A 567,437-nucleotide genomic window follows, 5' to 3' on the forward strand; every position below is an offset into this window, starting at 1 on the left:
GGTAAACCCACGGGTTGGGTGTGCTCCCAGTTCTGTCGTGTGGATGTTGAATATGTGTTGCCCTTGAATAATTAGCAGCTTCCTATGCTGCTGTGCCAGCCACCTCCCAGGACACAGACCTCCTGGTACAGCTCTCCAGCAGCAGGAGACCCAGCAGCTTCAGCATCTGCTGTTACAGACAAGCAACCTCCCCAAATACAGTGACCTCATCTTTGGGGTGTGATGCTTGAAATGGTTTCTCTGTGCAAAGTTTCAGTTTTATGCAGACTGACACATCTGACTTTCTATGAGAGTTGTGCACCCGGACCGTGACCATCCCTGAGCCATCGCTGGGAGCTCCTTGTGGCATCACAGCTCTGTTTCTTGGAAAAGCACTTCCCAGACCCTCTGCTGGGGGTGTTTGCTGCCCCTCCATTTGCCCTGACTATGTGTGGAAACCTCCCCTGCAGGTAAAAACGCACACTGGTTCAGATGGTGCCTGGATCCAAGGGCTACTGGCCTATGTAGAATCATTTTTTTACTGGTTATTTGCAATATCTCCGTAATTCTTCACAAATTACATGCAGAAAAAAAGTCAGACAAGGGATGTATGGCTTGGGTTCCTGGCCTTCCAGCATGGGAAGGAGGATGCAGCTGGCCAGGGCAACGAGCTGCCCGGGGGTTGCTCCTGGTGCTGAGCCTTCCTTGCAGTCGTGCTGTTGGCGTGATCCTGGTGTCATGTCCCCATGGACCTGCACCAAAGGAGACTGGCCTCTGCGGTGCCTGGGTCCTGCTGATGTTGGGCAGAGGATGGGGACAGAAAAGGGGTCGCTGGGAGCTGCTGCCTCCCCCATCAGCCAGACCCAAAATGTTACGTTTCTCTAGAACAACAGGTTTGCTGCATATTGGATTCTGTTAAAGGAATTCAATTTAGAAAACATTATGCCAGGGAGAGGAGGAGAAGGGCAAAACATGATGGCTAAATAATTTGGATTAACCATTCCAGGCCTTTCTTGTTAATTCATTTGAAACAAGTGCTGCCTGGTCTACAGATCTGCAGAACCGAGATCCTCTCGCAGCACCAGCCAAAGCAGCTTCGGCAATGTCTGTGATGACTTCTTCCACCTGAGGGTTGGACCCAAGGACAGGCTGTTTTGATGTTGTTGAGCCTAATTTCTTGAAGCAAAACAGAGAAAGAAAAATACAGACTGTGAAATAGAGCCCAGATACCTTTTGTGCAGTCAGTCCTTGCTGCTGCTTAACTTGGCACATATTGCGATTTTTCAAGCTAATTCTTAAATCAGTGTAAACATCCAAGCACTGCCTAGAACTAGGCAGATTATCTAACTCAATTTGCTTTGGAAAAACAATCCAGATCCAAAAGTGAAGCTTTATCAGAAGCCTTTGGCCACCAACCATGCTTTTGAAAGCTAGCAGGTACTAACGTGAGAGAAAGTTAAATTCGCTGTTCAGATTATCAATTCTTCATTGGCCTTTTAAATAGTTGCCCTTGGTATTGAGAGACCAGCGAGTTTCAGGCTGAGTTCCTTATTCCAGCTGCACTTCATGCTGATTCCCAGATTTGGACCACGGAAATATTCACTCATGGCCGTGAGTGCTAGAAATTCCTGGGGTTTCAACTCAAAGCCAAAGGGACCTCAAACTCGTGGAAGTTGGGAAGTGCAGTAAAGCCCTGACCAACTTTTCTGGGCTTTATCCTCACCATATCTCTGCCAGCTCTAACTTCAGGGAACATCTTCCCTGAGCTTCCCAGACAACTCTCATTCCTTCAGTCCCCTTCTTGGACAACCTAAAAAAAATGACAACGAATTCAATTGAAAAGAGCTTATTTTCCAAAATGTTTCCATGCCTCCCCTATTCACTTATCTGCATGTGGCCTCCTTCCTGTCGTTCTTGTGCGAAGTCCTAATTTTGGTTATGAATTCTTTGGGTCAAAGACCATGTGGTTGTACAAGTTCATGAACTGTCATTACTGATGTCAATAACCTTGGAGGATGCAGTATAACCTCCCAGATCTTTCTTTTCTAGCATTGTGAAAAATGCTGCCTTTCTCCTTGCTCTCCTCAATCTATTGTCTTTCTACTCTTTTCCATTTTTCCATATTTTCATCCTGTAGCCTGGTATTTATCTTGCTCCTCTCACTGGTGAGGCTTTCTCCCAGGGGGGAACAAAAAAATCTTTGATTTTCCTCTTAGCAGGAAAAGCAGCTCCCACCCAAGGTGACCCGACCGTGTGCTGCTGGGGCTCAGTGTTCAAGGACAAACTGGTGCTGCTGGTTTTGTGTTTTTTTTTTTTTAAAAAATCAAACCTGACAAAATAAAGGATCAACATCTGGCATCAGCTCCAGGGATTTTGCTTTTCTGACCCCTCCAGCTCCCATCACCTACTCCACGCTAGATGGTACCCAGAGGACGAGTTTCTTTATGGGCTGAGCAGAGTTTTTGCTCTTGCTCTTTCAAAAGCAGCAGAGCTCTTGATGTTGCTTCGTGCATCTTCACTCTGCCAGGGAGATGCAGGCCTAGAAGCTGTCAAGGAGGCTCTTTTATGAGCACTTGAAAGGAAAAAATGAAACTGGTGCCTGAAGAGTAGATGGGACTAATGAAGCTGTTTTATCTTTGCTGTTTGTATGTACACAGGGTGGGGGTGAGGGGAATCCCACCGAGTGTAGCAAACACATGTAGGGCGAAGCAGTTAATAGGATGAAAATGAAATCAATACCCAAGACTTAATTAAGAAGCTGTTTTTATTCACATCTTGGGAGAAAGGCCCCCAGATCAGAGATGCCAAACACTTGCTGGATTGCAGTCTCACGCAGGCCACCGACAGCCCAGCAGCCTTATTAAATGTTATTTTCAACTGTGTCTTCAGTAGATAACAAGAGAAGATGACGAGGGAAGAAATGAGGATGCAGTCTCATGGTCCTCCAGCTCTGGGAGCTGCTGCTCAGAGTTGCACAGATATTTGGGGTGAGTCTGTGCGACCCCCAAACTCCCATACGTGTATTTTTTTGCAGGCCATGTGCAGGGAGAGGATCACCTTCTGAGCGAGGAGAGGGCTCCCAGGTGGGATGAGGAGGGAACACCAAGAGTGTGTAATGCTTCTCTTGGAAAGCATTGAGCTCTTTTGCTTTTGTGGCACTTGCAAAGCAAAATGAGGCTGATGGGTTTATTTCTCAGCAAAGTGAAAAATGTAGCTGATCCCAAGAACTAATCCTTTGTTAAACTGTCTGAAATAGTAAAGATCTTAGTGAAGAGAAACGTTTCAAACAGTGACGTGACCTGGGCTGTTCAGTTACTGTGTGCCACTGAATGTTTTAGGACTAAAGAAGCAACCAATTTCTGATTAAAATATTTAATTTTTGTCCTGGTTGCATACAAAATGAACGAGGTGCTAGGAAAAGTTGGAAAATGAATGGATGAAGACCATGCCTGGCAGCGTGAGCGTGGTGCCGGATGTGACAATTGCAGGGTGACTTGGCAGGGGAGGCTGGTGGAGCTGGGGGTGAACTGAAGAGGAGAGCAGACCTGTAGGCAACTACCCTGCGGGCCTGTTCCTCCATCCTGGCAGGGAGGTGGGACCTCAAAGTGGGCAAAATAGTCATGTTCCTCTCAGTTTTTCTCTTCTCAGGATCAATCAGTTGCAGTGAGGTTTGCTGATTTATGTACGTTTTCTTTTACTTGTAACTTTTCCCTTTGTGCCCTCTGCTGCTGTTAGTATCTGACAGAGGACGAGGCTTTTATCAACACACCTCCAGGCTCTCCTTGCTTTTGACAATCACCTTTTCTACAAGGTTTGCTGTTCTTCTGCATGTGTTTTGGGTAGAAGCATCAACCTGAGTGGTTATGGCTACTTGTTCAAGTGATGTGGTCCACTCTTCATCCCCAGAAATAACTGGTGGACTTGTCCCTGCTGTGTCCAGGAGGGTGGTTCAATGGGCTCATCTGTTCTCTCCAACCCTGCTGTCCATGGTGACTGGGGGCTATTTAGAGCAGGTAGTGGTCTTGGCAGCTTTGTGAGCACAAGGATGTCCCATTCCTCTTTGTTCCCACTTAGCTCAGGCCACAAAAACAATTGGTGACCTTGTCAGGGATGCCTTGAAGCCACTGCTGCAACCTCGCTGCCCCTACAGGAGGTACCATCAACCTTGCTCAGCTCAAACACTCAGCAAGTCAAGTCCTGCTCCCACAGTAGCTCCTGTTGCTCTTAACTCCGTCCTCACTGCTCAAAAGTGTAAAGAGCTCAGTCTACTGCACATCAACTGCTTTTGGCCATGGACTGACTCCTGGTGGTCTTGGCCTTCAGCCCTCCTTGAGCTGCTCTGCAGCTTCAAGCAAACGGCTCTGTGGCAGTACAGGGTGGCCACAGTGCTGGGAGCTGAGCTGACCACCCAGCTCACCAGCATCAACGCACGTTTCTATTCCATCCAAGCGACGATCCCTCTAATTTTCATGTTCCAGCAGATGATGTCAAGCGGATACTGAATGCCCCGTTCACTGGCGGAGAAACTGTGAGAACGCCTGTGAGCTGTAATTACTATGTTTAACTTGTAGAGATGCTGGTATTTAAAACGCTGGCTGCACATTTGTGTTTCACTAAGGAAATTTGACAGGAACATGGGGACTCGCCTCTTCTCTGGCAGGGTGGGGGAAGAGGCCACCGCGTTGCTGCGCTCATGGAAGAAAACTGACCTGGGGAGAGGAGCAGTCCCAGTTGCATCTAAAGATCTTGGATTAGTTAACAGAAGAAGTATTTGATCTGATGATCACACACGCTGCTTAGCTGTTGAAGAAAACATCAAAGGGCTGGACATGAAAGGCAGACTGCTCATGCTGGATGGCCTTGCCTTCACCCAACCCCCTGCCTCAGCTGGGCGTTGAGTACCAGTTGTCCCAGAGTTTTGCTGTTTTCTTTCTCCATGAAAGGTCCAAGTCTTGGAGCAGATTGAGATGGGGGAACTTCCAAGGAGAAGAGAGACTGTGGGGTTTGGATTTTTTTTGGTTCAGATTATGAAAGATTTTGTTATTTTAAGACCATAGCTAATTTCTCTAATCCCACAAAACCTAGTGATGGAACAGGAGTGTTTTCATAGTAGGAATAATGCAACCATGGGCTTGAACAAAACTTTTCAAAATACATGTGACCTCCCTTTGGATTCCCGCAGGTTTTCTTAATGACATTGGGTTTTGTCTTGAAAAGACTTTAACTGCAGCCAGGGGAAAAAAGACTTGGACCTCTGTGTTCATCTGCCTTGAGAGCTCCTGGGAAAGGAAGCATCCAGCAGCACTTGAGGGACTGTCGTCACCTCTTGGTGCTGTGTTGTGTGATTAGTGATAGGACATCACCTTCTGGACTGTCTCAGCCTAGAAACAGCAGATGTGGTGCTTGTGCAAGTTGGATGGTGCCCATTGCCACTTCTTTGGTGTCACTGTCACCTTTGGGAACTACAGCACCATCAGCAGGAATGCCCCACCATGCTTTCTGTTGTTCTTAGAAATGAAAAAAATGTTGTGGTAAATTAAGTGTTGACTTCCTCAGGAATTGGGTGCCTATTGCCGAGGTGCTTATGAGAATCCTGCTGGGCTATAAACACTTCTTGAAACTTTGCCTTAAAGTAATTTTTAAAAATGGAAGTGCTTTAAAGGTGTTTACAGTGTGCTTGTCTCCCAGAAGCTGGCAATAGGTTCAGCACTTGTGAAGAGTTGCCAGACACCTTCAAGGCTCCTCTTCTGACCACTGGACTCCACTTGCTGCCAAAACTCAGACAAAAAATGGGCCTCCTGGTCCCTAAATCTGCTTCGTTTTATTTATTATTTTTAACCCCTGTTCTTGAAGTGGGAAATAGTTAGCTGCAGTTTCTTAGAATCACAGAATGATTTGGGTTGGAAGGGACGGACCTTAAATATCATCTCGTTCCAACCCCCCTGCCATGGGCAGGGACACCCTCCGCTACACCAGGTTGCTCAAAGCCTCATCCAACCTGGCCTTGAACACTGCCAGGGATGGGGCAACCACAGCTTCTCTGGGCAACCTGTGCCAGTGCCTCACCACCCTCAGAGGGAAGAATTTCTTCCTTATATCTAATCGAAATCTCCCCTCTTTCAGTTTAAAGCCGTTGCCCCGTGTCCTGTCACTACATGCCCTTGTCCAAAGCCCCTCTCCAGCTTTCCTGTAGCCCCTTTAGGTACTGGAAGGCTGCTCAAAGGTCTCCTTGGAGCCTTCTCTTCTCCAGGCTGAACAACCTGAACTCTCTCAGCCTGTCTTCATGGGAGAGGTGCTAATTCCTCTGATTTCCCACTTTCTGGCATTGCTGGGCCTCTTCGGCAGCACTACCAGCTGAAAAACTTGCTCAGCTTTGCTACGTTCAGGCAGTTTCTCTCGTTCATGTGTCAGGCTGTGCAGTTGAGGCACACGCAGCTGTAAGCAGCGAGGGTTTGAAGCAGGAACTCTTCAGCCACCCGACTTGCCTTGTGATAGATGTTTGGTTGTGGCATGTGCTCTGTTTGCTGATTAAAATTATCTTCTCAGTAATAGAAGCTCTCAGTATCTCCTCTAATGTGAGGAGGAATAATTAAGTCCTCTTGGTAATGCAAATAAATAATGCCTTTGGAGAGTCCTGAGTGCATCATAACTCATCAGAGTTGTGTTCCTCAGATGCCACCTCCTTGTGTCCTGATGCTGAATGATTACAGCAGGGTTTTTTTTTTTCGTGTGTTATATACAGATCACCTGCTGGCTCCTAATGCCACTTGTAACGTCACTACCTCAAGAGTCTGGTGACACTATGGTGTCCTCAGTGCCTGATTGTGACCTGTTTTTGTTTTATGTAACCCCTTTATAACAGGAACAAAGCGTGTTGGGATTTTTGACTGTCTCTCCTCCAAATAGCCCCATGGTGGAGAGAAATGCTTCCATCCCTCCCCCTGCACTGAGGTGGAAGCATACAAGGCCTGGCCTGACAGAATCCAGGGCTGTGCTATAAGCAGATATATATACTTTTATATTTATATATGTATGTTTTAAAATATATATATCCATGTAGATAGCAACATTTTTTTTTGTTTGTTTTGTTGTTAGAGCTTTGGGAGCCCATACTGAGCATCTGAGCACTTACCAGGTATAAGGGAAGAAGTAAGTGCCTAAGAACGGGATTCCCAAAGGGCAACTTGGGGACAAATCATGGAGAACGGTGCAACTTTCCCACTAACTACTCAACAGGATATAGCTGTTGGATAGAAACCATTTGGAACCCTACTTATTCCTCAAGTCATAGCCTGTGTGCTCTCTCCTCAAGGCTGGTCTTCTTAGAAGGCTTTCAGAGTTGGACGAGGTGGTGGTGCCCTTGTAACACAGTACCCCAGTGACAAGAGCATCAGGAGCTCCTACCAGGGTGCATCACAATGGAAGAGAAGTGCCTGATCCATCATGTTTGCTGGTTGTAAGTGTGAGCGTGTGGCTTGTTGACTTTGCTTTGGGAAGGTTTGGATAGTTTCAGGCACCACCAGAGCTGGATGTTTGGAGACATAGGAAAATGTTCTGGTGGAAGCTTGGAGCACTAAAGGCTCAAGGTGCCCCCAAGGTTAGGGAGCAGGTGGACAGGGGGTTTGCAGCTTTGGTTGGAGATGCTCACCTCTGCAACAGCAAGGGGCAGAGCAGGCATGCCCGAGTAACTGGCTTCACCCATGTGCATTTCTGAGAGCTGCTCTACAGAGAGCTAGTCTCTTTCCTTAAAAATTTTAGAAATGTCCCTTTTTGCACACGATATCTCAACTACCTACAGCAGGTTCCAGTCTTGGAAACCAGCGCACGGGTGAAAATCTGCCCTTCATCCCTGCGAGTGGATGCTCCTGAATGGACTCACCATGGAGCAAAGTCGCTGCTCTCCGCTTTTGAGGGGAAACATCTCTCTCGCAGAGCAGGGGTGACCTATTCCTTTGGGAGGTTTGGCTGAGCTTTTCTGAACGAACAGAACAGCTTCCTCCACTGAGACAGAGGGGTTTGTTTAGTCTGGCCCGTTAAGGGAGTCTGGCACATGAGCATGCAAAGGAGCTGCAGGAGCAGCTCTGTGCTACGGGAGCGTCTGTCTGTCTGGACCAGCTTCTCGCGTTGTCTGACCCCTGGGAAGGAGGAGAAGGATCTCCCAGGTCGTGGTGGGGAAGCTGGACCCCTCTGCAGGGGTGAGAGCCCTGGCAGGGCTCTGGCTTCCTCGAGATCAGCATCGCAGGGGGACAAGCTTGTGGTAGGTGCTCTGCTCCAGCCTGTCCCCAGAGCTTGTGGGAACCATCATGGGGTGGGTGCTCGGCTCCAGCCTGTCCCCAGAGCTGGTGGGGAACCATCATGGGGTGGGTGCTCGGCTCCAGCCTGTCCCCAGAGCTTGTGGGAATCGTTATGGGGTGGGTGCTCTGCTCCAGCCTGACCCCAGAGCTTGTGGGAACCATCATGGGGTGGGTGCTCGGCTCCAGCCTGTCCCCAGAGCTGGTGGGGAACCATCATGGGGTGGGTGCTCTGCTCCAGCCTGTCCCCAGAGCTTGTGGGAATCGTTATGGGGTGGGTGCTCTGCTCCAGCCTGTCCCCAGAGCTTGTGGGAATCGTTATGGGGTGGGTGCTCTGCTCCAGCCTGTCCCCAGAGCTTGTGGGAATCGTTATGGGGTGGCTGAGTGTCTGTATAAGTATCTGAAGAAGCTGCATGTGCCGGTGCTGAGGATGGAGGGGCTGTGCAGCACCACACTGGCAGCTGCCTAAAATCCAGTGCCAGCCCTAGGGCCGAGTGTTGGGCTCGTGGAGCCGTGAGCGGGGCTGTCTGCAGAGATGCCCCTGATGCCCAGAAGAGCTGATGTCCCTGCGCTGGGCAAGCAGGTGTAAACCTCCCGCAGCGACTTCCCTTGCAAATCAGTAGGGATACAGAAGTATCCTACAAGCTGGAAACCTGCTTCATTTATAAGGTCACCCCGCCGGGTGCCAGGGCTCGTGCTGGCAGAGGGTGCCGCACAGGGCGATCCCGGACCGCGGGTGCGGAGTTCCAGTTCTGCCCGTGCTGGAGCAGAGGGCGCTGGAGCCCGGGAAAAATCCCACGGCTGGCGCGAGCGGCTGCCCGGTCCCGTCCCCGCCGCCTGCCCGGGGCCGAGCGGCCCCGCGGGGACCGGAACCCCCCGGCGCTGCTTCGGGCACCGCTGCCCCACGGCCGCGGGTGGCTTCGGCGGGATCCGTCTGCTCGGTGAGGTCCGCGGCGGCGGCTCTCCCGGCCGGTGTCTCTGCCGGCGGCGCGGGAAGCGGCGGAGGCTGTCGGTGGATGGGTTTTTCCCCACCGGGGCAGGTTCCCACCCTCTGCCCAGCAGCTCCGGGCAGTTTGGGGAGGTCAGACCCTCGCTGGGGGTTCTGTCCCTCCGGTGCAGCGGGTGCTCCTGTCCTTCCACCGGCCCCGTGCTCCGTAGGGTTTCCAGCCTTCCATTCCTTGGCATCCCGAACTAGCTCCGAGCAGCTGGTGGTACTTGCCAGCGGGAGAAGCACCTTAAAACGCTGGGGATCACCCGCTTTTGTATTTGGGATTGACACTACTTTGCACCTTCTTAGCCTCTCTCTGCTGGCTCTATAACCTGAAGAATATCTTCAGATTGCTTGTTTACCATTTCAATGCAGTAATCTTGGTCCACTCACAGTTCCTGCCCTGTCCTGTGACCCTGGGGGTTGATTTCCAGCCTTTTCCACGTTTCTATTTGGCTGCACACTGTCCTCCCCACCCCCACCGTCTTCATGGGGGCTCTGACTCCACCTTCTCCCACCTCCAGCGAGTGGAAACGTGGCCCCTGCCTGGGCCTTGGGCTGCCGCTGCTCCTGGCAAGGACGTGGCACTGCCAGGGATGGGTCTTTCCAGGCATCTCCCCGCTGCCATGGTCCGTGGGCATCGACCCTGGGGCTGCAGCTGCTGGAGGCAGGGGCTCGGAGCTGTGGGCTTGTGGCAAGGAGGAAGCATTGCCCTGGTAGCTCAACGCTTCTCCAGCCAAAGGACCAACAGCTCCCGCCATCCCATTTACAGGGAGCAAGTCCCTGTGGGTTTTGCCTTGTCCCCATCTGCAGGTGGGATGGGTCTCCTGGGCAATGAGCTCATGTCCTCAGTGGTTGTGCTGGCTCTAACCCAAACCTTCTCCCACCAGTGAGAGACAGCACGCACCCTCCATCACCTTCATTTAATGTTTGTGCAATGGGGGTAAGTGATACGCTTAAAGGATTAACTCCTCCTTTTCCTTAGCCTCTCTCCTCTTTCCCGGGTAAGCCCACAGAGAGAGTGCGATAGAGATTGCTGTATCGCGTGTGTGACCACAGGAGATTAATTAAACAGTAAGCCCTAATTACTGAGGCTAAGGCTGACCGCCTTACCGTGCCTGTAAAATAGCTGAATACTTAATTCACGCTAGAATGTGGACATAACTTTCACCATTAGCTGAATAAACAATGAGCACCCAAGCTAAACGGATTGGTTGCCTAATAGGTGCACCATTATAAATGGAGCTATCTCCTGGCGCAGGCGTTTGGCTGCCCTCTGCCTTGCTCGGGCTGGCACACGGATTCAAAAGAGCTTTTTTTTTTGTAAGGGAGGAGCTGCTTTACAATGCACCAACCTTCCTTAAGCCTGGGGGACTCCCCGCCTGTCAATATTATTCAGCCTTCAGGGTGCTGCTTATCAAAGTCGTCGTCGTTTGCATTTCACTGCAGGTTTGGAAAAAAAATATGGGGAAGATATTGAAAGGCGTGAAACAAAAGAAAAGCCCAACTCCCAGTGCAAGGCAGTGGAAGTAGGGCATCGAGCTCCTACTTCTGCCTTTCAATATCTTCCTTAATAACAATAATAGATTCTGAGAAGTGAAAGTTAATCTGCAGCTCCAGAGCTTTTTATTGTGTTTCTCCCTTTTTGTGTGCATTAACCTTTCAGATCTTAGAAGGCTGTGGAGTGTGCATTGCCTTTTTTAATTCCTATTATCCTTGCTTGCTGCGTGATTCCCGAGCTGGTCCTCGACAGAGTAACAGCACATCCACCCATTAGCTGTAGTTCATCAGACCTTCAGTCTGTCTCTTAGATTTGTGGATTAGCTGGATTGGAGGCCCCGAGTGGGTTTGAAGCTTCACTGAACTGAGCACTTTGCAGAGGAGGCGAGAGCATCCCAGGATCACGGCGAAAATAACTGACACAGGGAAAAGGTAAGCAAAGGACACCCTGATGCCTGTTTCAAGATGGGGGAAATGGAGTGCTTTAAAGGCCTTAGGTGTGTCCATGTGCCCAGGACAGTTGAAAGTGCTTGTAGTAAAGCCTTGGTGGACCCGTCTCCCAGCTCTGGTTCAGCATGTTGCCAGAAGACAATGGCACTCGCTGCACGTTGGCCAAAATAACTGCTGCAACTGCAGGACTGTGGGAAGGGGGAGAAGTTATCACTGCACTGGCTTTGCTTCTGCCTGTGCATTTGATGTGTGGCTGAACGTGTCTGCAATCTCCTTCAGTCAAAATGAGTTAAATGCCCATTTTTTAAGACAACTCTGTCCACCTTTTTATATGTATTCTCTCTCTTATTTTGTGCCATATGAACAGAAGACCCCAATAGGAAACCAATCCTGTTTACCATCATCTGACCACGTCACTAAACCCTATTCCTTTTCCTAGGTTAAAAGCACCAAAATCATTTTGAAGCTGGGAAGACTTAGGTGGTATTGGTGAAATGATTCAAAGATGCTTCAAGGAATGTTTCTCTGCTACAGCGTTCTGCAAGAGGATGTGATGTGTAAGGTGAGTGCCACCAACCTGGTTCTACCTTCACCAGGATTTCCTGGTGAAGGAAATTCATCTTTCTGTATTGAAAGATGAAAGTGAACTCTCACTTGTTGCAACTGCAGCACTTTAGATACTGTCATTACTCTCTATTACTTCTTTGCTCCATAGTGATGACTTCTGGCAGATAAGCTTGCCCAGACAGCTGTTTCCAGCTGTTCCAGAGCAAAGGCTCTTTTCTTAGTATGTGAAAATACTGTTCCCCCTACATGCCCTCCCTCGGATACGTTGCAAACATAAGTGCCTAATTACTGATGTTGCATACTCAAGTGCCAAATTTTTGCAGATGTTAGGTGCAGAAACACCCACGGAAGCTGTAGGTGTCCAGAAAGCAAACCGTCATCTTCCTTAGTTTTAGAACAAGACTTTCATGGCAACAGCCATCCTACAACTGAGAGAGAAGGAGGCTCTGCAGGGTGTTACTCTCCTTGTGTAATATTGTTCTTCAGTCCACAAGTTCTTCAAAACCTGAGAGGACCTTGGGAATCTGGGCCCTCCTACACCTTGTCATTGGGCATCGCAACCCAAAACTTGGCAGCTGTAAACATGGAGCCATTTCCCTGTACGTTCATTTCTCAGTATTTTCTCTCTTTATGCCTGAATAGCTTCTCTTGCCCATCCCTGAGACCACGACAAGCTCTTGGTCCTTGATCAATCTGTATTCAGTAATAATGCTGAAAATAATCCAGGCAAAATGTGATTCCTTTTGCAGTGTGATTTGACACGCACCTGACGCGCTGGGAGCTTTGCATAACACACAGCAGGCGTCTGCGGGGGCCAAGCGCAGACACTGCTGGGTTTGTGTGGAAGGGAACCCGGGAGCAGCCTCTTGCATTAAACTTTGGGTGAGCGACTGATGAAATTCTCAGACTTCTCTGTCTTTCCTTTGCCACCCCACCTAGCTCTTGATCTGGACCAGCAGAGTCCTGGTGCTCTATCAGTTCTTATGATGCTTCTCACTCTTGGATTTCGAGAGTGATGCTCACACAGAGCTGAGTCTATACCTTACTCTTGTTTGTCCAAGTCACGTTTGAGGAGATGTTTTGACATCTAGATGTTGAGAAGCATCTAGGCAGATTATCAGAAGAGCCGAAGCAAAGGACAGACCTGAATCTTAAGGAGGATTAGATGTCTCATAATCTTTGTACCACAGACGGATACGTACTGAAAGATAGGCTGAGGCTCACCACAGCCCCCTCTCTGGTGATCAAGCCCACAGTTGAACTGAGGTCCAAAGCAAGGAAGAGAAGGTGTGAACTTGTTGCTTTTCCCTGTTGGCTGGTTGGTCCTGGAAACGAGTGGTGCAGAAACAATCTTAGAAATGCCAAGGAGAATAAAAACATGAAGCCTGATATAAAAATAGTGCTTTTTATCCATCATCTTATCACGGTTTCCCTGCCATGAGCACTGGGTGTGTGCAAGCAGGTTTCTTATCCACAGAGGAAACCCAGTTATGGTGTTGCTGGGGCTCGGAGGTGGTGCAGTAACACTGGAAGTGGGACACTGGGCACCAGACAGAAGGTTTCTTGTCTGTCTTCAACACATGGACAGCCTTGCTTCACCGTGTCCTGGGATTTCATAGTTATCCATTGCTGCGGATTTTCTAGTGTGTTGTTATTCAGGCTTTGGTCCTGCTTGTTGAAGCGCTTTCTGAGCTGACCACCTGGTTATTTAGCTACCTGGGATATGAAGCGAAGATGCCAGCAGACTTAATTTGGCTAACTTCTTCCATGGTCAAGGAATGGCTGCTGGATTTCATGTCATGGTCCATCTACAAAGGAATTAAGGTCAAGAGAAATGAAATGAGTGTGACCACTCTTGGTCTCCTGGGATTCACTCAAGGTGGAGAGGTAATGTGGAGAAGGTGCTGACCTGGAAGTCATAGTACATCATTTCCCTTCCTGGCCTGCTGTGTGGCTGTAAGCACTGTGCCTCAGTTTCCCTTTCTTCTGTTTTGAGTGTTTAGATTAAGCTCTTGTAAATCATAGAATCATAGAATGATTTGGGTTGGAAGGGACTTTAAAGATGATCTTGTTTCAACCCCCCTGTCATGGGCAGGGACACCTTCCACTAGATCAGGTTGCTCAAAGCCTCATCCAACCTGGCCTTGAACACTTCCAGGGATGGGGCAGCCACAACTTCCCTGGGCAACCTGTTCCAGTGCCTCACCACCCTCAGAGTGAGTTTGATCTGATCTCCTGGGCTGCAAGAGCTGTGTGGCACTGTAGACGTGGGATGGTGCAAACTTGGAGGTTTGTTCACCCCTTTGTGCAGAGATGGAGTTGCTGTGCGAGCCAGACACAACCCGGGGGCTTCGCCATCGATAGTCCCAGCCCAACGGAAGAGCTGGCAGGGGCAGGGTCCCTCTCACTCCGCGGTTGTACAGCAGCTAATGGTAATTGGCCCCAGTGGTTTAGGGCACAGTTTGTATGACAGATGGTACCACGATCACGACACGTGTAGGAGGAGCTGTACCTTCATGAGGCCTCTCTTTCCCTTGGTTCACTCTCTTCTCCTTTCATTCTTGACAAAAAGTAACAGAGCACCTTTCTCACTGCTCTCCCCTCGCTAGTTTTTCGCATGATGCCACTCTGCATCGTCTGGCAGACTCGAGTACAACCTTCAACGATTTTCTCTACCTGCATCAGAGCAGGATTTTCCTCCAGCACAGCTGGTGCAAAACGTGTGTGTGCAAGTGAGGCGAGCGGCAATCTCCGGCCAGGAACGCCTCGGTAAGCTGCTTCTCTTGGCCTGGAGCTGTGGCCCTTCCCGTGGGCTGGAAGGTGACATACAGTCTCTGCTGTTTGTTTATTTTTTTAAGGAAATATGCGGTTGGGAGCTGCTCTGTTTGGCAACAGCCAGGGTCCTGAGCTTCAAGACGTATGAGATTGAAATGGCTGCTCTATTCCTCAACCTGGGGAATTTTGAGAGGCAAATAACAGCTCTTCCTACAGTTCTCCACCCCCTGAGCTCAGCTGGACACAAGGTGTATCAGGAAACCTTGACCTTCCCTCTGAGCTGCTCAAGGTGTAGGCCAGGGCCCAGGGGAGTTCAGAGCATGGTGGTCATCCCTTCCTCTCTTCAAGGAAGAAATCTTTCACTTTCCTGCTACTGTTTCTGCTAATGTGTCCCTTCCAGCCTGCTCGGTGGGAGATGACAGCCCAGGGGATGTTGGGATTGTGCCCTTAAATTGTAACCACTGCCCATCATATAGGACACTCATGCTCATGTCTCTGAGAGCACAGCAAGCTGGAAGTCCACTTCTTTGTGGTTCCACCAGAAAAACCCCCAAGAGATGGATCCAGACTGTCTTGTTGTGCTGGTTTTGGCTGCGATAGAGTTCATTTTCTTCATAGTAGCTAGTACGGGGTGTCTCCAGGTGCTGCTTTTCCGGGGCAAATGAGCAGTGTCACTGGTGCTTGCTGTCATCCGAGTGTCCCAGTCGTCTGAGATGCGAAGACCTGCAGTGTCGTACCATTTCCTTGGCCATCTCTCAGTGAGGCAGAATTCGCCTCTCCAGATGGAAGTGCTGCTCCATTAAACCCAGTCACCTGCCTCAGCCTTGGCGCTTGGGATAGAGGTGAAAGTCCAGGGAAATGCTCAGTTGCCTGGGAAAGCTGCTGGAGGAGGAGGAAGGCTCCTTGCTGAAGCCAGGACAGCCAGTGATGCAGATGCAGTGTGAATTGTTCTCCTCTGTCTTTGGGGCTTACCAGGAGGAGTTCCTCGTGACCAAATCCATTTCTAGCACTTGCCATGAAATGCTCTTTGCCCTCCTGCGGTGGTATGTTATAGATGTCTGTCCTGTTTCAGTGCTCTACGTTTTTTGTTTTCTCTTAACTCCCCTACTCTTTTTATAATCTTAAAAGCCCAACTAAATCCCGATCCTTCCCCTCGCAAAGCGAAATAATCCTCACAATTGCAATCCCTTTCTCATGTTTAAGCCTTCCAATGCTTAAGATCTGTATGATCTTCCCAATGGTGTGGAAAAAAAAAAAAAATAAAAAGCAAGCCCTGAGCATGCAGATTGAGAAAAGGGCAAACTGTGGTTTAATAGAACATCCCCATGACATGCTCACATCATCTTCTTGCTGTCACAAACACCCCCACCACCCTGTCTGCTGACTTCACTGCTGCGCGGTGGTGGGGAGCCTGTTCCTGGGAGGGGCAGGATGGTTTGGTGGGAGGAGGGAAGAGGATGTGGAGGTCAAGAGTTTTACCTGATTCTCAATACCATCTGATGCAAGAGATAACACTTTGTGGGTTTTTGGTGGGTTTTTTTTGTTTTGGTTTGTCTTTTTTTTTACTTTTCAGAGCTGCCTGCCCCCCATCTTGTAAGCACGGGAGGATGCAGACATGAAGATTCGTGGAAACAAATGCGTTTCTTTTTTCCAGATGCTGATTTCCATCAGCAGAGGTGGGGGATTATTGAAAATGGCATTTCCCTTTCTAATAGCTACTGATAAAAAGAGCCAGATTTTTCCACTGAAAAGCATAAGAACACAGAATATATTAGATTTAGTGACCAGAAGCAGAGAAGTGAAAAATGTAGACAACTAATCAGCTGGGGGAAACTTGCTTTTCAGATGAAAAGATAAATTCATTATGGAAAAATTGCAGCGAGCATGAAAAGGAAAATGTTTTTAGGGGAAACCTTAAAGAGAAAAGAGCGTTCTCCTGCCCTGCTCAGCCTGTGCTGTGTGCTCCCTGCACCCTCCTCCCTCCATAAAATAGAGAGACTTTCCCTGATGACCTGGTTGTGTGGAGCAGCTCGGCAGTGAAGACTCAGAGAAGGAAACGTTCTCATTTTAATTCTGCCCAGGGTCTGCGAGAGTGTAACAGGGATCCTGAGCCAGCAAGAGCCGGAGCAACCTGGTGGCAGCCAAAGCTCGAGGCCTCATTTCCCAAAGACTTCAGCTTCCTTCTCCAGGCACAGTTGTTCCCAATGACTCCAGTGTTTGTTTAATTCTGCTGTCACTGTGTCTGACCCTCAAGGCAGCGGGACATGATGCACCTTCCCCCTTTGCTGCTTCTCTTTACGACTCCTTGAGTCAGTGCTGCTCCTGGCTCACCTCCACAGATGGAGAAAACCCTTCAGATACCAAACCTCTGGGTAAGAAGCCAGTTTCTTCCAGAGAGTCACTCTTTGAGTACTGCCAGAACCTTATTTGTGCTGTTTGTGGATGTTACCAGCCCTCTTGCCATCTCCTGAAGCCAGCAGATGTTATTGCTACCGACTTGCCTAGTTGGTGTGTTGGTTTTGTACTGAGAGAGCTTGGATGACTAAGGCAAAAAACACATTAGCAGCAGAGTCCAGGGCTTCCTTACTGTGAGCGAAGTGAAAGTGTCTCTCTGTTGACATTCCTGACTTCTCTGGAGGGTCCCTTCTGAAAGTGAAGAGATTGTCTCCCAGATTTAGCCTAAATGCAAAGGCACATCCTCAGCAGCAGCTGCAGGGACTGTTGATGTGAGGCACTCCAAGAACAAGGAGGAGTTAGCTTTCTGGCTTGTGGTCGATGGAAGCAACAGAGGGTGCTGGAATAAACAGGATTAAAGGATTTCGTCCATAAATACAGGATTAAAGGTATCCAGTGCTCTGCAGGAGTCATTCAAACCAAGGTGAAACAAAGTAAGTCGTGCAGAAGGGTGCAGCTCTCCTGTTTCCGACCACCCTGTGCGCACGCAGCCCTGCACGGGCTTACTGGCCTGTGCTGGTGTGGGGGCTGTGTCTCCCCCCACCCACATCTCCCCCTGCCACGGTGGTGCCCATTGGCACCGTGGTCTCAGGAGCTGGATCTGAAACAAGCCCCCCCAGTTGCCCCCCTTGGGCCCCCATTTCACATACACACCCCCCCCCCATTGCCCCTGGCCTTCCCCGGGGCTCCCGATGCCTAGCGCTGCCCGAGCCCCCCGCCGCGGTTGGGGGCGCCCATGGGTGCCGCAGTTGGGCAATGCACATCTGGGCAGCGGCGCGCAGGCGCGGGGGCCGCCTCGCTTGTGTCTCCCCCCCCCCCCCCCCTTCAGGCGGCGGCACCCCCCGCCCGGGGCGTTGCGCGCCCGCGGAGCCCTGCGCGGGGTGGGGGGGGCTCGGTCCCTCCTTCCCCGCGGCCCCCGGGGAGTGGCCGCGACTCCGCCGTATTTATCGGGGTGGGCGGCGGTGGCCGGGCCGGACCGGCTCCATCCTTCCCTCCCCTCCCCTCCCTCCCTCCATCCCTGCCCGCCTCCCGGTGCCGGGGACTGGAGCGGGCGGAGCCGCGGCGGCCGATTGGCTCCGGGCATCACATGCGGCGGGGCCGGGCCAGAGCCGGAGCCGGGGCTGGGCCGGGCTGGGCACGGCGGAGCGCTCCCGCGGCGGGCACGGCAGCAGCGCAGCCCCTTCCCAGCCCAGCGCCCCGCCGGCCACCGCGGAAGGGACCGGGACCGGGACCGCACCCGCCCGCCCGCCACCCCCCGCCGCCCCGGCCATGAGGTCGGGCCGGAGAGACGGCACCTGTGCGGGGAGGTGAGCGGAGCCCCGGCGCCTTCCTCCCACCCCCGGGCAACCACAGCGGCGGGGAAGAGGAAGGGGTGGAGGAAGGGAAAGGAATTTTTCGTCTTCTTCTTCTTTTTTTTTTTTTTTTTCTTTAAATATATCTCTGTATTTTGCTGTGATCCATCGTGATCCCGCAACTGAAGCCCCCGGAGGGAGAAGTGCTGCGCGCTGTGATGCGTCTTCCTCTCGCCTCGGCTGCCAGTTTGGATTGTAGCGCCCGGCTCCGTGCACTGAGAGAATGGCTCGGTTTGGGGATGATCTGCCGACCCGCTATGGAGGTGGAGGGCTGGCCGGGACTGGAAGAGGGAGCAGCCGGCAAGGTGGCCCCCAGGCCGGCCAAAGGATGTATAAGCAGTCGATGGCTCAGAGGGCCAGGACTATGGCTCTCTACAACCCCATCCCTGTCAAACAGAACTGCTTCACAGTCAACAGATCCCTCTTCATCTTCAGTGAAGATAATGTTATACGGAAATACGCCAAGAGAATAACAGAATGGCCATATCCTTTCAGGGAGGGTGTGTGGGCACGGAGGAGAAGGTGGGGGGGGGGGCGAGGAGACTGGGGGAAACAGATTCCCCTGAGCAGCTAAGGGTGAGTGTCTGGTGCTAATGTAGACGTGCGTGTGTGATCCAGTGTGGGTAATGGGTGTGTGTGGCATGGATCCGTGTGCCCGACATAATGTACGGCCGTGCAGATGGGTATCGTAGGAAATTGCTTCTGTGGGAACGGTGGAGTGTGCTTTGGCTGTGCCAGGGGTGTGTGTAAGACATACGTGCATTTCAGGGTGTCTTTCAGTGTGAGCGATGCAGTTGCACAGGTTTACATTTCCTACAATTTAAGCCAAATTCAAAGGCTTCTGTGAGATTCATGCTAATGAATCCTGATTTCTATTTTCATCTCAGAGCCTTTCAACTCTTCTTTCTCACTCTGGCTAGAAGAAGGAACGTGGGATAAAAATGGTGACACCTTAGCATTGAAGCTGCATTGATAGTAGGGACATTGATAGCCAAGGTACCTTGCGAATCCCATTAATACAGTCATCGCAGCTGGGTTTTTAGTACATCACCTCCAGAATCTGTTAGAATCAACATGCATCTCGTCACTTTCGTCAGGTTCATAGCCTAAGCTTAGACTGGATTAATAAAATAGGAATATAATAATAAAAAAGCTTTGTGACAGAAGGAGGCAGTGAGTGGAGAGAAGGATCATCTGCTGTATTGTGAAAGGGGCAGATGCTTTCTGTCTCCGAACCAACTCGCAGGCCAAGTGAGCTGCAGAGATCTTCCTCAGAAGGGGGCTTTGCTTGTGATGATGCACTCAGTGGGGTTGTAAGCCATGAGAAAAGGGAAGCAGACTGTTTGAGGTTACCAGGGAGTGGATATAGTGTGTGTGTGCGTGCGCATGTGTGTGTACAGGAGTGCATTACACTGGGGATCTCAAGGGAGCTGGTTGTTTTCTTTTCATTTGATATCACACCCTTATTAATCCTCAGCTCGCAGCAGCAAGGCCTCCTCCCAGCCTCCTAGCAACACTTTCAACTGCCACAGAGGCCAGCTCCCCTTCAGGCTTCCCCAGTTTCCACTTCCTGAAGGGCTAACAGTCGAAAAAAATACACTGGTAGAGTGAATGCACTTCCCTTCCCCTGAACACACGCCTCTATCGATCTTTCTGTCCGTATTATAGAATCTCAGGGATTGCTGTCCTCCCTCGTCCATTCCTCCTTCCCTCCGTTCAAGTCTGAACAACCAAGCCCTGAAGCCCTGGTGACAGGCAGAGTATCGTGTCTCCGGCCGGGCTGGACGCAGCCTGTCCCTCCCCTCTCTCTGGGGCGACTTGTCTGCAGCATCTTCAGCGTCAAGTGTGGGGAGGGACCCACAGCGCTGCGGAGGCAGCGGCTGCAGCCGGGCCCCCCCGGGGAGCGGCGGGGCCGGGCGGGCGGGGCCGGGCCGGGCTCTGTCCGCGGTGCTGAGCGCCGCTGTCCGCGGTGCTGAGCGGCGCTGTCCGCGGTGCTGAGCGGCGCTGTCCGCGGTTCTGCGCCGAGCTGTTGGCCGCCCGCGGAGCGGCTCCGCCCTGGGAGAGCCGGGGCTCGGCACGGCTCAGGGCCGGAGGCGGCGGTGACAGGCGGGGGGGTACCCGGTGTCGGGTTTGTCGTCTTTCCCCTGAGCTCGCTCCCCTCGTACGTGCCGATAGGGCGCTGATGATTTTCTTCTCACCAGGAGCGGGCATTGCGATCTAGCAGTGATTCCTGTTTTGGACCTGCGTAGGCACTCTCCATGCAACTTTTCCAGCCCATTTCTTATTTATGTTATGCACTCAAGTTAAATGACAGGGAATTGCTGAAGAACAATTCAGATGACAGCATTCAGCTGCGTGGTCTCTTTTGGGGCAGTTTAGCTGATCAATCTAATTTAAAAATAATAATTATTAATAGCTTTTTGTTTCCTTTGGACCTTTTGCTTTCTTGCTCCCAAATTCCTTGAGCAGCTCAAGTTCTGTGTAAGTCACAAACTTTCTCAAAGAAGAGAGTAAATTTCCTACTTTCCTTCCAAAGACATCCCCAAAAGAACTGAGGAAGACAAGGAGTCTTCAAAAGACATGAAAGATCTTAGAATGTTCAACTAATGCAACTGATTAGGTAGAAATGGGATTTGGATGAGGTTCTCCTTGTGTTGTGTGGTGTCTTCTTTAACCTCTGGTCCCCACTCCATTTGAATACATGATTTTAGCAACCATCATAGCCAATTGTATTGTGCTGGCTCTGGAACAACACTTGCCGGATGGAGACAAGACACCTATGTCAGAGAGATTGGTGAGTTGGATTAATTTATTTACTTTGTTGTTGTTGTTGTTGTTTCCGGTCTAATACAAAAAGCAGTCAGCTACTCAGTGTTGTGAGGGCTTGTATCTATTTTGAAGATCTACATGTAAACAAATGGTCACGGATTTGACAATCAGGAAAAATAAGTCAGTGAGAAGAAGTATAACTCTAACCTCCCGATCCCATCATCACAAGAATGCTTCATCACTCTAGCCAGCCCTGCCCAGTCGCAGGAGAGGAGATGGAGCTTACATTATGATCAGAAGAGCAGCAAACTTAGGTTGTCTATAAACCAAGACAGGAAAGCACAGCCAAACGCTCAGAATTATCTGTAGAATCAAATAAACTTCTGTGATATTTTCCCAGGAAGTGGGAGAACAGAGTAACCTTTTAGATTCATATATCTTTCCGCTATCTTCCTGCTACAGGGTATATCAAGGACCCTACAAAGCAAACTTTGGGTTTAGATGGTTACACTTCCCTTTCAAAGAAAGAAACCAACTTACAGAGGAAAATAATTTACCCGCAGGCTTTATGGTAATGAGCCCAATTACCTTATTTCAAAAGAAAATATAAGAATAGCTTCAAAATCGTGCTTTAAGTTATCATCACTGTAGGAAAAACGGGTAGTATTTGGTTTGATTTTTCCCCCTGCTGTTAATGATCTGGAACATCTTTCATGCCTAAATGCATTAATCCTAGTGCATGTTCAAAAGATGAATAAATATGGATCCATATGTGGTTTACATGTAGATATTACGTTATGCAAACAAAGACAATACTAGGCTTGGTGCCAAAAGCTACAGCCTCTGAATGCTGGTTGCAATAGTTTCCACGGTTGGTCCGTACCAGTGGGCGACTCTTCGCAGTCTCATTCTTCAGAAATAAGAAAAAGTGTAATAGGACTAAGTGATAGATCTAGAAAGAGCTTCAGGGTCAGCTGGTTGTTACTGTCTGGAAATGTGTCCTCTGATGCTGGCTGCCCACTTACGTTGTGTTTGCTTAGTCTCTGTTTGAATTACTTCTTCTTAACAAGAGATGAGGTAAAAACAAAGAACATGTATGTCTGTTGATCCTTCTGCCATTAAACATGTTTGTGTATGTTTTGGGATCAGCTAGCAAGGCAAGGCTGGGTTTGTGAGCAAAGCACAGGTTTAGACCCGGGCTAATGATTGAGCTGGGGAAATGCCTTCCATAGTCATGAACATGTGGACTAGGGAAGGGGAAAAGTAGTTTTGTGGATGTCCTGGCTTGGTAACCTTTTGGTGATATGTTATTTTAAGCAGCAGTAAGTAGGGTTAGCACATTGTTTCTATGTTCCTCTATATCCTTAGATTTGTAAGGGGATCCTAAATACTTTTTATTGGTCCTTTTCCCTCAAATTAATTCAATTTTACATCACCCAGTACTGCACATGCACCTTCAGTTCCTGCCCAAATCATTCCAAAGGGGGGCACTGGCATTACCTCCCGACTGTGTAAGATACTGAATGAGCTAAATGCACGGTCTCCACCTTGTTGGCTCTGCCTTGGTGATGAAGGAATAATTAACCCCTGAGTTCTTGTCCCAAACACCATTGTGCAGCATTGTCTTTGATCCAGACATTCTGAAGCCATTTTAACTGCAGCACATTTGTAGCTCTGAAGTATACAGGGGTTTATCATCGAATAACGCTGAGAATCTTTACAAGTCATGAAATGTTTTCTGTTTTCAACATATGCTGGAAAGATTAAGCATTGTGAATATGAAAAATTGTCTTCTGATTTTCAAAGTGGAGCCTCCTTAGAATATCCCTGCTGCTTCCACAAACTGTAAGTTGTTTCACTGACAATGTTACAAATCCGTGCTAAACCAGAGCGAGCAAACACTCCCATACATTTACAGGTTTGTTGAGCCAAATAGTAAGTCCATCTTTATTGCTGTCTTTGGTAGGAATGGAATTGGTCTTTTTTTTTTTTTTGGTTAATGATTTATAAATGTACCTTTCCTTCTCTTGGGTTCATTAAAATCTCCAAATTTGTGTGAGGACTCATCACTGAGGAGTTAATCAGATCTTGAGGATCTGAGATGCACATCACAAGCCTTTTATGACTGGGAGATGTAGGCAGAGTTGTTGAAGGAAAACCAAAGCTGCCTAGAAAAGTAAAAAATCTTAAGATTGTCTGGTTTTTAAAGCTGAGAAAAAGAGGGAGGAGTCCATACGAGCATTTCAGTCATTTATCAACAGTCCTGGCTAACTGTGGAGGTCCCAGTTGACTGGAAGCGAGCAAATGTGACATCCATCTACAAGGACTGGAAGGAGGATCCGGGGAACTACAGGCCTATAAATCTGACCTCTGTGCCAGGGAAGGTTATGGAGCAGATCATCCTGAGTGCCACCAGATGGCACATACAGGACTACCAGGTGATCAGGCCCAGTCAGCATGGGTTTATGAAAGGCGGGTCCTGCTTGACTAGCCCGATCTCCTTCGATGGCAAGGTGATCCACTTAGTGGGTGAGGGAAAGGCTGTGGATGTTGTCTACCTAGACTTGAGTAAAGCCTTTGATGCCATTTCCCACAGCATTCTCCTGGAGAAACTGACTGCTCATGGCTTGGATGGTTGCACTCTTCTCAGGGTAAAAAACAGGCTGGATGGCCAAGCCCAAAGAGTGGTGGTGAATGGAGATATATCCAGTTGGTGGCTGATCCCAAGTGGTGTTCCCCAGGGCCCAGTATTGGGGCCAGTTCTGTTTAATATCTTTATCAATGATCTGAATGAGAGAATTGAGTGCACTCTCAGTAAGTTTGCAGATGACTTCAAGTTGGATGGGAATGTTGATCTGCGTGAGGGTAGGAAGGGTCTACAGAGGGATCTGGACAGGCTGGATCGATGGGCTGAGGCCAATTCTATGAGGTTCAACCAGGCCAAGTGCCGGGTCCTGCACTTAGGTCACAACAACCCCATACAACACTACAGGCTTGGGGAAGAGTGGCTGGAAAGCTGCCCGGAGGAAAAGGACCTGGGGGTGTTGATTGACAGCTGACTGAATATGAGCCAGCAGTGTGCCCAGGTGGCCAAGAAGACCAATAGCGTCCTGGCTTGTATCAGAAATAGTGTGGCCAGCAGGACTAGGGAAGTGATCGTACTGTATTCAGCTTCAACTGGTGAAGTTGCACCTCCAATACTGTGTTCAGTTTTGGGCCCCTCACTAAAAGAAAGACACTGAAGTGCTGGACCGTGTCCAAAGAAGGGCAACAAAGCTGGTGAAGGGTCTGGAGCACAAGTCTTACAAGGAGCAGCTGAGGGAACTGGGGTTGTCTAGCCTGGAGAAAAGGAGGCTTAAGGGAGACCTTATTGCTCTGTACAACTACTTACAAGGAGGTTTCAGTGAGGTGGTTGTTGGTCTCTTCTAAATAACAAGTGACAGGAGAAGAGGAAATGGCCTCAAGTTGCACCAGGGGAAGTTTAAATTGGATACTAGGAAAATTTTCTTCCCCAAAAGGGTTGTCATGCACTGGAACAGGCTGCCCAGGGAAGTGGTTGAATCATCATCCCTGGAGATATTTCAAAGACGTGTAGATGTGATGCTTTGGGACATGGTTTAGTGGTGGACTTTGTGTGCTGGGTTAATGGTTGGACTTGATGATCTTAAAGGTCTTTTCCAACTTAAACGATTCTATGATTTTCGTGATTTTTCTCTTCTGATCAAAATTTTCCTCTATGTATCTCCCCAGAGACCCAAGATACGAACCTGCAGTGCAATCTCACTTGGCTGTTTTCTGCATTCATGTTACTTGTCAAGCAAGGTTAATTAAGCACATGGGAAGAGCAAGTGATGTCTCATTATATGCAATATTTCAAGAATTGTAATGGCTGAGTCATAAGTAGTCTTTCTCTGTCCGTTTTCTGTATGTATTTTGTAGCACAAAAAAGCATTACTTGGCTGTAGGATGGAAATTCTGGTCAAAACCAGGGCTCTGAAAAGACACCACCAGTCTGGTGGTCAAAGTATTTAGTGCTTTGAGCATTGGCTTCAAGTCCTTGCTCTTCAGACAAGAGAAATAAGTTCATTCTTCCACTAGCAGGCGAATGACCTTACCCCCTGGGCTCTTGCCTGGGGTTCTCACATGCTTTGGCTGCTGGAAGTGTTTACTTCACATCAGTAATTACCCACTGGAACAGAGACGCTACGATTTTGCGACTGTCCATCTTGACAGAGTGCCTTAGCCAATAGGGTGTAGAGCCAATCTCTCTGTCCCAATAAATATTGCCTGGTTTGTACACACTGGAGCAATGCCAACTGAAGAGAAGCTGAGGAGTTGTACTGAGCGACCCAGAGCCTTGTGGTGAGAGGTCCAAATGTGGGAATGTGGACTCCACATCTGAGCCCTGAATAGCCTTGCAGGTGGATGCCTTTCTTATGATGCTTTCACGAGGCAGGCTTATTCTCTCCTTGTCTCCTTAACTTCTCAGTTTTTCATGAGAAGCTTCAGCAGGCCATGGATTTGTCCTGGCCTGGCAGAGATGATATGATAACTTGCAAGACAGGAGATCTATTTTCTGCTCCACTCTGGGGCACACTCTGTTTGAAGACACCAGCGGGTCTGTGGGATGATCGTCTGCATGCCACTGTAGGGCTCCGAGTGTTCGGCTCCCCTGGGTGGTTGTGATGTGAAGGCAGAATTTAACTGTTTTCTCAGATATTCAGCATGACAGCTTTTGCACTTTACTAATGGATTTAACTCTTTATCCTCTCCATAGGCACTTCCTGCAATTGTATGTGAGCTGTTCATATTAACCTTTGCATGAACAAAGACTTACACAGCCAAACCTATCAAGGCTGCCACATCCAAAGGCCAAGGAAAGACACTAGGACATGAACTAGGAATAGTAATGACTTTCCAGACTCAGAAGTTGTTTCTGATCTGAAACATATTGATTAAATGTGTGTTTGGCCCAGTCTCAAGCTTTGCTGTGTCCACAGCAGACAACCTGCTGGCACAGCTCTGGCTGCTGCCCAAATTCTCCACCATCCTCCCAAGCACGCACACTGATACTCATTATCACCTGCTTGCCCACTCTTGAACCCAAGGAGCAGCACAGCCTTCTGTCTGAAGGGGCTGCAGGATGCCCTGGCAGCAGGATTTCTGAGCCGACAGCAGTGCCATTTCAGTGCCGCACAGGGCATGTCACCCACATCCTTGCCCTCCAGCTCCTTCCATCAGACAGTCATGTGAATGCTTTTTTCAGCAGCAGGCCCCACTACCTAATGGAGCATAAATTTCATTTTTCATCCCATTGTTGTCACTGCCCTGATTCCCAGACTAAATTACTGTAAATTCAGACAGGCTTTCAAAAGACCCTCTTTCTATCCCCTCTTATTTCCCCAGCTACTCACTGCCAACTCTATACATGATAATTTTTCTTTGTAACAAATACCCAAGCCCATGTTTAAGCCTTTTTGCTTCCCTAGAAGCCGACAAGAACTTCCTTGGCTCACTTCCTAAGAGCTCTGCGTAGTCCTAGCTTTGGGAAGAGCATTTTCTATCAAACCCTTGAGTACCTGAAGCCTGGCTCTTTAAAGCTGGGAGCTGTAATCACAAGGCACCTGACCTAGATTGAGCAAACTACTGGTAGCAGAGGAGATATAAGGCTTCCAGGAAGTGAGGGAGTAGTGATGAGGAGTGTATGTGGGTAAGGGTGTTTTTTTTGTTGTTTTGTTTTATGTGTGTGTTAGAAGAGCTATTTTTAGCTAGTAGTTTCTGGATGGAAATACAGGATGGGCTAGGAGGCCTTTGTTTGCAATGATTTTGCATCCTTGTTGAATTAGAACTTTTTGTGGGCTTGAAGAGCAGGCAGACTAGGTTGTTGGAGAGTTTACAGAGATTTCTGACGCCTTTCTCTTCCTTCTTCCCTGTTTTCTGTGCTGGGGTCTGAGGTGTGTCTAGCTCTTGCTGTGGGGAAACTGTTGGAAAAAGACTCTTGTTGTAGGTTTTCTGTTGAAGGTGTTAAAAAGTCTGATGGCCATGCCTTGTTCCTGCTTCTCTGGGGGTAAATAGCACTGAGATGGGTAGCTGGAAGTGAGTTCCTCAGTCTGTGTTTGAAAGCTTCTGTATCCTCTGAGCAGCATCAGTAAGGTACTATGGAGGGACAGAGGGCTTGGAGGTGCTGCCATTTGTGGAAACAGCTCCTTGGCTGGAGGAGAAGCTGGTTTTGTGGTGTTTTGCATTGTGTGGTTATTTTTTTTTGTGTGTGTGTGTATTTTTTTTTTTCCTCTTTATTTCAGTAAAAGGCCTACAGTGTGAGCTTAACAGTCACCTGCTCTGTTTTGCAGTGTGGCCAGTCAGTAAACATGTGCGTGATCTGCAGGTGACTGGTGGTCTTGCCTGGCTGTAGAGGAATGGGAGGTGGAGTTGCTGGGGCTGTGAGGTCAGGAAAGGTGGAGGGAAGTAGAGATGACACAAGATTAAAGGTGAAGTATATGGAGAAGATGGGGTCACTGAAGTGTGTAGGGATGTCAGGTGCTGCTTTGTAGGAAACCAGCCACTGGTGGAAAATTCTGTCCAGAAGTGGTAACTTCCAACAGCTTGGAGGCATCTTCAGTGATTAGTGCTCTGCGGTTGACTTGCTGAGTTGGGTATATGTTGATGTGCTAAGTGCATAAGCCTCTTTGGGAGGGGTATGCTGTTATACTGGTGTTCTAGATGTGAAAACCTGGCTTTCTGTAACAGGTACCATGCCTAAAGCATGGGTCTGTGTGCCAGTGCTGGGTCAGAGTTGAGCAGGGTTGCCATGCTTGTAAATTAAATCGTTGTATTAAACCTGCTACTTTGTTCTGTGGCCACAAGACTTGCCATTCATCTTCTTTCTGCATTAGAGAACTAAACCCACCTTTTGTCATTAGTAGAATTGCAAAATGTAAACACCTGTGCATCAAAGAGCAGCTCAACTCTTTGGCTCTGATGGTCAGAAATGCTGAAACCACTGGAACAAAGATTTCCAATCTCTTAATTTGGGAGTTTGCTTCCTTTTGGGTAGGGCTGCTTTACCTCCATTGACTTCAGCTGAAATCATGGATCTAAGGCCCATTTGAAAATTGGTTCCAGGTGCCAAAGCTAATCAACATGTTCTTGAAATTGATGCCTATTGCTTTCACCTCCTGCTTTGTTCCCATTTCTTGCCCACACCTTCCTTCCAAATGTGAATGCTTTTGTTTGGCATTGAGTTGGTGCTGAAACTCTTATTGATAAGGTATAATACTGAGAGATTCAGTGCTATAATCAAAAAAAGATGGTTTAGTAAAACTGTGGAGGCTAAGCTTGATTTTTGTCTCTAGTGAGCCAGGTATGATTTATTTTGCACCATGGGCCTGAGACACAGACCTTCCTGCTTCTGCTGTTAATGGAAGGGAACAGGGACCTGTCCCTGAATCAGATACACAGCGAAAGGAAAATGAAAATGCAGCTGTGGAAATTGAGAAAATGGAGGAGAAAGAGTGAAGGAGGAACTGATGGAATAAATGATAACTAAATAATTTCCTGCCAGTGTTTGCAAGCCTGCTGTGCTGACTGTTACTCCCCAAGATACCCTCTTGTTTCAGTTTCCTGGGTGAATTTTGAAACATATGTGTTTTTCCATGTCAATAACTACAGAAATATGTGTTCTCAAGTTTAAACATACCCTTAGAGCCAAATTTCAGTGTTAAAATTCCTTCTAGAATCTTGAGTAAAGGTGGAACTTGTGGGGTGAAATGACGAGAATAAAGGCAAATAGAATTTCCAATGTGGGAAAAAACCAAATTTACCTTCAGAGAAATAATAATGAAATTCTTCTCTGTGCTTAGTTCCAGTAAACTTAAACCTTCTGGTCTCAACTCTGATCAGAGAGCTGGAAAGGGCATGAAGTTGGTGCACGAAGTTGTTTATGTGACTCTTGCTCTCAGTACACAGGTATCTCCTTGACACCTTTGTGTTTTTTTTTTTTTTTTCAGGATGACACCGAGCCGTACTTTATTGGAATATTTTGCTTTGAAGCTGGTATAAAAATCATCGCTCTGGGGTTTGTTTTTCATAAAGGCTCTTACCTCCGAAACGGTTGGAACGTGATGGATTTTGTTGTGGTCCTCACAGGGTAAGTGATCTCCTCTTGCTTTGATTTGTGTTGGGTTTTTAACTGTGGGTTGGGCTGGGAGTGATTTCACTGAAATAGTACAAAAAATCTTGCATTTCTGACCTTGCTGTCTTTAGATAATGGCTATTGTGCTGAATGGGTCACTTTCAAAGCATTGTTTGAACCAAGCAGGGAGAGGTTTTGAGGGTATTTATTTGTCTATATGTTGGTATGTACCTTATCCAGACACTTACTGGCATTTCTTGGACTTTGCAGGTTCAAATTGTCACGAGGTACTTGAACCTGATTTAAATCAATCTATCTTCTGACATTTCAGGGTGACTTTAAAAGTCAACACGGAGTGAGCTAACAAATTAAATGTATCCCATTTGTAAGCCATTGCAACTCTGAAATAAGTGATGTTTGTGCAGGAACGAGTTTGGTCTGCTGTAAAGTAACTTATTCAAATTAAGTCAAAGAGGGTACTTGTCTTATAAAGAACAGAGCTGAAAATGTTACCAGTGCATTTTGTACCTTGGTTTGAAACGCTATCACTAATTTCTTTATTGGAACTGCTTACAATATTGTTGTTATCCATTGCAATGTTTTCTATATTTGTTTATGTAAATGTAGTGTAATGCTGGTGGATAATGAAAATGCAAACATTAAGTAACACTTATGGTACACCAATTGTGCTTTAAAGCTCCAAAGGAAATGTTCCAAAGGTCCTTGTGAGGTCCTGATCCTGCTGCCTTCATCTTGGAAGGATTTCAGTTAGTTTTTTCCCCTGGAAGACTGCAGTCTGGCTCTCACTATTAACGTGCACTCATTTCCTACACCTTCTCTACTACTGTGTGTGATGAACATAGATGTTCTTTGGTCTGGTTAGTGGTGTAGAGTAGGGTGCTGTTAGGAAAACGCTTGCATACATATACAAATGTATTCATTAGGTACATTATCACTGTAATTCTATTTGCATTCAGTGTACCATGTGATACAGCAATTGAGAGGCCAAAGGGGATTCTTTATGTATTGAGAGGAAGAAAATAAATGTGCAAGGCTTGATTCTGCCGCTGCTGGGGCTGCGTATTTAATCGATAGAAACTTCAGTGGAGCCACAAGGAGAATCAGATTTACATACTTGGAAGCATAGGGGGTACTGGGATGAAAAGAGCATTAGCACAGATGTTACAAATATTCGAACCGACGGTGTGTTTTGATTCCTACTTAGTGCTACGTGCTCTTGTGTGTTTAAAAAAAAAAAATTAAAAAAAAAAAATAATCAAGGCCTTGATTCTGGGAAGGACTTTGGCACGTGGTTTATTTTATCCTTCAGCAAAGCATCAAAGTACACGTTTGAATTCAGCTGACTCGGGTGATTCTGTACTTCAGGTTGTCTGTAAATGCTTTCCGGAACCCCAGCCATATTGCCATTTGTTTAGGTGTGTTTTAGATTTGTTTTTTTCCATCAACACAGGCCGAGAATCAGAATAGATATTTTTTACGAGCTGCCTAGCCGTGGCTGAGACGTTCAAAGTCTTGCAACAGTAGCTGGAACGCTGCGCGCTCGTGGAACCGCGACTGAACGCGCGGCGCTACGGGTGCCACACCGGCGTCTTACTGGTGCCGTTAGCAGCACTGTTTGATCTCGGAGCGTAAGAGCGGAGTATCGGCTTGATTAGACAGCTGTAATAAGGAACCCTGTTGCCATCTGCAACCATGCGTGTTCTTTTGAAGTACAATCCTGTTAACGTCAAACCTGCTGGTTTCCAATGGTGATACTAGCTGGGCTGCATTGAAATTGCCGTGTACGTGGACTTCCCACCAGGCAGGGAAGGCAAAGCGTGCACCGACCGGCATTAAGTCCAAGAGTCATCTCCACTGAGGAAATCCACAGACCTCTAATCCTGTAATTTGAGGGCTGGATTTAGTAAGACGCTTGAGCTTGTGCCCAATTTTTGGTGTCTGGGGGACCCTACTGAAAAGAACAGGGTTACCCGTGTGCGTGGTTGGATAAACACTTTCCCGAATCTGGGGCTGTGTTTCCAAACGCAGGAATGAGGCGGAGGGACCTATAGTACAGAAATAACGTTGAAAGATCTGCAGCTTCACACAGGGAACTGATTTACTGTTTTCTCTGTAGCCTGTTGTGTTTTGCTCTGAATTTCCTCGATCTCTATTACGTTCTTATCTTCTGCATTTCCATGGGTCTGTGCTAGAAAGCAGGAGCTCCTTTTCCTTAGGTTTCCTTCACTGACCAGAAACCCTTTCATCTGCCCATTGCTTGGCTAACGAGGGGAAGCCTGAGTAAAGCTGTTTGTTAGAGGCAGGCATCATCCTGGTGTTTCTGCATTGAGACTTTAAAAGAAGAACATTGACTCCTGACAAACCTTCCAGAGAGGGGCTGCGAGGTGGTGGCAGGAGTGGGACCTTAATTTTCATTTCTGTGGAAGGTAGCCTCAGGCCTGTGGGTTTCAAAAAAATGATCAAACAGGTTCTGTAACTTATTAGAGAATAATAAAATAAGGACAGTGCTAAACTCACAGTTAATGTGTTCTTATAAATATAGATAGGACATCAGTTTTTGAAATATCATTTTACTACTCTATCAAGAGCTTTCCTTTTCCATATGTACAAGATTTCTACTTGAAAATGTTACTTCATGTTTCCCCAGCAGTGATCAGCGTTCAGTTCCTAAGCTCGGTTTCACGTTGATCTTCAGCATTACAGGGATTTTGACTTCTCTTTTCCTGTGGAAGCATGAAAGATCATGAAAATGCATTTTGTGATACTACACGTAGAGTTGTGTACCTCCTAATCCTCTTGAGTGCATGTTTTTATTAAGGTAAACGTTGAATGTCAGAAAATCTGATCTCATTTTCAGCTTTTAGCTAAAACCCATAAAAGCAAAGAGCAGCTTTGCTCTCGTTAGCTGTTTCCATAGGAAGAAGGCCAGCCAGCATCTGGGAGTGTTTTGGAGGAGGCTGTGGGGGAAGGCTCTGCATTTATTGAACTTACCCTTATGTAAATATTAAAGTGATCACACAGGAACTCTTTCCACTTGTTTTTTCCCAACCCCCTCTTTTGCCACTTGATGTCTGCACACTGGGGTTAATGATAAATACGTTTTTTTTTTTATTTGCCCGCGATGATGGACGTTTTGTTTTGTCAAAAGCAGGCAGTAGAACTTGTTAATCAGAAAATAAATCAGGGCTGTGTTCTATGCAGCCAGGATCAATATCCTATTGAGCTAAACCAGAGTCTAACAGATAGTGGCCCAAAATGGCTTGATTTGTTGTTCCAGAAAACGCTCCCTCAGTTTCTTTCCGCAGTAATGCCATGGTGCCTTTTTCTCATTTACTTTCAAGGAAGCCTGTTGATATGCTGTTAATAAAGGCCGAGGAAAATAATAGATTGCTGCTCCTTGAAAGATTTTGTTTCCTCTGTAATTTTTTTAGTTATTTCTTGTAAACTCCTCCAGTTGTAGATGAGTGTTGAGGAAAGCTGCCCTGCTGTGATGTGCCTGTTGCTATTGTGGAGAGAGACGAGTTTATTTTATAGCTCCTGCTAGTTTTATTTTCACATTTTTATGGGATTGCATTTGCTTCAGTGATGACATCACCCATTAGCAGCTCTAAATCACACTAAAATGCAATTTCTCAACTGGCCTGGGACTATATGATCTTAATGCACTTTTCCCAAGGGAGGAGAAAAGGGACTTTTTTACTCTATTGCTGCAACCTGTCTTGGAGTGGAAACCTCAGAAGTCCACAGTTGTCTTGGGAACAAAGTCTTCCCTCCATCCAAATGCCTCGGATGACAGTGGATGGAGCTATGAGCCTGGATTCGTGGCCTCGAGGGTTCAGAGCTGTACCTGTTGGAGCTCATGGGAAGGTTTCTCCTGGTGGTCTGGGCTTTGGATGCAATAGCCCGAAGAACTGTCGCACTGGATTAAACTACAAACATTTTCTCTAGCTGGAGCTGGTGTAATAGGGTGGCTGCTAAGGGCAATAATGGAGAACAAGGTGTGGATAAAATGATCCTTGTCTTCCTGATTCCCAAAATTCAGATGTCCAAGGATTTTTTGAAAAAAATATGGATCTGTTGGCTTTTAAATTGTGTGGTCCAGGGGGATAGTTCCCCTTGGCTGTGTTTTGGTGCCCGCTTATACTTTTGCCTTCACCATCTCCTGGGGTAACGGGTCTTATGGTTTAATTATGTACCACGAGAAAAGGTGCTGCTTATCCCTTTTTTTCATCACTAGCTACCTGAGATTTCCATTGGTGCCTTCTAGATTATATATAGCAAGGTCTGGAGAATAATCATTCCTTTTTCTGCATGCTTATAGTTTTAGGAGTCTCCAGCATTTCCCTGGTCAGAGACTTATGCTGCACAACCTCCCTTCACCCGAGAGCTTGTCCTTGCACCCCTGACCTCTGCTGTTGCTCTGGTCCTTTCCCAGTTCTAGCACGTTCTCTTGAAGGCAGTAACCACAAATGTGTGCAATGTTTGTCCAACACCAAGAGCTGCTAAAGACTGATATAAAAAAAATGGAGCACTTGAAAGGATCATGCTTTGTCCTTTATGAGCAGAGTTAAATTTTTGGCTTTCCATCACCCTGGATTGAACACTCTTGAAGAGTCCTGGTAGATTCTGGAGCCGGTTGGATCAGCTGCCTGGGTTTCTGGGTGGGACTGGCGGAGACAGCGTGTGCCAGGCCTGGAGCTGCCAAATGATGTGCACGAAGTCTTGGTGCTGTTACTGATGTCTCAGGCTGTCGGGAACAAATTACAAAAGCTAGAATTATCTTGATTGTCTGGATGACTGAGAAATATGCTCGTGGTGATGTTAATAATTTGGAAGGCAACTCATTTAGTAGCATAATAAAGACCTGTTCATCCTTGATGTTAGCTTTGCTAGTTACTAGGATCATCTTAGTATGTGGGCAGTCTGAGATGCTATTCCTGGTGCAGCGCATGAGGAGCAGTGGCAGCCTTGGTTGCAGTGATGACTGTCAAAGGGGGAGGCACAAGAACCGTCAAGCCTGGTCTGCACAGCAGGCTATGGACCTCTGATCTTTCAATTGGAGGTGGATGTAGCTCCTAGACAGGGTGTGGGGTGCAATGTGACCATGACAGTATTTGAGAAGTGAATGCCTGGTTGAGGGCTGGGATTCTTAAAGCTGTCACATATACAGAGATGCCTGTAGCCTCTAGCATTTTTCTCTCCACATTTGTGTTCTTGTGCATTCAAAAGCCCTTGGACTATGATGTCTGAATTACGAGGTCCTGTGGAACTGGCTCTTTCTTACTCCCCAAAACACCTCAATCTCCCCACCTGCAAATAACCATAAAATATAAAGATTTGAAAAGCAAAATTAAAATTAAATAAAACCCTTGGATGCCCTTCCAGCCTCACTTTAGACAATATGCTCAGTGCTTTGTCTATAAGCTTTAGATTTCGACATCTGGGGAATAAAGGGGTTAGGAGCAGGTAAATACAGATTTCTCTCTACTTTTCTGATATGGAACTTCTGGCACTTCTGTGATAGACAGCAAAGCTGAGCAGCAACAGGAGTTGAGAAAATGTATACTTTGGGAGGGACAGGCTTCATCTTGACTCGTTATCACAAGGAAAACGAGTAAGCCTCTTTGCATGGTTATACAGCATGGGTAGTGATGGGCTAAGGCTGATTGCTATTAGCATTGTGCATGAGTCATGCTAAGAGCAAAGATTTTAATGGAGCTGATCCTTGTTTTCAATTTCTTTTATGCTCCAATGATGGATGGATACTTGCTGGCTCAGAAAAGCCAAGGGTACCTTCTGAAATTAAATCAGATAAGAAAATGGACAAGGCAAAGGGAATTTACCTGTTTTCCTGAATGAAAGGTGTTAACTGATGATCTGGCTGGTATATGGGGGCAGTAATGGAGGAAGGCAAGACCAAATTTTTTTTTGAGGCAGAGAAAATGAGTGGTTAGTAACTAGGAGGGAAAAGGGTGTGTGAGGTCTCAGTTTGAACTGCACAAAAGAATTTAGTTCTTTTATTTTCTGTCCCTTGGCCATCTGGGCTCTTGGGGAGCTGAAGGAGCAGTTTCCTTCAACGGAGAAGACACTGGGCAGGGAGGAAGGATTTGTGGGCTCTAGACCCATCTTGGCAAATGTCCCTGTTTGCTTTTAAACACTATTGCAGCCAGTTTTGCCCAGTGGGGCAGCAGGTTCTTTGAGACTGGAGCTTGCTTTCCCTCTGGGCTTGTCACCTGGCAAAGGAGGTCCCAGGCCATACTGAGCCTGTTGGAGTGTTAATTAGGGCTTGTGTCTTTTTTTTTGTTACTTATAGTGGCTTTTGTGCATTGATTTTGGTGGGGGTGGGTAGAGGAAGGTTGAGTTAAGCAGGTGGGTGTGTAATTGTGTAGCTGGCTGCTAAATTAGAAGGAGACTTTCCTGGGCAGAGGAGGACTCAGGGCTGTGCTTAGAGGAAGGCTGCAGATGGTCACAGATCCTCAGAGGACCTGCAGGTGAGGATGGCCATTTCCTGGCAGAAGTTACCCTTGAAGCATGGCTCTGCTCTGGTTGTGGCCAACAGAACATTTCAGGTCAGAGTACTTCTCAAGGGCAAATAGATAATGAGATTGACGTGCTTCTCCCTTCTTCTATTAGAAGGGACTGCAAGGTATCGAATATCTGGATGTGAACTGATAAATGATGGTACTGCACAACAAGAAGCCAGAAAGCTGAGGCATGGACAAATAGCTTTTCTCCAAAGAGAGAGGAAACAAAAGCATTTCTTCAGATTTCTGTCTTGTATTGCTTTCCATGGTTCATCCTGTCTATGCTTCTCTGAAGCTTTTTGACCATAGATGGGAGTGTTGGACACCATCTGAGGGTACTTAGGTCTCCCTGTCTGGCAGGTCCTGAAGTTGGGCAACTGTCAAGTAAAAGTGGCCATCTCAAGTGAAAAGGAGGTATGCTTTCTCATCAAAGCCAGGCAGGATGGTTAGTCCAGAGTCCAGACAGCGTTTTTAGCTTTTTATGGCTCTCGAAGGGAGGCTGGTGGCAGAGAAACATTGTCTCTTTTGAGTGGACCCGCTGTACCACTCGGAGGCAACAATGGAGACTGCAGGTGGGAAGAGGGGTCTGAACTTTGTGATCTACTCCTAATGTTTGATCCTGCCCTGGCAATCATGTAGTGCGGGCATCTGCTTGATGGGGCTTGCTCTTCTCTATAGGTGAAAGCGTTGCATACCTAGGTGCTGTTATAGCTGGGTATGAGTACAAGGAATTCAAAACCACAAATAAAACAGCAGCTCTGAAGCACTCTAATGTTCATTTTCTTAATGCTTCTCAGTTTGAAAACAAAAAACAACAACAAAAAAAGCATCAAACACCCAAGTCCTCTGTGTGGTGTTGAGTGCTGTCTCATGATTAGATGAGGAGGAGTGTTCAGGATTTCTCAGGCTCTTGTTTCTCAAATGTTGTTTCTGCTGCTGTGTCCTGGTTCCCAAGTGGCCAGCTTTTGATGCAAAGTGCCTGCTCATCTGAGATGAAAAGAACCAGGTTGTGATTGTTGAAAAGAAAGAGGGTTTAGAAAATCAGCCTAGTTTTAATTGTAATCTAACTCTGAGTGCCAGAAGCAACAGTGTCATGTTTGCAAATGTATCACGTTTGCACACGTATCACGTTTGCACACACATCCTTGGAGCCACAACTCACCCGGAAGCTTTTGGGTGCTTTGGGACCATTGCCTTCCTCAGGGCTCTCTGAAAACATCAGGGAAACTCAGTGGAGGTGGAAAATTGATCTTCCATTTTGTTCTTGCTGAATCGCTAACAAGGTGTGTGGGATGTTCTGGCCAGGGTAAGGCTTCTGTGCTGGAAACTGGAACCAGGTGGATGAGTGGCTCCAGGTCTCTCTATTGATAACCCAAGCTCTAGGCTCAGTGCCTGGCATTTGGGTACCTGGCGATGCTCTTCAACACCAAGGCCAGGCTCTTTGCTTATCTTCAGCTATCTTGGACCTTCTCTGTGCTGAAGGATCTGACTGAATCGGGGTAGAGGGAAGGGATCCTCTGAATGAGGTCAGTAATACCAGTGGCTGCAGGATGAATGGGATGGAGTGTACATTGCATGAACTCCTGACTGCACGGGAAGGCTGCTTTTGTGCCGCGGGGAAGCCTGGCAGCTTAGGCTGAGAAAGAAGCCCTGCTTCCTATGTGTGGCACATGTCAAACCTGTAGTGTGAGCTGGAGGATGTAAGGATCAGGCAACATCCCACAAAGGAGCATGGCCACCTAAACATTGCTCTTCAGCTACAAATGAGAAATCTTTCCTTCCTGGTATGGTCAGCATTAGCTAAATCAATGGCTGACAATAAATATAAGGTTTCATGTTTTCTTCTCCCTCCTCTGCTTTCCTATATGCTAATGGTCAGTAAAATCACCTTTCATTGTCTTTAGGTTAATAAAATGAAGTGAATTTATTTCCTCAGTGGTCTGAGGGTGGAATATTGAGGAAACAGGTTATCCCAGTGGATATTCTTATTCTATCAGTGCTGGAGATGTCTTGGTTTCAAGAGCTGGCTACGGGGATGTATGTGTGTAGGTGGTTCTCATGATCAGCTGTAGACTTTTGAAAGCACCCCTCTGGAGTGAGAAGTTCAGGTCACTCCTGAGTTAAAGCCCAGGTTTTAGTCAATAATGGTTTTAGCCGTTGGCTCAGTTCAAGTCAGTTTGTGTTGGGCTGTGTAAGATTTAAGCAAGGAAAAGATCAGAAGTAGGCACTGGAGATGTGCTGTGCTTCACTGGGAATAGAAATTGTACCTGGGGCTCTCTAAAGAGGAGAGGGCTGCTCTCAGCATGTCATCCTTACACCATAAATCTGTTTGCAGACGCTGTGACGGTTGTTCCTTATGGATGATTCTGGAGAGAGGTTAAAGTTGACTCCTCTGCCTTGCCTCATTAAACATGTAAAAATTCTGTGAGGAAAAACAAAACAGGAAGCACTCAGTGTCGGACTAAGGGTTTAGAAGCATATAGATGGTCCGTGGGGTGATGTAGAGATAAAGGAGTGAAGGTCAGAAATGAGCTGCTTGGAGGAGACTAGGACTTTCTGGCTACAAAATGTCCCTGTGCTGAAGAGCTCTCAAACTACATTGATAACTAGAAATATGTGGTTGGATGTAGCTTGGTTCTGGTTCAAAGAGGACTTGAAAGAATTTAAATTGAAGCTCTCAGCTTATTTTTCATTTTAAAAAAAGAGAAGAAGAAAAAAGGAAGACTAAAAGTTTGTACTGTCTTTTGGCTTACTTCCCTATCTCAAACATCCTGAACCAGCACCCTTGAACAAAGTTTGGGCATGGAAGTTTAGGAGGAAGGCTGTGAAAATGATGAAAGGGTTGAAAAAACATCCATTTAAGGAGAAATGAAAAGACTGAGAGAGTTAAAATTAAGAGGACAGTCTTATAAGGGTGAGATAGATAAAGAAACAAAGAGAGGAAATCATGTTTCCATATCTATTTTGGCAGGATTCAAAAAGCATCAGTAAAGAAATTGAAGTTTTAGAACTTCTTCACTAATGGAAATGTAATTAACTCATGGAACTCATCACAAGATTTTTCTTCAGCTGAAATGGTCTATTTTGGGTCTTGAGACCAAAGAGGCCTAGAGATCATCTACAGATTGTCTAGAGAGGAAATGGATTTTTGAAGGAGGATGATTAGGCCCTTTTACTTCCTGGTGCTCCCTGAAATAAGTTAGGTGGAAATGTGAACAGGCTGTTTCATAATTGTCCTTTTCTTTATCTTGTAATTTCTTCTGAATCATGCCGGAGACACGACTCCAGAGCAGCAATCCAGTTTGTTACAGCATGACCTGTGCAATACAGCAGTATAAGTCAAGGCTAAACTTTGTCCCTTTATACATGAAACAATATCAATAGGAGCAGTGGTATTCCATCACTTCATGTCTGATTTAAAGATCAAATGTCTTTTTGCAAGCTGTGCTACAGCTTAGAGAGAAACTTCAATACTCCAGTGCTATGTTCAGTGTGCCCTCAAAACCTGCAAGCCTCAGCTTCAGGGAAAGATCTGGCTTTGAAAATTGTCACTCATTAAAACGAATCCGGGATGGTTTCTAATAAAGTAGATGTCACTTTGATAAAGATGTTCTGGTTTTGTAGAGGAGTGAGGTCTGGTGCCATCAGGCCAGGTACTGCAGAAGTTTTACTGCACTTTCCATGATGGAGCATTGCCTTGACTTTGTTGTGAGAGAAGAGGGCTCTCCTTGGCTGTGGTATCAGACCTTTGCAGAATTTGGAACATGGAAGAAGGTTCTGGCAGGTGAAATTGTCGTGTCAGGGGTGACCCATTCCTGAATGAGGCTTCAGTCAGACCTGAAAACGCATCCAGCTGCCGGACGTTGGGCAACAAAGCTCTTATACTGGGTAGAAATGTTAACAAACCTCCATCCCAATGCCAAAGACAGAGCTCTGCTGCTTTTCTGATCTCCAGTGTTGGGTGAAGAGTGGTAGCCAAAAGCTGTGCAAAGCATCAGTGAGCTACTTCTGCACTGTGGAGAAATGCGCAGTTTTGTCTGGCGCATTTGGTGGTAGATAGGTAGCACCTCTCTTGATGGTTATCAGAAGTAGGTCTGGGGAAAAGACAAGATGAAAGCCTGAATTCTTGGCTTAATAAAGACACGAACCACTGTATCCTGGCTAATATGGCTACAGGACAAAGGTCAAAGTCCAGAAAACTCCTTGAATGTTTTTAATTTAATTTTCTTCAAAAGCTCACAACCACGTGCTTCAAGTCAATGACCCTGTATCAGTGCAAAAACATTTAGCTGATAACATCTGTACTCTCATCACTGATCTATGCAGATTATTTCTACCCTGAGAGATGTGTTGAAATGAAAAATTTTGCCTTTCTTGTCTTCTGATGACAAATCCCAGTCTTGTTTACCCACTTCCAGGGCAGGAACACTATGAATTCCTGAAGTTCTGTGATCAGACATATCTCCTAGCCTGGACCAGCTGGGTGAATCTTGATTGTTGCGTAGTTTAAATTTCTTTTTCTATCGTAATGAATAAAGTTCTTTAATTGATTAGGTACAAGGTAAGAGGATTTGGAAATACTAAACTTGGCTACCAGTTGTGGTAAAGATAAGACTACTCCATGATCCACCAAGTCTATTATTAAAAGAACACTGTATTTTTTTTTTCTTTGAGGTTCAAACATTAAAACTAATTATAACAGGTATAAAAAATTACGGTAACCCCTGACTTTCACAAGAGGTGAAGAGGACAAAGGAAGCTCAGCATGATCCAATTTCCTTGCTTTAATTGGGAGGCATGAAAGAACATGAGACTATAGCAGCAGATAATGCTGTGTCTGAGACAGATCCAGGAGAATACAGTTTCGGTTCTCTTGCCTAGCAGATTGAGCAGTGGAGTGGGATTTTTGGGTGTCTTGTTTTCCTTTTCTGCCTATGCTATTGGCTAATAAGGCATTTTAGGCCTTTGCTTTTCTCTTTTTGTGCCCACATTTCTACCTCTTTAAAAACGAAGATAATGATGGTACCTGAATTCGTGATGTACTAGTGAAAAAGGCTGGTTGACAGTATTGAAAAGAAGTGAGTTTAAAATGTCTCAAAAGAAGTAAAAATAAGTCTTTAAAAATGTTGAAATCAAGCGAGGAGAGTTTGAATCAGAAGTGAAATAGATGGTAACAGCATCATCTTCTAGAAATGCAGATGCTCACTCACAGTGAGTGGGAGAATCTTGCATGGAGCTCAGCGTTCGTGTACCACAGGGAATGTGTTAAAACGATGGTGTGCCACGCAGGGGAAATTGCAAATGTGGGTGTCTGTCAGATTCTAACCTGAGGAAAGATTGGACCTTTGAGGGAGGTGACATGCTTTGAGTCAAAATGTCCAGAAGTATTGTCACTGATCAGCGAGAGAATTAAAATAAGAGTGGCTCCACTTTTGCTGGAGCAGAAGTGACGGAATAGAGAAAGAGGGATGTCAGCCATGGCAAAGTCAGTATTCAGGATAACGTCCTGGCTTTAAATTGCTTGAACCGTGGGTCGATTTTGAAAAGATGTGGCTCATGGTGCTTACAGGGAATGAATAAAAGGGAGAAGTTGGCATTCCTTGCCTGGTGCCCCTTTCCACAGGAGAGGATGGAGGCTGTAATGGTTTACTGCAGCATGAGCCTCACTGGGAAAGCAGCACTGCTGAAGCCATCGCCTGTAACCACTTGCCAGGTTCAGCTGTTTGGGTTTCAAAGGCCTGATCCGAGGAATCAGCCAATGCCTGCTTGGCATCAAGGAGCCCGGAGAACAAAAGCAAACAGGACACGTATTTTATTTTTTTTCTTTTTGAAACCTGGAAGATCTCCAGCTCATCAAATAGTATTTCTGCTTCTGATCCCTCTAGGGCTGTCCTCTGGTCTTGCTTGTGTGGGAAGGATGAGAAAACCTTCCCTTGTAATTGCAAATCTCTGGTCTCCAGCAGTGGTGGGATCAATGCCATGTGGCGTTGAATATGGGGAATTAGTGTCCCTTTTCCCCAGGTCGCTGTAGTACCTCCTTGCCCATTAGCAGGAATGGAATAGCCCTCCTGCATCTTTGGAAACCTTTGTTCCTAGGGAGGAAGGTTTGGGTGAGGCTTAATTTCAGTCTAATAGCCTGTTAAAATCTTCACATCATTTCTTTGAGAATGCCATTAAAAATCAATTACATTAATGCGGCTCAGTTGGAGATGTTCTGAAATACGGATAGGATCAAGAAAAGTGACTTTGCAAAAGAGGGCCCTTGGTGCTGCAGACATTTGCTCTGCTTCATCTTCCCAGCTATATGTATGGGCCAAACCTGACCTTTGTTTTTGTCAGCTCTGCAGAAGACAACTGTTCAGGAACAAGTGGTAAATATCAGGTACCATGGTGTAAACCCATTGCCAGTGGGGACAGGAGGGAGTACTTCTCTTGCCCTATTATAGACAGTGCCCCGACAAAATAGTTGAGTTTCTTGCCTAAAATCACCCCAGCATCACTGTTAGCTCTAGGAGCAACTTCAGGCCTTGATCACTTCTTCCCATCAGCAGGCAGGAGTTCAGCCACCTCTAGGAAAGCAGAGCTCCATCATACGTAACAGTAACTTGGGAAGACAAATGCCATAACTCCCAACATCCCCTTTTCCTTCTTCTTCCCTCAGCTTTATATGCTGAGCATGATGTCATATGGTATGGAATATTCCTTTAGTCAGCTGGGGTCAGCTGTCCTGGCTGTGCTCCCTCCCAACTTCTTATACACCCCCAGCCTGCTTGCTGGTGAAAAGGCCTTGGTTCTATGTTAGCACTGCTCAACAGTAACGAAAGCATCCCTGTGTGATCATCACAGATCCAAAACACAGCCCCATACCAGCTACTGTGGAAAAAAATGATCTCTATCCCAGCCAAAACCAGTGTACCATGTCATGGTGAGGTGAATGGTCCATGTTCTCCATCCAGTTCCAAACAGAAGGACTATCCATTGGCTGGGCACCAGCCTGGGTGGATGGAGATCAGCTTTGCTGTGGGATGGCCAGCACAGACTGGGTCACTTGGCCCTGTCTGGGAAATAACAGCACTGCCCAAGTGTGTAAGGGTGTTGGAGCATCTTTGGTAATCGCATCCTCTATCAAGGGAGGTCGTGTGGCTTTTGACGTGGCCAGACAAGTAATGCTGTCCCCATCCTGCCTGCACTGAACGTCTTCATCTCTAATTCCTAGTCTGTGATTCACCATCCTCTCAAATCTCATTTTATGCACAACTGTGAGGTACTGTTTTTCTCATGGAGAACATGTGGAACATGGGTTACATGCCTTTTCCTCCTTTAAAAAGCCTGTTTTTTTTACTGGCCAGTGGATCTTTTTGCTTAAAAACTGAAAAAAAAAACCCCAACCTTCTGAGAGGTTTGTGAACAAACTCTTTCAGACATCAGGAGATGGTATCTCCCCAGCCTGCTGCTCTATAGGTATGAGAGGATTGAGGAAAAGACCTTCTGGCCATGGCTAGGTTGTTAAAAATGGCTGTAACAAAGGTTGTGAGAGGATCCTGACCCATGGAAAGAGGATGGCGGTAGGGCAACCCTTGATGTCCTTGCAGGGGTGGTACAGGCAGTGCGTATGGCCTGGAAAGGTGAACCACATGGGGCACCTTGTTGTGAGGCTGATCAGGACCTGATCAGGACCTTGCATTGCAGAGGTACTGAGAAGACAACCTCCACTGCCACTTCCATGGGGTGTGGGGTGCTCATGCTGTGCTAGGGCTGTGCTGGAGCGGCAGAGAGCCACTCGTCTCTCCACATAGCTGGTTGCTGGCACTGGTGGCATTGCTTTGGCCCTGTGCTGGTGTAGGAAGCACAGCTGAAGCTGGGACTGCAGTGAATATGCTGGTGAAAGACCTTTCCCTGAGCCTCCTGGCACTAGGAAGGATGGATCAAGGCAGGGCTGGGAAGGAGTCTGTGATAACCACAGTGATTTGGGGTGAAGAAAGCACGGGAGAGGGACAGAGCATCTTCACCAGGACAGAGACAAGGCCTTTGTGTACGGCCATGCTGGGCACTTCCCACCCTGCTTTGAGACTCCTGGCTCTTTTTGTGGGAACGTTTGTAGGAAGGGAGGAGATCTGTGAAGTCCAGCTGTCTCGTGCCAGCGTTTCCTAGTGGTGTGTGGGCAGCTCAGCTGCAGGCAAGTGGTCTGAGGGACGCAGCCACGAGGCAGAGTATGTATGGGTGCCTATGTGAGGTGCAGGGAAAGCCCACAAGTCTTGGGTGCCACCTCTTGTCTGTCAGAAATTGGTGGCTTCTACTAAGTGCTTGTCTTCACCAGGAACCATGGGTCCTGCTTACGTCTGCCTTCCTCTTTAGGAGTGAGGGACTCGAGCAAAACCAAAACAACTAATAAAACCTTTAAACGCTGGCAGAAACGGGGTGAGGACCCACATGGTTGCTCTATGTGCCTTGACTGAAGGACTTCCAAGGTGCAGCTAAAAAGAGCCATCTATTGCCTTAGCTGAAGCATTGACGTAGGGTGGCGGGTAGAAAACTGCTGATCTGGTACCCTTTGACCAAGATGCATCCTGTGCAAGGGCTTCAGGCAGCGTGTTATCACCCTTAATATCTCTGGGCTGAAATCTAAGACGGCATGTGAGCTCCTTGGCCTCCCTCCCCTGCCTTGGCACCGCCGCCTCGCGCAGCCTGCGGATCAGCCGGGACTCGGCGTGCTCAGGATGCTGCAGACCCCGGGAAGGTGACTTGGTGGAAATGACTACCAAAATCTTCGGGCTTTGTTTTCACAACCAGGGGCTGGATAACCACGCATGCCCTCTGTGAGACGCAGGCGAGCGTCGCTGGAGCTCAGGCGTTACGTAGTTGGCTCCCGCAGCGCGCGGAGCTGAGCCGCGGTCTGTGCCGGATGCAGATCCTCTTCTGCTTTGATTAGAGCAAACTCAGCAGTGCAAAACCCACCTCTTGCCACTTCCCACCTCATCCAGCCCCAAATCTGGCTTGTGTGCGAGGAGGGTTGCTAAATCCGTGAGCTTGGCATGAGTGTAACCTTGAGCAGAGAGATGGAAAAGGGCGTTGCTCGAGACCTGCCCCAGCCAGGCTCACGGTGCAGCGTTCTTGGAAGCGAGTTGTGTTTCAGCCAAATATCTGGGAGCTGGGGTTTTATTTTTGTTTTTTTTTTTTAATCCTGTCTCTTGCTGTTCATTTTCTCCCTGGCACTGAGGCTGCAATTCCAGGAACCCAGGATATACTTGAGAGCACCTCTCAAACGTGGATAAAAGTAATTAAACCTCTCAACTTTCTCCTTTTTAGACTCATTGTAGTTCTTCAAACGTAGATTTAAGATGAGGACAAAATGTACAAGCTGAGATCTGACATCCTGTTCCAGCATCAAGCCGGGGAATGAAAGGATGAAAGAGACTGTTCAGAGGGCTCGGGTGCTGCTCCCGAAGCAAGGAGAGATGGTTGTTTGCTGCCAGGTGCAGCTTTTCTTGCTGTTCCCCTCTTCCCCCCCCATAATTAAGCAGTTAAATTTAGCTGTCTGATAGGTATGGAAATGTATGTGGCACAACCACTTCAGTCGTGCAAATAATTGTTATTTTGGCTTGCTTGTAGCTCTGAAAAATCAAGGGAATTGTTTCAAGCCATGCACAAGCACTGAAAGAGCTGAGTTTCAGATGAAAAGCACATTAAAAAGGCAAGACAGTTGGGGAAAGTGAGGAGTAACATTTTTGTCTAATCTGGATTAAGAAAATTTTTTTAGCTTTTAATGTTCTCAATAACTTCTATTTTATTTGTCAAATTGAAACGTAACGTCCTTCCAAGCAGAAGAAAAACAAACTCTAAAGGTTTCAATTTAACAATGTTGACATACAAAACGTTCTCCGTGTTCCCTTCCTTCAAGGAAATGTTTTGGCAAACTTAGCATGAGTTTCTGAAGTGTTGTGATTGACTTAAATCTATGAGGGGGGAGGAATCTAACAAAAATCACCCAGCAAAAAATCTCTCTTATGCTGCTGCAATACTCAGTTTCCTGGGCAGAGGGGTTCAGTAGACAGAGCGTCCTTAAACACAAATTCTTTTGCTGAAACGTCTTCTCTGTTAATGAGTCTTCCTAATTATTCTGCACTTGCTGGTGTGGAGTGATGGCCCAGCCTGCAGAAGGTGAACTTCAGCCTGCTGGTGCTAACTTTGAGGTTGCACACCAGAGTTGTGGTCCTTGGGGTTGCTTTGATATATTACAGGTCTCCGTCTTCCAAGGAGCCACCCTGCTCCATGCCCATCCCTGATGGAAAGCCATCGCTTGTGCTCATCAGCAGAGGGACGTGAGATGCCCACAATGGAGGGCACAAAGGGACTGAACATCAGCCTGGGCGCCCGGTGGGACGGTACACGCTGTGCTGCTGGGGCACAGATGGTCTCATCACTCTGTTGAATATTAACTTGCATGGCTGTATCACACCTGCCCCTGGAGCCTTTTACAACCCGTGCGTGCAGCACGCACGTGATGGGTGGTGTCACTGCTCTGTTTGCTCTTGGTGCTTTGCGTCTGTGGGGAGCACCACGGTAGGGAGGAAGGTTTCTGGTCTGCCTTATCCCAGCTGCACCCTGTCATGGCAGGAGAGGACATGACCTTCCTGGGAGCACAGAAATGCTAGGTGGGGAGGTTCCTAGGAGCGGTGACATCCTGCCAGGCAAGCTGGTCTATCCCCAGGCTGCCTTGTCCTGTCACAAAGCAGACTCGGTGCCCCAAAACCATCTTCTGCTCAGTGAGCAATTGGTGAGAAATGGGAAAATGTTGGAATTAACCCTGTCTGGCAGCGCGTCTGTACCGAGCTGGTCTTTGATCACCCTGGCGCTTCTCCGCTGGGCTCCAGCTTTGTTTGAGGCTGCAGAAGGCACCGTGCTAATCTCATTTGCCATCTTTGCTGTTCAGTGCACAGCCCTGGGTCTTATTTACAGCTCACCATTCAAACCATGGGCTGAAGATGGGAATCTTCATTTCCTTCTAGGCCTGTTTTTATGGACCTCGCTACTACAATATGAGTGCTTCACACAAACATTAATTCACTTTCACAACACCCCTGTGAGATAGACTTTGATGTTTCTTGTTTTACAGTGGAAAGGGAAGTATAGGAATACCAAAGACAAAAGTAACCATTAATTTTTGCTTAATACTTTCAAAGAATGTTTTTGGGAACAGCGACAGGCTTCTCTCCTGTATGGGCTTGTTCCCTGTCAAGTTTCAGGGCACCAATCCAAAATGAAAGATTTCTAGGGCTTTTCATAGAGTCACTGGAGTTTTCTTACAGTCCTCCTTGATTTAGGAATGGGCTCTGCCACTTCACCAGTTACTGAAGAACACTCAGACACCTAGAGAACTTCACCTAAAAGTAGAAAACGATAACCAATGAAAAGAGGTGGGAGTGTTTGGCTTTAAGTCTGTTGGTAACTTCGTGTACTTCTCATCTCATGATGTGTAGATGCATACAAGAAGGAAAAAAAAAAAATCATGTAGGTGATGGTGGTAAAGTACGTCTTAGTGGACATTTTAGCTTAAAGATGACAGTTTATGCAACTTGTACTGAATGCTCATCTGAAACCTACCACTCATCCCATCATTTAGCCCTGTTTGCCATCTGTTAGTGAAAAGTGATTTTTAAAGTTGTTGGTGATATAGCTGTACTGTGGAGGAAAAGAACTTAGTGGTATTATTTCTTTACTTGGTATATATGTACTTTAGGAGGAAAATGTCCAAGAATAATTGAGATGAATCAGTTTTCTATATGTGGATTGTTTGAATATTTAACATCTGAGATCTTGTGAAGCAAAAGGGGCAAGGAACAAACACAGTTTATTTTTAGGACTGGAAAGTGGATGAAGCTGCTGGCCTAGATCGTGTACTCCTTCCAGGAGGAGCAAGGGAGAAAACAATCATAAGTGGAATGTGTCTTTGTGTGGTGGGGAGCATTTCTCATGTTTGCTTCAGCTGACAAAATCATATGGAGTTGTTTCATTTGTGGGGGGCAAAGTGAAACAACTCATATGGAAACTTTGAATAAAATCTCCTCCCTCTTTTTGAAACTAGTTTCATTTCAGTTGTCCAAACTGAAAATTGTGTGAACTACGTGTACTTAAAAAAAAAAAAGTAAATAAAGCAAGGGAAGACCTACCTTTCTCTCCAACTCTTCCCCCATTCAACCCCTGGGTTATACCCCTGGTCAGGAGCTGTGAGCTGCCTGGTGAAGGGGCCCCTCCAGAGTCCCATTTGGGCCAGAACCGTTGTAGATGGGATTGTGCCCTGGGACTCAAAGGTCACTATGGTCCTTTTTTGTTTGAACAGGACAAGAAGGAATATGTTGCATTGGCATAATGCAGGGGAGTTGGCTGGTGCCCAACTGTGCAAGGGGATGGGGTAGGCTGCATTGTCACATCCCTCCTGATGCTCCCAGCTGTCTGAAGTCCTGCACTGAGAGATGCTGATCTTCACCAGCATTATTGCAGTGTTTTGGAGCCCACAGCCCCATCGGTGCCAGGTGCTATATGAACTGGATGATCTAATGTGAGTTTGAGACAACAGCTCTGCAAGGTTGGTCGTAACCCCCAGCTGGTTAAGCATGTTAGTGACTCCTGCCTTAAAAGTTTACCCTTTTGACCAACTGGCAATGAGAAGGGCTGGAGATTCATCTGTGAATAGAGTGGCTCTGAAAATTAGTCCATCCTGCCACCACCCTCTGCCCCATGTTCATTTGGGGAAACAAGGCTAGACTGTTCCAAGATAAAACGTGGTATCTGTTTCCCTGGGCAGTAGTTGCTTCTTTGCTTTCCCAGCTGCCACAATGTGAAAATCTTGGGAGTTTTGTGGGCACTTCCCCCTCCCCTGTGCCGTTCCCAGGGCTTTGCAGGTGGAAGGCGAACTTCAATGCTGCTGACCTGCTCACAAAAATTCAGCTGTGTGTCAGATGGCTTATAAAGAGTCTCCAAATTAAGCTATAGCTACAGGTTGGGAAGAAGTCTGTGCTTTCACTGCATTTCTTACTGGAAGATATTGCTGTTACTTTAAAATTAAAAATAAGAGCAAGATATACTGAAACGATAGAAATAAATGGGGGAAAAAAATTGCCTTTCAGCTGAGACTGAGAAGGGGAAAATTCTACCCAAAAGAAGAATATTTCTGGAAATGACAACTCAATGGAAACATAGTTCTCTAATACATTCACTGTTAAGTGAACATTATTTATATTGGAGGAAAGAAACACAATGTGGCATAAGTTACTTGACTGCATGCTTAAAAAAAAAAAAAGTCCACGAGCAGACATTCATAGTTTGCAAGTGGGGAGACTGGGATACGGATGAGATAAAGGATGAAGACTCCAGACTATTGCTCCTGTAATTTGCATTTTGTTGGCATATATAAAATTAAATTACTATTACGTTTGTTTCAAGCAGAAGTGCTTAGCAGGCACAGGAAAAGCTGTCTGAAACATGAAGCGTATATTCAAACTAGTTTTCTTGGAACGAAATCATAAGGAGTAAATAGCTACTCCTTCCTTGCTGAGGTGGGACCATGTTTCCTACGTTGCTTTAATCCAAGTCTAAGACCATTTTTGAGAGAGGCAACACATTCTTAGCCATGTGATCCTGCAAACTGCGGTTGTTTTATGCTAATGCTTGGATGCTTTTTGCTCCAAAGGGGAGATGCAAACCCCTGTTGACTTGGGCTGATTTGTGCGCTTGACAGACGAATTCAATTCTGGTGCAAATCCAGGCGGAGCTTTTATTCCTTCTTCCTTTTACTCAACCCTTCTAAAGGTGTTATAATGGTTTGGGCCCTATGGGTGTGTGTTACTGCTGTTCCTGTAGCACGGGCTCTGTGCACGTGTTGCTGGGACCTACAGCTCCGAGGGTTTTGGTGTGTCAATTCTGTACAAAGATGGGAGGGTGCGGGAGCTCCCAGTGGTCCTCCTCTTTCCCAGCTCAGAAATGTTCCTCTTGAGTACAAAAGAGTCTTCTCAGCACGTTCATCCTTCCTGCAGCCTCTCATGATGGTGCACTGGCTGAGACCCCTTCTAACCTGCTGCATAGCTGCTTTTTCAGGTGAGTTGCACGCATCTTTGGGAAGGACCTTTCCTTTTTCTTGTGGGAAAGGCAGAAGTTCTGAGTTTAGTTTTTAGCAGTTTGCTGTAGATGGTAGATCCGTAACACTCTTGTTGCCAACTTTAGCGGGTTTGGGATCAGTCCCAAAATCTTTTGACCATGTCACAGTACAGAATTCCCAGCTTGCTTGGTGCAGTTGCTGGCAGAGGTCCCACTGGCTTCTCATGGGTCCACAGCCAACTCAAGGGGTGTGAAGGTACAAGGGTGTCGAATTTGTACAGTGCAAAGAGATGCACCCCCCTGTCCCAGGGCTTGCTCTGCTCACCTTGTCCTTCCCCATTTTCACAGACTGATGAGCACAGGTTGGGGCACGACTGTGCCTGAGGGCAGGAGCTGGGAAGGCAGAACGTTGCTGGTGGAGACCTGCTAACAGCTGCCTGTAGGGCAGCCAGCAAGGATGGTTGGGTCTGCAGGGCTCCTGTGTCCTGCTGAATTATTCCCTCAGCAATGAAGAGAAGCCAGATTGATAGCTAAAATATTTTCTCTCTTTGTAATGACTTTTTTCACTCAAAATTTATGGATCTCTTTATGCTCATAAAACATAGAAAGTATATTCTCTGTCCTATTCCAGCATCGCTTGCGTAAATTTGAATTCATCGCTTTGAAATGATATCATTGCAAATGGGGTGCAGGGTGAATAATGAAATATCTTGAACCCTAGTAACTTCAAAATAATGTCCTTTACTACAGAGTAATTACTGTCCCATAAACTAATCCTTTGTACCTCTGAATAAGACTTTCCAGCTCCTCATGCCACAAAGTCCTTCAAACTGTCCCTTTCAAGCTGGTCTGAACCAAAAATATACATAGACTCCAGGTCCTGATGATTTTTCAGCCCTTTTAATTAGTTTTGTAGAACTGTTTGAGGCTGGGAGTGTGACTGGAGCACATCTCTGGATGACTTTGTCCTGGACACCAGTGTCATTTGCAATCACCCCGTTGCTTTTTAGGTCTTCCGAACAGCATATCCGTTTTGCAGCTCACTCTTGACCCTTTTGGAGCAAATAATAAATTGTTGCAGCCGTCTTTCTTTGCAAATGTTTTACCTGTTGTTTTTTTTTATGGTTGTGAATAGATGCTTCTAGGAACATCTCACAATAGGATTTTTGCCGATGAAAGGAGAGGAAAAACTCAGCTCCTAAGTATAGACTAACGTAACTCCTGTCCTTCTGTGTGTCAGGTTTTTCTTCTGCTTGTCAGTGCCCACGGCACAATGAAGGAGAAATCTGGCCCCAGTTATTTCATGTGCAACTGAGAAACAACTGGTGTCACTGAGCATCTGGAAATTTCAATCCACTCTCTTCCAGGAAAGTCTTTTCTCCCACTTCACCGGTGTTTTGTGATTGATCTTGCTGAATTCTAAAATTGCTGTCTTGGTTATAGATGAGGGACTGACTCTGGTGTCTGGAAGGAGCCTTAGCAACGTGAATCTCTCTCCACAATTTTTAGGATGATTACTCTGTCTTACAGGCTAACAATCAGATTTTTCCGTTTCTTCTTTTGTAGTTTGCACTATTATGTTTTCAATTTGTCTATTTTTATGGTATTATTCAATCTATTTTGCATAAATCTGAACTCTGTGATTGGTCTTTTTGCGCCTTCTTATTTGAAACAAAAAGATAACGAGCAGAAAGCCAGGCAGGCAAGTTCTCTCTATCCCACCCCAGAGCCTCTAAGGATGTGAAAGGCTGGAGAATGTATTGGAGAGACCCGAATGTGTTTGCACGTTAATGAATCTGCTCCGTAATTACCTCATTTTATAATGACTAGTTGGTGCCAGAAGCTTCAGGAAAAATCAGCCCCAACCTGAATGACCATCAGTCTGTGTCATTAAACAGGGACTGACCCAATCAACCAGAGCTATTAAAAATTTTAAATATCATCTCTTGGGCGCCTGTCTCTGTGTGGGTCCCTGAAGGCTGCAGATCTGCTCTGGGTCTTCTAAGAGAAGTTTTCAAAAAAGATTGAACTCCTCTCTCTCATGCTTAGGATTACAAGCAAGATGGCCCTGATGATCTAAGTAAATGAACGTACTGCAGTTGGGCCATTTCATCTTCATAAGGACCACTGCATTCTTCTTTATTTTCTGCTGGTGCAAGGGAGCTCTTCAAAGTAAGGGTCAAGGAATTTGATGCAGACAATTGATGCCATCCTCTGAGCTGCCCTTGTGAGCTGCCCAGCTTTAAATATCTCAGATGACACTGTGAAAGACTCCCCGCAGGGCTGTGAGAATCCAGAATGAATGAGTATCCTTGAATTAAACGATGATTAAGTGGCTGACGGAACGGGATGAATGAGGTGCTGCAAGGAAAGAACTTCTCCATTATAACAGCTGACCTCGGGCCAAATTTCCTCTATTTCCCCATCTGTAAAAACGGACATCTGTTGCGTCATGAGTTAAGGTTGAAGTTAGCACCTTATCAACCAACTTGCTCCGGAGAGCAGAGATCACCTTTCTGCTCACAGCACGTACCCCAATATTTCTGCACGACTAATGATCCTTAGTAGAAACTTTCATCAAACAGGTTGGGACACAAGGCAGGTTTTTCCCTAGACTGAAATCCTTTGTGTGAGCCATGAACCAAGTCAAAATGGCTCTACAAAGGTGTCCCCTGAGCAAGTTTTCATGAGGCCTGATGGAGATGGTCATGCTTCCAGCTTCTGTGCATCTTTCATCAAGGAGCTTGCAGCAGCTGGCAAGCAGACAATTATTGAATATCTCATGAAAGACGAGAGAGAAACGTAACCATTACCCATCTTCTAGAAGAGGAAATGAAGGAGGGAGGTAGTAGAATAGTAATAAAGCAATGGAGAACAAAAAGGCAGTCGTCTCGATGTTTGATTTAGGCAGCTGTCTGCTTTTTAAGACCAGGAAGGGGAGCGGGTACAGAGCATGGCTAAATTGCTCCTCCTCTAGAGCTCGGTGTGAAGTTCATTGCAGATCTTCCAAGTGCAGATAAAAAAAGTGAGGCCCCAACCCAGCAAGGTCACTGAGCCCACACGGCACTTCAAGCTGAACTGTGGTGTGCTGTTTTGGGGTGGTTTTTTTTTTTTTTAAGTCATAGCATCCTGGCAATGACACATCTTAGCATCTGCCTCCGTAAGCCTTCCTTTCACCTTTAATTGCGTATGGTTTCTTCTGAGCTTCCTGGCCGGATCTGGAGAGCATCCTTGTACATTGTGAAATATCCGTCCCACTGGTTGCATCTGTGTGCTATGTGAAGTGACTTCTACAGCTTGTAAAACATCCCGGGATCATCTGCTGGGAGAGGTGTTGTACACGTTTAGGATCATCATTATTAGGTCCAGGGTGTCTTACCTACGCACTTCGATTTTACATGAAACCAATTACTGTGTGAATGATGAGAAAAATGACCCCTTGCAGGCTGGATGGAGAATCTCTGGCTCCTATAAAAGCTCATTTATCATGTCACTGGGAGCTGCTTGGTATGTAAATCTAGAAATCTGACAGATGAAGTAAAGTGGAAGTGTGATTTCTGATGGAAAATGACTTTATTTCTTTATGGTCATTGTGTATTTGAACAATAGTGTTATCTGGGGGTCTCAAACACAGAAGGAAGCATCTCTGATGTTTCCCAAATGAGATTGCTGACCCTTTCCCATCTTAAAAAGGAAAAATAAGGAAAAAAAAAAAGTGTTTAAAATTGATAAAGGACGATGGCAAATAACAATGGTGTTCTTTTGTATTAGTGTTGGAGGTTTTATTTGCCTTACAGGAAGTGACTGTTTCTTCCACAATCAGTTGATTCACTTATGCTTCCTAGATGATGCTAATTTCTTGAGCCTTGATTATCATAGAACATAGAATGGTTCGAGTTGGAAGGGACCTTAAAAATCACCTAGTGTGTGGGAGCTTGGTGTGTGTGAGCTTGGTGTGTGGGATAGGGAAGAACATGTGGAGATGCTTAGAGCTTGCTCTGAAGGGCTCAGGATGGTTGGAACCAACAGGCTTTCCTCAATGCCGTGGAGCCTGGTGGAGAGCTCTGCAGTCTGATTAATCCAGATAGGCTGGAAGGGTTGGAAACTAAATATCAGAATTGCTTTTGATGTCAGATAGGTTATTCAGATGGTCCTGGTGGCTGGAGATGGCACAACTGAAAAATAACAGGTTCTGTGCTTACGGGCAGCGTTACCGTCCTTTCATGTGTTCGTAGTGCTGGACAAAAGTGGGTGGGCAAGGCTCTGCTGAGCATCTTGTAAAAGCAGGGGCTGCATGGAGAAAGAAGATAATGTCTTTGCCAGCTTCAGGAGAAATTAGTAGGAAAAGAGCTGGTTTTGGAAGCAGTGATGGTTTTATATGTTTGGATGCTTGGTGAGTTTGACAGGAGGTTGTTATAAGGCTGTTGATCACCTGGACTCTTCTGACATGCCTGTAAGAACTATTGCAAATCCACCCCAGCCCAAGCAACTTTCACCTGTTGTGCTGAACAAAGGGTCCTCCAGAAGGCCAAAGAGGCGGTGAAGAGCATACATAGCAAAGGAAGCAATGCTGTAAGGGAGGTCATGAGATTTCTTTTTTTCATCTGTATTTTATCTGTTAATACATTTGTTGGAAGATGGGAGTTTCAACCCAAAAATAGCGAAGGAAGAAAATTTAGTGTTTCATTTTGGATGCCCTTAAATATATTGCTTTTACGTATTTGAAATGATACTCTTTGACTTTGTGCTTTGAAATAGCACTGATCTAAACTGTAAATAAAAATTAATTAAATGACTCAGACATCATAAATCCATTACCTTCTGGTCAAACTAAATATTTGGTTGACCTAACATGGCTTCTGTCAGATGCTGTTTCCTAGGAAAGCACTTGAAACATTGTCTTGCAAACTTTTTTCTTGAGTTCTTCAGTTGAATCATGAACCTGAAAAGTTCCCTTGTCCAATTCCAGCTAGCAATAAATATTTCTTTCTGTTGTTTCTACACTCAAATCTGATTTTTTTTCCCCCAGGGAAATGTCTGCAATCAGGATTTTCCATTGCTAGTCTCCTGTGAAATGCGTTCCTCTTGAATTAGAAGGGACCTGCTTGCTGGCATGGGAAGTACTTAAACCTGGCAGGGAAACAGAAAAAAGTTAAATATTAGGAGAACAAGGAAACTAGGATAATGTTTCTGATTGCTTCCTTGCGCCAAGCCTTGACAGGATGTTCTGCAGAAGGAAATGGTCTAGTATGACGTGAAAAAGATGATTTGTTCTCCATATCTGGACTGATTTTGAAACCTCTGTTGAGGAAGCATGTTGATCGGAAGAATATTCTGGTAAGCAAAGCAGCAGCATGTCTCTGGTTTTCTGTAGTCCGTAACGCCAAAAGAAATACATGAGGAGAAAAAAAAAAAAAGATTCCTCCATGTGGCATTTGGGTATTGCTGGTGGCAGGTCTTGGCTGTTAAATTCTGTTTAAAACATCTGAAGAGTCTACTGAAACAGTTCAGACCTTAGAAGGAGACAAAAAAGAAATGTTTAAATGCTCCTACCAGTGTTTTCATGGAAAACAGGGAGGATTACGGGTACTTCTGTGTAACAAAGAGAAGGTTGGACAGTCTTCAAACTCTGACCGTCACAAAGGGCTGCAGAGGATGTACCCATCCAGCCAAGATGAAAGAACAGGTGGCTCTTGCCCCATAGAGACCAAAGCCTTTTATTTTCTCTATTTTCAGTGGGAAAGTGATTAAAAATCCCCTGCACTGACTATGTCAGGCCTGAGAGGTTTAGAAGGGCAGTTTATATCGTTGGACCTCCCTGTTCTTCCTAGGATAGATGAATCGCTGAAGACAGTTGAGGATTTCATTCCCTTCTTTTTCCCTCATCGTCTTCAGCCTCTGCAGTAATGGGGGGGGCATGGAGGGGTCCCCAGTTTTCTCTGGATTTCAATGAAGTCACGAGAAAGCAGCCATCTCTTAATTTTATTTTATTCACAAAATGCTTTGAAGGGTTTAACGCTCTTTGGGACAAGCTGCGTGCTCATAAAACCAGTGAGGAAGAGGAGGAACGAGCTTTGAGGCAAAAAACCTCACCACTTGATAACCACCCCCTCTCTCAAACCAAGGATTCCCGTGTCCCCTCTGCCCCTCCCTGAGAGGGAAAAGGAGCTGAAGCTGAACAAAAAATGACCACACAGTCTTCAAAAATTCCTGGATGGAGTGTGTCGCCTGCCAATCGCCGCCCCGGACGCGCCGCGTGCCTGTCTCCTTTTGGCTGGTCTTTTTTAGGATCTGGGCTGTGTGCAGTGATGGGATTGTCTTACAGCCTGTTTGCACACTCGTCTCTAAAACAATTTGCCCGGGATGGCCCTGGTCCAGTTGTAGGCCAGTCCTGGAAGCCCTCAGGTGGGAGAGGAGCAGCTGAGCTGTCCATCCTTTTCCAAACACTTCTCTATCTGGGATTTCTTCTGACCTCAAGTGTGTGTTCATATATGTATTTATATATATTTTTTATAATTTTTGTTTTGAGCTGGGAGGTTTGGTACGTTCATATCCTTATTTCTCATGGTCTCTTATCTGCTGGTGCTTGTCCCACCAGCTTCACCCCTCAGCCCAGGCTGGACCAGGGCAGGTATCATATGACTTAGGAGGAGGAACCTAAAATCTTGTTGAGAATTTTTTTCAGTAGTTCTTTTTTTCAGGATTTAGTCGGTTGTGTACCCCATTGGGGACCAAACACTTTCATTTCATGTTGGATCTTTGAAAGAGGAGCCATTTCTAGAGCTGCTAACATGGAAAAGCATGTTTTTCTATATATGTGTGCACACATATAGTCCTCCCCCTGCCACCCCACACACATACAGATATCTTTGAACCAAAGTGCTTTCTTCCAGTGTTCCTAAATTCAAAGCATCTGAAAAGTACTTTTAATTTAAGTGAATTTCTTGTTACAGCTTTCCAACAGGCTGTTGGAAATTTCTTGTTACAGCTGTTTCCAACAGAAGCAGGGCTCAATCACGGATAATCTTAGCTTCCAATCATCATGTCCAAAATATTTCAATTTAAGAAATTATTACATACCATTTCATTTTATTAACCTCTTTATCTGTGCTTGCGAAGGGCCCACAGATGATCCAGGACTGCATTATACTAGGTCCTATACAAATATGAATTGGATCTGAAACCAATTAGAGGCTCCATTTCAGCATGTAGGTCAGTCATTAATCTCTGGTTTGCCAGACAATATAGCTACTTTCTCCAGTACAATAGCTACGCATCTATATTTTGGGAATGGGATTCAGAAGAAATTAAGCCTGCATGTAAGACTGTAATTGTTGCATCTCCGCTAGCAGGAAGCACTAGCAGCATCTGGTTCAGCACTGATTTGTGATGTATTTGTTAATGGTCCAGAAAAGTGGGTTGTGAAGACACAAGGGTCAAAGGCTCATGTAATTAGTGAGATTAGCCAAGACTGAAGGATTTCAGGAGGCGGGCACCAAGCTAGCGGGATGGGCAGGATGATAGCAGGTGGAAGCCAGTGCTGACAGGCACAGAAAGACAGCTTATGCCAGGGAAGCTTCTGTAATTCAAGTAATTTCAAGTAATTTGAGCTTCTGGTATGATAACTGCATCCTGAGTGAATGGTAACTGTGGGGAAGAGGGGGTGAGGTAGATCCAGGTGATGCTGTGGAGAGCGAGTGGAAAATATACTCAACGCATGGCAATAATAAACATATTAGGATTACAGCGAGATAAAAAAAAGTCAGAATATCAGTGAAAGACCTTTTCCTGAGCGACTCTCTCATTCTCGCATCTAATGGAGTATATGGAGTAGAAATAGAAGTTGTCAAGATGAAAAACAGTAGAACTAAAGCGATATTAATGAAAAGTCTAGGGTCATTTGGTGTAAAGAGATGACTAAATGGGGACATGAGAGATGTGAAAAATAAGAAATGATAGGCCAGTGAGTCAGTGGCTCCTTTTCTTACTTATGAAGCCCAAGTAGAAATTTCATGTAACTACAGAAAATAGTAATACTAAAAAAGGACGTGCAAGGAAGCATGATATTTGTACTTTTTGCAGAGGACAGAAGCTGGGGAGTTTAGTCTCTAGATATTACCAAGGCTGGTGACCTGCATACATGATGTCTCAAGGCAGTTCAGCATTGCTGGTGCTGTGTTGAAGACATGGTGTCATGGTTGGTTTCACGGCTCCTGCAAGCCTGGAAAGGAGGGAAGGAGGTGAGTGGGAAACTCTCTGGGGTTTCCTGCCTTTTCTCCAAAGCAGTTGGTCCAGGCTGCAGGTGAAGATGGATTCTCTGAGGCATCTCTCCAGAAAAGGCCTTGTTGTGTACAAGATTGTCTCCAGGCTGGGGGTGGTTTTAAGTCTGTGCTGTAGGTAGAAGGTTCAGGAGCTTTGTGATCTGCTCCCAGCTCGTTCCCTTCCTCCACCATTGGAATGTGCAAAAGCAAAGGAAACAGGCGCTTCGTCCCCGCTGTGTGCTCCGCAGCCGCGGTGGGAGCGTGTGCGTGGCGGGGGTGTGCGGGAGCACCGGCGGCATCGCAGAGGGGTGGTGGGTGGCTGGGGAGGAAGCCTGCCCTGTGGCTAAAAATAAAGCCAGGGGGGCGGGTGGGGGATCTCCCCACCGGCACACATCTGTTCTCGGGCTGGCGCCGCTCCAGGCATCCTTCTCGCCTACCCCACCTCGGTCCAGAGCGGTTGGTCTCTCTGGTTGCTGTCACGTTGAAATGAGCTGGGGAGAGACACTTCACCCAATTCCTCGCCTAGTTTCTATGGTGATGTTCCACTCAACTGTTTCCAGCAGGTCTGAGTTTATTTCCCTGCAGATAAGGCAGCCTATGCTAATACACCGCAGCCCGGGCTCTCTGTCTTGGCAACAAGCTGAGGGTTCGTGCCACTGGAACGAAACGGCTGTCGGTAGAACGTATTTCGTGCTGGCGTTGGCCATAGCTGGCATGATCTTGTAAAATAATATTTTGATTGTTGACTGCTGCTGTTCGACACCCTAAGCTGGAAGGCTGGGAAGCACATGGAAATGTGCATTCTCGTGTTCCTCTTCTGCGCTCCCTGGTGCGGAAAGCGCCGGCACTGCCAGCTCTGGCTTGGTGATGGCTGGAATACAGTGCATGATGTGGGAGGAAAAATGTGCGAGAGAGGGTGTTGGAAGCAGTGGGAAAGGGACTGTGCTGGGGATGTTCAGGCGAGTTAGAGCTGTGTTGACTCCAGGTGAGTAATTCATGCCCTTTCCCTCCATGAAGGAGCTGCTGCAGTTCCTATCCCCGCTCCACCTAGAAGGTCTTTGGGAGTAAGCCCACCTGCATTTTTCTCCAACATGTCCTGAAAGCTTTGAGTGCTGGCAAGGGAAGATCATGAATCTCCCTCTGAGTGCAAGAGGGTTGATGGGGGATCACACTCTCACTGTTTATGGGGCTGGTGCAGTCCCAGTCCAGGTTGCTTGCTCAACACCTTCCCTTAGCCTGGATGACAGGGCTACAGCTCATCCATCTCTGTAGAAACCATCAGTCATTGAGATCCCCAAGGACCCTGTTCTTCACTCGCATCCCAGAGAAGAAGGCTCGGTCCCACTGCTTGGTGCACCAAGTACTGCAGAGGGTTGTGCAGCAGCTTAGCTCTGACTATGGTGCTATTTGGACATTTGCAGATGTTCTCTTTAGCCTTCTCCAAAGAAAATACGGTTCCAAACGTGCCTTTGCACCAGCACCATTGCTGAGGCAGGAGCAGTCTCTCCCTTTCGCTGTGTGCAGTGGCTTGTTCCTGCCAGATAACACGACACATTTACTGAGGTTCACCTGCCTGGGTCATGCCGGCATGTTTGCTGCAGAAGGATGCAAATAGTCTTGGGGAGAAAATGGGAAACCCTCAACCCAGCAATCCAGACTGAGACCTTTGAAAGGACCTGAAAAGCACAGGTGGCTATTTTAATGGTTTAATATAATTTCCTACAAGTGGGTAACCTTGGGGAAGAGGAAGACTGGAGATATTGCAGCAGAGCTCACAGCAGAGTGATGTTGATGCTCATGGTGTTTCTCTGAGCAGGAATACTCCTGTCTGGCAGGAAAAAGAGGACAGGCAGTGCCAAAGGCTGGGGCTGCACCCTGGGGACCAGGGACCCTGTAGCTGGCAGTGCAGCTGAGACCTTGTAAAGTGATAATATCTTGAGCGCCACTTCACTTTGCACTGGTCATCGTTGGACTCTCAGCTCACGTCCCTCCCGTTCTCAATTCTCCATCTCCGTGCCCCCAGGCTAAAGCCTGCTTGGGGGACTGCCACTTTGAGAAGTGTCTTGGAGCCTCAGTAATGCTGACTCTTCCCGTGGTTGCTGTGTGAGCAGGCAAGAAAGCAGGTCTGTTGTGGGCTCAGACAGCATCTGCGCCTTTGCAGGAAATGTGGTGGCACCATCAAGTCTCCTGCAATGTGACGCAGGTAGTTGGCTGCTTCCCTGATACACTTCACACCTCTCAGAAGTATGACTGATCTCACCAGTGGCATTTTAACATACCCACCACCAAAGCTCTGGGCTGACGTTTCCAGCAAATTCTGTTCCTTTTCAAAGGGCCGTGGTTTAGAGAAGACCTGTGAAAACAAATGAAGATTTCACTTAGTAAGTTGCAGATTTAAGCTCATCCCAGGCTCCTGCTGAAGATGCTGCCCACCTCCCACAGTTGAGGTGACTGCAGGTGGAGAATCATCAAACCATAGGCTCAGTTCCCACCACCTGTGATGAACCCTCAGCTCCTTGGCCAACTTTGGCAGCCAGCGACCCTGTCTGTGGAAGGGAGGAGGTCATCCCACCCCAGGTTGGAGACGGGTTTTGGGGAGGATCACCACTGTTTCTGATGGGCTCGGAGCCCACTAGCAATGAATGTTATGGAAAAACCACAACACATCTCAAAGAAGCGCTTGGCCCCAGGGCAGCTCCTTGAATGTCCTGACACCATAGGGAGTACAGGCATGACCGCATTCCTCTCTGTTTTTAAGAATAAAATGTTTTCTTGGACCCAAAGAGAAGATATTGATGTAGTGGGTGTGACTAGACAGTTCAGGAAACCTTCTAAATTTACTCCAGGTCTCCAGGACATTTATGGATCCAGAACACCATCCAACTCCCATGTTTTATAAGGAAAGTTTAGTACGGTTATGGTTACAGCCACCGAGCAACTACAGACAACTGACCTGTGTGGCAGCTAATTGTGCTGCTTTGGTTTATTTTTGTCCATCTCAGACTAACAGCTTGTATGTCTGACAGAAGCTTGCTTTTTCTTTTCCCCTTCCAGTGAAGGATTATTAATAGATGAGACATCAACAAAGAAAAGACCATTTGAGAAATAAGATGGGACACTTGCTCTACAGCGGAAAAAAACAACAGCACACACCCACATGAAACATTCTTTTCTTTTTAAAGAACATTGACAAGAAAGCCCTCTTTCCTTTGGGAGGCATTCATATTCCCAGGAGTTCATGATTCAGCCGACATTTCTGCCCTCTTCAAATAGATTAAAACCTGAAGGACTTTTTTTTCCCCTATCATGCTCGAATGATTGTAACGTAGGTCAGATGCTGACTTGCAAAAGGCTGGACTTGAGCATCATTTCCTTTTATCACTCTTATCTGAGACTTCATGATTTCTCTTCAAGCTCTAGGTAAAAAGTGACTAAATGTAATAAAAATCTCACATTTTGGGGCAAAATATAGTTACCTGAAGGGGTCAGGAAGAAATTGTTCTTATTTTGTGAATAGCATTGATTAATGCAATGTGAGTTGACAGTGGTTTTTTTCCAACAATCTGTTATGGGCTGCCACTGGAAATGGACTCCATGGGCCAAAGGTCTTTACCGCTGATATGCTGATGGCTCATTTCATGAGACTTGGAAGGTGTATCCTGAGAAGCAAAGAAACTTTATCTTCAGGCTCTGGGAGACTTTTGGATTCAGAGCTGAAGTAGGATTTCACAGCAAAGTAGTAGGGAGCCACTAGAAGTGTTTGTGGAGAAGGAAGGTGCTGCCCCCGTTCAGGCACTGAGCTGTTCCCAGGGTGCCACCACCCACGGGATGCTGCTGTCCTGGTCACACTTTCTATTTGGCCTCCTGTGAAACCCAAGTTATATATTTGTCCTGAAACTTGGCCCTTGTGATGCTGGAACACGCTTCCTCAGTGCAACAAGCAGGTTCCAAATGCAGAAATGGTTTCAGAGAATTTATTTTGTCAATATAGCACTTGCCCTATTTTCCCAAGGGTCATGGTGAAAGATCCCCTTCATCCAGTAAATGCTTAAGAGTATTGGGAGTACTGATGGGAAAAAATTAAACATCACTGAGTTTAGCAGGAAAGGATTTTTTGGAGGCCTTGAGTTACCTTCAGTCCAGCTACCAGGGCCTTGAGCTCATCTTTGCCAGGTGTTTCAAACCCTAATTGTAGTCCCAGGACCAGAGGAGTGAAGGAAAGGTTTAAAAAGGCAGAGGATAAAAAGCTTCTCCCCTGGTGCCGAAGAGAGAGGTTGATGCTGGTTGGGGCTTGGGCACAGAAGGCAGCTGATCTGAGATCTGGGCTCTGGCATCACCTTTGGGACTGAAGATGTCCTTGCCCCTGAGTTCCTTCTCTCTGTGAAAAGAGGGTAACAGCACATGTCTGGTCCACATCTTTGTCTGTTGTGTCTCTTGAGAACACAGGTTTCTTGGGGCTACCTTTATGTCTCTTGTATGTAAAACCCAGTGTTTCTATGAGGTGTGGTGGGGTGTTGGCCAAGTTGAGTTTGCTAGAGCTGTTGTGTTGTGCGATGCGCTGTTTGAAGGTGAATGGTTTACTGGTTTCTGAACCTCAGGCTCCTGTTCCCGTGCTGTAGCATCACTGCGATTGAAACTGCCTATTACTTTCCTGTAGTGCCACAGGTATGGCTGTTTGGTTGCTAGACAGAGCTTATGAAGCCCCTTTGAAAAGAGAACAAAGACTCTGCTGTTATCCTTCAAGGTGGGTCATGAAACCTCCGTGCTACATGATACAGGGAAGACAGCAGAAGTGCCAGGCCTGCCTGCTGGAGATGGTGGCTGAGTTTCAGACTTTGCTGTTAAAGACCTTGTCTCCTGTGTTAAACCAAACTAGAGGTGTATTTCCTTGTAGACCCAGGGAGCCAGGCCTCAAGTCTTCTGTAATTTGAAGAGGGGAAGCAGACTTGGGTCCATGTCTAGAACTTCTTGATTTGCACTACAGCTGCATGTGTAATGATAACTTAGTGATCTAGGGTTATCTGGCTCCGGTTTTCCTGGTTTTCCAGTTTGTCTGCTGCACTTGAAAATAAAGTAGCCATAGGAGCAGCACGTTTATGTATCCCAGGACCTTCCGGCACGATGGGCTGTATTTCTTCTCTGTCCTGTTGGCTGCAGATAATTGGTGGCTCAGGTATCATTAAAATTTTAAAACATCTCTAAGAAAGTGATATAAAAAGAAAAAAAGCCTGTTATAGTTTTGGAACTGATCTGACTTACACAGGAAACAAGAAATACAACATCTCCAAAAGACCTGTTAGTTATGTATCTGAAATGCAGAGATCTGCTGAGACTCCAACTGCTTTGCCAAAAGTACCAGCACCAAAACTGACAACCTGGTGACTGTATCAGGACCTGCAGAAGCAAGAACGGTGTGTAACAGTGGCCATGGGATCCATAACTTTGTGAACTGTGGTTTTTTTCTTGAAGTTAAATCCTCAGTCTTATTAACAATTCCATTTATAAAGTACCTTCTTGGAGGTGCTTAAGGTGTTGCACAAGCTATAAAAATGCACTAATAAAGAAAATAGCCTCATAAAAAAGTATAGAAATGAAAAGAACTACTAAAAAAGCAGTATCATGAAGATAGCAGCTGTTACAAGCCATATATTGATGTCAAAATCGTTGCTTCTTACGCTGTAAAGATTAATACTTTGCCATTGGGAGCTCAGATACCATGGTGACAGGACTGGGGTAAGATTTTGAGTAGAACAGGACAGATGGAAACAGCAAAGTCAAAGCAAAGATGCCTTGTTGACCTTGTAAAGTGAGGAACGTCACCTGCTGTATGAGCCCGGACCAGAGCAGTGCCCCGGGACCCGAAAGGGAATTGGTTCCCGGTGGGATCAGTGCAGCAATTCGTGCTGTAACCCCCACGCTGATGTGTGCACACAAAGCTCTACCCAGCCAACGCCAAGGCGTCCTCTCGGTGTTTGTCTTGAACTGGGGATCTCGTGGCATCGTGTTTATTTAGAGGTAGAAATCTGTCATCCACTCATCTGTCCCTGTTCCTAGCCATCCCTGTCCTGCAAAGTTTCTGGTCTGAGCATCCTCCAGAGCTCTGGCTCCTGAGCACCAATGGTCTCCCAGGCTGTGATAAAGGCTGTGCTGTCCTCGCTGTGCGTTTGGTTCTGTGTGCTGGCGGGGATGTGCGGGGTCTGCAAGCTGTGCTAGGGGTATAAAAGCTTAGAGGCTGGGGAGATGCACAAAAAGTGGCTTATCCAGTTCCCTCTGTGGAGCCCAGAGACAGCCTCGACTATTGAACAATACTGGTGGCACAGCAAATCGTGCCTTTTGTGAAAAAAGTGGGATTTTTAATCAGTGGCAATTGCTATGTGATTTCTCAGAAAGAAGAGCAAAACATACCCCCGCTTCCATCCCCACCTCCGTTTTCAGCCCCCAGTTTATTCTGCCTGGTCTATTTTTGCCTTCCCAGAGTTACTGGGAGAACAAGATTAGCAACTGATCATTTATGCTGATTTTCTAAGCGCCGAAATGTCTTTCATTAAAACTGTCATTCAAGAAAAAAATGTTAAATTGTGCGTTCAGTTTCGCCACGTGCTGCAACCGTGGATGTGGCTTATATCCATGTCTCCGGGATGGAGAAATTTGGATGTTGCCAGCTGCGAAATCACCTTGTCTTGAAAGGGAGGGGCCAGCAGAAGCAGCTGGAGGGGCAGTCGGTCCAAGTTGTGCCTGACTCCATCCCTTAATGCTCCCCCAAAAGCCGTTGTGTGCTGGAGTTAGCTGCATATAGCAGGACACGGTGTGTCCGAGCGATGCTGTGCTTGGTCCCTGTCTTTATGCAGCCACAGGTGAAGATGCTCCCATGGCCTGAAGAAGAAAGGGCTTGTTTGTCAGCAGCATTGACAAGAAGAGTCTACTTTTGCCTTCCAAGGCTGCGGAAAACGCTTCCCAGCGCCTGATTTAGAGGCATTTACGGTCTGAAGACGGGGGTGTGCCTCTCTCCAGGATGGAGGTGGGGTGGAAACGTGCCAGCCCAGTAAAAGCTTTTAGCAGGGCTCCCCGGAGGCACTGCAGCAACCTGCTCCCCCGTGCTGGGAATGCAGGGCTGAGAAGGGATCTGGCTCCAGCTCATCCCACTGTTAACTCCTCTGCGCCAGGTCAGGCATCCTGCTCCTTCTCCCTGGCACTTGGGTGTTTTCTGAAGGTGTTTCCCTCTGCTGAGCTCCGGAGCCGTGCACAGCTCTGCCGATATCCTCCCCGGTGCTCGCCAGCTTGCCCTGCCCTTCCAGGCTTCGACACGGGTGCTGGGGCTGTACACGGGAAATAATTGGGCCCGGCCTGTGATCACCGACGTTATTCCCTTTGTAACCGCGGGCACCATCCGCGGCGCTGAAAGGCAGCTGCAGTTACCCACCTCGCCACCCATTGCTCCTCTCCGCCAGCTCCGTTTTGATCCATGCTACTCCTGGCACCTTGTAGCGTTACCTGCCAGTGCTTTGATGTTCAGAGACTGAAGTATGTCAGAGGCAGCATAAAAATTGCATGTAATTATCCTTGGTCTGGGTCTGTGGGAGCAAGGAAACATCAATATTGATGCGTGACAGCATTTATGTTTTATGTGCAAGCATATATCTCCTCTCTTCCCTATTCAGCAGGAGTTTTTGATCACTGCCTGTAGCCTGCACCATTAGAGAGCTGCTCTTGTGCTGTTTCCTTTCCTCCTGGGGATGGTGCCTGGGGCTGGGGTCGAATGCTGCGGTGGCCTCCGGAGCTCATTACAGCAGATGGAGCCCAGCCCCAGGTGAGCGGCAGCGGCCACGCAGCTGGGAGTGGGGTGACAGCTTCCCAAAGTGCCTCCGCGCCGTGTTTCTCCTCTGTCTGTACTTCTTGCACCATCGCTGACACCGATGAATAATTCAGGCTGAAAGATGGAAGAGGGTGGATGAGTGCTCTCATGGCTGGGAGAAGGGAGGTGGTGGGAAGGAGGTGGCAATCCTGCAACCCGGACCAGGGAAGGGAGGGGGTCAGGCAGCAATGTGTGTGTTGGTGGGTGTATATCCAGTGATGTGGAGACAAAAGAGAGGGTAGGGCTGGCTGTGGAGGGAACTGGGTCACCTCTCCTCATCCCGAAGATGCAGAGGATGTGCTATAGGGGAAGGGGTGGGTGGTGCAGAAAAGGGCTGGCTGTGCTCAGCCATGTTTGGGCACACACCACCCCACACGGGAGAAAATCCTCATCGACTTTGGTTCTCCCTGACTTGGCCTTAAATCTCAGCCAGGACTAGGCACTTCCCACCTCGCTTCTCCTTCTGCGCCCAACCTGTGGCTCCTGCTTTGCCTTTTCTTTCCAGCGTTGGTTGGGTTTGTGTTGCTTAAGAGGTGACTGGACTTCAGCAGGAATTCGTGCCCTGAATGTCTTTAAAGGTCTGTCCCCTAAGAGAAGGGTGCTGGGCACACCCTGCCAGGGCACAGGGGAGCACAGGGTGGTGTTTGTGCAGAAGGGGCAGCAGTGGCGCTGGCGGGTGAAATGCTGCAGCCCTGATGGACCACATGTGCGGGGTGGGGTTCCCCACCTTGCCATGTCCAGGTGGGATTTGCTCTGAACAAGGGCAAACAAATGAGGGTGAGCTTAGGAATGAGTTTGGACAAGCCTTTTGAGAGGGTTAAATAACAAAGAGCAACACAACAGTGGGAATCTGTGGGACAATGGCATCACTCCTTTGGGACAAAGTACGTATGTGCTGGGCAGAAAGTGTCAGGGATGGTGGGATCTGTGTCTCTGCTCATGGCAGCACTGGACTCTTGCAGCACTGCGGTCTCAGCAGTACCATACCCAATCCTGCTCTGAAGTAGGTGCACCTTCAGGCTTCCAAACTCATGACCATTTGCAGCTTCAACAAACCCAGATCTGGAATTTTGCGTGCTGGGGTCTTGCTGACATCCCTCCAGCACATGGAAAACAATGTGATGTTTTTGAATGGGGCAAGGCTGGAAGGAGAGAGGCCTAGAGAAGAGAAGGTTCCAGGGAGACCTTCTAGCAGCCTTCCAGTGCCTAAAAGGGCTACAAGAAAGCTGGAGAGAGGGGCTTTGGACAAGGGTATGTAGTGATAGGACAAGGGGCAATGGCTTCAAACTGAAAGAGGAGAGAAGCTGTGGCTGCCCCATTCCTGGAAGCATTCAAGGCCAGATTGGATGAGGCTTTGGGCAACCTGGTGTAGTGGAAGGTGTCCCTGCCCACGGCAGAGGGGTTGGAACGAGATTATCTTTGAGGTCCTGTCCAACCTAAACCATTCTATCATTCTATAAGAGAGTGCCAAACTGATGTTGCTGCAGGACCTGAGTCACAGAGAGACAGCAGCTCTGATGGCTGCGGGGTGGTCCTCTGGTGTGTCAGGCTATGGACTGGGTTCCTGTTGGCATTCCACAATGAACATATTTAAGCCATGCTGTACATGGGTATATACCCATGCAGAGGTCACGCTTACACCACTCTTCTGGTCTTTGGGTATCCATCCTGGTGATGAAAGATTTGCCCTAGTCTTCAGGGAGTCGTGTGCATTCTGCATGGCCATATCCAGGAAGAGCATCTGGCCTGCTGAGCACACTCGATGCACAGGATTTCACCGACTTCTTCCTACTGCAACTCATTATTCCTGTTCTCAACTCTCAGAGGAGGGATTTGCTGAGAAATGCCACCACTCTGGTATTTGTAACTGTGAATGGTTTCTCCCAGGGGAAGCTGCCATTTTGCTAATACCGCATCAAAATGGATTTCCTTCCCAGATATGGAGTAAACCACAGAAATAACGAAAAAAAAAATAGAAAAAGATTCCCTTCTAGTCACTATGAATTTTATACTCCTCTGTACATTCAGGAGGGGAATGACATTTCCTGTGCTTTTTTTCACCTGTGGTCACTTTTAAAACATCCTTTGTGTGAGATGGCTATATGGCTTTGGCCCTTTTAGTAAATACAGCGTGGTATCTACTTAACGAAACAGTCGTGGCCATGATACGTCATCAGGTTGTCAGTGTCAGCTTCTCTTTATTTTTAAAATTTTCCTAATTACAATCGAGACACCCAGAAACATTTTTTTTAGCAGCTTGCTCCTCTTTGTTGAAATTAGTTGCTTTGATGAGGATAATCTACTATGCTTCAAAGTGAGGTCGGGTTCTTGCAAGTAATGCTGTAAATTGAGTACCACGGGGGCTGCTCATGTCGAGTGAGAGCTGAGGATAGAAATTTTACTCTCAAGTTAAACACTAGTGCAAGCCTCACTGGGCAACGCTGACATCTTTCCTGGAGTATGTTGGTTCTCTGTGACATTTCCAAGAAAAATCAACTAATTCACAATTGTTTAGAAAATGTAAAATTTTTAATATTGGACTTGGTAGGTTGAGTGTGTCCCCCGTTATCATAGAATCATAGCGTGGTTTGGGTTGGAAGGGACCTTAAAGGTCATCTAGTTCCAACGCCCCTGCCATGGGCATTTGGACCACTTCTGTCTCAGTGAACCCTCATTTTAGGAAAACTATCCAGTATTTAACTGTGCAAGAAAGCATCTCGTAGAAGGATGATGGAGATTTAGGTGGGTGATCTCCAGAGCTTCTCTCTGCTGTCCCTGGTTTGGCGGATTTATTCCTGTACTCATCAGTCTAATCTGGCAAACAGACTGACACTGAATAAGTATTGTTTGTTTGTTTTTTTAAAAAAGCCTTTCTTCCCTAAAATGCATTGTTTTAAAGAAGATTACAGTTGATGTTTGTCTGGGTTGTTCAAATCTCTAAAGAAAGAACTTTTTGCTTTAAAAAAAAGAAACAGCTACCAACAGCTTTCATTTCCAACATATTGTAACCTACTTCTCAGTGCAGTTAAAAACAGTCTCTGTTGCAAGGCACTCATTGAAACCATGACCTGGGGCTGAGATTAAACCATCACTTTGCAGGTTTGTCCCTCAGTTGACATATTTGATGTATTGCTGATCCAATTAAGTTTTCACACAGTGGTTGTATTGTTACTGCAGGACTTCTTTGTTTATCAACCTTTCTTAGTGAGAAATTCCTTCCATAACCCTCAGCAGATTTGGCATATGCTAATCTCGCACAATAGAGAAGAAACAGCATCAGAAGGAGGTGAAGGAGCTGCAGTTCCTCCATGGAGGAGGTAACCATGGCTCCTAGGGCTCAGATAGGGGATTCAGCAGTTTGCAGGCCCACAGCGGCTGTTACAAAATTAAATATTCCAGGTGGTAATATAAACATCTGTTATCCCCCTATCCTTCCATTAAATCTTTCCACGTTAGGTGGTTTGCAGCCTTGAATCACAGAATGTTTTGGGTTGGAAGAGACCTTAAAGATCATCTAGTTGCAACTCCCCTGCCATGTTTTTGTGGAAATAGATTTTACTCTCCACCTTGTCGCTGTCGGCGTTTCAACCTGGTTACGTTTGGTCTGAATTGCTGTGGACTAATAAGTCACTTAAGACCTGTGATGTAGTTTCTCCTCCTTGGCTGGCTCGTGTCTGATGTGCTGGAGAAAAACTATATCGTGGGAGGGCACCTTGTCTCCCAGCGACAGCTCAGTAGGGTTTTGCCTGTGCGTGCACCCCACAACGTTTGAAGCAACGGGGTCTTGTGTTCCCCTGGGCAAAATTTAAAGGGTTGTAATACAAGGGCTGGAGACGAGTGGCGTGTGTCTCACTGTGTGAACCCCATGCTAGCTGACAGAGCCTGGAAATTGATTTTGACTTGCTGGTCTCTGCTTCATGTCATCCATCAGGTATGTGTGCTTAGTAACACATCTGATTTACATCTCCCTAGAGCCCATACCTGGAACCTCTGGCTGCAGGTGCACAAACCCCTGTGACTCAGGCTGCAGAGCCGGCAGCGGTTCCATGGAGGGGAAAACCTCCCAAGTCTCTGTGTCCTTTCCAGCCCTGTGGCGGAAGAAATTTCCCCAAGGCATCCATGCACATGGATCAGCTGCTCCTCACTGTCCCTTGCTGTGTTACCAGCACTTCGGCCATGGGAGTTTGCAGAATCGCTGTGTTTGTGTGTTCCTGGGGTAGTGCAGGGTGTCCCTGCCCATGGCAGGGGAACTGGGACTAGATGATCTTTAAGGTCCCTTCCAACCCAAACTGTTCTACGACTCTTTCAGTATCCAGCAATGCTATTAAAATGGTCTCCCCAAGTGCAAAGGTCAAATACTCTGGTTTTTGTTTCCTACCACTATTTTTCCCATGCAAATTCTGACAGAGTAAGAAGTAAACCGGTTCTAAAATACTTGTGAAGCAAACCTTCCTCTTCAGGGACCACAGAAACAGCAACAGGAAGGGATTTTTGGATAGCTCGAGCTCCTCTTTGTTGTAATTGACTCTGCACCAAGCAAGGCCTCTGAATCAAGACCAAAGCACATCCTTGACTCCGTCCCTAATCAGTGACACATTAGTAAAATAGTTAAGCCAGCGGGATTTGTTCCTGTGGTTAAACGCGTGATGCTTTGTTGGATCAGGGCCTGCACAAACAGTAACAGTAAAAACGAAAGTTGTCGAGGCAGGTTGCTTTCCCTAACTTTAAACAAAACCCAGACTTACTTCCTCTTGGTTTTGTCTTGTAGCCAAAGTTTTCTGGCCCTTTTCCTTTGCTCTATTGCATCTACCCTGGAGCAGCTCGGAACAGCCTGGACTCTCGGCAGCTGATTTCCCTGCTTAGGTGTTTACTACCCTGCACCAACCCCTGTAGGAATGCTTCATTTAAGCAGCAGCCTGACTCTTAGCAAACTGTGAAGAGGGAGAGAAGGATATCTGTCTCACCAGCTGCTCTCTCGGACAAGAAACAAAAGTAAATACCTTCTTTAGGCTTTACGCTAGTGTTTGTTCTGCTTTGACTCTGTTCTTTTTGAAATGGCACCTATAGTGTCTATAGTGTCCTTTGAGAGCAGACTGAGTTTGCTGAAAGAAGAAAAAATTTGGAAGGGACTGGAAAAGAACGAGGCTGGGTCCCAAACTCAACACGCAGTTCTGTTACATCATTTAAAGGGAATTTTCTTTCCTCTAGTCACCCCTAAAAGCACAGATTATTAGTACCAACATACCAGCTTCATTGTTGATCAGTTTGGGAAGCTGGGTAAAAGGGAAAATGCTTCAAACACCTTGGGCATTCTTGGTGATTCAACAGTCATAACTGCAGACGCGTAGCAGCATCCCATTCCCTTCCCTTCATCATCATCAGCTTTTCTGTAACATCCCAATGCTACATGCTGTGCAACAACATGGGCAGCTGCTGGGGCACAGCGAACCCTACGAGGGCTTGGAGGGTCTTTGTGCCTCCTAAGGACCTACAGTTCTCCCAGCACTGCCCTATTTTTTTTTAATGCCTTAGATATTTTTAGGTCTTGAGTGACAAATATAGTTAATGCATTCAGCACTGACGTCAAACCCAGAGCCAGTGGGTAGCTGGAATAGCTAACATTTTATTTAATCATCTTGGTAAGCAATTTTTTTTCCTTCCTTTCTTTTTTGGTTAGAGAAAGAGGATCTAGAAAGGCAGTTTGAGCCAGACTGCGAGTATAGAGGAAGGTTTGTTTGTTTTGGTCTCTGAGGGGAACCTCATTCTCTACCTTGTTGCTCTTCAGACAATAATTTATGATGGAAGAGTGAGACTGAGATTTTATCCTTTGGATCTGGCATCATCGAAACGTTGTTCCTGATAACTGTTTAGGTAACATTGTCCCTTCTTGTGCCCAGTCCATGGAGGATGTGTTACAGAGTAATTATGTGTTACAGAGTAATTATAGAGTTCTTGTGTTTTGCTCTGAAAGTCTCTAGTTCAGACCCAGGTATGTTGGCATGTTACTGGCATTTTAGATGTGTGTCTCTGCCTGATGAGACAATGAGAGTCTCTCTCTCTCTACAATGAGAGTTGTAGAACACTGGAACAGGTTGCCCAGAGAGGTGGTGGATGCTCCATCCCTGGAGACATTCAAGGCCAGGTTGGACGAGGCCCTGAGCAACCTGATCTAGTTGGAGATATCCCTGTTCCTTGCAGGGGGATTGGACTAGATCTTTGAAGGTCCCTTCCAGCCCTAACCATTCTATGATGCAGTGGGTACTGGAGTAAGCCATAAGCTTTCCACAGGAATGATGGAGCTGCGAGCTTTCCCATGACATGAAGCACATGGAGAGCTAATGTGGGAATCAATCCAAGATGTAACTGTCCAAAAAGACAACCTCCACAGGCACCAAAAGCAGCCAAGTCTGTCCCCAACCATGGCTCTGCCGTGGATCTCCTGATGCGTTCCACCGTGCTAAATGGTCGAACGGTAAGAAAGTGTTTAAAATGCGTTTATTGCTGAGATTTTGTGTGAGACAAACATGTTTGAAATGTCGGTCAGAAGAAGGATTGGCAGAGGGACAGGCAGGGCCGTGGGACTGAGAACCTGGAGCAGAGCGAGGCTTCACGGTGGCTGCACATTCAGGGCCGAGCACCCCAAGGAGATGGGTGACCTCTTCAGTGGCTTCTCCCCACTGCCCCAGGGCCATAACTGCAGACCCCTCCTCTGGTGTCTTCATGAAAACAAAACCCATGGAGATCTGCGAGGGAAGTTCCTGCCTCCTTGCGCAGGGAGAGGGTGCCAGGTGCTGGTGCTCACCAGAGGTGGCACAAGCAAAGAGGAGGTGTTTTGGGGAGGGCAGGTCCTGCCCGCTGTCAGCCCCAGGGCACAGACAGTGCTGCCCACTGAGGGGGCTTTGCTCTCACCCCACGTTTCTGTGCACCGGTGCGTCCAGCCCTGACAAAAAGCACTAAGAGAGGAAGTGCTGTGAGCGCCATCTGACTGGGGGATAACGAATCTGATGGTGCTCAGACCCTGGGTCAGAGTCTGGTAATTATTGTTATCCTGTTTTTTACAGCTCGTAGTGCCGTATTTGAGTCCAATGTCTCTATGACACAGAGCAGAGGTGAGAAAAAATTGAAACTCTTAGCGCTGGGTCTTAGCTGCTGGACAGCTTTAGCTCTGTTTATTTTTTGTACATCAAGTATTTGGTTGTTGAGGGCTGGCCTCGGAGCTCGCTCTGTGGGCTGGCACTGAGGACTTGGCCGTTCCTGTATGAACCACCCAGGCTTCATGGTTGAGCTCTGCCTCCTTCCAGAACGCGTGTTCTTCCAAAGAGATGTGGAAAAAATATTTTTGGGTATTATTATTTCATCTGTACGCAAAGGTTCTTGCTGAAGTAGAGTTCTTGATAAAAGAGGTTGAGTGACAAGAACAAAGATCTCCAGTCATACAACAGTGAGAATATAAGCACTGGCCTGCTTAACACTGGGAAATTTTGTGTACATCTCTTTTTGATAAGTTTTGCCATATTCAACTCTCTCTTGGAGGGGAGCGTTTGGAAGAGCAGCATATTCCATTCGACTCTTCTGCGGGCTGGGTGGGAGCAGCAGCAACCTGTGTTTTGGCGCTTGGCACCGCTGTTGCCGTGGTAAAGTGCTCACTTTCCCTTTTCAAACACATCCACTGAGAAAAGGGGAACACAAGCCTTCCTTCGTAGGCGGTTGGAGGATTGAGCAGCTGTGATTGCAAGGTGTGTTGTGCTCAGAGAGGACTAAATCACAAGTTACATCCCATCAGCGCTCAACAATAAGCTAAAGTATACGAGCATCTTAGTACTGCAAGCTAAAACTTGAAGATAATGCAGAAGAGGTTTCTACAGGTACCTTTAGAGCTGTTTGGTTGTTTCCCCTTAAAGCAGTCTAGGGACTTGCTGAAGCTTTAGCTGTGCTGAACGTATAAACGCATAAGTAAGGTTCTCGTAACTCATGTCATACCGTGAAATACCTGTGTTTGCGGAGCACTGAGGTAATACCCACGGGGCTCCCAGCACCAGCTCTTACCATCAAGCCAGATGGTGAGAAAAGCTCTCTGGTGGCTCCAGGCATCGATTTGGGCTCGGTTGGTCCTGGTGCCCTGTGGTCCCCTGCTCCTTAGAATCACAGAGTGGTTTGGGTTGGAAGGGACCTCAAGGATCATCTCGTTCCAACCCCCCTGCCATGGGCAAGGACACCCTCCACTACACCAGGTTGCCCAAAGCCTCATCCAACCTGGCCTTGAACACTTCCAGGGATGGGGCATCTACACAACTTCTCTGGGCAAGCTGTTCCAGTGCCTTCCAGTGCCTTGGGCAGCCTTTGCTTCTGGTTGTGCCCCAGCCACTTGCCGCGAGCCAGCTTGCTGCTCTGCTTGGCAGCTTGAGGTGGTTTTACCTTAGATGCCAGAGAAGCTGAGCTCTCTTGTACTTCTGGGGCACCCGCAGGCTACTCGCGAGGCTGATGAGCATCCATGTGTCCTCCTGGGAGATGGACCCTGTTTCCTCACTCCCTTTGCTTTGCTGCTGCGGGCAAAGCCGAGACCTGCTGCACACAGCCACCGTCACGGCGCAGACCGCGAGGTGCTCTTTTATTATTTAAGGATATTGGGCAAAGTCGCTCCAGGGGCCCTCGCAAGCAGGTTCTGCCTGAGCCCGAGACGGTCTTGCCTTCTGCGAGCCACCCAGCCTGCCCTCCCCTCCCTCTGCCAGCAGCTCCCATTATTTCAGCTCTTCCTCTAGGCTCATTCTCCAGGTAACAATGTTCTTTCTCTGCAACAGTAAAACCAAACATTTTTTCTAAACAGACGCATCTCTTTGTTCTATTATGTGATATTTTTTTTTTTTAATATTTTTTTTAGCTTTGTAAATGAACATTGCTACAGTCTGCAGGTTTTTTGGGGGACTTTCAAGAATCAAAGGTTTGGGTCTGATCACCGTTATATAGGGTATGTTGGTGCAGAAATGAGCCAATCTTGTGATTTATGTGCGGCTCAGACTAGACTTGGACCCTGACCGGCATTGATTCAGCCACAGAGCAATGACTTTCTACCCTAAATTGATTCCTATGAAGAGTTCTGCTAGGATTCCTCTTTTCTCTTTGCCTAGTGAGCACATCAGGTAGGTGATCTCAGCTGAAGCTTGCCAAATGTTTTAATTCTGCCCTGCTCTAGCTGTTGCAGAGCTCAGCACGTTCCATACGGAAGCGAAGGTCAGCATCTCGCTGCACCAACTTTCCTCAGCTTGACTTAGATCTCAGATACTTGAGGAAGGATTTGGGGTGTTGTGTTTTTGTCCAGGATCTCACAAGCAGATTTTATAGTGCTCTCCAGGTTTGGGATGCCTGTAGGTGCCACTGTAGCATAAATGCAACTATTTGCCTGTTCTGTAGGAAAAGGAATTGGGCTTGTTCATAGTTTTTCTGCTCTGCTGTGGGGCTGTATGGCCGTAGCAGAACAGCCAGACCGATTCTGCTGGCTCAGACCTACGCAGCACGGCTTCAGTCTTCAGCAAAGTGCTCTACATGGTAATTAAGTCGCATATGCGGCTCTGTAAGTGCGCCATGAAGTCAACACCTCCAGTTCCTCTGCAGACACCCCCTGCCATGGTATTTATAGCCTACCTGCTAGTGGGCGGTGTGATTCTTCCTTGTATTTTATTTTATTTTATTTTTTTTTTAAATTTTCATTCATGAAGGATGAGGCTGCACCGCCCACCCAGGAGCGATGCTGTCATCCTGCGCTGCTGCAAGCCTCAAAGTTCCAATTCCTGCACAGAGGTGCCCACTCTCTGCAGGGAGCTGGTCACGCAGATAAGGCTTTCTGCTGGGTTTGGACAAAATCCTATGGCCCCACGTCTCCTGGGTGCCTCCTCAGACTGCGGCTCTCACCCAGGCTGGGTGCAGAGCTGCTTTTGCCTTTGTTAGACGCACCCGACTGCCTCTCTTCCGTGCTTGGCACTCTCTTCCCTCTTCCTCTCAATTTCTCCTTCTCCCCTGGTGCGGTCAGATGAACCTGGCCTGGGCAGACGGGGATTTTTGTGCCCCAGGTTGATTGTCCAAATGCATTTACCCCACTTTCCCTTCCGAAAATCAAGGTTGCTTTACCAAGTCCAGGTTGTACACCCATAATCTCTTTTTGCTTCCCTCTTTTTTTTTTTGCATTACTCCACCCCTTCAGCAGCTTCCCCAGCATCTCCAGCACCCACCCCTACTCGCCTGCGGTCTCCCTTGCTGGCGTGCTCATCGCCCCCTTCTCCTTGACAGCTGCTCTTCTGTTCCTGATGGACCCTGATGCCTTCCTTGGTGCTTCAGGCCTACGCCACCTTCTTACTTTCCCTTCCATGCTATGGCCTTCTTGGGGGAAAAAAAACCTTCCTTTTGCATAAGAAAAATAGTTACGTAAGCCCCAGCTCCTTGCTTGGCTTGAGAGCCCTCCACCACCTTCCTGAACCATGCACGGGAAGGGAGCTGGGACCGCTGTGGCTTTGGGGCTCTTTGCTGTGGAGCTTGGGTGTCTCAGGGGCCTGATGAGCGTGGAAAAGGGATGCAACGGAGAAACTGCTTCACCCCAAGGTGATGCAAAGCTGCGGCTTTCTCGGCACAAGGTGCCAGACTTGGAGCGCAGCGTCTGACCGAGGGGCAGGTGCCAGCAGACCTCAGAGGAACCCATCCTGCTTGCGCCTGGCATCCACCCAGGCTGGGACACATGGATACCTGGCGCTGGGACCTGGACCAAACTCGCTCGCTTCATGCAAGCCACCATCCAGCTGTCAGATGGTGGTTCTGCATTCCCACTGCTCTGGGCTGGACTCAGACCAGCAGCTCGTGGACTGGGCAAATGCCTGCCAGGCTTTGGTAGCCCCTAAGCTACCGGTGCTGGTAGATGCGTGCCGGACTGCTGCACGTGGACCTGCATGGCACGGAAGCATCAAGGTGATATTTTTGGCGTTGTCCTTCCTTAGGGATAGGGAATGTCAATACGATAAAACTCACTTAAATGCCTAATGTGAGACTAAGCATACTTGGAGGACAGAGTTATTTTGTGGGCTTTTTAGACAGCTGCTGAGTGCACTGGAGGCCTCCAAGTGCAGTTCGGAGGAACAGATGAAGTTTGTTGGAAGAATATGACCCCAACGAACAGACGGCTTTGAAGAAGTAAAGTTCTAGACACATATACCAATACGCCATCGAAAGAAGCAAATCCAGGGATAAGTCTACTCTTGCTTGTGTGACTGCACATACGACTTCCTCTCCCCGCTGGAATCTAATAAAAGAAAACATTTTGAAGAGATTAAGTCAACTTAAACAGTGTTGGAGAGAGCGTTCTTTCTCCAGCTCCTCAGTCCATCTCCATCTCTGCCAGGAGACAGCCGAATGAAAATTATAGCGAGATGAAGTGAGAACAAGGCTGGTGTCCTGCTCAAGGTGGCCCTTGGAGCTGCTCCACTCCCCAGGTCAGGGCGCAGGTGGTACCTATTTCTGAGCACTGTCGAACGCTGTGGTATGGGATGGGGATTGCTCAGATCTGGTGACAAGTCTGAGCTGTTCTCCTTCTCGGGGACCTTCTGTGGTCCTGCTCCTGTTTCAGGAGGAGCACTTTCTCTCGTGTGGATGAATTTCTTCCCCTGCAGCCTCTGAGCAGAACAGATAACGGTGGTAAATGGACTCAAGGGGCAGTGTTAGAGCTGCAGCAGGAGAGTTGAAGGGAAACTGCAAATGAGCAATTACAAAGCCAAGGCCCTTCTGGAAGGTGGTTGGTTTTGGGCAAAGGATTTCAGGAACTGAGGGCAAGTTCCCCCAGAGACTAAGGAGAGCTTCAGCCATAGCAAGTGGTTTTATGTGGACTCATGGCACTTACCAGGTCAAGGCAGCTGCTTTCAACATCTTTTTGTCCCTGGTTCCCCAGACAGGAGACGCAGGCTCCTGAGTTTCTGATGTAATAGACTCTCTTTTTCATCTCTTTTAGCCCCCTTTTTATTTAGAAATAAATCTGATGCCTTCTTCCTGGGAGGTCTGTGGACTGTGTCCAGCAGATGAGGGGGACAGTGCATGGGAAGGGTGAGACACTGCTGGCACAGTGCTGGAAGCACAAAGACCTTCAGACTTCAGTGATGTTCAAGACCTCCCTGTCTCTGGGACATCTGGAGACAATGGTCTGTGTGCCACGAAAGCAGATTGAGCAAGATTTGGCTGCTCCAGTGTTCTGCTGAGCCAGATGAACGAGTCTGGATATATGGATAACGTGGATGACTTCTTTCTTTGTCCACATATTTCGGCATCTCATCAACCAAACTTGAAGCACTGCCAGCAACTTCCTACAGGAGAACGTGGGTTTCCTGTCTGATTAGTGGCATCCTTCTGGGTCTCACTGACCACAGCCAAAGAGGATTTGTTATCTGAAAATATTTTCAGGTTGTGCCCAGCAGCCTCAGCTTATAGATTGTGCCTATTCCGGTGACTTGAAGAGTCATTTATTGTAGTTGAAAGGAAAACATTCCAGCATCAGATGGGTAACACTTTGCACGGGGGCAGTGACGAATTGAGCTAGCCATGGCTTGTGTTTGATCTGGCACTGGCCACCACACGATCCTGGCTGGTTTTCAGCCTAGCACGGGTTTGGTTTGTCATATTGTGCTGCAGTAAGTGACAGCTCGGAGTGAGACGTGGACTGGTTCCCAGTCCTGAGGCCGCGAGGTTTGGCTGGCCGGGTGCTGTAACTCGGACTGGTTACAAGGGGAAGGCAGGGTGGAAAAATAAATCTCTGCCTACCCTGTTCCCTTCCTCCAGAGCTCGGGAGGGGTAATCGTCATTACGGGTCACTCCCATGACACTGCTGAGAGAGCAAGAGATTTTCCCTGATCCAGAGGAGGGAGATGGACAGGCTCAGGAGAACTCTTGGGAAAGGTGAGCCCTGAGCTGGCACCACAGGCAGGGAGGTGAAGCTGCTGTGAGCTGTGCTTGGGGATCTGACTGCTTCTGGATAATGTGACCCCAAATCTCTTCAGTGTGGACACTGATACCCAGCATCTGTCTGCTCCCTGGTTGCGGCGTTGCCAGCTCTTATAGCTGTGGCTGCCCAAACTTTCTGTAGTTTTCCCTTCCCGTTGTTTTGTTTGGACTTGCACGGCTGCCCATGAGTTGTTGGGTTGGTTTGGTTTTCTTTCCTTTTATATAAATGTCTCTTCTCTCTTAGTGCTTTTGGCTGCGGAGTAGAGTTTTAAAGCAGGACAGTACTGGCTCAAAATCTAGAAGAATCCTTTTTGGAACTCTCTTGGAAAATTCTCCGGCTTTCTCAGCCTCTCTCCAGCCTTGCGAGCAGGGCTGAGCACTGAGATCCCAGCACATGGCAGTGCCAGCGGGGTTACGGCACAGACCCCGGCTGCTGAGTTTCACTTCTAGTTTGATGTCTTGAATATAAGCTGTGAGTTTCTGCCTGGAAGTGGCAGGCTGTCCTCCCGTATCAGTATCATTCCGATCTGCTATTGCAAATCCCATGCTGTAAAAACATGATTAGGAGAAAGACAATAAACAGAGCAGCCATCATTGATACCACGTAATGCATTGTGTCCTTACAATATAAATTTTTCCATTTCCTTTTCTAATTTCTAGTAATTGAGCTCAATGAGCCTGCTTGGAGCTGATTTCTCGATACAGTTTTCTTTACATCTATTTCTGATTTCTGGCCTCACTCCAGCTGCTTGCTTGATGGTGCATTTTATTTTAGCTTCTTAATTTGCTGTTAGAGTTGTCAACACCATGGGGCCCGCTTGCTGCTTCGCTCTGCTTAAGTAGAGTGGATGTATTTCTTAGATTAGTTAACCACTTGGTTGCTGCTAATATAATAAACCTTGCAGGTGTTATTAGAAGACACCCGCTGTGTTGGTGGCAGGTGAGTTTTAAGCAGGCAAAGTGGGTCTGCCAGGCTGGGCTGCTGAACGTGCCAGGTATGCTCAGGTAGGGAACAAGCCATGGATGTGGAGGTGAATTTACTGGACTCATCCTCACGTGCCTTCAGCTCTAGTGATGTCCTTGCACAACTTGCAGCTGCCCAGCAACAGTCTCAAAGGACCAGCTGCAGATGGGGCCGTTGCCTCTTTCCCCATCCACGTACAGGTGATGGCATTTGGAAGGGATATCATGGGCTCGCAAGCTGACTGCTTTAAGTTCAGATCGCTCGGACCTGAGGAGGTCAAAATCTCCCTCTTTGCAAGTCCACGCGGTTTAGTTGACTGCTGCAGAGCAGCATTGACCTACAGCTACCTCGGAGCTGGCTCGCTGCCTTTGCAGTTATCTTTCATGCTGGTTTTTGTTGATGCAACAGAAAGTACGTCCATCATCTCTTTATCCAAGTAACAGGCATGATCAAATCAGGGTTCTGATGAGGCAAAATGAAAATACGTGGCAAAAAACAGAAGCACAAACGCTTCCCTTCACGATTTCCTTGTTCCCCTCTGCGGCTCAAGGTTTTATGGCTTTATAGGAGAACTTTCCCCAGCATGTTTTTCTTATATTACCCATTTACATTTTGCAGAGCTTGATGATGCAGGCAAAAAGTAGCTGTTTTGCAGGTGTCCTGATACGTTTTCACTTTTCCAGAAGATCTTTTTGACACAGCACGTTCTCCTGGGCACTGCCATGCTATTGCTAGTTGAAATGTCCCAGCTGGTCTGTGTTTGCTGCTGCCTGGATGTAAAAAATTGATCCTAGAATGTGCGATTCCCCTGCGGGGCTGAATTTTTTAAGCTTTCACGTTGGTCCTTTGGATTGATAGTCACGTGATTAGTGGGACCAGGCTATTACTGGTGGCTGTATAAGACGTCTTGTTCCATTGCTCACTGGAGCATCATCATTGAGAGAATAAAGCACATGTTTGTAGCCTGTTGCTTAAATGCTGCTCTGCTTCTTTGGCTGAATCATCACCCCGATGCACATAATCACTGTTTATTGTTTACCTTGCGTCTGAATTAATCAGTGAGTTGCTTTATAGAGGAGAGAGGAAGAAACAGTTATTTAACCTTGCTTATGGCAAAATCTCTTTGGATTCCTCACTGCTGAAGAATCACTCCTGTGTCTTGGGCAAAATAACCTCCCCTACATTTCATACATGGGGCTCATAGTCTGGCACGCTGTTGTGACTATTACTGCACTGGAGAATGTCTAATTAGGCGTATTTTTTGTGTTATGTAGTGAGTAGGAATTAGAAAAAAGCAGCTTGATCTCATTGTGCTGTGTGATATAGTAAGGAATGGGGAAGAATAACAACCCTCGCCGTCACTGTCTAGGTGTCGGGTGGACAAAACAGATGACTAAGGGAGACATGGTTACACTGTGGGTAGGGTTTAGCAGGAGAAGGTAAAGCTGATGATACAAGTTGCTGATACAAACGAGGCACTCCCAACCAGTGCCATCAATAGCACAGTTTCTTTTGCAGCAAAGAAACAAACTGCAATTACTTTCTATTTATTAGCCAAAGGAGAATTTCGTTGCTGCTGTTTTTTTCCCCTTGAACACAGACATCTGCAGAAGATATACATCAGCCCACTTGTAGCTTGAATAGGAGAGGATTTTGTGCTTGATGATGATGGAAAAAAACCAACAATGGTTAATAGTTTCTAGCTTTAATTCTCTGGTGGGTACTTGTATTGGCAAAGGCTGTCCACCCTTGGAGGCAAGTGGGTGGTGATTTGCATGGAAAAGAAGAAAGAAGATGAAGTTGGGATGCAAAGTAGAAAAAGAAATTGCCATTAATTGGAGAAAAGCCTGGATTCATCCCAGTTAACTTTAAGTATTTGAATGAGGTACCTGCATTAGAAGATTAGGCATTGGAGAGAAACGTCTCCACAGGGCAGTCCCACATACTGGAATTGCCCGGGGGGCACTTCTGTGCACTGCGGAGAGAGAAATAAGAGTGTGCACGGGCAGCCAGTGTGAGCTGGGTTACTCTGCTCTGAATTGTCTTTGGGCAAACCCTCCATGGCTCTGCTGTGCTTCGCTTTCCCCCAGTCCTTCCAGTGGGCTAATGAAACTGGACATGGCAGTAGAGGGAGAGACCTGGGTGAGATGGAGATCATGGAGCTAAATTAATTAATGGTTGAAAATAGCCTTGGCTTGTTGAGGTGGATTTTGCAATTTGCAACGCAGCCAGCAAGTCTCTGGCCATATGCAGGGAGTTGCAGGCTTGTAGGGTTGGGGCTTCGATTACCATCCCTACGCTTCTCCAGCCTGGTTTCCGAAATCTGAGGAGACTGCAGTGTGAAGCTCCGTGGCAGCGTGCCACAGAGCATGTGAGACGAGTGCATATTTACATTTTCTTATGCAGAGCACACAAACCAGTTTTTACAGCCTGAGGTAAAACTTTAATAGTTGTTTGATGGTAAATTTCCATGTCAGCTGCTCTGGAATTTGGTTTCAGGGCCGAGCCAGGAGAAGCATATTGTAGCGGGGGGATTCCTGGTTATGTGAGAGCCACAAATGTGACCTGGGAAGGCAGAGATCCAAGAGGAGAATGTGAAGTTTGAATGATAACAGTTGCCTCATTCCAAGATGCAAATGAAACACCAAATGTTCAAGTTCAAGCTGAGGTGGCAGCTTTTTTTTTTTCCCCCTTCTTGAAGGATCTGGCCACCCCCAGACTGGGTCTGATGTAGTTTCTTTCTTGAACATATTGAAGGCAGAATTCATCATCTTGGTAACTTTTTCCATATGGCTGTTATTCCTCCTGGAAATAGTTCTGTGTTTGGCTTCCTGTTCCCTGGTCCTCCTTTCCCATGTCTGATTTTTTTTTTTTTTTTTTTTTTTTTGCCTGCTTGAGTGTGCTTGCAGGTCCTTTGCAATTCATAACTTGAAAACGAACCTGTGTTGAATTTGGGACGGCAGATTAGCAGGGAGCAGTTCGACACGCAGAGCGCTGCTGTCGTAACACGCGCGTCTCCAGCCCACTTGTTCGCTCAGACGTACTCGCTCATCCACATGGTACCGGGCACCGGGCGCCGTCATCCCGGCGTGTGTGCACACTCTCATTCACCTCCTTTGCCAAGTCCTCAGCTCCACCTCGGTGTCAAAAAGCAGGATAATTAAATCCCCATAACTTTCGTGCCTTTCTATGGTCTTCGAATTGGCACGCCTTTGTATGGGTGCACGTTGCCATCGGTCGGCTACTGAAAAGGAAAGAGGTTGGTGGGACTCTGTGCTTTTCAAGAGCTCGTAAAATCGGATCAGCAGCATGTTTTGTGCTCCTTTATTTGAGCAGTGCTTCTGACTCTGGTTGCTGGGCCTGGGCAGGGAGTTTTAATTCGGAGTCCTGATTCTTTGCTGTGACTCTTGATTGAGATCTTACGGGTGTAAATCAAGCAGCCAAAGGAGGAGAGGATTTGTTGGTACCGCTCCTTTCACAGCCATCTCCTTTCCTTGATATTCTTGGTGACTGACACCTGATGTTGAAGTAGAAATGATCTTTGCTGGAACAACCTTGAACACCCTTGCTGGTGAAAGTCCAGCATGAGTACCAAGGACTGACTCTCCCAGAGAACTGCTCAGGACGAAAAGCTTTGGGCTCTGTTCAGCTCGCAGGATTGCAAAATGACATTTAGCAGCGTAAACTGGTTGCCTGCGAAAGTTAGGAGCTGATGTTAACTCTGGAGAGAAAGGAACACAATACAAGCTGCCCTCCCACACTCTGCTCTGCCCAACACCTGTATCTCAGACTACATTCATCTCGAAGGGAAGAGGATGAGCGCTTGCTAAGCAGACTGAGAACACTCATCTGAAAGCTCTGACGCTCATTTGATTTCCGCTGTCGTGCTCGTCAGCATCCACTTCTCCAGTAGTGCCAGGCAGTGGTAGCACCCTGTTGGTGCCAAATACTGACTTCACTGGGACGTCTGGCATATCACAGGTCAAGTTCTGAATGTCCAGATGGCAGCAAATTGCCCATTAGGTGAATAATTGGGTTTTTCTGGAAGGGAACAGGACCTGTGACTGACCTGTGTTCCCAAGAGACATTGCTTAGTAACCTTAGACGTTGGTCCTGGAGCTGATGGCCTTTGGGGAACACAGACCTCCTGGCTCTCTAGCACGCTGGATAAGCGTGGTACCCTCTGTGCATGCACAACCCATTGCAGAAAAGGCTCTAAAGTATGTTTTTTTTCTCTACCAAGCAACATTAGATGGGGCATGGAGACCAAGGAAAGCTTTGCTTTTGGAGTTGAAGCTTTTCTGAGCTCCTGGCTTGTGGACCCCTGAGGTTTGTAGGAGTTGTTATGGACAGCAGGAACACACGAGGATATTGTGTATGATGGCGAGCTCGTCAGCACCACCTAGCAAATGATGGTGAATAAAGTCCCTGAGAGCAGGCTGGGAGTGATTTAAGGTATCTTAAAGCTCCTGAAACAAGGAAGAAAGAATCACAAATTGAGTTGTCTTGGCCAGAAGCTGGTTCGTATGGTGACTCCCAGACAGGGGAGACTGTGAGAAACAGCCTAATTCTTGGCATGGGCTGACTGACAAATGCCCTTCTCCAAACCCCCCAGGCGTGTGTTGCCAGCGGACACGCTGGGACAGAGCTGGTGTGCAGAAACCCTTGGGTGGCCTGGAAAAACTGGGCTGAGTGGGTCTCTGAGTGATCCTCACTTTTAACATCTAAAAGGAATCAAGTGCGTTTAGAGCTTTGGAAAAACTGTCATGTCCTCACCCAAAGCAGTTGATCTTCAAGAGAACAAAAAAGAAACGGCTTATTTTGCTTTTTTGCTCGCTTTTTTGGCAGCCTGTTCCCCCTGTAACCATGAGACAGCCCAACTCTCTCACCGCAGCTTCAGCCAGCCAGTGCAGCTCCTGCTTGTGGGTGGACAGTTGCTGCCTTCTCAGCTGAGACGTGAAACACTCGAGCAAGCTTGGGAGCAGGGAGTAAGAGGCTGGATGCAGGAAGCCTTTCCTGGGCTGTGCCAGCCGACATGGACTCAGCTTTTCCAGGTGGAAGTGGTGGCTTGTTGCCTTCTACCCAAGGTGTGTTTAATCCTCAGGAGGGTACCACTGGTGCAGTGGCAGTCTGGATATTTCTTGTGGGAGCAACTCAGGGCGCTGCTGAGAAGGCAGCTGCGTTGCCAGTATCTCACAGACAATGTACTTGGCATTATCCCTGATATTCAGCATTTTTCTTTTAATTTTTCACGTTAAAAGCTATTGCCCTTGTGTAGGAAGGAGGAGGAGTAAGGACAGACACTGGCACTGCTACCTTGCTCTGTCCTGCCTTCCAACAGAGGGTCGTTTCTCTCTAGACATGGAGAAGGACAGCTCAGCTTTGTTTCCTACAAAACAGCTCTTCTTCTGACACTGTAGCTACATGGCAAATATCTTCAGGTGATAATTGAACAATGTCACATGCTTTTAACTTCCTTTACTGGAATATCTGATGCTATTGACTCAGCCTTGCAAGAATCCCTGGAAGCTGCATGAGTGCTATTGCTAATCCCTGTTTGTACACGTGGGGAAATTGAGGCACGCGCTGGCTCGATGCCTCCAAGAGCCCGTGCTCTGACTCACTGGACTGTTATCAGATTTCCTTCCTTCCTCTTCTCCACCCTGAAATCAATAGTGGATTTTGCACTTGGGGGGGATGGTACATAACGGCTGCCTGTCACTTGGTGCCATCCCCATGCCAGGACTGATGCCATATTCATTGTGTTGCTGCAGTGGAGCCTGACACAAACAGAGGTAATGAACTGCCAAATATTAAAATTTGACCTGTGGCTCTTATCTGGGCATGCAGATGTGTTTGCAGACCAGGGCCCTCACTTTCTTTCAGTCTTCACCTGGTACGTGACAGCTTTCCCGGCCTCTGCTAGCACTTCCATTAGGAGCTTTTTTTCTGGGACACACTCAGCTTTCACCCAGTTCTTGTTTACCAGACAAAGGTAATACTTCAGGAACCTGCTAAGATCCCACGTTCCTCCTTGAGGTGTCAGTCTCAGCCATCTGTACCCCCTCCCACGCCCAGAGCTGACGCTCGTGCCTTTGTTTCCTTTGCATCTCCCACCCCAAGGCCACAGCAGAAGCAGCAGGGCTCCCGCTGGGCATGGACAATTCCCAGGCACCTTCCTGCAACCCAGCGCGTGTGCCAGCCTGCCGAGGGTTTGCTGTGAGGACGTGTAATGTTGGTCCAAGGCAGACCCCAGACCACTGCTTCCCTCTGGGGCAGCCTGAAATGCCAACCTGATGCCCACTTCAACCATTTCTTGGCCTTCAGCAGCAGCTAAAAGTGAGTTTCACCATCCCTAGTAACCATTGGAAGATGAGTTTAATGAAGAATAATGAAGAGGATGTGTTAATTGCTGGTTCTGTTTCAGCCCGGGTCAGTTCCTCGGGTTATTTGTGCTTGATCCGACCGTTCCCTCTGCTGCAGCCTCTCCTTCTCTCCTGCTGCATCAGATCTGCTGGCAGCAGGGGGTCTCCCACAGAGCTGTCTGATGTTCCTCTCTTTGTGTGCCTGCAGTGAGCAGCAGCAGAGCACATTTCCCCTTTAATTAGGCTCCCTAACTACGTGTAGGAGGCATCGGGGCTGTTTGTTCAGCCAGAGGGTCCGGAAGCCCAGCCCGAGGCACCAGAGAGGGGATGTTTTGACGTTGTGGGATGTGATGCTGCGCCAGAGGGACCCAAGCCGGCATGGTGTGAGCCGTGCGAGACCTCACCAGTGTGACATCCTCCAGGGGCAACAGCCTGGGTGTCACCAGTGGGGACTGTTCCGCCCCTGCTCCCAGCAAAGGTGACCGAGTCAGGAGAAGGGCTGTGCTCATGTGCCAATGGGGTGTTCAGCTCTGGAGCTACGCTGGATATCATGGCATGGCGTGGGATTGCGTGGGGAAGCGTCGTTCAGCCCCAGCGTGCGTGGCTGCCCTCTTGCCTTGGGTATCCCATGCCACAGGATGCACTGTGGCGACGTCAGAGATATTTAGCTGCGCTCAGTTGTGTCATGCCCTGCTGGGTCCATGTCTAGAAGGTAAATTTTAAGGTGTCTCTGCAGGTGGTATGAGCCGTACTGGGGAAGGCAGATCCATCCAGTTGCTTGATGCAACTATGGACCTTGCTCCGTTTGTGCCGAAGGTTGACGTTAACAACAAGCTGAGTGATGTGTCTTGATTGTCCCCTCTGGCCCAAAGATGATGACTATCACAGGATGAACTCTCATGGCATAACCAGTTTCTCAAAGGTTAATATTAAGCGAGGATGATGAATAAGTAATGAGGCACACTGGTGGGGTGATGAGAGATGTCCAGGAAATGCCTGGGTCTTGGTGAATTATCCTTAAGAAGCATTATACCGTGCTGTGTTTAGCAAGCCCAGCTCTAACCACTGCTTGGAGCGTTAAGTGCCCCTGTCTCTGCAGGAGTTGACTCTGGCTGGTAATTTATCCTGCTGAGATTTATATGTTTTTCTCTGGTGACTTTATTTCAGTCCCTTTAGCTGGGCGAGGTGGCAGAAGCTGTGGAAAGACAGATCGTTCCCCTTTCACTGCTGGGCACCAGCTCACCCTCATGGCCCTTCACTTTGATCCCATCCCTGGCTGCTCCCATGGCACGCTCCTGAGGGCAGGGCTGATGGGTGTAAGGAAGGGCTTGGTGTTTACACATCTGTACTGTACCTAGGTTTGGGGTTTGCTTATACGAACACAGATTTTTCAGTCTTGAGGATTCACTTGAAGAATGCTTTGGTGGAGGCAGCTGTGGGCAATTTCCTTCTGATAAAGGCAGAAAACGCGAAGGGTCAGCAGTTGAAGGACTCAGACTGGTTTGGAAAAGTGCTGGAAGCATTTCCAAAATGAGCCTTAAAAAAACCTTACAATAAATTATCCTGATTTGGTGTTCCAAGTTCAATTGTTCCTTTTATTATTATTTCTTTTTTTACTGCTTCGTTGATCCAGTCCATAAGAACTTGGTAAAAATTTGGAGCTATGCCCTCCCCCTTACCAGCTTGAAAATATTTCTGTATTAAAGGCTCCAGGTTGCTGCTTAAATTCCAATTCATTTTTGTTCATTCCTGCTGCAAGGGATAAACGAAGTATGCTGAAGAGCTAATTATTTTGGGATGCTTTAGACCATATCTGCAGCCAGGTGTTCTGGTTCTTATTTCTCACTTGGCCCCAACTCTGCCTCCTGCCAGCTTCTCCCATCAGTGCTCTGTTCTCCTGGACTAGGGTAAATGGTTTGGATTATCAAAGCAATCCTGGCGTGGTTTCCTGGATAATAGGTGGCTCAGGTAACGTTTGCTTAGTCCTCGTGTTCTCCACCTGGAGCAACACGTCTGTCCTGGCCCTTCACCGCCTTTCTGGTAATCGTGGCTCTCTCCCTGTGACCTCAAATTTCCTTTTTCTTTAGCAAATGATTCTTTTTAGGAATTTCTAAATGGATTTTCAGGAGGAGGAGGGGGCCTTCGCAGAGGAAGCGCTGTCTATCTGTAGCTCAGTGTATCTGGCAGACCGGGTCTTGCTGAGCTCTGCGCTTGTGCTGGAGAGAGAAATGACTCAGAACAAACCTCCCGTTTTCCCCAAGCGCCGAATGACAAGGGGCTGACGTAAAAGTTGTGTGTGCTTGAGATATATATATATATATAAAAAAAAGTATATATATAGACACACATGTACATATATAAAATCTGAGAAACTGGAAATACGCCTCTCAGACTTAGAAACGATTTTGGAGTCTTGTTCCTCTCTTTTCTCCTCGTCACTGGCCTGTGGCCCTGCAAAGGCGAGTTTGGAGCCAGAGGTTTGTCTCTCCGGTGGCCAAGGTAGGACCACCTGTTTGTATATTCCTCGTCACAGCTGCAGGAGAACATTCTCTCCAGTCAGCTGCTGGAAAATAGGGAGGCAGGTCTAGGCAAAGGTGGTGGCTACCGCTGCCCTTTCCTTCACACATGGACATAAGATGCCTCCTGCATTTGTCATTGCTGCTTTGGAGGTGGACTTTGAGGAAAGACCCTTCAGTGGCATGTCTAAGCCAGAAAAGTTTGCGTGATCCATGTATTTGTTTAACTTACCATGTTTCTTTCTTGCTTTCATCCTCATTTCTTGTCTGTCTGGTAACAGGGACTGGTTGTCCTCTAGGAGTTATTGCTTTTAGTTCGCAGCACAGCGCTTGGTGTCCTCCAGACAAAGTATCTGAGGGATTAGAGGGTATAGGTATTTATTTCGTGCTGCTTACTGACTCTAACACCTTTGAGTCCCACTGAAACATGTTTCTTGTCCTGAGATTTGGAATTGATTCTGTTTCCTCCTCTTCTAGTGGCTTTCCTCACTGGCTCATAAATTTCACCAATAAATCTATGGGCAGCAGCTTTAATATCGTCAGCTGAAAACGAGTTGTGGGTTTTTTTTTTAAAAAAAATCTCTGTGTAAGGAGCCAGATCGTCCTTAGCTTTGATTCTGATACCCCAATCCTGAAATTATGTCTTTTCACTGGGGGGTGGGGGGGGGGGGGAAGTGGTAACGAGATTGGTTTTCTGCTGGTTTTGCTCTGTCATCCCAAGGTGGATCTCAGCAGCGACCAGAAAAATCCTCTGGAGGTTGAGATCAATCATTTACCAGTCGAGGCGGGCACTGGTGGGAGCTGCGGAGCCGGGGGATGCCGTGCAGCGGGGATGTGCTGCCTTTGGTCTCCTCGGGAATGAGAACATGTGGCTTCCCCTTGTGCCACTCCGCACACGAGGATACGGTTGCAGCCCGCTCGAGGGACCGGTGATCCGAGGAAACAACTATCTGTATTTGGGCCACGCTAGCTGCGTTCTGTCATTTCTCCTAAAAAACAGGTGGAAATTTATGCAGCTGGTCCAAGTGCATGGTGGATTGTAAACTGGTCAGGGACAGTGAGTGTCATTTGGGTTGAGTTTGCATGAAATCAACTCTAAAGAGTCTGGAAAACCGCCGGAATTCAGGATATGCTGATATAACTCATTTTCTGCTAAAGTCTTTGCTGAAGGCTGCAGCGGACCTTGGAGGGTTATTGTTGCTCCTGCTATTGGTCAGGTTGGACTCTGCTGCTCCTCTGGGGAGTGTGATGTCTTCCCCCATGGCCAGGAGAAAGCCAAGCGGTGCCTGGCTTTGAGGTGGCCAGGGCAGAGGCAGACTGGGAGCACCGCTCATCGTGCGGATACCGACAGTGGTGCTGGTCACCCTCCTCTGCTGTGGCTTTGAATCAGGGACAGGCTGGTCACTGCACGTCTCGAGATGGGTTTGAGATCAAGGACCTGCAGGAGAAAAACTAGAGTTTATGCTAACCCTGAGAGATGCCCTTGGCATTTGCTGGAGGATTTTGCAGACGGGGACACTACTGTAAGAGTAAGAGAAGAATCAGGCAGCGCCTTGGGGGAAGCAGAAGGACAGAGGAACCCCAAGTGGGACAGTTGTCTGCATCTCAGACTCTTATTTAACATGCTTGCTTTCCCTGCTTTTCAGCAGAACATCTGACCCCTTTGCAGCAGGGTGGTTTCCTGCTTCCCACTTATTTCATCCCAAGTGTTTCTGCTTGTTCTCACTTCATGCCCTTCATCCCAGACAAAGCCTCCAAAGGTACCTGCTGTTTCCTGATCCTGATGCAGCGGTCACTGACCTGGCTGATAGACCCACTGAGGTGGAAGCAGCTTTTGGTGGCAGTAGGACATACTTTCTGCTGTGGTCTTGCTGCAGATGGAAAAGTGAGTAGCAGAGGAATCAGGGACTGTAACACGCACTTGGGAACAGCAGAGGGAGCTTGGAGATGGGTGCAGGATCCAGGCTGGGGGATTTTGATCTTTGGTTTGAAGGCTCCAGCTGGAGCTGGTGAGCTCTCCCATGTCCGGACAGCTTCGTCCACGTGCCTAGGGATGGAAGGGACATGGGAGCTGAGCAGACCCTTATTGCTCTTAGTGTGTGTGAGATCTCAAAGACACTCCAGTGGTTATACACTGGATTAGCCTTTATCTCCTCGTTATTCTGGGAAGCCTCTGCACTTGAGCTCCTGCAGCACCTCTCTGCTAAGCCCTTGAGCACAAGCTCAATCCAAGCATGTGCTTAAGCACTTTGCAGAGCAGGACTCCTCTCCCACGTCCCTCCTGGGGAGGAGAGGGAGTTTGGGGGACACACGAGTGGACGCAGCACAGGCTGGGAACGAACGAGGCACTCCAAGTGGGGAAATGTAGGGAAAGGAGCCAGGTGTCCCTGGGCTCCTTCTCCCGGGTTTCCAGTAGCCTTGTTACATGACCCTGGCCAAGGCGATTCATGTGTCTTCAGGTTGTCTTGCCTGGTTGGGAGAGAGGAGCTAACACCGATCCACCAGCGTGATGCCAAGTGCTGCGGGAGCTGTCGGTGAAACCGCAGCCGTGTGCTCGGATGGGCACCTGGGGCAGACGTGGGTATGACCCCGAAACCCTGGCAGGGTCTGCTTGCTGCTCTCCATCCAGACCACATCAACAGCAGATTACCCTCCTTTATTTCTGATGATAAAAGTTGGTCTGTTGTTAGTGGAACTAGAGCCTACACCAGCGTGTTTTTTGTGTCAGACGAGGGAAGTGATGTACCAGAGGAATGGCTCCATGCCATGCTGAGGCTGATGAAAAGCTTTCTTTTCAAAGAGCTACCCTATATTGTTCCCAGCTCGGTGTGTTTTGGGAGTTCATTTGTTGTTTTTCTCTTTGTTAATCACTGTTGATAGTTTTCAGCCTAATGACTTGAGGATTTGGGGTTTTTTTGGTTGGGTGCTTTTTCACTTTAGGATACGGGCTCAAAAAGACCCTAAATCCTGATCAACCTCGGAAGTTGCTGGGATAAGCGAGGACTTAAAGGGCTGCACAGCTCGTGTTAGTGCCTGCACAAGGGAAATACTGGTGCTGAGCAACCCGAATGGCAAAGCCTGCAAAAGCTGGCGGGGTTTATTGTATGTGTAACATAGGGGCCGTCTGCTTCCCCGGAGCCGCACTAAGTCGGGTCTTACTCACTTGCATTAACGTGGAATTCACACTCAGCACTGGTGAACAAAGCAGGGGGAGCTCTGTGGGTTTAGCAGGGTCGTGCTTACATTGCCCATGGTGTAAACTGCTTACCATGCTCTTTGAGTCCCTGCGGTGGCGAGCCCCTGAGGAGTGGGTGAGATCTATCCCTGGCTCTGCCTGGGGCATGGCTCCACGGGATTTACTCTCTGCAGAGCCTGGATCTACGACACAAGCTTATTGAGCAGGTGGTGGGTACGTTTATCCTGGAAGACACGGAGAGCTGCCGAGGCTGTACGCGTGCGGCGTGTTGCTTTGTGCCAAGCGTTGCAGACGTGGTTTTGCTGATCAGGGCAGGTTGGCGTGAGAAATTAGTGCCCTCAAACTGCAGGTTCCCATTCCCCCTTAGGAGGTAACATTAAGGAAAATCATAGGAAAATGCACCATGTCTTTAAAAGGGGAACAGAGGGAGGTGAAATAAGGTCACCGAAACCCAGATCCAAAGCTTGCTCCCGGCTTGCTGCAGGCAAAGCAGAGCAGGTTGGCTCAGTTCTGTCTCAACAGCACTTTGAGCTGAGCTGCATTAAGAGCCACATCCCCGAGGTGGGATGATTGCCTCTCACCGGGGCTGGAGCTTCCTACCTTGTCCCAGCAAGACCCACAAGAACACATCTCCTCTGGGCAGACAAGGTGGTGGCTCTGCAGCACCTGGTCGAGATGCAGATGCGTCTCCTCTGCTCTGGAAGCCCCTGGCTCCATCCTACTTGTTTGTCACACCACAGCCGCTTTTAAAATCCAGTGCTAGAAGAAATTCAGTGCAGATTTCACCGTTCCTGTCTACCTAGGAAACCCAGCGAGCAGAAGGGATGCAGCGTGAGCAGAGGGGTTGGGACCTGGTGGTGTGTCCTCTGCATTCAGCTTTTGAACTTGGAGCGTGGCTAATGAACAGGGGTCTCTGAAAGGCAGTTAGGTTTCCCCTCTGACTTAATGCTATACGAAGAACAGGCGTATCACGAGATCAGGCTGGTGGTTTTTGAGCACAGCTGAGGCTGATTTCGTGTGCTGAAGGCACATTCAAAGCATTCAAAATAAATGCTTTTAATGTCTGAAAAATGGAAATGAAATGAATGCCTTCAGAGCATCAGGGGAACAAGGCAAAGACGACGGTGGATGAAATAAACTGTGTGATGACAGGATTGAGGGGAAAAAATGAAAAACAGGGAAAAGAACAGAGAGGACAGAGCAGGTGTGAGAAATAACATCCCCAGCCTGGATCCATGAAGGATTTGGTTCCTGGCTTGCTTTGAAATCCGTAGGACTTTGATGCATAAATGCTGTTGTGACTCTGGCCCTCACGTAGTTTTGCTTAATTTTTGCTAATATTAACATTGCACTTTTTTTTTTTTTGCTCTACTTTTGGCAACATCTGGAAGACCAAGACCCCCAATGCTCCCATGGCCTGTCCCCACTCAGAAAAGTCAGGAGACTCACTGCCACCCATCCGTGGGGACAGGTCATGCTCTGCATCCCCAGCTAGGTCTGTTGGAGATAGAGGGATTTTTCCAGTGGGTTTCCAGTCATCTTGGAAGGATCTAGCCGTGATTTGTTGCCAATAACTTAAAAAAATCAAATCCAAACAAACAAAAACCCCCCACCAAATCCCAAACTACCCAATGAGAAGGTGTTTCCATAAAAGCACACCCAAGCCCAGCCTCAGCCTCCCCCGTTCACTTTGAGAAGTACGGTTACAGATGATATCAGCTTGAGAATTAAAACAAGTATTACAAATATTCTACAGAAATAGTTCATCCTGTCGTCCCTCCTGGGCAATAGGTATCGATACCGGTTCAAAGACAGGCAGAACCTGAGTTTCCACTGTGGGATAAGTATTTTGCAATATCAAAAATCCACGTTTGGAAAGCTGAAACATGAATCTTCCAGCACAATGAAAATGGTTTGTTTGAGGGTAAATCAAAACACTTTTATTTCATTTTCAGAATTTGTTTTTGGTGTGAGTCTTAATAAAATGAAAGTAGATGTGGTTTCAAAGTAAGAACAAACAATTCAATGCAATGATAAGACAGATTGTGACTGTTTTCCCAAATGAAGCTTTTATGAGTTTGACCCATTCCAGCAGGAAATTTTGATACGATCAAATTGTCATTTTCTGTCAGAAAACTGTTCTTGCAGAAAATTTGCAGCTAACTCTAATCAATATTTTCCTTTCTTGTGCCTTGGGCATCCTTGGAAATGAACGTCCTGGTGCAGTTGATTGCAATGTTTTTCCTACTCTTTGCAACATAATTTAACTAAATTGCACCTGGAGACAGAGGAAGCTTTATAATCCCCTTCCTGCCTCCGAGCCACCTCCACAGCCTGCTGAGCTCAGCAGAATTTGCCTCTTTTGCATGAAGCTACCGGAGGAGGAGAGCTGCTGTTCTCCAACCCTCATCTGGTCCCTGCTGCTGCTCCCTGCCTGGACTTACATCTTTTAATGCATCCCTCCTGGTGTCCTGTGCAAAGCCCCCGTAGCAGCTTGGAGCAATTGTGTTGCAGGCGGTTGGTGGGTTTGTAGGCTGGGTGCTGCCCGTCGTGGGGATGGGCAACGCGAGGAAAGGGGAGCAAAAGGTTTGTGGCGGCCAGTGAGGCTACACCAGCATCTCTGCACGGGGACACGCTGCAGAGCTGTGGCTTTGCTAAAGAGCAGAGGATTCCAGAGGGAGCCAGGCTCGGGTTTTGCATGTGGAAGCAGTCGCTGGAGTCAATGGGAAGCTTTGTGCTCGTTAAATTCCCTGCCTGCCTTTGATCTCTCATGCTGGAGCGGGTTTCTGATGCTGGTCTGGCAGCATCAACACCCTGGCCCAGCTACAGGCATCTGGAGTCCAGTTCTGCCTCTGCCCCGTCCTGCTGGAAACCGAGCCGGGAAATCCCAGCAGGCGACGCACGGCGAGAGGGGTTGTGCCGGCTGCCGCGGCCTCGGCCGGCAGTGCCAGAGCGTGGCTGGAGCGAGCCCGGGGTGCAGGCACAGGGGCAGGCAGTGCTCCTCTGCTAGCAGCATGCCTGAAAGCCATTTCGCTCCCCAGCTCCTTCTGCAGTGAAGACACTCGCCGGTCCGTGTCGGAATGCTGAGCCATACATGAGATCTCAAAGGGTTGGTGTGAAAGAAGCCTCTGATGATCTCTGGTGGGTGGTGGGAGCATGTCTTTGGGATGATGATGGGGTGCAGAGTAACCTGGAAAGGGGATGAGATGTGAATCATTCCTATTTGGTGTCTGCTGTTCTGCCTGAGATATAAAACCTGAATCCAGCGACCTCCTGAGCTGAAAGTACAAATTTCCCAGGCTGGAGCTGAGCAGTGGGGGCTGTTGAAACAGCCTGGGGGGAGGTGGGTGTTTTAGGAGGTGCAACCTCTTGTTAGACCAAATGATACAGCTGCAAGAAAACACACCTGATGTATTTTTTTAGCAATCATCTAAAGGCGAACGCACTCCTGAAAGCTGCTCTGTTTTCCCAGGGGGCCTGGTAGGACTCGTTACCTCTGCCACCAGCCCAGCCGTTCCTGCCTGTCTCTGTCAGGAATTCAAGTGACAGAAAAATACCAGAGTTTGCCATTGTAATTACAGCCTTAAGAGACTCCTGACCCCTGGTTCGAGCACCCAGGGGAGGCAGAAAACACACCCCAGGGAGTTACGTGTGTGCCGGAGGGACCCGCACCGCCTCAGGGCAGCAGCATCTTTACGGAGAGCGGCAAAGCCGGCTCAGCTGTGAGCCACGGTGCAGGCAGAGCTTCCAACAGGCAGGAAATCTCTGGGCTGTGGCTTTCCCAGGACACATCAGTCCAAAAGTGGAACTCCCAGCCTGCACATGGTCACCCACCATCAGCTAAGGTGGAGAGATGCATCAGTGCTGTGCTAATGCTCATCCCGTTTCCCTTTGTGTGGCTGTTTTGGCACCAGTGTGCAACTGGGGAGCTACTGGAGTGATTCACTTGTGGGCTGCGGCATGCTTTTGTAGGATGCACCTTCTAACCATCTCCAGGGCTGATACTGGTGAGAGGAATGATGGAGCAGAATGACCTTTCCCCAGTCTGGGGCCAGCTTGGAGTTTAGGAGTTGTTTCTGGTTTGGACAACCCAAACGGACAGCTGAAGCTTTTGTGTCTTGGGGGAAACAAAATAAGAACATCTTGTCCTGTTTTAAGACCCTTCTTGACCTGATCTGGTTTGGTGTTTGATCAAATGGTACATCTGGTAAACAGGAACACAGGTGTCCTGCTGTAGGGGTGAAACTTTGCCCACTCGCTTTGATAGCCTCCCTGATGGTTTGAGGGTATTTCCGTCAAGTAGAATCGCTCCAAGTGAAGAGGCACAACTTGCCCAAAAGCTCCTTGCAGCTCAGAGCTTTTGGATTCAGGACAGCAAACTTCAGAACTAAGCTCTGCTTGATTTTAGGACAGGAGTTGGAAGCCGTGTTGCATTTTTAATGAGTGCTCTAATCATCAGGCTGCCGGGCATTTTGAATTCCTTCTGGTGGAGTAGCTCCGCTACTTTACAGAAACGACGTAAGCAGCTGTTGATGCAGGGAGCGGGGAGGATCCCTCAGTGGGTGCTTCGGGCGCTCACGCTGACGTTGGCCATCTGCCTTCTGCTGCCTGCCCAGCACAGGTTCGTCTGCACCCAGCCAAAGCAGCTTCAAGAGGAGGAATTGAGAACTGTTCATCCCTGCTCTCACATCCCAGGAACAACGACCTTGTTTTGGCAAAAGTGAGCCCAGATCTGCCCACCACAGGAGGGGGGACATGACGTGGGCTCCCGTGCCCTGAGGAACTGTACCAATCTTGGGGGGAAGAGGGGGTTGGCATCAGTGTTTCATCCTTCTCTGGTGTGGTTCTACGTTTAGCCCCTCCTTTTCCCAATCCCATCTTTTCCCCAGCACCAAAATAGCTGACCTTCAGTTGGCAAACACAACTGAACCTAATTGGGAGGTTATTAGGAATGCATTCCTCCAGGCAAAGGTACTCCCAAAGCCATCACCCAAATCTGCTGAAGACTTGTTCTACACACGTTTTCCCTGTTAAAACATTAGCACCTGATGAACTCCAGCCACACAACAGGTGAGAGGATCTAGGTCCAAGAAGAACAAGTGAAAAGGGAAGGAGGAGGAGTGGCTAGTGACTCTGGAAACATCCTTTCCTCTTCTCTGAGCCCTTGTAGCTCTGCTCATCCCTAGGAAGAGCAGAACCACCAGGACAGACATGCTGCCTGTGTGGTGAACGCCGTGGGTTTTGGGACAGATGAGTGGGCAGCTCTGGTTACAGAGCATCCAGTGGGGCTGGGAACGACTTCACAGCCTGGTCCCATCGCTTTGGCCATGGGGAGACACTGCTCCTTAGGTAAGACCAGCTCCTAATCCAGGTGGCAGCGAGGGCACCTTCCTCAGGGTACCCACTACCTTGGAGGCCCTGCCACTGCAGTGCAGCTCACCTGGCTGTGAAGGTCCAGGCATGGGCTGGCATGGGGGTGGGCTGAGTGGTCCAGGGGCCTCAAGGCATCCCTCTGAGCCAGATTGCTAGAGCTTGGTCGATAATTTTCCATTTCTGTTGAACAATCTGAGAAAAATAAGTACTGGCATGCTTGGTGAACCCCAGGTGTTTTTCTCACTGTTTTTTCTCACAAGATGTGAAAATAAGAAGTGTTGCTCCGTTTTACCGCTTTTATGTGTTGTATATATATTAAAGCTCGTTTACGCTGACATATGGAGAATTGCTGAAGTCGAAACACCATTTTGAACCACCTAATTTAGCAAACACCAAAAGGAAATGTTTGATTACTCCTTCAGCTCTTCATTTTTCCTGGCTGAGGCTATTTACTGTATTCAGCCCAAATTAGCCAGCGCTTTTGGTTTCACTCCACATGCATTTTCCTTTGATAAAGTATTTTCCAGAAGGAGTTTGCTCAGCTCTCTTCCATTCCCAGTGTTTAAAATGAGAATTAAAATCATATTTCTTATCCTCAGAGGGTGTTGAATGGGAAATTCATGTTATTTAGGATGCACACCAGCGCTTTTGTAAGGGGAACTGCGTGTGTGGATTGAGGATGCTTGTATATATTGATATTTTATTTTCCTCAAATGATAGCTGTGTTCACACTCACGCTAGGAATTTGCACGTGCGTGTGCTGGCAACATATATTTGTGTGTGTCCCGAATGGCTGTTTGTATGAAGGAGACTTGTTTCGGGGTCTGGGTATCGGTGCCTGACTCTTACTTTTCCCTTGGGCAGCTGTAGAAGATGAGTTTCTCATGTAGCTAACATTGAGGCTAAACCTCACCAAGTTGGCTTCTGCGTGTTTAAATTTTTATTAGGGTAATTACAGTGGAATAATTGAGAGTCTTGCTCTGGTTTGACCTGTATCAATTAATTTGTTTTTCCTCTCCGTGTAAGAGGATGGTGCTCTCCACCATCTGAGGTATATCGTTTAAAAATACATTTTCTGCTCCTTCTGATGTGCTGCTGTGATTTAGGTGGAAAGAGAGGCCCTCTCGCTTCATGGATGGCTTTAATTGAAATCCACTTACCACACAAACGCTACAAATCTCCAAAGACGCCAGCAGTTACTAGTCTCTGTGCAGATTTTATATATAAATTTTTGATTTTTTTTTTTTGGTGCAAGGTAGAAAACTGTGTGTTAAGCCGTTACTTGTCTTTAGGGTGGGCAGGGCTTTTGGTCTTGGCAGGGATATCTCTGCGCTTCAGGCAGCCAGACCCACTCTCCTGTCTAAATATTCAGCAGAAATATCCTTGTGCCGCCTTGATTAGCCCTGTGAAAGAATCGATTTACCACTTGTCAGCGCTCACGCGTGCCCGAGGCAGGTGTAGACGATTTTGGCATCTTCCCTGTCCCCCTTGGTGCACCCTTGCTGACGGCAGCTCGCGGCGTGCCGGGTCCCTGCCGCGCTGCCCAGCCCTTGCTGCGGCGGTTTCTGCCAGCAAGCAGAAGTGCTGGGAAGGGTGGTTGTGCATCAGCTTCCCAAAGGGTGCCTAGGGTTCCCCTGGCACAGGATGGGACCCGCCAGGTGCGCAGCAGCCGGTGCCCCTCGTGCTCTGTAATTCCCCGGGTCCCTTTATCCATCTGTGGGGTTTTTTTTGCGGGTCAGCCACAGCCCCCAGGTGCTGCACGTGAATCCATCTGCTCCTGAAACGTACTGGTTTGCTTGGGGGTAACGAGTTACAGTAATGTTGCGCTGGTTTGCAAGCCCAGGAGCCGGAGGTCTTATTCGCCCTGTTAAATACGTGTGTGCTGTGTTCGTGTATCTGCCTTTTGTTCTCCTTTACACCCTGGAAAGATGAAAAAGCTCTCTTAGATCACCGCAGCTGTGTGCCAGCCTGCTACAGGGGGAAGCAAGGGGTCTGGCTGGGGGAAATGTGTGCTGTCGCTGACTTGACATGCTGGGTCTGAGGGCATGTCTTGAAAGCCTTTATTCTGCTGGGTTACACATTGGTTTTGCAAGAGAATTTGGAGGGGCTTAGGGCGGGGATGGGATTTGGGTGAAGCTGGGCTGTGCCTGGGGATGGTGCAGTGCTCTTGAGGGTGCAGGCATCAGTTGTGCAGTGGGAAGGACAGCATATCCTGGAGATGAGGGGGCAAAAGTGAGTTGTAGGTTTAAGGCTTTAAGATGAAGCAGGGAAATGGCATCTATAGGGCAATCTTCTTAGAAATGCTTGTGATCGACTAGAAGAAATAGCAACACAACTCTACCTCTCCTCAGATTGCTTCCTAGGATCATAGAATGGTTTGGGTTGGAAGGGACCTCAAAGATCAACTAGTTCCAGTCCCCCTGCCATGGGTAGGTGTCACACCCTCCACTACACCAGGTTGCTCAAAGCTTCATCCAACCTGGCCTTGAACACTGCCAGGGATGGGGCAGCCACAGCTTCTCTGGGCAACCTGTGCCAGTGCCTCAACAACCTTATTGTAAAAAATTTCTTCCTGAGTTCTTCCTTAGATGGGAAGGACGTGCTCATAAGTTGAGGGAATGAGGCAACAGGTTGTGCTGTGTTGGAGGGATAAAAGTCTTCAGGTCAGTCGAAAGAGAAACCCCTTGGGCCAGGTGTCTCGGCCAGCGCTGCCTGCAGTCCTTACACTCCCTGTGCACGCCACGCTCCTGCCCGACGGGCACGTGAAGCTGGAGGGTTCGGTGCCTCAGCCCGTTCATCCTCCCTGGCTCCCCATGAGCAGCACAACCTTGCAGACGTGGGTGGTCTTCAGTGATTTCTTTTTGGCAAGGGGAGAAGAGAAGGACGGGGTAAAGCTCTAATTATAAAGCTGCTCTTGCCAGATATTTCATGTTCCTAATTGCTGACACAGGCCGGCCTGGGATGTTTCTCTCCCTCCTTTCCTGTTTAAATAAATAAGTAAAAGCAGGTTAAAGGATGCTCATGTTTCAGAGCAAGCTGTGTGACAGATGAGAGGGGAGATTTCCACAAGTGCTTTGGCCTGATCTTTTCACAGCTGTGCTGAAAACCATGGGGTGAGGGTGGTGGGGATTTATTGATTGGTAAGGGCGGCACGAGGTGGCTTGAATTTTGAAGGTGCAATTTGGCTTCACCTTCCCAGCCCAGGGAGGAGATGAAAGCCTACAGATGAGTCAATTATCTGGGCTGCAGGTGAACGCAGGCTGAGCCGCAGAGGAGGATTTGCTGACCTTGCACCCTACTGAGAGGCTGGATATTGCAATGGAAGACGAACCGTCATTGAGGTGGGGAGCAGGGGAAAGTGCTGCTGTGGCTCGACCCAGCCAGAGGGGAGCATCTTGCAGGGTGAGTGATGGGAGAGGAGAGCCTGTTCCAGGAGAGATGGCACAGGGAGCAGTTGCCGCTTGTTTGCTTTCCCAAAATTGCTTGTTGTGTGGTTGTGGTGGAGCTACTGAAGCTGCTGTGCTTGCGGCATTTGCTTATGTATTGAGCTGGGGCATTGTGGCCCCATCCCTGGAAGTGTTCAAGGCCAGGTTGGATGAGGCTTCGAGCAACTTGGTGCAGTGGAAGGTGTCCCTGCCCCTGGCAGGGGGGTTGGAACTACATGATCTTTGTGGTCCCTTCCAATCCAAACCATTCTATGTTTCTATAAGTATTCTTATAGAAGTAATTTAATATACACATTTTTAACCTGATGAAGTCTCATCAGCTCTGTAGCCCTGAGCCTTTCAAGTGCCTGGCCCTGGTGGCAGGGCAGAGCTCCATAAGACTGTGCCTGTGTTGGAGCTGACAGGGTCACGTTGTCCCATGCACGGCTCCAGGCAAGCCCGGGGGCTCTGTGTTGCCCAAATAAGAAGCAGATAAATTCTGCTGTTCTGTGATTCCTGTGCTACTGCCAGTGCCTCCCTGAAAATGATGAGTGGGACAGATCTCTTGGATAAATGAAGGATTAGAGAGGTATTTCTGTAAGCACACGGGGCTCTAAACTGCTGCGTTTGAAGGCAGAGGGGAGCAGTGAGGGCAGGTGGAAGGAACGTCGCGTTGGATTCTACAGCTGACTTTATCTGCCTTTACTTCTTCCCCTTTGCTTCATCCAGATTCATCCAGCTGCACCCAGCAGCTACCTCGGGAGAGCTGTTTACAGACTGAAAGTTTTAAACCTAACCAAGTGCTACCGCCAGCCAAATCCCCTCTCCCTGTTGCCCCATCTCTACGTGTAGCTGGTGGCAGGCTCATTCCCAGGCAGCTTCTAGAACGAACTGGATGGATTTCGGGAAGCTCATCCCACAAAGCTGTAAAACGCTGTTGCTGGAGTTGTGTGCTGTCAGGAGATGCTGCTGGAAGGGCAGGTGTGGGACATGGCAGGCGACTGCTTCCTGTTGTATCCTCCCATGATGCAGTCATCCTCCATCCCTCTGCCCTGCCCTGGGGATGCTGCCTCAAACCCTCAGCTTCCACAAAACTGTTCATCAGAGAGTGATAACTCCCCCAAATACCCTGTCCCTGCAGCAGGTGCCCTCAGGAGGATGTTATAAGGTGTTTGGGATGAGCACTATGTCCTTGAAGGAGCTGGGAAGGTTGGTGCCAAGCACAGGAAAGCTCTGATGGTGCGTGAGGACTGCGCGTGTCACTGTGAAGATGCAGGGATGCAGCAGTCTGAAGTGCTGAGATGTACAAGCGGAAAATTAAAACCCGTGTTGCTGGGTAGGTCATGAGTGCTATTGCGTGGGAAGAGATGGGGAAAGGTCATCTGCTGGTGCCCAGCAAAGTGCTGGTGGAGGTGTAGGCGAGTGTCTGTGCTGGTCCTTCTGTGACGTCTGGAGACACTGGGTGCTGGGTGGTTTCTGAGGGCGGGGACCAAGGTCCTGGGATAGTTTAGGCCCATCTTACAATGGGAAGCACTGGAAGTAGAGAGCGGTGGCCCACCGGCACCAAGCTTTCAGTCCTAGAAAAGTTAGTGCAAACTTTGATATTGCAGAAACTCAGCTGAAATGTATTTTCACTTTCACCTTTTCAGGATACCTTTCCAAATCATTAGAGCATCACTTATCACTAAGGGAAAAACCATCCTCTTCTGCAATGGCATGAGACAAACAGCGCAAGCTGCTGTGCTGGGTGGGAATTGGTCCTTCTGGGAGCTTTTGCAAAGTACTGTCCTACTTCTTAATTTGGAAAGATAGAAGAAACTCTGGAGGCAATACTATAGAGGACATCATATGGTCAGTTATGCACTGGTAAAAGACAGTAATTTTTCAAAATGTTCCCAAAAAGATTATAATTAGTACAATTAAGTGTCTGGAATGGTAATTTTATTCTACTCAGTGTTAGTACAAAGCACAAAACAACCCTCTAAGAAACAATGCACCCAACATATGTAAGCCAACATCTTCATGTTGTGATCTGTACAATGTGTGCTTGTTTAAAATTATATTTAGCTCATTTAATTCTGGATAATTTATTGTCTGCTGGAGAAGAGCCCTCATGTCGCTTCCACTCTTAGAAACGCAGGTGAGGATGGCTCACGGGACAAAAGCAGCTTTGGTCCAACTTCATGCAGTGAAACTGGGTGGAGTTGAACATTGGGTGAAGGCTGGGGGTGCCCATGGTCTTGTGGGATGCACTGAAGTCCCTCTCCTGCTCTGTGCCTCAGTTTCCCTTTTAATTTATAACCTGCCATCCACAGCCAGCAACATGGTGAGCTGGTTTGGTGATGATGGAAGGATGCTCTCCTTACCGCGTTAATCAGTGGGCTTAAAAAATGAAAGTGTCTTTTTATTTTGGAGAGGGACTTTTTACAAGGGTATCTAGTGACAGGGCAAGGGGCAATGGCTTTAAACTGTAAGAGGGGAGATGTAGACTAGATATAAGGAAGAAATTTTTTACAACGAGGGTGGTGAGACACTGAAACAAGTTACCCAGAGAAGCTGTGGCTGCCCCAGCCCTGGCAGTGTTCCAGGCCAGGCTGGATGGGGCTTTGAGCAACCTGGTGTAGTGGAAGGTGTCCCTGCCCATGGCAGGGGGGTTGGAACTAGATGATCTTAAGGTCCCTTCCAACCCAAACCATTCTGAGATTCTGTGATTTTAACCTCTCCTTAGCCCTCCTGATGGTTCAGAAAGAGCAGGATTCACAGGGCAGGTGCCTTAAAGCAGATATGTCTCAGAGCATGCTGCTGTGTTTTGGGGTGCTCATGCCCAGAGCTGAAGGTGCAGCTGAGGGTGCCTCAGGGCCAGCTCCGGGGAGGGGCACAGGGGCATGGGCAGCAGCCAGGAGCTCCGATCTGCTCCGAGTTTGAGGATCTCTTACTCCTCCCTTCTCTTCCACCGCCTTAGTTCTGGTTCTGACCCGCTGAACAGACGATTTGCTTTTACATTTCCCAGTGATTTGTGCGGCGGCTGCCCTGGTGCTGCAAACATGAGCTGGAAACCTCGTTACAGAAAGAAAGCGCAAAGTCGGGGGGAAGAGGAGATAATTACCTTTCTAATATAATTATGGCTGGGCTGGTGAGCCTTTTATCTCAACCCCTGTTCTTCTGGTGGTAATACAATAACAGGCAAGGATTAAAATTTACAAGGCTACCACTCGCCTGTGGCAGCCAGAGCTGTCTTCTCCTCACAACAGGGAGGAGTTAGAGATTTCAGGTTAAACGTTTGGGGAAGAGGATGGTTTTGGAAGAGGAAGGAGCAGGGAGAGAAACCCTTTGTGCTGTTTAAGCAGCTTGGAGGGAGATGCATCATTGTGTGTGAGCTTCTACTCAGAGACAGTGCTGTCCACAGCGGAGGGGCCACGGTCTGATGCGAATTGAGCTCTGGAGCACAGAGACAGTCAGACTGATTGTGCCAACAATTTCCCCGTCGAGGCTGTTGTGTGTCCCCTGCCTGTCGCTGCTCTTCTTTGGGCAGCCCCTTCCGTGGCTGGTCCTGCTTGGATGGGGACAGGAGCCCGGGGAGGAGGCAGGACCCTGTGTTGGAGCAGCAAAGCAGGAGGCAGCGCTCCCCGGCCCCCTCCCCAGCCAAGTGACAGCACCTGCTTTAGTGCTCGGGAAATAGCCCGACGTTACGGGTTTGGGGCTCAACTGGTCTTTGCGGTGCTGTGCAAGGTTCATTCATAGATTCATTCATAGATTTCTAGGTTGGAAAAGACCTTAGAGATCATCGAGTCCAACCATCCCTAATCCCCATTAAACCATATCCTCAAGTAGCTCATCCACCCTATTCTTAAACACATCCAGGGATGGGGACTCAACCACTTCCCTGGGCAGCTTATTCCAGTGGCTGACAACCCTTTCAGAGAAGAAATACTTCCTAATATCCAACCTGAATCTCCCCTGACTAAGCTTATGCCCATTTCCTCTTGTTCTATCTCCCATCACTAATGTAAAGAGCCCTTCCCCTACCTCCCCACCATCTTTTCTCAAGTATTTATAGGCCGTAATCAGGTCTCCCCTCAGCCTCCTCTTCTCCAGGCTAAACAGCCCCAACTCCCTCAGCCGCTCCTCATAAGTTTTATTTTCCAGCCCCTTGACCAGTTTAGTCGCCCTTCTTTGGACTCGCTCCAGGAGCTCAATATCTCTCTTAAAGCGAGGGGCCCAAAACTGGGCACAATATTCCAGGTGCGGCCTCACCAGTGCTGAGTACAGGGGCAGGATCACTTCCCTGCTCCTGGTGATGGACTTCACTGCATCTTCATTTCCCAGCTGGTGAGACCAAGAGAATGTTTCCTGTGCTGTGGGCTGACCACCCTCTCCTCGTTAGCAGCACACAAGTGCTTTCCATCATCATCTTCCTCAGGCTTTCAAAGGCAAAACTGTATCTCTAGGACCTCCCTGGGGCACCACACTCTCCTCCCCTCCCTGGTGTCTTCTGCTATGGGATGTGTGGCAGGGACGGGTGTCAGTCTACTCTGTGTCCCTCAGCTGGTCCCAGCAGGAAAGCCTGGTCCCCAGTCCTCTCCCACCAGGAAAGCCCTGTTGGTGGGGCTCTGGCTGTCCATCTGCTCTGCCCTGCGCTCCCAGGCTGAGCACGGAGGAGGGAAGAGTGGGTCCGGACAGCTGATGGAATTATAAAGCACTGGAAAGGTCAGAGTGGTACCATTCGCTGTTCCCTTTCACAGAACGTAAGAGGCATTACAATTCTGCTGTCTCATTTGTGTAACAAGGGAGAAAATTGTAACGAGAAGGAAATGAAAAGGGGAAAAGAGTCCTCCTGCCTGCAATTGGGTCAGGGAAATGGAAATGGTGCAAGTTTAGCCCTCGTGCTGAGCTGTGACTTCCAGGGGCTTGATGTAGCTGCCTGGGCAGGTCCAGCCTCTCATTTCTGTGTGGGAGAGTTAAAAATCTTCCTCCAGGGACAGTCACTAGTGTAATGAATTTGGCAGTCTCAGCTTTCTCCTTGTTTTGGGTTCACCATCTTGGTCTTTGGCAGATCTCACGCTCAGAATCCGGGAGGTGTTGGGAATGGGCAGACACCAATCCTGGCAGGTCAGTTTGACGTGATTTAAGCTGGAATAACCTGAGGTGAGGATGAGTTGCTGGCTCAGGCAGAGGTGCTGAGGACTGGCACGGCAATGGCCAGGACACACATGCATTCAGCGTTGCTTCTAAAAGGGATGATGAGGCTGCATGAAGCACAGTGGGACAGCACCGACGTGCGTTACCTGGGTGACCCGCTGCCATGGAACAACCGCGATGGAAGCAGTGACCAAACCGTGGTTGATTTGGGCTTTGTGAGAGCTGCAGGAGATGTGATCGAGTTTGTACGTCTTTGCCTCCACACTCAAATCACAGCACAAAAGCTACTGCTGGTGGTGGGCAGACCTACCCAAGCGGAGCCCTGGTCTCCGTTCGAAAGCAAGATGTGCAAACGGAGAGGGTGTAGCTGTGTCTCAGCGAGCTGCCTGCTGATTTCATCTGAGCATCTCTGTTGCTGATTTTGGGAACTTCCAGGCTAAACCGATCCTTTTTCTCTTTCTGAAGAAGAGCAGGCCCTGAGATAAATGCTAAATCCTGACTCTACCCCAGCCTGTAAATTTTGTCATCTGGAAAACCCTGTCCTCCAGGAGCAGGATGCATCTTACCAAGCTTGCTCCTTCTGAGGCAGACCTTGTTTGCCCCCAGCATTGTGTTCACTCCCCACCTTCTTGATCTGATGTTGCAAAACCTACCTTGAACCTCTGCTGTTCCCCAGCAACCTGTATTTGTGTTTGAGCTTTCCTGCTCTCACCTCCAACCATGTCAGGCTCCTGGGGAATACGACAACAAAAGAAAAGGGCCAACATAAATCCATTGCTTCTCCACGAGTTGCAAGGAACCAAAGGAGCTTCCTTGCCTGCCAAAAATGTGGTCTACAGAAGACTGCTGTGACAAGCAGCATGCTGGTGTAAATATCAAAGTGCCATCAGTCATCTGAACTATTGGCAGCTGAAGAGGTGAGTGGGTTTCCCTGAGTCCTGAGAAATCAAGCTGGGAACAGTGGCCATGCATGAGCACTCCTGGCACGTGGACCTGCTGCCCCCAGCTCTCCAGGGCCCCATGTGGCTCTGAAGGTGAATGAAGGTGGGGGAGATGCAGCCAAACAACTGTCTCTATCTCAAGTGCTCAGACTCCATGCCACATCCTGATGGGAAAGGGGGTATGAACTAACTCGAGGGGAGGGCAACCTCCTGCCAGGTTGGAAAGATGGCTACCCAGAATTCTAGATTTCTTACCTGTGAGGAAAAAAAAAAAAATCCTGAGTCCAAAAGATAGAGTTTCCCCTGGGAGGTTTCAACCTGATTTTAAGTGAAAATGCCTGCTTTCAGCCAGCTTTATGATATCACTGCAGTTCAAACCAACCAAATGAAAATAAAATCTGAAGTCACATTTGAAGTCAAAATGAAACCAAAATGTTTTGTTATTTCCCACTGGAAAACTGAAAACAATGTTTCCCTGAAAACAAACGCTTTTGGTGGAAAAAAAGGCATTCTTCAGCACAAAAACCTTTGCTGAGTGCTTTTTTCTAAGAACTAGCAATATTTCTTGATTTGCTTGAGTTATTGCTGCTCAGATGCCACCTATTTGCATTTTGCCAGGACTGCTCTTAATGTAGGAGTTACACAATGCAGTACTTTGTGCTTTCTGCTGCTGTTTCTCTTGAGGTAGGGCTTAGAGCCCAGAAACATGATGGTAACACCGTGGTGCTGGGTGCTGCAGAGCTGTTGGCAGTGTCTGGCGTGAGCTATGGACTGGTCCAGCGAAGCTGGAGAAAGAATCAGAGCAAGCTGCTGAAGGCCCCAAAACAAGCTGGGGCAATGATGGAAGGAGGACTTGAATGTTTTTTTAGGTGCTTCTCACTGCTAGTGTCTCCCCCAGACCTCGGTGCTGTGGGTGCAATTCATCTCAGGCCCTCTGAGCATCCTGGTACCCTGTCTCGAGCTTTGATGCAGGAATTACCAAATGAAGTCATCGCCTGTGTGCTGGAGGAAGATGGACTGGGTGGTGGGAAGGATGGCTGGGGGGGAGCAAAGCCCAGATCCACCCCCAGTGCCACCTTGCAGCAGCTGCCCACGCCTGGAGCTGCCATGTACACATCTGGAGCTGCCTCCTCCCGCTGTTTCCAGGGCTACCGGAGGAAGGAATTGCTCAGGATGCCACACTGGAGGGAAGGCGATGACTAAGCAAATGTCAGAAACGCTTACTCTGGAAACCACGCCGCGTCCTCCCCGCACCTTCCCTGCTCGGAGCTTAACACTGTCTAGACGATGGTCTGCTCTGTGCAAACTCTTAATTAGCCTAATGCCCATAGACTGGAAAAGAGCTCAGAGGTCCTTCCCTGCCTCGGCAGCCCCAGAGCTGCTTTTCTGGGGCTTTTTTCTGCTTGGAGAGTAGAGTCGGGTGATTTAATGGAGAGGAGTGTCATGGACAGGAGAGGAACTGAATGGGCAGAGAGTAGAGCCGGGTACTACCAGCCCCCTAAGATTTAATCCCAGTCAAATGCAAAGCATCTCCTTCCTGAAAATCGAAGCTTAAGCAAGAGAAGTATATTATGAAGAGAAAACAGCAGCATGGAGTGAAACAGCGACTTGTCTTGCTCACTCAATGATTAAACTCTTCAGATCTTAAAGCCACTCTTGCTTCTCCTCGTTGAACCTGACTGATGTTCTTTAGGCACCAGAGATAGTCGATGCTGCTTTTGGTTTCTTTTTCTCTGCTTGTGCTTTTCTCCCTCGGCTGTAGATGTGAGCCTGATGTGATTTAGCTCCGAACGAAACACTTAACTCTGGTGCCGAAAAGTTAAGGGGGTTTTCTGGACCATTTCACAGCAATAGGCTGCATCAACAAAAAGCATCTCATGCTGCTGGCCCACATCCCACAGTCCTCATGTGCTGCCTTGTCAGAAAGCTGCTGTGGACCACAGGACGCTTCTTGCCTCTCCTGCCGCTGTCTAAAAAAATTCCCCATGGATTCTCCTGCCCCGTAATCCAGGTCTGTCTTCATGTCATGGGGAAAACTTACCGCAGCAAACCAGCAGCGCCGACAAACACGCAGTCTTCTCTGCTGGATGCTGCTATCTGCTTGTGTCTGAGATGCCTGCAGCGCACGGACAGGCTTCCCTGCCCGGACAGGGCAGTGGAATGAAGCTCCAAAACCCAGGACTGCTGCAAGTGCAGCCTGCCCTGGAAAGCCACAACTTCCATCTCACCTCTGCCGGCTTGTCACTGCCCGATGGGCCCGAAGGGGCTGCTCTGGAAATTTGGAAAACACAAATGTTTGCTGCTGTGCTAGGAGCTGGTGTGTCAGGTTTCAGCCCAGAGCGTGTATTTTTTAACGGCTGGATTATACCGCCCAGAAATGTGGAGCTTATGATGAAAACGCTGCCAGACTTTTATCTGCAGGAATTCCAGTGTTCTCAACAGCCCAGTGGAGAGCGAAAGCCTCTGTTATCTGAACTGCCAATTAATTTAAGCACGTTCCTCTATCCTGCTATAAAGATGTCACTTCCCTGCACCGGTGACATTGCTCTGGCCTCTGAGGTCCCACAAGCTCTGCTTGCTGGGACCCGGCTGCGCTGCCCAGTCAGGGTGCTGGGAAGTAGGTTCCTGTGTGCTCGGGTTGGTTTTGAGAAGGGAATTATCCTGTCTGTGATGGGTGAGAAGGGATGGGCAAAGCGGGGAAAGAGTGGGCAGCTGCGGTGTGGGGAGGAGGAGGAGGAAAGCAGGACTGGCAAACCAGTGCTCAGAGCGTGATCGTGGGCACGGCTCGTGCTGGCATCGAGGCGATCCTTGCAGTCGTTGAGTGTTGCCTCCTGAGCACGCAGAAGCTGTGCTGTGTTCTCTGAGCAGCTTGATTCCAGGCCAGCGTGTACCTGGGTGCATCTAGTTAATCAGATTTCGTAGGCCACAAGTTGTTGTTTCTGCAGTTCCTTTTACCCAAGGACCTCGGTGGTTTTTGACTCCTGTGCGAATTACCTGGGCGCTACCGCTCTCTTGCAGACACTTCTAGTCGTATCCTACAGAGAGTAAATTCAGCCAAACCTCCTCCTCTCGCTGCACGTCTGCCAGGCTGCTGCTGTGCATCCTGTACCTGCAGCTTGATCCCTATTTCCCAGCTCTGCCAGCATGGAGCTGGTGTGATAGCTCCATTTGACTCAAACAGGGCAAGAACAAGCTTTAAAAAAAACCCCAAACCGAACAACCCAGCCTTGTTTGGGCTGTTGGATTGGTGTGAGCTCAGTTTCAGTGGGGACAATCAGGTGAGTAACTCCCCAGCGAATCTGAGTGATGGTGACTCGCACATCGTGGTTCTGGCAGCTTAGTGCTTGGGCACAGGCAGGGCACTGGTGGTGTGTGGTTTTTGCTGAAAGTGTTGTGGTCGTCCCATGCTGGGCAGAAACTGCTCTTGGAGGCTGCTGGGCTGCGAATGGTGCTCATCTGGGACTGCTCTGCACCTTGGCAGCTGCAGAATTTTAGCTCTACCTATACAAGAGCGGGAAAAGAGGGGGTTTATCCATCACCTTCATGACATACTGTTCCCCAAGCACCAAGCACAGAAGCTGATATGGCTAAATTATCCTAAAAAACAGAAGAGGGGAAGTTGCTATTTAGAAGAATATTTCTGTTTTTAGTATAGAAGGAATAAATTCTGACTTTCTCATGTCCACAGCCCGGCTTGCAACAGGTTTGAAGCACCGTACAGATGGCAATGCAATTATTGCCAACATCTCCTCGTTATATTAGATAAGGCTCCGGGTTTATTTAGCAGAAGCAGATGGAGGGAATACACAATATTTTAGATGTCTTGGCAAACTGCGTTTTCCTTAGAACAACATTGCATGTTTGCTGTGATAGTTCTGGCCAAAAAGAAAAAAAAATATTCTAAGAAAGAAGGAGAAGGATATCGTTTGGGAGTGACAAGGAGGTGTGCCTTAAAGAAGAGATATTACACTGCAAGTCTTATGATATCTGAAGCCTTATATTAATCCCTGTGACAAGAGGAGAGTTTCAGCTTTCATTTGAAATTATATTTTTTGTGGCTCATAGACTAAAGCTTGAAAACGTGACCCCAGCTGCCTACCAAAAGCTGAGGAATCGTGAGACAAATAGAGAGCCCTAATATTATTAAAAAAAAAAAAAAAATCTCATGACTTTTAATGTACCCTTGTCGATTTTGGGGCTGTCTACTTATCTCCAGAGTGTGACCACTGGCAGTACCGCATCTCTGAGCGAGGGAGTACCTAATGCAGGGTGGAAAATACTTGGGTTTTGGGTCTTTTGAGGGCAGCAGATTTGGACAGGAGGTGTTGGAGGAACACCTGCATCTCACTGCTCAGAGTGTTCATAGGCAGAACCTCCCTCAGAGACCTCGGTGACGAAGGGACCTGTGACCAAGTGTGACACAGGTGGAGGCCAGGTCCCTGGCCAGCCTCCAAAGAGAAGAAACCCATCTCTGCATCCACTTCTTAGAGGTACCTGATATCTTTCCAGTCCTTCTCCTTCTCCAAACACTGGGCTGTCAGAGAAATTTCCTGTGGGGACGTTTGTCAGAGATAGCAGAATGGGGTGCATTGTTGAACTCAACTGCAGCATCATCCAGCTTGATTCAAGCTGTTGTCTGGGAAGACACAGAGCGGCAGGCGTAGGTGAGGGAGTCAGCACTACCCCTAAGGGTGTAACAAGGTGGTGTAACATGGTAGTTGCTTGGAGCCCGTGGCCTTGAGAAGCAGTCAGAGCCATTCAACATGTACCTGGGGAATAACAACTACTTCAGTTTCTGCTCTAGCCTCTCTGGAGTTGAGTATTGGCTCTCATCCATGACTTAAGTAGTTAGCTGTGAACTAAATGCTCAATGTATCATCTTGTGATGGTCTTGAACTGGAAGTCATGAGCACAGTGCCAAAACAAGGTCATTAAATTAGCTAGTCCCAGGCATGCAGACTGAAGGAGGCTGTGTTTCCCTGGCAGAAGACCTTCCCAGCGGACAGAGTGGGCAGAGGAGCGAGGGTCTTCCCCTGCATGGAGGGACTGTGGCTGTTCCCTCTGGTCACTGCAAGGAAGTACCAAAGGAGTGGTGGGTGCTTGTACACCTGCTAACCACATTTGATGCTTCTTTGGTACATGGGGTTACGCCATCTGGATGGTCTTCCTCCATGGTGTGCAAGTGGCTTCATGACCTGAATGTCACTCCTTGGATGTAGCATGGCTCCTTGCATGCTGCTGGGAGGATGAATGCAATGAGAGTGCAGGCAGGAGGAGAGGTGTGATGACATGGTGATGGCTGGTTCAGATGAAACCTGTTATTAATATTTTGCTATATTGGAGGGGTGGAGAAGAACAGGAACACCTGAGATTCTGGTAAAGTTCTCTAGCTAGGATGACTTGGTTCAGTTTGTGGGTGGTTTTGGGTCTCTAATTAGTCAAGTGCACAAGTACATCCAGAGGTGGATGATTGCAATGATCCCTTTTTGCCAGTTCTCACTCATCTGGCTGTGTCAGTGAGGCTTTGCTGGCTGACTGCTGGAGAGGGAACACAGAAAGTGTGCAAACGTGGCAGCATGAATTAACTAACTCTCTGCTTTCTGTCTTTGCATTTATTATATGAATGTTCTTGGCTATAGTTTTGCATGACATGTTTATCTTTGCTCATTATCTGACTGACTCCAGTCTGTCACAGCGTCCAGGGATGCAGTGGCGAGGTGGCGTGGATGGACTCAGAGGAAGGCTGTCCCTCCAAGCCCTCCCTCTGGAAGAAGGGCACAATTTAGCTTGGGGCTCGGTGGAAATAGAAGAGCTTCCAGTCCAGAAAGGAAGTATAAGACAGTAACCTAACGAGAGGTCTCCTTTCCATCCTGACTGATGTGCCCAGCGTTGATGGGTATTTTTCCTTCTCCTCTGCACCAGCCCCTCGTTGGATGCTGCTCCCCGTCCCTCTCCTGCCAGCTCCAGGTCAGCACCTAGGAGGGAAGGCTGAGCTCTGTTCCGAACAGTTTTGTTTTGCTTTGCTTTTTAAACACTAGTGTAATTTGATAGTGATGACATTTTGTGCTCAACTCATGAACAACTACTCCTGGGGACTGGCCAAATGCAGAGGGTGATGCGGTTCTGGTTCCAAATAACACGGATTCCGTCACCGCTCCCAGGGCAGTCTGGCAAGGAGGCTCTTCTGGGGTGGGTGCAATGAGGAAGCAGAGGTAGAGACGTATTTTTAGTGACTCTGACCTCTTACCTCCTGCAGTGTCGGTGCTGCCCTGCTAGCCCACCTGGCAGAAAAACGCATCCCCTGTCCACCTGCCAGCTGTCCTGTGCCCTTCGTCCAATTTTGAACTGCCAGCAAGCAGAGCACAGAGTCACGCTCCTCCCGACTTTCTGGCAGAGCAATGAAAGGTTGTGTCTAGTTTGGGTGAGGTTTTTCATGCACAAGGGTCTGGGGGTTTGTATTTTTCAGGAAAACAGCAGCTTTAAGTCGAATATAAAGTGTTTACAGACTTGACATGAATTGCTATCCCTAAAAAGGAAAAAAAACCCCACATTAAAAGTCAGAATACTTCATTTTAGAATTTGACGAATGAAACAATCCCAAATGATGTTTCATTGCTGTCTATTTTTTTTCCCCTTCATAAAATAAAAATACTTGAAACATTTGGCTGACCCCCAAATTCTTCTCTCCTCTTTAAGAATCTTGCTACTGAGCTGAACCCCTCCTGAGCTTGTCTATACACAAGAGACCACGGGGTGGGGTGTGTGACGCCAGATGTCTCCAGAAAAGTGCTTTGGGCTCCCGGCTCCTGCTCTCCACATCCTCTGATATCAGGACCAAAATTCTGGGATGCCCATATCCAAGGACAGAAAGCAGCCGCCTCTCCTTTGTGATGTTAATGTAGGGAGGCTCAAGGTCTGACCTACTTTCCAGCCCCAAGGAAGTGCAGGATGGTTTTAACTCCTCTGTGCTCGGTTTTCCCAGTGTCAGCTCACTAAAATGTTTGGACATGTGCGTTTTCCTGCCAGCTGTCCCTGCTTACTGCCACCCAGCCTCCTTCTCTACTCCGTGCCGTGCTATGCTCATGTGTCTCCTGCTTAGAAGCAACAAGGGCTTATCTGAGCGATTGCCTCGTAGCCAGAACACCTTCCTCCATGCTGGGCAGAAGCCAAGCCCTCAGCTCTCTGCACCCTGCAAGCCCTCCCTCGCTTCGTTGGAGCATCACACGCCGCTCGGGTTCCACGTGTCACGCTGCAGCGGAGGAGCGTGTGTCTACAGACTCTCCTCTCCTTGTCTTCTCCCCGGAGCTTGGCTCAGGAATTACAGTCGGGAAAGTAGGTTGCAGGTGGTTTTGGGGAGAGGGAGGATTCTGTTCTCGTTCTGCCGTGTCTCCTCCCAGGACTCTGGAGTGTTTCTGCCGTGCAAAGCGGAGGAGAGAGTTTAGTGTTCGTGTCCAGGCTCTCTGTGTGCTGAAGGCTGGTTGCAAGTTTAGTGCTGGCTACAAAAGGCTCAGAAATGCACCTTTTTCATGTGAGACCAAGGAATTAATTTGGTGTTTGTGCCTCTGAAGCAGAACAACCCCTTGCTGTCGAGTATTGTTATTTCCTTAGTGCATTTTATTTTGCCCTCTGTTCCCTTCATGCTACAGCTAGGGAGAGGTTTATCCTTCACCACAGCGAAGGCTGTTTTGATGGATGCATTCAGTTTTGGGACAAACATGTTTATTGGAGCAAGAGGATCAGCCTGAGTTGCTCTGAATAAGCTGATGTTAGGGAAAGGATTGGGATCCAATACGTAGGGTTGTGGATGTGCTCTGAAGGGAAGCCGTAGGCTTAGACACAGTATGTAGATATCCATTTGGATGCTTAGACTTGGTGCTGGTCATCCAAAGGAGAGGCAGAGAGCTGGCCAGCTGGGTCCTTTTGTGTGGGAGGGAGTAGGGACAGCTGGTGGGCAAGTCACCAAAGTGGAGTGATGGAGCCAACGGATGAACCTGGTAATGCCATAAATTAAACAGTGCAATTAGCGTGCCAGATCCACTTATCGGCTCCGAGCCGGTGTCGACTGCGTGTCTTTGGTAGTCAAGATAAAGCTCACACACCGTGAAATCGAACTGAGCGGAAAGGGGCATCCTTCCAACAGCTCCAGGCACCGCTGGCATGCAAATCTGTGCTGTGGCTGGGAGAGAAGGGGGCAGCGGGACCGACAGCCGCGGTGCCGCTGCTCCAACGCCAGCCAGGCTCTGCGCGGAACAGAATGGCTGCCCGCGGCTGAGGGGCTGCTCGTGGGCACCCCCTTGGCCAGTTGCCTCTGCTGACCTGCCCTCAGGTCTTGGGCGAAGGAGCTCAGCCATGTTTCCAGCGTGTAGCTGAGTGGCATCTTCAGCGCACGCTCTGGAGTTAAGAAGGTGAAGGTTTTGATTTGGGGTGCCCCTCAGCAGAGATCCACCACCAGCACCCGCTGCACCCTTCTGCAGCTTTTGGCGTGCGTGACTGGGGTGGTTTCTCCCCATGAGCCCCACTCATCGGCTTCATCCGCTGCCAGGACTGTGTTGGTTGGTACATAGGAGGGAACACGGGTAAGCGATGCCTCGTTGCCACAAGTTACAGAGACCGTGGTGCCTCCTCCTCCTCACTGCTGTCTTTGCTGTCGATGCGCTGCTTGTCCTTGGAGGTCAATGCCATGGGGCCCTAATATTTCTTCTTGCAACACCTCTGATAACGCTCTATTTCTTATTCCCTCTCTCTAATAGAGGGTGATGTACCACCTTCCTCTTGCAGCTCCTCCACTCACTGCCCGAGTGACTCCACCGGATTTTGTCTTGGGCAAGTGGAGCTTGCACCCTCCTCCACCCAGGAGCAAGCCCTCCGCCCCAGCAGCAGCTTCCCTGGAAGGAAGCTTTGGATGGCCACCTCCATTCACCCCAGGCTTTCCTGGCTATGTTGGATGGTTCCTGGTTGTTGTACAGGGCAGACACTGAACCAGTTGGTGTTTCCAAACTGTTAATTCAAAGAGTTGGGTGTTAGCGGTGAGGCCGGTGGCTGTCCTGTCCTGCCCTGGTTGGCATGCCGATGGTGCTCCTGATCCTGGGAAGTCTCACCCACTCCATCGGGACACATGCTGCATGCTGGTTTGGGGTTAAAACGCTTTGGGAAAGCAGTAGGCAGAGCAGCTTCCCATGGCAAATGACTTCAGTAAAAAAAAGAAATGGAGAATATATATTTTTGTAAATTTTTAATGATGTACATGTGTTTTTGAAGGAAAAACACGAGTTAAAAAGCCTGGCTATTTAAAATTAATTTTATGAGTCTTTTTTTTTGAAGGAAATTAATCTTTTCTATAGAATCTCTGATTTCAAAAGAATTATTTCTTTCCAGTTAATTTTTTACTGTAAAATTTCCAAGTGTTCCCACGATGGCATGTGACCAGGAGGACCTTGCAGGTTCTCCCCGTGGATCCTCAGCTCCCATGAGCACCGTGACAGTGGTCCTGGTGGTGGTGACAACTCCGGTGGGGTTGGGGACCTTCTCCATCCCCCAGGCAGCAGAGGAGGAATCGGGAAGGAGCAGGTGGGCGAGGGTCACAGTGAGCAGCGATGGTCAGCCCACGGGCTGCCCATAGATGGGGGAAATGTCTTTAAACTGGTCAGCCAATATTTATGAAGATATTTATTTATTTTTGCCATTGGTTTCCATTTCCTGGAGGTCATGGGGGCTTGTTAAATGTCTGTGCCCAGAGTCAGGCTCTGGGAATGGGGGTGATTTACTGGAATTTTCTGTGCTTTTGCTTCTGTCCAAGATTTTGGGGTGGGTGCTGCCGAGGTGTTTGCGTTAGGTGGGGTTGAATCCGGCGGTGAGAAGCGATGGTTGCTGTTTCTTTTCATGAGACAGCTGCTGTCCTGCTGGCTAGTCTCACCTTTTTTTGAGGGAAGCTGCCTGGTGGGTATTTCGCTTCTGTCCTAATCCTTCTGAAGAGATTACTTTGGTTCTTAGGAATGGGTGCTGGGGATAAAGCCTCTGAAAAAAAATCGCTGCTTCCACTTGCTTTCTAGGGCTTGAGTTTATAATAAATAGAAAGGTTACATTAAAAGTGCCTACGATTTCTGCGATTCCTCCTCTAGCAGAACGTGCCCTGGCACCGGTGTTTTCCAGTAGCAAGATCCCCTTGGAAGTGTTAATCATTCTCAGTGATGAATCTCGCTGCTTTCTGCTGTAGCTGTATGTTATCTGCTCACAAGCAGACGCGCTGAAGCTGCCGGACTTGCAGCCAGTTCCAGTTCTCTCCTGCGCATCTCACGCTGCCTCCGTTGTGATTTATGGGCAGTGGTGGCAGGAGACCGGGCAGCAAATGTGCCCCATCCCCTGCGGATACGTGCGTGCGGAGCGTGGCCCTGCCAGCTGCGCTTTGCCCGGGCTGGACCCCAACTGTGGCTGCTCCTATAGGCAATGATGTATAGAAACCCTGTGTTTGAGATGGTCTATTCTTGGCTCTTACTTGGGATGTCTCCTGGGTTCCTGTTCCTCCTCCCTCCTCCTCTTCCTGCCTTCAGGGGAGACACAAAGCACCTCTGTCACCTGCTCCCTGGGAGAACATCTGGAAAAGCTGCATTAAATGTGCTAAAAGGCCATTAAGACGGGAGAACAACAAGGCAAGGTGGTCCTGAGGAGCAGGGTTAGCTTTTCCCCACTCCAGTCCCTGGGATTTAGCAATCTGGAGCTAAGCTTGACGGAGTTTTGAGGGATTGTCTTTGGTCACAGCTTCAGCAAGAAGACTCGTTATCAGGTAGCTCTGAGAAGCACAGGGTCGTACCAGTACACAGAAATCGTGAGCTCTCAGGTACTTTAAGAAATAGATTGCTAATTATTTATGTTAATGTTCAGGAAAGGAACTTTCTCTTCGTCCTTTGGTTTCTTTTATACCTAAAGGAATAAGCTTTATAATTTATTCCAGGCTTTGCTAGAACAAAAGTTATCAAGCATTTATCACAAATTTGGCCTCTGTCTCTGGGAACAGATGTCAGTCAGAGCTTGTTAGTGGAGGTGGTGCTACAGAAAGCAGCGTTTAATCAAGTTATCGTGGAAGTGAGGAACGAGCACAGCAGTCCTGAGCACTGCTGGGCTGGCAGGATGGGTGCCCAGGTCCACAGCACCACAGAAGCAAGAATGGTTTGATGGTTGACCGTCCTGCTCACAGGAGGAACTTATTTTGTTGCACTGAAACAGTTGATGTTCTACCAAAGACAACATCCTAATCCTATCAAATCTGTGTTTCTGTACAATCCAGTAAGATACAAAAAGGCTGCGGATCAATCCATTTATTCTTCTTTATGAGATTATCTCCTAAAAATCTTCTTTTTGCTGTTTTTTTACCTTTCACAGCAGATTTCCTTTTCCAACACCAGCTTGCCCATCACCTCTGCTTTGTTCTCAGCAGTTCGCTGTGCAGCCAGGGATGCTCCAGCAGGATTGTCAGGACACGCTTGTCAGCCAGCTTCTTTGATCTCTCCATTTCTCTTATTTTTAAAGATAATTTTTGACTTGTTCTGGCCTAACTCACGGTGGCTTCTGCGAGCTTTCAGTGGGGGAAAAAGTAAACCAGAAAGATGGCACATAGGCAAATGTCATTAAGTTAATTAAGGCCTTTCCCTCACTGGGGCATTTTTCCACGCCTGTCTGTGGATGGTTTAAGGGGACAGAGTGCTGAGCAGCTGTAAATTAGCTTTGGTTTCGTAGGGAGAAAAGGCACCACCTCCACCCTGGCATCGCTTCCCCCGCCGAGCCGCTTTGCTGGGCTCCAGCTGCCGAAAGCTGCCGCTCGGCTCTTCCCTCGTGGTTTGTGGGCACCAGCTTTCTGCTGGTGGGTCCTTCGGAGCCATGAGACGCTGTGTGCCAGGGCTCCTGGGATGGATGCTGACTCCATAACACTTCTAGCACCCCGGGGCCCTCCTTCCCCTGGTTCCCCTGTTTGGACAGCTGTGGCTGAGCGCACGGTGGGGGAAGGCTGCAGCATCCAGCCCTCCCCGCTTCCACGAGTGCGGGATGTGCCCTGGATGCCCACCTGGATCTCCTCAACACCCGCCTCATTTACCTGCAGGGCTCAAACGTGGATTATTAGACCTAGAGCTACCACCTCAACCCCTTGGTCTTGTGTTTCTTCCACCAAAAGTGGCTTTGTTCAGGATGCAGCTGTATTTCTTTATTTATTTTTTTACTCTCTAGGCAGAATCTAGCGAGGGTTATTTTGTTTTTCAAGAGTGGCTGATTCACGGGCAGATGTAGCGGTGGCAGCTCAGCTGTATGGGCACGGATGGTTTGCACGATTCAGCTGTGACTGGATACAACCCATGGACCAGCTCTCCAGCCACAGGAGGTGATGGGCTGCAGGGTCCCCTGCGTGGGTTAGATAGGGGATCACAGTACCAGTGATGCCGGAATTAATGAGTGACTTGGGGTTTTGACTAGTGGGGAGGGGGTTGTTGCCATACCTTGGGCAGGCTGTTTTTAGCATTTACCTCGTAGGAAGACAAGACTGGAATGAAGACCTCCAGTCACTGGAATGTTTACTGGCACCATGGGACCAGTCAACAGTGTCACCCATTTGCTGCCATCTTCTCTTTGAATTTAGAAATAAACCAACGAGCGTATCAAGCACTCTCCTCTCAGCTCATCCCAGGAACCAGGGCTCTGCCTGATGACAGCACAAATCCATCTTCACTCACTGGAGACTAATTGTGCTGTTAGTAGCAACATCCGAGGTGGATGTTTAATTGTGATTATCTTTTGACTTGAAGCGTGTGCTATTCCCAGACTGCAGAGTTTTATAAGCGGGCAATTAAGCTGTGAAGATGGAGGGAAGGGAGAAGAGGAATGAAATCGTTGGCATGGGTGCAGAAGATTAAACTGGAAGTCTCTGCGGGAGATGGTTCTTGGTTTAAATTGTCTCCTGTTGCTTATGCTCAAACTGCATTGACAGAGCTGATGTAATGTGAATTTTCAGGTGGTGAAAATGCAGGAACAGGTGTCTTGTAGAATAGATACTCTGCTCCTCAGGTCCTGGCTTACTGCTGCCTGGCTTGCCGTCCAACATCTCAGCATGCTTTTCTCCTGATCTCCAGCACCTCCTGCTGATGGAGTCTGGCCCTTTCCGCACAGCAATGCTGATCCTGCGCTTCCCTGGCCCAGGCTTGGCACTGGCCTTAAGTCAGTCAGTAAGTCAAGGACAAGGTTTTTATCTGAGCGTAGCCGTGCCGAGAGCGCTCCCTGCATGGCCATGGCCATGTCCTCCACTGCTCGGTTTGCCAGGCATCCCACATCATACGTTCTACATAGTAAAACTATACATCTCGCTTGAAATACTCTTCTTTTTAGTCTATTTTTTTATGGAGCTGGCCACTTTGCTGCATGCTCAGCAGCCTGGTGTCAGGAAACTAGGCAAAGGGCTCCTTGGCGGGTGCACGCTCCAGGTGCTCTGCACCTCTCGGAGCATCTCTTGCATGGGACATGGTCATGGGACACTGGCTGTGTCCGGCTGCGTAATCCTCAGGCGACAGCCTGGGATTCACTGCCCGAGTCCAACAGCCTCCTTCCAGCTCTGCCCGTGGCCTGTGGCAGCTCTGGAATCCCGCTTCAGAGCCACGTTTGCAAATCCCTCTTGTTGCTGTGGCTTTCGGGGAAGGGTTGGTGAAACGTCAGGTCATGTTCAAGGTTGGGTCTACACCAGCAGTGCTCTTAGCAGTTGTGGTTAACAAAGTGGAGGCAACTTGTATGTTTGGTACCAGGTGGTCGGGGGCTTGCAGACCCCATGGGTGGGCTGGTTGCTCAGCCACTTCTACCCTGGTAAAACATCCTGGGGACAAACTTAGCAAAAACTTATAATTGCTTATAATCTCTTTAAGTGGTGCCGCCAGTGGGGAGCTGGTGAGAGGGTGTTTGCTCTGGACTAACGGTGTGGTTGGCTTGTGTTAGAGAAGCCCTGTCTCAAACCAAAAATATTTTTGTTGAAGCACCATGGCAAGTGCTGCAGCAGTTAATGAACACAGTTTTGCCAGGCTCTCTGCGGGGTGTCGAGCCTTGCAGGGCCTTTGCTTAAGGTGTTGGGGTCGTCGTGGTTTGTGGACGCTGTGACGATATTTCCTCTTTTGCTGTGCCCTAAAACAGTGAAGCCATTTCATTTTCTCTGCAGAGCACTTAAATATGTAAGACTCATTGTGGTTTGGGGGCTGTATTTCTTGTCAGAGTCACTGCAGGGTATCAGAGGACGTACTCGCACCCTGCTCTATCCATGTTCTCCTCAAATAAAACGCTCTGAACAAAAATTAATTTTGCACACGCAGAGTAAACTGTGTAACTTAGAAACTGCTTCAGATTTTAGGAAACACCAGACCTCAGTACTTGAGGGATTTTTGCATTTATTACAGGGAAAAGCTCTGGCAGGTAATTTCTAGCACAACTGAGGGATTTATTTCCCACTCACTGTCTCCTGAGAAGTGGTGTGTGCTTTTCTAGAAGTACAGGGTGCTGCTTTTTTATGGCCAGAGCCTGTGTGTGAAGGGCCCCAGACGCCAGCAGGTAGTGTGGATTTTCTCCCAGCCCCAGTAAGGCTCAGCAGCTCCGCAGGAACGCGTGAACTGACGCTTCTCAGCGGACGTGAACCGCAGTAGAATCACTCGTATCAAGTTTAAAGCAGCTTGAATATTTGCTGGTTTTACACAACACATCCATGCTTTGGAAAGAGGAATTTGCATCGAATCTCAATTTTTTTTTCCCCCCTCTCTCCCCTTTTACACTTAGGATTCTAGCGACTGCTGGGACTGATTTTGACCTGCGGACCCTGAGAGCCGTCCGAGTGCTACGACCCCTGAAGCTTGTGTCGGGAATCCCAAGTGAGTGTCGTGACAATGTCATCTGCGCAGCCAGGGCTGCTCTATAGCTTTTGGGGTGTTAGATGCTTTCCTGAGCAATATTTTCTTCCCCTGCTTCTTTGGGGTCTGTGGCTCCTGCCTTTGCCAGGGTTCCGATTCTCTGTCGCCTGGTTTTGCATACAGCCAGCTGATTGCAGCACTGCGCTCCCAAATCTGCAGATGAGCAGCAGGGATTTGTCCTAGGACACCTTTGGGGTTGAATTAATGCTCTGGGGTGTGAAGACTCGAGACCCAAATTTTGCAGCTTTCAGGCCCCAGCCCTGAGCTTGGACCTTCTGACAGTTTTTACCAGCTGAGCGTCTTGCACTGGGGATTTTACCCCTGTAATAAGGGAGGAAAACAAAGGGAAAGAGCAGATAGGACTTGGCTTTGCCTACTCAGTGGGCAAGTTGAAATATTTTACATGCTAACGGGAGGGGTCTGACTCCAGTGAGGAGCTGCATCATGCCTTGCTGATGCCCTGAACCCATCCAAGTCCCAGCACCATTGCTCACCACCTTTTTATTTGTTGCTGTTCACCAGCTGCTCTACCCGCTGGCGGGGGATCGCTGTCAGGAGTTCGTTCCATTTCGGAATGTGGAACAGAGATATTTTTTTATTTTTTCCCTCCAGCAAGAGCCAGTGAAAGGGAACGGCTGCTCTGTGGAATGCTTTCTGCATTAACCCCTCGGCAGCCAGGCAGCCCCCTCTCTCCTGGGCGGTGGGTTGGGGTGTCAGCTCTGCCACCCCCCCGGCTGCTGCAGGACTGAAATGTTGGTGTCGTTGAAATTCAGCAAGAGGTTATGCTTTGCAATAACAGCACCAATGTTTCCTGAAATCAGCATCCTTTCATGGGCAGGGCTTGAAGCTGAATTCCCACACAGGAGAGGTCCTTGGCCAGACTTTGGGAAAAGTGTCAGTTATTAACAAGTTCTCTAACAAGGAGATGCTGCAGGTTGTTTTCTCATGGGCTTCTTGCCTGTGCAAGGCGATGAGGTGTTGGGGTAGTGACAGACTAAGGATGTCAGAGAAGTAAGGTGGCCCCTCAGGGGTATCCCTGTCCTGGTGTAGGTCGTGTGTTTCACCCGGGGGACACTTGCTCCCCACCCTGTGATGAGTCCTGGACCAGCATCTTTTCCCACAGAGCATTATTTGCTCTCATGGTTTTAGTGATGCTGTGGAAGTCGTGCTGTTTTTTTGTTTTTTTTTTTCCTGTAGTAAATGTACAACCTTGAGGCGTATTCATACACAAGCATGGCACATGCTTTTCTTCTACACTCAGTATTTTTCCCATCCAAGAGATCTTCACGCTTTTTTTGATGCATGCACCCTCATTGACCTCCATGGTGCTGTACAAGGTGGCAAGACAACGACGATCTCATTCTCCATCCCTTAGGACAGGCCACCAAGGTGGCTTTCAGCTGCTGCTTATCGCTGAAGTTTGTTTTGTTATGCATGACATTATCTGACACCTCCATCTCTCTGGCTTCTCTTACCTTATCTCCTCTGGTTTTAACTGAAAATGAGTTTTAGTGCCACTGAAAAAGCTACGGATGGATACCCCTGGAGACAGGGTTTTGTTTCTCCAGAGCACGGTGCGATGGGCACAGTGGCATCGTGGCTGTTCTCTGCTTTGCAAAGGGAGAGGCAGCTCCCACGGTGCCCATCGCTCCCTGCCTTCCCCAGGACAGGGGGTACCACAGTCGTGCCCAGCTCTGCTGCTCTGCCCACACTGCTGCATGAGCTGCCTTCAGGACAGCTGCGGTTCAGCTCCAGGCTGAGTTTTGGGACTCTGCTGGCTTTAAGAAAAGTCTTTTTAGTGTCTCTGAAGCTGGAAAGATCTTTGAATCTGTGATCTGAAGAAGAGAGGTCAGAAAAAGATAGCTGTCCTGGCTGTGTGTCTCACATCTCGAGTGTGTTATTGCTGCAGCATCTTTTTTATAGAACCCTGGGAAAAGCACCGTTGCTTGGTATTGCCAGTCCTAAACTCTCCCTTAGACACCCCCTTTTCTCCTACCTCACTCCCACCCCTAAACCCTTGTTTTCCTTCCCTCACTGATCACCTGTTTTTCCTTGTCCCCACAGGCTTGCAGGTTGTCCTCAAGTCCATCATGAAGGCGATGGTGCCCTTGCTTCAGATCGGGCTGCTCCTCTTCTTCGCCATTGTGATGTTTGCCATCATCGGGCTGGAGTTTTACATGGGGAAGTTTCATAAAACCTGCTTCTCTAACGAGACAGGTGAGCTTTGAGCTTCACTCCCCTCCCAGGGTATCGTCACGATGCTTCTGGTCCCCTCCATCTCATCGGGATGCTTTCTGTGCTGCTCTGATGTTGCTTTTCCTCATCTACATTTATTGCATTCTCTCCCTCTTTACTCACCTACATTAAATTAACAGGCTTTTGTGCTCACCTGACATGCACTGGGACAGATCCTCTCTTGCTTTTACACCACCTTGATGCTGGTGGGTTGCTCTCAGTCTGCACAAGAGTGAGACGAAGGAGTTTAGGGTCTCCTCTCATGGGAGAGTTTTTTCCATAGTTGAAATGCAGAACTACCTTCTTGTTGTTCCAGTTGTTGCAAGGTGGGGTTTTTGGTTGCTATTTTTTTTATTCGATGGTCTCTGTTTACACCTTCATTGGTCTTAGCTCTACAAACAGCTGCTGAACGCTGAATTTCCTTGCAAGGATTCTGGAACAAGTTGCATGGATATGAGAACATCAGTGTGGAATAGTGAAGTTGGAAAGACTGGGAGCAGCCCCAAAATAAAAAAAGGGTGATAGATGGAAGGCAGGAGCCATTTGATGGTGAAAGGATAAAAATGTCCTTCAAACAGAGCAGGGCAAGGGAAACGGGGCACTGCAGAGTAAATGATGTGCCTGCCTGTGAATGAGCACTAAAGCCCAGAAGATGGAGGTGGAGAGGAGTAATGCCCAGAGCCCTCGGCCAGGACTGGCTGCCATGTCAAAGGCAGCTGCTTGTCCATGGCTCCGAACTCATCCCAACTAAAAAAAAAAAAAAAAAAAGGCACAAAGCAGCCATTTTTTTCCATGTCATTTTTTAATATTCTTTTATAGTAGAGCTAATATGTGTTGGTTATGTGGGCTTTCCACAGATGAAAACATTGTTCTTGTCTCCAGAAGATTTCAATTTAAGGTACAATTGGCTGTCTTTAAAACACAGTCTTGTATTTTCAGTGATTATCACTAATAGGTCTTAATATTGATTGATACATATGCATTCAAATGGTAATAAAACAACATCCCTGCCAAATCTCTGGGCGTCCTTCAGCGCTTTCGAACAACAACACAGGAACAGTTGAATATATTTGGTTTACACGGAGCTTTGCAAAAGCAGAGGAAAATTGTTTTCTTGCTAATGTTCCCACGTAACATTAGAAAAACATAACACAACTTGTAAAGGACTGTCAGGTGTTTAGAGATGGCTTGTGAGGGAAGTGTGATGATACTGGTTTTTCTGGGGAGACCTTCCAGTAGCTAAAGGGGACACAAGAAAGCTGGAGAGGGGCTTTGGACAAGGGTGTGTAGTGACAGGACACGGGGCAATGGCTTTAAACTGAAAGAGGGGAGATTTTGGTGAGGTCTAAGGAAAAAATTCTTCCTTCTGAGGGTGGTGAGGCACTGGAACAGGTTGCCCAGAGAAGCTGTGGCTGCCCCATCCCTGGAAGTGTTCAAGGCCAGGTTGGATGGGGCTTTGAGCAACCTGGTTAGTGGAAGGTGTCCCTGCTCATGGCAGGGGGATCGGAACAAGGTGATCTTGAAGGTCCCTTCCAACCCAAACCATTCTGTGATTCCTGGAAGAAATGAATTTTTGGACTGGATTTGTAGAGAGGAAAAAATCTTCCTGCAGGGTGTGTGTGTTCATGCCGAGCAGAGCAGGTCGCAGCCCGCTGCGATGTCTCTGGGGCTACTGCAGCAATTACAGAGGAATAATAACGACGGTGACAACAGAGGTGTGTAGGAAGCAGAAGCGTTCTCGGCGCGGCGGCGGGGAGAAGGCAATTATGAGCAGGTTTGCATTTTCTAGAAGCGTTTTCAGGTCTGGTAAATCGCAACCCAAGTGGGGGATTTTTCACATCCTTCATTTGCAGGTAGCAGCCACGGGCTGAGCTCTGAGGCTCTCCCAAATGGACCAACTTTAGCTAGTGGGTTGAAGAGAAGAGTGACTTTTTTTTGAAAAAAATTACTATTATTTCCCCCGCCCCTCCCCTCAGAAACCAGCTAACTTAAAAGGAAAAAAATAAACCCCAAATTTGCCTTCTCTGCAGACAGCCCTGTGATATCGGTGGTGACTGAGGGACCCCTGTGCCAAGCTGGGGACCGAGAGCAGGTTTTTGCCACGTGTAATGCCATGTCTGAGCGACTCCTTCTCGCTGGGTGGCTCCCAGCTAGGAACTGGCAGCGCAGCCGAACAACCCTTGTGTGCTGCATCTCTCTGCGCCGCAGCACCCGGCACCGCGCTGCGAGGACGCGGCGCGGCCGCGCTCGCCTCCTCCCGAACCCGCCAGCCGGGCGGCGTGGGAAGATGTCTGTGCTCCCAGACACCGGCCCCCGCTTCTCCCAAGGGCTAACGAGCTGCTCGACGGATGAATTCCGGGGATCGATCCCACCTGCGCGGCGGGAAGCGGTGCGATGGTGTTTCTGGAAAGGCGGGAGCGGTGAGGTTTCCTGGCACCGCGGTCCCGGGTGAGCACAGCAGCGGAGCATCCCACAAAGCCATCAGCTGAGCTTTTTAAAACCTAAGTGCTCATCATCTCCAAAGAGGTGCATTAACAAGTCCAGGCCTGATACCAAGGGGCTCCGAAGGCTGGCTGGAGCGTGGAAATGTGAGATGCCTCTGTCAGAGGGCAGCAAATTGGAGGAGGAGGAGTTGCTCGTACTTGTTTCTGTTCCAAATCCCCAAAGTGAGCAAACTCTTGGGATTTTTCCTGGAATCGTGAGCCACATGAGAGGTACCAGCTGTTACTTTGGCACATTGTGGAGGGAACCGAGCAGAGGTGTCACAAGCAAATGTTGCTGTAGCCCAGCTAGTCCAGAAGCCCAGGGCAGGTCACGAACTGCAAAGAGGAGGGATGCTGGAGACCAAAGAATGGCAAAAGGGTTATTCGAGGCCTTTGTTGCTCAGCCTGACAGACTGTTCTGAACTAGTGGAATTATTTCTCTATTTTAATGAAAAATGGGTGAAAATTAATGACAGCGCATGTCCCAGTGGATGCCTGACTTGTTTCCTCTCCCTGCATCCTCCGTGCTGTCCTGTTCTGCTGGCACAGGATGATGTTTAAGCAGCTGACCCAGCCCATGTGCCCTGACACTTCTCCAGGAGAGGAGGGCATCACATATTTTCTGTTTTTCCTTGATGCTCTCCTTCCTGTTTTCCCCATCCTCAGGAGTAGCCATCAGTTCTGGTCTGTAAAAAACCCAAACCCAACCCTTCACAGTAGATGTGCGTTGCATTTTCAGAGCATAACCTGGCAACGAAAGGCCAAACAGAGATAAAACTGGATTCTCTTTTCAGGCACGCTCACAAACGATCTGCGAGAGCCAGGTTTGGTATTTTCTTTTTGCAGGCTTGTCTAAGTCCTTGTGAAAGCCTGTGGTGACCCATATGGGAGCTGGAGAGAGATGCCCTGCGTTAAGGTGTTGAGTCAACAGGAAAGCACGTCACACACACACACACATTATATATAAATACATATATCCTGGAGCCATAATGACAATCCTGTTTTCCTCCTGCAGGCTTTGCTCTATGGAATGATTATTCCTAATTATTGTTAGTGCTGATCTTGTTTTCCCCCTGGTGAATTTGATTTTGTGCAGTTTGCTGCTCCATTACCATAACGTGTCACTTTTAAAACCCTTTAATATTTCCCGAATTGCATCTCTGTGTAAATAGGAATATTACTTAGTATATTTATTTACTTTGAAAACCCAGCTCTTAGGTTTTCCAGACTGCTCTCTGCTGGTGCTCGCAATGTCTCTGGAGGGCTGCAATGCTTCAGGTTTCACAGTTGACCTAGAAAGATGCTGGCCACCCTTCTGGCCACCCCCTGTGGTCCTTTGCCTTCTCTGGGTCTGAAATGAAACTCAGCAGAGAAACTCCCTCCCGGCTGTAGACAAGCTTGCCAGCTGGGCACTTGCCCTGCCCCGTGTACCTGCGCTCCGCAGCATTGCTCTTCTGAGCAGAAATATAAAATTTACAGAGCAGCTGGAGCTCTTGGTCCATGGTGGTACCGCCTTGTGATGAAGCCAGGGGCTTTTCATGAAGCTGTAGTCTAACATCTGTATCTGGACAATTTTGAGGCTACTCACAAGCAGCTCTTGCTTAAGCCACTGGTGAAGAACCTGCCCTTTTGCTTTAATGTCACAATGCCAACGTTTAGCACTAGCTATGCTATGTGAGGGCGTATCATTGGCTCACAGTGTTTGAAGCATGCACCATTCCCAAGCTCTTGCCTTTACCACACTGTTTGTTTTGGGTTTTTTGATTTTTTTTTTTTTTTGTGGCATTTCTCATATATGACATGGCCGAATACTGGGACAGACCATATATTATGGCTCTTCAGGGATGGCTCTGCTCCACCTTGCCACTCAACCATCTCTTACAACGTAGCAGTGTATGAATGATTACGTGGGCATAATGTGTTTTACATGCCCGTGGGGGCACAAGGAAGCCCGAAACGTAATGACATTCATGCAGTGGTGTAAGGAGGATGTAGCAGCACTGGCTGCGTGACCAGCTTCAGTTGGTAACTTTTGTTCCCACTGCTCTTCTCTGCAGGTGATGAGGTGGGAGATTTTCCTTGTGGAGAGGAGCCTCCTGCCAGGCAGTGCGAGAGCGGGACCACGTGCAGGGAGTACTGGCAAGGGCCCAACTACGGCATCACCAACTTCGACAACATCCTCTTTGCTGTGCTCACCGTCTTCCAGTGCATCACCATGGAGGGATGGACTGACATCCTCTACAACGTGAGTTGGCTGATGGGGCCGTAGGAGTGCCAGGGTGCTGTTACGCGTTGTGTTAGTTTGGAAAAGGTTGTTCTGGAGAAAAAGTTATCTAGTTTGTGCGTTTTTCCCCTATTGATCAGCACTTTGCCCTGCTTTTTAGGAAGACTGTTCTTATTTTCTTGATGGTTGTTCCACAGGTCCTGTAAAAGCACTTGAACCACTAGCGTGGCTTGTGGTCATCTGAGGCTGCAGGCTTGCTTACCTGCAACATGATGTCTTGTGTCAGTGTGGTGTTGCTATGTGTAAGAACTGGCGCGTGTTGCTCCAAGATGCTGGTGTGCTCTGCTGTAGGATGGGTGGATGGGCAGGAGCATCTTCTTGTGATGTCCCACAGAAAATCAGTTACCAAATTGCACAATATAGGGTGGCAAAACCAGTGACTTGTTAATGTTTTGTACCTAGAGGTTTCCTCTCTTGACTGGGTCTAGCCTTCATGATCAAACTTGTAATCTACATCCATGAACAGCATCAGCTGGATGTTAGCACCGAGATCCAGTACTGGTTTTGGCAATTCCAATACAATTTTACAAAGCCCAGCAGCCACCTTCACACCTGGCATGTTGGCTGTAGAGAAGATACACCAGGCTGAATTTCCTCTTTGGGATCCTTGCTGGCTGTGCCTCCAGCCAGCCAGGACCACAACTGTCACAGCCACTCAAGGTCAAAACCTCTTGGTCAGTTTTACTATTCCAAATTTCACGAAGAGTAGGGCAACCTCACCCAATAACAACAACTGAACGACTCTGCTGTCTTTCAGGCAGTGTAATGCTCTTGTTTGAGTCTGTAATTTATACAGTGACAGCTGCTCTTCGGGAGCTGTTAGAGACCTGTGTATTGGTTGCGCACCTGCTCTCCCCATCTTTGTGGTTTGCTTAGATCTTCATGTGTTTCTACAGTGGGTGTAAAGTGCTATGGTTTGGGTCTGGAGGATGGTCCAGCTGTTTTGTACTTCCATTTTCCATGGCAGTAAAGGACTTTATCAAGTTCAGAGGCAGGAAGGAGAGAGCTAGTGGTGATGATTAGCAATGTACGGCTACACTGGCTGCTTCTTTCCGTTGACTGTAGAAGGAAGGACAATCTGACAGCCGTGCATAGATGATCTGAATTGCCCCACGCTGGCCTAGCTAGAAGTACCAATGTGGAAAAATAACTAAGGTAGACATTAATAATGCCTCCAGACCATTTCACTGACCGGTAGGACTACAAAGTGTTCAGTCTCCTTCATTATAGACTCTAGACCCATGCTGGGCTCTTTCGCAGACCTTCCTGTGAGGGTTTCTGTAGCAACAGGAAAGTGTTATTAATATCAACCACAGTAAATTGCAAGGGTACAATTCTGCTGTGCTTGAAGCCAATATATATGATTTATCACCTTCTTCATTCATAGCTCAGTTCCTCCATTTCTTCCCAATCTCTGCCCACTTAGAGTGACCTCTAGAAGGGCCCATTTCCCCCCTGTATGCCCTCCCCTCACCCTGAAACTTCATCACACAACCAGTTTCTCCCATTCTCATTCAGCAATCCCGCTCCGTCCTTCTAGTGCCAATTGTTGTAAGAAAAGCCCATTAGCATCCTGGCTGGAATTGATTAATCGATACGTGGTGTATTAGATCATCTTCTCCCAAACTGCCTTTTGTACCACATGCAAAAACCAGAGCTTACGATTGGGGTATTGATTTTGGGGGTTGCTTTGAAAACTATTATAGTATCATTCTAGATACCCATTAATCTAATTGGAAACAGATGCCTGGATGAGATGCAGTTGAGTATTTGTTCTATTATGTCAAGCATTTTTGAGACCCCAGCTTAGGTTTTATTGCTCGATGGGTTCATGTCTCTGACAGATACGAGGGTCTCCAGACAGTCTGCTTGTCGGGTGGAGGGTGAGTGGAGTGTGTCGTGCTACAGGACCACTCAGCAGACGGTGTTCGTGTAACTAGGGCCAGCAGCCATCTCTGCCCCCTCTCCCTTGGCCCTGCACACTGTGCCACCCCCTCTCCGGGCTGCTCTGCTCGCTGAGGAGCTGGCTGTGCTTTTGCAGGTTAGTAGCTGAGAAAAGTCGTGGGTGGAGAAGATCCACTCTGTGCAGCCCTTAGCTTTCTCACAGCTTCAGTCATCTGCTGTTTTCTGGCCACTTGGCTTTCATCTTGGTTTCTTCTGTGCCCACTCTAACTTTGTCAAACCTGAAAACGAAACAAAAGCCCAAACCACGCTGGAGCAATGACTGAAAACCTGATGCGGTGGGTGTTTGTGGATGCAGTTGTCTGTGCAGAGATGACAGCAATGCACCCAGACCATCCTTCCAGCACCAGACAATCCAGCAACTGTGCATTAATGCTGCCTGAATCAGCTGGGTCCCTACTGGACCCACACTGGGAAGAAGCTGGAAGATGTTACATCTTGCCTACAGAACTTGAACAGTGGGGTGAGTGAGCATGTGTGAGGGTCCTTCTCCTTGGTTTAGGAGGACGGGAAGTAAGCCAGACAGCAGGTGGATGCCAGAGGTTATTTCAGGGAGCTTTGATTCACCATTTGGGTTCTCCACTGCTGAGGAGAATGTTTTTGACCAAGAAAATTTTGCAACGATGGACCTAGTTTCCCTGCCAGCCTCTGGTCTCCTCAAGGAAACCAGCACTCCTTGGTGCAAGATGCTCATCAGAGCTGCGCTGTGAACCTACTTTCAATGTGTTGCTTAATTGAGATTTGCGAAAGGCTGTGGGACCACTAGAGGCAAGATATGGACAATGTAAACTGTGAGTGTATGTTAGTAAGAAAAAAGGCTGGTGCTTTTTCCCCCCTGAACTAGAAAATGGGGAAGGTTGCTGTTCCTCAGGCTTAGCAGAGCCCTCCCCTCACCCCTGCCTTGGTGTGCCCTCCACCACGTTTTGGGTTGGTTTGGTTGGGGTAGGTTTGTGGCCTTGCTTGTGCCAACCCTCTCCCTTCCTGCTGTTCAGGCAGACAGCCCCACACCGGCGTTCTTAGGGCCGAAATCCCTTTGCTGCCAGGCAGTCTGGGACCGAGAGCCATTAGGGGAAGCTGAGGTTACCGGACTGCTTCCTTAATGGGCCATTCGTTTCCTCCTGAAATATGGTGATTGATTGATTGCTCTGCATCGATAGGGCTTTGTTATTGCTTCTCTTTTCCTGCTACCACATTTACTGGGGGGGGGGGGGGGGGTTCAGAAGAATTAGGTAGAAGAATTAGGTATTTTAGCTTGCAGTGGTGATGGCTGGGGTCAGTCCCTTTACCAGTCCAGCATTAATTTAACCAAGGGAAAGAGCTTGCTCTGTCCTGAAAGTAGATTTGAGACTGAAAAGTCAGTCTGTGGCAGCATTAGGCAATGGAAGGGTTTGGTGTAAACTGATGTTCAGGAAAGAGGGAGCTTGGGCTCGAGTTTGATGGTTTGGCTCAGGTCTTTCCAAAGCAAGAGCTTTGTTGTGAAGGGTAATTTAGTCATTTCCAAAGGATTGAGGTGACTTTATATGTGGTCCAGATGCAGTCTTCCTACAGATTTGGAGAAAAGCAGCAGCAAAGGCTGGGCTTTGCAGCAAGCAAATCTACCTTGCAAATATTCGCTCCTTCTGTGATAAATGGAGGAATTAGGAAGGCAGGGAGAAGGCAAGTTCACAAATCTCAGCTCAATTTTTCTTTGCTGATCCACTGTTTATATTTTCACAGAGTTTCATTTTAATTAGGGCCAATGAAAGCTTTCTAGCAAGATTTTATCTGGAAGGTGATTTATGCTTGAAGCAAAAAGACTGAATCATCAGTCGAGGGAAATGCTTTAAGAACAAGCTGGGGAAAACTCCCTCCTGAATCAGCAGCACAACAGCATCAGAGCAATTTCTCCAAACAAGTGCTTCTGTGAGCTGCAGATTTGTCAGCTGTGGCTTGTTTCTGCTCAAAAAGGTCTGAGGAGCAACAGGTGACTTAGGAAAGCTGCTGTGCCCTGAGGACAGGGAAGCACCTTTCCTCCAGAAAATAGGAGTGCACTTACCTCCTGATAATTCAAGGCTTCAATGTGATCTGGGAAATGCATTAAAATAGAGTAACTAAACTGTTTTCCTCGACGTGGGAGGACTCAGTGTCACAGTCTGGTGTTGTGAACAGTTCTTCAGCCTAATCCAGTGCAGCCAGACCAAAGATCCCTGAAGCACGGGCAGTGCATCTTCTGGCCTGTGAAATTAGGGAAAAACCTACGTAGAGCTCCAGCTGACGATGGGCAGCAAAGCTGCTCGAGTGCAACATGCTCTAGAGTGGCAAACCCAACTTTTTCTGCAACTGGGACTAGTTTAGTCCCTGACTGGTCCAGCAACAGTTGTGCCTCTCAGCAATGTGAAGCAGCCCCTGCACCGGGCTGTATTAATACGCTAAATATTACCATACTGCACTTGTTATCATGCTTTGAGCATAGCTGCCTGACAACAGCAGTGGCTGCTGGAGCTTGAGGATGTTAGTGTTGCAGAGGGAGGAGAATATTTCCAGTGACGGCCTCCAAGTTCCTGGCAAACTAAGGTGCAGAGTCTGGGTAAAGAGAACTGAGGCTGAGTATTGGAGACAAATACAGAGGTGGGAGGAAATAATGCAGATGCTCAGCAAGAGGAACTGGTGTCCTGGGATTGAAGTTGTTGTGAGTCCTGATCTTCCTCCAGATCTAGTTTTCAAATGAAACAATGGTATTTTAGATCATCTTGTTTACATGCTTGTGAGTGACAGTGATTTATCTACTGTATAGTGCTAATATGGGCTGTTTGAAGGTGTAAAACTTTTTAAAGAGGCAATAGTATAACTCCTGGTTTCCTCTTCTATAGCAGGAGTTCTCAGTTTTTCCCATGCAAAACCTTCTTGTCCATCTCTAAACACTCTCCTGCCTTTGATCCTGATCCCCATGGGAAGCTCACCTTGTTTTGCAAAGCAAGAAAAGCCTGAAAAGCCTTGTGCCTGCCCATGAATTCCCCAACTAAACCAAGTGTTTCACTATGCTGAGTAAAAGCATTCACTGCAGAGCCTGTAACCAGAGAAGAGACTTGCTGGTAGCCTTCAATGAGATAGCTAAGGTAGACCCAGCACTGGAGCTGTGGTTAGTTTGGAGCTCAATACTTTTCATGGTATACTCAGTGGATCAGGAAGGTCTCCGAGCTCCTTGCTGTGGTCAGCACCTTTCAAGCTGGCTGGTCTGTAACCCTCTGTGAGATGTAGTCATGCCTTTGCAGTGAAGGTACACGATGAGCTTCCAAGGAGCCGAGGAGTGTGGTTTGTGGCCCCAGTTCTACTGCAGAAAATGATGGGTCAAACCTGACTCATCTGAAGTTCACAGAAGTCTTGATGTTGACTTTCAAAGAGCTGGGTTTTCATCTTTTATCTTTTCTCTACAGGATTTCAAAGCTACATGGTGGAATTTGCTTTGCAAAATAGGGACTCCTTGCAGGAAAGGAGAAATGTCAAAGTGTACACTCACTCTCTTTTGATCTCAATGGCAAGAGATTTTCATGTTTCTTCTATTTTCTACTGTCAAATATTAGTGTCCAGTGGGTATTTCAAGACTGTGGACCGGACCTAACCTAATATGCTTGTAAGTAGGAATGAACAGTTCAAATAAAATGTAAGTTTGCCCTAAATTAGATTCCAACTAGAACTTTACCTTCACTGCATTTAGAATAGCTTATGATTCAATTGGTATTTTTCATTTCCCTTTGTGTCTTTGAATTTCTCGATTCCTACACAGGTACAGAAATGGAAGGTCAGGATGTAATTGTTCCATTTCCAGCCCAACTCAGAGGTGGTTGTGTTGGTAGGATGGTGGGAGGTATTGGGGCTTGTAGGGACTGAAGAGAATCTGACCCAGTTGTTTGGAGACCTCACGTACACCTTTCTGGGGGCACCTATCTGTAAAGAGCAAACCGTTGACACTTGGTCTTAATCAGTCACAACTGTGAAGGAATCAAAGGTGATGTTCCTCAGGAGGAGTTTGGATGTGACTAGCACTGGCTGACTGAGCCAGGAGACAGTTTCTTATGTAAAACCCTAAAGGAAGGTGGAGAAGGGGTGAGGTGAATGTGCGACAGAAAGCAGAAGGAAAATAAAGAACGTAAAGCTGCATTCCCTCATCTCAGAGACTTGGATTGGGGTTCTTCTTGGCTCATTGCCTGCTTGTGAGATTCCTCCTGAGCTCGAGAGCCCCCACACTTTCAGGCACCTCTTAAACCTGCCTCTTAAGGCTTAAAGGTGACTTAAGTGGCTTTTTGCTGGCCCTTTGCTCCTGATTGTGGTTTCCTATGAGGTTATGCATTTGACTTTCCTGACGTGATTGTCCCACCTGCTTTGGCATGGAAGTAAGTGCAATAGCAAAGCCTGTGGGAGTCTGGGAAGGTGGCTCTGAAATGACCCATCTCTCCTAAGACACCTGATGAGCTGCTGTCTATTAGAAGTGACCTGAAGCCAGTCTGCTAAAGCACAAATCCTTAACTGCTAGATGCCCAGATGGAGGAGAATCAATGAGGGTTTGCTAACAGTGGCATCTGTGTGCCCTGGGACTGGCAGCCTGCGGTGGCTGAGGGGGTTTGTGGTGGGCTCAGCCTCCTGTGATTGCTCCTTGTGCGTGTGTGTGTATCAGCTCTCCTTGTTCTGAGTTAATGTATTGAGGAACAAAACTGTTTAGCCAGCAAAATTGTGAGCAGACAGGAAAAAGGGTAAAAAATTGGCTGAAGTTCTTTCCTTACAGTACATTAACAGGAAGAATAAGCCCACGGAAAGGTTTTGTTTTCCGACTCTGAATCACACAAGTTTCTGATACGATTTCTTTCTTTTACACAGCGTTCTCTGTTGTGCCCAAGGGGTGAGCTTTGCTCCAGTTGAACATGGGGTGCCAGGACCCAGGGCTGGAAGAGAGCAGTACCCGCAAAACAGAGCAGGGGACTGATGCCACGCTTGGTGTTAGCTGCTGCACAAAGAGCAGCATGATCATGGTGCAGCATGAAAACTGTAGTGCTCTTCCTTCACTTGTGCTTTCTGATATTGCGAGCTGAAATGCTCTCTGAGAACAAAGCACGTAGCCAGGGCCTCAAGGTCTACCTTGGTTTTCAAAGAGGTGGGCAGCCTGGAGAAGAGAAGGCTTTGGGGAGACCTTTGAGCAGCTTTCCAGTACCTAAAGGGCCTACAGGAAAGCTGGACAGGGGCTTTGGACAAGGGTGTGTAGTGACAGGACAAAGGGCAATGGATTTAAACTGAAAGAGGGGAGATTTAGATTAGATCTGAGGAAGAAATTTTTTACAACAAGGGTGATGAGGCACTGGAACAGGTTGCCCAGAGAAGTTGTGGCTGCCCCATCCCTGGCAGTGTTCAAGGCCAGGTTGGATGAGGCTTTGAGCAACCTGGTGTAGTGGAAGGTGTCCCTGCCCATGGCAGGGGGGTTGGAACTAGATGATCTTGAAGGGCCCTTAAAACCCAAACCATTCTGTGATTCCACGACATAGCCCTAATGGAGGGCTATTAAATGGAGATCTAACAGTGCAGCACACTGTGGGAAGTGGGGAGCAAACATGAAAAAAATATAAAAACAATAAAGCCAGCGCTGCTTAGAGAGGTGTGAAAAAATGTGCCACAACGGTCTTGTCCGTAGCAAAGAGCCTGTTCCAACTTCTCAGTTTTTTAGAGCATCTCAAGATCCCAAGAGCACACACATCTGCCTAACAGCTGGGTTACATGTATGGTGTAAAATTTCCCACAGGCCTGGCTGGGGGGCAGATCGCCCCTGGGACCTGGTGCTCATCAGTGCTGAACTCTTCTTGTCACTGTGCATTTGCTCTTGGAAGTGCACCGAGTGCCAAGGGAGCTGCCAGGGCCCAGGTGCTGTGTTACGGAGCCAGCAGCGCGCCTAACGCCCCGCAGCCGTGCACTGTGCTGTGCTAAGGTACCACGTGGATGTAACTGTGCTCCTTCTCCCTGCAGTTTCACAAAGAGGAGAAAACCCCCAAACGTTGTTAAATTGCATTTGCTGTTGAGTTAAGATGACTTTAATCCACTAATAAGAATCAGCCATCTTGTATGTGTACAAAAAGGGGATGGATAACTCCCACTTTCTCACTGCTGCCGTGGGGCTGGTGTTGATTTTTTGTGTTTTGGTATTGCCAATCATAGGAAAGTTGGGCGGTGATGGTAGGACCAGGAGCAGGCAGCCAAGAGCCTGGCAGCAGCTTTGAGTGCAGGATTAGTGTGACAGTGAATAGCTGTGGGAGAAGGGAAAAGCCTAGTCTGTGGATTGGTGCTTGTGCGGAACTGGTGCTGGAAGTTTGCAGAAAGCAGGGATGACTTAGGGATGACCAAGTCCTGGCAAGAAAAGCACGGAGCAGATCAGCCAAACTATTAACTTGAGCACAAAACCGCATTGGAAGTTCTCACCGAAGCTTTGCCATGCGTGAAACCCATCCCAACCGAGAGAGCACGTGGCCTGTGTGTTGCCCGTATCTCATTTATACCTCTTCTGAGGTCTTGAATGGGTTGATGCATAGACCTTCTTCCAGCTGGTTATGGAGGTGGAGGTTTCACCAGTGTTTCCTGCTGGTTTTAAGCCTGTTTCATCCCATTATGTTGTTATAACACATCTTTTGCTTGAGTGGCAGGGAGGATTATTATTAGTAGTATTATGTAGAAAAAAATCAGTATTTTCAAGTCAATGTTCCCTCATTATCACTTGTGTGTGACAGTCATCTTGTCCTCAGCGTTTTTCCCAAGTTTCAAAAATTCTTGTCCAAACAGAATCACCTACCACTTCTCCATGCCTCAAAACCCTGCCTAGAGCTCCATGCCCAAACCCTCCTGAGCATCTTGCTCTTGAGCAGGACGTGGACAGGATTTCTCATCTCCTTATTCCCCAGAGAGAAGCCTCACACTAGGCTTCAGATATCTGCTACTAATGAGACCTTGTCAGATATATATATATAACATAGTGGTATAATAAATTGGTGTGTTTGATGAACAGGCTTGTAGTTCAGCTGAAAAATCCCTTAGAGAACAGTGAACAAGCAGCACGAGTTTCCCCTGCCTTGCTGTGCTGCTGGCCCCGTGAAAGAAAAGCACGTGGTGAATGGAGGAATCTGTACAAGGGATGGATGATGATGTGCGATGATGAGCTGTCTGTACAACAATCTTATGCCAGTCTAAATTCTGCCTTGGCTGATATCCATTTATTCATGCTTTCCTCCTGGAATTTGAAGGGTCACAGGGCCTGTTTGCCAAAGGCCTGACCTCCCAGATCTTTTTAGGGCTGCAGTGTTACTGCACGGCAGGCTTTGCATGCTTCCTCATCTAGAAGGTTTTGCAGAAATCCAAAGATATTATAACAGAAAATGTGGAGCATGTCTAAGGCTAAAATGGCTTTGAAATATTTAGATGCCAAGATGGGTGCGATGCATGTGGGCGACCATGCCTGGGCCTCCATCCCTCTGGAAACGCACGCTGTCTGACCCTGTGCCCGCATGGACGTCCTCTCCAAGGCTAAAAGGATCAGGACATTTCAGTCCCTGTTTAGAAAAGCACTTGAGCAAATGTGTAAAGCTGAGCAAGAGTTTAAGTGCCTCACCGAATCTTCTGCGTTTTATTTGATGCCTCAGTGAAGGTATATCCAAAATGACTGTGGGGTGGCCACCTCCAGGTTTAATGGGAGTCGTTTAAGATATACAGCAGGAGAGTGACATATATCATACAAACTTAAAGAGCCCCTTCAACAGAGCAATTGCTCTCTGAAAAGAAATGGAAATCTCTCCAAACAACAGCTTAATCATCAGTGCTTGCCAAGAAGTGAATACTCCAGCTGAAGAAATTCACTTGCAGCTTGACAACATTATAGCATCGAGGGTACAAGCAGCTCTTTTACATGCCCAACAATTGCTTCCCTAGGCAGGATGAAAAAGGCAGCTGCGTGCTTTCACAACTACTGCCAGCCTGCTTGTGCCATGACTGCTACATCTGTGCTTGGAGTGGAGGAGAACAGCAGAACGCTTCTGAGCAAACCAAAAGTGAAGACTTTATTTGCTCTCGTAGTTCCTACGGCAACCCAAAAGACCTGCGGCTAGGTTCCCCTATGGAAGAGGCTGGCTGCGCGTGAGCTCGGGGAGAAGGTCTTTGCTCTTTAATCTACAGACCATGTGCCCTGGGGTAAAGGAGGGGACCAAAGGCAGACGGCTGTAACGGGTACAATGTTGGTGTATCGGTGGGGTGTCATGTCTGGGCAACTTGGCAATGGGATGAGCAGGACGCTTGGTGAGCAGGTGCAAGGCAGCTCAGGGGGTGCTGGGCTTAGGGAGCTCTGAAGATGGGTGGTACACGGGCTGTTTTCTGTGTTGTGTTGGCAGCAGAGAGACAAGGAACAGTCTGCTAGCAGGTCGAAAGAGGTGATTCTTCCCCTCTACTCTGCCCTCGTGAGACCTCACCTGGAGTACTGCGTACGGTTCTGGAGCCCCCAACATAAGAAGGGCATGGACCAGTTGGAGAGGGTCCAGAGGAGGGCCACGAAGATGATAAGAGGGCTGGAGCACCTTTCCTATGAGGACAGGCTGAAAGAGTTGGGGCTGTTCAGCCTGGAGAAGAGGACGCTCTGGGGTGTGACCTTATAGCGGTCTTCTAGTACCTCAAGGGGGCCTACAAGAAAGATGGGGAGAGGCTGTTCAGGAGGGCCTGTTGTGATAGGACAAGGGGTAATGGTTTTAAAATAGAGGGAGGTAGATTCAGATTGGATATTAGGAAAAAATTTTTTACCATGAGAGTTGTAGAACACTGGAACAGGTTGCCCAGAGAGGTGGTGGATGCTCCATCCCTGGAGACATTCAAGGCCAGGTTGGATGAGGCCCTGAGCAACCTGATCTAGTTGGAGATATCCCTGTTCCTTGCAGGGGGGTTGGACTAGATGACCTTTGAAGGTCCATTCCAGCCCTAACCATTCTATGATTCTATGATTCTGCTGGGGCAGAGGTCCTCTGTGGTCAATCCATTGGCATGCTACATGGGCGTGCTATAACAAGGTGCAAGTTGAAGCTGCTGTTTGGCAGAAGGTGCCATCATTCTCCTTTGCCTGCCCTCAGGGTCAGCACTGGTGACACCAAGCCTCCCTCCTTTTTATAGAATCATGGAATAGTTTGAGACCTTTAAAGGTCATCTAGTCTAACCTCCCTGCAATGAGCAGCGACATCTTCAACTAGATCAGGTTGCTCAGAGGCCCGTCCAAACTGACCTTGAATGTTTCCAGGGATGAGGCAACTACAGCCCCTCTGGGCAACCTGTTATTTTTTTTTCTCCAACAGATGAAGTTCTCAGTGTTATAGAGACTTTCAAATAGGAAATTTTTAATCCAGATGTTTTTTTCCAGCAACGTTTTCATACTCTTGCATTCCTTGTACCAAAATCCAGCAAATCCTTCACGAATCCCAAAGGAGAAGAATTGCCCAGTAACTGTGGAAAGTAGAATAGCTGCCCATGAAACAAGAGAAACTCTAAATCAAAGTCACCTTGCCCAGTGTCCAGACTGAAAGAGTGAGAGACTTCATTCTGCATGGGTTTGTAGCCTTGTAGCCATGTAAGAGCTGCCCAAGCAGCTGGAGAACTTGCCTTGGCTGTTTATGGAGAAGCACTGGTTGCCATTTAGCTGGATTAAAAATATTTGCTTGTTTGTCTCCAAACAGAGAAGCAGGTAAATTGGGAGCAACTATCCAGATCTTGTAGTGCCGTGGCAATGCTGGCACCAGTGCTGAGCTCACCGGCCAGAGGTCAGCTCCTTGCAGGGCCGGGGAGGAGTTATGGACACAGACTGCAGAATGGTGAAACCTTCCAGTAGTGGAGACCAGTGCTTGCATAGCTGCTCCGTATGGCATGGGAGGAAGCCAAGAGAAACAAGTGGATCATTCCCATTTTTTTGACCAGATGTTTCCTAAACAGGGCAGGTGTCATTTGAAGTCTGTGAAACTCTGGTTTAGCACCAGTTAAGTCACCTGCTCATCAACCCAACTGGATGTATCTGCTTATTTTATGGTTAGTATGTTTAGTAGCACGGTCTGTGGTGGAACGTTTTGTTGTTCAGCAGTGTCCCTCCTAGTGAAGACTCTTGGAATATGGAGAAGAGCAACTCTGGGCCAGTCTCGTAATTTTCTGCAGACTTAATGAATTTACACTATAGTAAATATTTTCACACTTAAATTTGGAATTTCACAGATAGTTTTCATTTGGATTTGGAACAATTTGGCAGGGCTTGGGGTTAAGAAAAATCTTTTTTTTCCTTCCCTATGGCAGACAGTTCTTTTCTATATAAAATGCCTTCTTAAAACCTTGCGAAACATCTTTAGATGGAGCTGAGAGGATCTTGACCAACTGTTTTTTTGTTTTGCTCTGTCTGAAATAGGAAAATGGTAGTGATAAAAGGACCTTTGGACTCCCGTCCTGAGAAGCAGGACTTGCATTGAGACAGGATGGTTGGACTTGGGGGTTTTGCCGTGCTCTGAAGTTTGCATGACCAAGCTCTCAGCTCCAGCTAGTTCTGTGAGCAGCAGATGTATCTACAAGGATATTTTCAGCTTATAATTGACTAGAGGAGAAGCTGTACCACTGGAGGTAGTCTCATTAGAAGACAAAATGAGTAGGTGGCCTAACCTAAATAGATCGATACTCTGCACAGTCCCAACACTCTGCTGAAGAGCACACACATGTAATAGCCTATTGTTACCATTTTATACAACCTTTAAACAGTTTTCTGCTATTGAAAATTTCTTGGGAAGCTTTTGCCTGCAGTGTTTGGAGGGAAAATCAGTGGTGGAGGTGTATAGGCTTTATTCTTTCAGGAAGACTCTAGATTTGCATTTAAGATGATGAGGAAGCCTAAGACTGTCATTATCTACAATGATTTTGGGCATTGATCCACAATTTTCCTATGTTTAAAGTCAGAAAATGACTGAGTATTGGATTGTTTCAGTGTTCTGGGAATCGGTCCGTGTGACTGGCTCTGTGTTCCAAGTTAGGGGCTGCAGGCCACAGGGGCTGCTGAGTGGGAGGGAAAGCTTATTCTGCATCTGCTCACTAGACCAACGAAACCTGTATTTTGGTCTGAATGCATCCTTACGTAAATGTTGCAGATATCTGTGAGCAACGAAGCTGAAGATTTGTGTCTGTCGTGTGCGTTCCTCCCTCCTTCCAGCAAGTAATGTAATGGAGTAAATGTACAGGAGTATGCTTGGGGAGAGCTTTGGCTCTTCAGTGAAAGACAGCAGATACCTGAAGCCTTGCTGGTTGGCTTTGCAATGTAAAAAAAACATCAAGAGAGCACTGAATTTATTCTAAGTGTAACTTGACTTACACATGAGTCTTCTCGGGCAAGGAATGACACGTAAAGCACTCTTGCTTTCCAAGAATTTCAAACTTGAAAGCAGTGCCTGTTTCTCAAGGAGCAATATTGCTCAAACTCTACACAACCCAGCTTCAAGAACCTCTGTGAACCTTGTGCTGGGGCTTGGCAGTGCTCTCTGCCCCTTCTCAGAGAACAGGTTGTGTGCTCCAAGAAAGAAACTTTAAGGTGACTGTGCGAGGCACCTGTAGTGCTGGTTTGAATTGTAGAACATCTTGGAGTTTTGCCCGACGTATTGGCTGCCTCCTTAGCATCTTGGTCCGAGTCATGTTTAGGTGAAGCTATTTGAATTGCTTGGCCTTACTGATTATTTGGCTTTTAGATTGACGATGACTGTCGAATGCAGATAGGGAAGGTTTACTATTTGTTAGATGTTGCTCTAGAGTGTTGAGATAAATGGATCTGGCTTGGTGCGGATGCTCCCACGGGCTGGGTTGCCTGTGGGCTGAGTGCTGTGGTCATCAGCAAGGCAGTGCCTTGGTCCGCTGTCAAACTGAAGACTACTAGTTGAACTAGGAGAAGGCTCCAGGGAGACCTTCTAGCAGCCTTCCAGAACCTAAAGGGGCTACAAGAAAGCTGGAGAGGGACTTTTGACAAGGGTGTGTAGCGATAGGACAAGGGGCAATGGATTTAAACTGAAAGAGGGGAGATTTAGATCAGATCTAAGGAAGAAATTTTTTACAGTGAGGGTGGTGAGGCACTGGCACGGGTTGCCCAGGGAAGCTGTGGCTGCCCCATTCCTGGAAGTGTTCAAGGCCAGGTTGGACGAGGCTTTGAGCAACCTGGTGTAGTGGAAGGTGTCCCTGCCCATGGCAGCGGGGCTGGAACTAGATGGTCTTTAAGGTCCCTTCCAACCCAAACCATTCTATGAGTCTATGAACAAAAGATTGTTGGGTTGCAAGCAGCCCACGAGCTGCTTTTGGGTGCCTCTGGTTACAGCTTTGGTCTTTCTGGGCTCTGTTCATCATTGTGCCTTTAACTTGCTGTGTGACCTTGCAGAAGGTGCTCACGTATGTAAAATGCATGATCCAGACAGCTTCAGGACCACAGCTGCCCCATGGAGTTCACAGGGTGGCCAGTTGTGTGGTTGCTGGGATAGTGCTTTCTCCGGAGTACATCCGCCACGGATCTGACCTTCCCTATCGCGAACGTGCGTTACCTGCTTCCAACAGGAATTGCCTAGACCGAGTTTACATTCATAATTAAAGTTTACAGCTGTTTAATAATAAAAGAAAGGGAAGGAGAGATTACCAAAAAAGACTAAAAAAAACCCAAACTGGTAGAGAGTCCCTTGGCCAGTCCGTAATTTGTGACAGCGACAGAGCTCTCGCAGCGGCAGGCAGGCACGCTCATGAATAGCGCAGCCGAGTGAGGCCACGCTAGCAGGGGAAAGGATGAATTTTTTATCAAGAAATCCTGTTAGCATATTTACATATGGATTTATTAGTGCCACAAGCCTCCGGATCCAGGCATAAAACATCGACGTTTTTGCTTTTTCAATCTCCCCAGCTCTGTAAGGCTGGAGAAGGGGAGAAACAAAGGGAAGGATTGAGCTTCTATTTAAACTTGGCTGAATTAACGTTATTACCACATGCAACAACTATAGTTAAAATATGTTCATACACAGCTAGTGGTATTGTAGCAAAATTAAAACACTGCCAGCTTGTAGGATTTTACCAAGAGTCTACTGATATTTGGGTTGATTTTATGCATTTTTACACTTTCCTCTGAAAGCCTGGCCCCTGGGTTTATGTGCTTGAGAGAACTATAGCTCCCTTCCTCTCTTATTTGGTACTTTCTAACTCTTGTAATTGGAAAGAAAAGCTGGAAAGTTTGAATCCTAAAGTATCAAAATCCAAAGAGCTAATTATCTATGTGTATGTATTTATTTTTTCCTTTTGTATGTATTTATTTTTTCCTTTTTTTAAACAATGATCTCCTCTGCTTGAGGCTTCCACCTGGATTTCCTGCCCCACAGAAAACGATGGGAGTGTTGCCCTCTCTCGTTTGATGATGTGAAGAAAGGTATCTCTTGAGCTGCCTCTCCCTCTCCGTTTTGACTGCCCGCTACACAAAAGAGATTTCTCCCCCTGGCACAGAGGATGCACATTGTTCTGGTTTGTGGCGAGGGTAGATGTGCTTCACCTTATGTTTCATAGAATCATGGAATGGTTTGGGTTGGAAGGGACCTCAAAGATCATCCAGTTCCAACCCCCCTGCCATGGGCAGGGACACCCTCCACCACACCAGGTTGCTCAAACCCTCATCCAGCCCGGCCTTGAACACTTCCAGGGATGGGGCAGCCACAGCTTCTCTGGGCAACCTGTTCCAGTGCCTCACCACCCTCAGAGTGAAGAATTTCTTCCTTAGATCAAATGGAAAACTCCCCTCTTCTAGTTTAAAGCCATTGCCCCTTGTTCTATAACTACACACCCTTGTCCAAAGCCCCTCTCCAGCTTTCCTGTAGCCCCTTTAGGTACTGGAAGGCTGCTAGAAGTTCTCCCTGGAGCCTTCTCTTCTCCAAGCTGAAAAGGTTTAGGATATGTATATGTCCACTGGGGAAGTCTAAGGCACATATTTGATGCTTGCTGCCCAAGTGTCATGCGTTTGACTTTCAAACATGCCACGGTGGTTGTTCTGGGACCTCTGGGTGCCCGGACAGCCCTGTGGGGTGTGGAGATGAGCAGGTGGAGAAGGGGTAGATCTGGGGCTGGAAGCAGCATGGCCGTGTCAGGTCAGAGGATAACTAGCCTCATGAAGAAGCAGTGCAATCAGTGTTACCATGTCTGTGGAGCACTGGCTCAGTCTGGAAAACAGTGGTTTCTCTGGCAGAACATGGGGCAGGGCTCCCCAGAGCTGTGCTGCTGCGTGGGGCGGATGGGCACCGCTGCCTGATGTGAAGGTGTGGGGCAGGCAGGGCTGCTGCAGCGTTTCCTGCTTTACATATGTTTAGAGGTGGGGAAAAAAAAGCACCTTTCCCAATTATTGTGGCTGGTCTGATGTTAAAGCAAGTGACAGTTAAGACAGTGGCTTCTGAGCATATAAAGTGATAAATGCAAATCAAGTTATACTTTCAGGGTGATTTTCTGGAATCAAACTAAACCCCCCTGCCTTCTGCTGCCTTTTGTGTCCTCCCGCCCTGGGCAGGCCCTTATGCACCTTCCAGCAGCACCATGTGCTTTATCTTTGGCACCCCAGGCTTGTTAGGGATTCAGCTGGGCTCTTGGTCCAAGGGGATAAGAGCTAATACCAGGCCAGGTGTCTCACCCCTCATCCATAGCTGGTGCTGCCAGGGCTTTAGAGCCTGTGGTAGAGGCTGGTTGTGTGCCATCTCAGGCCAGTAGTTTGCTTTTTGTTTGCAGGATGTGAAATACTCTGGATTTGATTCTGATCCTGGTAGGGAACAGCTCTGTGTTCTGCTCCTCTAAACAGCAAGTGGCCGTGGGGCTGGATGCAAGGCACTTCTCTTTTGGGGGCAAAAGGATTATCTTTGTTTCAAAGCATGGTTGATTTTAGTGTCGTGAGACTCAAAGGATTTTCAGATATTTTTCTTCTGACATACACTTGGGAACCGGGAGTTAGGGATGGATCTGAGGAGTAACTGGGGGATTTGAACAAGGTGGATCGTTATTACAGCAGTGAAATGCACTGACCACTATCCTGAAGGTAAAAAGGAAGAGCAGAATAACTCAAAGACCTTCTGCAAAGAGAAGAGGATCTTCTCAGAAGCACTGTTTTGAGTGTAATTGTGCAAGGATTTTAGAGCACCTCTTCCCAGCGAGTTCTGTTTGAGCAGGTGTAAACCCAGGACTTGATTGCCTTTGGTTTGATGTGAAAAGGATTGCAGAGGCCAGTGGGCTCACTGAAAGTTTTTCTTACAACAGCTGGCCCACAAGACAACAGGCACCCCATCCCAAAGGGCCCCAGAAAGCACATTCTCTGCTATGAAATCTTTCCTAGTGTCCAAAACACACTTGAGACCTACCATAAAGGCACAGGAGGCACAATGATAACATGCTGTAGGAGGAGATCAGGAGATCCTCCAATCTTGAGTCGTTAGCTGGATCTCATATGGACCTAAGGGCTTCCTGAGATCCTGTTCATCCCATGGCCACACGTGGAAACCTCCAGCTAAGGAGTTTTCCTCAAAGAACGCAAAAGCAGATAAAGCCACGAGAAGCAGTTGTTAAGCCTAACTCCAAATTTCACTCCAGCTTGCTGAGTTGGGGCTCTGCCATTTTAATTCACTCCCTCGACATACCAGGGCACCTGCTCTGAAGAGCCTGAACCCACCGATCCCAGATGGAGGGACACTCAAGGTGGGTGTTTGAACCCCAGTCCGACCCTGTCTCGCTGTACGTAGCACATGTGGGAGTGTGACTTGGGCTGACCACTAATTTCATTAACCAGCCCATTTCAGTTTTACCCTTCACACAGATGAGCACGCCGGGCAGGTGCTCTGTCGTCTCCCTCCCGTGGGTGGTACAAGCCCTGAGCATCAATCGGAAATGCACCTCTCTGCCAATTTAATTTTGCTCAGAAGGGTCAATCACCAGCACTTCCCCAGCCCCGGCTGTTGTGTCCCTGCAGAGCCGAACACCAGCTGCTCTCTGCAAATGGACTGTGACATCTGAAAGTCAGTAACCAAAGTTATCGGACTGACTTGGTGCCAAGATTGTAGTTAAATTGGAACTGGGGGAAAAAAAAAAAAAAAATTAAAAAATTGCTTTTTTGCACATTCTGGTATATCATGTAAGCACACTGGATCAGGACTCGAGAGATGGGGCTTCTCTTGCTGGTCTGCTGGGAAATGTGGGAGCAGCTCTCCTGTCACCTGGCTGCGACCCAATTTCACCTTCTGTAAAGCTGGGGGTAGCTATAGAGGCCTCCTCAGTGCAGGGCTTGGAGGTGTTTCTGGGTGAAAAAGGCTATATAAGACTTAAAAGATGAAAGTCTTTTAAAAAAATGGTTGTGGGTTTTTTTTTTTCTTCTTCTGTTTTCAGTTGCTCCAAAGAGATGTGGGTAAAAAAGGAGAAAAATTAGTATTTTTTGAAAAATAATTAATTTTAATACCTTTTTGGTAAAGGAATAAATGGAATAGAAAAAAAATTTTCACAGCTCTACTGGGCTAGATGCTAAGATATGACTTTCTCAGGGAGGTGAGGAAGATGTTGTACTCCTCCTCAGCTCTTCCCGGTATGTTACTGATGGGCGACTGAGGCCCCTTCGTTATCTCTCAGACCCCTGGACTTATTTCTGAAGGTTGCAATATTTTAAGAAGTTTATGCAAATGCCTCCAGTCCCCTTTTGTGGTCGTCTTTGTTTAAAATAAAGCCTGAAAAACAATAAAGCTTTTCAACGTCCTGCTAGATTTTAGGCTTGAGATTATCTTTCTAAGCAAGAAGCCAAATGTCTCGTGCTCTGATCTAACAAATACATCAGCCTACACTCCACCAGGTTGGACTTTGGGGCAGAGATATGTTCTCCAGGGCTTTCAGCAAACTGGAGTCCAGACTTTCCACCAGGGATTTTCCTTCTGAATACAGTGCAACTAGTAATGAGTATTTCTTAATTAGAATAGGCAAAGCTTATGCTTGACCACAGCTATGCATTCAGGGACTTCAGATGTGATTTGGACTCGAATTTAATAATATCATATGAAGCCTGTATACCTCATTCTCCATCTGTGAAAGCACTTTGCGCTTTCCAGATGTGGAGACTGACACTTCAGGATATCATGGTAATGTGGATGTTGTAGCATCCCAGAGAAGCGACCAGTTTGAATGTCTTTGGAGTCTGTGACTGTTTTGTGAATACTAGAGGCATTCATTGATTCCACAGATTGAACTCAGAATGGCTTTTCTCAGCAAATTTGGGTTTTCTGCCCTTACGCCTTCTTGTACAAGGTCTGTCTGTCTCTGATGGAGAGCTCAGTGGGAGTCACTTAGTGCCTGGAGAAAATGTAAGGCAGGGCTCCATATGCTCGTTGTACACGCTTTTAATATTTTTAGTTTTGTTCTTAGTAATTTCTGGGTTCACCTAACCCTAAAAATAGGAACAGATAGAAATAAATCAACCATAAATAGCATTGCTAATTAACAGAAGTAGCGAGGAATGAATTGTGGAAAATCAGATGAAGGGTGAACAGAGTTCATCTCTTGAAGACAGCTGAGAATTTTCCTCAATGCAAAAGTACTTATCTAAGGGAAGATTACACTTTAATTGCTCCAGATAAGTCAGGCGCTGCCATTGATTACATGAAAGTGAGTAAACTCTAGGTGTACTATACATTTTGATTAAAGCCGTAGTAAAGAGCTAATGGTCTGTGGTGTTTCAGCTTTGGCTGTATCTGTCAAATTAGATCCCTTCTTTATTGAACCACACTCTGGAAACATTTCCAAAGGACTACGTGTTAACCTATTAATTGCTTGTTTTTCACATTGATGGACAACGTGCTGAGCAAAGTGGTGGCAGAATTTCTTCCTCAGAGATCCAGGGCAACTGCCTCAGGGCTGCTATGCCTGCTGAAAGAAGAAACTCATGTAAGCAGCAGAATCACTCCTTGTTCAGAGGCAGAGAGAGTTGTTTTATTGCTCTAGTGATAAAAAAGTGGAGTAACTCTAAGTCTAAACGGATTTCTAAGAGCTTGAGAGCCCAAAGCAGCAGGGAACCCTAGCTGGAGATGTGTTGGCAGGACCAGCCTAGACCTTGCTCTGGATTTGTTACTCAGGTTGGTGCTGGTACATGGCAGGATGGTCTATGACTTTACGCTTCTCTAGATGCTGCCCTTAAGGTCTCACAAAAAGCTCCAAAGTCAAGAGAAGAACACCTATAAAGGGATTTTGGCTGCCTTTAGGTGTTGGCAGAGGAGCTCTGGTGAAGGCTGCTATACAGCCACTCTCTTCATGAGGTTCCTGCTACCCATAGCAGTAGCAGAAGAGAATTTGACCCTGAGCCATGAAGCCTGGAGTGTGTTTCCTTACCTCCAGCTGTTAGCAGGTGAGAGTTTGATCATGATGACTGCATCCACGGAGGTGCAGGTGCCATGGAGGGTTAGTCCCCCCTGCGTGGGCAGTGCCCGGCAGCTGGCCTGCACTGACGTCTTACCCTGTGCAGCAGCTTCCTGAGCGCAAATCAAAGTCATCAGGAAGTCTGTATAATTTGTAGTAATTACAGGCTTACTGTAAAGTCAGTGTGTTCACATGTGGGTCTGCGGTGATAGAGCTGACCTGGTGTAGCCTTGTGTGTGGACATCTCTCAGCTGTCTTTTCCTCTCAGTACAGGAATAAAAGGACTGTGAGTAGAGAAGGTTATTATTTTGCAAGAAGGGCAAAGAGAATGATGGTATTTTGATCAGAAACCTGGAAATCAGGAGCTGAAATGCAAGATTTTACTGCTTAGGTTCGTTGCAGCTCAACAGCCTCCGAACAGGGTATCCAGTCCCTGCCGTGAGCCACCTGGCATGTTCCTATGGCAAAGGTCTTTGTTGTTCTGCTGCTTCTGTGTTGCCCAAGAGGATTTAATCAGGTTCAGCAGTGTTTAATAGATTATTTGAATAAGTTATTTAAACACGTGCTGTTGCTGCCTGGCTCGCTTGGTTCCCTAGCGAGGATTGTTAGCAGTGCAGAGCAGTGGAGAGTCTTCTGTTGGCACCAGCTCGGAGGAGCTGTCAGCTCCAGGTTGCAGATCCATCAGGTCTCAGATTCACCGTTGGGGCATGGCCTTAGTTCTGCTGGTCGGTGGCACACGTGCCCAGGTACGTGGGAATCCCCCGTCCCTCTGGCCACATGAATACAGATTGAGGTTGTGCCACAGAAGCTGGAGGGAAGCGGGAGGTTGTAGGCAGCTGTGCTGTCTGCTTGGAGAAAAGAGGAGGGCAGCATTTTGGGGGTTATTCTGTGTTTGATTTGCTCTAACTTGCAGTCTGCAAATCTTCTGAAACCCCCAAAATCTCCACCCGTGGAACCAAGGCAGTTGCTTGCCTGTTTGTGAGGCTGTGTGTAACCCAAACACTGAACTGTGTGTTTGTTATTTTGCAATTCCAGAACCAAGATCTCATCGCTGATGCAAACCGTGATCAAGCAACCCTGGTAGAAACTGCAGAAGCTTCCCTTCCTTGGGGCTGCTGGCTCTTTTTTCTGCAGGGGCTGTCACAGTTTTCCTAGTAACTCCCCACCGCTGATCGGAGCCTCGCTGGCAAGGAAGCGCTGCGGAGTATTTACACGCTCCTTCCCCTACCAAACCGGCTCCTGCTCCCTTTGATCAGCCCCGTTTGAAGTCAGCAGTGTGTGGGATTCGGCCATGAGGCTGGCAGGCTGTGAGACTCCCCTGATGATGCCCCAGCCACGGGAAGCACTGAGCAGAAAGTAGGGAGGGTCCCTGGAGAGACGGTGTTGTGCTGCCGGGATGGAGATGGGCTGGGAGAAGGATGTCGGAGCAGGCAGGGCTTTGCTGAGCATTTCATGGGGACGGGATGGGGCCAGCTGGAGCAGAGCTGCTTCTGGTCCTGCAGCAGCAAGAAGCCTCAGCAATACGAGGAACTCATCCCAGGGCAGCCAGGCACAAGGGCTCTGCCTCCCCGCGTGCCCCGGGAACACGGGCCGTGGCCAGGGCTGCAGAAAGGAAGATGAAAGGTAATACAAAAGCATTTCTGGGCTCTGTAGCACTTTGCGACCAGCAGTAGGCTGCTCTCAAGTCAATTGGTTCAAAACATAGCTTTAAAGGAATTAATATTCAGACGCAGATGCCATCTTGTTAACATAACGAAGCGGTGGCCTAACAGCTTTCCATGTCCGAGAGACAAAAGTGAGTATTAACACCGGCTTTTCTCTGGCGTTGGACAAGTCACAAAAGACTTTTGGTTGTGGGAAGTGCCCTGTGCTTTGCTGGAGTACACTCTGTCCTCTTCGGCTGTATCGGGAGCTCAGGGCATTAATCTCGCTCCATGACAGAAGCCTTTTAGCTTCTACATCTGTTATAGATGACAGCACTCAGCCACCTGCCTCTGTAGAGAGATGGCTGTGCCGTCGCTGCTTGGGCATCCTGGCAATGTGCTCGGTGCTGCATGAAAGGGAGGAGAGATCCCCTGGCTTAAAGCCGACTGTGCAGAGAGCCAACAGAGCTGGAGGCCAAAGGACAACCTTCATGTGACCTGGGTGCTCCTGCTGGGCAGTGGCATCAGGGCTCAGGGTGGACGATGAAGCAGAGTCACGTAGAAGAGGCTAGAAGGATGCTCTGGGGATTTAGGTTAGACTTTTAACAACAATTAAAAAAAAATAAAGGGAAAAGGAGGCACCAGCTGTGAACTGGCACAGTGACACTTCTTGACACAAGCGCCAGGTCAGGGGGTGGAAGCATCTTGGAGCTGAGCAGAGGTATGGCAGAGGGGTCTGTGGCAGCCAGTCTTGTTGGGAAGAGCCCTCCAGGGGCTGGAGCGCTCCTATGGGCTGTAGGTGCCTCAGGTACCATTCTCTGTGTCTCCCTTGCAACCCCAAAAGTTTCCCTTAGACTTCTTGTGCCTCAGTTTCCCCACTGTGAAGCACCTCTTCTGTGAGAGCCTTGTGCTGTCAAGTTTAAGGGATGTGAGCTGTTCAGTGCCAGTGCCCGGGGCGCTCCCGGAGCACGGCTTCAGTCTGACATTGGCACTGTTCAGGTGGTGCTTGTGGGGAGCCCTGTGGCTGTTTCCAACCAGTGGGTTCCTGAGCAGCAAGGCAGCCCTCCCGTGAGCCCTTACTGTATTTAGATGTAATTCTGGCACATTGTGACAAGCATTTCATTTCTCCTTCTTCCCTATCGGCTTAAACTTGTGGTTAGGATCAAGTAGCACTGACGGTCAGCCAGGCGTTACACCAGTGAAATGTTTTAGCTGGAACAAAAGTTGGTTTGATCTTTTGGCTCATCCTACTTAACGAGCGAGCTTGGAGCTGGGCCACAGTCCAGCTCCAGAAGGGCTTCCTCCTCGGCTCTGCTCAGCCAGAGGTGCCTACAGGATTCTGGGGGCTTTCCCTGGAGGAGAGGAGTTGGGTTTTCCTGCCAGCAAACAGGTTTGATTCATTGAAGTATCTCACCATGGCAGAGCCGGCACCACAAACTGACTCAGGTTCAAACGTGCTTGGGAGCACTGGGAAAGATGCTGTGTGTCCATGAAGGCTCTGCTTTCTTGGGAGAGGTTTTTTGTTGACCCTTTTGCCTGGTGTTTTGCCCTGTAGTTTGTCCTGGATCCCTGCGTGCCAGGCAGAGCGAACAGAGCCAGTCCCTACCCTACATAAGGTAGTCGAGCAAATGCCTGGAGGAGGGTGGTTAATTAGTCATATTTCAGCACATTTCATTTTTAAGGGCTTTGATTGTGGCATGGAATTGTGGATCCATCGCCAAGTTTGGGCTTCAAATGAATAAATAAATGATAAACGATCATTTGGCAGCAGTGGCCCTACTGCACTCTCTTTGCATGTTTATGTGGTTTCCCTTCTCCCATCTGTCCGTTCCTCCAGATCTTCCTTGTGGGTTGGCTCTCCAGCCCCCCTTGCCCGGCTGACGGCATTCCCAGCCTCGCCGAACGGGGATGCACTTGCTCTGACCGGAGACACGAGGGCTGCCACCTCTGCCAACGAAACGAGAACTGAAGAACAGCCTCTCAATATGAAACCATGGGATTTGCTCTGTAATCCCAGGAGAGCAGGCTGGGCTTGTACCAGGCTGTCGTGGTTTTTGGACTGAGGGTCGAGACAAGAACCAAGAGGGAGCACCCACCAACCATGGTCCCGGGCAAAACATGACTCAGGCTTTCTTCTTAAAACAAAACAATTTATTAACAGTTACTGAACAAGAGACACAAGGAACGAAACCGGTTACTTGAGAGGAGAAAAGAGAAAACAAGGCCAGATCTTAAAACAACACCTCCCCACCCCGTTTCCTTTCGTTCCTGGCTCAACCTCCCCCCAGCGGCGCAGGGGGACAGGGAATGGGGAGTGCAGGTCAGTTCATCCATGTTGTTCACTGCCGCTCCTTTCTTAAAGGAGGAGGAGCCTTTACACCATTCTTCCCTTGCTTCGGTGGATCCCCTACTCATGAAGAAAAAAAGTCCCCAAACTTTTCCAACGTGAGTCCTGCCCGCAGGATTGCAATCCTTCCCCATGGATCGCACCAGTTCGGGCTTTACCAGTCTCGGTCTCTTAGGGAGCTGCTGCCACTCGCTCTGGCGTGGGTCGTCCCACGGACTCCAGATGCCTCCACGACCTCGTCGTGCATTCCGTGCCCCATTATTAACAGCACCTCGTCGCGCACCCCCTGCTCCACGGCCTCTCCTGGGCTCAGGCATCTCTTTTCCGACGTGGGTTTCTCCACGGGCCACGAGTGGGTCTCTGCCCCGCCGAGCACACCCTGGCTGCAGGGGGGCCGCCTGCCATCTTCACACCGATTGCAAGGGAAGCCTCAGCTCCAGCACCCCTCCTCCTGCTCCATCCTTAACTGACCCGGTCGTTGTGGTTGTTTTCTCTTAGATCTTAATCCCCTCTAGAGGAGCTCGGCCCGGCGGGCACCCCGGGAGCGGGGCGCTTCCCGAGACCCCATGCGGCTCCCCCGGCGCCATCTTGAGCACATGGTGCCAGCCCGGGCCCGGGCAGTCGCCTGGCCGGGAGCGAGGGCAGCGCCCTCCTGCTCTCTCCTCGCTCCTGGGAAAAAAGCCCTTTCCCACCCCTTTGTCCCAACTTAAATAGGGCCATTCGCAGAGGCGCCAATTTGGCTCAACCCTCCCCGGGGGGGGGTTGGGACTCAGATCTGGTGGCACAGGGAGCAAATCCCCTCCCTTGCCACCAGAACACCCCCCCCACATCAAACTATCACACAGGCGCCTTCCCCGTGCGTTGGGGAAGAGGATGAGTGTCCCTGCTTCTTCCGAACCCATCTGTAGAGACACGGTGCAGGAGAACAGGGAAAGGAAAGAGCCAAAAGCCGAGAGGACTGGAAAGACAAAACAGTGAATGAAGACGTGGTGCTGCTGGGATGGGATGACAGGTATTGCAAAAGGCATTAAAAAATCGTAATGAGAGGTTGGGCTGTGCAGAGCTTTCCCTGCCTTTCTGCTCTCGTTTACCAGCTGGTTTTCTCTTCAAATTCATTTGTCTGTCACGCGCTGGTTTTGCCTTTAGCGGGGGTGGGTTTGTAGCGAGGTTAGTTAGTCCCTGTTCCTCTCGGGTGAGTCACTGATCAACTGACACAGATATTTCTGAAGATGTTTGCTATTTGGATGCTTGTCATGTGTTTGATCCGGAGTTATGTTCCTTGAGGAAGAATTTCTGCAGATATGCACCATATTAAAAACGTCTCGGAAGGTATTTGCTTGCACCAGTGGCATAAGTGTTATCACCTGCAAGAAATGCTGTGACATCGGTCACCCACGTCACTCACGCGTTGGGTTTGCTTGTTTATCGAGTGACTTCGACTTATGCAGAGACGTTTCGAGGTGGCATCAAGCACCCGTGTGGCTGCAATGTTCATGGATGCATTTAAAGCCCTTCCTCTTTCTGTAAATCCTCTGGCAAGCAAAATTGTGCTTGCAAATATGATTGCACCACAGATAATAAATAAAAAGCACCGATATCAGTTAGAATTAACGCGTTTTGTGCAAGTTGATGTTTGAGTGTTTCTTTGGTCTCTGCCAGCCTCTGCGGTTGGGCAGGTGGGTAAGCTCTGTGTTTGTGTTATTCTTTATTTTCTGGAGGAAGAGGAGGAGGAGAATGTCTCTGGATCTTTTCTTTTCACCTCCCTTTCCCCCTCCCCTCCCTTACACCCAACATCAGATTCTCAATTTGCTGCGTTCTTCACTCACAAGAGAAGAATTTGCATTTTTCTCGGTACTTGGCTTCAGTAGACGGCCACGTGGCATTTCACTTTTCAGCAGTTCCTTCAAGAGCTCCCTCGTGGTCGATGAATGCAGAAACTTTGTCATAAACTAAACCACCCTTCCCTCCCCTTAATCTAGACTGCTGCTTACTCAGGGAGCCTCAGGCCGGTTTTGATGACAGAAGCCCAAAGTGCTGAGTAAGCACATGTGGAATTGCGATCGCTCTGAAGATGCCTCGTTTTGTCGCAGACTTCCCGTCTTCTCCCGCTCCATGTGTACGCTCAGACTCTGGGCACAGTGCCATGCTCTGCCTTAACGGCAGCACAGAGTAACGGGAGGCTGTGGTTCCCTCCCGTTGTTGTGGGTCTCAAGTCAGACGTAAACATGATGCTCAGCACATGGGAAGTCAGAGTTGAGGTGAGGAGGAAGTAGGTTGGTGTAGAAAGCCTGTACAGAGGTAGGTAACTGAAAGGTGTGTTTTGGCCCTGCAAGGAGAAGTTGTGGAGTTGGATGCATCTTCTCGCTGGAGCTGATGACAAATCATGGTGCGGACAGTGGAACAATCAACTTGGTTCATCAGTTCTTCTGAGAGAGTTGGGGTTGTTCAGCCTGGAGAAGAGAAGGCTCCGGGGAGACCTTCCAGCACGTTCCAGTGCCTAAAGGGGCTACAAGAAAGCTGGAGAGGGGCTTTTGACAAGGGTGTGTAGTGACAGGACAAGGGGCAATGGCTTTAAACTGAAAGAGGGGAGACTTCGATTAGATATAAGGAAGAAATTCTTCCCTCTGAGGGTGGTGAGGCACTGGACCAGGTTGCCCAGAGAAGCTGTGGCTGCCCCATCCCTGGCAGTGTTCCAGGCCAGGTTGGATGAGGCTTTGAGCAACCTGGTGTAGTGGAAGGTGTCCCTGCCCATGGCAGGGGGGTTGGAACTAGTTAATCTTTAATGTCTCTTCCAACCCAAACCATTCTGTGATTCTTTTGCTGGCGTTTGAACTGGTGAACATGACAGAACTAACCAGTACGTCAGTGGTGGACAGCTCTACGGAAATCTGGGGGGAATCTCCCCTGCTCTCTGCCCTGCACTTTCTGTACAGTATTTTGTTTCTGAGGCTGATTAATATTTGTTTTTTCCTCTCTCCCTTTCTTTTGGTTTCCAGACAAATGATGCTGCAGGAAATACCTGGAACTGGCTTTACTTCATCCCTCTCATCATCATTGGCTCTTTCTTCATGCTCAACTTGGTGCTGGGCGTCTTATCAGGGTAAGACACTACTCACTTGTTTATCTCCACCTGGATACGAAAAGGGAAGATGTGTTGGTCCTAGCACTGGGAGAGGATGTAGCTGAAAAAGAGAAGATGGAGTGATACATCACACTGTACGTTGTCCCCCTTCACAAATTTCCTGCCTTGTCCTTTCCTGGTGGTGGGCTGTTTGTATAAGGCTGTAGAGCCGTAGAGTGGGGTCTAGGCTGGTGAAAAATCATTGAGATGATTCTGAATCCAGACCCGAGAGTTAAGTGAGGTCCCTGTAATTATGCTGAGTCGGATCTATGCATCCAACACTTACTCCTGCGTCATCTTGCAAACCCATCAGGAACCCACTGAGGCCAGTATAAATACTCCAGTGCTGGAGCTGGACATCAAAGTGTTCGTAATGTGTTCAGTCTAACTGTGCAGCATGGAGAAACATGAAGCTCAAACAGAAGGAAATTAAAAGATCTCAGGTGCTTGTTTTTTTGTTTGTATGTTTGTTTTTTTGTTTGTATGTTTGGTTTTTTGTTTGTTTGTTTGTTTTTTAATTTTTATTTTTTAAAATCTCTAGCCATTTAAGCTAATGTCTGGATTTTGGGGTCACACTGGTCTCTTGATGTTCAAACCCCAGGGTTCAGCCCAGGATTCGGTGTTTGTTGCATGTGAGTTTTGAGTTTGGGCCATGGCAGAGATGAAGCCGCCAAGCTGGAAGCCTTGCTGGAACGTCCCAGTGTCTGTGGAAATTTGATCTGGAATTAACAACCTGACTCACCTTAATGGTTTTCAACCTCTTAGACTTCAGCACTTTGATCTGCACACAGTTTCTTAGCCCATCCAGGTGATCTAGATTATGTAGATGTACCAAGATGGAGATTTATTTGTGGCTTTTGGCAGCACAGGAAGGCAGGTAAGAGTTAACGCTGTTTGGTGACAAAGGCCCTTCACTGCTGCACCTTTGGCCTTTAAGTGACCGGAGAAAGAAAGATGTTTCCCAAAGCACAGATTCATGTTTGTGCCGGGTTTAGTGGTGGGATTTCGGGAGCAGGGGAGGGGTTGCGGAGCCGGCCCCGCTCAGGAGCTGCAAAAAGCTTCCATGGCTCCGCAGCCGGTCGGAGCGGCCCCTCGGGCCAGGCAGCGCCTCTGCGAACGCCCCACTTAAGACGAGGACAAAGGAGCCTGAACTGGGCTGGACCGAAGAGAGGAGCAGGGGGAGACAGGGGCTGCCCCCCTTCCCGCGCGGGCTGCTGCTCCCTGGCTGGAGATGGCGGCGGCAGCGCGGCCAGGATCGCTCTGGAGTGCCCCAGTTCCCGGGGCTCCCGCCAGGCGGGTCCGTCCTGCCAGGACTGCCCAGGTGTGTTGGGCCCGGCGCAGCTGCAGCGGAGACAGACCCGAGACCCGGGAGAAACGGCCACGCAGCCACCCAGGCCAGTGAGGATGGAGCGGGAGGAGCTGTGCTGGAGCTGGGACTGCCCTGCAGCCCGTGGCAGACGGCCGGTGGCCGCCCTGACCCCGGGGAGATTAACGGTGGAGCAGAAACTCACCCACAGGCCATGGGGAACCCTGTGCTGGAGCAGAGATGCCTGAGAGAGGCCATATATTATCTCAGAGGGAAGGATCCCGTGCTGCTGGAGGCTGACAATAAGGCGGAGATGCAGCTGAAATCCGTGGAGGACCCCACACCAGAGCAGGTGGCTGTACTCTAAGAAGCCATGACTCTGTGAGGAAGAAGCCTGCACTGGAGCAATCTGATGGGTAAGGATTGCAACCTGGGGGAAGGACTCATGTTGGTGAAGTCTGTGGACTGTCCCATGAGGAGGCGATCCATTGGAGCAGGGCAAAAGAGTGTAAGGAGTTCTCCTCCTTTAAGAAAGGAGCAGCAGAAACAATGTGTGATGAACGGACCTGCAACCCCCTGTTCCCTGTCCCCCTGCGGCGCTAGGTGAGGAGGTAGAGCCGGGAAGAAGGGGTAGGAGGAAGGTGTTTTTAAGATCTGGCTTTGTTTCTTGTTATCTTCTCAAGTAGCTGTTAACAAATTAAAGTGACTAGTTCCCAAGCTGAGTCCATTTTGCCCGGTTGGTAGGTGATCCCTCCCTGTTCTTATCTCAACCCTCAGGCCTTTTGTTATATTTTTCTCCTGTCATGAGCAAGTGACCTCATGGTAGCTTAGCTGTCAGTTGGGCTAAACCACAACAACGTTCAATTTTATTATTTTGTTAAGGATCCTCGTCCTCAAAGCACGTGCTGGGAGCAGGAGCAGCGAGGCAGCAGTGCAGTTCTGTTTGAGGACTGGGAGACATGCTGCTACAAGAGAGGGTCATGGAGAAGGCCATGTCATGCACTTTGCTGTTCCTTCAGTCCAGGAATAATGGTCATGATCAATAACTGATCAAAGCCACTCATCAGACATCCTGTTGAACTCAAGGCTTTGTACAGGAGAGCTTTGTGACCATGCTTGTCTGACATATGATTTAGAGCGAGCACCAGAGCCAGGGCTGAGTGCGGTTCATTAGGTAGTTCATCTTCCTCGTTCCGCGGTGGGGTCAGCCCACGTTGGCTGTAATGATACTTGTGATTTAAAACAAAACTCAGAAGCCTGCAGGCTCCTGTTCCTTTGTGCTGGATTCAAACGTGTTTGGTGACCGAAAGATGGAGACCTCTGTCTGGCTCTCCTGAAAGCCTCTTGTTGCTTGGGGCAAAACATGAATATTATATAAATGTGTATCTTCTATAAAAAACGCAGCTCTGTGCATCAGGCTTCCCTTTGTTAGTGGTAAGGATGATATCTTCTTCACAGAGGGAAGCTTTTAAGTTCTGTTTTGCACAGTGGTTTGACGTCCTTGGCTGGAATAATTCCTGGGGAGAGGCTGAAGAAAACAAACGCCGTAGCACAGGTGTTGACCACAGTGCTCAGCAGGCTGCTGGTGGGCTTGCAGCTATGGAGCAGTGAAGGACACAGGATGTATCTGAATGGACTAATGATGAGAAGAAACTGGAAAGATGAAAGACCCTCTGAAGGCAGAGACTGTTGCTGTTATATTCTCTAGCCAAAAGTCCCAGACAGCTCTGTAGGAAAAAAGAGGAATTTCTGCTGGAGCTGACTATTTGCATGTCCATTTGTGCCTGGAGAAGGGGTCGTTGGCAAATGCATGTTGATGTCCATAGCGTACAGTTTCACTCAGGACATTGTCATCCACATCCCAGTGACACTATCAGCTAGTGACTCCGGCAGCGGAGACTCTTGGCAATATCTTACATCCCTGTTTCAATGAAACAAAGTTGATTTAGGGTTAGAGGTTCTACAAATAGCCCATGAAGAGGGTTAACTCAACAATCACTCACCTGCTTATTTTCATGATCTGTGCACCTCATGCCTTGAATATTATCCTGGCTGTATCCTGGGAGCGATGTGATGCTCTATTCGTCTTCTCCACGCGTTATGGAGAGGGAACACTGGGGCAGAAAGAGGGGATGTAAAGCCCCCGGGATACAACTGCAAAGCTGGTGTTAGGTCACTGGTTTCCTGGGCTTGTGTGTGATCTTCAGTTTACTGTCCTCTTTCACAAACCCCCTGTTGCTCAGGTTGTATTTTATTTTTGGATACTTTGCCATATACATCATCAACATTAGAGGGTTAAGCTTCAGCGTGCCACTATCTGTACCTTGGAAAGCCACAGAAAACCCTTTTACCTGAGTATTTTTCATTGCTGTTAGTTTTGAGCTATTTCCTCTCGCGTATTTGGGTTCCTCAGTGGGCAATAAAGCAGCTACAAATTTCTGAAGTAGGAAATCACAGGTTATGGCAGTATAAGTAATCTGGAATGACAACAAGTTATTGAGCTTCCTACCGACACTGGATTATGCAGAGTTTTGTCATAACTCTTCATGGAATTTTCTGCCTTTCCGTGGTTATTTGTGAACCCACGTCAACACTGGGCAGATCCCTAATATGAGCAGGCTTAGCTCCTAGGTTTATCTGTTTGAGCAGTGCAGATAGATTGACCCGGTTAGGATCCCCAGTCTCATCTGCTGGCAAAATGGGGAATCATTTGCATTGCAAATGCTACAGAAGAGATGATACCTTTTAAAATAAAAGACCAAACAGCATTTCCTCTGTGCTGATTCTTCTGGATTTGTAATAGAAGCAAAGGCAGGGAAGTGACAGGGAGATGTGGAAATCTGTAAGTGTTAGTAAAAACTTGGTATGAAAGTAACCCACAATCTTGGGCCGCAGTTGATATGACAAAACCTCTGACCACCTGGCTGAGGATGTAATTGCAAAAGTGTGTTGACTCCGTAATTCGGATTGAATGAGACTCTACTTGCTGGACAGTGTGTCCTCCTCATGCGTGCTGATCAAAGGCAATGACTTCAATGATGCAACATCTTATTTCTGATGGTGCAGTAGGGATGTTGGGCTCTCCTGTGTCTTTGCAGGATTTTTGCAGTGGATGCTGTGCCGTACCCGCTCACCGCAGTGCTAAAGGTGGGTCTTTGGGGAAACTGGTAGGAGCTCTCCCTTGCTGGGTTGCATGCCACGAGCAGACTGTGCTGTTCTCTAGCTGTGAACACGACAGGATTTAGAGTTTTCCTGGAGTGCTGCAGTGGTCATTGATGCACAAGTGAACTGGAACTGAACCAGCTCCTAAAATCCAGGAGCTGCCTTTGCTCGTTTACAGAAGATACGAGGCCGTCTCCAGCCGGAGCACAGCATCCCGTTTGCTGCGCAGTAGTGGCGATTGTGGGTTTGTGTCCCTGGTTGGGGATTTTCCTCTCTGCTCTTTGCTATGTATTCCCCTGCCTTCTGTTTGCCCTCTCCGGGGCTTGATCCATCCGTGAGCTGGTGAAACTCAACAGCCCTGCAGAAACTGATAGAGCAGAAAAACACATATTATTTGCTTCTGGAGGAGCTTTTATTGAGGGCCATAGCTAATTCAAGAGAGGATCAGGAATGTGTAGGGCCAGCAGAGCAGAAGCTGGAGGAGAGACTGCTCTGCCTTTTGACAGCATTAAGACATTTGGTAGGCTCGTTTGCTTCTTCAGGTGGACTGCAGCAGTCTGCCCGCTTGACCAAGATGGGCAGATGCAGGGCGTGTTCTCCACTCACGTTGGAGTGACTGCTCAAGCCTGACAACTCCCCTGTCACAGACACAAAAAAAAAAAGGGGAAAAAGAGAAATATGGGGGGGGGGGGGGGGGGGGGGGGGGGGAAGAAGATTAGACACCTGTTGAAGTTCTGCTGAACCATCCATCCACGCAAAGGACGAACCAGGTTCTGTTCATACTAGAGACCTGTCTTTGACTTTATTCCTCTGTTTTAACCACAAGAAGCCATTCTAGCCATGCTAGCTTTGTTCCAGAAAGCTGGGGCGCCTTCATTCCCAGAAATTGGGGTAACATTTTGAAAGTTTTCCAGTGCAGAGTGGAAAACAGCAGTAGTGAAAATGTTTAGGAATGTTTATCCACAATATATTTCTCTTGAAACATCTTTTGTTGTTGACTGAAGTGGGTGGTTATTCTGACTTACTGGATTATTTGTAAACTCTTTGTGACTCAGGTAGCAATAAAGGCATCCATCATGGGGAGTACTTCTTTTCTGTAGAAAAAGAGGTTGGCTGCCTCTGGTGGCACAATGGGAATGTCCTGGCTCCAAGTCATGCCAAGAAGGGTTGACCCCAGATGCCTTTGGTTTTCCCTAAACATGGTGTTTGTTACTGCTTGGGATGTCGTGGGATTTGGCTTCAACTCTGACCAGAAAACGCCCTGTGATGGTCCTGATAAATTTCTTTATTGGACCCTGCACATGATTCTGCAGTTTACAGTGAGGAGGGAAAAAATACCCCTCATTGAATTGAGACGTCCTGACCAACGCTCATTCTTTTTCTGGCTTTATACTGTTTTCTTGCTTGCAGGCTGCAGCCCTCTGCCATCCTGCTCTGGCAGCTCTTGCATCCGAGAGACGAGAGCCCATCTCCATGCACACCTTAGCTTTCTGGCATTCCATTCGTCCGCAGTGATCTCCAAGGCAGTTTTTCTCATCCTATTGCTGGTCCCCTCTCAGCCCAGCTAGCAGCTTCCGTGGGCTGAGAGGGATTATGGAGTTTTCTACTGTTTGGATGTTGAGTTGGGTATTAATTTTGCCTGGTAATGAGCTGGATGATTCCGTACAATACATCTGTGACTGTTTTGATGCTTTGGATTACACAATGCAAAGAGGATAAACGTTATCATGGGATGCTGTGAGGAAGATGATTTAACTTTATTTCAAGGCTAAGTGGTTTTTGGCACTGTTTCCTGCACAGTGGGGAGCGGTGAGGGTGGTGAGGCTGCGGGAGTGCTGGCCAGAGAGGGCAGAGCACTGTGAATGATGCATTTGAATACTGAGAATCTGTATCTCTCAAGCATGAAAAATGCTGCTTGTCGTGTCCTCAAATATTTATGGTGAAGCCTGAGGTATTTCCAGACTAGCCAGTAAAGAGTAATGATCTTTCCTGAGGTTTACTCATCTGGCTGCAATAACCAAGTGTGGAGAGGCACCGCAGCGGCCAGTTTGCATCTTCCCTGCTCAAGTGTTACCGTAACACGGTCCAGACCTGCTCTGTCCTGAGATGTGCAGCACCTGCCTCCTGTTATGTGAGACCACCTGGTGCAGGAACTGCAGGGAGACGTTTTCAGTGGATGCAGCATCTTTGTGACAGCAGGAGCCTGGCAAGGGATACAGCTACAGACTGTGCTGGCACCTTGCAGGTGAACAAGGGTCAGGGTAAATAGCGCTTTAATTCTTCACTGCTGCACCCTGTTTTGAGCAGTCTGCAGCGTGGGGTGATGCTGTCTGGGCAGAGTCCCATTAAACGCTCTCCCTGCCATGTGCTCCAGTCTCCCTTGGGGATATCTGTTTCTGACCGTTGTACCTTGGGTCACTGAGGCTTTTGTGCTCTTGGAGCAGCTCGCTGGGAGGAAGCACGGTCCCATCCAGACCTTGCTGAATTGGCTGTCCTGGTGACTTGCTCTGCTGAGTTTCGTGACATGTTTTCCCATCCTGAGGATTTTTGCCAGATTGAGATCGTAAAACTTCAGCCTGCAAGACGTGCAGAGGCTGGAGAAGAATCAGGCTGATTAATTTATCATAATGGCAAAGCGTTCTTCTGTCCTCCTTCTCCCTCATTACAGAGACAATCATTCATTTCCCCTGCAAATTTGTTCCAAGTTCACTGTTACCTGCTGTGATCTGACTTTGGCTGGTGTTAATTATTTGCAGCAGAAGAGCTGCATCATGAAAAGATATGAGATTCTGCTTGCTTTCTCATTGCTTTTAGTCCTTCCCCAGCCTGTGCTTAAAAAGGAGGAGAAAGACAGGGCAAAAAACTCATTTTCTTTCCTGTTGTTCCTTGCTGATCACCCTTTTTGACAAAGCCAACATTGCAAATAAGAGATGCGTGAGAAGCACGCGTGCTTCTTGGAGAAGGGGTCAGGGAGCAGTGACTTTCCAGGTGAGCTTCGTCTCACCAAGCTAAAAGTCCTATTGAATGTGAATCCTTTTGCCTTTTTGGTTAGTACTGGAGACATGGACTACCTTTATTTGCCCTTCTGTTAAGTCACAATGGAAATTAAAGGCTGTAATACAGGAATGATGCGCAGGAGGCCTAAATTTGAATTTCCTGGGGCCTTTGCTTTGACTCTGGGGCAGAGACTTGGATGAACAGAGCCAGAGGTTCATCCAGCAATTGCAATAAGCTGATACTATCAGCTACATGGTGCTTTTTAATTCTTTTTTTTCTTTGTTGTTGCCTCCTTCGAGCCAGCTTTGCCAGCTGTGGCACTCGCAGCATTTCAAATCGGATTAGGTGGAATCAAAGTGAATTGATTCCAAGCAGAACACAAAGACAAAAGGAAGGAAGATACATTGAAGGCCTCACCTCTGTGCTGTTCCTCTTTCTCTTTCGAGAAATACAAGATGTATTCTGTATCTGGCTTGCATTTGAAACATCTTCCTGCTATGTTCAGTGATAAAAGTGACTGTGAAGCCTGGCTCGGTGCTGCCAGATCAATCTCACAGGGATACTTTCATCCTTTATCAGCTGGTTGAGGAGAGCTATTTTTTCCTCCTCTTTAGAGCAATGAGGAGGAAGCAGAAGCAGCTCTGGCTGTGCAGGATTGATTGAGCCAGTCCTTATTCTTAAGTGGTGGACATTAGGACGGGTTAGGCAGCTCAGCCAGCTGGGTTTATACATCTGGGCTCAGTCTCGGAGAGGTGGACATGCCCCTCAGACCACTGATGACACTCAGATAGCGTGATCTTGGCCAGCTTGTAGCTCTAGGTGAGACAGAAACATAGAACGCTGTGCCTTTGGGATTTCGTGCAGCTGATGGGACAGCCTGGGTGGATGAGGAGCCGCAGGGCTTGGTCATCTCCAGCATCTCAGTCCTTCTCTGGGCTTTCCTTGTTTAATAACAAGGTTCAAAACTACTTCTCAGCAAACCACCTTTATGGGTAGGAAAGTAGTGTCTTAGAGGTACCAAATGTCACCAGCATAAAGAATTTCTTACTGATGGTTTTCCAAGTGAATCAGTGGCTTGGTTTCGTCTAATTCCAGCACTTTTCCAGTGAGATCTCCCTGCACTCCTAGGATGTCCTTTCTTCCACCTCCCTCAGTTTTCTTCTCACCCAACTGAGGTGCATTTCCATGCCTTTTCTTCTTGCTCCAGGCAGGCTTTCTAATCAACACGCTTTGCCTATGTTCCGTGGTGACCTGGGCCTGATTTTTGGAGGTATTTAAAACCAGTGAGTTAACAATAACCTACATGCATTCCTCTTCACCTTTTCAAACCAGTAAACAGGAGGATCAAATTATTTCTAGTTTTGCCTGCAGGTTTCTGTGCACTTGAAGATTTTGTCTATGAATGAAAATAACCGTACCGAAGTCTTGGCTCGTCCCGAAGTCTTTCCGGGGCTTGCTGTGCTAAAAATACCTGATGCTATGGTAAGGAAACCAAGGTCCTTGCTGATCTCCTCTCATTTTATTTGCAGTCCTTCTTGGGTGCACGATGCCAGCTATGGACACAGCTGAGCCATGTGCTGTTGGGTTTGCAGCTTCTCAGCTACGGGCCATGACGCCTCATGTCCAGGCAGCTGGGAATTGCACTGCTTGTCTATTTATTCCTGGATTTATTAGATCTGATATTTTTCTCTCCTAAACCAAATTTGATTTTACCTTCCACCTGTATTTCTAGCTCACCAGCATCCACCCAGGTCAGTGTACTGAAGGGAATGATGCTCTGTCTCCTCTCCCCCGTCCCTTCCCCTCACCTCTTTGCCTCCTGTATGCTGTTGTGAATAATTCAGCCCCTGCTGTGGCTGCCTTTCCTCCTCTTCTGAAGGAGCTTTTGTGAGAAACACCAAAGGTTGGTGCCTTTGAGGTGGCTGTCCTGCAGGGTGTCATCCCTGCAGGATTGCTGTTCTCCTGCTGCTGCCTCCCTGGCAGCCCCTTTCAGGCTCTTGGAGCTGCATTGTGGGCTGAGGCAGGTCCTTTAATCTCCGAAAGAATTCAAAGGGTTGCTGGTGCTGCTGTTAATGATGGTTTGCTAGTGACAGTGCACCCTGCTGAAGCAAAGTGCTTCAGGAAATGAGGGAAGACGAGTGTCTGCTGTCCCTGCTTAGATTCCAAGCTTTGCTGTTGTGCTTCCTACCTGATGTCCTACCTGGTGTCCTGCCTGCCTCCCTCTGCACTGGCCTGAGCTGCTGCGGCACCTGCAGGAGGGGTGGCGATGCTCAGCAGGTCCCCAGACTCTTCCTGCATCTGCATCCAGGACACCGATCTCCTGCTTTTCTCTCATTTCTCTCCCCACTACTCATCATTCTCCTGCTAGCTCTCCACAGGCAAGTTCTTTCTTTCTGCCTGTACTCCCTCACTGCCTTTGTCTGCTGAAGAACAGGTTTGCAGAAGGTAAAATAAAAGTTGAGTACAGCCAAGGCTTTGTGTCCTTAGTTGTATAAACCGTTACAGTCATAAAGGTGTTGGACTTTTTTTGTTGCATCCAGCAGAGGCTTCTCCTTATAAAGGATTCACTGTTCTCCAGGAAGACAAAAGACAGAGATACGAACCTGCAGAAACAGATTCTTTCCCTGGAGCAAGAATGTGCCTTTCTATAAACACGTGGATGCTGGTGTGGTTTGGTTAGTGAATGAAACATTAGGAGTATTAACTGGATCAGACCCCGGGGAAGCAAGCCACGAGGGGCTTCGCAGGACTGTGTGTATGAGGTAGCAAACTCGATCATGCGAGTATGGCAGGACCTGCAGGATGGCAGGAGCACGAGGAGGGTTGGCTCAGCAGGAATCTGCCTACAACCTTTCTGCAACTGGTTTCACCCAAGCAGTCAAGATTTGGTTGGGTTAGGAGGAGGTGGCAAACCCCAGCATCAGAAACAGAGACCTAGGAGGGAAAGGAAAAATTAACTGGAGGCTCTTTCTCTATTTCCTTCTCACAGTTGATTAACCAAAATAAATGGTAAGAAATGGATTTCCACCCCAAAAATGTAATAAAGTGCTTCTGCTTGCATGTGGATGCTCTCAAGATACCAGGAGGCTTGGAGGTGTGTGTGGTCCCTGTGCTGGGAAGTTCCCACTCTGGAGGATCTCAGTGATGTACAGCCCCCGAGCAAGTGGTTCCAGCCTGCCAAGAGCTCAAGAGACTTGATTTTACTGAAAAGTATAGACAGTATTGTGTTCATTTCACCTCTCTTATCATCCAGCATGTTCATATGTCTGGGGTGCTACAAGTGCGTGTTCTTGTCTCTGTGGTCTCTTGGCAGCCTCTTATGGAAATTCCTACCTCAGCGTTGCTCTTGCTGAAGGCTTAACTGAAAGACAGGTGGATAATCGGCACCAAGTTTCTTTTGAGGTTCCTTCCTTGCTGATTGTAAAAAGGGTGGACTGAAACTGAGAGGAATTTTTAACACTTCACCACTCCTCATCCAGGCAGCACCCAAGTAGCAAAGCACTTGTGATTTAGTACCACTCTTCCAGCACGTTTCCCACAGTGGTGCTCCTCCAACTTGCATGTCAGGCAGCCAGAGGAGCTGCTGTTTTCTATCTTCTACCTCCAACCTGTCCCTCCCTGCTCCAGAGTGATGTGGGCTGGTTAACAGTCTGCTGACAAGTATCAAGTCTGTTCTTGGGCACTGCTCCATGTTCAAGCAACAAAGCTTATAAACTAAGCCTTGTGTCTTGGCCAATTTTGTTTCTCTACCTGGAGAATGCATTGTGGCTTGTGAGTAACTCAGTCAAACATCTGCAGTCCTGGCTGGTTCTCTCCCCAGCAGCTCACCCACTTTGAATTATCTGACTCCTCTCCATTCTTGAGGGCTGCGTTTCTCCAGGCAGGACTCCGTCCCTAGATGTCACGTGCCATCCAGGCTCAACTTTGCTCATTCATTTGACATACTTGGACTGGAGATGAAGTCAATCCTAGAACTGTTTGGTGGGGTGTTTTTTTGTTGTTTTAGGCTTAAAACTCTTAGAAGTCCTTTATAGCTGCTTTCTGTGAGTCTTTGGTGGAGTCCTTCCGAGATCTGTGCATCTTTCTGCTCATGCTGAACAGTGCTTGAGATTCAGTAGACAAAGGGTGTTCTCCCATTTTAAGGTCTGAGATTTCATGAGATCATGTGTAGCTCATGGTATTGTTCTGAATGAGGAGCTAATCACCTATGTTGTTATTGTGAGCACTATTAGTGGTAACAATGACAGTGATGCCAAATCATCTCTGCCTCTTCCCTGTGAGTGGGAAGCGTTTCTGTCTGCTTTTGGAGAGGGAAGCCTGAGTTGCAGAGGTGTGGTGGTGCCATCAGTCTTGCAGCAGCCCTGCTGTCGCTGGCCCTGGGAGTGTGCCGTGAAACCCAAGACCAGGAGGCACAGTACCTGATGCTCCATCTCAGCTCTCTGCTCTCATATCAGAAGGATAGTTGGACTCAGGGGATGAGGATTGTAGTTTGGTGCTTTTTTTTTTTTTAATTTTTGCTTGTTGTGACAGTATTTTTAATTTAAGACCAGCATGAATATAGTACTTGTAAGAATTTCATTGGTTTATAGTCTTTTACTGACCCTGGTGGTTACTCATGAGTTGACCTTGTCTCTTTTGTGGGTGGGGGCTTCTTGAATTTCCCTGAAGTGGCTATTACAGTGCATATTTACACAGAGATTTATTTTACTCTTCTACCCACCAAGGTGATAAGCAACAATCGTCCATTTTCCTGGTGACTTTAAGCACCGACCACTCTTGAGAAGAAAAATGTGACACAGTAAGCTTGACTAGTATGGCGTATGGTTTCCATGATGAATGTCCTTCCTTTGATTTCTGTTTGTTCCTGCTGTCTCTATAGGATCAGTTATTCACAACTGTCATGTTGTAACTAAAACACATTATAGTCATCTACCCAGGCAGAGCTCGACTTCCTCCAAAGCAGTATCTGCGGTTGCTGTGCTGTGTGTAGGAGTATGGATCTTCCAGCTTTCCTCCTCCTAATGCCTCCCCCAGGCAGTGCTGAAATACAAATATTTTGGGGAGCTTTTGGGGCACGTGGTGGTCAATGAGAGCAAAGGATGAGAACGGGTGAACATCTTTCAATATTCCTTGTTCCAGAACTGGTCAATCTGTGGAGGACCAGCAGTGAAGAAAGTCCTGGAGGTAAAGCTGGGCAAGAGATAGCATATTTCCTGCTCAGGTTTCCTTTTTGGTGATTTGGGAGATTTTTTTACAAGTCAGTGGCATAAATAGCAATTGTGTTAAATAAAAGAGGAAACTTATTTACTGCTACCAAATCTTCCCATGGGAAGGTTCTAAATGTGTTTTCATTTAGAACTGTCAGGAAAACTTCAACTGAAGTATTTTTAGATGAAATACGGTGTTTTGATAGAAATTTTCCCCTTTTCTTTGAACATGTTCTGAAATTTTGTTGAAAAGCTCTCAAACAGAAATTCTGGGAGTTTTCCAGTTGCTGCAAATGGGGACTATTTCAGTTCCTGAATGGTGATGAACGTAGTGGAAGAGACACACACGCGTGCTTTTGTTAGTACATTTCTTAAAGAAAAACACAGTCTTTTGACAAGTTCCAGCTCATCAAACCTCTCCTATCTCCTGGAGGTCGAAGAAAGAGCAAGTGATGTGTTCCTTCACCAGGAAGACCGTACATTGAGACTCTCCAGTCTTCATCCTGGACTATTTTGCTGCAGCTCTGTAGCACTCCGAAGACATTCAATGAGCAGAGACCCCAGGTACTATCTTCTCCTGAAAGTTACCTTCCCATCTGTCATGGTTTGATGTGGAGGGGGGGGTGGTTCTGGTGGCAGGAGAGGGATTTTGCTCCCTGCGACCTCCCCGGTTTTGGATCCGGGTTAGGCTTAGTTCTGGCCACCGGATCAGACTGCCATCCCCCTCGGGGTTGAGCCAATAGGGCGCCTCTGCGAATTGCCCTATTTAAGTCAGGACAAGGGAACCGGAAAAGGTGCTTCGCCCAGGATCGACCAGAGAAGGGAGGAGGGCACTGCCCCCGCTCCCTGGCTCCCGGCCGGGCGGCTGCCTGCGTCGGGCCAGCGCCGCCCACGGAGAATGGCGGCGGCGGAGCCAGCTGGGGAACTCGGGGGCACCCCACTCCCAGGGTGCCCACTGGGCTGAGTTCACCTGGAGAGGACTGAGATCTGAGAGAAACAGCCGCATCGACAGCAGGTCAGTGAGGATGGAGCGGGAGGAGGTGTGCCGGAGCCGAGTTTCCCCTGCGGCTGATGGTGAGATAGCAGGCTGCCCCCCTGCAACCAGGACGGCCTCGGTGGAGCAGCGACCCACTCGCAGCCCGTGGGGAGAAGATGCCTGAGCCCGAGGATGGTCGTGTTGGGGGCACGGCAAGGCAGAGAGGCATCTGGAGTCTTCGTGACGACCCACGCCGGAGCGAGTGGCTACAGCTCCCTAAGTACCCGAGACTGTGGTATAGCCCACACCGGAGCAATCTGTGGGGAAGGATTGTTTCCAGTGGGCTGGACTCACGTTGGAGAAATTTGTGGATTTTTCCTCGTGGGTAGGGGATCCATTGGAGCAGGGGAAAAGGGTGTAAGGACTCCTTCTCCTTTAAGAAAGAAGCAGCAGTAACAGCACGGAATGAACTGACCTGCACTCCCCCAGTCCCTGCCCCCTGTGCTGCTGGGGGGAGGAGGTAGAGCCGGGAGGAAAAGGAAGGTGGGGGGGGGGAAGGTGTCGGTTTTAAGATCTGGTTTTGTTTCTTTCTGTCCTCTCAAGTAATCGGTTTTTTATTTCCCTTTGTCCTTCTAAGTAATCATTAATAAACTGTTTTGCTTTGAGAAAAGCGCTGCCTGTTTTGCCCAGGACCATGGTTGGTGGGTGCTCCCTCTGTTCTTGCCTCAACCCTCAGTCCTTTTGTTTTTTTTTTTTTCCTCTCCTCTCTACTTTATTGGAGAAGGAGAGACTGTGTGAGTTTTAGTTGCTGGATCAGCCTAAAACCACGACACCATCTTTTACAGCGATGCCAAATCTGCCGGCTCCAGAGAACAGGAGGACGCAGGTGGCTTTAACCTCAGCAACGTTCCTCACTGGTGTCTTGCAAAAAATGTGCATGGCTGTACAGAAACTATGGAAAGTTTGCAACTTAGCAAAGATTTTCCCTCATTTTCTTACATGTTTAAAGTTGAGATTAAAAGGAACCCAGTCCTAGGTAGCTTTTACTTTCCTGAGGCCAGATAGGAGCTGGCAGGGGATGAAAGGCTTTACAAGGAAAGTTCTCCCTTGCCTGCTCCTGAGGAGCGAGGGGGCAGTGCCACGGCTCATCTACTGTCCTTTCTGCCCACTGTGGTCCTTCATGAAACTCCCCACCGGGTGTTGCCTCCTGCTCCCATCCGGCACAGCTCAGCTCTGGGAAATTTGCGGTGACGTGAGCCTGTAACGCAGGAATCGTGGCCCCTCCACGTCCGGCAGTTTATAAATGCGTGTTGTCACCTCGGGCTGTCTGATCTCATTCCTCCCCCTCCAGAGAGACATCAGAACTGAGAGGAGGTCCGTGGCCCCGACCAGCAGGCGCTGAACCAGAAATGAGAACATTAAAAAGGAAGAGGGAGAAAACGGGCGATTCAGCTGACACGCGCAGGATCCCGAGTCCCCTGGCAGACACGTGCTGAATGCCAAGGAGGAGCTGTCGGTTCAGAGCGATGTTTTGGCTTCCGCCGTTTCAAGGATGGGGTCACAGGCTGTGCTGTCAGGTGGGGGACAGGAGAGAGGGGAGTCAGGAGACTGGGACGCGCTGCCAAAATCAAGATAAGGGCTCAGCTGATGGCAGCTCTCTCATCAGTGGCTGGTACTGGCGTGTGTCGCAGTGCTGAGCCAAGTCCTCCCTGCAGTCCCTTCTCTGCGGGTCAGACAGTCGTGCCAAATGAAGCAAAAGCGTTGGCTTTGAAGGGTGAAGTGTAGACTGTGAGTACAAAGCTGCCTCTGGCACTTGCAGCTCCTTCTTCCCTATTCTTTCACCTTTTTCCCATCTTCTGCTCCTTGCTGGCTTCTGAGGAGCGTGTGTGGGTAATGAAGAGGTGATTAGGTGGGATTTTAGTAAAGAATAATGGTTAACTACAAGTTTGCAACAAATCACAGTTAACTAAAGATTTGAAGGACACAGCAAAGTTAAGATGTCAAACGAGTGAGCCACTGATATACACGATGGACAAAAGCCCGATCCCACATTTAACCATATAGACCAAGCTATTGTGGGAGTCACTCAAAGCGTGGGGTTGCGGAGGATGGTTCAGAACTCTGTAAATGGTAGGTGGGCACGTGCATCTTCAGGTGGGTCATCAGAAGCTTCCCAGTGGTGATACAAGTTAGCTTGGGGTGTGGGTGTCTTGGAGGTGGTGGCTGCACTATTGTCTCAGCATTGTTTCAAACTAGGTGGTAGGATGTACTTGGACAAGATTTTGCAATGGTTGGATGAACCTTACTTTCTGACTACCCTGCACAGTCCTGTTCTAATGACTTGATGTCAAGATACTTGCTTTCCATGTGATTTTAGCAAATGGCAGGATCGTTGTTACCCTCAACCCAGAGCATGTGGGCTGTTTCACCTTGACCCTAGAACACCCATCCTCGCTTGTAGCTCTCCTTTGGCTTGTGTTTGTCAAAGTCTGCTTAAGCCTGGGAAAACTCAGAGAAAGGCTAACAGGGAAGAGTAGATCTCTTCCAAGACAGAGACTGCTGGTGTGTTTGTGACGTAATACTGTGCTTCTAGAGAAAATTCTGCTGTGAGTTGAGTAGTGCAAAGGGATGCAGAACAGTTTTTAGTGTTGGGGACAATAATTTATATTGCATGACTGGACAATGTATGTGGTTGTGCATAAGGGTGTCATCATAATGGATATGGTGTGGCCTCAGAACAAAAGTGTGTGCACATGGCTGTTTGCAGTCACCTTTCAGGATGAGAGAGGCGGAGAAACAACTGAGCTACAATCAAAGCAGTAGTTTGTTGGACAACGTGTAGCATGCTATGGTTTCTACTCACTACTACTGTCATTGACTTCACAGGTTTCATGAATATAATCTGAAAGGCAAAAGAGGGGCTGTGTGTTTTCCCTGACCACCTGTGACGTGTTCTTTCTCATTCTTCTGTCTCCATAGTGAATTTGCCAAAGAACGAGAAAGGGTAGAAAATCGTCGAGCTTTCCTGAAGCTCCGTAGGCAGCAGCAAATTGAACGGGAACTAAATGGATACTTGGAGTGGATCTTCAAAGCAGGTAAGGCAGGAGATCTCCTGATCTTGGCTCAATATGTTTTGTGGCAAGTAGAGTCTGGTGATGACGGAGAACAAGGGCCCCAAAACAAGTGCTTGGTGCTGTTGGCCATCGAGGGAACCCAAGACTAGAGGGTGCCCAGCCAGGACTAGTTGTTTTTGTTGGGCTTGTTTCTGAGCAGTCTCACTGAAGTTATTGCAAAAGATCTCAGTCTGGTTAAGCAAAACTGAAGGAGCTGGGCCAACTTTCTTTATTGCTGAGATCAAAGCAATTGTCTTAATACAGCATAATATAAAAAGTGATACAGTGCCCCAAGTCTCCACAGTGGCGAAACTGTTCCCTTGTATGAGTCATTTATATTTTATTTACTCTCCACCACAGCTGTTTTATAAGCCTCTCTTGCTATGATGGTAAAATACACTGGAGTGTCATTTTTATGAGCTACAGAGATCACTTTCATGAAACTCACCCTGGCACATATTAACATTGCTTTATAAGGATTATAACTGAACATTGCACTTTATTGCAAGCCGTGAGCAACTTTAACAAGGAGCCAAACGCGCTAATTTAACAAAAAATAGCATGCTTTTCCTTTCTTTTTTATCAGACAGTAAAGATTACCGATAACCTTTCTGCGTTGTAGAGTAGCTGATATATATATTGACATAACCACAGTGCAGTTCATTCATGTAGCATCAAGAGAACTTCTGGGGCTAACTTGCTTCCTCGCTTGCTCTTCTGAGAAGCTGAAACATTTGAGTAATGTGAAAATGCCTTTTAAAACAACGATGGAGAGAAAAAGAAGTGGTGGTTTCTGAAATAGATTTTCAGGTGCCTTTCTAGGCAGGTCAGCTTCATGCTTACACTTAAAATTGGGGAAATTGAGGTCCGACGTTATATAGTGATGTCAGCCGATGGACCGGTGGCAGAACTGGCACTCAGCGGTGCTCCTAAGCCGTGGGCTGGCACCACGCTACAAGCCCTGTCATCAGTCCTTCTTTTGAAATCCATACTGATGCTAGAGGTCTAATGTACTAAAATGTGCTTGTGCGAGCAAGTGATTGTGTGGTCACGACAACTCACGGCAGCGCTGCAGGGGCCCGAGCATCCCGATGCTATTCTGTGTATAGCTGGCTCTTTGTTTTGGATTTAGGGCTTCTGTTTTATGTGCACAACCCAGGTGCTGGGATTTAGAAGGGCATTTTCACATGGCTTCTGCTGCTTTGCTTCTGCTCCCTCCTCGGCAGCGCTCTGCCAGCCCGTGTGCCCGGGGGAGTGGGGCTCTGCCCTGCTGCTGGGCCCCTGGCAGGGCTGGGGGGTGGCTGCGGAACCTCTCTGGAGGGCATGAGTTTTGACAACCTGTCCAGAGGGGAAAAAGACTGAAACATTGAAACGTAAAATAGGAAGAAGTAGCAGCAGTTTATATGGCTTGAGCCCATTATTTCCCGTGTTCCTGTGCAGAGCGACAATTGAGTGCCAGTTGTATTGATGGACTTTTATTCACTGTGACTGTTCAACAGCAACTGTCCTCAATTAGGTAACCACCCTTCATTCTGCGGTCCTGTAGGATTGAAAAAAAAAAATCCCTTGCTTTCCTTTCCATTTATAATTTGTCTTCCTGTTTGTTTACAGCTTTTCTGATACCTCAAATTCAAATTAATTAATGGTTTATCCAGTGCCTGGAGCAGACTGCACCCTGGTTCCCCCTTGGCTCTATTGTCGTCTTGCTTTTAAGGCTCTCGTGATTTTTCAATCTCTAAATCCTGGTCTCCTCATCAGTAAAATAAAGATGAGAATTCCTTTGCAGGGGTGTGGGTTGCTTCATTTCATTTTAGTGACTGTTCTGCCAAGAAGAGCTATGCAGAGGTCATTAGCTGAACTTGTCTTGAAAGTTGAGGTGGAGAAATTATGAAACACACAGCCAATCTCTGCTCCAACTTTGCATCCCTGGGGGAATGGCTGGCTATTCTATTTCTGTGTTGCCAGTGCTGAATAAATGCCACAGCAGCATAGAGTGAAAGTGCTGTAAAATGCCCTTCTTTTTATTTGGTCTAATAACACAAGATCCAGGAGATTTTCTAGAACAGGGAAGTGTATGCAAAATAGCTGAATCAGGGAATAATAAAAACATTCTGTAAAGGCATTGTCAAAAATACAATAGGAATATAAAAAAGCTTCCTAGCTTTTTCAGCTGAATAATGACAATAATTAAAATCAACTTTGCAGCATTAGTAAATCTCTGAACACAAAAGGTAGCATAAAGGGTGAACCAAAACAGAGAATCAAGTCTTTAGAATTCAGGCGCTGAAATTTGGGACTGTGCTGCCGATGGGGATTTCCCATTTCTGTTTTAGAGGCCAGGATTTCAGTGATGAAATGATCATGAATTTCCAAACTAGATAATCAGTCTTCCTTGTCCAGGACAGAAATCTCTTGCACCAGCCCCAGGCAGTGAGATGTAATAAGCTGTTTGCATAAAAGAAAGAGCAAAAGCTCTTGGTATTCTGCTCTAGAGGATTTTGTTGTTTTTCATGCAAATATTTAATTGTTTTCAAATCCTTCTAGCATCCCTGACCTCATTGAATCTTGTAGCAAGGAGTTCCATGTGTTAACAGATGGTTTGATTTTAAAAAACAAACCAACTCACCAAACAGTATGTCCCATCCTTGATTTTAAATACATTGCCTTTTTGCAGTGAGAGGAAGATCTCAGGAGTTCAACTCCTACTTATTTTTATTACTTTTCTTTCTCTGATCTCTCTCTGCCTTGTTTCATCTTATTTTTTCTGCTTTAAAGCACACAGAACCAATCTGCCCAATCCCCTCTCTTCCCATGGAAGGCTCTCCAGGCTTCTTATATTCATAGTATCCTCTCTGAGTATTTTGTGTGTTTGTTTTTTTTCTCATTTATTTTGATGCAAGGTAGGAAGAGTGGAAAGCTACATTCCAGTGTTTCATAAAGTGGCATCTTAATACTTCATCCGCTTGTGTTTGCTCTGTAATGTTTTTCACATTCTGAGTAGTTGCTGGAGCTGCAAAGGAGGTTTCCTTGTTCCCCGTAGCTCTCAAGTCTTTTACCTCGAGGGCTGTAACTGGTTTAGGATCAAGGAAAAAATTTGAGTGACTAAAATCACTCTTTCGTCTGTACACTACCTCCCATTTGTCACCAGTGATTTTAATTGAACATTGTGCTCATCATTTATTGACCACTCTTGAGTGTCTTTAATGTTTCTCGCGGCCTTCTCTATTCATGATCTGAATGATGTTAACCTCTCGCTGTACATACTGCATTAAAAAGGTGGTTCAGATAAAATTTTGGGGTTGTTTACTATCAACCCTTTCTTATACCGAAACTGTAGACTGTTAGTCCTTCAGAAGAAAATGATAGGTCTTTGTTTTCTACCTCTTAAACAATGTCTAACTCAAGCATGTTCCAGATCTGGTCTAATGAGTTGTCCTACATCTGTGTTGTAAGAACAAAGCGTCTTTAATAGCCTGGCTCTTGAGTAACTGACTTTTACATTTTTCTTTTAATCTGATGGTACTTCTAAAATTTTTCCAGTGGTAGAATGAGTATAAAAAGGAAGAAAACACTAATAAAAGGTGCTTGTGAAGTTTTCAGTGAGGCACCTTGGCACAGCTGAAAGATTTTGGTGCCAGGTCACTACTGATAAATTACCAGAAGAGCAGCTATGGTTGAAACTGAAGCAAACATAGCTCAGGCTGTTTAAAATGTGGATTATTTAATATAATCAGCAGCATATCTGCTTGAGGGATCGATACCAAGGTGTTTTAAACAGTGACAACCTTAATGTGCAAATACTTGTGCGAGTTATACTTAATACAGGAAGCCTTAACTGATGAAGTGCTTAACAAATACCTTCTTAACCAAGGGCTGGGAAATGAAAGATAAAATTATAACACGGATAGTGTGCTGAAGTGCTGAATTTAGATGTGCATAACTTGAACGAAAAAAAATCAGCCCGTGGTCTGACCAATATCCTTAGAGTTTGAATTAACTTTCTTCACTTAGAATTGTACAGAGGCCAGGTATGAGGTTTCTATCTTTACTTATTTTTCAGGTCCATGTTGAATAAGGGACACATGGGGTAGTCAGGAGGGTTTAAATATTTTTAGATGAGGTAACGGGTGATTTCATGTAAAACTCCCATATCATGAGGCCAAGACTAAGCGAGGAAGACTTTAACTCAGTAGAGCACTTTTGAGGATGTGAAGAAGAAACATTGCACCCCCTTAAGTGACTTACAAATTTGTAAGTGTCTTCTAATCTGTAAGATTTTCAGTTCTATAAAACTAGTGCGAGTTATAGGCCAGCAGCAATGATCAAATCTTCTCGTTTCTTGCATCTCTCAGAATTTAGGCCAAAAATTTGTATGGTAATTGACACGTCGATCTCATAAACATTGACCCTGTGTATCGTTTAGAAGTGAACTGTGTAGATTGGTCAGAAACAGACCTGTAATCTTAAATTTAATCTTGAAGAACAAAGTCAACTATCTTTTTCAGTAAACTCTTTAAAGAGACCAACTCTTCTTGCTACTAGAGGCCAGCTGATATAGGTGTAAAAAGCAACACTTCGCACTGCATTTCTCCTCTAGGGATGAGACGGCAGTTCTTTTCTCCAAACTCTGCTTCTTCAGTTCAACCAATATCAAATAAAGTCTTGTTGGTGACGAGCAGACCCTGTCGTGTTCCACCCGCTGCGTACTGGGACAGGCTCTGCTCTTCGTTTCGTGTTTTCGCTGGGCTCTGTGCAAAGGCAGTAGCAAATCAATTTGAAATTGTGCCTTCCAGAGGAATTAAAAAGTGGCGAAGCCAAGCCATGTAATCCATGCAAATGATTTTGCCACCCCTGCTTTCTCCATTAAACTCCTCAAAACTGTGACAACCATTAGGCTGTCGTGCTGCATTTCCAGCGGTGAGCAGAGAACTGGAAGCTCTGTATGCAGAGTAAAGTGCTCATAAGCCCACAAATACTCTTTCGAAGATGTTTCTCTTATCTTACAAGGACACACAGCGTTTTGAAAATGCTTTGCTTGGAGAATGAAAGTCTTCCAGTTCAGAGCTAATCAAGTTGCATGTCTTGTGCGTTTTGATTCTTTCCAAGTCCATCTCTTTCACATAGCACTGATTCTGAGTGTTTCTTTTCTCCTAGAGTAAGTAAAAATAAACCTTTTGGGAATGTGTTTAACCTCTCTCTTCCAGCCCACAGTAACTTGAATGCCATTCCTTGACATGACAAAGCTTTATGAACCTCAGGGTTCAGCTTTCTGTAGAAGAAACAGAGCAACAAGTCCCTTGATACAGCTGGGAAGACACCTACATCAATGAAAAAGGGCAGCAATGTGTGTGAGATGGCAAGGGAGGATAATTGCCAGAAAGAAAAATTAGAGTTCCCCGTGAGAGTGTGACAGCTTCTTCTAAGGGATGCATTTTTATTCACTTTCTCTGTTTAACAAGTCTGAAGCTTCAACAGTAAAATTCAGTTGTTCTTCCTTTTTTTCTAACTTCTTTTACCTGTTAAAACGTGAGTTATTTCCTGTAACCCGCTCTTCTTTTGAGCCCACAATGCCCTATCTCCCCATGGCAAAGAGAAAGAGAAGGGCACCATGTTTCTCTGCAGCTTTGCCTGTATTGCTCAGCTTGCCAGTTCTTCAGTATAAGGTTTGCCTTTATTTCCAGTCCTGTGACATGCTGTGTGGTGTCAGTACTTAATGACAAACAATTAATCTTGCTGCTGAGACACCTCTCACTCGGATATCCTAGTGAAGCCCCTCTGCCTTTGTTTGGAGGCCAGAAGTTGCTGATTTGACACTGTCTCTTTCTTGAATCTTTCTTCTAATGTAGAAGCATTGTTGTTTGGGGTGTTTTCAGGCATCCTAATTATCTTCTTCCACTCTCTGTGTTACAGAGATGGCTAAAGGCAATGCAACTTCTTCTGATCCTCTGCTTGGGATGCTGTATGGTTTTAAAAAAAAAACACATAGCAATGATGACAAGACTGCTGAGCTGTCTTTTTAGCAGGCTATAAAGACTATGTAAAGCCTCACTAGGGTAGATGTGGTCTTTTGGTTTCCCAGAAGGGTACAAGGCAGACAGAAGTAACTATCAAGGGACAAAACTGGGGAGCAATGACGGAGGGGAGTCAGGCTTGAGAGAATTACATAGGTGAAACCTGGAGTTTGTTTATTTTAAGGGAACAGTAAAACTGAGCCCTGGTGAGGTGTGTCTATGGATGGAGGTATGTTTGGGTACCAAGTAAAGGCCCTGAATTTGAGGCAAAGGCTCAGCTGGTTTGCAAAGTTGTCTTGAAAGAGCGTGCGCTTTGTAGGTGAAGAGATGTTGATATCAAATGGTCACACCTGACAAATTCTGAGGTCCCACTGGCATTTCTGGTTTCTGTCAGTCTGGTTTCTGAAACCTCCGTATGGCCAAGCCTCTCATCAGTCTCGCCATGGGGACACAGGTGACGCCGGAACATCAGATGACATCAGTGCACCATTGCAAATCACAGTGATGATGTATCATACAGTTCATAGTCCCCAGAGATGATCTGGGAACTTGGGATTGTTCCTTCTCTGCTGCCCAAAGGACAGTGGAGACAGATGACAAATTATTACAGGAACGCACAAAACAAGAGGCCGCTCAGAAACCAGGGAAAAGAATAATTTTTTTTTTTTCCTTCTTAAAGTCAAAGATCTTTGAAAGGAACCAGTACAACGATGTTCTTCCTGCACTGATGCGAATCAAGTGCAGAATTGGGCTTCCAGCTGAGCAAATAGGCTCTTTCTTTTCTGAAGTGTTGTGACTTTTTTTAAACAAGACGTGACTGAAACCAGCAACCCTCAGAACATTGACCAGTAAGTTCAATGATCCCTGTTCCTTGCAGGGGGGTTGGACTAGATGACCTTTGAAGGTCCCTTCCAGCCCTAACCATTCTATGATTCTAAGTGTGCTGGGTCTGGCTGAGACCTTTCTTCTGCAGAAACATCTCTCTTGGCATTGCTGTCATCGGGGTGTAGCCCCTGAAGAACAGCTGCCTGTCTCCTGACCGTCCCTAGCTCATTACTTTTGTTGCTCACCACCTGCACGGCGGTGTGTCTGCTCCCTGCAGTAGCTTGTATTAGTCCATTTAATTACTAAATGCCATCTAAAAGTCACCTTCTCTTCCTGGGAGTGGCAGAAGAGCTCCTCTGGGATGCCCTCACTTTCCTGTGCTTGCTTTTTGTCCCAAGACCTAAACATACGCTCCACTCCAAACGGTTCTGAATTTTCACTGCGATTTGCTGGTATGTAGCACACAAAAACACCACGTCTACCTTGTGCAGAGGAGCACAAAATGAAGAACCCAAAGTAACGATGGCTGAACTAATCCTCGGGTCCAAACGAGTGCAGGCACAGCTGCATGACACTGTTGACTCTGCTGGTACGAAGAGCTTGATTCGTTTTTCTGCATAGTCCTGGGCAGCGATGTGGGTATATCACCTCCAGATGTGATGCAAAGCTTTAAAAATCATGCTTCATGAGCAACGTAGGCTTTGAAAAAAATCTACTTGAGCGCATGCTCCTGCCAGCACAGGTTTGCTTTGTGTTTCACATTTGCAGAGTCTTTGTCCAGCTGCCTTTGGGAAGAGGTCTCCACATCTAAACCATCCCTTTGACATGTTTTAGACCAGTCACGTCCAGTATTAATTGTTGTTTAACTCTTTCTGTGTTTTTAGCCCCAAAACACCATTACAGCTTTTCCCAAGACAAGACTTTGGAAGAACCTTTTGGTGCCTGTATGAAAGAGATCTCTCTTGAACTGTCAGAAAAGCAAATTTCAGTTTTCTGACCTGTTTTAAGGAGCCTTGGAGACCACGTGGATTGTACTGGCTTGTGGGATTTTGGAAGGGTTTCATGCATTTTAAAGTTGTTAGCTCACCAGACATTTCTTAACCCTCTCTGAACACCATTGCATTCCTTACCCTCTTCAATGTCTGTGGTGCACTACTTTGCATTTTCTTATTCTCTTCTCCTCTGCTTGAATTTCAAGTCTTCCTCGGTCCTGAGTATTATTTTTCAGCCTTCTCAGTTTGTTGTCTTATTAATGTAACATTCACTCTCGCTCCCAGATGATTAATAAAGAGATTATATAAGGCTTGTGTGGTAGTGCTGATCCCTCTAGTATTCTTCCAGATGACTTTCAGCGCCACGGTTTGATCCTTGGCCTGTGATTTGTTTGTAATTTTTTTTTTTTTTTTCAGTTAGCCTTCCATCTAGGCTGTCTTAAATGGACTTTAAAGCAAAATTTTGTGGGAGTGCAGTGTCAGATGATTTAGTAAGATCCCAAACTACATCTATGCCAAACATGTGAAAGAATTTGTCATTTATAATAACACAAGGAAGTGTGCAGTTTACCAGCTGCTAACTCAGTATTTTTTTTGCTATGGATTGTCCTTTAGAAGAAAACCCTTACATAATTTTACAACAGCAAGCTCAAAGCTGTGGTTCAGGCTGCATCAACTGCATGGTTTCAAGTGTTGGTGCAGCGTGGCTTGTACTGCAAATTGGCTTGGGTGATGACATTTGCGTTGTGAAATCTCAGGAAATTTGATTGTCTTTCATGTAAAAATGAGTCAGTTTTTGGGGGTTGAGTTTATTCAGTGTTTTCTGAATTCTTCTACTGTAGGAAAATATAAACTTGTAATTTGGAGAGGAGTTATGCAGCGATGGAAAACCAGTGGTGGCTGCCTTGCACGTATTGCACCACCTCAGCGGTGCTTGCCAGAACTCCCCCGTGGCTACTTTGCTGTGGATTTTGTTTGGACAAAATTTGATCTGATGGCTATTTGGTGACGTTCTGGCCCCTGCCATGTAACACCACTGACACGCAGCAGCCAGCCCTGCTTGTCTTACCCTGTGCCATGAGACAGAGATTCGTTTCTCCTGGTCTGGAGTCCTGGTCTTACTGATTGAGACAAAAGAGCAGCAATGGGTGTAGAGCATCTTTCACTCCTCAAACAGTGGGCATGAGGGACCATCCTCTGGCTTGTGGAGCCCTGTGGTCTTGCTTGGGTCTGCAGGAAGGTTCTTGCTCTCCAGACAGCTGGGTAAAGAGACTGGAGTGGGTGGTTCATTGGGAAGAGCGAAATCATGGAGGAAGTGCTACAGTCGTCCAGTGGCTTGTCTGGCCTTCCCTCCACCCCGTGCAAGAGGGGCACAGTGTAAGAAATGTGGTGCTCTGAGCCATACCTTCCTCCACAGACTTGGTATAACTGGGTGATGTAGTGGGTAAGGTTGGTGGCAGCTGGGACAGATGCCTGCTGCGTCCAGCTCAGCTGTTTTTAGAGCCAGGATGTGATAAATCCGAGGTTGAACCTTGCTGTTTTTCCTTTTACAGAGGAGGTCATGCTGGCAGAGGAAGACAAGAACGCGGAAGAGAAATCTCCTTTGGACGGTAGGTCGCTTTGCTGTGCAGTTCTACTCCTGTGATATGTGAGAGGTTCACCTGCTGTACACTGACATGGCTTTCCGTTGTACCCAGGAGGGTGTGAGGAACACGCTGTTGCATGCACTTGGCATAAGTCGGGCTAAAGAGTCCCTTTTCCCATATCGAGTCTTTTTGAGGTTGCAGGTGGATGATGAGCAGTTATGTGACACACCACACTGGGATGGGGATCTGCCCTTGGGGTTGGTCGGTCCCTACGCTGCCTGTGGGACCGCAGCGTGACGGGGACAGCCGTCAGCCTCTGCTGAGCGTGGCTGGCTGTGTCCATGTGCAGGTTGTGGCGGGGGTAGGCTGCAGAGCGGATGCCAGGAGAGAAATACATTGACCGAGAGAAGGCAGGGCTCTAAACAGAGGTTTCCAAATGGATTTGACAAAGAGACTAAGACCCCTGTTACTTGTAAGCAGTAAGACATAACAGGGTGTGGTGATCCTATCTTCCGACGTGTGACCCTGGCGTTGCAGGATGGCTGGAGGCACTGAGCTTCAGACGCAGGTGCAGCGAGGCTACGGGGACCGCTCTCCCTGTGCCTCCAGACCGATGAGCTCTTAGGATGCGACAGCCGGTCAACGTTCAGTTAAAGATTCTTCCCTCTCCCTTTTCTGACCATCTTTCGTCCTCCCATGTCTCCTCCTTTCCCCTCCCCTCCCTTTCCCTCCTCTTTTTTTTTCTCCTCCCATTCACTGTCAGGGAGGGCCGCCTCGGAAGGGCCGATTCAACAAGGCACGGCACCGGCAGAGACTAGCAGCGGCAGCAGCTACAACAGTGAGTGGATTGCAAATCCCCAGGGGCTTAGGCGGCACAGCGGGGCAGACCTTCTCCCCCACGGCCCCAAGCGCCCAGGGCACCAGCGATGCTTCCCAGGTGGTTTTGCACCTTGCTCCGAGCCACGTGGCTCCTCGGGGCATCAGGCGCCCGACTGCTAGCCCACCTTGGCCAACCTGGTGACCTGTGCTCGGGGAGGACTCGGGGATGGAAGAGCTGGGACTGAAGAAGGTCAGGGCTGAGGTGTGCTCGGCAAATCTTTGTGCGTGTGTGCGAGTGTGAGTGTACTGGGGAAGTCTGGCCAGCCTGTGGGTGCAGCCAGGGCTGTTAGTGTCCAGCTGGAATGAGTGTCTGGAAGGGGAGTCCGAAAAGCTGAGTGGTGTGAGCAAACTAGAGGTGGGTGCAGGCCACGGCGTAACGACCCAGGTATACTAAGGCACTCTCTATACTAGTGAGCTAAAGGAGCCCGGCAATGTTCCCAGCCTTGAAGCTAACTGGTATGGAGCAGCCCACGTTTATGCTGGTAAATTGTCTTTGTCTCCAAAACAAGGGGACGTTGCATCCAAGGTGCCTGTAGAGATGGCACAACCTAACTGCTAAACACATGCAGGAATGTTTAGGGGGAGAGCATAAAGAAGAAGATGCTCAATTCATGCTAGGGAGTGTTGTAAAACTTTACTCCCAGGACTGGTTCATGTTCCAGTGCTGGGGATGGCCCTGGACCTGCTGGAGTGTACTGGGACAGATGCAGCCTGAAGGACCCAAAAGCTGGTATTGCTGGGACTGAGGGTTCAGCCTACTGCTGGGTGGGGAAGAAAAGAGCGAACGCAGTTATCTGCAAAAAATTGGATCCAGACCACAGGCTCAGAGCATTCTCTCCTCTTCGAGCCTCTCCGAACCTGGGTGATGTTCTGGATGTTTCCTCGAAGAGACAAAAGCTTTAACGCTCGCCTTAGCTGCGGAGGAAGAAGCGCATCCGTTTCGCTGGCAAGGCAGGGAAATTTGTGTAGGGTGAGGGGATCCTCTCGTACAAACCTACCCCCAGGGCAGTCGCTGCAGAGTGAGTGGGTTTGCTGTGTGTGCCTACTGAACAGTCTGTATCACCACACCGTGGGGTGTCTTACTGCTGATAGCAAACGGTGCTTAGTTACTGTATGTCTTGAAGCTGTTGCCAAACTGTATCAACGTATTTTTTTTTCTGCTGGTTCTCGAGGTTTTGCAGGTAGGTGGTCATGGGGCCAGCGTCCACATCGTTCCTGCCTTACCCCTCGCGCACGGGGCGAACGGTGCAGACCTCTCTGAGCCTTAGGCTGCAGTTCTCTTTCCCTGTCGAGCAAAACGGTGTAGCGATGTAAAACCCTCCCCACAAAAGATGCTGTTGGACGAAGAGTGTTTTCAAAGAATTATGACATCCCCAGGGGGAAGGAATTGCACAGTGGGTGCTATTAAGAGCATATTCCCTGATTTATGGCAGTTGCTTTCAAGGTAGCGATTCTGCTGCTTAAGGCATTGCTCGGTGGTAAGCTGTATCCGAGCACCGTAAACGCTAACTTCTTAATGGTGCATGCTGTAAACAGCATTAACGTTTTTAATGGATAGAAGCACTCATCTCATAACCCACTGGGGCCCAGAAAGATTCAGTGACCCTGCCCAGCCTTTCTGCTGTGCTAAAAGGTCCAGCAGCTGCAGCGACTCCCCCACCCTCCTGCGTCTGCTGGGGTGAAGTGAAAGCGTGCAGACCTGTGCCTGGCAAACCTTCAACAGCTAGAAGGTCAAATAAATAAACAACCCTGGCATCAAAGCACGTAGAGGCCCTGCAAGGGATGTAGGTTGTCTGGTTTGTTCCAGTTTACCCTTTAAGCTGGCATTGGGAAGTAAATGCTGGCCCTGGAGAGTGAAGGGAGAGGGCGAGAGACTCCACTCCACTCTGAATGCTCACGGGGCGTTTTCTCTTTAATTTGCACACAGTGTTGAAAAGAGCTGCAATAAAGAAGAGCAAAAACGACCTGATTCATGCTGAAGAAGGTGAGGACCATTTCACAGACATTTGCTCCGTTGGTGAGTACTGGCTTTGCATTCCCCGAGGTTTAGATCTCCACCTAAACGTGTTCATGTCATGTTTCCTCCGAGTGGCCCCCTTGCTCCAGAAGCTGCAGTTTCAAGAAGGAAAATTATAATTGCTGCTGCAGCAGCGCTCAACTTCCCAAAGCAAATGGCTTTGTGGCTTCAGCCTCTCCCTGATGCTGCCCTGCTCAGCTACTGCATGCTGCACCCTTTCAAAGAGCCCTGCCGAAACGCTTGGAGAATCTGTGCTGTTGGCCACGCTGTGATTCTGCTTGGAACGTGCTCATTCACGCTAAGGAAACCCAAATATGTCAAACGATGCTGCTAAGCCTCATCTGCAGAAGGGAGGAGAAGAAGTGGACACTGAGTCACATCTGCCACTAATGCACAGCGTGTGGTTTTGCAGCCTTTGCTGTGTGAATGGTTACTGGGAAATGCTGGGCAGCGGCCCCAATTCTCTCATTCTTGCCTTAGAAGATCCTAAAGCAGTTCTCTGCCTTTTTAGCACCTGTGTGCATGCAATTACCCACACACCTCCAGTGCAGAGTGTGGCATCCTGCGTAGTGTAGCACTGATGGTGTGAATTTGGTATCTTCAGCTCTGGAGAACAAGACGCTGTTGGGCTACAGGGAGACCTAGATCCCTCCTGGGACGTTGCCAGGTGGAGAGGCAGGAAGAAGGTCTGGGGTTTGCAAGGGGAGGCAGGCTCTGAGCACACAGCACCCCGTCTCAGGGGAGCTGTTTGGACATCAGCAGAAAGATCTTTCCGTCATGGGCTTTTACTTTCTGGCTGGGGAGACGTCTTCCTGACTGCTTTGGAGTTAGGTATTTTGCTTATTCCTGTCCCTGTTGTTTGAATCTGCATTTTGTTTTGCTGCTGAAGCAGCAGATGTTCTCATTATCTTCCAAAGAAATATCTTGGCACCCCTGTTACCACGAAGCAGCGAATCCTGGATGCATAAGAGTAGCAGCAGAAACAGCACATTTGAGAGTACATGTCCATATATGTTTGCAACCATGAGTGCCTCAAATGCTCTTTGGAAATTTGGCATTAACGTTTTAAGAGATTACAGCTGCTGCTGGATTCTTTTTTTCCCTTTAAACGAAGACCTGGTTGCAGGAAATGAATGTTGCTCAGCATGTTACTGACACCATCACCCACTGTGGAGCTGCCACAGTCCCCCGGGCTGAGCGGGCTGCAGGTTTTGTGGCTGAACTGCTGACGCTTGAATTAGAGGTTTGTTGCTGAAAGAGGGCAAAAATGCAGCAACCGTGTGCATTTTTGTTTTGTTTTACTCTGAGCAGCTCGGATCTCTGCATGGATAACAAGGAAGGGTCATTTTCGGAACATTTGTTTGTGGTTGCAGTAATTATGAGATCTTTGCGTTCGCATCCAAGTCCCTCCAGGCTCTGGGCACCCATGCCACGCAAACAGATCTTTGAATTCAGAGTTTCAGGTGGCAACGGATGACGGAGCATCTGGGCTCGTGGATAATCTGAGGCAGAGCTGGGAACTGTCTCGGGAGCATATGGCAGGGAAAATAACAGCAGTGCTTACCACCTTCTGCGAGTGGTTCAGCCACTTGGGAAAAGTGTTTTTGGTTTTTATTCATGGAGCAAGGCAGAAAAGAAGGAATGGATAAAGCAGATAGTTCTGCAGGCTCCTGAAAAGGCTGAAACTCTGCATAACATAAACAATCAGATCACATGGGCAATTATGCACAAAGAATATGTTTTTGAAAAAAGGATTTTTTGGATGGTTTTCTATAACATCTTGCTGATGGGAGCATAAGGAGCATGGAAGAACTAACAATATAATTACCGAGGGCAACGCGAAGATGCCGACCACAGCGGTAGACACTTTGACAGGTCTCTTGCTGGCCATCGACTGCATACGTTGCACTTTAATTCAAACACAAGTACCTCAGTGAGCCTTATAATTGCATTATGAAGCTCTATAGTGGTAAACACTTCCCAGTGAGTTCTCTGGAGTTGTTCTTAACATTTATTCTTCTCTTTCCTCCTAACTCTCAGCCTTTCTTTCTGCACTAATAAGTGTGCAGCAGTAGGTGCTGACTCCTTCTGGCTTCCCACCCTCTACGCTCTACCAGACACAGGACACTATCTTTATTGCCAGACAACGAAGCCTGGAGAAGTGGATGTTTCCTACATTAGATCAGTTTAAATACAGCTGCTTTTCTTTTCTGGAAGATCAGAAGAGAGGACATGAAAGGGCAGCAGACTATTCCCATGCAAATCTGAGAGTGTAGACAGGCTTGAATATCTGAGAGGTCTTTACCTGCTAAACAGTATTACAATATGGCACAGCCTATATCTTAACCTGCAGTTTGTTTTGTTAAAGCAACAGATAAGCACGATGATTTTTATTTATTTTTTTTTTTAAACTGTCAAAGGGAGAATTATCAAACTAACAGAACCACAGCACACGGAGTTTTTCTGCAAGGAGTTTGCTCAAAGCCTGGCCAGGGCCAGCTCTGTGTTTGACGGATGGCCAGAAATGTGAGATGGAGCAGAGAGCTTTCTTTCTCTGGGGGAGATGGTGCAGCACGCTCTTGTGTAGCTGTGACGCTTGGAGAACCCATTGCTGTCACAGCCGGATGCTTCATCCTTCATCCTTTCCATGGGTGCTGTGTTTGTTGTTACTGTGGGATGAAACAAGGTGAGATTTCCACCCCTTCCAAGTGTCGAAATGTAAGTGAGCACACTCAAAAATTTGGCTGCTGCAGCCAGAACACTTTGTTCACGTAACTGAGCCATCTCCAACGCCAACCCCTGCAAGTCATCCACTCTCACGGTGCTTGGTCCGAGGCAGGACGGTGCATGTCCTGGTCAGCCCTACCTGCTGGGAGGCTTCGTCCCATGATGGGAAAGGGCAATAGCATATTATTTTGCTCTAAACCATCTTGAAACAAGGTTTGTTAGCAGTTTCTGAGGGGTGCCAGCCCAGCATGAAACAGGTAGTGAACAGCCTGCGGCAATCACGAATTTCCCCGCTTGCAACAGCGTCTGCGGCTGTTGCAGAGGATCTCCAACGGATGCACGTGTTTGTTTCTAACATGTGCTGATTTCTCCTGCCTCAGCACTGGCCGGAGATTGCCTTTTCATCATTCGTTTCTACAGTGCCTGCTACCGCAGGGGGAGAGCTTACATTAGAAATATTTTCTTCCGTCAGCTTCCTATTGTTAAAACGTTTGACTCTCCTCCAGGGTTTCAGACCAGACTCAAAATGTAGCTGATACAGGCAGAATTGATAGGAATGAGTAGCTGCGCCCAAAATATGATGCATGGAGGCAGGTTGAGCTTTCTGCTGTGGAAATACATGAAGTTGGAGAGTCAAATAAGGAGACTTCACTCAATTCAGTAGTAAGGGCTGGATCTTTGCCTGGTCCTTGGACCAGCTTTCCTGTTGCCAGCTACCCAGCTCCAAGAAGATGTGCTCCACACCACAGGCAGAAGTACCACTGTGCCTGGTGCTTTCTGTCCCTCCGGTCAACTGGAAACCTAAAAGTTATGAGTTAAAATGGGACAATCAAGATTGCTTCAAGGGGTCAGAAGCCTGATTTCTTTAGATGGTGGAGCTGGACATTCATTCATGTAGTTTTAAAAAATCCCAGTCTTCACCCTCACGATGTCATTGCAAGCAAGATGCCCTTGCTCAGCCCATTGTCAGTGCCTCCAGCTTTCTGCTCAGCCGTGTTTCTGGTGCTTGGGAGAGGGTCTGTGTGCCCAGGAATGTCCTCCATCCTTTCACCTGCTGGAATGTGGTGCGCTGACTCTTCTTTCTGTCCCAGGGTCTCCTTTTGCCCGTGCCAGTTTGAAGAGCGGGAAGAATGAGAGCTCGTCCTACTTCAGGAGGAAAGAGAAAATGTTCCGGTTCTTCATCCGACGCATGGTGAAAGCTCAGAGCTTCTACTGGATCGTCCTCTGTGTGGTCGCCCTCAACACGCTCTGCGTTGCGATGGTGCACTACGACCAGCCGGAGAAGCTTACCACTGCGCTATGTGAGTACCGGGGACTCCACCTTTCCTCTGACAAGTTCTGACAGCTTTGATCACTCGTAAGGTCTGGTTTTTTGGCTTCCTACGCATCCCGCAGAAGAGGGTCAGAAACGCATTAATGAGTGATTCTGGTAACTTGAGAGTAATTGAGTCATACAATTCAGGAGAAATTCACCAGGACATGATAAAGATTTGAGATGGGAATGCGATCCTAAATATTATCCGAAGATTCATATTCAACCACATTTAAGTCTTGTAACACTGCAGGAGAATTTGCTTTGTAGCAGGCTTTATGAAAGGGGAGAGAATAGCTCTGTACGTGGGTAAAAGTAAGTTTCTGTTTAATCACCATCTGCCCAGAGAACTGCAGAATTCATGTCACTTTGCAGCCGATCTGTATCCATGCATGTTTTCTGATGTGGACATACTTAAAGCTCTGCCAGCGGTGATGTCCCTGGCAATGGCTGGTGCTACTTGGGAGATAAAAATGTTTATCTGTGCTTAGAGAATCATACAGTGATTCACAACAGTTGTAGCAATTGTTGTCGTGTCCTTTAAAAGGTTGCAACTTTACAGAAGGTCTTTTTCAATAATTGTGTCTTCCTCACTAATGGTGTGTGATCAGATGGGACAAATGTCGTGATGCCCTTCTGTGAAAATAGTGCAGTGGTGGTAGAAATAATACCATACAGAAGATTATACTATAGTTTGCAAAAGCTTTTATTTTAGCTTGATTCCTGTGGTCACCTACCAATTTAGGTTTCAGATAGTCTATAAGTACTTTTGAAGTATTTTTTTTTTTAAATTACATATTGTTCTGTCCTGTGATGAATAATCAATGAAGGCAATCCGAGCCTTTACACATCGTGGTGTTACGCTGAGGTTGCAGCCTTGCTTATAAAGCCTGTTTTAAAAAAATGTGGAATGTGAAGGAGAGAGCTTTTTTCTTTTTTTTTTTAATGAAGGTCATAGACTATGAGTCCTAGAGCTCAAAATCTTGTAGCAATATGGTGACACTGGACATGGGACACTGCAAGTTTACCCTTCCAAAGGGAAGGGATGGAGAATTTTTTCTGGAAGACAAAGCCATTTCATTGGCCACTTCTGAATCTACAAAATGGCCAGGGACAAATCTTTTGTTCAGTACTTGATATGCAGATATGGCTAGTTGTGAATTTGTTAAGTAAAGCTTCTGAAGCAAGAGAACAGAAGATTAGGGAAAAAAACCCAAAATATTTCAAACAATTTGGCTTAATAACTGTGGCTTGGATCATTAAAGATACTTATCTACCTGATTTTCATTGATTTCTATATAAATTAGATACTTAAGTATTTCTAGCCCCAGGTCCTCAGATCTTACTTTATTATAAGGAAGCAAACTTTTGAAGTTTTCTTTTACAGACCTAAAAGGTCAAGAATATTAGCTGCTCTGACTTCAAAAAACTCCCTGTTAATGGTTGCTGAAATATTTAATACGACCAGGTAACTGGAGCTATAATGAGAGATGCATAAGAAGGACAGAAGCTTCTTTCAACTCTTTTTTTTCTTTTTTTTTTCCCCTCAAGATTTAGACTGCAAAGAGAGACAGACTACACAGAGAAGTCAGTCTTGCTTATTCATTTCCTAAATTTAACAGAGGAAATAATAAGCTAGATTGGCAGAGTAATTAGAAGTTTGAGGCTTAGGATTTCCTCTTTGATTTGGACTAAATGTCTAGAGAAAAACCCACTTCAAGTCTTTCAACTCAAAAAAAGAAAGGTTTAGATTTCCAAACTCAGTTTTGGGAACACCTTATGCAATAACTTTTCTAAGAGAACATTAAGAAATCCATGAGCCAGCAGCTTCTGTTAATATTCATATGAGAGCTGGAAGGGATGTTTCTGTTGGTGAGAGTTAAAAATACACCTCCAGGTGGGAAACGTGTCTGGGACTGAGGCCATGAATTAGGTGCCTGACCTCCCTCAGCTTATGACAAAGAATAGGGAAGGTTGAAACTGTGTTGTGCCTGGGATCAGGGATTGGGGTGGATCCTTCTTTCAGGCTCTGGATGTGTCCATAACACTCAGTATCGTGAATGAGTTTCAGAAAAACTTGAGTAGCATATTTAATTTCTTGATGTTAGGGTACTACCTAGCTAAGAGTGAGTGATCCTCTTGAGTTATTTTAATTGAAAAATCAGGAAAACACCAAAGAACTATGTGTTTTTAGGAGTTAAATCCTCAGTGTTCTACCAGCCATAGGTGCTTTGCTGTGTCTTGTCTGCCCTTTGCATATCGTCGCATCATTGCACTGCCATTTACTGTAAGACTTGAGTATGTCCTTTGTCAACAAGGAAACACCTGGGCAGGTGTTTCACAAATCAATCTCTTACATTCACTAAAAAACATACTAGTGGCTACAGATAAACACTGTTAGAAACAACTCCGTAATTGGTGAGGGCAACATGGAGGTGGGTCACAGGCAAAATCAGAATATCTGAGGACTTGCAGGTGTTGTGGATGTTCTTGAATAGGTATAAGTATGGGGTCTTTAAAGAGAGTGGTACTAGATTAGCCACCATGACTTAGAGAATAAAAGCCAGACATGCAGAATGAATGATTGTCATGGAAATTCTAAGATACTCCAGATAATTTTCTTTTATTGTGGTGTTGGTTTTTTGTTTGTTTGTTTGTTTTTCCCTCCAAAGACAATTTTATCCAAGACAAGAAGCAAAGGTTCCATGGGTTCTGGGGAGGATTGTCTTTGGTCTGTCTTACGGCATATGTAATGGAAACTCTGGGAAGAAACCTATTTTGATGTAATTTTAGGACAAAGAGCTTCTGAGAATTGTCCACTGAAAAGGCTTATAAGTTCAACCCCTTAAATTACAAGAGTCTGTACCTCCAAACCCTCCCAGCTTTTCAGGATGTTGAGCTGTAGTACTGTATTCATACGTGTCTTCGCATTGGTAATACCCTAAAGACTTCTACCTGCTTTCCTGGGGGATAGTCTAATTTGCATAACATAATTTTTCCTACTAATCTAAAGATTAGTATTGAATGCAAGGAATATTTTACGCCTGAAGGTACATGGGACTTTGTGTGGACTATGCAATCATGGTAAGACTGGACTTGGCCCCTCTCATTCCCGCACACACTAAACCACAGCCAGCCTCATTAACCCCCCAGCACACACGTTTGTGAAGGAGCCAGATGTGGTTTAGCTCTCGAGGGAACGCTCCTGAAGGCCCTGCTCTGCCCGAGATTCATGCACAAACCCACTAGATTTAGGCAGAACAAGATAGTGCAAAACCACAGGATTTGAAACCAATCCTGGAAAAACTTGGCAAAATCCTTTAACTGTAGGAGCGACAGAGTTTAAAAATGGTTTTAAAGTTAATCCCTGATGAGTGAACTTTGCTACAAAGGAGCAGGACTTGGCTAGTCTGATGTAGAGCAGGAGAGAAGTAGCCAATTCTAATTATGGTGTTTCATGGAAGGTACTTGGAAATGACCTGATGAGGAGTTTTGGGAACTGTAGCAGCGGGAGAGGAGAATGGTAAAGTCAGGGAGGATCTGCTAAACCCTGAAATTCTACGCAGGCACCTCTAATTCAATTATACCTGTCCCTCCGGGGAAAAGTTTAATTACATTACAAATTAATTTTAGTTAAAGAATGGTTGGCTTTTGCCTACGGGTTTGCATTGATTTATTTTTCCCTTGGTCTTTTCTTTTTAACTTTTCTGCTGTTGAATTGTTCTGATTAACTTTCCCTGCTTGATATTCCATATTGCCGCAACTGTTTCGAAAAAGGATCTGTAGGAGCTTTAGAAAGGGGCTTGGGATTTCTTTAGTCTTACTGAAACAGCTGATGAGAAATTCGTTGAATTCGTGGGGTGTGGTGAAGAACAGGACATACTTTATGCCCCTGTAATTATCCTCAAATTAGATCAGAGATTTTCCTTCTCTGCATGGAAAGGACTCCAGTGCCACATTGCAACAGGAGTTTTCTCATACTGCACGTGGATTCATGGCATGTTCTTCTCACCAAAGCATGGACCTTAGATTGAATAAGTTGCAGTTCCTTATAAAAGTATATATTTCATGCAGTCACCCATGATTGTTGTCTGTTGGTGGTAATTTTCACTATTGCTGGTGTTCTCAGAAAAAAAAAAGAGACTTCTGTCAGAAGACAACTCTGTAATCCAGCATCACTGAGACTTGGTAACAGCAAAGGTGCATCTTCAACTGTGAGGGCAACAAACCAACAAAATCCCTAATGTGGGCACGCAGTGGAGGTGCAATGTTAAGGGTTTTTCAGTCAGGGCTGTGCCTTTTGGAAATGCATGCTGGAACAGAAGTTGCGAGCCCAACGTGGAAACAGGTGAATGCATTTCCGTGCCCTGTGCTGTGCAGGAGGCTGGCAGAGATGGTGGTGGTGGTCTGCTCTTCCTCTGGCCAATGCTGTGGAAGAAGGCTGGAACCAGAACTCTCTGATCTCCCTGGGGCAGGCTTTAGGGACCATGGTGAGAAGATTTTAGGATTGGATCAGTCAGGTTTCACTTGGGAGCTCTCATCAGGCTGCCCTTCCTGAAGCAGCTCCCTCTGTGTTTCTCCAGCTAGCACTGCAGTGATCCTTAACTTGCTCCTCAATTGATATCTGCCTAAAACCAAGATCCAGAATGTCTCCTTTCTGATAAATACAATACTTGAAAACAGTGTTTTAGTTGTTATGGCCTGAGAACGTCTTCCTTGTGTGCCGCCCGATGCTGAACCATGTGTTTGGTGCAATTAGGCCTCTCTTGATCATGTTGTATTCACCTTTGAAGTAGGCAGCCAGCTCCCTCTGGATATAAATGTGCAGCGTTTGCAATTGCGAGGAAAAGGCTTTCTGAAGCGAGCATATTTATTGATGTCTGCTGAACGTTTCACGTCTGCTTTGTCGGAGAAGGAAGTTGTACTTCGCTGCGGTTCTCCGCCTGGTTGGTTTAATGTATGAGGAGGATGAACCCAGGAAACCGAAGCGGCAGGCTTGGCACCTGCTCCTAATGACATCGGGCTTGGGGACAGGCCAGAAATGGAATTAATCCGTGGGTGATTGACAAAAAAGAGCCACTAACTATCTAATTCAAACATACGGGGCAAAGAGATGCTAACATGGCCTTTGCCAATAGCACAAATTTGACATTAAATAAGAGTATTCCTATCAACCTTTTTTCCTTAAATCACATTACAAAATGCTTCTGCTTAAAGCAGATTAAATTACGTATGGGGTCTGAATACCAGGAGGTCCAAACAATGAAATTACGTTTTCGATTCTATGGGCAGGGCCATGTCAGAAGAAATTGTGTTTCTGGTCCATCCGCTGGAGAAGCCAATTCATTTTGAGTCAATTCCCTCTGCCCAAGGAGTTCACTATGTTCATATTTTCCTTGCCTCCACCCCTTGCCCTCACACTGTTATGATTTGTAGCACTAATATCTGCTGAAACCCAGCTATCGCTGCCTGGTTTGAACTCTGCTCTTGATGTCGTCAGCTGTGAAAGAACAAGTTGAGAGATTCAAGAGCAGCAGAAGGAAGTTGTTTCTTGGATGCTCTGAGTTTCTAACATTTCCTGTTGTTTATCTGGGTGGTTTTTTTAAGCATGTATTTCTTAATTCTGTTTTATGTAGGGCATTAGCTACCTTTTTTTCTTCTGTGGTATTCTGGATTTGCATGTGTGTTTGCAGAATGTGTCAGTCCAGTGATGGAACATTGCACTGGTTGACACCTGGTTTGTGTTCATGCTTCTACTGGATGGGTGACTGAACGTTAATCCTTGTTTCTCTCCTCCTTTTTCTTCTTATGAAACAGTGGTAATTGTCTTGGCAAAGTGCACTGAGATCTGTTGGTGAAAATCACAGTAAACCTCCCTCACGTGCTATTTTTGTTATTCTGTGAAAGAATATGGGGCGTACCTGGAGAGTAACTCTGAAAGGTGGGTCTGGTGGATAGATAAGAGGATAAGAACGTCCCTGCCAGAGTAAGACATGACACAGGTGGAAGGTGTGCAATGCTTTCTGTAGGTCTGGTCTACAACCCCTCCCTACGATTTTAAGTTTTGCCTGCCAGCTAAGCAAGGCCACCAGTTTCAAAGCTCTGGTTGCTGTCGATCCTTGCAACAGGGAGGCTTTGCACTGAAGTCGTTCCAGTAAGCACCATTGGCTTGCTGGGCTCTGCTGAGCGTGAAACCAAAGATGGGAGTGATAACTTCCCAGCAAGGGGGAGACTCTTGTCAGCACAAACACTGGTGCAAGCTTTACTCTGGGCTAATGACTGAAATAGGTGACAGCAGCAGCACAAATTCTTCCACACCCAGAGAAGATGCATCTGCTTTTTTGGGGGAGATTTGCCTTCTTTTCTTACAATTTCTGAAGTATGTAGGGTGTGGTATGGAAGTTCAGGATCTGGCCTGGAAGCTAGTTTAAGCTTCTGATTTACAGGGCCAGCTATTAATAATTTAGGATTTTAACATTCTTACTACTTAACAATTGTGATCTTTTTAATTATGTGCAAGGATATTCAATACCACTGAACACTTGTGTTTTAAAAATTCTGTGTTTTTATATTATTGGGCTTGTCAATCAGCTCATTTTATGCCTGACATTGGTTCGCCTGATCCCTTTCTCCCACCCTCTGCACTTACACAGTCAGATGGATTGCCAGGGTAACTGTGGGTAACTCCCTATTCTGGGATCCCTTGTGCTGGAAACAACTGTTTACTCACTGAGCTGTTGCATCTGATGACAGAACGGAGAGAAAAGTTGTAGCGTGGTGCAGGTGTGAACATACTTCTTCTACCAAGTTCCAAGCTCAAAGGGAGATGGAGGTGTGCTGCTCCTTCATGTGACCATGCCTTCCCCCGAGCACTGAGATGCAGCGGATGGAGCCTACCTCTTAGTAGGAAAAAGGCTGAGAAGTCTGCAGACCTCATACTTTGTCATCTTATTCCTCAAATGTGAACACTTTGCCTTTTATAGTCTCCTTTAATGATATTGCTCCTACTTTCAAGGAGAGTAGGCTACATGGTATAATTAATACCCTCTTGGTATTTCCTCCCTTATTGCAAATATTGGCAGAAGTGTCCTTGTAGGCTCCTCACTGAAGTGTTAATAAAAACTTTCTCATCTAGTTAATGCTTCCTGGATTTCAGTTAACATTATACCCATGATAATTCATGACTGTCTTTCATTTAAAATTTGAAACCCCTTTTTATTTTTTGATAATTCACACTGTATTTTTCAAGCAATTTCAACAGACAAGCAGCAACGTGAGATGGACCTGGGCCAGCCACGCTCACTCCATGTAAACGTGCAAGGCAGTGAATGGAGTGAAGGCCGTGCAGTTTGAAAGGACCCTCGTTCCCTCCTCTCTCCCCACTCTCGTTAGCTGAAGCCACCTATTGCAGGTGTACAAAGCACCTGAGATTTCAAGATTCTTGAATCAAGAGTCTTGCTGAAATATTCCTTATTGCCACCTGTATCCGTTACCACTTGTCTGTTCGTGTGCACCTTTGAGAAAAGTTTGGCACCGTCTTGTCTTTACAGTTCCTGGAATCGTAAAGCTGAAATTTCAGAAGACGACTTTCCTGTAGCATCTGCGCTGCTACAGCATCCAAGAACTTTCTGTAGTGCACTAAACAACGTGATTAATCTCCACCCTTTGAAGTTTGATTTTTTTCCCTCATCTTTTCTCTAGAGGGAGAGGTTTGCCTTATGCTAAATTGTTTGTTTTGGTAGCGTAGAGGGTTTTTTTTTGCCCTTTGTGGCTTTATTTTTAACATTCCATACTTTCTGTTGCTCATCGGCCTCCAGATCTAAACTTGCATGACTTAAAATGCCAAGCTTCATCTGGAAATTGAAGTCTCCAGCTATGTTCTTTCTGCTCTTTGTCTCATCATAGGTGATAAATTTTCCCATCAAAAGCTTCACAGCCTATTTGCGTGTGATATGTGAAGCAGAAGGAAACAGAACTTGCTCTTCCATAATTATATGGTTATACAGGCATAATAAAAATAAATGTGGCTATGTGTTAGCAGTAGACACAACACCTCTGAACATGAGCTCTCGGAGGCAGCAGTTCTGTTGAGTATGAAGGTATTTTTATCATCAGAGGATGTTACAAAAGCTTACACCCTGCTCCCAAAAGTGCCTGTCTCGTGTAGGTACCAAAGTTCCAAACACACATTTGCAGAACATTGTATGTGCAATTAAATTAGACCTTTAGAAATATTAGATCCAGAGCTTTCTTTTGAAATTCCTTTGCAAAGACAATGAGAATGTTATTTAACGCTCATACCAGCTTTCCCACAGCGCACATGAAACATTGCCTTCACAGTTCTTGAAGCCTGACTACAGCTCATGTGCATATAGAAATAATTATGCAAAACTGTCCTCAGGGTCTTGTTTGCCAGTGCAAAGGGATTTTCTTCTGGCATGAGGCAGTCTGTGTTGTGAAAAATTACCATTGTTCCCCTCATGAAGGGATCTGCCTCCCAAGGTCTTGTGAACTAATTTAATGTCTTTTCCTGTTTCCAGATTTCGCAGAGTTTGTTTTTCTGGGTCTCTTCCTTACTGAGATGTCTCTGAAGATGTACGGACTGGGGCCAAGAAATTACTTCCACTCTTCATTCAACTGCTTTGACTTTGGGGTGAGTTCGGGTTCGGGTGTGCGAATGAAGCGTGTGGCTCTCCCGTCATTGAATGGGATTGAGTGTTTAAGGGTGAATATGGGAATCCATGGGAAATGGTGCTGTAAGTGTGTCTTCTGCGGGGAGCAGTCATTGTATAAATTAGCTGCAGTGAAACACATTAAGCTTCCTGTAGTTATCATCCTTCTTGAAGAAATGTGACAGCTGGGGATTTCATTTCCTTGGCGAGCTACAGGGTGTTCGCAGCATCAGCACCAGTAAATGCTCTGATTACTGAGAGATTCTCTCTCCCATTTAAATGAGGTGACTGAAAGACAAAAACCCCACACATCTTATTGCTCATCTCCCCTATCATCCACTTAATGGCCTTTACCTCAAGATACAGAGGCAGCACTTTTCAGACTTTGAGTGCCCAGAAGTAGAAGTGTAAACACGTGATTAGGTGACAGAAAGGCAATAACTCACATCCTCTATGTCACAAGTAAAGGCTCTCCACTTCGTGCTAAAACTCTAGCTTTAAGGAGTGACTAGAGGGGCCAGTTTTGACTCCATCTAACAAAGAACATTGTGTGCAGATGTTAATTTATTCATTAAAAGCTATTAGGCTGTAATCTGTCCTCACAGAGCTTCACTCAGCCTCTCTTATCTTTAGTTGAGCTGAGCGTTGCATCCCTGAGTGGGAATCGGTCTGTAAGGTTTCTTTAAGCAGATACGAAGCTTATGATCCAGCCATGGGCAGAAGAAGAACATTTTATTGTACCCACCATCCAGCCCTTCTCGCCAAGATTTGGCCAGGTTGGATGAGGCTTTGGGCAACCTGGTGTAGTTGAGGATTTCTCTGCCCATGGCAGGGGGGTTGGAACTAGATGATCTTTAAGGTCCCTTCCAACCCTAACCATTCTATGATTCTATGCTGTTTCTAGTCTTTATCTGCTAAAATGCTGGGAGAGATTCTTTTCCCCCATGGGGCTAAAATCCCTGCCTCAGCACTGCTCCCACGAGGGACGAGGAGGTATTTTTACTTTCGGTAATTGACCGCTCCCAAATCCAAGACCACAGCTAGAGCCAACTTCTCTTTTTGACAACGTCAGCAGGAAAGCTGAGAGCTAAATATTTGATTTTGAGATTAAACCAGCCAGCCTGGACACAGGAGTCTGCGTCCAGCAGACTGAGGCGTTGCATCAGGCTGCACCAAGTGTGGGACGCTCCTCTCTGGGGTGTCCATCACGGCTGTCGGTGGCTCAGAACATTGGGAATGCATTGTGCCACTCTTTCTGGCTGCATAGCCCAAAGGATAATGCACAGACTCCGTCACGAGAGGAAACCACAGCACCAATAACACTGATCACTTGAGATAACTGATGTCTGCACATTCAGAGCTGGCACCTAATCTGAGGGGCAGAGAGGGTCCCCTCGACTGAAGGCAGCCAACCCATAGCAAAGTTGGCCTGTACTGGCAAGATGTCCTGCAAAGGCTGGAATGAAGTGTGCCCGCAGAATACAAGGGGTCTGACACCTCGCTTTCATTAAATACAGTGCATGCCTGAAGACCCCAGCTTCTGAAAGCTTCTGAAAGCCGAGTCAAAGGCATTTGTCAGCCGAGCAGCATTGCCTGGGTAGTCTTTTAAGGGCATCATTGCCTTGTTTGCATTGTCTAGTGGCAGACACTAGATTGATGTTCCTCACCAGTAGATTAGGTAGGCTCCAAATTGCAGCCAGCTTACCCCCACGCTGGATGCCAATTTCCCTGGATCCTTGTATCCAGGATGCTCCTCCTACAACAAGAAGAGTTTGTACCCGATGGTCATGGACAGGTGATTTAGGAGCGTGCACTGAGCAAGAGATAAACCTACTTGGTCTCTCTGCTTTGTGTCGTGCTATGGTGAGTGCAGCACTGGCAAGAAGCTTTGCCAAGTGTTTCCCAGGAGGTGAAGCAGTTGATCTGTTTCTAATTCTTCCTCCTTTAGACAATCCACTGGGATTCTACTTCTGTCTGTGTTTCTTCCTCCTCACCCACCTTCCAGTCCCCGGAATTAATTCAGCTGCTTCACCCCCACTGGAACATCACACGCAGATCTGTAGTCGGTTTAGTTCAACAAACCATCAAGATGAAACCGTTCAAATGCAGAAAGAGAAACAACAAATCAGAGCAACATCAGTCGTGGGAGAAACAGTCCAGTGGGGTCTCATGTGAAACAACTCCCAGGAGGACATGTTGAGATGCCAGGAAAATTAATTATCAGTGTAACAAGCAGAGGGTCTAAGGAAAGGTTTTTGCTGATTCACGAGGTATCCCCAAGAGCAGTAGACTGTTGGAAAGAAATGTTAGTTCCTTCTTTTTCTGATGGGAGAAACTGGATGCGCAGCTGTTGTGTATCTCCCTTTCTCACTACGTTTTCTTGAAGCTCAGTGTACAGCATTTCTTGCAGAGCAGCTGCAAGCAATGCTGTAGTTTTCGGAAGTCATCCAGGTTTTTGTTTACGAAAGGGGCTTCTGAGCTGCTGAGTCTCCCAGCACTGCTCCAGTACTCGGACACAGCTCTCCTGGCCCTGACTTCCCATTAACGCTCCCTCTCACAACACAAACCAGCAGCTCACTGGGGTCTGGTGATAATGTGTTTACAGTGTGCTTTGTGCAACTGGGGAGCACGGTCCATGGGAGCTCTGAAAATGCCAGGTTAATGCAAGTAATAACAGTAATTGGCAGCGAAATGCCTGTCTTCTCTTATTAACCGTGCAGTAACCTGTGTGGATATAATTGCCCTTTCCAATCTTGCTTAACCCATTACTATTTTGTCCTTTTTGTAATAAAGTATTTAGAGAAGGTTTCTTTATCACCTGAGGTTAATTCTCTGCCAGCCTTAAAACAAACAGACAAAATAAAACTTAAAAAACCTCCTTGATTGGGGACAATTTTTAAAATAAGTTAGGCTGGGAGCCTGGCAGACAATTGGATGTGCGTGCTAGAGGCTTTGCAGGATCTCTTAATAGCTATTATCTTAATCGCTTTCCTAGAGACTCTCAGTTGCCAGAAGTTTCTGGTAGATCTTGCCCAGAGCTACTGCTTTGCTGTTCTGCAGTGCTGTGGCTGAAGCCTCTCAGTGCTTCTGATGGGGAGCAGGAGGACGAGGCAGCGTCCTCCTGCATCTCTGCGGGATATATGGACCGACTGCACGGGGTGGGAAAATGAACTGTTGGCACTGGCAGCTGAGCCAGTGTAGAGGAAAAAAAAATAAATTACAGTGCCCTTCCTAAAAGGTTATTTTAAGGTAGTTCACTTGCTAAAGAAGAAAGCAACAAGATCTTATCTATAATTCCCTATGTGTCCGTGCTGCTTCTAGATACTGCCCTTTTTTAGACTGCAGAGAGTTGGAACAAGGGCTTTTGGTGCTGTTGGCTTATTCATGATTTTGCTGAAGCTTTCATAAGAAAACCGTCACAGCCCAAGCTCTGGTTCTTGTTCTCTCCTCAGCCTCTCTAGCAGCACCACAAAGAACTGAACAGAAGTTTTGCCTTATGTAAAATGGACTCTTCTTGCAGGTCATCGTGGGAAGTATATTTGAAGTTATTTGGGCTGCAGTGAAACCGGGTACCTCATTTGGCATCAGCGTGTTGAGAGCTCTTCGGCTGTTGAGGATTTTCAAAGTAACAAAGTAAGTCCAGCTCCCTTTCTGCTCACGTGAGACTTCTAGTGCTCTGTATCACCAGCTCCACAGCAAGTAGTAGTGCTTTCCACACTTGTAAAAAAAAAACAAACAACAAAACAAAAAAATACCAACAGTAAAACTCCCCCCTCAAAACACCCTGTACCAGCTGGCACAAAGGGCTTGTCTGTCCTAACATCCTGTGTCTGCACTGGGTCTAGTGGGTGGGGAGAAGAAAATTGCAGATGCAGAATTGCCCTTCCCTTGGCCAGGCAATCTGGGTTTCTGGTAATGGAAAGTTTAGGGAGTTCCTGAGCCAGAATTTACATTTATAAGGTCTTTAACAGCCCTTTCCTCAGCCTCATGCATGGGTTTGTCTGCCCTTGGGCAGAGGGGTCCACAGTGTAGTGATGGGTCGCATGAGAGCATGCTGCTTTGTTTTTTAAGCTTGCTTAAAACGAAAATCTCATGAGGTGATCCTTTATTTCTTGTGGTAAGTGGAAAAAAAAATTCTTATTTGCTTCCTAAGCCCCATCAACTGCCTGCTGTCCTTATCTGCTGCTGATCTGATGATAGTTCCTTAAATATTTAGGAACTAGTAAACTGATGGATTAACTGGTAAACTACCCTGGTTATTGCTGGATACTAAATCCTGGTGCCTGAACCACTCTGTTGACACAAACACGAAGTGTCTTTATGCTGCCTGTGCTGTGCCTGGTCTAGGAATGTCTGAAGTTTTCTGCCCTGAGCCCGTGAAGTTGAATTTTCACTGGAGTTGGGTTGCCACAGCTTTTCAGTTGTTTTCATGCTCATGCATTGCGTTAATGTGTGCTGGCATTAGCAAACAGCTACTGTGCAATTTATAAATCCACCTAGAGTGCTTTCTGCAGGATTTCAAAATTGTAGTGTGGAAGTGGATGACATATTTGGGTGCTCCTGCTGTTGTTTTCTACATTTTTTTATGGGTTTTTTTCATACCATTACCTCCTCAGGCCTCCCCTCTTTCCATCATTCTCTTACTTGTTCTTGGCTCAAGGCAACAAAAAGAGGAATAGCACCTCCCTCCAAAAAAACCCCAACCACCCAAATAGATAAAGCATAAGTTGTCACACTTGTTCAGAACAGTCATTTGAAGTAACCAGGTACTTTTGCAGCTATCCAAACACACGGATTTTGTTAGCTTTGTAGGGTTTGCTTTTATCTGCTGATCATTATGCAGAGCCAAGACTTGTGTGTGATACTGTCTTTCGTGGGACAAAAGGGTTGGAAACATTAAGTTCTGCAAATGTCCAGCAAAAGAGGTGGGCACCTGCCCTCAAAATATCTCTTAGTCTACTTTTGCACTAATATTTTTTTATGGAAAACTCCAGATTTTGTAGCAAATTCATAGCAATTAATTTTCAGCAGCTACCTTTATCCAGAGCTACTGAGATTTAACGTATCTGATTGTGTGTTATACTTTTAAAAATTCTGGACATTTTTGCAAGTTAAAGTGATCTCTTTGTGAGCTTTGATGATTCAGGATTTTAGCCAGCATAAGAAAGGGATGAAGCCTGAGATTTAACTCAACAAAGCGAATCATGGAGCAAGCTGAGTGCTCTCCCCCTTTTTAGGACAGCGAGTAAAGTTGATGCTGGAGTTCCCTTGACCTAATTGAGTGGATTTTTCACCTGACATGACACAAGTTGCGTTACCAGAAGCCGGGTCACCCCCAGGTGGCAGCGGGATCTCTCAGCTGTACTGGACCACATTATCCCAGTGCCTGACTGCACAGCTCAGTCCTACCACAACTCACAGAGAGCAACCAAAGTGATGGCACCGAGCACAGACCGCTGCCCACCCGCTCCCATTACAGTCTTTACTGTGGAAACACCCTGACCCTCAGTAGTTTTCTTTTTTTCCCTTTTTCCATGTCTTTTATAGCAATTTTCCCCTGAAGACCCCTGCCCTGTTTGTGGTTTTTTTTTGCCTCTGTGTTTAATAGAAGCCATTTGCAGTCCACCTACTTTGAATAATTGATGGTAATAGACCTTCTGATTCCCATGTCCCAAATCAGTGTGACTGCAGGTGGCAGAGCGATGCGATAATTAAGAAGTTAAATTACAGCCGGCCCGAAGGGTGACAGCAGAACGCACTACGGGGGGACGCAGCCGAAGAGGGGGTAAAATTCAGTGAGGAAGACAAGGAGAAACCAGCTTCACGTTTTCCTCTTTGTCATAAAAGAACTGAATGGGGACTGGCATCTGTGGAAATGCAACTCCTGGTTATATCCTGGCGCTCTGCAGCGAGCTGGGGTTTGGTGCTGAGCTATTCCAGGACGAGACAGAACCTCCACATGTATTTCATGTCCGATCGTGTTAATTGTGAGGTGCAAACCCCTTGCTTGTGGCACATTCTGCCTGAAGCCGTTGTGTCAAGCAGGGGAGAGGCATGTGGTCAGCAAACCCTTCCTCCTTCTCCAGGGAGAGCAGCTCGGCCCCTTTTGTTTGGGGCTAACCTTGAGTGGGTTTGGTTGCAACTTTTTCAATTGCAAATATTCTCCCAAGAGACCAAAGTTTCCACTGAAACCTCTGTCACTGTATTATGGTCATAACTTTTCTTGGGGTGGGTTCAATGGGAGTGCAAGATCCTGCTTCTCCTGGGATGGACATGCCTGTATCATCCTCAGCACAGAGAGACGTGAGGTGGTTCAGTCGTCCCAGCTACACCTCGGGGAAGGAAGAGGAGGAAAATGAAGACAAAGTGAAGAGAAAGGACGATGTTTCCGCTCTTCTGAGTCAAGCCCTCCATCAGCATATCAGACAAATCCATGGGGCTTCCTTCTGCTGGATGCCCCCAGCTGCACTGCAGGAAGGAGCTCAGTGCGTGGGCCTGTCCCCAGAACTGCTGCTGGAGGACACGCAGGGCAGGACAGCAGGGCACGCTGCTATGGAGAGTGACCTCTGGATGGCAGCTCCCAGCACCTGGTGGTGGAAATGAGAGAAGACAATGGAGAGAGAAAAATTCCCACCCATGGTCTCAGACTCAAAACTTTTAACAGAGGACACGTGAAATGGCTTTCAATCACTCGTTTCCTACTGCCTGCTCCAGCCTCGTTGTTCTGCACGCCTGTCTGTCCAAAAGGAGATTGTCAAAGACCTCCTCTGCTTAATAGCTCTTTCTGCATTTTCTGATTCATTAGTTTTCCTAATATAAACGCTCCCTGCCTGTGCTCAACAGGGCAATAAAGGCAGGAAAGAGAGCTGTTTCTGAGCACCCTCCCTGGCACGCCGTCACTCGGAGTGCCTGCCTGCGAGTGTGCCAGGTACCATCTCGGGGGACGGGGGAGAGAAAAGCAAACTAACTTCAGCATCTGGCCAGAGGTGACTCGGATGTGTCAGTCGGGATTTGGGCTGAGCCATTCCCTCTTGTCATGTTGGAGCTAATGTCCTGGATTTGTTTTCATTCTCCGAGGTGGTCGCTTGGTCCTGGATGCTTAAAGCGTGTGGGCGAATTGCCCCACACTGAAGGCATCGCTGTGCGTGAATGTGTGTGTGTGTGTTAAATGTCCACAGAAGAGTTTAAGTCCACTGGTGGATACTGGTATTCGATAAGTTGGAAGGACACACTGCAAAGACATCCTGGTGGAAACGTGCTGTTTATTCCTGATCTGTGTCTTGTGAAGGGAGGGGTTCAGTGTCCCCTCGTTCAGTCTCACCTTGCTGATATCGATACATCCCTGGTTTTGACACCCTTGCTCACTGCCATGCCGGATGAGAAGATGCAGAAAGGTCGAAATCTATACCAGGAAAGGGGTTACTGAGAAACTAAACCGAACACTTTCCCTGCTCTGCACGGGTACACATGCACCAAGGTGACCACCTCTGCCCTTGCAATGCTACAAGAGGTTTTGCCACTCAGTGAGTTTTTTCCAATCATAGAGGGGAGTTTAAGATGCTGATATTCCTTGCCTTTCTTTTCCTTTTTTATCATAAGAAAGTAGATGGTATTAGTTTCTCACCAAAGGCTCTTCTCCCACTCATGTCATCTCTTGGCTGCTCTGATCTCCAACGCAGGTATTGGAATTCCCTGAGGAATCTGGTGGTCTCCTTGCTGAACTCCATGAAATCCATCATCAGTTTGCTCTTCCTGCTGTTCCTGTTCATTGTGGTGTTTGCTTTGCTGGGGATGCAGCTCTTTGGAGGACAGTAAGTCTCATCAGTCGTTGTCCCGTCAGGGGTTATCTCCAAGCAATCACCTGCAATGCCTGAGAGGTAGAGGGGCTGCAGGGCTCACAGTGTTCACATCGTGGGTGCAGGTGTCAGTCTTTCTGGGCTGCTGAGATGGGATCTCTGGTTTATAGGAGAATAGTTCCTGTTCTGGTGTTTTTCCTGGACCTGAATACATAGAATCACAGAATGGGTTGGGTTGGAAGGGACCTCAAAGATCATCGAGTTCCAACCCCCCTGCCATGGGCAGGGACACCTTCCACTACACCAGGTTGCTCAAAGCCTCATCCAACCTGGCCTTGAACACTGCCAGGGATGGGGCTTCTACAGCCTCTCTGGGCAACCTGTTCCAGTGCCTCACACCCTCAGAGGGAAGAAATTCTTTCTAGTTACTGTAGTTCAAAGTTCCTGTATCATTCTATGGTGCCCATGAACACCCAGATCTCTGAAATAGGACTGAAGGAGGCAGCACTTTTTCTAGTGTGAGGGGAAAGGCAAGTGATTTCTGTGACAGCCAGAGCAACCGATTGTTGTTGGGTTTTTTTTTTTTCATTAGGAATATTTTTCTGCTGGAAAACATAGTTTTATTGAATCTAATTTATTTTCTTTTCTAAGAAATGGCAGTTGTGATGAAAGGAACTATCACAATATCACCATTGGAACTCCAATATCATTTTTGAAATAAAGTAACTTGTTTTTTAATCAACCACTGTTTTATCTTAAAAAAATTAAAATGAAATTACCTACTAAGAGGGCAATTTCAATTTTGACTATTACACTTGAGAACAAAAACTTATTGGAATGGTTTGTTCCACAAAAAGCATTTGAGATTTTGATTGTTCGTTTTAATCGTGGATGAAAATGAATTTCAAAGCATCAGAATTTTCTCCAGGAATAAAATTGTTTCTGCTAATAGTTCCGTTAAGCGTCTTCTCAGAGATGCTGTGTTCCCCGCTGCGGTTGCCTGGGGTGTTATTGCCAGGTGGAACAAATGCTGCTCTCTGACTTGGGTTACAGGGTATTATGAGACTGCAGGAGAGTTGATTGTCCCTTAATGCTTTTGTTTTTATGTCTTACTTCTCTCTAGATTCAATTTCCAAGATGAAACACCAACCACGAATTTCGATACCTTCCCTGCTGCCATCCTCACAGTATTCCAGGTAAAGCCATCCCTTGTCCTGAGTTGAGCATTACAAAATAAATTCCTGAGCATCTCTTCCTGCTTGTGGGGAGCAAAGACATCCCCCAAAATCTGTAGAATTTAAGAAAGAGGAAGTCCTTCCTTCTCATGTATTTTGCCACACTAACCAATCAATGCATCATTAAAAATCCATGCCTTGGAATTAAGGAAAATTAAAAGAAAGGATTTTTTTCCTGGCAAAAATATATTGATGAAATAGAGTTTTCTATGCCCATCTTAAAGGCTGTGCATGCCCAGGCTCTCTTCTTCTGAGGCCCCTTCTGGGACTTCACGCTGCAACGGCAGCACTTGCGTGTGCCCCGCTGCGTACATCCTGCGTCAGAAATCCCGCTCGAGCTGTTTCCCTTCCTCCTGTGTTTGCCATAATTTAATGAGGAGCGAGGCCTGGGCCAGCTCCAGGCAGTAAGGAAACAACTTCGCGTTTTGCACCGTGTTAGCTCAAGATAAGACAATGCTGGGTAAGAATTACAATCCGGGGGGGGCACAGAAAGAGGCATCAGCCTTGGGCAAGTTCGCGCGGTGGCAGGATGAAGCCGCCGTTGTGGCAGATGCGACGCTCAGGTCCAAGAGCCTAATTTTGCAGCTGCTCTCTGCGTGCCTTTTTTAAACCATTATTTCAGGTGTTTCAGCAGGGAGCTGGGGGTGCTGCGCCCTGCTCCATGCCCGGGTAACACTCACCGGCCCGTGGAAGAACACCCTGCTTCTATAGCATTATCCTACACAGATTGTTGATGTGGGCTCAATCCAAGGCTTGATCCCTGATCTGATGAGATCTTAGCAAGGCTTAAATTATGTATTTCAGTGTCCCGTCCCAAAAAGGACAAAAAAAACCCTGAACAGTCAATGACAATTTTTGGATCAAAACAGAAAGAGTGTGTAAAAGAAAACATGTCCTGTGGCCTCTGCATAAGCAGCTTCATATGGATATCACTTCTCTCCAGATGTGAAGCAGGTTCAGCAGTATGTACCTCACAGGATATTGCAAATCGTGGTAGATTAATATTTGCATAGTATTTTAGTGCTCATCAAAGAAAGGACTCACAGAAACGTAAAGGTATTGCCACAGAGCCGGAACCGAACCCGAGTCAGGCTCCGGATATGAGCATCTGGAAATGTTGATGTTATTTTGCTTTGGGACTATAGCTGTCTCTTGAGAATACTTAGCTGAACTGTTTCCTTTCTATTCCTGAGATAAGTAGCCCTGTAACATGGTGGCTGTGGATGAAGGAAAACACAGTTGGGTTTATGACATTTGTGTAGAACGTCAGAGCTATGAATTAAAACCAGCAAAACCCATCAGCCCTGCCTTAGCTCAGTGCAGCCTCGCAGAGGCATTTCAATAACCTCTGCTCCCAGTTCGTGCCCCCTCCTCCCCTGAGTTTCCAATATCGTGTCACCGTGACTCCAATATGGGCTTTGGATCCTCCTCTAACCTCGTCTCCCATACTCAGGCCGGCCAGCAGGCTCGCTCGGCTGCTGCTCCAACGAGCAGGGCAGCATCATTTGGTGAACACATTCGATGTGTTGAACAACTACAATAAAGCCAGATACAGCCTGTTCATCCCTAATCCCTTGGGAGATCCTTTGTTGAAGGAGCAGTCTTAAACAAAGTCTTTGCATCAGCCTGCCGTAGCCCGTTCTGTCTCCGCAGACCGGACTGGGTCACAGTCCTCTCTCATGCGACTCCCAAGATGTATTTTGTCCACCTGGCAGCTGGCAGGACTCAGCATTGGGTGCAACTGAGCCCTGCTGTCCCTAAATTCCCTTTGACGAGCGTCACACATTTTTCTCCAGCTCCTGGTTCCCAAGAAAGCCTTTGTGAGCTGAACGCCAAGCTACACATTTACATAATACAAACACAAACTACATATGTATTTCATATATATGTATATACATGTGAAAAATAACTAGTGCATCTCCCTATTCCAGAGATCATTGAGCTGGAAGCATGTTGCAACATCCATAAGTGCAGAGACCCTATAAAGCAGAAAGACCTGTGTTACCTGTACATGCCCTGCTCCCTGAGAGCTGCTACGTAAATAATTCCGTGCTGGCGGCTGCTGAGCAGCAGAGCACCGGTGACGGCTGGAGGGGATGAGGAGTGGCAGGATGGGACCAAACCTCAGCTCTGCTGATGGGCACCTGCCGAGGCTTGGGGAGCCAGGCTGGCCTCGGCTGGATGTCCGTGTGCCCTGGCTGCCCTTGCTGCCCTGCCTGCGGGATACGACACTGAGCTGATGTGACTTTGCATTTACTCAGGTCCTTCTTCAGGAAAGCATCTCATTTTCAGGACAGCCCTTTGAAGTGGTGCAGTGCTGATCCCCAGCAGCTGAGTGTCTCCCACTGTTAATGTGCTCCTTAGTCCATTAAGATTTCGCAACAGCTCTTGAAAACTGTTTTTGTTCTGTCACCTGATGGCTCCTCATCCGAGCCTAAGTATTAAATGCTGAGCTGCACTGAACAAAATGTTCATTTGGGGCAGCCAAAAGCAGTTCTGGGCCTGGGGAAAACCAGAATGTTTGGGCTTCACCTTACTCCAAAGTCTTCATTGCTTGCACCCCTACCCTGCAATGCTGTCCTTTCCTCTCCTAGCAAGAATCACAGAATGGTTTGGGTTGGAAGAGACCTTAAAGATCATCTAGTTTCAACACCCTTGCCATGGGCAGGGACACCTTCCACTACACCAGGTTACTCATAGCCTCATCCAACCTGGCCTTGAACACTTCCAGGGATGGGGCAGGCACAGCTTATCTGGGCAACCTTTTCTTCCTTATATCTAATCTAAATCTCCCCTCTTTCAGTTTAAAGCCATTGTTCTTATAAAAGTTCTTACAGCATCCATAAACTGAGATTCTATAGAACAGAAAGATGTCTATTTACTGCATGTGCCAGGCTCCTTGAGGGCTGCTACCTGATTGCTTAAGTGATGGGTGGCAGCACCAACAGTGGGAAGGACACCAACCTGAGGGGTCTGTCCTCTCCAGGGCCTCAGAGAGCACTCTCAGCTCTGCACAGGCAGGCTGGTGAGTTTACACCATGTATCACTCTGCAAAAGGTCCATAAACCATTTTTTTTTTTCTTTAAGTTTTTTTTCCACTTGAAAAATAATCTGGTTGGATTTTTGAACCCAGACCCCAACCTGCTGGACTGGTTTACGTGCAGCCTGTGATTTGTGACACTTGTGACTCCTGGTCTTCTGCAGGGCATGGGAGTGCTCCCACTGCTTTCCCTTTCCATAAACATTTGTGTGACCAGAAATCACTTTATGGTTATTCGCAGAAAGCAGGAACAGTTGTGAATTCATGGAAATGATGTGAATGCAAGTTTGTGAACAGTGCTTTGCATAATTGAGTGCCAGAGCTGAAAGCCCAGTGCCCTGGTTCGTATTCTCTGTTGTAAATCCAGAGTAACTCCAGTGGGGTGGGTTAGGCTTGCACTGAATTATTTGAGACCAGATTCTGCGTTTGGGAAACAAGTTTGTGTATGTACAGTATGTCCTTGTGTCTGTACTTGCTCTTAGCCTATTGCTGTCATCAGCACCAGCCCTGCAGCAAGAAATTTTCTCTCCATCAGCAGCTGGTGACTAGTGTGGAATTTGCAATTGTTTTGAGCATACTGTATGTACCCGAGAATTGATTACTACAAAACACATCATGATTTAGGCTTTTCTTGGGTTTTTTTTTTTTCTTTCTTCCACTAAACACAAAGACAACTTCCTATGAAGGAATTTGAGCTCCACATCCCAGCGGGTGTATTTTAACATGCTAAAAGTAACTGTTGTTCGACTCTGCCGTGGCAGCAGACGACGTGCTGATGTGCCCAAAATGTTGCTGTGCTACAGTCGGTGGTGAAGAACAGGGAATGGCAGGCAGTCCAGACTGGTGCAAAATTAGTGTCTAGCATGACAAGGCTTATTTGAGTCTTAGGTATTTTCACTTATTATGATTAGTTTTTCCATTATTATTAGTTTGCTAATTCTCCTGAGGTCAGTATCCAGAGCCCGCAGCCAGGACGGCTCTGCGGAGCCAGACAGCGGTTCTGCCGGCCTCTGTACGAGGAGGTGGGAGGAACAGAGTCCCCTTGAAACTCCCTCATCTGTCCCCGCTCATACACATTTGGTTATTGCTTCTGTTTAATTATTTGGGTTTTTTTTTTTGTGGTTTGTGGTTGAAGGCCCTATTGTGGTGCAGCCCCTTGGCAAATCTTGCCATAGTTGTGCTACCCACTGCCTGAAGTGATGTTCTCCGATGCACCAGCTGCAGCAAAGCTGTCCGCAGTCCTGAGGGGTACAGGGATAGTGGAAGGGAGTTGCAAGAGCTTCTCCTCCTGTTACATGGTCACTCAGGGTGGGTAGAGCGTGTTTGGTTTGGGGGGAGCTGAGCAAACCCTTTCTGTGTGAGGCAAATCAAAGGCGTTGATGCTGGCAGAGATCCCGCTCGGGGTGCTGGGATTAGGAGTCCAGTTTTCCTGAGGTCTGCGAGGAATGCCGTGCGTGGAGCTGTTGAAACTGGTACCTCTGCACGACTTAAAAACGGAGAGGGGGGAGAAATTGTGCTGGGGGTGAAGTGTTGGAACGTGGCTTTTAGTGCCTCTGCATGCGAGCCTACGGCCAGAGGTGGGCAGCAGGCAGTAACAAGGACAGGACAGGAACGGGTGCAATGGTCCTTCCTCACCAGTGGTCGTTGTTCCTCCTCAGCCCACGCTGGAGGAGAAAGCTGCATCCAGCCCAGGGCTGGGGGGTTGATGTTCAACACTGCAGTCTGCCACTCTAGCGGGCTCATATGTTTCTCCCCGCAGAGACCAATCCTGGATTTCATCAACCCAGCTAGGTCCCCAGACCTTGCCTACGGTGTCTTTGACTCTTTGGCTCTTTGACCTACGTCAACTCTTTGTTGAGTCACGCTTTCTTCTTCTCTCTCAAATTTCGCTGTGCAGATCCTGACAGGAGAAGACTGGAACGCGGTGATGTACCACGGGATACAGTCACAGGGTGGCGTCCGCTCGGGGATGTTCTCCTCCGTTTACTTCATCGTCCTGACGTTGTTTGGTAACTGTATCCTTGCACATCGCCTTGTGTCGGTGGCACGGTGTGCCACACACCCTTCCTGGAGTGCTAGAAAAAAAAATAGTTGCCTTTAAACTCTCACACTCCTGCTTGTGCTTTTTAAAACCAGATCATTCCTCTAACTTTGCTCCTTACAGCACCCAGGATAGGAGGCATAGAGAAGTTGTCCGTGTTGGTTTCACTTTTCTGATGGCAATGTGGGCATGGTCTTAATTAATTTTCGGTATTATGTTTTAGATTGAGAATGTCCCGTTATAAGTTAATCTGTGTTGTGAGAAAAATGACTGAAGTGAAGCCAGAGCAGGATCTCTCTACCTTGAATATCTTCACAGATAGTTTGCACCAGGTCAAGGGAAGAAAGGGATGAAATTGGTTTAGTGCTTAGATCAGGGTCCAGTCTCTCGGTGCCTTTGTCTGCATGACAGCTTAACCAGCTGTGCTACTCCAAATGCTTGAAATTGTCTTGTGTCCACATAATACTTGAAACTTAAGTCCGGATCTTGGGTTTCAGGCTCTGGGAATATTCAATCATATTCCAAGAAATGACACATTAAGTCTCTGAAGATGTTTTGTTCTGCTTTGTCACTAAAATCTCTTGAGGAAATAGGAAACTGGAAGCTTGTGTTCCCCTGGAACGTCCTAGGGTGTCTGCTGGGGACCCAGCAGTGATCTGACATATGTTGTGTCCCCAGAGAAGTCTGAGGAGGCAAGAACGTAGCAGTCTCATGGAGCCAGGATTTGGAAAGGGAGGCTGTATTTTATACAGAAACGAGCAAAGAGATTCTCCGATCTAATGGCTGGGTGCGATTAGGAGAGCCAGCGGAGCGCAGTAGCTGCGGTGGCTCTGTCCCTGCTTCGTGATGGAGGCTGCTGATGGGCTGATGGTGCGTAGCATTGATCACATTAACTAGGTACAAAATGGTTGGTGGCTGCAGCGACAGGCTGTATGGTGTCAAACAGAGCATCCTTAAAAAAGGAAACGTAAAAGATGTTGCATATGTGAGGCAGCCCGGCTGGTTTGTTTGTTCTGTAAAACAGGGATAATAATGCTGAGCGTTGCTGCTCTGCTTGAGAGCTCTCCGGAGGGTTTCCCAGCCGTGCAAACCCTCTTGCTAGTTCCAGTCCCAGCATTTTTCTTCTCCTAGGAGTCTTGTTCGGGCTGGCAGCAGCGGCTGGGTACCTTTAGGAGAAAGGGAAGGGTATGTGGGGGCAGTGCTTGTGCTAAAGACTTAGAGTTGTTATAGACACAGACCCCGTTGGCTGGGGGTCAAGACGAGAAGAGATGGGACATCAGCACCCATGGACTGCTCAGCAGGGCTGTGTCCCTTTGCTTTGCCTGAAACCTCCCCACTGGACAAGGAATGCAGACAAGGAACAGCAGAGCAGGCAGCGTGCGCGCTGTGCTTGTCGCACAAGCGTGTCCCTGCGGGATTTATCCCATTAGCGTGCGCCGTCAGAGCCAGAGCAGCCGCGATGCCTGGGCTGGCTCGGCAGCTCTGCTCAGACATCTGCCTCGTGGCGGGCAACATGCCCCCCTCTGGAAACACAAGGCTTTGGAAAATTGGGTCAATGGAGAGCTGGGAGGGAGGGAGATGCCTAAATCCTCAGGGCTTGGCATTTGAAAATGAGATTAAGCTATAATCAGGTGTGACAGCAGAGCTGAGAGAGAGACTTTCAACCTTAGAGCAGCTCAGAGCCAGCATTTTTGAGGAGCAGGATATAAGTTCCCTTCTGGTGCCTTCAATGCAGAGGAGACTTCTCCCTTGTCCTTTAATTTTCATTAGAAGGGACGGGGCAGGAGATGTTCATGCTGCCACCATGACTTTGGCATTTGCCTCTGCATGCCCCGGCAGAGTGGTCAGTCAAAACCTTACCTGTGTTCTCCCCAGATATCATCCTGGCAGAGAGCAGCTGTCTTGCTTTCCCTTCCACTCTCCTGCTGCCGAGGAGATCCAGGAGAGGGCTTTCCTGGCTGCTTCCCTGGGACTGCCTCCAGTGCCTCTCTGGTCCCCTTTGCCCGCAGTTGCGTGCTGGTGGCACACCTTTAGCACAGCCAGAGCACTCCTCAGGGCACTCTCTGCATTTAGCCAGGAGGATGTCAGGTGTGATTCAGTAATTCTCCCTGAATCCCTCAGGTGGGGATGAGTTTGCTGCAGGTGGGTTTCTGTGAGCACAGAGAGAGGGAAGAGCTGGCCGACAGAGTGACAACCCTCAGAAACCCTTTTACAATGTCCTAGAAGACTTCTTTCACCAGTCTCTAGTGATCAGTTATAAACCTGAAGGACATCTACTAACCTCTTAATTGCTACAGAGGTTCACATCCCTGTTGGAGAATGAGACCTGGCTCTGTAGGAACTTAGTCTGAGAGCATCAGCTGCTTTCACAGAGAGCTTTTAAGAGCCTTCCTGCATCACACATGGACCTGTTTGCCTTTATCACCATGGGCAGAAGGGGAGAACCGAGGCTGGAGTGTGCGGTGCAGGATGAGGGGTTAAATCTTTTTCTTGTCTGTTTACCGTAGGAATTGCAGCAGTAAGCCCAGTAATGCTTGCACTGGTATTTCAAACAGTGTTTCAGTGGGGTCAGTGCTACCTTTGCTTTTCACTCGCTGCAGTTTTGATGCTGAGAGCAAGCAGCAGGCAGTCATTTATCCCGGGGAGAAAGCTGAACTGTGTGACTTACCAGGGACTTAAGTTATCAGTAACTGTCAAAACATAACCAGGAACATCTGAAAATAAAGTTTAGTTTACCAGAAAAGAAATCCTGCATTTTTGTGGGAAGTAAAACTGTCATCAACGTCAGTGATGCTGCAGTGGCCCAGCAACACTAAGGACAGGTGGGTGTACAGGGTGAGGAACGTGTCTGAGCTGTGGGATCACCTTCCCAAGGAGAGCCCACAGCCCAGCAAACGCCAACAGGTCACCCTACAGAAAGCAGCCCGAGTTGTTCATCATCTTAATTACAGATTAGATTCACATGAACTGTCTTTTCAGCTCTGATGTGGGACTTGAACGTTACAGTCACCCTCCCTTTCACAAAGATCCCCCCCCTCTGCCTTGCAGAACTCCCTCCAAAATCTTTAAAAATGTGCTTTTTTATGCAGTTGGGTTTTTTTTTCATTTGTCAAGTGTGGGTTTGCCACCAACTCTCTCTACACAGATGTTCACTGGGGCTGAATTTCTTACCTGAGACTTTTTGGTTTTATTTTCTTGTGTCCCTGCCATTGAAATCAGTCTTAGCCCCCTCCGGAGGCTGACCAGCACTTTGGTCCCTCTGCTGGGACTGGTTTTATTTTGAGTTTTTGAACATTGGCATTTGGTGAGTCCATTTTTAAGAGTTTAGGCAGACTGGATCAAATCTTGTTAGAGAACCGGCATTGGCGATTTTGGGTCAGCTTGTGAAACCTGCTCTTTTTAAACACGAGAGACTCCTTTCCTCTTCCAAAGCTGCTTGGGACATTGTAACTTTTCCATTTCACAAAGAAGAATGGTGGTTGGGTGCCATCTTCTGCTGTTTCTTGCTGCAGCTCCATTGTTTCTTGGAATCCATTTATGTTTTCAAGGGACTATTGCAAGGAAAGGATCCGGAAACTTCGGGTTTGTAAGTCGGAAGTCTCTCGCGTTACGTTCCCTGTTCTGGAGAGTCTGTGTGGATCCAGACCTCCGCATCTGAAATGGTTTAATGAAAGTTGTATGATTAGAGTAACAGCAGGATTTCGCCCATTTTCGAGGAAATTACACCATGCCTGTATTTATTGTTATCCCGTTAATTGATAAATTGATGCATCTGTTGAGGTAAAAAAGAGAAAAAAAAAAAAAAAACAACAAGAAAAACTGCAGAGGAGCCTGAAATGAAAAGCAGCGAGTGCCTGGAGTGTGCTGCCCTTCCCCATGCCCTTAGCTGAAGTGTGGGAGAGCTGTTCTTGGCACCAGCCTCCGGCTCAGGTGGCCAGAGAGATCCGTGGGTCTGCCCAGGTTATACAGCCTGGAGCAGAGCCTGGAGTTTGGGTGGTATTTGGGAGTCCCTGGGCTCTGCAAAAAAGGCTGAGGGACCTTTTTTGGGGGCAGAAACACCCAAGTCTGCCAGATCATGTCAGCTCAGAGATTGATCAAAACAGCCTGATCCGCTAAAAAAAAAATTAATTATATTTCCAGTGGTTGATTATGTTACACGAGACATTTTCAGCATGTATGTGTGGGAGGCAGGGGTAGGAAGACGGTTTTATTACCGAGACGTTTATTCCCAGAGCAGGAGGCTTAGAAGCATTTCCAACGTTTTGGAAGCACCCCAGAGGAAGAAACCCAAAAAGCTGGCACCAGCCGGCACCCTGGCGGTGCCGTGGGCAGCGGCACCTCAACCTCCCAGTCTGTAACGACACCCTCCTCTGCCAACCCTCGGTTACAAGGAGATGGAGAAATTAGTATCTTTGCAGGTGAAAAGTTGTTTGAGCTCCAACTTCAGTGTGGGAGGGAGGTGATTGTTTCAGCATCATCTTTCCCTTTTTCGCGTTCTTTGTCTGCTGGGCTTAGTGGGATTGAGGTGCTCCCGCCTCGCACCTCCTCACTCTCCTGCTGGAATAAAGAAGCAATTCATGGGCATCACATTTCAAACCTCTGTCTGTCCTGCAGGAATCATCTTCACATGACAAAAACCTCCATCCCATGTTACATGACATGGAGAAAACCTGATGGATGACCTGGCCTTTGCCTGGAGAAATCCCAGGGTTCTGCATCCCGTCCTCTGCAGGGCTCAGTAGTCTGGATGCAGATGCATCCGAAGAGGTTAAATACAACTCCTGCTTTCTGCTATCACAAGCAGAGGCTCCAGTTTTGACAGGCATTCCGGCTCTGGAGACACTCGTCTCAACGGGAATTACAGACGTGAACGTCTAGTTCTGAAGTCTTGGCTTGTGTTTGGTGAAAGCTCTTGAGAGAGAAAGCAAAGAGGCCTTGAGCTGATTATTTGGGGCAACTTTGGTCCCTGGCTGCCCTGGGAAGTTTCCTGAAGCTGTGCTGACGTGGTCCGACGGCTCCACAGCAGCGTGCTGCCGGGGGGCTGCTGGAGCACGAGGATTTCTGGGCTCACTCCTGTTCGGCAGAGACGAGCGCAGCCGATGAATCAGCCTTGCATTGCTCCTGGCTCTATAGAGAAACCTCAGATGCTCCCTCCAGGCCTCCTTCTGAGAAAAAGAAAGCAATCAGAGGAGCACCGAGGCTGGGGTTTCCCAAAATCTCATTGCGGGTTTGCCAGCACTCAGGGAGCTCACACCTCACCTTCCCTCTCCTTGCTTGAGTGGTTGCACCCAGAGCATCGCCCTTGCTGCAGCGTTCCTTTGGGCGTTGCTTCCAACCCACAGACCAAAGCAGAGGACACGTCCAGTTATTTTCTGTTGGGTTGATCAGCTGCCTAAAACTCCTGCGATCGTTTCACTCAGCTTATGGGGACCTGCGTTGGGTCCAAGGCTCATACTTGGCCCTGATGAGGACAGTGTGACACAAACACTGTGGCAGCGCGTTGCTGCTAAAGTCTTTGTGAACCTTCAGAGAGTAAAGACTCATGAGATCGACTTGATTCTCCTGTACGTTCATATTTAGAGGAGCAATCGTAGCTTTACACAGGTGTGGAGTGAGTGACTCTGCTGTCACCGGGTGATGCACAAGAACGAAATGGGTTTTCTTCTTGGAGAGTAGTTTAGACTTGGTTTTGCTTTGCTTGCTCACCTTTGGTATGCAAAGGTATCTGATTTACAACTGGTTTGGGGCTGTTTTGCAGGCACATAGCTGGAAAAACAATCATGAAATATATGAAGGGACAAGTAATAGCTGAAATCATTAAGTGGAAAAAATGAAAATAAAATACGAATAAATAATCGTAGGGAAATGTTATGTCTTAGTGATATAATGCAGTGCTCTGCAGAGAGAGGCTAGCATGGGCACCGGCGGTTGTTTAGCTGGCCTGTGTGTGGTTTGGCCTGGACTAACGGCCTGTTTCCCAGCAGAGCTCGTTATCTCAGGCTGGGTGTCCTGCTAACAGGCTCTTCTGGAGCCGTGCTCTGCGTGACGCTGCAGCGTTCGATAGAGGATGTCCGTGGTGGTCTAACTGTCATATCAACTTTGGTGTGATAAGTCATGATGGTTTCCTTCCCCCAGTATGTAATGCAGCAGTGACCTAAGCTTAACTTTTTCATGGTACCTGATGCCTTTATACAGGTTTATGTTTACATTATGCAAATGTTGGCTTTAAAGTGACCGATTTCCAGGAGCTCTGCTGGTTTTCCTTTTAAGAAGAGGGAAATATGAAGGTGAAGTGCTCTGTGGGGGGCAGGAGTGTAGATGTAGAATGAAAAAATGGGGGCTGTTTTGTCCCTAGAACCACCATGTGGTCCTGCATCAGTTGCACCTATAGTGCTGTAAAGCCCAGCACGTGTGTGTATCCCCACCAGTGATATGTGCTGGGGAAGACAGATGGGTGTCCAGCACCTGCTGTGCTGCAGAGCTGCTCCCAGCAGAAGTGGGTGAGTTAGAAACGAAGACAAAGCAGCGGTGCAAGGGGTCAAGCCATAACACTGATGGCTGCAGGTGGGGAAGGAAGGGTAGTAGCAGCAGAAGGGAAACTGCTCACTGTGTTTGCTGTGCAAAGATTTTTTTTTTTCCTTAGCTGTTCCCCAAAAGATACGCTCCTGAATGTCTTCTTGGCTATCGCTGTTGACAATCTGGCAAACGCCCAAGAGCTGACCAAGGTACGTGCGAGATTTCTGTTGAACTTGCACCACAGCTGCTGGATCTAGAGCACATACTCCCGACCCTTCCAGACTCCCTGAGATTTCCTCTGGAGCCTGTTCATGGGATATCTCTTTACCAGTTTGTGTTGCACAGAGCCCTGTTAGACACCTGGAGGTTTATTCTTGTTCAGGTTTGTTTCATTCCAGGTTTGTTTCTGCAAACTGTTTCATGTTCCTTAGTTTCCTTTGTCACGGAGTGGGCAGCGGGCACTGCTCCTCTCGCTGCTGCACGGAGGTGCACCGGCGTTCGTAGCGTTTGCTGTTTTCAAGAGCAGAGGCAAAGCGATTAATGGATTTTGGCTGACTTGAAGCTTAGGCATGGGGACACGCAGGTGTTGTATTGCTGCTTTTGCTGTCTCACACCGGTGTTTCGTACCTTGCTGAGTTTCGGGATGAATTAAAGAATTAATGTTCTCCAGTCAACTCCCTGAAAAACAACTTGAAGAGGCTATTGTGAATATTCAGTGAAGATGTTATGATCTTCCTGCCTCTCACCAGGTGCAGGAGAAATCTGAGGCACCAGCCCAAGCGCAGACAGAAAGCCAGGTCCTGGTGAGAGAATGGAATGACACCAATGGAACTTTACTGTATGCTCAGATTTATATAGGAGCATTCCCTATAGAGAAAAACTTCCAGCCTCAATATTGCACAGGAAGCATCCCAAGTGCTGCAGTTTGTCTTGGAGTTATTACATACTTTTGATTTCTCATTGTAGCATGCTCACTTGTATTTACGAGGCAGCTTTAGATTTTGTTTGCACTTTCCTAGCTTGTTCTCGCCGGGCGGATGAAAACACGCACACCCCGTTGCTGCGCCGCTGCCAGCGCCGTAAGTCACAGCGACCCGCTGGTGGCAAAAGCACCGTATCCACCTGAGCAGTGCTGTTTTTCAAGCTTTAGCTTATATAACCCCTATGGGGTAAGAGGATCACCAACCGTGTGCTTATGCAGCAGCTGGCAAGGAAGCTGTCTTTTAGAGTTGTAGAAAAGTGCAATAGTTCGTGGCTCCGCGATGCAAAACTGTGGTTCAGGGACACAGAGATTTCTAGGAGTTTCCTACCCCACTCCAACTGCTGAAGACCTAAGCAGCCAGTCCTTCCCAGTTAAAATCCACACCTCTCTTGGAGCTGAGCTTGTCTTTGCCAGCTCTCCTTTTCTGCTGTGGAGCTGCGTGACTGGCTTTAGCTTCCAGCTTCGACTGGCGCCTCGTTTCCTGACCGCTGATATCCAACGCGGACTCTGCAAGAAGGCTGGTGGCCCTCAGGTGTATAATAAATGTTCTTACGTCTCTGAGACCATGTTCTGCATCTCTCTTCTCTTATAACGCAGCTCAGGGCTGTGTTTAATGACTCAGTGTTGTTTTTTTTTTTTTTCCTGGGAAGTTTTTCCCTTGCAGCAGCTCACTGAAATCTCCAGCCCGGAGGCGTGCATCCTCCCAGCCTGTTCAGGAGACTTACGGGCATCCCTTGCGTGTGTTGAGAGAGAGGATCGGGCCCAGCACAGTTCTTGGATAATGAAGCTCATCCTACTTCTTTCTTAATCCTTTTAGTGCTTTCTTGTGAATATTTCAGCAGCTGCCTGGGACGGTTAGAAACCTGACTTTGTTGATGTTTATAAAGTATAATTAAATATTGATGGATTCAACAGCATTGCCAAATCGTAAAGCTTCTTGAGAAACTCTTTTTTTGCCTTAATTTTATTTCTGATCCTCCAAAATTGGTAGGGCTTTCAAAAGAAGAAGAAAAAAGTAAAGTAATCCAATTATATAGCATACCTGGAGAATGAGGGATTTATTGCTAAGTAAATACGATCATGCAAAACCGAAAATGGCCCAGAGATATAATTAAGTTACTCAGGAGTCAGTTGATCTCAGGGGACTTTCTTGATATTTACGCTGTAAAACTAATCGAGATCGGTGCTGCATAGAATGTGGGAAAACCATAAGCAGTTTGCAACTGCCTCTGTCTCGGAAAGGCAAAAAGCTTTCCAGCTAACCTTCAGACTGAAACATTTCAAGCAACATTTCCACTTCTGGATGCTACTTTGGACTTCTTTTATCATGGCATTTGAACATTTCTCGGTAGCCTTAGCTGGGCTTTGTGACCTGTAACAGAAGCTATCGGAATTGTAACTATATTTAATTTAAGCTTGATCATCCGATGTCTGTTACAAAACTCACCAGTGCTATGGAATGACTCATTTGGAGGGAGGCGGAAATAAAAAGAATCACCTTCTTTGCTTTGAATAGATGAAGAATCTGTTCTCCAGCCTCCACCTCTCCCTCCCGAGGTCTCTCTCCTCCTCTTCCAGCGCTGGCTCTCCCTTACCACTGACTTAAACTCTGCCAACTTAATTTCTAGTGGTTTCTCAGAACTGTCCTGAATCTGCTTGTCTACCCTCTTAGTTCTTTCCATATTTTGGAAGATTTTTCTTCCTTTTCACTTATTCAGAGTAGAATCTAAAATTGCTCCCCCAAATCTGCTTTTAAAATCTTCTCTCCGCTGGCCATTCTACAGTGTCTCCAGTGGCACCCAGCAGTTTGTTCTTCATCCTCGTTAAACTGGCATGTAAGGCTGCCACGAGTGACCCTTTATTTTCCTAAAGGTCTTAAAGCACAAAGAGTGTTCTCTGATCACTGAGTGCTGCCAGAAATCCCTGAGAAAGCAATATAAAAACATGTAACGTGGGATAGGAGGGATGTGTGAATTTTATATAAAAATATATATGAATATAAATTTAAATATAAATTTATATGAATATAAATATATATAAAAATATATATGAATTTTATATAAAAATACATTTTAAAAGTTGAGAAATCCTCAGAAATAATGGACTGAACTGAGCAGCAAGAGCCAGAGTCTAACAGGAAGACTCCTCCTCCTTCCCAGTGGCTTAATTGGGTTGAACTTAATAAAGAACAGTCAGTGTTAACGATGCACATTGTTATGGGTAGCACCGAAGATGGGATTTACTGTGTGATAAATTCTGTGGTTTAAATGAAGATTTAGAGCTTTAGAAAACACAAAATACAGAATAGAGATGTCATACAGGCAGGGCCTTTATCTGCCCTTGCCCCTCTATACAACGAGACGGTGGCAGTGGAGCTGCCTGAGCGGGGCTGTTGGTGGGAGCTGGGATGGGTGGATGGATGTTGCTGTCACAGCTCAGAGCTGCCTTCAGCCACCCACCGTCATACCCCTGTGTGCTTCAAGCAGAACAAGATGGTCCTTTGCCCCAGTGAGACTCTGCAGTGGAAGAATCGGGCAAAAACTTAATTATTTTTTGTGGTGATGTGCAATCTCTGCATGGAAGGAGCTACAGGAACATTATTAAGCAGTCATCTGCTAAAGAGTGTGCTTGTTCTGAGGTAGGGACAGCTGCATTTGTAACAACAATGAGTATTTTTTGCGGATATACTGGATCCAGCAGAATAACCGAGGCACAGGGGAGAATGGAGATGAAGCTAGAAGTTTTAAAGAGATGGTAAAAACTGCACCTGGTGCTTTAGGGGCACAGAAAGGAAAATCAAGAGCCTTTGAATGTATGTGATTTTAACACTGCTAGAGAGTCCTCAAGAGAAGAAACAACTTGAAGATACCTGTGGAATGAAAGGAGAGCCTTAAAAGCCTTCTTACTGGGGGCCTTGTTCCTCAAAAGATTCATGTTCTGCAGATACCCTTGATTTACAATAAGCTTCTGACTCATTGATAAACTTACCGCAAGTTGGCAGTTGAGAAATATCAACTTGCCATAATTGTTCAGCCCAGCTTTTTTCCATGGCCTGTCACAGGTTCTTCACTCACTACAGTAGAAATTTGCTTGTTACAGATTTTCTAATATTTGGAAAGAAAAAAAAAAAAAAGGAAATTTTATTGGTAGTAGATTTTTTTTTTTTAATTAATTTCCTATCATTTCTTTTTTCTTCATAAAGAGAAAAGGAAAATAGTTTCAAAATGAGTTCTGTTTAAGGGAATAACACCAAAGTCAGAGCAAGGAATTTTTTATGCATATGGTATTCAGGATGGATAAATCTATATGACTTCTTATTTCAAAGCTAGATGTCTTACTGTCTGCTTTCATTATTTTAAGCATAACTCTTTCACAGCATTACCTTTGAAGAGCAGAGGTAGATGCGTGCCTTTTCATAAAGTTTGACAGAGGAGCCTGTGACTGCTCTCGTCTTGATGTGTGGTTGCTCCTTGAGTATGTGTGATGCTGATATTGCCATGACAGAGGGTCTCTGATGACATTGCCATCAGAGGGTCTGTGTTTATCCTGCCATGATTTTACTACCTAATTTGACCAGCTAGAAAGTTCAAAGGAAGTTTGATGACCATTGAAGGTGAACCAGGCTGTTTCTTTGCCTTTTGCCTTCAACTCATTCCTTAAGATCCTGTAGTTTGAATTTGAGCAGTATTTCTCTTGCCATTACACTTGGTAGGAAGAAATAAATCACAGTTTTACTCTGTGGGAACTGGCGATGCCAATAGAGGTTAAAAATCCACATGATTCAGTAGGACACAGGCTTTAGGGTGTTTTCACACATGCAAGACTGAGCTAAATGGGACTCACTTCACCCCAGAAGTGTCATGCTTGTGGTCAGGTCTCTCCTTGCCCTGCCAGTCTCTCCTACCCAAACACTAAGTGATAAGAGGAGACCCAAGAGAGGTAAGAAAGCTTTGTGAGGGAGATGTGTTCTTCGTAAAAATGCATTGAGCACTTGACCAAACTTTGCACTTCTCATCCCAACCAGCTGTTGCTGACACCAAGGTCCTACCCAGGAGTCCTTGCAAGAAGTTATGAATTTCTGCCTTATTTTGATGAGTTTCCACTGTTCTCGCAGCGCGACGGTGACAGTCACATATGACTCGTGCCGTGGGGAGCTCTGGTTATTGCAGTTACATGACGGATGCTCTGGTTTCTCTTGGTTTTCTGCACCAGGACGAGGAGGAGATGGAGGAAGCCACCAATCAAAAGCTCGCCCTGCAAAAGGCCAAGGAAGTGGCAGAAGTCAGCCCCATGTCTGCAGCTAACATTTCCATAGCCGCGTAAGCATTATTTTATTATTTGGGAATTTTATCATTTGGTTTCTGGTTTTCACTGTCAATATGTGTCTGTTCAAGTGGAGCATCCCATAATACTCTGTGAGCCCTTTTATACCATCTCTACTACTGACAGGGCTTTAGGTTGACTGAATACTTGAGTGCTGATTGCTTAACCATGGATTTCATTATTTCTTTTAGGTTTTTTTTTTTCCCTTTGTAATGCCTCATCTTTTGCCTCACTATAAATAACACTATTTTAGAAGGATTTTTTTAAACTGTCCTGGGATAGATTTCACCAGGTGAAGTGTTAACATTTCACTTTGGATTTTTAATTACGAGAAGCATGTGTGCGCATAATGTATTAACTGTTCTTTAATGATCTCTGCTTCAAGAATTTAAGTGTAAAGGCATCCTCCTAAATATCAGACTGAAAAACATGCTCGAATGCTGTTCCTTACTATTTGAAAGAGTGCTGGGTTGAATAAAATCATGTCTGTGAACAGTCACTGGGTTGGGGCTAGAAACATCAATTTGCATTTTCAGATGCACTGTTTTTTTTTCTGCACCGATGTGGGCATGTGCACAGGTTCTGTGATACCAGAATCCTTAGAAAACGTTGCCTTGGGACCCACCTTTTCATATACACTGATCTAAACCAAAGAGAAAAAATTATATATAGGTGGAAATATTTGTCTGGATGTTGCTGAGGTCAGTGCAGAGTTCTGCCTGCCTGGGATTATGGGCCTGGGTTTGAGATATGCCTGCCTTGAATGGATTTACTTAAAAGTATGTTCTTACAGGGTCATTTCACTCTTCTAGATTTTAACTTCAGGACTTCCATCTTCAAAAACTTTGGTTGTGCGTTTCACTGAGAGCTGCTAATGTTTTCCAGCTCCCTTTTGCAGGGGAGACCTCCAAAGACTAGAGAAGATCAAGCACAGAAAAAGAAATTTCCTGTTCAATTTTATTCCAGAGTATCTGAAATATGGCAGGATCCCTGTTTGTTTCTTCAGCGTCAGTCTCTTGGGACCCTTGTTAGTGGAAGTTTAATCCACTGCATCAAAGACAACAGGCCAAATGGAGCCAGTTCATTATATGTGAAGGAAAAGAATATCATTAATTTGACTATTTTATTCTTCTTACCGTTTTATTTTGCAATTACTGCTTTAATCAGCTTCTATTTATGCCATGTCTGTTTGTTGGTTTGGAATACAATCCTTTTCTTACAATGATTTCCTGTCCAGTCTTGAAAAGAAGTCAAATGAGGATGTTTGCTCTTGTTCTTTGAATATCCTCATACTGTTATTTTTAAAACACAAGATAATGATGCTTATTTTCTTCTTTTTTAATCAAAACCATAGTGAATATGAAGATTTCTTAGAAATCAGAAAAAAGCCCACTTTAATGGAGCTAAGATTTAACACCTTAAAATAACCTTATTCCATGATTTTTCACCAGGCTTTCACCTGGTTTTCAATATCACAGGGCCAGTTTTGTGACCACAATTGGAAGTGAGTACAAAATTGTGCATTTCTGCTTATTTTGCCTCAAATTGTATCTGCCCAGGTCCCCACCTGCTGCCACGTTTGTACAGGCAGATAATTAAGCTCACAAATGAGCACATTTGGAAGTGCAGTCAATCGCTTCCACATCCCCTAACTGCTGTAACGTCGTGCATCTAACGACCCTCGCGTGTCTTCTCGTTATTTTCTTCCGTGCCAGAGAGGTGCTTCCAAGGCCACTCCGAAAGTTCACAGGACTTCAGTTTAGAAAAAGAATGTGTTAAGGTCAGTAGGTTGACGACCAAATCAGTGGTGACGTAGAGGAGAAGGCAAGGGTGGAATTAGATGTTTTGTGAGAGAGAAATGGGTTGTGTGGATGACTGGTGGCCGATGAGCCAAAAGATTTTTAATGAATGCACGCCCAAGCGATTCGTTTAATAAATGAAAATTGTATAAATACGTCCATAGTGAACTCCAAAGAGGCTTAGCAGCTGCAGCTTTTAGGTTTGCAGCACCTGTCTCTTAGATATCTCCATCCAACACAGAAGGGCTGATGATGAGGACCCAGGCTGACAGCCAGAGGTACCCCGTTCCTTCATTCCTTACAGTCTTAAGCTACACAGTGCTCCTGAAGATGGAGCAGATGCCGAGTTGATGGCAAGACCTGTCAGATCAAGCCTCTGAGGCCATTCAGAGCTGGACATGTCGAGAATGAAAAAGTGCAGGGGATGTTTGGAAATGGGAATTTTGGCATATGGAAATAACACTGCAAAAAGCAAATGCCTGTAGAGCTTGGGTACCCCTGAGCAGGTGGTGAGCAGGGGCTGGGGAAAACTGGGGCTGAGCTACAAAAGGCCTGCTACACAGGTGGGCCTGCCCTATCAGTTTATATTTTTATTTTCTCCTAAGGAATACATTTCAGTTTTAGAATTTGATTTTATTTTCATCACGTATGAAAATGAATTTTGGTAACAACGGGCATCTCTGGCAATGATCCATGTTCTGAAAAATCAACGTTTTCTCTGCTTGCATCAATCAAAGTAGATCTCTGGGGTGTTAGCAGAGGGCACCATGACTTGCATTTCCTTAGTCACAATGTTCACATTCCCAGTCTCCTTGTCCACCTCCCACAGAGGTGATAAAGCCATCCTGGGGCTGAGGCTGGAGAAGAGTCATAGTGGTTGTTCTGTCCTTTCACCGGCGAGGTGCTGAGCTTGCTGTTTTGCTTCTGTCCCCTGTCAGTCCCCCATGAAGGACAGAGCATGTGTCTTCCCCTGGGCCTTCTTCCAGCCCATTGCATACTGTCTGGTGTTGTATCTGCTCCTCCACCTCTGGCCTTTTTCCTGTGCAAATACAACGTGCACTCGTGGTTTGTGTGCTCCTGTCCCTGCGGTTTATCTGCACCAGTTCTTCTGCTCTCCTCTGCCATTCCAGCCTCTCCATAACTGAGCTCCACGAAAGGTTCAATTTATTGCAACCAGTTGCAAAATGTAATTTCCTAGGCTTAAGAAACTGGTTGCTTATTTAGGGTGTCAGCCAGCTTGGAGGGTCCGAAGAGATACCTTCATCCTTACACGTGCAATAGACTGCTGCGTGAGCCACTGATTTTTTGTGGTTGACAGATGGTGAAGCCCTGCGGTGTCACGGGGATCTGTTTTAATAATATGCTCATTATTTCAGAGGCGTCTGGATATCATCTGTCTTGCAACTGACTCCAAGTGCTTTATTACAATATTCCGCCTGCATTCGGTTTGTAGCTCCTGCTTCATCCATCTCCCAGGATTTCTGTGGTTTGTCTTCTGCTCTACTTCACGTGAACAGATTGGTCCAATCACAGTTTGGTTTTTTCACCTGGTGAACTCTATCCTGAACGGGCCTCTTTGTTTTGTGTTTTTTTCAGGATTAAAAGCTAGGCTGGTACCTTGTTTTTGTCGTCGTTGCAATGTTTGGTTTAAAACAGAATATCTGTTTAACATGCGTTACTGCGTTTTAATTTGAGCCCACTGTTTCATTCTTATTTTTGTCAATTTTTTTTTGTTTGTTTTCTGTTTAGCATTTTCCTTGCTTTGTAGTTTCTGGAGGTGAGTTTCTGGGTTTGTTCAGTTTGCCCAGCGTTGTCTTTAAGACCCTCTGTTTCGTACAACGTTTAAACCACTCAGCCTCTGGAACTGAGCGACCGTACAGACCGCCGAGTCGTTAGAGCAAACCATTGGTGCAGCTTCCTTGGCAGCAAGAACGGAGGAGAGGGGGAAAGGGGGCAACGACACGGGTGATGGATGTGCAAAGCGCTTTGTGGCCCCACTGTCAAGACATCAGTGGAAGGGAGAGCACTCAGGCTCGTTCCCATGAGTGACATCAAGACCCCAGCGCAAACACAGTTTTATTTTCTGTATTTACCCAACCTGAAGCCTGAACTCCCCACGTTTGGGTTCCTCCTCCGCCTTTTCTGTTCCAGCCAGAGATGCACCAATGGCACGTACAAAAGGGGCTGCGATAAGCACACCCAGCCCAGCGCGGGCCAGCAGACCAGCCGGAGAGGACACGAGCTGTGGCTCACCCGGCACCCAGAGGCCATGTATTTTCCAGTGTCCTCTTTTCACCTTTTCTTGGGAAAAGACTTAAAATAGCAATCACAACAGCAAACAAATGCTAAATTTGCAGGAACCTGCTGAGCAATTATGCTGAAGTCATGCAGGGTGAAACTTCTTGTATTTTGTTGCTTATGGTTTTTTTTTAACTCCACGTGGTGATGGGTTACCGTTGTAGCCAGACCCAAGAAGGCCATTTCAGCATAGGTTATGGGGTGTGAGTTCTGGATGGGAGAAGAACTTTCCAGATGCAGTGGATGAAACTTTGTAGAAAGTGGCAGAGGCAGTTCATGCAACGTGGGCACCAGAGCTAAACACTGTCTGTGGAATTGCCCACCACTGTTTTGCAAAGTTACACGTTTCCCAGGACAGCCTTCCAACCTCTAAAGAGCTCTTCCTCTCTCCAGGCTCCGACTGGTTTCTGCTGGTCCCTCACATGGTGTTCAAAGCAGTTTATATTTTAATTGCATGCCCACGGGTAGATACTGCCTGTTAACACGAACGAGTTGACTGCTCATTAGAAAAGTGCCAAGAGCAAATACAGGTGGCGCATCGTTCCACAGTGACTTCTCAGAGGTGTCTGTCCCTTTTGTACAGGTCTGGGGATGAAGGGGGAGGGTAGTTGCTCTGTTTCTCCAGGGCATTTTCCATCTCAGAGGCTCTGTATTTTCCTTTTGTCTTGGGAATACTCTGGTCTTTTTCCAAATCCCTGTTGGACTATCAGTACCCAACAGGACCCAGCAAGAAGTGTGCCTGAACACCCAGCCCATAAAATGTCCTGTGTTGGGTGGTGTGTAGACTAGAAGAGGTGTTCTTTTTCTCTTGCTGGCTTGTGATTTCTCCCCTTTCTTTTTCCCCCTGAAGTGTGTTGATGTGTAAGGTACTGTGATTCCTCCCGTTAGCTTACCTTTTTGCCCTTGCTGTTGGTGTAACGGTGACTCAGCTACACCTAAAGATACTCTCTTGTACTCTGTCCCTCACGGATGGTAAGTAGCATCAAGCAAAGCTCAAGTCCTTCTGTCATTTGGATTTGGAAACGGAGGCTGTCTTTGCTTCATGGCTTTACACCCTGCAGTTCCAGCGCAAATTTAGTCAAATTTATGGTTTCAAAAAAGCGGGCTCCAGCAATGGGAGCACAGGAGTGAACCTGGAGCGCTGCTGGAGTTGCGTAACGGCTGGCCAAGTTACAGGGATACTTGGCAGGATCAGAGCGTGGCCTCCGTCCTGCACTGCGCCAAACGAGGCAGGGATAAACGCAAAGTTCATGCAAGCCTCCTGCCGAGGGATGTCGAGATCTGCTTCCAGCAATTCAAAGCAGAATTTCCCCAGGTGTTGCACAATGGTGGTGCTGACTCTCAGGTAAATTAGGGCAGTCCGTCCAGTACATTCTCCTCCATCGCGAGTTTTCCACCTGTTTTTCCCAAGAAATTTCTTACCTACGCTTGAGGCGTTTGTGCAGTCACGGGCTTGTTCTCTGCAGGTTTTAGCTGAACTCCTGAGGTTCAGCATCCAGCCAAAGAGTAAAGGGGTCCCCAGCTTGAGAAACCTGGAAACAGTAATTTTCCTGACAAGCAAGCAGGGCACGCCAACCCCGCTTTGACTCCTGCTTCCATTTCATTTGGCACGGTACAAATGTAGAAGTACCAAAGTTTAGGTGAGATACTTTACCTGACTGTTCAGCAGATTATTTACTCCAAGCAAAACTTTTATGATGCCTTTTGTAATTTCTCTTATATTCGTTCCAGGTTTCTTGACCTCTGGATTGTTGTGTTCTATACTTCACCTGGGCCAACATATCTGTTCAGAATAATCCGTTAGTTCTAAATAAATGTATATTTAATATTCTGTTTCTATGGTATCCAAAGAGCATTAGAATTTACCTGGACCTTCTGCTTTGTTAATATTGATTGTTAGCAGATTAAAACTCTAATGGAAGCACGAAAAAAAAATACTGCAACTGAAAAGGAAAGTTCAGGAGGTGAAGAGATTTTATTTTCAGTCTTCGGAAGAGTTCTTCACATGATGTAGATTTATAAAAATTGTTTATAACTATGAAAAAATTAGTGCCTCAAGCCAAGATCTGTCAAGATGTTTAGAATCCTGTTTTTCTGCAGATTCCCTGCCGAAGGAAGAGTAAACTCTTCTTCTGTGTAATTCAGCCATTTCTGTATTTAGAACCCCCCACATATAACGGTGTTGATTCAAACACTGGATGGAGGAGAATCTACAAAATGCCTGGTGAACTGAAAGAAGTTCCTTTCAATAATGTGCAATGCCCTGTCTAAGCTGCAGCAGACCCATGGTTTTTAGACACGGGGAGCTGCATTTGGATGGTCTGAGCTCAGGCACGTCCCGGTGCCTGTCAGAGGAGAGAGGTAGGTGCCTCTAAAGAGTAAATCCAAGGCAGGGACAGAGCAGAAGCAGCCTGGCACTAGCTGCTGGTGCTCAGGTAGATTTTGGTTCTCTGGATGTGGCCCAGGGTCCTCCCTCCAGACTGTGCTCTTCTCTGTGCTGAGGCTTCTTCCTCATGTCACAGGGCTGCAGTGGGAATTAGCACCCTGCTCCCACTTGGAAATAATTATTTGCAGCACAGCTGTAAAAGCAATCACCACCTGTTTCTACAAAGACCTCTATCCTGAGGTCCTAACGATGACTTCTGCGGGGGACTTTCATTGTGTGAGTATAGCATATGGCGGCATAAAGTCCTAATATCATCGTGTGGCTTTTGGTTCACCTTTTAATTTTTTTCCCCTTTTGGTTCCTTTTTTGATTCTTTGGATGTTTCCCCGTTAACTAGAAGGTGGTGTGTCTGTGGCTTCCACACTTCCTGAAGCTTGCCTGGTCTCCTACCAAGATGCACGTTGCAGTCTGCATTCGATAGGACACAGCCTGTATGAGTCTCCTCCCGATGTCTTTTATGGTTTCTCTTCTCTTCTTTTTTTTTTTTTTCTTTTCTCACGTTTTGTTTTCTTTGTTTGTTTTGTTTTTGCATGTGCAGTTTTGTAAAGCAAACTCGAGGTACTGTATCTCGCAGCTCGTCAGTCTCCAGCGTAAATTCACCGTGAGTTGCTCTCTGTTACGATATTCAGTAAATGGATTTATGATATATATCTCTATATTTATAAACCTCCCTCTTTCCCCTTCCCTGATGCCTTCACTCCCCCCTTGTTTTTTCCAAAAATCATTCCCATCATTGTGGAAAGCCTCCAGACCAACATACAGTGGGAGGACTGGAAGGTGTGCGACATTGCCATGTAGTGCTTGTGATTTGATCGTGAGCAACTCTGTAGTGTTTCGTACATTGACTGTGATTTTTTTGTTTCCCTCCCTTCCTTCCTTCATTTTTTTCCCATCCCCTTAATTATTTTCCTTTGTTCCTTCCTTAACTATTTTCCCTCTCTTCCCCTCTGCCCTCATTTGATGGTTTGTCTTGTTCTTACTTGTATTTTTGTTCTCTGTGTTTATTACGTGCTGGGCTGATGGCTTTGATGTTCCACCAGTGTTTGCACTTCTGGTTCAATAGGAGGACGGGGGCCCACCATCAGTGCCCTCTTTAACGAAAGCTGGAGGAGGATTTTAAAAGAAACTTTTGGAAACAGGGCTCAAGTGAGACCAAATTGGAAAATTCTTCATAAACATCCTTGGGAAACTTATAATTGTGAGAGCACTGGTTATGTCTGTGCTCTCTAACCTTCTCAAGCTGGAGCTTAAAGCTACAGGTATTGCAAAAATGAGGCATTCGGCAAGCTCCTACGTACCTACGGTTGGGCAAACACAGTGGTGGACCTTCCGTTCACTCCACGCACTTCCTAACAAACAAATCTTGCTGGCTTTGCTGTGAATCACGGGTACGCTTTGACACCGAAGCAGGTTTGTAGAAGATACCCTTGTTCCCTGCTGACTAACACAGCAAAACTCGTCATCCGCTTCTCACCAACCCATCCTAGTGTCTTTGCTTTGGGTTGTATTTTTACTGTTTGACGTTATCTTTCTTCTTTAATGTTTTTGGAGAGACAAGTAAGTGCAATTGTAACACGCGTGGGTTTGTCCTTACATACACCATAGCAGGTACCAAAGGCACAGTGAAGCAAACGAGATTTTCCACCAACTTCCTGACATCTTCCTTGTTTTCTGGGTGTTTTGGAGGTCCTTGTCCACTAGTGGATCTCAGATGTGTTTGTAATAAAAATATGTTGCTACCATGTGTGGGTTTAGCTTCTGTGACCAAGAGTGAGCTTCTGCAACTGGCAAAAGTAGGTGTGACACATCTGTGCTAAGGTCTGAGATCTCACGAGATTGGGATGGTGAAAATTAGGGGAGTAGGCTAGACCAAGGAGGCTTTTGGCTTGTTTCTTCCAATGGATTTCCTGGCTGCTGGGACTCTTGACAGGCAGAAAGGTGTGGAGAGAGTTCTGCTGCTCTTTGAGTCTCACCTTGCCTTACCCATGGCAGGAGAGAGAGGTGGTTAAAGGTGGAGATGGAGGAGAGGTGCTGCTGAGCTGCCTTCCCTCCCAGCGCTTGAAGTCGCTCCAGTAGAAGTTGCACCACACCGGTTCGAGGCAACGTTTGCAGAGTTAGGAATAAAGCCTTGAAAGAATGAAGAGTTTGACCCCTTTTCAAAACTTCCAGAGACAGAGACACTTTTTGAAAGGATGAAATCAAACTGCAGGTACTAAAATCCCCTTGGAAGGAGGATTTGCCCGTATTCGGAGGCATTTGCCATTGAGGTTGTTCCTCACTCCCCACCAGCAATTGAGACATAAAAGAGGCTTCTTTTGCTGATATGACTCACATCTGTTCTCTGAACAGAATACATTTTTACTGCAAAAAGCTGAGGATTCTCATCCTCTTTAACATTTCTATGCAACGTCTGGGCAGTAATTAGCAATTTCCTGTGCAAACCAGGGCTGGTTTTGACGAGTGAGCTGAGTGTACGTTTTCTTCTCTGTAGGCATCTAAAGAGCATTTCCCCAGGGAAAAAAAAAAACACCACCACCTTGTTTTGATTAAATAAACAACTGGACCCCATGACAGTGTGCAATGTATAGAAGTGTCAGCCATCACAGAGCATCGGTAGCTCCCCTGAAGTGCAAAGACATCCGAAGGTCTCATTTGCTTAGTATGAATGTCATGGTTAGAAATGTGGTTTTTATTTTAAATTTGAGTAGATAAACTGGAACAACTCTTCTTAGGGACACGCAGGTGCAGCAGACTCCCATTCCCTGGATGAATATTAGGTTCAGGATGCTTTTTCCTCTCCACTGTCAGTGCTGTTGCTGTAATTATATTGAACAGAGAAATGGTCTAATTTTTGTGCACAGATGAAAATTGAACAGTAAGTTACTAATCTAAAAGAGCTTTTAAAAGGTCTGAAAAACCCCTGTTCCTTTTTCTCCCTTAGCTTGCTCAAACAGCGTAAAATACCACGTGCTTTTAATATCAGTAAGAACCAGGATCTGCAAAACCATGGACATCTGTTCTAAAAGAACAAAACTTTTTCGAAAATCTTTTGAGATACAGAGGTTTTGTTTTTTCCTCATGTTCTTTCTTAGATTATTTTTCTGAAAAAAAAGAATTCTATAATTGATAAGAAACTAAGGACTAAAAGCTGGAGCTAGTTTCTTAAAAATAAATTAAAAAATTAATAAATAAAGAAATCCAGGTGAGTCATTTTCTTGTCCTAATTCCAGGCTTTCATGCTATAACAAATTTATGAAACAAGCAATGCATGCAGTATGAAATCCATTTTTAATTCACTAAGAAAAGGTAATTAAATACAGATATGCTCTATTTCTTTAAGTAGATCAACATTTATCTAAGACACATACTGAAATTGGCAACTAATTTATATGTACGTAGGTGATGACACACAACTAAGTGAATAATTATGTTGGTTTTTTCCAATGGTATGTATGTAAGAGTTATTGGATCTTGAATTTTCGTATGAATCCTCCTTATATGGCCATGGCTGATGAAGTCCAAAACAGTGCATTTAGTAACTTGAGGTTTTCATTTCATTGCTGTTGTTTACTGTTTACTTCTAATAGGATCCAGAGGTGTCAGTCATTGCTTGGACATGAAAAATTCCATGTTCCTAAGGCATTTTCTAGAACGGTAAATAAAGCAAAAACCAGTGTTTCACAAGCTGGAGACTTTTTTCCAGAAGTGCTGAACACCTGCACCTGTCACAGATTTTTTTTTTTTTATTTTTTTTTCAAGAACAAAATTTATTTCTCTTTGAGCAGCTCTTTCCTTCCCACCCCAGCCATCACAGCGTGTCTCTGCTGCATCCATCCAGCTGTAGACAAGCTGATAGTGTGCAGAAGGAAATGAAAAAAGCTTAAATATCTTATACCAGGATGAATTTGTCATTTGCCATCCAAGAACCCAAATTGTTCTTGATCTCTATCTCTTGCTTTTGTATATTCACTGTCTGGGCCATCTGCTTTATTTCCATCCTCGTAGTGCAAAAACGGGGCTGTGACTTCGTTCCCTGATGTGTTTTATCTTGGTTTTTATCAAAAGGTTGGAGCTCACGGTGGGGCTTTGGCCATGACAGAGTCTGGTCTGCACCACTGCAGTGTAATTGCCAGAACATCTTCTGGAGAGTGTGGCATGAATGCTTCAGAGGGAAAAAATAATTTAAAGTAAACATAATTTGAGTGGATTTTAGAAGAAAATAATGGTTCCACATATTTAACCTCAGTGTGTTTTTTGTTAAATCAGGCCGTAGAGATGTAGCTTTTAACTTCGTTTTTATTTGTTTTACTTTTAACTCTCTCACCCTGTTATTTATTGATGAGGATGCGATTACTTGATCACAATAACTGAAATGCCAAACAAATCTTGAGGTCTGAAAAGGGATCTAATGATAGCAGGGTAACCTGAGGCAGAATAAATATTTCCTGGCGCTTTCTTAAGATCAGAATGTGGAAAAAGACTCATATTTATGCTTTTGGGATTAGTATATGATTTATTTTTACCGAAAACAATTAGAAAACTCTTCTTATTAGAGCAATAGAGAATAGCATGCGGGGTGGTGAGTTACGGTTGAGCGAAATCGTCCTGTTCTTATGAAACAGCTGAAGCTGAAAGCAGTAAAACTTTTCCTACATCAGCACCAGGAAGCTTTGGCTTGGATGAACTTTGCATCGCTTCAGAGCTGTACAAAACAGGCGATGCAGCTGCCTTCGATCTCTAAGCAGCAGCATGTAATGATTTCTACTGCTCTTAAGTGGCCACAGACACCTGGAGTGGTAGCCAAACGCTAGAGCTTTCCTAAATTTTGTTCTGATACTCACCTTGGAAACTTTCTGGCTCTACGTTGGCCAGAGGGCGTGCAGCTGCTGAGCCGTGCACACCGGCTCCCGAAAGACCAGCAGCAGCACTCAGCTCTGTCCCCCTCCGGCATCTCAGCTTCTTCCTCCTGCTGGGACCAATTACCTGTGGTCAGCACCTCCTGTATCCACTGTTCTCCAAATTGTCTAAAAGAGCAGGTAAAGGGAGTGGAAATTCAATCTGAGGATGATAATTTTGAAAAAAAACAACGTTGCATGTAGTGAACTTTCTTGATCTAAGAAGTTGGCATCTGTGATAGTTTGAAAGGCACTTCAAATTTCAGTAGCAAGTTTCTGAGCGTAAGGATGTGATGGACGGCCAGGATAATATCAGGTTTAAACCACATGAAAAATTGAGAGTTTCTAACTAATAGACATTAGGAAAAATATTATGAAAGAAAACGCTTTCTTTCTGAGAAACTGAAATACTGAAAATTCTAATATATAAAACCAAAATCAAATTCAAGGATAACATTGGAAGAGACCAGGCAGCATTTTTCAGGAGTGTCCTTGGTGGTGGTTTCTGTGACACACACCATCGCCTCGGCTCGGGGGGAGAGCACGGCGCGTCTCCCGCGAGAGCTCAGGCGGGACAACGGGGCTCATAAAGAGGAAAAGGTGCCAAAGCGTCCAAGCAGCGACTCCTGGGTCACTGGCAAAGCAAATTTAAACACTAGTGGTGAGTTCATCTGAAAGAAAATTGTTTTATCAAGCCAAACAGAGATAAAACGTTCTGCTTTGTGCATGCCTACCCCAAACTAAAATGCTTTGTCGTGTTTTCCAAGCGGAAAATTGAAACGTGGAGAGAGCTTCTCTAAGTTTATGAACAGAAAACATGACTTTAGTAGAAAGGTTTTTTGCGTTGCATTTTCTGTTGAAACTGTATTTTAACAAGAAATTCCCTTTCATCTGTAATCAGAACATATTCTTTCATACCCACGATCTAAAAAGTAGGTATTTTAACCTCAAATTATGTTCAAAGTCAGCTTTCATTCATTATTTACTGAAGCAAAATTCTAAGAATTGCATTTATGTAGCTGATTAAACCGGTAGTTCTGGGAAGCAAAGTGCCATTAACTAACTCAGTGTTTTAAAAGGTTATGATAACAAAATCTTTAATCATTAAGGAATACTCTAAGATTAGAATATGACTAAAAATATGCTTTCCTTTCTTGAACAATCTAAGCAGTGGCTGGTTGCTTTTTTTATTTATACCAGCATTAGTCACTGACTCATTAATAAGAATTTTATTTGATTCTACATTAATTTTATGGTTTTCTTTCTAGCCACAGGCAGGAATTGTTTGACTGCTGGCTTCTTAATCCAAGCAAAAACAGTGGAGCTACTTAGAGAAGCATATAATATATACCACAGCGTTTCAAGCCCAGAGGACCTGAAAACTGAGTATATTGCCAGTACCCTTCAAAGAGTTCGAAATATTCTGCAGACCGAAAATAGGGATGGGAAGTAATTGCAAAGAAAGTGAATTAACATGAATCTTTGTACTATGTCTGTAAATCAGGGGTGATAAATGCAATATTCTTAATGGATTCAGAAGGATTTTAAGAAGCAAACAGTGAACAGGATTTCAGATAAGGAGTTGGCTTCATTAATAGACAGTTTTCTCTTGTGGAAAGAAATATTTGTTATCACAGAGGCTCATTTTTTATCAGTTTGGACAAGTCCTGATACTCTGTGGCATATCATGCTTGTACTGTAGACACTTTGCGTCTGCCCCGGTTCGTGCAGCACTTAATAATTAACTGGAGCGAACACGGGAGGAAGCAGAGGAAATTATTTTGCCCTGACTATGTTTATCCATCTCTTCTGCAGTCCTTCGTTGTGTGCACAGGCACCGTGTCCTCGTAGGCAGGGGGCTGTAGTGCAACTGTGCTTCGTTTTACGGTGACGTTCCCGTTGTGCCACGAGCGAGTTCGAAAGCTCTCCTCTGCCAAGAGGTACAGCAGAGCAACAGGAGAGGAGCAGCTGTCACCCATGTCCATGTCCAGCTGCTGTGGGAGCCTGTGGAAAGCGAGAGTCAGATAAATTCAATTGGACAAGCAGATGACACATTCCCTGCACTTGCTGCTGCTTCGCCTCTGAAAAACCCTAAACACTGTCGCCAGAGGGACCAACCTGCCCGGTCGCTTTACTTCCATCTCCTGCAGCAGACCTGATGTGCACTGCCACTTGCTTCTGATCTTCTTGGCTGGTTTGAATACGATAATGAGCTTGCAGGCAGGCTTCACATTTTGCTGATTGCATTTTCACTGCACTTTATTTTCTGATTATTTTGTTGTTGTTGTTTTGTCTTTTCATGCAGAAAGAAGAGAGGGTGCAGTCGTTACTTCTGATCCTCCTGTTCTTTGACTCGTTAGTAACCAAAGCCAGCGGGTGGCTGGGTGTCCTAGTCTTTTGGCAATCAGCTCCTCTACTTGTGTCAGCATTAAGGATGCGTCTCATTTCTAGATGCTGAGAAATTCGAGTCTGTAACTTAAGTGTCCATTTTAAGGAAGGGATTTTAGCAAAAATAGGCTTAGTTAATATGTGCATCACTTGCTTTCTGCAGGTTCTCAGTGGTGTATGTTCCTGGCAGCACCTTTCAGCGAGCCATGAATCAAGTACAGTGGAAGCTTTAGCATCTCAGAGATAATTTAAAGGCTGATTTGTGTTCTTGGCGTAAAGGAAACCCAGCTAAAAAAACCCTCCTGAAGTGATACATCTTGTGTCACAGCTAGCAGGCCCCGAGTGTCGCCTCTGTGCTGCATGATGAGTATCAGCCCTGCATCCTCAACCTGCCTCCTTGCCACATCCAGTCTGATTTAGATTTTCTCTATATCTTGGCTCTGATGGGCTCAGTGCAGGCACTGATGGAGAGGCTGTGTCCATGAAAGCCCATGATTTACTGTGTGTTTTACTTTGGAGAGTCTCTGCAGGGAGTCTGGGGCTTTGCATCCCACCCCTGCCTGGTGCCCGTCCCATGGAAATGGAGCACAGGACGGTGCACGGGGAGTGGGGGGATTGTGCTCTTCTCTCTGCTCTTGGTTTGTAGATGAATTGAAGGCTTCAGTCAGTGTGAGGGCAGTTTCCTAACTCCAACTCATTCTTAGTAGTTATCACTTCAGTGCTGACAGCTGCTCTGGTGGCTCAAAGCACAAAGCAGAAGCTGGTCCCTGCCCTGAGGACTTTCGTTATGGAGTGAGAAATATCCCCTGAGAACAAATGTGCTTGGTGGCCTGTGCTGCAGCAGCACTCGGGGAGCTCAGACATGCACCCTCCCATCCCTAAGCTGCCTGTTCCCCCGAGCCTGTGTGCTAAAGAGGAGGTTCATTTTCGTAGCCCAGCTCAGTTAAGCAGAGCTGAATCTGGCCCGCAGAGCGCGGCACCCCGTCCATCCCGGAGGACACACACACATCCCGGGACACCCGTGCCAGGCAGCTCCATCTCTACGCTGGTCTCTGCTGAGTGTGGAGAGCTGTAACCACACAGCACGTGGCTTCCCACGGGAAATCCTAGTACGGGACAGTAGGTCTGGGCAGTCAGAGGAGGCTTTGTGCGTTATCTATTAATTCATTCTAAAATCAAGTAAATCTGCCGATGAGCCATAGAGTTTGAATCTTTTGTAATGTTAAACCAAAAAGAAATGCCTGCTGTGGTTGGGCTGTTATCTCCTGTGCAAGGGGTCGCTGGGGCAGACTGGGGGGGGCTCTGCCCTAATGAGCCTGCTCACCCTTTGATGGGGGATTTGTGGGGAGTGGGGCTCTAAGCTATGTCCCCAGTACCTTCTGGTATCCTTTATGCTTAGAACTGTGATTTGTGTCACCTGTTCTGCTGTAGTGTAAATGGGGCACTCAGCTGGTGGTAAATTGGTCCAGAATGTGCCTCTGGGGTACAGGGGATGTAGATTTTTAGTTTTGGTGATTAGCTGTGCTCAGTCTGATTTCTGGGTTAAAACAGACCCCTTCACATCTGCCTGGGTGCCCTCATCCCACCCGCAGTGAGCGTTTCGGTAGGTTTTTGCCTCTTTAGCAGACCCTGGCAGCAACACCCTCTGTGAAGATCTGATCCCCAGCAGAGCTCTGAGATGCTCCTTTCCCACAGCTCCCACTGTGCTACTCGGGCCCGTCCGAGCGCTGCCTCCCCCGGGATCTGCACATGGCCACAGACCCTGACAGTCCAAATCAGCACATACACACGTGAAAGCTGCTTTCTTCTACTGTCGAGGGAGCCCAGAAAGTGCATAAGGAAAATGCATCTGCCTCCCTATTTCCACAGCCTTTGTGGGCTGCGGAGTAAGTGCTGGAGGTGGGTGAGCCCCGCGCAGCCCCGCCGGCTGCGGAGGGCAGACTCATGTGTGGCAAACAGGGACATCTGAGCAGGCTGGTGGAAGGAAAATGGTTTTCCTCTCCTTGTTAGAAGAAGTTTCATTAAGGAAGAGAATGGGTGCTGACCTCCACTGGAATCCAGATCTCCACTCTGGAAGCTGGTGGGTTTACCTTGATTTTATGCAAAAGCAAAATTTGACTTGCAATCTTTAGGAGGAAATTTAAAAAGCCTTCCCTTCCTGCCCTGGCTAGGTAGTGACCCGTTTACATGTGGTGGTCAGGAACCAAGGATTGTGCTGAAAAATCACAGCATGAAGGCAATGCCAATGGAGGTGTCCTCACTGTAACAGATAACACAGAAAAGAGCAGGTCTCTCCAGGGGGTAAAGGTGCATCACATCTGCATCTCCTGATGACTCTCCCAGTCCCTGGGGTCTTTTCACTGTACACAGAACTCTTCTCCTTTCTTACCTGTACTTTTCCAGACTCCAGTGATGCTTGGGCTGGATGGTCCATCCTCACCTCGGAAGGCTGCCGTGGGTTTAGAACAACGGCTCCTGTGCCATCACCCTGAAAAGGGACCCCCGTGGCTGTAAGGGGAAGGGGTTGGTGGCCACGTGCTCAGGCTCAGATCCTCAGGGCAGATTTCATCTCCCCTCGCTCCTCGTGCCAATCTAACTTCTCTTACTCGCCACTAATTTGCTCGTCTAGACATTGCCAGGTGGGGAGAAAGGTGCTGTTAATTGTGGGGAAGCCCTGTAGGCTGTTTGAAAGTCCTGGCTGTGCCATATGATTTTTGTGAGCAGAGACTTTAACCCTCCACACTATACCTGAGGCTTCCGAGGGGGATGGCCATGTTTTGGAAATCAAGATAACTCCTTTCCAGTGCCTAACGCCTTCGGGGGCAAACTAACACTGATGATCCTGCTGGCTTTCCCTGCTCATGTTCTCCGCCAGCCATTCTCTCTCCATTCCTATAATTTCTTTGACTCAACCCTCTAATCCTCCTTCTCAGCTCAAAATTTGCTCTTTTTTTTTTCTCCCCTCGATTGCTTTTTAAGGAATTGGTGCAAAGTTGGATACTAACTTTTCACCTTCCTCCCCTCCTTAGCAAGCAGCAGAACTCCTCCAAATCCAAGTCTGTTTGGGAGCAGAGGACCAGCCAGATCCGGATGCACAATTTCCGAGCCAGCTGCGAGGCGCTGTACAACGAGCTGGACCCCGAGGAGCGGGTGCGTTACGCTACCACCCTTCACATCAGGCCGGACATGAAGACTCATTTGGATCGGCCGCTGGTGGTAGAGCCGAGGGCTGAAGGGAGGAACAACATCAGCAAGCTGAGCCCCGTGGACGTGCAGGAGGTGGAGCAGACCAAAGTCAGCTCTACTGATGGGGCAGAAGCTCCACGAAAACACCACCGGCATCGGGATAAGGACAAACTGGGAGAGCAAGAGAAGGGTGATGTGACCAAGGATGAGAACGGGGAATCTGGTGCCAACAATAAGGAGGAGCGGCACAGGCAGCACAGGAGCCGCAGCAAGGAGGTGGAAGGGGGGAGTAAGGAAGGGAAAATTGATCGCAACAGGAGTCAGGAAGGGGGAAAGAGGCACCATCGCCGGGGGTCGGTGGAAGAAGGTGCCGAGAAGGAGCACCGTAGGCACCGGACTCACCGGCACTCTGCCGAGCGGCAAGGCAAGGAAGGCAATGGGACAATCAACGGGGCCAGGAGCGAGCGGCGTTCCCGACACCGGGGAGGGTCGAGGTCTGGGAACCGGGAAGGAGAGCCCGGGTCCAAGGGTGAGAACGGAGAAGAGCCTCACAGGCGGCACAGGTTCAGGAACAGGGCGCTGTCGACATATGATTCGGTGGAGAAGGAGAACGGGGAGAAGGAGGGGGAGTCTGGAGAGAAGGAGCATCGGAATCATCAGCCCAAGTAAGTGAGCGCTGCGTGGCCGGACACGTCCCTGGGACAGCTCTGGGGGCATGAGACCCCAGAAACCTTTTAGGAAATCACTTATTCCCCTCCCTATGGTGTTCCCTGTTGTTCTTCTTACACCCACACCATCTACCACCATAACCTGCAGTTCCATTTTGCTTAAATCAGGAATGACAGAGGCTCCCAAAGATGATTTTGGTCCATGCTGGCCCATGGAATAGCTCAGGTTTAAGGGAGGAAATATCCTGATGTAAATACCAACAGGTCCGTGAGGACATAACGTGGAACAGCAAATTTCACAGTCTCTGAAGGAAGTTTCTGAGGGATAGATTTTTAAATGGCATCCAGTCGTGCTTATAGCCCTTTGGTTTTCTTTTTTTTTTTTTTTTTTTTAATGGTGATGCTGTCAGCTGCATCACCAGTTGTTACAGCACGTGGCTTCTTCCATTAAGAACAATGATGTACCCCATTTGGTTTAATACTTGTGTAAGTCAAGTGAGGAAAAAAATAGTACTCATGAAGCATTTAGAGTAGTTAATAAAGAAGGATAGATTGCTTTTCAGCTTTATTAGTCTGATGGAAAAGAAATTTCACTGGGATTCTTTAGAATTGAGTTCATGTCACCGTGGAGAGCTGTGAGTGGCACTGAGATAATAATTTTCCTGTCTATATTATCTTCCTTTCAGATGGATTTCAAAACACTTTGCATACTGTTTAGTTTGATCATGGGCACAAGCTCACTTTCCTCCTCACTGAAATATAGCCGCTGCTGCAGAGGAATGCAGAAGCTATTTAGCTGCTTACAGCAACATTACAGAGTGGTTTAGGACTGGAAAAGAGAATCACTAAATTTAAATCAGGCCTCAGGAGAACATTAAACAGCAGAATGTCAGATTTCATTCAGAAACCAGCTGATGCTGGAAAGCTAATGTCACTGCCACACGCAAGTGCCGTGCGCTCTTCACTTATGAACCTCAGTTCCGAATCTCATTAAATTGAATAAAGTGACTTTCAGCAGCATGATTCCTTTTGATGTTGTGCTTGGATATGTTGGTCCAGAAGGTCTCACAGGAAAAGGTCACAGTGGTGTCTGTAAGATGTCCTGCAGTCTGTGACTTTTCTGCAAAGGACTTCCATGAAGAAAACGGTCTATGAACCCTACTAGCAAGAGGGGCAGCATCAGGGTACATGTGTTGACTGAATTCTTCTTTGGCCATGTTGAATAAAACCTGCTTTTCTACTTTAGGGAGAACCAGTGTGAGATCGAGGCTAGTGGAAGCGTGAGCGTCCCAGTGCACACCCTTCCCAGCACCTATCTACAGAAAGTGCCGGAGCAGCCAGAAGATGCTGACAACCAGAAGAACGTGACGCGGATGATCCAGCCACCTCTGGACAAAACCACCGCTGTGAACATCCCTGTCACTATCACTGCCCCGCCGGGGGAAACCACTGTCATTCCAAGTGAGTGCCTTTATCCCCTGCTTTTTGCTATGGATTTGCCAGAAAAGAGCTAACTCTACAACGAGCTCTTGCAACAGGTGGACAGGAGAACTTGTTGATGTAGGCTATACAGTTCATGCAGCCTGCAGGAACGCGAAATGTGAGGGTAAGCTGGTGGCTCTGGAAAGCACCATGTAAAGTCCCCTGGAAATGGCTCACCCAGAGCACATGCATGTGTCTTTCCATGAGGGAAAGATGCAAAGAGCAGGAAAAATAAGAAAATGCAGTAACAGAGCTGTGCAGCAAAATAAGCAGCTTCTGCAGCAAACCAGTCAAGACCCTGTGAGCACAGGAGTAGGTCCTCTGCTTTATCATCTTCCTCTGCTGCCGTGCTGCAAGCTCCCACTCCAACAGTGCTGTGCTATGGTTCCTCCAGTGTCCTGGGGGCCACACTGCCCACAGACCCCTCAGTGAAGGACAAGGGAGGCAGTGGCATTGTGTTCAAGCCCGCAGACTTCAAGTGTGGATTCACACTTCTTGGCTTGTTAGCTGACCCCGCTGTGGAGCAGCAGGTCTATCACAGCATCCAGCGTGTGACCCGGCTGGTTTGGGTTCCTGCAGGCTGTGTCGTTTTAGAGCTTCTTGCAATCCTCTGCATCTCAATTTCAGCAGATCCACCCTAGCTTGTCCTCTTCAGAGCTCTGTGCCTTGGGTCTATCAGCATAGATCTACACTGTTTTACAGATATCATTGTCCTCATGCTCTGCTGTGCAGCCAGCCAACCACCATGTGGCTCATCCCTTGAGTTTTGAGAGCTGGAAGTGCCAAGGAGAAGCAGAGTATGAAACCCAAGATGTCCACATTAGGGCACAGGGTGTCAGGACTGTGTCAGGACTCTGCTTTCCAAGAGGCACAGCTGAAAGCCAGTGGTTTCTCTACGTGCTTTTTCACTGTGTTATCAGCCACAACAACAGCGTCTTCTTTCTTCTTCTTTCTTTTTTTTCTTAAATGGTAATTTTACTATATTGCAGTACTGAGTTCCTGTCAATCACAATTTATCAGCCTCTCTCTTTCCTGACCATTTCCTGTGTATCTGGCTTGAGATACAATAAGGAGTTTATTGAACGTGTCACTCACACACAATGAAATGTCATTTAGTTGCGAAATAAAATAAAAAGTAATAAAAATCCTGCACCAAACACATTATAAGTGGGTGAGGTTTTTGGATTCTAGGTCTTGTGAATTAATAGACAAACATATATGCCTGTCTAAGTAGTGAATTTGCAGTATGAGGTATTTTCCAGTTCATATATTGGAAATTATCTTAAGTAAATTATCCTATAAACCTACTGCAAGTAAACTCATAATGGAAAGTAGGGAATGGATTTCTAACCTTTGGGAATGAGGTTCAGAACAATCTTCTAGGAGGGGATCCTGTAAGTTAAAAACCTGATGTTGAGATGGAGCTCGACACCTTTATTCATGGGGAGCTCTGCCAAAACCGGGGTGCACTATGCAGGCACAGAGCCAGGGGGTCTGAGAAGTCCCGTCCAGGTCTCTGCTCCTAACGCTGGGAAGTTCAGCAGTCTTAGCCCCAACGTTATTAAAGCTCCTCTGTGAATTTGCTCTTTTATACATTCCAAAGCCAATCGTGCTACGGATCTGTGGGAGAAGATACAGAATTATGCAGTTGGTTAGACTTACTGTCTTTTTTTCTTTCCAAGGATCCCTAGCTGATCCTCTCTCCCTAATAACTTATGATATTTGAAATGGGATTTCCATTCCCAGTTTGGCAGCTCTTGTATAAATAAGTGTAAGGTTTCTTTGTTTGTCTGCGCTGGGCATCTTCATTTCCTGGCCATTTCTGATATATTGCTCATCAGTGCAGCAGTTAAGGAGTGTAATTGCAGCGTGTATCGTACTGTAGTAAATAGCGGTGATAATAATCAAATGATTGTTCATCCCATTTAATCAACATATTCCAAGGCTGTTTGCGATCCCAGCTGCACTGTTTGCATATCCAGCTGCTGCAGGCAGCCTGCTGTGTGACGACTGCAGATACATTTTTAACTCTCTTGTTTCTGTTTCCTTAAATTTACATTTCAGTGAACAGCGTCGAATTTGAAAGTAAAGCAGAGGAGAAGAAAGACGTCGATGACTTGACGAAAAATGGGCCTAAACCAATCTTGCCTTACAGTTCCATGTTTATCCTAAGTCCTACAAATCCGTAAGTCCTCTGACTGTATAGCACCACTTATGGGTTACAGGTACTTCCAGCATGGGTGTTCAAAGCAATAACATTAGCTTGATCTTCATCTCTGCCAGTCAAACACACTGGGAAATTAAATAAAAGCTTATGTAGGCTGCGGAGCAGATGCTGCCTTTCAGCTGGGTTTTCCTGGGGAATAAATTGCCAGGATAGGGGAAAGATGATGCTGTAGGCAGACCCTTCCTAACTGCCCTGCTGGTAGTCAGGTGGGCAGTTATTTGCTCAGTTGTAGATCACTGAAGGGTGGGAGTATGGACTAGCACTGGGAGTAGACATTACCAGGAGAAGCAGGCTGGGGAGCTGGTTTTGATGTCAGCAAAATCTGTGCAGCTGAAATTCGTGCTTTTTTTCCGTACCAGTTCCCTCGCGTCACTGAGAACTTTGAACTTCTGGGAAAACGTGAACATTTTTCATTTGCCAAGGCTGAGGATACAGCCTGTGGGATCTGTGGGGATTACAGCGCTCCTTCCGCTTCAGGCATCTCTGCCTCATGGGGAGCTTTGTACTCAAAGCCTGTAAATACCCACCGTGTCGCTCGGAAGGGCTGCAGGACAAGACAAGAGCAGCAGGGGTTGTAATAAGTGTAGCATGAAGGCCTGTGAGTCATTTCAAGCAGTGACTTAGGGCAATGGAGGGCGTTTGAAACTTCCACCAACACAGAAGTCTGCAAGGAGAAGATGCGATCGTTTCTCTCTGGCTCAGGTGGACTAGCAGCTGCAGAACCTAGATGTTGCTCTCTGAGGTTGCACTCTGCATGCTCAGATACCTAAGGTGAATTCAAGCCCTTCCTTTGGCAACCCAATTCCAGAGAAGAATGAGCGCTCACACACCTCCTGCTGCTCAGGACTGTGACATCCTGGCTGCCCGTGCAGGTGGTGGAAAAAAACGGGCTGCTCCATGCTCTCATCTTTGACATCAGAGATGCATCTGAGGTGGAAGCCATGGTCTGGCCCCCCTGGGCAGTAGGCAGGTGGAATAATTTCTTTGAACACAAGTGCCAGCTGCATAGTTCAGGCTACAGCCCTGCATGCTCCACAATGGTACAACTATGAACACAGAAGGAATTCATCAGTAGGAGAAGTTAGAGACTCTCTCTCCATGCCAGCTGTTAGAGAGGGAGAATGACCCCAAACTGCTGCTAATCTAATCTCCAAAGGACCTGAAATGAAGACTCAATACATGCCCCTTCTGTCTCAAACCCACGAGACAGACACGTGTGTTTCCCCTTCGCCTTCTCCAGCCACCTGCAAGGTAGACCTCAGCACACTTTAGGATGACTGAGCTGAAAGCCCAGAAAGTTTTCGCTTTTCAGAATACTGTGATAGAATTGTGCTATTTCAAGTAAGGCAACATTTCCCTTGAATTCATGCAAAAGGCAGCTAAGGGAAGTAGAGCATTAGATGAGGTGCAGTCATAGTATAATTATACTTTCTAGGTCAAATTTAGATTATGGAGCTTGGCCCCTGCCTGGTTGGATAAGGAAACAGTATTTCCCTAGTATTTCATGGCTTAAGTGTGTTTGTTGTGGAGTGACCACCAAAAATGAGTGTTAGCTGCAAAATGTCTGCTAAGGCAGCATTGCAGAGTGGGAAGTTAGGTGGTCCCACGCCCGGAAGGGTCTGAGCTGAGGAGTGGACTGGGCAGACAGAGGAGGAGGAAGACTTTTTTTGTTTCATGCCTATGCTTGTCTTCTCTCACCTCATCCTACAGTTATGACCTTCTGAGCCTCATAGTCCAGGATTTGGGATGTTGTTTCAGTCGTCTTGTGGTTTTCTCCAGCACACACACCCCATCCCCCAAAAGCTGTACTAAGAGACCATTAAAAAACCCAAAGTTCACTGGGAGAGATGTATTATAGCACAGAGCCAATGAGAAATAACAAGACAAAGACCAAACTCTAGGAATGTCAGCAACTTGTTTTTCTTCCTCTGGGCAAGATGCAGCCCCAGCTGGATCCCCTCAGGTGTTTTGGCTGGTGCTAACTTCTCAAGAGGGATCTTTCTGCTTTGTGGGATATGAAGGTTTTCACCACATCTATTACTACCTCCCTCCCTTCCAAGCCCCACTGGGGATGCATGACCCGGGTGCTACTAGTGGGCAAAACAGTTGTGAGAAGCATAAATTAAATGTATTAGTTTCCAAGTACCACCACCCTCTTGAAGTGGACATGCATTTAAAATGATTTCCCAAGCACCACTGGCAGTTTACAAATGCTCCCCACCAGTTATGAATGATGGAGATCTGAAAATAGGGACTTGCTATTTCTTTGATGAATTGAGTTTGATGCAAGAATTACGGTTACAAATGTTATTGAAAATGTTGCCTTTCACTTGTATGGATTCATGGAGCACATAGATGATAATCTTCTTCTGTCAGATTGGTACGCAGACTTAAGGGATCCACAAAAGCACTTTTCTTTATGTTATTTTGTATCAAATCTGTTTCCTTGGTATTTGTAACTCTTCTTCATTCTGAATCCATTAGCAATCCAGAGAAAAGGAATTTATAAGTAGCTGTGAAAAATAAATTCTAATTCTAACTGTTCAGTTATTTGCTTAGAGAAAATGTGATATAGTAACTGAATTACATTCCCAGATAACAAGATTGGTGGTGAGTTACACATATAATTCAATTCTCAGGCAGAACCAAAGTCCTTTATTCAGCTGACAAATGTGGTGCAAATGTAGAGTTCTCTGTGCAGATAAGTATTTGTGAATTGTGGTCAGCTAGAGTTATTAGCTGAAATTTTGACTAGTTTTGCATTGCTCAGAAATTGAAGCATTTGTCAATTTTCTTGGACACAATTTGTGAAGAAGAAGATTAGGTTAAAGTAATCAAGTATATTACTGTGAAGTATTTGTGCAGCTTAGAAAGTATATCTTGGAATAAAGTGCAGGCAGAGGTACTTGGCAAGAGAGATATTGGTAGAAGTAATACTCATAGTTATGAAGCCAGTTTCAGCTAAGAGTCTCAAAGTGCATAGCATATATCTCAATTTTAAAGGGATTAGTTGATATTAAAAGGATTTCAAACCTAGTTTCGAACTCACAGGACTTGAGCCTGTGACTTCAAAGTGAAAAGGATGGGGGAGTATGTAAACATAATTTGTAGAATTGAGCCTGAATGCTTGAAAGCTCTCAATGCCCTTTTGATAGATGTCATTGCTTTGCAGAGAGGGTGGACAGCAGTGCAGAGATGTTAAATGTTTTACTTTAAATCTCACCACAGGTCTATTATAAACTAGAGTTTAAAGCCGTTGATCCTGTTTTTCATTTTCTAAACGTTATTGCAATAGGAATCCTAAAGGTGATGTTCCTGATGAACATTGTCCTTCTGCCAGTCTTTCATACCACTGTGCTGCCTTGCAGCACCCGCAGTAGCCCTCCTGTGTGCTTCTGTTTGCAGAATCCGGCGCCTGTTCCACTACATCGTCAATCTGCGCTATTTCGAGATGGTCATCCTCATAGTTATAGCCCTCAGCAGCATCGCCCTGGCTGCAGAAGACCCTGTCCAAGCCGAGTCACCGAGGAATGATGTGAGTACCAACCAACATGGCCAGCATGTTCTGCTTCTCCCAGCGGTTATACACATGACACATCCATTCCCATGACATGTTTTTCCCAAAGGATAATACAGTGCACTGGCAAATGAAAAACTGGAGCTTTCTTTAATAACATACTCAAGTTAGCTTGTTCCACTATCAAAATGCTCGCAATTTCTGTCCTTTTCTGCTGCTTCAACCACATCCAAGTTTGAGAACTGGGAAATGGCTGTTTGTTTGGCTGGTGTGACTTACATGGAAGAAGCCTAAAAAGCTGCTTCCACACCACTCAGCAGTGGGAAGGGCTTCCCCAGTCACGAGCCAGGGCTGACATTGTCCTAAGATCCCCTAGATCTTAGACAGCCTGAGGAATTAAAACCAGATATGGCTTTTTATCTTGGTGGGGCATGGTAGAAATCTCCTGGAATTAGTAGAAAAACTAATTGTCCATGGATGTCAAACCAAACTCAGAGACTTCATAGATGGGTGCTGTCACAAGCAGAAGTAGGAGTGTGCCACCTGTCACAGGAGAGCGTGGAGCCCAGGAGCGTTCGTGCAGCAGATAGCTGGGTGTCTTTTTCCAAGCACGTTCACATGAGGATGTTGGCACAGAGCTGGTTACAGTTCCATGGACAACTGGGAGTCTACAGAAGTGAAGATTAAGTGTAGAAATTGCAAGATGCCCGATTTTTGGACTTTCCAGTGCATATAGTTGCAGTATGTGGATATCATGTGATATTTATATTGATTTTACATATACCCATTCACTAGATATAATCATATGAATGTGAATAGGTGCATCCCATCCACAGAATTACGTTAAAGCTTAGGAGATCTATAGATATTTGAATGGATATTTACCAGCATGTATACTGAGGAGTCTGTGTTCATCCACCCCTTAAGCGGATTAAGGAGCTGAACTGCTTCAGGGCACAAGTCAGCAGACCAGGACAGAGCAGAATTGTCTGGCCTGGCCTCCTGGTTCTGAATCTGAGCAGTATTTGCTTTTTCCAGAGGAGGATCCACAAATCCCTATATCAGTAATGAGCTGAAGTAGCTACGAGCAATCTCTCTTCCTCATCCTTAATAACTGTGGAATCAGTTTTACAAAAAGGATTTTATCACTCCTTTACTCTCCTGAGGTCTTTAATAATACTGTCGTCAGCTATAGCAGAAGAGAAACCCAGGCTGCTACGCAGATTCTGGCAAATAAGCTCTTTAGGAAAGGATGTTCAAATACTTGGATTTGAAATTTTCCTTTTGTCTTGCTGAACCTGCCGGGTACACAGGGGCACTGAAGCAACCCATGGACATGCGTACTGCGGTCTGGCAAGGACTGGAAAAAATACTACTGTTTAAATCAGATGATTCAACTTTGTGCCTAGACTGTTTGAAAGCCTCCCATGAGATGATGTTTATCCAGTGTAGCAAACAGACCATTGCCAGAACAGACTTATAACTCTTTGCTCTTTTGCTGATCACTTCAGTCTCCCCTAATACACATTTCTCTTTCCAATTTAGGCTCTGAAATACTTGGATTATATATTTACAGGCGTCTTTACCTTCGAGATGGTCATCAAGGTAAGATATTTTCCAAGCAGAAATGTTCACCTCCCATTTCAGATTTACGCTTGTCTACTTCTGGAAAGCTGGAGAAAGGAGGGTGAGGTATGACAGGGCTTCCCGGGGCACCTGGAGAGTTGGTGATGATGGAAACTCAGGAACAGCACTCAGGAGCAGCCAGTGCACCACAGATGTCTTTCTGTAGTGGCTCTCCTTTAATCTCACATTTGATGGAGGAAAATAAGGATATCTTTAGTAGCTGCGGTTGTCTAAGAGGATAAGAAGTGTGGGTGCCTGATGCAGAAACGTCTGTGCATGACTAAGGACACAGGAGCTCATAGACCTTCCTGAGACATGTCTGATTCTTCCCTTTTCCTTTGATGCTGATCAGGAATATTAATAGCAACTGATTCTTGATTTCTCATGTTTCCCAAAGCTGAGGGTTTATCTTTTTACTTTACTCAACAGGGTAATGAGCTTTGCTAAAAGTGTGGGGCAGTAACTTTCCAGAAAGCATAATTCTAGTAAAGTCAGGATTTATTCTTGGAGTAATGGTGGAGTTAGTGCTTACTGTCAGAGCAAGATGCAAAAGAGATGCAGAATAAAATAACAGATTTTTCCCTTGTTTGTTCAGAAGAAGGATTTGAAGCTATGTGAGGAAAGCAGCCTTACGTGGGCAGCTGTAGAGCTCTCAGAAAAGCAGATAAAAACGTCTAGCGTGTGCGTTGAGACTCAACTCTAGATCTTTAGCAGCACTGTCAGGAGAGACTGTTTTGTGCAGAAGCAAGCCAGGCTCCTACGCTCAGCAGCATCTTTCAGCAAGTGCTCTGTTGCGTTTGGCTGTGGGTCTTCCCATCCCTTCTTTGCGTTTTATTGTGTAATATCCTGCGCCAGTTGTTAATTCCTTTTAATCTGGTAGGGTTGGGGTAGAATAAAATTAAACTATTGGGATGTTTCACACACAGACTGCTGTTCCCATACATTAATGCATGTCTGTGCAAATTATCCTGTGTAGCAGTGAGTACTTTTGTCTCTTGTGCTTTTGGTTATGGTTTGTTGGCTTCAACTTCGGTTTTGACAAAGCTCTCTGGACCTGTTAGAGATGGGCAGCTTGACTAAGCCTCTAAATGTTACCCTGCTGCTGTGAAGCCCTGAAGAAGAGTTTGTGGAGGGTCATTCGGTCAAGGACATTCCTCTGTACCTCCGCAGTGTTGATGTGGTACTTGTTTTATTAAAATTCTTTCTTTTGATGTGTTTCCTCTGAAGATGATTGACCTGGGGCTTTTACTCCACCCTGGCTCCTACTTCCGTGACCTGTGGAATATCCTGGACTTCATTGTGGTCAGTGGGGCCTTGGTGGCCTTTGCCTTCTCGTAAGTACATTTTCCTTAACATCCCAGTTTCTAGGAAATAAGCTGCAGAGGCAGAGCCCTAGCACAGAGCTAGTAGAAGTGTACTGTTTGTGGCTCCATTTCTCAGGGAAATGTTCAGTTTCTGCCCTTTACCATCTCATACCTGGGGGGCAGAAAAAAAAAAGATCCCTAAATTTACGTTGCAGAATCTCTTGACAATTCTCCCAGCTTTAGAGTGAGTCCATTCACTGTTTTTCAAGCACTGAACCAAGATTTTTGTGACCCACTGGCCAACTTCTTTTCAAGGACACCCTATAACAGTTTGTGGCAGTCTTCTGTCTTCAGGCAATTGCTTTAAAATTTGTTCTTACTATGAACAAATAGTTAATGAAATCAGCTGGTAGCTCAGTGAACTCTTTACAAAACTTCATTTCTAGAGTCATGGATGTATCTGGTTCATATACCTCTGGTGTTTCTCTCTCTTTTCCCTCTCTCCTTCAGGGTACTTGCATTTCCAGAGAGTTTCACTTCTAAGGCTAATTGCTCCCTCCTTCAATCACTGCTCCCTGTTTATGACATTAAATGATGTTCCATGTGCTTCTTTAACGTCATGGAGGATTTTGAGCAACAGACGCAGAGGAATTGCTTTTTAAAAATGAAGATTACCTTTAGTTTGAGCATTTTTCTCAGAAAAGATCAGAGGAAGAGCAATGCAGGTTCTTCCGAATTTGGGGACCTCAGGGTTGAGTGGTGGAAAGAAATTTTCCGCCTGCAGTTCTGGACCGCAGAATAATTGTATTGCAATTGTTTTCCTGAGAAATTCTAGATGACCTGGAAACAGGCTACAGGACTTGGCCAGTTTAATCTTCTGCTAAATTAGCCTTGAGTAATTACAGTGACCATTTAGCAGCCCATGCCCAAGCTCCACTCACCTGTTTGTTGACACGATGATTAGAGAAGGTGAAGAAATTAGCAGTGGTTTATTTGCTAATGAGAAGAAGCCTTCACCTTTGTGGAGGAACCGCAGAAGCGTGCCTTGTATATCGTAGGCTGACAGCAATTTTCAGGCAGCCAGCCGTAGCCGTTGCTCCTCTTACGTGCTCTGCTGATGAAAAATACTGCCATGTCCCTCACAGCATAAAAAGTTACTGGGACGTTTCTGGTAAGGTTGGCCTGGGATATTTCTCAGGAGTTTTTCATTTTCCAAGGTGTCAAAATTCCTTTCACATCACGCTGCGAGAGGTGTATTTTAGATCTTCTATTCTTCACAGCAAATTCTGGATGGAAACATCTGAGCTAATTTGACCATGGAGCGGTTGAACAGAAGGAGATGGGATTGACATTGTTGGTATGATTTTTGAGCCAGTTGGAGTCACATTTTTTCCCCTTTTTCCAAATAGGTTGTATTAAAGATAGAACAGGGAAAATGCATCTTAAGACATACACACAAATTCTTTAATCCTATACGTCTGTTTTTTTTGTCAACTGTGACCAGAGCCTTCCTGTAAATGATTATATGATCAAGCTACATCATTTACCATCCTTCAGTGGAGATGACAGTGGCAATTTTTTGAGGTCTGGGCTTTCTGTGCCCTATCCTACACTGAAGAATTGTTTTGACCTTGGAGCAAGTCATGCCCAATACAGGTTTTTCAAAGGGACACTACCCTCCTCTCTTCAAAGACTTCATCACTATTCCTTAGAAATTTGCTTTTCAGAGGAATTGAGTGCTCTGTTGTAAGCAAGGCTGTCAGCTGGCCTGGTGAATCTCTTGCTTACCTAAAATTTGGCATGCAAAACCAGGTTGCTTTTTAAGCTTGACTAGGCATGTGTGTGTGGCTTAGTTTCCCTGCATACATATTACATAACATCTTTCAGAACTGGATGTGGTCAGTCTGAGTGAAGCAAAAACTTACTACAACTTACTAAAAAGAGTAAAATTATATTAGTAACAAGTATTAATTTGCAAAACGATGTTACTCAAGTCTGTGGTTCACTGAGAATTTCCCTTTTCCATCAAGGATTCAAACTTTCAAGGCAGGCTGGGAGAAGGGGTGTTTTGTGAGCCCTTCAGAGCAGCTCAGTGTGCTGTGAGAACAAACGTCAGGGTCTGCCTTTAAAACATCTTCCCTTTGAACAAGATTTTTCTTTTGGACAAGTTGTGGATGAAAACGAATAATTTTTAATCCTTCTGAGTCTTTTTGTGCTCAGGTTTTCTATTGCTCGCATTGGGCCAGGAATATCTAACAGCACCTCGTCAGCCTCTAAATAAATTACTTGTACATCCCCTGACTGTGCTTCATAATAGCGTGCCCCAAGCTGCTTCTGTTTCATATGCTCTTTGAGCAAGTAGTGAGCAGGGATTTACAGAAGGCAAATGCATAAAACCTACCTGCCTATTTACTGTCTCGGAGATTAAAGACAGTCGAAACCTATTTCTGCGACTTGGAAAAATTTGAATTTCTTCTGTGATTTTTGTTTTGACTGCAACCTCTGCTACATGTCCGTGTTTGAGCTGGCGGTGAGAGTGCTGACATCCAGTTTGGAGAATACTTGCAGTATCTCTGGTCTAATCTGAGAGCAGGAAAGCCAGTCATTCGTAGGAGATAACTTGCTCTCCGTTCCTGCCAGCCCAGTTATGAATACTAACAAGTCTCAGACTGTTCAGATGAAAATTGGATAGATAGTCATGTCCTTAGCTCATCCGAGTTCTTTGGTTAAGCCAGACGGACGCACTGAGCCTGCTGAATTTTTATAATCCAGAAAAAGGAGCTTTTGGAGAATAAACTGGGTAATCTTCATTTTTTTTTTAGTGTTTTTTTTTTCAAGCAAACACTGCAGTCCTGTCACTCACCATCAGTGTCACTGTGAAGATGTGTTTAACATGGCTGTTACCAGTTTCTGTTTGCTAGAATATATGATTGCCACTCAGTTGGGTGTGATTTAATTCTCATGTGTGTTCTTGACCTTGTTGGTGTCCAGGGAAGGTGATGTGAATCAACTTCTTGGTGAATAGACACATCACTAAAAGCCTGGGAAAAATGGATCTCCCTGAAATGCTTCCATCTGGAATATTGCAACAGCCTATGTTTGTTTAGGCATATGAGATGGTATCAGTCATTGCTGCGAGGTTCATAAAATCCATCTCAGCCTCTCAAACCAGCTATCAGCCTACTTTTTGCCTGTAGCTTTTTAGAAGCTATAGTATGCTTGACTGTAGTTTAGAAAAAAACAACCACAACAAAAAAAAAACCACAAAAAACCAACACACTTTAAAGCAAGGCCCGCAGTGAGATGTAGAGACATTAATAATACTGATGATGATAAAATAATGTCTTCCATTTAGCAATATATTTCAAAGAGAAATCCCTTTCTTGTTCTAGAGATAAATACGCCACGAATGTAGAGATTTGGTTTAGTCTTTAGGGTAAGGAGAAGTAGAGGAACTTACAGCAAGTTGGTAAATGTCATTGAAATGCATCAGCCCCAGGTGTAACATCTTTTCATTCAACAGAAGTAGCTGATGACTGGCAGCAAAAAGATTACATTTTTACATTTTCAACAACAGAAAGGTGGCTCAAACGCACAGAAATTCACACTTCTCTCTGAAAAAGCAAACAGGATTTGCCAAACAATCAAAGTTATTCCCTCCAAAGTGTCAGGAGGAGGGTGAAGGTAATTTGCCCCGTGTGCTCGTCAGCTGAAGGGCTGCTGCCCCACGGGGGATGTGTGGGTATGTGCCACATTGCCAGTCTGCTGCTTCCTTGCTTGTTTATTTTTATGAACGTTGAGTTGGTGGGTGTGGGACAGGGGATGGGATTATCTGCCAGCACATACCTGTATGTGCATGGGGTGCACTGTACAGCCTTATGTTTCTGTTTGTCATTGACTCTGCTCTTTCTTTGTCTTCTTCTGCTGGAATCTCTCTCTAGGAGTTTCATGGGGTAATACGTTATTCCTGTCTCTTGCTGCACTGTTATGCCTGTCAAACGTGTGTACACACACTCGCCACTGTAGAAACTAACCATGTGACACCCATTGCATCGACTCCTTTGTCCCTTTATTGCTCATTATTCAGTGAAATGTATTTTCCCTTAACAGTCATCATTCATCTTAATTTTCTTTAAGCAGAGAATAGAATCATAAACTCATAGAGTGGTTTGGGTTGGAAGGGACCTTAAAGATCATCCAGTTCCAACGCCGCTGCCGTGGGCAGGGACACCCTCCACTAGAAAGCCAAGTAGACCAGAGAGTCAGAAACTGTGATAAGCAGATATAATTCATAGATTCATAGATTTCTAGGTTGGAAAAGACCTTAGAGATCATCGAGTCCAACCATCCCTAATCCCCATTAAACCATATCCCTAAGCAGTTCATCCACCCTATTCTTAAACACATCCAGGGATGGGGACTCAACCACCTCCCTGGGCAGCCTATTCCAGTGGCTGACAACCCTTTCAGAGAATTGTACCAAAAAGACTTGAAGGGACTACTTAGGGGTACATCGTTAATGTGTGAGTTGCAAGTCGTGCAAATCTTAATAGTTAGGTTTAAAGAAGCAGTTTTATTCTCATTCAGAGGGTTGCACCTCTCAACTACATTAGCAGTGCTGGAAGCTTCAGGGCTGATTTTGTGCAGTGTGGGCAATGCGACCCAGCTGGGATTGAGGCTGTCAGCCTCTGGCATTGGTGAAAAGTCCTTGGCATCAGCACAAGAGCATAGAGAGGTTGGCGGGGCGATTTGTAAAGGAGGAGGGAGCAAAAGTTGTGTGTAACCACCTGCAAGGAGGTGGCAGTTTTGTTGTCGGTGCGGTGAGGCTCAGCTTTGCTTCGGGGATGGAGCGGGAGGCAGAGCTGCATCGTCTCGTGCCGCAGCTCCAGCAGGGCAGGAGCTCGGGGGGCTCCTCCGCAGCAGACAACCCAGAGCTGCAAGGAAAAGGATGGCAAGAGAGGAGTTTGGTGTGATCCAGGAAACTGGGTACTCATTTCTTTCTCCTGTCTAGGAAACCAGCTCCTTTAGACCCTGGAAAAGGGTGGCTTTGTGCTTGGGCAGAGTTGTGTGACCTCGTTTACTTTTCAGTGGAGGAATTCACTTTCTGCCTTGGGGATTTCAGGCAATCGCAGCAGGAGGTGGCTCCACCCTGCTCTGAATATTTGATGACATGACTCTGAGGTCCACGTTCCATGAAATGAGAGCTGCTGGCAGGAGCTATAGAAACAAGAAGCTTCCATTTTAAAGAACTATTAATTTTTTAGAGAATCTTTTATTTATTAAAGGAAAAAAAAGGCCACGCAAAGCTCTTTTAAAATATTTTTAATGTTTTAAATAAACGAGAAACAAACTGCCCCAGAAAAAAACAGAACTGCCCTAGTGCATCCAGAATTGACCTAATGATTTTTATTCTTTTTTTTTTATTGAGATGGTGGTTTTTCTTTCTTTTTGAGTCACTGGGCTTCTGTTTGCTGTCTGTCTTTATCCCACTTGCTTTTTGCAGCTCTTTTGAATCTTGTAGCTGTTATTCCGCAGTCACCTAAGATCTTACCCTTCCATAACGATTTATTTTTGTTGTGAGAAATATTCTGGTCAAATGTGTGCTTGTGTACACCTTTTGACTGAATCCTAATTCCATCTGGACCATTTATTTTGTGGGACATCTGGCTTTGTGCTAGAGGGGTGTAAAAACCAATATTGGCAGAGGGGGTTCTTAAAAGCACTGACAACAACCCTTAAGGTTTTATTTGAAACACTTGGAGAAGATCCATTTAATTAAAATGCAATTTGCATCACCCTGGTTCAGAGTACCAGTCCGTTGGAAAAGCTTTCTCCCACTGCAAGAGCTTTACTGTGACAAGAAATAAGTATGATTTTTTAGGATTCTCTATATGTCTTAGATCATAAATCCCATTAACATTTAATCGGCTCACGCTCCTTGTTTGCTTAGCTTCCTGGAAGGAAAAAAAATAAAATAAATCAACCCTTCTTAGCATCCTTCGTTCAGGCAGAAGGAATTTTGTGAAGCTTCACCTCCGAGCTCTCAGTGCAGCCACCCACACACCTCCCCATGCGAGGGAGAACCAGCTTTTTCTCCCACAGATCCTGGAGGAAGGATTTGCTCTGCTCCACCTGTTCTCTTGGCCCCAGTAGGTCCAGTTAACCTTCCTAGAAATGTAAAGTCCATTGAGATTGTTGCATCAGGCTTGGAGCCAGCCCTGTGAGACCTGAGCTGGATCCTTCAGCATAGGAAATAGGGTTTAGGACTGGAATCAGGAGCACTGGAAGGCACCACGCAGAAATATTCTGGGGTTTTACTTGAACTCAGCTGAGGACTTTGGAGGCTCATAGTTCAGTTGCAACCTGCCGGTGGCTGTGCTGCTGAGCTGGGCTGTGTGTGTTCATCTGCTAACCAGAAACATGGCCAGAAATAATTGAGAGCTGAATATAATTTTGGGCCAAGGTATCTCACCTTTTTTTTCCTCCTACTGCCACAACCACGTGTCCCTCAACCTTCTCACCTTCGCTCTTCTCTCACCTTTGCTTTCCTCAGCTCCTGCCTGTTCATCCCATTCTGTCCTGCCTCCCTCACCCAGTTAAACACCAAACAGCTGGGAAATATGGAGCAACCCAAGTGATTTCCTTGGCCTTTCAGAGTGGAGAGGGCAGAGGGAACAGGAGGGGCAGCCAAGGTGATGGACATGTGCTGGGTAACCATTAGCCATGGGGATGAGCTGACGTGGCCAAGCCAGGTGGTATCTCCTTCCCAATAACCTAATTCCCCTTCTACTCCCCTCCTGTCACTGTGCTCCTCAAGAGGCTGAACAAATCGATTTGCATCCAGGGCATTGCTAAAGATCAGACAAATCTACCTGGGGAGTTTGGCTGGTTGAGCTGCAGGCTGTGGTGACAAGGCTGCAGTGACAGTGGCAGGATTGTTGATTGCTGGGAGCTGGTGATTTGAAAGCAACTATGTAAAGCCAAACGTGGGCCAGATCTTCAGTTATGCTAAAACCTAAAGAGAAAACAAGTAAAAGCCATGTTGGCAGTGTCTGCTTCATCCAGACCAGATTAAAAGGTCTCTAATGAGAATCAAAACTGATTTATTTTAAATATATAATAGTTCTTCTGTGGTGTTGCATCAGTCCTGTAATTCCATGAGTATTACCTCAACCACCTGGATTTACAGCCGTGCCAGCAGCCAGGATCCATGTGTGGCTGGTTAAAACAGCTCTAAAGAAGCCCTGAAAGATGAGATTGGGAGAGGACAGGTAAATCTCCGTCCTGTTCCCCCTCTCCTCCATTTCTGTTAAATCATGTGCAAAGTCAACTTGTGTTCAACGTGTAAGTCATTGGGATACAACCCACGGCCCTCTAAAAATTCCTTGTGTCTCACTGCTTATTTCATTTCAGTGACTGGTAATTGGAGAAAGGGACTGGAGATGAGACAGGAATGTGTGTTTCTAGGTTGCAGATTCCAGTCCGGTGTCAGTATTGAGTAGTACAGCATCAGTATTGAGTTATTAGTCTTTTAGAAGCGAACAGATTGCAAAATGGCAGTTCCCGAGGCTGAGCAAGGTCAGCCAGCCATGAAGGCGAATGGTTTCCTCCCCTCTTGGGGCTTATCCCTTACCGTGGTGCGCAGGGCTGGCTGCTAGCAGGAGGTGGGGGAAGCTTTGCAGTCCCCTACCCACCCATACTTCTTCTGGGTCCCTCAGGTTACTTGTGTTTCGATCGCTTTCCTTTTGGAGAAGAGAAATGTTTAGCAAACTGGAAGATCGTAGAATAGGTGTGTCAGCATCTGCTCAACATGTTGTTCATTCACACCTGTGTTACTTCAGTAGAGTCTCAGACCCAAACCTATAGTCATGAATAAAACTCAGTTAAAGATTTTCATCCCATTTTCACTTCATATGAAACGAAGGGGAACGTCATTGTTTTGCTGTTGGGTTGGAAGAAGATGTAACTGTCTTGGAGGGGGTAAAAAATAATTCTTTTTTATTTATTTTGGAAGTGAACAAGGGAAGGAACTCTATCCTTCCCCTAAAAAAACTCTTAATGGTAACAAGAGGAACAGTCTCAAGTCTTGCACACAGTTTTAACAAAAACTAAAACCAAAATGTGACTTACAGCACCTGCATGCCTAAGTGGGAAGTTGTCCTCACACTGTTCCAGGCATGTAATATGCTGTCATATTACATGCTCCTGCATGGGTTTGGTAGCATGCCTTCCAAGAGAGACCCAAGGGTGAGGGTACAGGCATGGAGAGCAGCTCTGGTCCCCAAGGAGGGGACTGTGAAGACTCCGGTTCCCTCTGGTCACTGCCTGCTTGTCTAGACTCAACATCCCTGCCAGAGAAGTGCAGGAAGCACATGGAGAAGCATCCTCCTGCCTCACCACGGTGCCTGGCAGGGAGGGGAGCTGTGCGACCTTCTCACTTCTCGTGCCCGGGACTGGGATGAATGTACTGAGCCTCCTCTCCTGGTGGCTGCAGCCAACGTGTGCCACTGTCCCAGCTTTTGCCGTTGCCTGGGTGAGGAGTTGGGGCAGGAAGGTCGCCAGTTCTAGGTGGTGCTCGGTGAGTAGCTGGGACGTGAGCAAGGGCTGGAGAGCACGAGTGGCTGAGTGGACTATGTCCTGCCCACAGCCTTCCTCCTGCGCAGTGATTAACGCAGTGATTAACACATCTCAAGTGGGCATTCATCTGCAGTCCTCACTAATGTCTGCACCCATGGTGAGGATGGCACCCAAAACCACAAAAAAAACACCCAAAACAACAACAAAAACCCCAACCCCACAACCAAAATCCCACTGGGTATCTATAGATCTTCTAGTTAGCATCCTGAGGACCAAACCATTCCCTCTGTTGTTCTTGTGCCTTTTATCCCTTGCAGAGGAACCAAAGGCAAAGACATCAACACAATCAAGTCTCTGCGAGTTCTGCGGGTCCTAAGACCACTGAAGACCATTAAACGGCTGCCAAAACTAAAGGTTAGAGAATAACCACACATCTTTCCTTCTCTGGAAACCGAGCTGAGTGGAAGCTGATGGACTAAACTTAATCCAAGTTATTTCTGTGCCTTGTATTTTGTTGCAGTTAATCTCTTTGCCAGATTTATAAAAATAGCTGTGCAGATGTTTAGCAAATGTCACACACTTGTTTCTTTTGCAAACATTGCGTGCAGTAGTATGAATTATTGTGAATTCACGTTGAAATCAAACTTCTGAAAAAAGAAAAGAAAAAAATGGAAATAAATTAAATTACAGTTTGTAAGTGTGACACTCTTATAAATGATACAGGAAAATAGGGTTTGGAGTGTTTGGTTTTCTCTAGAGAGCTTCATATGGATATTGCAAGATTTTCCACTGTCTAAAGAGAAATGTCATTGCTGTATGAGGACTTTTAATCTGCTCATCTTTTCTGTTAAAGAATAGGTAGTGCAGGGTTTTGTAGCAGTACCCTTTCATCTCTAGAATACTAAGTTACAACGTAAAATAAATGTAATGACCTGTGGTTACTATTCAACACCATTTCAAGAAGGCTTTGAGATACAGCCAACCCCTGGAAGCAGAGAATGGATGGAGTTACAAAATGTAGTCATTTCTGAGTTTGGAGATGTCTTGAGTACCTATTGCAGAACGTCTTCATGTGGCATCACTTTTCTGGGAGAGAAGGGCAAAAACGATGGGGGCTTTTGCAGCGGTGAAACCGTGTCTGCAATTCCTGTTTTCTCACAGTGGCACGTAAAAATCAGGGCCAGCTGCTGTAGAGATCTGCGTTTGCCCTGACCCACAATTCATGCTTAAGTAGTTTTCATCTATGCATTTTTTTATGCATTACCTCAAAAGAGAAGAGTAACATTGAACAATGCAGAAAATGGTCTTTATTTCTTTAGAAATTCGAAATGCACAGCTCTTCGGTCATAAAACAGTCAACAGGGGCTCGGTCCTGCAGCAGGACGCCGAACGCTTGCTTTTTGTTGAGTATCTTCCTTGTTTTCAAGCCATTTTACAGAGTAATTTTACTACTTCTAAAGAAGTGTTCAGAAATCTTTATGTGAAGCACAAGTCATATTCGTATGGTTTGTCTTCAAAATTCTCTCTGTATTTTTTTTTCCTGGATGTGGTCTTGTGTGCAACAATCAGCAAGATTAGTGGGGTGATTAGAGACATTTCCAGTGTCTTAATTCAGGATTTCTGGGTTGCATCAGGAGTGTAATTTTGTGAATTATGCACTTCCATTCAGAGAAACAGGAACAGTATTGTATAAACCCCGCGCTTGGGCAATAAGACTGCTCAATTTCTATTATTATGACAAACTTCCCAGACTAAAATTAGACTGCAAATTACTTGTAACTATGAATCAGTGACTAATAACCAAATAATAAATGGATTTGAGAAGTCCTTTGCAGGGAGTTCAGAAGTGACATATGCTGACTAGATTAGTCACACTTAATTTTGATAGTTCATTAGAAAAATATTATCCAAAGCATTTGGTTGGTGTGTATCCAGTATATTTTCCTTATTACGCAAGCAGTTCAAATAATGGTCAACAAGTGAAATATTTGATGAGTTTTTCCTTATCCACGAGGAATAAATTAAACACAAGTACATTTTTCATTTTGTAATTGGCCATAGAAATATTTGTTTAGGACTAACATTTATCTCAACAAGCTGCAATTGTCTTTATAAATTTTACGAGCAGCACCAGAAAATTCAGTGGCACGGCTAAACTCGTGGAGAAGGCAAATGTAGGACACCAGCATTATTTCTCACAGCTGGAGTATGACTCTTGGTCAAATGCTTGGTGTACAAGTCCATGAAGCCATCCATGGGTTGTAGGCTGGGTAATTCCTCCCAAATTTGGTTAGATGCCCTTTTCTCTCAACCCCTTAACCTTGTTCTCCTCCATCCCAGGCTGTCTTTGACTGCGTGGTGAATTCCCTGAAGAACGTCCTCAATATCCTCATAGTTTACATGCTCTTCATGTTTATTTTTGCCGTCATTGCTGTGCAGCTCTTCAAAGGCAGATTCTTCTACTGCACCGATGAGTCGAAGGAGCTGGAGAAGGACTGCAGGTATGGCCTGGGGTGGGGGCTGCTGGGGGGAGCCCGACCTTCCTCCAGCAGCAGCAGCTGCCTTGACTGTCCCAAAGCTGCATCAGTCGGGTATCTGCTGAGTTTGATGAGTCTCCTGTAAGTAAGAGCAATGCTTCAGCACGCTTACCCTCGAGGTGAGTTTTCCCTTTTGCTGTTTTAATAGCTGCATCCTTCCTGGCTCTGATCGAGCAAACCCAAATGTTGAACGGTACGGGGAGCAGGCTCCTTTCCCGAGGAGGGCTCCGTGTGATTTTAAGGTAAAGGGTTTTTGAAGAGATGGCGTGACTCCTTTTTCTACCTGCTGCCTTGATTCTTAGGGCTGGTACGAGTTAGAAAAACATAATGAATAAATAACCAGAAGTGAGCCAGTAGCAAGTTAAAGAGCTCCTAATTAGCTAGAAAAAGGGACAGTATTTGAATATCTTAAAAGCCCCGTCATGCTTTGTCCTTTGCAGCAGACTGTCAAGGTGCTTTACTCACCACAATGTGCATCTTTCTCACTTGCTTTTTTTCTTGGCACCCAAAATGCATCCTCAGCAGTGTCCGGGTCTGCCCATGTTACCCCTCTCCTGCTGCTTTGCAAGCGAGGGCACGTCCCTGGGGGACAGCAGGCACGCAGGAGCCATCGAGGCTGTTGCTGCAGTTCTTCCTTGCAATAAAGCAGATTTATTACAGAAAGCAAAGTGAAATTACAGAACAGCGTAGGTTGGAGGGGAACTCTCCAGGTCTCTCAGCTCCTCAAAGTGAGACTTATTTAGGAGTTAGATCCAACTCTGAAGTAGGAGCCAAAGACTTTTCCCCATTGAGCAGCACAGTTTTCTGTGGGGTCAGGCAATTTGGGGGCCACCATGCTGTTAATTACCAGCTTTGCCTAATGGACGAATGTCCCAACAACAATTTCTTTGATTTCTAGACCTCAGGTCCAGTTCCTGTGGCTCAAAACGGCTCAAAAAATGACTTTTATTTCTGTTACAAACCTAGGGGCTGTCTCTTTATTTGTCTTTAATGCACAGAACAGTTGGACTCTGCTCCTGGATCTTTTTGATGCGTCTCAGTGAGTCATACGAAATGGCTGATTTGGTTCAATTCTCTCATTTGGTTTGAATCTCTGTTTTTCCTAGGGGTCAGTACCTCGATTATGAAAAAAACGAGGTGGAGGCGCAGCCCAGGGAATGGAAAAAATACGAGTTCCACTACGACAACGTGCTCTGGGCTCTGCTCACGCTCTTCACCGTGTCCACAGGGGAAGGGTGGCCAACGTGAGTACGTGGGACTGGCAGGGTCGGTGATTGCGGAGCTAACGGCAGCTTTCCACAGCTCTGAGGGACGTGTAAGCAGCAGGTGACCTGTGAAACAAGAACAGTCTTTTATCAGCTAAGCTTTTGCTTTCCCTTCTGTGATGGTTGGGTGAATCAGCAGGCAGGGCTCTCCATTTTTCTTGACATTCCTCTCGGTTCGCACAGGGATGCTTAGGCAGTTTTCAGAACTTAACAGCCTGCTTGATACAGTCTTTTGGACTGGCATGCCTTTCTCAGGTGTAAAAATGATAATGGGAATGTAAGAAAATGAGGGGGAAAAGTATTGTGACCTATGCTGAAAGTATGCTGGGTATGACAGTCCCAAAATTATATTTACTGTTCAGCATATGACTTTATTTTGGCACACTTTTCTGCTGGGACATGTGGACTGCAATTCACAGTCAGGGTTTCTCCATGGTAGACCTTCCCTGTCCTCCGTGTTCAGTTATTTCATAAAATAAAGAATAAAACATACAGCATCAGTCTCCCTTCTCCAGTCCCTCACTGTGTTCCCCTACTCGGAGATCATCAATACCTTTCTTTTCCCACCCTTACTTCATCCCTGTTGACCAGAGAAGAGAAGCCAGATCTGACTGTATCCTCTCCCCTTGGCCAGGGGGATAAGTGGATCTGTACGTAGCAAATCTCCATCATTCTGCAGAATGGTGAAAACAGAAAGGGTTTCCCTAAAAATATCCTCAAGAAAAACTTCTTCCCAGCCATAAAGACGGGAGCGAGTTTGACCTGAGCATATGTGGAAAACCCTCCACGCGAGCGAAGGCCAGTGAGTGACCATCAGGGTGCCATTGGTGCTTCACGCTGATTTCATTGACTTTTCTTCTCTCTTTGCGCTTGATTGCAGTGTGCTGAAGCACTCGGTGGATGCCACCTACGAGGAACAGGGTCCCAGCCCTGGCTACCGAATGGAAATGTCTATCTTTTACGTGGTGTATTTTGTTGTCTTCCCTTTTTTCTTTGTGAACATCTTTGTGGCGTTAATCATCATCACCTTCCAAGAGCAAGGAGATAAAGTGATGTCAGAGTGCAGCCTTGAGAAAAACGAGGTACTCGTGTCTTCTGAATCCAGACTTAGCTCCTGGGGGCTCAGAGCACCCCAATACCAATGGAAGTCTACTCCCTGTCCCTCCCGTGCCGTGGGGGGCTTTGGAACAGTCATTACCTGAGGGCTTGTGGTGTAGAGACCAAACAAATTATGGACTCTTTCAGCTTTTGCATAAAAATGAAACCAGGGAGAGTCCCCGAATCCTGCGTGTTAGTAAGCACAGTCACGTCCCCGTGGACCGCACCTCCGCTTCAAAGTGGAGGTAGACTTGCTCGTTAGCTCAAGCGTGTGGGTGTGAAAGGAGACAAATCTTTGGCCTTTTAAAGGCCCATCATCAGAAACCAAACTGAGCTGCAGCTGCTACAGCTCCCCGAAGGGACACTGCTCTCACCACCCTGGTTTTGTGCCCAGCTGAGACGGTGTCCTCCTGGCAGCAGGCAAAAGTAGATGCCTTGGGAAGAGTGTAAGACCAGGAGAAGCACATATGATGCTTTTCTTGAATGCCTTAGCAAATACCATCATTTTCCACTCGGGAACCTCCTGAGCTGGATGTGTTTTTTCCTTAGTTAGCAGCATCTGTGTGCCTTTCTCCCATGGGTGTATCCAGTTTCCTCCTGAGCATATGCAGATTTGTAACATCTGCAACATCCTTTGTCTGGGGGTCCCACAGCCTTGACTACCTGTTGTGCTAAGAACCATCTCTTTTCATTTATTTTGAAACTGGAACCTGTTTTTTGATGAAAAGAGATGATTTTTTAATCAGTTATTAATTAGTGTATTGTTTGTCTATATGAACAAAAAGTCCAAAATAAAGCAGAATATTTAGAGATTCTTTACTCACATTATTTTTCAACTGAGCAGAAAGTATTTTTGCAGTAATTTAAGACTTTAAATTCTTATCCAAGATGAGAAAATGCTCTAGAATCAAAACTTCTTGTGGGTAGAAATCGTTTGTTAATGAAGTTTTATAGTCATAATAATGTGAACAGAAATAGCCAACTAAGGGGGTCTTTGAGAGTTCACCCAGTAATATTTGCTGGATAATTTATGGGTTGAGTTCAGTTTGAATTTTTGGAAACGTTACTAGCTGGGCAGGTTTAGCTGTGTGTGAGTTTCACAATACTTTTTTAAAACAGGGATAACATCTTTACTAATCCCCCAGTTCTACGGTTACGTATCAGGAGGAATTGGCAGAGCATTTTCTGAAGGGATCCTGTGGATTTAAAACTCCCTTCCCTAAGTGGGAAGGGATCGGGGCCATACTGGGAGCTGGGCTGGGCTGGAAAGCTGTCTCCTGGGATTGCAGGGGGCCGTAGGAGTGTTGTGGGCTTTAATATTTCAGCGAGTGTCTGAAAGTGATCGTGATTTGGGATCCTGGGCTCTGTTTTACCAGGGTAGTCAGGACTGGCATTGTGTGAGAGAAACACTTAGAAATACCATCTTCCACGGAATGCTCCACTCGCTCTCCCAACAACATCCCGACTGGCAGGGACTGCCAGCCCTTTTTCTGTATTCTTTTCATCCCATTTTTGTTTTGTAGAGGGCCTGCATAGACTTCGCCATAAGTGCCAAGCCGCTGACCCGCTACATGCCTCAGAACAAGCAATCTTTTCAGTACAAGATGTGGAAGTTTGTGGTGTCCCCTCCCTTTGAATATTTTATCATGGTCATGATTGCGCTCAATACCATTGTCCTAATGATGAAGGTTAGTGGGCTGCTACTGAATCTTTGCAGTTTTGGGCTAGCGAATGCGGTGTTTGCTGGAGAGGCTTTGTACCCTCAACCTGGGAGCTGGAGGGGGTTGGTGGGAGCAACCACCACTTCTCATCTGCCTGATTTTGTTTTTAGAGGCCTTGTGGGATTCCTTTGGTCCCTTACGGGAGGTGGTTTCGTTGTGATAAGACACTGGGAATGGGATTCCCTTGCACAATGCTGGTTTGGCTTGTAGCCCCTTCAGCGTGTGCTCAGTGGGATGGAACTGGGCTCTGCAGGTCTGGAGCTGCAGGCTCAGCCTGGGCTTCCTGCTGCAGAGCAGGGTCACTTCTTTGGGAATGCTCAAAATCCAGCCATGCCAGGGAAATTACTCAAATTTGCCGCAGCACCAAGCTTCTGGGATGTGATCCACAGTGCTTAGGAGGAAGAGATGGAAGGTGGCTGGATATTGAGGATGACCTTCCCTCCTATCCCTCACCTAGCTTAGCATATCTTCACAGTCAAGGGGTCACCATGTTCTTATGGTCTGTGGAATGAAACACAGTTCTGCACTTGTCCTCATGTTTTGAAAAAGCCTTCCTTCCTCCTGGTCCGTGTTGTGCTTATGGAGAGATGTACAGCAGCAATGGTTTCCCCGTCCTGAGGGTATCACCAGCTGCCCCATTAAGAGAGCACATAGGCAATGGTGTGCTTCTGCAGCAGCATGAGTAACTGTGTTGTAACTCCAAGTCCTGCTTACAGTGAGCACAAAATCTGGCATTAAAACGAGCAGGAGTCTTGCAGTCAGGCGAGTCAGCTGGGAAGGTTTTATTCTGTAAGTGATCTTCCAGTAACAGCCTTTCTTCCATCCTGGTTTAGTTCTATGATGCTCCTGAAGCATATGAAGAAATGTTGAAATGCCTGAATATTGTGTTTACATCCATGTTTTCAATGGAATGTGTGCTGAAGATCATTGCCTTTGGTGTGCTGGTATGTGCCTTCCTCGTTTACTTTCAACTGTTTTCTCTCTACATTAAATGCTTGTGTTTCATGACGTGCATTTAAAAACAAACAAACAAACAAATCCTGTGTTGCAAACAGAAAATAACCCCGGGATCCCTCTATCCCCCTTGTCTTTTTGTTTGGCAGAATTATTTCCGAGATGCCTGGAACGTCTTTGATTTTGTAACAGTGTTGGGAAGTATTACTGATATTTTGGTAACAGAGATTGCGGTAAGTACAGTTTGCTCAATTTGCTTCGTTTACCAACAAAGCTGTAGCCTGTCAAGACATTGCACCTTCTCCTTACCTGCTGTGTTCCCTAGAGCTGCCTCTGGGACTCATCGTGTGATGACGTCCTTGGGTGACCTGATAGCCCGTTTCCATTAGCTCTGCTCTTTCCACGGAGATGAGCGCGGCTGTCTGCCCCAAAGACTGTCGTGCAAAAAGCTTCTGATGAGAACGACAGTGGTAGTGACTCTGCCAGGAAACGGTCCCTCTTTCTTGTTCAGCAAAAGACTCCAACCCCAACCTGGTTCTGCCTATTAATGGAAAAATCCTGTTGAATTTAATAGAGGGAGAAGATCAAAAGGATTCTGTTGAACACTGCTGGTTTATAGTGTGAAGTGCTTTGCAGGGCACACACACACATCTGTCCCTTGGGGCACCTACCCAAGGGTGGTCATGGGGCAGAGCGAAGGGGTGAGAAGGGGAGAGGCGATGGGAGTGTAGAAACAGCCAGAAACTCGTCATCCTGCACAGTCTGGATGGGGGAAATGGTACATTTCTGTTACGTGCACAACAGTTTTGTGGGGCAATTATTAAAACAAACAACTTCACCGCAGGATTTGTTGGCCAGCCCTACAATGGCTGCTGCCTCCCTGCTAACGAGCCCTGTAGATTACGTGAAGTGTACAAACTTTCCATTAAATTCCAGAGGATTTTTCCATAAGGGCAGCAAATGTCTGACTTAAGCCTTGACAGCTTGATATTTTCCGATTTATAAATGCTCCTCTCCCTGTGCATGCTTCAGCTGATGATGCTGTATCTGTATGTGATGAATTTGAACTTTACCATAATTTTTTCTTCTCAGTCCCTGGGACTTGCTTATAGTTCTGTTTTGTACGTGCTAAGAACTGTGCTCCTTAGACTTCTTTACAGGACATTCAGCTGGTGGTGAAGACTATATTGCTGTTTCTAACAAAATATGTTATGACCTAACCTTGTTAGTATAAAAAAGCACAGAAACCCCCCATACTTTTACTCCCCATAAGAATGGTGTCCATTTAACAGTTGGTGAATCCTATCTCATAGACTTTGGATTACCTTTTGTTTTTAATGCATGGCTGACAGCCCAGGGTAAAGTTACTTGGATCAAACACAAGGTCCAACTAGCACTTCTCTGCACCGTGGGCAGGTACTGGGTGCTCGCTTCTGTTCCCTCTGTCATGGGACACACTTTTTTTGCCAGACTCAGGCACCCAAACCTTTGCCTTGGTTTGAAAATTTGTAAAACCGTTTGCCAAGTCAGCCCCAAACACAGACTGACACTTCTCTTCCACCCGTCCTTCCCAGTTTTACTGGAAGGAAGAGCACAGTCAACTCGCACGTGGTAAGGGAACCTGAGGTCTCTCCGAGCTTGGTATCTTCTGCCTTCAGGAAGGTGTCTCCTTTGCAGCATCAAGCCCACATGCTTTTTATTAAAATCCTCTTTTGTACAGCTATTTTGCAAGCATAAAGCAGCAGAGAGCAGCCATCACTGTTGCCCATTCCCTGCTTGGCAGGCAGCAGTCCCTGCTGGGATAACTGGCCACTGCCTCTCCCTCCAGCTCTCACGGGGGTGGCCCAACCTCAGTGAGGGTGTCTGGCACGTGGGGACCTGGCTACAGACCAGCCAGGTTGGTCTGTGATATGTCGTTGAATTTAAGACAAAGCCACAGCATGTCTGGGGCTGTATGTGCACATCCCCAGCTTTCTGGAAGCAGCAGCTGTCTCTTGGCACAGCTGGCCAGCTGTTAGGGTAGGAGAGTTGGTGTGTAGGCGGAGGTTCCCCATCCCTCTCCTGGTCTTTGGGCTGGAGAATAAATGTGCTCCCAAATACCCTTGTATGAGTTGTCAGGAACTCATGCAGTGACCTCGATGGTGCTGGGAGTGAGAGCATCACCCTTCCATCTGCAGTAATTTCTGTGGTATTCAGCATCAAAGATCGCAGCAATTTAGGGATGCCTTTTATGAGTAGTATGAATTACCTCTAGAAACAGTCAGTAAACTCCAATAGAGTTAAGTTCCCCAGCACATATACACCCTTTCCTTAGCCTCCCAGGTGGCAGTTGAGAGGCTTTTGGTTTACGAGTAACTAGATCCAGTAAGTCAAATCTTAGAGAGGACTTTCTGATGTAGTTTAAGAGCTTCCCCTGACACTGTGTCCAATACAAAGCTGGTCACAGACATGTCTTTAATATAAAAGCCGGATGTCCCCCAGTACCACTGCAGCCCCTGACCTCTTGGTCCTCTGACTCAGTCCATAGCTCTGTTTGAGCTCTGCTCTCTCTAAATCATCCCCTTCTGCAGCCAGGCTGGATGAGGCTTTGAGCAGCCTGGTGTAGTGGAAGGTGTCCTTGCCCATGGCAGGGGGGTTGGAACTAGATGGTCTTTGAGGTCCCTTCCAACCGAAACCGTTCTGTGATTCTATGATTCTATTTCTGTATAGCCCTCACGTCTCCTTTCCACCTGCTTTCCTCTGCAGACAGAGAGTACCCAGAGGTCCCCCCAACCTTCTTGCTAGACTTGTTTTTCAAAACTTCTTCCATACAGCTCCTCTCTGATCTCTCTCTCCAGCCCGTGCCTGTCTGCAGCAGCACGCTCGTCCGTGCTTTTGTAGCCACCGTTGTGCGCGACCTCAAGCTGCGCACGTCGTGTGTCAGCCTCGGATGGGGACTGTGGGCCGAGAGTTCGAACACATCATGCAGGGCTCGGTGGAGAGGCATTAGGAGCTTGGTTTGCTTAAAGGTGACCTTGGTGCCCAGGTCTCAGAATCACTGCTAAATTATCCAGTGACATGAGTGGGAGTTTGCAGCAATGCCCCAAAGACGGTATTTATAACAGAGTTGTTAATGACAGCTTTCAGGATGTCTTTCACGGAGCAGTTCATTTTGCTTCATCCAGTGACATGAGGTGGTCTTGTACCAGGACCTCCACTGGCACTGCAGACCTTCCTCCCAGTCCTGAGGACAGTCTGTGGCATGTAGGATGGAAAAACAAGCAGAAGGATCCAGTGCTCTGCTTGGGTCCCGTTTTGTTGGCTCCACGATAGGTTGCAGCACGTGTTGTTCTTACCCACAGAACATGTGGGGAAAGCCAAGGGGTCCCAAAGCTGCCTGAGAAATGCCAGGACTGTTCTGCTGCCTGGACAGCAGCATGATGCATGTATATCCTGAAAGAGTTACACTTTAAACCATCTTTTTGGTTTATATATAACCTACTATTTTCTTAAACTGGAGTTGCAGCTAAGTCACTTAAATACTTCTGGAATTTAAAACCAATGAAAAAGTGTATAAAAGGGCTGCAAAAACGGATGCTGCGATAGCAAGTGCGCTGTTCGCAAGCAGCAGGGATCAAGGCGAGGACCGGTGAGTGCCTCGTTTGCAGAGCACAGATCAGGTGCATGGCCTCGAGTCTGTAACCCCACTGCCTCTGCCCAGCCACTCTTTGCCCTTCACGGTACCAGGTGGGGGAGAGGAGTAACTAGGGCTCAGGATGAACAAAACACCATCGTTAATGGTTACTACTAACACTTAACCTCACTTCAACTTTCTGGCTCGATGCGTAACGGGGGGCGCAGCAGCTCTCTGCACCACGTTACAGAGCTGAGAATAACCAGAGAGGAGGACAAACCTTTACTCATCACGACTCAGAGCTGTCCCCTCAACGGGGGCTGCCCTCTCCTCCCTTTGCCTTCCTCAGCTCCCGGCTCTCGTGGCTGACAAGCAGCTGTGGGGACAGTTGGGTGGCAGCCCCTGTTGGTCCTTCCCGTATGTTCATCCCTGTCATTACCCCTTCCCATGGGAGGGATCTCAGGCTGAGAAGTCACATGTGGACTCAACTGTTGGTCTGCATCCGTCCCCGTAACCACCTGTGAAGCCCTCCAGCTCCTTGCTTTCTGGGCATGACTTTGAGATCAGACTCGCAACTAGTCCCAGGAGCACCACTTTTTCTCCATGACCATGTTCTCCAGCTATAAGTGTTCTCCAAGGTAAATAAACCTGCTCACCTGGGCGGTCTCATCTTGAGAGACTCGGCTTCCACCAGCCATGCTGCATCGGTACTTCTAACCCACTGAAAAGTAAGATAAAAGGAAAAGAAATGTGTTGATTAGTTGCTTTATTTTAATTTTCTAGTCATGTCGTACGTAATTTACTTTGTGAATGCAGTGGAATATATATATATTTTTTTATTTCCTTAGGCAAAAACACGTATGTCAGTTTTTTACCCTCTTAGTAATTGAAGTAAAACAGGTGATGTTAAGGAGAAGGTGTCCTTGAGGACACGGCCGGCCTCAGGAGGCCGAATGGGTGTATGGCAAACTGACATCTATTTCTATGCCTGGAAATATAAAAAACATACCGAGAAGTGTTTGTGAGTTGTCTCCCAATTTGCATTACAAAATGAAATGCAAATAACTACTGCACTGTCTGCGTTACCTTTAGGATCTCAGAATCTGTTTTGGTTTTAAACATTTTTTTATTTATGTAATTATCATAAAATAACACCCCCAAAAGCCCAACAGTTTTTTTCCAGTGAAATTTTCAGAGTTTCCTTTTTCGCTTGTCCTGATTACTCATTTTCTCTTTTGTTTCCTGTTTTGTTCTTTATTTTCCTTATCTACCTGCTGAATCACGCCATCCAATCAACATACAATGCGAAAACCATGTCTCCGTCTGTATGTTGTGCACCTGCTGCTCAAAAAAAAAAAAAAATTTGTAAATAATCTTGCAAATATCCATCCATGAAAACATCACATATAGGACACGGTTGGTTTCATTGAATTTAAACAATTATTTAAATTCTCTTGCTTTTATTTTTCTCTCGTTTTCCTTTGATTTAATTCGTTTTTGATGAGATTTCCGATTGCACTGGTGAAAAAGCCTCACTGCAGCGTGCCTCAAAACTGGCTTCTGTTCTGCATCTCCTTCCCCTGGGCTAATTGGTGATGTGAGGCAAACGCAGTTACCAATAGCCTGTTCTCCGCTCTTTGCTGCACCCAACAATGCTAAAGGGGAGACTGACACTTGCTTTATTTTGGTGGAAAATTGGATGAGGATAGGAGGGAAGGATGCTTCTGGATGGCCTGGAGTAGAGATGATTGGCTGGCTGGGAAACCCTTCGTTTTGTAAGTGGTGGTACCAAATTCAGTTCTCAGAAGCTGGTTTTGTTTTCTTTTACGATGAGATGCGTTGAGCTTTCTGCAAAGGGAAGCAGTACGTTTAAGAGCGCTGCCTTACTGGGATCTTGAGCCAATGGTTTACCCTGTATTGTAAGGCAAAACAAAATTACAGGCTTGCTTCCTTCAAATCAAAAGAGAAGTCACAGAGAAGAGTAATTTTTATCTTTGCGATACCAGCACATAGAAGTGTTTTGCCACCACAGCGGACACAGAGTCCCTGGATGCAAAAGCAAACATCTCAAGTGAAATGCATAAGCCATGCCATGAACAGGCCTGAAAAGTACTGGGAATCAGATCCCACTGGGAATTTAGTGTCTGATTCCAAAGATGCCTTTGGAAATACTGGCCCTTGTCTTTGAAAATCATAAATTAAGCAAAAGAGAAAATGAAGAAAAATACAATCTAAAAAATACATATATTCTTCCATTCTTAATTATCTTGGCTATGGTTAATAACACAAATGAGACCATCAGCTTATCAAAAATCCTTTTGTGGCCGCCTGACAACAACTCTTGGATCTGCGTTAACATCTGGACTTTTCTGTTGCACAGTTGCTGTTAAGAAACAAATCAGAGTGAACCTTTGTGACAGACTGCAAATGAGCTCCGTGCTTAACGGAGGGTGACAGGAGGGAATTGCCTGCTAGGAAGTAGGAAAGAAGAAAACAACAAAGTATAAGTTAAAAGTTTGCGTAGTGCAATCTGAGAAGGGAGTCCCCTGCGTGTGCCATGGTGGCTGGAAGTGTTACAGATGCGTGGAGGCTAGGAAGATGTCTTTGGAGACTTCTTTGTCTTTGGAGACTGTCCTTTGGCCCAGACAGCACGGACGAGCGCTCTGGCATCAGCTGTGCACAGGAAAATATACTGGGAAAATCAGCTTCTCTCCATTTGTCTGGATTTTGGCCTTGTTGCTGCCCATGTTGAAGGTTAAAGGTTTCAGTGCTCATCCTGCAGTTTCTTAGGATTGCAGTCTCCATGGTCATATGTCCAGGTCCAGGCTCTTTCCATCACTTGGCGTCCAAGGCATCCAGGTTAGATCTGTGGAACACCAAATTGTCCTCTAGAGCTGCCTTCTTCCTTCCACTGCTGACGATGGGAGCCTACAGGGACTACAGCAGAAGCACCAAAGTTGAAAGGTAATAAGGAATGAGGAGAGATCTGGGCATCACACACATAAAACCATTTTTCCAATGTTCCTGGCTCATGATGAAAGGACGTGATGTGATGTGCCTGCAATGGCAGAGCCCCCAGGACACAAAGTGTGGCAAAAACCTTCAGCCTCTTAAAATCAGGGAGAGTTTTCCCCAAACCTCAGAGGAAGCCAAGACCCTGGGCAAGATTCAGGAGCTCTTCTTCAGTACTGGCAGCACCACGGACATTTAAATGGGAATACAACCATTTCCTCGACTTAGGTCGAGGTTCCTTAGGTTAATTCCTGTTGATGCCAGATGAAGGGAACTGCCAGAGCTTCCCGAGTAATCCTGTTCTTGGCTTGGCCAGATTCCTATTCTCAGAGCTCTTTGCAACTTTGGGTGACCCCTTTGTTTTGAGGGCAGAAAACATCTGGGGGGATGTTGTGTTCTGCAACTGGGCTGCAGGAAGAAGCAGGGCTGAGCAGCAAAACTTGTGCTCGGTTCATTGCTTTGTGGCAGCGTAACGTAACCTCCTTCACTAAATCCTGCAGAGCACACCCAGCCATGGCATAAACCCCTCATATTCCCACTGCAGGTTTAAAAATCCAAACCACTAAATCCACTGAGCTGGTGCTTTGCCACTGGTGTACAGACAGAGCTCGTTCTGCATCCCAGGGACAGCAGGCACAGCCCCGCTGTTGGGGTGGAAACCGCTCTGCTGCTGAAGATGCTGGAGGAACAGATCTTGGCAATGACTCAATGCCCTTTTCTTCACGGCTTTTCTACTTTTCAGTATGGAAAACACCCTAAGGAAGAGTAAAGGAGCAGACTGGCCATGGCAGGACAGCAATCAAGGCCAGTTTGTTACCTGTGCTGTTGGTTCTGCCTGTTTCTCTCCAGCTTTGCAGTTTGCTCCAGGGATGCAGCACACAGCTGAGCTTTGGTCATGCTCCTGTTTTGGGAAGTGGTGGCTGTATCTCGCTGTGCACAGACCCCCCGGGGCCTGGCAGGTGGCTGGGGGCCTTCAGAACCAGAGTCCTCTCTTTTAGGAAAATAGTGACAGGCTGGGGGAAATGATTTTCGAACATAATTTGCTAGTCCTCAGGTGGATCCCAAAATTGTGAAGCTATGATGCTATTGAGAGCACAGGTCAGCCTTTAGCATCTGTGCAACAGAAAAGCGAACAAAAACCTGGAAAGAAAGACCTTGATAACCCAGAAGGTGGTCGTATGTGTGAGGTGTTACAGAGGGGACTAAGGGGGAAGAGAATTGATGCAAAACACTGTTACACAAAAGAAATATCGCAACGTGGAGTTTCCCCTTTAGCTGCATGCAATCCCAATAGCTGCCTGGAGAGCTGAGCTGTCGAAGGACGGGTTTTCTCTGCGGTGTGCTGAGGGTTACACACGTGGAGCCCTTCCATCCCTCATGAGCGTGTGTAATTTGGCCTCCCTACGAACGGCGCAGAGAACGGTCCTTCGAAAAGTCCGTGACTGTTGGTAACGGTGGATTTTCCTGGGTTGCGAGTGATTCCCCGCAGAGCTGAGGCTCGCGCTGTGCTGTAGGAAGCGGCAGTGAACGAGTCAAACAGAGAGGATTTGGGACTGTGAGGAGAAAAAAAATGATGGTTATGGACTGTTTGTCCCTCCAGATCCCAGGGATTGGGGGGTTATGGGCATAACTGCACAGTTTTGAGCCCCCTATTTCCTACTGCACGTATCTGGACTGTCCTGTGTAAAGCCTCGTGTAGCCCAGGGACAGCCCGTGCTAAGCATGACCGTGCAGTCAGCCTGGACCAAAGCAGACATTGAAGCATCATGTCAGCTGTCATGAGATTATAGCAAAGTCTGAGCAAAACAACGTTCTTGCTGTCAAGCTGCAGTAAGAGGCGAAGAGGGAGGTAAGGCGGGTTCACACGCAGAGATGGGTCCTGCAGACACTGTGTGCACGTGCTCCTTGGAGGAGCACTGGGCTCGTGCACAGGAAAGGTCTGACTTGACTCTTGCTCTGCAGGTATTAATGTGTCAGGCTCACAGGCGTGATGCCAGAGTACCGTGAGCATTACACATAAGGTCTGATCCAGTTCCGGCTGGTGGGGGAAATTTCCGTGATGAAAACGGGCTCTGGGTTAAACCTTTGCCCTGTACCAAAACCCTCAGCAGCTGCTCTGCCGAGGTGAATCTCCTGCGCCGCGGCCGGAGCAGGGACAGGTCACTAAGGACCAGGTCGCTGACGGCACCCGGTTATCCGGCCGCGGTCCGGCTCTGTCCCCCGGGTCCCGCAGAGCCCTTACCTGCTAAGGTGAGTCCAGCCGGTATTTTGTGAAGGGAACGTAACCGATGTGAAAAATTAACCAGAAGCTGATGCTAAGAGACAAGCTTGGAGTTTTTAGTGCTTGTTCTGCTGACCTTGAACAACCCAGGGGAATCCGTGCTTGCGTTCTGCCTGCCCGAGCTGCTTTCCGTTGCTGACTTGAATGAGCTCAGTGTTGTCTGCTCCTTCATTGAACATACCTGTGCTTTTCTCTTTTCTCTTTATTTGAGGATTGAGTCTGATATACGGTCTGTGCCTAACTCTGAGCTGCTTGCGGTTTTAACGTGAGAGAAACCGAGTGCATGCCTGAGACTGAGTTCTCAAACTCTTTGATGGGATTGGTGGAATGCGATGCTAATGGCCCCAAAACTGAGCTGGCATTTAAAGAAATGAATAGATCCAACAAGCCCCCCCAAATTCGGCATGAGCTCTGTAGCCAAATGAGCAAGAAACGTGGATTGGTTCAATATGACTGGGTGTCTCCTGGTAAAACAATATTACAAGGGAAAGACTATTTTTTGCTCATCTTTACCAACAAGAGCTCTTTATGATTACATTTTCTGCTCCACTGCTTGAGAGTTTAAAGCGAGATGCTTTCTGTCTTTAGCTAACTCGGTCCAATAAGTGGCTGCGAACAGAGATTCACAAATAAGTGAATTGGAATCAGTACAGAAAGGGGGGATGTTTTTCATCTCCTTAAAACAGGAGGGCAAGAGGGATCTGGCTTTTGCATGTTTTGTTTTGGAAAGAACCCTCTCTAGATTAGCTCATTGGGACAAGAAACCTCTTTTCCATGAATGAAAGAAAAAAAACAGGGTGCGGGGTGGGGAGAATCATACAAAACAATGGAAATCAGAATCTGTTTCCAGCAGTTCTTTGATCCACCTGCAAAGGCACATTTAATAATAATTTAAAAAATCAGCAGGTTCCTAAGGCACCCTCCTGCTGTTGAAAGCTCAGCCTCCCCGATTGATTTTCTACCATTGATCCATCTTCCAAACGGTCTTGCTGGTGCCATTCCTCCTCGACGAGCCTGTCCAGTCACATGTTGTATAAACATTTAAAACTTCCAGGTTAGAAAACATCCTCCTTCTTTCAAGGATGTTTTAATCTTCACTGGACAATGCTTTTCTTTGTTACGGTAGAGGATATGCGCAATCCCTTGCAACTGTCTTGGCTTAAGTTCAATTCATGGTAGAAAGCAAGCTGGCCAAGACTTCAAAACATCATTCGTTCCGAAACGATAACATGGCACCATTACCTCTCCCTGAGTCTTTAGGGGGAGAAAAATCTGCCCTACTCAAAGAAAACAAGACCTCCATGGACAGCGTGAAAGGGCCGTTTCCTTTTCTCTCATTGACCCAGTAGCAGAGGGGAGGGCTCTTGTGGAGAGGGATTTTCTCATACTTGCTGCATGTGGAGTGATCTGCACTGACGAATGTTTCTTTTGGAAGGTTTTCTGGTGGCCGATTTGCTGCTTAGATCGTGAAGCTGGTAATTTTAATTTCTTTTTTGCGGGCTGTGGTTTCTAAGCGCGTTAATTTCTGAAGGACACAAAACCTTTACTTTCCGCAGGACAACTTCATCAACCTCAGCTTCCTGCGGCTCTTCAGGGCAGCCAGACTTATCAAGCTCCTTCGCCAGGGTTACACTATCCGCATCTTGCTCTGGACGTTTGTGCAGTCCTTTAAGGTGAGTGTCAGGCACGTAGGAGGCGGGGATGAGACGTGGGGAGATGGTAACACTTGGCACGTCTGTGGCATCCTCCGTTGAGTATCAGAGAGCTTCCCCTTGTCAAGGGAACGGCCTCTCTCCAAAGCAATTATGGGAATATTAACTCTGCAGAAATGCTAGCTGATTCGCACTGAACATGCCCTGGAAGCTGTAGGTGCTGAACGTTTGGGAAGATGAGGCTGGAAGCCGGATGGCTGCTGCTGCAGAGTCACAGCAAGTGAGCAAAGCTCAAGTTGCCCTTGAAAAAACTACCACAAAATCGCTACGGCAAAATCTTGAGCGTTGGATATTGGCACAATGGAACGGTCTAGTAGGCACCTTCATGGGGCTATTTGCCTGCAGCGAGCGTAAGGTCAAATTGCTTTCACCAGATTTCAGTCTTGGTAGAACTACCTAGAAATGAAACCCAAATCATAACGTTTTGGTAGTAAAAGCTATGAAGCTGTATAACCCAAGGCTGTGTTTTTATGACGTGAAGGATTACAGAAGTGATTTCTTGTTCCAAAGTCAAGGCAGTTGCTTTCCCTGGTTTCCTTTTCCCCTGTCCTTCCCTCCCAGCAAGCTTCAGCATGTTCTGGCAGCTGGTATGTTGTGGTGAAGGGGCGACCGGCCACCGCAGCTCGATATAGCACTTCCGAACTGAGTGGCCCTCAAACAACTGTCTTACAGCAGCTCAGTTCTCAACCTGGGCTTAGCTTCGAGTTAGCTGTTTTCCAGATCTAGACAAGAGTCCACATGCCCCAAAGCTGGTTATTTTTAACAGCTCTCAGCTGGTTTGCAGCCCATTTCCACAGATTATTGTGTTTTAACTCTGGTTATGGGTCATGTTCACACTTCGCAGTGCAGAGAAGAGATCATTTAATCTGAAATCAGGATTTTTAGCACTGATTTGAGCTCTAGCACACTAGTGTTTATTGACTGTGCAGGTGCAGACACCCAGCCCCATCGCACGTGGACCCTCTCCCAGAAAGCCCTTGACCTCCCCGGCTCTGGAGATCTTGCAGGACTTTCAGAGAAATACAACATAAGGACACAGAGCTGTTGGAGCAGGTCCGGAGGAGGCCACAAAGATGATCCAAGGGCTGGAGCACCTCTGCCATGGAGACAGGCTGAGAATTGGGGTTGTTCAGCCTGGAGAAGAGAAGGCTCCAGGGAGACCGTCTAGCAGCCTTCCAGGACCTAAAGGGGCTACAAGAAAGCTGGAGAGGGGCTTTGGACAAGGGTATATGGCGATAGGACAAGGGGCAATGGATTGAAACTGAAAGAAGGGAGATTTCGGTTAGATCTAAGGAAGAAATTTTTTATGATAAGGGTGGTGAGGCACTGGCACAAGTTGCCCAGAGAAGCTGTGGCTGCCCCATCCCTGGCAGTGTTCAAGGCCAGGTTGGATGAGGCTTTGGGCAACCTGGTGTAGTGGAAGGTGTCCCTGCCCATGGCAGGGGCGTTGGAACTGGATGATCTTGAAGGTCCCTTCCAACCCTAACCAGTCTGTGATTCTGTGAACAAGAGAGGTAATGTGGGAAAGCAAAGCACAATGAGGTCAGGAAGCATCCAAAGATGGATCTGTTTGTGAGCTCACAGCCACAGCCTGTGAACTTCACCTCCTGCTTGCTGGCGGGATGTCCCACTCCAGAGCACTGCCTGTGCGCTGGCAGGTGGCTCAGCCAGCCTGGGCACCTACCTCTGGCTTTGCACAGGGTCCCACCTTCTTCTGGGCTGAGGTCTGAGTTCAGTGGGTGATAGCTGACGTCCTGGGTGCTGTTGCAAGCTCAGGGGAGCTTGTCTGCAGGTTGGTGCAATGGTAGGGTGTTCTGCACGGTGCTTTCTGGAAGGTGTTATGGTGGCTATTGGTATCTAACGACGTGAAGCACAGTGGGATGCAGAGCAGGGGCAGGGATGGAGGGAGGTTATTTTAGGTGATAAAACTATGGGGAGAAGTGCGCTTTCTCCAAAAATGGACAAGCCTGTTTAAGAGAAGACAGGCATTTCTCTTCCATGGCTGGAGAAAGATTCTGGGTGGCTTTACCCCAGGCTGGGAGTGCTGGCCAGCCCCGCACCAGCTGCAAGAGAACTGGGATGGAGAACTGGTTTCAGCAGAGCATGAACATGGCTATTGCTTTGCACCGGAGCTGGTCAAGAAGGAAATTTCTATTAGACTTTTTAAACTATAGAGGCAAAACCTTTTTGGAGGATGGAGATGGGAACGTAGAGATTGCTTCTTCCTACAAGCAACCTGAAGAAGAACTGCAGACATCCATGCTGTTATCCCATGGCCAGGGCTGGGGGACAGTGTTGTATGACACTGTACGTCCCTCTGGGAGACACCAGACAGGTTGCTGGTGCTCTCGCCTTCAACTTCTGCGTTATGCTTTCACCCAGCTGTCGAGCAGCTGATGGAAAGGGACTGCGGTTTGGGGGGGTCCCAGTGCCGTAGGTTTGTTAGGTCATGTTTTCCTTGAGGGTGGAGGGAGGTGGTGTTGCTGCTGCTCTCACCATGGAACTCACGAGGAATCCTGCAGCCAGGAGAACCTCTACCAGCAGCTGAGATGTGGAGTCTACAGGTGTAAGATGTTCCCACTCAGAGGAAGGTGCTCGGACTGTGTAGTCTTGGCTGGATCTTGGGAGAGGGGCTCAGCCAAGGCCCTTTTCAGCATAATCCTGCCCCTTTCCACAGTGTGTGCACAGTGCCGCCCCTGAAGCAGAGTCGGGGTGGTTCCTGGGCTGCGTGGGGAGCTACATGTCTGTCTGTCCCCCAGCGCTGAGGTCTCCATCCTTCTCTCTTGTGCCAAGGTGTCCAGCAGAAACCACATCAGCCCTTTGCACCGTGTTTCCTGTGGGGCTCCTCGTGGGCTGCTCGACCCATCTCCTGCCCTGAGCATCACACGCTCTGGCTCTCGGGCAAGGCTTCTCCTTCTTTTAGCTATCAGTAATTAAGAGGTGTTAATTACCCTTTCGTTTAGCCTGAGTGGCAAATAGGTATTAGTCTCAGCTTGGGTGACATAATTACATTGTAGCCTTCACTGATTTCTTGCTAAAACTCGGAATATTTTGTCGCCCTGGGATTGCAATCTGTGCCTGTTTCAGAGCAGGAACATGTTTCTTGGATGTTTTTGGTTTTGTTTTTCCCTCGTACTAAATTTACAGCGAGGTCATTAAAAATTAATGTTTGTACAATTATGCATAGGAAGTGCCAGTGCCTGCCGGTAGCTCCAGTGCTTGCTGCCGAGCTGCTGCTTGTGTTTTCTCTGCTTACTGCTTATCTGCTTGCAAGGATGTATAGGGAGCCCTTGGAAAACCCAGACTCTTTTGTGATGGACACATATCTGGCTCCAGGGGGTTGTCTTCCACTGGCTGCCAGAATTGTATTCTCTTCCCAGTTCCTTCATCTGAAGGATAAATCCCACAAAACATGCTGCTGCCCAGGAATTAAATGCTACTGGCTGATGTATGCATTTGCTGTCATTGACACTGTCTCCTTTCCCACAGGCCTTGCCTTATGTGTGTCTCCTCATTGCAATGCTCTTCTTCATCTACGCCATTATTGGCATGCAGGTAAAATTCCAGCTTTAATATGGAGCGTCAGTAGCCTGGTTTTCTCCCTCTGGTTCAGGGTGCAAATGGGTTATTGCCTCTGCAGCAGGATCTGACGTAGGATGAGGTGAAAGTCCCGTGTCAGATGAATTAGAAGTGAAAAAAAAAAAAAAAAAAAGCCACTTTTTCTACCATTATTGCCAGGTCTTGTGCTGAACATGGCCCTGGGCGTACAGATGTTTCTGGGGGTGCAAAGGGCGAGCGTGGGCAGGTGAACTGGCTGCGGGTTCCGAGCCTGCATGTCCGGAGGTGGAAGTGGGAGACACCTCCCTGCCTCCGGGACGGGCACATGGAGGGGCTGAGAGCAGCTCGGGCACTGCACCTTCCCAGTTTTCTTGGCCTGGGATGGAGCCGAACTGTGGTGTTGGAAAGGGTCTGTGCGAAGATGAAGTACTGATATTTTTTCCTCCCATTCGATCTCTACCACACTTTTTTCTCTCTCTCTTCAGCACAGTAACTATTCTAGCTTTTGAGACGCCTTAAACCAGAACAAATTCTTTTCCCGCCTTTTTTTCCAACGTCACTTGACCTCCCTTTACTGACAAATTCCACGTGAGGCGGCGTTTGGCCTGAATCGCTTCTGTTTTCTGTGGCAGGTGTTTGGAAACATTGCACTAGATGACGAAACCTCCATTAATCGGCACAATAACTTCCGCACCTTCCTCCAAGCCCTGATGCTTCTCTTCAGGTGAGTAGAGGATAAAATACCCTAAGTCTTGCGTGCGAGAAATACAGAAGTCCTTGTTTTCCCATATGCCAGTACAGCTGCACGGACTTAGGCATCCTCTAAGGAAGGTGTTCAGAGCAGAGCATCCATTCCTGCTTCCTCTTCCTCAGCGTTAAGAGTTGTCCTGGCACGTCTCCGAATGTGACAGATCTCATCCAACACACCAGCGTCTCCCCAAAGTGACACCCGGTGCTGTGACAGCCTGTGTCAACTCAGGCAGAAGCTTAATACAAGACAGAACCCCCCCTGGTTGAAGTCATCAGTGTGGTTCCTGGCATGACGCTCGCCTTTATTTTTCCGAGCGAGAATTCCTTTAACTGGTCATTTTTGCATTACCAACACGTTAACCCTTCGTACATCAACGCCACCTCTGCTTCAGAGTGAAAGTGTTTCCATCTGGGTTCATTCCACCTGGAAACGAAGCATTTTTCAAAAAAAAAAAAAATCAATGAAATGACAGATTTTCGTTTTCAGACCTGGCAAAACAGAAGTGCAGGCCCTGCTCCAAACTGGGGCAGCCTGGGGAAGATTTCCCTGATCCGGCCGCGTGCGGAGACACGGCGGTTAATAACTGCCCCGGCCCCACGCGGGCAGCCGCACCGCCGCTCGGTCCCACCGGTTCCGCGGCGCTCGTAACTGGGTGTCTGGCCAGAGATTTGGTTTGCATAGTTTCTGTGAAGCCAGACAGAAACGAAATTAGCCCTCGCTAGCTCAAGATAATCACTCCACTCAAAAGTTTGAATTTTAATAAAACTGGATAATTGTTCAGTCTCATGTCCAGACCTCTCGGTCCCTTTCCAGACCCACGGCAGCCGCGGTGGGTCAGAGCGGGCAGGGGCAGCGGGTTTCTACGCGAGGGAATGGGGCTTCAGGGCTAAATGCCACCAGTGGAGGAATCTGCTGTACAACACAGAGTACCCTGAAAGTTGTTGCAATTTACACTAATCACAGAGCAGGAGGAAGGCTTGTCTGCCAGCTCTGTGTGCAAGTTTGCCCAGCTGTGAGAGCCCTGCAGCCAGCTGTGCAGGGATGCCCTCAAAGCACCTCTGAGACTGGTGCAGATATTATGGGGAGAAAAATCTGAGGTTATGTAGAAAGTCAGAGTAAACCAACACGGGGATCCTCCAGTTTCTGATCCACATGTGCATGTTACAGGGGGTGCTTTATTGTGAGGATAGACCCTCTGGGACTGCAAAGTTTTGCCTTTTGGTTACTTTTCTCCTTATAGTAGCAGTAGAAGTTAGGATTTGGTTGGAGTACACCTACCTGTTACTTCAGTTCTCCCACCCAAAATGAGAGGGAGGAGGAAACGATGAAGAAAACCCAAGGGATTGTCATGACAACCTGACCCAAGTCACTATGACCAACCAGACCATCCTGGTATTTCTGTATCTACCTGGTAAAGGAGATAAGAGATGGAGTGGAGAAGCTGGGCTGTGTTTCCCATCACCTCCGTTGGGTTTGCAGCCAGCACTAGGACAGAGATGTCAGCTGCTTTAAAAGGAAACCATCCAAACTGTTTACTTACATTTGCACTTTGCACTTGACATGTTTAAATCGATCTGGTTTTATTCTCCATAAACCCAATGAAGCTCAGCCTGCCTGAGCCTGCTCCGTTTCTTTCACTCCCTGTGACAGAGGGAGATATTCTTTCTCCTTCCTTTGTCATGTCAGCACTTTAGATTCCAAATGTAAATTCAGTCTCTCCACCCGGACACAGCTTTTCGCCTGATTAATTTAGTTAATTGGGCGCACTAATACCCGGTGGATGCCCCCAGGGTCTGCGATGGGGAGGGGGTTGGATAACTGACCCTCTGCCCTCCCCGTCTGCAGGAGCGCCACAGGGGAAGCCTGGCACGAGATCATGCTGTCGTGCCTGAGTAACAGAGCCTGCGACCCGCTCTCCGGCCTCACCAAAAACGAATGTGGCAGCGATTTTGCCTATTTCTACTTCGTGTCATTCATCTTCCTGTGCTCCTTCCTGGTAAGTCGGTCCTGACCTCTCCCGAGGTGGAGCTGACGGTGTGGTTCCCTCCCCTCCCCACTCCTTTGCTTCATCCTTCTTCCTAATTATGATTTATACAACATTACAAGCCAGCCTCACTAAAAACCATTTATCATCCTGGTGATAAAATCCCTTTAATCCCCAAAGAGATCATTTAGCCATTAGTTTAAAGGGAAGGTTTTTATCTTTCTTCCCACAGGGAAGTCTAATATTTGGAATTAAGCATTAATCTGTTTTGTCTTGATTTGTAACACAGTCTTTTGAAGGAGGGGATTGGGGAGGGCAGGGTGAGAACAGCCAGGATAACGTTGGTTCAGAAGGGTTTGCAGCTGGGAGCATCACACTTATTTGACGCTTTGTGTTCTATTTTGTTTGTCAAATAAATGCAGTGATCTCATTTTCTTCTGCAACGGCGTTGGAAAAGCTTTAGACATGAAAGTACACAGAGCTGCTGGGCTTGATTCATGCCCGTGGCCATCGTACGGGCTGGGTCTAAGCTTTAATATATGCCAGTCTCTTTCTGATCACTTGCATGCATAAAAAGCTCTCTGCTCTTGGGGCTTGGTTCACTTTCTTGCACCACTGGGACAGAGGAATGGAAAACCAGGGACAGGGACCCAATTAAACCTCAAGCAGGAAGAGATGAAAGTCGCAGCTCTGAAATGTACTGAAAAACAATGTCTCAAACCTATGTTCAGTTCCATGGGTTTGCTTTAAAATGTGAGGTTTGATTCTTCTTGCAACTAATCCCTGCTGTCGTCAGAAACCTTTAAGCAGGAAAAAGAGGTACACGTGGCAGTTTGATGCTGGGTGTAGACAGACCAACATCAACAGCCCCTTCTGAGATCCTGCGTTCTACTGCTGTTGCCCCTTTGACATCCCGTGGTTTATTTCTTCTGCATATATTAAAAAATGTGGAGCCCTGAAAGCTGATATAAAGTTAATGCTCCATTTACTGATTCCTTCAGCACTCTGTATTTTAAAGCCAAATTTTTTCCTTGTACAAATCCCTAATCCAACATCAGACATTCTTATTGTTATTTTCGACTGTGTTATTGTTCCTCAGGCTTTTTCTTTAAAAACAAACCAACAACATCCCCCCCAGACTCACCCTCCCTGGCTCACATCGGCCGTTCCACTCGAAATGTAGTAGCAGAATTGGAGGCTGGAGCCCATCTGCGCAAAATACAGCTTTGGATGAGCTTTATCCCTGAGTCAGCTCCCGGAAAACCCTGGGAAACCGCAGCCCAGGCTGGCTGGCAGAGAGGGGAGAGCCCTTGCAAAGAGCACGGGTGGGGAGGGCAGGCTCCGAAAATAGGCAGCGGAACGCCAAGCAGCTGGACTGCCACGGGACAGGGCTGTAACTCATTTCTTAAAATGCATTCAGCACTTCATTGCAATGGAACATGTGGTTCCCCACAAGCGATTAACGCGGTACAGAGGCACAGCCGTGCCAGAAGGGCACGTTCTTCTGGTTTGTTCCATGTTGTTACACCGTAGACGGGGGGGGAATTGGATAATGTATTTGGATTTGAGTGTTGTTTCTGGCTCTTTGTGGATGTCCAGCCTGACATTGTTTTCCTCCTGTAATTTATACTGTTGAAAAATAGGAACTGAAATTTAAAAATACACGGGAATGTTAGAAACAGCTGTATACAAGCAAGGGTAAACTGTTCTGAGCCAGGGCTGGAGCTGGGACTTGGAAAGGGACTTGGGATCAAGGGGCAAACTCTTGAAAGTTTTGTTGTCTCCTGATGCTCCAGGGGTACTGTGTTATGTCTGGGGTCCCTGCAGCACGCGAGCGAGCCCTACTGATGTGGTTACAGTGCTGCCAGCCCTCGAGCAGCTTATTGAGAGCTGGTTTGGACATCCCTGTCCGGTACTGCCTGCTGCACCGCAATGACATCCCGGGGCTGGTCTAGGCTTTGTCACATGGAGACCTTGTGAGCATCCAGGAACTGGAGTGGCACCAAGTACTGGCTTGGTCCCTCAACCCAGCAGTGTTTGGTGTGGTGCTGCATCCGAGCGGACGAACCCGAACACTCAGCCACAGGAGTGAATTCACGCACGTTGTTGCAGGAGCAATTTTTGCATGTGCTGTTTGCAGCTGAGGCACTGGTGGGATTGGTGTGCACTCAGCTGTGTGCCGAAGACCACCCTTGGGTGGTGTAAGAAACCCCAGTGCACTCATGTAGGACGTTGATATGCTGGGGGCTGGGATCCTCTCCTCGCTTTCTGTTGGAGTAGGTTCTGAAAAACAGACTGTGGAGTCGCTGATTGGCGTTTGGTGGTGGTACGGTGATTCATTATGGACTGCGCTTCTCTGAACTGGCGGATTGCGTGTCCCAGCAAGAGCGAAGACCCCTTCCTCCCTCCAGATCAGGAATACAAATTCTTTAAAACTGTAGAAACGCCAAACTCCACTGCCTGGTTTTCCCTTAACGACCGGCAGACCGGCCGCGGACGTCCATGCTCAGTTTCATTCCGCTCATCCGCGTGCGAGAGCCCCCAGGCTGCTTCCCGCAGTCCCTGCTCGGCACGGTGCGGAGGAGCAGCGCTCACGGCAGCGGCTCAGCCCCCTACAAGACACAACGAAGGCAGAAAGGGGCCTTGTGCCTCTCAGGGCTTTATCCGGCACAGGAGAATCCATTCCCACCTGCCCTCCTGCTCTTCCATTCTGCTGGGTGCTGCTTGATCTCTTCCCGTTGAAATCCTTGTGCCTCTTCCGTTGGTTTTGATAAGAGGAGAATCTTCATCTGCCAGAAGCGTTTGCCGGGCTCTGCCTTAGACAGCAGCTATTAGGGACAGGAGCCTTTTGTGTGTCCTGCCCCTCATCTTTCCAGGGATCTTTGAAGGTCTGACTTGTTATGGGCCTAAAAGAGGACATTTAGGCTGAAGAATCTGTTTCTTCTAACTGTTCTTGACTTGATGTGCCCTGATATGAAAGTGCTAGAAGGGTTCACACCACCTGGTCAGTGAAGGAGCCACTACAGCCCCTGTGCTGGTCTGTGCTGGCGTGGGGTCGAGAAGGGGCAAGGGAGCGGTGCTGAGCCCCGCGGGCTCTGGGATGGGTCATGCTGGAGGGCATCACCAGCCATGGGGACAGGGCCAAACCACCTGCGGTCAAAAGCTGTGGCAAACTGGCCACTTACTGCGGAGCTGGAAGCGGCTTGCAGCACGCAGGGGAGGAGGAGGTGGCAGCAGGGTCCCCAGGGATGAGTTTGTAGAGTTTATTCTCCAGAGTGTGGTGGCTTCTTGTAGAAACCACACACAGAATCATACCTGCCCCCCTTCCAGTTATTTTTTCTCTCTCTTTTATTTTCTTTTCTCTCTCTTTTATTTTCTTTTCTCTCTAACTGCATGATCGCTTCCTCTCTGCAGATGTTAAACCTGTTTGTGGCTGTGATTATGGACAATTTTGAATACCTGACAAGAGACTCCTCCATCCTTGGGCCCCATCATTTGGATGAGTTTGTTCGTGTCTGGGCTGAATATGACCCAGCTGCCTGGTATGTACGCTGTTATACGTGGGGAAAGGGATGTACGTCGTGTATAAATGCCGTACCTGTACGCTCAAACAGCCTGTTTTAATGTGAGTACAGCTCTAGAGGGAAAATGACTCCAAAGCTTGAGGCAACATTGGTGGTAAATGCTTCAACTTCAATCCCCTGTGCACTGGAGGTGAACAAACCTGATGTTTGATGATTACAAGGGCATTTCCTTCAATAGGCATGGGATAGACATAAACCGGCAAACCAAGAAAACAAAACGCACCCTCCTCACCAAATACATGTGGCCAAAAATAAATAGAGTTAAATTCAAATGATCTTGGCTAGATGGCCAAGTAGAAAAACTGTTTAGCATTTCCACAAGGAGCTTTGATTGCCTTTGGTTTCTGCATCCCAGTTTGGAGATAAAAATACGCCGAATCTCTTGCTGTTGGCAGCACTTTAGGTAACTAGAGAGGCCAAGCCTTGGCATAGCTCATTTTTGCAGCATTTCTCTCCTGGTTGAGACTCACCTTAAAGGTTTCACAAATCCTGTGCAGAGACCTGCGGCCACATACACAAAATATTCAGGTTTTCAAGGCACTATCTCTCCTGTAAAAGGAGACACCGTATCCCACGGCTTTGCATGAGTCAAGTGCTGCAGGCTCAGACCCATCCTTTGCTTTTCCCCACGTGGGAGGCAGCAGGGAGTGACATTGTGTTCCTCAACATGAGGGTGGTTTGCTGAATACAGGTGATTTTTAAAGAGATGTTTCTCATCAAACCCGAGGTTTTGATCTCAGAAGCCTCCTTATAATGACATCCAATGGTAGAGGGGAATTTTGTTCTTCTAAATAATGTTTTAGCTTTTGGACTTCAGTTGAAACGTAAGACGTGTGAAATAATAACAAGAAAATGCCATAAGCCTAACTTTGGAAGGATTTCAGTTCTCAGTGAGTCTCTGATAAAACGTTCCCGATATACAAGTGTGTTAAAGGAGGAAATGGTTTTCTCGCAGCCACACGGTGAGGTGTTTGGTTTGATGGGTTTATCTCTTTGTTTTTCTTATTCAAAGATACTCTCAGGGCAAGCTGCACATCTGGGCTTAAGCACCAAGGCACTGCGCTGTGCCAGACCCCAGGACCACTGCTGAAGCATTTTAAGGAATTTTTTAAAAATTAGAGAATGGCTCTGACCAGAGATCGCTTCTAGAGCGAGGCTGACTTTAATATATTGCTTTTCTCCATTGCCCAGAGAAGCTGCTGCACAACAGTCCTGGTGACTGTGTTATTTTAATTTCTAGATGCTCTGAGATACAGTAATTTCCTTGATATTCTGCAGCTTGGGAACTTGCCTGTTGGGAGACTTTTTTTTTTATTTAAAGCCCTACGAATTTTGTATCCATTTTCCTCCCCACGAGTTACTCTGCAATGAATCTCCTCTGTGTTTGTAACGAAGCTGCCTCCAGCCCCTCCAGTCTTTCCACTCTTTTTTGTTTCCCTTCAGTAGAGACAGATGCAGAAAGCGTTTGTATAATCAGCATCTCCAACTCCCTGCTAGGATGCAATTAAACAGCTTTAAAATCTCACTTAAATTGGTGTAGGCTAACTTTAAATGTAAACCTATTCTAAAATGACTGCGTTTCTCTGAACTGTGGGTGATTTCAACTAGCTCAAAGCCATCCGTACTACGAGCCTGCGTATACACTGCACACATACTAGCAGCTTGTAATCTCCAAGTAGATATTCATTACCACGTGCTCTGTAACACAGACAAGTCCTTTGTGGGTATTTGGCAGGCACTAAATAGCTTTTTTTCTTTTTCAAATCCAGTCTTATCTCTTGCCATGAGAAGAATCTCATTGAGACTCAAAACTTGGGAGTGCCCACTCTCTCCTTTGAAAATAGCCTTGGCTCTGATTAGCATCCGTGGGAGCAGTGACACACCTGCAAGGCAGAAATAAGTATCAACGTCCTTTTTTAATGTGTATGTGTTCAGGAACTTTCCACCCATAAGAGGCACAAAGTTTGCAGAAAGATTTGCTCACTGTATTAACTCTGAGCGCAGAGGTTACAGTTTATGAGTCACTCAGAGGCCAAACCTTTTCATTTCTAGAGCTGTTAATACAAAATACATCATACATCAAGATCCTAATTCTGTTTTTCTCTAACCTTGTTCCCATTTCCCTCTGATGTGAAGCTATTGATGTTGGCAGAGTGACCGGGGGAAGAAGTGCGAGTCAAGGGACAGCCAAGACATGATGCTCGAGGGTTGATCCTAAAACCTGTGCATGTTCTGGATTTTCCGTGTGTGACTGGTTCCACTGAAATCACTTCTGATTTCATAAGTGGGACTAACATTTCCGCAATTTAAAAGTAATCTGAAATCCATTCACTGTTTAAGGCTAGAACAGATCTTTTGATCGTTTGGGCAGAGCTCCTGGGAAGCTCTGGACATGGTATTTCCCAATAACTCGCCATGGACTGAGCTGAATAACTTGTCTTTTAAGGTACGGCTCCCAGCAGTACACCCCGTTCGGATCTGAAGACACAGGGTTTTCAAGGACCCATTTTTTGTTCAGCTGCTGGTTGGTCAAACTCATTGAAAGAAAATGTCTGTCTAATTTTTGTTTCCCATGTCAGCTGTCTTCCTTTTAGCGTTTCAGCTCCCAGTGTAGACATGTGAGGGGAACGACAAATAATCAGCACAGAATAATTTGCAAGAAAGACGACTCCTGGGCAGTGTTATCTCATGCTTAGATGCAGGTTCCTGCTCTCATCTTTCCCTAATTAATGGTCTCTCTCAAGATATCTTCTTTGATTATCCCAAGGAAACGAGAATTACAGTGTTTGTCCACTTTCTGCAGCTTGAGACCCTTGATGAAAGATGCTGCATGGGTCAAAAGTACAAATGTGGTTATATTTTCATTATATAGAGACTATTTTAAACATAAGCTCAATGTGTGTGTATTTGCATACTTATTTCCAATGTCACCTTTTTTCTGTTACAAAATCCAACTTTCTGTAAACTTTTCTGGGGAAAAACATTCAAAAGGAAGTAAAAAAAAGCAGCTAGCAGCTGTTGCTCTAGATGTGTCACACTCAGTAGGGGTAAGTATGGGGAAATTGTTGGATTTAGGGGTGGCAGAAGCTTCAGACTCAGAAAAAGAGAGAGTGAGAGAACTGAGGCACACACAGTGGTTTGGTCCAGGACTGCAAGTTAACCAGGAATGGGCAAAAACATTGGATTTTTTTTAATCCAGTTTAAGGATAAACCGGAAAAGGGAAAAAAAAAGGATGTATATCTACTTTTATTTGTTCAAAATACATAAAGTGAGCGCTTTATCTCTCTAATACCCCCCTGCCCAGTGCCTACCCCTTAGAGATACTGGCAATGCTGGTCTTGCCATCCCATTCCTATTAGTTACTCCCGAGAGCCGAGGGAGTTGCTACTGGCAGCATGTTCAGTGGTTGAGAGGTGATGCAGGCACTCACAAAAGGGAGCTTTTTCGTGCCTATCTGAGATAAAAGGATGATGATGAAAATAAGTAAAATTCAAACAGATTTAAACAACCTGGGAAATAATCCCCGTTTGCCATAATTTGCCATAATTTGCGATAATTTGCTGCCGTGACCTGCCAGTGCAATACATCTGCTGGTTTTCAAGCCTTCCACAGACTCTTAGAGAGCTCAGGGAACTGTTCATTCGTATTTTCTACATGCTGATTTTACAAAACCTTTCTAAAATTTCGGTAAACTTCTAGACTCAGTCAAACCAATATACTTTTTTATAACCACGATTAGGCCTGCAGCCAAGGCTTGCACAATTCCATTCGATCCGTTTCTAAATTAATAGTTTTGAGTTGATTGTGAAGGTTTTGAATAGACCTTAATTTTTCAAGTCCAGAAAACCAGTAATTTTGAAGGAGATATTCCAAAATATTCCAGCCTCCTTTATATAACATACCAAAATAAACATAGTGAAGCCAAATCCTCTCGTTTTCCTTTAGAGGTCATTTTGCAGTTCAGTACAGCTCTTTTTGTACATGATTTGGTTACTTACAAAAGATTAAGAAATCTAATCCTGCTGTTAAATTAGCTGAAAATATTGCTGGGAGTTAATGAGATTGACCATAAAGCTACCTCGAGGCGTCTGATTTCACCTACTGGTAATGAAGGCTGAATTTTCCCAGGGCTGATGGCCCTGAGACGACTCTTGAGGTGACAGTTTCTGGACTTCCAGCAAATTGCTTATTGCCCATGCAGCAGACTACAGCCCTGATGGGGTTATGTAGGTGGTAGAAGTGGAAGGTGAAGGTTTCCCAGCTCTTTTGAACGAACTAATTTGAATCCCAGTAATAATCCAGTAAATAGATTGTTTGTGTGCTACGGGCTCTGGTTTTGCAGGGCTGCTGCAGCACCTGGGTGATGGGTATGGACCTTCTGGAGGCAGATGGTCAGGCAACCAGATGCAATGGTTGGAAAGCCTTGCATATGGCACTGAAGGCTTCACAGAAGAAAACCCAAGGATGATCCGAGGGCTGGAGCACCTCTGCTGTGAAAACAGGCTGAGAGAGTTGGGGCTGTTCAGTCTGGAGAAGAGAAGGCTCAAGGGTGAACTTATAGCAGCCTTCCAGTGCCTAAAGGGGCTACAAGAAGGCTGGAGAGGGACTTTTTATAAAGGTATATGGTGATAAGACAAAGGGCAGTGGCTTTAAACTGACAGAGGGGAGATTTAGATTAGATCTAAGGAAGAAATTCTTCCCTCTGAGGATGGTGAGGCACTGGAACAGGTTGCCCAGAGAAGCTGTGGCTGCCCCATCCCTGGCAGTGTTCAAGGCCAGGTTGGATGAGGCTTTGGGCAACCTGGTGTAGTGGAAGGTGTCCCTGCCCATGGCAGGGGGGTTGGAACTAGATGGTCTTTGAGGTCCCTTCCAAACCCAAACCATTCTATAATTCTATGATGTAGCTTTTGTTGAGCAGTTGCAAGTTCTCTCTCTCTCTCGGTCTGTGTTAAAGTTGCCTCCTTCATCGCAAGCCCAGTTGCTGTCACACTAACCCTTGCTTTTCAGCGTGTTTTGCCCTTCCAGCTTCTCCTGTTTGCCTTGGGAAAAACTGATTCCTCTCGGTGTTTTGCTGTCATAATGTCTGATGTTTTCTTTCCAGTTGCCGGATTCATTATAAGGATATGTACAATTTGTTACGTGTAATTGCTCCACCCCTGGGCTTAGGAAAGAAGTGCCCTCATAGGGTGGCATACAAGGTTTGGAACTTCAGAGACTCCCTCCAGCATTTTCAGTTCTGGTTTTGTTTCTTTTTACCCCCCTAAGTGCAAATGCAAACGGTTTAGAAAAGAAACTGTAGCGTAACTAACCCCTTGCCTGAAAAGGAATGATTGACTGATGCCTCCTTTTTCCTCGATGCATCTCTTCCCCGTCTCCTCCCACACCCCAGCTGGCTGGAGACAGGCAGTTTTATGAGACAGCGAACCCTCCAGCTCCCATCCTGCCACGTCTAGGTGGGAAGTGCTGGGGAAAAGCAGCACAGCATCTGAGCACTTTCTCTCTATATATATACACAGTGGAGAGAAATGTTATCCCAAGATTTCTAGGGAGTAGCAAGTCCATTTTGGACCTCATAGCACTGTTGGTGCAGTTGAACAACTTGTGAACCCTTCCCTTTCCTGAGCTGAAAAGACATTTGATCTGGGCACTGGTTAACTGGGCAGCAGAGTGGGGTGGTTACCTCGGCTGGGGAGAGATGAAGGGATGAGCGTTTCACAGTGCAGCAGCCAGAGATTGCCTTGGGAGCAAACTGATGTCTCTGAGGTCATAAGCTATGATGGACATCCAGTGAAACTTCCTGCCTCATGGCACAGGAGAAGTATAGGACAAGGGGCAATGGCTTTAAACTGAAAGAGGGCAGATTTAGATTAGATATAAGGAAGAAATTCTGCACCCTGAAGGTGGTGAGGCACTGGCACAGGTTGCCCAGAGAAGTTGTGGCTGCCCCATCCCTGGAAGTGTTCAAGGCCAGGTTGGATGAGGCTTTGAGCAGCCTGGTGTAGTGGAAGGTGTCCCTGCCCATGGCAGGGGGGGTTGGAACTAGATCATCTTGAATGTCCCTTCCAACCCAAACCAGTCTATGATTCTATACTGTGCTTGAGAGCTGAGGTGAGGAAGTAAGGACAGATCTTGCCAAGAAGCCAGCAGAGGATGATGCTGAACTTCAGTGCGGCCCCAAGGACAGGCAGGGATTTTCTTGCAGTCAGTGCATGGAGAGCAGAAGATGAAGGAGAGAGAAATGGTAGCAGCCAGCATGGATCTTCCTTTTCTCTTTCACTCCAGCCCAGGTGTTTTCCACACCTGATTGGGGATTAAGAGTTAACAAGCATTGCAGTGAAGGTGTGAGACCCTGTACCTCCAGCTGGGGAGCAGGGGCGGAAGAGAGAAGCCGGTGGGAAGCCGTTGGCTCTGCTTACAACTTGTGTCCCTCAGTGGCCTTTAAATTAGCTCTGGGCTATAAAAACTGGGTGCTATTTTAACTGTGGTAGTTACCAAGGACAGGAATAGATGGTTTTGGCTTGGAAAATTCTCTCTTCCACCCCCTCCTGCATCAATGCTTTACACAGGAATGGAGACAGTGTCAGGGCAGCAGGCTGGTGTGCAGATGCCTCCTTCCATAGCTGTCCTACTTGGGAAAGGGCTTTCATATGGGGGCTTGGGGCTTAGGTCTTGGTTTCCCTCCTAGTATAGTGGAGATAGTAACATTGTCCTGCTTTTCCGAGGGTTAAACATTAATGAATAATGTGCTGCAATGTACTTAGGTCTCCCCAGATGACAGACAGCACAGATTTGCACAATGTGATAAGCAGGCAGCTCAGTGGGGAAACAAAATGAGACTGTCATAGTCGTGCTCCCTGTTTCAGTAATTGGAAAAAGGTGAAGCAGGAGAATCCCTTGCTGTTTCTGCATCCCTAGCTTTTCAGGGCAGGACTTCATTTGCCACCGACGCATGCTGAAGGTAGATGCCAGCAGTAATGGGCTGACCTAAGGGCTTTTCCCCAAATCTCTGCAATTCCCAGTTCCCTCTAACAGGCAGGACAGCCAGCTGCCCTCAGTGGTGGACGGAACCGGTTGACATTGGCTTGATGAAAGAGGGGCCCAACAAAATGTAAGGCAGAAGCAGGTCCCCTTTCCACCACCCTCCCTGCAAATTGAGTGCTGGGCTCTGGTTTTCCAACCCTGACTTCAGGCTGGCTGAGGTTCTGCAGACCCTTGGCTTGGATTCAGCTCAGCCCTAGTCTGTCCCGTCAGCAAACCCATCAGGATGGGCTTTTTGCTTCTCTCGTAGCCTGTAGCTCAACCTGCAAACCCAACTCTCTATTCACTGAAAGAAAGCTGAATATTTTCTCTAAGCCCCATCTCTCCCTGTCCCATAACTCTGCCTACCAGCTCCCCTGGCATGGTGAATACAGCCTCTCGATTGACTGGTCTGGGGGGGTGAGAAGGGGACCCATCCCTCCACCCCTGCAAAGAGCCAGCTGAACCCCAGCCCTCCCCACACCCTCTCCCCCCCAAGCTCAGACATCAATCATTCCCCGAGGCGCAGCCCTGGCCACGGGACGTCCCTGCAGCGCCGAGGAGACGGTGGGCGTTGAAACACAGCAACGGAAGCGGAGAAACCTTCCTATTCACCTACCTCTTTATTTTGGTTTTGTTTGCCTGAGAAATCTGATTAACCGGATCTCTGTTTTCTTGTCTGCTTTCCCTTCTCTCCCCTCCTTTTCATTTGCTCCGTTGTTGCCTTTTCCCCCATCCTTTTCCTTTTTTATTCCCCACCCACCCGCTCTGGTTTGATTTCTGTCTCCTCTCGCTTTTGCCCCCCTCCCTGTGACTCCAAGCGGGCGCATCAGTTACACAGACATGTATGAGATGCTGAGACACATGTCCCCACCTCTAGGCCTTGGAAAGAAATGCCCTGCTCGCATTGCCTATAAGGTAGACCAACCCCCCCTAGAAACTCCTGCCAAACCACCAGCTTTTTGTGCCGTGGCTGAAGCGGGTGCCGGTTTTCTGTGACATTAGTGTTGTTCTCCTGGACTTTTCTGGTGCTTTCTCTGCTTTCCAAGCAGATGGATTTTGGATCTTCTGCTTTTTTTTTTTTTTTTTTTTTAAATCTTTTTTTGAAACTCTGGCACATCAGTTTGTCTCTCTAACTATGTCTCCGCTATCTCTATCAGTGTTTCTCTCTCTCCTCTCTCATTCTGCTTCCGTTTAGGTTAATCTGGGGAGGGAGGGTGCTAACAAGCAAATTACCCCACCACTATGATCCCCATTTATCTTCCTGCAGCTCTTTGACTATCCATTCTCGCTAGCCCTTCAGTAGTACACTGTTTTTTCCCCTTTTTTATTAGATTGGAGTAATTAGAGTAGGCAGTACTGTAGGAGTTAGCAAGCTATTAAACAGAGGCAACACCAGAAGGGCTCCTTAAATACCCTTGTGAAAGAAATTATTTTAACAGGAAACATTTAAGACAGCAAGATGAAGAAATCACTCGAACTTATTGTTTATTCTGAAAAACTTTTAAATTGAACCACAAGAACACATTATATCCAAAATGCTGCGAGCTGCTGCCCGTCAGACCCTGCCTGGATGAACGCAGTGGGAACCCAGGTAGACACTGAGTTGAAATTATGAAGCAGACCCAGACACCTCCATGGAAAGCCACACTGCTCTCCCAACAGCTCAACGGTGCTTGGAAATTTGCATTTACAGGGATGATTCCTTGGAAGCTTTTAATGTTGAACGTCACACTTTTGGAGGGAGATGTTCATCGTAAGCATTTAGCATGGGTGTAATTGAGCATCCAGCAAACTCAACAGAGTTTTTTTTTCTTGCTGTTGACCTCATTTCAGCCACCCCAAGCCTAATTACTGCACCCCACTGTGCTTGGTGCAGTGGAGCCAGATCACAGCGTCCTCTCCCCTAGTGCTGGTTTAAATGCTGCTGCATTTAAAATAGAAAATTAAACATAACCTTAAAGCTAACTGGTTAGGTTATCTTTTCTGTATTCCTTTTGGTTTGTTTCTGGCCGTTTTGGTAGCTGCTTTAAAAGAAAATCTCTATCACGAGCAGGTCGTACCCACCATACAGTAGCTAAGCTCGAGAAGCCCAGCTACCTCCAGATGCCAGCTCCCAGGTCTCAGCCAGATACACATCTGTGTAGAGGAACCAAGTGTACACAGAACCCAAAGCTTTTCAAGTAATCCGTGGCTCCTTTTGGCACTTCTGAGTTTCCATCGACTGAAAACGGAGCCGTGTCCCTGCTGAAAGCCCAGCAGAAGGTGTTTGCAGCTGGACAATGACATCTGCTCTGTGGTCACACATGCATAAAACTCTCTTTTTTATAACAAAAGGAGATTGAAAGATCATGTATTAAAATAAGCATTTTATGCAAGCCTTTTGGCCAGTTTTCATAGTGTGGCATCCCTGTGCCTCTGTGCGGTTGTGCTCAGCTGCTGCAGCAGACTTTCCCCGGGCAGAGGCCCTGCAGACGTTGCCTTCCCTCGTCTGTCTTTTCCCTGGGAGTTAGCTGGTACCTAGTTTAGTTTGTCTGTCTTTACAGAACAAATCCACAGAACTTGGGTACATATCAAAGGTTTCTTTTCAAACTACAGACTCCTGTTTTTTTTTTTTAAAGTTATCTTTAATTTTTGCCCATCTTCTAAGAAACCTCTAAAACCATGAGCAGAGATGGGTTCAAGTCAAACAGCTCAAACCTAGGCTGAACATCAGATTTCTCTGAGTTTGGAGGTGGTCAGACTCATTTTGCATATTATCAAAGAGCCCTGAACTGCAGAAATAAGGATTTAAGACCAGATCTGAATTTTTCCCGTGGTGTAAGGCTGCAGCTTGGGCTGACCCCCTGTCCCAGCTACAGCTGCTGATAAAACGGAGCCTTCACGGGGAGACAGCACTGCTTTTTGCTCCCTCCCTTCTCCACTTCTACATGCAGTGCTGGGAACAGCACGCCCATGGAGACAGATTGATGCTTAGCATCTTCTGCAGATGACACCTGCGTGTGGGTCACAGCATCCCCTTGCCCTACACCTTCTGGGTTGGCCCCCCGGTGCCGCTCTTGCTGTCCTCCCATGGGTGGTGGAAGACCAGTCAGTGCCGGCAGCAGCCAGGGCATCGTCTCTGCTTCTGAACCAAATGATTTTTCAAAAACCTGACTGTTCTGTCCTGCAAAAGCTCTTTTGCCCCACCTGTCCACCCTTTTACTTTCCATATATACTTTTTTCCCAGTCCTCCCTGTTTGCGAAGGTTTTGTGTGTTTTCCCCCTGTCTCTGTCTGTGCTGCCTTCTCACTATGTGCCCACTGTTGTTTCCTTTGGATTTTCCTCTCTTTGCAGCCCCCTCGGCTGCTGTCCTTCCTTTCTGCTGTTTTCTGGTTCCTCTTTCTCAACCGTTCTCCTCGGTTGGCGTGACCAGCCTCCGCAGTTGCGTGCGCGTGGCTTGCTGCTTGCCCGCCGGTGCATGCAGGGGGTCGTCTGGCCGAGCTGCCCGGGCACCAGGAGAGCTCTATCCTGCACTGGGGTGGGGTGAGAAAAAGGGCAAAGAAAATGAATTCTAAAATCTCCTCTACCCAGTCAGATTAAAAGAGGGAGGAAAACCACTTTGACTTCGCTCTGGTGTCTTGAGATTTGGCCGCTGGTCTGTTTTCAGATGAGAATGGTGACCTTCTAGCAGCCTTCCAGTAGCTGAAGGGGCTACAAGAAAGCTGGAGAGGGACTTTTTACAAGGGCGTGTAGTGATAGGACAAGGGGCAATGGCTTTAAACTGACAGAGGGGAGATTTAGATTAGATATAAGGAAGAAATTTTTTACTTTGAGGGTGGTGAGGCACTGGAACAGGTTGCCCAGAGAAGCTGTGGCTGGCCCATCCCTGGCAGTGTTCAAGGCCAGGTCGGATGAGGCTTTGAGCAACCTGGTGTAGTGGAAGGCGTCCCTGCCCATGGCAGAGGGGTTGGAACTAGATGATCTTTCAGCTCCCTTCCAACCCAAACCATTCTATAATTCTATGATTCTATGATTTTTCACTCTGTCTACCGTCTGTATTGAGACTTTGAGGCCTCTAAGGCAGAATCAGCTTGTCTGTAGCGAAGGATCCTGGGGGTTTGTGTGTTATTCAGCAGTAGCAACAAGGGCAGAGTGGCACCAGCTTTGCCATCACCTGGAGTCATGAGTCTGTTGCACCACAGAGCTTTGTGTGCACCTGTAGAGAAAACGGGGGAAGGAGATGCCCACGACGCTGCTAAATCTGTTTGGCACTACAGTGCCGTCAAGGTATCCTGCAGATACCTGCAAGAGCGGGGTTGGAGGAGGTTTTATTTGACAGCCTGGGGGGCATGATTCTTAGGAAGTGTGATGCTAGGAGAGACGATAACTCAAGCTTTTCCCCACCGCTCTTCAGAGTCATCTTTTTACCCCCCTCTCCAGGGACAGGAGAAGACAGCATCGCCAGCAGGCACATCTCCACCTCTGTCCGAGCCGAGCTCCCAGCGAAGCCCTGCACGAGGTGTGCCTGCTGGCAGCTGCAGGAGGCTCTTGGCTTCATTCTGTGGTCCTGTTGGTGCTGTAAAGCACAGCTTTGCCCACCCTATTTCTAGGGTGATTTATTGCAGGGATTAGGAGAGCTCTGGCTCTCCGTTTAGCACCTCCTGACATGGCTGGGACTCCTGGATATGGGATGGGGTGATGTCAGAGCCAGCATCATGCTTTGCTTTTGCTGGACAAGGAGCAGAATGGCACCTGCTGAAGGCAGGATGCCCAGCCCATGCAGCAGGTCTGGGCGAGTGCCAGAAATAGACCCCACGTTTCGGAACACAGCCTTTGCTCCTCTGTTGACTGTAGGAAGGAGGAAGGCCATGGCCAGCCTCTCTGAAGTCAAGAGAAGAGTTAAATGAAAGTAGAATAATTACAACTAGGTCGGGGTGAATTATTCATGGCAAATAATTTATTCACCAAACTCAGCCTCATTTCCCACAAGCAGCGCTCCATTGTCCCAAATTTATTCCCGTTTGGGGACTATTCCCAGAGCAGTTCTCATCCCAGAGGCTGCTCAGGAGCTGCTGATGGGGTGCTCTTAATAATTCAAATCTGCCGGGGTGCCAGCTTGTTTTCCTGGCATCCGTGGCTCTGTGTGCTCCTCTTCCTGCTGACGTTTGGACAAATATGTTGGTGAATAAGATTTACGGTGCAGATATTTCTGTGCAGTGCTCACTTTCCGGGTCAGGCTGGGAGGCAGCAGGAGACCTCCGGGCTTTGGACACTGGGATGAATTTTCCCCCCATTTCTCTAACACATTCCCCGCCTATTCAGACATTGTCCAAGAAGTTTCCAAGCAGAAGATCTGCAGAAACTGAATGCTGAAAGGGCACAAATTCTGCCAATTCAGCTTGACACGAAGGTTTGGTTTCTTGTTAGTGATGTCTTTGTTTATTTGCAATTAAATCACTACTAGAAGCTGAGGGGTGCCTGCACCCATCCCGACCACACAAGTGACCAGAGCAAGAAGCGTTGCCTCCCTGACCCCGGCTCTAATCGGTTACTACCTCGTTATCTGCACAGAGTTAATTAGGAGGCTCCAGAGACAGTATTGCAGCTCCTGCCTCTGAGGCCTTTTCCTGCAGAAACATTAACGAGCTCCCCTCGCCCTCGCTCGGGAGGGGGATGCTTCCAAAACTGCCTAATTAAAATCAAGGGCTGGAGGAGGGTTCCCCACGCACGGCTGGGAAATAGGAGCGGGGACTCCATCTGCTGCCGGCTGCTCTTCCTCAAGCGCTCTTGGAGGAAATTGGAGGCGAAGGGAGGAAGAGGAGCAGCACAGGGAGCAGGGAAGCCCTTTCCTGCCAGGTCTGGGCACCTGAGGGGGGATTTTTACCTTTTTTTCCTTGCTCCCCACTTATTAATTCACCCAAACCCCCTTGTTTGTGGCTGGCAATTCCAAGCGATGGAATCTTTTTACTAGTGCGGGGAAGCACCGAGTCCCCTGCCATCTGCGTCAGTCGGCTCGTGTGTTGTCCTTCTGGGGTCTAGAAAGATGGAAAATTACCCAAATCTGATTTTTTTTTTTTTTTCTAAATCAGATTTTTCCATCGTATTCCAAAGCATGAGGAGCTGGTAAGACGTGGCCTGGAAGCACAACTTCAGCCAGAAGAAATAGCAAAAATGGGGGCAGACGTTAATTTTACTTCAAACTGTGAACAGGCTAAACAACTAGTTCAGGGTTTATTAACCGTATTGTTGGCCATGCTGTATGGAAAAATCTTGATGTTTTCCATCCTGATCAGGGATAAAAATCAAATCTTCTTTATGAATTTTTCTTGATTAATTTTGGGTCAATCCAAATATTGGCCTCTGAGAAATTGTAACAATTTCATTTGAATCATAGAATCATAGAATGGTTAGGGCTGGAAGGGACCTTCAAAGGTCATCTAGTCCAACCCCCCTGCAAGGAACAGGGATATCTCCAACTAGATCAGGTTGCTGATTTGGGTTCCATTCCCTTTCAAATGGGTCCTATAGAAACATAAATGAATTAAAATACAGATAAAATTAGAAAGTAACTTTGAAATGACTGAAATTTCTTGCTCTGCACAAGTTGGAAGGAGATATTTTTACGTTAAGGTTGTTTTCTAATACTGGAGAGGAAAATGGAGGTTTTTGTTGTTTGCAGTTTCAGTCTTTCCGTGGCATTTCTGGCATCAGAAAAACGCACCGGACGATGTCCAGGGAAGTTCAGGTGCCAAGTCCCTTCCTGGGGCAGCTGTGCCAGTGTCTGCCCGGCTCCTGGGCTTCTCCGGTTGTCAGCGGTGGCGCGGGGACACGGTGTGAGCATGTCTCACCAAAGGGCCTTCTCCCTTGCCTCCCCCACACAAACCTATTTTGACTCCAAGATGAATCAGTTCCTTTCTCCCAACTGCTTCATCTTCAGCAGGAGCTCTCCCAGAAATGTGGTATATTCATATTTTCTCAAGTCAGGGGCTTCCAAGAAATCAGCTTTCATTCATGTTGGGAGGGATCTAGGGTGGCTTGTAGCCAAGACCTGTTGGGCTTAGCTGCAGCAGGTTATAAGGCACTTCCGTCCCCTTTTATGGCTTATTTTGGCCGAGAAACGGGCAGCTGCTCTGTCCTGGTAGGTACAATTTGCAGCCCACCTTGCAGAGGTCCTCAACTGACTGCCAACAACCTTCCCCGGGGGAGGACAGGGAGATGCATCCCAGTTTGTCACCCTGATAGAGAGGAGACAGGGAGAGATCCCACCCAGTCTGGACCAAGCCTTCCCTCCCCTGCCATGACTGCTTGAGCTGGCCGGCCCCAGCTGGAGGCTGTGAGAAGGTCCACAAGGACCGTGTTCTCTGGTGGTTAATGGTTCATCAGATCAGAAACTGCAATGGCCTGATGTCTGGGTTGACCTGTTTGACCAGTTTGTATATTGGGATGGAAAAAACACTGTAGGCCAGGCAGTGTGAGGGCAACGTGGGGAGGAGGGAAGGGTGGGAAGTGGCTGCGCTTTGGGGAGAGACTCCTCCAGGCACCCGTTTGCAGCGCTCCCACCCAGCACGTGCACCTGAGTTTTGTTCAGCCAGCCTCTCTACAACTGTGCAATTGTGAGTGCGTATCCCCTTGGAAAAATCTCCCTCTAAATCTTTTTTTTTAAATTTAGGAGGAAAGACCTTCATACAGCATTGCTGCATATAGCTGTGATGTGGCTTGTGTTCTGCAGCCATGTCCTTTGGGAATTCAGTCTAGAAAGTCAGTTGGGGGCCCCTGGGACGTCTCACTCCCAAAATGTTTTTTGGCACTGGTTTTTGTGAGGATAGAGCTCTCCTGAGGGGAATTGTTTCTCATCTGCTTGTTCTTCACTTTTATGCATCTTATTTCAATCTCTGTCCCTTAACTCTCTCTCCCACTGAACTGGGACTCAGTGGGGCTCTGTGAGTGGTAACTGCGGACTCTCATCGGTGTAATAATTTTGACATAAGTTTTTGTGTGCTGAGAGTAGAAGTCTGGATTAAAATCCTGTTTCATTTGAGACAAGTGAACAGAAAAAAATTGTTGTGGCGTTGCCAGCATTTGATACTGTCATTGGATTATAAAGGGATGTGAGCCTTGGCTTTGATTTCCCTATCTCTGGGACTTGTCAGGCGTGGAAGATAACCTCTGGGCAGGCTTTAAGAAAGCTCTTTGAGATTACAACAGTTTGTCTCGGGCTTTAGGAGACAGGGTAGGTTGTTACAGGAGTCTCTTGTCCGTGCAGCGTGCAATGAGATCCCAAGACATGTAATAAGATAAATGTGGTCTCGGCTCCTCTGAATGTCAGCTCACTTCAGAAGCAGTTTTTGCCCTGTGTCCCCCACCAGCACCATCACACTTTCCCCCTGGGGGGACACTTTCTCCTCGGCTCACAGAAGGTGCCAGGGCTGGAGTCTGTCCTCTCTCAGGGCACCAAAACGCCTAAGGCAGCTCCATTAGTACCTCTGGGATACTGCATGTCGGAGATTTCTCTGACCAGGGAGGCTAACCCAGCGATGGAAAGGGTGGCCAAGCCTTCATTCACCAGCCTTGCCTTTGTTTTAGGTAGGGCACAGGGGTGGGAGTCAGGGCTCACCCTGAGCGCCCTGCCCCACTCTGCCTCTTGCCTTGTCCAAAACTCCAGGCAGGTCCCTACTCTTGGCCACACTGTGTTTCCCTTCACCAGCAAAAAGCACCCATAAGCAGAGGTGCTGCTACTGTATGTCTTCCCCAGGCCAGCGAGGAGGGCGAGGGGAGCTGCACAAGGCAGCCCGGAGCCGCTGTGGTGGCATCCGACGCAGCGAGGATCGCACCGGCAGAGCTGTGTTATGGCATCCAATCATTATTAGCCAGCTGGGCTGAGTTGAAGATAATGAACTAATTAACTACTCAACTCAAGGTACCGACCCTGCCTACAAGAGGCAGGCCATTTCCTCCTGGCTGCGGAAGATGCAACAGCGCCCTTGGTGCCACAGCCCAGGCTGGTGAGCAACACCGTGTCTCGGCGGAACATCCCCAGCCCTCTCCGGTGTGCGGTACCACGGCGTGCGGAGCCCCGGTGGGATCGGGCCCCATCCGTGCACGCTCCGCTTTGGCACCTCAGTGCCGCGGTGGGTCTGCAGCCCGCTGCTGACTGCACTTTGATTTCTTTAGCAGTGTGTTGGGCTGTTGTTAAACAAAGAGGAGGTTTCTGTAGAGCGATAGGGATCCCAATAACAGCCTCAGCAGCTTTCCGATGGGGATGAAATTCCCTCCCGAGCAGGGGCCCCGGCCAAGCCAACGCTCGGATTTACAGGCTGCTGCGAGGCTCTGCCCAAGATTAGTGCCCAGTGACTTCCTCGGGTTGCACGTATCCTTGGAGAACGGAAACACGGAGGCTTGTCTGATACAGCCAAGGAAGTATCTAAACAGCTTGTGAAAGCCGAGGAGCTGAGAAGTGATTAGGCTGCCGAAGGAGAAGAAATCCAGCCTTTAATGTGTAGGCGAGGTCATCAGCAAGGCTTGGAGAGAGCTTCTCCCGTCTGCGTTCGCAGGCTGTGCCGCCAACGGTGTTAAGGGAGCCACGGCTTTCCAAAGCAACCTTGAGTACTTCATTGCCTACAGGAATGATGGATTCGTCCTGTCAGAGGTGGTCCTGGCTGACCAGGCTTCCTGGCTGGGGGAAGGAGTTGCTACTAGGTCTGAAGATCTTGGAAGATACTGATCCTGAGGGTCTGTTCCATGTTCAAACTGAAAGAACATAATTGAGGGAAATTATAGTCCTGCTCGTGTTAGTCCAGCCTCTTCCCCTATGGGTGAGGTCCAAATGGAGCTGTGTAGCTCATTGACTGGAAGGAAAGGAGGAGATCTTCAGGGCTCCTGGGATACCCACAGGGAAAGGAGATAAGGGACAAATCCCAAGGGTCTCCAATAAAAAGGACATTGCACACCTCTACCTATCAGCAGCCAGACCCAGACTGCCCCAGCCACACCGTGGGGCTCACCAGCCTTATCTTCTCGTGTGCTTCAAAATACATCCTCACAGGACCGCTCCAGAGGCTGCAAAGCTCCTGTACAAAGTACTCACATGGCTCCTGTTGTCATTGCCACCAAAAGTGCCTTCCTCACATGCTGCTCACTGGCAGGGCCACCTGCACGGCTGGAAGAGGCACAGTCACTTTCTGGATGGAGCTGCATCCGTGGATGGTGGATGCAAGGTGGATAGGAGAAGGGGCAATGGCTTTAAATGGAAAGAGAGGAGATTTAGATTAGATCTAAGGAAGAAATTTTTTACAATGAGGGTGGTGAGGCACTGGACCAGGTTGCTCAGAGAAGCTGTGGCTGCCCCATCCCTGGAAGTGTTCAAGGTCAGGTTGGAGGAAGCTTTGAGGAACTTGGTGTAGTGGGAGATGTCCCTGCCCATGGCAGGGGGGTTGGAACTAGATGATCTTGAAAACCCCTTCCAACTCAAACCATTTTATGACTATGCAAATCCTCCATCATCTTACTTCATTCAATGGTGCCAGGTCCCATTGGTTGCTGTTGCTCCTGTTGTAGAACCAGAATATAAGTGAAGGTAACTGATGTAGGGAAGGATGGCAGAGGTGGCTTCGTGGTTTATACCTCCTGAGCAGGCTGCCTTGGCAGGGGCGATGGGTAACCAGCCACGTGTCTGGAGGCTGCAGATGTAGTTGGAGACGTTCAGGAGGAGGGTACTAGGCTCTGAAATGGGATGGGAGCAGTCAAACTGACTTTTTTGGAGGATCTCTCAAGGGTTGCAGAACAAATGCTGGCAAATCAATTGTCTAACCGCTAAAGCCACCATTACAGCTCAGACCTGCCCCTGAGAAGGAGTTGATGTCTATACAGAGCATTTCAGCTCAGCGCACAAAAAGTTATCGTACATTTTATCGTGGCTGTTTCTACAGGCTCCCAGAGGGGAGGGAAGGGGTGGTGGGGGGGAGGAGTCCTGACCCCTGCTCACAGCCACCACGTTTCTCTCTCCAGCGCTTGGTGCGGATGAACATGCCGATCTCGCCTGAAGATTTAACCGTCCACTTCACGTCCACGCTGATGGCCTTGATCCGCACGGCCCTAGAAATCAAACTGGCCTCAGGTGAGAGCGAGGTGATGTCTAACAACACACGTGGGCTCCAACCCCAACATGTCTGTTGGCTTGGTGTCCTCCCAAAACCACCAAAATCGGGCCCTGGGTGGAAATCCTGTTGCCTGGCTGCCATCTGCCAGCACCCCAGGACAAGGGAGCTTCGGGGGCAGGCGGCAGAGAGGGGTCCTGAGCACTGCTCTGCCTTTGGGGTGGCCGCATCCTGACATCCCTGTTGATGAGATGTGGAGAGCTTTGGCCATCCCAGCTGGGAGCTCTCAGAGGAGAAGCCCTGTGCGTGCGCTCGTTGCTGTAGAACAGAAATGAGAATTTCCACACCTCTTTTCTTAACTATTCTGGTGCGAGGGAGAAACAGCCCTTCTTCTCCAATCACTGCCTGCTGGCAGCGAAGCGGTGGCTCCGAGTGCCATGAACCGCGTTCCGCCTTGAGATAAAATTTAATTATTTAAGTGTTTAATCAGGCGTACACTTGACTTCCCAATTAAACATTGCCATGTAATAAAATACACTGGCCTTTTCTCTGGGTCGTTACGCTATTTAATCAGGCTGGCTGGGGTCAGCATCAAGGCATGACTGGCCAAAGCACTTTTATACCTAATTTAAAAGCTAACAGGAGGTAACAACTCTTGTACGAGCAAAGGGCAGGGCAGGCTTAGGATGCTGTGCTTTTCCTAAGTGGTTTTAGGCCAGCTTTTCATCTTCTCTGTATTAATTACCTGCCTCATGTGTTGCTTAAGTTTTGTCTTTGATGCTTTGAGTAGGCACTGCTGGAAGAAGACAAAATTTGGGGGTCACTGAGACCCCCCAAGGGAGTGACACCAAATATCAGACACTTTTTTCTGAGGATGCGTTTAGGACTGCCTGGGATTTTTAGGGGCCAGCGCCTTATTTTAGTGATAACCTCTAGGATAAGAACACTGAGAGTTTTTATTATTTTAGGCTTCTAGTTACCTGTCAGCAATGGTAATTCAAACAGCCATTTTTCAGCTGAAAAAAGCTCCCTTTGCCATTTTTTTTTTTTTGGCCACACGCTGGAAGAGAACCAGAGACAAGAGCTCAGCTGATAGCACTGGATTCTTTCTCAGGTTTACATCTGCTGTGGGCTGTGAGATTTTGACCTGTTTTGTTGTTACGTGCTTCGTTTGAACAGGTTTAATTGAGTCTTTAGTGGGACTAACAGGCCCTTAATAAACCTAATGACTTTCTGCGTGGGAGTTCAAACCACCACCTAGCAGAGGACCCAGAGCCTCCTCCCATTACTTTTCTCTTAGAAAAATAATCTGTCGTTCAGATGAACCACTTAATTGCCTACCGTGTGGTGCATTCATCTGGGAGCTGGCCTGTTGGCTCATGTACACTTTAATCCCTTCCCACTCGTGTATGGAGCCCTCGCTTTGGCCGTTGGATAACGCCGCTGCGTTCGGCTCTGGTTTACGTTGCGATATCGCTGCTGCTGGATATTGCCGGTGCAGAAGCGCGTGCTTACATCCCATGGCCCAAAACTGCAGGAGAGGTTGTTGCTGGAGAGGGTTTATGATCGCTCATGGTATTGCTCAAGGTTCTTTGCATCATCAGATGCTTTCTGCTGACTCAAACGAGCAGGCTGGGTCGAATAAGTCTGAGCTTAAGTTGAAGCCCCAAGTAACAGCAGAGGGTCGGCAGGTTGAAGGGGTGATGGTCCTGCTGAGCTCACACGCTTGTGTCACGGAGGAGGTCACCGGTTCCCTTTGTAACATCTGCTGCAGCTGGTGCTGGCTTGGTGTTCTCGAGAAATGGGAGTGGGGGCAATGCCTCCTCCTGGGCTTGCTGTGCAAATAGTGGAATGTGCTGGAAGGAGATGTGTGTTCACTCTTCTCCGTGTGCCCCTCTCCCCTCCCTTTCTGCAGGAGGTGTAAAACAGCACCAGTGTGATGCTGAGTTGAGAAAGGAGATCTCGCTGGTCTGGCCCAATCTGTCCCAGAAGACTCTGGATTTGCTGGTGCCTCCTCACAAACGTAAGTGGTTCATCAGCAAGCACCCAACCCATCCCACCCACCCAAGAAGCCCAGAGTAGGTGTTTCCCTCCTTGCCTGCCCTGTCCCTCCACCCATGTGCACAGTCTAGAGGATGCAGAGAAGAAACCGAGTGCAGGTCAGCTTCTAGGTATCCTCTCCGCAGGGTTCACAGCCTGCATCTCCCTGCTGTGGTCACATAAGGAGTAGGGAAGCTGAGGTCGCATCTAGGCATGTATTTCATGATGCTACAGCAGGTTTCCTGTACTTGGATAAAAAGAATCTGGTGCCAAGAAGGGACCGATGCCCTGTGTGGCCTCTTCCAGAGCTTCTTCGTAGCTTTGCCTGCCTCCAGCCTGTGTCTTACAGGACAGGAGAGCAATTCTTCCATCTGGTCTCCAGAAAACCAGCAAAAGAAAATCAAAGTTTGCCGAGAACTTACAAAATCAGAAGTGAAGTATTTGGGGCTAAAGGCCTTTATGTTTCTTTATGATGTCCTGGGCGAATGTGCTGAGAAAATGCAAAGTTTGTCATTACCCTGATTAGCCCAGACAGGGGCTCTGGGTTCCCAATTAATGAGAAACAGTGCAGAGCAAGAAAAGCATTGTTAATTAAGAAAAATGAGGGAGCTGAGGAGGTGCAAAGCAGTGGGTAGTGACTGCTTGAGTCTTTTCCTCTCGTCCTCGCTTGATGCCTGGAGATCTGCTGCTTTAGCTCTTTGCTCTGCGCTACGTGCCCAGCTGCTGCGCAGGGACGGGCTGGTAGCGTAGCTGTGAGGGTGAAAAAACACATCTGGAAAAATGAAATTCTCTTTAAATGGGTATCGGCCCCTTGTGCCGCGGCTGACTGTAATTCAGAGAAATGGGAATAAGGCTTCTTTGTTGATAAAAAGCTGGCTGTGGGTCTGGTATTAATTTAGCCATTCTGGCGGCAATGCTTACAATGCCACGGAGTTTTCCTGCCTGTTTTTTTTTTTTCTACATGGTCTCCGTGAACGTTTGGCACAGAGAGATGGAGACAGGGGCCATCCTCTGTAGACATGAAAGGCAGCAACAGGCAAAGATCTGAAGAAGTCTGTTGTCACCTTTTCTTGGTCTTTTTTCCTTTCTGCCACTTTTCTGCGTCTGTTTTGTCTCCTTATTCTAATGTTGCCTCTTTCTCTTTGTTTTTAATGCCCATTGGTTGTCATTTCTTGCTTTCTTTGACTTTCTCCTCTTCTCTTCATCCTTTCCCGTTCCTCACCTGAACGTCTCTGCCACGTTTCACCACCATCTGACAGCCGATGAGATGACTGTGGGGAAGGTCTACGCAGCGCTGATGATATTTGACTTCTACAAGCAGAATAAGAACAGCAGGGAACAAGTCCACCAGCCTCCCGGGGGGCTGTGCCAGGTACTCAGCCAAGACGTGTCCTTTGCGGTCCTCCCTCCTGGGCAGCCTGTTCTCCAGCGTTGGGCAGCTCTCATGAGAGTCACTGGCATGTTTCATCCAGAAAGTCTGGATGTTTCTCCAGCATTTGAAAATGCTGTCTCAAGAATGGAAAACTCTCCTGAAAGTCTCTCTCTCTAGAAAAATAAAAATAAAAAAAAAATGTTGCAGTTGCCTTTCACAGTAGGTCTGGAAAGATCTTTTTTAAAAAAAAATATCAAGTGACATTTGGCAGTCTAAGTCCTGTTTTCAGAAGTGGCCTTGGGACTGGGGAACAGCACAAGATTCCTTTGGGACACCAAAGAGTTACTGGAAGCTGATGATAGTTTGGCTACAAAATGTTTAAGTTAGTTTTGAAAATGAGACTTGTTCCAAATCATTTTGGCTCTGATAGATTTGAAGTTTTTTACAACTTCTTGAAAATATTTGCATGTGACTGACTGGAAACTGAAACCCCAAGGGTTTCCGATAGGACAAGTACCTTTTGATTTCAGGATGACCACCCAGCTGATCTCCAGTGTGGCCCATCCGTCTATCTCACAGACGGGAGGCTCCAGCAGACCCAGTGTCCCAACGGGTCACCCCCGTTGCACGTCCCCTTTGGCTGCATCAGTCTGTGAAACCCCTGCTGTGCTCTGGTGACTGGGGAATACTTGGTTAGAGGGAAGGGGGATCCCAGCACAACTTTGGCTTGTGCCAAACTGAGGGCAGCGATTGTCCTTCAGAGCCTTTTACAGCTGTGGGGAGGTTGGGGTGTGCCTTCTGCTGGGCAGAGCTTTCAGGGGGACACCGTGGACATTTTATTAACTAGAAAGTGTACTGCAAGCTGTCTTCTCTAAGTGCAGCTCTGTCTCTGACCTTTCCTTGTGCTTCGCAGCCCGGACCGGTGTCTCTCTTCCACCCCCTGAAGGCCACTTTGGAGCAAACCCAGACCACAGCGTTCAGCAACGCAAAGGCGTTCCTTCGCCAGAAAAGCTCGGCCTCGCTCAACAACGGGGGTGCCTTGTGAGTATCCCCCAAAAATCCCCACCAAAGCTGTAACGCAGAGAAGGGGCACACTGGCTGTGTGCATCAACCCTGACCGCTGCCTCTGCAGTTTCTCTGGAGGTGGGGCAGCACAGCTGGTGACACCAAGACCATCAGCCCCTTCATGCCGTGGCTGGGATGGTTTCCCACCCATGGCTACCAAAATGCCTCTGTGTGGCTCTGCTTCCCACTGTTGCCTCAGGTGGTGGTAGCGTTAGGTTCTGCAGAGCTGCGTGTCTCCTTAATGATCTCCTCTGCATCTTGATTAGAGAGCCTTCCATTGTGGCTTGGTTTAAGTGTGAGTTCACTTACAGGAGTTTGGACTCATTGCAAAACAACCAAGCAAACCCCAGCCCACCAACCACTAATGCAGCGGGTTCTTGGGAACAAAGGAGTTGCTTGAGCTCATGGTGCTCGGTAACAGAAAGAGCTTCTTGAGACTTTCCAGAACAGAATCTGACTCCTTCTCTTTGGGGAAAATAATACCTCTACAAGGAGCTTACCAAACAGGTGTAGTAACAGTCATACCAAACAGGTGTAGTCAAAGTCATCCCTAATCAATTCTTTGTTTCCTGCTCTTCTTCAGGTGACTTTCCTCTGGGTCACAGTGCTATGGATTTTCAGTGATAAGCATATGAAGTTTAAATGTCCTGAATAACCCTGATGGGGAAACCAACATCAGGCTCCACAGTGAAACCCAAAGCCACCTGTGAATGTGCTTTAGTGTTTGTTTGACCAATGTCTTTTAGGGCTACTTATCTAACTAGTCTTGCACATACATAATTTGCTTGAACTTCAAAATTCTTTATTCTTCATCAGAACTTAAGCTGCAGAAGTTGATTTCCTCAGTTACTGAAACAAAATGTGCTGACTGGTTTGGTTTCCTTGTTGCTGATGGGATCTTCAGGCTACATAGAAAGTGGCCCTGGCAAAACCTAGGAGACCTTATAGCTTCACCAGCAGCTGCGCCTGTCCTGCAATGAGTTTCATAAGTGAAACCTCAAAGGGTACCTGAGTGCTTTGCTTTCATCACAATAAGGTCAGCAAAATCTCTTTGCAAAAGAGTTAATCTTCTTTCCTCTTTTCCTTCTGCAGGCCAGCCCCAGAGGGTGGGATCAAAGAGTCCAGTTCTTGGGGGACCCAACGCACCCAGGATGTGTTTTATGAAACCAGGACACCAGCTTTCGAACGAGGTCACTCAGAAGAAATCCCCATTGAACGGGTGAGCAAACAGGTGAAGACAGGGTGAAATGCAGTACATTTTAATAGATATCAGGCTAGACACTTTCCTGAGAGTTGAAGAGGTCCTCTGTCCCTTGAGACAAGCATTGTTCTCTCTCTTACAACCCAAAGTTTGCTTAAACATTACAGAAAAAAAAAAAAAAAGATATCTTCCACAGCCTGATAGCTGTACATGTGGACACACTTTTCCTGGAATTATGTGTCTGCTGCAATAGGTTATTTCGGTTATCTCTTCCCAAGTGTCCCATTGTCCCAATCCCATTGTCATTAGTGTACAAACTCCGAGGAGAGGTCTCACGGGTCAGAGCTGGGGCTTGTTGCCATGGCTGGAGGAAAAGCTTGGTCCGCTCTTGTCCTTGTTGAAGGCAACACTGTAGATGGAGTAACCTGGGCACTCCACAGCTCCTAATTTACTCTTTCTCCTCCTGGCTACTCTTCACAATTAAATCAAGCTTAGCAGAAGCCTGCTCAGATGATGGCTTCAAAGATGATGTTCACGTTCTTTTTGCTTAAACAGTTTCTTGTTTTGATTAGGTGGTAGAAATGAGGGAAATCAGCCCCACTCTTGCCAACGGAGAGCACCAACCAGGCCTGGAGAGCCAGGGGCGGGCGGCTTCCATGCCACGCCTGGCCGCTGAAACTCAGGTGAGTGAGGAGGCTTTACTGGCAGTGGGAGACTGGGAGTGGGTCAGAAACTCAGTATATTCTCCTTCCTTGCCATGTTGTTGGAAGTTACTTATGAGTATGCGTTCAAGGCCAGGTTGGATGAGACTTTGAGCAACCTGGTGCAGTGGAAGGTGTCCCTGCCATTCCATTCTACAGAATTTGGCATTTGCCATGCCAAACCATTCTATGATTCTATAATATTTGTTTTAAAAGATGCCCACCCTGTGCCCTAGCTATCAAGAAAGCTGGAGATGTGCTGTGATTCTCTTTGATGAATGTAGTAGGCACAGAAAATACCAGGAGCCTGTGCCTGGAAGGCTGCATTGAGACACTAAGCATCTTCCCTGTTTTTTTCCTCTTCCCATAGTATTTATGGGGAAGAGGAAGTATTATTTATTTTCTACAAGAAAGATGGGGAGAGGCTGTTCAGGAGGGCCTGTTGTGATAGGACAAGGGGTAATGGTTTTAAAATAGAGGGAGGTAGATTCAGGTTGGATATTAGGAAAAAATTTTTTACCGTGAGAGTTGTAGAACACTGGAACAGGTTGCCCAGAGAGGTGATGGATGCTCCATCCCTGGAGATATTCAAGGCCAGGTTGGACGAGGCCCTGAGCAACCTGATCTAGTTGGAGATATCCCTGTTCCTTGCAGGGGGGTTGGACTAGATGACCTTTGAAGGTCCCTTCCAGCCCTAATCATTCTATGATTCTATGATTTAGCATATACTGTATTGTGACTTTGGTCAGTAAAGTGTTGAGAGTTTCCCTTGTTTAACTTCTCATCATTAGAGTTGACTTTTACAGCAACTTGTGGATGCTACTTAGTGTGCAGGATGTCGTAGTTTTCACAGACATTTTTTGGGTGTTTCACGTGTTCATCGCTAGCTTGGTGTCCCAGATGCTCTCCAGCCACTGTCCTGCCTCCCGTGTGTCAGAACATCTCACCACTCATAGTTGTGTCTCTCTCATTCCAAGGGCCTGATCCATACCGGCAGGAGCGAGCAGCCCGTGGTTATGGGCTGTTCCCATTGCTCTCCTTGAGAACCAGAACGTGAAAGAGGTCCTGCACCCTAAAACCAAAGGCCTGTGTGTTGGGTACACAGCGTTAGCTCCAGCAGACAATAATCTTTTTGCTAACGTGCTCAGGCTGGCACAGGCTGCACTTCGCCGGCCAGCAGATTTCCCGGCTGACTTCAGAAACTGCCGTCTTTGTATGAGCACCGGGGTCCTCCGTGTTATCAGCAACACTACTCAGCATGCTTAATGAAAGCAACAGACCCCAGAGCAAACCCGTGCTCCCTCCCTTTCCCCTGCCCAGAACAAAGTTGTCCTTTATTCTAGACCACAAGTAGCATCTTTCCTTCCAAGGCGATGCTGGAAGCCGTGACACCGGCAGCACGAGCCTTTCCTTGGGAAGCTCTTTGCCATCGTGGGCAGATATTTGCAGGAGTGAGTCTCTGGCAGAAGCACAGGACGTGTTGCCCAGGACACAGCCCCACTGAGAGCTGCCTAACCTTGTGATGAATCAGGCCCTTCGTGTCTGAGTGGATCTAACCTCATTTAATAATACAATGTTTTGGTGGTTGTATCTTCAGCTGAATAACCAATGTACTTTCTGTGTGTCTTCCCCCTCCATGCCCTGCACCCTCCCTCTCACGTGCTGGTTCTGCTACCCCCAAACTTTGAGTTCTTTATAACTATTTTTGCGATGCTTTCTGTTTTTCTGGATGTCTCCCTTTCTGTTTGCCTGTTGTTCCTCTGTCTTTTTATGTTCTACCTTTTTTTTAAAAAAAAAAATCTTCCTACGCTTTCAATCTCACCTCTTCCCTCCCTCTTTGCTGTCCTCCTCCCCCACCACCTCCCCTCCCCGTCGTCATCGTGTCCGCTGCACATCTGCCGTGATGTCTGACCATGGCTGTACGGTGGGGCTGCTTCAAATAATGTCTCTCATCTTGTCCGAATTGTTTGCAGAGGAGCAAAGCACGGTCACCTGGGAGTTACCTAGCAGTATGTAGTTTGCACTAAGTTGTATCCTCTTAAATTCCTGTTAAGAAACAATTAACCTTCCTTAACCCTTTACTTTTTTCCCCTTCTCATTTGGAGCCCAATGTTGCCCCGACGCAGCCGCTCCCTCTTTCCACTTTGCTGCAGTTCCCTCGATCCTCAATTGCACGCCGCACGCTGTAACAGCAGGGACTTGTGTGTTTGTTTGTTTGTTTGTTTGTTTTGCTTATTTATTTGTTTTCGTATGCCTTGTTGCACAGGAATTTAGGAAGTGAAAACAAGCGGTTTGGTAATGAAGAAGCAATTAGTAACTCTCGGAAGGGTTACGGTCCAGTCTCCCGAGGCTTGCGGGGAGTCTGTGCATGGCCCGTTAACGTAACGAGAGCATTGCCAGGATTTATGGAAAGGGTATTCATCATTTTGCCACTTCCCATTAGTGTCAGGGGGGACTTCTGTCCCTGGAATAAGCACAGAATCAGGTCCGAAATCCGAAGAGAAATGTTAATTTCTTAGCGATTTGGCTGGCTTTTTGTTGGGAAATTTCTGTCGTCTCCTTCCCGGCAGCCTGGAAACATGCATGGGTTCAACAGGGAGCACGGAGGACACACCTGAAGGTCACCAGTATGGTTTCCTGCCCGCAGAGCGAGAGGCACAGCAGGAGACACGTGCAGCACGACACGGTCCTGCCGACCGCGCCGGCGCAGACCGCGGCGATGCAGCCATGCCGTGGGCTGTGCCGCGCTCCCCCGGCCCAGCAGCCTCTTCCTTGTGCCTAAACCTTCCAGCCCTGACACCCCGCCTTGCCCTCCAGTGGGCAGCACCAAAATTTGGGTGTCTGCCCAGCAAGAGAGAGAGCACCAAACGAAAATTCAGCCCAAACCGCGTCTTCGCACACGAGAGAAGCCGCCGGCGATGGCCCGCGGGGAGGGAGAGCGGTTCTTTCTGCTCCAAATAATGAGCAGAGCTGCGGAACAGCTGGCTCTGCGTTGTGCAAATATCACGGGGCAGCAGAGATCTGGATTTCAGGATAAGCAAACAAGATAGCATAGACAGGAGAAATAATACAGGGCTCTTCGGAAAGGTTACAGTGAACAAAGTAAATGTCGCTGGAGGCACGTATTGGATTGCGAATTCAAACAAGCATGAGAGCTGAGGGACCATAGGACGTCCTGATCTCCCTCTCCATCAGGCTGGACCCCTGTGCTCCAAGGTCTTTCCTCTGCCATGCAGCTTTGCTGCAGTGGTAGAACCAGGGAAGCCTCCAGAGGGTGGATGAAGCTCTGTCTCCACCACAGAACCATCTCCAAAGCAGCTGGAGGCCAGCAGAGTGAATGAGAAGGAAACATGGGAATTGTCCTCATTTCCTGAGCTTCATACCTGTTTTGGACAGTAGGAAAGGGAAAGGCTATGAGAATAGCTGTCCTGCAGTCCACTCGGCTCGATTTCTGCAGAGCTTTTCTGTAAGGTTTGGAACTCAAGGGAAGGGAGCAGAGTGTGGAGCTGCCATGGGCAGGGTCCAGCAGTGCCCGTGGGGGCTGTGTTACTGCACGCAGATGTTTGGCTCTCAAGCCAAAGATGATTCAAAAACAGCAATAGCAAATCTAAGCGGTCATTTTTGGAGATATCCTGGTAGAATTGCAAGGAAACACATGCTATCCTGCTTGTCCCAGCCACGGGGGATTCAAGGAGTGATGGTGGGTCAAGAAGAGAGGTTTAAATGTTTGCCAGGAGTCACCTTCAATTGCAGGGAGATAGAAGTGATTACTAGTGGCTTGGCCTGTACTGTGCCCACTTATTATTCCTGATTTTTCTCCCTCTCCATGTGATGCCCAGCAACGCTTTCATGCTTTCCTCTTTGGAGTTGCTTTGGGATGACCACAGGCCCTGAAGCAGCTTTGGGTGAAACTGGTCTTGGAGAATTCTCTTTGTGAGACGCTTGGCTCCTGTGCTGCCCTGTGCCCCTGCTACCGTCCCGGTGACTCCCGTGGCGCTGTGTTTGGTGTGACATGCTGCATATCGCGCTGCGCCCGCGGTGCCTGCGGATTGGCGCACTGCTGAACGTAACGCCCGTTTCAGCGAACGGAGGTCGCGTTTGCCCCTCAAATTTAGCACTCAGTCCACCATTCCACAAGTCCTTCTGCCCATTCCAGTTATATCCAATTAACCATTTTTCTCCTCGCCCCTGTCTCTCACTGTAAAACCCTCCCCGCGCTGGGTACGGAGCAGCTGAGCACGGTGCAGCTCCTGCCCTCACCCTGCTCCGTGTCCCTCCATCTGCCTTGCAGCCCATCCCGGACACAAGCCCCATGAAACGCTCCGTCTCCACGCTGACCCCGCAGCGTCCTCATGCCATGCACCTCTACGAGTACTCCTTGGAGCGCATGCCACCAGAGCAAGGGCATCACCACCATCACCACCGTTGCCACCGGCGGAAAGAGAAGAAGCAGAAGTCCTTGGACAGGTCCCCCCATCAGCTGGCCGATGGAGAAGCTGGTAAGGGCTTTGCAAAAAAGGATTTGTCCTCATCCTCCTCCCTTCGGGATGCACAGCTGTCATCTGATGTGATTTGGGGTCCTGTCTGCATGGAAGGACTTCCCTGTCCCACACTTGGAACTTCCTCCTGTATTGGTGACCCCCAACCAATGTTCTTCTTTCAGTGGCCCAGTCTGGTGAGTCTTCTTCCAAGGACAAGAAGCAGGAACGCGGTCGGTCCCAAGAGAGGAAGCAACACTCTTCCTCCTCCTCCGAAAAGCAGCGCTTCTACTCCTGCGACCGCTACGGCAGCCGGGACCGTTCTCAGCCCAAGTCTGCCGATCAGAGCAGGCCCACCTCACCCAACGGAGGTCCGGAGCAAGGTCCACACAGACAGGTGAGGAGATGCAGGGTGGGAAAAGAGCCCTAAGGTCTTCCAGGCATGTGCACACCTCTTCCAAGTTTTGCTTAAAGTAAAAGAGAAGGAACAGGAAAGGCTGGGCAGTAGGAGGCAAAGCCTTTGAGGTCCTGCTTGGTGCTTCACATCCAAGACAGGGATTGGGAATGTCACTTGGTGACTCTTTAATAGCCACTTACAGAGGGAGGGAGTGACTCAAGGCATCTCGCAGACCCTCCACTGCCAAGGACACCCTTGCTCATGGTTTCAGCACAGCAGCCTGGGAGAGCTGAGATCTGGCAGCTCTTGATGCTGATGGAGAAGGTGCACCTGAGCCGAGGCAGGCTAGCAGCGTGCTGTGAGACCCGAGCAAGTGAGCTTGAACCTGCCAGCTGAGTTAATCCAGCACCTACCGCTGCCCCATGCCACGAACGTCTGGTGATTGCCAAGGAAATCCGTGCCGTCGCAGCACGAGCCGATGTAACGGAGCGCAGGGGCTCCAGGCAGCCCGAGCTGTGATCTCAGCAGAGTTTGCTTGTGTTAGCAGGGTTTTCCATCTGCTGTTGGCGTGGGCTTCAGAGCTGTCCTGTATTGTGGAACAGGTTCATTTTCTGAAAATTGAGGAAAAAGTCCTTTTTCCCTAGCGTCAAATCAATCTTCAAATGTTCTCTCCAGCTGAGGGGGGAGAAGTCACAGGAAGGGAGAGGAGGGACGTAGGAGAAGACAGGATCTGGGTGGAAGGGGAGAGAGCTCAGCCCCGGGGCTGATCCCTGCAAACATCCCCAGGTAACGAAGGGCAGGCTCTGGCCACTTTCCAAAATCTCCCTAAATTTGCATCCTGGGCATGGGACACACTTTGCACAGTCTTTCCCAGGTGGGAGCAGGTGTGACATGGGTGTAAGGTCTGATGCTCCCAGGACTGCGTCCCCGACTGGCCTTCATCTGTTTTATTCAGATGAATTTTTCTCTCCGTTTCTTCCTTTCTCCCTCTGCTTTGAGAGGCAGGAAGTTGGCACGGATTTTTAGCATGATGTCTCTCCTTTCTTGCATGCTCAGCTTACCAGAACTTTAAACATCACATATATATTTTAGTTAAAAAACCTGAAACTTTCCCATAGTTAATAGACAACCAGCATTAGAGCATCAGCTTCCTTATAGAAACCTGTTCCCCCCGTTCCATTGACATCCTCCATGTCTCGTGTGGGTTTAGTAAGTCAGAGCAGAGAAAACCCCGTTGTTTTGGTGTCCATGTATTTTATCCACTCACATGTTATCTATTTTGAGTGGAGCTGCTAATACAACCCCTGGCTGTTCTGAGAAAAAAAAAAAAAAAAAAAAAATAGCCAAGGGGTTTGTTAACTCCCAGGTATTTTCTTTGTTTCACTGTTTCCTTCTCAGTGCAGGTGAATTGTTAAATATAAATCCCATTTCACAATGAATCTGGGAAAAGCATTTTTTTAAACGAGATAAAACTTCTCAGAATTTTGAAATGCTTCAGCAGGAAGGAATTTGTTGGATGTTTTGAAAAAAGACCTCACCATTTTTTTTACAATCACACCCATTTCCTGAATTGGTCCTGGATTAAAGAAGTTTGAGAATCTTAAAAAAAAAAAACAAAACCAAAAAACTATTTTTAAGCGGCTTAATACTATCAAAACAATGTACTTCTGATTGCTTTTGTAAGAATTGTCATTTTGAAGTGCTCAGCCTCAGGACCCTGGAAAAAGCTGGACATCTTCCCCTGGATGTTGGGACGTTGCAGGTCACTGGGTGGTGGTCACCATCTCCTCCATCACCATGGAAGCAGGTGATGGAGGTGGTGGTCACCATCTCCTCCATCACCATGGAGGTGATGATGACCATCTCCTCCATCACCATGGAGGCAGGTGATGGAGGTGGTGGTCACCATCTCCTCCATCACCATGGAGCTGACCAGCTCACCCTCAAAACCATGCTGGAAAACCCAGGCAGAGCAAAACAAGCATGGATCGATAGCCCAACAAGCAACGACCTGGTGTTTTTATAGGAAGGAAAAGCTGCTCTTTAAAAAATTAAAGGTCTGGTCTCTGGTGACCTCTCATGTGAGGTCACGGAAGACTAAGGGATTTTTAAAACACACTTGTGGGGCTACTTGTGTTCTGCCCTGGAAGAATGTAAACAGAAATGCCAAAAGAAGGGCCGTTCCTCTCACTCACGGCATTTTTTTAACTTAGTTAAAAAGTAAGTTAGCTTAGTTCACTCCCACATGTTGCTATTAGTGACCCAGGAAGCTGCCAGACTCTTCTACCAGCCAAAAATCAAATGTGTAACATTGAGGAGGAGAAGGTGAACACATTTTTAAGAAACTTGTTAGTTAGAGCCTGTCCAAAAAGCTTTTTGTTCTTGCTTTTTTCACAAAGTGGCTATTTAATCAAAATACATTCCGTTCCCAAAACCACCAAAACATAGTCTGCCCCCAATATGTGTCCTCCTCCCACATAATCCGATTCTGACCGCAGAAATGATCCCCAACATCCACCTTCACAACCGTCGGGTGAAGTTCTGCAAAAACACACCCCAAAAATTGTATTTGCCAAAAAAAAAAAAAAAAATAGAGTAGATTTTTTTGAGCTGCTGCCCCGTAGTTCAGGTAAGGCGCATGTCGAGCCCGTGTATGATGTGGATGCCTTCCCCGGACAGTGACCCTTCTGTCGGAGCCGTCTGCCAGTTTGCGTCCTACCGGTGCTCTGGTCGTTTCTGTTCTTATTTACCGCTCGCAGAACTTCAGTTCTCCAACTCTTTACATCTCGTGTTGAACTATTTCTCGAGAACCTCCTCCCCCTAACTGTGCCTGTCTAAACTCTCTCTTTTTTTGCTTTTCTTTCTTCTTGTGACTTGTCTCTCCCTCCTGTTGCTTCTCCTTCTGTTTTATACCTGCCTGCCTTTGTGTTCGTCTGGTGTTGCCCTTTTTTATTTTTTGATTTGCTTTGTTCCAATTTTTATGTAGGGCAGTGGTTCAGTTAATGGGAGCCCCTTGCTGTCGACATCTGGTGCTAGTACCCCATGCCGGGGTCGGAGGCAGCTCCCACAGACTCCCCTGACCCCACGTCCCAGCATCACTTACAAGACCGCTAACTCCTCGCCCGTGCACTTCACCACTTTCCAAACTGGACTGCCCACTTTCTCCCCGGGACGCCTGAGCCGCGGCTTGTCCGAGCACAACGCGCTGCTGCGCGGGGACCAGCAGCCGCCCGCGCCGGCGGTGGCCCGCATCGGCTCCGACCCCTACCTGGGCCACCGCGACGACGCCGACAGCCCCTACCGCGCCGTGCCGGAGGACACGCTCACCTTCGAGGAGGCGGTGGCCACCAACTCGGGACGGTCCTCAAGGACTTCGTACGTCTCCTCCTTGACCTCCCAGTCTCACCAAATCCGCAGGGTGCCCAACGGGTACCATTACACGCTGGGTCTCAACACGGGCCCCGGGACTGGCACCAGAGGACGTAGCTACTACCACGAAGCTGATGAGGATGACTGGTGCTAGCGGCGTGGCGAAACCCTTCGAGGCGTGCGCGCTGAAAATCGATGAGTTTTATCATCTGGAAGGCTGTGCGCTCCCACGCGCGGTGCCCAGGGCCGGAGGGGGCCCGCGGGGCAGCCCCCGCCGCCAGAACTGCTCAGCCCCCAGGTCCGGAGACACTCCTGCAGCCTCTCTCCTCTCTTTTTTTTTTTCTTTTTTTTTCTTTTTTTTTCTTTTTTTTTTTTTTTAATTTTTTGCACTAGGCGAATCGAGGAAGAAGGCTCCCTCCTTAGGGGGAAGGCAGCGGAGGGAGCACAAGTCTCTCCCCCCCTCTCGCCCACCTCCCCACTGCCTTGTCTAGCTCCAAGACACGCACCAGATGCCAAATCCACAACGCGCGGGAGAAGCCGGGAGAAGAGCGGTCCTCACCTTCGACAGCGGGCAAAGCAGACTGTCGCTCCTTTTCGAGATTGGCGCAGTTTTTGTTGGGCTATTTCTTAATTTTGTTTGTTTGTTTCCTCCCCCACCCCCCAGTCAGGGTGGGAGTCGGGGGTTGCAAACGGACCCACGCGAACAAAGATCGCATCGGCGTTTTCTCTCGGTCACCGCTAAGAAGGAAGAGATCTACCCAAGGGACTGGGAGAGGAGAAACACAGACCAGAACAAAGGACAGTCCATTGGGACTTGATGTTCAACCACAACAAACCTTTTCAGCGGAGCCAGTGGACCCAACTCCCGAGCTGCCCGAGCGTTCCGGCAGCCGGGACTCTGCTCCGACACCGCTGCCGTGTGGATCTCTTCTATTTCACTCACCACGTCGGGTCCTTCTCACTGACACATGATAAAGCCACAAGAGAGCTACTTTGTAAGGACTGTTTCCTTGCTGCTGAGACTTTTCTTTCCGTCCCTCTCTCCTGTCGACCGCAACACGCCCTCACTGTTTTTGTCTTGTTTACAATATAAGCTTGATTTAGCAAAAAAAGAAAACCAACTAAAAAAAAAAAAAAAAGAAAAAAAATCCAGGAGGAAAAAAAAAAAAAAAGAGGAAAAAGCGTAGGGGTGAGAAGAAGAAATGTTATTGGTTTTATATCAAGCTATTAGATAGAACTTTAACTTTTCATTGTGTGCATTTTTGTAAATTGTACAGTAAAAAAAAAAAAAAAAAGAAAAAAATCCTCTTTATGTAGAGAATTAGTCCAATTGTCATTCCAGGTCCCACTGTTTCTACCGAATGCTCCAGTTGTTCACTACTAAGTGCCTAACCTTTGAAATCTTTCACAGCGACGATGCAACCTCTTGCTTCGATGCATCAGAGCGTGGGCGAGCGTGGGGAGGGGCAGGGGGGAGGGAGGGCAGGGGCAGGGCCGGGAGGAGCCGCTCGTCCCGGTGGTGCCACGGTGCACACAACGCCCCGCGTCGCGTTACCGGACAGTGCGTTCGAGTACCAGGTTGGAAGCTTACAGTGGGGAAGGCAAACGTGCTTTGGGGTTGGTTTGAGTTTTGTTGGCCTTTTTTTTTTTTTAAAAATTTTTTTTATTTAAATATAGTTTTTTTGGTGGGAGGGGAGTGATTGCAGCGAACAAAACCGGCCTTTTCTCGTTGACGAGTGTTTAGGTCCTGTGGGAGAGATGCGGGTGGAAAAGTACAGCATCTGCAGAGATGCTCTTGCAGGAGGAGCGGCGTCTTTTCGCACCGCGTGTCACGTCGCAGTCGGGCCACGAGAGCTCTGGCCACGTTCCACGGTGCATAATTTGTGTTGGGGGCAGTTGGAGAGAGTATTGCCTGTTAAGAGAAGGTTAAAAAAAAAAAAAATTAAGCAAAACCTCTAACTCTGATTCTCAGGGATGAGATTTCTGTGTTCTTGCAACGACTCTTGCGTTGGACGATACCGTTCTTTTTGTGCACGTCTGGGTTTCTGCACTTCGAGCCCGGGAAAGGGGCAAACGCGAAGTGCCAGCGGGGAGGGAGTGCTGGAAGAAACACTGGGCAGGACCTCGCATCCGTGGGGCTGAGGAACTGTTCCTTGTAGGGCTAATTTGGGGCACCAGGACCAGTAGAACACTGATAAAAGGTTAAGGGAGGAAGGGCGGGAGGTGCCAGACAAGCACATGCTAGTAGGAAAGAGGAGAGGGTTGGACAGGTGACTTTTTCCAGAGGATCTACCAAGCCCCAGAACTGTGAAACCTTTCTGGGTGATGGCTTAGGATGGGTGGAGATCCCGCTGGACCCTGGAGACTTGTTGTGTCGCTGGAGGGGTTGGAGGGTATCAGATGGTACTGAAACACTCAGGAGGTCTCTCGTACTCTCAGCAAAAGTCTTTCAGCCTCAGATGGGAGCAGTCTGCTGTAGGGTGGTTCTTCACATCTCCTGTAGCTCTTCTGTTGAGGAAATTCAAAATGTTTTTGGTTTCCTTCGGTCTTTTTTGTGTCGTTGTTCTGTTACTAACTAATAATAATCTCTGGCCGATCTCATCCCTGGATTCTGCTAAAGGATAACTCCTGTCTCTGTCTCTGTATTCATGTGCACTTTGAATAAAGGAGGTGCGGTAGCCAGAGGTCCGCTGTGGGTCACGGCTGTGATTTGCAAACGGAGGGCTATGCAACAAGATGACACGTTCCGAAACACATCCAAACCACCACCAGTCAGAAAGACCTTCATCCATCCTGTAGCTTTATCTGCTGGATTTTCCTGTTTCAGGCTTCAGCATGATTGTGACCAAATGTTTTATACGTTTTCCTTACACGAAGGCACAAACACTCGATTTGAAATTTTAAAGAAAACGGTACTATTTTACTCCAGGAAGTAAAGGAGAGGGAAAACGCGATCTCTCTGACAGTGCATGCCAACATTGTACCCACGCTGGAAAGCGAGAGAGATGTCTTTCTGTACTGAATAATTGCGTCTTTTCCTCCCCTCTGCCTTTCCCTTTCCCCCCCAGTTCAGATCCCCCCAAACCCTGCAGCCCCCCACCAACACCCTGGAAGCGCAGAGCCAACGGTGGCCGTGGGTCGCTCCAGTTCTTAGGCAGAACACGACGAAGAATCTCAAGTTGTCTGATCCTCCACCCACCTCGCAGGGGTCGATGACAGTGACAGATGAGCCCGACCACAATTGTCCATAACCCTTTCCCCACCTTTTTTTACAGCCTCTCTTCACTGCATACACGATATTTCCGAGAACCCTCATAGTGAGTTGCCAAACTTGAATTGCACCGACCAGTTCTCTGCATCCAGAACCAGTCTCGTAGTGGCTGTACTTTGAATAAGTAATGTTTGCATGTAAAATATATACATATATACATATATATAAAAAAAAAAAAAAGAAGTATGTGCATGGAAAATGTTTATCTTCGTACTTTTTTGATACAATGTATTCATCAGTTGTTAATTTTTAATTATATTTGATATAAACTGGGGGTTTGTTGCAAAACTTTATATTTAAAAAAACAGTGTTAAAAATGATAAAAGTTCCAACCATGCAACACAAGCGGAACTTTACCCAAAAAAAATAAAAGGGGGGGAAAAAAAAAAAAAAGAAAAATAAGGTTCTGTGATTGCCTAGTTTGCTGCCTGAGTAATATTTATCAGCCAAACTTTGAATTCTGCAGTTGTTTCTACAATTACATTTTGTATGAAGCAAAGTCCTTGAATTAAAATAAAAACTTAGCAAAAAAACTTACAAATTCAACGACGGTGTGTGCAGTGTGCCTGGTGACCGGGAGACCCGCCGGCCCGAGAGCAGCTCCCTGCCCCACCGAGTGGCTCGGAGAGAGCTGCAGGGGCAGCTGGGCTCGACCCCCATGTTGAGCAGTAGCCCGTGAGATCCGGTGTGAAACTGGTTTTAGTTCAGCCCGAATTGGGATGCTGTAAGGAACCGGCCGTGTCTGTGTGTGTTTCCGTAGAGGTTTCACAGCCGGCGGGCAGGAGGGAGCTGTTGGCAAATTCACTGTACAGTGTGGATCCGGGATGGAGGTGACAGTTCCTGGAGCCCAACAGGCAGCAAAATCGCATAATTTGAGGGTTACAAAAAAACCCTAGCAGTGATTGAGTCCTCGGAGGTTTTTTTAACAGAGAGAAGCTTCTGTTGTTGATGTGCAGAAACGTTGGGCGTGTGGCTCCCTTTAGTATCAACCCTTATGAAACCTTAACCAAGCTCCCAGCGAGTGTTCTTGGTGCTACCTCGGGCAGGCATGGGCATGGAAATCAGTCATGGATTGGTGTCTGGCGTTGGATTGGTGTCAGGAGTCTGCCACGTGTCCAGTGGATGCTGTCGGACTTGTAGAAAAGAAATTAATAATAATAGTACTTGCTGAGTGTACCTTGGAGTCCCTACTCCCAAAGCTTGCACTGAGCAGAAGAAAAACCCTAGGGCCAAGGACTCTCCAAAAAATTATTGAGAAAAATTAATGGCAGCTGTAGAGCGCTGCTGAAGGGAGGACCATCGGGTTTTTGCACTTTTCAGTACTCTTCAGAGCACAAGGTCTATTTTAGTGCTCGACTCTTCTTCTTCTCTCTCGTTGCATCTTTTCTGATGAGACCACGCAAGGTCCCACTTAAGATTTGGCTATCATGTGAAATGCAAGAAAAAGGTCCTTAACTTCCTGATCACCAGGTCAGGCTGTAGCATGGAAAGAAAATGGTTTTGCTTAAGGTCACACAGTACATTGTTAGCAAAGTTTGGAGCAGAAGAACTTCTCTTGACTTGTAGTCTGGTCTGTGCGGGGTTTGGGTTTCTTGGGTGAGACAACAGTGGAGCACAGAGGAGAAGAGTAGGATAATGGATTTAAACTGAAAGAGGGGAGATTTAGATTGGATATAAGAAAGAAATTTTTCACTCTGAGGGTGGTGAGACACTGGAACAGGTTGCCCAGAGAAGTTGTAGATGCCCCATCCCTGGGAGTGTTCAAGGCCAGGTTGGATGAGGCTTTGGGCAACCTGATGTAGTGGAAGGTGTCCCTGCCCATGGCAGGGGGGTTGGAACTAGATGATCTTTGAGGTCCCTTCCAACCCAAACCGTTCTGTGATTCTATGATTTTTATTACATTTTTGAGATATCCTAAATAAACATGAGAAATGGGGATCTCTGAGTGTGCCTGAGCGGCGTACAAGGGAAGGTTTGAAAAACTGCAGGATTTGGGACTCAGTGTGCACCTTGACTTCAGCGGAGACCCCCGTGGCATTCGCTTCACCACAACCATCTGGGCAGCTGGAATCTGCCTGGAGGACCAGATGAGCAACCTCTCCCCTCCAGATGTGCATCACAGAGGACCATCAAAAACCAATTTACAATCCCAGATGTGTTTTCAAATCCTAAAAGCCTTTTAGCAGCTTTCTGCCTTTTATTATTACTATTATTGTTTATTTTTTCCTTCTTTTTCCTTATTTCAGTCGTATTCTTTCAGTCCATGAGACCAAGGCAGCAATGCACCCAACAGCTTCTCCAGGGACCGCCTGAGCCCTGGATGATGGAGCTGGAGCAGGTGGGATCCCCACTGCCGGACTCAAAGCATCTCCCATGTCCAAGACTCTGGAGCTGAAACATCCAGTTTTGCTTCACTCTGGTTTGAGTTCCGCTGAACTCCATGAAATGGCTCTATTCTTGTACCTCATCCCCAGCACCGCCTGGTTCTCATGACCTGTGTAACGTTCACGCAGAGCTGCTGTGAGCAGGTTTGCACGAGGTCTCTTCCCCACAGAAGATTGGGGACCCATCTTGCTACATCTCCATTCCCTATATCTCCTCTCCCAGCCCTATGGATGAAATTTGGCTGGGTGTTCCTGAGGCCAGCACCTCCATGCCTCAGTTTACCGTTAGGGGGGAGCATTTTCAGGCTTTTTCTACTTTCCAGGGAAGCAAAAAATGGAAAAGGCTGACTCATCTCCCCTTGCCACTTTTTGAGGGTCATGCCCTGAAATATTTGTCTTCGGATGCAGAAAACTCAGGGTGACCCCCTGACCACACCTGAGTCCGAGGTGCTCTGGTAATTTGGCCTTTCGTACTCCCTGGAGCATGAAAACCCACCGTCATCTGGCTGATTCCCCATTCCAGCCCCGTTTGCAGTCAGTGCCCGTAGACTCCTACGTGCCCTCCAGGGTGATGGATTACTCATCCAGGTGGGATTCACCCCTCTTGATCAGCCCTGAGTAGATCTCTTGGTATTTTCTGGGTTGTGAAAAGCACCATTTTCAGAAAGTGCCTGATTGTGATAACAAGCCTCAACCCAACGCTGTCTCTCAGCACGTTCCAAAATATTTCACGAAAGAGGCTAGTTTTGCATCTTAATACCATTAAAAAAAAAGTAAATTGAGATACCTCAAGGGGGACTAAATTGCCCAGGGTCACCCAGCGAGTGCAGAAATGAGGACAAGGTCTCCTGAGCTCCCGCAGGTTCCTCTGCTCCTCTGTGTCTCGGTGTTCTCCATCACTGACGTGTGCAGGATTTTTTTACATCCACGGGCTCCTGGTAGGGTGCCAGTGAGGTGACACTGGGAATTTGGCATCTCGTTAGCAGACACGTTGGTTCCTTGGAGGGATTTCAAAGCAAAGGAGCAATAACCAAAACGCTGAAAGGTCGGAGCCTGATTTATGGCGCTCGCCAGGTGCTGCTCTGCGCGGTGGTGGGGAAGGGCGGCTCGGATAAGGCTGTGCAAATATTTGGGGGGGTGAAGTCCTGAGGAGGGTGAGTCGGCACGAAGGTGCTGCTGGGGCTCTTTGAGAAGGGAGGTCTGAGCAAAGCAACTCCTGAGCGAACGGGTGGTAACACCGGAACAGAGCCCCTTGGCCCGTGGGGACGCCTGGGACGGACTGGTGGAGCAGAGCTGTGTCAGTTCAAAGAAAACAATATCAATAACCATAGTTTATTCATTTTATCCTCATCCCCACGTTCTGTCATTGCTCTGAAACAGAATATCCCAGCACTGGCTTGGTTTGTGTCTGTTTTTATTATTTCTCTGTTTCTGGCAGCTGTTTCTTTGCCCAGCACGGCGCAAACACAGGAGAAGGAGGAGGAGGCACGGTCCTCATCCAGCTACTCATGCACAAAAGTCTGAAATACCCACAGGGGTGTAAAACTCCCTTTTCTTGCAGGAGGCTGAGGAGGGGAGGGATGTGGTTGTGTTACTGGATTCAGCAAAACGATGGCACGTTTAAAAAGGTGATGCTGAGCTGAGCCAACAGGACGGTGGCAGAATAAATGCGTGCCTTTTACAGATTGAGGGTTTTTTCCTTCCTCATGGAGTGGAGAGCATTTAAAAGACCTGATTCTACAGCTGATCCACCTAAAAAACCTCCTCCCTCAGCGGGATGGTGGAACTTGAACGGAGTGGAGGGCAGAAGAGCGGAGACGGGCTGTAGGACGGAGTGGAGAGCCGCGAGGGGAGACGTGCTGCGGGGACAGAAGGTCACAGCTGCGGCAACCGATGGATTCAGCAACACCTGAGAAAGGAAAGGCAAACTCGAGTCATGTGTTCCTGAGAAATAAAGTCACGGCAAAGCAAACGACTCCTCGAGCATCTCTGACCTTCGTTTCCTTGACAAGCAGAGTCAGCGCGTGGTGGGGAGGGGCCTGGAGACGGGCAGAGCTGGGGGGCGCAGCATCTCCTGCACCCACCCGGGCTCACTTGCCGTCCCCAGCATGGAGCAGCAACTGGGACTTAAAGAGAGGAGCTTGCAGAAGCCTGATTTCCCACTGCTGCAGTGGGGTGTTCATCTGAGTGCAGTGACAGCCAGGTGACACCACTGGGAGCTTGGGGACCTCCTGGCAAGGGACATCCACTCGGAGGCAGGAAGGTCTGGCTGCCCCTTGCTGAAGGTTCCCATATTTTTTTGGAGTCTCTGGGTGATTGCTGCAGAGCAAATACTAGCACGGACTGGGAGTGAGCCTGCCTCCTCCGTGGACCAAAACCCCTGAAGGGCTTCTGTGAGCATCTAGCTCCTGGGAAGCAGTGTGGCCATGGCACGGAGTCTGTGCCACGGGTGATACCAGAGCAGAGTCTGCTGTGGGGCAGCACTCGTGCAGGTGCTGTGCAGATGCGGGGCTGTCTGGGATGGTCACTGGGGAAACTGACTTTTGGGATATCTGTCTGCAAACACCTTCCCCTGTGATGCTGTTGCAGCTCTGGAGGTGCCCGCAGTGGTGTGAGGGCTGGGCAGGACCTGGTGAGGTGACATTTAGCCCAGGTCATGCCAAGGAGGGGGTGAACTGGCCTAGACTCTGGGTAAGGAGGGTGGGGGTTTAACCCAGAGGACCAGTACAGCTCAGAGCAGAGTTGGGGTCCCTCACTCACCCCAAAATGCCAGGGTAGGAGGCTGCCCTGTTCTCATCACTCTGTGGGAGCAGGGTCGGGTACCCCACTGGGGAAGGCACAGGCTGGGGTACAGCTTTAGGGGTAAAGCACCCCAAAACCCACTTGCAGCAGCTTCTGTTTGGGGGGTGTAGTGTGTCTCCTCTACCTACGGAACCCAAACCAGCTGGGGGGGGGGGGGGGGGGAGGGCTGAGGGGGGCATTAACCCCTGCACCACTGCGTCCGCACAAACGCATGTTAACCCTCGCGGAGCTGCTTTGGGGAAGGGGGCGGAGGGAAGGTGCCCCCACCCCCCTTCAGGGTGGGGGGTGCCCGCAGCGCCGGGCGGGCCGGGGCGGAGCGCAGCGGGGCGGGGGCGGTGGGGCCGTGCCTGCCCCGGCGGCGGCGGCGTGGCCGGGCCGGGATGCGGCAGGGCCGGGGCCGGGCGCACGATGCGCTGCGGACCGCTGGCGCTGGCGCTGCTCTGCGCCCTGCCCCTGGGGGCGGCGGGGCTGGAGCCCCCCGAGCCGGGGCTGGAGCCCCCCGAGCCGGGCTCCGGGCTGCACGCAGGTAAGGAGGGCGCGGCGGCGGCGGGACGGGACCCCTGCACCGGGGAGGCTGGAGCCATCCCGGGGTGGGGGGGAGGGGGGATCTCACACTCTCCCGCTCCCCACTCACGCATGCGGTCGGTTGGGGCGTCGCGGCCCCCCGCGGCCCCCGGGCCGGGCTGCTGGGCGCGGCGGTCCCCGCCAGGATGCCCTGTGAGCCCGGGGCTGCGGCCCCGGGGGGGCCGGGTGCCCGCCGGAGCGCGGCTCGGAGCGCCCCCGGCCCCCGCCGGCAGCCGGGGCTCTGCGGGGATGTGGCGGCGGTTGCCAGGGTCGCGGTGGGGGGGTGTGGGGGGGTACCCCCTGGTGTCCTGGCGTCCCACGTTTGTTTTGGGGGCAGAAAAGCTTTCTCCGAGTCCCCCCTCCCATTGCGAATGGCATCCCCGTGGGCAGCTGGGGCTGGGGGGGCAGTGGGGGGTGTGTGTGTCTCTCTGTGTTGGGGGTCTCAGTGTGGCAGGGGCCACGGTGTCCCTGTCCCCGCAGGAGCAGAGCAGCCAGACTTGTTGGGAGTTGTGCCTGGCTTCTCTGCTGTGTAATACAACATAACGGGCTTGTGCGTGCCACAGCTGGAGCCATTCTTCTCTCTGGGGCACTGCAGCGTGGCCCTCGTCCTTCCTCTGCAGCTGGGCACTGCCTCACTGTCCTGAAACTTTTTCCCAAAACTTTTGGGGACACTGAGTCCTGTCCCACCCTGTGGCAGTAGCCCCAGCGAGGTCCAGGCCCCTCACTCTATAAAACAGGGCGCAGGACTGGTTTGCCTCACGAGAACTCCCAAGGAAGGCGTTCCCAAAGTTCGGCGCGTGGGGCTGGGACTCTTCACTGGGAAGCGATGGGCTGTGCGGGAGATGGCGAGTGCTTTGGTAGAGTGACTGTAAAAATAGATGTTTGCTTCGAAGGAAGCGCTGACTGTTTCCAAGATGTAGGTTACTGCGTTTGCGTCGTGCTAACGTGTACGGGTCCCAGTCAGAGGCAGTGACCCCGTGCTCCTGGCTGCTGCACAGACCCCTGCCCAAAAACATGTGTGTGTGAGTATGCCGGAAGCTGCAACACAGCCACATCCATGGGAATGTGGTTCCGAGAGGGGAAACCACTGATTTATCTCAGTAGAGCTTAACTCCACTTGAACCTTGGCTCAGAAACAAGGCTGGAGCGATGCAGTTCACAGCCTGGGAAACCCAGCTGGGAATTGCGTTCCAGGTGCTGGAACTGGAGCAAAATCCAGTGGGGAGAAAGTGCAGGGAATCTTGGGGTCGAACTGAGGAACTTGGGAGGTAATAACTCCAGTGAGGGTGTTGAGCCATGTGTGCAGGAAGAGAGAAGGCAGAGAGGGATGTCCGCAGCCCGGTGTTTCCCCGGGCACAGCAGGGAAGGGAAGAGCTGGAGGTGCCAGCTGGCTGTAGCAGCATTAGGAAGCTTCATGCTCATTATATGTTTTTATTTCCTATGGGTCACAGGGCAGCTCTGAGGAGGATTTGACTGAGCATCATCCAGGTGTGTGGCTTTGATCGGTGCTGCCTGGGCTGGTAAAGCTCACGAGCTCAGGCAGGTTCTCAGAAGCTCTGAAATATTGTCGATCCTGCTGGTGAACGGGGCATGGTCCCCAAACGTGTGAGTTCCTCAGGCTTTGGCATGGAACACAACAGTTCTTGGGGGCTGGGGCTCCTGTTCTTTAGCCAGTCTGTAGTGATGGTGCGTTTCTGCTCTGAGGAAGGCCTGGGTAGCACAGCTGTGATAAATGTCCTCGAGGAGAGGGATGGGGAGTGAGGAGCAGCTGGCTGCAGAGCTTGGCTGCCCTTCCTGACCTTGGAGCTGGGCTCGGCTTTGCAAGCTGGAGCAGTGACCCATGGCACTCCTGTGCTGGCCGGGTGCTTCGCACGCTGAGCCCGAGTCAAGTGAGGAATAATTGAAGTGCGGAGCAAGTGTCAGAGGAGAGCAGCTAATGACTCCAGCTGGGCGTTAGTGTCCAGAGCTGGTGGGATCTGGCTGAGGTTGCATGTTGCCCCTGCTCCATGCAGAGGAGAGGGCACGGCTTGTGGCTTTTGTGGCGCCTTAGGGATGGAAGGAAATTAGGATCCATTTCTTAGATGTATCTATTAGAAAAGATTCATTTCTTCTTTCCTCACTCCAGTTCAGTTGGAATTAGATGATTTGTTGATGCCTCCTGGACCTCTGCTCGGGTTGGGGTAGCAATCAGTTGGGATTTCTGCAGCATCCCTCTCGTGAGGTTGGCATCATCCCCTCTCCTGTGCCTGGCTGGAAGAGTGGTTCATGTGGCTCGTGCTTGGGAGAGGCCAGTTTATAAGTTCATAAGCCCCAGCTGGGGCTTTGGGTTGTAAAAGCAGGAGGTGAACCCATCTGGGAGGGAAGGTGGGCTGTCTCCATCCGTTGTGTTGGTAGCTGGTACCGAAATGATGCTCGCTGATGACCTCAGGAGGACTGAGGGTTCCAGAAATGAGTGGGAATTGACTCCAGCGTCCTGGGAATGAGGGTGCCTGGTGCCCTGTCCCCCATGGGCACTGCTCCTTCAGTATGCCCTTTAAAGAAAGCGATGTTTGCACCTAATCAAATCCATCCCTTGAGCCTGAGTCCACACATTACCCAGAGCAGCAAGCCAGTCTGGAAATGGTGGAAGGGTTGATTTTTAGAGGAGCATTATAAGGCAGTGGGTGGGAGCTGATCCCCCGCATGACCGCTGCTGCCGCGGAGCCGTGCGTAAGCTGGCATGCATGGCACGTCGTGCCGGGTGGACAAAGCCCCAAGGGCCTCCTTCCCAAGGCTGATTTATTAAACTTGCACCTATTTTTGGTGGTTTGAGCTGTAACGATCCCTGAGTGAGACCCCTCGCAGTGCTATGGGTCTGGGGGTGGGCAGGAAAGGTGGCACTGGCAGTGTTTCTCTGAGTTTGGGATGCTGTGGGGTTGCATGAACCCTGGCTGCCTCTGAGCATCCTCCCTCCGGGTCCCTGGTGCCCAGATGTACCCACACCGGTGGGCACAGCATGGGTGTCTCCGGGGCTTTGCTGAGCTCATCCCGCCATTCAGGGGATGCTCTGGTTAAGAAGGAGCGGAAAATGGGAAACCTCTTCGGTGTAGTGGGAGCCCAGTGGCTCTGGGACTCCTGGGAGCTGGTTTTTTCCCTGTAAAGTGCAATAACCACGATTGTGACCCGGCCCCGCAAAACACAAAACTCCCCAAACCAACCCAGAAAAATCCCGTCTGGGAACGTGACCCAAAAATGAACGCGCACGAACAATTTGCCGTTAATTAAAGCTTGGAGTCGCCCAATTAAAATCTGCTTAATTAAGGGATGAGTGGCATCTGAAAATGCAATGCTGGGCTCCTGCAGATGGTATTTCTTGCTCGAGGGTTGGTGAAAGTAGCGTTTCAGTAAATTATCTGCCTGGAGGTCTGGTGCTCCGAAATGTCCGGTACGGCATGGTGCAGCAAGGCTCCTCGGACCTGGTGTGCCACGCTCTCGGGTGCGTGTCGCTGGGATGTGTACGTGGGCTCTGTAAGCTAAACACTGAACCTGACACAAATCTGCAAAATCCTCCATAAATTGCGACGCGGCAGTACCGTTTGTGTACGTACGGCGGCGTATGTTTTATATGATGCAGGTCACATTCGTGTGTGTCTATATAAAGCTTACAAAATGATGGTGATCTTAACTAGTTTACAAGTCAAATTGCTTAAAAACCCAGAAATATCAGATTTGGGCTCTTCATGTCATCTCCATTTGACCCTCCAGTGCATGGACGTTATTGTGGAGCCCTCAATTAGGCAATTATATAATTGGTTGGGGTTTTTTTTTCCCCTCACAAGACCCTAAATTGTGCATTTCAAGTGGCGTAAACACCGGGGTCGCAGCCTCTGTCCCCATCACAGAGAGCATCTGTGCAGCCTTCCCTGTGGCTCTTCGCCCTTGGGAAGGCAGAGAACGAAAAATGGAAACTCGAAGGCTTGCAGGGGTGATGAGAACCCCCAGCCAGAGCCCACCAGGGTATTTTTACAATGCAGCTTTTATCTCGGAGTCCTTCTTGTGCTCCTTGGAGCCGAGGTTTCCTGCTCCAGAGGACAGAGGGGACAGCCAGCCCGGGGGGTTTGTGCTTTGGGTCCGTTGGAGGAGGGCTGGAAGGAGGGATGTGGGGTTGCTGCAGGGCTGGGACACTTCCAGGGGCGTGAGATGGGCAGCTGGGGGATTGATCTGCTCTGCTCCCCTGCAAAAAGAAGCAGCAAAACCTGGTGAATTTGGTACAGTGATTTCCGTGCCAGGCCTGAGGGAGTGCATCCGTTTTCCTGCGTGGTGTGAAGGATGTCCCGTCGCAGCGTGAGGACTTGGAGCGGTGGCGAAGCTGCCCCCTTCCCAGATGGGAAGTTTGTTTGCTGAACATCAGTTTCCAGCCCTTACCTGCTGGACTAAAGAGCCCTTTTCCGCCCTGAATCCTCTGATTCCTTTCTCCGGGGATTGGGAGGAGGTGGGTAGAGACAGGACATGCTTACCCTTGGACAAATGCACGTGGCACAAATGCCACCACTTGGTAACTTTTGGTTTCTTGGCTGTATCCCCACTTGCACCCAACTCAATGCAGTTGGGTGCCCACTCGCTTGGGTGCTTTGGGGACCCCATCTGGGATGTGGCCCTGGTTTCCTCTGGCACGTCCAGAGGAGAAGGCGCTGACCTGGGGCATGATGCTGCATTTCGGGCTGTGGCATGTGCCAAACGTTTTCACACTGCCCTCACCAAATGCTGCCATCCCACCTGGTGCCATCACCTTCTCGAGGTGCTTATGGCAAAGCCATAAGGGACAGGGACACGGTGCAGGGACCGCTCCTGGGGCTGCTGTATCCAGACAGCTGCCGTGATGGTGCTTTTTGCTGCAGTGTTTAACTTTCCTCAACTTGAGCTGTGGATTGAAAAGTCTTTCAGCTATATGCCTGTCTCGTGCGGAATTATTTGAAGAATTTCAGCCAAAAGTGTCCAGCAGCTGCCAGGATCCCCGTCGTCAGCGTGTATTTGTATTCCTGTAAGCTGGAGCGCAGACTCGAAATTTGGCAGCAGCCCCGCTAGAAATCCTTCCAGATTAGACCAAGTTATAAAAATCTTAAACCTCTCCACGAGGAATGCGCCATGCGGAGCCTCATTTCCTAAAAACTCCCTCTCCCTGTTGATTTTTTTAATTTTTTTTTTTAAGTGCCTGCTCTCTCCATGCCAGCAGGTCTGGATCCTGCCCTGGGCCAGCTCTGGCACTCGGAGCCTACGTCCTGACGTGTGCCATGGCGCAGAGCTCGTAAGGACCGAGGTGCTCCTGCCAGCCCTGCACCCAGGGGTGCTAACGCTGCTCCCACCTCTGGTTTTGCATGTAATGGGTGGAAATCGTTACGTTAACATTGTAGTGTGCTGGGAAAGGGTTTCAAGGGTGGGTAAGCTCTGTGCCTTTAGGGGAGGACTTTTCTCAAGGGGAGGTGTCCTGGACAGCCTGCCTGCTGCCGCTTTACGATCGCATAAACTTGAGCGTAACTGGTAAATTGAGTGGGATGACACATGCATCGCACCCGCAGGGAAATAAACAGTTTGAAGTGGGCCGTGCACTGTCACGCCTAAACTGGTGTCAAAATATTGGCAGCGGCCTCGCTGCTCTCCTGGGCAAAGCCCGGTGCCAGCCGGCAGCTCCAGCTCCTGGTGCTCAAGCCCAAGCTAAGCCAGGCTGGTTTTGGGCTTGTCTCTGGGAGGCAGAGTGCTCCAGGGGTGGGATGCAGGGTTTGGTGCGGGAAGCAGCCCGGGGTGGCTGTCCCCCACCCTCGCCTCGGAGCAGGCTCCCGAAAGTCTCCTGATTTCTTAGAATCATAGAATTGTTAGGGCTGGAAGGGACCTTCAAAGGTCATCTAGTCCAACCCCCCTGCAGGAACAGGGATATCTCCAACTAGATCAGGTTGCTCAGGGCCTCATCCAACCTGGCCTTGAACGTCTCCAGGGATGGAGCATCCACCACCTCTCTGGGCAACCTGTTCCAGCGTTCTACAACTCTCATGGTAAAAATTTTCTTCCTAATATCCAACCTGAATCTACCTCCCTCTATTTTAAAACCATTACCCCTTGTCCTATCACAACAGGCCCTCCTGAACAGCCTCTCCCCATCTTTCTTGTAGGCCCCCTTGAGGTACTGGAAGACCGCTATATATATATATATATGTATTTCTTGCAGGGGCAGCTGCATCTGCTCCAGGTTGAGGTCCTGGCTGTACCACGAGGCTGACGTAACGTCGATCCGCCCTCGGCTGAGGAAGCCGGAGCTCTGTGTGTGTGTTCAGTACGTGCTATATGTACACACCTGACATGAACCTTCGCTCTCACGAGCCTTGTAGTCATCGCGGGGCTGGTGTGAAGCTGGAGCGGGTAAGGGATGCTGGCTGCGGTGCCGCTGCCAGTGGGTATGGCTCAGCCCCCGAGGACAGGACCCCGCTCCCTGGATCGCTGCAGCATATGGAATCGTTCGTTCCTCTGGGGTTTTGTGTTGTTTGAGGCTTGTTTGGGGAGGAAAGCTCAGGAGCCCCTTTGGAGAGCTGGTGGATAGCGGGTGGCTCGGGGGGACTCTCAGGTGCTGGGGTGCGCGTGGTCCCAGCTGGCGAGGAAGGAGCCTTTCTCCTCCTCCAGGATGCTCTGGCTATGGGTGGGTCTGGGTGGGTGTAGCAGCTCTTGCCCAGGCAGGCGGGGAAAGGGTCTCTCCCTGCTCCTGCCTGTCCACCCTGGCAGCATTTTGGGAGACAGACATGAGCACAGAATCCTCATTTCCTTCAGCTAAAAAGCGAGCGGACGGCTGTTCACGCCAACCCACCAGAGGAGGGTTTGGTTGGAAGGGACCATTGCGTAGCGAGGTTATTAATTTTTTGTGCGCTTTGCTCCCTATTTTCTGAGAAAGGAGGCTGGCAAGGCTGGGTCTGTCCCCATCTTCACATGGCACAGAGCACCCTCAGCTCTATCGGCGGCGTGGTGAGACCCGGCGCTGCCGCGGGCTCTGCTTCGCCAGGGGCAGATGATGTTGTTGGCAGAGCGAAGTCCTTCCTGACTGCCAGCTGGTGCCAAAGGGATTCCATGTCCCCGTTGTTCCTGCATTGTGCAAAGGCTTAATTCAACCTGCAGCCCCTGTGACACAGCAGTGGGCTGAAAATCTTCGCTCTCTTGTGGCCATCAATTAAGAAAAAAACCTTTCTGAGACCAAAGCTCCCTCCTCTCCTGCCTTTCCCACTCCAAGAACTCAAGACAGCAACACAGTGGCAAAAATCAGCTTCTGTTTAGGGCATGTCAACCTTGACAGTGGGTCTCTGTCCCACAATGATGGCAATTAGTGCAGCACTAATTACCCACGTGGAATTTTGCCCAGCTCCCCCGGCCCTCCTTCCCATCAGTGTGATTCCTGCGGGGCTAAAGGCCACCTCAGGTCACATCGCGCTGATCCTGGTGCCGCTGGGGACAAGGGCGTGTATTGATAGAACAAGGGGCAATGGCTTTGAACTGAAAGAGGGGAGATTTCCATTAGATCTAAGGAAGAAATTCTTCCCTCTGAGGGTGAGGAGGCACTGGAACAGGTTGCCCAGAGAAGCTGTGGCTGCCCCATCCCTGGCAGTGTTCAAGGCCAGGTTGGATGAGGCTTTGGGCAACCTGGTGTAGTATAAGGTGTCCCTGCCCATGGCAGGCGGGTTGGAACTAGATGATCTTTGAGCTCCCTTCCAACCCAAAATGTTCTATGATTCTGTGATTCTCCTTTTGAAGAAAGGAAAGGTGTCAGTGAAGACCACGCAGCTTTGTGGCGGTTTCCTGGAGGCACAATGCCCTTTGGGATGTGGGATGTTCCTGAGAATTGGAAAGATGCTTGTGCTGGGCTCTATTGGAAGAACGCCTGTGCTGGTCCAAGCGTGGACGGCATCCCCCATGGCAGCTCGGCTGGCCAGGGCATTGCTGCCCTTTTTCTTTTTTCGACACAGTTGAGTTCTTCGTAAATTAGTTCATTATTTGAAAGATGGGAGTGATTAGTAAACAAATTGGCAGAAAAACAGAGATGTGTTGAGAAGGGAATCTAGCCCCAAACAGCAGAGCTAGCTGGAAGCATTTCCCCCCACGTCTTTCCGTTGTGTTTTCAACACAAAAATGCACTTTCTGCAGTTGAGATGCTCAGATTTTTCTACATAAAAATTTGCCTTAGAAAAATATGTAGCTTTTCCATTGAGAGAACAGAAATGGAACAGTTCACTACAGGCCAGTTCAACCCCAGTAAAACCGTTTGCGGCTCAGAGAGATCAGTGGTCATACCAAATTGCCTCTCCTCGGGGCTATCTTGCCCCCTCTATCCCAGGGGAGCAGGATGAGGAGGGAAGAGCCAAATCCATTAGTCTTGGGAAGTGATTCAGCTCCATGGGGCGATGAAGGTCAATACTGAGCTCCCTCCGAGTGAGGTGTGATGGTCCATTTCCACAGATGTCATTCGAATTGTTTCACTTGGGAAGAACGTTAGAATTTCTTCTTTTATATCCCAAATACTTCCAGTGAAGTGCCTGGTTCTTTTAAAGCATCCCTTTTTTTGTTTTGTTTTGCTCTGAGACAAGAGGGATGGGGCAGAGGTATTTCAGTGTCTGATCGCAGCCGGGCAGCGAGGCACGGGTGGCAATGCCGGTGTCCTCCCTGGGCTGGGATTTCTCCTGTTCACTGAAATCTGTTGAGCATCGAGGGCTGGTGCCAGGCTGGGGAGGGCTGAGCCTTCACTGGCCACCAAGGGCAACTTTTGAAATGTGGCTGGAGCCACTTCCATAAGGTGCTTCATATGTTTTCCTGGCTGGTTTTGCCAGGTGGTGAAAAAGCTGATGTGCAGATTTGGTACTGGCGGTGAGTGGGGCCAACGCATCTCCTGGAGGGGAAGGATCAAACCTCGTGTGACTCCCACAGCTTTGGGAGGGTGAACGTGGGTGCTTTTCCCAGAGGCTGGATGTTCCCCGTTCAATGGCACAGTGACCCTCCTGCCTCCAAAAAAACACGTGCAGGAGATGCTGTGTGTCACCGGGTGAGGCTGAAGCACGTTCCCATGGGGCATAAGCCCCTTCCCAGGGTGGTATGAATCTTTCCGTGTGTGTGGAGCCTTTTTTCCTCTAAGGAGCTCCATAATCTGCATTTATGGTCACTTAAGAGGTGGGTGCCCAGCGCTGGGGATGGGACCTGCTGCTGCAGCACCTGGTGCTCCTCGTTGTGTTTAATGGCTCCATATGGCAGATGTGCGGAATTCATCCCCTCCCAAACCTGCTGGGGGGGAAATTATAGGGGTTGGGCACAGGTCAAACAGATTTAACTCAGGCAAAACAGTTGATTTTTGTTACTTTCACCAGAGTGCGACTGAAGATCAGTTTTTTTCAGTTTTATTTTTGGTCTTTTAAAATCATTCAAATAGCAGCTTCTGTTTTCTTGAAGGGGAAATAAAAAACCCTACAGAAAGGTAATTAACTTTTATTTATTGAAAGCTGACTGCCCCCACACCTAGCATTATGCAGAGATATGCTTCCCCGCTTGCAGAGGATGGATGTGCTCTAAGTTCGTACGTTTAGATGAAACATAAAATATTCCCATTGGGACTTGGAGAAATAGGAGAAGCAGGTAGGTAATATATTGCAGAGATGTCTTAAAGCACTTCAGTCCCGAACTCATCTGTGACAGATGCAGTGATAATCTCTCCTGCTGCTCCACTGCAGACAGCTGAGGAGGAGGATGCAGCTGATGCTTGTCGGAGCAGCCAGTCCCAGTGGTTTAGAGCTGGCCATGAAAACCAGAGCACAGGGGGACTGTGGGGAGGATGGTTGAGTGCAGAGAAACACCCAGAATCTTTCACGCCAGCTCATCTGGGCGGTTTCGGTGGGAGAAGCTAGTTTTTTGAAAGGTCTGGTTGCTACATGCCCTGTGCTCTGACTTGGAGAGCATCTGGGAGCAGAGGGCTGGGGACGAGCCAAGGACCGAGCGGGTGCCGGGCACCGTGGTGCAGGAACTCACTGGTGGAGGGGCTCCGTGTGTGTCTGGGCGATAACTGACTCTATGGTGGGTGATTCCTGGGCAAAGGAAACGTCCGTGGCCTTTGAAGTCCGGAGCGGAGCGGGAGGCAGCGGGATGGGGTGGCCGTGGCGCAGAGCGGGGCTGGGGCTCCCTGGTCTGTGCCATGGCCCTGCGCCGGCTGCCGCGCTCCTCTGCCCGCCGTTTCCATCCGTACAGCAGGGACAGACGGATGCTTGGCCTGCCTCCATGATGGCTCTGAGCTGGCATCTCTTTGCAAGACACAATGCAGCTGGGCAGTAGATAATGTCCTATTAGCTCCTCACTTTATCTCTTTTTTTTTTTTCTAAACGTGCTAGACGTGATGTTTTGAAGAAGTGCCGTTATTTTGCCAGCTTTGTGCCTATCCGTTCCCTCTCTCCCTCCCCTGTAAGTGCCCACGTTTGTGCCGTTGCGGTTTCAGCGGAGTGCTCCGGATTGTACCGGAGAAAAGTGGGAGGCGATGGGATTGCTTGGAGCAGATCCCACCCGCTGCGGAAGAAGCGCCGTGTTGCGGTGCGAGAGCTGAGGATGACACGGCTCCTCCTGGAAAGGTGTAAATGGATGAGATATTTGAAATAACCAGGCATGGAGAGCATGGAGCTGTAGGGTGAGGAAGGGGGGTGAGGAGAATTTATTGGGATGTTCCCTGTGGATACAGTGCCATGTGGGACCCAGACCTGATGTGCTCTGGGGTGCTTGTACGCCTCTGGACTAACGATGAAGTGGATGTGGACACTGAGTATTTGAGTAAGATTGAGTATGAGCTCATGCTACAGGTGAAGTATGGATTTTCAGAGTAAAAGAGGTACATTTTATTATGACTTTTTCTGCTTTCCTGCTCCTGAGCCTTCATTTCTAAGTCACATTTCCAATGGCAGCTTCCACAGAGAATGGAAAATGCTTGACCGAAGGGGCAGGTTAAAGGAGTTGTCATCCAACGAAGACATCTGCCTCACAGGAGTGGAACCTTTAGTTTGACAGAGTTGCGTTATTAATACTTTTCTGAAGTCCTTGGATGGATCCATTAAACCGCTGGGGTTTGCCTGTGGAAGTGCTGGTCTCTGTTTTGGCAGGTGAGGGTGTACCAGGGCTGAGTGAGATGGTCTGTGGTGTAGCTCTCATAGAATCATAGAATGATTTGGGTTGGAAGGGACCTCAAAGATCATCTAGTTCCAACCCCCCTGCCATGGGCAGGGACACCTTCCACTACACCAGGTTGCTCAAAGCCTCATCCAACCTGGCCTTGAACACTTCCAGGGATGGGGCAGCCACAACTTCTCAGGGCAACCTGTTCCAGTGCCTCCCCACCCTCAGAGGGAAGATTTTCTTCCTTAGATCTAATCTAAATCTCCCCTCTTTCAGTTCAAAACCATTGCCCCTTGTCCTGTCACTACACACCCTTGTACAAAGCCCCTCTCCATCTTTCTTGTAGCCCCTTTAGGTACTGGAAGGCTGCTAGAAGGTCTTCCCGGAGCCTTCTCTTCTCATCGACCAACACCCCCAAGTCCTTCTCCTCAGGGCTGCTCTCAATCCATTCTCCGCCCAGCCTGTATTTGTTCTTGGGATTGCCCCAACCCACGTGCAGGACCTTGCACTTGGCCTTGTTGAACTTCATGAGGTTCGCACGGGCCCACCTCTCCAGCCCGTCAAGGTCCCTCTGTGGGGACCCCTCCAAGTGGTTATTTAGCCCCTCCAAGTGGTTATTTAGCCCCTCCAGTGGTTATTTAGCCCCTCCAAGCCGCAGTTCACAGCCAGGTGCTCTCTAGCTGCCATTTGCACCAACTCTTGGCATCAACCCCCCTGGGCCCGAGGTCAGCCTCAGGGGCTGTAAGTCAGATGCTGCCTTGTCCAGGGAGGTCAGCGCTTGCCCCGGCTCCTGCGGGCTGGCTGGGAGCTGGAGGAAAGGAGGGGGCTTACCACCACTTGCCTGGCTTGCTGGGGATGCACCCACGCCGTTCCCATCTCCCTGGGCGCCTGCGGCTCGCGGGAAGCGAGAGTCGTCCTGCTCCAACGAGGCAGGTCTTGCAAAGCCACGTCCCGTGCTTTAGCGGCCGAGGTCCGCGGCGTTTCCCTCCTCGGCAGGGTAAGGCTCCGAGCCGCTGAACTTGCTTCCAGCAGAACCTCCTTTGCTGGGTCTTTCCAAGGAGGCGATCAGGCTCCTGCCCGGGGCAGGCAGTTTTCTGAATCCTTATTAATGGCTTCATTTTATAATGCCTTGCTCATGGTTTTCCTCTCCAAATGAGTGGACTTTTGGGAATCCCATACCTTCTGCGGTAAAAATGCTGTTAATTTTCTTCCACAGCTCTGCTGGTTTTAATTGGAACCTCCCACGTTAGCTGTAACAACCCCTATGGCAGTTGTATATGTTATTTAACTCGCTGCTGGCCTACCTCGAGGTGGGGTTGTGGTAGAGTTTCAGTCACTCAGAGGACTTTAAATCCAGATGAAATTTCTTCCTAAAGGGAAAGACGTTCTTCCGAATTCAGCCACAGCTCTTGGTCTTAAAGTGGGAATTAAGCTGGAGATCTCCTGGTATGTTCTCTGTAGGACACTAGATCACAGCAAGAGCTTTTTTCTGGCTTGAAAATGCGTAAATAGGAGCAGATCCCAGGCTCAGTGACCAGTCTTGTACCGTTTGGTGGATGCTGGTTGAGCAAAAGTGACCCACAATTAAATCAAAGCAGCAAAGATGCTGTGCCCCACTGTTTATCCCAGGCACGCTTGCTTTAGGAGGCAGTGCTCAGGAGTCATATCTTTGGTTCTTGTGGTTTAATGATTTAGATTTTATATTTTTCTGTCTTAAATATACAAGGCAGTCACGGTTCTGGGTGAGCAGGGTTTGACTGTGCCCCAGAGTATGACTGGCGTTACTGGGGTGGTTGCTGGCTGCTCTCTGGAAGAGTCGGGCTGGTGAGAAATCAAATTTTATGGCTGTGGAGATACCACAAGTCTGTTCAACATCGCACGCCAGAGATGTAGAGGAGAGGTGTCACCCACAGCCAGCAGTGTGACATTGTCACAGCATAATTCACGTTGGCAGTGACTTGTGGCGCTCCTGGGGTGCAGCCCCTGCTCGAAGCAGGTCCATTAGGTCCAGGCCATTGAAAGGGCCACCTGGAGATGACGGCTGCTGGGTAGCCGTTTTCCTACAGAGGCATGGGTGGCATTTCCAAAACTGTTCCTTTGTGTCTGGGCTCTTTTTTTTTTGATATGTGCAGTCTGGTTTAGTTTAACTTGGTCTTGAACCTTGGAGAGAAGCGTCTGGGGTTATGTCAGAGGCTGCAGCTTTCTGCTTTCCAGTACAAGGAGCCAACTGACACTCCAGTGGGCAAGGGGAAGGGGGGACAGGGCTGACACACTCCAGGAGGTCCCAGGCTATGGAGGGAGCTCCCAGCTTTGACGATGTGGGAATCACAATTCCCATTGCAGCGTTTCAGCCCCACAAAGAAGGGAAGGAGGAGAGGGGGAGCATTGATAGCCGGAGGCTGATCCTACACCGAGTGGTTGCAGCTCTCCTGGAGACGTTAAAAGGATGCAGGAAGGAGCATCCCAGGCTGCCCCATGCCAGGCTGCCCCGGTGTGTTGTGCTGTTCTGCCTCCCCCCCAGCCCTCCCTTTCAGCTGGGGACCCCCGTGCCTTGCAGCTTCCTGCCTTTCCTGAGCCAAACATGTGCAAACGTGACCAACAATCCCACCCTGGCTGTTTTTTTTGACACACACAGACTGGTATTTCCTCCCAGCTCCCTCTCTCCCTGCACGGCCCCTTCACAAAGAACGGAGTCAGGCATTGCTCATGACCTTGACCTCTGAACCTCTCCTTCCCCCCCCCCTCCCAAAACGTGAAGCATCTGGCAGGCATGTGCTGGCTGGTGGGGCTGCGGGGATGTTGCACAGACTGTGGCTTCTCTCCAGGCTCCCTCGCCCTTTGGGATGTGTTTGCCCTGCGGCCCCAAAGTGGTGCCCGCCCCTGGCGTGGTGGCTGGTGGTGGGGAGACCCTGTTTCTAAAAATGATCCCCGAAAAGAAGGGTGGCCCGTCCATCCCTCCTCCTTTCATGTTGCTCAGGAAAAGTTTTCTCCAGTGAAAAGGTTTGGTGGCTGTGCTGGAAGTTATCAAGGGTTTGACTGTTACAGGGCAAGGAGTGATCCAAGAATGACTCCAACCTGTGAAGAGTGAGACAGCTTTCTTGTAGACCACTTTAGGTACTGGAACGCTGCTTAAAGATCTCCCTGGAGCCTTCTCTTTCCACCCAGGCTCCTCCACGCATTGCCTTGATAGACATGCCAGTGTAGATGGGTCTGGCAAACTGCCCATTCAGGTAACAATCCAGGTGGCATGGATTGTTTCTTTCCAAGACATTGGAAACATTCCCAGCTTGTAAGAGAAACCTTGAAACCTTCCACCAGCAGGATTTCTCCCACTGTGATATTGGATACAGTGTATGGCTTAAAAAATAATTCCTGGCACTTTTGGAGCGCTATGTGATGTATTGTTTTAGTTTAGCAAACCCTTCTCTCTCAGTCTGGGACGTTAGCTCATGGGTCTAGCTTTTCTTCTTCTTGTTTGATCATTACACAGAGGTGGCAGGGCAGCAGAATAATGCACTGCTCACTTCAGCGAAGCTGGAGAGGTACCAGGGTGGGTTATGGGTGAAGCTCATAGTAGGGGACTAGAGGTGTCCCGGTGTCTTCCAACCTGTGTGTCTATAAAGATGGTAATTTGAGTGGTGGTCTTCACCATTCTGGAGCACGTTGTACTAGAGGTGATTTGCAAGCGAGGTGGAGTAGAGATGCAGCAAAGTATTTGCCACAGAGGTTATCAGACACAGTGCTGAGGCACTAAGACAGAAGATATGTCAACACAGAGGAAGACTGTACTTGGGGGTGTTCTTCAGGTTGACTGTTCCAGGTAAAGGAACAGTGAAGTTGAGGGCGGATGGGCTTGGGGATCTGCTTTGATGGACCTCAGAGGACTTGGTGGAGCCTGAAGTTGAGCTGCAAGTAGAGAGGTGTCTCGTGGTGACCTGGTGCATGTGGTGAGAAAGGGGGTGGATGGAGCAGGGCTTGTGAAAGTGGGTCTGACTGGGTGAATGATTTCCAGTCGGGAAGTGGGAGTGAAATTCAAACCCATTAAAGCAGTTGGTTTTCCTGTGTTTAGCAAAGAAAGTTCTTGGGATTTTTTGTTGAGTTTGTTTTGGTTTTTGGAAATGTCCAAAAATGTGGAAATTTTGTTCTGGAAATGCCCAGGCTTTTAAAAACCAAATTTTACTTTCAGTTTCAGCTGTCTGTGTTTCAGTTAACTGAAGTCAACTCACATTGAATAAAAGAAAACAAGAAGTAACTTGTCCACAGACAAAGATGAAACTTTCCATTTCTAGTCTAACTCAAAATGACTCGTTTTCCTCTTTTTTTTTTTTTTTTTTTTCTTACTCAAATATCAGGAAAGTTTTCTGTTTGGCACCAATTTCTTTCCAGCAATTTTGTTTAACCCCGAGACCTCCCCCACATCCCAAATCCAGCATTTTCTCAGTGTCGTCCGTTCAGAGAAGTGGAGCATCTCTAACGAATGTGTTTTCCCGTGCTCAAAGGCCACGGGAGCAATGAAGAGCACATTTTTTTTGCAAGGCAGAAACATCCCTGCTGTTAAAACGAGACTTGTCAGCTCTGTGTCTGGGGCTCTCCCAAAATCTGTGTGGTGATGGGTGCCAGGCTGTGCAGGGGGCACAGGTGAGCGTGTCACCTCTGCCTTTTGCAGCTTTACTTGTGATGAATCATAAAGGCTTGAAAACTGGTTTTTGGTGGGAGAAGAGAGATTTTCCTCTGGGTTCTTCTGCATAAAAAGCTCTGTTTTTTTCCCCCGGGGAAATTGTCTAGGTTAGTAAAGAAATGGAGGGAAGGGAAAACTTAATTTGAGCTGGGAAGTGATTATTAGTGGGTAGGATGCTCCAATGGAGCCTTAGAAGTAGAAGATACAGGAGTGGGCACGAACCAGCCTTGGGCAGGATGCTTTGCACAGAGAGGATGAGGATTTTGAACCCTGAGGAGGAAACAGGAGTGGAGGTCTCCACATCCAGCAAAGGCTTTTGCGTAAGGGCTGACCATTCTAGAGGTCTACCCATGCCCATGTGCTGAGCGTGTTCTCCTTGGGACCTCTTCCATCAATGAAGGTGCAGGGGGCTTCTTCTGACCCTGTGGAGCATCTGTGCCCATCTTCACCCAAGCTCACTGCCTGGAGAGCCTCCTCTGTCCAGAATCCGGCCGTGGCGAGCCAGGGCTTGGCCATGGGACAGCAGTGGTGGATGGGTGTCTGCTGAGGGAGCTCAGAGAGGGTCAGCCCCTCCTTCGGGGTGGTAGAGTGGTTCCTCCAGCACCATTTGGGGTCTGATAACTTCTCTTCACGTGAAGGAAATCCTTGTTTATGTTTATTTACCCGGAGCCTTCTGAGCTGTAGTTTGAGCATTATGGGCTCAACCTGACCTGTGAAACTTTGGTGAAATGGGACTTTACAAGAAGAGGAGATGTTTTTGCTTGGGGGTCTCAGGTTCTCTGACCCTACAGGTGGCCCCGACACCTGGGAAAGCAGCAGCTCATGGCATCGAGCAGCTTGTGATGAAACTCGAAGGCTCCAAGGAACCCAAAGATACTTTGGGTGTAAAAATACCAGTGGAGGGGGAGAGGTGGGAGGTGAGTAGCTCTGTCAAACGCCAGATGTAAAGAGCTTGGAGTAGCGTTCCAGAGTTGAGTAAAGGTTGAAACCGCAACAATTCAATAGTTTGTGCAGGAAAATTGGCAGCCGCGGGTGTGGAATGAATCACAAATGTGCACATGTTTTGCCCGAGGTGAAAATCAGAGCGCTTTTTGGCTGTGAAATGTCAGCTTGTTAGTCTGGGAAACACTCTTTTTAAATTTTTTTCTTTATTCTTGAGAGCTGTGTTGAAGGGAGCCGGAGGAGAAGGTCAGTGCTGGTGCTCCTGCCCTGCTCTGCCCCAGGCTGTGCGGTTGCTGGTGCATGAGGCTCTTGTGCTTCTTTCTCTCTCGCATTGCTGCTCTGCTTCTGCAGGTCCCCGGGGCGGGCGGTGCGTGGTAGCGAGCCTCAACCTCCACCTTGTTGTCCCCGACCAAATTTTAACGCCGGGTCAGAGCCTGAGCGCTGACCCTTTGTAACAGCATATCTAAAAGTGAAGGATGCAGAAATAGACCCCTGCAAAGCGCTGTGCGCGTCGCCTGCCTGCAGTGGAAACCTTTCCCTTTAATTAAGCGCGCCGGTACTAATTTTGGTTGGGGCATTAGTCATATGCTGAGTAACAGGAGCTCGTAGAGGCACTTGCAAAGCTGGGCTCAGGCAGGTCCAGCTCCCACAGCCCCTGGGGCTGTGGCAGGCATGGGCTCATGGCAGCGGTGGCTGGATGTCCCCTCTCCCTGCAACCCTTCTTGGTGCTTTGCAGGGAATGCTGCCGTCTCCAAAGTGATTAATGGCAGCATGAAGTGGCTGTATGTCAGCTAAGGTAAACCATGTGCTGACCTGTAGTCATTCTTTAAAGAGGAAAATCGGCCTCACTCAATGAAGGCATGGCTGAGAAAGAGTTTCCCTGGGTTAGGGTGGGTTTGGACAGAGGTAAGAGGTTTGCCAGACCCTTGTGCAATAGGGAGTCTCCTGCCATAGACCCTGCACTCTTGAGAAAAGCTGACAGGAGTTGCCTTTCCCTGCCAGAAGCTGGGACCTCGAGGCTCCAACAAGCTCCTGTGAAGCAGCCCTGGTCCCATCGCTGCCGGGCGGGCAGCTGGGGGAGCCTGGCAGGCAGCAGACCATGCCCAGAAGCCCAGACGTGGCTGGGGCCCTGGCTCCGTGCCCGCCGTGCTTGGCACAGCATGGAAGCACGTCCCTGGCAGCCTTGTGTCCGGCCCTGTGTCCCTATGTATCCCCTGGCTTTTGCCCTCAAATTCTCTTCCCCAGGTTCCAACTTCTCTCCAAAGCCAGGCCCATGGGATGGGCAGCGCTGGTGGGCATCCAGATTCATGGATGTAGCTGCCACCTTTGCTCTGTGCTTTCGAGACCATTGATTACTCCGGAGTGATGTTTTCAAGGTTTTCTCCACAGACTGGCATGCTAGAAACACAGCTTTAAATGGGAAAGCAGATAGGCATCGTGCCCCTTGAGGGCTTTCTGGCCAGGGCACGATCTCCCATCACAAACACTGGTGTCCTGTGCTCACCGCAAAGGAGTTGGTTGCAAAGTGTCTGCAGTTTGCTCCTCCAGCCTCGACACCTCGGAATTTGTGAATCCGTGTGACTCGGAATGGATCCAAGTGTGAATTTGCCAGCGCCGTGCGCGTGTGATGGGGCTGGAGGGCACGAGGCCAAGGGCACAGTAAATTCTGGGCAGGATCTTTGCCTGTCCTCCAGCTCCTCTCATGGGGATGCGATAACAGGGTATTCCCAAGGTGGGAGCAACCTGAGCCAGACCTTTACAGTTGCATCATATAGTTTCTTCCTGGGTGAAGTCACCAACTCTTACCAAGCTTGGAAAATGAAGCTGCCTGCCTCACCTTCCCCTAGCCAGTTAGGCTTCTGGGCCACTGCAGTGAGGTTGATAGAACACATTTGTCATGAATACGCTGAGACTCAGCAGAGGGAGAGGGTTGCGATTGCCGGGGCTCGGTGTTCGGAGCAGAGCAGGCAGCTCTGCAAAGGACCTGCAAGCACATGGAAGGTGAAAGCTTTGGAAAGATGCTTTCTGGATCTCTCTGGCTCATATGGAGGCTGCCCTTCTGCCTGCACCTCTCTAGGTCTGCTGAAGGCTCCTGCCCCTCAGGTCTACCAGCACCAGTTTGAGGTGAAAATCAGCCAGGTTAGGGAAGAGTGACTCTGATTTTTTGGGCTGCAATGAAGAAAATAGCAATCAGTTTGCTCAATGCAAGGGCTGAACTGTAGGGCCGCTGGGGTTAAAAGCTGCAGCATTTATTGCTTTGGTTGGGGTGTAAGAGATCCCTGCTCGGCACTCCGGGTGCTGAGGGGGCAGGGAGGGTGGGCACAGAGAAGACAGGCGAGAGCTTCCAGGGCAAGCTAGTTCTCCGGTCCTTCCCCTCGGCCAGGATACACACGTGTCCATCCTGCTTATCCCAACATACGTATCCTCACGGTGCCTCCCAACATTCGCTCCCCTTCATTCCTCCACCTCTACAACAGGAAAATCGATTTACCCAGGATCACAGGGGAACCGCGACGAAAACCTGGGCAGCGTGCCGGGGTGAGCCGCTGCGCGGGGCGATCGGCTTGAGCGAAGGTTGGGAAGTGGCGCGTTTGGATATATCGTGTTCGGGACTCGTTTTTCCAGGAGACCTCAGTGGACCAGGACGTGTGTGTATGGCTGGGGACAGCGCCGGCCCCGATCCCGCATGGACAGCGCGCGGATGCTCCGTCTGAACACGAGATCTCCGGGGGCTGAAAGCACAAAGGACCTTTCACTGCTTTGCTGCTGCTGCTTCCCCGCAGGTTTTTGATACTTTGATTACTTGGAAAACAGGAGCCACAGAGATCCCGAGCCAACGCGGGGTGACAGATGGCTGCTGGCACGCGATCAGTCCGTTTGTGGTTGCCTTTCACCGGTGACTAACATCTGGGCACACCGCCTGAGGTCTGCCTTGCCTTGGACATGGCCAGTGAGATCAGGTTTAAGCGTCGGGTTTTCAGCCTCGGGTGATGTTACATGTACAGTTTAAAATCGCTGTTAGACTAAACCAAATGAAGCAGTTCATCACTAGGAAGGAGCAGGAGCGGGGGAGTTTGGAGGAAGGGTTTGGTTTTGGGGTGCACCAAGCCCTTGTTTGCCGAAATGAGAGGAATTCCCAGGATGGGCTCCCTGGACGTATTTATTTTCTCAGACTGTAATCTCTCCCAGATGTGTATGTCTGCAGCAGAAGATAACACTGACCTGACCATTTCCCTCGTTACTCAAGACACTTTCAACACTGTTGAAATAATGGCTCAGGCTGAGCCTCTGCCAGACTTTCAAATAACTACTCTTAGACAATGGGAGGTGAAGCTGGAGAAACATTTGTGAAGATCAACTTGTAACAGGGAAGAAGGGGACCGAGGTAGTTCAGAAATAGATATTTCCCATCAAACTGTTGCTTCCTTCCAAAACTCTGAAATTACATTTCCTTTTGCAGTAAATCTTTCTGCCTTACCCGCCTCTACGTTGTCACTTCAGTTTTGTAGCTTCTGGTATATGTTTTGCTGATCCCCCTGCCATTTGGTGGAGAAAGGGGAATTAGGAGACAAACCAAACCCTTTGAGCTCCTTCCCTTCCTACCGCTGCTCGGAGAGCGGAGCCTGCAGAGGGGCTGCCCGTGTGCTGCCCTGCTACAGCTGGCTTTCCTACCCCACTACGTGCTGCTGAGATGTTAAAAATGCATCCCGTTCTGCTTCAGGAGGAGTTCAGGTCTTCACAGAATGTCATGAAAGCTCAAAAGGGAGAGAACAGAAGCTCTGTGTGCCCAGGGATCTCTTGGGCAGCCCAGCCAGCTGAGCAGAAATATCCTTCAGTGTTCTCCAGGACAGGAGAGACTTGAGCTCAAGTCTCTGCCAACATGGACATTGCCTTTGGCTCAGCAAACCCTTACGCTGCAGGGAGCTGGGAGGAAGCAGCAGGAAAGACTTGCTCTGTTCCTGCCCTTTTCCTGTCCTCTCCAGCAAGTATCTGCTCTTGGAGCCAAGGATGGGGCTGGTGGGACCTCCTTGGTGTCCTGATCTTGGAGTCTATCAAATCCAGACAAGCCTTGGCCGTGGCAGCTGGGGGGGTGTGTGTGCTCTCCATCAGCACGAGAGGATGCTGAAAATCAGGGGTCCAAACCCTGGCTGTGCCGTGGGCTGCCCTGCTCAGTGCTGGCCATCCCGCTCGGAGGAGGCTTTTGTGGTCATCCTTTCATTGCTTCACCCTAGTGGCTTTGTGTGTATTAATGTGTGTATCTTCCAACCCTCTAAAACAGAACAACAGAGAGGGAGGTTCTCGTGCTGGAAACAAGCCCCTGGAGTGTGACAGTTTGTAGAATTTGCTATTGATTGACACTGGAGCAACAAAGAGAAGCTTATTTACTAGGGACAGTGAGGGCCAATGTTTTTGGGACTTGTCCCCACTCAGAGTCACACAAGTTTTACTAGTGTGTTTTTCAGTTGTTTTCAAATTAATCCCCCGGAATCCTCTGTGTAGGCATTGTAGACAATTCAGATCTGGTTTACGCTGATTCACGGTAATTCAGTAATTAAGTTTAATTGCTGTGAGGCAGACTTGGACCGATTGAAGAGTGGCTGTGCAGGGATTTGCACAGGTTCAAATGAAATCCATTTAAAAAATACCCCTCTAGCTAAACTTATTAAGCTCTGAATATAGATAAAAAGTTGGTTCCATGATGTTTGGCTTGAGGAAAGCGAAGGTTTGAGCTCAACCCAACAGCGCTCGCTGTCAGTGCTCCAGGAGGGGACAGGGCATGCATGGACAGAGCAGAGAGATGAGGAAACGTGGGGAACGAGGGACAGGAGACACCCCAGGGTGTGTGTGTGTGTGGCCCAAGGTGCGTGCAAGGCTCAGGTGATGTGTAGCACCCTGGAGCATTTTCCTAGAGAGCAGGATCTTTGGGTTGAGGTTAACTCTCTTGGTTGCTCAGGAAGCAGATGGTTGAGGAGCTCTGTGGGATCTTTCAGTAGGTGTCCTGGGAAGGTTGGAAGTGGCTCCTTTTTTGATTTCTTCTAAAAAAAACCCAAACCACCAACCCCAAAGCACCAAGGGAAGCCACCAAATTCTGCAGAGCAGATCGTCGTTGTGAGTGTTGCTCCCTGCAGCGCCTTCAAAAGGGTCTTTGGGCTCTCGTTTCTCAGCTGTCAGATGGTGATTTGCTCCACGTTTGCAAAGCTTCTCCCTGTCCCCACCCGGGTGGGAAACATACGCTTTCAGTTAACGGGATGAGTGTTTCATGCCATCCCGAGGCTGGGGCAGGTGTGATTTGCAGAGAGGAGACGCAATGAGGATGGTGAAGCTGAAGGCTGAAATGTCTTCCAAGCCCACTTCCCTGCTCCTGTGGCCACTCTGGTTTCATTATCCCCATTGTGAGTTTAGCAACTCTTGAACCCTTTGCTCCTCCCAAAAGCTCCTTCACATTCTCTCTACTTTTCCTGCTACTTGGTCTACTTTTTCTTGTCTCCAGCGTATCCTTATTTGGGGTCATCCTCACCTTCCAGCAGCCCTTCCTCCTCACTAGGCTTTGTCCCCAGAAGCCCCATTCCTGCAGAGACCCCGTGCTGGGCCCGGACAAAGGAGCGGCAGCACGCCTGCCCAGCTGCGTAACGAGCTCGAGAAGAAGCCTGGGCTCTGATTTTATTTTTTTTGTTCCTGTCTAAACAGTGTGTACGGCTGGTTCTTTCTTCTGAAAAGGTTTCACTTCCCTGAAACTTTCTGTCCTCTCCGTGGGTGGGTGGTTGCATTCACTCTTCCACTAATAGGTACAACCTTCACCGTGAGAAATGTGTTTTTTCTTTTTCTTCCTGCTTTGGCTCTGTCCCCTTTGACTTCCAGCCGCTGGGTCAGAACCAAATTATCTCCGCTCTCCAGAGCGGGGAGGCGAAGGTTGAAATCCTGTTGCACAATCCTCTGAATGCAGGTCCGTCACTGCCGCCTGCGTGCGCTGCGGCTTAGACCCCATCTCATGCGGTTGTGGTGTTGCCCTTAAAAAGGAATTATTAGGTGGCAAGGGAAATGGGAACAGTAGGAGCTGAAGGTGGCACAGGAGGTGACACGGATGGCTGCCGTGGGCATTGTTGATGTTACAGGCAATGCCAGGGTAGGGAGAAACGCAGGAAGAGCTGCTGGAGGGTTGATGTCCTGCAAATGCAACACTACCGAGATGTCCTTGACCTTGTTCACCCGATGTGCAGAGTCATCAGGCTAGTCCAAACAAATATGAAGCTGGCATCTTGGGTCCCCATGATCCAGAGAAGGTCCTGCACAACCTCTGAGCTTTAGGACATCTTTCAAGAGGCAAAGGGTGGAGGAGAGAGAGGGGAGTGGAGGAGCATCGGTGTTTTGGGAGGGCTATCTTGTTTTGAGTGCTTGGTTACGGACCGTGCCTGTGCTAACATGGTGGTGTCAGTGGTGTGTGGTGCCAGGAAACCCTCGCCCTGGTATAAAAGCTTCTTTTTCCATCACTTAATGCAGAGAGCCTGTATTATTACATTCTAGCTGGGAGGTACAAGCCTCTCTAATTCAGAGCTGGAAAACACAGCTGGAGTGCGTGGCCTGTGATCCTAAGCAGACTTCCGGCAGAACATTTCCATAAGGCACCCAGAAATTAGAGAGAAAGACCCATTAGGTGCTATGCTCCGTTCCTCAGCCAGTAAGCACCAGGGCTCTCCTGGGATTGTCCCCAGGGCTTGTCCAGCCCAGTTATTTCAGGTCCCAAGCGGTGGTGCTGCATCCAGGCGAAGTGACTCAGTCTGACAGACCGTGTTAGGAGCTGTCCCAGGGCTCCAGTTAGGTTTTATGTTGTTTGAGATCATCTCCTTTTCCCTCATTTCCCTCCTTCGAGGAGAACACAAACCTGAGTGTGAGCTTCTCACGTGCACGTGAGCCAGAGGAACGCATGGACGGTCGTTTTTCTGTCTCTGCAACCTGGGGTGCCACCCTGAGGGACACCTTTCTCTGGCAGCCCCAGGGGTGTGGGTGGAGAAGGACCACTCCTGAATCTTGTTGGGACCCTGAGAGCACTAATGGGTCTCAGTGGCCCTGACCAGCCTCCCCTGGGACCTCCACCCACACCCTCAGCCCAGGAGCCCTGCTCAAGCTCAGCCCTCTGCCCTCAGCCCTCCCCTGAGCCTCCAGCCCTGCCTCTGGCTTTGCCTCCTGGATGGACCATGAACCTACACTTGGTAGGACTCGTTCTATGTTTGACTCTGTCTCTTGGATGGACCTTGCACCCACACCGTAGCCTTGTTTCCAGACCAGCTTCTGCCCATGTATCCCTTCAGACCTGATTGAGCATCATGGCAGTCCCTGACCCTGGTTCATGTCTAGCCTTGCCATCCTCCATTGCTGGGCTTTGCGAGAAACTCTGACAAACTCTGCTGGTTTTGTCCTTTAGCTCAAGCTTGGGATTGCTGGGATGTCTGCACTGAACCACGAGGTCAGTCTGGCTGATTCTCCTGGTTCTGTTCCTGGGTTCTTGGAGGCAGAGACCTCCCAATACCAACCACTGCAATTGGTTCATGGGGCATGATTCAACAGCTCCGTGCTCTATCTATAGTCGCTTTTTATCGGTGTTCCACTTGGTTCTGGCTGCTGTGCTCCCCATCCTTGGAAGCGTTTCTCCCAAAACATGCTTGGCACCCTGGTGACCGCTGGTTAACTTCAGCGTGGGCTTAACTTCAGTGTGGGCTCAACTTCAGCGTGGGATGCTGCATTCTTGGCTCCAGCTCCACTGGCCAGTGCTTGTCCCTGCTGAGGTTGGCGCATGCAAAAGTCTCCCTGGCACTGGGCTGCCTGGGAAGGTTCCTGCACTGCTTTAGGGGCCCGGAGGCAAGCCAAATTTGGCAGCAGCTGTTGAACTCTAGGAATCTCCTTTGTAGCATAGAAATAGCCCTTTTGCAAGCTTCTGGTTTGAGGTTGAATTGGTTTGGCATGCTGAATGTCCTGGATGGGCACTGTGGGCAGCCTTGCCTGGCTTTTCTGCAGATGGGTGAGGAAGAACCCAAGTCTAGAGCTCAACACAAGCACAGCTGGACTGTGAGCACCACTCAGTGCGAGCCCTGTCTCTGGGTCCTGGGCAGCATTGCCTCCACTGGAGCACGCCGGTGGTGGAGGTTGCTCAGCAGTGATAGAAGAAGCGTTTGTGAGCAGAGCTGCTCACTGGTGGCCACTGGAAGGAGATGGGGGAGCCTGGTTGTGAAGCAAGCCTGTGGGGATGAGGCACCTGAGCCCTAGGAAAGCTGAAAGCTCATGAGAAAACACAATTTTTTTGTAAAGAAATCTGAGAATTACCCTGTCTGTCCTGTCCCTGACTCTGGCTGCTGTGTTGGCTGCACTCACTGCATCCTCAGCATCCGCCTGCCTGGGATTCATGTGCTCCCAGGAGGGCTGTGAGCCCATCTCCGACAGCTGGTGACTCAGACCCTGCAGCTGAGAATCGTTTCCCCAGGTAATCCGTGTGCTTGAGAAGCAGCACGTCTGCTCCCGATGTTAAGGCAAAGGGAGAGGATAAACCCGCTTGGAAATGTCAAGTAAATCCGTGACGTTCTTGTAGCAACCAGAAAGCCAGTGGTGTCAGGATGGGGGAGCCGACCCTTGGGTACCCCTGGGGAGAAGATGGAAGCAAAAGCTTTGGTGTCAAGGCTGGTTGAGAGCTAAATCCTCGCTGTGCATCAGCTCTGCCTCGGGACGGGAGCGCGGGGCCGCGACCGCAGCTCCTGCAGCGCTGCTCCACGTGTCCGTCGCCGATCGATCCCACCCAACACTTTGCTGACTCACGCAGCACGAGCTGCTGCCGCGGGCGTTTGAGGCCCCCATGGTGCAGGAAACAGCCAGATGAGGCTGAAATAAATCCATGGAAAACTGCTTTTGGGGAAGAGGGAGGGGGAAGAAAAAGCAGCACGTGTGGAAGAGCTGCAGTCTGGAGCTGGTAAAGCAGGAGAAGGGCATCTGCCTCCAGCTTCCCCAGCTCTACGTGAGGGCTGGCGTCTGAGGCATGTCATTTATTTCACCGTTTCTTTTTTGGCTTATGGGGAAGGTCAGGGAGAGGAGAGCGGTGTTTGCAGCTCTGCCCAAGGGACAACTGTGCAGCCCGTTGCCAAGGGTTGAATTCAGATAGATTTAGATTAGATCTACAGAAGAACTTCTTCCCTCTGAGGGTGGTGAGGCACTGGAACAGGTTGCCCAGAGAAGCTGTGGCTGCCCCATCCCTGGAAGTGTTCCAGGCCAGGTTGGATGAGGCTTTGAGCAACCTGGTGTAGTGGAGGGCATCCCTGCCCATGGCAGGGGGGTTGGAACTAGATGATCTTTAAGGTCCCTTCCAACCCAAACCCTTCTGTGATTCCATGTTATTCCTGGTACTGAGCGCCCAGCTGCAGCTCGCGTAGGAAGGCCCTTCACCTGATAGGATCCACGGAACTCACACTTGTCTGCTTGTAACCACCAGCAAAGCCGATGGATGATGAGGGCTGGAGCCCCTAGAGATGGAGCGTGTGGGTCTCGGCGTGTCCATTGGTGTCAGCAACTGGGAAATCACCTCCCAAAACTGCTTGGGAATGAGAAGAGAGAAACTTCCCTGATGTTTTTTCCCCTCTGCCAGCTGTGTTTGGTCCCAGATTAACTCCCCACGCTGTGCATGTGCATCACGTGTGACCTGGGTAAGCTCTGCCGCCTCGGCACCGTTTCAGGGTTCACAACCGGTGCAGTCTCCGAGGGGCTTAGCCCTACACCCCCGCTGCCTCCGTACCCTCTGACAGCGTTCCCACTGCCGAAGGCTGTTGGTGTCATGGTGCTGAGCTGAGAGTTGCCTGGGAACACGTTGATGCTGTGACCGCATGGGGAGCTGGAGAAACACGTGATGAAACCCCGAGTGACCACAAATGGCCTCATCTCCTGCAGGACCATGTTCCCTCCCCTCCGTCCCAGCACCGGGCTCTTCCCTTTGCAGAATCTTCTGAGGAGATGGTAGCAGGACAGCTACGTTAGGATCTGAAGTGGATCAAAGCAACTTTCTGCTCAATTGACTTGTTATTTTCCAGAGCGACAGATCTGTCCGGGGTGTGTATCTCCTGCCAGGCTGCCGCATGCCCGAGACTGCCCATCTGCCCTCCAGTAAACCTCACGCCTCATCCACAATGGGAATTAGAGTGAATGCAGAGGCTGGATGCCTCCCAAGTGATGGCAAATGCTAGTGCAGATGGTGCTGGCAGGATTTCTGTTGATAAGTCACCAAGTGGGATTGTCCAGGCGCTCCCAGTAAAGGGGCTGTGGGTCCAGACCCCTCCTGCAAGGCTGGGCCCATGGGGTGCTGCCCTGGATCCGTCTCTCGTCCCCACCCCTGGCAGGTGGCAGGGTTATTGCCATGCTGCCTGGCAGCGCCAAGGGATGACAAGACAGGAGGGACCTGGTTGGTAGGTATCTCGGAGGTAGGAACAGGGCGTCTGGATAGAGCCAGATGTCTGTAATCATTTGTTTTGGTGAATGGAGGGGAACAAGAAACCTTGTGTTTGAAACAACTTTCTGTTCAGGTGTTTCTGTAGTTGAATGATTCTCTAGTCAAAGAATGAACTTGGCACGGGAATGTCTCTGTTCACTGTGGGACTTCAAAGCTCCTCGTGAGGCTGAAGTGGTGATGCTGCCAAATAGGCCAGACTGGGGGCTCTCACCCATTTCAAACCATCCTGCATGTTCACAGCCTTGGTCTGAAAGGCCTTTCGCTGGCTGGGAAAGGGCTCCCGCATGATGCACGGCTCCCAGTGGAGCTCCTGAACCCTGCTTTGGGCAGAGGGCAGCGCCCCATGATCTGGTCAGGACACCCACAGCAGTGAGGGACACCCTAACTTCATCCTGCTCCTTTGTCCAAGTCTTTCTTGAAATTGGGCAAACTTCAGCAAGGAAGGCTGGGAAAGGACTGAGCAGGATTTTCTGTTCCCAGCTGATCCAGGACACGTGTTTTAGGGCGTTTGTGTCCCAGGCTCTGCTTTACAGTCTTGAGCATCCCAACTATATGGTCATAAAGGTACCACCACTGCTTGGGTGGACATGACCCTTCGTGTCTTTGGGACGCTGGCCTTGAAACACGTATTCTGTTTCCAAACGTGACCTGGCTGCCTCTGAGGGTATCTGAATGTTTGTTTTGGTCTGATTTTGCTAAATTTGTGAATTATTTCAATTTCCCCTAGTTGCATTCTCTTCTTTCTGGGGGTTTTGACTGTCATCTGATAGGAAGAAGAGAGCAGAGCCCTGTAGTGAAGGTATCTCAGCTGCTGAACATCTCTTTCTTCTCCCCCAATGCAGATGAAGTGAACTTGCTGGACCAAATTACTTCCCGTGCTCGTGACCTCAGCAATATTTCCTTCAGCTATGATGAAGCCAACTGCAGCATCCTGGAGATCGGCCAGTACGCGACCCTCAACATCCCTACGAGGGAGGCATTTGGGGACAGGTGGGTGCCTTCAAGGGGATGAGGTTGGGGTGATGGTGCTTAAAATCGTCTCATACATGCTGGTTGGTTTGAGGGGTTGCTTTAAGATCCCGTTCCATAACGGTACGAAGATAATGCATCTGCTCTGTGCTCTTAGGAGCTCGGTGCTTCTTCCCTTTCTTCCATCTCTTGGTTGTACGCAGGGAAGACACATCGGCTCAGTGCATGACTGACCATTTCTAGGAATGTGTTTTCTTGGTAGTCCCACCAGGAAGACCTCTCAGCTCCAGCACAGAACGTGAGAGAGCAAGAGAGACAGCACAGCTGTATCCATCACCACAGCCTGATGCCAAGGCATTGGTCTGCAAGGGCATAGACCAGGTCGGACCTTTGCCGTACTTGGTACAGGGCTGTAGCTTGCCGTGAGCAAGGACACTGGACACGGTGAGAGAAGGTAGCATTGAAGAGCTGCTTGGAACAGGGTTACCATCCAGTCTCAGCAATGGGCAGGGCTGGAATCCCGTGGAAAATCATGCAGAGCCACACAAGTACCTGACCTTAAGCCTGAATGACTGTTTGCTCTTGGCTTTTTACTTTTTTTTTGTCCTCACTGAGTTCGTTTGCACTGTGACTTTTTGGGTTTTGTCTGAAGAGAGCCATCCATGGCCGTTGAGCAGCTGCTGCAGGATGTCATGTGGTGCTTCTTTCCATCAGGTTTGCAGATGAGCTGAGCGTGCTGATGAAGCTCAGGTACTCGCTGAAGGAGGACACCAGCCTAGTGACCATCCTCAGCCACCGGAGCCAGGTGCTCTTCCAGATCAGGATTAACCCACACGCCTTGATCTTTGTCACCACGAGAAGGAGACACTACGAGTAAGTTCCACCTCAGGTGTTTTTTTCTGCCTTCTCACGCCTCCTTTTCTACTCCCAAAGCCAGAGTTAAGGTTTCCCACTGCGGGCTTTAAGCAGTGCTGCTCTGACCCCACCTCAGCTGAATCAAGGTCGTGTCCCTCTGCCTGTCCCCACCTGGGTGATGGTCCCTCAGACCTGGTGGGGTGACTGTGCAGGTAGTTGCTGCCTCACTACTGTGTCAAAATGATACAGATCTGGAAAACAAAGAACAAAAAGGTGTAAACACCCAGGCTGGTTTGGGAGGCTGTGCTGGGAGTGGCTCCTTGACAAATCCTGCTGGCAGAGGGAGTGGGGATGAGTGTTTTGGGAGCCTTGGCTCTGCCCACCTCCAGCCCAAGCAGCGCATCTAACCAGCCAGCACAGAGTCCAGGGTACAACAGGGACTTGCAGGAAAGCAGGACCTGCACAAATCGTAGCATCATGGAATGATTTGGATTGGAAGGGACCTTCAAGATCATCTAGTTCCACCCCCCCTGCCATGGGCAGGGACATCTTCCACTACACCAGGTTGCTCAAAGCCTCATCCAACCTGGCCTTGAACACTTCCAGGGACGGGGCAGCCACAGCTTCTCTGGGCAACCTGTGCCAGTGCCTCAGCACCCTCAGAGGGAAGAATTTCTTCCTTAGATCTAACAGAAATCTCCCCTCTTTCAGTTTAAATCCATTGCCCCTTGTCCTATTCCTACACGCCCTTGTCCAAAGCCCCTCTCCATCTTTCTTGTAGCCCCTTTAGGCACTGGAAGGCTGCTAGAAGGTCTCCCTGGAACCTTCTCTTCTCCAGGCTGAACAACCTCAGCTCTCTCAAAGCCTTATGTTACATACCTGGACCATGTTCTGGACCTGCTGGGTCATGAATTGCAGCCCAGCGCTGGCCCTCAGGCTCCAGGTAACAACCCTGATCTCCTTTGCAAGAGCTTGGAGACTTGTCAAATGATAAAAGCTGTTCTAAGAGCTGAGTGCGGTGATTTCTGGTCTTGACAAGCGTGGCGCCTCCCTTCCACTACAGAAACCCTCAGGCCTTGCTTTGGAGAGGGGTGTTTCTGAAGCCCCCAGCCTGCCTGGCTTGGCAGTAATCCGCAGCAGGTCTTGCTGCTTGCTGCTGCCAGAGCATCTGCAGCAGTAGCTGGAATCATATTCCCACCAGCAGCTCCCTGAGAGCACGTCCTGGTGGTCACTCATGATTTGCCTCATGTCTATGGGTGATGAGGTGGTAGCAAAGTCATGTCTATTGATCGCCTTGGGTGTGTTGCAGTGAAATCAAGGGTGGATGGAGAGAAACATCAACCCATGCTGCCAGAAACTCTGAAACAAGGACAGCCCTTCCCTCAGCTAGACCTGTGCGTCCCCATGCTGATCAACATGTCTGCCTGCTTGGCTGGTGTCGGGTGGGCAGATGTTCCTGCTCCTTCTGGATCATCCCTGCTTTGCTAGTGCCCAAGAAGGGTGGCATTTCTGGGTGACCAATAGCACTGACATCCGCCATAGAGGATGCCCTGGGCCAGCTTTGCCTTTACCATTGCTTTGGTAGCCTCTAGTTTGCCCTACAGAAAGACTGGGGATAAATCAAGCAGGGAGAGACAGAAATACCAGTAATTTCCCAGCCACATCAACTGGTTTTAGATGTGCCGAAATCCATTGGATAGAAAGAGTATTCCCATGCTGGAAGAGAAGTGATGGTGCTTACCTGTGACAACAAGGTAGACCTGATTTCTCTTGTGCTGTCCTTAGCATCCGCACTAAGGACGGATACAGGAGGGACCCTGGGAGCTGGTAGGAGTGAAGCCTAGTCCTGCATAAGATGTGGGACCTAAGTTTCATGTTGTGCCTCTTCCCTTCCCCCTCTGGGGCATGCAGGTTCCCAGTTTCCCTTCTTGGCGATGGGCACTGGCACCAAGTTGCTCTCAGCATCTCCTTGGAGAGACTGGAGTTGCACGTGGACTGTCGGCTGGTGGACAGAGTGAGCTGGTCCAATTACTTCGGGATGGGAGTGAACACTGAGGGGCTGATCATCATCGGGGGCCTGATCGAGTCCTTCGAGATCCCCTTTAAGGTGAGAGCTGGGCAGGTGTGGCATGGAGGAGGACATGGTCTGCTCTAGCTGCATGAGTTGAGGCTGCGCCTCCCTCTGAAGGAATCCATTGCCTTCTCTTCCTAAAACACACCATTTATTTCCACGTTTGGGGAGGGTGAGCTTTTGGGTCAGGTCAGCAGTGGAGGCCCCTAGGTGACTTACAGTCATCCCCTCTTGTTGGCCACGACTTGTACCACGTACAGAAGTCATCTGTGCAGTCGGCATGTGAAGCATTTGGTTGGGGTGCTTGTCCCATGCATGTGTTGAAGATAAAGTCCCTGCTTTGAGGACTTTACAAGCAAAGGATTCCCAGTGGGTCAAAGGAGATGGCCTGGTTCAAATGGCTGATAAACTCAAAGGGTGGCTTTGTGTTGAAACATATCTGATGGTCAACCTCAAACGCAGAATCTGAGGGCATCAAACAGATCTAGCTCTTACAGAAAAAGTCCAAGTGGTGTTTCTGAGACCAAGCCCTGGTTTATATCTTCAATCCGAAACTCTTCTCTATTTCTGTGGGGTAGCTTTCTTCTTGTCCCTGGTTTCTAGTGAGCTGCCCCACTGCACCCCCAGCCTGGGGAGGAAGATTTCAGGTCATTTAGTGAAGAGGTCGGCTGGCAGCTCGGACATGCTCCTCTCTGCATTTGCTGCTGCTGGGAGATGGCAGAGAGACCATTGGGTGGATGGAGCCGGCTCAGACGTTCCCTCTGGATAGTCACGTTGTGCAGAAAAGCCACTGGAGCATCAGTGGTGCCGTGCTGCTAACTAATTAATTCAGTCACCCTGAGCTTAATGAAGGAAACGTGAAGGCAGCCTCATGAGGCCCTTTTTGAATCAGTTTTGCTCTGACAGTGCAGAAGCTCGGAGGTGGACATTACGCCTTGGGCAGACAAACTGACATCTCTGTACATCTCCCTCCCTCCCTCCACTGTCTGGTAGTCCAATATCGTGCTTCGTTCTTTCCTTCTTCATAAATCCTCTCCTTTTCAGAATATTTTCCCTTTGGGCTCTCTCCTCCTACACCCTTGTTTTCAACAAGGCCTTTGCAGTATGAGAGCAGGTCCCAGCTGACCAGTCCTTGCCCAGAGCCGCGGGGCCTGGGCGTGCGGGGAGGTGACGGTGGCATTGCTGCCGGACCCTGCAGCGTGCTTAGCACCTCCTGAGTCCTCACTGTTATTAAACTCAAGAATAGCTTGCACATTGCTGGCTCTAAGCCTTTGTTCCCAGGATATTTGCATCCAGCTCTTGAAGATGGGGAGGTAGTGTTGATGGCCTAAACCATCCTGTAAAGAAGCCCCTGGCTGGGAGAGGCTGGAGAGCCCCCGCAGACCTTTCCCTCTCCTCTGGAGGACGCGTATGGGTAAACTCTGGTTTCTGTGTCTCTTGCTCCTCAGGGTGCTCTACAGCAACTGACCTTCGTGATGGGAGACCCGGCAGCCGCCGGTGAGCACTGCTGCAGCTACAACTCAACCTGCACGCGCTCCTTCAACCTCAACCGCTTCGGTTCCCCGTGGAAGCTTTCACCAGCCTGGCCAGAGGTGTGGCTGAGGGCAGCTGACAAATTTGGAGGTTGATGGCCCAAGCTCCTCTCTGGTGTAACACGATTCAAATGAAAGGACCAACCCAGGGAGTTAATGCAACCTGGAAGTACTTGAGTCTCCAGTTTGAGTTGAAATGCGAGGAGATGATGGTGGCCAGCACGTGGGGTGGTGGTTCTTTCACCGTCTAAACCCTCCTTTCAAGTCATAAATGGGTTTGGTGCAAAGGGAGGATGAGTTAGTGGGAGGGTTTCTGAGCCAAAGAAAGCCTGGGTGTGTGTATGACTGTATGTGCTCATGTGTTTAACGCAGGAAGGTTTTGAGTAGCCGTTGAGTAATGCTGCAGCTGGAGCTTTGCTTTTGGAGGGGGTGAAAGCTGTACTTGGGAATTGTACATCAATTTGAAATTCTTGCTTGCTCCCAGCATGATTGCTGCGTTGCACCCTTTGATGCATCATCTTTTCAAAGGTTGTTACCTGTGTCATCAGCATTTCTTGGAAATGAAAGTTCTGTGGATTTGACTTTTATTACGGCGTTCAGCAATTTTTCAAGAAACACATCTGTGACCAAAAGCCCAGATCACGTAGTAAATCCCCAAAGACACGAAGCACCCAGGCTTTCCTCAGGAGCTGGAGTTGGCCCAAGGAGACACCTCATCCCTCTGGCCCAGTATCTAGAAGGGCTTCATAGCTGCCTGGAAAAGTCTTGCCCAATAGGCAAATGCCTAATGTCGACGTTTGGCACAAACCTCCCATGTGTAACACCCTCTCCTGATGGTCTAGTGAGGAGCTGGGAGAGCTGCTGGGAAAGGACAGTGTCAGGGGAGGGAACTGGGTGTGGGATGGGGCATCTGCCCCGTCTGGGTCTTGTCCAGCCTTTCCTTCTGCTGACGTTCCTGGTGCTGGCACATCTGGGTGGCAACGAGGGAGTGGTGGACACCCAGCTGGTGCTGCTGCCCCTCCCTCTCCCTGCTCCTGGGCTCTATCGAGTTCTGTATTTATTATTCTAAGAGGAGGATTTTAGGAAAAGCCCTAATCACAAGGGATTAACTAGGAGCTGGCTTTGCCAGGGAGTAAACACGGAGGCGGCTGAGTACGTAATGCAGAGCAGGTCCTGCTCTAGGAGAGATCGGTGTGTGAGTTCCCAGCAAACGTAACCCATGGCCATCCCCAGAATGATACCTGGTATTTCTCGTGCTGGCAGCCCTTAGGTACTGCTGTAGCTCCATGAGATAAGTTGGACTCACTCCCCAGAGCTAAGAAATAAGGGAGAATCTCTCACTTAAAACGACAAGTTGTGTCCTCAGCCTGCGAGGTGATGGGCTCCTCTTAACATCTGTGTTCTCCTGAGCTCTGTAGGCCTGGAGCACTCACCCGAACGGCTCCAGTGTCTTACTCAGCAGGGAGAAGGTTTTATTTTAAGCATCAGTAGATTGACTGCAAGTGGGAACCCACGGGATGATTCTGCCCCACATCACACTGGTTCCCATCCCTTGCTGGCCCTCCTTAGGGCTCATGAGCTTTAAAACCAAAAGAAACAGCAAAAAACACCCAAAGACTCAAGAGGTTTAGTTGAAAGCTGTTCCCTCGTGTTGCTATGAATGACTGGTTCCCAGTGTGCATTCCCTGGATGCTTCCCATGCCATTGGAGGCAGCGCTCTTCAATCCAGGAGCCAACAATAACCAAACGCTGAAGTCGGTGCAGGTCCTTGGGCAGTGATGTTCTCCCTTTTTCTCTCTCCAACTGTCTAGGTGCCAAAAGAAACCAATGAAATCCAGGACCCATCTGCTCAGGTACGACTCTCCTGCATTGCTGCAGGAGGTATGGGCAGGGAGTGCCCCTCCCCGTGTCCCTCTGGTACGTCTCTCCACTTTAATGTCTCCTGGGGAATGCAGTCACTCTAATGAGCAACCAGGTAAAAAGCCAAAATACCCAGGCAAGGCTACAAGCTGGGATTTTGTCTTCCTTGTGGTGTCTCTCTTCAATGGTTTGACTCTGTCTTGACATGTCTCAGCTGGTGGAGGCCAGGGCGAGTTTAGGTGACCTTCTTGCATTGAGGCCAAGAGGGGCGGCTTGATGAAGGTGGCGATGAGATGGATCAGGTCACTGATCGCGTGCACAGAGGTGGTTGTGGATCTGCCCATCAGCCTGGCTGTGGCTGGGTTTACCTGGAGGGGAGGAAGCAGGGAGGTTACAGGATGGCCAGTCTCCACATGGTATGGGAAAAAGGAGGAGGCTGGATGACTGCTGCCTCTGCCCAGGCGCAGGATGTGAGCATCTGCCTGGGAAAAGACTCGCTGCTGCTGCTCGCTGTCATTGAGGGGGTGGGAAGGGCTGAAGCTCCGCAGTGGTTGTGATTCTGGGAGTTGCAAGGCATGGTGCTCCCTTGGCACGGCTCCCCGGGGAGTCTGGCGGTGGGAGAGGAGCAGCTGCTCCCAAGTCCCACTGGTGCTCATGGTGCTGGGGCTGCAGCTCTGCCTGGGGCTGGGGGCTGCCTCCTCCCTGCTGGGGCTGCTCCAGCATCTGGAGAGGATGTCTCCAGATCCTCCACATACGTTGGGGGATGAGCAATTGCTCCGAGGGAGGCAGGCTGCAAGCCCTTTCTGTTTCTGCTTTATTTGGGATTTCCAGCCAAAGTTTGTTGTTGGAGTTCATGCAAACATACATCCTGAGGGGGAAACCTGCCAGCAAATGTAAATTGAGTTTTTTTTGTGTGTGTGACTGAGGGTATGGAGTCCTTTCTGTATTCCCCTCACCCTCCCAGGCGTTGCTGTTAACTATTTAACTGCCCAGAGAAGCTGTGGCTGCTCCATCCCTGGAAGTGTTCAAGGCCAGGTTGGATGAGGCTTTGAGCAACCTGGTGTAGTGGAGGGTGTCCCTGCCCATGGCAGGGGGGTTGGAACTAGATCTACTTGAATGTCCCTTCCAACCCAAACCATTCTATGATTTGGGGATGGTCTCTGTTCTCATGCCTGGCTTAAATTGTCCGGCTACACCTTGCGAGCTCCTTCACACAACCTACACTTCACATCTGGCCAAGTGGCCTTTTGCAGCTGGGCTCTTCTGCGGCCACGTGCGTTGGGGTGACACAAGTGCTGCGGGCTCGGGGCGAGCAAGCTGCTGGGCTGCCGATGAGGGTGCGTATGGCCTGGGTTTGTAGTGACGGTGAGGAACCAAGATGGCAAAGTCACTCTTCCTGAGCGTGTCTGAAAGGTGGTCTCCGCCTCCCTGCAATTAGTCCGCAAGTCCTGACGGATCCTGTTTAGGACGTGCTTCCCCATCCCATGCTCATTTGCCAGCCGGCTTTGCTGGCTCCACTTCTCCTGGTGACTGGTGTGAATTGGTGAGATGTTGCCGTAATAAGAAAAGTAGTGAAATTCATAGGTCCACAGGGGAAGACTAACGATATTCTGGATCTGGGACAAGTTTATTCTTCAAGTACTTAATCAGGACCAGAGATGCCTTGGGATCTTTGACGTTTGGATTTATTTAAAGAAAAAAACGTGCTACTAACACGTTACGGTTTGAAAATAACGAAGAGCAGATTGGCTCTGCTGCAGGGACGATCCAAAGCTGTACTTTGTAGTTACACTTTCTGTGCCTTTGTTCATTTAGAATTAAATTAGTATGTTGGAAAATTCCTCAGTTGCTAATTACAGCTAAATAATTACTGAGAGCTGGGTGATGGTGGAGGAAGATGGAAGTGGATGAAGGCAATAGATTAGATGTTTGATACTGGCAGCCTGAATTATACCTGAATTGCAGTCTACTCCTTTTGAGAGGTTTTTTTTTTTTTGAGGGGTAGATTGTAATTTCTGAGTGATCTTCGAGCGATGAGTGGTATTGACCCGCTTCTCCTCCCTTTTGTCTTCTCTTTGTTTGCCTGTACTAACTGTGAGCAAGAGGGCTGAGTTGATTACTAAACTGAATGGCTTTTTGAAAAGCAATTTAATTTGGGATCCTAAAGTCATTCAACCAAAAGTCAAATAAAGCTTAAATCCTACTGGTTTCCAAAGAGGCAAAATTTCATAGATTTTAATCATCTGGACAGTTCAATCTACTTCTGAGATTTCTTCTTAGTTTAAAAATGCTGTGTAAGCTCTATGAAGATGCTCGGTTTGTTCATGGCATGTCTGTTCTTCCATGGTCAGGATTGTTATAGAACAAAATTCATGTTGCAATCACTCGTTCAGCCACATCCTAAAAACGCTGGTAGCTCCTTAAATAGTAACGGCTCAGTAGTAGTCCAACATGGTCACTGCGTGTACAGTGAGGGTGATGAGGCACTGGCACAGGTTGCCCAGAGAAGTTGTGGCTGCTCCATCCCTGGAAGTGTTCAAGGCCAGGTTGGATGAGGCTTTGAGCAATGTGGTCTAGTGGAAGGTGTCCCTGCCCATGGCCCGGGGGTTGGAACTAGATGGTCTTGAAGGTCCCTTCCAACCCAAACCAGTCTACAATTCCATGATTTAAAGTTTTCAGCCTGGACTCTGCTGTCAGAGCTTGGCCAGAGTCTTATTTTGCAGCATGGCACCTTTCCAGTTAGGAGGTGGCCTGATTCCACAGTGATGGGCTAGGAGGAATGCCTGAGCAGATTTCAGGCTGTTCTTCCACCTGAAAGGGAAATTGTGGAGTGAGGCTGGTGTCGCTCTTCTGGCGTTACAGCGTGTGTCAGCCTGGGAGCTCCTTTTTCAGAAACGCTTCTGGGGAGCAGGAGGCCAAACGAGCCATAGTGTGCTGGGCAAATGCACGTCTCTGCTCCTGATTTGCATATGCGTAAGCAGCAGGAGATGCTCCCGTGTGGCACGGTTCAGGAGCGTGTCATTTCCGCCGGGTCAGGCAATGCTTGGTGGCAGCAGAGAATATGGAGCAAAATGAGCTTGGACATGGGTACTGCCTGGATGGCAAAATGTTTTCTTTTTTGGTGACGTTTTGTTGTTTGTTACCAAGTCTGAGTTTTAACCAAAAAGTTCTTTTTTTAATTGAGGTTTTTAAGTATTCGATGCACAGAGTAAAAGATTTTACTTTATGGGACTTTTTCCCTAGTTTTTGATTATAGCAAGAAACATTCCAGTTGAATAATGCAAATCACAACGTGGTGCTCTTGATGATTAGAGATAATTCATATGGAGAGAAGAGGGGAAAAAATCTTTTTCATTTTAATGTCAAAGGAAGTGTTGACTCTACTTAAACTAGGAGGCGAGTTCATCTTAAAGATAGTTTTTGAAAGCAGCTAATGGAGATGTAGTTGCTAATTTCTTGTTAGCACCTTTGCCTAATGTCAACGTACTCCAGAGCATCCGTCCTTCAAAATCAGAGCAGGGTGAAGCCCGTGTAAACCAGGAGACATGCATTCTCTGGGTGTCAGTCTTTGAAATACCTGTCACAAGCTGCTCGTGCTTGGTCCGTCCTGCCTAATAAAGACAAGCTTTATGGGGGAGCTGCCAGTCCTCCATCCCACTGGTTCCCTTGGCTTTTGGGGCTGCCAGCTCCTTGGACAACCTGGGCTAATGCCAAAATCCCTGCGGGGCTGTAGCGAAGGCGGATGGGGAATGTCTGACAGTGTGAGCACAGCAATATCTCCACCGCTTTCGGGCGTTATCTTGAGATGGGTGTTCTCGTTTCTGCCAGCTCTGATATCTCAGCCACCTGAAGATCTCCGAAACTGGTTTTTCAGGTAGGATAAGGTGTCTATGGATAATTTATTGCATCTCAGCTCCACTGTGCGATAAATGTAGTGAAAGGAGTATGTTGATCTGAACCACAGTAGTTTTTAACCACCACCCCATGTCAAAGAAATATAGTGCTGTTCCATCTAACCGAGCCACGAGGTATCCTCTCGTGAGAGCCTTCAACCTTTTATGATCTGACCTTCTGCCTGGGTTTGAGTTTTTGTGCCCTTACCAATTTTTATGGCTTGTCATGCACCAGAAACATTGCAGCAAGGGCTTGTCTTGACCAGCAGCTTCTCTGCTCCTGTGACTTCACAGGGCATTGCGCTTCCCACCAGCATCTCGTGTCCTGCTCAAGGTTCACGGTTGGTGCTTGGGGCAGCCACTTCTCCTGCATGCAACCACCAGTAAGGCTGCTCTCTGCAGCCTTAGAAATGGGTCACTTAGAAATGGGTTTTGCTTTTGCTTTGGAAAAGGCTGTTGGAGAAGAGGCTCTTTGAGAGCGTGGCAGTGAGCACAGGGAGTCCCTCAGAGTCTTTCCAGTCTGAATTTGGCCCCTGGATGTTGAGCTTGCAGGGGTGTTCAGACACTTGGGTTGCTTCAGTTACTGAGTGCCTAGGTAGGGTGCCAGGGAGCCCTGAACATCCCTCTGTGAAAGCAGGGCACTTAGGAAGCATCTCACATGGACCTCCAAAAAGAAATAGTTCATCTTGTTTGTTATTTAGACTTACAACGTATTCACTTCCCAAATCCGGCACCCGGGTGCCATATATGAAACTTGTGAGCAAAAATTGCTGCCTTGGATTCTGCAAAGCAGGGATGTGGGGAATCACTGGGCTGAGCTGTTCCATGTCTCCCACACGCGAGATCCTGCACTTCTGGCCCAAAGCACCTGGAGCAGGACAGGGTGATGCCCCAGCTGACGGCTGCAGCCCCATGCACCTCTCCGAGGAAGCAAGGGCCGGTGCGGAGCGGAGGGAGGCTGCACTGAGCACCAAAAGGGGTTTCTCATTCCCACACTCCTGCTGTGGATGCCGCCGTTCCAAAGGTGTAATTACATCTGACCTGATCTCCTGCTGAACATAGCCCATAGGATTTCCTGGCAATTATTCCTCTTTTAAATCAGTGCAGCTCACTTAGCAAGGAGCCCAGCCTTCATTTTCAGCTTGTGCATGACCGAGCCTCTTCCAGGGGCTTGATGCTAGAATGTGCTGGAAAAAACAGTTCAAAATTGTCTTTCTCTGATCTTGAGCTTGTGAAGCATATTCTGCCTTTGTCCGTTGAATAGAAGAGGCTTCTATTAACAAAAACGAGTTTCCCAAGAGAAGACAGTGAGCTTTGAAATACATTTTACCTACCCTGACCTAGCTGAAAACGTTACGCCGGTTGTCTGGGCTCCCGTAGACAGGCATGTTCCCGGCTGGTTTTTGACCTGTTCACCATTTAGGAAGTCAGTTCAGGTTTTTTTGAATCACAGTATGGAGCTAAACTACCTGAAAAGCCCAACGGAAGTCTAGGATTGTTACATCAACACTGTTCTCTTTGTCAACAAAACGCTCTTAATCTCCTCAGGCAACATACCGAGTTAGTTGCACGGCAACTCTTCAACACCATGGCATTAATTACATTATCTGTGCTTTCGTTATTAATGAGCCCATACCAGTTGCTCTGTTGTTTTGCTTGGGCTCAGCTTCGGGGAAGAGGTCTGTAATTACTCAAGGCCTCCTGTTTGCCTTTTTTGTTGTTGTTGTTGGGGTTTTTTTGCGTATTGGCACAACATGAAGCCTTTTCCCAGTCCCCTGGAGCTTCCCCAGCTTTCTGAGCCAGATTGAAAAATCAGTGCTCGTGTTCAGGAGAGCCTACTAGTTTAACGCTTCTTAGTTTGAATTATCGGGATGGGATTGAGAAACCCCTCCTCCTTGTCACTCTTGGAATGGAAAATATCTCATTGTCATCTGCTTATGTCATCTGGCTTTTCCCAAACGTGGACAGAAACGCGGCTCCCCGCGCCGCTGCTGGCGGTTTGGCCTCTTCCACGTGGCGGGGGACCACGGCGAGACCCCGTGCTGCAACGAGAGGTGGCCGGCTCCGAGATTTCTCCAGTCTTTATTTTCCTTGTCCAGGTCGATTTTCTACAAATCGTAGACTCTGTGTTGCTTATCACACGCCAATTCCTTTTTTCTTCTGTTTTACCACCCTTAAGGGCTCCTTCCAGTTCACACTCATTCCCCACTGCCCATATCTAATTTCTGGGGGTTTTAAACCCGCGTGCCTTCTGCCTCAGCTCCCATGCCTTTGGGCAGCTCCTGAGCTGTTTAAAGCAGTTCCCAATTTGTCTTTCTCAGCTGGTTCTTCTCTAAATTTGGCACATTTAAAGGAGCGAGCGATTATGCTATTGATTTTGGCTTTTCGTTCTGTTTACACAGAACCAACATAATTCAGTCGTGATTTCTTGTGCCTGAGAGACCAGTAACTTTTAGCTTAGAGACCCATTTCCCCTGAGCTCACCAGATGAGAGTTTCCAGTATCGACCTTTCCCATGACGGGCAGTGAAGTTGAATTAAAAAAACGCTCGTCTGCAATGTGTAGAAATTCAACGGGAATTTCCAGGTGCTGGATCCTGCCTTCCCGCTGGGATTCGGTGTCCCCTGGCTGGTGTGTTGTATGGATTCGTTCTGCACTGGCTTCACCTATCGAATACCCGAACGGTTCAGCTCCTGCCCCTGCAGTGCCCCACAGCTCGTGGTTAATAACATTTAAACCTGATGGTTTAGGAAAGTGGGGACAGAGCTCAGGCTGTAAGTCCCGGCTTCCCACCATACTCTTCCTCACCTGATGCCATCTGCCAGCTATGCCCAGATATCTTACCCAGAGGTGACCTTCCTTTGAAGAACTGGCTTTTAAATCTTTGCCTTTGCAGAGTTATTTTCATGAGGCAGCATCTTTTTAAGCCTTTTTTGTCCTCTGCCTGTCGAATGATTTCTGGCTAATGATGCCCATGGGCTTCGTGGGCTTAATCATCCAGCCCCGTGATGCCCCGTGGAGCAGAGAGGAGCTGATATCTTTCATTAATTTCCCTCTTTCAGATGTACAGAATAAACTGTAAGTTCTCTTATAGGCGGCTGTAGCTGAAACTTTTCAATATTGTGGTTTCGTTTGGTGCAAAATGTGTTTTAAGGAAATTAGCAGTTGGGTCAAAACTGGCCAAGTTGGTGGTTGGAGGGAGAAATACAGGTCATGTTGGAAAGCTGAAATACTTTGATTTTTCTTTTTTCCCATCATTAAAGCTGTATTTCAAGAGTGTTGTCAATAAGAAAACTCCCAAAAGCAACAAAAATGTAGCGTCAAAACCACACTACTTTACAATTAAATTTTTGGAAGAAAAAAAACAATTCTTATTTCAACTTATAAAGAAAGGGCCGTGGTTTTGCCACACAGAGAACAAATATTTGCCTTGCTCTCATAGAATCATGGAATGGTTTGGGCTGGAAGGGACCTTCAAGATCATCATGCTACTGGTGGTGTGTGATGGGCTGAAGGGAGGGTGCTTAGAAACCTCCTCTCTGGTTTCCTGAGATGAGTGATGCCTCCGTCAATTTATTTTAATGGATTTGAATGAGACCCTTGCAGCCTCTCTGCCTGGGACTTCAGGTACATCTAGGCATCAGGTGGCTTCTCTTTTTTAGCAGCAAAAATAACAGCCCATTGAGTTTAAGATCTGTCTTGCTACAGGCATTCACATGGCAGCCCATGCAAACCCGAGCCCTGTCTCCATGGCAGCAGCCAGTGCCGCAGATGAGAAAATGTCCTGAAAAACCTGGCAGCACCTCGTGGCTGGTGGGTCCTGGGGACCAGGGCAGGACACTGCCCACCCCAGAGATCCTCCTTGGGCAGTAAATGCCTGGGAAGAAGCGTGCCTTGGTGCTCGTTTTGGAGACAGAGGTGACGAACTGCGCCTGACCACATGTCAGCAGGGAACATGCGATCACCCAGCAAGGTGGTTCTCTTGCTGTAGCAGCTCCTGCCTTGAGCTTGTCCATCCTTGTCCCTGGTGAATCCCTGCAGTGGGAATGCCTCGAGCTGCTCCTGCCCTCTGCACCTCGCCCAGCTCCCCGGGCCAGTGCATGATTTGGTCTCGTGCCCAAATCCTCCCTTTCATGGATCTGCTGGGCACTTTTAATTCTTTGACTTATATTAGCAAAGCCCTTGGCCAGAAGGAAACTCCAGGTGAGAGCAGGGCTATTGTGAAGCCGATGGGTCTCCTGCAACCCTGGGTCATGGTGGGCACCCACTTGGCTCAGCTGGAGATGCGTGTCCTGCTTGAGGATTTGGGTTGGAAGATGGTGATAACGTCCCTGGTCTCCAGGATGGAGCTTAGAAGTGAAAGGCCCTTATTTTCCCAAAAAAAGACATCAGTGCCTACTTTAAAAGGAGAAAATGCTTGTTGTGGAGTTTCCTGCATCTTTGGGTGGCGCGGGTGCTGTGGGCGGTGGGAGCTAGCAGCAGATCCTGGTACCCAGGTCCCAGTGGCCTGAGGCAGGGTTCAGCGCCGGGTTTGGTTCCGTCTCGAATGAAATACTTTCACTTCCCAACTGAAAAGCCCTTTCTCAATGTCCTGCATTGCCGCAGCCTGTTCATGGATGAAAAGTTTGGTGACAAACTAAAAAGCGAAGAAATGCTCATTGGGGCTGGCTGAGGAGGTGCTCCTCACCCCTGCTACAAAATAGGGCAAAAGCTGAAGCTAACCAGGAACGAGTCAATTTTTAAAGTTATTTTAATTGGAACTTATGAACGGGCCAAGTCCCTGCCCCCACCAGCTCTCCTCCCTTGTTGGATTTACTATGTGCCAAACCTCAAATTGAATCGCAGAGGGTTTAATTACTGCACGTGGCTGCAGGAGGAGGCTTGTGGAGGAGCATCTCACACCTAGTCCTCACCTCTGAGCCCTCTTCATACCAGGAGGAGGACGTGGAGGTAGAGGAGCTCCTACTGCCTCCCCCTGAGATGAGTTTTCAGCCCCTTTCATGTTTCAGATGCTCTTGTCCAGACTTGGCTGTTGGAGTTGGAGGTTTACAAATAGCACTCGATGTATTTGCGGGGCGGATGTTGGAGCGTGTGGTGTGGAGTTGCCACCAGTTTTGCCGTGGTTTGCTAATAAATTATGCAGGCTGCGGGCTGCATTGTTTAGGGAGGGGAGTGAGCTAGTGTCTGCTAATTACAGAGCATTAATAGGAGCAATTAGCATCTTACACTACCCAGAAACTCCTCCTGGACAAGCCGCAGGAGCCGGGTGCTGGGAAGGTGGGTGGTGATGGGAGTCTATGGCCAAGCTTGAGCTTTGTGGGTTTGTTGAGGAGTTTTTGGGTAGAGCCAAGGACACCTCGTCTGTGGGTCCACACAGTCTCCAGGTCTGCCCTGTGTCCCTCCCTGAGGCGGCTGTAGGGCTCAGGGTGGGCAGGGGATCAGTCTCACGGTTCTGGGGGTGAACCAGGTGCCTGCAGGTCCCTCCGGTTCCCCTTTGGCTCCTCTCGCAGCCTCCACGGGAACGTGACCTCGCAGGGGTTGTGGTCGCTCATAATTAGCAGCTGAACTGTTTTTAAGATGTACAAAGGATGGAGTCGAGTTTTAGCCAGAACGCTTTTTTCTGCAGCTCTCTATTTGATTTCTTGCCCAAAAGGACTTTGTAAAATAAACTACGGTGGCTTTTTTTAAAATGGTATTAGTTTGGCAGGGGGAAAAAGTGCTATTTTAAGAGCTGTAACGCACAGCCTCTCGGTGACCACCACCAGCTCACAGTCATCCTGCTTAGACAGAATCAGGACCACAAACCAAGTTAGTTAAAGCTAATGACAGACGGGCTCTTAACTGGATTTGAAATCTGGCTTATACGTTACACTGAAGGAGCCTCCGAAGGGTTTTACCCTCGTGTCATTGAACCCATTGATTGTGATACCTTTGGGAAGACCAGTTTAATGCAGGACGTGGATGTGGCTCGGCAGGCAGGCGTGGGACCGTGTCCTCGGCGGGCGATGCGGGGCGGTGCAGGGGCCGGTCTGGATGAACAGCGTCCGCTTTTAATCCGAACCGTCACTAATCCCCTGGGACTCCCTCCTGCTGAGGGTCCGCCGTGCGGCGTGGCAAGGAGAAGGGACAGACACGGCTACGCTGCGTGCGAAGGGGCTACCAAACGGAGGTGGAGAAAGCCCGTTGTAGCGAGGGCAGGCTTCTGCCTTTCCTCTACTCTGGTTTCACAGCCTTGTTCCAAATCACTTCTCTCTTGTTTTATGCATTTTACCCCTTGGTTGCATCCAGCAGTTTTTCCAGCCTGCCAGGCAGGACCACGGGTTCTCGTCGGGGGTCTCTGGGGAAAGAGAGGCTGGCTGGTCCCTCTGGTCTTTGCTTTCCCACTTGCCATCTCTGTTTCGTTTGACTTTTGTCTTTTCTGCCTCATCCTGACCTTTCTCAGCCCTTCCTCCTTGGTGCTAGGTTCCCACTCACCTGCTTATCACCTACTGTAGACACCGTTCTTTAAAAATATGGTTATTGATGCTGTTTGAGGCATAAAAATCCTGGTGATAGAGGAATGCTGGCCCTTTGGTGTGGGACATAGCACTGGCCAGAGGAGCAGAGTGACACCGACACATCGACGTTGCCATTGCCTCTCCCTTTGGGGGGTCAAGTCTCTGACTGCAAGTCGGGGTGAAAAACTTAAGGTTTGGGGAAGTATTCCTGTTTTTCAAAAAACTTCTATACATGGAAGCTGTCTTGGCTCAGAAAAAATATTATCTCTTTGGGGGTGAGTATTGTGGCTTCAAGGGGAGTTGGGGGTGGTTGGCCTCAAGCCCTTCTCAGTTGGAGCTGCAGGGATTAGAGGGTCAGGTACGGTGAGACCTGGATGTGACCCAGGGTGGGTTCCTCTGGTACCTACACGTAGTCTTAGATGCATCCCTTGTGTATTTATCTACTGCAACATCAGAGGGACCAGTGAAGACAGGTGTGCTGTGGGCCTGGCCATCCTCCTCCCGTGGACATGAAGGTGGAGATGATCTGCGGAGGTGGCCGGGGCTTGTGTCCATGTGTCAACAGTAGTCTTTGGCACTGCTAGTCTTTTGGGAGGATGCTGATTTGCCCTAGTTAGAACTTCTCGCGGGGGAAGAGTCTGGTTGGGGTAGATTTTGGAAGGGAAAAAAGGTTGTCAAAAAACTTCATTTTGATATTTGAAAAAAACCCAAATATATTTTTCTGGTTTGAGATGGGGTTTAGCTTAGAAAATCGCTTGTGCATGAAAGCTTGAAATCAAAGTAAATTATAACAAATTATGTATAACAAACAAAGACAGGGCTCCCCAAAACAAGGTTTTCACAATTGAGAGCAAAGCATCTCAGCTGTTTTTAAAAGAAACTCTTCAGACTTAATATTTGAAAACTGAAAATGATAATTTTCACTTTTCCTCCCCACTTGGGATGGGAAGAGTTTGGAAATCTCCAATCTGATGGCGTGGTATCCAGCAGCAGAGCAAAGGCTCCTGCTGCCTTTGGAGCTCCTCTCCCTCCCAGGGCCCTCCAGAAGTGGGGGTTGGCCAGAGCTGGCTCCTCTCACCCACCGGTACCATTGGGTTCTCACCTGCAGAATCACCAGTTCTGCCAGTGAAATCATTGTGTTTTTTCTACTTGCTCTTCATGCAAACCCACCTTGGTGCTCCCAAGCGAGCATGCATCTTGGGTTCGTGGTGCAGAGCAGAATCAGAGCCCAGTAATGGGTTCAATCAACAGAAGATAGGACGGGAAGGACCATGGGAAGGATGCTCCATGTCTCCTTGTCCTCCCTTCCTGCAGCCCTGTAAGGCAAGTGTGGGCCTGCATCTCCCTCTAGTGACTTCTTGCAGACTGTCTCTTCATCAGCTGCATGGTACCAGCCCCAAGCAGCCACCAGCCAGGGCTGAGGTCCCACCAGCTCTTCTCGTTGCCATGCGCTGGGTTGTCCATGCCCCGTGGAGCTCAGCAGGAGCGCTGAGGAAGCTCTGAGTGGGCAGTGGTGGGCATGTGGGGTGATGGAAACGCTCCCAGCTCTTCCAGGAGAGGTGAAGGTCCTTCATACCCACCAACCAACCCAACCCTGCGTCCGTGCGCACATGGCTCAGTGCACAAGCCCAGTCTGAGACACTTACACAGGTGCTGGATGTAGATGTTTTAAATGCAGGTAGCTCTCTAAAGTTTACCTCCCCTTTCACATTCAGCACTTTTGTCCTGAGTGTAGACATTTCTATCAATGTTGCCATTTTCCTCCATCCCTGGGTGGTGCCCGGGCTCCGCCGGCGGTTGTGGAGCTGAAGGAGCCATTGCGACCTGCGCTGTGCTGCAGGGACCGGCCAACGTGGCAGCTGAAGACAGAGTGAGTCCCTTGCGAGCCGCTGCCTTAAATTCATTTGCCGTGAGCATCCAGGAGGCTCCACCTGGCTCGTGTCCGCCTTCCTTTCCTGACCTGCGGAGGTTTGCCAGCCGTGCTACTGCAGCTGCTCCATTGGGAAGATGTGTGGGAAGATGTCTGGTGGTGGCTGCGAGCTCCCCTGACCTGCTTGTACCATTGCCCTGAGACCACCAGGAGCCTCAAAATATGCAGAAGCAGTAGAATCAAAGACCGAAGGGGCAGAGTGATCCCCAGTGTAACTCTGTGCATTTGCTTTAATTGTTTTAGTAATTGCTCCCATGCTTGGGTGTCTGTCAAGAGGCTGTGGGCACGTCTCTGGGTGCCCCTCCAGCATAGAGTTGGGTGGAGAATCATAGAATCATGGAATGTTTTGGGTTGGAAGGGACCTCAAAGATCATCTAGTTCCAACCCCCCTGCCATGGGCAGGGACACCTTCCACTACACCAGGTTGCTCAAAGCCTCATCCAACCTGGCCTGGAACACTTCCAGGGATGGGGCAGCCACAGCTTCTCTGGGCAACCTGTTCCACTGCCTCACCACCCTCACTGTAAAAAATTTCTTCCTTAGATCTAATCTAAATCTCCCCTCTTTCAGTTTCAATCCATTGCCCCTTGCCTTGCAGGCTGAGGGGCGATATCATGGCAGTGGGTCCGTGGGCAGGAGGTTCATGTTAGCGTGGCCCACGCTGGCGACTGGCTCGTGTCACTTGTGGAGGGCGAGTTTTAGTTTGTAGGTGGTGACCTGACATGCCCGGTGCCGATGGGCTGCCCCGGAGCTTGGGGGCTCCTTCCTGGGGCTCACAAGGCGTGAGGTGCCCGGACCCCCACAGCAGCGTTCCTGCACATGGGAAATCAAGAAGCACAAGTGTGTTGAGCACAGAAGGGAAGAAAAAAAAAAAAAAAAAGAAAGTGAAAACTTCAGATTTTATTTTTTTCCTTTCTTCCTTTTCAGGACTCCAGACTCACCAATTCAGATCTGACCCTGGGGCCACCTTGGACGTGGGAGGACACTCAGGAGACCCTCAACCTCCAGCCTGATGGGAGCACCCTGACTTCCCTCGCTGCTACTGAGATGCCATCGGCTGAGGAGGAAGAGGGCAGCCTTTCTATTGAGGATGAAGGCTTTGAGCTGTTGAACTCCACCTATAATAAAATCACCGGCCCTGGAAGGCCAGGGCTTGGCAGGAGCAGCCCGTGGGTCACTGATAGCTCCGGTGAGTCCATAGTCAAGGTTTCCTCCATTTCTCCTGTGCACCATCATGATGCCTGGATACCTGATGGCATTTTTATCTGCTCAGGACCCTCCATCAAAACACACAGAGCAGCCAAGAAGGAGCGTGCCTCCGACCCCCACGAGGAGAATGTCACCACAGAGAAGGTGACGGGAGATGCGGGCACCCGGCGGCGGCTCTCGCCTGGCAAACCTGGCGATGCCATCGCTGACTTGGATGTGCCTGCCACCTTCACCAAGGTCTCCCCGTCAGCACATCAGGCAGCTGCCCCCAAAGGAAACGTGCCCAGAGGTCCCCTGGGGACAGGGTCAGTGGCAGGTGTCCCGGAGCACCCTCCAGCAGCCAGCCCCACTGTTCCAGGACTCGGGGGCGATGCTGCCAACCCAAGGCACCCCATCTTGCCGGTGGCACATGGGCAGCAGGGTCACGTGAAGCCGGGACCACCAGGGCTGCCAGGACCGCCGGGGCTGCCGGTGAGTGACGGAGGCGATGGCTGCAGGAGGGATGGGTGGTGATGCATCTTCCCCTCCGGGTGGGTGGTGGGCGCAAGCTGCTGAGCTGCGGTGCTGGCAGCTCGCCGTGGGCAACTGGGGGCAAAACGGGGCTGTGCACCAGCCTGGCCCTGCTGGGAGGTGCTTTTGATGTCCCTGAAGAAGCTTAACTGGCAGCTGGGGAGGAAAAGATGATTCCCTTATCCCCCCTGCCCCTGGTCTCAAGTCATTGAACCACGTTGTCGGTTTTCGTTTCACCCTGGTCCTGCCCAGAGGCAGGGTGAAGGGCTCAGAGCTGGCTGAGTCATCTCCTCCAGCCCCTGTCCCCAGGCGTCAGCCCATGGCCCCCGCTGCCATCGCTGTCCTTTGCTTCTCTACCACCATTTGTGGTGGTTCAAAGCAGGACATTGAGTTTGTCTTCAAGTAAGTTTTGATTGTTTTTCAGATTATTCATCCATCGTAGTGGATGAGCAAAGGGAAATTTAAAAAACGGTAAGCGTAGAATAGGTAAATCTTTAGGGAAGTTGTCAGTCTTCATTGAGAAGTAGCTGAAAGTTGTTTTTACTTTTTTTTTACCATGTTTATTTCTTCTGCCAAAATGATTTCCCTGATTCGGTTGAATTTTCTTAACAATTCCTCTAGAAAATTACATTTCATTTACCCAGTGCCACTGCCCAAAGCAACCATGGGCACCTTCTCCCCCGCACTGGGCAAGACATACCCATGAACACCGTCTGGGATGCCCTGAGCTCGGGGCTGTCCTGGGTTCCTGCGGGTGCTGCCGGGCCGGTCTGCGCACGCGGCTGTTCTCACGGCTGAGTTTGGGGGACCTGGCGCTAAATTCGTCATCGATGAGCCAGCCTTCGTGGGATAACGGTTAAATTTAGGACTGCTAGCTTCCCCCTCGAGCCGTCGTCTTGCTGCTGCAGCTATTGCCTGCAGAAATAGAAGAAAATGGCGAAAGGAACAGATGCTGAAGGATGAAAAAATCCCAGGAGCGGAGGAGACGTGACGGCGTTTGACAGCCCGGCTGGCAGCACCAGGAGGGGACCCAGCCAGGAGGGAACTGCTTTTCTCTCCTGTATAAAGCGTTGAGATGGGTTTTTTGTTGGTCGTGAGCATCCTGGGTGGAAACACGAGTACAGGCAGCTCCATCCCAGCATTAAAAGTTTGGGTTTGAGGTGCTGGCACCAGCAGGTGTAGGCTTGAAGCTCTGCAGTGGCTCGTGCTGTGCACAGTTTGAGCTATTGGCACTGAGCCTGGCAGCCTTGCCTGATGTTTTGTTACTGCTCGCCAGGGCTGAGGGCAGACGGGCTCTGCCCTCGTTGCTGCTCCCCAGAGTTTCTCCTGCCTCCTTGGTGCTCCATCCCACCAAGCCCCTTCGGCTGTCCTGAGCCATGGGGGGTCTGGGCACATAGAGCCTGTTTTGGGGGTGCTGCCCAGCCCGGGCACCCTGAGTCCATACCCGTGCACCTCAGTTCTGCAGTGCTTCATGATGCCAGCAAAGGTGTGATGGATGTTTGATAAAATAGAATAGAAAATAGAAGAGAAGAGAATGTTTTGAGTGTTTAAATGTATCTTGTGGAGGGGAAACCAAAGAATCGGTCCTCTTGCTTTGGAAAACTTCGTTAAAAGGAATTTTGAGGCTTTCTTTTGGGAATGGGACGTTGCCTCACCTCTGGTTTTGGCGGCGTTGGTGGTGTGTGCTGGGCTGTGGTTCACCCTCTCACTGCGTCACCCCGGGCACAAGGCAGGATGGATGGCTGGAGGTGGCAGCTCTCGTTATTCTGAGAGGAGCGTTTGGAAATAATGGGGTTTTAGCATCAGCCTTTCCATTTGTGGGGTTTTTCTCCTCCTCTTTCACTGGCAGCATCCATCAGGGAAATCAGTGGGGCACAGATCCCCAGCCCTGCCCCACCATGCAGTGGGTCCTCTCCCCCAGTGCAGGTTCATGTACATCTGGGTTGCCACCCTTAAAGAGATTTTTATGCCTTTGCAAAAACACTTGGAGTAGCTAGTCCAGCTGGGAGGTGTGGACGCAGGTTTATGTATCATCCTGCCAAGTCCTGACCATGCCGTAGCGCCGATCAGGGCATTGGTTTTAAAATAGAGGGAGGTAGATTCAGGTTGGATATTAGGAAAAAATTTTTTACCATGAGAGTTGTAGAACACTGGAACAGGTTGCCCAGAGAGGTGGTGGATGCTCCATCCCTGGTAGACGTTCAAAGCCAGGTTGGACGAGGCCCTGAGCAACCTGATCTAGTTGGAGATATCCCTGTTCCTTGCAGGGAGGTTGGACTAGATGACCTTTGAAGGTCCCTTCCAGCCCTAACCATTCTATGATTCTATGATTCCTGGACTGTGGACCCCGCAGACTGCGTGGCCTTGGTTCCCATTCCCGGTGTTGGAGATCGGTGGGGAAAAAACCCAACACGCTGTGAGAAGTGGAAAGCGTTTCTTACTGTAAAAGCTGCTGATCTTTATGACCTTTGCTAATCCTCCTTGCAGGGATTGCATCATGTTGCCAGTATTCCAAAGCTTCTTGGCTTGCACAGAGGGTGTTTCACGGGGGGTTCCAGCTGTCCGTACGGCCCCACGGGCTTTTCTTCTTTTTTACTTTCTGTTGCTCAAATGTAGCACTGGCTGGTCGGGAGCAGAGATGCAGTTTCTCTTCATAGGCTTAAATCGAATCCTGCTGGAGGCATCTGGTGTCGGGGACGGCGTGAACTTGGGTGACAGATGAATGCAAAGCGTCCCCTGTGCCTTCCTCCCGCTGTTCCGCACAGCTGGGGCTGCAGCCGTGGGGTCAGGATGTCTCTGGCCATGGCAGTGGTCACCTGGCCACCATGAGATCTCCCCTGGCTGGAGGGGGGTCCCTCTTCGGGAGCAGGGATGGTGCTGGAGAGCAGCGCTGCGTTCTGTGTGCGGGACAGGACACCGGCTCCCTTCTCCATGACATCTCTTGGATGGATTTTAATTTTTCTCTCTCAAAGTGTCACAGCCCGTGGGTTCATCATTCCTGGTGCTCTGAGCTGACAGTTTTGATGTGCACGAAATGGCATCAGCCTGGGAGGACCTGAGCTGCTTAAGGGAGAACAATATGTGCCATCAAATTTTAGAAGGTGCTGTTGTGCCCGTGGCTCGGTCCTGTCCCTCTGCGGTGCACTAGGAGAGCGCCCGTTGGCTTTGCAACGTTGGTGTTTGTGCTGGGGTGGCCACGGCCAGGACTTGGGGAGAGCAGGAGGGGGAATGGCTCCTTGGCCATCTCAGAGAGGGTCCTGGTGCCTTTACATGTCCTCGATGGAGCACCGTGCCCCACCGGTGACCACACTGGAGGAAGGGTTTGTTGAGCACCCCGTGGGCTGCTGGCGTGTCTCAGCTGTGGACCTCGGGCAGCGGGTGTCCACACGGGAGGTAATCTAGAGGCTGCACCCAGAAGTGACTCTTTTGAGGGGGCTCAAGGGAAGACAGGACTTATTGAAGGGTTTAATGTATATCTGCAGCCAGGGTGGAGAGGATGAGCCCGTCCCCAGGCCCCTTGCAACGGGCATGTGGTGCCCAGGGTAAAATCCCTGTGACTCCAAGCTGGCTACCTTTCTGCAGAACTGGTCTCCCAGCAGCACACATCCAGCTCCTTCAAGGAGGGGTGCTGGGTGGATAAACAGGGGGGTCCCTTCCCATTTTGGTGCGTGTTTGAGTGTTGGGTCCAGCGGGCAGGAATTGCTTTATTTCACCTCCTTCAGCAGTAGCCAAGGTCTGAAGATGAGAGCAGAGCTGCCCCGGGGAGGGGGGAACTGAGCCATGGAGCCCCGTGGGCTTCAAATCCGGGCGCTTGAGGTGATGGAAGTCCCCTCGGTGGAGGATCCCTCAGCGGCAGAGCTGTTTTGGGATGTTCAGTTCAGCCTTTTTCCCCCCGAGGGACTATGGGTGTGAGGCAGTGGGGTGGGGGCTGCCTCAGTTGTCGCTGCGGCGGTGCGGTTCAGCGTGGATTCCCGGGCTCACTGCCTGGGAATTGGGCTTGGACAAGGTCGTTTGCAAGCTCCAAACAGATCCGGCAGCTGTAACCGGAGCCGTGGGAGCTGCAGCCCTGCAGCAGACGTGCAGGCAGGTGAAGTGCTGCAGCCCGGTGCCACATCGGTCTCCATCGCTGTCTTGCAGGTAGATTTTTTTTCTCGAGAAAAGGCAGGCTCTCCTGTCGGACTTTGTGTCCAGGGAGCCTTAAAATGGGGCTACTGCTTGGCCAAAACAGGCCCTTGTGGCCAGGTCAGCTCTCACATACATTGGGAGCCGCAGATGTTTGCGTCCTGGTCCAAAGTACTGTGTGAGTGCGTGGCCATGATCCAGCTTTATGGGATTTTTTTTATCCTAACGTGCTGCCTTTCCTCGCCAGGTGTCAGGAAATGTGCTCCCACTCCCTGGCCATACGGTCCGGGGTGATTCTGGGATGGATGCTGCAGGATTATCCCGCTTGGCTGTGGCCAAGCAGAGCTGCTTTCTGGTGCCAGGGCAGGAGAGTGGGAAGGGAGCAGCATAAACCACCTTCCACCCCCTCTGCCCTCGGCGTGTTTCTTTCAGACTCGCTGCTGCTGGTTTGCTCTGAATCAGCTGCTGCAGCTCCTGCTTCCCTGGGGCCGGGATGTGTCCGACCCTAGCAGTGGTCACCCGGCCACCGTGGGATCTCCTCTGGTTGGGGGGTCCCTCTTCGGGGTGGCACGCTCTTCTCCTTTGCCTTTCAGGGCTGTCCTGGGAGACGTGGACTGGTGGGACCCAAAGGAGACAAAGTGAGTATCCAGGAAAACGTGGGAAGGTACGAGATGGGTGGCAGGGGCAAATACCAAAATAGGTGGGTTGGCTTGGCTGTTTCTCGTCAGGAGGGCGGTGTGAGCTTCTGCAGCTGCAGCCTGTGGCCCGTTGTGTGCGTTTGGAAGAGGAAGGAACTATTTTTCCTGGGTGTCAGACTGAGCCGAGTGTCTGGACAAGCTGCTGTCTTTCGTCTGAGCCACTTAATGGCTCGGTGGAGCCGGGAGATGGAGCAGCTTTAGCTCAGGTCGCCTGGAGGAGGGATGCTGGCATGTCCCAAAGTCCAGCCCCATGCTATATCCACCAGTTCATCTTGGAGGGACATGTGTCCTCCCACACTATGTTGGTCAGACCCGTCCTTCTCCAGGAACTCGGCAGAGCTCCGGCAGGCAGCATTGCCTGGAGCACTGACAGGTGCTTGGAAGTGCTCTGGATTAAGGGTGGTGCCTCAGTTTCCCCATCAGTAGAACAACAAACATGCTCCTAACCACCTTCGCATGGTAGTTTCCATCTTTCCCAAGCTGTAGAGAGGTGAACTTGTTGCCCCGTGAGTCATGCCACTTCTGTGTGCATTAGCTGCAATGCCCGTGGCATTGAGATGGGTCTGGGCACAGGCACGTGCGTATGAAGCTCGTTCCTTTTGCTTTCCCTCTTGTCAGGGTTATTTAGATCTTAGAAGCTGGTCTGAACCCCGGAATTATGAATGTGCCGAGACCCAGGCTATGCTCAGGCACTGGGTTGAGTCAGAGCCCGTGTCCGCCCCACGTTGTCTTAAATGCCCAGCTGGTTTTAAGGAGCTGCCCCTGTCTCCCTAGGGATACCCCGGAGCCATGGGGCGGATGGGCCCCCCGGGCAACCCGGGCCCTGCGGGCACCCCCGGTGTCCCCACCATCGTGCTCTGGAGGAACTCCAGGGAGGACTGGCAGACGTTCACGGTGAGTTACAGCCACGGTGGGCGAGCGCTGGGGGGCTCCGCTTGCGCCTGCCCATCCTCCCAGCAGCCTTAGGTGCTTTACTGACCTGGGGCTGGAGGGCCCTGGAGCGGGGATGCTCTCTGCATTGTGTGTCTGTAATGTCCCTCTGATGGGACTGCAGCCTGTCCCGAGAACAGCTGCTAGGAGAATCAGAGAATCACTAAGGCTGGAAAGGACCTCTGAGATCATCAAGTCCAACCATCGACCCAGTACCACCATGCCCACAAAACCATGTCCTGAAGTGCTACATCTACATGTGTTTTGACCGCTTCCAGGCGAGGTGACTCCACCACTTCCCTGGGCACCCTGTTCCAATGTTTGGCCACTCTTTTAGCAAAGAAATTTTTCCTGATATCCCATCTAAATCTCCCCTGGTGCAACTTGAGGCCATTTCGTCACATCCTATCAGAACGCCGGGCAGAGCAGCTTGCAAAGCTGGTGCCAGGGGCAGAGCACTGGGCTGGTGGGAGGACAGGCTCCATGCTCTGCCTCTCCAAAAGCTTTACTGACCTTGGGCAGGACATTTGACGTCTTATCTTTGACTGGTTCATTTGTGAAGAGGCTGATGGCACCCTCTGCTCCAGGGCGAATGCCTTGAATGCTGGCAAAACAATACAGCGAGGAGGACGAGGACCTTTGCTCTGCCAGTGCAGCACATCCCAAGGAAGGGACGATGCCAGCTGGAGGGTACAAGGTGGAGAGTGTCTCTGCGTTGGTCTGGCTCTCAGCTTGGGTTCACCAACCAGAAGTCCTTTGGCCAGACCAGCCCCTTGCAGTTTTGTGTTAGATTGGATCAAAGCAGTTGCAGAAGATAAATACCTGCCTTGGAGGAGATTGGATTCCTCCTGGGAAGCACAGGAGAGCTGATCATTGGTAGACAGTGGTTGACCTGGTGGAGATCGATGTTCTCCTGTCCTCCTACTGCTCTGGAGCAGGAGCTGTGCTGTTATCAATGCTCACAAGACCCATCGCAGGCACGTAGTGAACAGGAGTAGGAGGGAACGAGCTGGAAGCGTTGTCTGGGAGAAGCCTACAGTGCCAGCAGCATCTCCATGCCTGCACCAGGGCAATCGCCTTCCTCCCGGGGTGTTCAGGATAGACATCTGCATAATCAATTCCTGTTGTCGGGACACAGTGACAGCACTTCACAGGGCTGCTCCTTGCTCTGCATGCTCGGCCAGAATTGCATATTTTATTTTTCTGCCTGCATTTGAGAAGGGACCTCAGGCTTTGTTCTTCTGCAGGCAGAAACGTTCAAGCCTGTGGATGTTGCTGTGATCTCTTTGGTGCACCACCACCTTCGGTGCTCAGGAGTTGGAAACACCGGAGACTCTCTCGTCTGCCTTTGGGAAGCTGAAGCTGGAGGGCTGCCGGGGCCCGGCTGCAGGCTCCCTCTCCGGGGGTTGTGTGCTGGCACTCGGCCCGGTGCTTTTGGCAAAGTGCCGATCCGGAGGGGAAGGCAGCGTCTGGCAAAGATGACGTGGGGCAGCCAAAAGCCTCACTGGGCTATTGTGTCTGGGGCCGTGTGACCCCGGCAGTGCCGGCGACGTTTTGCTTGGCAGCAGGAAAGGGGAGTGCAAAGCCCTGGGCTGGGTTTTGCTAATCTTTGTTGAGATAGCGCAGGGCTGGAAAGCTGAGCTGGCTGCTGGGGGGTGGCTGCCTCTGCAGCCCCCTGTGACTTACTGGGGGGCTGGAGAAATGCTGTGGCTTGGGGCAGTGCTGCTCTTGTGATTTAGGGGCTGCAGGGGGTGTGTTGTGGGCTGCTGGGAACTGGTGTGGGCTCAGCTTTTGGAAGCACAAGTCAGAGGCGGCACCTCTCACGCTGGGGGACGTCATGCAGTATGATAGACCGGAAAAGCGAGGGACACGGGTGACCGTCCCAGAGTGGTGATGGTTGTTGGGGTGCTCAGTAGCCTCTTCTGCTCCTTCCCAGCGAACCAAGCCTTTGCTGTTCATGGGAATTGAGCAAAACCAGCTTAAGGCTACTGGGATTCTGCCCCAAGCCCTGTCCTGCGCTTTTGTTCACAATGCGCTGACAGACGTTGGGTTTGCCAAGAAGTTGTCTCGGTGTAAGTCCAGGTGCAGGAACAGTTGCTGTCTTGTTCTGGCAGTGTTGACTTTGGTAGCGGTGGAGTCCCAGAAGCTGGGGAAGGAGGAAAACTGGAGCTCCCACAGCTGTCAGGGAGCTTATTCTGCAGCACTTTGGTCACTTCGTTTCATCTCCCCCAAAAAGCAAGAGGTCAGGATGAGAAACGAGGGTTGGTAACCTTAGAGCGAAAGAAAATACCGCTCCATGCGAAAAGGAGGCAACTTTTAGGGATTTCCTGCGACTGAGAGGTCGGCAGTGAACGCAGCTCTGTGGCCATGGGTGGGCTGGGGAGGGTGGGCACAGGACAGATCCATACGGCGATCGCTCCCCATCCTTCCCCCCTGCCGTGTTTGCTTACGGTCCCGTTCCCGTCCCGCCGCTCCCCGACTGACCAGCGCTGCCGCGAGCGAAGCACCGTTTCCTGCTGAAATTGCAGAAGGCAACTCCTTTCTCTCCTCTCTCCTTGGCATCTGGTGCTCCGAAACAAGAGTTCGCATCTCCTGTGGGATTTTTTTTCCCTCCCCTTTTTAAAAGGTTGGATTTTGGTTTTGAAGCCTAATGAAATAATATCCTGTCCCGAGTGAACCTGAGTTCACCAATTCCTGAGACGAGGCACAAGCGTTGGCCGTCCTCCAAAAAGTTTTTGTGAGCAGCTTTTGAGGGAAATGAGAACTGGCTGGACAAGAGGAGCATGGCCTGGCCCTGGCAGGGACTGCACCCATCCGCTCGCCGTAATCAATTCGGGATCAGCTTGAAAGGAGCTGAGGTGCCTGGTGTGGTGCAGCCACCCATCACCTGCCCCCCGCGAGCCCCGCTCGTTACGAGAAATATTTCTGTATGTCCAAAAGTCCATGTTTATTTTCATCAATGAGTTCCTTGACTTTTTCCCTTCTCTCCCCTCTGATATCGGAGGAATCTTTGGAGGGGGGGACAGGAAGAGGTTTCCCAGCTCCCCTGAGGCTGAAGCTGGGGAGCACGTGGGAATCCTACCCCTCCGGCTGCTGGCGATTGGGGTGAGGGACGAGGACGGGGCTTTCCTTAGCCTTTGCTGCAAGCCAGGATTTGGAGGAGCTGCCTGGACCGTATGTCTGGCCTCGCCATGGGGAGGAGGAGGAGGAGGAAGGTTGGAGTTTTGCCTCCTGAATGTCTGTGTTTCACACTGTTGGGAGGGCAGGAGGATGGCTGGCAGGTGGAGATAGACACTGTTTTGTTTCCTGGTCATCTCCCAAAACTTGGGGAATCCTGGCTTGGAAGTGTGCGGAGAGGAGGCTGGGAGTTTTTAAGACCTTTCTGCTGGCTTTGAAATCTTATGGGATTAGCTGCAGCTATGAGGGGCTTAGCCCACCCTGCTTTTGGGTGTGTTTTTTCCTCTTTGTGGTCATCTGGTCTTCTAAAAAAATTGCAGGGGCATGAAAGATTTGGGTGCCAGGAGCAGCAAGGAGAAAGCCGACCGGCCACGGCTGCCCAGGCATCTCCTCTGGGGCTTCAGGTGGGGCTGGTTGGGACGAGGTTTCCCACCTGGGGCAAACAGCAGTGTCCAAACAGCTGGTTTTAGTCCAACCTGGGCTAAATACGATGGTGCCCGTGCTCACCAGCAACATCTTTTTGACCTCTCCGCGTGCAAAATATTTCAAGTGTCCCCAGGCTGCTGGGCCATCCACGGGGGAGGTGGATTTCAGCAATGGTCAGAAGAAGTGGGCTCTCTGTCTTAATTTGCTAATGAGGCCAGTAGTTCCTTATCTCCTGCACGTTGTCCTCAGATGGAGCCTTGCCCGGTGACTTGCATGCACGTAGTATAAAAACGAATGAATTCAAGGACTGGCTCATTGCTGTGTCTTCCCAAGCAACAAGAAAACAAAATCAAAAAGGGATTTGGGATTTTTTTTTTCTTTTTTTGACGTTTTGCTTTTTTTTCCCCATTCTCCTTTCAGCAATCATCGTTTTACCAGCTTCTGCACGCAGGCTGGCCGGTGAGTAACTTTCTGGGCTTTGTTCTTCCCTCGCCTCAGTCAGTTGGGTTGTCCTCCCTCTGAGCTCTTCAGCAGTGAGATCAGTTTTACCCATCCTTCTTTTTTTCTTTTATCCAGAGAAAACCCGGAGCCCCTGGGCCCCCAGGACATCCAGGAAAAACAGGAGCACCTGTAAGGAAGCAAAGCCTGGCTGTCCCCTCCACTTTTGGTGCTGCTTGACCCCGCTGCCATCTCAGCTGGCCCTGGGGCACTTGCAGAGCTGACGTCCCCTGGCACTTGCACAGTCCTGGGCTGCCCCGAAAAGTACCTGCTGCCCAGTGGCTTTGGGAGTGCTGGAGTGAAGGGCCTTGGGGTTGGCTTCCAAAGAAGCCTCATGGTTTGCTTGTCTGCTTCCCTCCGAATCCCAGGTGATGTTTGATACGTAACTCGCTGGTTTTTGGTGGCAGACACAGCCGCTGCCCCTCTCTGCCAGCTGATCCTCCCACGGCATCAGGGTCCTGCCCCTGGCTTCAGAGAGGGACCATGGGCATCCCTCCCCGAGGCACAAAACCAAGTCAGAGAACAGCTGGTGCAGTACTTGTGTGGGGCCAGCCCCACACTGGTGGGTCTGCAGCCCCACGGCCACACAGCCCCCACCACTGCTGGGTGCTGCTCCCTCCCCAGCCGGCCCCTGCGAACGGGCAGTGCCATGGGGCAAAGGAAAAGGAGGTGAAACTCCCTGTCCTGACCTCCCGTAGGGCACCGAAGCAACAGGGAACCAGCTCTGTTGCTGCCTCCATCCCTGCCCCAGCTGTGGAGCCTGCAGGGGTGGGAGGGTGGCCGGTGGGATGAGGGGGACACGTTTGTTGACTCGGTCCCTGTCTGTGCGCAGGGACTCTGCGGAGATCCGGGGGAGCCGGGCGAGAAAGGCCAGCGGGGTTACACGGTGAGTGAGGGTGCTGGCAGGGACGCCTGGCTGCTGGGTGCTAACTGGTTCAGGGGGGAAACCTGGTTTGGAGAGGTTGAGTGTGTCCTTGGGGCTGTCCTGGGGACCCTCTGCCCCTCTCGAATCAGATCCTTCTGGAAACCACCCACCTCCTTCCCAGCAGCTCTGGCCAAAGGGAAGTGCGGGCTCTGCCGGTGCTCCATGTCCTCGTGGAACCTGGCCATCTCCCCGACCAAGCGAGCACGGCTGCCTGGGGGGTTTGGTGGGCCCAGGGGTCCAAAGAAAGGAGAGCAGATGTCCCATTCTCCTAGCATCTCTGGAGCTTTCCAGCTGCTCTCCCAGCCGTGCTCACTGGTACCTAGCCCCTGTGGGAAAGGCCGGTGCTTCCCGAATTGTGTCCCTCTCGACAGAGCTGGTGTACTGGTGTCCCCCAGCACCCCCCTGCCTCTTGCTCGTTTGACCTGGTTGCTGCTGGGCTGCTCCGAAGGGACGGCAGCACCTGTCCCTGCTGCTCCTCATCTTCCTGCTCACCCATCTACGGGAGCAATCGCCTTCCTTCAGCCCTCCGGTGTTTCCCATCCTGCATAGACAGCATCTCCCCGGCAACCTTAACCACAGCACTGTGGTCCCCTGGGCTCCCTCTCAGCAATGACCTTCTCTTCCTCCTGCCATCTTCTTCGTCATCATGTCTTCCTCTCCAAAACTGGGGTGGCTTTTCCTCTGGCTTGAGAAGAGGAGCCAAGGACATGCCAGGCTTGCAGGGATCGATGCTGAAGGAGGCTTTGGACAGGCTGGCGAGCAGGATGTGGGCTGGTTCCTGACAACTGTGTTGAACCTTTGAGCTCATGGCAGAAGGTAGAGTCATATCTTGGGCAGTTCAAGAGCTCATGGCCAAAGTTAGAGTCGATATCTTGGGCGAGAAACGCCTCTACGCCATCAGGCACTGTGTCTGCTCTCCATCACGCGTCCTGCTGTCACTCCCGGCCCCGCTCCCTCGCAGCAGGGGTGCACTCCAGGGATAGTATTTTACCAGCTGCCAACATCTGGAAGGCGTCACTGACTGCGTTAAGCCAGTTGAGTGTAAACACTGGAGTCTGTCGGCGTAGCTCTAATCAGAAGGTGCCAAAGTTATTCTCCGTCTTCACATAAACAGGATCTGTGAGGAGAGTCAGCAGTTCGGGAGGGATTAGCACAGAAATGGAAAGGAGCATTTTTTTCCACCCGTCACGGTCCATCTGCAAGCCTGATGTCACAGCCCTGTCCCCAGCCCCCTCTGTGCCTGCTCCTGCTTTGGCATCTGCCAGAGGCTCTGCCGGGAAGTTTTCCAATAGGGAAACTCACCTCAGCTCCAGACTCAGCTCTTGCCCAGCCTAGGGTGGTTTTGGTTAAGATTTCACATTTCTGCTAGACTTTGGCCCAAAAGGTCTTTGGTGCCCACTCAGGCGCCAGCAGGTCTCCACTCCCCACCCAGGCGAGGCTGATTGGATGGCAGTGAGGAAGAGGAGGAGGGAGATTTCATCTGACCGCATCAGCTCCTGAACACACGGTTGGGTTGAGTTGGGTTGGGTGTGCCTATGGTTTGTTTAACATTTGACCCATCTGCTGAGGCTCACCCGCCATGGAGCGTGGCTGGGGGCAACCGTAGCCCAGGCCTCTCTCTTGCAAAATGCAAATAACAGTAAATATTCCTCGAAACTGGGACTGGAAGTGGAACGGGGCAAAAATGCTGGCTTGTGGGCTGGGGGCCCCAGGCATCCATGGGCACCACGAGGCACAGGGATGTGTGTGCCCAGCTGTGTCGTGCTCAAGCCCTTGGGGGAGGGAGCTGGAAAAGCAAAACTCCCCAAAACAAGCTTTTATATTTTTCCAACCAGATTCTTCACTGAGAAGTAACGGGGGCAGCTGCATCTTTCTGCCCTTCCTTCAAACATTGACTTTACAAACTAAAACAAAATCCATTTATCAAGTTCCAAAATTTTCGAGAAATCCAAACAATCCAAACGATTTGAAGGGAGATGTCTTCTCTTTGTCCCAGACTGCTCTTTATCCTGCCTTAATTCAGAATTGCTGGTGAGCCAAGGCGTAAAAAAAAAAGCTGCCCCTAAGGTGTAGGTGGTGATGCCCAGTCCAGAGGATCTGCTCAGACTCTTCTGCATGGGAAAGCATCAGAAATGGTTTTGAGCAGAAGCCCCACAGCCCAGAAGCAGAGGGCTTTCCTTTGACCTTCTCCTAACACATTCCTTCTTCCCTGCCTTCCGCATTGTTTCTCGCTCTACGGCCGCTGGTTGCGACTCTCCCACGGTGTCGGCTGCAGAGCCCGGGCACGCCCATGTGCCCACATCTCGCAGAGCCTGGGTGCACAAAGCTTCTCCCCCTGCCCACCCTCCCCGTCCCCGTGCAGGACGCCTGGTGTTCAGCAGGAACTGCAGAGCACATCTATTGGTTTCGTAACGATGTGGAGTTTTTAATTCCCCGTGCTGGGCTTTTTTCTCCCCAGGGGGAGCCCGGGCTCCAGGGCTTGCCAGGACGTATGGGTTACCCTGGCTCAGATGGCTTCCCTGGCCTGGATGGCAAACCTGGGCCATGGGGGCTGCCGGGAGAGCAGGTGAGTGGTGAGCAGGGCCATGACACAGCCACGGCGTGGGGAGGGTGCAGCCCCCAGCCCCGGGCAGGGGACAAGGGGCTGCCAGTGCTGCTGCTCTTTGTGCTCGCATGCCTCCTTTAAGTAAAATGCTGCAAACCCAGGAGGGCTGGGATTAGTGCCTCAAAGTTCACGTTTCCCAAGAAAAAAAAGGGCTGTGAAACATCACCCGTGTGTGTTCGGGTGCAGCTGGGACAGCCCGAGCGCTGCAGATCCTGCACCGTGGCGGTTTGGAGCGCGAGGGCTGGGTGCTCGTCACCATCGGAACCTCCTGCTTGCTTTTTCCGGAGGAAGAAATGAGAGGGATTATGGACTGCCTGGGTAGTGTTCAGGCTATGAAGCTGGTCACTTGGAGGCGTGATGGTCCCTGCCCTTTTCCAGAGCCTTGGCAGCAATCCCTGGGGAACAGGGGAGGGTTCTCAGGGGACTTTTGGAGGATGGTGACAAGGACTGGACCATGCTGAGAGGTTTGGGGCTCTCAGCAGCCCCCTGGGCAGCTGTGGGCAGGAGGCAGGAGCTGCCGGGATGGTGGGAGCAGGGCTGGAGCTGGGCATGGGTGGGAGGTGCTGGGCAGCCCCTCAGCACCTGCTCTGCTCCTTCCTCCCTCCCAGGGACTGCAGGGCTTCCGAGGTGACCGGGGACCAGCTGGCGAGAAGGGAGAAGAGGTAAGCTGGCTCCGCTTTGCCGCGGGCACCATTCAGTGCCAACGCCAGCCCCTGCACGTACGCTTAATGCCAAGCAGTACGAGGTGTTCATTACTGGTTTCACTGGTGCCAGCCTGATGCTGCGTCACGGCATGAGGTGCCCTGTTGCCACCCTTCAGCCATGCAGGATCCCGGCTCAGGGCTGGCAGTTCCTCGCCAGGCTGCGGGCACGGCTTTGTCAGCCAGGATATAAAATGTCCATAAAAAAGCAAATACTTGTGGTTTCTGGCACATTCGCTTTTTTTCCCCCCAGTCTTTTTAAGCCGAAATGTTTAGAGCTGCCCAAGAGCTTTTGGCACTGAGCTCCTCTGGTCTGACCAGACTGCGGTGTTTGGAACTGGATTTCTTCTTTCTGAGACAGCAATCCCATGTGGTTTATCCTGCCATCTTTTCTGCCCCATACTTTGTACCCTCTCACCTATAAGCATCATCCCAGCATCCAGATGGAGACTCTCCTGCCTCTCTGCGCTTGAGCCCTGAGCAGCTGCGGACACACGGAGCTTTGCACAGCTCACATGAGCCCATAAACCTTTTCTTTTCCATCCCCACTGCTGCTGTGTGCAGCTCCGGGCACCGTGGTGTCCTCCACGACACTGGCAATGGCCACAGCTCTGCCATCCACTGCAGCACTGCCGTGGAGAGCCCTGTCCCCCAGCCCTGCAGGTGCTGGGACACCTCGATGTCACCATTGCGTGTGACATGGTGTGATCTCAAGGATCCGAGCTCAGGACACGGGAGTGGAGTAGCCACAGTGGAGTGGCACTGTGCCGGGGATGAGCAGCTGGGCTTTTCTGCTGGGGCTGCCCCATTTGGCACAGGGGTGAGGGTCCCCATCCCCCTGCACTGACGGCCCTTTGGTGCACCACAGCCGCGTTCTGGCTCCTCCTTCTTGTTCCTTCTTGTTCCTTCTTGTTCCCTCTTGTTCCCGTTTCAGGGGTTCTTGGGTGACCCTGGCCCGGCTGGGGAGAAAGGAGCAAAGGGAGCGAAGGTGAGGGGGTCTGTCCGTGCATTTCACAGCCTTGCCTCGGGCAGGTGGGGGTTGCTCCATCCCCACGATGGCCCCCAGCCCCAGGTCACGCTGTGCTCCATCACTCAGGCTGCTCTTGGCTTTTCCAGGGGGTGAAGGGAGAAAATGGCCTGCCAGGTCCTGCTGGGCTTCACGTGAGTTAACAGAGCTCATGATTGCTCCTTCCCTCCATCCCCTTCCCTGGGCCAACCCCTTTGCTTCTCGGCGGTGGTCCCAGCTCCAGCCCTGGCCCCAGCCCACTTTCTCCTGACTTTGGGCAAAGACTTTGAGAGGGGAGTCTCTGTTTTTACTGACCCTCCTGCAAGGGATGGGACAAAGGTGGCGGGCACCTCGGGGTGGGCACCTCACTGACACCCCACTCCTGGCTTCTCTCCCAGGGGCTGTTGGGTCCGAAGGGTGTGATGGGCTTCCAGGGCCCTGTGGGGCCGGAGGTGAGTGATTTTGCTTTCTCTGTGCCACTAGCCCTCCCCAAAGTGGTGCAGGAGCTCCCCACTGGAAAGGTGGGTCCATGGAGGGAGGACTTGGGCTTTGCAGTCGCTGGCACCACTTTATGGTTTGCTCTTATGACATCCGTAATTTATTTTACCTTTTCCTGAAAGCTGGACCTAAACTACATCCATATCTCTGTCCTGGAGGTGGCTCTCATTAATGGGGACATTGCCCCAGAGCAGCCAGGCATCTTGTCCCTCTGCATGTCAGGGGCAGGAGCCTCCCCTCGCTCTCAACATCTCCTGCATGGATATTTGCATCCCAGCTTGTTCTCCTGGCTGGCAAGGAGGAGAAATGAGCCTTTGCAGACCACCTTGTGTGGTGGTTTATATTGGGTGACCACCTTCAGCTGAGATGAATCCTGGGCTGATGGCACCTGGGTTTTTCTGTGCTGCTCTCAGCATGTGGATAACTGAACTGCTGCCACAGCTTTGGGGGCATCTCAGCCAGGGAAGGGTTGGCAGAGGATTTAAAAGGAAAATTGAAGCAGTTTGGTGGTGGTGGTAGATGGAAACACCTTCCAGTATGGAGTTGGGAAGCCAGGGGCTGGCCAGATGACCATCCAAAGGGACCTCAGGTAGCCGATGCCAAGAAATTGGGGATGGGAAGGCTAAAAGGAGAGAATTAAAGCAAAGCAGACTAGGAAAATAGCATCCCTTCTCTCCTGCTCCAGGGAGAAGGTGGCTCAGTGGGTCCCCCAGGCCCTCCCGGCCCCGTGGTAAGTCACAGCTTCTCAGTTCAAATGCAGGTGGGGGCTGGGCCGAGGGGGCTGTTACTGTCTGGCACACAGGGGCTGAGCTGCGGTGGGCAGGCTGGGACACGCCGTGATGCCCAGCCTCATCCTTTGTCCTGATTTCATACAATCATGGAATGGTTTGGGTTGGAAAGGACCTTCAAGCTCATCTAGTTCCAACCCCCCTGCCATGGGCAGGGACACCCTCCACTACACCAGGTTGCTCAAAGCCCCATCCAACCTGGCCTTGAACACTTCCAGGGATGGGGCAGCCACAGCTTCTCAGATTAACACCTGAAAAAGATGCATCTCCTTAAAACGAAGCCTCCCGGGAGTGGGGATGGGAATGGCAAAAAGGCCAAATGGTGTCAAAACTCACACGCACCACTAAGCCCCTCCAGCATCCCCCTGAGCTGCCAGGGCAGATGCCTGGGGGTCCCCATCCTGCTCCCCCCACGCAGTGCGTGGGGCCGCGGGGCTGAGCTGCCTCTCGCCTTGCAGGGAGAGCCGGGCGAGCCGGGAGCAGCGGGGTGCCGTGGTGTCAACGGCTCTCAGGTGGGTCTGCCCCACTGCTCCCCCTTTGCTATTTGGGATTTTCCAGCCGCTGCTCTCACCTCATCCCTTCCCTGCTCTCTCCCCAGGGAGAAATGGGCCCCCCAGGCTCGCCCGGCCCCCGGGGCCCCAAGGTACGTGGGGACGTGCCTGCGCCGAGGGGCGAGCAGACCTCGGGGTGCCAGGGTGTCTCAGGGAGGCTGGTGGGGGTGCCAGGACAGGAGGGGGTCCTGAGGGTCACCCAGCCCAGAGGGGTCTCCTGGGATCTCAATTCACCTCAAAATCTGCAGAGGGACTGAGACATGGGTGGGAATCCCCCCTGTACCCCTCGCAGCGGTAGGGGGGGTCCCCCTGGGGCGCAGTATTTCGCAGGAGAGGTTTGGCACCGCAGACGCGTGCGAGGATTTAATTCTAACGGCAGCTCCTCGTCCTCTGCTGCTTTGCAGGGACCGCAGGGGCTGCAGGGCAGACGCGGCCCCCCCGGCCCCGGGGGCACGCAGGTAAGCGGGTGCTGTGCTGGCTCAGGGGATGGGCACAGGGTCCCCCACTACGCCTTTGCTGAGCGAGCAAGGAGCTGCTGGGGTTTGTCACCAGGCGCTTGAGAAATGGGCATGAAGACCTTCACCCTGCAGGTCCTTATGGCCACCCTGGAGTGGGTGGCAGGGTGGGAAGGGCCATGTCCCATGGGCTGGGTGCTGCTGCAGCCCCTGCTCCGGGCAGGTTGTGCAGGGTGGGGGGCAAAGGGTGGGCTGGTGGGGAAATGGTCCCCGAGAGGGTCTCATCTGCGGCGCAGGATGTTGAGCAGCACCTCTCTTCTCCCAAACTTCCCGACACCTTTGCTTTTCTGTAGGGTCCAGCTGGGCTGGAGGGATGCGCCGGTCCCAAAGGAGACACCGTAAGAGCCTCCTGCTGCCTGGCTTTGGCCCTGGGGGGACGAAGCCCAGGCTTGAAGGCTTCCCCTGAGTGGTGGGGTGAGGTGCCCATGCCCCTGTTTTCGAAGGGGAGAGGGGGGCAGCGCTTGCAGCAGACTGTGAATGGAGCCTGGGGGTCCCCAGCAGCCCCGGGGAGGGGCCGTGGTGGGGCTGGATGCTCTGCCTGGCATGGCACCAGCTGATGCCAGCGTTGCTCTTGCAGGGCACAGATGGTGCTTCCGGGCTGAGGGGACAGCTGGGACAGGAGGGCCCTGGGGTGAGTCCATGGGAATGGGTGGTTGGGGGGGGGTGCCCTTGTCCTCCCCCTTGCAGCATCCCAAAGCACTGTGGGGCAACACCCTGCTCCCTCTGCCACCCGCAGCCTCCTGCAGGGTTTGCAGCACACGGGCTGGTGGGGATGACAGCCACATCCCTATGACCATGCTCGTCACCTCCAAACCCCAAAGCTCCTCTGACTTTGCTTCTTGCAGAGACCTTAATTTTAATTTTTTCCTATGGATTTTCCAGAAGAGACACCCCAGCCCCAGCCCTGTCTGTCCCTCCCTTGGTGCCTGATGAGGTGCACCCCTTTTCCCAAGGGGTTTGGGTGCTGAGCTGCCCTTCCCAAGGGGTGACGAGGCCGAGGCAGCCCTGCCCTCCCTCCTGCCCATGGCCCTCACCTTTGCTTCTCACCTGCTGGAACCCCAACATGCAGAGCTGGGGGCTGGTGCTTGCCGGAGGGATGCAGATGCGGAGTGGGACATGGGTGGTGCCTTTTGAAGGCTGCTGGGTGGGTGGGGGTAACCTGGCGAGGGCTCGTGCATCCCCTCACCCCTGCTGGGGGGCAAATCCCACCATGGTGTTGGCAGCGACGACTCTGCAGAGCCAAATCGGTGTCTCCCATTTATCAGCATCTTCCCACCCCCGGAGCGTGGGAGGGCTGTCAGCCTCCACGAGCACTTGCGATATTTTCCTTTATGGTTTGTTTTGGTGTTTTGTTTTTTTTTTTTTTAACTTGCGTTTTGTGTCTCCCTCTGAAGGGGTTTATTGGCCTGCCAGGTTCCAAGGCACCCGAGGAGAGCGGGTGAGTGATGGCACCCACGCCATGCCAGGCTTGGGATGCTGGAGAGCCACCTTAGAGCAGCCCAAGCACCAGCTTTGTGGTCTTTGCCTGTGTTTAGACCTGATGTTTGCATAGGTGGCACACGCAGTCGTTTGGGAAGGCAGAGCCACACCTGGACTTGCCTGGCTGTAATAAGAGCTTTCCCACTGTGTCCCCAGATACCGTCTGCCTTGGGGAGGCACAGGAGAAGTGCGGGTGCTTTAGCCCGTGTTAAGGGACATGGCGCTGAGGACAAGGCGCTTATCATCACGCTGGCATCAGGATGGCGCAGCTGAGATGCCACCACGGGCTGCTGCAGCGTCCGGTGTCTGGGGAGCTGGAGGCGGGGGGTTGGCACAGGGTGCTGGTGGTGAACGAACCCAGAAGCTCTGGGAGCCTCCCACCATGGGGAGCAGATCCAGCGTGTGCCTGCTCCCAGCTCTGCAAGGTCTATGGGGAGCAAAGCCCCCATCTAAATTGGGCAAAACTAACTTTCTTCAATGCCACAGTCAGATGACAGCACGCTTTGGTGACAAGGAGAGATCTAATGAGGTTTCCTGAGCATGTCCTCCACCTCTGCTGCTCTTGTAGGGCTGTCGAGGTCCGGCTGGAGCTAAGGGAGACCTGGGAGCCAAAGGAGACAAGGTACCACCTACCCAGGCTTGCTTGAGGGACTCCTCAAGCTGCTTCCTCTTTTGTTGTTCAAACGTGCTGTTTTCCGACTGGTGGGTGAGTTTCTGCGGGTGGCCGGGGGCCTGGGGGTGTTTGCTTTGGGGTCGCTGAGAGCCAGGTGGCTCAGGCTGTGCGTGACCCCACCACGCGGCCACCCCTGATCTGTCCTTCCTGCTGCCTCTCGCTTTGGCTGTTAAAAATGTTCTGTTGCCCAGTTGCTGGTGCCCCAGGGATGCTCTCGGAGGAGGGTCCTGGGGTGCTCACCCAGAGCGGCCGAATGCCACAGGGCAAGTGTGCAGAGAGCCCGGCAGCAAGCGATGGGCTCTCGGGGAGTTCCTGACTGCAGCAGGGGCAGCCCTGGGCACCGGCCATCACTCCTGTTGGCAGGCCCTGCCATGACTGGCTGTGTCTTCTTCCTCCAAGGGTCCATGTGGAGCACAAGGAGCAAAAGGGCCTCCGGGGATTCGGGGCCAAGCCGGCTTCCAGGGCTTTCCCGGCCCCCGAGGAGTGGCGGGTGCCCCGGGACCAGACGTAAGTGCTGCGGCTGGTCCGAGGTGTTGCATGGTGGGACCTGTGAGGTGGGCAATGTGGGGAGGGGGTAGCCCTCAGAGCTGCAGGTGGTGTGGGCAGAGCTGCCTTGCCCCAGCCCTGCCCGGGGTCAGTGCTCCTGCACCAGGCGGCAGGCAGCACCTAGGTGCCAGCCCAGGAGCCGCACGTGGCACAGGCACATCCCTCTCTCCCACTGTCTAATTCCAGGCATCTCTGCCACCCTGCACTGCCTCTTCCTCCTCTCAGGGGCTGAAGGCACTGGCCTGTCCCCAGCCAAAAGCCCACCTGGCAACAGTGCTGGCCTTTCCTCATGGCAGGAGCTGGTGCAGGCTAAGGGAGCCCACTGATGGCGTCTCCCTCTGAGCTGCTCGGGCAGCTTTGGCCCCTGCTTGGCCAGGGGGGGCTTCGCTCAAAGCCCCCATCCTCGGGGTCATGGGTGCCCCCAGCACCGCAGCACTTGGCACCAACAGAGCTTCGACCTGGCTGTGCCTCCCTCCACGACCCAAGATGAGCTGGGGGGTTCAGTGATGGGAGGAGAGGGCAGCTCCAGGCTGGGGGTTCCCAGCAGCTCCGAGGGCAGCCCTGCCCGGCTGCCTCCGCCTGAGCATCTCTGCAGGGTCCCAGCTCCAGGTCAGCACCTTCACAGGTGTTTTGAGAGCACAGGGCTCACGGATGGCTCTCGGGAACCGATGCCCATCTCTGACTCCTGCCAGGCTCTCCTTGAGGCGCCACAGAAACACGCCACGATTTTCAAAGTGCCTTTTCCTGCAGCGTGTGCTCCGAGGGAGCTGCTGGGATGGACGAACCCAGCTGCAGATCAATATTTCTATCTGGGAACCGAAGCCAAGCTGGCTGCTTATCTCTAGTTGTTTCCAGCTTCTCAGGAGAAGGGGAGAATTATATTTTCCCACCTTTTTTCCACCTTTCTGGGCTGCAGCATCCCCCTACTGCAGTCTTCCCCCTCGGAGGGATTTCAGGATGCCTGCCTGGATCTGCTCTTACATTTGCTCCCCAGGATGAGAAATGAATCCTCCCACCTCTCTGAGAGGACACAGCACGACTCACCTGGGTGCCAGGCAGAGCCTCTCCCACCTGGCCAAGCAGTGCTGCCATCGCACGGCATCAGGCCGGAGCCGGGGTCCGGCTGTGCCGGCCCTGCCGGGCTGTGACCCAGCAGGCAGGAGCCTCAGCACATCAGCCCTGAGAATGGCCTTTCCTTTCATCAGCAGGAAACAAAAATATTCAACTGGGTCAACACTGAAAGAATGTTTTGGGGCCAAAAAGGAAGAAGCTGGAGAGGGGATTTGGACAAGGGTTTGTAGTGACAGGACAAGGGGCAATGGCTTTGAACTGAAAGAGGGGAGATTTAGATCAGATCTAAGGAAGAAATTCTTCCCTCTGAGGGTGGTGAGGCACTGGAACAGGTTGCCCAGAGAAGCTGTGGCTGCCCCATCCCTGGCAGTGTTCAAGGCCAGGTTGGAAGAGGCTTTGAGCAACCTGGTGTAGTGGAAGGTGTCCCTGCCCATGGCAGGGGGGTTGGAACTGGATGATCTTGAAGGTCCCTTCCAACCCAAATATTCTATGAACCCATTGGACTTTTTTTCTCTGGCCTATTTTATAATTCTGGGGAATGGGGGAGGGCTGTCATCCCCACCCCAAAGCTCGACTGGTGCCCCAGGTCACGTTGCCATTTAATTACTGTCACCTCCAGCCACGTTCCCTGCGTTTCTCCCCTGCACGAGGCAGGGGGACGGTGGCTGCCATGGCTGGGGGAGCAGGCGGAGGATCAGAGGCTGCCTTTGCTCCGGCCGACTCCTCTCCTCCGTCCTGGCAGGGGGAAGAAGGCCAGATCGGCCCGGCGGGGCTGAACAGCAGCGAGGGACCCAAGGTCAGTGCCAGCATCTGCTGCTGTGTCCCCGCTTCCCCATGGGCTGCCTCCGTGCCCGCAGAGGGGCAAGAATGTGGCCACTCTGCCCGTCACCTCCGGCGGGGGTCCCAGCACCAGGGGACCGCGTCATGGTGCCCCCCCAGGGAGGATCCCAGCCTCTTGGCCCCCCACCCCACGCACAGCATCCCTGCGCCCGCTCACAGCCACACGCTGACCTGCCGACGCTGCGGCGGCTGGATGTGTCCCCTTGGTGCTCAGCGGGGTGGAGGGGCTGGGGGAGATGTGCAGGGTGTGTGTCCTACAACCACTGTGTTTTGCTCCATCTGAATTTTAGGGAGGCCGAGGATCTGATGGTCCGAAGGGAACCCCAGGACCACGGGGAGCCCGGGTAACTAATGGGGTGCTGGCACTTGGAGCATCTTTGGCAATGGGAAATGGAAACAACCCTGGAGACCCCTCGTTGGGTGGCTTGAGCTGTGCTGGGGCAGAGCCACGGCATCCTCGGCCACCAGCTTTGCCATGGAAAAGCCTCCAAACCTGCAGCTTTGCTGCTGGCACAAGGATGCTTTTCTTAACACTCGCTGTTTTCCAGGGCCGTGTGGGTCAGCGCGGGCTGGTCGGAGTCCCTGGGATGCCCGTAAGTAGATGACCCACGTCCCTGGGCTGGCACGTGGTACTGCCAGCGCTGGGATGGGAAGCCAGGTCTCGGGGAGCAGCATCCCGGGATGCAGCCGAATCAGAGGGTCAGGCTCTGTTTGGGAATTTGCACAGGATACACTGGGGATGAGCAGCTCAGGCTTTTGCATGTCACACGTAGCGTTTTGACAAACCACCTGCCCAGCACCACAACTTCCCTCTTACCCTGGGCGTAGAAAAGGCAGGAAATCACAACTTTTTATGAAAATTCTGCTAAGTCTGTTGAGTAAAATCCTGTTAAGAACAGGTTGCCCAGAGAAGTTGTGGGTGCCCCATCCCTGGAGGTGTTCAAGGCCAGGTTGGATGGGGCTTTGGGCAACCTGGTGTAGTGGAGGGTGTCCCTGCCCATGGCAGGGGGTTGGAACTAGATGATCTTGAAGGTCCCTTCCAGCCCAAACCATTCCATGATCCTAAGTCGTGTTTGGTGAAGGAGCCAGGAATAAACAACTGGGACAAGAAGGGGTGAAAAACACGGTCAAGGTGTTCACAGTGGGAACAGTTTTCCTCCCACACTCCTGTTGTTTCCCAGCAATTGCGTGATTGCGTCCTAAGGTGGGATGGAGCAGGGAGGAGCTGCAGGAGCTTTGCAGGGATGAGCCATGGACTAACGAACCCAATACAAGCACCCTGAGGACCATCCCACAGCTGATTTTCCACTTTTTAATACTGGAGGGAGGCTCTGGGGCTGGATGAGCCCTTGATGTGAGGTCACCCTTCCACCGGGCTCTGCTTTCTTAAGACGAGACTCTTCTTCCAGGGCTTGCGGGGCATCCCAGGAGAAGAAGGAGCAGAAGGAAAGCCTGGTACACAGGTTCCCATCCTACGCTCTGTACTTGACTGCGGGCAAGGGCTGGGGCGGTGGGTTGTATCGAGATGGGGAGCTGAGACCAATGGAGGGGGACACTTCCCAACCCCACCATCCCCATGGCCATGCGGGTCAAGACCTTGATGAGACGGGGTGTCCCCATCTCTGCTCATCAGTGATCCCATGTGCATGAGCCGGCACAGTGGGAGAAGCTGCCTCCACCTCCCCATCCTCATCATCACCTGCCTTGTCATGCAGGGTCCCCCAGGGACCACGGGCAGCCCAGGAAGGAGAGGACCACCGGTAAGTAGAGCTGCACGACTGATTTCTGTCCTTCTTGGCCTCTGCTTGGCTGTCCCCACTTGGGGATGTGCCTCAAAAGCTCAGGGAAGAGCTTCTCCATCCCTCCTGTTTCTGCCTTCCTTCCATCACTCATCTTCTGCCCTTTCTTCCAGGGTTTTGCCGGGATGCTGGGAGGCCGTGGGCACGCTGGACCTCCTGGATCGATAGTAAGGAGAAAATACAACAATTATGTTCTTTCTGTGTGAACCCTGCATTTTCTTAGGCGGGAAGTCAATGAGGCTGGTGGCACTGGTGGGGAATATGGGACTTTCCCACCTTGGGAACTGGCAGGGGATCGAGATGTCTGCAGGACCTGAATCTTTTGTTGTTAAAAGGCATAAAAAAGCCTCAGCAGCAGAAGTAGCTGGGGCTGGGGAACAGCAGAATAATTCCCGCAGGGAATCAGCCTGCCCAAGGGACTCTGCAGCTTCCCCGAGCCAAGTATCATCACCTCCCCTGGTGACAACCCTGCTGGAGAGCCAGCCATGGGGTGTTGGCATGCAGGAGCCACCAGGATGGGTCACGGTGGCAGTTTGTCCCCAGCAACCCGGTTTGGACCAGGTGACACCTGTCTGCAAGCACAGAGGCAGCAGCGGTGGCTCAGTGGGGTTTGTCTCATCTCAGCCTTTTGACTGACATCTCCTCCCCAAATATTTCCAAAGGGCTCTCTGGGAAAACCTGGACCTGATGGAGACCCTGGTTCCTTGGGCCCAAAGGTGAGAGCTGGGGCTTGGGGGGGCTGGTTCGAGCAGTACTGGTGGTGAACAGCTCTGAGGGGCTCTTGGCAGCTGTGGGAAGACCTGGGGGGATCCCACGGGTTTGGGCATGGACCCCAAGGACAGGAAGATGCCTGCCCGCATCCCAGGAGTGGGGGTCTGTTAATGCCCTCCTCTCACTTGGCAGGGGCTGCCTGGGAAGCCTGGCTTGGAGGGGCCGCAAGGACCTGTCGGCACCTATGTAAGTGATGCCCCTGCCGCTGTAGGGGGGTCCGGAGCTGCCTCCCTGCCCACAGGCAGCAGCTGGGCTGGGGGGAAGGCTGGCACCATCCTGCCAGGGCTGCCACCATGCTCCGGGGTCCTGCCTTTCCCTGGGCAAGAGCTCAGCTGCAGCAGCCACCTTCCCCCAAAACCCCGGAGGTGCTGGGCAGCCCCAGGTGCCTCCTAACGCTATGCCCTCCCCAGGGGTACCCGGGACCTGCTGGCGACCGTGGGAGGCCAGGACGCAGGGGAGACAAGGTAGGGCTGGGAAATCCTGCATGGCAGGGAGGGGATGCACTGGGGGGAGCCCAGGCTTCGGAATGTTCTTGGGTTGGGCTGTTGAATGCAACGGATGGGTCTGGGTGGTGGCTGTGAACGGTCTTCTTCAGCTGCACCAAGGAGGTGGTGGGGCAGTAAGAGGAGAGCGGCTGGAGCTGGCTCCCACGTTGGGTGAACCGCTGGTTCTCCAGCACTTCATCTGCCCCAACTCCTGTGCCTCGTTACAGGATGCCAGGCAGCTGTGTTGTGTTGGGTTTTGGTTTTTCTTCTTTAAGAGGTTACTGCATTAAAACATACGGGGGAAAGGAAATCTTTCTTGCCTCCTAACAGGGAGAAATGGGAGCTCAAGGCCTGCCGGGATTTCCAGGAAAAGCTGGTCCCAAGGTGAGTGCTCCAGCCCTGCTGGAGCAGGTCACCTTTGCTGGGCTGGGCATGGGAAAATGGGAAATCTTTTGGTATCAAGGGGCTAAGAGAGGGGAGCAGTGGAGGCTGCAGCACGGGACTCTGATGACCTTCTCTTCCCCCAGGCCCTGCCAGGTCCCCCTGGTCCACGAGGTGCTCCTGGCTCCCAGGTAGGGCTCCCAGTGCTCCTGGTGCACCTGGCTTGTTCTGCTCCCTCTGCCACAGTGCCCTGCAGATGTGCAATATACACCGTGTGCTACCTATAGCATTAGCAGCGTGGACCCCAGACCCTTGTTGCTGAGTTTGGTCCTGATGCTGCACAGAGACAGCTGAGGTGGCCCGGGCACACGGGGATTGTCCGAGCAAAGCCTCACCCTGTGCGGGGTTCCCCGTGCCTCCTCGCCATGCCCACGCTGCTGAGCACCCTTCTTTTTCCAGGGCAGAGCGGGAGATCCGGGTCCTCGAGGGCTTCCAGGGCTGCCTGTAAGTGGGAGAGCTGTGGCTCGCAGAGATGCTCTGTAGGCTGAAGTTGGGTGATGTCCAATGGGATAAAGATAGGTGGCCGTGCTGGAGACAGCTTCATCCCTGAGCTGGTCATAGGGCAGAGAATGACCCAAACCCTGCATGGGTGGCTGGGTGGTGACAGGTCGGGTACAGGGACAGCAGTGTACCCGCGGTGATGAGGCACTGGTACCCACCAGGTGCAGGTGGTACCTTGCAGACTCCATGGTGGCCCAACTGCTTCAGGCACAGGGCTCCTGCTGGCACCACCTTCCCTGGAGCTGCACCCTGCACTGTGTTTTGGGATGCCTAAGTGGCCTTTTGGCCTTGCAGGGCGCCCCCGGCATGCGGGGGCTGGACGGCGTCCCCGGGAAGCCTGGCTCGGCAGGAGAAACAGGGGCTCCTGGAGTGGCTGGTGCTGCTGGCCCGCCTGGCTACCCGGTGAGTGCAGATGTGGCTCCTTCGATCGATGCCCAGCACAACCTTCTGCCCCAGCCAGTGGGACAGGGTGCAAAAATTTTGCTGGTGCAACGCGTTTGGGGAGCTCCCCAAAGCACCTGCAGGAAGGGAAGGAAAAGGGAAGCTCGTGCAAGGGGTCCTGAGCTGATGAGTGGTTTCTCTGTCCATGGGCACATGGTGTGCTGGGGCATCCCAGATCCTGCCACCCACCCTCGGGAGCTGTGAAGGCCTCCTGAGTTAAGGCAATGGGTGTGGACTGTTTGCTTTCAGGGACGGGAAGGTCCAAACGGACCTGAAGGGCCTCTGGGGAGGAGAGGAGAGAAGGTAAGGACGGAGAAGGTGGTTTGGTTCTCCTTGCTGCCCCTGTGAGCCAGGAGCTGCCGACAGGCAGAGCCTTGGGCTCGCTCTGCTTGCCCGAAGTGGGGTGGGTGTCCCTCCCCATGGCCTTTGGTGCAAGCACCCCTCCCAGTTTGGCCACTGGCTTTGCACGGTGGGATGGGATTGACATGGGAGAAGAGCCTTGGAAGCCCTCCAGGGCAGCAGGGCGCACAGAGGACCTGTGTGGAGGACACCACAGCTGCATACCCTGATGTCTGGGTGTCCTCTGGCAGGGTGACGCAGGAGATCCCGGGGAAGCTGGCATCAGTGGGCTGGATGGCGAGCAGGTACGTTGGCCGGGAAGCCCTGTCCCTGCCTCGGCGGGGGCTGCTCCAGCCCGCCTCTGCCTACGGCCCTTCTCCGGGGACAGGGAATGAAGGCAGGAGGTCGCTGACCCTCAGCTAATTCAGAAGGTTCAAGCTGTGTCCGCGTGAGCTGAGCCAGCGCGGGGTGGATGAGGTGTGTGTTTCATCTCTAGGGACCACCGGGAACGCCGGGAGCAGACGGTCAGCCGGGGCCCAAAGGCGAGCAGGTCAGTTCCCACTGGGTGCTGGGGCGATACTGGTGGTGGTGCTGGGCTCGCCTGGCCCCGCTGCTGCGGGCAGGTGCCTAAATCCATGTAGGGCTGTTTGAAATGCACCTCAAATGCCTGAGGGTTTGTGTTGCTGGTCATGGTAGGGGGGTCCGGGTCCCCTCAAAGCTTGAGAACGTGGTACAAGGAGAACTGTATGGTGAGAAACAAGGGAGGGCAGAGCCAGGGTCAGCTGGAAAAGACAGCCAAGAATAATCCTGATCGTCTCCATCCTGTCCAGGGAGAGGCAGGAACCTGTGGAGCTCCAGGCAGCAGAGGGGGTCCTGGGGAGCCGGGGGACGCTGGGCCAGAGGGGCTGCCGGGGAGGCCCGGGGAGCAAGGAAAGGAGGTACGTGTGCTGACCGACACCATGGGGTCACTGCTGCCCACCGGGGCTGGGGACAGGAAGGGCATACCACCTACTGCACTGGCACTGGACCTGTGCCATGGCTTTGCTGCAGGCAGGCTGGGGTGCCCCATGGAGGGAGGGGGCTGATGCCGTGGGCTCCCTTTGCCGGGCGAGGTGCTGCTCGGCTGCGCTCAGCAGCCTGTCCCGGCTGTGGGATCGTGTGGGTCACAGCCGGGGTGACCTCCTGCTGCGGGCAAAGCTGCGGGGCCATCCTTACCCAGCACCAAAATCCTGACCAGAGGAGGGTGGAGATAGCCATGGAAGTCCGAGCTCAGCTTTTAACCCCCCTGGGATGGAGCTGGGGAGCAGCCGCCGCGCCTGACGCCGCTATTTCCCCTCCGGGCAGGGTGATGCTGGTGATGCTGGAGAGCCGGGTGAGCCAGGACCGCAGGGACAGAAGGTGAGGAGTGCCTCTGACTCTGTCCCTCCTCGCAGCACCCTGGGGACACCTGTAGCCTGCTCGGCCTCCACTGCTCCGTTTGCCGTGGTGGGGGCAGAAGCAGGACAGGGGTGTCCCCGTGGCCGAGGACCGCTGGAGGTGCAGGGCTGGGACCCAGCATCCCGAGCACCCAAGGGTCAACCTCTGTCTGCAGCACCCAGTGAGAGGGTGAAACACGTCATCTCCATGCAGAAGCTCATTTAATCACTATTTCTTTTTCTTCTTTGTGGTGACACGTCTGTCTCCGTCCCTGAGCAGGGTGATGCTGGCCCCAGGGGCCCTCCCGGAGCGCCCGGCCCGGGAGCTGCTACGGGGGAAATTGGAGAAAAGGGCCATAAAGGAGAGAAGGGCCAAGAAGGTTTGCTGGCAAGTACAGAGGGGGCTGCCTCAGCCCCCCAGGCATCCCCACAGGCTGGCGGGTGGGTGCTGGGTGCCAGGGATGGGGGTTCACCCCTGGCGGGAAACCTTGGGCTCCGGGAGCTGCAGAAAATACTAGGATTTGGCAAATTCCATAATTAGGGAGTTTTGTGTTTCATGGATGTGCCTCCTGCCCCCCAGCTGGGCTGGGACCCTGCTGAGCACATCTGCCCCTCTGTGTCCCAGGGCCAGGTCGGTGTCACCGGAGCTGCGGGACCTGCTGGAGCCAGAGGACGGTTTGTAAGTCAGATTGTGTTCCCCCTCCCATTATGGCTGAGCACGGAGCTGGTGGGGGGACGTGTGTGTGACCAGGAGCACTGGGCACGGGTGTCAATGGGTCTCCTTTACTTGTGCCCGGAACAGGGTGGGACAGGTCTCCGAGGTCCTCCTGGGCTTGACGGTCCTGAGGGAGTGAAGGTACGGTGGGGTGATGGCTCCAGCCCTTCATCTCTGGGTGAAATGCCCTTTTTGGGTCTTTTCCCAAGCTCTGCTTTCAGCCTCTGGCTGACGGGGAACGTGGTGGGGGTGGCCGTGGTGGTGATGCTGGGGCAGACCTGGGCAGGCTGGGGACCTGCCGTGGGGCATTCTCTGCCTTGTTGCCCAAGATCCAAAGTCAACAAGGCGAGGACGGGGTTTGCCAGAGGCAGAGCTCTTTCCTGTTCTTCCCCAGGGAGATCCAGGGCCACGAGGCATGGACGGACCTGCTGGTGCTGCAGGATTAGAGGTACTGACGCCTGGGATCTCTAGAGCCGGGAGCTGCCAAAGGCTTCCCCAGTGCGTCACCAGCTCCTATACAAACCAAAGCCAAAGGATTTATCACCCCTTAACTGGCCACCCGGGGGCTCAGGAGTGAGGAGGGGTTTCTGACACCTCGCGTCTTGGCACTGACTCCCAGGAGGTTCTTACATGCCCCTACCCTAAAAGATCAGACTGTTTCAGTCTGGTGCCCAGGGGTGCCCTCTGGAAGACGTCTGTCGCATGACGTTGGCTCCCGCGCTGTGCCCAGTGCTGCCTGGGCACATGCCTTGGCCAGCCGAGTGTGGTACGAGGGGAAGGATGCTTAAAACACCCACAGAAGTCCTGAGCACAAAGCACGTGGTGACGGGCTCATTCTGAATCCCTGACATCCCCGCAGGGACTCGCTGGAGAGGATGGAGTCAAGGGAGATGGTGGCAAACCCGGTCCGGCGGTGAGTACCAACCCTGCCCCTCCAAAACCTCCCCGGGAAGGGGGTTTGGTGACACCTTGTGAAGGAGCAGCAGAGCCTGGGGCTCTATGCTGTAGTGCCACTCTGCCCAGGCACGATGGGTCCTTAACTTGGGCAATTGCCTTTGCTGGGAGAGGTCGGGATGTGGAATAAACTGAGAGCAGCCGCCCTGTCTCTGTGCGCTGCAGGGTGCAGTGGGTGCCCGGGGACCAGCGGGCACCCCCGGGCTCCGGGGATACGCTGGCCGTGGTGGAGCCAGAGGAGCGGCAGGTGCCAGGGGAGAGCCGGGCCGGCAGGTAACTGCTCTGTCTGCGGCGGGGACGGGCAGGGGACATCCAACAGGGTGACCCTCCCGGCACAGCTCCGGCCCTGGACAGGAACGACCCAGTCCAGACCCCGGAGCGAGGCAGCTCCATAACCCGCAGCTGATGCCAGCTTCGTGTCATGTCCCCAAATGAATGCAGGGTCCTCTCGGGCCACCGGGCGAAGCTGGAGCCACGGGGCCGAGGGGCACTGAGGTGAGTGAGCTCCTCTGCTGCCCAACATCTCCGTCTCCTGCTTTTCCCAATCTGTGCCATTCCAGCAGCCTGCCCGGGATCTGGGTGAATATCCCTAGTGCTTATTTTTTGGAGTTGGGTTGACTTTTTTTGTTTTCATTCCCTAGGGCCTGGCGGGTGCGAAAGGGGAGCCAGGCAAGCCAGGGAAACCGGGGCAGACGGTGAGGAGTGGGACGGAGCCCTGCTGGTTCTCCCTGGCACAGGCAGTGGGGTGCTGGGATCTCCTGGTTCTGGCCAGGTCCCACATGGGCAGCATCTCCTGCTCCTGCTGAAACACCCCCTGCTCTGCCCAGCGGGCTCCAGAGAGGGGCAAAAATCTGAAATGGAGATTTCAGCTTAGAGCATCCTCCTGTGCACGCTGCGGGCAGGAGGCCAGGGGGGCACATCCCTGGCACAGCATCCTTACAGAGGGGTTTCCTTCTCCTTTGGGACTTTAGGGGTCTCCGGGACAAGCCGGTCCACAAGGGTGGAAAGGTCGCAAAGGAGAAAAGGTACATCTGAATCCTTCCTCTGTGGGTGGCACCTGAGGGGAACTGGCTACCGGGCATGGGGCGGCCAAGTCCCGTTATGGTCCATGGAGAGAAACCAGAGGGAATTGCCCCGGGGGGACCTGTTTCTCCCTGCTGTAAAGACAACTGTGCATCAGTGCCTGGCAAACACAGAGCCCTTAGGTGCCCTGGGGCTGCCCTGGCTGGGATTTGGGTGAGGGGCTGACAGATCTCCCCAGCTTAGCCCCACAGGGCCGCCTCCACCCTGGCTCAGGTGCCCCTGAGATGGGAGAGGGCACCTCCCCTTCACTGGCCAGCTCTGCACCGTGGCCTTGGTGTCTGTGCCCAGGGTGCCACAGCACCCGGTGAGCTCTGTCCCCGTCTCCGTGCAGGCAGCAGCCCCTTTTCCCCAGTCTTGGTCCAGGATGGGGCCGGGCTGCTGGTGACCCACATCCGCCATCTCTTCTTCCCCAGGGCAATGTGGGGCGTGAAGGGGAAGAAGGGGTCCCCGGAGAAGCTGGCAGACGGGTAAATGACACCGTTGTCCCTGTGGAGGGTGACAAGAGGTGGGAGGCTGATGAGTGGAGCATGCAGAGGTCTTGCTGGGGGCTGGGGGGCAGCGAGGGGGATGTGGGGCAGATGGCTCAGTGCCTTTAACAGACATGAACTGCTCGTGGTGAGTCTTTCATCTGTTGTTCCCAGGGCAAGCGAGGCAAGGTGGGCCACCGGCCACCGAGAGGTCCCCGAGGACCCAAGGTAGGTTGGCTTTGCCTCGCCGGGGCAGGGGCAGCTTTGGAACCCTGGCAGCTCGGGGTTGCTCTCACCTGCCCACGTTCCTGGCTTATGGAAAAGGATAGGTCAACACAAGGGTATCGTGTAGCTGGAGGGCTCTGTGTCTCCAGTCCCTTCCAGCCCATGGCGGGGGGGTCTTGGGCACCCCCAGCCCCCCTGGGCTGCTCTCCCAGCACGAGGCATCGCTTCTGCCTTGCTCCTGTGCTGCCCGCCAGCCAGGGTCTCTTGCTTTTGCGTTTCAGGGCGACCCAGGTGGCGAGGGGCCAGACGGACCCCAGGGCCCCCAAGGACCCTATGTGAGTATTAGCCAGGAGGTTTTTGGGTGCCCACACTCCCCGTTTAGCCCCCACAGGTACCACCGTGCAACCCAGCTCTGCCAACAACCAAAGCAGAGACCCTTTCAAAACAGGTGAAGTGTTTCATCCACCCATCGTTCATCCATCTCATCTCGCCTTCTCCTCCTGAATTAGCAGCCCAGCAGTGCACATGCAGTCAGATAATTCCCAATATGTTGTTCTAGAGGCCAAATACTTCCCTCTCTGGATAAGTCTCTGATGCCTGGCAGTGCCAAGCACTTGCAGAGGACTCTCTCGAGCAGGGCTGTGCCCGTGCTCCCAAAGAGCTGCTGTGGCCGGAGGCACCAGTTGTGCTGCAGCAGCCGTCATTGGCCAAAAAAAACTACTCAAATATTTTTTTTTAATCACTAGAAACTGTTTTTTTTTCTCTGTTTAAAATATAAATCCTGGCTTTGGAAATGTCACAAAAGAAAGCCAGGATGTTCTGCAACCAGCCAAGGGACCTGAATTGTGTTTGCAAGGGTGTGCAGTGATAGGACAAGGGGCAATGGACTGAAACTGAAAGAGGGGAGATATCGATTAGATATAAGGAAGAAATTTTTACAATGAGGGTGGTGAGGCACTGGCACAGGTTGCCCAGAGAAGTTGTGGCTGCCCCATCCCTGGAAGTGTTCAAGGCCAGGTTGGATGAGGCTTTGAGCAACCTGGTGTAGTGGAAGGTGTCCCTGCCCATGGCAGGGGGGTTGGAAATAGATGATCTTGAAGGTCCTTTCCAACCCAAACTGTTCTATGACTCTTTGATTTTTAATGGGGTTTACTGCGGGCAAGGAGAGATCCATCAAAAGGAAAAAAAAACGGAGGAGAAAAGCCTCAAAGTCTCTAAAACTGCCTGAAATTCTCAGAATCCTTGAGCCAGCCTGGGCTGTGGCGAGGTCCCTCCCTGCCAGGGAGCCGACGGGAGCAGCTCGGCTGCGGGGTGACGCGGTGCCACGTCGTTTCTCTCCTAGGGCATCCCAGGGCTGAAGGGCGTGAAAGGAGACCCCGGCCCGAAAGGACCCAAGGTAGGTGACACACACCGGGCACTCGAGCCCCGGGCACAGCAGGGATTCAGGCACAAGCTACCATTTAATTGGCTGGATGCAATCACTTCTTCCCCTCTTCTTGAACCCTGATCACCGCAGCATCCCTTTGGGGGTTGACCACTGTGTCCCCAAGTGCTGGGAGACAGGACCTTTAGACTTTCTCCAAATCCAGGTCTTTTCCATCCTCTCCATCCTCCTGGGGTTGCAAGCAGCAGCATGTACGGTCTTTTAATCCCCTGCCCTCAGCACTGATGCTGACACAGCGTGGGCACACACCTCTGTGGTGCTGCTGCCGCTGAGCTGGTGGAGCCAACCTTGGCCCAGGAAGCCCAGCACATGGTCATGGTCCCATCCATCAGCTGCAAGGCTGGAACAAAAGGTGACAGGCAGTCCCTGGCAGTGGGTGGTTGCTCACAGCCTTCAGGAAAATGAAACCCCAGCAATAAATAAAGCTTTAAATTTATTGCCAGCTGAAGGAGCGGTGGCAGAAGCTGAAGTCCAGAGCATTGAGCTTGGGAGAGCTGCGGAGGGGTGGCTGCTGGGCTGGGGTTTCTTCCTCTGCTCCACCAGATCTCAGCACACAAGGACTTGTAGTTTTTCAAAGTGTTTCCTGGGAACTTCCAAGGTTTTCCTCAATGCTATTTTAGTCAGGGGTAAAACACTTTCAGTTTTGCCTTTGTGGCTGAGCCGGAGAGGCAGCCACTCCGTCACGCCGCCTCCTCCCCCACCAACGTGGGAATGGTTAATTCTACCAAATCAAAAGAATGGGATTTTTTTTTTTCCCAAAAAATTTTGCAGCCGGCCATAATTGAGAATTTCCCATTTCCAGCCATTTGCTGGAGGCCAGGAGATGTTTGGCTTTGGGAAATGGCCCCAGGCAGGCATCTCCTGCCAGGGCCAGGCAGCCAGCAAAACCCCCGTTGCCTCCCTGGTGAAATATCACGACAGAGTGACTAGAACAGGGTTCCAATGCCCACCCTCTGGGGCAGAGCCCCTTCCCAGGCTGGTGTCCTGGGGGGTTTCCACCCTCCACTTCTCTCTTGAAGCTCTCCCTGACTCTCTCCTAGGGTGAGAAGGGCAGTGTGGGTGACCCGGGCCAGCGGGGGGATGATGGCTTCAAGGTGCGTGAAGGGTTTTGCTCTTTTATTCTCCCCCCCATTTCGTCTCTCATCACCCTATGTGACACCCTGCCATGTCTTGTAGGGCAAGCTGGGACCCCACGGTGCCCCTGGGAGGCCGGGACCCAAGGGACAGCAGGTAAGGGCAGCGTGGAGGGAGACAGCATGAGCCGAGATGAATATTTGGGGTGAACTCCCCATTTTTCCATGCAAATCCACCTGGGGAAGGGGCTGGGTTGTAGAAGGACATAGGGCTGAGAGATGCCCCGTGCAGTGCCCTGACCTCTTCCAATGTCTTTGCAGGGTGACACTGGCCCCCCTGGCCCGTGGGGACACCCTGGCATCCCTGGCACACCGGTGAGTCCTTTTCCCCCCCGGCAGGGTTGGGGTTCGCTCCTGGCCCTGTGGAGGTTACGGGACTTTGATCCCACCTGCCTCCCTCTTAGCTGGGTCTTGTCCTTCTCTTCCAGGGCTCGTCCGGACCCAAAGTAAGTAGAGGAGAGCGCCTCGAGCTGTGGGCACCCTCCCCTCCTGCCCTCTCCCCAGGGTGCAGGGTGGCCCCGTGGGGCACCCCGGGGTGCTGCTCAGCACAGCAGCATCTCACCACCTTGCTTTGCTTCCCTCCTCCTCCTCCTTTGGCAGGGGCTGAAAGGCTTCCCAGGGCTGCCAGGACCCAAGGGCATGCCAGGCCTGCCGGTAAGTGGAGCTGCTAATGTCCCTTGTGCCAAGATTTGGGTCCCTGGCTCCCCCAGATTTGGCGGCAAGGTCCCACCACACCATGCCGCAGGCATGGCCAGCTGCTGGCGCTGTCGGAGGAGCCACGAGCACGGTGAGGGGCTCATGGGTGGCAGCCCGCGTGACCAGCATTGTCATTGTCACCCAGGGTCCCGCCGGCCCCCCTGGACCCAGCGGACCTGTGCTGATGCTGTCCAGGGAGGAGCTGCGGGTGAGCGCATCGGAGAGGCGATGGGGCGAGGGGTTCCCATCCCTGCTGTGGTGGGTGCCAGCCGGGGAGGGAAGGGGCTGATGGCAATGCTGGCCCCTGTCCCGCTGCTTCTGAGGTCCTCTGTGCACGAGGACCAAGGTCCTTGCACAAAGAGCAAGCAGATACGGTTAATCCCTCTCCCTTGTCCATCCCATCCCCTCCTTGAGCATCTGATGATGCTCCTGGCCAAAATAAGAGGGCTAATACCACCTCTGTTATAACCCCCTCTTCTGTTTTCATTTTAGCGCCTAATTTATCCCTCCAACCACCTGAATTACACCGCGGTCAGGGCTCTGCTGAATACCCTGAGCCAGGAGCTGCAAGCCCTCGTCGAGCATCCCAACGGCACCAAAACCAACCCGGCGGCCACCTGCAAGGAGCTGCTGCTGGCTCATCCCGACTCGCCCGACGGTACTGGGGTGCACTTGGGGTCCCCTTCCATGTTGGCCCTGCATCCAGCCAGTCCTCCCCACCCATCTCAGCGTGGGGAGGACTGGCCGGATCCGGGGCCAATGTGGAGGGATGGGCAGCTCTTTGCAATTAAGAGGGGATGAGGACGTGGGGTATGAGCTCAACCACATTCATGGGCATCCCTGGAGCAACAGGATGGCAGCCAGGGATGAGCTGGGATGGCACCGCATGGCGTCCTTGCCATCCAAAAAGCGGGTGCCAGGAGCTCCCCTCTGCCTCCCTCCAGGACAATACTACATCGACCCCAACCAGGGCAGCCCCCGGGACGCTCTGGTGGCCTTCTGCAACTTTACGGCAGGGGGTGAGACCTGCATAGCCCCCGTCCGCAACCAGGTATGGAGTGGCATTTGTGGGGCAGCTTCAGCTCCTGTGTTGTCCTTCAGGGTGGGTGAGGACAGGGGTTGATGTGGCTGGAAAGGGACAGCGTGGCCGGTCCCCTGCTGTGGTGACTGCTGCCATAGCAGGGAGCTGTTGGAGCAGTTTGGGAGGAGGATCCTGGTCATGATGGGTGACCAGGCTGCAGGGACAGGTCACACGCATGAGTTGGTATAGTTGGCTCCTTGTCCTGGTGGTGCCACCATCCCCTACTGGGACGGCGTGACATGGTCCCCACTCCCCACAGGTCCCCATCAAGGCTTGGCTGAGCACCTACACCTCTGAGGACACCTTCGAGTGGTTCAGCACCCTGCCTGGGGGCTTCCTGGTGAGTGCCCGTCCAGGACAGCAAGCCCATCTCATGGGATCAAGGGTCCTCTAGTCCCTGTCCCGCTGTGCTGGGGCAGTGCCCAGGCACAGGGTCCCACTGGCTGCGCACAGTGAGATGCGACATCTTCTGCAAGAAAACCCAAAACCCTGCTTTAGCAGAAGACTGAGTCCTGCTAAAATTTTGGGCAGGGGGAGCACGGACCCCTCCAAGCAGCCCCTGCTACCTGGTTTTCTCCCTCCTTGCCCCTGCAGCTGGAGTACGTGGGGGCCACTCCGGTGCAGCTCCGCTTCCTGCGCCTGCACAGCCGCTTGGCCACCCAGAAGGTCTCCTACTCCTGCAGACCGGCCCCCGAGCATGGCCGGCCCCAACCGGAGAAGGAAATCCGCTTCCTGACCGACTCCCGGGAGCAGAGCTACGTAGCCAGCCTGCAAGGCTGCGTGGTAAGGCTGGCTGTGGCCGGACTCTTTTCTCTGCCTGGAGGAGCCCCCTGGCACTCACAGAACCCCACGGCACAAATTTGCACCCGCAGGGTTTGGGATAGACCTGGGGGGACGAGGCTTCACGTGGTGGGATGGGGATGGGGACGGAGAGTGTCCTTTCCTTGAGCCCAAGGAGCTGCCCTGGTCTTGAGGAGCGGGCTGGGATGTGGCAGGGGGCCAGGGTGGGCTCCGGGGGACACAGGGGAGGCCACCACCCTGGAGAAGCTGCGAAGGGTTGGGGATGGAGACCTGGCCATGCCCGTGGGGCGGTTGGGTGCATCATGGAGTCACAAGGGAGAGGGTCCTGGAGGCCGACTGGCCAGGGGTTTCGGTGCCGCTCATCTGACCCCTCTGCTCGTTTCAGCTGGACGAGTCCTCCATCACCGACACCATCTTCCAGTTCTCCACGGAGGAGCTCACCCTGCTGCCCCTGCGGGACCTGGCCGTCTTCCACGACGGCGACACCTCGCACCAGTTTGGATTCACGGTCGGACCAGTTTGCTTCAGCTGAAACTGGTGACACCCAAACCGAGGCAGCCGGTTCCCTCCCTGCCCCAGAACTGTCCCACCGGGGACGTGTGGGGAGGCCGGGGGTGGCACTGGGCTCCCACCCACTCCCCAGAGCTGCCGGGCCTGTTTTCAAGATACGTGTTTGTAGCTGCGTTATGCCACGGACTACACTTCCTTCTGGAGTAGAAGAATATTGTTTACAAAAGTCATTTCTCTATAAATTATATATATTATTATTATATATGTGTATATATATATGAGGAGGTGCTAATTTAATGACTGATTGGGGGAGACGCGTGTAATTATAACCCCAGGGAACTGTCTGCTAAAGGAAAAAAAAAAACCAAGCAAAAATAATGCCAGCTTGGGAAAAAGGGAAGGAAAGGGGCTGTTCATTGCCTCAGACAAGTGCACAGGTGCTTGGAGCCTCGTCCTCCTGGGTCCCATCCATGTTGGCCCCGGGTCCGGGGCCAACGTGGGATCATGGGCAGCTCTTTGCAATTAAGATGGAATGAGGATATGGTGGATGAGTTGGGGTGCACATGGCATCCCCTCCCCGTTGGCCTCGAATCACTTATCACTTGATTTTTGTTTTTTAATGGTGGTGCTGGGCTGCTCAGCCCCATACGGATACAGGTGCATCCCGAGGGCAGAGGGCTTTACACGTGGCACCTGAGCCATCGCTGTGTTTACCAGCACCCCCAGTTCTCTGGGGCACAGCCCAAAAAAACCCAGATCTCAGCCAGCTTTGTGCTGCACCGCTGGTTTTCTCAGCACCCTACTCGGGCTCTGGTGCAGAGCTTGGCCACCTTGCCCTGCAGCACGTGTGCCCAGGCTGCCCGCATGGTGCCCGGTGAGGTCCGGCAACAATGCTGATGCTGGCAGAGCAGCACGGCAGCTGGGCTGGGCTTGCACCGATGGTGAAGGAGAGCAGGAGGTGCAGCTTTCCGGGGGCACAGTCCAAGCAATGCCAGATCGTGGCATGTGCAAGCCACGGGGCTTGGTCCGTGGTGTAGCACGCTTTTTGTGGGGTGCCAGAGCCATCCTGCTGCGCCCCGTGTGTCACCAGCCATGGTGGCCAAGGGGGACACGGGCAGCGCTCGGCCAACAGCCACCTCCAGGCAGGGACTAAGCACCTTGAAAAGGGTTTTTCCACTCTGGCATTTAATTTCCAGTTGCCGCAATATGCTGGTTGGGGTGTGGGGCACCCCTTTGTAAAACTCCCCCAGCTCTGCCCTGCGAGGGTGTGATGCCAGTCCTGCATCCCATGGGTGCTGGGTGCCAGTGGAAGAGACCCTATGTGACAGATTGCAAAGGGAAAATTAAATTCTAACTCACGGCACGTGTTAGATCCTGGGGAGAGAAGCCGAGCAAACTGTAATGTGACAGCAAACACATTGTTTTTTTCATGACAGAATTTTTTAATTTTATTTTTGTTGCACGGATTGCTCGTTTAGCAGCATTTCCTGCGGTGTTTTTGCAGAGGAGGAAGGTGGCATGCACAGTCCACACCTCACCTCACCCGCTGGCCATGCTGGCCACAACCCAGAGGAGTTTCAGCTGCCAAAAAAACTGTGTGTCCATTTTTGATGGAAACTTTTCAGGAAAGATTTCTAAAGAGAAGTAGCACAGTGGTGGGTTTATCCAGTTGTTTTTTTTTCTTTATTCAGGCAGCAAATAGCATCCTGAATAACTCCAATTCCACCTCTCTGGCCTTAAGGAAAAATACGCTCACTACCAAAAGCGGTGTTTCACCTGCACCCCGTGTTTGCATCCCAAGCGGGCAGGCACTGGGTGCCTTTGGGGGCATCAGCACTCGGTTGCACTCAGGGAAACAGAAGCAAGGGCAGCTCCAGCACTCTGTCCTCCTGCTCCCTGGTGTAATTACAGAATCATGGAATGGGTTGGGTTGAAAGGGAGCTCAAAGATCATCTAGTTCCAACCCCCCTGCCATAGGCAGGGACACCCTCCACTACACCAGGTTGCCCAAAGCCTCATCCAACCTGGCCTTGAACACTGCCAGGGATGGGGCAGCCACAGCTTCTCTGGGCAACCTGTTCCAGTGCCTCCCCACCCTCAGAGGGAAGAATTTCTGCCCTAGATCTAATAGAAATCTGCCCTATTTCAGTTTAAAGCCATTGCCCCGTGTCCTGTCACTACACGCCCTTGTCCAAAGCCCCTCTCCAGCTTTCTTGTAGCCCCTTTAGGTACTGGGAGGTGCTGGAAGGTCTCCCCGGAGCCTTCTCTTCTCCAGGCTGAACAGCCCCAACTCTCAGCCTGTCTCCATAGCAGAGGTGCTCCAGCCCTGGGGTCATCTTCGTGGCCTCCTCTGGACCCGCTCCAACAGCTCCACGTCCTTCTGATGGGGCTCCCAGAGCCGAACGCAGCACGGCGGGGGGGTCGCTATGGAGACGTGCCGAGCGCGCAGCTGCGTGCCGGGATGTCAGTTCCGCTTCGCTCTGTCCCGCCTCTCCCAGGGACAGGCTGGGGAGAAAAAAAAAAAAAAAAAAAAAAAAATCAAACCCGTCCGTATTTTGCAGCTGCAGGGCAGGGGGCTGCAAACGCTCCGCGACACCCCCCCGCCTGCTCCGGCGGGGAAAAGCGGCAGCAACACCCGGGAATGCTTCGGGGGGGCCTCGTGCCGCTGCCGGGAGCGGCGCGCGGCGGGGAGGGAGCGAGGGACAGCCCCTCTCCCCGGGATGCGGAGCCCCCTCCCCGCGGCGGCGCCGGGGCGGGGCGGGGAGGGGGCGGGGAGGGGGCGGGGACACGGAACGCCCCGCCCCCCGCGCGCGCCCGGCCCGGCCCCGCCGCACTACAACTCCCGGGAAGCCTCGCGCCGCGCGTCACGCGCCCGCGCCGGGACGGGCTGAGCCGAACCGAACCGAACCGCACCGGGCCGGGCCGGGCCGGGCTCAGCACCGCCGCCATGCAGGTGAGCCGAGCCGAGCCGAGCCGAGCCGGGGGAGGGAGTCCCGGGCAGGCGGGGCCGGGCGTGCGCCCCGGGCGCAGCCCCGCAGCCTCTCCGGTGTGGGGCTGGGCGCAGCCCGGCTGCTCCGGTAAATCGCCCCCTGAAACCCCGCACCTCCCCGCGGACAAGCGCTGTTGAAAGGCTGCGGCATCGCCATTCACCCTCCGGCGCCGCGTCCAGCTGCCGGAGCTTCGCCCCGGTTCCCCTTTCGCCCCGGTTCCCGTTTCGCTGCGGTTCCCCTTTCGCCCCGCGCCTCGGCCGGGCTGCACGCAGGTGGTCTGCGCCTCGCACCCCTGTGCCACCGCGTGCCCACCCCGGAGGCTCTCCAATCTCCCGCTCTCCCACCACCCACTCGCCCATCGCTCGTGGAGGGGCCGCCGTGGCTGCAGGCTGACACCCGGAGCTCACAGCGGGAGCTCGAGTCATGGCACAGACCTTCAGCCATCACCCTGGAGCGAGTTTGCTCCGTGCTCTGAGCTCAGACATAACATTTAAGGCTACCAGATCCCCTCGATTCGCTGGCACCAGCCCTCCGCAGCGGCATCTCTCCCAGGTCCACATGGTAGCCCAGACCAGATCCCAGTGTGGGGACACCTCTGCAGGCTACCATGTCCCCAGCATGGGGCCGGGCTGGCTGGGACGGCGTCCTGCTTGTCGTGCTGTTCTGCCAAGCAGGGTCGGTGTGCTGGGGAAGGCAGGCTCGTCCTGACGTGTGGGGCTGGGTGTCCCAGTCTGACCAGAGCAACAGGTCGGGATGTGCCGGGCAGCCCGATGCTGCCCTGCGCAGGCACCGCTGGATCTTTGCTCTTAATGGCAAAGAGTAACCCCCAAACTGCAGCCACTAAAGCACATGTTGAGTGCACGAGCAGAGGCAGCGCAGGATGTTTTTCAGCAGCTCTTGTTTGCGTGTGCAAATACCTGCACGGTGCGGAGGAGGAGCTGGGCACAGCCTTACCCAGGCGCTGCTGAATCACTGCTGCGTGGGCAGTGGGTGAGGACGGGACCGCGTCCCTCTGATCGATGTCCCTGGGCCGATCACATGGTCCCAACATTCCCCTCTTGCAAAGAGCACAGAGATTTTTAGGACTTGCCCTCTCTACCTTCGTGCACTGCGTCTCACCCAGCAAGATGTTGTCTCTGGAGAAATCACGCTGTGGCATCGCTGTAGGAGAGGAGCGAGGGGCCGTTGGCCCAAGGAGCATCGTTTTGGCCTCACAGCCACGCTGGGTACCCAAAGACAACGTGGCATCACCCCAAACTGGGAGACCTGGTGCAGCCAGGGGATGATCTGCCCATCATATCTGTTCCCGTGTCCCTGAAATCCTGCCCTCCTCCTTACCCAGCGCTGCAGACTTGTGGGTGAAGCCTGCAAAGGAGTAATAACTTCATTTAAAGGCTAATTGTCATTAACCTGTTGCCAAAGGAAGCTTAAAAGCATGAGCCAATTACACCTGCAAATGTGCTTTGGGTAAGGAGCGGCCAAAGGGTGTAATTAGAGCCCGTCTTCACAGGGACACCCAGTTCTTGGATGGTATTTGCGGCCGAGGCTGGTCCTGTCGGCCGCATCTGCTGGTGCCAGTAACGGTGGGTGCGCTCGGCCAAAGCCGGGTCGGTGCGGCAGTGGAGGGGCACGAGCCTAGAGAGATTCACCAGAGGGAGGAGAAAAAAAACACAAAATCCCATTTTTTATGGTAAAACGAGCAAGACTTGGCAGCTGCAGTATCAGCTCTGTAAAAGGGCTCATGGCACAAGAGCAATATTTGCTCTTGCAGTGTGATAAAGAAGGGGGTTTGCTGTCGTTGTAGGGCCCGGACAGACAGACAGACAGTGTTTGGACCACTGCTCCTCTGCCAAGGAAGCATCCCTGGCCCAGCCGCCCCGGTGCCCATCGTCAGGCGTTCGTGGCTCTGGGTGGTTTGGCCTGTCCCGGCGATGGCAGAGGCGGAGGGAAGCGGAGGGTGGCTGGGCTCTGCCGGACTGCAGATGGTGTCCACCAGCCTCCGCCTGTCTCCCACAGACCTTCCCGTCTCAAATCCCAGCTAATTAAGTCCTGGGCTCATCTCTCGTTATCGCAGGGGTAAAGCTAGAGTGGAAAATTGTCCCGCTAGAAGTCGAGGGAAGAGTTAAGCCCGGTTAGCGTGACTGTGATTTTCAGTCCAAGTTCCTCTTCCCATTTCAGGAATCGGGGAAAAAACATTACATCATTTGGTAAAATCCCAGCTGAGTGTCGGCATCGGGGCCCAGCCCTTTGGGGTGGTGGGTGCAGGGACCTGCTGGCGATGCAGGTGCCCAGCCCCTGTCTGCTCCATGACTCCGAGCCTTTTCCTAGCACTGCCCTTTCCTTGGCCTCTCTTCCAGATGTCCTTCTACTTCTCGGACACGGCAGTGCTGCTCTTTGACTTCTGGAGCGTCCACAGCCCCACAGGTAGGCTCTGAGACACCCATCTGTCCGACAGTCTGTCCATCCATCCATCCATCCATCCATCCATCCATCCATCCATCCATCCATCTGCCACTGCCTGGGGAAAAGGACGCAGGGCAGAGAAACGGGCAGTGGCTCCGTGTTTCTGCCAGGAGCAGCGTTAGTGATGGGCTAGGGGCAGAGCGGGTCCCTGCCCAACAGTGACACCGGGGTCTCTGGGGGCGTCAGGGCAGAGCTGTGATGGGCTCTACATGCTGCTTGCTGCACAGCTCAGAGGGCACTGCCCATTTTTGGCTGACCAGAGCTGTGCCCTGGTAATGCCCCAGGCAGGGCTCAGTCCTCCCAAGTGGAGAGCAGCAGGCAGGGAGGTGTGGGAAGCATTCCCCCCCAGGCCTGCCAGCCCACCCCAGTCACTCAATGGTGGCTCAGCTTCCTGTTTTCTTTTACACTTTTTTTTTTTTTTTGAATTATTGTCCCAGCATCAGATTTTAACCCTCACATTTTTGCAGAGTTGATGCAAAGATGCTTCTTTTTTTTTTCAGAGCAACTCTCTGTCAAAACACTCCCTGGGAATTTAGAGGGGGTATTGGGCTAAATACACCTTTCCCAGTACTTCACAAACCTGCTGCCTGTCACTTCATCCAACGCCAATTCCAGAAGCAATCCATTCCTTCCACCTTATCCCATGGATACGCCCGAGCACTCTATGCTGGGACCTTCCACACCCTCCCGTCACCCCCAGACCCCTTCTCCCAGCAGTGTACGGTGATGGGCAGCGACGGGGTGTTTCTCGTGCAGGGATGGCTCTCTCGGTGCTGGTGATCCTGCTGCTCTCCATGCTTTACGAAGCCGTCAAGATGGGCAAAGCCGTGCTGCTGCGGCGGACACTGCTGGCTCTGCCCCGCAGCCTCAGCCGCCAGTCGCTGGTGGAGCCGGACGAGCAGGACACTGGCCCCGCGCAGGGCAGGTACCACGGGACCCCTTTGCACCTGGCTGGTCGGGCCGTGGAGGGGCTTGGGGGTGGGTGGGTGACCCCTGGGCCAGCGCAGAGGGGAGGGGGGCTGTGAAGGGGCAGCCATGGAGTAATCGGCTCCCAGGGAAGTGGGATGTGGGCAGCTTCAGGAGGTGGCTGCGGGGGCATCCCAGCCCCTCCGGGTACTTTGGGAGATGACCAGGGTGGTTTTCAGCTGCCTTAAATGGTCCCGTTCCTCCAGGAGGTGCAGGAGGGACCTGGGGGTTCATGGATGGGCACGAGCGGTGACTCAAGCACCCCGGCAAGGCTGACCTGGGCGTTTCCTTCCCAGCATGAGCCGTTGGAGCCAAGCCCTGGCTCTTTCCTCTTGTATTTAATTCCAGACCATGCCTGAGGCCACTCTTACTGCCAACCTTTTAATAATCTCCACATTCTTTTGGAGCAGGATTTCCCCCTGCGCTGCTGTTTGCAGTCCCCATCCCTCTCCCCACTCCCCAAACCCATCTCTGGCCGCTCTGGGATGCTGGCAGGGGAGGGAGATGCCAACTGCCCCAACCCCTCACTGATGGGGTTTCCCATCTTCATTCCCAGGTGGTTTCGGTACCACCTCGGCCAGACGCTGTTCCACGTGGTGCAGGTGGTGCTGGGTTACACGGTGATGCTGGCTGTCATGTCCTACAACGCCTGGATCTTCCTGGGGGCCATCGTGGGCTCCGCGCTGGGCTATTTCATGGTGTTCCCCCTGCTCGGCCGGGGCTAGGGCTAGGTAGCCCTCCCGGGATGGCGGGCAACGTGCTCCGCACCTCCTGCGACTTTGTCTGGAATAGCTGCTGTCACTTCTGCTGGGTCTGTGCTTGTCCCTGTGCTGTGCGGGACGCAGCACCCCAGGGACTCGCTGCAGGGACCCTCGGTGCCAGCTGGACTTGGGTGGGGGGGCACTGGGGGAAGGGGAACCCCACGGCCAGCGCTTTGCCACGCTGCCACCGTCACCCTCCTCGGCTGGTGGCTGTCCCCCGGCTCTCAGGGAGCTTTGGCCGGGTGATGACGGTGCGGGGGGTGCTGGGCATTTCCTTCGGGGGTGGACTGGTGACCTGCTGGGGAAGGGGACATAGTGGGGACAGGCACCCCTGCCCTCCCGCCCAGAGCTGCCCTGCGCCAAGCCTCTATTCACATAGTGCCTTGTGGGCCTATGGGGGTCCTGCTGCCCCCCCAAACCTCCCACAGTGCTTCGGGGATGGGGTCGGAGCAGCCTCTGTGCCGTCGGTGTGACTGTGCCCAGGGGAAGCTGCTGCTGCAGGTGCTTCTTGCTGTTTCCTTGGGACACCCCTTTTAATAAAATGATCTCAGTCTAGAGTCTATGATAAAAAAAATCTATAAAAAAGTCTTTAAAATCATCTCAGTCATTTGGCTCCTGGCTGGTGCTGCTGTGGGGTGGGCTCAGGGTGTGCCCCCATACTGGGCATGGTGGGGGTGGGGATCCCCAGCCCTAGCCCTACCTGTCCAGCACAGCCCCTGGGGGGTGGTCCAGCAATAACGACAGTCTCCTCTGGCTTTAAATAAAGCTTTTTCCATTTTATTAATTATTATAAGCATATTTTTAAACATTTGTATAACTTTCTTAATAAAATATCCTGGAAGAGACAAGGTTTAAGTTCCCAAAGCGAGGCACTCTGGAGGCCTCCCCGAGCGGGTTAGGCTGGGCACCCCCCTTCGGGGGCAGAAACGGCGGCACCTAAAATACAGGTGAGTGTCGGGGTGCTGGTCCCTGCTCCGTGCACACACACAGGTGCGTGTCTCACGCTCATGGGTCCTGCCAGCCCCCACCAGTGCAGGGGCTGTGCCAGTCCCAGCCCCCTCCCCACGGCAGGCAGGGCTGCTGGGGGGTGCAAAGGGCACCAACTCTTTGCTCGCCCATCACGGCAGGTGCCAAAACCTGCAGAGCCGGAGAAATCGGTGCATGGTGCCAGGGAGCTCCAGCGGGCAGGAGCTGGGACCCCTCCGCTGCGCCCGGGCACAGCCCAGTCCTGCCAGGCAGCGCTGGAGAGGCGGCGCGAGTGCCGCCTTCCCCTCCAAGTTACTACTCTTAACTTAAAGAGCTGGTGGAAGACCCCGGGGCGAGGGTGCGGGAGCGGGCGCTGGGTGCTGTGAGCCCACGTCTGCCCCAGCTCTCGCCCCACCAGCCGCAGTTCAAGCCACCCCACGTTGCCGTACCCGGGCCGTGCCCCTGGCCACCGGCACATTTTCCGTCATCCCCCCGTGGCCCCCGTTCCCAGGGTGGGCTGGGTGGGATGGCAGTGGGCAGGCTCCCAGGAAACCCCCCCCCCGGCTTGGGACAAGGGATGACCCCTGGGGCAGGCAGGAGCACCCCGCATACCCAGCCACAGTGGGGCTAGTGCCAGCCCTCCCAGCAGCCCTGGCACTTGTGCTGGGAGGACAATAAAGCATCTCTTCAGTAGAAAAGAAGAAAATAAGGCAGAAGAAGGACAGAGCAGAGTGCGGGGGGTGCCCCGTCCAACCCAGTAGGACCCCTTGGCTGTGGCCAGCTCTGCGCAGCAGCGGGGACCCCCCCAGTTAGGCAATAAGGTCTCGGTGTTTCCCATCCCCTCCCTCTCCCGCAGCGCCACTCTCCATCCCCAGGTCCCATCTCCCTTCCCCAACCCCCGGCGTCACCGGGGCCAGTCCATGGTGGGGGGCCTGGGGCTAGAACTCAGTCTGCACCCCCTCGCTGCTCTCTGTCGTGCCCGTGGGCTGCGGGGGGCTGCACTCTCCGGCCGAGGGGGCCACCTCCTCACCCGTCTCCTTGTCACTGGGCTGGTGGTAAGTCGCCCCGGCAGACGGGGATGGGGTCTCGGCGCTGGGTGTGGGTGGTGCTGGTGCAGCGTGGGGCACCCTGGCCTCCAACAGGACATCGGCTCCGGGTGCGGGTGATGCTGGCACGGAGTGAGGCGCTTTGGCACTTGGTGGGACATTGGCTCCGGGTGCGGGTGATGCTGGTGCAGCGTGAGGCACTCTGGCACTTGGTGGGACATCGGTTCCGGGTGATGCCAGTGCAGTATGTTGCACCCCAGCCCCTGATGGGACCTCAGTGCCAGGGATGGGTGACGCCGGTGCAGCGTGTTGCATGCCAGCCCCCGATGGCACTGCAGGTGATGCCAGTGTGGCACAGCGCACCCCGTCCCCCTCATCAGCTGGACCCTGAGAGGGGCCATCGCCTGGGACAGACTCTGCCACCACCACCACCACCTCCTCCGTGGCACCGCTCTCCCGTGTGACATCGGTACCGTTTGTCAGCTGCTCCTCTGCCTCACCACCATCCCCGAGGTTCTCCTTCACCAGCGCCGCCCGGATCTCCTCCACCCCACCCGGGGAGCTCGGCGGTGCCCCAGGGTCCGGCTCCTCCTGCTCCTGCGGCTCTGGGGAGCCAGGCTGCAGCAGCACCTGGGCACCCACCTCGTAGGACAGGACCCCCTCGTCATCTTGGATCACCGACACCACTTGCTTGGCTCTGCGGCGCTTGTCGGCGGCCAGCTCGGCCTCGGGCTGCCCGCTGTACTCCTCGCCCCACTCGATGGGGATGCCCTCACCCAGGAGGTGCAGGTTGGGATCGCTGTTGTGCATGACCATGCTGTCGCGGTACAGGTTGTGCTTCCGCTGCACGGCCGCCTCCTTCACAGCTGGGGGCACCGAGAGAGACATCAGATGGGCTGCGGGCATGGGGCAGCGCCCACTGGGCTCAGGGCACCTCTCCCAGCCCCCCTTTTTGGGTGTAGGGTGCTGGAGCCAGGAAGAGGGCTCAGCATCCCACCCACCACTCAGCCCTGCCAGCGGGAGGGCCAGGTAGGAAAGATGCTCTTGGTACCAGCACCTGCATGGGGTCACCCCTCCTTGTACAGTCACTCTTCCTGTACAGCCCCCAGCACCCTGCATGGGGTCACCCCCTTCTTCTACAGTCCCCAGCACCTTGCTTGGCTCACCCCCTCCTCCGATGGTCCCCACCACCCTGCACAAGTGCCCCAGATGCTGCCAAGCCCAGGTTCAGCTTACACTCACTCCACTCAGCACCCACCACCCACCCCAGGCTGCTGGAGCCCCCCAGGGCTCAGAGCTGAGGGGGTGCAGCCCCCTGATGCCGCAGGGACCTACCTTGCATGATGTCTTTCATCACCGACTGTAGCACAACCTCCTCGTAAGTGTTCTCCACCAGGATGAAGCTGGCAAAGTCCTCAAAGATCAGCTCCTGAAACTTGGCCAACTCCTGCCGTAGGGGAGAGGTGGCTCAGCTGGGGTGGGGGACAGACAGGAGGGATGCTGCAGTCCCTCCGCAGTGGGGGTGGTCCTCCCCACCCCAAACTTTAGCCTCTTACCCCCTTGCAGGTGGGCGCCAGCTTCTTCAGCAGGAAGGGGATGGTGATCTGCAGCAGGGCCTCCCTGAAGAACTTCTTCCGCACGGTGCTGCTGTCATAGTCGTATTTCTGCAAGGCGAGCGAGAGGGTGGCCCAAGCTCGAGGAGGGCTCTGGGCTGGCAGCTCCCCTGCCCACTGGCACAACCCCCTGCTGTGTGTCCCCCACCTCCCCAAACCCCTTTACATGGGCACGAGCAGGTTCCTCTGCCCCTCGTGCCCTTCCCTCCAGCCCGTTCCCGGTGTCGAGCCCAGGTAAGAGCTGGCTCCTCCGCCATGGTCTGCAGAAGGGTTTTTGGGCCACTCTGAACCTTGGTTGTCTTTCACCATGACACATGATCAGAGGGGACCTGGCTCCTCCAGCTGGTTTCCCACCCATCTCACATCCCAGCAAAACACATTGAAACCTCAATATAAAGAAGTACTTCTTCATAAGACTTTTGTTAAAATCCATAAGGTCACTCCTGTCCTCTTTCCCAGGCTCCCAGCCCTCGGAGCAAGGCCCCTGAAGGCCCCAGCCCACCCCCCTCACCTTGAGCACCCTCTCGAGGATGCGCTGGATGGACTTGCACAAGTCGTCTTTGCCCTGCCGCTTGCCCGGCTCCTGGTGGAGCAGCGTCTTGAAGGTGTACACCGCGTCGTCCATTTGCTGTGAGCAGCGGCAGATGGTCAGCGCGGGGCTGGCGGGGTGGGGGGCACTCGAAGGGACCCACCACAGAGGTGGGCAGGGGGCTCTTTCAGGCCACTGCCCCACCAAAATGAGCCTTCACAGTGGCAAGGTCCCCAGCGTGGCACCCATGGGCTCCACCCTGAGGACCGAGGTTGCTGGGGGAGAAGGGTGTCCAAAGCTGATTTGCAAACTGACCCCCCCTCTTCAACATCCCACTCCAGGTTTGGCTGGATCAGATCCCAAAATTGGGCTACTGGCCTTGCTGGTGCCAGTGGGCTTGGTGGCAAAGGGGCAGCTGTGCCATGATGCCCAAGCCTGGGTTGGAAGGGTACCCCATGCTGCTGCCCACCCATTGGCCCCCTCGCTGCTCAGGCTCCAGACCAACGGGGGTGACCAGACCCACCGTACACCCTTAGCCCAGTGCCAGCGACACGAAGGTCTCCGGGACAAGACGGACAGCCCAGCCAAATCCCACCAGTCCGGGCTACCCGCTCTGCCTCCGCTCCCCCGCCCTCTGCACTCAGCCCGGGGGGACACGGGAGGACCCTGGTCCCCGTCCCACCTGTCTCATGTGGATCTGGGCCCTCTGCTTGAAGACGGACGTGCTGGAGACATCAAATCGCTGCTGAAGGCCCTCCAGTTTCAGCTGGTCCATCTTTTCATAGCACGACTGCATCTTGACGGGGTGGAAGGCCAGGTGGGCGAGCTTCTCCATGTACTGGGGATAAAGCCAAGCTCAGCAGGGCAGGACAGCCTCTCCACGCACTCAGGGCTGGGGCATGCCACCCCACATGGGCTTCATCCCATGTTTTTTCTCAGCCTGGAGTCTCCCGGTGCTGTCCACACCAAGGATGGCAGCAGGATTGGCCCTGTCACCCCCAAGCCCACCGGCCAGCAAGGAGTATCTCCAATTCTCACCTCCACCAGCTTCTCCAGGCCGCCTTCATTGACAATGTTCATGTTCATGTCCGTCACCTCCTTGAAGAACACCTCCCGCACCTCCGCAAAGCCCTGGCTCGTGGGGGTCATCAGGGCCTCCAGGATGGAGGAGATATAGGGCTGGACGTGGTTACGGACACAGACTTCGGCTTTGGGGAGGACAAATGCTGGGCAGAGAGTGGGAACAAGAATGATGAGGCTCCTCCTCTGCCCTTCCAGCTCTTCAGATCAAGTCCTAAACCCACCCTAGAGAGGGGGACCTGCCCCTCTCCCCAAGCCCCTCCAGAAGAAGGCTCCCAGACTTGCAGGACAACACAAGGTGGGGGGTCACTGCCCACCTTGTCTCCCACCTCCTGGGACAATGCCCATGAGGACATGCACACTGGCCACTGCAGCTCCTGGCATCTCCCCAAGGGTCCCAGGCCACGCTGCACCCCCAGAACAGCCACACCTTGGTGAAACAGTGGTGATGCCACGGCAGGAGCTGGTCACAGGCACAGCTACACACATCCATGTGTACCTCGGATCTTGCTGGCCAAGTGCTCCTTCGAAGTGATGATCTGGTCCATGTCCGTGCGGATGGTGCTCTCCATCTGGGGCCGCTCCTGTTCACACTTGGCCATCACTGCATCATACTGGGCCTTGGTCTGCTCATAGACCATCCTATAGACGGCATCTGAGATCTGGCAAGAGAGAGATGGGGTGGTCAGCTCCCCCCTACACCTCCTGCCACCCCCACTAACCATCACCACCAGCACCAGGTGCCTGCAGGAGCCACCGAGCCTTTGCCCATGCCCTGACCAGAGCCCTCCTTGCAGCCTGGCAGTAGGTATTCCACATCAGAAATCCCCCAGCTGGGTGAGATGAAGCCCCCACGGTGCAGAAACTGCTTCAAAGTGGTGGCTGAGGGGCAGAGAGCCAAGCGCTGCCTCCGTCAGCCAACCTGCCCCGGGCACGTCTGGGGATGCTGCAGGTCTGCGCATGCTGGTGGTCCGGGGATGCTGGTGGTCCAGGGATGCTGCAAGTCCAGATATGCTGCAGGTCTGGGCATGCTGGTGGTCCAGAAATGCTGGTGGTCCAGCGATGCTGCAGATCGGGGGCTGCTGGTGGTCCAGGGGCGCTGGTGGTCCGGGCAGGAGAGCCCCTGACCCCGTTTGAAAGCTACGCCTGACTCTGCTCAGTCTGCCTGGGGTCTCCGGAGCCAACCCCACGAGCAGGATGGAGCCGCTCGCCAAGGCTTCACGCTCACTTTGCAGCCAAACGCCGCGATTTCGGGGCCGGCGGGAGGCAGAGCCATGTCCCCCCCCGTCCTTTGGGCTTCCCAGCTCTCCAGCTCAGACCGCAGCTACCGAAAAAGCAACATTTGTGCATTTTCACGCCGCTCCAGTGGCACACTTTGAGCCTGGTGGCAATCATCTACCAGCTTTCCGGGTTTTTAACGCGCAGCTTTGAAGAGCCCTCGGCCCCTCGCGAGGGCTCGGGCTGCATTTAGCCTGCGCTGCTCCAAAAATGGCTGGCTAAAAATAGCCGGGATGGGCTTCGCTCCAGGGCTGGGCTTCCTCCCGTTCGCTTCCCTCGGCCTGGGGCCGCGGCAGGGCCGCTCGCAGGGGCACGACGAGGAGCTTTAAAAAGCCGCAGCGGAGAATAACGGCGGCTTTTTTTGGGGGGGGGGCGGGAGAGGGGCTGATGTGGGGAGCGGCGCTGGCTGCGATGGAGAGGAAAGGCGGTGGGCACCGAGGCGGGCAGGGACGGGGGGCAGCGTGGCTGGGGGAGGGCAGGTGACCCTGTTGTGTGTGTGTGTCCCCCCCACAGCCCCAGCCCCACACCTGGATCCAGATCCGCTGGCGCTCCGGAGCCTTGCCCTTCAGCCGGGGGCCGATGGTGGTCCTCAGCTCGGGGAGCAGCTCCTCCATCACCAGGTTGCTCAGGACCTGCAAAGGCAGGAGGTTTTGGGGACCCTGCTCAGCCCGTGCCCACCCCCCCCCTCACTCTCCAACGCGGGCAGGGCACAGGTGCCCACCTGGGTTTCGTTGCCACAGAGCATGTCCCAGGTGCCGTACTGCTCCTTCGACTGGCGGTACATGCGGATGGCATCCGTGAAGGCTGGAGCCTCCACTTTGGAGTCCTCGGAGATCCCTGGGGAGGGGACAGAGCAGGGGACAAATAAGTAGCCCGACACGGGGAGTGAGGGGCAGCCCAGCTGCTTGCAGAGTCCCCAGCCCACCTTCACAGGGGTCCTCCATGTCCCACACACCCTCAGACCCAGGCAAGGAGCCCAGGGCTGTCATCAGGGTTGGGGGATCCCATCCCGAGCCCCTGTCTCTAACTGGGTAGGGGGGGCAGCCATCTCCCAGACACACCAGTGGCTGGGGGACTCCCACCCTGTCCACGGACTGATCCCCTCCAGAGCCGGACCAAGGGCAGGGAGGCCCCCAGGAGACCAGGCTCAGCAGCACGGGGGTGCTCAGTGACCCTTGATGGTGCAAGAGGATCCAGGGGCTTGGTGAGCCCCAAGAGCATGGCAGGAGCAGAGGCTCAGTGGGGGTGCTCAGTGATCCCTGATGGTGTGTGGGGACCTGGGGGCTTGGCCTGACAGCGCAGCAGGGTCTCAGCAGGATGGGGGGGCTCAGTGATCCCCAACGGTGCACGGGCACCCAGGGGCTCAGTGAGCCCCAGAGGCATGTCAGGAGCCAGGGCTCATCAGGATGGAGGACCCAGCGAGCCCACCAGCACCGCAGGATGGGGCAGCCGGGGTGGCTGGAGGAAGGGGGGGTCCCGCCGGGAGCGGCACAGCTCGAGAGGAAGAGGAAAGCGGCCGAGAGGCGTCGGGGCAGCGTCAAGGCCAGCACTCACTGCCGAGCCGGCCCCACGGGACACACATGGGGCTGTGGCTGGTTGGGCTGCCCCAGATGTCACCACCGTGAGTCCCTGCACGAGGGGGCAGTGGCATGAGGGGGGCTTGGACATCACCTCCACCCTCCCACAGCACCCATCAGGAGGAGGGGCAGGGTGCTGGGAGCATTGGCCACGGGGAGGAGGTGGCCGTGGACAGGCGGGACAGCCTGGGAGCCTGCTGGCACGTGTTCCATGTGTGTCCCTGCCTTGTCCCAGCCTCTCTGGGCTCCAGCCGTGGAGGTGTTGGAGAGAAAACACTCCTGGGAGTGAACCTGCCCAACTCCCCTCCCCACACCCGGACCCCTGGCAGGAGAGAAGCAGGATGGACCGGAGCCCAGGGTGGCCCCATGGCAAAGGGACCTCCAGAAGAGCCACCCTGCTCAGAGGGTCCCCTGAGCATCCCTACAGCAACGGCAGCAGAGGGTCATGGCACATCCCCGGACCCCCCAGCAAGCCCAGGTCCTGGGGAGACACGGCCAAGGGCAGCTTCTCCCTCCGCAGCGGGGGCAGCCCAGGGTAGGGAGCGGATCTTTTCCAGCGCACACAGATTTTTCTAAGATGATTACATTGAACTCCAAGCCTAAGCAGCTTTTCCTAAGGGGCAGCTTAATATACAGGGGAAAAAAAAAAAAAAAACCAAAACAAAAAACAACAAAACGCTGAGAAAGTGAGGTCTGACCATTTCCCAGTGCTCGGTGGGAGTGGGACCCAGAGCAGGGCTGAGCTTCCAGGGGCTGGTGCTTCTCCAGCCATGGATCCCTGCGGCTCAGCATCACCGTCCGGGTGGGACAGCCTGGAACGGGCTCCAGCCCCTGCCAGGGCTGCGACGGCCAAACTTCATCCTCCAGATCATGCAGAGAGTGGGGCAGGATTGACCCTCCTGAGAAGCCACCTGGATCTGCCCCACCTGGATCTGCCCCATCAGGATGCGCCCCACCAGGGTCACTTGTCCCTGGCTGAGCCCGGCCAGGGCAGTGGGCTCTGGCCAGAGGAACCCAGGGAGAAGCAGCCAGGGCTGGGTGCAGGAAGCCACCGTGCCACTTCACAGGGCAAATTTAATGAGTTTGGTTCATTAATATGCAGCTAATTAAGCACTGATGGGACCTCACCTTGTCGGGGATGGGAAGCAACCACCCAAGCCTGGACTCTACCTTGGAAAGGCTCCTGGGGTGATGGTGCAACATGGGATGGGAATATCCGACGCCAGAGAGCGGCGCTACACCTTGAGTTTTTCAAAAAGTCCCCTTCCGTTCACGGCACAGGATAATCCCCTCTCGGTGAGGAAACGGTGCCGAAGGAGAAATGTGAGTTTGAAGCCCCTTTTTGCCCAAAACACAGCTGAACTGCCCGCAACAAGGGGCAAGAGCCAGTGGGGCGGGCACTGCTCTGGCCTGGCGTGCCCCCAGCCGGGGCAAGGGACCAGCTTTGAGCAGCCAAGGGCAACCAGGCTCCGGGGAAACCAGGCTGGACATCTCCTGTCTGGGGAACTATGTTGCATGTCCCTGGTCCTTATGGAAGAGCTGGTTTTACAAAAACACAGTCTTGAAAAAGGGAGGTGAAAATTCCCACGCTGATCACAACTGGAGGCAGAAACAGAGCCTCTAATTGAGGAAGATATAAAAAAAAAAATAAAATAAATTGCTCGACGACAACAAAAGAGCTTTGATGGGATTTGAAACAGTATCTGGGACCTCGCAGGAGCACTGAGGGGCAGAAACGGAGCTGGGGAGGGCAGAACCAGCTCGCAGAGACGCAGAAACGAAGCAGCCCCCAGCGCTGAGCCGCTCCTGCGCCACTGCCCACCCCTGCCAAGAATTTTTCCTGCTGTGCTGAGGAGGAAGAGAGGGAGGGAAGGATCCGATGGCACAAGGCCTGGCTGGCAGCGGGGATGGCGGAGGGGCTCCCGTCTCTCCCGCAGCAGCACCCAGCAGCCAGAGGAGGGGGGCAGGAAATTAAAGATAAATAAATCAGCTCTTTGTTAGGACGAGAGGTTGATTCCTCCTTCATCAGGAGCTGGGTTTGCTCGCAGTGCCCCAGCTGGGTGGGTCCTGCTGAGTACCCGGGGTGCTCAACCACGTGCAGCGATGATGCTCCAGCAGCATCCGGGGGGATGAGCAGTAGTGAGGTGGGGGGTCACTGCACCCAGCCCCTGCCCCTGGGTGGGCTGCGGGGACACGCTCATCCCAACAAGCTCGGATGGCCCCAGCTCACCAGGGATGAGTTTTGCAACAAAGAGCACCAAAATGGAAAGGAGAGAGCAAAGCTTTCGGATTTAATCTAAAGTGGGAGGAGGGACACCCCCACCGAAAGCCCGGCTCCGCATCCAGCCCCGTTACTCTGCTCCCTAAACAGCAGCTCTGGCAAGATCTGGGCTACAGGCAGCTCCCAGAAGGGAAAGAAGCCTTAAAAAAAATAGACAGCATCACTCTTTGCCACTAAAAAACCCGATTTGGGGCTGGTTTCAGCGCTGGCACCTCCTTCCCCAGGAAACTCCTCACCATCCCAGGCACCACCGGGACCTGGGAGTCAGCCCAGGAGCGCATGGGCCTCAGCCAAGCAGGAAAATCGTGTTTTCCTGCCAAAGTACCGCTGACATGGGAGGCAGGTCCTGCCTCCGCCCCAGCCCCTCGCAGACCCCCTGCCCTCTCTTGCTGGAGGCCGGGCGGTGCCAGTGGGATGAGGAGCAGGACGGTGGGACCTGGAGTCTTGAGGACTTTAATTAGCAAATATTTTCTGCCTTGGGCTGGAAAATAGGCATCGGGGCATCTCTTGAGCCGGCTCCTGGGAATGCTGCCTGCTCTGACACAGCCATCATGTTCCTTACGGGCAGCAGGACGAAGCCGGGCATAGGGATGCACCAGGCAGCCAGATCCCTCCCACTCCCCACCCTCCATCAGGGAGATGATGAGATGCTCGACGATGCACAACAACTCCCAGCCAACTCCTCCTCTTGATCCTCTTAGATTAGATCTACAGAAGAACTTCTTCCCACTGAGGGTGTGAGGCACTGGCACAGGTTGCCCAGAGAAGTTGTGGCTGCCCCATCCCTGGAAGTGTTCAAGACCAGGTTGGATGAGGCTTTGCCAACCTGGTGTAGTGGAAGGTGTCCCTGCCCATGGCAGGGAGGTTGGAACTAGATGGTCTTGAAGGTCCCTTTCAACCCAAACCGTTCTATGATCCTGTGATCCTAAAATCACCCTCTTTGGCCCAAAACCCAACCCAACCACCGCAAGGTCCCCAACACCCTCTCCAGAGCAGGAGGACGATGCTCTCCCCACCCTGGAGCCCCCATGTGCCCCCCCACCAGCATCGCTCACCGTTGTTGCAGTGCCGGACGCAGTCCTGGAAAACCGCCCGCCACTTCTCCTGCTCCTTGCCCGTCATCACGCAGAAGTAATAGTGCCGGGCATAGGGGTGCCAGAGGATGAGGGGGAAATCCGTGGGGCACTTCAAGATGGGGGTGTGCCCCGATTTGGGCGTCACGCCTGCAGAGTGGGGATGGATGCTTTGAGAAGCAGATGGGGCAGGACAGGGATGGAGATGCTGTAGGGTTGGGGGTGTCCGTCTCCCCCAGCCATTGGGGTTGGAGTGCAGCAGGGGCACACGAGACCCCTCGGCTCCTTCCCAGTGCCTTTGCTGGGAGTTCTACTGAAAACATAGGGCACAAAAAAAAGGGCAAAAAGAGCCTCGTTCTTCCAAAAAGGAAATCAGAAGTGAAAACTGAAAAAATAATTAGTAAAATAAATGTGGTGCGTGTGCCCTGCAAAGGGCTCGCGTCCTTCATGAGCTGTTCCAGCAGCTCCTGCCCCCTCCCTGGGGGCTGCCCTGGCCTTTATGGACCTGGGGCAGGAGGACGGTGACGGGGTGGGTGGCTGGTCCTCCCGGGGGTCTGGATGGAGCCACAGGAGCTGCTGCCTTCGCTCAGCGCTCCCTGGGAAAGGAAGGTGGCAGCTGCTCTGGGCAGCTCCCACAGAGCCACAGACACATTGTCCATCCTTCCCCAGTGAGTGTGGTGGGACCCAGGCAGCAGATACCGCACCCTGCACCCCAGGGGGAAAACGGTGTAGTTCTCCTTCCCTACAGCCCCACACCCCAAAACCACCCCTTCCTGAAGGTCTCCAGCGATGTCCACACCCCAAAACCACTCCTTCCAGAAGGTCTCCAGGGATGCCCACACCCTAAACCCACTTATAGAAGATTCTCGAGGGATGTCTTGCAGCATCACGATTCATGGGACCCCCAAGCATCCCTCCTTGCCCCACAACCACCAGGACCACTCACCAGGCAGGCTGCTGTTCACCAGCTCCAGGTACTGGTCCACAGAGGTGAGGATCTTGTAGCCAGCACTGTTGACCAGTATGCGAGGCGACAGGTCCCGCTCATATGCCTGAGCAGAAAAAGATGGTCATGGATGATGCCACCGCAGTGATGGGTGCTATTTTTTGAAGCTATGCCCACCAGAGATGGGCGAAAGAGTGACACCCCTCACCAGTTTGTTCTCATAGAGCTCCAGGCCGTAGTTGTGCGGGACCACACAGAAGCGGTTCCTCCACTTCTTGTTCTCCTCGATGTACTGGAAGAGGTTGCCTGAGTAGATGACATGGTCTTCCAGTGGGACCTGCAGGGAGAAGACATGCAGTGGGTGGCACAGGACAGGCAGGGTGGGGGCAGCTGGGTACTCCTCCATCCCATGGCCATGGGATGCTCAGCAAGGTCCGTTTGTGGTGGTTTGGGTGGGGTTTTCTGCACTAGGACTATGCTGAGGGTCTCCAATTTCACAGCTGGATTATCTCCTATAGCATTGCGAATGCCTGAGGGTTACATCCAGGTGACAACCTGTGAGCATCTACATGCACAGCCCTAGAAAACCTCAGAGGGGCTGCTCACACAGCAGTGAAGTAGCACATGGTGGTGTTCACCATGGTGGTGCTCACACCCCTGTCCCCGGCATCTCCTTCCTGGGAGATACACCGAGCTCCGCTGAGCCACCTGAGCTCTCTTGGCTGAGCAGCAGGTTGGAGCAGAGCCCTCCAGCAGCTCTTCCCAACCTCAGCTACCGCAATTTCCCCGGCTCCAGGCAGGCAGCAGCGTGCATGGCACTGCTTGGCAGCAGCCATCAACCAGAAGGTCCTGCCAGGGTGCGGGTCAGAGACAAGGTGCAGATGGTAGCAACCAAGCCCTGCCCTGACGTGGTCTCCAGATGGGACATGGAAGAGAAAAAGCAAGAAGCCACCATGTAGAACCCAGCACCAGATGATGCTTAAATGCTCTGGACTTCATGAAGGACCAGCGACAGGAGCAGGCTGAGGACATCCCACGTCCCCCTGGCCGAGCAGCCCCTCACTGGCTCTCCAGCGCCTTTTGGCCCGCACGCCGGCAGCGTTTACGCCATCCCAAACACGGGCTGGCTGAGCGAGCCAAGAATTTGTCCCAAGAATTTTTATGATCCCAGGAACATAAACAAGATCCGAGAGCTCTCGTGAGGGCAGGAGTGTGTGGCAGCCGCCTCTCCTGCCGTGGCCACCCACCAGCCACCATGGTGGCCATCAGGAGGGGCCAGCCAAGGCTTGGGTCCCAGCACGCCCCAGGACATTGTGCAGGACCTTTCCGTCTCCTCTCCTCTCCCTGCTCTGTCCATCTCCTGGTCCTCAGGCACCTCATTGCCTTCCCCAACCCCCCACCACTCCCCGACTCCACATCCCCTTGGGTGGTAGGAAGGTGTGGGAGCAGCTTGGCTCAGCAAACTGCTGCTCCTTACTGCTTCCCAAAGCCCTTGGAAGGGAGAGAAGAAAGCACAAAGCACGGCTGGGGGACAGTGGGAGTGATGAGAACCCAAAGCCCAGGGCCACCAGCGGGGATGGGGACAGGAAGGTGGTGCCAGCTCCATAGGTTCCCACCAGTATCTCACTGGGGTGGCTCCTCCAAGGAGAATTAGGCCATACAAACCAGCTTCAAAATGGCTGCCCAAGGCAGATGGAGCCGCATGGACCGGCCGCTAATGAAACAAAACCCAGATGGAGCCTCGACGCGGGCCCAGGGCACCCCGGGATGGGGAACAGCCACTCACGGCCACCAGCACCCCAGGAGCCCCACAGCACAGCCAGCCCCTCCTCGCCTGGGGCAGGCACCGAGGTGGCACCACCCAACCCCAGCAAACATCTGGGACAAGCAGGTATGTGCCAAATTGCCAAGCTGGGCAAGGAGGGGGCTGGAGAGCGCGTGGGCAGAGGGCACAGCACTGCCTCCATCCCCGCCGTGGGGACTGGGAGCAACGGTGTCGGCTGTGCTGGGGCTCGGCCGGGAAAGGCGGGAGGGGGGTGTGAGAAGGGAGGGTGCCCAGGGACTGGGCACAGGAGGGTGTCGGACCAAGGCCACGACGTGCGCCGTCCCCACCACTGGCTGGGGACCCCTGGGCTGCTGGAGACACCGAAGGCAGAGGGTCTCCAGCCCCCGGGAGCGCTGCCGGAGCTGCCTCTGAGCGTTGCATCCCCACAGAGATGGCAAAAAATAAGGTAAAAATTGAATAAAATAAAATGAAGCCAAATGCCAGATTCCAGTTGGGCCTGCCCAAGGACAGGAGGATGCTGTCCTGCACCTCCTTGACATGCACAACTTTTTTTGGCATATTTGGGGAGCAAAGGAATGTGCTATTTATACCCTGGTGTTTTAAAAGACTTGCACAGCGTCCCTGACCTCCCCACCTTGTCGCCGTTCCTCAGACATTCCTGGGCTGCTTACTGGAGCTTTATAATGGAACAACCAACGTTGGGAGGGAGGCAACCCCCGGAGGGGCTGATGGCATCTGCCAAATTGCAAGGAACCCAAGGGACGCCTTGCCGGGAACGTTGGGCGCCCGGCTCCTGCCCTGGAACCTCCACACCTTTATTTTCTTCAACACACTCAGCACCCAGGCAGCTTCCAGAGGAGATGGGGCACGTCCAGGTGCCTGGGCAAGGTGTCACCTTCATGGGTGGGCCAGAAGGACTGTTGTGCCGGAGCCACAACAGCAAGGGGTTCCCAGGAGCTCCTGCCAGCCCTGGCATCCAGCACAGACACCCATGGGGGCTGCAGCCAAAAGCCACCCTTGCCCCTGCTTGCTGGCATGGGACAGAAAACCTTCCTGGGAGCCCCACGTGCTGCACGGACGGTGCACGATGCCACGGGGATGGGCTGGACCAGCGGCATGGAGGGTACATCCCACCCTGGCAGGGTGGAACGGGGAGAGGGGACGTGCCGGTCCTCGGGGAGGACGTGAGTCCGTGGTTGCTGGGCAGGGGATGGAGCCCTGGGCTCCCTGCGTGGAACCGGGCTCTTACCTTGCGGTGGAGCAGCTGTGCCTGCGGCCCTCCGTTGCCTTCGATCTCATAGCGGACGCTGTTGAAGAGCGCTACGCCGTACTGCTCCGCGTAGCACCGGCAGAACTCCCCCAGCACCTTCCCCGTCTTCTCTGCAAGGGGAGAGCGGAGCCGTGTCAGGCAGTGGACCGTTTTGGGGGGCTCCCTGCTGCAGACCCCCCCAGCACCCAGCTCGGACACCTTCCCCCACCCATCCACCCCCTCCTGAACCGAGCAGGGTTTGGTGCAGGGCCACGGCTGAGCCCGCTGCCCTCTGCCCTCCCCATCCAGCCCAGGGACTAATTTGGGGTCAGCACTGTCTTCTTCTGGCCTTTCATGTTAATGCCATGGATTCCTCTCCCCAGCAGGAAATTCCTGACATTAAGCTGATTCCGGTGATGCCGATGGCTTCTCCCCCCTTCTTGCAGCTCCCCAGCCCCGCTCCGAGGGCTGAGACTGGGGACACAGCCCCCCCAAGCCCCAAGCATCACTCACACCCCCCCAACCCCGCTGTGCCCCATAAGGGCCACCCCACGGAGGGGCTGGGTGGCTCCAGGCTCTGCAGCCAGCAATGCTCAGGGCCACGCACACAGCAGGGACATCTGAAGGGGAAAAGCCAGCCCAGCCCCCATCATGCTCCCCGCGTCCCCCCGGCAGCAGGGACGGTGCCTTCCCAGCCCCAGGGTGGCAGCTACCCTGGCTGCTGCTGGGGTACCAGCCACAGCAGGGGAGTGGGGCTGTCCCTGCAGCCTTTGCCAGCACCCCTGACCCACGTACACCCTGCCCCACGTACACCCTGCCCCATGCAGCACCGTGCCCGTGAGCATCCTGCCTCACACAGCACCGTCCCCACATACACCCTGCCCCACACAGCATCCTCCCCATATACACCCTGCCCCACACAGTACACTCCCCATGAGCACCCTGCCCCACATAGCACTCTCCCTACATACACCCTGCCCCACGTACACCCTGCTCCATGCAGTGAACCCTCCCCATGAGCACCCTGCCCCACGCAGCACCCTCCCCCTGTACACCCTGCTCCATGTACATCCTGCCCCACATACACCCTGCCCCACACGGCACCCTGTCCTCTCTGTTCCCACCCTGGCTCCAGACCCCACAGGGGGCTCCCACCCCAAAACCCCCATCACAACCCCCCCGGAGCTGCCGCTGGCACACGGGGCCTCTGCTCTGCCTCTCGCTCTCAACTTTGCCCCAGAGCCTGCGAAAAGGAAAGAATTTGAGTCGCCTCCAACTATTTCCGAGGGCTCCGGCTCTGCCAGAGCGCTGGCGATGGGCGCGGGGAGGAAGGACGCCGGTTCCACATCCCCAGCGCAGGAGCCAGCACGATGCTGGGGGCACGAACCCAGACACAACAGACCCCCCCTGGCTCCCTCCCAGCCCCGGCACAGCTCAGCAGGAGCCAAAATCTCCAGGAGCAACTACCCCAGATCCGTCTTCGCAGCCAAGCTGGCACGAAGGAGCAGCTTGCTGCAGGGTGCTGCAAATCCCCATGGGATGAGCAGCTGCGGAGGAAAATGCCGCCCGAGGACAGCGGGTGGGGGCAGATAAACCCATCGCCGAGGAGCCGCCGGCACTGCCAGCACCGCCACGGCACCAAACGCCACGGGCCAGTGTCCTGCCACGCCGGGGCTGAAAAACCCTTTACATTTAAGCAATGGGGTTTTTTCCCAGCAAAGAACGAGACGTCCGCTCGTCTCAGCAGAGAAATTCCTCACTCCCGATTCTGGCGTGTTCTCCTGGAGAGGAACGAGCCCGCGGTCATGCCACGCTTGCGCCCGCGCCGCACCTCTGCCGCGGCCCCCGTCTGCACAGCGCCGCGAGTTCGACCGCGAGGATTTAAAAGGACATTTTGAGGTTTTGTTTCCTTTCAGTTCATGGGAAAAAAAGAGTCCGCGCTCCCCGGGCAGGCGAGACGGCTTAGTCACTCATTCTTCCCTGATTAACAGCGCGGCCAATTATGAGCTCTTAAGTAAATGGAAAAGCAAAAGTCCATTACTGGCAGCTATTGAAACAAAAGATTTGCAGTCAAATATCGGAGGCAACTGAATCTCCCCCAGCCCAGCAAGCCCCTCTGGGGTGCCCAGGGGCCACCGATGGTCCCTGGCCGGTGCCCCTGGCCACTCCACCAGCCACCATGCTGAGCCCCAGGGCAGGGAGAGGGGCAGGGACCTGCCGGGGTCCAGAGGAGGTGGCCAGCGGCACAGCGAGGAGCTGGTACAAGGTGACACCAGGTTTGGCAGGACCTGGACCGCTAGCGGTGGTAGCGCTGGGCTTCGCTTGAGAGCAGAGGATGGGAAGCCCACGCTGATGATGCCAGTGGGTGCCCTGATCCCCCCCCCGCACCCGTAGCACCCTGCGTGGGACTCACGTGCCCCACATCGTAATCAGCTCAGGAGCCCACTGGCTCCTTCACGAGGCTGAACAGAACCATGAGCATCCCCCCCGCCCCTGGCTGCACACCTAAGGCCACCCACGAGCCGCTGTCCCTCCACGAGCTGCTTTGGCTGCACATCCAGCCAAGAGCTGGAGGGGTTCGGGGAGAGGTGGCAGGGCAGGGAGCTGTGCCCCCCATCTCCTCCCAGCCCCTCGCCTAAGCTCCCCCCTGGTCGTGGGGGGCAAGTGAGGGACGGGGCTCGGCTGGCTCCCACCCCACCACCACCTCATCCCAGGTGTGGGCTCAGGCACCCACGGCAAAGCCAGCTGCACATGCAGGGACCCGGCAGGTCCAGTTGTCCCCAGATGCCGCTGGACGGTGCTTTCCCAGGCAGGGTGTTTGCTCGGGGACCGCCGTGCTCCCCGTACCGACACCCTCCCACTGCTCCGGGGCGACCCCGGTCCCCATCACACCGAGCCGTGCAGGGGCACCGGTCCCTGAGCAGCCAGGGCTGCCAGGCCGGCACAGGCTCTGGCACATCCCTCTGGTTCCTGGCAAGGGAAGCCGCCAGCTTTGCGGCCATGGAGGGCTGCCAATGGCACCCACCACCGCTACCGCCTGGCTCAGCGGAGCCCCGACGCCGGCACTTCTGGTCACAGGCTGCATCTGTTCCTCGGCCTCCGGGTTCTCCCCCTTCCCTCCCCGGCCGTCCCCATGACTAAGCCGCATGTGGCGGCTGCAGGAGGAGATGAAGGGGCTCTGCAGCAGCCGGATTTGCACGAGGGGGACAGAGAAAGTGGCTCTGGGCATCCCAGCCGCCGGGCAAAGCCCCGAGGCCAGTCTGGATGCGGGGCTGGGTGGGATGCTGGGGGCAAGGAGTAGGGTCTGGCTGCACCACATCACCTCCGCACCCCTGGCCACGCTCCAGCCCTCCCTGCCAGGTCCCCAAGGACACCCCCCCAGCACCCAGCCAGCACCGCCACTGCAGGCACTGTGGGGCATGCAGCTCCTGCGGGGACACCCTGGCAGGGGGACGAACAGGCAGCACAGGTTTGCCCTTGTCCCGGATGACACCCGAGGACCACGGAGCCCGAGGCTCGTCTGGGCGAAACTAGGCGGGAGAGGCGGCTCCGGCTCCTGCCCACCCCCCAGACCGGTCGTGCCACCGCAGCCATCACTGGCACAACGGCACAGGCTGGTTGGGAAGGAAACAGCCGTACCGGCGATGCAGGTTGCACCCCCCCAAAGGCATGTGCAGCCTCGTGTATTGAGGTCATGGCCCGGCCAGAGCAGCCCCGGTCCAGCGTGAGACCCTTTGAACCAGGGCAGGAGGTGGATGTCACCCTCAGGACTCCACAAGCCACAGCAAGTTGCCCAAGCTGGTCCAGCAGCCTGGACTGGCTGCGTCCTGCCCTTGGAAGCATCTCCAGCAGCAGTCCCACACATGCACATCCCAAGGCAGAAGACAGCTCTTATCCTGACCTCCCATATGACCAGGGCCATCCCCAGCTCCGGCACCTCTTAGGGCGAAGTCAAGGGGAAAAAATGAGCCAAGAGCTCCAGGTGTAGCCCAGAGACCTCACTGCCCAGAGATCAGCATGGACAGCTTGACTGTATCCTTCCCCCCAGCTGCCTGTATCTGCTGCCTGTGGTTCATTTCACCATGGTGGGGAGACCACGACCCCAGAAACACCATCCTGACAGCCCCGGCTTGCAGAGAGCCCTGCCAGAACAAGTGCATGGCTGGAGCTCGTTTCCCTCATCACTCTCGAAATCATGTGAAAATGAGAGTGATGCTTTAAATAGCCCAGGCCATGGCCGGCAAAGTCAGCAGATCTGGCAGCGGGGAGGTCAGATCCTGCACGGGTTTCACTGCGAAGTTTGCTCGGCCCCTACCCAACAGCAGGGCCCTTCTTCGTGCTCACCATCCTCTCGATGCATCCATGACCTATGGAGGTATCTCCAGGATCCGGGCTGCCATAGCATCGCACCACGTCCCAGGTGGGACAGAGCCTGGCGGGGACAGGGACATGGCTCAGCCCAAGTGGCTCCCTGGGGCAGGGTACCAGCTCAGCCTCCCCCAGTCCCGGGTTGAGCTGGGCAGGATCTGTCAGGGATGCTCGGCAAAGCTGCTCTTCAGATGAACATCCTCCCATACCCCTTCAAAGACACCCGATAAGCTGAGGTTGAAGATGTCCTTTCCCCTTTCCTGCCTTGCCAGGACCATGGGTGGGCAGCGGGTGCACTGCTCCTCTGCACCCAAAACAGCCTTCACCCCTCTGTGCCTGGCAGGAGCCAGGCCAAAGTCATGGCAGCCGTGTCTTTGCTGGGACAGAGATGCTGCCTCCTGCTCCCCTGGGCTGGCCTGGCCGGCCACCGGGCCACAGCCGCCACGCTTGTGGCCACCATATTCACAGTCCCCCAAGGGACAGGGAGTGGGTTCCCCAAGGTGGCATTGCCACAAGTGCGCACGGCCGGGGGGAGCACCCTGGCTGCACCCAAGGGCTCTCTCAAATGCATCCCATGGGGCAGTGTGGGGACAGCGGGCACTGGGGGCTCTGCAGCTGAGCTGCTCATGCCCACAGCAGCACGTGTGTCCATGTGCATCCATGCACAAATACGCACACACATGCACAAATACGCACACACATGCACAAATATGCAAGCACATATGTCCACACATGCCCACCCATGCCCACACATGCCCATGCACACCCACGTCCATGCACAGCCATGCACAAATATACATGCACACACATGCACACCCACACACACCCATGCACACAAACACCAGCACTCCCCCCAAGGAGGCTGGAGACCAGAAGCTGACAAATCCGAGCAGGAACAGTCATCCACAACCTCCCTTAGCCCACATCCCGTTTTGCAAGCCCGAAGCCCCACGTCCCTCGTGCCAGACACACCCTCCAGAGACCATGTCATCCCTCTGCCGCCACTTAAATCTACTCGGGGTGGGGGGTTAAGGGTGCCTTTGCGATCCTTCCCCAGAGACCCCCCCTGGAGCCTCCCTGGGTTTATGTAGCTGAGTGGGAGCAGGAGCAGCAGCTGGGAGCAGGGTGCCCAAGCCCTTGCGGGATGCCGCAGGGATGCCTCACCGGACACAGGGAATTTTCCCTTTGGTCCTGCAAAAAATAAGGAAAAAAAAAAAAAAAAGGGACAAAAAAGCTCATTGAAGCGGAGCCCCTGGGCTGGCTGAGCCGTGGCCCCCGCACTCCTGACGAAACCTCTCCGGGCTCGTTTCCCGCGGCCCCCACGGGACAGCCTGACTCAGCGGGGCCGCAGGAAAGCCCCGGCTCCCCCCCACGCAGGCGTCCCGTGCCCCCTCGCTGCCAGCTCAACAACGGGGTGATGGCACAGGGCTGTGTTTGCAGAGCAGTGGAGGAGCGGACGTGCCATCTCGTCCCTTTGCTGGGCATCCCTACCCCGTGAAGGTCCCTCTGTGCCATGGTGGTGATGGCCTGTGTCATGGTGACAACAGCCTGTAGGACATCCCACTGGCAGGAGACTGAGCAGCCTGTGCTGTGCCAGGCTTGTCAAGGCTGCTGGGGAAGGAGTTAATCACTAATTTAGTCAGTAAATGATTAGCGAGCGGGGGCGGGTTGGTGAGGGGAGCACAGGCTCCCAGCAGCCCCAGAACAGGTGGCACTGGCAGGGACATCCATGGGCAGGCACAAGGTGCCAGCAGCCCGGCCAGCTCACGCCATGGGGAGGCCAGGGCGGCTGGAAACTGATTTCCACCCAGATAAAGGCAAAGAAACCAAAAGGGCCCCTCCGCGCCCAGCCACCGCTCGTAGGTGCCGGTGCAAGGTGGTGGGGCACTGCTCACCGGCACAGCCCTGCGGCATGCCCAGCTGGCCACAGCGTGCCAGGCAGCAGCCGCCTGGCTGGTGGTTCCCATACCTGGCATGCGAGGTGGGTAGCGGAGCTGCCAGCACCCTGCCTGGACCCGGCTGGCAGGATGGGAGCCGGGGAGGACGGGCAGCACCACGGTGCACGTGCCACCGGAAAGTCACCCAGCGCTGACTTTCCCCTGCTGACCTCTTGCCTCCACCCTGCCCCTTGCACCCCCTTCTTGGGCTGCCTAGGAGGACAATGAGGGTGGCTCTTCCAGCAAGGGAAACTGAGGACAAAGTCACCCCATGGAGGTTGGTGCCACCGGCTGGACGAAGGGTACCCAGGTCATCCCTCGCAGCAGAGCTGCTACAGCAATCCTGCACCCCTGCCTGGTCTAAACATGCTCAGGGGGTTTGCTCAGTGCCCCTTGGCCACCCTTGTGTGCCCCAAATCCAGATAGTGTGTCTGGGCATCCCCTGCAGAGGGTGCACAGCATGGCAAGGATGGGGTGCACAGCATGGCAGGAACAGGGTGCACAGCATGGCAAGGACAGGCTGCACATACGGATGGGGTGCACAGCACACTGGGGACAGAGGGCACAGCATGCCATGGAAGGGATGCACAGCATGCCATGGAAGGGATGCACAGCATGCCATGGATGTGCTGCCCAGCACACCAGGGATGGGGGGCACAGCATGCCAGGGATGAGGTGCTGAGCCAGACCTCAAGCCAGCAGCACCCTATGAGCCCTGAGCAGCACTTGAAGCTGCTGAGCTGGGAACAGCCCACGGACACAGGCTGTCCTCACCGGGCACTGAGCCCTGCTGCTGTGCCACCCGCCCTGCGTCCCTCCCGCAGCACTGGGCACCCGGCTCAGCACAGGCTGGTCCCTGCCAGGTTTCAGGGACACCAGTATGACATCCTGCCGTGGCTCTGGGCCCCCTGAGCATCAGCAAGGCAGCGACAACCGACGGGACAGTGCAAGAGGTGCCACTGTTGACGGGGCACCACGAAGAACCGAGAGCTGCTCCATCTGCCTGCACGGAGCTGAGTGAGCGTCCCGCAGCTGTGACGGCTGCACCCGAAGGATTAAGCCCCAGCTGGAAGTTTGGGGGTTCGGGAATTTGAATCTGAGCTCGTTTCCACCCAGAAACACCGACTCCTTCACAGGGGCCTGACTCAGCCTGGCTGAGCATCCCCTGAGCACCCCTGGGAGGGGGGTTCCAGCACGGGCTCCCAGGGCAATGCCAGGGCTGGGGGCAGTCGGGCACCAGCTCCCCACCCCGGGAGGGGGACACCCTGACAGAAAAGGGGGTGAAGGAGGATTTGGTCCTGATAACAGCAAAACCCGGGGGCTGAGCCAGGAGCACTTTGTGTTTTCCCCTCTCATACAGAGCAGGAGGGACTGAAACAGGGAAAAACAAATTGAGGGGGGGGAGAGGAAAAACCGGGGACACTTTCCCACCTTACCTACCTGCACCTTCACACAAACCCACCCAAAACCAGCCTGGGATGTTTCTGCTACTGGGTGCTACTGGGATTTAGACTAAGCTTATGTGGAACAAGCCAAGAGCAGAGGCCAGCACCCAGGGCACGGCTCAGCACCAGGGGACCCGGCAGGACAGGGACTGCTGCCCGGCTCCAGCACTGCTCCAAAACCCATCGGGAATACTTTCAGCTATGAATGAGCTCAGAAGCACGGGCCAGGTCGGAAGGGGATGCATCCCCCCACCCCCTTGGCAGCAGCCCCGTGGCCGGCAGTGCTGGGGATGAGGCAAGCGGCCGGCTGCCCTCTGACTCATGCCATTGCGGGGAAGGGTGAGCAGGATGGGGGCTGAGCAGCAGGAAGGGATGAGGCGGCGGAGCCTCAGAGGAGAAACCAGATGGGCCCAGGCCTGAACCGGTTCGTCCTCTCTCGCCCTGCCTTCCTTCGCTGGGCACAGCTCTGCCCTGGATGAGTCAGAAGCGCCCACAGTGCCAGCTCGGGGCTGGGGCACCCGTCAGGGACACGGCTCTCTGCTTTGCTGCCTGCAAGGTGCACACTGCACCAGCACCCAGCACCCTGCGGCATCCCCCTTCCCCACCGTGTCCCTGGGATGTCCCCGGGGATGCTCCCGGGGGTCCGTCCCCACCGCGGCAGCACCCACCCCATGTCCCAGCCCCGTGCCACGGCGGTTGCCCAACGCCGCTCCCTCCCAGCCCACAGCAAACAAACCTGCCCAAGCGGGGCCGTGCCCGGTGCGGCCGCGGCAGGATCTGAAGGAGACCACGAAATCCACGGGGCCAAAAACGAAGCAGCGCATTCAGCAGCGGCTCCTCAACCTAAGGAACAGCCGAAAAACCTCGCCGGCCTCTCCATCACGCTTCCGACACCCTCCACCCGCTGCTCCCCCCAGCCCCCACAACGAAGCCGGATTCAGCTCCTGGCATCAGCCCCACTCCCGCAGCCGGGGGCCGCATCCAGCCCAGCAGGCGAGGGATGAGTGTCCGGCTACGTGCCGGTGGGTGTTTTGCCGCGGTGTGGATGCCGGTCTCACGCTGCTTCCCGGGAACAAGGCTGCTGCGGGGCTGCGTGCGAGGAATGTGCATGTGAAGAACAAACAGCGTTGGGGGCCTTTGAACCGGGAGGGCTGGGCTGAGCCGAGGCACCGGGCAGTGCGAGATGTCCGCCCTGAACCCCTCCTGCCCAAACAGCCTCCGAGGGATGGGGCAGGACGAGACCCCCTCTGCCCGCCCAGATCCAGACCCTCCTGCCCCGTCCCTGCCCCTTAGAGCAGCCTGGCCTTCAGGGGTGACGCTCCAAAGCCATGGGGCACAGGTGCCCACACAGGCACCCTAGCTGGTCTAAACCCACCGTGGGCAAAGTGCCACCTGCCCAGCGGGCACAGGGACCAGGTTCGAGCCCACCAGAAGAGGCAACTGCACTCACAGGACAATCAGGATATGCCCCACGGGCAAGGAGGTGGGGAGATGAAGCTTGAACCCATGGCTCAAGCTGGGTACCACCCCCAGACCCCACACTGGACCAGGACCCACTGCCCTCATGTCGGCTGCAGTCACATCACCCCACACGTCCTTGTCCCTCAGGGTCCCACCAGAGCATGGAGAAGAGCTGCCAATGCTTCGGTGCTCACCCCACAGCAGGTGCTGCCCCATGGCAGGGTGGGACCAGCATCACCCCTCCCTAGATAAGGCCCCGTTCATCCACCAGCACCGGCCCAGCAGCATTGCATCCGCTCCAGTGTGGCGCAACCCCCACCACGGCTGAGTCAACACCGGGTCGCAGGCAATGCCGCTGTGGGGTGGTGTACCACCACTGGCATCCTTTGGGCACCCACACATAGCCCCACAGCACCTGTGGGACCAGGGGGGTCCCCAAGGTAAAGGGGTCAGATCAAACTTGGGCATCTCCAAATCTCTGCTACTCCAGGTGTTGGGGACAGCAGGGGTGGGTAGTCCTTGCTCCAGGTTGTCCCAGTAAAAGCTTCTGTGCTTGGCAGGGATGGAGCAGCCAGCCCCCTCCTGCCCCGCCATGCCCAGCCCCAGAAGAGGAGCTGAACCTGGCACACTGTCCCTCCGCCGAGCTGGCTGGTGCCAGCAGGAAACCCAATCCAGCACCACGGGAGGAGATCAAACAAAGACTTTTATGTACACCCAAAAAAAAACCCCCACACACCAAAATCCAAGAGGTATTTGAACAAAACAGCCCTGAGCCTGTTCTGGGCTCTGCCCCAGGCCCTGTTGCTGGGGAAGGTCCTGCGTCCAGCTCCTCCACAAGGCCAGGGCAGGACAGAGGGTCTTCGCCTGCCCCGCAGTGCCCGTCCCACACCATGCCCCCCACGCCTGCTCCCTTCTCCCCACAGCGGGCAGTGTCCCGGCCAAGGGTGGCCATGTGCTCAGTGTCTCTCAAGGCCGAGGATGCTCCAGGAGCACCACAGCCCCTGGTGAGCCATGGACACCGTGCGCTGGTGGGCACCTGCCCCGTGGAGCTGGCAGCCAGCACCAGCCAGCCCGGAGCATCACCAGTGCCTTCCTCACCACAGAGAGTGGGAAGCAGCAGGCAGAGCAAAGCGGTTCCTAGACAAAGGCAAGGCAGGGATATTCCCAAAGCAGAGATGTTCTCAAGTCAGGGATGTTCCCAATGTGGGGACCTTCCCAAGGCAGGGACGTTCGCAAGGCAAGGCTCTGTCCTGGTCTCAGGTGATGCCCTGCATGCGTTGGGATCAGAGGGAGGGGCTCAAGATGTTTTCCATGTCTGAGCCACCACTGCTTTGGGTGCCTGGCAGCTGGCAGCCCTGCTCTCCTGCCTCACACAGCAGCACTGAGGTCACCCCAGCTTTGAGGCACATCCCTTCATGCAGGGAAACCCCCCAAGGGCCATCACACCTAACACTGAGCAGAGCTGGCAGAGGGAGACAGGGAGCCAGGACAAGCGTCCTGTGCCCCAGGAGCCACCAACGCAGGAGGGGAGGGAGGTCCTGCCCCAGGTCCTCTGCCAGCTCCAGGGCAGAGCGTCCCATCCATCCCTGCTGCATGGGGATGTCCCATCCTGGGGACTCCCACAGCAGATGGGTCTGAGCCCCACAGAGTGGGGCTGGGAGCCCATCTGCAGGCAGGGGCAGATGCCTGCTGGGGAAGGGCAGGAGGGCACGGAGAAAGGCACCGTACTCTACGCAGTACTCTGCACCGAATGCTACTGCCCTTTGAAAAGGGGGAAAAGGTGGAGTTTTACTCCTTCCTCCTGCTCCGGTCCAGGAGGCTGGGAGGAAATCTGCTTGCACCGAGCGGCTCCGCTCTGCCCCTTCCCTCCTGGCCCCCCTGCACCAGGCTCTCCATGGAGCTGGTGCGGGCACATCCAGGGACAGGGCAAGGCTCCAGGGTTGGGGAGGGGGCACAACTGCTGCTGGGGGATGTCACAGCCGGACACCGGCTGGGCTCTGGGGGCTGCAGCCTGAGGGTGCGGTGACGCCTTCTGCAAACTGAGTGGTGGGACCAGACCTGGGTCCTGCAGGGGCGAGGTGGGTGCTCAGCCTCATGCCGCTGCTCACCTGCCTTCCAACCTCGCCCTGGCAAGCTCCGGTGGGTAGGCATCCCTGCATCCCTCCAGCCCTTCTGCCTGCTGCAAAGCTCCGAGATGTGCAAAGCCCAGGGTCCTGGTGGTGTGGGAGGCAAGAGCCCCATCCTAGGAGCAGACAGCTTTCCAGCTTCCCCCCATCAGCCCACTCGTTGGGAGCAAGGGCAGGGCAGCTGCTGGCTGGGTTGCGAAATAAAGCTTGGTAGCAGGATGCTGTAAGAGGGATGGAAATGGGACGGGTGGGTCCGACACCACTCCTTCCCCATGGGGTGGGACCAGGCTCCTGCCCACAAGGCCGGCTGCAGGGTCTGTCCATGGGACACACCACCCATTATACCCCTACGGACCAGGGCTTTCCACACGCCTCACCCTGGGATCTTTCAGTGGCTCTTTCGGTGACTGTCCCCATGCCCACATGGCACCTTTGCTGATCCCAGCGTGGGGCCGGATTGGCAGCACCGTGGCCACGGCAGAGCCATGGGTGGGAGCCTGCGGCTTGTTGCAACCTGCCACGGGGCTCAGGCTGATGGACGGGAGCCCGTCGGTCCCTGGGAGGGTGGGATAGAGCTGATGGGGTGTGCCACAAGGTGCCAAGCCTCCCCGGGCTCAGAGCCAGCCTCTGCAACCATTTGGGGCAGGAGGGAGGCAAAAGCTTGGGTAATCCCAGCTCTTGGCTGTGCTTTCCTTGCTGGGTCCCTGCAGCAGGTTTAGGGGTGTCCGATACTGCAGTGTGGGGGGACCCTGCTCCGCGGGGTGCCTTTCTCTCCCTGGGCTGACCCGAGGGCTCAAGGAGAGCTCTCAGCTGCGATGCTGGCTCTGCTCCTCCTGTCTCCAGCCCTCCTGCTCCCAGGCAGAGCAGGGATGCCCTCCATGCGTGCCCCAGCTTGCTCAAGGCAAGGCCTTGGGATAAGCCCTTACCAGGGGAGGCAGGGAAAAGCCCCCCTGGAGGGAAGGCATGCTCTGCCCAGGAGCTGAGCATAGGCAGGGCCGGGAGGGCTCTCACCTCCTGCCTACCCAGGAAGGCCACTGGCACATGAGGCTCCCGTAGCCGGCGATGTCCCCTGCCCCAACACGCTGGCTGCGAGCGAGCCCTGTGCCCCGACACGACGGCTGCAGGTACGCCCCGGCCTGCCAGAACCAGCCCTTCCCCGCTGGCAGGGAGCCCTGACATGCCAAGGCAGTTATTTATTTCACGATGAAAGAAGACACACACTTCGTTACAAGAAACTACTCTACGTCTCCGGCACATTGCAGCGCCCATCCCTCGGAGCCTCCCTGCATCAGGCCCCCCCAGGGCAGGGTGAGGGCTTCAGCCTCAAGACCAACCCCAGAGCCCATCACCAGCAGCCACCGCCTCCTGCACTGGCTGGAGCTGATCCGTGGCCAAGGCTAGGAAATGAGCATCACGCTTAAGGAAGTCACGGCAAACCTCTTGCCGCTGCACACAACCTCCCCCCGCTGCGGCACACCGCAGCCAGGAGCCTTTCGGCGTTTGCCGGGCGCCTTCGGACCCAACCCCGCAGTCCATCCTGTCAGCACCCAGCCTCCCGGCAGGAGAAGGATGCTCCTCAGTGGCACTGGGGATACATAGCCACCGATGCCTAATGAGCATCGTTGGGGCAGAAAGGCTGTGGGTCCTGCATCGAGGTTCGGTTCGGTGTCACCTTGGCCACCATTGAGTGGGAAGTCCCACCCCAAATTAACAGCAACAGGCTGGCAACTCCCTGGAAATGCCAGAACAAGGTGTGAGCTCCCAGGGACCCTCCCTGTGCTGCCGCCTACCTCCCCATCCCGCTGGCACCCAGCAGCTGCTGCTGCATCCCTGGGCTCTCCCACTCGCCGGGTGCCCGGGACCACCATCCCCACCCAGCTCCTGCCAGCCACGCTCCACCTCACCCCCCTGGAGTAGGGGTCCATGGGGCTGGAAGACACTAGGGAAGGAGCTATTCCAGCATGAGGGAAGAGCTTCATCCAGCCCCTTGCAGAGGGCACCTATTGCCCTGGAGAGGAGGGGACACTGTGCAAAAACCCAAGGCACCCAGTGACATCTCAGCTTTCCCAGGAGCCCTCGCAGAACACCCCATGCCTGCCACCCTTGGGTCCCCAGGTGATGGTGCCCATGTTCAGCATCCCGGCACAAGGAGGGGGAGCAGTCCCTGCTCCAGCTGCAGAGCATGTTGGGAGCAACTCCTGTCACTGAAAATCCCTTCATTGTTGGCTAACACTCCCAACCCACATTGGGAGGAAGAGGAGGCGGACAGCAGCGGCAGTCGAAGGGTGTTGACAAACAAGCTGGGTGACTCAGGCCAGGACAATGTCTGAAGCAGGGCAGCAGAAAGAAGCATTTAACCAGTCATAGAGACCCTGGAGAAAGGGATGCAGGAGCTGCAGGCAGCACTGCCTGAAAACCACCCCGGTGTAGATCACACCCCGTGGGCTGCCCCGTCAGCCCAGTGCGGTGCAGCATCCCTTGTGCGGGCAGCGATGCTGCCTGCACACCCACTCAGGCAGCAGGAGTGTGGTCCAGCACCACCAGCAGGAGGAAAGACCCTGGTTCTGAGCCACCAACATGTGTCACATTCATATGGCTCATGACCTTTGGGAGACATTGGCATATTGGCATCAGCCTCACCACAGCCACCACCATGTGCCCTGAGCCATGGCACGGGCCCATCACAGCACGGCTTTGAGGGCACGGGTCCCGCTGTGCATGGCATAGGAAGGCTTCTTGTCACCTTCCTCGTGCCTTTAACCCACCTGCAGTGCTCAGAACTCTGCTCCCAGCAGGGGGGAAGGATCTGGCCCAGGCTCCCACCATCGTCCCACAGCCCCAGGGCTTGCTGCGTGCCCAGCGGGCCCAGTTCTGCGGTGTAAGGGGCTGCAGCCACGGGCAGCCTTGCCAAGCCCAGAGAGCTCCTGTCCCTGCAGCAATTAGGGGTCACATCAGCCTGGGCAGCTCCTCCAAACTCCCAAAAGTTGGGAGGACAACTGGGAAAAGTTGCTTGGAAGGGGGAAGGATCCTTCCCCGGGCTCCGGCAGCAGCAGCAGCAGCGGAGAACAGACCGAGCTAGGCAGGAAAACCCGGAGTTTTCCCCTCCGTGTTGCTTTGCATGCCTGACAGCAAGTCGTGCCTTGTCTGTTGGGTTACGGCCCCTCCCAGCTCTGGGGGCTTTTCACCCAGCAAGGAGCCTGGGCAGAAGGCAGAGAGGTGCTTAGTGAGGCCAGTGGGCCCCAGTCTCTCCCAGGGAGGTGTCCCAGTACAGGTGCAGGTCCCCCCTACTCACCCTGAACCTTCAGAGCTGCAGCACGGCACAGGACACGTACCAGCCCAACCTCCACAATCCTATTTCACAAGAATCCTGTTTTCCCCATGAAAACTCGGCAGCAGCCCCCGGCCTCCCTAAGCACGGGCTGAAACCCCCCGTGTAAGGGCTCGGTCCCGGCCAGGGTGCAACCATCCAGCCTTGCAAACACCTGATTTCTGGCCCAAACAGACACAGATTCCTGCACAGGAAACCCAGCCAGGCTTTTCCTTGTTATTCTTCAGGATTACGATCACAGGGCTTGGACAGGGAGCTACCTCTGTATGGAGAACCAGTAAGTTAAAGGGAGATTCAGGATGTGCCTTGGACCCGAACGTGCAGCCTCACAGATCAGCCGTGTCGAGCTTGAACTACGCAACACGAAAACCCCACAGCGAGTTACAAGCTCTCCTTCAAAGCCCAAAAACCTGCTGGCGTCCTCCCGAGCCACATACCACGTAAGCATTCCTGCCAGCCGGCCCGGGACGGTGGGGCCTGGCAGGCATCGGATGGGCTCCACCATATGCCACGACGTGGACCCCGTGTGCCGGTACCGCGGCAGCCGTACCACGCTGCTCCATCAGCGCCGGACCTGCAGTAGGCTTTTTTTTCCCCCAAACCCTTGGGGAAAAAGGACTTCAGAGCCGCTCCCGCAGCTTTATGGCGGAGGTGGAGGGAAGATGTGGCAGAGCCACCTCGAAATCCCGGGCGCTCCCTGAGCCCTTGAGCTCTCGGTAAAGGGCACAGGGTCCAGCACGAAGCCGCGCTGCTCCGCACCGCCCGAGTAGGTGCGGCTCCGCGGGGGGGTTGCCTAACCCGGTGGAGAGGAGGGTTTTTCAGCCTGGGGAGCTGAAACCGAAGCCGGAACACGAAAGGGCTCGGAGGTCAGGTCCTGCGTGCTCGGGAGCCCCGGGGAACGAAGCACCCGCATCACCAGTGACGCAAGGCGGCTCGCGGTGGGGTGGCGGCGGCACAGCACCCCGACGGAGGGGTGACCCCACTTACGGGGGTCAAGCACGTCCCCGCAGGCAGCAATTAGCAGCCCTGCCCCGCCGCCACCGCCTTCCCGGCCATCGCTTCGCACAAACCCGCGCCTGTCCGGGAGCCACAATCCCACGTTCAGCGATTCCCAGGCGGCCCCGAGCAGACACCCCGCGCCGGGGGCGGAGGCGCAGCCGGGCAGCCGCCCCGCACGGCCGCGCTCTCAATACCCACATTGTCCCCGTCCCCATCCCGGGGGGAGACTGCTGTGTCCTGCCCAGCACGGCACGGGCAGGACTGGGGCATCCCAGACAGTCCTTCCCCCCAGCCCAGAGCCCTTGGCGGCGGCTTCCCTAGGGATCCCCCAGCACTGCTAAGGGGGAGAAAGTTCAGCTGCCGGCCCAGCCCCAGCAAACCCCGTGCTGACAGTGGTTTCCCTGCACAGGATCCGGCTCGCCAGCATCTCTCCAGCTCCCCCCGCTCTTCCCTCCCCACGGCCCGGGGAAGCTCAGCGCATGAACACGCTCGCCGGTCCCCGGAGCCAACACAAACACCCCCGGCACAACCCAGCCTTTCATTTGGGAGGCAGACAGGCACCTCGGGTGCCCCCACACACACCCCACCCAGCCCCGGGCTGTGCCCAGCTAAGGGGACAGACAAAAACACAGGGAAACTGCAACGTGGGGGAAAGGCAAAAGGAAAAAGAAAAAAAAAAAAGTTTAAAGTTCGAGAGAGACAGAAAGAGCGGGCGGGGGGGGCTCCCGGGAACACGGAGGGAGTGTGTGTGTCCCCACTCAGATTGAAGGGAGGGATGGGGAGAGCCCGGCTGGGATAAGGGGAGAGGGGGGAGCGCGCCGGCAGCTCACCCTGGATGTGCTGGCGGCGACCCTCGTCCAGGTGCGTGGAGACCACATCTCCCATGGCGAGCGGAGCCGCGGGCCGGGCGGCGGCAGGGGCAGGAGGAAGAGGAGGAGGAGGAGGAGAAAGAGGAGGAGGAGGAGGAGGAAGGCAGCGCCCGGGGCGGTCAGGCAGCGCGGCGCCCCATGGCAGCCCCCCCCCGGCCACTCCCCCCCGCACCGCCCTGTGTGTGTGTTTGTGTGTGTGTGTGTGTGTGTGTGTGAGAGTGTGTGTGTGTGTGTGAGTGTGTGTCTGTGTGTCCCCTCCTCCTTGTAATTAGCTGCTCTAATTTGCTCGCTGGGGGATGGGGGAGGCTCAAGGAGGGCGGTTGTGCCGCCCAACACGCTGCCCCCCCCCCTCCCCGGGGTGCGCTGGAAGCCTCTCAGCCCGCTGCGGAGCCCCCTGGCACCGCCGTGCCCCCCGCCCCACACGCTGCGGGGACCCGCGCCAGCTCCCGCGGCTGCTGGCGCCGGGAAAACCAGCTCCGGTTTGGCACCGGCCTCCTCCGCGCCCGCCGTTGCTTCACCGGGCGATTGCGACACCCGCTCCTCCCTCCCTACCTGCGCCATCACGCCCAGGGGCCTCAGCCTTGAGCTCCTCTCACTGCCAAGGCGGGCAGTGTGGGGGGCAGGTGATGGGCACCTCTCCCTCCCCGTTCTCATCGTTCGGGAGAACAGGATGGAAAAACTCGAGTTGCCTTAAAACACTCTCCAGCCATAGATTTTGGACCAGGAGCTGGTTGGCCCCACTCTCCCGGGGTGGGGGAAGCCAGGAAGGGGCTGGCATCTCCCAGATCAACCAACATGTCAGGGAGCTGGAGAGTACACTCAAAGCGGGGGCACTGGAACCAGTAACACTCCACCAATCCAGCAAAATCCCCTCGGCACACACGTCGCCGGGGCTTAAAATCACCTGGCCGGATCCGTAGGGTGCTGCTGGGTGGCGGGTGAGCTCCCAGGCCCGGGGCTGCTCAACCAGGGAGGGAAGCAGTCAGGGCTGGGGAGCTGGAGGAAGCGGTGGAAAAGCTCCTCCTTCCTCTGCTATTGCTGCAGCTCCTCTCCCGAGAGCAACAGGCGGAAACAGCCCTCGCAGGATCCTCCGCGTGCTGCCTGGGCAGGATCCGGCCAGAGGAAAGGCCTTGTCTCCATCGTTCCCAGACCCCTGGGCGCAGCGAGCAGCTGGGGTGTGACTAAGGGAGGAAGAGGAGGAGGAAGGGGGAGGACGTGGCTGCGTGGCCAGAAAGTTCAGGCTGTTCCCAGCTGCGGGGCAGCTTTGGGGAATCTCTGCCAAGGTGGAGCCGTGCCTTGGGATCGCTCCCGTCCCTGGATGCTTCCAGGCCACTGGGAGCCCAGGCTGGGCTGGGCAAAGCACAGCTCAACCATGGCCAGGTTGCTTGGCAAGGTCCAGGCCAGCTGGCATGGAAACGGCTCCAGGGTTGTGCCATGAGTCTTTTCCTGGGATGGACTGTTTACCCGGTGGTGGGAGGGTGGACTGGAGGTGGCCAGCCCTGGAGCAAGGCATCCTGTTTATCCTGCCAGAAATAGCTCTTCTTGGCCAGCCACAGGCTGCCGGGCTGGGGAGGGGGACGGGAGGCTGCTCACACCTCTCCCTGCTGGCTGCCACCAGCCCTGCCCTGAAATGGTGCCCACCACCCGCCTGGCACTAACATTCATGAAGGGGGGGACCAGGGGCTCCTTCCCCCCTGCCGTGCCAGGGTGCTGTCACCCCGGGGCCAAGCATCCTCCTGGGCGGGGAGGGATGCGAGTGCTCCCACGCCAGGACGGGCTCTGCTGAAGCCAAACACTCAACACAAGGCTGAAGAACACCAGGACATCAGCTGGTGTCCAGATGCCACCTTGTATCTGCCCCAGCACCTGCGAGAGCGAGGACAGCCAGGGCTGGGGCATCCCTTGGGCTGAGCTCACCCCTTGAGGACGCCCACCACACATCAGCCCTTTCCATCTTAACAGGTTTTCACCCCTGCAAGTCGTTTCAAAGGGAAAATCGCTTCGAACCTGAAATATTCACCTTTTTCTCTTTGTGATGCCCAGTTAAGAAGGCTTTAGCCTTGGTTACAGTTTGTTTGCCTGGCCAAAATGCTGTTGAAATCAAGAGATTCTCCTGGGAAATTTAGCTACAGCAAAATCTCATTTCCAATAGAATATTGTTCTACTGGAGGGTTTTAAACACTTTCCCCAGTGCTGATCCCCGAGGAGTCTGGCTCTGAATCCATTTGAACGTCTGCCTCAGTGGGGTGATGATATTTAAAAGGTGGGGAAAATGCATCCCTCTCTCTCAAATCGAAAAAAAATGTGAATATCTACCCATGGTAATAACTTCATTGTTAGAAAACAAGCTTCGTTCCTTTAAAAGAAGCAATGTATGGAATATGATTTAGGCAGTGCCCACACAGTCCTGCTAAACAGACCAAGCAAGTGGTGTAAACCCCTTATTTTTGAAAAATCAATCCACATAAGCACTGGAGCACTGCACACTGAGCCATTACCTGTCTCTTTTGCCTGCTGACGTATTTCTTAAATAGAAAAAAAACCCAACACCCTAATTAAAAGGTAAAAAATAGAGAGCATTGATATTGTTGATTTGCAAACAGGAAGGTTATATTTGTGGCATGCAGAAATAGTGTGTCAACAGAGGCTGGAGGCCCTGACGCAGACGCAGAGGCCGTTTCTGGGGTTCCAAAAACCACCTGAAGATGAGCACGACATCCTGGCACCATCAGTTGGTGACGCAGCGCCAAGCTTTTGCTGGTGGCAGAGACAGGCTCAGCTGCTAAAGCTTGGGAGGGGGGAAGTATAAAGGAGTTATCGGAAGGGTTTTTTTGTTTGTTTTTCCTCTGTCCCCCTGCCCCGCTGGGTGCCCAAGGAGGATGGGGACAGGGTTGGGGACAGGGATGGGGTGTTTTGTCCTTCCTCTCCTGCTGCTGGTTTCTGGCAGCAGCGCGGGGCAAAGCCCAGCCTGGCCCTGCTCGAGTGCTGAGCCCCGTCCTGCTGTGGCCAGGCAAGGGGTGCAGACACAGACCCCGCTGCTCTCCTGCCTCCTCTCTTGGCCCCATCCTCTGCACCTCTTTAAAGTCATCCCCCTTTGCACTGTCTGTGTGCCAGGGAGGCTCATTCCTTTGGCACAGAGACAGGCAGCAGTATCACCCCACTCTCCTTCCCTGCATCCCTCTGCGAAGGCACCAGCTCCAGGTGATGGTGCTGCCGGGGCCGGAGCTGAGCCCCACTGGGTTCAGGAGCCCTCTGCAGCCCTGAGCGGAGGGAAACCAAATGCAGCAGCTCCTGCACTGCAGAGGATGCTCAAATGGGTTTACCAAGCCTGGCCATGGGTCTGCCCCACGTGCCAGGGCTGCGAGTGGGCCCCGCACAGATGTCCCTCTCGTTAGAGGCTGTGCAGATACGGAGTTTTAAAAAATTACACCGTGATAAAGTCTAATCATCCCAGCTAATTACATCTCACTAAACAGATGGAAATAATGCTTGTCTGTCTGGAGCTGGCTGAACTCTCCTAGCTTCGAAATGAAGGATTTCCCTCTAAATACAGCCTCATAGAGAGAGAATAAACACTCTCACAGCTTCAGGCAGCTGCCTGGGACCGCAGCGATGGCAGCAGCGATAGTCCCCAAAGCCCTCAAAGCACGGGTGAAGCCTCAGGCTGGTGCAGAAGTCCACCGCGATGATCAAAGTACTTCAAACCTCTCCTTCACCCTCCCAGGGACCCAGCACATCTGGACGATCCTGATACCCCAATCCATGTCTGTGAAGGAGCATTTAAAAAAAAAGAGTTGATTAGTTGGGATATTTTGATGCTCACCACAGTCAAACCAAGCCTGCCAGGGTGTGTGCTCTGCTCCCTGCCTCTCCAGCTGATCCCCCTGGATTCAGTACCCACAGGAGGATCATCCTTGCTTTATTCCTTTGGATTCTCCACACAGTCATTACCACGGTGTAAAATCTGACCTCCTGGCGGCAAAGGTGGTTGATGCACCTGCAAAGAACCTGGAACAGGCTGTTCCCCATCACTTACCGCCTCCGGGACCTGCCCAATTCCTGCAAACACTAAACACAGGAGCACGTTTCAGGATAAAGCTTTCAGCCCACTAAATACTTATTTCCCTTTCTCTGACACAAGGAACAATCGATGGCGTTTTCTTTTCACCCTCAATGACTCCAGGCCGAGGATCAGTTTCCACCTCACCCAGATCGCTGGGACACCCGATCACTTTGGAGGAAGAGCCTGGTGGTGCTTGTGGGCAGGAGGTGCAGCCCGGGGAGGGGGTCTCAGGGGGTCACTTGCTAATAGAGCTGCATGTGGTTCTCCCTGGCAGCTCAGGTCCCCATCCATGGGGGACAGCCATACGCGAGCCTACCCGGGGTCACCTCTAAGGCCTCGGAGGTGAACTTGTCCTTGCTAAGGGGGACGCTGCTGCAGCGCGGGGTCTCAGCGAGCCAAGGTTGGGCAGGAGGGAAACGCACCCGGCAAACAAGGGTGTGAACGTGTCCTCTGGCTCATGCGCCGGGAGCCGCTCGCCTTCTCGGGAACCGGTGCTGGTGCAATTAACAGCCGTGTAATTGCAGCAGTAAATCTGTCTTCGGCTGATAGAGCCAAGGGCAGCCCTGCCCGGCCCCGCGGAGCCGCGGCTGCCGGGGCGGGACGGGCTCCGGCGGCTGTTGCACCCTGAGCCCCGGCGGCTCCCGGGGGATTTGCTGTGCTCCCAGCGCTCCGAGATAACGGGGTGATGGAGCAGCGCTGACTCAGCCCTGCCGCCATCCCGGTTCTTGCTGAGTCAGGGCGGGAGCCGGGGCAGGATCGATAACATCCAGCCCCGGCTGCAGCCTGGGCACCGAGCGTCGGCGCACGGGGATGGAGAGGACCCGCTCCAAGCCCGGGAGCAACTCAGGACCCTGCAAAAAACCACAAGGCAGTGCCACGGGGCAGGGTGTGCGCGGGAGGGTTCCCCCATCCCCCCATACAGACCCGCCCCCGTGGGTAAGCACCCACCGCCGCCCTCCCGGCCTGGAGGGAACCAGCAGGGCCGGGGGGGATCGCAGCCCCCCGGGCTGGCAGAGGGCGGGGATGGAGGAGGGTGGCTGGTGTGGATCACCATTCCCCTCTGCTGGTCCAGACTGGCATGACTGGTCGCCGCCAGCCAGGACTTGGCCGGGAGCCGGGGCCGGCCCAGTGCAGCCTGTGGAGGGTGCGACAGTCGGGCTGCCCGCGCACCGGCACCGGTACGGGCGTGGGCACAGCACGGGCACCGGTACGGGCATGGCACTGGCACCGGCATGGGCATGGCACCAGCACCGGCAAGGGGACGGCACTGACATAGGCATTGGCATGACACTAGCACTGGCATGGGAATGGCAGCGGTATGGGCATGCACATTGCACTGTCACTAGCATGGGCATGGCATGGGCATGGGAAGAGGCACCAGCGCTGGTACGGGCGTGGGCATCAGCATGACATTGTCATGAGAATGGGAACCAGCACGGGTGTGAATGTGGGCACTGGCATGGGCATAGGAATGGGCAGCAACACAGGCATAGGCACTAGCATGACATGAACACTGGCAGTGGCATGGGCATAGGGCATGGGCACTAGCATGGGCATGGCATGGGCATGGGAAGAGGCACCAGCACTGGTACGGGCGTGGGCATCAGCATGACATTGTCATGAGAATGGGAACCAGCACGGGTGTGAATGTGGGCACTGGCATGGGCATAGGAATGGGCAGCAACACAGGCATAGGCACTAGCATGACATGAACACTGGCAGTGGCATGGGCATAGGGCATGGGCACTGGCATGGGCATAGGAATGGGCAGCAACACAGGCATAGGCACTAGCATGACATGAACACTGGCAGTGGCATGGGCATAGGGCATGGCCACTGGCACGGGCATGGGGCATGGTGCAGGGCACAGGCAATGCCTCCCAGCCCCTCCAGCTGCTTGCAGGCTGCTGCAGGGACCCAGGAGAGGCTGGGGGCTCTGCCAGTTACCCAGCTTTCCTGGGGAGCCCATGCTGGAGGCTGACGGGCACTGGACACCAATAAACACAAGGATGATGGCCTCAGCCCTGTTGGCTCTGGTGGCTGTTTCCAGCGTGGATCAGGCCAGGATGCCTTCCCTGCCCCTTGCTGTGGGATACCATGAAGAGCAGTTTCTGACCTGTGAGTTCTGCCCCGCTTCCAAACCCTGGGCAGGGATGGGGCATCATGCCATGTGAGGCCTGGTGCTGGGGCACTGCAGCCCCTGCTCCACTGTTTGCAACTGGGAAAGGAAAAAAATAAAAGATGTTTGAACAATGATGAACAGCTGGAAACAGTGGGAAACCCCAAAGCACAAAGCCTGGGCTCTGCCTGCGCCCAGAGCAAGTATCCCTGCTCAGCCATCATCCCTCACTGCCTCCAGCAAAAACCCCGGACACTTGGAGATTATTAACCACAGCAGCTTTGCCCCAGGCAGCTCATGAAGGTGAAAGCGATGGATGACGCTGTGCCCTCCCTGTCCCTGCAGCCACCTTCCCCTGGGACATGTTCCTGGCCTCGGGGTGTCATTTGGCTTCATGGTCACCAGTTTGCCTCCGAGCTGAGGGTGGGGTGGAAGTGGAATCCCAGTTTCACACCCCTGAGGATGAACGAATTCCCCAGCAGGAGGAAGCCTGGGGGGGTTCTCCCCTCCCCGGGGCTCTGGAGGAGAAGACAGCCCCGGGATTCAGGGAGGTACTTGCCCTGCCTGCAAGCAGCAGTCCCAGGAGAACCGGAGAGGACCCGGACATGTGCTCACGCTCTCCCCCGGCTGCCCTGTGGGTGCCCCTGAGCTCCCAAATGCACCCAGATACTGCCCGGTCCATGGGGAAGGGGGATAGGACATCAGCAGGAGCTGCTGGTGCTTCTCCCCAAGCCCCAGCCCCAGGACTCAGGGGGTTGCACACCATTCCCATTTCTCCCAGTCAAACACATTTCCGCCATCTTGATTGTTTTCAACTGGAATTTTGGGGTTGAAGAAGCCCACAGTGAGATCTCCCAGCCCAGATGCCTTAGGAGAGGATCAGCAAGGAGGGATCAGGATGTGTCCCCAGGGCTGCTTAGGAAAGTGTCTCCCCCACCAACTCCCCCTCGGTGCCACGGACATCCTCAGACTTGCCTTTCCGTTTGGTTTCTTGACCCTGAGCCCGGTCCCTTGCCTCACCTCCCAGCTCCATCCGTTATTTGGGCAGGGTTAGATCCCACGCCGACAGTCACTGCTCACTGCGGAGGTCCCAGCCCCAGCCACCCCGATTCACATCACTTGGACCAAACTGGCAGAGGAGAGAGCGAGGGTGGCAGCCATCATCTCTCCCCATCCACCCTGACGTTCCTTCTCAGCCGTTACAGTGGGAATGGGCTGAGGAAACACCGTTCCCCTTCCCTCGCCGTGCGTGGTGTCTCACGTGTGTCGGGACCACACTCGCTGCGGCTCGGCTCTGCTGGGGGGTCCGGGCTGCGTGGCACCGGCTCCTCACCCAGAGCTCCTGGCAGAGGGGGGAAAGCTCCTGGTGACCTCAAGGGTCTAAGGCCTCCGTCCAACAGCCCATGGTGCCTGCGTGGAGAACCCACTGCCCCGAGGTGTTTTGCATCCCAGCAAGTACCTTCGGCCCGGAACCAGCCTCCAGCCCCGAAGCCAGCAGGTTCCTGGACGTCAGGCCATGGGCTCCCCATCTTTGATGGGGCCGAGGCCCTGCCATCAGGAAGGCGATGCCAAAGCATCCTTCCCGCGAGCAGCCCTCTCCCCACCCCACCATCTGCAGCACGCTTCTGTCCCTGCCCTCCCAGCGCTCACCCCCAAGGCCTCCATCCCCACCCTGTGCCCACCCTGTGCCCACGCAGCCCACGCATCCACATGGTCAAAGTGCTGATTTTTCCAATGAAGCAATTGTCATTCTTTCTTTCTTTCTTTCTTTCTTTCTTTTTTTTTTCTGCCAGATGTGACGGATGCAAGAAAACCACCCAGCTGGTGGGGAGCCGACTATCCCTGAGGGCAGAGGGTGGGGGAACACACCGCAGGGACCCCCAGTAAACAAGTCCTGGCACACCTGTGGCTCCGTACTCGTGTTGTGTTTTTTCCTACAAACAGGCGATGCTCGGCCACTCCGGGAAGATTGACAGGGAGACAGGAATAAATACCTCGCTCTTAAATAGCCCGCTGGTATTTATAGCCTGTGGTTGGCACAGTCCGGCGGCTCTGACAAACTCCAGCATTGAAGAGAAGAGGTTTTAAAGCAAAGGATCGAGACGTGGGTCTCCCTGACCTGCTGGAATCCCATGCAGCTGGGCTGGAGCGTGGGCCCTCGTCATCCCGCCGTCCCGATGATGAGGGCCCGCGCTCCAGCGAAGGGGTGAGCATACATATGGCTGCAGTGCCAGGTGCTGGGCGAGCGCAGCCTTTGCCCCTAGATTTACAGCCCCGGCCGTGCCCATGGTGCGTGCTTGGCCACGGGGTGTCTGCCTTCCCTGCGTGGGGAGGGGGAAAATGAGCCTGAGACACCATAAGGCCCCCTCCCCACTGCCCTCCCTGCTGTGCTGGGCAGGGGCTCTGCCCCCCAGGTGGATGCTGCAGCCCTGGGAAGGGGGGAGCAGGTTTCCTATAGCCCCGTAGTGTGTGTGTGTGGGGAGCCCTTGCCCTCAGAGCTGGCAAAATAAACCTGGAGGTGCAGACCTGAGCCCTGGGGGGCGTTATTTTTTTGGGAGGGATGTCGGGTGCGGAGGGGGGATGTTGGGTGCGAGGTGGGGAATGCTGGGTGTGGAGGGGAGATGCTGGGTGCAAGGCGGGGGATGCTGAGTGCAAAGGAGGGAGTGCTGGGTGCGGGGAGTGTGCTGGGTGCTAAAGGCAGGGTGCTGAGTGCAAGGGGGGGCACGGGGGATGAATACTGGTGCCTGGGGGGTGTGCTGGGTGCCGAGGGGGGGTGCTAGGTGCATAGAGGGGTTGCGGGGGGGTGCTGGGTGCAAGGAAGGGGTGATGGGTGCAAGGGGACGAAAGGGAGATGAATGCTGGTGCCTGGTGGAGAGGTGTGCTGGGTGTCGGGGGGGGGATGCTAGGTGCATAGAGGGGTTGCGGGGGGGGTTGCTGGGTGTCGGGGGGGGTGTGCTAGGTGCATAGAGGGGTTGCGGGGGGGGGGTGGGGGGCGTGCTGGGTGCCGGGGGTGGGGTGCTGGGTGCCAGGGGGCGCTCGGCGGCGGCGGGCGGGCACTGCTCTGCGGCGCGGGGCGGTGCGGGGGCGGTGCGGTGTGACGCGCGTCCCGCCCCCCCGCCGGCCCTCCCCTCCCCTCCGCTCCCCTCCCCTCCGCGCAGTCAGCTGAGGCCCGCCGCGGCCGCCGGGGCCCGCTGCTCCCCCCCCCCGCCCCCGCCCCCCGCCCGTTCTCGCCCCGTCCCTCCCTCCGCATCCTTGCGCCGCCCGGCGCTGCGCCCGCCACCCGCAGCCTCGCCCGGCTGTGTGTGCGTGTGTGCGCCCCCCCCCCCCCCCCCCAGTATCCTTCCCCAGCCGCTGCGGACCCCCCCCCCAACCCCGGCACGGAGACATGGCCCCCATCGGACTCAAGGCTGTGGTGGGAGAAAGTAAGATCCGCGTCTGGCCGCGTTACTTGCGCACCCCGCGGGGGGGATGTGGGTGAGACTGACCAGGCTCCGGCTGCCCTTTTCCGCGCGTGGGGGATGCGCAATACGGACCCTCGGGGCGGCATCAGCGCCCGGCGAGGGGAGGGGGGGAGGACACGACCCCCCCCGTGGGGCAGCCGGCAGGACGTGGGGACAAGCAGGGCCGGAGGGCTGGGGCGGCGGTTGTCGGGGCTTCCTGTCTCCGTTTTTTTTTTTGTGTGTTATTTTTTTGGGGAGGGGGGTGTGTTGAGGCTGTTGTGATTTTTCTGCAGTGCCGAGGGGAGGGGAGGAGAAGGGGGGGCGGCGGAAAAAGAGAGGGGGGGGAAGAGGGAAGCGAGAGGCGTTCGAGTCTCTTCCTCCCCCCACCAAGCAGGTTCCGAAATGGCCGAGGGGCGATCGCCCCATCGGAGCATAATCAAGAAATCCCAATCGGGGGGTCTGAGCCCGGGGGGGGCCCACAGGGATGTCCGACTGTGCCGAGCCGCCCCAGCGCCGCCGCGGTGACAGGCCGGTGGCCTCGGCTTTGTCTGCAGCAAATCCCGCTTTAATGGTGCTTTTGGTGTTTTTTTTTTTTTTTCATTATTATTATTTTCCCGGACGTGACTTCGCTTCCTTGATCCCGGGGCGGCCGTTTTTCCCGCCCCCCAAATCCTCCCCCCGGCATTTCTGCGCCCTTTGGGGTCGCGATCCGCCGCGCTATTTTTGGCGGCCGAGCTGCGGGGTGGGGGGGGGGTGGGAAGGCGGGTGGGAACGGAGCAGCCCCGAGTTTGCTTCCTCCTTCCCCCGGCTGTTGCAAGATGATATTTTCAACGTCTTGACGGCGGGGGGGGGGGAGTGTGTGTTCTCCAAAACGCCCGAGGCTGGAGGTGTGTGTGTGTTGGGGAGGGGGATGGGGTGGCGGCTCCCTTCCCCGTAGCAAAATTAAAGCGAAAACCCCCGCATTTAAAAAAAAAAAACAAAACAAAAATCAACTCAACCGAAAAGAGAAAGCGCAGGAAACGGTGGAAACTTCCCCCGGGCTCCCCGCAGCCATGAAAAAGCCGTTCTGGTCCCTCCCCGCGCCTCTTGCAGGGTTTATTTCCGTGGCATCGTGGCCAGCCGGGGCCGCGTCTCTTTTTCTTTTTTTTTTTGGGGGGGTGGGGGGCTGTTGGTGTGTGATTTGGGAGGTGATGGGGTGGTGGTACGTGGGTGAAAGCCCCGCGGGTGGGGTGGCTCCGGCTGCGGCCGCCGTTGTGCAGCGCAGCCCTCCCGCGCAGGCTGCGGCTGGCGCGGCCGGGGCTGGTGGTGTGATCGGGGCGGGGGGGGGGGGCAATATCCCCCTGGATTGATGTTCCTGCTTTGTTCCCAGTCGTCACCTGCCCCGGGGATGGGGGGGCTGCGCCATCCCTCCGCCTCTTCCCCCCCCCGGGTGCTGCATTGGGGGTTAGAGCCCGGCCAGCTGCAAAATGAAAGAGGAAAAAGGGGGGGAAATGCCCCCCTTGTTTCTCTGCTGCAGGATCAGCTTTGGGGAGGGGGAAGGTTGGCTCTTGTGCTTTGCTGGTTTGTTTTTTTTTTTGAAGGGGGCATTCCATCTCCCCACTCTGGAGGTTAGAGGGGCTGCCCCCAGCCCAGCCAGGCAAGATGCAGGGGGGCAAAGCTGGCCCAGCCACCCACCCACGCACCCCCAGGCAGGGTCTCATCCAGTGCCCTCACTAAAGAGAGGACAGGGACCAGCGCCGCTGCATGCCCCTTATTTTCATTCATTGTCTCTGCGCTGAAACTGGCTGGGAGGGAGCACACGGACACAGCGAGGTTCAAGGCAGCGCCATGGAAATCTGGCTCAATCCTTCCCTTCAGGGTTTCATAACAAACCGCTCCGTTCTTCCCTGGAAAACATCATTCCAGACTGAAAATGATAACTGGTGGCTGGGCATCAGTGCTACAGCGGGTACCGGGGAAGCGTGGGTGTCTGGAAGGAGGGAGCAGGGTTTGTGCAGGCAAAATGCTGCAGAGGAGCGAGGGATGGGGCCCTTGGAGGAGCACCCTGCAGGCTCCAGCCCTCCCCTCCCACCCGGGCTCCGGGTGCTCCTCAGGCTGCCGCGGGAAGCTCCTGCTCTCGGTGGGTCGGTTCCTGCCTTTGGGTGCTGTTCTCAGCCAAAGCTGCTCCCCTAGAGTTGGGACCAGTCTGCAGGGCACCCAAACCCCCTTCCCTGGCCACCAGTGCGGCCAGCACAAGGTTTCCTCAGCTCCCCCTCTGCGCCAGCCTGCTCTGGGGCAGGGATTCCCCTGAGGTTTACCTGCAGGAGAAGATGGATGCTCATAAGGAGCAAGAGGTCCGAGCCTGGGGCTGACCCCAGGGCTGGGTATCTGCTGGGCTCCATCCAGAGGAGGGAAGGAAGGATGGAAGGATGGATGCTGCTGTGTTGCCTTAGCTCGCTCTGCCAGGCCCCACCTCCGGAGCTGCATTCTGCCCTGGCTTCCCTCCAGACCCGGATTATTCTTCTGACCAGCTGGTGCCATAACAAGATGGGGTTTGGAGGCCCCTGGAGAGGTGGGAGGTGGTGGGCAGCGGGACGAGGTGGGCGAACGTTGCAAGAGATGGGCAGAACTCCGGAGCCTTGGGGTGGGTGCTGGGGGGGCTGTCCCTGCTTCTCCCTGCAGCATCCAGCAGCAGTGGCTGCATCCTTCCAGGATTTGCTTTCGTCTGGCCAGGGTTGGAGCTGAGTGCGCTCAGCCCTGGAGGTGATGCCAGATGACCAGGTCCTCCTGGTGTGCCTTCTGCTCCCTCTGTGGTCACCTCCCAGGGAAACCCACTGGAGAACCAGTTGCTTGGCTCTGGTGCTGGTTAGAAAAATCTCACCCAAGCAAGGAAGCTGGTCCCACCTCTGAGGACACCCATCCCCAAATCTTCATCTGACCCCCCACCGCATGGACGTTCCTCCCATCCTCTCTTGTCCTGAGGCCTCCTTGGGATCTTCTTGGGGCAGCCTGCTCTGAGCTTCGCTTGCCCAGCCTGGGCCTTGCTCTCCTGCAGCACCCTGCAGTGTAGAGGAGGAAGATGAGGAGGAGGAGGCTGAGTTTACTTCACTGAACCATCACCAGTGAGGCAAGACGGGCCGTGCCGCAGGGGTGACACCTGTGCAGTGCGTGCCACCACGGCAGGCTGCTGCAGGACACGGAGCTGGTGGTACCAGTGCTGAACCTGAAAACCCCTGAACCCGTTCACCTGCAAGAGGAGAGAACCCTCCTTCAGGGCTTCCGTTGGCTCCTGTCACTGTTACGAACAGCTGGGAGACGTGGAGCAGCCCCGGGATAAGGGAGCACCCTGCTCCCTTCCAGAGACAGCATGAGAACACCTTTCCCCCAGGACACCAGCGGATCCTCCCATGGAGCATCCTTCCCTGCACAGCCTCCTGCAGAGCCGACCCGTGCCCAGGTGCCAGCCGGAGCCACACTGAGGAGCCCAACGCTTAAATCCTGCCTGGATGTGGGCTCAGCACCCACGTACAGCACCCACTGCCGTACCGTGTCACTCGATGTCCCCATCTCGAAGGTCCACCCCTGCCTGGATTGTGATGACTCAGGGACACAGGCTCACAAGAGCTGCGAAAGCTGGGACAGGGAGGAGGCATGGGCAAGGCTGCCAGCCCACTGCCAGCCTCGGGGCACAGCCAGGGGCCCCGGGCATCTGCTGCCAGGTTGCTGGTCATGACTCACCCAAGCTGCTTGGGGCACCTCGTGGCTCCCACCACCCCTTGGCTGAGGGCACAGGAGGACTTTGGGGGCCAGATGCTGCCCACCAAGGATGCTCTGAGCCCGTCTCAGGGCCCAGGGCATGAGGCTTCTGTGCTGCCCTCAAGCCAGGTCTGGCAAGGTCTCTGCCAAGCAAAGGAGGATGAGGAGGCAGCGAAGGGCCAGTGGGAACGTTGCAGGGGTGCACGTTGCATCTTCCCACCTGCATGAGGTCAGAGCCTCCAGCCCCACTGTGAGCTCAGCGTGCCGGCAAAGAAGATGGGTGCAGAGGAGAGGGTCTCTCCACCCCATCCCCCATGGGTGGGAGTAGAGACTGAAGCCAGTCGCACCCTCATCCCTCCTCCGGGGAGTCCCGAAAGTGGCGCGGTGCTGCCTGCCTGGTGTGTGGGTATGGGAGTGGGCGTGTGGCAAAGCCTCTGCTGGGGCCTTTAGCGTTTGTCCTCTTGGGATCCTGTCACCAGGGTCTGTCTCGTCCCCAGTGTTGGCTCTAGGTTGGGTCATGGCTTGAAAAAATATATGCAAAATTCAGGGCTCGCTTTCACACACATCGCAGAGCAATTCCAGTCTCCAAACCGTGGTCTACACCAGGGGCTGAGAAATACTTGCCCATACATGACCATGGAAGGTTACCAAGCACGACAAACCTCACTTTGGCAGGTCTGCATCCACCCACCAGTGTCTGCATGTGCGAGAAGGTTTAAAAAGCCACTGACAAAGAGGACTTAGACTCTTTCCCTCTTAAAAAAAAAAAAAAAATTGAAAAGGAAAGTCTGGGTCTAATTCTCCTGCACCTCTGAGAAAAATATCCCAGAAGAGATTCCCTCCCTCTTCCCACAAAATCAACACATTTAAAAAGAGAATCATCGTCACACGGCTTTTAGTTGCACGCTGAGAAGCAGATGCTGCGTCCACCAACTCACAGTGCGGGAAGGAACTTGGCTCTTGTGTTTTGGGGAGTGCAAAAATAGATCAGGCTGAAGATGCTTTAATTTGTGGGCTCCCACGTTGTCCGTGTACACACACAGACACATGAATGTGCACATACGTGTCGACATGCATGTTGTAAGGTCATTTATGGAGCCCATCAGATAGTTTGGCAAAGACCACTCAGAGTCGGACCCGTTCATGCCCACACCAGCTGCCGTGTGGCCTGTCCCCGGCATCTGCGTGGGCACAGGGGTCCAGCCCAGCCTGGATTCCCACCAAGCTGAGCCTGAAGAGCCCCAGTTTGTTGGTGTTTTGCTCCCTCTTGGTTCAAGATAGAGAAGAACCAGCTCAGAAAGTCACGGCCACACACGTAGGAGAGTGTGACTTACCCCTGGGCGAGGGTCACCTCCCCTCCAGGACGCTGTGACACACCATGCATGCTGTCCTGCTGCAGGAAAGCTCTTGGCTCCTCTTGGCACTGAAGGACCGCCACCATTGGCTACGCTGACAGCACCTACAGCTGCTGACAGCCAGGTACAGCATCTCCACTGGGGGTGGAAACAGCTGGTGGAAGAAGACAAGTGTTAGTGAAGGGTGATGCCATCAAAAGGGACCTCTCCTGCCATGCTGCATTCAGCTCTGGGACCTCCAGCACAGAAGGATGTGGACCTGTTGGAGCGAGTCCAAAGGAGGCCATGAAGATGATCTGAGGCCTGGAGCACCTCTGTTATGGAGACAGGCTTAGAGAGTTGGGGTTGTTCAGCCTGGAGAAGAGAAGGCTCCGGGGAGACCTTCCAGCACCTCCCAGTACCTAAAGGGGCTACAAGAAAGCTGGAGAGGGGCTTTGGACAAGGGCGTGTAGTGACAGGACACGGGGCAATGGCTTTAAACTGACAGAGGGGAGATTGGATCTAAGGACGAAATTCTTCCCTCTGAGGGTGGTGAGGCACTGGACCAGGTTGCCCAGAGAAGCTGTGGCTGCCCCATCCCTGGAAGTGTTCAAGGCCAGGTTGGATGAGGCTTTGAGCAACCTGGTGTAGTGGAGGGTGTCCCTGCCCATGGCAGGGGGGTTGGAACTAGATGATCTTTGAGGTCTCTTCCAACCCAAACCATTCTGTGATTCTATGACCTAGTATGGTCTGTGTCCCATTGACTCTACCCAGATGAAGAAGTTCTGCTCGACTCCCAGATCCTCGTGCAGACCCAAACAAGCTGTGCCAGGTGTGATCTGTGACATTTACCTGTTTCTCCAGTGCAGTCAATGAGAGCAATTCGTGGGTGTGATCGTGCGTTTCATTTCCCTTATTTCCTTTTGGGTATGTTAGGAAATTTCTGAAGAGTTCAGGATCTGCGGGTCTCTGTCCTGCTTCTCTCTAGGCTGTGCAGGTCTCCCATGGTTTTGGCCGGCAGGGATAAATACGTACCTCCTTCACGAGAGCAGTGCAAATAGGAAAAGGAGGAGTTAATCACAGGTTACTACGATTCCCGTGACTAATCCTTGAAGCCAGAGTCCCAGCAGCAGCGCAGCTCCCTGGAGCAGCACAAATACCTGCTCGGCTTGGCTTCGACACGTGGCATGTGTCACCAGCGGCCGTGACGGTGGTGTGCGGTGCTGCTCTGGGTGGGAAAATATCAAAGTTCGTCTCAGCCGGGGTGGGGAGGAAAGGATGAAGGTGAGCCTGAGCAATTCTGCCCATGCAGGACTTATTGTAGCTGGGTGGCACCTGGGCTGCACCAACAGCAGGTTCCTACATGAGGAATGTGTCCTTCAGAAAGACTGAGGTCTTCCAGGTGGGCATCAGAAATAATCCAGTGAGAAGAACAGGTGTTCTGCTGGAGGGGAGATGTTTGAGACTTGTTTGGATTATGGATGCAGTGGTCTCCAGACTCAAATCATCCCTTAGGTGGCTCTTAGCTGCACTGAAGGACATCACCTGGGCTTTGCCTCCTGTAAATGAAGTTATTCTCTATGTCTTGACCGAGGCTGATGGCCATCCTGCCATCCTCTGGTCCATGAAGCCTGTTTTATTGGGGTCTGCTTGGGGATGGTACACTGGCACCTCGAGATCCCCGACTGAGAGCGTTCAGAGGTAGATCCGTGCTCTGCTACACTGAAACGTGGTCGTATCTATGTAACATTCACACTGTCTTAAGCAATTAGTTAATGAACCAGCAAAAAAGCAGTTGCCAAGCCAACCCAAAGCCAAACAGGTTCATCTTGGAGATGCAGCGTGACAGCTTTTTCAGAGAAGTGGGTCTTGAGCAAACCTCACTGTGGCTGTGGATTTCTGTGACCTGGTCTCCAGAGCTGCTCCAGGATTCTGGATCCCCTAACAGAGATGAGGAGAGGAAAGGCCCTGAGCCCTGCCTGTGACAGGGAAAAGCCCGTGGTTACTATCACTTGTCTCCTGTAGGACCTTGGGCGATTCCTACAGCCTGTTGCCCATCCATAATGCAGCTCCATCTTCCGTTCCCACACCAGACCAAGGTGTGCCACCTGTGAGGTCCTGGGATGTGACAGCATTTCTGAGCAGCCGCAGGTTGGTCTCCTGCTTTGCTCCAGGAGGGAAAGGCTTGGCCATCACTGCTGGCACAGGCCAGGCTTGGAGCAGAAATGTCTCCTGGCTGCAGCAGGACAAGGTTCTTGGCAGCTTCCACCGACCCAGGGAGGTCATGGATCCTCATTAGGTTTCAGGCTCTTTCTGAAGCGGGATAACAGGCTTGGGGCATCCCAAAACGAGTCCATCTCAGCACAAGATGTGCTTGGTGACAGCTTTGCTGGTCCGGGCACAAGCGATGGCAGGGTTGGTCCCTCTTCCCCCAGAACCGGTTGGAGACATGGGACTGGTTGCTGTTGCCATGAGCAAGCGAGGCAAGGCAGGCCTGGAGAAAGGCTGCCCGGCCAGCTCGGTATAAATAACGCAGGCTAAGCCTCTTGGAGTGACGTATGGGCTCAAGTCCTACTAGGCCACCGTGTCACCAGCTACTGGCCTTGCTTGAAAATCATGCAGTGGGTCATTTTCATGGCACTCGTCACCTCGAGAACGAGCCTCGCTGCAGGTGGTGGGCTGGGGGAGGTGGTTGCTCTCAAACACGTCATCTGCATGATTGCATTTTTAGGACCATATTACTCAAGAGCACTGGAGATCCTCCAGTCGCAGGTGAGATGTACTTCCTTGTCCATAGGCACTGATGTTGTCTCTGCGTTGAAGGATGAGTCCAGAGCTGTCCGTATTGTCTGTTCTCGGTAGAAAGTGTAATTAAAATTCTTCCAGCCTGACGGAAACAGATGCAACGTGGTAGGTCCAGACAAGCCAAGTGTTGAAGGCACTGGATGAGATACGCATATGCATTTTTTTCCCCGAAACTTGATTTATCTCGGAGATTAAAAGCTTGACTGTGAGCGTCACCAGCTGATGTTAGAGCCCAAAAGCTCCGGCTGGCCAGGCCGTTTGGGGACACAGGTGGCAACATCTGACCTGCTGATGCGGGGATGCGAGAGCACTGCTTCCCGGGAGGTGGCCTGGCTTGACTTGAGGACCTCAGGGAACGGAGGAGCTGCCGTTTTCCCCTGGAGTCTCTTGCTGATCCTGTACCATTCCCTAAGTGCGGAATTGGCTCTGGGGTGCCTTCCTGGGCATTGCTCATCCTGGATAGCTCGTGTGCACTGGCATCCCTTCTCCTGGTTAGATGTGTCCTTGCCAGAGAGGCTGCTTAGGAATCGCCCTGCTCCGAGGGCAGGTCCAGGTATCTTCTGAGCTCTGGCCTCGGCCAAGCCCTTGGTGCCTCGTCCATCCCCACGTGCTCGCCTCCCGAAGGGCGGTACGTTGGGCTAACTGGGATGCAGACAGTGTCACCTAGAGCTGGTCTGACCCACCAAGAGGTAACACACGGCTGGTGCCCAGCAGCAACCTCAAGCTCCTTTTTCAGAGATGCCTGGGGAGCTCCCCGCTCCTCCCCGGGCTGTGGGCAGTGCTCACCTCCTGCCCAGCTTCCCGGCCACAGCCTGCACGCAGGCAGCATCCAGCCCCTGCTCCCCTGCTAGCAGCCACGGGAGCCAACACAGCCCCAGGGAGCAGCTGTACCCTCGGACGTCTGCACCTTTTCACCTCCAAATTCCCACATCTTCCCCCTTTCCGTGCCAGCCCTGGTCACCTGTAGTGTTTAGCGTTGTCCCCTTGGTCCACCCAAGAGCTGACAGACCACTCTTCCCTAACCTGGGGGTTTAATGGCTGCTGCAAGGACACCCAGGAGGTCACGGCCACATCTCTTCCGAATGTGAGACTGTAATCTCAGGGTTTTGCTCGGGTTTGTGTCTCATGCCCTCCTGGGCTTTGGCGGAGCCTCTTTGGAGGACGCTCCGTGGATCTGCCTCTTTCCCGACTGTGCCCAGGCTCCGAGCTGGCTCTGGCAGCCGGTGGAAGAGCAAACACGTGGACGCAGATCTGACCCATGGTGAAGGCCGGAGAGGACATTGGTTTAGGGAAGGGCTGTGCCTGGCTGCAGCCCGGGCACAGGGCAGCTCTACAGCAGGCTGGGAGCAGGGCTGGCCCCGGCTCCGATGGGGACCCACCTCTGACCAGGGGATGGACACCCTAAAACCACAAAGCTCAGAGCAATCACCCTCAGAGGCGCCCAGTTTCTGCTCTGGGAGGCCCATCTTGGTGCCGGAATCAGGTCGGGGGACGTGACAGCACTTTTGGCCCTGGGGGTTGCACAGCTGGGCACACACTCGCCCCATTGCACGCACCCAGCTCAACCTGGGCACATGCAAAAGAGAGAGAGGGAGCCCCCAAAAGCCCAGCTCTGCGGACAAAACAGCCCCTGCAGCAGCTGCCGCAGCGAGGATGAGCTCGGGGGTGGCCGAGGCGGCTGCTTGGGGAGCCCTTTTTGGGCTCCCGTGCCCCAAGCACCCATCGCCCCGGCAAACGGAGGGTGCTGGGAGCACCGTGCCCGCGGGAACCTTTGCACCGACAGCACCTTGCCCTGGGACGCCCGTTCCCAGTTCCCAGCCTCCCTCCTTCCTTCCCCTCCCAGCCCCGGAGCAAAGTGGTATTTCCATCGCAGGGGCAGGGTTTCTTTCTGGCTGCTGACAGCCAGACCCTGACCCCTTCCCGGCTGGGATCGCCGCCTGGCACGTGGTGCCCCGGCACAGCCCCCCCCAGGCTTTACTCCCCGTTGTTTGCCATTGAGGTTGTTGGCACAGGACGCAGGGCACGTGCGTGCTGCCGGGTACACAGCACTGTTATTCCTGGGTCCTTGCACTGGGGAAGGAGCCAAAGGTGAGTAATGGGAGGAGGAGGAGGAGGGGGGATGTGCTGGCATCCCGCCTTCCCGACCCTGCTCCTACACCAGTGAAGGACTGGATAGCAGGACCCTGGGACACGTGGGCAGCCCCCACTGCCCATCTTGCCCACCTGGAGGACAATTCCCGGTTCATTCTTTCGCTGCATGGGTGACCTGGGTTCGGGTGGGCAGCACGCAGGGGTGCATGCAGCAGCCGTTCCCCACCAGCAGTGCCCAGCTCGGGTGCTCACGGGGTACAGACCTGACCCCGACTGTACCCAGTCACCCTCCATCCCCTCCCCACGGCCCAGACATGTCCCACACCCCCTTTACCAATGGAGAGGCTAAGGGATGTGACCAAGGGCACGCAGAACCCCAAGTTTATGGCCAGGATCCTTCTGGTCTCCCCCCAGGCAGATGTCCTTGGGAAGGAGATGTGCAACGTTAGGAACAGCTGCCTCCAAGCCTTACAGCAGGACAGACAGACCGGCGATGCTCACAGGCGGCCGGTTTATCCCTGCTGGCACCAGTCCCCACCTCGGTGCTGCGGCTCTGAGCCCCGCGGGCAACCCAGGAGGTGTCACAGCCTCGCTCAGCCCGTGAAATCCCCGTGGGATGTTTGGATGGTAGTGTGGTGGATGAGCCCAGCAGCGTGGGGAGACCACAGGGAGCATCACCTCAGGGGCCCGGGACCAAGCGAAGCCTGGTGGGGCCCCTCTGCCCTCCCAGTGAGGATGCTCCATGTGGCACAGGGCGGCTGCGAGGCTCCAGCTGGCCCCACTCGTACCCGTGTATATCCCCAGTGGGTGGGAGGGCTGGGAAGTTGGGGTGGTTTGCCCGAATTCAGCATCACTGAAAAGCAGCAGTTCCTAGGGCTGGGTGCTGCCAGGGCAGTACCCTCTGCCCTCCGCCCTCAAGCCTTGTTCTAAAAAAAAGGGACCAATTTGGGCCCCAAACTGCCCCACATAAACCCAAGTGGAGCTTTACCTGGGGGACCAGCACCCTGGGGGTCACTCTTATGGTGGGAGAGTCCCAAGACTGAGGCAGGGTAACACCCTCACCACCAGCTCCTTACACCTCTGCATTTTCTAATTTAGAATCATTTCTTAATTGGGTTTTAATTGGGCATTTCCATCCATGGGACCAGAGGGTCGGAGCAAAACCCTCCAGGAGGGAGACAAGCGGCAGGACACAGTGCAGACCCTTTACCCTGGGCTTGGTTGGGCACTTCCCCAGCATGTCCCTGCTCTGCGAGGGGTGATGGTTCATATATCAGGGAAAAAAATGAGACCTTCAGGGTTCTGGGAACACCTCATGTTCCCCAACACATGTTTAGGCAGCACATGTGTGGCAGGATGGCAGTACCTATTGTGGTGAGGCTCGAAACCACCCTCCTACAACTCAGCCCCAAAAGGGGACATCCTGGTGCCACTGCCAGGCTGGCCTGGGGCAGAAGCGGGGTGTCTGTGCCTGGGAACATGGGTGCAGGGTGGCCCTGGCCCCGAGGGGTCCCAGGGGCACAGGGGGACCCGTGGGTGCTGCCGTCCCGGCTGGTTGCGTAAGCCCAGTGGTGGCGGGAGGCGAAATGAGATTGTGGGGGATTACAAGGAACAGGCTCAGGCCGCTTGATTCTTGTTTCTAAAAGGAGCCCTTAAGCCGCTGTTGTTTTCCCGGTGTTTGGGATTAGGGCTGAGACGTGTGGGGTGGCCCCCAGGCTCCCCAAAGGGCCCCCCCCCCCCCACCCTCTGCCAGCCCTCGGCTCACCACTGGCAGGGGCTGTGTCTGTTAGTGCCAAGCACCAGAGAAAAACGGGACTGGGGGGTGACCCCCCCGTCCCTGGGTACCCCAGAACCGCCCCTGTCTCCTCCCTGGGAAAGGCACTGGGGGAGTGGGGCTCACTGTGGCCCCGCACGTGGGTGGGGGGTTTGGTGCCCCCAGTGCAGACCCCGCTGCTGCCGATGGGCCCCAGGGTGCTACAGGGGGGGACTTGGGGTGCTCACCCCCCCGCCACGCTCCCTCTCTTGCAGAGATTATGCATGATGTGATCCGGAAAGTGAAGAAGAAGGGCGAATGGAAGGTGAGCACCGAACCTCAGGGAGGGCCAGGAGAGGAGGAGGGTGGAGAGGAAGAAGCAGGAAAGGGGTGTTAGGTGGGGGCAGGGAGCCCCCGAGGGCGGGTGGAGGGGTGGGGAAGGGCAGGTCCCTGGCTGCCGGCCGTGGCCCAGCTCACAGCCCCTCTCCCCAGGTGCTGGTGGTGGACCAGCTCAGCATGCGCATGCTCTCCTCCTGCTGCAAGATGACCGACATCATGACGGAGGGCATCACGAGTGAGTACCGATCTCGCTGTCTCCCGCAAACCTCGCTGGAAGGGCAAGACCTCCCTCTGTACCAGGGGACCCGCAAAGGCATCTCCATCTCCAGGCTGGCACGAGCCAGTCAAGGCGGCAGCACAGCCCCATCCCAGCCCCATTCCCACCTGGGATGGAGACACGCCGCCTCCCCGCGCTCATGGACCACTGTCTGGGTGCCAGGCTGATGTTCCACAGCTTCCCTCCCTGCCTGTGGGGCTGGAGGAGCCCCAACACCTTATCTCCTGGCAATACCTCAGTCCGAGGAGGAGACCAGATCTTATTTTATGTCAGCCCTATAAATAGCTCCCTGCAGTGCTCCAAAAGGAGAAGGAAACCCCAGACCATGCTTGGTGGGGTCTTGGGGGCAGCAGGGGTTTGCCCCAGCCTGGGTACCAGCAGAGCATCACCCCCGAGCGGTCCCTTCCAGCAGAGGGATTTGAGAGTAAACCAAGGTGACGGCAGCGTGGGAGCACGCAGACAAATCCACCGCCCCCTGGCACCTTGCCAGGCACCCATGCACGCAGCTGCAGCCGGGCACCGTGGGGCTGGGGTGGGGTGGGCACAGCCCCTGCCCCAGCTCCCAGGTGGGCAGGGGTGAGTGGCTGGGGACGTTTTGGCCACGGAGGGGTTGGCAGGGCTGGTGCTGCACTGCTGTGGGGTATCCCAACAACCCCGCGTAGCTGAGTGCCCCTGCCCGCGCCCACCCCTGCCACGGATCCTTTTTCCCCCTCTAGTCGTGGAAGACATCAACAAGCGCCGGGAGCCGCTGCCCAGCCTGGAGGCTGTCTATCTCATCACCCCCTCCGAGAAGGTGAGTACGCGGTGTGGGGGGCACAGCCTGTGGCTGGGGAGGCAGAGGGATGCCCACCCTGGGGTGGCAGTGTGGCTCCAGCAAGGCGAGCGGTGCCACCGGGGCAGGGGCCCTGGGTGACCCTGCCGAGATGCCCGCGGTGCCACCATCCCCAGCCCAGCTGGCCCCTTCTCTCTTGCAGTCCATCCACTCCCTCATCAACGACTTCAAGGATCCCCCCACCTCCAAGTACAGAGCTGCCCACGTCTTCTTCACTGACTGTGAGTACCCGGGGCTCGCAGCTCCCACCCCATTGCCCGGGCACCCTGGACCCCCAGGTCCCCGCTGACACCTTCCAGGCAGGAGAGAAGGAGACAGAGCAAACCATGGGGTGATGGCCCTGTTCTGCCCATGGCACTGGGTGGCTGCACATGCAAGCGGATGGTTTCCATCGCCTGCTCCCAAAGGGATGACCGGATCCCTGTGCCCCAGGGCAGGCGCTGCAGGCAGCAGCCCCTCTCCAAGAAAGAAACAGGGGAGGGAAAGTCCCCATCACTAAAACATGTGCAATCAAGCGGGGATTCTGAGCGCTACCCTCCTCCTCCCCTTGCAGCCTGCCCCGACGCCCTCTTCAACGAGCTGGTGAAATCCCGCGCTGCCAAGGTCATCAAAACCCTGACAGAGATCAACATCGCCTTCCTCCCCTCCGAGTCCCAGGTGAGACCAGGTTGGGAACCATCCCCACCGGGGTGATCCAGGGGGTGGTGCAGTCAGAGGATGCTCCGAGTCCTTCCCCAGCCCATCAGGGTTTGCTTAGGAGCCCCCGAAGCCTCCATGCACCCTTCTCCCCTGGCCAGCTCCTCGCCTCCCACTCCACTCTTCCTCCCTGTCTCCTTCAATTACTTCTCGAGGCTGATCCGCCGCGGGGGATTTAGCAGGCGCCACGCCGTGGCCCTGCGTCTTGGCCCTGCGCCGGCGGCCGCATCAGCTGGCTCTGTGCCCCCTTGGCACGGCCCCAGCCAAGGGCACTGGGGTGCCAGCCCGTGCCATCCGCCCCCGCTGGGACATGGGGATGAGGAGGGACAGGGAGGGACAGATGGCGCAGGACCTGCTTGGTGCCGTTAGCCCTTCAAGCTGCAGCGTTCCTGGGGAGGAAAGCAGGTGGCAGATGACCTCTTGGCATCCCCACGTGCAGCCACATTGGCTTCTGGTCTTTGCTGGTGGCACAGCCAGGGAGCAGCATGTCCCCACTTTGTCCCCGGGTCTGTGGCTCCCTGCCTCGGAGCAGGTCACTGCTGTGGGCAGGGGGTCCCCTGGCTCCTCTGCTCGCCCTGGGGGGCTACACATGGGGGGGAGCCGTGCTGCAGAGCCGGAGCTGGGGAAGGTGTCGGGGTCCAGAGCTGGCAACTGAAAGCCCAAGGGTCACCCCGAGCATCACTGAGCTCCACTTGCCCGCTCCCAGGCCCAGCTGGGCACCTTCTTCTGGGGTTGACTCTGGTTTCAAAACCCACCGGGGTGTCCCGAGGGGCAGCTCTCCTCTGGACATTCCCTGCAGCACATCCCTTCTAACCCCTTTCCTGCTGCACCTCCCAGGTTTACTCCCTGGATTCGGCCGACTCCTTCCAAAGCTTTTACAGCCCCCACAAGGCCCAGATGAAGAACCCGATCCTGGAGCGCCTGGCAGAGCAGATCGCCACGCTGTGCGCCACGCTGAAGGAGTACCCGGCCGTGCGGTACAGGGGGTAAGGGCAGCGTGGGCTGCACCCCCCCAGGGACCTGCCCTCTCCCCCAGCAGCGCAGTGGGGCTGGGGCAGGGCTGAGCACGGGGCATGGATGGGGCTGTGTCCGATGCTGGCGAGAGGATGGAGGAGACGGTGGGACAGACAGACACCCATGCTCAGTGCAGAAACAGGCTCAGACTCGGGTGATGCTCTGGAGAGCCTAAAATGGGGGTGGGAGCCAAGTGGCAGCAAGGCACAGTGGAGCACCTCGAGGAGAGGTGGAAAGGGACAGCGAAACCTGCTCAGGTCCCTCCTCTGCCTTGAGCCGAGGGTGTCGCACAGGGAAACCAGCAGCTCCTCCCTGTCCCACGCTGGTGAGAGCAGCCTGCCCGGGGAGCTGACCTCTCCTCCTGCCTCCCCCAGGGACTACAAGGACAATGCCATGCTGGCACAGCTCATCCAGGACAAGCTGGACGCCTACAAGGCTGATGACCCCACCATGGGCGAGGTGAGCAGGGATGGTACCGGCAGCGCACAAGGAGCACGCTTGGGTGACACTTCACTCCTAAAATCCTGCTCGAGCTCTGCCATGCAGAGCAGACCCCAAGCAGGGTCCCCAAAACGGCCCCAGCTTTCCCTGACCGCCCGCAGGGCTGGAGGAGCCCCTGGCCCCGCTGCTGACGGCTCCCCCGCCTCGGCAGGGTCCGGACAAGGCTCGTTCCCAGCTCCTCATCCTGGACCGCGGCTTCGATCCTGCTTCCCCGGTGCTGCACGAGCTGACCTTCCAGGCGATGAGCTACGACCTGCTGCCCATCGAGAACGATGTCTACAAGTGAGTGCGGTGCTGCTGGCCCCGCTGGCCCCCCCATGACACCCACCAGTCCAGCCCTCGAGCGGGAGTTGGAAGCTCAGTGATGAGTTCTGAGCCTCAGCATCCCTCCGTCCATCCCAAGTCATTGGTTGGGAGAAACCGTCCCTGCCTGCAGCCTGGCAGGCATGATGGGCGGGATTGATGCAGAAGGGGCTTCTCCAGCCTTCAGCCCTTTATCCCTTCCCACCATTTGGCAGCTGAAGGGGTACAAAAAGGTCAAGATGCAAAACCAACTTGAAATAAGCCAAAAAGAGCCCTCATGTCCCCCCACCTCCCCAGAGCTGCACATTGTCCCCAGCAGCTAGGGGACCACCTGCCCCCTCAGCCCCATCCCTGCTGTGACGCTCCCTGCCCTCTTCCCAGGTATGAAACAAGCGGCATCGGGGAAGCCCGGATTAAGGAGGTTCTGCTGGATGAGGACGACGACCTGTGGGTCACCTTGCGCCACAAACACATCGCCGAGGTGTCCCAGTGAGTGTCTCTGCGGGCGGTTTACCAGCTGGGTGGGGCATCAGCTTGGTATTGCCACCCACCCCGCTGCCAGAGTTCCCTCCCCGCTGATGGCTCTGCCCTCCTCCTCTCCCCAGGGAGGTGACCCGGTCCCTGAAGGAGTTTTCTTCAAGCAAGAGGATGAACACGGGCGATAAGGTGACCCGACTGCCCCCGCCGAGCAGGGAACGGGCACACGGGGGGCTCGGCCGTGGGCTGGCACATGGTGGAGTCTCCTGGAGATACCTGATGGGGACCTCTGCAAATGGCTGAGGGTGCTCAGTGATGGGGGGAGATGACAGGGATGCTGGTCCTACGCCCAGGGAAACAGGGCGCCTCGGGAGGGCACTGTGCCACGGGGGTCGGTTTGCCCCCAGCACGGGGTCCGTGCACCTCTCGCAGCAGCTGCCTCTGTCCCCTGCCGGTTCCCTTCCCGAGCCCCCGTGTCAGTGGCGGTGAGGGGCCCTCACTAGAAATAGGATGTAAAAGTAGGCAGAAGCTGAAAGCACCATCTCAGCCTCAGCCCAACGCACGGTGGTCCCAGAGGAAGGTCCTGGGGGGATTTCTCCCCCTGGCATTCTGGTTTTCAGAGCTGCAGGCCCCCTCCCTGCCCCTCAGCCGCAGCAGAGGAGACCCAACAATGCCATGGCAGGTGTCACCAAACCCCAGCGAGGGGCTCGCACGGGGACAGGGTCCTTGGCAGGTCCCCTCTCTGCTCACAGTCTTACTCCCAGCCCTAAGCCCCCAAGGGTGAGTGACCATGTCCCTTTCCCTCGCAGACCACCATGAGAGACCTGTCCCAGATGCTGAAGAAGATGCCGCAGTACCAGAAGGAGCTCAGCAAGGTACGAGGAGGGGGGGAGATGTCAGTGCAGAGTGGCCGGCACTGAGCCCACCCGGGTTGTGGGTGATGACAGCTCTCCCTGGAGGGTCCCAGGCCATTGGCAGGGGCTGAGGCTGGCGGCGGGTGGCACGGGGACCTTTGGCTGCTGCTGGCACTGTGAGAGTGACGGCACCACTCGTGTCTCCCCAGTACTCAACCCACCTGCACCTGGCTGAGGACTGCATGAAGCACTACCAGGGCACAGTGGACAAGCTCTGCAGAGTCGAACAGGTACCAGCTTCCCCAGTGCCCCTCCACCACATCCCCACGGGGACAACTGGGGCCGGCAGCTCCTGCCCCACAGCTCAGCACTGAGCTGTGGGCTGAGGGGTGATGAGCGTGTGCGTTCTCTGCAGGACCTGGCCATGGGCACCGACGCTGAAGGCGAGAAGATCAAGGACCCCATGAGGGCCATTGTCCCCATCCTGCTGGATGGGAACGTCAGCACCTACGACAAGATTCGCATCATCTTGCTCTACATCTTCCTGAAGAACGGTGAGGAGGACACCTGGGCAGGGTGGGCAAGACGTGCAGGCCAAAGAGCTCAGGGTTGGGCCAAGATAAACCGGATGGGAGGGCTTAGCCCTGTCTGCCAACCACCACCAAGCCAGGTGTCCTAAAGTGGCAACGGAGGGGCTGTGTCCCCATGGGGAGCCATTGCTCTGGAGGACACCGTCTCCCTGCTGCATTTCCAGGTATTACCGAGGAGAACCTGAATAAGCTGATCCAGCACGCTCAGATCCCGGCAGAGGACAGCGAGATCATCACCAACATGGCCCACCTCGGGGTGCCCATCATCACAGATGTGAGTGTCCACCTCTCGCTCCCCATGCCCCTCCCTGCCCCTTGGAAGGACCATGGCACCTGCTCTGCTATGAGAACCACGAACCCTCCGGGATGCCCCCAGCACCCCTCTGGGGGTGGTCCTGGTCCCAGTCCCACCGTGGAGCCTCCGTGTCTCAGGGTGTCCCTGTGCTCTTTCTGCCCAGTCCACCCTGCGCCGCCGGAGCAAGCCGGAGCGGAAGGAGCGGATCAGCGAGCAGACCTACCAGCTCTCCCGATGGACCCCTGTAATTAAGGACATCATGGAGGTGAGCCAGCAAGGACAGGGACGGGGCACGGAGCAGGGACCTCGGCACCACCTGGGACGGGACCTGCAGAGAGCTGGCTGCTCCCAGCCCAATCCCTGCCACTGCTCCCCGACACGTGCCTGCCGGGCTGCTCGCTGCCTGCAGTTGCAACAAGATTGGGATGTTTTGGGAGGTTTTCCTGCCCCCTCCGTGCGCACGCTGGCCCCAGGCGGGATGCGCGACCCTGGCCGGGCGCGCACAGCATCCCTGCAACGCAAAATGCTGTAGCAAACTGGTTGCACCACGTGCCACGATGGGCACGGCTGAGCAGCCTCGTCGCAGCGTTACCCTTGTCCCTGCTGAGCTGGGGGCTGGTCCCGGCACCGTTCACCCCTGCCCACAGGCACAGCCCTGCCTGTACCCACGGGAGCGGCCCTGCGAGCTCTGTGCTCCAGTAACGCCAGACAGAGCCAAAAAGGGATTTTTCCCAGGCACTTCCCTCCCTCCTGACCCGCTCCCTCCTGACCACCCATTGAATCGGAGCAGCCTCCTGGGGTTTGTGTAGAGCCAGGAGATCCTGGCACCAAAACTGCTCCCCAAGACAGACATTTCCCACCTGCTCAGACAGACAGGCAGGGCCTGGAGCCACGTTTTGGGGAGGGGGATATCACTGCAGTTGGGGGCCACCTCTGCTCCCAGACGCCGACAAGGAGCAGAGCCACAGCTCCCTCGATTTCCAAAAGCACACGGCTCTTGCCTTCCTCCGCCACAGCCAGTACAAACCCTCCCGGGTGCCTTCATGCCCAGGGCACCCCTGAACCCCATCCTTGGACTAGAAGGGACTGTACAGGGCAACAACATCTCACAGATGGCGTTAACCCTCCACCACTGGTGAAAGCAAGAGCAGGTCCCTTACCCCAGGCTGGATCATGGTGTGAAACCTCCAGCTCATAGCCTTGAACTTCCCAGGGGAAGGCTTTTCCTTCACCCCTGCCTTACCCATCTCCACAGACACCCTCTAGCTCAGGGTGAGCTTCACCCCATACCCCACGCTGCACCCCCCCTGCCCCACAGCAGCCAGGCAGCACCCTCCTCTGCCTAAGAGCACCCCATTACAGCAATGCAGCCAAAACGTGCTGAGAAGTCATGCTATGCAAATATATGCAAATCAATCCTGACCCAGCTGGGCCAATCCTCTTGGGCACAGCCCAACAGAGGGGCTTTTGGGCTGGGAGGGGGCCATGCTGACCCCCAGCTCATGTCCTCTGTGCCTGCAGGATGCCATCGATGACAAGCTGGACACCAAGCACTACCCGTACATCTCCACCCGCTCCTCCGCCTCCTTTAGCACCACTGCCGTCAGGTGGGTCACCCCCGTCCTCCCCCTTACACATTGGCACGTGTATCATCATTGGCATCCATCCCTCGCCTGCCCGGAGCGGCCGTATCCATCAGCAGGTCTGCGAGCTGCTCTGCCATCATCCAGGCATCCCGTGCCTCAGTTTCCCTACCCATAACAGCGAGCAGCGCTTGCAGTCAGAAAGCTGGACTTTCCCTGCTCTAACAGCAATTTAGAAGCTAATTAATGTGTGATTTTTAATTTTTTTTTGTTATTAAGATGTGAACTCAGTGCATGGTTTGTTGCTGAACATCCTCCCTACCCGGCCTTCATCTCTCTCCTCTTCCTCTCTCTCTAGTGCCCGTTACGGCCACTGGCACAAGAACAAAGCCCCTGGCGAGTACCGAAGCGGCCCCCGCCTCATCATCTTCATCCTGGGCGGCGTCAGCATGAACGAGATGCGCTGCGCCTACGAGGTGACGCAAGCCAGCGGCAAGTGGGAAGTGCTAATAGGTGAGCGGGAGCCGGGGGGGCCGGATCCTGCGCCCCGTCGCGCTGGCTGCTCATCCCACGCTCCCTCCGCCATCCCGCCAATTCCCGGCTCCAGATGACTGCGGGAGCTGGAATTCTGCGGAAAGGTCTTTTGCAACAGGATGTGCGTCACTTGCTTGGTCTCAGCTTCCGAAAGAGCTGTGGGTCAGGCGTGAAGGATATGGTGGAAGCCCTGCCAGATGTTAGCAAGGAGCTTTTAGATCCCCCCTAAAATTCCCCCCCTCTTGGGGAAGCACAGTCGGACACAGACCTTGTAGGGCAGGGCAAGGAGCCCCTCACTGTCTCATCTGGTCCCTGGATTCTCGCCTGGACCAACTGGTAGAACTTCTTGCCGGCATCTCATCTGCTCCTTGTATTCCCCTGGGAGCAGCAGCCTCCCTTTCCGTCACCTCTCGCAGCCCCTGGCAGTGTCCCCCTCCTTCTCGCAGCCACTGGACCCCCCCTCATCGCCCAGCTCCATCCCGCCCGTCTCATCCCGCGTCTCTCCGGGGACCATCCCCTGCATGCGCCTACGATGCTCCGGGTGCCAACCGCGTCCTTCCTCACCCCGAAAAAACGATGGGGGTGTACGTGTGTTTTGGGTGGGCAGGGGGTTCGTTTGGCGCAGCCGTCAGCCCCGCTCTGTTCTCCCGCAGGTTCTACTCACATTCTCACTCCCACCAAATTTCTCATGGACCTGAGGCACCCCGACTTCAGGGACTCCACTAGGGTATCATTTGAGGATCAGGCTCCAGCAATGGAGTGAGCCAAAGAAACCAAGTAAAGGCAGCTGACTAACGAAAAAGAAACTCTTCCTCCCCGAAGGGTTTTCTTTGATTCTTCCGTTCCTCCTTTCTTTAATTATTTATTTCGGGTTTTCCTTTCCGTTTGGTTCTCCGATAAGAAAATGCTTGCGGTTCCTCCTACCAGGTGGAAAAGCATCCAGCGCCGCTCCATCATCCCTCTGCCATGTCTCTCGGCCGGACTCGGCCGCCTCCTTCATACCATGAGCTCCCCCCTCGCCAGGGCCGGAGGGGCCGGGGGCAGTGGGTCGGGGTCCTGCCTGGCAGAGGCATCCCGGGGCTGGGCAAGGGGGACGGAGCACCCTGGGATGCGGCTGGAGCGGGGCCGGGGGTTCGGTGCCTGGGGCAGAGCGGGCAGCAGCGGGGCAGACCCCAGCGCTCGTCCCAGCTCCAGCCCCCCCTGGCGAAGGCTGGGTGCTGCTCTGACACCCCCAGCCCCACGGTGCAGTGGGGCTGAAACCCCAAGTCCATGGGAAAGCTCAGGTTTGCTCTCATGGTGTTTGATGCCCTTGGCCAGGCAGGAGCCCCCCTGACATGGCAGACCCCCTGAACCCCACGCCGGGGTTTAGCTGCTGGTGGTTTTGCCAGTGGGACCCGTCGTGGTGAGCCCTTGAGCTGTGGCAGAGCCGGGCGGGCTGCCAGGGCATCCCAGCGGTGCGGAGGGCAGGGACTGGGTGGTGGCAGCGGGGCTGGGAGCTGCCACCGGCACCGTGGAACCACCAAGCCCAAGCCTGGCGCTGGGAATGAGGGGCAGCACAAAGCAGGAGCCCTTTTCCTCCTCCTCTCCCCGTCGTTCCGCTCCCACCCACCCCTCTGACCTAAAGATGCTCCATGCGGGCAGGGGCCGAGCCGGGGGCACCTGCAGAAGGTCCCCCCTGCCCACCGCTGCCTGCCCACACCTCCCGCCCCAGGCACCCCCATGGCTTTTCGGGTCCAGGAGCCACCCCACCAGCCACGACCCCGCTACACCTCCCGGACCCCGCCATTCCTCCCAGCTCCATCCATCTCCTTCATTTCTCCTTTTCTGTTCCTTTCCGGTTATCCTCACCCCACACTCCCCCCCCCATAGCCGTACATTTTCTCGCAAGCATTTCCAGCGGCGCGCGGGGCCGGCGCTGCCAGGTAAGGCGTCGCCGGGGGACCGGGGACAGCGGGGACGGCGGATGGGGTGCGATGGGGGGGGTCCCGAAGCCATCACTGATCATTCCCCACCCACCCACCCCCTTCCTCTGCCCCCACAGGGTCCACGCACATCCTCACCCCACAGAAACTGCTGGACACGCTGAAGAAACTCAATAAAACAGAGGAAGAAAGCACCAGTTAAGAGGAAACGCTGCCACCGACTCGATGCCGAATTCACCTTCCCCGCCGGGTGCCCGGCACGGGGTGCGATCCCGCACCCAGCCCCGGCCCAGCTTTCTCTCTTGTTCTTGTGTTGACCCCTCCCCTCCCCCTGCCTTCCCCATCTCATTTTATCCACAGGGAGGGGAACAACAGCCGGAAAAAAAATACATATATATTAAGAAAACCGATGCATTGTGTTTAAAAAGAGGAAAAGAAAAAAAATTTATCTATATATTTGTAGCTGCAGCTATCCGAAGCACCCATTGCTGAGTAACCCATCTGCCCATTGCTAGCGAATGATGGTGACAAAAAAACAGGGAAAAAAACCCTTTTTCCCAAAGTTTCGCTCCTCGTTGGGAATCCCGTGTGGACGGATGGACAGACGGACATGCCCACCATGGACCACCACCTCTGCCAGGCTCGCTCTCGGCCGGAGAATCCCCGCCGCTGTCCCCTGTCCCTTGTCTTTCGGGGTGGCGGGGGGTCCTGCCAGATGTGCACGCCAACATCTGGTGCGGGGTTTGGGGTGTGCGGGGGGGGGGTTGTGCACCCGGGATGCTTCACGCTGCAGCAACTTCCATGTGAAAAGGGACCAAAATGGTCAAAACTCGGAGATGGGCCTGTTGGCTCGTGCTGCCGCTCCCCGTCTCTGGGTATTCCTTAAAATGCATATATATATAAAAAATAAACGTTTAATTTTTATATATATATATCTCTCTATCTCCCCCACCGCCCCCTCCATCCGTCCCCGTGGCCGCCCGGTGCCCCCGCTCCCGTCGTCCCTTGGTGAAGCGTTCCCGAGCGTGCCGTCGCCCCGAGACCCCCCTGCTCCGGGCTCTCCCCTCCGGACTCTGTGTATATTAATGACTGTGTCTCGTGACGTTCTTACAAGCTTGGTGTATAGTGATTTAACCAAACCTCTGATTTTAGTTGTCTTTTTTTTTTTTATTTTTACACCCAAGGATTGCCCCCCCCCCCCCAGCCCCCCGCCGTTAGATGCACTGCAATATTTTGGGGTCCATTGTTTTGTTCTCTCCCTCTAAAGGCTGTGACCCCCTTTTCCTTCCCCCAAATCTCTTTCTTGCCTCGTTGGTGGTTAGCCCCCCCCCCTTTCCCTCCCCGTCTGTTCCTTGCCCATAAAGTTAAATATATATTTTTAGGGCAAAGGCTGTATCATTGCACTGATATTTGTTGATTCCTCCTTGGTCCTCCCGCCCCGTTTGAGTTCCTTCTCGGTTTAGCAATGCAAATGCTTCAGGATCTTGTATGTTGGACATTGTTATTTTTGTTTTTCTGTTACAGTTATTTATATAAAAAATAATTTATCCAAAAGGAAAACTTAAAAAAAAAAAATAATAATCTAGTCTGTCTTGGAACTTGTTTACCTTGAAATTACTGGAATCTAAATGTTTGAAAGTGTTGAAGCACAAACATGTATCATCTCTGTATATCTGTTCTGTACTAAAGCACTCGAGTGACTAAATAAAAGCGATCTCCATCCCCAGTGCAACTGGGGCTGTGCCGTGCCGCTTGCTGGGGGCCAGGCAGGCGGGGGAAAGGCGTGGGGGAATATTCTCCCCCAACCCCGGACACCCCCTAGGGACAGGTCCTGGTGTGGTGGTGCCAAAACTCACCCGAGAAACGGCTTCGAAAAGGAAGAAAAACCCACGAGTCGACCAACGGCGTTTATTTCGTTCAAAAATAGGCGATTCTCTTAGTACAAAATACCATCCAAATGGCTCTGCTGGTTATTACAAAATAGGAGGTGTGGGGGAAAACGAACAAAAAAAAAGTCATCTTTGCTCCTGGCTATTGCATTTGGGATAATTAGACACGGCTGCACGCTGCCCACTGGCACCAGCTGCACTGGGGTTGGGGGGGGGTCACAGCGTCCAGCACGGCCGTGACCCGTCCCACCACCTCGCTTGGGGCACAGGTACGAGCAGCTGCAGCCAGAGACACGTAAATCTTCTTTAAAATCCCCCCAGCCCCCCCTCCCGGGCCGGTGGCAGGATCTGGGCTCAGTGGCTTTGCAAGCGCTTGGGGGGGGACTTGAGACCTGAGTAACTTGCTGGGGGTGTTGGCGATTGCCACCCGCTCCCCTCCAAAAGTGGGTCTTCGTACAACACAAAAAAATACTCAAAAATAAATAAATTTGATGATGGGCACTTTAGGTAGGTCCTACATATAAACACAGCCGGGGGCACTGCAGGCAGAGATGCTCGGGGATGGAGGGGGGGATTTGGCTGGACCCATCCCCGGGGAACAGGGTGCCGGTGCCATGTGGGACCCCCAGTGCCAGTGGGTGAAGCCGGAGGGTCCCCCCGGGGTTTTTGGGGTGCAGAGCACCCACCTCCAAGGCACGATGACCTCCAAAGGCTGCTCCAACCACAGCCATTTCCCTAAAAAAATAGACATTAACTCATGACAAACCCGCCCGGAGATACGTACAGGGGGGGTCTGCAGAGCCCTCGGGGCCCGATCCTGCCCCTGCCTCGGTCTCACGGGGTGAATTTTCCTCCACCAGCCCCAATCTCCTGGGAACCCCAAGAAAAAACCCAAATCCTTTTTTTTTTTTCTGCCTGGATGACACCGTGGGCAGCCACATCCAGGGATGGCCAAAAAACCCCCACGAATGCCCTAAGGATTACGCTGGAAATTAAAACCGTACACACACACACACATATTATATATCAACCTTAAAAAAGAGTGATTCCGCTGCTTGCTAGCTACCTTGGAGAAAAAAAAATAATTCACATAAAACCACAAAAAGAAGAGCTTTCCCAGGAAGGACATGGCTCGGTTCAAGTTCAAGGGCAGAGCAGAGGGGGCACAGAGGTTGAGCCCTGGGCACGGAGCCCCCCGCCGCGGCTGCCTAAAGGTTGGGAAAGGGGTTGAAGAGGGAACCGTGGGCGTTTCTGCCCACGCAGGCACGGAGGTAAACGCAGCTGCCGACGGTTGCAGTAGGACCTACACAAAGTCGGACCATCCCCAGGAGTGCTCAGCTCGGGGCGCCATCAGCCCTGGGGCACACGGGGCCGCCCCATGGGTCCCAGGGGATGGTGCCCTCCTTGCAGGGCTGTGCCCACACCCCGGGGTGCCGTGGGATGGTGCAGGTCTCGAGAGATCCCTGCCCGCATCTCGTCCCCTCTCCTGCAGCTTGGCTGGTCCTGAAAACGGACGGACAGACGGACAAGCCATGCAGGACGTGTAGGGCAAGTGGATGGAGGTGGGAGCAGTGCAGGACCCTGTGGAGATGCCTCCAGACCTGGTGCCCTCGGATGTGGCACAGAGCATCCAGTGCAGGGATGCTGATGGGGGGGACCATCCTCCTCCTCATGCCACTTCCAAGAGCAGGGGGGTCTGGCAGGTGCTGGCGGGACCCTCAGAAGAGGCAGGAGCCCCGCAGGTCCCGCGCTCGGCTCAGCTCGGCAGCCAGCGCCCGGCTCACGCGGGTGGTGGTGAGCCTCACGCTCTGCGTGGCCTCCATGGCCCGGCTCAGCTCCCGGTTCAGCTCCTCCAGCTCCTCGAGGTCCAGGGACAGGTGGCGGCGGCGGGCAGCGGCGGGCGGCCGGGGGGGATGCTCTACCCGCCGGTGCCCCGCGACGTGTTGGAGGGGGACCCCGGCCAGGGCCAGGGCTGAGGTAGGTACTGCTGGGGAGCAGTAGCTGGGAAGAAGAAGGGGACACGGGCTTGGTTTTGCTCCATGGGCTGCGCCCCTCCGGGGCTCTGCACCTCCACCCTGCCTTGTTTTTCATCCCTCTGGCCCAATTCACCCATCTCCAACCCCCAGCACTCACCCCCATGCAGACCCCCCCCACCAAAGGAGCCGGGGGCTGCATGACCCCACTCCCAGCCGGCTGCTGCCTGGGCTCCATGGGCAAACCAGAGGGTCCCTGGGGAGATGGTGACCCCCCCTCACCCCCCCCCGACCGCAGAGCATCCTTACAGCACAGCGGGCGCGCAAGGCACGAGGGGGACGGGTGTGAGGCAGCCGACGGCGGCGGTGGCACCAGGGCTGGGGGCCAAGTACCAAACTTGGGGCTGCTCCAGCTGCTTGGCTCGGGGACCAGCGCGGGAGCCTGGGGGGGATGTGCCACCAGGACCACACTCTGCTGTGGGGAGGAAGGCGGTTAGATGTCCCTGGCGGGGTGCAGCAGCCTCAGGTGAGCCCCCCCAATGCCATGCTGGGCTGGCACTGCTGGGTGGGAACACCTGTGCCCATGGGGAGTGGGTGATGGCACTGCTAGCTGTCACTCGTGTCCCCAAGCAGTGTGCCAGCGCCGTGTCAGGGGTTCGAGGGTTGTTCCCTGTCCCCCCACTCCAGCCCCGCACAGGGATGAGCAGTGCCAAGCACCCACCGTGTGCTGCTCCGTCCCTGCCACCGGGCGTGGGGGCACCCATGGGTGCCTGGCAAGTGGGGCAGCGCGTCCTCCTCGGGGTGCTGTGCCGGGGCTGCCGTGTGGCATCGCCTGCCCAGAAGCCGGCTACGGAGAGAGGAGCGAGCGTGGCCAGGAATGCCCACGGCAGATCAAGCAAAGGTGGTTTGGGAAGAGCAGAGTGGTTTGGGGGAGCAGCTGGGACAGGAGGTGGAGGCCTTCCCCTGCAAGGGGGGGTCTGAAAAGGGGGTCTGCAAAAGTGGGGGGTCTGCAAAAGTGGGGGGTCTGCAAAAGAGGAGTCTGCAAAGGGTTGCTCTTCAAAATGGGGGTGATCTGCAAAACGGGGGCCGGGGGCCACTCACCCGACGGCGTCCTGCTCCCGCGGCACTGGGGGCAGCCCGGGGTGCCCAGCTCTTCTCGGGGTGCCGGGGCGGTGCGCGGTGCTCCCACCTGGTACCGTGTCCCTGCCAAAACCCAGCGTGAGTGCAGCCGGGGACCCCAAGGCGGGGGTGGGCCCCTGGCACCGACCGCTGCTGGCACCCACCTGTGTACTGTCCCCGAAATGTCACCACACCCGGGGGGCTCCCAGGGCTCTTCTGTGGGGAGGGGGTGGCCCGGGGCCCAGCAGGTGAGGGGTCCGACTCGGAGGCTGCAGCAGAGGAGAGGGGAGCGAGGTGGGATCTGGTGGGTCCGAGCCCCAGAGCTGCAGGATCTGGCCCCCGGCTGAGCGGTGCTGGGTCCCCGGGACCACCGGGACCTGCCCAGCCCCCGTGGTCCTGCAGCCCCACCAGCACCAGCTCCCTTTGGGGAAGGGGCAGCAGCGTGCAGAGAGGAGCGTGACACCACCACCCCCTCCGTCCCCACCCGGTGGGGTCCCACTTACTGAGGTCCAGCTCTGGTCTGTCCCGCGGCAGCGATGCCGACCTCCCCCTCCTCATGGGTGCGACCCCAGGGGCTGCTCTGCCCCGTGCTGGGGGGCTCAGCTCCCTGCGGAGGGGATGGAGCCACCGTCACCACCCAGACCCCTGTGTCCCCTCAGGCCCCCCCCCGACCCACCACCCTGGCACAGTCAGGTTCCGGTGTCCCCCCAGCCCAAATTGTCCCCAGTTGCAGTAGAAATGGGACATGCTGGGGCTGGGGGTGTCCCTGCACTCAGAGGACATGGTGCTGCCCCAAAGGAGGGGTGGCTGCTGCCATCTGCCCCCAGGTCCCTCCTGCCACCTACCCCAAGGGTGCAGTGTCCTTGGGGGACGATGGTCCGCTGGCCACAGGCTGCCTCCTGGCCGGGGTGGCTTTTCCCTGGGGATAGCTGCGGGAGCGGTGCAGGCTCTCCTCCAGCCTCCGCCGCAGCCGCCACACCTCGTCCTGCAGCGCCCGTATGGCCTGGCTGCCGCAGGACAGATGCCACAGTGAGGGGCGCCGGCAGCCAGCAAAGCTCCCAACAGTGCTGTCCCTCCCTGGAATCCGCGCCTGTCCCCATCCCCACTGGCCAGGACCCAACAGCTCATGCTGTGACACCCCCCAAAACTAAGCCAGGGGCTTGTCCGGGCGGGGGTCCAGCCTCAGCCAGGCCACACGTGTCGTGAGTGTGGAGGACTCAGCCCCAGCTCAGACCTGGCTCTCTGGGAAGGGAAAATCTGCTGCTGCCCAGTGGAAGGTGCTGGTGCCTTTGGAGACTTTGCTCTGTGGGGTCCCTGTGTCACTCAGGGGGTGCTCAGCCCAGTTTTGGGGGGGTGGGGGAACACGGACACTCACTCACGCTCCAGACGGGAGCCCAGCAGGTTGCAGCGAGCTGAGACGAGGGATGGTGGGTTGGGGGACAGTGGGGTGGAGGACGGTGGTTCGGGGGACAGGGGGGTGCTGGCCGGGTCCCTGGCCATGGCGAGGGGGTGGCCGCCGGCGCTGGCGCAGCTCCTGCCTTCCTCCTCCGAGTCCGTGTGAGCTGGGGAGGAGGGGGGGCACGGTGAGCCGAGGTCGGCGGTATGGAAAGCGGGGGTGTCCCCCACCCAGGAGAGACCTGGGAGACCAGAATCAACAAGGGTGGGGGGGCGCCCCCATTCACCAGACCCTCTTCCACCCACAGAGTGGGGGCCCCCTCCAAATCTCTCTCCCCAGGGACACGTCCCTCCCCAAAACGCTGCCTACTCACCGCCGTTACCGTCGGGTCCCACCTCGCTGCCCGCGCTCTCGGCCCAGCGGGGGGGGGAGCTGCTCTGCGAGGGGGTGCTGGGGGGCAGTCGGGGCCCCCCCATGCCCCCCTGCCTGCCCGCGGGGTAGATGCCCATCAGTGCCGGCTCAGAGGGAAGCAGGGTCACATCTCTCTTCTGCAGAGGATGGAGGGTCGTGGGGACGGGGATGGAGGGTCCCAGCAAGCCAGGGGTCCTGGGGATGGGATGGGGTCATGTAGGCAACCCCCACGGCTCATCCCCCGGCTGTGGGTCACCCACTCATCTCCAAACCTCCCCCCCCGAGCATCTTGTCCCTGCTCCCCACCTCTTCCCCCATCCCTGCTCCCCTTTGATGCCCCAAATCCCCCCAGACAGAGCAGACAGCCCGTGTCCCCAAATCCCCACTTCCCCAGCGAGGGCAGGGACCCCCTCACCATACCCGGTGCAGGAGGGCTGGTGCTCAGGGGTCTGCACGGGGGGTGACACCCTGCTGGCCTCCGAGCCCACGAAGCCGCTGTCTGTCTCCGGTGACACAATGCGCTGCTCCTGCAGAAGCATCGGGAAGAGCAGGATTGGTGCCCAGGACCCCCCGGGCAGGGTCTGGGGGTGCGGGCAGATGGGGATGCGCAGTCTCAGGGGACTCACCTTGTGGGGCCGGTGCTGGGGGGCAGCGCTGCCCACCCTGCTGCTATGGCGGGACAGGGGCACCCGTGGTGGGTCGGGGAGCCCCAGCAGGGGCTTGGCTGTGGCTGGTGGCTTCACAGCAGTGGTCGGGGACAGGCGGCCCTGTGAGCCCCCTGGCCATGGGGGCTCCCCGGGGGGCAGTGGTGTGGTTCTCCTCTCCGGGGGGTGCCTGAGGGGAGAGGACAGAGCATGAGCAACGAGGCAGAGCAACCCCAAACATGGAGAAATGCCAGGGTGCAGCCAGCTCTCTCATGGAGGCTGTTAACTCTGAAGCCTATCAATGCCAGCGAAGTAAAACCTTCCACTCGCCTTGCCTGGGAGACTTGCCCTCCTACAACACTTACAAGGGGAAGGTCTGGAGGTCAGCCCCTTCCTCTAGTGACTGTGTCCTGCAGGGGATATTGCTGGGGTCACCGTCCCCTGCTGCAGGTCCATCTGCCTCCTCTTGGGACCCGCTCTCTGCCAGGCTCAGCTGCTCCAGGCTCAGTGATTCCGGCAAGGACTTGAAGTGCTTGTACCTGCGGGGGACCCGCAGGCAGTTAGTGGTTTTGGGGAGCCGCTCTCTGCCCACGTGCTCCCCCACCCCACCACAAGGGCACTCACTGCGCCAGCAGGTCACCGAAATCCTTCTCCACTCGGAGCTGCTTGTGCCAGAGGGGCTGGGGCAGCCCCCCTGTCACCACCTCACTGTCCCTCGTTGTGCCCTGCGGACCCTCCATCAACATGGGGCTCTGCAGGGCACAGCAAAAGGGGGGACAGAGAAGCATGACAACCCCCCATGCTGCAGCAGGGTGCCCCCACTCCAGCATCTTTGCACCCCCCAGCCCCGACCACTCTCTGCAGCCTTGCCCAGCTCACCTCAGGGCACGGGGAGTGGGCAGCCGGTGGTGGGGAAGGGGCCGGTGGTGGGGAAGGGGCTGGAGGTGGGGAAGGGGCTGGAGGTGGGGAAGGGGCCAGAGGGGAGCGGGGCTGGGCTGGGTGCTGCAGGGGGAGCATCCGCCCGGCTCCTGGTTCCAGCCGCTCCTTCAGCTCCTCCAGGCGCAGCCCCAGGCGGAAAATCTCCCCTTCCACCACGCTGCAAGACAGTGACCCTCAGTGCCGGGGAGACACTGAACCCCGCGGCACGGGGTGGCAGCAGCACCTGGGGTTTCGCTGGTGGGGAGGGGGCAAGGGGGGTCAAGCACCTACCGATCGGGATCAAAGTCCCCGGAGACCCCCGGGTGCTGCTGCCGGGCTCGCAGGTACGCCCGCTCCAGCGCACCCTGCGCATCCTTCAGCTTCTGGAACCTCTGCGGCACAAAGGTGGTGATGTTCGATCCCACCGGCTCGGCCCCCAGTCCCCCCCACACCCCCTGTGCATCCCCGGGCTGGGGTGTCGGGAAGGGGCTGACGCACCTGGAGTTGCTCCCGGGGTGTGGGGCTCCCTGCTCTGATCCAGCCTTCAAAGGATTCCACCTGACCGGGATGGAAAGAGCTGAGCCCAGCCCTGCTGCAGCCCCCCCGCAGTGCCCCCCACCCCACATGCCACCCCGGGCCTTGCCTGTGCCTGCAGCTTGCGGGTCTGCCCCCCCAGTGTCCGTGTCAGCTGGGTCCCCGGGCAGCAGCACAACCCCGGGCAGGTGGGGCAGTCCCCCCTGGGTGGAGGGGGGGAAGAAGGCCAGGGTGACCCCCCCTGGTCTGATGGTCCTGGTGCTGGAGCTGCAAGAAAACATGAGGACAAGGCGATGCTGGGGACCTCCCCCCAGCACTGGTACCCCCGCACCACGGGGAAGCTGTGGGTATGGGGTCTCGGCTGAACACCTCCCAAAAACACGGGAGCAGGAGGGTGATGAGCCGGACAGGGATACACGGTTCAACCCACCTCCACCTGGCGAGGACGGCGGGGCCGGGAGCGTGCTGAAAGCCGCCGTCCTGGCCTGCGGGATGCTGAGGGCCATCACCCTGCAGCTGGTGCCCACGGTGCCCACTGTGAGGCTGCGGCTGGGCTGTGGCGGGTCAGCGTACAGGCTCACCTGGGGGCAGGGAGAGGGGATTCAGGGCACCCACCCTGCACCCTGACCCCAGCACCGCCCACCCCAAAGCACCCATCCCCATAGGGACAGCAGGCAGGCAGGGGGGTCACAGCCCGGGCGGAGGGCACAGCCAGTGCTCAGTTTCCTGAGCCTGCCTCAGTTTCCCCACCCATGCAGCGGTGCGGGGCGGGAGGCAGTGATGGTGACACCAGGGCACACTTCCGCCTGCTGTCCTGCCATTGCAGTGACATGCTCTGCAGCCGCCCCCACCATTTCGGGGCCGTTTCGGCTCAGCCACCTCCCTGGCACAGAGGAGAGCCCGCTGGGGGCGGGGGCACGGAGGGCCCCAGCTTTGCTGCCAGTGCTGCTGCAGCCTCACCGCCCTCCCTGGGCTGGGTTTGCTCGACCGCAGCTCCCCGGAAGGAGGAAGAACAGGGCCAGGGGAGGGGGGTGCAGAGCGGGGATCCCCCCCCCACAGCCCCTGCCACCCCAGCACCCACCCTGGCACCCAGGCGCAGCTGGTCGATGGTGTTCTCGGCCTCGGCGTACTTGGTCAGCAGCTTGTGGTAGTCGTCCTGCGGGGAGGGGACACGATGGCAGCAGGTGACGGCACCGGCGCAGGGACGGGGGCTCGGAGGATGCCCAAGGGGTGGGAGGCAAAGGGGGACGTGGTGCGGAGGGAGGCGTCATTGCGCAGGGTCCCATGGGCGATGGGCACCCTGGGGTGCAGAAACCTGCCCCCCAAAGCACTCAGCCCATCTGGTGCAGGTGCGGCCTCCGTTTCCTTGCATGGGGGAGACCCTCTCCTCGCAGGGGACAAGAGGGCATCCCAGGGGACAAGCATCGCGGAGGTGTGAGCATCCTGTGGGGACACGAGCATCCCGGGGGGACACAGGCATCCCAAGTATCCCTCCCTCCAGCCCTGGGTGCCACCTGCATCCCTCCCTGCTCCTTCCCTCCTCACCAGCCCCTGCACAGGATTGGGAAGGGGTGACCCGTCCCATACCCCCCCCACTGGTGACAGAGGGCCAACTCATGTGACTGCTGACATCTCTATTTCACCTGCACCCCCTGGTCCCCCTCACCCCAGAGACCCTCCCAGTAAGGCCTCTCTGGCTGAACTGGGGGAGCTGGGCGTTACCTGGAGCTGCTGCACCAGCTCGGTCGCTTGCTTGGGGGACCTGAACTCCTGCGGCACCCCGGCAGCGGTGGGGGGCTGTGGGGGGACCCCGTCCCCGCTGCTCAGCAGCACCTCCCGGACGATTTCGGCCGGGGACTTGAAGCCGACGGGGCCGCCCGGGGCCCTGGGGCGAGCAGGGAGGGCTCGGCTCCGCGGCGGCCGGTAGCTCTGGTCGAACTTCACCCGCGCCTCCACCTTGGAGAGGTCGGGCAGGGGGTGGTTGAGCCGCCCTCGGCCGTACTGGGTGCCATCGGCCGTGCCAGTGCCCAAACCCGAGGGGTCCCGCGGCCCCTTACCACCCGCGTGCCGCCAGCGGGGGCTCAGGGACGGCGACCGCCGGCCGGGCTTGGGGCGCAGCACCGTGGGTGCTGCTTTCTTGGGCATCCCGGACCTGTGGTGCTGCTGGGGTGCAGGGGGGGTCCCAGCAGCCCAGGACTCCCCGGTGGGTGACAATCCAGCAGTGCCAGGGGCCGGCAGCTCCATCCCAGTCAGCTCAGAGACAGGCTTGATGCTGGTGTCGTCGGAAAGGTGTAGCAGAAGGTTCTGGCTCGGGGTCCAGTCCTGCCCGTGTCCCCTGCCAGTGTCCCCAGTAACGCCCCAGCCTTGGGGACGAGGGAGCGGGGTGGCGGGGCCGGGGCTGGTGTCTGACAGCCCCGAGGTGTCACTACCGTCCGTGCTGCAGCCGTAGGGCTGGCGGGCAGCCTGGTTGTCTCGCAACGCCTTGGGGCTGCCACTGGACCCCGAGCCCCACTGGCCCTCGTAGGAGAGCTCAGGGTAGGGCTCCCCGTCGCTCTCTGCCCCCCAGGGCCCCTCGTCCCCCCTGGAGCTGCCCCGCTCTTCATCCTCCTCTGCCAGGTCCCGCTGCAGGTGCCAGCGACCCTGCTCTGCCGGGGACGCCTCCTCCAGGTCCTCGCCACCTCCTGCAAAACACCACCGCCACGGGGCTGCCGCCAGCCAGCCGGTGCCCCCTGGCCCCCTTGCAGCTCCCCACTGCTCCAGCGGCTCCTGGGACCCCCGGGACCCCCCCATAAGGGTCTCTGGGCAGTGGGGAGGGGAAGACTCACCCCACGGTGGGCTCCCAGCATCCTCCCCCAGGCCAATGACCCCGTCCATCTGCCTTTCAAAGTCGTTGTCGTCTTCCTCCTCCTCCTCCTCCTCTCCCTCCCAGCGCGTCATCTCTGTTTGTGTCCAGTGCAGCCATGGTGCCCGGCTGGCCATGGCCCGCGGGCGCGGCGTCCTTGTCACTTGTGCCGCTCCATGCCCGGTGGCAGTGGCGGGCTGGGGACCTCCTTGCCGCGAATGTAGGTCACAGCATCGCCGCGGCGGGCTGGCGGGGCCGAGGGAGAGGGAGGGGGCTGCTCAGAGGGACCCAGCGGGCTCTGTTCGAGGTCCCCCTCGCAACCCCCATGACAGTGGGTGACACCCTCGGGCCGCTCCCCTCCCCTGCACCCCACCATCGGCACCACCAAGTCAGAGCTGCCGCATCCCCCATGACCACGATGGTCCCCAGACATTCCCATAGGGATGGAGCCTCCCAGCCCACGCTGGCACCCTCCAGACATCACCGCAGTCGGGCAGCGACAGCCTGGGGACCATCAGCTGTGCCATCACGGTGCAGGACCATGCAGGAGCACCCCGAGACCCCTCCAACTCTGGGGGGCTGACAGCGAGAGGGATCACGGCAGAGGCCTGGCACACTCATTCCACCGATGACGTAAAAGCAGGAGCTCGCCCTCGCCTCGCCCCTTGGCATCCCGGGGTTGCCAGAGCCGCAGCGGTGCCTCAAGAGACACCGGATGCCGAAAACCCCACCGCGGGGCAGGGAAGCAAGAAAAGCCACGGGGATTTCCCAGCAACGTCCCCTCGGCTGGCTCTGAGCCCCCCCACAACCCAATTTTGGTCACGGGGTGCTGGAGGCGGCAGCTGCCCACGTGCCGGTACCGAGCACTGCGCCAGCATCACCAGCAGCTACCCCACTGCATCCCCAACCCAATGCCGGAGCAGGGAGGAGCAACCAGCCCCACGAGGGATGCACTCACCCCGTACCGACATCCCCGTCACTGTGACCCCATTGGGGGTCCCCGAGGCAGCATCTCCCCAAGCACCCCAAAACCCTCCTGCGCCTGTGGCGTAGCTGGGTTTTTGCAGAAGTAGGAAACGATGCTCGGGTGCTTCCTGCAAATTTGCAGGCGACCACAAATTTTTTAACCCCAGCAGGCCCTGCACGGTGGGGGCCGAACCCTCCTCTTTTCATGAAAACCTTTTTTTTTTAATTTTTTTTTTTAAATCCAATTTGGAGCAAAACGCCAAAGTAAAATGGGGGGCACGTGGGATCCTTGGGACCATCGGCAGCTGCCCCATCCAAAAGCCATTGGGATGAAGGTCCTCCAGGAGGACAAGCAGCCCCAAAATTCAGTCATACAGCCCCAAAATTCAGCCAGGCGGACCCTCCCTCCTTGGAAATCCGGGCAAGCCCATATCCCGGATTTCCAAGGAGGGGGGGTCCACCTGGGCCCCACCCCAAGATGCTGCTCGCAGCCATAACCAGTCACCCTGGTGAGTCCTGGCACATTTGCAGGCGGGTAATTAATCCAGCTCGTTACTGTGTAATTAGTGGCACGCGAAAGGGGAGCTTGCGCAAGCTGCTGGCTGCTAACGAACCCACGGCACGGTCCCGGTCCCTGGGGTGGGTGTATTTAGTTGAGAGGTGCCGCTGGCTCAGCGATGAGGCGCAAACCCACGGCACCCACACGCTCCGGGGAAAGTCAGCCAATCCACACCGAAGCCTCAGATCTGCGAATCCCCTGGCTTAAATCCTGCTGTTAGTGGGGGTTTTGGGGTTATTTTCTGGTGCCCCCCCCAAAACCAAGGTCCTCGGGCATCATCCTTGCACCGGCAGCAGCGCGCTCCCAGCCCTGCCAGCATCCTCGGGGCTTTATGGGCAGGGAGCAAACCCCAAAGCATCCCTTAGGGTCTTGCAAAACTTCCAGGGAGTTTGCAGGAGGTTTGCTCCCTGTACATTAGCCGGGCAACTCCACTCTCTGCATCTGGAGATGCTCCACAGCTTCTCCTGCCGCCAGGGTGCTGCCACCAGGGAGGACGGGGTTGTCCATGGGATGCTTCAAGCTCTGCGGCTTCTCAATGCAGCTAAAAAGCCATTTTGGCTTTAGCCTCTCTCCTGGGTTGGATGTTTCCAGCCCTGAGCCCTGATCCACATCCTGGCCCAGAGAAGCAGCACATCACAGTGTCCCCAACCCGCCTCGAGCCCTGCAGCATCCCTGAGAAACGAGGAGCCCCAAACACCAGCCCCGGGGTGGGTCCCAGGGGGTGGGCGGTGGGTGAAGGAGCCTGTGGGTCCTGTTCTCTCGGGGCGAAAAGGGTTAAAATATTTCCTATTCGGTTTTGGCAGGCTGGTGCCTGGATCAAGCCTAACCCGCACCCCATCGGCTGTCACCCCCGTTCTGGGCAGTGTGCCCCCGGGCTGCACTGCCCGCAGGCTGCAGGATCTGCTTGCAAATCCAGCCATGTTTATGGCTTTCCCAGAAAGTCCCTCTGCCGATGGTCACGGTGGTGAGAGAGAAAAATCTTGGCATTTTTTTTCCCCCTTTAAGCGGGTTCCTTGCCGTTATGGTAGCACAGAAAAGCTTGAAAGATGATGTGGCTGCGTATGCAGGAACCACAAAGCAAATGCAAACAATCCCAAGTGTGTACGTGTGTGTGTATTATATATATATTTATTTATTTATTTTTATCTTGCTCTTTGAAAGCCAGGATTTTTCAACAAGGCAATCAGACAAAGAGCTAAAAAGAAATTTAAAAGCCTCAGCTAGAAAAAGTCTTTTACCCTTGAACTCTGCTCTGCTCGAGACCCTCAGGGCTGTCCCGAACTGTGCCCCGGAGGTGGAGACGCTCAGGCGAGGAAGGGGTTGCTCAGGGCAGTGATGAGTGCTGCCAGGTCTCTGCCTGTCCCTGCCCTTGGCTCCTAATCCCTGATCCCTTCCACAGGCAGCTTCACCCTCCACCACAGTGATCCTGTCCCTGTCCTGTTTTCTGCCCTGCCAACCCCCGTGGGACAGGGAGGTGGTGGGGCTGAGACCACCCAACTCATTGCACGTGTGAGGCAGAACCACAGCAGTGCAGTCGAGGCCAAAGCCCCTCCGTCACCTCTCTGGGTTTTATCGGCGGTGACAGCGGAGGAGACGTCGCATCCTCTGCCCCAGGGCTTGCTCGGTGACACGGAGCGGGGATGGGGTGCGAGGTGGGGGACAGCGCTGCTGTCACTCTGCCTTCGCTGCCTCATCAGCCTTGGGCAGAGCAGGCGGCTCTGCAACCCCCACCTCCATCCCTGCGATGTGAGAGGGAATAATTGTCACCGTGACCCAAAATAAAATCTCCATCCCTGGTCCGGGAGGTCTCGTCCCCCAGAGTGATGCAGCGGGGGCTTTAACCCCCCTACCGGGCCAAGGAATGGAGATTTTATTTTTCTAAACCCAAACTCAGCTGCAGAGAGCACCCGATCTCCCAAACATCCCAAGCACCCACAATCCTCAGGGACCTACACCCCAGCACCCCAAAAGGGTGAGCAGGCAGCGCCTGCAGCCCAAGACCTCCGACCACTGTTTTTTTGGTTTAAAAATATACATTTTTCTGAAAGAATGTCGAAGAAGTGAGGTTAAAAGCAGGCAAGGGGCGATGTCTGGCGCTGGCAAACTGCAGAGGAGGGCTGGTTTTGGGTGCATGGGTGTCTTGCAGCATCCCCACACTCCCCTTTTTATCCGAGCCCCTAAGCAGGAGCGGAATGTCAGTGCTGCCATCCAAAAGCATCTCTTTTTTTTTTTTTTGGAAGGGGGTTGAAGGACGCCAGAAGAACAGCCTCGGGCTGAAACTTGGCGAGGGGGTGTCTGCACTCCAGGAGGGAGGAATTCCTGGGTTAGAAACCCTTTTTTAAAAGCCCACAAAGTCTTGTTTTATGAGCATGAAAGAGGGCAGAGAAGCGGAAACGCTGCATTCTTAGTTCGTGCTATTTCCCATTAAAACGAGAGAGAAACCATCATAGCGAAGAAGAGCCCGACAAACCCTCCTCGTTCTCTGAAAGCACGCACGCCTCGTCCTGCACCATCCCTCTAAAGCCCACGCATCCCCCCAGTTCCTCTGCCTGGAGGGGCCACGTCCCCCCCAGCTTCCCCGCACCGGCACGTCCCCACGGCGAGGCACCGAAACCCCGCGGCGGCAGCGTCTCTCCATCGCTTACACCCAAGCAAAGCCCCACGGCGGGATGGGGAGCTGCTCCCGCGGCCGCTTTCCTGCCTCCTCCCCAGCACACGACACCTCCTGTTCCCAATGTAGGGCCCTGTCCTCCCTGGGGACATCGGCATCTGCGGGACCTGCCCTGGGAAGCTGTGGGTGAGCACCCAGGGCTGAACCCCAACGTGCCTGCGGGAGCCAGGGGCTGCCGATGGCCGTAATGCCCGTGAAGGGCGGCCTTAATCCCCGTCTGGAGAGAGCTGCCACCGCCGGTGGCACTCAGATCCCTTATTAGCGCGGGGCAGGGGGAGGCGGCGGGGGACACGGGGGGGGAGTAGCTGGCCCCGAGCAGCCGGGAGCGTGTAGGGGGGTTAACCAGCACCAGCTGGATTTGGGTAAACAGCGCATCGACTGCTACGCTCTCCGGGGAGCCCTTACAACATCCCTGCCCGGATCACTTCGAAAGGGTGCTGTAGAGCACGGGAAACCCGCGACACCCGGCCGGCACCCGCTGACTTTAAGGAACACAGCCGCCCCTTAAACGAAACAAGGAACTGAGGTCGAAGGCAGCTCTCGCAACTTCCTCGGAGGAGCCGCAGGCAGCGCCACGGCCTCGTGTCCCGCACCCTTGGAACAAGATGATCTTTAGGGTCCCTTCCAACCCAAACCATCCCATGATTCTATGATTCTAACCTCACGCTTGGCTTTGTGCCGCCCTTCGCAGCCCTGGCAACGCCAGCCTGATGAAACCATCCCGAAATCCTCCGGCTGCACGGCCTGCACACAAGCCGGGCGGCAGATTCAGCCCCGGGAGGGGGGAGGAAGCACCGGAATAAGAAAAGTTACGACAAGTTTCCTCGGGGCCACGAAGGCGCTGGTGGCGTGGGGCGGCGTGGGCACGACACGTGTTGGCAAGAAGCGGCACGTCCTGCATCCTCCCCGCGCATCCCCTAGGCCGTGGGGACCCCGGCGGGGCTGGGGGTCACCCCCCCCGCGCCGCCCTCCGCCCAGGGACCCCAACCGGGTCCCAGCTGCGAGCCAGCCCCGCCGGAGCCGGGCTCAGCAGCGCCGGAGACGGGCACTGAACACGGCCCCCGGGATGGGGCCCCCAGCTGCGCATCCAGCGGTGCCTCCAGCGGTGCCCCGGGGCCCCCACCTTCCCTCCCGCTGCAGCCGGCGATTTGCGGGGAGCAGCCGCGCCGCCCTGGCCCCACGCCCCGAGCCAGCCGCGGCTGCCCCCCGGGACACAGCTGGGGAGGGGCACATCTGGCCCGGAGGCACCGCTGGAGGGGCACCCCCCGCCCCGCGCATGCAACAGCTGCCCCGCGGCTGCTCACCTGCAGGGAGGGCCCGGCCCGGCCCCGCCGCCCCTCACCCGGCGCTGGGCGGCTCCGCACGGCGGCCCCGGCCCGGCCCCGCCGGACAATAGCGCGGGCCGCCGGCGGCGGGGGGCGGGGCCAGCGCCCTCATTAGCATCCCGGCGGCTTCCCGCCAATCCGAGAGGGGGACGGGAGGTCGTTAGCATAAACCCCGCCCTCTCCCGTATTTGCATAGCCCGCGGCGGGCGGCCAATCAGAGCGGCGGAGGGTGGTGCTCATTGTCATAATTTATGCAGCGCGGGCACCCCCTGCTGGGCCGCAGCGGGGCCGGGGATGGTCGTGGCCGTGGATGGGGACCGGGATCGGGATCGGGATCGGGATCGGGATCGGGATCGGGACCGGGACCGGGCCCGGGCCAGGACGGAGCATCAGCCACGATGCCTATGGCCACCGCACCCCCACCTGCCGTGCCGGTGCTGGGGTGCCCCGCAGCCATCCCTGCCCCTCACCTCCTTATCTCCTCCTGACCCGGCCCCCAAGACACCCCCACAAACGCAGCTTTTTTTCTAACCTGATAGATTTATTGAAAAATTAAAAGCACAAGCTCTGTATATATAAATACGACGACGTTGCCAGCGATTTACAAGGCCTCCAGTTGCTCTCTCCGCATCCCCACCCACGGCTGGTGGCACCCAACTGGGCACGGGGGCAAGCACCCAAGGGAGCAGCGACCACCCGAAAAACTCTCCAGCCTGAGCCACGGGCCCAACCTGCTCTGTGTGGCACTCAAATGACAGCAGGGACACCCAGACCTCCACCGTCCTCCCGCCCCGCTCCCCAAACTGGCCGAGGGGGAGAGGGTGTCCCCGAAGGGCAGCCTGCCCATCCCAGAGAGGACTGGGATGGAGCCTTTATGGGATGTGCACTGATTTCTACCCGTTCTCAGCCTGCCCTACCCAGCCAATGAGAGTCTGCGGTGGGTGGGGGGACATTTGGGAACGAGACGGGGGTGTCTGTACGTGCGGGAGGGCTCTGAGTAGTGAGATGCTGCTTTCACACCTCGGCACTGCCTCTCATCCCTGTTCCGGCTGCTTTCCATCCCAAGCCACGTTTCCAAAACCCATCTGGGGTTCCTAAAGGGCAACGTTGAATTCTGTCACCAAGAAATCAATATAGTCCTTTTCCTTCAACTTAAAGGCTTCGGCGATGATACGGGCGGCTTCCCGGTGCTCTTTGCCCCGTAGCCCCGTGCCGTTCACCTCCAAAATGACGTGGCCCACCTTCAGCTTCCCGCAGTTGTGCGCCGAGCCCCCGCGCTGCAGGAGAAGAGGTGGTCAGCTCGTGCTCCCGCCAGGAATGAAATACAGGCGGGTTCGGGAAAACAGGAAATGTTTCGGAAAGAGGGAATGAATTGTCACCGGGATTGCCCAGACTCCTCACCTCTTGAAACGTCTGCAGCAGATCTTTGCCTCCCAGGATGTGTTTTACGGTATGGGATCATCCATGGGACATGAACGCAATGTTCAGCAATCCCCTGCCCCCAGCAGAACGATGCCTTTGATATCTCGGGAGACTCAGGGCTATAGGAGGGGGAAAGCACCCCTCCAAAATTCCCCCCCGGGACAGGGCTGCTGCTACACTCCGGTTGCGGCTGAAGGGCTTTCCTGAGCCTGGCCAGGGATGGGACGTGCAGCGAGTTCTTCCCAGTCTCAGCCTGCCCTACCTGGATGGTGACGATGCGGGGCAGCGGCTGCCGTGTGTTCGCTCCACCCTCAATGGCGATCCCCAAGGTCGGTGCGCTCTTGGACACTCGGATCAGACACGACGTGGGCTCCAGGAGCCCCGGCTGTGGGGAGAGACGGCAGCGCTGCCGAGGGAGGCCGGGCACCGTCTGCCTGCCTCAAGGCAGGCTCACCCACAGCCGCTTCCATGGGAGAGGGACAGACAGGCTGCCTGCAGTTGCTTTCTGACTCCTGACATCCAGGATCCCAACTGTGTGCAGGTCTGGAAGGGTTTGGGGAGGAGCAGAGCAGCTGCCTACACCCATCAACCTTGCCACCTCCTACGATGCCCCTCTTGGCCACTCCTGGGTCCCTTCCCCACAGCTCAGCCCACCAGCGAGCTGGCCCAGTTCATTAAACAAGAGGATTAATAACCCATCAAAGCACAAAAGAGGGCAGAGGAAGCAGAACTGGCCCACAGCTGGACAAGGCAGCAGGGAGCACTGCCTGTGGCAGCCCCAGGTGCCCACCTCCCACCACCAGCAGCACCCCCAGCTCCCCGGGCACCCAGCCTCACCGGCTTGGAAGCCCCCTCTGCCACTCCCTCGCTCCTCGCAGCCTCCTTGAGGCTTCGGCTTTTCCCAGGGACCGGCTGCCGGCTCTTGTCCTTGCCGCTCATCTCGACCTCCCCGATGTCCACCCCGCTGTCCTCGCTGAGGGTCTGCCCGCTGTCCGACAGCTGGGAGAGCGTGGAGGCTGGGGAGAGACGAGGGCTGTTAGAGGTCGGGCAGCCCGGCTCTGCGGCCAGCTGAGCACCCCTAGGGCCATGTACCAGAGGGAGGACGTCTCACCCACTCCCAGGGCTGGGCAGATTCCCTGGGATTTAGACTGGCCCCTCTAATCTGCTGTGCTCTCGTGAGATACCCCCTGCAGTGCTGTGTTCAGCTCTGGGGTCCCCAACACAAGAAGGACACGAAGCTGTTGGAGCGGGACCAGAGGAGGCCACCAAGCTGATCCCAGGGCTGGAGAAACTCTGCTATGGAGACAGGCTGAGAGAGTTGGGGCTGTTCAGCCTGGAGAAGAGAAGGCTCCGGGGAGACCTTCCAGCACCTAAAGGTACTACAAGAAAGCTGGAGAGGGGCTTTGGACAAGGGCGTGTAGTGACAGGACAAGGGGTAATGGCTTTGAACTGAAAGAGGGGAGATTTAGATCAGGTATAAGGATGAAATTCTTCCCTCTGAGGGTGGTGAGGCACTGGAACAGGTTGCCCAGAGAAGCTGTGGCTGCCCCATCCCTGGCAGTGTTCAAGGCCAGGCTGGATGAGGCTTTGAGCAACCTGGTGTAGTGGAAGGTGTCCCTGCCCATGGCAGGGGGGTTGGAACTACATGATCTTGAAGTTCCCTTCCAACTCAAACCATTCTGTGATTCTATGGCTCTGAGTGGGGTTCCCAAGCAGAGGTCCCTCCTGAAGAGCCAAGCTGTGCACAGGGAGCACCAAGGAATGAGAGGTCTCAAACCAAGGTCCAGGATCCAACTCAGATCCCTTACTGGGGTGGAGGCAGAGGGTGATGAGCTCAGGGATCCTGCTGAGCCAGCCCATGCTCGGCACCAGGGTCTGCAAGGAGACGGGGACAGACCCGAGCACAGAGGAGCTGCCAGGTGGGAGCCTTCTCCCCTTCGAGGACGAAGACTCTGGAGCGCAGGTCAGGACTCTGCCTCTGGAAATGTCAGGTGCGACAGCACCTGCGGAGAGGGCTGGAGGGCGGGGACATGGGCTCGGGGACTTGGCGGAGTTGGGGTCACACCGCTGCCACCCCTCGGGCAGGATCCGGCCCCCAGCCAGGGGCAGGGGGAGGACTCCGGCCCCTCGTTCATTACCGAGATTAATGAACTAATTGCAGCGGGAGGACGGTGCCACAGGAGGGCGACAATGTCACTCGCAGCGGGTCCGACGGAGCCGGGATGCGAGCACGAGCAGCTCGCGGGGGGCTCACAGGGGCTCGGGGATGCTGTGGGTCCCCCCAGGCCCAAAGGGTCTCAGCCGAAAGCAGAGCCCACCCCCCTGGGCACCCTCAGGGCTCCAGGACCACCCGTCCCGCTGGACCAGAGCCATTTGCCGAGGGCCCTGTGGAGCCCAGCATCTCCCTCACTTCCGCTCCTTTTTCCTGGGGATATATTAAAGATAAATCATAGAATCATAGAATGGTTTGGGTTGGAAAGGACCTTCAAGACCATCTAGTTCCAACCCCCTTGCCAAGGGCAGGGACACCCTCCACTACACCAGGTTGCTCGAAGCCTCATCCAACCTGGCCTGGAACACTTCCAGGGATGGAGCAGCCACAGCTTCTCTGGGCAACCTGTGCCAGTGCCTCACCACCCTCAGAGGGAAGAATTTCTTCCTTATATGTAATCGAAATCTGCCCTCTTTCAGTTTAAAGCCATTGCCCCTTGTCCTGTCACTACATGCCCTTGTCCAAAGCCCCTCTCCAGCTTTCTTGTAGCCCCTTTAGGTACTGGAAGGTCTCTCCGGAGCCTTCTCTTCTCCAGGCTGAACAACCCCAACTCTCTCAAATCTGACCCCCAAGCTCTATGTGATCGCAATCAAATTTTTATTTTTATTTTTCCAAAACCTGAAGTTAATAGGAAAATCCTAGAATTACATCTTTTTTTTTTTTCCTTTTTTCTTTTAAAACTCCACTGGAAACAGATTTTATGAACTAACGCAGCAAAGCCCACACAAGAGAGACGTCACAACCAACTGCCTAATAGAGCTCAGTCTTTAAGCAAATGTCAGCCCAAATCACACCGGGGAGCCAGGGAGGCTGCAAAGAGCCTGGCCCTGGGCCTCGCACATTTTCCAGCATTGCCAAAATTCAGGGCTGAGGGCTTTGTCTCGGAGATTAACACCCTACTGCTGATCACATTGCAGAAATTTTTATGCGTTTCCTGGATTTTCACTTTTTTTTTGGCCATGATGCTGTCAAGCTGTTTTCTGCAATTGGAAATTCATCTTGGGGAAGCGGAAAAAGCAAACCGGCACATGGCCACATGACTACCGAACATTGCCACGCCGATCCAGGCTCTGTGGCTTTCACCCTACCCCATGGACCTGGAGTTTGAACCAAAATCACACCGTTTGCCCCTGTGGCCCCTCCCTGGTTGGCACTGCCATCCCCCAGTCCCCCTGGGAACAGGAAAGTCCTGCCACCAAATCTGGTGCTCAGGCAGGGACCTGCAGCCTGATGCAGGTCTTACTCTTCCAACTTCCAACCCCAGTTCCTACCCTTGAGATCCATCTCTTTTCCTGTTTCTTTCTCAAGGAACACCCCAGAGAGGGTCTTTTCACCCTGCGGTTGATAACGTGACACCCACCTCTGGCCTGGGGTAAGGGCCTCACTTCGTTGACGTCGGGCTCGCTGTTGGGTTGGTGAACCTCCACCATGATGAAATGCTGGTTGGTCACAGCCTGGGGGCTGCCCTTGTCTGGTGGGGGGGGGGCCGGGTGGGGTGGAGGAGGAGGAGGAGACGGGGAAGGGGGGCTCTGAAGCCCACCAGCTGCAGGGCCGTCTGGGGGTGGGCTCTTCAACCTTGTTGGGGACTGGACCCTGGGGAAGGGACCAATGGGGTGTTGGCTGACCAAGGAGAGCTGGGCATCCATTTGCCTCCTGGAGCTGTGCAGGGCTGGGGAAATGGTAGCATAGATAGCGTTTGGGGCAGACTCCTCGGTGGATGTGGTAGCAGTGGAAGTCATGCTGACGGTGTCCTTCTCGGAGTGGCTAGGAGGGGGCGTGGGGTTTCGGGGGGCCACGAAGAAGAGGCCTGACTGAGAGGACTCGGAGGAAGGGCGCTTGGGCTTTTCTTTCTCTGGGTTCCTGTGCTGGGCAGCAGAGGGGTCCAGCATCCGAGGGGCTGAAGGAGGAGGTGGAGGCTTGAAGTTGGGTGGTTCATCTGGGAAGGAGGAGAGATCATCCTGCCAGGCCAAGAAGAGAAGCCTTTAGGACACCATGCTCAGCTGCGAGAGCTTCCCCAGGCTCACAGTCACTGCATCTCACACCGCCTTCTCACAGCGACCACGGCAAAATGAGCCGATTTTCACAGAAACGCCTTTCTGACCTTATCGGCGATAAGAATACGACTCAGAAATGAGGATGATTAGAGGACAAACTACCCAACTTTCGCTCTGGTTTGCACCGATCCTGCTCTTACTCAGCCAGCCAGAATCCTCCTTCCTAACTGACCTGATTAATTCGCTTTATTGGCTGCAGTGACATCCACAGGCAGGTGATGGGCAAAGAGCTACAGAGGCTGAGGCAAAACTCGGTATCATCGATTTGCCTGCAGCTCCCACCCGAGGTGCAGCAGTGGTGCCGTGTCTTACCAGGGAGATGTCCGGCAGCGTGTTGATGCTACTTTGGTGGCTGTCTCCACCTCCTTCCAATTCTGACGTGTTCTGACAGGGCAAAGAAGGAAGAGAAAACCAGGTCACAGCAGCAAGGAGCAACCATCACAGCACCAACATGATGTGGAACATGCAGAGTGATGCACGGCATCTCCCAAACCCCCCCAGGCAAGGCCAGTCTTTCACCCAGTCTTTCACTGGCAGGTTCCCTAGAGACTCACACGTATGAGCAAAGCAACTTGGTTGGGAAAGGGACTCTCCCAAGTTAAGAAGGGTGCTCTAAGCGTGCTGTGAGCCTGAGCGACCAGGGCAATTTCCTCTGCAGCGGAGGAGCAGGCTCCTCTGAACTCAGATCTCAGCTCCTCATGTTAAATTTGAGGGGAGGAACCAGCTCTGAGGGCTGCTGGTTCGATGCCTGGGTCTTTCCCAGGAAAAGGACAATGAAAATGTTTAAAACTTCCCTCCCTTGCAAACCAGAGCCACCAGTCTCAGATGCAAATAGAAGCTGCGGCCACTGCCTTTGCTTTACGAGTCAAGATGTCACGAGAAAATGTCACAACATGGCTCTGAACACACACCAGAAATCAAGAAGGGCTTAGGGAATGTGTCTGTCTGCACAGGGGCAGCTGTCATCGGGACGGACCCAAGCACAGGATGCTGAGTATAGCCCAGCAGAGCAAACGGGCACCCTGGCTAAGGAGCAGCGGGGAGCAGACACAGGGTGTGCAGTGGAGGGTGCAGAGCTCTGCCCTGGCGAGCCAGGCCTGGCCCTGAACAGGGCTGAACCCAGCTGGTCCCGAGCCCAGCCCAGAGCCATGGCTCTGCTGGCTGTGCCCCCCGTGCTGGGGGGTGCTCTGCCCACTGTGCACGTCCCCAGCTCTGCCTGGTTCCCCTGCAAAGCCCTGAAAGGGCAAACCCCCCTCCCACAGTAACTCCTGATCCGGAGAGGTGCAGCTGCTGCTCTGAAAGGGTGGACATCGTTTCCGTCATGTCCATGGGGATGTTTGTCTGTTTGTGCCGGAACGGGCAAGGTACAGTTTGTGTTTAACTGTGCGTTATTTATTGCAGGGTAAACAACTGATTAGTTGAAATGCTGGTGCATCTGCATTCCCCCCATCTGCTGGAGGCTGCTGCTGTGCCTGTAAGATGTTAGCGTCCCAAAATAGACACGGGAGACAATTAAGAGCATTAGAGAAGCAGCAAAAACATTGATGGGAAGTGCTTTTATCTCTGTGGCTTCAGAAGGAACCCTGGAGAATGAGAAGTAAAAGAAACAGCTTGTTCAGAGAGCGACAGGGAAAGTATTAGCTTGGGAAACCATTTCTTCCTCTCATTAGGGCCGATTTCATCACCAACTAATCCAACATAAAGGCAGGTGGTTTTTGAAAAAGAAACATCCTCTACCCCTTCTAGGGTTACTGACCCTGCAGCCAAGCCAGGGCAGAAGACTGATTTGGCTGAAACACATGGAATAGCAACAGAAAGATCAGGCTTTGGCCAGACCTGACGTGCCCCAGGACTGTGCGTATCCAAGTGCTGCCATGAAGGACGAGGCGATACCACACGCCTGAGGCTGGAGGAAGAGGCAGGCAGGGCTATTTCAAAAGCCACCTGCCTTTGTATTGATTAAAACAATCATGAAACTCTCTGGGCCGTGCACGTGTGAGCAATAGGACTTCAGATCTGATCGAAGTGCCAATGAGTTTAAAAAGCTCGAGTGCCGTCACGTCCCTGCGTGACGCCAAGGAGCGGAGATGCTCAGCCAGATGGAACGCGGCGCTGGGGAAACTGCCCCAAAGTGTCCCAGCATGCTCCCCCCAAAGCTCCCTCCTTCTGCTGTCATCTCTAAAGCTGCTCTGCAGAAAGCTGCCCGAGTACCAGCCTCCCCCTGCACCAGCCCACCTCCAAATGCTGCCCAGAGCCTTTAATCCAGCCAAATGGCTGTGTGCACACGGAAAGGAGCCAAGGCAGAGATGGTGGCATTTCAGCACCAGCCCGGCCACGTTTGGGAGGATCTCAGCTGCGTCCCGCGCTCTTCCCTCTCCAGCCCTGCCTCTGCCAGCCTCAACCTGCCTCCAAGAGTTCACTGAGCTCTTGGCAAACGCACGAGGACCAGACCCCTGCGATATGACCGGGAGCAGCGTGCTGGCTAATAGCCATGGTTACATTGGTACTAGAAAGAGAAGAGTCTGCTCGATGCCCCCCTAAAATCTGCCGGTGCCATCTCCCCCAGTCCTGCCACTGAACTTTGTGCCCATCACTGCGACATCAAGCCCATCCCAGAGCGCATCGTGTGCAGTGTCCCAGCCTAGGCCTGGAGCCAGGACTGGTCTGCACCGAGGCTGGAATCCTCCTGGCAAACGGAGGGTGGGCACAGCCAGCTGCGCCCCATGCCCTCCCTGCCAGCCCAGCCAGACCACCGGAATCCCGCTGCCCCGGCTCTGCTCTCCCAGCACAGCCGGGGCCACCAGGGACACGGATACTGCTCATCATCTTCAGGGCACTTTTTTTTTTCTGCTGAAGCATGCAGGCAGGAGATTTGCCTTTCCCCAAGCTTGGTACTTTGGGGGCAAAAGCAATTAAATAGAACTTGTTCTGGGCTATAAAATGTAATGGCTTTTAAGCCGAGTACATTTGCTTTCAGGAATTGGCTATTTTAAGATTGTGCTTTCCTGGATTTCCTTTGAAAGGCCCATCAAAGCCACGTGCCACTGCTCTGAAAAATGAGTATTTATTGAGGAGGCTGCTCCCTCCTGCTGACTCTCTGCTCCCTTACCCCATCTATTTTCTAGTTACCTATAGAAATTGGGCCAGACGGGGCCCTTCCCGCCCCTCTGCAGGGAGCAGCTGGGGGACTTTTGTCCTTCCTATCTCGCATGGAACCCATGGTAGGAGCGGTGGAGGTGGAGAGCATCTTTCAGACAGGCAGCCAGTCTCTATCCGCTGATTAAGTGGTGGAGAAACCGCCACCTCCCTGGGGAATACAACCCAACCTTTAATTAACCCCACAGCTCCAAATGAGTCCCTTATTTTCCAGTTACTGCTAACGAAAGCTTTGCAGAGCTACTCAGCCTGACTCCCCCAGGGATTAAATTTGGAACAACTGTGCCAGTCTGAGAATAAGCCCAGCTTCCCTCCCCTCTCCCCTTCCCTCTCCCACTCCAGAACGCATCCGCAGGGCTGGAGGAGCCCAGAGCCCCCCGCCCAGCCCCAGCCTCAGCACAGACCTCTCTGACTCTGGGGACTCTGAGGGTGACACAGTGACACCCACGCGGTGTCTCCACTCGGTCTCTACCCTCATCACCTGAAAGGATCGTGCCAATCACATGGGACCCTCCACAGGAGATGTCTGTGCCTCTCCTGGAGGGGGTCAGAGGACAGCTGGGAGCTGGAGCAGCTCCGTAATGGGGGCCATGGGTGAGGATGATGTCCCCTGTTTCTCCGCTCTCGTTCTGCCCTCACTCTGGGGACACAGAGGTCATCTGCCAAAGAGGCTGTGGGCTCTTGTGCTTGAGATTCACCTTCCAGAGAAAGGAACGGTTCATTTTCATCCTCTCCTTACTTATATCTCTTGTGAAACGGAGACCAAAGACAGACAGGGACTAGCAGCTCAACTGCATTACTGGGTCCCATCCTGCAGCTTCAGGGAGCTGGGAGCAAGTCAGCACCTGTGGAATCAGGCTCTGGGAGGAGAAAGCACCTTTCGATGGCAGCATCTTTGCTAGGAGGCAGTGGAGAATTAAAATGAAATCAACAGGGATTTCAGTTCCTTAATCCTAACAAAGAGGCTGGGGCAGGAGGCAGGGACAAAGGAAAGGCCAGGCTGCCTTGCTGTAAGCAATTAGCAACTCATACCGCTCCCATCAGACAAGTTACATCTGATTATTCCAGTCTACATTTAACCTCTGCTTCGCAGGACTCATCTTGAGATCCAAGATCCACAAGAGGTGATGGCAACGGATAAGCAGGCACACAGCAGCCATGGGTGGCACTAGCAAACACGGTTTTGTCTCATCTCCAAGTATCCTTCCAGCATCCTGTAATGGGACCACTTTTCACATGGCAGGTTCTGATCAGCCTCATACTGGTTATTTTTGGCCTAAGCTCACCCACTGACCCACAGAGAGCTGATGGGACAGGTCTAGTGTCACTGCCTTTGGTCATGAAGCCAAAAAATACTGTCCCACATGGTTCAGGGTGCCCATGATAAGCTCAATCTGGGAACGCTACAGCCATCCTCTTCTAGGTAAGTGCTGTTCCCAGAAGGATGTGGCTTTGGGGCAGGTTCACAGCTACCAGAGGTCCTCTCTCCCAGAGAAGTGCTAGCAGCTCTCAGCTCCACCACTCGCTCGTGTGTGCCCAACCCATTGACCCCTGCAATTTCCTCCCAGACAAGGAGGAGGGAATGCGCTCCACACCACGGAGCTGCACTGGGGCATGAGCCTGCGGCTCTTCTCAGCCTCCTCCCAACCAGGAGCTCTGTGATGGCCAGCAGGATTCCTGGGGCTCTCCCCACATCCATGTCCAGCCTCTCCAAAGTCTGTGCAAGGATCTCTGCAAGGCTGAACATGCTCAATGCGACTACATTGACCCCTCCTGCCCTGGAGCACAGATTATTGCAGACCCAAGATCCCTGCAGATGCGTGATGGGATGTGACCAGCCTACGGGTGTTTAGCCAGGGTGCCCACAGAGGGAGAGAGCAGAGCAGCACGTAGAGCAAGTGACAAGGCAGGAAGGGCAGTCTGGGGTCCAGCACGCATCGAGACACTGCTGGTCCTTCTCAAACCCCTGCCCTGAGCTGTCAGCGGCACTCAGGGCTTTAGGGAAGCAGGACACTGGTCCCAGCTGGGTTTAGTTCAAGGATGAGTCTTGTCCACAGTGTGGAAAGGGAAAGGGAAAGGGACTCTGAAACAGCTCAGCAAAGCCACGGGACGAAAAGACAGAGATAGGGGAAGCGAGGCAGCTGTTCTCGTGGCTGAGTCGCACACTGGTCCCTGGCCGGGTTGGACCCCCCTCCCGTCCCACACATTCGCACACGCTCGCAACCCGTCTGCTACGGCAACCGCAGCACTCGAGCTCCGCGTCTCGCTGACAGCCCCTACCTCCATCAGGTCTATTAGCCACAGGAGCCGCTCCTGGGGATGTGCGAGGGGAAAACGCAGGTGAAAACAAGCATAAAAGCGAAAACAACATCAGGGAGGATGTAGAACAAATGAGCGAGACAAGCAAATCCCGGCACAACGCACCCCTCCTTCCCCAAGCCCACCCTGCAGAACACACATCCAGCTGCAGCTGGCGGCTTAGGGCAGAACAGCACTGAGCAAAGCCTGGGAGCTCTGCCCCTCTCCTCCCTCTCCTGCTAGCTGAGATCAGCACCCATCCACCGCGAGCCGGGGCTCTTGGCTTGGCAGTTGTTTTGGCAAGCGGTGGTGGCAACCATCTGAAGCGTTGGTGTTCCCACCACCAAGGCAGAGCTCAGAGAGGTGCATGTTCTGACACTCATGGAAAGAGGTGCCATGTTGCCAGGAAAGACCTCCAGCATGACCAGGGGACACGTTCTTGAAGGAAGGTCTTAAAAATGAGGCCAACTGGATGGTGCTCACTCTCTTCTCTATGCCAGAACAGCACCCTGGTCGCCCCCACTGACCTCTGGGCCCGTGTGCCCGGAGGGGCTGGGCTGTCGCTCACACATCGGGCCAAGCAGCCATGCTTGGCACGTGGTGTGATGGAGCAGGAGGGACAGCACGGCGCACCCAGAGCGGGTGGCAGAGCCCCAGGCACAGGGACAGCGTGGGAGCAGGGTGTCAGGCTCAGCGTGCTGGTCCCAGCAGACCCGCCTCAGCCCTCAGATGCTTCCGAAGGATTTTCCCAGGTGCCCTTTGGAGAGCAGCACAAAACTCGCTTTGTTTATCCGGATCCAGAACGGATCTCGCCGTAACCCACCCCGAACAGAGCAGATGGCTTTCCTATGGGGATTTGTGAAGTCAAGGGGCAAAAGCACAGCTCTGGCGCTCTGAGACTATCCGAGGCCTCTCGGGATGCTGGACCGAACCGCGACGGCTGGCAGAGCCCCCAGGAAGCCCCCTGCCCCGTGTCGCCCGGGCCCTCCGCAGCACAACCCCGGCCGTGGGCTGTTTTTCTCGCTGACAAACCAGCAGAAAGCCCATTGTCATCCCTTCTATTCACGAAGGTTTTAATTTCCAAGGTTGCTAATGCATTTATGATGAAAGGCATTTTACGGCTCAGAAATTAATTTCGGGGCTGTGTGCCTGCACGCTCTCTGAAGTGATTACGATAACTTAATTAGACTGTGCATGCGATGAAGGCCTGGCAGGGACGTGGGAGAGCTGCTGCTTCATGCTGGGGAGCAGGCAGGGGCTGGGACTGGCCGCCGGTGGCCCGGCCGCCATGGTCCCCACTGGTGGCAGGCAGCCAGCTGGCATCCTTAAGGAGGTGATTTAAAAGCAACAGGCAGGGCTGGTGAACAGCAGCAGGCACGGGGTGGCAGCCACAAGTGGCTGAGATTTCTGCGTGGATGCAGCTCACGGTGCAGGACCTGGTGGGAGGCAGGTCCTCCCTCGCTGGGGACAAAGTGACACCTAGCCCCAAGCTCAGCCCCAGGCAGAGGGCAGCGGCATCTCAGCCTCAGGTGCACAGAGATGCCGAGCACGTGTCACGGCATCACCTTATTGCACCTACAAATCACACTATTGTACCAGCCCACAGGGAAAAAAACAAAAGCTCTGGGGGAATCCATGCGGGAAGCAGAGTGAACAGGGTGTCCTGAGGGGTGAAACGCCTTTACAGCACTTCAGGGAGGTGGGTTTGTTGTGGGGCTGCCAGGAGCGGGTGTTGAAGGGAAAAGGAAGAGCCTGGAGAGGCTTACCCGGGCTGAGCTGACGGTCGTGGCAGTGAAGTGGCTGCTGGAGGAAGAGACGGTGTCGCTGTAGGACATCATGGAGTAGGAGTCGGTGCCGATGCTGGGCCCCGAGGGCTGCCGAGCCTTCATGGACTCGATCTCTCTCTTCAGCACCAGGTTGTCGAAGCGGTCGAGGTCTTGCGGGGAGATCATACCCCGCACCTCTGAAAGCAGTGAGAACTGGGCCAGGCAGACAGACAACCAAAGAGAGGTTGGAGCACGACCATATTCCTGGGAAGGTGCAGACCCACCTCCCACACTGCTCAACAGTGTAACGAGCTGTACCGGCAGGGAACGCATGAGGAAACTTGGTCCTAAACTTTACCAGAAGCTTCTCTGCCACCAAACACCAGCCTTTGTCCCCCATAATATCCTACATCTAGATTTTGCTTTCGTTTTTGCTCAACGTTGACCCTGAGCAGACAACCTCGGTGGCACTGAGCCACGCTGTGACATTGGCTCTGCTCAGTCCACCGGGTACACGACACCGTCCCCGACCTTGGTGTGGCCCTCACCTTAGCATGTGTGTTGAGTAGCTCGAAGAGCGCCATGACCAGAGCATCCACGGAGATGTTGCCTTCCTTATACTCATCAAGGTAGTAGCCCATGGTCGCCCGCTCCTGTTCATTGAGCAGGTGCCGCGCCTGTTCCTCCAGCATGACGCGGGTCTGGTTCACCATGCTGCTCAGCGTCACCTGGGAGCCCGCCAGGCCCCGGTAAAACACGGGCTGCAGAAGACAGGAGATGAGGTTTTGGCCTGGGATGCCAAGGAGGGCAGCCGTCTCTCTGCTGGGCAGCGTGGGCAGGAGCGAGAACTGCCCCCTCGCTCTGGGCTCTGCCCACCAGCCCCAGCTGCGTTTCAGACCACTGCACTCACCCAGCTGCCCATGGCAAAGCTGGAAAGTGGGACTGGAAGGGAGATGCCAACTGGAATGACTGGAGGCAGGAACCCAAAGGATTCACCAGCACAGCTGCTCACCTACTGTCTCTACTTGTCTGGTAACTCCAGAGCCACGAGTTTATGCAGCACCAGCTGAATAAATAAAACAGCTCTGTTCAGCAGGCGCAGATGCTGTTCTTGAGCAGCTATTGATTTAATAGCTGCATTCCTTCCTGGCAGAGCTGGGGGAACTGGGGCCATGAGAAAGAGGCAAGTTTCCCATATTGTGTAAAAGGCACATTTGCCTCTTCTACAAGCTTGAAGCAGACCCTGGTGAAGAAAGAGCCATGGGCAACCACGGGAGTCCCAGGGAGAGACGTGTCTGGCTGCAGATGAAAGGCTTTTTTCCTTGAGAGGGATTTCTAAGAGGAGGTCCTTGCTGTTCCCCTCCCAGGCAGCGCTGGCACAGTCAGCGCAGGGATGTGGAGCCAGACAAGACCCTGACTATGCCCAGAGACACTGAGGGGAGTCGGGACTGGGGAGCACGTTTTGACAGAAAAACTTTATCAGCGAGAGCCACCTGCAAAACCTCGCCGCTTCGCTTCCATTTAAAGGAAACACGCGCTGCAAAGGGGCGCTGGGAGCAGCCGTCCTGGCGCAGAGCCGCGGTCGCAGCGCTGGGTCAGTCCCAGCTGCTGGCTGGTGTGCTGGAGAGGGCTGGCTCCGCTCCTGGAAAGATCCCAGGGGCTCTCAGGGCTCAGGGACAGCCACCTCGTAGAAGGCATCATGGTCACCTCTGCAGGGTGGAGGGGGTCCCCACGGTCCTGGCCCATGTGTGATCATTGCCCCTTGCCCATCAATGTGATCATTCCCAGGCCAGGAGGCACCAGATGTGCTGCAGAATGGGGGTACCTGCTGTGTCACTGCTTATAGAAGCACAGCTGGCAGCGTGAAGTGGGGAGGAGAAAGGCTGGAGCCAGTCAAAACCCTCTGGTCCTCATAAAACCAGCATCCCTTTAATCATCGGGAGCACACAGCCCTCCCTCCCATGGAAAATGAGAGACAGCAATAGTGATTTTTTCACAAGGAAGGCCCGAGATCATTCTTACCCTGGCTGTCGCCTCCGTGGCACGGTCGCCCACTGCCCTGTGAGGAGGGAGAAGATCAGTCAGCACTGAACGCAGCGTGACCATCACTCATCCACCACCTGAGGCCTGGCACAACATCTGGTACATACTCTCCTCCCTATGCCTGTAGAGCTAAAACCTTCAGACCCGAGAGAACAGGGAAAGTTGTCCAGACCCGAGCCACCTTACTTGACAGAGCTGATGTCTTCTAAGCACCAGATATGGGGTCCACGTGCCCAGGGACCGGGGTGCTCCCATCAACAGGTTGCCCATGCACGTTGCAATGCATCAGGCGGCCGCCGTTTCCCGTGCTGGGGCAGCACAGCCCCCCAGGTGATGGTGTGCACCCTACGAGAGCTCCGGGTTGGCAGCCCCACACCACCAGCTTGCACGGGGTGTACCGAGCACGTACCCTGCGGAGTTGACAATGGTCTCTCCGATCTGGGAGCTCGTTATCCATCTGGTCTCATCCACAGTGGTGCGGGCATGGGGCAGCCTCCCGATGTCCTTCACCGTCATGATGAGGTGGCGGGAAGACTTGAGCAGCTTCACCGCCTCATCGTGGGGGATGCTGAGGAAGCTCCTGCCGTTCACCTCCAGGATCTGGTCTCCTACCTGTGGAGTCAGGATGAGGTGAGTCTGGAGGCTTTCCCATTAGGAATGTGCCACCTTCTCCCACCAGGGAGGAGCTACTCAGTCTACCCCACCACCAAAACAGGCCCACAGTAACTAGAAGCATCAAGAAAGATGACGGAGAGGGGCTGAGTGCTGGTGGCTGGAGACCAAGCACTCAAGACAACAGGCAGCAAAGGACCAGGCTGCGAAGCCTGGAGAAGCCTGTTCAGAATTCCAAGTCAGATCAACATGCCCAGTCCCCTCCATTAACTATATCTGCAGACCCGCTCGGTTAGAAATGAGCCCCAGAGAACATCAAGACTTCCAGCCCTAATCCCTCCTGCTGATCTGGGCAGCCAGGAACCATCTGTGGAAGCCCCAAACCTCTGGATCTCTGTGTGCAGCAGGGAGGGTTCATCTCGAGCGTCTCACCACAGCCTCGAGCTCTCTGTAAACTGTGGGATCTGGGACAGCTGGATTTCATCTCTCCCTTCCTCCCATTTCCTCCCCAGCTGCTCCCGAGAGCTTTCATTCTGGGGCCAGGGCCTTTGCTGTCACCAGGAGCTTCCCTGGCCATGTTCAAGTCACAGCACCCATCTGGCATTTCCCTCTGCATCCCAAATCCCATTCTCTTTGCTTCCAGGGTGCTCAGTGCCACTCCTCCTTGCTCCCGTATCACAATTCACCCCATTTCTGATAAGCCACCTCTTTGAAACTGTTCTTTCATGTCTTTGCTTAACCACAGGCTTCCGTTCAGCTCTGCCAAAACGCAGCCTTGTTTTCTGCGTGCTGCAACGCAAGCGGGAGACACTGCTTTAAATAACTCACCTCCACCTTGGAGGAGAAGAGGAGAAAAGAGGGAGCGAGAAGAATTTCTAAGGCTGAAAATAAATAACAACGTGGAGCATTAATATGATCCTTTCAGCTCAGTCCATCTCATTCTGCCGCTGGGTCACGGAAGCCTCAGAGGACTGGGATTAATTATACGGATTCTTAAAAGCATTTACTCCAGAGAGAAGCCAGGATTAACCACTGCCAAGTCTATGTGATGGGCTGTGACTCTGCTGTCACCCAAGTTTCCACCAGCGCTACCCTGAACTTCGCCAGGGTGCAGCAGTGGACATGAGGACTACCACCAGCAAAGCTCAGCTCGGCACGAAGCACGAGAGCTCCGGCGACAGCTCGGCAGGGAAGGGAAGCCAGACGCTGGTCCAAGGAGGCAGTAGCTGATCCAGAAACCGCAGTACGGCCCCTGCACTCGGACATCGCCTCTGTCGTATGCTACAGCCACGCTGAAGCTCACAGGAGCACGGGGTCAGAGCTTGCGTCAGCTGCTCTCCAGGCACAGCATCACCAGCTGAGATGGAAGAACGCCGGGGGCTGCGGTAGCAGGTCTGACACACACGTGGGCAACTCGCACACTTGTGCGCACACTCCCGCTCCATTTCGGCCAGCCTGTGCTGCTGTGCCTGGGGCATCCTATGGAGACAGGCTGAGAGCGCTGAGGTTGTTCAGCCTGGAGAAGAGAAGGCTCCAGGGAGACCTTCCAGCACCTTCCAGTGCCTAAAGGGGCTACAAGAAAACTGGAGAGGAGCTTTTGACAAGGGCATGTAGTGATAGGACAAGGGGCAATGGCCTTAAGCTGAAAAAAGGTAGATTTTGATGAGATATAAGGAAGAAATTCTTCATTCTGAGAGTGGTGAAACACTGGACCAAGTTGCCCAGAGAAGCTGTGGCTGCCCCATCCCTGGAAGTGTTCAAGGCCAGGTTGGATGAGGCTTTGAGAAACCAGATCTAGGGGAAGGTGTCCCTGCCCATGGCAGGGGGGTTGGAACTAGATGGTCTTGAAGGTCCTTTCCAACCCAAACCATTCTGTGATCCAGATGGTCACGGATTACGGAGGCAGAGTTTCCGAGTGCCAAGAAGGCACGGGCCGCTTCCCTCCCTGCCCACTGCAGGGCCATGGAGGGTCATATATGGAGACCTTAGTGCTCCTTTGGCCTTGCAAAGAGATGCAGAGAGAGATACAGCACAGAGTCTCCCTGAGAAGCAATAAAGAGATGCAAAAGAATGGGAGAACCTGAGAGTTCTGGATGGGAGAACATCCAGAAGGTGTGGAAGACAATCCTAAAATGTCTGCAGCAGCAGTAGGAGAGTGAGCCCAGGAAGAAGTCAAGATCTACCAGCAACCTCAACTATTCGGGTTAGTTCAGATCAGAGGTGTCAGAAGGGGCTGGTAAAGGTTCTTTGAAGAACCAGGCAGGACTTTGCCACTGGCCGAGATGTGACTGATGCCTCTTGAATGATCACAGAGGACACAGGTGAAAGACTACAACCAACAACTCATGGACCACTCGCTCAGAGTGCACGTGTGAGAATGACCAAGTAAGCCTGCAATAAAAACACGTGATGGGAAACTCTGGTAAGAAACACATCAAGAACAGCTCTAAAACTTGTGTCATGGCGATATCCAAGTGAACGCGTGACCTTGCTGCGAGTACATTCTCTGGTTACTTCTCTGCCTGCCCAGCAAGGAAACAGAGAGAGAAATGTTCTAGAGAAGGGAAACAAAAATGATTAGTGGCAGATGAAGGTGCCTGCGAAAGGACAGATCGAAAAGATTAGGCTTGTTAAATTTAGAGACGAGATAATGTGTGGGGAGCTTGATGGAGCTATACAAAATAATGCTGGCAATAATGAGAAGCCAGAGAAGGGCTCCTGTTTACCTTCCCTCTGATAAAAGGACAAAGGATGCTCGGTGAGGCTGGAAGGACGTTCTGAGTGGCACAGAAAGGAGAAAAGGACCTGGAGCAAGAGCACCACAGAATCATTTAGGTTGGGAAAGAGCTTTAAGACCATCAAGTCCAGACGCAGCTCGGATGCAGCAGAGCTCAGTTCTGTGTTCAGTCCCACCCAGCAGCCTCGAGCAGCTTTGCCTCATTCTTCTGGGACAGTTCCTTCCTCCGTGACACACAGAGGGGCTGGTGGATAGCAAAGGGCTGTGGCAGCACAGGGGAGCCCAGTCCCTACCACCACCACTGTCAGAGCCCCCGAGTTTTGTCCTCACCTGGGTCAGCCGAGGCCGTCTGCTTGGTGTCCTCATACCGCTGTTAACGGGGCAGCTGCCCAGCTAATAAGGCCAAAGAGATGGTGTAGGGAAGGGATAAATTCACGGTCCCATGGCCAGCCCAGGAGGGAGCCAACGCCTTGCAGCTGGGCTGATGGAAGCCTGCAGCTCCAAGGGCAGAGGGAGCCCGTGCCGCAGCCGCTGCGAGGCCCCGGCGTTGGCACAGGCCAGGTCCTGCTGCACCAGCTTTTGCTTTGGCTCCAGTAAGATGCTGAAAGCAGCAGATCCTGCAAACAGAGCCGCCTGCTCTTGGCTGGCCTTTCCCTTTTCTCTGACTTTCCCTGCAGAAGGACGACAGACAGGACCAGGCACGGGTTGGATTTGGCAGGTCATGGCCAGGGGCTGGTGGCCCTTCACAGCTGCTGTCTGGAGGGGAGAAAGTGCAGAGCAGAGCTGTGCTGGGGTGGGATACTCACACCTACCCCAGCACAGAGCGGCTGCCAAAATCATATGCTAGGGATGTGAAACTGCCCTGGTTTGAAAGAAAGACAGCCTGGAGCCGAGCTCACCTCTGCGAACCTGCCGCAGGAGGACAGCGAGCCGGCCAGATCCTCCTGAGCTGATCCATGGAGACCGAGAAACCAGGAGGGAGGGAGCCCAAGGGAAGGCAAATGACACAATGACCACGTTCCCAACCATCAGGCCCCACAAATATCTCAGGTTCCCTTCAAGCTCTGTCAGCTTTAAACCATCAATCAGAAAATTGCTGATCACCAGAACAGGGAGGGAAAATTATGCAAGTGCGTAAACTGCCAAGAGAAACACACGTTCAAGTGTAATGAGTATCATCTCTCAGGTCTTTCTAGTTCACTGGGCGCTCCACTGGAGTGGGTTTTGCTGCTAAAAGAAGGAGCACGGGGCTCACTGCAGCAGCGAAACAATGAAAATTCAAATTCAATTAGATAGTTTTATTGCAATTATGAATCTTTAATAGTTTTCCATATCAGGGATTAAACGTTCATCATTTTTTTGTTCAAGACAGTTACACAAGTTTAATAACCTTTTTTTAGTTTCTCCTTTCAAGAGTGGACCAAAAGGAACCCTTGTCATTTCAGGGAGACCAGAGGGGCCCTGGACAAGCCACTGCATCTGTCTGTATCTGTCCTTCATCGCTGCCTCAATGTTTTTTCCAAGTCCTTCATGGCTCTCTGGTCTCTTGTGCTCCGTCAGTACCGTGTCCAGCACAAGACCACCTCTATCTGGTGCTGCCAGAATATTAACACCAGCTGAGAACAACCAGCCACAAAATACTTGGGTAAGTTTAAGCACCTCGTGCAGGGGGGAAAAAAAGACCTTGCAAAAACAATTGCTGGTGAAGGGCAGATAAGGGAATCTTTGGACAGCCCAAACGCCTGCAAATCAGCCTATCTTGATGATAGACTCCTATTAGAGCTGAAAAGGATTTTTTGCTAATTAACATAGATAATAATAATATTTTTTTTCCCCCAAAGTCAAAGACAAGTGGGAAGGTAACAAAAGACTGCAGAGATGCAAAAGAACCATCTATTGAAACAAACACTGACCCTGGCACATTATTTGCTGCACGCATAGCTCCAAACCAGCATAGAATAAAATAAATAATAAGAAGACACAAAAAAATAAAATAAAACACAGAAAAATTATGGCCCTGGATATTTCACGAGCAAGTTTTCAGTTGTGCTCAGCTAATGGTGGGTGGTCACAACAGGATCCACTGAGTGCCCGACCACTTCTGAAAATGGGATTATTCTAATTTCCTACGGAAAAACCTACCCTGAAATTCAGGGGATAAAACAAGAAGCAGAGTTCAGAAGTAGCACGCCTCGATGGCAGACTTGGCTCCTTCTCTTTCTGGAGACAGAGAGAATGACATGGGAAAGGGAGGTGCAGTCGAGAGAAACTCAATGGGCTTAAGACAAGGGTTCTGAGCACTTAAAGTCTCTTAAAAATAATCAGCGTTGGCTCTGGGAGAAATTCAGCCACCCAGACAGAAAAATAGGCTGGAGATTTTAAACATGAGTTAATGTTAAATGACACCAAATTGAGCTGGGAATAACAGGGCTAATAGGATGCCAAATGGTTTGGCACCAGCACTAGTCTTATTTAATGCCACTAATGTGCTAGGAGAGAGGTTAAATCATGCTTGTGGATACCACTAAAGGAGAAGGAGTCTCCCTCTAGCACAAATAATTACCAAAAGCAGACCTTAAGAAATTAAAAATACGGGCGGGAAAAAGCATGAATTGGTTTGGAAATGACCAAATTACGACTCGCAGGAAAATAAGGCGGCACTCAGCTTCTCCAGGAGGAAAACGGGTTGGGGCAGTTGATCCATGTCCAACGAGGTCAATACAGCCTGTTGGAAGGATGAGATGGATCTGGGAGGGAGGTAAGGGAACAGCGGGTGCCAAGTGCTGCCTGAAAACACGTTCTTCTCCCCAAACACCTTGCAACACAAACACGAGGAACAAAGCAGATACAAACTGGACATGAAGGCATACAAGGAGAGAAGATGGTCTTTCGGGGTAGGCAGTGGCTTGGGCACTGCTGGAGGGGGATTTTCTGGTTGCCTCCCAGAAAACGAGCCTTTTAAGTGACATCTGTCCCCATACAGGTGACATCGTTTGAAGGACCACTCCACACCAGTGCAAAGGTTATATCTCATGTACTACAACCACGCTCCTCCTCATTGAATTTTTCACTATCCAGCTTATTTCTCAGACTCTGAGGCAGCCTGTGGCTGAATCCTATTATCTTCTCTTTTTCAGTATCTTTCTCTGTCTACAGACCTCAAAACACAAGCCGGTTCTCAAGAGGCAGCTTCATGATTGTCACCGCCGATGTAAAATCATTCACCTCTTCCTGTTTAGAGTCTCTCTTTTTCTCTCCTTCTCTTGTATATTGGATACACACGGATCGTGGTAGCCTCTTTTTGCCCCAGCCTTCTTGCTGGGAAATCAGTATTTTGTTTGTTTCAAAGCAAGCTACCTGAAATCTGCTATTTCTGATATAAAGGAGAGAGAGAAAAAAAAAACATTGGCTTAAAAAAAAAAAAAAATCCTGACAAAATACACCACCAGAAAAAATGAACAAGGAAAAAATCGGGATGAGCCGATTCCACGAACGCCAGCGGAACAAGCTCAGCTCCCGGATGGCATCGCTGCCAACGGCACGAAGGAGGCAGGAAGGACAGAAGCCAAAAGCAAACAAGACTGGCTCACGTTCCTCCTTCGCAGTCCTCCGCTAAACCCGCACTTTGTCAGCCTGAGAACTTACACCCAGGCAGCATATTTTAAAACACACCCAAAGAACACGTTGTCAGAAGTTTCAGGCATGAATAAACATAAAGAAGGCCAAGGCCAAGAGTATGAATATTTAATTATTGACTGACTGCAGCAATCCAGCCCGTTTTCTGCTGGCACCTGCAGATCGCTCTGCCCTGGGGCCGTGAAGCTGGCGGGAGCCGAGCAGCAGAACCCAAACTGGCATCAGCAGAGCTCCATCTCCTCTGGGACCCCTTCTCAGGACCACGGCCCCGGTTTCTGCAGCAGACAAAAGGCAGCTTAGCATTCAGACCTGAGGGAAACTTCCTTGGTTTTGACTGGCTTTCAATACCACGTCGTTCGCCCTTTAATCAAAATTTAAGGGAAATGTAAAACATGTTATTAAAACATTCAAAAATTCTGATTTAATATCATAGATGCAAGAAGGTTTTCTCTAAAATGAAAAGTCTGGCAGAATCATAGAATCATAGAATGGTTTGGGTTGGAAGGGACCTCAAAGACCATCGAGTTCCAACCCCCCTGCCATGGGCAGGGACACCTTCCACTACACCAGGTTGCCCAAAGTCCCATCCAGCCTGGCCTTGAACACTGCCAGGGATGGGGCAGCCACAACTACTCTGGGTAACCTGTTCATCTCAAACAATTTTGTTAAATTCAGTGAAAGCAGCAAAACCCACAGAAGAATTCACTGCCCAGCGAGTCGGCAGGAACCCTCCCACTGACCCAGGAGCCCCCAGTGAACAAACCCACAACTTTTCTACTTTAAGGGAGCAACGAACTGTCTGGAAATCACATTCACCCATCGGTTCTTCCCTCCTGGTGGCATCACATCCCTTCCACCACCACCTGCAGCAGCGCATGGATGCAGCCTACACCCCCCCCCCCCGTGTCCACCGGCAGAACATAAAAGGCTTTTCCTTATCTCCAAACCTCCACGTTGCTCTGAATTTACAGCCTGGAGCATACACAAAGCATCTGTGTGCATCTGAAATCGCATAAAGCCTGGCACTCGGGGAAGCACCAGCCTGCTGGCACGCACAAATCAGGTACTAGGAAACAGCACAGCGAGGGGAGAGATGTAAAGAATCAATAAGCAGAGGCTCCGGCGTGCAAACAACCGCCGCGGCGCGGGGACCTTGCTCGGCAGGGACGGAGGGGAGCAGCACACATCGCTCCGTGTGCTTCCACTACAGCGCGTGGGGTTATTTTCTTGAATTCCCAGCAGGTATGGAATGAGAGGTGGGGGGATAAAGGCACGTGTTACACTGCTGGGACTTTTCCTGCGTGTCCGAGTTTGCAGGGCGACGTTCGCTGCGCTGAGCAGTGTACTGAACCCCGTGCAGTGAAGAGAGGGATTTGGAGCAGTATGGAAGCACTGAACACGAAACGAACAGCAAGAACCTACGGAAAACAATGCAAATTCTTTTTCTTTTCCTGCCTTTAATCTTTCAGGCTGTTGGTGTTTATGAGATGGAGTCTGACTCTCTGGCACAAGCTCAGCAGGTGCTGGGGACAAACAGGCTGGCTTCAGATGGCACTGTCACCGCGTGTCACCCAGGGCAGCTCGAGCCAGTCCTTCTCTTCCCAGCTCTATTAGGTAGAAACAAATTGTCTTGTGCCTCTTAACATCTCTGTCTTGAAACACTCGTGTCCCACAGCACTGTCCTCGCCATCTCTCATCGCAACCCTGCGCTAACGAACAAGCATGTGTTGGCATCCCTGGGCGACGGCCGCGCACTCCGGCCAGGTGTGTGGGCAGAGGGCGGCCAGCCCAGAGCAGTAACGCACATGGGGAGAAGGATGGTCCGCAGGGAGTCTCCAGCAGCAGCTCTCACTTCTTGCTGCGCTGAGAAACACTCAGTCATCTCCCTATGATGGTCCTACAGCTCATGGCCAAGTGACCCCTCCTAAGGCAGGGTCCAAACCCCCATTTCCCTGCAAAGGATCTGAGAGAGAGATTAAGGCTTGGGTTGATCCAAAGCTCCAAATTCAGCATTTTCATTCTGGGTCAAAAAGAGCCAGCAGAGAGAAATAGGAGCCTGCAGCAGATGGTTAAGTTCAGAAATGGTTGCATCACCCCCACAAACGTCTCCTTGTCTACAAAGGGAACCCCCGGAGACCTCAGTGCCCAGTTGGACACAACGTTTTGTGCCACAGTAACTTCAGGGACACGGTCATATCTGACCCAGCCCGAATCACAGCCCTCTCCACCAGATTGTCCACCCACCTCGTGCTACCAGCCTTTACAGATTTAAGTGACTTTATGAGGCCACTGGAGCAAAGCTGAAGGCTTAGCCCTAAACTCTCTGGGGTTGATCAAGGGAGAAACATATCACTGCACTATACAGCAGGAAGGATGGAGGAGCTCGGAGCTGACGTGTGTGCATGTCTACTTGGTGGGATGAAAGAGATGTAGGATCTTGCTCTACAAGAGGTCTGCAGCAAAACTGTAGGACTCTTGACCAGTCCAGCCTCAGCAGGGCCCAGCCAACCCACAGAGCATCCTATAAGAACTCATTTGCCTATGGAGGGAGCCTGATGTAGCTGGAGGTCACACCAAGTGATAGATCAGCTGCTGATAGATCAGTTCAGCTTTAGCCCTGAGGGTGTTTCTGCTCTTTAAGACACTCCTTGCAAATGCCAGTGCTGCAGGAGGGAAGTAGCATGCACCTGCTCCCACCGGCAGCTCAACACCTCCCTGCAGGCAGGTGCAAAACACCAGCTCCAAACATACAGGGGTTGGATGTGAGATGCAGGAAGAGGGCACAGGGCCAGGAGCTTTAATGGGAAACTCTTCTCTGCCAGCTCAGGGAGGTGAGAGTGACTTTGTTAACCCACCAGCTCTGGGCTGCACTCTTGGATACCTACACCAAAAATCTCCCCAGGCTATGTCAAGGGGGAGAAATGAGGTTGGGGGTGTGCTAGGGCAGAAGGCAAGTACAACCCACCCCAGGAGCTGTAAGGCTGCATTTCTCTCTGCACAACCACCTTGCTCCCTCTAGGTTTAGTATCTCAAACATCCAAAGAACCTGCCCTGAAAAGCCGTCCCCAGAACTGCAATGCTCACCTCTCCGTTGAGAGTCCTGCTTGGCGGGGGCAGAAGGGCAGGAACAGCAGCAACCATGGTGTGTGAAGCTCTGAGCTCCACCTCCTGCCCCAGCTCCGGGGTCACTCTTACCTTTAAGCCAGTGCTCTCTGCTTCGGAGCCTTTATCCACACCGGTGATGTAGATACCCAGGGAATATTCTGCCCCTCCTCGGATCATGAGGCCCAGGGATTTCCCTTCATTCAGGACCAGATTCACCTGCAGAGGAGGAGGAAGAGCCATTTACCTGGTGTCTGAGTGCTGCACAAAAGCAGCATCAGCTCTGTGCTTCTGCCACCAGCCATGTCCCCGCTGCTGACACCAGCTCTCCCACCCGTTCCCTAGTGAGCAGCACACACTCTGGGACAGACCCTCTTCTGCAGATGCCTCCAGAGAACCACAGCCCAGATGGAACTCTAAACCAGCAATGTCCCCTCCCTGCTGCACGTGGCTCCTGTAGCAACACAGAGGAGGGGAGAGCAGGTTTAGCTGCTCCAGTGGCTCCCTCAGCTTGTCCGTCTGTCCGTGCCCAGACACGGGCAGGGCTGGCTGCAGCTCAAAGGATGCTTTAGAAGTACGTGTGGGTGGGCAATGCCCCGTGCATCCCTGGAGAGCAGCATCGCTCACCACAGGCACGGTGGGGAAAACCAAAGTGATTCTTCCAAGGGGGGCATTTTCCAGCAAAGCATGGAAAATGTGCAACATCCATGATTTGGGTTTGCTTTGTCTTGTTTTTTTTTTTTTCCAATAATTTAGAGGCTCAAGCGGAATGGCAGGGCAGATCACACTGGGAAGGTGTGGAAGTCTAGCTCTTTGAAAGGAAAACTTGGAAGAAGAAAGATGCAATGACATCCAGGACCCAGGCGACACAACCAGAAGTAAAGTACTAGCATGGAAGGAGGATAATGCCTCAAGTGGAGCAAGTCATGTTATTTCAGGAGGGGTCTGGGCCTCAGGAAAGGAGACACGGCTTAGGCAAGAGCTGAGAGACCATTCTGTGAGTTGGAGTCCAGCTAAAGTATGAGCCAGGCAGGGACTGGATCAGCTGTGCCGGGGTAGATACTTGGCAAAGACAAACCCCCAAAGCACCGCGGATGCTGACGGAGCGATGCTGGTCAGCACTGGCCACCAATTCCTCCTCTACCTGCCTGTGCCCTGTGCAAACACACCATTAGACAGCAATCCACCACATCCATCCCGACTGGGAAACAGCCCAGCTCCTTTTCTCTGCCCTTCTTTTCCGTAGCGGTGGCTGTGAGGGGCCGCTCCAGGCACTCTCTGCCAGAGGAACAAGCCAAGCAACACCGAGGCACGGGCTGCAGCGGGGAAAGACCCCAACACAGCCCAGGTGGGTCCTCCATCAGCAGCAGACACGGGGCTGCGACAAACAGCAGCTTCGCAGGACACTGTCCACGGCCCAGAAGGCACCCAGGACTCCGCACAGCCACGCGCCTTATTAGCACTAATTAATCACGCCAAGGCAGATTTTTGCAGCTGTCCTGCCCAGAACAGCCAGCACACCCTGCAACAGATGTTTAACATTTTCTACAACGCCCTGACAGGCTGAAGCACCGCGCGGCACCTGGACAGATGTTTTCCTGGCCGCAGGGCTGATTTTGCAAGGTCACGCCAAAGCTATTAGCCACCTCCCCATCTGCCTTCTTCCTCCCTCCTGCTCAGAGGGCCTGATGAGATATGAAAGTTCAAGTGAGAATTGGGAGTGAATGACCAAGCCTGTGTTTAGGTCCCTTGAGGACTCTCCATTTAAAATGGCCTTTGTTCGCTCGCTGCACGACATTTTCTAAATGAATAACTCCAGGTTTTTTTTTTTTGCTTTTGTCCCAAGTTTTAAGTCGATTCCGAAGAAAGGCAGACAGCAGGAATAAAAACAAATGAGAAAAGCCAAAATGTGTTTCACACTGATAGAAACAGCCTGTTTGTAATGGCTTTTACGTTTAAAACTCTTCATCGCGGTTAAATCAAAAGCTTGCACATTTACCTGGATGGAAAAGTCATTTCCAGCTTCAAGTCACTAATTAACCTGCCTTTCTGGAGGACACAGCATCACGCAGGGAATTCAGCCCAGCCTTAGAGAGGTTGGCATTGAAAAGCCATTTTCTACCTTGGTGGTGGTGCAGCAGCAAGACAGAAATCAGCAGTAGGACATAAATCTACCTAAGGACTCTACACTGTGAGATTTTGTTCTTTAAGAAATGGTCATCAAAACAGCTCCTACTTTTCTATACTGGTATTGCAGCTGGCTGGCAACGGCACTGCTGCCTCATCAGCTGCGTGTGTTTTATGGATCTGTGAGCCAAAGCTGGGGTGACCCCCACAAATACAGAATCACAGAATGGTTTGGGTTGGAAGGGACCTCAAAGATCATCTATGCCACCAATGCTGGTGGGTATCGCTGCCCTGGCTCCAGAAACGGCTGTACTGGAAAGCCAGGGAGCGAGAACTGTAAGACATTAACTACCTGCATCAGAGTCCTTGTCCAGGGCTGCACAAACCCACCATTCCCTGGGTTTGTCCTTCCCCTGCTTTAAAGTGCACAAAGTGCTGGAAAAGGTTCTAGGATTGCAGTGTTATAAAGGAACCAAAAAGAAACCTTCATGCTCCAGGCTGGAGAGGAGAGCTGGGTGCTGTACCCAATCAAGGGAGCCTTTGCCTCTCAAAATCAAGGGCAGTTTTACTTTTTCTTTATACAAAAACGTTGCCCTGGACCTAAAATCATTGCTTTATAGAACATTTCACTGTGCTTTTTTTAATACCAAGAAAATATCCAACTTTTCCAAAGCCCTTCTCTTTTCTCCCCATTTGTCTAACAACGTTCAGGGTTTCCCTTCTACTGTCACTTCTTCACCACACCAGGGCCATACCTTTCCAAAATTCCCCAACTTTGGGAAAAAACACAAGTAGCAGAAACGCAGCAAAGTGCATGCAGTCACAGATCAGGGCCAAAAATAAGAGTGGTAATGGCAACACGCCCTCTCTACAAGTCCCTAAACAACAACTACAAGGGCCAGCACTCCACTGGAGTTGGCGATACGAGAGGGAGCTCCGTATCAAGACATCCACATTTCCCTTTAACATTATCCCGACGGGCTGGTAAGCTGAGAAGCTGCTCTCCCCACTCCGATATCATCAGATGGAGTAAGAGATACTCCCTTTCCCATCGAACCTGATGTGCTGCTGCGTGAGCAGGTTGGTTTACACCCGTAGCAAGCCCAGACTTCAAGAAGCAGAAAGCAATGAACGCAGCCCCCAGCAAGAAGGGTCTGGAAGACCTTCCTGCCAACCTGAGCTGCAGGAAAAAACCCAAAGCACTACTTGAAAATACGTCGCTGCTGGCAATCCCGGAAAATTGAGTTGGTGAGGGCTTAATTGCATTTTTTAATCAACTAATAATACCTATGCCTTTCCAAATAAACCTTGCAGAAACGGTAACAGAAACTCGGGCTGCCAGGAAAAGCGTGGCAGCAGCGGGAGCCAGAGGAAATACTGCGCTCGGAGCGCTGGGCTTATTGACAAACCACAGATTTAGGGAATAGCTGAGAAATAAAGGGAGCGCTCGCAGGCAGGGAGCTCGGTTTGATCCGACCGGGGAGCGATGAGGGAGGCAGGAAGGAGGAGTGGAGAGAAAGCGTTTGGGAGCCAAGCTGAGGGATAAGCTGATTGCCAGGATGAAGCAAAGGCTGAGTAACTCCATGTTAAGGCCTTAGGGATAAGATGGGAGACTATTTTGCACACTGTTTCCCAAGGGCCTCCTGCCTCCAGCGACGGGATCCGCAGAGACGGCGCTAGGTGGGGTTGGCATCATCATGCGGGCTGCCCCATGCTCAGGGGCACCCGGTGCCTTCCCTGTTGAGGGAACCTCTCCCACGCCACAAGCCCATGCTCCAGACACGGCTGTGGGCTGGGAGGGAGACTGTGGGATGACAGTGAAGCACAAGTCAAGCTGTGCTGTCAAGGAGGGAGCTAAACATGTCCACTGTGACCAGGCTGCTGTTTCCAGTGGTTCCCACCACTGGGACTTGATCCTGGGCTCCACTGGGAACAGACCCCCAATACAGCATTTCCCAGACCAAGCCCTTCTGCTTGGGCTTTTCCACTCATTTAAACAGGTTTGTACATATATGATAGACATTTCTGTGCAAATCTTGTCCCAGAAGAGGGTGTTTGGTTACATTTCCATTTTATTATAGAATCACACAACTGTTTGGGTTGGAAGGGACCTTCAAGATCATCCAGTTCCAAGTCCCCTGCCATGGGCAGGGACACCTGCCACTACACCAGGTTGCTCAAAGCCTCTTCCAACCTGGCCTTGAACACTTCCAGGGATGGGGCAGCCACAACTTCTCTGGGCAACCTGACTGCTTCCTCCCTCCTCAGCTCTCCCCCTGTTCTACTGCCAGGCTGAAGCTCAGAGCAAGCAGCTCTAACACACCTCCGGGGCTGGGGTCAGGGGAGCCGGGGTCACTCCAAGCTGCTAAATGGACAGTTGTCCTAACACCATCCAAAAACAGAGGCAGCAGGCGAGGCTGTGCAGAAGGGCAGCTGTTCTGCAGAGGGAAACTGAGGACACACAGGCAACGTAAACCCCTGCAACCCACTGAGAAGGGCCAGGGATTCCCAGGCTCCTGGGAGCACAGACGCTGCACAGTCCCCACCTTCTCCCCTGTGCTGCCCTGAGGCTGTGTCCAGCCCCACGCTGCTCCTGCATGTACGACCCAGAAGCATTTGGAAGATGAGGGACACAATTTTAATTTCAATTTCAACATGGAAACATCTGCCGCCTCCTGTAGCAGGAAATGAAGGAAAAACACTGCCATCATCAGTAAGACGTTTGCTCTGAGCTGATTCTTGCACAAGATTTCTTTTCTCCGCGTTCATGAAATTACCTGCCAACAGATTCAATTTTACCATTAGAAAAAGCACTTTCAGACAAGAATCACTCTGCGTCAGCACCATTCAGCGCACAGCTGCGCGAGTGGCTGAGGAGGTTTCACCCGTGCCCACAGCTATTTCCATGCCATTACTGCTACCATACAACAAAAACAACACTTTAGGAGGCTCGCAGGGCTCATCCTCCTCCTGCTCACCAAGGAAACCCCACCGGCTATGTCTAGACATCCTGCAAACGTGCGGGCACAGCTCTCAGGAACGCAGAGCTGGCTCACGACCCATTAACCGAGGTACTGGGAGCAGCAGAGCCGCAGCTGCCAGGGAGCTGGGTCCAGCAGAGCTGCCCCAACACTAACCCACCACCCAGGGCAGCTGCGTAAGGCCACCCTGGGGACTTCGCTGCCGCAGCGGCGCTGGCAGCCGCCTCCGAGCGTGTTCGACATCAGCACAGCCACAACGCTGCCTCCGGCTGTGCAACGGGCACCGATTTGCAAATAGGTTCTTGTAGGAGGTGAGCACCGGGGCACCGAACATCACCACGGCTGAGAGGTGACGCTCCGAGCGCAGGGACAGGCAGGCAACAACAGAAGCAGCGGGACAATCTGTAAAGCTGGCCCACAGGCTGCCTCCCCGCCGGGCAGTGCCCCGCTCACGCAGCACTCCAGAGCTCTGGGGCTCAATTAATCACTTTTGGGTGCTGCTTCTGCTTAAAGTGCCTGAAATAACGAGGAGATGGCGCTGGTGCCTGCCAGCGTGAGGTGAGCTGAGATCTGACCCGAGGGATATTTGGGGTAAGTCTGCTGGGACAGTGCCGCAGAGCATCCGAGGTGGAAGGATGCCTTTTATCCCCAGGGAACCGGGGGACCCGTGGCTCCTGTCACATACTCCAGTCACCAGAGGAAGCCTGTGGGCAAGTGGGGAGCTGACCACAGACCCCCAGGTAGCCCGGAGAGGCTTCCAGCCGTAAAGCAATGCAAAGCCCAGCAAGGTCAGAGCAAGCAAACAGTGAGAGACGCGGGGAGCTGAACGACTTCACACTGAAAATGTCATTACAATCTAATAGAAAGAAATCCTTCCTTATCTCTCCTGCATCTCTTATCCTTCATGCTCAAGTAGTCACCGTTACTGTCTCAAACATTCAAGCCACGCAATGTTATCACGGATAGATTTTTTTTTTTTTAATAATAATAATTATAGCTACTTTTGAATACAGAACTGCCTAAAGGCAAGTTCACGCTCTCTTCTTTATGTATATTTTCTTTCTTCTGCTGCAGCAAAAGCTTAAAGGAATAAGCAGCTCCCCTGCAATAAGCATGTTACTGCAACGATTCAGCTGATGAAATGGCGTTTCTCACAGAATTACCAGTCCGACACTTGCAGAGCATTTTGCACAGTTCATCCTCCTCCCAGCACAAGAGCACCTACGAGTTTTTGCTGGCTGATGGTTTCCAAAGTGCTCCTAATGAAATAAGCTGTTGATCCCAGAAGTGCATTAATGACAATTCAGAGCACAAATGGTCCTTGCTGCTGTGAAAAATCTGTAGATGACTTAAGCCTGAATAGATCATAAAAAATCAAACTGCTGTGAAACACAAACCGACCAGTGGAAGCAGGTCCTGTCTCTCGAGCAAGAAGGCTACATCCTCTGTTGGGATGGCACTGGGGGACTGTGACCTGCTGCTGTGGGTGTCCTGGACACAGGTGGCTCCAAGAATGTTTCACCAGAGCTCCGTGCTAGTAGAAGCCCTTTGTTTTAAAAGCTTATTGCCAACCTTACTGGCTACTTCACCCATGGCGAAAGATGGGCACTGGGCTCTGATGAAACACTGGACCCACTGATTACGACTACAGGGAAGGCTGTCCTCGCTGCAGGAAACTAATAATAGCAAAACTTGGGAAATGCAACCATCTCTTCAACCTGCCACAGACCACACAGACATGGAAAGTGTAAGGATTTGCAACAACTTGCACAACTGCAGGTGCATACGTGCCAGCACCTCCTTCATCCATTCCTTCTAATTCTTGCATCTCTTTCTGTGCCTTCTCGTTTGCGTTAGGTCAGGTCTACACTGGATAATTGGCCCAGATCTCAGCACTGACCTCCTGCTCATCCACACGGAATAGCCTCTGACCCAAGCTCGGTGCAAGCTGGATTTTGGCCCAGAACCACTGACTGGAATGGGATGGGATGGTGAAAGCAGAGCCAGAGGACAGCCGGAAGCCCACCAGTAACCTCCCAAAGTCCCACAACGGCTTCTTCCACCACTGACAGCCAAGGAACCCCAGTGTCCACACAAAAATACGACAAAGCCAAGGGCAAGGAACGTGCCAGCCCCAGGCCAGCAACGCTGTGCTACAGCAAAGCTACCCAAGGAGGTGAGACCGACCTGTCAGCTGAAGGCCCAACCACCCTGGCTGCACACCAGTCCAGCCCAGCTGCTCCACACCTCCATCCCACCGTCCAGGTGCCCGCAGCCATGCAACGGATCCCTCCGCTCGGCACCCCGACGGATCGCTTACACTGTCATGCACACGCCAACAGCAGTGGTTTCCATTTCAAGCCTTTTGATAATGAATGCTTCTGCCTACAGATAAACAAACTTGTTAAACCATGCTACAACCCATCCTTTCAGGCATAGAGAACAGATGCTGGAGGGGAAGGTGGCCAGGTAGGGATATCTCTATTGCCTGATGGATGTAGGATGCCTCCACCAACCTTGGATTTAACCTTGCAAAAGCTGGAAATATCACCTTAACTCCAGTGGCATTGCAGGTTAGCTGAACTGTAGCAAAGCATTAATAAACTCGCTGGTTTACATCGCTTCAGCATCCCGCTGTAGGGCTGAAGTCTGATCTCTGCTGTGCTCTGCCAAACAGTGCCTGTTTGAAAGCTTTTGCATATGTATTCCAGGACATCCAGATCGATTAGAAAGAGGAGAGAGAGGGGAGTAAAAAAATAATCAACTAATCCCCAGCCCTTCCCTCAATATGTAAAACCATCCAGAAATCAAATAGCCCTTGGGGGTACCTGTCAATTCCAGTTGACTCCACCGAATTAACCAGGGACATGCTGCATTTATTTGCATGATATTTGTGAACAGAACAACCCCACTTGCAGCCATTAAATATATATATCTAGATATATACATACAAATAAAAAGAGAAAAAGATAGAGGCAAGCTGTTCCTGTGTTCTGAGACGTTTTCATCTCTCGATGGTGCACAGTAAGTCAGGACAAAGTGACTCAGCTACTCATGGCCTGAGTTCAGCCACCAGCAGCCACACCAGGTAACCCCTCTCAGACTGCCAGCCCCTCTTCCATCCCCGTGGGGCTTTCTTTCACCGTCAGCTGGCAAAGCAAGGCACCTTTGGATACAGGAGCATCTGGGCAGCCTTGGTCATTTAAAGGTTGTAGCTTCCAGTTATCTTCTTTTGCTGGTCTTACAGATGGGGATTCAGGAGCAAAGGTTGTCACAACATGCACACCAAGCCTTGCACATCGACATCGACAAGCAGGGCAGTGAGGAGGAGCTGGGTCTGGAGGCAGGCTGGGTCAGGGCTCTACTCTGAGCAACCTCAGGTCCCACCAGTGCCAACAGCTACTGCTGGAAGCACTTCTGAACCTGAGCCAGCAGGCTAGGGACAGAGATGCGTCGTGCTTGTGGTCAGCAAGGATGGAGGCCCCTTGTCCTGGTTTTGACTGGGACAGAGTTAGCTGTTCTTTTCAGCAGCTAGAAGAGCTCTGTGTTTTGCTTTTAGCCTGGCACTCGCTATGAGAAGAACGTTGATAGCGCACTGATGTTTATAATTGGCACTGAGACCTCAAGGACTTTTCAGCTTGCCGCGTTCTTGCCAGTGTACAGGGGCACAAGGGGCTGGGGGGAGCATGGCCGGAACACAGGGGCCACAACTGCCCTTCGGATTTGAACTGAGGGTTAGGACTAAATGAAGTATTCCATATCACACAGTGTCATGCCCAGTGTATAGATGAGGGTTGACTGGCCTTTGCTCTTCCAGGGGCTCTCACTCTCCATCTCTCGGAGTGCTCTTTCTCTCGTTCTCTTTTTGGGCCTTTTGCTCATCCAGGATTGCAGTGTCGGGACTTATCTGTTTTGGGATCATTTATGGGGACAAGAACGGGACAGGCGTTGGTGAGCAATTACACTGTGCATCACTTGTTTGTATATATTATTATCATTACATATATATACTCATATATTATTCTTATTATTAATTTTAATTTTATATTATTATTATTATTACATTATCCTTATCTCAACCCACAAGTCTCCTTCCCTTTTCTCCTTTCATTTTCTTCCCCATTCCCCAGGGGTGTGGGAGGGTGAGCGAGTGGCTGTGTGGCATTGAGTTGCCAGCTGGGCTGAACCATGACACCTGTTAACGGGGCACGGAGAAGACCTCCAGGTAGCGCCGAAAGCCGTGCTGGAGCAGAGTGGGAGGCATGCTGCTGGAGTCTAGCACAAGAAGTTGAGCCTGGAGTCACAGAGGGAGACCAAAGCCACCAGCAGAGCTGCATGGGGATGCCAGGACTCAAACAACACATGGCTGAGGGCTTCTGTTAGAAGCCCGGTACACGGCCAGTGTGGCACAGAGGGGCAGGATGGGACCGGCAGAGCGACCGATGGCACCGCTGACGTGCTACGGAGTAGTGCTGCAAGAAGGTTGAACACTGCCCGTTCCCACGATGCCAGCACTGCTCTCGGCATCTGAGCTTTGCACACTCAGTTCTGTGAGATTCAAGCATCTCCTGCAACCACAGCTGGCTCTTCCCAGGTTAACAGAGGGGCCTTCACCTCCCTGCTCTGGGTCAAAGCACAATTCTCCGTTACAAGAAGTCAAAGGGCTGTCTGACTGTGAAACAGCACCAAGGGATGGAAGAACAAGCTTTGATTTTGGAAGAGCCCAGTGGAGTGTGAGGCTCTTTGCCAGCCCTCACATCTGGGCAAAAGGACCTGAAGTCAGCGAGCCACAAGCTGGTAGCACCATGAAGACTGGGCATCCCACCCAAGGCTGGGAAACCTTCCCAGTGTTCTGGAAGTGCAGCACTGCTGCAAAGAGGCATCACGGCAATAGCATCAGAGAATCACAGCTCAGAACAAGCACAGCCACTTCGGGGTGCCAGGGCCCTGCAGCCCAGCTCAGCCAGGACGGAGCCACAGGAGCTGGGGTCCCTCATACCCTGGGAGCAGGCACATCCAACCACAGCCAAGCCCAGCCTAGATGCTCTTCGAAGTTTCATGTGGCCTTCATTCAACTTGGCTTCATTCCCTCCGAAGCAGATTAAGCTGCAGTAATTAAAGCTCTCTTAACTTGCAAAGTTCCATGGGATTCATTTTCCTGGGCACCCCCTGGGAGCCAGCCCCAACGAGCTCCGGCCCAGGAGCAGCAGAGAGGAAGGTGCTTTGGGCTGATGACCAGCCCTTGCAGCAGCTGAGCTGCACAGAGACAACTAGGGCACCTGTAATCCCATCTCCCCAGGGACTGACGGGAAGGGGCTGTCCGGGGTCACGCGAGGCTCCGGCACCGGGCAGGGATGTGCACGGCCGCAGGCTTCTGCGTGTTTCATGTCGATACGTGGCAAGGAGTAAAGGGATGTACTTTGCAGAGAAATACCTCCTACCTAGAGCTTCAAAGAGTCGCTGCCTGCCGTATCAAGGTGACACGGAGTGGTAGGGGGTGGGGGACACCAGCAAACCAGCCGCGGCTGCTTTTCTCTTCTCCTTAAAGTAAAAATAATGGGCTCCTCTCCCTTGTGGCCCACATGAATATTTCATCAGCAAACTGCCTCATCCTCTATTAGATTTTTCCTTCTCTGGTGAGGTGGGAGGTTTAAAGCTTACAGATCCCTCCACAGCCTTTCCAGGTGGAGTCGAGGACATTTTGGGCAGGCAATCAAAGCGCTGCGGACAGCCACAGTGATCTCAGGGTAACGGGACGGAGACATGTCACGGCTCCAAGCAACTCTGCACCTTCGGGAAGCAAGTACCCCGCTCGCTCCTGGCAGCGCTCGAGTATCCTGTGAACACCAGTGAGGGCAACACTTGTACTGGACAAAGAGGTTCCGTATCCATCACCGCCGAGACAGCGAGCAGAGCCCATCCCTCCAGCCCACGTCTCACTGCAAGAGCCCCTGAGCGCTGCTCCTCCGCAGCTACAAGTGTCTCTGTTTGGGCACGGGAAGCATGAGGGGGAAGAAACACTAAATCCCCAAGATCAGATATTGCCGTTTGGACACATCTTCCGCTGGCTCCACTTATCACAAGGTCTGTTTGAAAGGAGGGCAGGCTCATGGTAAGAGAAGGGGACTGGAATTAGCCGTGCTGATACACTTTTCTTTCTGTCAATGGTCCAAGACCCAGGTCTTGGGATTGACCAGCACTGGCCAGGCACCACCAGCTGCCCTGGTATGGTGGTGAAAGCCATCCCCCCTCCCCTCCTCCTTTTTCATTTGTCAGGGTGTTTGGCACGGGCACTGCTCAGATCCTTCCTGCCTCAGTCTGCCTCTCACCAAACAGAAAAGGAAAATGATCCAGTTTATTTGACAGCATTTTTGGTAGAGAAAAGTTGTTTTTTTCACTTAGACAAAACTGCCAAGAGACCCAAGAAAACCTCACAAAACCACCTGAGGAAAGACCTTAAAGGCAGTAAGAAGGGCAGTAAGGCACTCTGAGATCCAGCCCTCTCCAAATCCATGAGCCCACCTGAACACAACATCTACGCCAGCCTCTGAGTGACCACGCTGGCACCGAGCCTCCAGCCAAAACCACCACCTGCTCACAAAAAGCCTTACAAGCAACTTCTGGTTTGACCACTGGTCCTGGCAGGACCCTCACCACTGGACAAGTCTGCCTCTGGACAATGCCTTGTCTCCAGCTCAGGTTCTACCTGTGTCAAATGGGACCAAAACTAATCCATCCTGTCCTGCAGGACTCCTCACGGAAGACAGAGGGAAAGCTATGGACCGAGGGAGAAAACCAGGATCCACCATATCCTAAAGGAGACACAAGCCATCCCAACAGAGGATAGAACCATGCAAACGAAAACCATAAAAGGAACAAAGAGGGTAAATGCAGACAGGCCCCCAGGGCCATGGCTGCCCCTCTTGCTCACCTTTTTCTCATCTCCCTCTTGCAGGAGCTGGAGGTGGCTCCTCTTCTCGCTGTCCTTGCGGAGGGAGCTGTTCTGGTGGTGTGGCAGGCCCGTCGGCGGGGACACGCTCCGGCCCTGCGGGTCCACCCAGGTGTAGATGTGGTTGGTGACATAGCCCCCCGGGATGCGTCCCACCGAATGGACAGACAGGTTCAGCTTCTTGCAGCCTTTCAGTACCTGGAAGACAAGCCAAGGAGAGGAAGGAGTTAACACCCATGGAGGGGGAAGGACAAGCTGCTTTAGGACTCTGGGGTGACATGGCTTTGCTCTTCTTGAGGCTGAAAGATCTCGGGCTATTCTGCAACCACCAACTGGATGACTGAGCTACATAAAAAGCCAGTGAAAGAGCTGGAATGTTTCTGTTCACTCCTGAACGACAACAGCGTTACGGCAAAGTTGCTGCTGCCGAGAGAGGATATACGCTCTCACCACCAGCCAGGGAAAGAGCAGAGTATGGAAGGCGAAGTGACATGCCCAGGAGGGACCCCAGCATGGGCTGAACCTGAGACCAAGCAGTTTCTGCAGCTTTGGAGAGGAGTCAGAGCAGGACAGGGATCAATGTTGGAGGAGAGCAGCACTGCTGGTCCCCTCTGCTCGGCCCCAAGCTCTGCCCTTGGAAAGGCTCTTGATGCCTTTTCAGTGGACATCAACAATGCTCCCAGAAATTCAGCCCCTGTGGCCATTTCATCACCAGCTGCCTCCTCAGCACAAGCAGTCAATTAATGAGCGCAACAGTTAACAAATATATACACAGATTTAAAACAGCACGTGCCAAGATGACCTTGAGATCCAGACAAGCCCATTTGCAATTGCTTCTCTGCTCCTCCAGCTTCCACTGTAAGCAGGTGACATAGACATTAGAGTAAACTTAAATTAACATACAGGAGTTCTCTAGGGACAGCTGTAAGTGCTGATCCCTTCTGAGGCCGCAGGAACATCAATGCTTCAGATCTGCTCTCAGAAAGCAGGTGCTTTGGGCTTTTTCCCCCTATATATGTCCTTTTGATGAACTGCTCCTGCAAGGTCTCTTCTCCCCACTGGGCAGAGATGCTGCCGAGCAAAGCTCGTGACCGGGAAGAACTAATACCAGCAGCTCTTGGGTAAAGAGTGATACTGTCAGTAACATTGGGCTGGCTGGATCCCAGCTCTGACCTGGCAACACTCCTGTCCCCCCCTGCCAAAGCTAGAGAGAATCCAGCTCCCCGATTCCCAGTTCGGCATCTCCATCACATAGAGTAATTCGGCTGCAAATTTGTCACGTGCTCCCAAGGTCACCACGTGCCTGGAGAGCTTAAATGAGGGCTGTGAAACCAACAGCCCCATCCGAACAACCGCAGAGCCCCTCAACATCCCGGGCTGCTCGCTAACTCCAGTCCCTGTCCCCTCAGCTCCCCCGTCCCCAAACCCATCGCCTGCCACGATTTCTTCTCTCCCCGCGAGCACGTGGAGCCCAGCCAGGCAGGCAGAGGTGCTCACCACACTCCAGCCTTGCTGGCATCAGCCCACGTCCCACCAGGACGATGGAGCCAATTCTGAGCCCACCCCTGGGTACCACTCTCAAATGGGCACCGCGGCCTCAGGGCACAGTTCAGCCTCCGGACCCAAAGCCCCTTCCTAAGCTGCCACAGGCTCCGGGTGATCCGAACCTCACAGTGATGACTTGGGGGTGGCAGGAAGGCTTCTTGCCTACTCCAGAGCTACCAGTGCAGAGTGACCCCTATGAGATGGGGTACAGCCCCCACCCCCCCCCCCCCCCCCCCCCAAAACAACCTCTCCCCATTCACTGCTGCCCCGTTCCCTCTCCTGGACCAATGTAGGGATCTTGTTTCCTTCCTTCCTCAGAGCATCCATCCTGGCAGGGCAGTGGGATCCAAGGATAACCCTCCAGGGTTTCTAGTACACAGAAGGGACAGCAGGTGTAGGAGAAGTGACCAGGTGCAGGCAGGGCCCCCAGCTCCGTGCCGGGCACGGGGCAGCACTCACCCCACAGCTCCCTTGACAAGGAGACGGGATCTCAGGCAACAGGGAGGTGTTTCCCGCACGAAGGTGACAGCAGAGAGCCGGGAGGCGAGGAGAGCTGTGGCCATGGCCCGGGCTCCCCGAAGCCTCAGCAGGAGAGTGAGAAAGAGCAAACAGAAAGGGAGAAGCAAGGCAGGAAACACCTCACCCCAAGTGACCCCATGGACCCCTGAGAAAGCTGGTGGGAGCCACCCATGGTGGTGATGCTGCCCTTGGTCATGGCGGAGTCTCCACGCTCCCCACTGCAGCTTTGACCTGCTTTCCAGCGCTGCCTTTCCCAAGCCAGGCTACAGCTCTGCCCCATCTGCTCCCACCCTGCCCCTCCCGATGCCCACCTCCAGCAAACGGCCCCTGCCATCACACGCACCTTCCATACAGCTGCCGTCCCCTGTTAAGCTCACTCTTCAACACTTTATAACCCATGACACAAGCAACCCCATCACCCAGCTACGAGCTGGTGGAAGAACTATAGACCACTGGATGCCCTCAAACCACACAGAACACACGTGCACACAGATGTATGTACCATATGCAGATGTGTAACACGCCAGTGCACCAGACACTCACGCAGGTAAAAAGCAGTAGCTGTTTAACAGGACACAGCAACACCATGGGACCATTTAAAAGAGTTAAACAGCTGATTTTTTTTATTTTTTTTTTTTGTAGAAGATGGTCTCCCATAGCTCCGACTCAACATGGCCTTCAGGCATGTGCTGAAACGAGCCAAGCGTTCAAGCCTCTACCTGAACATGCTTAAGCATAAGTCTGAAATGCAGCTGGTGAAGCCCATTTGTAAGATAAATCTATTTGTAATCTGGGACTCTAAGAATAGATTTTTGACTCATGAGCTTGCATCAATTTCAATAGATTCTTTATTTTTATGAATTTTAGGATAAGCCTAGGTTTGCCTAGGGGGTAAATCCTTGTTCAACTGTGAGCACAGATAGCCTGAGGAATCTCTGCTGCAAACCCGACTGGAAGCACATCAGCTCCAGAAAGCCAATGTCCAGCGTCCGAGGAAGAGACCCAGCATGAGGCCGGAGGTTGAGGAGCACCAGGCTTGCCCAGCACCACCCGTGTCCTCCCTCCGGCCACCACAGCCTTGTCAAAATCACAGCTTCCCCAACCCGGTGACCTCCAAAGTCACATTTGTTCAAGCATTCGAGTTTCCTTTGTTCGTTAGGCAGCCACCAGCTATTTGAACTAAAGCTGACACAGCTGTGAGAGGAGATGGGAAGAGCAGCAGTGCTTTCCCTTGGATGACAGCGCTCCATAACAAAGCCCCACAGGCACGGGGATGAGGTCTGGCACAGCCCTGTAAAGCCTTTGTACATCCATGCACTGAAGTAGACTTTAATCGAGCACTTGGCAGGCAGAGCTGCAGAGCCATGAGGCATCAGGTGAGCCAAACGGGAGAAGCTTCCATCGTCCATCCAACCAGAGGCAGAAATCACTATCAGCTGCTTTGGTGAGCTCCAAGCGAGCGTAGCTACTCTCCATTCCCCTGCACGGGAAGAAATGCTGCGGTTCCCCCTCTGTGGTTTTCTTTTCCCTGGTTTTGCCAAGGCTGGTGCATCTGTTCATCCTCTGGTTTGTAAGATGGTCCCTCTGGCATCTGGGGAGATGATGCCTGTTGCTCTTGGGGGAAAGAGAGGAAAAATGATGGCCCCAGTGGTATTAGAAGAGATCTCTGGAACAGGACCTGCTGGGAGAACGCGGTACCCTGGATGCAGGGACACTCTAGGTCAGTGGCCCATGGAAAGGGATGGTCTCTGCATTGCACAGCCTGTGACTCACCTGCTCCATTGAGGCCTGTTCCCATTCTACATCCAAAACCAACCCCACACTGACCTGTGGGGCTTAACCCCTGTCCCCACTCATCTCCCAGAAGCCTACAAGTCAGCCATTAGGACGCCCAGCACAGCTGCCACGTCAGCAGAGCCAACAACCTCCACTGTTTTTCTTCTACTTACCATCCCTGTGCTTTGACAAGGGGTAGCCTTTAGAGCGGGAGACAAAAAACCTCCAGCCGTTACAGATCCTGCCACTGCAAGTAGCTTCCCATTTTTCAGTGCCTCAGTTTCCCTGCAGCGAGGCTGACAGATCATCCGCTTTTGGAAAGAACGTGGAGGTAATCCCAACAGTGAGTCCCTCCAAGCTGGTTCATCTGGATTTTTCCACCCAGGCACAGAAGACAGACCCAAGAAGGCTTTCTCACCAAGCCTGTCAGTCTGACCTCGGTGACGGGCAAAGTCATGGAACAGGTTATCTTGAGTGCTATTAATGAGCACATACAGGTTAACCGGGTGATCAGGCCCAGTCAACATGGGTTTATGAAAGGCAGATCTTGCCAATCAAACCTGATCACCTTCTATGACAGGATGACCCGCCTGGTTGACGAGGGAAGGGCTGTGGATGTAGTTTTCCTGGACCTCAGTAAAGCCTTTGATACAGTTTCTCATAGTGTTCTGGTGGAGAAACTGGTAACTGCTGGCCTGGATAGGCACACCCTCCTTTGGGTTAAAAACTGGCTGGATGGCCGGGCCCAAAGAGTGGTGGTAAATGGGGCTAAATCCGGCTGGAGGCCGGTCACCAGTGGGGTTCCCCAGGGCTCAGTGCTGGGTCCAGTTCTGTTTAACATCTTTATCAATGACCTGGATGAGGGGATTGAATGTACCCTCAGTAAATTTGCGGACGACACCAAGCTGGGAGGCTGTGTCGATCTGCTCGTGGGTAGGGAGGCCCTTCAGAGGGATTTGAACAGACTGGATCGTTGGGCTGAGGCCAATGGCATGAGCTTTAATAAGGCCAAGTGCAGAGTCCTTCACTTGGGGTATAAAAACCCCAAGCATCGCTATAGGCTCGGGGAGGAGTGGCTGGAGAGCTGCCTGGCGGAGAAGGACCTGGGGGTGTTGGTTGACTACCGGCTTGATATGAGCCAGCAGTGTGCCCAGGTGGCCAAAAAGGCCAATGGGATACTGGCGTGTATCAAGAATAGTGTGACCAGCAGGAGCAGGGAAGTGATCCTGCCCCTGTACTCGGCACTGGTGAGGCCGCACCTGGAATATTGTGCCCAGTTTTGGGCCCCTCGCTTTAAGAGACATATTGAGCTCCTGGAGCGAGTCCAAAGAAGGGCGACTAAACTGGTCAAGGGGCTGGAAAAGAAAACTTATGAGGAGCGGCTGAGGGAGTTGGGGCTGTTTAGCCTGGAGAAGAGGAGGCTGAGGGGAGACCTGATTACAGCCTATAAATACTTGAGAAAAGATGGTGGGGAGGTAGGGGAAGGGCTCTTTACATTAGTGATGGGTGATAGAACAAGAGGAAATGGGTATAAGCTTAGTCAGGGGAGATTCAGGTTGGATGTTAGGAAGTATTTCTTCTCTGAAAGGGTTGTCAGCCACTGGAATAAGCTGCCCAGGGAGGTGGTTGAGTCCCCATCCCTGGATGTGTTTAAGAATAGGGTGGATGAGCTACTTGAGGATATGGTTTAATGGGGATTAGGGATGGTTGGACTCGATGATCTCTAAGGTCTTTTCCAACCTAGAAATCTATGAAATCTATGAAGTCTGGGGCACATGAGAGACAGGTACCCTCAAGCAGCTCCTCCCCAGCTCCACCCCATTTCATCCCTTCAGTTCTCCTAATACACATTTCCATCAGGCTCTCAGAAGCTTTCAGAGTCTGGAGGGAACAAGGTTGATTTGACATTCTAAAGAAGTTTGCAGGTAATTTTCTCATCCACTGAACAGGATTAATCCAGCACCTTTGGAAAGTTAGCAGCACACGATGACGACTCTCTCCTGCCAGCTGTTCTTCAGGTCGTTACGAAGTGCTTTGGGAGAAGCCTCTCTCCAAAGGATGCTCCAGCCCCAATGTTGCCTCCTATCAGGATGCGGGCGACCACCACAGTGGAGCATTGGCTACAAATTTCTTAACACCATCTTGGTCCTGACAATTTTTCTTGCTACAGCACTGGGACACAAAGTAGATGTAACGAGGCCATTTACACCAGCTACTGAGATAACGAGGTGCAGCCTCTGGCTGCACTGCCACTGGGCCAGGACCTCACCACCAGCTTTACAGCCAAAGCACGGCTGGGCCTGGGTAAGCCAAAGGGCTGCAGAGCACTTCGCTCAGCACCAGTCCCCTCCAGTTCAGCACGCAGCTGCAGCGGGTGCTAGAGAACCCGAGGAAACAACTTCAGAACGAAAATGGAGGTGGAAGTCTGGCCTCTAATAAAAGAAAGTGCTTTGAGCATAGAGGTGCTGCAAAAAATGGAAATCATTTATAGCCATCCAAGGAGGCAAGAGCAAAAGGCTAATGGGCTGAGCTGGAGAGGCACCGGGAGTCTCTGCGAGCCCTTGGGGACACACCAGTGCCAGGGGATGATGACAGCCGCATTACAAACAGGCGACTCAGCAGCTCGGGCAGGATGGAAGGTTTTCAAGCCAAGGATACTGCGCCAAAGCCGTTCATCACAGGGAGAGGAGGTGGCCAATGTCAGGGCACCAGAGAGAGAGCACAACAACAGCCACTGCTGCTCCCCAGAGCCCCCTCCTCAGCAAGAGCAGAGCCTTGTTCTCCAGGGACACGGTGTGGAGAGGAGCCCTGGCAGCCCCTGGGAGCAGCCAGGGCAGACTGTGTGCTGATGGATACAGCCTCTGGCTGGAGCTCTGCACTGCCAGGACCATTACCATGGGCTTCACTTCCCTCTCCCATCACAGGTAGCTGGTGCTGGCTCTGCTAAGCCAGCTGGGAGCTTCAGGACAGGGGTCAAGCCAGTCCCAGATGGGCAGATTCAGACCAGCATCCAAGGGCAGATCCAGCCCTAAGACTCCTCATCGTCGTTCAGCTGTCCCAGCAAGCAGGATTATTCCCTCCTCTGTTTCATTTTAATTTAGTTTCTCAGGGCTGGTGAGAAGGAGCTAATGGACAGTCTGGGGGCCAACACACCCTGCAGGGACCCTCACGGGCAGCTTCAACACATCTTTCCCTGCCATCGCGCTGGCGCTTTGGCCAGCAGGGACCATACCCACGGCAGAAGGCAGGACCCATTTCCGGGCTGGTCTCCCTGAACATCAAGCAATCAGCAGGAATTTTTTTCCAGCCCTATCACACTGGCTTCTTCCACACCATGCATCCACCCTGGCCTCTTGGAACGTGTTTGCAGAGGATCTCAACACCCACCTGAGCACGGGATTTTGGCCAACTGCATTGGCCCTTTGGTGGAGGGGGCTGTTTAGGACAGGTCTCCATTGCTGTACCCTCCTCTGTTGTCAGCCGTCAGGCTGCTGGTCCCTGTGCCTGGCAGCCTAACTGCTGCTTGAAGATCTAGAATTTCGCCTTTCCCCGCTCCCAACGAGGTGCCGCAGTGCCAGCAAGCTGGCACGAGTCCACCGACCTCGATTTTGCTGTCAGGCCCACTTACAAAGCAACGGCAGCAAGCGAAAGGGCCAGCACCTGCCCACACGAATGATACACCTCCCATGAAGCAGGTCACCCCAACTCCCTGGGACAAAAGGAAAAGCTCTTTGAGCCAGAGTTTTCACCTAACAAAAGCGTGGGACCAACAGAGAGACAGGACAGGCTCCAGGTGGGGACAGACACACAAGTTGTCTTGTGTCCATTGATTGCAGAGATACCACCCCAAAAGCGACAGCATAACACATCCTGCAAGCTCTTTGGGAAAGCGTGGCATTTGATGGGCATACTGAACCCAACCCGTTCGCAGTGGACCATTAAATAAATAATCCCACCTCCTTAATCCCCTCTGCAGAACCTGGCAGCACAGACCGCATCTCCATTTCCTTTCTCAAGCCATTTCAGGGACTTGCTACGTGTTGTTCAGTGCTGCCGTGTTTCGCTCCGGACTCGGATAAAATTTGGCTTTTTCCCATCTATAATGCGTTTGAAGACTGCGGTATGAAAGGTTTAACAGGGGCACCGCAGCGTGCAAGCACACCTGCTAGAAGACAAGCTTAGGGAAATAATTTAGTTGAATCTGGGGATCAGTGCCAAAACATTTAGCAGGGCAACAGTCACCAATTGCCTAGAAATATTATTAGAAGAAGAAAGTGCCAGAGAGAAGGGCAGATTGATTCCATAAGGCCACTGATCCCCTGACAACACACTATTTAATTATCTATCAAGTCCTTTGAGAGTGAAGTAGATTGCTTAAAATAATAATAAAAAAAAGGAAACGCATCTCATGTACCCACAGTTATTACCTTTTTTTTTAAAAAAACAACCAAATCCCAAACCAACACACAATACAGCATGTTCTTTGCTAAGAATGGGACTGGCAGCTGCCATCCTTCCTGAAACCCACCTGTGCCAGCCCCTGCTTGCCCAGCATGGCTCACATTACTAAAGGCTTTCCTCTCCCGCCTTCCGAGTTTTCCTCTTGTTCCTTCTGCTTCTTGAGGGTGCCGAAAGGTTGAAAGCTGTGTAAAAGCATCTTCCAGGCCTTCAAAACCCCCCCCAGTAGGAACACAGATGTCAGAAATCAATGGTAATTAACCACCAGCATTCTTCTGGCAGCCTGAATAAAAACATGCATCTCGTACGGATACAGCCCACTCACCTTCGCCGCTAATGAAATGAGCAATTTATTCCAATTCTTTCCGTTGGTGGGTAGATCACAGTTTGATACAAGAAGCATTAACCAGGAGCCGTCCTCCCCCTTGCTACAGACACAAGCTGCCTTCTTCTGGCAATCATAGACTCGCCAGAGCTGTGTGGCTTCTTGGGCTGCTCAGATAATGGGCATCCAAGCACCAGCTCCACCTGCGAGCTGCGAAGGGTCAGCGCGGAGGTTATCAATCATCGAAGCATCACACGATTGTGCACCAAGTCCCCAAAAAAGTAAGGCACAGACTTGGAAACAAAAAAAAGCTGCCAAGGGGAAAAGAACTGCAGAGATACCAGAGGAGGGAGGCAGAGGGAGCTTTTACAGCGTGCTCCAGCACCACAGAGGGAACGATTTGCAGAAGTTTGTCTAACCACTATTTCCTGCGCTATCCTGGGGTGTTCCAGCTGGACTCAGGTAGTTTTAAGCTTGTGGGCTCACCTAGACTGAGCAAAACCATGTCAGTGCCAGTGGGACTGGTGAGGGTCCCTGTGTCTCCTACAGAGGGGAGGGGGCTGCAGGGGCAGCACTGCAAGACCTTTTACAGGGGGACTGATGGAGCCATATCAGCTAAAGGGTTCCTCTGCCAGCAGAAAGGACAGAGCAGAGGACAACAGGCACAGGCACTACCCAGAAGCTTGTTCCAGGGATCCTCTGCAGGCAGGACAAGCATAAGGCTATCACAGCTTGCTTAAGGCCAAATTTGCCAGGTGCCATAAAAACGCACAGGGAGAGATTGTCCCCCGCCCCAGACTGTGCTCTGGAGCCGGGAATAAGGTGCTTTGGATCAAGTGTATCCCCTCTCCATCTCACCTGACAAAGACCAGGGAACTGCTTCTGTGCTGAGGAATGGGTGACTTGGCTGCACCAACGTACAGGAAGAGCTCGTCCCCGTGCTGGGACGGAGGTGAGAATGGAGAAAACTGGTACAAGACAAAGGTGACACAGAGGCAGCTGTGGGGGGAAGAGAGACAACTAGAAGGAGGGATGAAGGGAAGCGGAGGCGCTCCTGCTGGAGTGATGGCTGAGAGGGACCAGAGGAACGCAGCAGGTACCAGCACAGGGGATGGAGGGTATGAAATGGCCTCCCTGGCAGGAAGATAAATGGGAATTACAGGAGGCACAGTCCAACCTCTCCCAAGGCAAAGGTGACAGCAGTTTGGCTTTCAAGTAGCGGCACTTATGCAAATACATGTAAATCGATGCATAATTATGGTGATTGCACACATTTAGCCCCAAGGCATCACGAAGCCCACGTCCCTTTCACCTGGAAAGGTCGAATGAAATCTTAGCTTCAGGGCCCTCTTCCTAACCCCTCCAAGGGCTGACATCCCCATCCCCGCTTCAAGACAACAGCTCTGTCACTTCCCACCCCCTCAAAGCTGGTCACTGCCCAGTGTGTCCCTCAGGCAAGTCCGGGACAATTTTAAGCAGAAAACTCCATAATCTTTTTTTCAACGCAAGCCTGGAAAGCTGTTTAAGTGCTTTCTGGGGTGCGGGTGGAGTATGCATGAGGGGAATCAAGATCAAAGCACCCCCCCTCCACTTCTTGTTTTCTCTTTCCCCTCCACACTAAACATAGGGCTGGAAAATACCATTAGAAGCCCATATTGTCTACATAGGGTTAGTTACTCAGTGGAAAAGTCAACTTTGAAAGAATTGATGGGGGGAGATGAGCCAGACACTTGACCAAGCCCCAAGAATACCCAGACAGAGCCTGCACAAAGCAAAGGCCCTTCCAGCCTTCCCCACCAGCACATCCCACCCCAAGAAGTCTCAGATACAGTTTCTGAGTCCAGCAACAAGAACCTGTCAGGAACAGAGCTCCTCCAGATCACCCTGGTCCCTGCTTCACCTGTAGTTACTAAGCACTTGGTGGTCCATGACAAGGAGAATTCAGAGCACCCAGTCAAAAGAAACTGAGCCAAATCATTTTAGCAGGCACGCTGTCAGTTTAGGCCAGGGGATTTAGAGCTGAATAATTCTCCGAACAGACATGGCATTGAGAAAGGTGTCAAGAAAATCCATCATCTTCCCTGAGGACAGAGGAACTGAGTAACAGATATTTTAACTCAGCAGCTGTGCTGCACACTAATGCTTTTGTTTTCTTCTAATGGACACTGGAAGGAAAGACAGGCTTTCATCCTTTGGGCTGTCTTATCAATTTATCTGCTGAGGCAAACCTGTTTATTTACAAGCAACCCACTAAATAACATTTACGCTCCAAGAACTCAAGGATGCCCTAACAATACTAACCCTGATGTACAAGCCAAACCCATGTCAAGTACTATCAGCCTCGTGTTATGAGGAGAGGAGAGATTAAGGACTTCATTCTGATTTTTCGCATCAGTATAATGCCATTTGATTTCATTAGGGCTGATTGTGATTTGCTGGTGTAATGAAGGGAAACAGATGACTAAGTAACTTGCCCACTGAGGGAAATCAGTGGCAGAGCAGCAAATATAACCTCCTCGTAACTCCAGTGCAACAGCTAAACCCACGTTCCTACAGATGCTCTCTGTACGTGCAAGTTACACACACACTACTTTGGCCAGCTCAGATTAGCTCACAGGGACACAGGAGCATCGCCCCGCAGTACGAGGTGAGGTCCCACGCTCCAGCCTGCTCCACGGAGCACCAGCACATCTGGCTGTCAAACCTAGACCCCCACTTGCCAGACCTGTACTCAGTCACTGCAACGAACCCTTCCCCTTGGGAGGCTCTAAAATTAATTTAAAATGCAGATGCCTCCAAGTTCAGGAGTTACCTTTTTCCCCCTCTCCCTTTTTCCTAGAGGGAGATCCGGGTGACTTTACACTTCCCACCCTCTCCCTCTGAGCTCAGCTGGCTACAGAAGTTAAAATGGAAACTGTTTGCAGGACAGAAAAGCAGAGCAGAAGTCTGTGGCATTGCACAGCACCTGTGTTTTAAGCTGTATGTGTTTTTGTGTGCAGTTCTGTTTGAGGTTTTTTTGTTTCTAAGCAGACCCAGCGACCAAGGAATAGGTTACCACTCTAACTACTGGGATAGATGCTAGTCACATCCTCCTTTTCCATGCTCCAGCTACCTGAGATCTCTTGGGAAGGTGAGAGGCTTCTAGCCTGTGGATCAGTCAGTGACTCTAAAAATACAGACACACAGAGATAAGCAGGCATTTAAAGGAAGGAGCCTGGTATCTTTACAGAATCAGGGGATCGATGTATTGCTTTCACTACTCATTCATCCCAACCACGGCTGTGTGTCATGGTCCAAGTACTTGGAAGGGTTAAAAACCAGAGAAACCAAGCTGCATCCATTCCTACCAGCTGTTACAATGCCTGTGCAGTACAGTGGCGATTACTAACTATAGCAAATAAGCAGACTGAGATAATGATAATCAATTAATTGGGCATCACAAGAAACAATGCAATGAGATTTGCTTTCCTGTAAGCCGCCTGGAAGGTAAAATCGCTCTAAATACGCTTCCAAGGCTCAGGGCTGCACGTCTCTTCTGTCATTTCTCAGTGGTCTTTTAGCAATACCGCAGACACCCGGAGCACAGGCAGCTGGAGCCCGTTCTACCTCGTATGAAATATTACCATCTCTGAAGACATCACCTTGTTCGCCACCATGGAAGCCCAAGTGAATAGAATAGAATGGAAGAAGAATTCTAGTCTCCTTTTAATTCTTTTTAAATGCCCACTTGACACTATCGGAGCAGGAGATGGAAAGGCTGGTTTGGAAGGAGATCTCCTTCCATGGCATCCGAGCCTTCCCGGGCAAGGCTGCAGCCCAGAGCCATGGGCCAGTGGGAGGGATTGCTGGTAGACCACGGCCCTGCGTCCCAGAGACCTTTGCCTCGTCCGTAACAGATCTGTCTCATCACAAGCCTTCTCCCAGTCCCACCACGCCTGCAGCAAAACCCAAATCCATTCCAAAGAATCCAAGACAGCGGACTGGAACTATCCCAGTAGCTCCAGAATAAACCCAATGTCAGTCCTTTGACTTTGGCAAAGTTACTACAGATTTACACCATGACGAAAGAATCACACTCCCTAAGACTGATGCACACAAATTAGTCTAGTTTTGGCGATTTGGATCAAGCTCATCTGGATTTGCCCAGCTGTCAGCACGAACAGAAAGACACAGCAGGGCAAATGGTGAAATCAGTGCAGCTCTTTAGAGGCTGGTGTAGCTCATTAAGCCAAATCCTCAATCAGGAATGATCCAGAGTCATGATACTTTACACTTTCTCCTTTCCCCTTCCCCTCTAAAATGATTTAAAGGGTACAAAAACCTACTGCAAAGCAACAAAAGTAAGGGGTGGGGAAGAAAGGGAGTACGAGTTTAATGTAAACCCCGGAGTAGAGGAAAAACACCTCCCTGTGTAACATGTTGGTGGTCTAAACCCACAAGCACCTCAATTTTAACCACTCTGGATGTAACATTACAGCTTCTCAATACAAACTTTCAGCACGACTGCTACAATATCACCCGTGTACCACATAGCAAGGCTGATGAAAGCCAAGCGAGCTCTGAAAATATGACCAGCAATACAAACTTCTTCACTTACACCATAATTCAAATTACGGCGATCTCTTGCTAAAGCGCACTCTTGAATTCTGGAATGATAGAGCTATAATTGTAATGGAGTCATTTAATTTTGATTTGGATGAAACAGAGAGCACGAAGCAGACGAGACATAAAACTCCACTACTCACATAAAGGTTAAGAAGCTGGTTATTAAGTGAATTGATTTGGAGTGCTTAGGTAATCCTGTCATTTAAGTCAGAATTCCACTTTTTATCTAGTTTACACTAAAATATCTACAAACCCCATTGCACTGGTCACAGGTCACTGGTCAGTTCTCAGCAAGGACAGCGTGCAGCTCATTACTTTTGCATTCTTCGCCTGTCGTCATGGCAGTTTTTATTCGGTGCCATGATTCTGCTTTTGCTATATCACGGCTCTGAGAGATGCCTGAAAATAGAAGGGAGAAATTGCTCCTACCCCACAGGCAGTGCCTCTTTCCTCCAAGAGAGGAGTGCTGGAAAGGGCTGGGGTACTCCTGCATGGCCAGACATGCTCGGAAAGAAGATAACTGAGCTATCACAACTTGTAAAATGGATGCAATTAACTTAACTACTGTGTGAATGCTCTTACGAGATGGCACGAACGAGTTAAGACTACCTGTATATTCGCTGCTCCATCCAAACAGCTGCCTCGCTGCCCGCATTCATAGCTGGGCATCTCCAAGCACCCCGACGGGCAGAAAAGTTGATTCTGGTTCAGTAAGTCTGTCTCGCTCCCCGCAGAGAGCGCGATGTGCCTGGAGCAGCCAGGCCAGGCGCAGAGGAGCCTTACTGATCCCTGCCATCGTCTTACACCCCGAAGAACAAGCTTTGACAACTTCTCTCCCAACAACACGTTCTGCATATTATGAATAACAATGCTGTCCTAGACAGACAGCTTCTTGCTGCAGGACAGTCAAGATGGAAATGCAGCACGGGAACGTGCTCCTTCTGAGACAGATGGAGAACCAGAGCATCGCCGCGCACGCAGAAACGGGAGCTCTGCTTTAATCAGACAGCTCCTGACAGAGACAGTTGCCACATCTACTCGTCTAAAGCAGGCAGGAGCGTTTGGGAGATCGGGCTACGCAGCCGTGGTTTTGTACTAAGAAAGCCTCTCTCTGCTCATCTTTTTCCCCTCTCGGTGTTTGATCCCCTGTACAGCACACGCCATGAATTCCAGGATCAAACCCAGCTCCGGTACAAGCCTGTATATCCAACGTTTCTCTCTCCACTGATCCACTACAGAGCAGACCAACAGACAGCGGCGAGGATGTCAGGACCTGCGAGGTTTGCTCTGCTCGAGGAGGCCAGACACCTCTGCAGAGCTCTTAACACACACATCAAGACTCAGCCCGAGATCCCAGGTTTCAAGGGGAAGCAGAGAATACGGGGTCAAGCCCCCCTGTACATCACCACCTCTTGTCACTGCACCTCTGACACCCTGCATGATGTCCAAAACACAAGCCGAGGTGTCTATCTCTTAACCCCACAGGAATTCTCCGAAGACTGTCCTTTAGCATCGCTGAATGCGATCTGCTCTTCATTTCCATCCCCCCCAAATGCAGCATCTAAGGACAAATTAGCACTTACTTAATTTTAAAAATCTCTAAAGGAGCTGTTACAGCTGTACCGTAATCACTCTGACACTCCTCCCAGGCAGTGTGTTTCTACCACCACTACACAGGTCACAAAACCCTTCCCTGATGCCAGATGAGCGCAGGAGCCCTAGAAGATGCCAACACAGCCGGGTGTGTGATGAAACTGGTGTTTAAAGAAGTTCAGCTCACAAGCAGACAGTTTCTAAGCTTCTCTTTCCTATCAGGATCACATTAACAAAACATAGCTCTTGTCACAGAACAACCCCTTGGCAAATTGCATCCTACAGGAATTATTTCTGTGCAGGAAGCACTTAGTTTCACTCAATATTAATAGTGTCTAAAAGACATCGCGTACATTATATTAGAGAACAAACAGAACGGGACGTGAATTACCCAGCAGAGTGGGTTGAATTAGAGAAGATGACATTTCACAGACCAGAGCATTCCTGATACCTGGTTTCTACCCATCCCAACACCACAGTCAAAATACGGCGTGGGGTTTTTTTGCAGTCTTCAGGGCACAAAATTGCAGGTTAGCTCCCGAAAGCTTTACACCTTTGTCGTCCTATCATTAGGAATAAAAAAAAAAAAAAACAAAACAGAATTCCTACAAGTCTTTCCTCTGGTTTTAAGATTACTGGGGACTCATTTCCAGCCTGGAAGACATGCCCTTGCCTGGGGCTCGGATTGAAAGATGGGGCAGGGAGCACGCAGGTTTGCTGTGAAGATGCTGTTCAACGCTACGCGAGATTAATGCATGGTCGGAAGAACGCACCACGGGAAGCAGGCTGTGAACAGAAGTACTTTAGCTTATTATGGAAGAATTAAAGCACAAACAGCTGCAAAACAGTCTTGTCACCCCAGATCCCAGCTCTCCACATGCTGCCTACAAATTGTGGTCCTAAAAGTCGGTTCTCCAGCTCAATAGCTTTGTGCCTGGTACTGCCGTGCCATGGGTACGCTCTGAGCTGAGCCCACCAGCCACAAAATCATCTCTGTGAACCGTTTGGCTCACTCAGGCATGGACTTTGCCTCAAAACACTGCGCTTTGGATAAAAATCCCACGGTTTATGGAGCTCCCCCACCTAGCCTGACATGGAAGCTTTTATCGATAGCATCCCTGCTGTTAGGTACTACAACAGGTCTCCGAGGCATATGGAAATGCTGTGCTGTGGGAAGAGCCGGGGGCACCTCAGTTGTGTAACTGTTCTCCTTCTCCCCCTGATGCAATCAGAAGGGATCTGGGATCTGCTCCTGCTCCAGCTCTGTGCAGTCCTGGGAGGGGGGTGGTCTGCTTCTCCGTGCCTCAGTTTCTCTACCTTTAGGAGGAGAAAACATGCTATAGCAGCTAGAGTACATGCCTTAAAACCCCGGCACAAGCAGATTTCCAACTTCCACAAGCCTCCCAGACCGAAAGGAAGACACAAGCAGCACTGCTACGTGCCAGAGATGCCGTAACAAAAAAGTACGGCTTGGCCCTGAGGGGCTGAACCTGCCGTGCCAAGAGCCGCAGGCGATGCCAGGCGGCCCCCGGCAGCTCCTTCCTGCCGTGCTAAAAGCAGCATCGTTATTTTCACCCCAAACTTTCCGGGCTCGGCTACACGCAGTGCCGGTGCCCGTACGGCGGCGAGACGAGCCCGAGCTCTCCGGCGCGATGCAAACCTGGAGCCGCTCCGCGAAGGGGCTGCAGGTTTCCACCGCCGTGTCCCGGAGAGGGGGAGCCGGGGGCTCCCGTCCCACCGGCTGGAGCGGGACGGAGCAGCCGCCAAAGCCGGAGGGGGTGAAGCTGGACGGGGCGCACGGCGACAACACCGCGGGATGGGAGGGGGAGAGCGGAGCGGGGACGGGGGGAACAGGCACCGCCGTCGGCTCCGGAGGGGCAGAGCGGGACGGGGCGCACAGCGGCCGAACCGCGCGGCGGGGATGAAGCGGAGGCCGGGACGGGGCGGAGGAAGCGGGACGGGGCGGACGGCGGCCAAACACCGGGACGGGGGACACAGCAGCCGGAGCCCGGTCCGGACCCGGCTTACCTTGACAGCCTCAGCGTGGGTCACCCTATCCAAGGATTTCCCGTTGACACCCAGGATCTGGTCGCCGACGCGCAGCCCCTCCCGCTCGGCCAGCGAGCCCGGCTCCACCAGGGACACGTAGATCCCGACGCCGTGCTCGGCCCCGCCGCGGATGCTGAAGCCCAGGCCCTCGTGGGCCTTGCTCCGCCGCAGGGTCACCTGCCGCAGCTCGCCGGGGACCACCGGCGGCGGGGCGGGCACCGGCGGGGGGCGGCCGGGCAGCGGCAGGTAGGGCCCCTCGGCGGTGTACTGGTCGAAGAGGAGCTGGTCGGAGCGCGGCAGGACGAGGCGGAGCAGCGGCAGGAGCTGCCGGCGGCGGGGCCCGTCGAGGAGGGCGCGGAGGGAGCGCACCAGGTCGCAGACGTTGCGGCGGCCGTGGTAGGCGTTGAGGCAGAGGATGAAGCGCTCCCGCTCCGCCTCGCTCAGCAGCGCCGTTAGCGCCTGGTGCAGCCGCCGCACGTTGGCCGACAGCGGCCGCGGCGCCGGCCCCGCCGCCGAGCCCAGCGAGCCCGACGAGGAGGAGGAGGAGTGCACCGAGACGCCGTCCAGCTCCGCGCTCATGGCGCCGCGGCGGGCAGGACCCGGCGGCGGGACGGGACGGGACCGGCCCGGCCCGCAGCGGAGCGGACCCCGACCGGCGCCGCGCGCTCACCGGCGCCTCGCGGCGGCTCCCGAGGAAGTGACGTGCCCGCCGTTGCCGGGAGACGCGTTATACAGAGCGGCCCCGGCGGCGGGACCGCGGCCCGCCCCCGCGCCCCGCCCCCGCGGGAGCGGCAATGAGCGCGGCCGCTCATCGCCGCACCCCGCCGGGGGGGCGGGAGGGGGGTGCCGGTGTGACGGGCGGTGCGGGCTGAGGCCGGAGCGCAGCTCATCGCAGGGGTGACCCGCGCCGTGACAGCGGCCGGGGCGAGGCGGGAGCTGCTTCGCGGGAGAAGCGGCAGGTCCAGGACGGCGGCGACATCAATTCCTGGCCTCCCACCCGCGGAGCAGCGGCGTGCGGGAGTTGGCTGTTCGCGGGTGCACCCCGTCGCACGGGAGGGCTTCAGCACCCACCCGGGGCACTGCTGCCCCCCGCAGCACCCAGCGCGACGGCCTGGAGGGGGACACAGAGGAAAGCCAGGCCGGCGAGCAGGAGGAATCGGCTTACACCTCGGGAGAACAGCCTGCACGGGGCACCTGTTACCTGACCCGCGTGGCTGTTTTTCCATCGCCCAGCGTGCCAGGCGGTGGATTGCCAATAAGTTATATACTGGTAACTATAACTGGTAAGTTATGACACTGGTAATTCATCCATTCAGCCGTGATTCAGCAGAGAACTTCAGCACAGGCTTTGTTTTAATGACAAGTCAATGGGATTTGGGCACAAGCGTTACTGACAGGGCGTTGACGCAATTTACCATGTCAGACTTGGAGTCCAAGCCAAATTCACTGTAATTAACTCGCCTTCATTTAGCAAATACGACCTGTCCAGAGAAGCCATTCCTAGGAGGGATCCTGGTGATGTAGATCCAGCAGTCAAGAAGCTGGCAGGGCTGCAGGCAGCTGGAATTGCAAACCCCAGCGGGGATCGGTGAGATTCAGGAGAGCACGTTCTTGCCAGGATGCTCCCACACACCTGGTCACCCTCTTTTTCTGCTCCCACACCCCTAACTTGGGACTTTGGATCCAAAAGTGAAGCGTCAGGATTAGAAGTGCAGAAATCCAGAGACTGCTTTCCCAGTTGCTGGATGAATTATTTCTTACTACGTGAGGTTTGAGTTTCTTTTACATCTCTGGAGCACTGAGCAAAGACCATTTCCCATCTCAGTCATTTGAAATCTTTCCATCTTTGCTGAAGTGCCTTCTATCTGCTGCAGTAGCGAAGGATTAAACCTAATTTATCAGATGCATCTTGATAGCAATAGAATTCATTTTGTTCATGGATATGATGGAAGAGCTTTAACAGCTGCATTACAAGTAGTTTTATGTATTAAAGCTTTGTTGGAGCTTTCAATGCCTTGTTTAAAACAAAAATAAACAAAGCAGATTGCTAATTGAAATTCGGGTTCTAACTGTGGGTGATAAATAAGCAGATGGAACAGTCAACATTAGTGGAAAAAAGGGACAATATAGGACAGAAAAGTGAGTAAAAACAAAAATACGCCTACATCAGCCAAACAAAATAAGAGGAGGGCAAACAAGGTATTGCATGTCTTTGAATCGCACTCAAACACAATTTTAATGCTTCGTACCCCGCAGAAAGACGCCTCTATTTAAAGCACTACGAGTCCCACAAGTGCAATGTCTGAGCATCTCCAACCTCTTATCCTTCGAGGAGACACCAAGTGTGTTAACACAAGCAGACGCAGAAGGAGCTGCCCCTGCACTGCTCTAGCTCCACACTGGAGCAGCACGTCCAGTTCTTCCCACTTCGCTGGAGCACAGCAATGCCACCTTGGGCATTCAGTGACCAAAGCTGCCCAGCGGTGGCATTTAGTCCCTGATATTTTGACCACTATTCCAGAAGCTATCACAAAGCCAGTTTCCCAAGCCTAAGGCACATTCAATCCAATGCTACCCGGCAGAAACACACACAAATCCACATGAGTAGCTGCCTTTGGAAGCAATTCTGTTTTCTTGCTGCTACTACAGCCCTGCCAGCGAGGCCGTTCATCCTCAGGGTGCCCCACGCAGCAGCTCCTTGCCATAGGACAACTCCAAGGCACTCCTTTGGAGCAGGGCTGGATGTGACGTCTGTTCTAGTTTCTGCTCCCAGAACACATACACAGTTTTAACCCCCAGATGTTTGACAGATTTAGGTTGTTCATGCGTTGTGCAAATCTTCATCATGTACTGTCCAGCCAGGGGCCTCCTTTTCCTTTGGATAATAAAGGGATTGAGATCTTCTCATAGAACCTCAGCTTCAAGATGAAGCTGATTAATTTCCAGGGGCTTTATCCTTTCCAAAGCACTTAAGCCATGCAGTTGAGAGAGCAGCACATGGCCTTGGGCCAGGGGGGAAGAGGGGGGTCATCCAGCTCTTGGGCACAGGAGCGTTCCCACACCCAACTAAAGCCTCCCAAAGCTTCCTCAGCACAAATAACTGCTGAACAAACGCCTCGCAGCAGCTCGCAATACCCATGTAGGGCTGTGGGGCTCAGCAGACCAGATTCTCATCACTGTAAATCGAAATGGTCCTTTTGGAAAGGCAGCTCTGCCAGCTGGGGAGCTGGCAGCAAGCGCTCTGGGTGCAAAGTCAATGCCAGGTACAAACCCCCAGGTGAGCAGTCCTTTGGACCGGAGACTAGGCAATGCTGAGAGTCCACATTCATTCCAGGGGCAGCTCCTGGCTGAACTGGACCTTTGCTAACTGGAGGGGCTACACTGACACTGGCAATAAAGCCCAGCACCCTCCCACACAGCTGAGAGCTGTGGGAGCGGTTGGACACTGTGGAGGCTCAACTCAAAACCACCATTTCAGATCCAACACCTCGCTTGCGCAGCAGAGTGCCTTAAGACTAGCAAGACCCAAAAAGGTGTTATTCATTTTCTTTTTTAAATCATCCTTGCAGCACAAAATAATCCGATGCGTTTGCTAAGTGCCAGATGAATAAATTGCCCAACCTTTCCGCTTTAATCCATTGCAACCACTTTCCAGAGCACTCTTTGAAAAGTGAGCTCCGTGTTTCCAGAGCAGCTGGGCTCCTAATTAAAAGGCACTGTAGCAAGAAGACAACGAAACGTAATTGTGGTTCGAAACGCCTTGCTGCAGAGTTGGAGGACTCAGCTGAACTGCGAGGAGGACCAGGGAGGAAGCAGCTGCCTGTGCTGCTAGGCTCCTTAAGAGAGTATTAGGAGATGGCTGGCACTCGGGGCTGCCTCTTGGCTAAATCCCTATTTAGCAGATTGGCTCCCAATCCTCTGTCCCTGGCTGGCTGGGCTGGTTTGTGCAGCTTGAACATGTGCTTTCCTCAGCATGGGCGAGAATCAGCTGAGTGCTGCAGTTAAGCGGTCTACAGAAATAGCCAATGCAGAGGAAAAAGCGTCCTGAGGGTTTTCTAACAGAAGTCCTGGGTCTCGTGAGTTCCAGCACCATTTGTCTTGCGGTGAAGCTGAACCCAGCACGATCCAGACACGAGTTCCCCTCTGTGCTGGGAGCTGCACAAACAGCGGAGATGGATGCTCAGTGTCTTCAGCTCCAGGTATAACAAGGAGAAGCCAGATTTAAAGAAAAGCCCTCAGAGCAGTGAGAAATCATCATTTCAAGGGGGATTTTCTAAGCTCTGAGTTATGAGCATAAATGTAATCCACTCGCAACAGGAATGTTTCCAATTTATGGGCACTGCCATCCTTAATCAGACCAAGTTCAATCCGACACGTCCAAGCCAACAGCCAGGGGTAGATGCTTAAGAGCAAGGTCTGGGCAGACAGAGGCAGCAGGGAACTTGGACACCTCTTAAATCATTCTGTACCTGTATATCTACAAATCTTTATGTTCATATTTCTCAGTGCCACATTGAGACTGTTACTGAGCAAAACCAGGCTCAATTGGGTGGGAATTTGTTGTTTTCCATTGTGCAAGAGAAGATCAAAGGTGAGAATTTTAGCTCCAGACCACTGAGATGTACTGTTTCCATAGGGTGAACACCACAGGATTGCAGTTTATCAGTCATTTAGATACTGGCTGGATTAAAAAGTTAATCAAATCAGAGAGTAATAGTTTCACCTGTATTAAGAAAAATATTTAGTGCCATTGGAATGCTTTGACACTTATTAGACCCCAAAGTCAAAGCAATTCAAATTTAAAAAACAAAACAAAACAACACATTTTGGGAAAGCATTTGCTTTAGATAAAGCTGCATTTTCTGGTGGAAAAAAAAACCCTTTCCAACTAAAAGAAGTTTCACCCAGATTTGCCTGCAGTGATCTCTCCACTGTGCCAACACCACTGAGCATAACCCTGCATCACAGTGCCAGGCGACTTAAAAGCTGCAATCCTCCTCCCCTCTCCAGCAATTTCTTGCACTTACACTCTCTAGTCCTTTTTGAAATGCCTGAAAGAAAAAAAACCACTTGCGTCACTGGCTTTTTTTTTTTTTAATGCCCAGCACAAATCATCTGTAAGTCACGACGTGGGCCTGGATGTTACAGACAGGGAAAGCAGAGACTTGCTGAAGATCAGCAAGTACCCTTGCTCCATCCCTGGAGACGTTCAAGGCCAGGTTGGACGAGGCCCTGAGCAACCTGATCTAGTTGGAGATATCCCTGTTCCTTGCAGGGGGGTTGGACTAGATGACCTTTGAAGGTCCCTTCCAGCCCTAACCATTCTATGATTCTATGATCAGCCTTTGTCATTGCCTGGTCTCTGGTTTGGGCACCTCGGCTGTCAGACTCGGTGTACAAAGGACACGGAGCCCGTTCATGAGGGCTGACTGTCCTTAGGTGTGGGAAGTAAAGCCTGCGGAGCGGTGGCGTAGGCAACACGTGCAGAGGGAGCCAACCTTAGGGGTGCGAGGAACTCGCTCCACAGGACCCAGCTTATTTATGATAGCTGTGGAAATTGTCAAGCAAGCCCAATATCCTCCCATAGCTGAGCTGGGTGGCAGAGGAGGACTAGCTGGGTTTGCAGGTGAAGTTGCAGGATGCTTTGACAGAGCGGCGAGCACAAGGCTCTTCATCCTCAAGTGTTGCCTTTATGCATGATCTGGGGTCTGCCTTGCACGCGGGGGATGCCATGCCACAAATTTATGCCTCCAACCCTGAATCTTCCTCCAGCTGAGTACATCACTTCCCCAGCCCAGCGGCCTAATTGCTGTCCACCCTTCAGGCAAGGACTGCCCCGTGGTGGGTGTCCGCACACCAGAGCCTTGACTCCTCCAGGAGCTACAGCTGAGGCACCCAAGGCAGCGCAGCACATCACGCGTGAGCCGTGATGCTCACTCACAGCAGTCGCTGTGGCTGGAGAGTGCCGAGTGAATTTGGGGGCAGTACGGTCCCTTTCTCTCAATATATCCCACAGTTTCAGAACGGGCCCGAGCAGTGCAGAGCTCATTCACACAAGTTCAGCCTCCCAGCAGGTGGGAAATTCAGGGGCTTGGCTCACACTGAGAATTGACAAACTCACACAGAGCTAATCTAATTTGAATATATTTATCTAATTTGAAGACATTCATCCAATTCAAATGAATTTATCTACGTCTACTACTTGTGGGAGCCTGTCAGTCTAGCAGGATTTATGGGCCAACCTCCCGGTCACATTTTCTGCAGCGGTGGAAATCCAGCCGACTGCCCGCAGCGGGACACACTATCCCCACGGGTTTGCATCAGGAGCACAACTCATCCCAGCGAGCAGGATAACTCAGCTTGAAGGTCTGATTGCACAGATGTGGGGGAACAAGCACATCTGGGGAAAAAGGGAGGTTACTCCTTACAGCTCCTCACCAGGGCTCTCTGCTTTTCTATGGATCTATCACAACAGAGACTGTCCCGTGTCCTAGGGGCAAGTGCAACACAAAAGTCACTGGAGAGCAGCTCACTCCCACTGTGACAACCCTGAAATACTGCCAGAGCAGAACCTGGCAGTTCTCTCTTCCTCAGGCATATTCACCACACCAGAGGTTTTGCACTGCTGAGAGTTTGGCTCCCTACTCAACCACAGCCAAAGAGTTACCTGGCTGAGATGCTTATGCCATGGGAGCCTGGAGGTGAATGAACCTTCCCAAGAGCAATCTCTCTCCTCGTAGGGATGATTTACACCATGTTTCCTCCACTTACTCAGAGAAATAGTAGGGCTGCAGGGTCACACTCATCAGAAGCATCAGCACTCACCTTCTCCAGCCTACAAACCCAGCTCTGCCAGGCTGGAGAGGGATGCTCTGCTATTACAACACTGTAAGAGGACAATCAAAAGAACAGAAAAGGTTAATGAGGTACTAATCACCATTGATTTGTAGTATATAACGCAATAAATACCCCCTGCCATCGATTAAATGTACCAGGGCAAAGGCATCTAATCAATCACATCAGCCATGCGATTTTCTTTTTCGAAATTAATTTCACACCATCGGGGCAATGCCAAGAGGTGCCAGAGGACCGATCTCTGGGTGGAGGAGCATGGCTGGCTGAGCACCTACAGGCTCCATTCCCTCCCAGCACCCACCACAGATCAGTAGCCGCATCGCTGCTGGGTCGAACTCTGCTGATGGAGCTTCATGAGGTTTCACTGAAAAGGCCACTCTGGGGAATTCGGAGCATGGAGGGATAGGAAGGAAAAGCTTGAATCCTGGGTCTTCTTTTTCCAGGCTTTTATTTCTTTGCCTCCAGCTCAAAACTCATTTTCTTGTAGGAATTAAGCACTTGGTGGAACAAATACTGGTTTTAGCCAAAAAAAAAATGTTCTGAATGCTGAAAGTTCTCCTAAAGCGAGAGATGTTCAACAGACCACAAAAAAAAGTCTCAGAGTTGTCATAACATTTCTGGAACTCCCCAGAAGAAAGGGAAAAGTGCTTAGATTTCTTTTAGGGAGACAAAGATGAAAGAAACCCCCTACAACCAGGAGTAGGTCCAGCCTCAAGACATGATGGACATCAGCACGGTGCTACGCTGAAGCCTGCGTAACTCCAGAAACACTTTCCAATGCTCTGACTGCACTGGACAGGCAAGTGGCTTGGCTGCCCATAGAGGATGAGACTAATTAAGGCTGTGATCCCCGACTCACACACACTAATGCCTGTGGATAGATCTCTAATGCTCTCAATTCATGCTCATTAGCACAGGCAGCAGAGGCAAGACAAGCGTGTTATGTCATCATTTAAATCCTGTCACATTTCCCCAGTGACTCTGATTACATTTGAAAATATTTGTTCTCTTCCCCTGAGGCAGGACTGACTTGCCCTGGAAGCTCCGAACCCAGCAGATTTGCTCCAAGCAAAGCTCACGCACGTGGCAGTGGTGAACTGATCCCCAGCCCTCCCCTTCCCCATGCCCTAAGGAAAGTGGAATTCCCCTAGTACAAGCTTTGAAGGTATCAGCTCATCCTTCCCTAGTCTTCAACATCACTTTACATCTCAGACTAGAGTGAAACTGAGTATTTCCTGGTCACCTTCACATGAGGAGAGAGAGCTGCACCAGCAGACATGCGAGTATATGACTGTGCATCTCGGTGCATCAACAGTCATACACCAGTTAAATAAACATAAAACACTTTTGCAGGCAGAAGCCGCCAATTTTTCTTGTGAGTCAACTAGCAGGAGTGACAAGAATAAATATTTATGGACACATCCTTCAGTAATCAGTACCAGCTGTATTTGTACCAACCCTCCTTACCCCCAGAGGGTGGTTTCAGCCTTCTGCCCTCCTGCATCTTTCCCGCCCTCAGTGCCTGGTGATGTGATGGTGACGGGGTGGTTGGTGGGTTACCAACTCCCCAGGGACTCTGGCCAGCCGGTACCTGGTGGCTATTCAGCAGCAGCGTCCTCAGGAGCAGGGGTAGGGAAGGATGTGAAATCAGTCTTTCTGCTTCCAGACCCTGGGGCAGAGTGCTACCTTACAGCACTAGTCACAAGCACATCAGCTCCTATCCAAGGGGAAGGAATGTGTCCCACTGAGCTCACTGCAGGCTGGATCAGGCCCATTCACTCTTCCTAGGAACCACTCACTTCCATGATCATTTTGCAGAAGCTACAGAGGAGGAGACCTGGGCAGGAGCAGGGACAGCCCAGAGCACCCTCGCTAGCCCCCAGCTGCAGATCCAACCCCACAGCACATCCATCCCATCCCACTCCTGCTTTGTTTCCCCAGCTGGGCTGCAGAATAGATGGTGTTGGCGGTCTGAGACCTCTGCAACTTCTGCTGCCCCCCTGTTTAGCACTGCAGACAGCCCCAGCAGACGCTTGGTGAGGCTCTTACTGCAGCATCTCCCAGGGGAAGGGCTGTTACAGCAGTGGTGGAGTTTAGATCTTGCCTTTCAAAGGAGGGAAAGGAAGAAATAACAGAAGCCTGGATGGAGTCACATCTGCATTAAGAGAATGGGTTTACACTAGATGGCACCTGATCTCATAATTTTAGATGTGAAGAGCAAAGCCACCCGGATTATTATACTGAATGATGTTATTCTTTTAGTAGGAGCTGGCTTTGTGGCCCTCCCTGAGCTCCCAGTGCAGCGAGCCCAGCAGCCAGCGCGCGGCTATGAATGTTAAACACCCTTTGCATAACCCCAGTCTGAATTTTTGGAGACGCTGGAGTACCTGGGTTTGCTCAGCCCAAGCCTCTTTCCATCCGCCACTTTCAAAGGTTAAAGCATGCCCAGTC

General features: G+C 51.3%; 5 protein-coding genes across 8 annotated transcripts; 3 read left to right on the forward strand and 2 right to left on the reverse strand.

The window, feature by feature from the left end:
* The first annotated feature begins 18,579 nt into the window (after positions 1–18,579).
* On the forward strand, positions 18,580–321,380 carry CACNA1B (calcium voltage-gated channel subunit alpha1 B). 2 transcript variants are annotated; one of them, XM_086625007.1, is made up of 49 exons: positions 18,580–18,839; positions 21,045–21,150; positions 29,132–29,271; positions 121,678–121,769; positions 123,873–124,025; positions 128,584–128,771; positions 156,188–156,291; positions 172,940–173,055; positions 182,455–182,511; positions 183,251–183,325; positions 185,294–185,383; positions 189,202–189,411; positions 197,963–198,075; positions 201,615–201,727; positions 205,774–205,905; positions 207,014–207,086; positions 212,063–212,180; positions 218,864–218,931; positions 223,917–224,023; positions 231,109–231,171; positions 240,883–241,704; positions 242,954–243,168; positions 245,254–245,374; positions 248,822–248,951; positions 250,479–250,538; positions 251,787–251,893; positions 260,758–260,854; positions 262,781–262,941; positions 264,084–264,221; positions 265,123–265,324; positions 266,864–267,028; positions 267,895–268,005; positions 268,165–268,248; positions 278,478–278,594; positions 282,123–282,188; positions 282,824–282,915; positions 284,788–284,938; positions 288,341–288,468; positions 296,350–296,446; positions 306,515–306,623; positions 308,519–308,626; positions 309,903–310,015; positions 310,929–311,056; positions 312,173–312,311; positions 312,854–312,964; positions 314,956–314,991; positions 317,274–317,481; positions 317,646–317,857; positions 320,844–321,380. In XM_086625007.1, exons 1-49 carry the CDS (start codon positions 18,580–18,582, stop codon positions 321,378–321,380), a joined length of 7,143 nt encoding a protein of 2,380 aa, XP_086481133.1. The 2 variants fall into 2 exon arrangements, with proteins under 2 accessions (XP_086481133.1, XP_086481134.1); XM_086625008.1 differs by lacking the exon at positions 314,956–314,991 and having other exon boundaries at positions 312,173–312,299.
* A 97,713-nt stretch (positions 321,381–419,093) lies between these two features.
* SLC31A2 (solute carrier family 31 member 2) lies at positions 419,094–423,309 on the forward strand. Of its 2 annotated transcripts, none has more exons than XM_086625311.1 (4): positions 419,094–419,118; positions 421,513–421,579; positions 422,375–422,543; positions 423,141–423,309. In XM_086625311.1, exons 1-4 carry the CDS (start codon positions 419,113–419,115, stop codon positions 423,307–423,309), a joined length of 411 nt encoding a protein of 136 aa, XP_086481437.1. In that variant the 5' UTR covers positions 419,094–419,112. The 2 variants fall into 2 exon arrangements, with proteins under 2 accessions (XP_086481437.1, XP_086481438.1); XM_086625312.1 differs by having other exon boundaries at positions 419,094–419,114.
* Positions 423,310–425,249: 1,940 nt separating this feature from the next.
* Positions 425,250–455,863, reverse strand: NIBAN2 (niban apoptosis regulator 2). The gene is made up of 15 exons (XM_086625444.1): positions 455,855–455,863; positions 441,804–441,947; positions 438,770–439,012; positions 435,943–436,071; positions 435,735–435,840; positions 434,771–434,938; positions 430,579–430,694; positions 430,385–430,489; positions 429,079–429,241; positions 428,538–428,725; positions 428,182–428,337; positions 427,482–427,598; positions 426,914–427,021; positions 426,693–426,804; positions 425,250–426,223 (listed from the first exon to the last, which is right to left on the reverse strand). The coding sequence occupies exons 1-15, from the start codon at positions 455,861–455,863 to the stop codon at positions 425,250–425,252; spliced, it is 2,838 nt and encodes a 945-aa protein (XP_086481570.1).
* An 8,971-nt stretch (positions 455,864–464,834) lies between these two features.
* LOC104371782 (syntaxin-binding protein 1) lies at positions 464,835–487,107 on the forward strand. Its single transcript, XM_086625435.1, has 19 exons — positions 464,835–464,906; positions 476,918–476,967; positions 477,135–477,216; positions 477,975–478,051; positions 478,233–478,311; positions 478,644–478,747; positions 479,624–479,772; positions 480,175–480,259; positions 480,453–480,583; positions 480,986–481,093; positions 481,210–481,270; positions 481,891–481,956; positions 482,145–482,225; positions 482,351–482,489; positions 482,690–482,799; positions 482,984–483,085; positions 484,342–484,427; positions 484,762–484,916; positions 486,979–487,107. Exons 1-19 carry the CDS (start codon positions 464,870–464,872, stop codon positions 487,059–487,061), a joined length of 1,785 nt encoding a protein of 594 aa, XP_086481561.1. The 5' UTR covers positions 464,835–464,869; the 3' UTR covers positions 487,062–487,107.
* An 18,093-nt stretch (positions 487,108–505,200) lies between these two features.
* On the reverse strand, positions 505,201–558,710 carry WHRN (whirlin). 2 transcript variants are annotated; one of them, XM_086625156.1, is made up of 13 exons: positions 558,111–558,710; positions 541,244–541,459; positions 529,298–529,423; positions 519,527–519,729; positions 519,097–519,133; positions 517,623–517,835; positions 517,075–517,287; positions 515,291–515,323; positions 510,167–510,238; positions 509,161–509,758; positions 506,366–506,544; positions 505,791–505,913; positions 505,201–505,383 (listed from the first exon to the last, which is right to left on the reverse strand). In XM_086625156.1, exons 1-13 carry the CDS (start codon positions 558,708–558,710, stop codon positions 505,201–505,203), a joined length of 2,796 nt encoding a protein of 931 aa, XP_086481282.1. The 2 variants fall into 2 exon arrangements, with proteins under 2 accessions (XP_086481282.1, XP_086481283.1); XM_086625157.1 differs by lacking the exon at positions 515,291–515,323 and having other exon boundaries at positions 519,097–519,128; positions 519,507–519,729.
* Positions 558,711–567,437: the final 8,727 nt, after the last annotated feature.

The sequence above is a fragment of the Tauraco erythrolophus genome, chromosome 22, assembly GCF_009769465.1.
Source record: "Tauraco erythrolophus isolate bTauEry1 chromosome 22, bTauEry1.pri, whole genome shotgun sequence".
Taxonomy (NCBI): Eukaryota; Metazoa; Chordata; class Aves; order Musophagiformes; family Musophagidae; genus Tauraco; species Tauraco erythrolophus.

Excerpts from the sequence above, each read along its gene's own strand:
- CACNA1B (XM_086625007.1), top strand. The coding sequence starts at position 18,580 with ATGGCTCGGTTTGGGGATGATCTGCCGACCCGCTATGGAGGTGGAGGG. Across the intron at positions 128,772-156,187 it reads GGACTGACATCCTCTACAAC|ACAAATGATGCTGCAGGAAA; the intron begins GTGAGTTGGCTG and ends TTTGGTTTCCAG. Across the intron at positions 156,292-172,939 it reads GTGCTGGGCGTCTTATCAGG|TGAATTTGCCAAAGAACGAG; the intron begins GTAAGACACTAC and ends CTGTCTCCATAG.
- SLC31A2 (XM_086625311.1), top strand. Across the intron at positions 421,580-422,374 it reads GAGCGTCCACAGCCCCACAG|GGATGGCTCTCTCGGTGCTG; the intron begins GTAGGCTCTGAG and ends TTTCTCGTGCAG. Across the intron at positions 422,544-423,140 it reads ACTGGCCCCGCGCAGGGCAG|GTGGTTTCGGTACCACCTCG; the intron begins GTACCACGGGAC and ends CTTCATTCCCAG.
- NIBAN2 (XM_086625444.1), bottom strand. Across the intron at positions 429,242-430,384 it reads GCCAGCGGATCTGGATCCAG|ATCTCAGATGCCGTCTATAG; the intron begins GTGTGGGGCTGG and ends CTCTCTTGCCAG. Across the intron at positions 427,599-428,181 it reads CCCAGATCCACATGAGACAG|CAAATGGACGACGCGGTGTA; the intron begins GTGGGACGGGGA and ends CGCTGCTCACAG.
- LOC104371782 (XM_086625435.1), top strand. The coding sequence starts at position 464,870 with ATGGCCCCCATCGGACTCAAGGCTGTGGTGGGAGAAA. Across the intron at positions 479,773-480,174 it reads CCGGCCGTGCGGTACAGGGG|GGACTACAAGGACAATGCCA; the intron begins GTAAGGGCAGCG and ends TGCCTCCCCCAG. Across the intron at positions 482,226-482,350 it reads AGCTCTGCAGAGTCGAACAG|GACCTGGCCATGGGCACCGA; the intron begins GTACCAGCTTCC and ends CGTTCTCTGCAG.
- WHRN (XM_086625156.1), bottom strand. The coding sequence starts at position 558,710 with ATGAGCGCGGAGCTGGACGGCGTCTCGGTGCACTCCTCCTCCTCCTCG. Across the intron at positions 506,545-509,160 it reads GCCCTTACCCCAGGCCAGAG|CCTCCACGCTCTCCCAGCTG; the intron begins GTGGGTGTCACG and ends GTCTCTCCCCAG. Across the intron at positions 505,914-506,365 it reads CAGAGGGGGCTTCCAAGCCG|CCGGGGCTCCTGGAGCCCAC; the intron begins GTGAGGCTGGGT and ends CTCTCCCCACAG.